The 415,000-nt window shown below is 39.3% G+C and overlaps 1 protein-coding gene across 1 annotated transcript; it reads right to left on the bottom strand.

Annotated features, from left to right (window-relative positions):
* Window positions 1-121,742: 121,742 nt before the first annotated feature.
* TET2 (tet methylcytosine dioxygenase 2) lies at window positions 121,743-399,568 on the bottom strand. Its single transcript, XM_053703509.1, is given in 16 exon segments — window positions 121,743-127,913; window positions 127,915-128,918; window positions 131,932-131,963; window positions 148,671-148,729; window positions 148,731-148,823; window positions 148,825-148,854; window positions 148,856-148,903; window positions 148,905-149,036; window positions 155,222-155,361; window positions 156,825-156,918; window positions 224,766-224,916; window positions 239,927-240,135; window positions 251,492-251,585; window positions 258,275-258,365; window positions 283,229-285,948; window positions 398,993-399,568. Coding segments are annotated over 15 exon segments (5,214 nt in total). The 5' UTR covers window positions 285,912-285,948; window positions 398,993-399,568; the 3' UTR covers window positions 121,743-127,559.
* Window positions 399,569-415,000: the final 15,432 nt, after the last annotated feature.

Below are 415,000 nucleotides of genomic sequence, written 5' to 3'. Positions count from 1 at the left end.
TAGAACCCAACAGTTGAGTAAAATGCAGTCCACATTTTTAAATAGGGGATACAAACATGAAATGTTGAAGAGGTTAATGTAGCACAGGATGATGATCTTATAAGAAGTTATAGAATTATTATCGCTTACACGTATGATAAATGGGAAGTTTCTGGAATCCTGTGCAACAACAACTAGCATGTACCGGCTGCAGATATCACACTACCATTCAGTGATATGAATCCACCCAAACTTGGCTTTAGAATGGGGCGATTATTCCATGACATTTTTAATGAGACCGGATTTCAAATTCAGCTACACAACACAGACCTGGTTGAATCCACCCAAAAATTACTGTTATTGTTGCTGTGGTTGTACCACTTGAAATAAACTTACTCAGAGTAAATATTTTGTCCATTCATAGAGTAAAACATTGAGTTACAAGTTCTACAAAATTCATGGTTTATCTTTTACATTGTAATTTTGGTAAATTCTATATGGGGAAAACAAATGATGATCTGAGGACCTGCATAGCTAATCACCATGCAGCTATTAGGGATGCATTAATGTCAGGGAGTTCAGAAAAGCCAGTAGCCAGGCATTTTGGATAGGCACTAAATACAGTAGATTACCTAAAGTATGTTATGTTATTACTGATTACATTTAACCATTATTTAAGGGTGGAAACAGAGCTAATGTCATGCCCCCATCAGGTCTTGAACTCTGGTCTCTCATGTTAATCCCAGTGACTTTACACTGAGCCACCAGAGGGCTTTAGTTGCAGATGCTTTACTTTTTTGTTTTCTGCTTTTGCTCTCTGGCTCCACCTCCTGTCAGCTGTTGGTAATGTGCAATTACCAACAGAATATTTAAACCTGCCTAGCTAATCAGTCTTTGCCCTGACATTGAGTTTTCTCAGTCTGTGCCTCTGTCTGTGGAAGAAGAATCCTTTTACTGTTTACTTTCTGGTTTTGACCTTGGCTTGTTCCTTATTCAGTTTGTGTGACGTTTTTGCCTTGAAGCCTGATTTTGGACTGACCTGGATTTTCTACCTTGCCTGTTTTCTTACCAAGCCTCTGGATTTGCCTTGTACTGTAATTGGCAGAGAGATACCAACCCTGCTAGTCTAACTTTGTTTCCTGATTTAAGCTGCAGCTCATGAGGCCATCTTATTGCTGCAGTGTCTGAACTGCCAAGGCCTATGCTTAACCTTTTGCTTGCCTGTCTGAACTGCCAATATGCCTCTGCAAATGAGCTTCACTCCCCAGACCCAACACCAAGTATGACAGCTAAGTTGTTATTGCATAGGGAATACAAAAAGATTTATCAACTTCACACCCTTGTGTTTGAGTTTTAAGCTTATTTATAACTACTTTATGTATGCGTGTGTGTATATATATATATATATATATATATATGCACAAAAGAAAATGTCCAGGCACTCCACTACATAAAACATCCAAGGTTTATTGAGAAAAAGTCTAAAAACAGGAGGTAAGTGTCTACAGCGTAAGACACCGGACTAACAAACTATGTACAACAATGCAGAGAAAAAGATCAACTGGGTTCCCATGCAGCAGACATCATACTGGCACTTCCGGTCTACCGTAAATCTGAAATGATTCCTTTAGGGGCAGTTGTAGTATACTGCACGGATATAGGCATGACATTTCACCAAATGGATTGCGAACTCATTAAGCCAACTCACTACAATCGATATCCTTATGTATAGATATACTCTCTTTTTTAGCTTATGCTTATTGCCAAATGAGTTGCAAATTTACTAAGCCACCAAGTATTATGACACAAATCTCTCTGTATAGATTCACTTCTGTTTTTGGCAGGTTCACTTCCGGTATTGAAATAAAATACTGATCCAATACTACCTCTAGTTACACTTTTAGTACCTTTATATATAGCATCTGATTAGATACTCTAGTAATGACATTAAGAGAATCTTAATTTTTAACATTTTAATTACAAATTTTTACTTTTTCACCCATGATGCACCTCACCAGGAAGTAGGCGGTCCAAAAAGAGTTGTTTTGGCACCCAAACACATCATTGCTTACCCTATATAAGGCCATTAATGCCACACAAATTTATTGTCTTGAAAAAGGCCTTGCATAGGCCAAAACGTGTTGACAGTTGGTAAGCACATTTTTAATATTTTTTATCCTTTTTGTACGTTCTACACTGTTTTTTTATTTTTTATAGGATATTTGAGACCTTAACCACAAGGACACAGAGCACAACTAGGAACACATTGGAGGATTATTGAACACAATTGTTTTTTACGTTTTTTACTTTATCTATTTGTGTACACACATTTTTTGATTTTGGTTTCTGTTCACCACAATCAGATTTTCATTTTTATTTTATTTTTATTCACCTTTTGGAATTTTTGGATTTTTTCATTTTTATATTTTTCACTCCACCACAACATCACAATTTTGGATTTATTCTTTGACCCCTTTGATATTTGGGCACTTAGTGGATATTTATTTATTTGACTTTTTGGAAACTTCCACTTCTATATTGGACATTGTTTTCCACAACAAATACCTATCTCACATCTCTCAAACATTATGGATCCATAATTGATACTATTTCAAGCTTTTTTATCTTCATTTTAATTGTATCTTTGAGAATTTTGTTTAATTGTATTTTTGAGAATTTCATTTAACTGTATTTTTGAACATCTCGTATATACTGTATTATGTATAAGATGTAAGAATGTATTAAACTAAATCAATTTTATTACATTAATGTATCTTTAGGACATCTCGTCCTACTCAGTGATTTCTGTTTCTTCCATACCTCAGCCTTTTTTAGGTACTTTATACATTTATCGATTTATACACTTGTTCATTTTTGGGCTAACTAGGAGGCCTTTGTATTAAGCTAGAGGTCCAATCCTGTGGCGCTTGGTCTAAACCTTTATCTATAACATACTATGTACAACAATGCAGAGAAAAAGATCAACTGGGTTCCCATGCAGCAGACATGTTACGTGCCTGTATGCACTTGTTCACTGCTCATGGGAATCCCAGCCTACCCCAGTTTAAATAGGCACTTCCCTTAAAGGTACATACCTACATTTTGTTAATAGACCTCACTGTACAAAAACATAACCATGTATAAAGTACATATAGATAAGGATTAATATATTAAGCATATTTAACATATATCAAGGAGAGCAAAGGGATTCAACTTAAACTCCTTTATGACAGAAACTTACTATAGCGTTTCTTGACTCTTAAATCTATACATATATTTGATAGCACTATTATCTTTATCAGTAGCATATATGTATCTGTCATCATCTCTTAATACATACAATAATATTAACATGCTATAATATGGAAAATATAAAGAGGACTATACGCAGAGGTCAATATCTCTTCTAAAATGTAATCCATGTGGTATAGTAGTATTTAGGGTAAATATCCAAAATGTTTCCCTAAGACCTAGTTTTGCTTCTGTCATCCCCCCCCCCCTTTCTATATAGGGACATGATCCATAGCTTGTATCATCAACAGACTAGTGTCTGAATTATGATCTTCCCTAAAATGTTGTGCTATGGGGTTATCTGATTCTATGTCCTCAATCGATCTTAAATGTGCTAAAAACCTGTCCTTTAGGGGTCTCTTTGTTTTCCCAACAAATTGTTTTGAGCACCCCCTGCAGGTCAGTAAATAGATTACATGTGTAGTGGCACAATTGATGTAAAATTTTATATCATGAGTTTTTTGGTTACTTGTTGAGGTGAATCTATCACATATTATAGATATTCACATGTTTTACAGATATTGCGTCTACATCGAAAAAAATCCTTTTCTTTGTTTTAACCAACATTTCTTTGTCATTTTTCCTGAGCAGTCTGATGGAGATATATAGTTTCCTATCGTCTTGCCTTTCCTGGAAATGAAATCACATCCACCTTGTACTATCCCTTTAAGTACGGGGTTCGAATATAGAATAGGGATACACTCCTTAACTATATTACATATGTTCCTATATTCCAAACTATATGTTGTAATACATTTTGGTTTTTCCCTTTCTTTGGTATTTTTACTTAATTTCTTATCCTGTTTTTTATATTTTAACAATTTATATATATATATATATATATATATATATATATATATATATATATATATATATATATATATATATATATATATATACACACACAGACACACACACACCGGCCACTTTATTAGGTACACCTGTTCAATTGCTTGTTTATACACATTTTTTAATCAGACAATTACAAGAAAGCAGCTCAATGTATTTAGGCATCTAGATGTGGTGAAGACAACTTGCTGAAGTTCAAACCGAGCATCAAAATGGGGATGAAAGGGGATTTAAGTGACTTTGAATGTGGCATGGTTGTTGGTGCCAGACGGACTGGTCTGAGTATTTAAAAAACTGCTGATCTACTGGGATTTTCACACACAACCATCTAGGGTTTACAGAGAATGGTCCGAAAAAAAGAAAATATCCAGTGAGCGGCAGTTGTGTGGATGAAAATGCCTTGTTGAGTTCAGAGGAGAATGGGCAGACTGGTTCGAAATGATAGAAAGGCAACAGTAACTCAAATAACCACTTGTAACAACCAAGGTATGCAGAATACAATCTCTGAATGCACTACATGTCAAACCTTGAAGCAGATGGGCTACAGCAGCAGAAGACCACATAGGGTGCCCCCTACTGTCAGCTAAGAACAGGAAACAGGCTACAATTCGCACAGGCTCACGAAAATTGGACAATAGAAGATTGGAAAAATGTTGCCAGGTCTGATGAGTCTTGATTTCAGCTGCAACATTCAGATGGTAGGGTCAGAATTTGTCATAAACATGAAAGCATGGATCCATCCTGCCTTGTATCAACGGTTCAGGGTGGTGGTGTAATGGTGTGGGGGATATTTTCTTGGCACACTTTGGACCCCTTAGTACTAGTTGAGCATTGTTTAAATGCCACGACCTACCTTAGTATTGTTGCTGACCATGTCTATCTCTTTATGACTACAGTGTATCCATCTTCTGATGGCTACTTCCAGCAGGATAATGCACCATGTCACAAAGCTCAAATCATCTCAAACTGGTTTCTTGAACATGACAATGATTTCACTGTACTCCAATGGCCTCCACAGTCACCAGATCTCAATCCAATAGAGCACCTTTGCGATGTGGTGGAACTGGAGATTCGTATCATGGATGTGCAGCCAACAAATCTGCAGCAACTGTGTGATGAAATTATGTCAATATGGACCAAAATGTCTGAGGAATGTTTCCAACACATTGTTGAATCTATGCCGCAAAGAATTAAGGCAGTTCTGAAGGCAAAAGGGGGCCCAACCCGGTACTAGCAAGGTGTACCTAAGTGGCTAGTGAGTGTGTATATGTATGTATGTATATGTGTGTGTGTGTGTGTGTGTATATATATATATATATATATATATATATATATTTACCTATGCCATTAATCTATGAACCATGACTGATACATTTTTAAATTATTAAGCATTGATATGTAATTTTGTAAGTGATCTATAACTTTACCACAGGTTGTAGTAGTGAGTACTATGATGTGAGATTTTTAATTGTTTTTGCTTTGATTTATTTTTAGATTTGGCCACTCTGAGCTTTTGCAACACCTAATGTGTTTGCACATTTGCACATTCAGAATGACATCCACAGTGGCAGAGATAGCTTGTTGCACTGGGTGACTACCATATAATGGGGTGTTTATTATGCTTTTTTTTATATGTCTGAAGTCATATATACCCCAAAACTTTACACAAATATGTTGTTGTTTTAAAACTGGAGAGAACCTTTTTGGAAGTTGCTATGTAAGTTTTTGCTCCTGCTACTGAGGAAGAAGTTTCTGCACTTAAATCCTCCTCTCACCTCACTACCTGTCCCCTTAATCCAATCTCCTCACAACTACTGCCCTCCCTCTCTCCTATCCTCACACATATTTTTAATCTCTCCCTCAGCACTGGTATATTTCCCTCATCCCTTAAACATGTATTAATCACACCTATCCTCAAAATTTTTTCTCTTGATCCATTATCCCCATCTAACTACCGCCCTATTTCCCTACTTCCCCTTGCATCAAAACTTCTGGAAAGGTTTGTATATACATGTTTAGCACATTTCCTCACATTGAACTCCCTTCTTGATCCATTGCAGTCTGGTTTTCACCACAACACTCCACATAAACTGCAATCATTAAGGTTACTAATGACCTAATTACAGCAAAATCAAAAGGCCACTTTTGTCTGATAATCCTTCTTAATCTGTCTGCAGCCTTTGACACTGTTGACCTTCTCTTCTCAATTTATACATCATCCTTAGGTTCCTTAATACAGCCCCATGGGTTTCAATACCATTTGTATGCTGACAATACCCAAATCTACATCTCTGCACCAGACCTATCCTCTTCCTTACTAACCTGTGTCACTAACTGTCTTTCTAATATTTCATCCTGGATGTCCTCAAACTACATTTTAGCTAAATCTCTCAAAAACAGAGTTACTTATTTTATCCCCTTCTTCCAAAATCCCTACCCCCCAACTTTATCTAACTGTTGATATTAACATCATTAACCCAACCCTGCATACCCGATGTATTGGGGTCACACTTGACTCAGATCTCTCACTACACACTTCCAATATTTGGCCAATTCCTGCCACCTCCACCTTAAAAACATCTAAAAAAATTCACCACTTCCTCACACAAGACAAATAAGAATTTAGTCCATTCTCTCATCATCTTCCCCGCCTTGACTATTGCAACTCCATCCTCTCCGGCCTTCCTAACTGCCATCTATCTCCCTTACAATCCATAATAAATGCCTCTGTCAGGCTAAGCTTCCTTACACATTGCTCATCTGCTGCACCTCTCTGCCAGTCCCTTCACTGGCTTCCTCTAACCTCCAGAATAAAACACAAAATCTGGACTCTTAGTTTTAAAGCTATCAGTAGCACTGCTTCACCCTATATCTCCAACCTAGTCTCCAGATGCACTCCCTCCCGTCCCCTTCGCTCTGCTCATGACCTCTTTCTCCCCTCCTCTCTTGATACTTCCTTTCATTCCTGTCTACAAGACTTCTCCAGACTTCTTAAAGACTCTACTGTTCATGAATGCATATAATATACACTAACTTTTTCCTATCTTAGTTCCTCTCCTTTAGTTATCCCCTTGAACCCCCATTAGAATGTAAGCCTACGAGCCTAGCTGCTTTATAGATCACCTTTTTGAGAGCTGTATATATAGAGAGCTATATAGGGTTCTTGAAATGGAGTGATACATACATTCCAATATAACGCAAAAAAAAGCCCCCAAGGATTTTGCATGATTTCACTATATCTCAGCCAGCTTAACCGCATACTGTACTATATTTAAGGATATGCACCAAATGAATGAAACTATCATTTAAAATATTTGTGAAGCCAGTATTAATTTATTTGTGATTTTGTGTAATTGTGGGGACATCAGATAAGCAGGGTTTCTTCAACTTTGAGACCTGAAGAAAATATAATGCTAATGCAAGATCAGTACTTTCTTTCTGCATAAATGCATCCTCCTAGTATTCTTAACCCCTTAACAACCAAGGATGTGTCAGGTACGCCCTATCAAAAAATACAGTTAAGGACCAAGGGCGTGCCTGACACGTCCTCTGGGGTTTCAAGTGCTGGAAGCGATGGTGATCGCTTCCAGACGCTTTCAGGGTATTGCAGTGATGCCTCGATATTGAGGCATCACTGCAATACCCTTTTTTTTTACCCACCAGTGCATCGGCCATCGATGGTGCCGATCGTTGGTTTAGCAGCAGCAGGGAGATGGGTGGGCGGCCCATCGATGTTTAGTTCCAGATCCTGTTCTCCACAAGTGTGAATGAGGTGGCTGTAATGCGCGGGGGTGTGCGTGCGCCACATTTACATTAATAACAGAAAATGTATGGGAAGGATGGAGAGGGAGGGGGGAATTAATGTTGGGCAAACATTTTTTTGGACAAACTGGATACTGGCAGTTTCTGCCATGCCAGTACTTAAGATGGTGGTGACAATTGTGAGGTGGGGGAGGGAAGAGAGCTGATTGAGGGGGGTCAGGGAGGAATCAGGGGGTGCGATGTGTCAGGTGGGAGGCTGATCTCTACACTAAAGCTAAAATTAACCCTACCTAATTAACCCCTTAACTGCTGGGCATAATACAAGTGTGGTGCGCAGCAGCATTTAGTGGCCTTCTAATTACCAAAAAGCAACGCCAAAGCCATATATGTCTGCTATTTCTGAACAAAGGGGATCCCAGAGAAGCATTTACAACCATTTGTGCCATAATTGCACAAGCTGTTTGTAAATAATTTCAGTGAGAAACCTAAAGATAGTGAGAAAGTTAGTAAAAAAGTTAACATTTTTTTTTATTTGATCGCAATTGACGATGAAATGGTGGCATGAAATATACCAAAATGGGCCTACATCAATACTTTGGCTTGTCTACTAAAAACAAATATATACATGTGAAGGGTTATTCTGGGATTCCTGACAGACATCAGTGTTACAATGTAACTATGGCTAATTTTTTTTTTGGGGGGGGGGAATAGTTTTGAAATAGCAAAGTGCTACTTTATTACCCTATAACTTGCAAAAAAAAACAGTAAAGAACATGTAAACATTGGGTATTTCTAAACTCAGGACAAAATTTAGAAACTATTTAGCATGGGAGTTTTTTGGTGGTTGTAGATGTGTAACAGATTTTGGGGGTCAAAGTTAGAAAAAGTGTTCTGTTTTTTTCAGTTTTTTCACCATATTTTATAATTATATGATATGATGAAAATAATGGTATCTTTAGAAAGTCCATTTAATGGCGAGAAAAACGGTTTATAATATATGCGGTTACAGTAAATGAGTAAGAGGAAAATTATAGCTAAACACAAACACCGCAGAAATGTAAAAATAGCCCTGGTCCTTAAGGGTAAGAAAATTGAAAAATGGTCTGGTCACTAAGGGGTTAACAAGCTCATTGATTCTTTGTAGATGTTCTGTGAATGTTAGTAATTTCAATTCCATTCCCTAGAATCACGTAAAATATTGGCTTTGAGTCAAGTGCTTGGCTGTATTTGTATTTCCACAGCCAGCTGTCGCGCCGCTCTAGCTGTTGCTAGGGACCAGTGATGTGCGGTGACGTCTGAGGCTGGTGAGGCAGTGGCTAGGATACGCCTTCATTCTTTAGATATCCTTTGTTGAAGAAATAGCAATGCACATGGGTGAGCCAATCACATGAGGTATCTATGTGCAGCCACCAATCAGTAGCTACTGAGCATATTTAGATATGATTTTCAATGAAGGATATCAAAAGAATGAAGAAAATTAGATAATAGATGTAAATTGGAAAGTTATTTAAAATTGCATGCTCTTTCTAAATCATGAAAGAAAACATGGGTTTCATGTCCCTTTAAATGGTGTCTTGGAAAACTGGTCAACTTAGTAAACATCTGATTTTAGTCTAAAGGATTGTAACAGAAACTCTTGCCAGATATCAAAATGCTTGCTCTGATTATGAGATCTAGAAATCCAGGCCCATTAAAATATATGTTTAAAACATACTTTTTACTTTAATGCTGCAAATTATGCTTATAGATCCCTTCATTATTCAGTAAATATAAAAATGTCTTGATCCAGTGGCGGCTGGTGAAATTTAAAGATGGTGGGGCGCTTGACCCCACCCCTTTAAAAAAAGCCACACCATCAGATGGCACTACCAATTTATTAATTAAATAAATTAGTAAACAGGTAAACAGAAACACAGAAAAGCACTCGGGGGGAGAGGGAGAGAGAGACGGGGAGAGGGAGAGAGACACAGAGGGTTAGAGAGAAAGAGAGAAAGACAAAATCACACACAGGGAGTGAGAGAGAGAGAGAAAGAGAGACACAATCACACACAGAGGGTTAGAGAGAGAGAGAGAGAAAGAGAGACGCAATCACACACAGAGGGTTAGAGAGAGAGAGAGAGAAAGAGAGAGAGACACAATCACACACAGAGGGTTAGAGAGAGAGAGAAAAAGAGAGACACAGTCACGCACAGAGGGTTAGAGAGAGAGAAAGAGACAGAATCACACACAGAGGGTTAGAGAAAGAGAAAGAGAGAGACACAATCACACACAGAGGGTTAGAGAGAGAGACACAATCACACACAGAGGGTTAGAGAGAGAGAAAGAGAGACACAATCACACACAGAGGGTGAGAGAGAGACACACAATCACACACAGAGGGTTAGAGAGAGACACAATCACACACAGAGGGTTAGAGAGAGAGAAAGAGAGACACAATCACAAACAGAGGGTTAGAGAGAGAGAGACACAATCATACACAGAGGGTTAGAGAAAGAGAGACACACAATCACACACAGAGGGTTAAAGAGAGAGAGACACAATCACACACAGAGGGTTAGAGAGAGAGAGAAGGAGAGAGACACACAATCACACACAGAGGGTTAGAAAGAGAGAAAGAGAGACACAATCACACACAGAGGGTTAGAGAGAGAGAGAGAGAGAGACAATCACACACAGAGGGTTAGAGAGAGAGAGAGAGAGAGAGAGACAATCATAAACAGAGGGTTAGAGAGAGAAAGAGAGAGAGAGAGACACAATCATACACAGAGGGTTAGAGAGAGAGAGAGAGAGAGACAATCACACACAGAGGGTTAGAGAGGGAGAGAAAGAGAGACACAATCACACACAGAGGGTTAGAGAGAGAGAGAGAGAGAGAGACAATCACACACAGAGGGTTAGAGAGAGAGAGAGAGAGACAATCATAAACAGAGGGCTAGAGAGAGAAAGAGAGAGAGAGACACAATCATACACAGAGGGTTAGAGAGAGAGAGAGAGAGACAATCACACACAGAGGGTTAGAGAGGGAGAGAAAGAGAGACACAATCACAGACAGAGGGTTAGAGAGAGAAAGAGACACAATCACACACAGAGGGTTAGAGAGACAGAGAAAGAGAGACACAATCACACACAGAGGGTTAGAGAGAGAGAAAGAGAGACACAATCACACACAGAGGGTTAGAGAGAGAGAAAGAGAGAGACACAATCACACACAGAGGGTTAGAGAAAGAGAGAGAGAGACACAATCACACACAGAGGGTAAGAGAGACACAATCACACACAGAGGGTTAGAGAGACAAAGAGAGAGAGACACAATCACACACAGAGGGTTAGAGAGAGAGAGACACAATCACACACAGAGGGTTAGAGAGAGAGAAAGAGACACAATCACACACAGAGGGTTAGAGAAAGAGAGATAAACACAATCACACACAGAGGGTTAGAGAAAGAGAGACACAATCACACACAGAGGGTTAGAGAGACACATAAGGGATGAGAGAGTCAGAGGGGAAGGAAGAGAGACAGAGAGAGAAAGACCATAGGGGAGAACGACACATAAGGAGAGAGATGAATAGATAGGGAAAGACACACACACACAAGGGGGGGGACCACTGCATTTTTAAGTAATATTTGAAGTGACTATCAAATGCTAATGGTCTACAATCTATTTTAAATATCTGAAACAGAACAGCACATAGGAATGGGAGCATTAATGAATTATTATTTCTTTCATGTAATTAACAAGAGTCCATGAGCTAGTGACGTATGGGGATATACATTCCTACCAGGAGGGGCAAAGTTTCCCAAACCTTAAAATGCCTATAAATACACCCCTCACCACACCCACAAATCAGTTTTACAAACTTTGCCTCCAAGGGAGGTGGTGAAGTAAGTTTGTGCTAGATTCTACGTTGATATGCGCTCCGCAGCAAGTTGGAGCCCGGTTTTCCTCTCAGCGTGCAGTGAATGTCAGAGGGATGTGTGGAGAGTATTGCCTATTGAATGCAGTGATCTCCTTCTACGGGGTCTATTTCATAAGGTTCTCTGTTATCGGTCGTAGAGATTCATCTCTTACCTCCCTTTTCAGATCGACGATATACTCTTATATTTACCATTTCCTCTACTGATTCTCGTTTCAGTACTGGTTTGGCTTTCTACAAACATGTAGATGAGTGTCCTGGGGTAAGTAAGTCTTATTTTCTGTGACACTCTAAGCTATGGTTGGGCACTTTATTTATAAAGTTCTAAATATATGTATTCAAACATTTATTTGCCTTGACTCAGAATGTTCAACTTTCCTTATTTCCAGACAGTCAGTTTCATATTTGGGATTATGCTTTAAATTATCATATTTTTTCTTACCTCAAAAATTTGACTTTTTTCCCTGTGGGCTGTTAGGCTCGCGGGGGCTGAAATGCTTCATTTTATTGCGTCATTCTTGGCGCGGACTTTTTTGGCGCAAAAAAGTCCGCGCCTGGGGTAAGTAAGTCTTATTTTCTGTGACACTCTAAGCTATGGTTGGGCACTTTATTTATAAAGTTCTAAATATATGTATTCAAACATTTATTTGCCTTGACTCAGAATGTTCAACTTTCCTTATTTCCAGACAGTCAGTTTCATATTTGGGATTATGCTTTAAATTATCATATTTTTTCTTACCTCAAAAATTTGACTTTTTTCCCTGTGGGCTGTTAGGCTCGCGGGGGCTGAAATGCTTCATTTTATTGCGTCATTCTTGGCGCGGACTTTTTTGGCGCAAAAATTCTTTTCCGTTTCCGGCGTCATACGTGTCGCCGGAAGTTGCGTCATTTTTGACGTTATTTTGCGCCAAAAATGTCGGCGTTCCGGATGTGGCGTCATTTTTGGCGCCAAAAGCATTTAGGCGCCAAATAATGTGGGCGTCTTATTTGGCGCCAAAAAATATGGGCGTCGCTTTTGTCTCCACATTATTTCAGTCTCATTTTTCATTTGCTTCTGGTTGCTAGAAGCTTGATGTTTGGCATTTTTTTCCCATTCCTGAAACTGTCTTATAAGGAATTTGATCTATTTTGCTTTATATGTTGTTTTTTCACTTACATATTGCAAGATGTCTCACGTTGCATCTGAGCCAGAAGATACTACAGGAAAACCTCTGCCTGCTGGATCTACCAAAGCTAAGTGTATCTGCTGTAAACTTTTGGTAGCTATTCCTCCAGCTGTTGTTTGTAATAATTGTCATGACAAACTTGTTAAAGCAGATAATATTTCCTTTAGTGATGTACCATTGCCTGTTGCAGTTCCCTCAACATCTAAGGTGCAGAATGTTCCTGATAACATAAGAGATTTTGTTTCTGAATCCATAAAGAAGGCTTTGTCTGTTATTTCTCCTTCTAGTAAACGTAAAAAGTCTTTTAAATCTTCTCTCTCTACAGATGAATTTTTAAATGAACACCATCATTCTGATTCTTTGGACTCTTCTGGTTCAGAGGATTCTGTCTCAGAGATTGATGCTGATAAATCTTCATATTTATTTAAGATGGAATTTATTCGCTCTTTACTTAAAGAAGTACTAATTGCTTTAGAAATAGAGGATTCTAGTCCTCTTGATACTAATTCTATACGTTTGGATAAGGTTTTTAAAGCTCCTGCGGTTATTCCAGAAGTCTTTCCTGTTCCTAATGCTATTTCTGCAGTAATTGCTAAGGAATGGGATAAATTGGGTAATTCATTTACTCCTTCTAAACGTTTTAAGCAATTATATCCTGTTCCGCCTGACAGGTTAGAATTTTGGGACAAAATCCCTAAAGTTGATGGGGCTATTTCTACCCTTGCTAAACGTACTACCATTCCTACGTCAGATGGTACCTCGTTTAAGGATCCTTTAGATAGAAAAATTGAATCTTTTCTAAGAAAAGCTTATCTATGTTCAGGTAATCTTCTTAGACCTGCTATATCATTGGCTGATGTTGCTGCAGCTTCAACTTTTTGGTTGGAAACTCTAGCGCAACAAGTAACAAATCGTGATTCTCATGATATTATTATTCTTCTCCAGCATGCTAATAATTTCATCTGTGATGCCATTTTTGATATTATTAGAGTTGATGTTAGATTTATGTCTCTGGCTATCTTAGCCAGAAGAGCTTTATGGCTTAAGACTTGGAATGCTGATATGGCTTCTAAATCAACTCTACTTTCCATTTCTTTCCAGGGAAACAAATTATTTGGTTCTCAGTTGGATTCTATTATTTCAACTGTTACTGGTGGGAAAGGAACTTTTTTACCACAGGATAAAAAGTCTAAAGGTAAAAACAGGGCTAACAATCGTTTTCGTTCCTTTCGTTTCAACAAAGAACAAAAGCCTGATCCTTCGTCCTCAGGAGCAGTTTCAGTTTGGAAACCATCTCCAGTCTGGAATAAATCCAAGCCTGCTAGAAAGGCAAAGCCTGCTTCTAAGTTCACATGAAGGTACGGCCCTCATTCCAGTTCAGCTGGTAGGGGGCAGGTTACGTTTTTTCAAAGAAATTTGGATCAATTCTGTTCACAATCTTTGGATTCAGAACATTGTTTCAGAAGGGTACAGAATTGGTTTCAAGATGAGACCTCCTGCAAAGAGATTTTTTCTTTCCCATGTCCCAGTAAATCCAGTGAAAGCTCAAGCATTTCTGAATTGTGTTTCAGATCTAGAGTTGGCTGGAGTAATTATGCCAGTTCCAGTTCCGGAACAGGGGATGGGGTTTTATTCAAATCTCTTCATTGTACCAAAGAAGGAGAATTCCTTCAGACCAGTTCTGGATCTAAAATTATTGAATCGTTATGTAAGGATACCAACGTTCAAGATGGTAACTGTAAGGACTATATTGCCTTTTGTTCAGCAAGGGAATTATATGTCCACAATAGATTTACAGGATGCATATCTGCATATTCCGATTCATCCAGATCATTATCAGTTCCTGAGATTCTCTTTTCTAGACAAGCATTACCAATTTGTGGCTCTACCGTTTGGCCTTGCTACAGCTCCAAGAATTTTCACAAAGATTCTCGGTGCCCTTCTGTCTGTAATCAGAGAACAGGGTATTGTGGTATTTCCTTATTTGGACGATATCTTGGTACTTGCTCCGTCTTTACATTTAGCAGAGTCTCATACGAATCGACTTGTGTTGTTTCTTCAAGATCATGGTTGGAGGATCAATTTACCAAAAAGTTCTTTGATTCCTCAAACAAGGGTAACCTTTCTGGGTTTCCAGATAGATTCAGTGTCCATGACTTTGTCTTTAACAGACAAGAGACGTCTAAAATTGATTACAGCCTGTCGAAACCTTCAGTCTCAATCATTCCCTTCGGTAGCCTTATGCATGGAAATTCTAGGTCTTATGACTGCTGCATCGGACGCGATCCCCTTTGCTCGTTTTCACATGCGACCTCTTCAGCTCTGTATGCTGAACCAATGGTGCAGGGATTACACGAAGATATATCAATTAATATCTTTAAAACCGATTGTTCGGCACTCTCTAACATGGTGGACAGATCACCATCGTTTAATTCAGGGGGCTTCTTTTGTTCTTCCGACCTGGACTGTAATTTCAACAGATGCAAGTCTCACAGGTTGGGGAGCTGTGTGGGGATCTCTGACGGCACAAGGAGTTTGGGAATCTCAGGAGGTGAGATTACCGATCAATATCTTGGAACTCCGTGCAGTTTTCAGAGCTCTTCAGTTTTGGCCTCTTCTGAAGAGAGAATCGTTCATTTGTTTTCAGACAGACAATGTCACAACTGTGGCATACATCAATCATCAAGGAGGGACTCACAGTCCTCTGGCTATGAAAGAAGTATCTCGAATTTTGGTTTGGGCGGAATCCAGCTCCTGTCTAATCTCTGCGGTTCATATCCCAGGTGTAGACAATTGGGAAGCGGATTATCTCAGTCGCCAAACGTTGCATCCGGGCGAATGGTCTCTTCACCCAGAGGTATTTCTTCAGATTGTTCAATTGTGGGGGCTCCCAGAGATAGATCTGATGGCCTCTCATCTAAACAAGAAACTTCCCAGGTATCTGTCCAGATCCCGGGATCCTCAGGCGGAGGCAGTGGATGCATTATCACTTCCTTGGAAGTATCATCCTGCCTATATCTTTCCGCCTCTAGTTCTTCTTCCAAGAGTAATCTCCAAGATTCTGAGGGAATGCTCGTTTGTTCTGCTAATAGCTCCGGCATGGCCTCACAGGTTTTGGTATGCGGATCTTGTCCGGATGGCATCTTGCCAGCCATGGACTCTTCCGTTAAGACCAGACCTTCTGTCACAAGGTCCTTTTTTCCATCCGGATCTGAAATCCTTAAATTTAAAGGTATGGAGATTGAACGCTTGATTCTTGGTCATAGAGGTTTCTCTGACTCCGTGATTAATACTATGTTACAGGCTCGTAAATCTGTATCTCGAGAGATATATTATAGAGTCTGGAAGACTTATATTTCTTGGTGTCTTTCTCATCATTTTTCTTGGCATTCTTTTAGAATACCGAGAATTTTACAGTTTCTTCAGGATGGTTTAGATAAGGGTTTGTCCGCAAGTTCTTTGAAAGGACAAATCTCCGCTCTTTCTGTTCTTTTTCACAGAAAGATTGCTATTCTTCCTGATATTCATTGTTTTGTACAAGCTTTGGTTCGTATAAAACCTGTCATTAAGTCAATTTCTCCTCCTTGGAGTTTGAATTTGGTTCTGGGAGCTCTTCAAGCTCCTCCGTTTGAACCTATGCATTCTTTGGACATTAAATTACTTTCTTGGAAAGTTTTGTTCCTTTTGGCCATCTCTTCTGCTAGAAGAGTTTCTGAATTATCTGCTCTTTCGTGTGAGTCTCCTTTTCTGATTTTTCATCAGGATAAGGCGGTGTTGCGAACTTCTTTTGAATTTTTACCTAAAGTTGTGAATTCCAACAACATTAGTAGAGAAATTGTGGTTCCTTCATTATGTCCTAATCCTAAAAATTCTAAGGAGAAATCATTGCATTCTTTGGATGTTGTTAGAGCTTTGAAATATTATGTTGAAGCTACGAAATCTTTCCGTAAGACTTCTAGTCTATTTGTTATCTTTTCCGGTTCTAGGAAAGGCCAGAAAGCTTCTGCCATTTCTTTGGCATCTTGGTTGAAATCTTTAATTCATCTTGCCTATGTTGAGTCGGGTAAAATTCCGCCTCAAAGAATTACAGCTCATTCTACTAGGTCAGTATCTACTTCCTGGGCGTTTAGGAATGAAGCTTCGGTTGACCAGATCTGCAAAGCAGCAACTTGGTCCTCTTTGCATACTTTTACTAAATTCTACCATTTTGATGTATTTTCTTCTTCTGAAGCAGTTTTTGGTAGAAAAGTTCTTCAGGCAGCGGTTTCAGTTTGAATCTTCTGCTTATGTTTTTTGTTAAACTTTATTTTGGGTGTGGATTATTTTCAGCAGGAATTGGCTGTCTTTATTTTATCCCTCCCTCTCTAGTGACTCTTGTGTGGAAAGATCCACATCTTGGGTAGTCATTATCCCATACGTCACTAGCTCATGGACTCTTGTTAATTACATGAAAGAAAACATAATTTATGTAAGAACTTACCTGATAAATTCATTTCTTTCATATTAACAAGAGTCCATGAGGCCCACCCTTTTTTGTGGTGGTTATGATTTTTTTGTATAAAGCACAATTATTCCAATTCCTTATTTTATATGCTTCGCACTTTTTTTCTTATCACCCCACTTCTTGGCTATTCGTTAAACTGATTTGTGGGTGTGGTGAGGGGTGTATTTATAGGCATTTTAAGGTTTGGGAAACTTTGCCCCTCCTGGTAGGAATGTATATCCCCATACGTCACTAGCTCATGGACTCTTGTTAATATGAAAGAAATGAATTTATCAGGTAAGTTCTTACATAAATTATGTTTTGTTGTCTACATCAGGGTTGTCCAACATACACCTATGGAATCACTGGATTACATGACATGCTATAGCTACATGAGCAATAGAGAATATTTGCTATGACTCATTCTAAACTGCTTGGTTTCATTTTACATTACCTTGCTGTTGGTCTAGAATACTCTTGTCAAATAACAACTCATCCATACAAACAGCAGAGCTACAGAGAGTTCAGAAAGTGAGACTATAAATTAGTGTGCAGTACAGAGGCAAGCTGCTGGGTGTGAACTTTGAGTAACCAAAATACAAAAACGATCCTTAAACTGCTGTAAAAGAGTAAAAAAAAAACACTAAACCACATTCATTAAATTATCATTTTAACTAACAGAATCCCTTTCAGCAAAATCTAAGGTTGCAGAACTTACTTTAATAAAATGTGGCTAAAACACTGCTCTCTGCAAGTCTGCATCTCTTCCTGCTCTGTAGTCTATAAGGAAGTGACAGTGGAACATTCCACTGTACTTGGAGGGGAAGAACAGAACTCTCTTTTTTATTGAATAAAAACTTACAGCTGAACAGGGCAGCAACAAAATAAATGAAAGTATTTTTTTTCCGTTTTTGTTTTGTTTTATATGATTAAACATCCAGCCCCAACCCTATGTTCCACTTACTAATGCCTCTCATTGGATTGGTTCAGCCCAAATAGGACTGCCCCAAATAAGCAGTTATGGGCCATGCTATGATCTTAACCACTTTCATCCAGTAGGTGGTGCAGGATGTTGTGTAATGGTGGGCAGACCTGCTTGTGCCTCTCCATTGCATAACATGTAGCTGTGAAGAAAAAAAAATGCTGGGGGAAAAAAATTGCAATTTTTTTTAAAGCCAAGAAAAAAATATATATTTTTGCCCATATGAGAGGTGAAGCCCTGCCTCACCTGCCTCTAGTGACTGCACATCACTGCTAGGGACGCAGCGCCTGCTGTCTGCTCGTTGCCTAGGGAGGAGTCGGCTCCTCTCTGCATGCATCAGTGACGTCATCGCCGCACACTTCCCCATTCAGAAGCCGGTCAGGATCTCCTGTGGCGCGAATCCGGCGTCTATGTAAGTAACTTCAGTCCTACCTATCACTGCTCAAGTTTAGGTGTTACTTACTGTTCTCCTGGGTGTTATTGATTCTTATGCTGGACTGTTAAATTGTTGCTGACCCTTGCTTGTCTGACCACTCTGCCTGTTAACCCTTTAACTGCTGGATTGATATACTGCTGCTGAACTCTGCTTGACTGACCACTCTGCCTGTTAACCCTTTAACTGCTGGATTGATATACTGCTGCTGAACTCTGCTTGTCTGACCACTCTGCCTGTTAACCCTTTAACTGCTGGATTGGTATACTGCTGTTGAACTCTGCTTGTCTGATCACTCTGCCTGTTAAACCTTTAACTGCTGGATTGATATACTGCTGCTGAACTCTGCTTGTCTGACCACTCTGCCTGTTAACCCCTATTGCTCTGGATTACCTTACTGTTGCCGAACCCTGCCTGCCTAACCATCCTAGTGGTTTACCTCTGGACTGCCTTACTGTTGCTAAACCCTGCCTGCCTGACCATCCTAGTGGTTTGCCTCTGGACTGCCTTGCTGTTGTCAGGTCCTGCCTATCTGACCTTCCTGGTGGTTTGCCCCTGAACTACCTTTCTCTGGTTTCCTGCCTGTTGCCGCCGAGGACTGTCCTGCCTGTGGTGAGTGCCGCTTACCCCATCTTGCAAACCTTCTCTGCTCTGGGATATTCCCTATCATTCCGGCTCGACGCCAGGATAACAAGACTACTGGCTGAGTTTGGTCTGATAGAGGAGTATCCCACGAGCATTACACCAGCATGCTATATATTGTCAAACTGTTTAGCTCCACATTTTCAACATGTCTTAATTCATGGTGTACCTCAATGGCAAACAATATTAAGAATCTCCCAAATTACATTTTACTGAGATCTATTAAGGGAATTCTCCATAGTCAGATGGACCTCTGTCAATTTGGGAAATTAAATGGTAGCCTTTATACCCTACAGCTGTTTTATAAGTTCATTGTGTGGTAATTTTATCGAGATAACAAATTCCCTAGAGGAGAAAGTAAAACAAAAATTGTTTTCAAAGCAGAAAAATAAAAAATGCAATACATTGAGAGAAGCAAACTAAAGAAAAGTATGAGCCAAATGGACACTACAAACTCTCTAATGACTATCTCTGACTTGTCTGATGTAAACATTGTAGTGTCTGCTTCTATATAACGTCACATGTAAGAATGTACCACAAAACATTAAAGGCTAGATTACAAGTGAAGCGTAAAAATGCTAGAGCTATTGTTTGCTAACAACACTCAAGTTAAATCAATAGAACTTTTATTATTGCACTCATATTGTTAAAGGGATATTCCTGTTAAAATTGAAATGCACATAGGTGAATTACATCTTATTTTTTATGCTGGGCATAATACACGTATGTGCATAGTGGCATTTAGCGGCCTTCTAATTACCAAAAAGCAACTCCAAAGCCATATATGTCTGCTATTTCTGGACAAAGGGGATGCCAGAGAAGCATTTACAACCATTTATGCCATAATTGCACAAGCTGTTTGTAAACAATTTCAGTGAGAAACCAAAAGTTTGTGAAACAATTTGTGAAAAAGTGAACAATTTTTTGTATTTAATCGCATTTGTCGGTGAAATGGTGGCATGAAATATACCAAAATGGGCCTAGATCAATACTTTTGGATGTCTTCTAAAAAAAAATATATACATGTCAAGGGATATTCAGAGATTCCTGAAAGATATCAGTGTCCCAATGTAACTAGTGCTAATTTTGAAAAAAAGTGTTTTGGAAATAGCAAAGTGTTACTTGTATTTATGGCCCTATAACTTGCAAAAAAAACAAAGAACACGTAAACATTGGGTATTTCTAAACTCAGGACAAAATTTAGAAACTATTTAGCATGGGTGTTTTTTGGTGGTTGTAGATGTGTAACAGATTTTGGGGCTAAAAGTTAGAAAAAGTTTTTTTTTTTCAATTTTTTCCTCATATTTTATAATTGTTTTTTTATAGTAAATTATAATATATGATGAAAATACTGCTATCTTTAAAAAGTCCATTTAATGGCGAGAAAAACGGTATATATATGTGTGGGTACAGTAAATGAGTAAGAGGAAAATTACAGCTAAACACAAACACTGCAAAAATGTAAAAATAGCCTTTGTCACAAACGGACAGAAAATGGAAAAGTACTGTTGTCATTAAGGGGTTAAAAATATACAATAAACACCCTTGGTCCAACCAACACATGCTAGTGTGAGTCAGACACAAGCAGTCAGACCTAAGATTAAGTAGTCTGGTCCCCCTGTGGTTTCCTCAAAATATGTATATGTTAGTGACACAGTTTCTGATGTACACACTGAGGTGTCTAATGATGACCAAAAAAAACTTGAACAGGTTTTTTTCCCTTCCCCCACAGCAAACAGGGATAGGACAGGTAATCCAGAGTCAATATCAGTTGAGGGGGAACAGGGGGAGGCAGAAATACAAGTAAACAATGTTGTGAATCTATCCAGTCATTCACTTACAAAGTCACAGATTTTCCTTCTTAGTCGAGGTTTACATTTTTTCCCTACTCGTCATTTTGATGTTTTTAATACCATTCTGGATGTCAATAAGTTAATACGAAACATGACTTTACAAAAGACATTTTTTCAGACATTTCCCCATCTGACGATTTTTCCGCCTCTGCAACCAATCGTGTATCAGCCCCCCTGATTGAAATAAAAATGAGTACTTCTTTTGGGGAAACTTGTGACTTGGTTAATCTTGAACTCCTGGCTGGGGAGGGTAATGCCTCTAGTGAGAATGAAGCAGTTAATGCCTCAGGGGTCTTTAAAAACCAGTCCCAATTTTACCCCATTCATAGCAGGGGTAACACATTAGAGACCTTCTTCAAAAGAGTGGAAAGAGACTTTATCAACCTTAAATCAACTGTAGGTTATGATACTCCAAAATCTAACTAATTCAGAGAGAACTGCACTTAAAGAACTTAAAGAGATGAATGACATAGTCTTTCGCTCTGCAGATAAAGGCGGTTCACTAGTTGTGATGGATAGGATAGATTATACTAATGAAGCGCTACGTCAACTGTGTAATACTGATGACTATATTCCCTTAAAACACTGATCCCACATATGTATTACGGAGAGAACTCATGGATATCTTGAACGATGATTTGGAGGATGGGCAGTTTGACCGTAGAACCTTTGAGTTCTTAGTTGTGGACCATCTTCCACCATTTGCCCAAGATACATAAGTCTCTAACTGAGGTAAAAGGACGCCCTATCATCAGCAGTATCAATTCTTTAACTGAGCATGTTTCCCAGTGGGTTGATAGTCTTTTACAACCCCTTGTTAAAAATTATACAGGACACAAAGAGTGTCATATACACCTTAGAAAACCTTTGTTGGAAGAATAACTGTTTCAAATAGGCCACTATTGATTTAGTGGCCCTGTATTCTTCCATTCCACACAAAGAGGGTTTGGAAGCTATTGCTTTCTTTCTTGAATACTATTCAAATTTTTCCTGTGAGTTTCAAAAATATATACTTAGAGTTTTGAAATATTAACTTGCTCAAAACTTTTTTTGTTTTGAGGGTGATTTCTATCTCCAGAGGCGTGGGACAGCAATGGGGGCTAAATTTGCCCCCTCCTATGCCCACCTTTTCATGGGTTGGTGGGAGCTGTCCCACGTCTATGGAGATGGAAACCCCTTTAGAAGTTCCATTTATTTTTATGGACGATATATAGATGACTTGCTTCTGATTGGCAAGGTACAGCATTTGAATTTACATAATTTGTTGAATATCTGAATCTCAATGAGATCGGATTACAATTTACAAGTGAGTTAAAAGATATCATTCATTTTTTAGACATTACCCTAAAGGGAACTACTGAGGGGAGGATTTTCACTGAGATCTATAGAAAACCTATAAGCAGAACGTATTGTTACATGCGAAGAGCTGCCACCCTAAACATGTTCCTTTTGCGGTGGCAAAAGGCCAATTCATCAGTGTCAAAAGGAACTGCTCACTTGACAATACATATAGCAAACAGTCATATGATTTGGGTCTAAAACTCAAAGATAGAGGTTACCATGAGAACACCATCTATAAAGCCACACCTGATACAGAAAACTAAAAACATCAGTAAAGAGCATAAAGGTGTAACCTTTGTGACAGAGTATAGTAATGAATACACTGAAATCTGTAACATTGTGAAAAAAACATTTTGTTTTCCTTGCTGCGGATGACAAACTTGAATAATGTATTTCTCAAGGTCTGCGCTGCTCATACAGAAAAACCATTACCTTGGGCAATATATTGTCTCCCTCAGTTCTCCCTAAATTGTATAGAATAAGCAGTTCATGGTTGACACACAGGAGTATTTTCAAATGCCTAAATAAATGTAAGGCCTGTGAATATGTACTGCCCTCTAATACTTTTAAATCAGAGGCTACAGGTTATGTCTGAGGGATTGGAGATCATGTGCATTCAGAAGTGGATTTCGGGCTTGCCCTTTATGCACAGATTTGAACTGATTCCTTGAATCTCTTTATTATATTGTGCACTGTAGAAGGTGAAATGCCCAAAATCCTACTGTCATGGCATGGGGGTGTGTCAGTGCCCATGGCATGGGTAACTTGCACCTCTATGAGGGCACCGTTAATGCAGAAAGCTATGTATACATTTTGGAGCAACATATGCTGTCATCCAGACGTTGTCTTTTCTAGGGACGTCTCTGCATTTTCCAGCAGGACAACGCCAAACCCCATTCTGCCCGGATTACAAGGGCATGGTTGCGTAAGCAGAGAGTGTTGGTGCTAACATGGCCTGCCGGTAGCCCTGACCTGTCTCTGATTGAGAATGTGTGGAGCATTATGAAGTGCAAAATAAGTCAATGAAGGCCCGGGGGAAAATTCCGCTTGCTAAACTTAACCAATTGGTGTCTTCAGTGCCGAAATGCTTAATAAGTGTTATTAAAAGAAACAGTGATGTTACACAGTGGTTAACAGTCAACTGTCCAAACTTTTTTGGAGTGTGTTGAAGTCATCAGATTTGAAATGAGTGTATATTTTTTAAAATACATTAACCCCTTAACGATCAAGGATGTGCCAGGCACATCCTACAAAAAACGGTTGTTAACGACCAAGGACATGCCTGGCACGTCCTTAGGGGTTTCAAACACTGGAAGCGATTGTGATCACTTCCAGACGCTTTCAGGGTATTGCAGCAATGCTTAAATATGGAGGCATTGTGCAATACCCTATTTTAAGCAAACTGATGCAGAGAGAGCCACTCTTTGGCCCTCTCTGCATCGGGCAGCGATTTTGATGATCACTGGTGGCGTGGAAGGGATACGAGGGAGGCAGACTTTCTGCCAGCACTTAAGATGGCGGTGACAATTGTGAGGTGGGGGAGGGAAGAGAGCTGTTTGAGAGGGGTTAAGGGAAGTATCAGGAGGTGGGATGTGTCAGGTGGGAGACTGATCTCTACACTAAAGCTAAATTAACCTAATTAACCCCTTCACTGCTGGGCATAATACAAGTGTGGTGCACAGCGGCATTTAGCGGCCTTCTAATTACCAAAACTTAATGCCAAAGCCATATATGTCTGCTATTTTTGAACAAAGGGATCCCAGAGAAGCATTTACAACCATTTGTGCCATAATTGCAGAAGCTGTTTGTAAATATTTTCAGTGAGAAACCTAAAGTTTGTGAAAAAGTTAACGATTTTTTTATTTGATTGCATTTGGCGGTAAAATGGTGGCATGAAATATACCAAAATGGGCCTAGATGAATACTTTGGTTTGTCTACTAAAAGAAAATATATACATGTGAAGGGTTATTCAGGGATTCCTGACAGATATCAGTGTTACAATGTTACTATCGCTAATTTAAAAAAAAAAAAAAAAAGTTTGGAAATAGCAAAGTGCTACTTGTACTTATTACCCTATAACTTGCACAAAAAGCAAAGAACATGTAAACAATGGGTATTTCTAAACTCAGGACAAAATTTTGAAACTATTTAGCATGGGTGTTTTTTGGTGGTTGTAGATGTGTAACAGATTTTGTGGGTCAAAGTTAGAAAAAGTGTGTTTCTTTCAATTGTTTCATCATATTTTATAATATTTTTTTTTTATAGTAAATGATAAGATATGATGAAAATAATGGTATCTTTAGAAAGCCCTTTTAATGGAGAGAAAAACGGTACTGTGTGGGTATAGTAAATGAGTAGGAGGAAAATTACAGCTAAACACAAACACCACAGAAATGTAACAATAGCCCTGGTCCCTAATGGTAAGAAAAATGGTCTTGTCACTAGGGTTAAATTCACAAAGTAAAACATCAAATAATGTGTTAATAATGTGTCTACAATTTAGTACAGGATACATTGAATTTTCAAATGCATTTTCCATACTGTCCCAACTTTTTCAGAATTGGTAGAACAAGCCACAGACCTGCACAACGGAGCGCTCTCTGAAGATCCAAAAGATTATGTAGAATGACTGCTCAGTGGAGAATGGGCGGGATCCATATCCCTAAGGACACAGGGCTACGGCAGCTAATCCTGGCATGTCTGTTCACCACGCTAAACAACGATAGCAATCCAAAGAAGAAAAAGCGCTCAAAGCCCATAGGTAAAATTCAAAAAGTTTATTGGGACTTTAAAAACAGAAAAAGTGACCATACAAGGACAACGGTAAAATCCAGGTTGATGAGCAGGTGCATAGAGCAGACGCGTTTTGTGCACATGCACACTTGGTCACTGCTTACCTATGCACCTGTACATGCCTGCCTTTTAAGCTACAAATTTCTTAAAGAGATATTACTCTATTCTTGATAACAATCAACCTGTTAAACACATTTAGTATTTGTCAGTACATCTATTATTTGCAAATTCTAGTGTGTTCATATATATATTTCTCACCTTATCACATTCAATATTTTTGTTGTTATGTATATTGAAAAATATTATTTAAATAAGCATATGTATATAATTGTGAGTATATATATTAAAGCAAACATGACATAGGATATAGCTTAATTTTAATCAGAGATATAAGTTAACTGGTATTGAACATTAGGTATGACATCTTAGTCAGATAGAACATTATTACAATATCATTATACAAATAAATCTCTCCTTTTATTAATACCTAGAGGATGACTAGTTTGTAAAGTAAACATCCAAAAAACTTCTCTTTTGTCTAAACACATTTCCCTGTTTCCTCCTCTCCTCCATATGGGGACAAAATCTATGCCCTGTACTGTAAGTACATTGACATCTGAATCATGAAAATCCCTGAAGTGTCTGGCAACAGGGGTATCTGATTCTTCATCTTCAATGCTACGAAGGTGTTCTAAAAACCTCTCTTTGAGAGGTCTTTTAGTTTTACCTGTATATTGTTTAAAACAAAGTTTACATGTGAGGAGATATACTACATGAGTAGTGGAACAATTTATAGAAAAATTAATCTTATGTGGGTTTTTTTTTAGTTACAGAAGAGGTCACTATATCTCCCTCAGTTACAAAACTACATGTTCTGTATATTGGCCTTCTACATTTAAAGAAACCTTTCTTTCTTTGTAGCCAACATTTTTTTAGTTATAGGTTTGAGATCAGAAGGAGATAAATAGTTTGAAAGAGTCTTCCCTCTTTTGTGTATAAAGCTACAGCCATCTTTCATGATGTCCTTGTCAGAGTGCCAGGAATCAGACTGAGACGAGAAGTGCAAAAATAATCACACCTTTATTAATAGCAAAAAATAATAAAAAGTCCACAAGTCAAATAACAAGCCAGGAGTCAAAACCAGAGCTGGTAGTCAGACGAGCCGGAATCAGGAACAAGGAAAACAGCAGAGTCAGGAATAAGCCAGGGATCAGGAACCAGGAAGGACGTCAGGCAGCTAGGTAATACACAGGAACTCTCACAAACAGGTCTGAGACAACTCAAAGGCAAAGCATACTGAACAGAGGCCCTTTAAATAATAAGTGATGACATCACAATTCTGAGACTGCATCCTGTCTCATATGGATGATGCACACCAGTCTGGCCATAAAAGGAAGTGCAGGAAATGAGCAGCATCCCCCACAATGCACCATAGTCAGGAAGAGAGGTGAGTAAAATGGCTGCCAGCAGCACCTGGCAAACACGACAGGGAAATAACCCTGACAGTACTCTCCCCTCAACGACCCCTCCCCCACTGGAGGACAAAAGGCTTATTGGGGAAACGGGCATGTAAGGCACGGAGGAGGGCAGGAGCATGAACATCAGAGGAGGGAACACAAGAACGCTCCTCCGGACCGTATCCCCTCCAGTGAACCAAATACTGTACATGGCCCCTGGACATACGAGAGTCAATAATGCTGCTGACCTCATACTCCTCATGGTTGTCAACAAAGATAGGACAGGGACGAGGCAACACAGTGGTAAACCGATTACAAACCAATGGCTTCAAGAGGGAGACATGAAAAACATTGGAGATGCGCATAGCAGGAGGAAGGTGAAGAGCGTAGGCCACAGGATTAGGATTAACCCATCGGAGTAATCGAAAAGGACCAACATAACGGGGAGCCAATTTATTGGAAGGCACACAAAGGTTCAAGTTGCGGGAGGACAGCCAAACTCTCTCACCAACCTGGTAGGAAGGTGCGGGCAGACGCCTACGATCAGCCTGGAATTTTTGGCGCTGCATAGAACGATGAAGGCAATCCTGAATCTGCACCCACGTGGAACAGAGTTGCCGGAGATGCTCCTCCAAAGCTGGAATAACCTGAGACATGAATGAATTGGACAACAAGGATGGTTGAAACCCATAATTCGACATGAAGGGGGATAACTTGGAGGAAGCATTAATAGCACTATTACGAGCAAACTCTGCCCAAGGTAACAGTTCAGACCAATTATTTTGGTGATCTGAGACATAGCAACGAAGGAACTGTTCCAGAGCTTGATTAGATCATTCCGCAGCCCCATTGGATTGAGGGTGATATGCCGAGGAGAAGGAAAGCTGTATCCCCATTTGAGCACAAAAGGAATGCCAAAATCTGGAGACAAACTGGCTACCCCAGTCCGACACTATCTCCTTGGGTAACCCATGTAAATGGAAGACCTCCCGGGCAAAAATTGAAGCAAGCTCCTGAGCGGTAGGCAGCTTAATCAAGGGAATGCAATGTGACATTTTAGAAAAACGGTCAACCACCATAAAGATAACAGTATTGCCATTGGAAAAAGGGAGCTCGACAATGAAGTCCATGGAAAGATGTGTCCAAGGACGCTCGCCATTAGCAATAGGTTGAAGAAGACCCACAGGAAGACGTCGAGGAGCCTTATTCTGTGCACAAACTGAGCAGGAGGCAACATACGCAGCAACATAAGAACGAAGACCTGGCCACCAGAATTGTCGAGTGACAGACCAAATCATTTGGTTCTTGCCTGGGTGACCTGCGGTTTTAGGATAGTGGTGAGTGTGCAAAAGTTTAGCTTGAAGATTCTCAGGAACAAAACACTTACCACTAGGTTTCTCAGGAGGTGCATTGGTTTGTGCAGCCAGGATCTCCTTCCCCAAGGGAGAAGTCAAATTAGTACGTATGGTAGCCAAAATATGTTCAGGAGGTATAACAGGAGTAGGTACAGACTCCTCCTTGGACAGAGGCGAAAACTGTCGAGAGAGGGCATCAGCCTTAACATTCTTACTACCAGGCAGGTAGGAGACCACATAATTAAACCAAGACAAAAATAGCGCCCATCTGGCCTGTCGGGGCAACAAACGTTTTGCTTCAGATAGATAAGTTAAATTCTTGTGGTCAGTAAGAATGAGCACTGGCACGCTAGTACCCTCGAGAAGATGCCTCCATTCCTTAAGTGTCAATATTATGGTCAGTAATTCCCTGTCGTCAATTTCATAATTGCACTCCGCTGGAGACAATTTCTTAGAGAAGAAACCACACGGACGCAAGGAACCGTCAGGCGCAGGATGTTGAGACAAGAGGGCACCTACTCCAGTCTCAGACGCATCAACCTCAAGTACGAAAGGCAGAACAGGGTTAGGATGAGCCAGAACTGGAGCGGCAGAGAAGGCAGTCTTAAGACTATCAAAGGCCTTAATGGCAGTAGGTGACCAATGGAGTGGATCATTCTCTTTACGGGTCATGTCTGTGATAGGTTTGACCAAGGAAGAAAAGTTTTTAATAAACTTTCTATAGTAATTGGCGAACCCCAAAAACATTGAATAGACCGAAGACCAACTGGGCAAGGCCACTGCAGAACTGCAGATAACTTGTCAGGATCCATGGAGAACCCTGCAACGGAGATAACATAACCTAGGAAGGTTACTTGAGTCTGATGGAACTCCCATTTCTCGAGTTTACAAAACATGCCGTTCTCACGTAGTCTCTGAAGAACCCGTAAAAAACCCAAAAAGAAAACTCTCTGCGCTAAAACACCCTTGATGATATAGTATTCAAAATATAACTGATACACAATATTGAAACAAGTTAATAATAAAAAAAGACCTTGCAAGAAAAGCTCTTTTCTAATGGCAACTTAAATAGATAATAGTTGTTATACTCCACTTAAAACAGCCAAATGGCCACAGAGTGATTCAAATACAATGTAAACTGTAGTCTGTAGTAATGAAAATGTCCAGCGTGAAGTTTGCAAAAATGGACAGCAGAATTAAAGTCTCAAATACTGTGAAGCATTCTACACCGGAATGTATAGTCAAATACGTTTGCCACAAAAAAAGGTTTAGATGTTACCCGGTGAGGAAGGAGCTGGTACTGATCCGTGTCCTCTATGCTCCACGTACCCTGAGACCGCACAAGTGTGTCGGATGATGACGTCACTCCGAATCAACTACGGAGGCAGAGGTGCAGCTGTTCTGAAGCTGGGTTCTTCTCTCCACAGCCAACGGAAACACACCTCGATTGAAGCAGTATTTATTGTACTCTGACAGATGAACAAATGCAGGGTAAGTAATACACTCACCGGAAGAATAAAACCAACATGCACATAAAGATTAAAGTTGACAAAACAGGAGCAGCGGGGTATGCCGATATAAATCTCCACTTCCCACTTCTGGCCTGCAATAGCTGATAGGACTTTAAATACCTCTCACTACTAGTTTCCAAACATCTCTGGTATTCAGGTTCTTGTTGCCGACACCTATATTATATTTATTAACGCCTAATCTGCCCCCCCCAACGTCGCCGCTACCTTACCTACACTTAATAACCCCTAATCTGCCGACCGGACCTCGCCGCTACTCTAATAAAGTTATTAACCCCTAAACTTACGCACTACCGCCTCGCAAACCCTATAATAAATAGTATTAACCCCTAATCTGCCCCTCCCAACGTCGCCGCCACCTAACTTCAAGTATTAACCCCTAATCTGCCGACCGGACCTCGCCGCTACTATAATAAATGTATTAACCCCTAAAGCTAAGTCTAACCCTAACCCTAACACCCTCCTAAGTTAAATATAATTTTAATCTAACTAAATAAATTAAATCTTATTAACTAAAGTATTCCTATTTAAAACTAAATACTTACCTGTAAAATAAACCCTAATATATCTACAATATAACGAATAATTATATTGTAGCTATTTTAAGATTTATATTTATTTTACAGGCAACTTTGTATTTATTTTGCCCCAAAGTAATCAGCTCTTTTGCCTGTAAAAAAAAATACAACCCCCCCAACATTAAAACCCACCACCCACATACCCCTACTCTAACCCAAACCCCCCTTAAATAAACCTAACACTACCCCCCTGAAGATCTCCCTACCTTGAGTCATCTTCACCCAGCCGGGCCGAAGTCTTCATCCGATGGGGCAGAAGAGGACATCCAGACCGGCAGAAGTCTTCATCCTATCCGGGCAGAAGAGGACATCCGGACCGGCAGACATCTTCATCCAAGCGGCATCTTCTATCTTCATCCATCCAGAGCGGAGCCATCTTTTTCCAGCCGACGCGGATCCATCCTCTTCAACCGAAGCCTACTCTCTGAATGAAGGTTCCTTTAAATTACGTCATCCAAGATGGCGTCCCTCGAATTCCGATTGGCTGATAGGATTCTATCAGCCAATCGGAATTAAGGTAGGAAAAATCTGATTGGCTGATTAAATCAGCCAATCAGATTCAAGTTCAATCCGATTGGCTGATACAATCAGCCAATTAGATTGAGCTCGCATTCTATTGGCTGTTCTGATCAGCTAATAGAATGCAAGCTCAATCTGATTGGCTGATTGGATCAGCCAATCAGATTTTTCCTACCTTAATTCCAATTGGCTGATAGAATCCTATCAGCCAATCGGAATTCGAGGGACGCCATCTTGGATGACGTCATTTAAAGGAACCTTCATTCGGCGAGTAGGCGTCGGGTTAATACTATTTATTATAGTGTTTGCGAGGCGGTAGTGCGGCGGTTTAGGGGTTAATACATTTATTATAGTGGCGGCGAGGTCCGGTCGGCAGATTAGGGGTTAATAAGTGTAGTTAAGTAGCGGCGACGTTAGGGGGGGCAGATTAGGGGTTAATAAATATTATGTAGGTGTCGGCGATGTTAGAGGCAGCAGATTAGGGGTTCATAGGGATAATGTAGGTGGCGGCGGCGTGCGGTCGGCAGATTAGGGGTTAAAAGTATTTATTATAGTGGTGGTGATGTGGGGGGACCTCGGTTTAGGGGTACATAGGTAGTTTATGGTTGTTAGTGTACTTTAGAGCACTGTAGTCAAGAGCTTTATAAACCGGTGTTAGCCCATAAAGCTCTTAACTACTGACTTAAGCCAAGACTCTAAATACCGGCGTTAGGAAGATCCCATTGAAAAGATAGGATACGCAATTGGCGTAAGGGGATGTGCGGTATGGAAAAGTTGCGGCTTCAAAGTGAGCGTTAGACCCTTTCCTGCCTGACTCTAAATACCAGCGGGCGGCCAAAAGCAGCGTTAGGACCCCTTAACGCTGCTTTTGACGGCTAACGCAGAACTCTAAATCTAGGCGTATAGTTGTCGATAAAAAATTCAATGGCTGTTATACCTTTTTCATGTTGTATGGATGTTTACAATGCCGATACATCCACAGCTATCAATCTATAAGAAGATTTCCAATAGATGTTTTTAATCTTTCTTGACAGTGCAGTAGAGGCTTTTATATAGCTAGGTAAATTTATTACAAGTGGTTTCAAAAAAGAATCAGTCAACTCTGATAAAGATTCATTTAATGCGTTAATACCTAGCCTATCTGGTTGATATATGGGATCTTTGTGAATTTTGGGAAAATAATGAACTATGGGAATGACACTGAGTTGTCTCATGGCCTCAGCTATATAGTCCTTCCTATCCAGGACAACTATATTGCCGCCTTTATCTGCCTGATGATTAATTCTTCATTATCTGTAAGGGTTTTTAATGCTTCCTTTTCTGAAGCTGAAAAATTATGATGGTATTTGTTATTATTTCTGTTTGTTTTAGCTTCATTGAAAGATCTCAATTTATCCTCAATAGTTTTCTGAAAAATATCCAAAATCTTTGGTCTCGTTTGAACCGGATAGAAATAACTTTTGTTTCTTATATGTTTAAGAGAGATTTCCTTCCTATCTGGTAAGCCTGTTTTGTCCCCAGAACTTTCTTGCTCTAACTTTTCAAGATCAAATATACTACACCAATCAGAGAACTCTAAAAGATTCTCCTCTAGATCATCACTTCTACTTGCATTTCCACTAGTTAAGTCAGCTAGATCCTGTTCCTGATTTACATCAGCATTATAAAAATGCATGCGCAAAGTAATTTTTCGCACAAGTTTGTTAATATCTAGTATGGTTTCAAACATATTGAAATGACTGGTAGGGACAAAATTAAGACCTTTAGATAACACCTCTATCTCTTTTTTACTCCGTTCTTTAGATGATAAATTTATCACATCAGAGTTCATGCATATTTCTTCTGAAAATTCTGAGATCTTGTTGTATACATCTTGCGTACAGATCCTGTCTTGGTTTTGTTTCCTCCAGGAGTAGTAGTTTGGTTTCTTTCTTCCTTTTCCTCTTCTCCCTCTGTGTTTTTTTTCTTCTTCCTGGGGCTAAAGGATAAAGTCTAGTGCAACTCATTTTTTGATGACAAGGAAAATGAATCTGATTTAGATGTTTGATCTGATGTTCTTAATACTGATGGTATGGTTGGTTCTTCTGAAGAATCAAATTCATACTCTGTATCTGAAAAGGTCACGGTTTTCCCTTTTTTGTTTGATTTGCTGCTTTTGTTTTTATTATAATTACAATAATATTTTGGTTTTGTTTGATCCTCCAAGCTCCATCTGTACACCTGTTTTGATTCATAATCTTTCTTTTTTCTCTCATCATTTTTCTAGATTTAAATTGCCATAACTCTTGTTTAAATTTATTCAAGTTTTTTTCAAATTGTTTATCATATATTTTAAAATCAGGGTCTTTTTGATGGTTTTTAAGTTTTTCTTGAATATCCTTCAGTTCTATTAGAAGGTCTTTCCTTTGTTCTTTTTTATATTGTATAAGAAGATTGATCAAAGCAAATGAACAGGCATCAAGTATGGCATTCCATTTTGTAATAAAATCTTGATTGTTAACCATAAATGAGGGAAATTTCCTTATCCTAAATCCCCTAGGTATGCGTTTTTCTTGTGTATAAATCAAAAATGATTTAATGTCCAAATCCAGTTTAATGTCTCTCTTGCGTAATGCATCAATGTAAAAAAATAAGCTATCAAGAGTGTGTACTATATTTTCATATGTGCTAGAGGTATCATCCTCAAAGTCTCCTAGAACATATGATTGTTCATTTTCATGTTCCATGTTTAATGCCTTTCAATAATATCCGTATTGCAGAAAAAGATTATAGTACTGTCACACAATAAATAAATGTTGTCTTTTATGTTGTAATGTCCCAATGTTAGTCAAATATAACCCACCTCGTCTTCAGCCGTGAAAAAGTTTCCAAACATATAGATACAACTTTTCAGTATATGGAATACCTTGATTGTAGATATGAAAGCTATCTGGCTTTTCTCTCACGTAATTTATAACCATATGTATTGAGCTTACAACTATATCTAATATATATACTTTTTATTTAGTGCAAGTATTAAGTTGTAACATGCTGCTCAAAATCAAAATGGTATAGAGAAATCATACCTGTAATACCGGCATTGCAAGCTTCTGTGCAAACTTCTGTCCGAGACCTACCAAGCTGACGTATCTTCATATGAGATGCCAAAATCAGCTGCTCCTTAGAGCGTGCTCATTCAGTCGAGTGCTGTAAATTTCTTGTGTTTCTTCTCGGTAATAAACATTATCCTCTGTACACAGAAAATGTGACTTTGGCAGCTCCTAGGCAGGTAAAAACAGAAATAGTAGAACAAACCACAGACCTGCACAACGGGAGCGCTCTCTGGAGATCCAAAAGATTATGTAGAATGACTGTTCAGTGGAGAGTGGGCGGGATCCATATCCCTAAGGACACAGGGCCACGGCGGCTAATCCTGGCGTGTCTGTTCACCATGCTAAACAACGATAGCAATCCAAAGAAGAAAAAGCGCTCAAAGCCCATAGGTAAAATTCAAAAAGTTTATTGGGACTTTAAAAACAGAAAAAGTGTCCATACAAGGACAAAGGTAAAATCTAGGTTGATGAGCAGGTGCATAGAGCAGATGCGTTTCGTGCACATGCACACTTGTTCACTGCTTACCTATGCACCTGTACATGCCTGCCTTTTAAGCTACAAATTTCTTAAAGAGATATTACTCTATTCTTGATAACAAATAATGTGTTAATAATGTGTCTTCAATTTAGTACAGGATGAATTGAATTTTCAAATGCATTTTCCATACTGTCCCAACTTTTTCAGAATTGGGGTTGTAGCTATGTTGGTATTTGTGCCAAATTAGATATATACTAGCAAGTACATCTCATTTAAAACAAAATAATATACATAGCAATGTCACTTTAATCTGCTGAACCTAAAGGAAATGTAATTATCTATAATAAAATTATCATAATTACCATGAGAGGACATCACACATCAGCTATACAGGTATAACATTACCTTTACGATCATTCTCCACACTTTTTTTTGATGGAGAAAAAGCTTCAAATTAAATTTTGATATTTTGGCTTTATTTTCAGTGGAATACTAATTTAGCAGAAACCTGTTGGTTTAAGGGCTAGATTATGAGTGGCAAGCTAACTTTAGTGTGCGAGCAATATGGGGTAAAATATTAAAACGTTTTAAAGGCTATAAGGTCTCAAATGTTAGAAAAAAAGGCATGCAAAGGGCTTTAGCATAGAGATACATACATACACATGTCTAAATATGTTTATGTGTACATATGTATTAATGTATTTATGTGTGTATATATGTATTTACACACATATATACACATATAAACACATAAATACATATGTATACATATATAGACATATACAGTATATATATATATGTGCATTGGAGCCTTTTGGTGAAAACATGAAAATCATATGTGTAATATTCATATTAAATAAAGTGTTTAACTGTGTATGTACTGTAAATATGTATAGATGTATATTTTACCAAAAACCTATATATATATATATATACACACACACATACTGTATTTTTGTTGAAAAGCATGCCTAGGTAGGTGCAGGAGCTGGAAGCTAGCTGCTGATTGGTGGCTGCACATGTATGCCTCTTGTCGTTTGTTTATCAATGTTTCAGCTAGATCCCAGTACTGCACTGCTGATCCTTCAATAAAGGATACCAAGAGAATTAAGAAAATTGATAATAGAAGTAAATTGGAAAGCTGTTTAAACATGTATGCTCTATCTGAATCATGAAAGAAAAATATGGGGTTTCATGTCCCTTTAAAAGGACATAGAGCACATTTTGCGTTTCCTTTAAAATGATTAGTTACACATATTTAAAAACAAACAAACAAACTTTACAGTATACTTTCAATATTTATTTCCCTCCTCTTCTCTGTAAATACACAGAAATAAGTTTATACCCACTGATTTTTTTCGCAGATCTCACAATGCGGTGTAGTTTCTCCTTTAATGATAATGCAGTAGAGCTATACCAGGTTAAAATAGAGGATGAGAAAACTGATTTTTATGATGGCTGAATAAAAACAAGTTAACAGTTTTTGAGACAGGCCAAATGTTTTAAGTTACCTTAAAGAGACAGTATACACCAATTTTCTTTTAACTGCATGTAATAGACACTACTATAAAGAAGAATATGCACAGATGCTGATCTAACAATCCAGTATAAAACCGTTTAAAAACTTACTTAGAAGCTTCCAGTTTAGCACTGTTGAAAAGGTTAGCTGGAACATCCACTGCAAGTGGTTCTATAGCAAAAAAAACTGACACTCCCCCCTCCCCCTGCATATGAAAAGACTCTTTACACCAGTGCTTTCCAAACTGTGTGCCGTGACGCATTAGTGTGTTGGTCGCAGTGTGACGGTGTGTCCCAGCTTCAGCACAAACTTTTGGCGTTTTGGGAGATTTGTTTGCTTGCACCCCTTGGGGAGAGGGAAATATGGGCAGCCACAGGACAGAACATAAGAAAAATTGGTTTAATTGTCCCTTTGAATAATGTGGTGATTTTATCCTGATCTGGCACTGAGTGGAGTGGAAGGAGACATTGCTTTTCTTTAACACATACACAAGGACTGCTGCTAAGACAGCATAATACTTACCTTTCATACACATTGTCAATAGCAATAGTTATACAGGAAACATATCTTGTGTCTAACAGGGAATTACACATTTAACAGTTTACGGCAGTTTAAGCTTATTTGAAGATGATGGTCTATTTAAAGCTGTGTTCCATTTTATAGGAACATGAACCCCAATATTTTTCTTTCATGATTCAGATAGAATATATACTTTTAAAGCAAATTTCCAATTTACTTCTGTTATTAATTTTGCTTAATTCTTTTTGGTATCCTTTGTTGAAGGCAGTAATGCACTACTGGGAGCTAGCTGAACATACTGGTTGAGCCAATGACAAAAGGCATGCAGGTGCAGCTATCAGTCAGCAGCTAGCTCCAATAGTGCATTGCTGCTCCTGCTCTTGATATATGGATAGGAAGTGGAAGCTTAAAAATGCTTGATCTAATATTCCACCAAATATTCAGAATCTGTATTCATCCCATCAACCTCATACATACCATTAAAATAGTAAGTAGCTATTGGTGTTATTAAAAAAAAAATTCTTGCACCTACATACTGTTACTTATAAATACATTGTTATTATATAATTTATGTATGCGTCCGTATCTCCTAAAACAAGTTAGTTTAACCTCCTGTTTGCTAGTACAACTGATTTACTGTGTCGTGAAATGATGTAGGTCTAAAAAGTGTGTACCCAACATGAAAAGTTTGGAAAGCTCTGCTTTACACAAACAGGAGCAAGCTGGAGTAGGTATTCATCAGTATTCTTCTAAAACTTTGGGGCTTGGTTAGGAGTCTGAAAATCAGTGAAATGTTATTTAAAAATAAGCAAACCTATACATTTAAAAAAATAAAAAACTGGGGGGGCGGAGCAAGCAGCTAACAGGAGCGGTCGCACATTAACATGGCTCCAGCAATACTAAATTTATAATAAATCTTGCATGTCATTCAGAACCTAGCTGAGCCTTGCACAAAGCCATGAAGCCTTTCTAAACCCCTTCTTGATGTCTAGGAAGCGCTAAACTTGTATCCTGTTACAGCTGTGCCGCACCAAGAACTGAAGCTGGTTCTCCTATTGCATATACAGCGGCCATCTTTGAGGACTAGCAATTCTATAGGCTTTGGGCCTATACAGCGCATTGAAGCCGAATACCCCACAGTGTGATCACCTAAAAGCCTGTTACCCAAGATCAGTATGACGGAAGCTAAAAATCTACTAGAAGCCCTACGTTATATACTTGCGGAACACCACGCCGCACTGGAACTTTCGCTTTATGGGGCATTCAGATCTGTCGACACCTGTACACCTCGATTAGACCTACTCCCTATTCTGACTTTGGCGGATGATGCGGGTGACTGCATTGCGGATCTTCAGCGCCCAAGTGAACCCGTCGATCGGATAACAGATTTGCCTACTTCTGTTTGGGAGCCCGATGAGGGGGAGGTAAACCTTGTGACCACGACTTTTGCTTTACACGACACCGACCTACAGAAGATCAGAGATACTGGCGACGCCGTTGTACAACTAATCCCTACATTGGGTCCTGCAAGAGGGGTTCAGACACCCAAGAGAGTTCACGCCGCAGTTCCTTTTCGTGAACAGAGGGAGACAGAGAAGCATCTGCAGCGGTCTATCAGAGCTGCAAACATTTCTGTCATGGAGATCTTAGAACGGAGATTTGGCTCTATTGCTTTACAACCCGCTGAACATTCTAGGTATCACAGCTGCATACATTTATTGACATTAAAATGGGACCCTGGAGGCATAGCTTGAGAAGGGGCATCGGATAATCCGGAGTTCCCTATGATTATGCTAGCAGCTTTTGGTCTGCAGCATTTATGACACCCACTTTGAAACTGAACAATCTCTCGCACACTAACTAGTGGGACTGCTTATTGTGCTTACATTCCCGGCTGGACCCCTGCAGCAGTAAAATATTCTGGGGCAGATGAGTTTATATTTTTCAGGACTGTTCTGCAGTTGAGCCTGCTCTGGGACATAGCACGCAATAGTTGCTGAGGAAGCAGCCACCATATACAATAATAGGCAGTTTTTTGAAGACTGTAACTCTTATGACACTATAGCTCATTAAAGATGAGCCTACCTTTTCACAGTTTGGCAGCCTATGTTTGTGAGATAAGTCCAACGCACTACAGTATTTGTTGATTCTCTTAGGCTACTCATGACCCAAAAATGTTATACGCATGTTCTACATCTTGTTAGCATTCATTTGCCAGTGAGAATTTGCTATGCTCCTGTACCGCATGCTGGAGAATCCTGTTTGTTACAGTTCCTGTGTGTTATTTATGTGTCTCTAGGATACTTGTGGTTTTATACACCTGATGCTCTAAATATGTTGTATCATTTATAATAGCCTGCATATGGGATATGAGCACTTTGTTGCTTGCAGTTGGATACCATCATGTTGGGGTGTTATATTGACAATTTGTCTCCTATACCTCTCACAAGCCTTTGCCCCTTCATGATCATTACATTTTATATATAGGCCCTTACTGTTTATTTGCACCTACCATGTTTTTAATATATTTTAAATACCTCCTCACATAACAGTTGTATGTTTGTAATCTTCCTGTGTGACGTTCCGCGGCCTGCGGCCGGGGCGGCGAGACGTCTATATCTTATACACTTACAGCTCCACAGCATCATTTTGGTCCAATTTTTCCATCAGTATGCAAATTACCACACTTGAGCGTTGATTACACTGTGCTTTATGATAGAGCTCCAGCTGTGCTCCCAACATTAAAACTAGAACTAGGCTCTCATATTCCAGAAATACCACTGCCTTACTAGGTAGTCAGCCTATTTTTGTTTTCTTCTTGCTTACTACTCTGTTTAAGAGGTTTTACATGCGATCATACTGCCCTGCACCCCTGCACCTCTATGGTCTGCCCGCTCTGCATTTGCTGCCTCTCATTTTACTATGTTACTTCCTCTCCAACCCATAGTGAACACTTTAGTATTTAAATCACATATGCTAATTACTTTATCCACAACCTTTTTACTTCCTTTGTAGTTACTTGCAGGCCAAACAGCATGTTCACATTTACATGTACACATGCTGGCTTCTCTGTTCTTATATTTACCCCAGTCAGTAAGTCAAGCCACTCACATATTTACCAACTCAGCATTTTTAGTCTGTGGGCATCTTACTGAGTGCTCTCCTGACCTATTTCAGGGCATAGAGTGTAGACTTACAACTTGCTAGTATAGATATAGACACACTATGACGCAATGTTTTAATTTTGCAGCTTAACATAGTGCCTCTAGTGCAGGCAGGTCCTGCATCTCTACAATCACCACTTATGCCCTCCCTATACACTACATTGCGAATAAGTCCCATGCATTTCGCCAATTTTGTTAATACAGAACCCATGGCTTCCTTGACCTAGGTATAATCTTAACCTATCATCTAATTACTATACCAATAACTTAGTACGCTATAGTGACCACCTTATCTCCACCATACCACCTCCCCCCCTCCCCCCCCACCATAATGTGCCTCCTAATTCAGGAGGACTATCTACGCGGTCTCTCTAACTAGTACCGCAACCATCTCTACTTTTTTTTTACTTGCAGCTTTTCATTTTCCCACAGCAATGGCTTTACCCCTCTTTTTTTTGCCTTTAGCATAATTAAAATGATCAGCTTCCCTTACAAATTGAGTTAAAAGTTTTAAATCTAACAACTCTCCCAGTCTTAAACCTACTCAATTTAAAGTCCACCCTACTTATACACCGTTAAAATTGTATTACTGTATTATTAGTTACCAGTTATAACATCATGAAAATGTAAAATCTGAGGTGAATGCTAAAAGATCTGTAATAGATCTACCCTATTTTAGGTAGCCTTCTACAAATGTTTATTCTTTCTTTTCATGGTTTGAGACCCTGGTGAGGCCTCATATTTTTGCAGAGAAGGTTACGATTTTCATTGGCATCTACCTACTTTGTCTTGCAATAGTACAATTGATATTATTAACCTTGGTTTATGCAGCCTATAATGTATACTATATATGTTTCCTTGTTATTGTTTCTCTTTGCAGGCGACTGTATATTGCTCAATTGTTTGACTTGTTTGCCGACATTTTTCCCTCAATAAAAATAATTAAAAAAAACAAAAAAAAAAAAAAAAAAAAACTGTATAGACTATATAAATGGATCATCTACAAAACATTTATGCAAAGAAAAATCTAGTGTATAATGTCCCTTTAAAGGGACAGTCTACTCCAAATTTTGTATTATTTAAAAAGATAGATAACGCCTTTACCACCCATTCCCCAGCTTTGCACAACCAACATTGTTATATTAATATACTTTCATGCCTGTTTCTAAGCTACTACAAAACACCTATCTCATGCATTTTTATTAGCTTTTCACAGCAAGACAGTGCTAATTCATGTGTGTCATATAGATAACATTGTGGAGTTGTGCAGGACCCAGCACTAATTGGCTAAAATGCAAGTCAGTAAATAGCCCTGAAATAAGGGGGCTGTCTACAGAGTCTTAGATAAACAGCAATGACAGAGGTAAAACAACTGAGGAATGGGTAGTAAAGGGATTAGCTACCTCTTTAAACAATAAAACATTGTTGAGACGTTTTAATTATAGTAAAAAAATGAGTGTCCTATTTCATATCATGATTCAAATGTCTAAGATGTAACTCTGTCTACTATGCAATCCTTAATTTTCAGAGAAGGTGATGCAGATTTATTTTTTTCTAAAATCTTTCATTGTTTAAACATTTAAAGGAAAAGTCTACTCCAAAATGTTTATTGTTTAAAAAGATAGATTATCCATTGTATTACCCATTCCTCAGTTTTGCACAGCAAACATTGTTATATTAATATAATTTTAACCTCTGTGATTACCTAAGCCTCTTTTGACAGCCCCTGATCACATGGCTATTTATTTATTATCTACTGACTTACATTTTAGCCAATTAGTGCAGTGTCATGCACAAGTCCACGGGAGAGAGCACAATATTATCTATATGGCCCACATGTATTAGCAGTCTCTTGTGAAAAGCTCATAAAAGCATGTGATAAGAAGCTGTCTGTAGCAGTTAGAAACAGGCAAAAAATGTAAAAGGTTTAAATCTATAAAGTATTTTTTATATAACAATGTTTGTTGTGCAAAGCTGGGGAATGGGTAGTAAAGGCGTTATCTATCTTTTTTAAACAATAACAATTTTGGTGTTGGCTGTCCCTTTAATTTTAAATAATTTGCTTCAATCCATGTTACCAGCCTGTCTACTTCCATCTTTATCTGAGATAAGCCCAGCCGAAGTAGTGTCGTCAGCAAATTTTAACAACATCACAGATTCATTTAAAGAAGTACAATTGTTGGTATATAAGGAATATATATATATATATAAATAGTTTATGGGGCGTGTCTAGACAGCGGCCAAGTTAGGTCGTAATATCAGGAGCTCCCGGAGTGACCCAGATAATCATTGAGAGCATCCTTGGTAGAAAAGACCATTTATATCTGTTTTATGACCTATTGATTTAAAAGATACCAGGTTTGCTGTTGGTTTGATCCCAGGGTCCTGATTCTGAATTTTGAGGCCCTAGGTCTTTCATCTGAGTTAAAGGGCCTCTAAACCCAAAATCTTTCTTTTATGATTCAGATAGAGAATACAAATTTAAACAACATTACAATTTACTTCTATTATTTATTTTGCTTCATTTTTTAGATATCCTTAGTTGAAGAAAAAACAATGCACATGGGTGAGCCAATCACACGAGGCTTCTATGTGCAACAACCAATCAGCAGCTACTGAGCATATCTAGATATGCTTTTCTGCAAATAATATCAAGAAAATAAAACAAATGAGATAATAGAAGTAAATTAGAAAGATGTTTAAAACTGCATTCTCTTTCTAAATCATGAAAGAAAAAATGTGGGTTTCATGTCCCTTTAAGCAGTCAAACCTGAGCTGCTTTTACAACCTTTTGAGCAATCAAAGAAGGGCTTTGTAAGCTATTTTCATATGATGGAGCCTAATCCAGACATTCTTAAAGAGGAGCTGGACTATACCCTACATCAGTGATTTTTAACCTTTTTTTTGCCGTGGCACACTTTTTTACATTAAAAAATCCTGTGGCACACCACCATCCCAAAATTTTAAAAAAAATCACACATTGTAGCCTAATACAGCATATATATATATACACATACACACAAACACACACATACTGTATGTATTGTGCTGTTATGCCATGCCTCCTACAAACTACCCCTGCACTGGGAGTAAAAAACAAGCAAAGTTTAAAAAATATGTCACACTGTTGTCAGTCTGCAGTGACACACCTGAGGATCTCTCACGGCACACTAGTGTGCCACGGCACACTGGTTGAAAAACACTGCCCTACATAAACATTTTTTCAGATCTTAATTACTGATGAGCATACGACACAAAGAGAAACCGCACCAGCAAATATGAGCCTAGTCTAGAGTGGAGGCTTAAAACTTTGTAAATTCTAAGGCGATGATCACACCAGCAAGTAAAGAGGGACTCTTAGGGTTCAATTTATCAAATGCTTTCGCCAGCCTTCGACCCTATATGACTGCAGGTTCTCACAAGGGAACCTGCAGATCGTATTTAACAAGCAGTGGTCATAAGACTGCTGCTTCCCTAACCTTACGCCACCTCTTAGGTGGCAAATTTCAATCTCCCCGGTCTTGTCCGACTGGGAGATGAACTGCTCCCGCCCGAGTGTGACTGGCTGTGCGCGGGCAGGGGGCGGGTTTGCACGTGAACGCAAAATAGCGCTTGTGTGCAATGCTGAATTCTGGCAGCGGAATTTAGCCCACCAGAGGCGAGCTGCAGCGGACAGGGGAGCGTATGTGCACCCCTGTTCACCACAGCTTGATAAATCGTCCTCTTAGTAGTGAATGAGTCACAAACATGAACAGGGGAAGAATAAAGTGACAGTTAACACCTTGGGATTTTATTATTTATTTTCTTCCCTTTTCATTTAATTTAGCTCTGCAATTTGAGCAATTTCTAATTCTCAGAATTTGAAATGCACCCTGCTGACTTCTCAAGGCTAACCCTGCTACAAGTATGTCCCTAATTTGCTTTATCCGATAACAAATGCAAAGCAATGGATTTTAAACTAACATTATGACTGTGACTAGCTTTGTTGTCTGTAGACTAAAGCCCAGATAGGCTCCTTCAAATAAGGCAAATTATGGGTAGTTTAGCTACTGAAAAATAATTGCAATAATATGAATGTTTGCTGTCTATTAAATATGTTTATTAGTTAACTGTCTTATGGTGCTGAACACTTGCACTTATGTGACTTTTTATTCTTGATTGTCTTGATGGTCGGACAGTTGTCAGCAGATGGACAGCGTTTTCTTTTGCAGGTGGTTTCTCTTTTACATAACTTCCCACTAGCAAGCTGAAGTGGTAAAGTTTCTATTATTTTTTTTAAAGTTGCATTATTGTTAAGAGTCATTACTGTAGTTGCTTTGAACTATTCAGCTGGTGATGGAATCTATAATTAAGGCCTTTATAGTTATTATGTTGAATTGTTAGCACCATTAGAACTTTCTTACTAAATAAATGCTAATAGTTAGTCCCATTGTATGTGGCAAGATACAGATCTAAAGTATTACGTAATAGGCATGTCATTGTTTTCATAAGTAATTCACCAAGTAGCCACTAATGGTTTAAGTTTAGGAAGCTTTGGGTCTCAGGTCAGCTACAGAGAGTCTGTGTTTTATATTCATGATATATCATAGGGATCGGTCAGTTTTGCAGAGTTTGAAGATGTAGTGTATGAAGAGGTCAAGATATTGACCTCTTCATACACTACAATATTCTCTATGCTAGTTGTTATTAATATTCATAATATCTGATATTTAGAGTGCACAATACTTATGGTCCGATGGTCTAAACCTCTCTACTCTAGTGAGATTATCTAAGAAGGCTTGTCAGTACTGTAATGCATATGCTGTATGTTTTAGTGTATTTCCACGTAGTGTCCTGCAAAGTTCTTTACCATATGTCTATAAACTGGTGTTATAGATTTATTAGGCTATCACTGGTTTATTTTTAGTGGATAAAGAGGATATTTCAAAGCACACTCTTTATGGAAACCTTGTCTACTTCCCTTGCCTGCCTAACCGTAATTTAGAGTACAGAGTGTTAAAGGGACACTAAACCCAAACTTTTTCTTTCATTATTCAGATAGAGCATGCAATTTTAAGCAACTTTCTAATTTACTCCTATTATCACTTTTTCTTCGTTCACTTGCTATCTTTATTTGAAAAAGAATTCATCTAAGCTTCTTTTTTGTTTCAGGACTCTGGACAGCTCTTTTTTTATTGGTGGATGAATTTATCCACCAATCACCAAGAATAACCCAGGTTATTCACCAATAATGGGCCGGCATCTAAACTTACATTCTTGCATTTCAAATAAAGATACCAAGAGAAGGAAGACAATTTGACAATAGGAGTAAATTAGAAAGTTGCTTAAAATTGCATGCTCTATCTGAATCACAAAAGAAAAAAATTGGGTTCAGTGTCCCTTTAATACCACTTTAAATAGTTGTCTATTTTTTAGAAGAAACAAAAAAAAAAAAACTAAAGACACATTTCATTGAAACAAAAGCTGACAGGTGAAATGTGTTGGATATTCAAGAGAACTTAAGTGTAAGCTTTTTAAACAATCCCAACAACTTCAGAAAGATGATTGAAACACAATCAACCACTTCACGCCGTTAGGACGGCATAGAACTTCCTACCTTATATGGCATCCTGCATCCTCCTACTTTTAACAAATAATGGGGGGGGGGGGGGGGGAAGCGATCCTAGCAGCATAGACAGTCCCCCATGAACCTATTCCAGTCCTAAAATCATGTGATCGCAATGATGATAACTTCGTTCAAATGTTAAACATTTGATTCCTGCATGAAGGGGTTAATGTGTGTGGATACAAACAATGGTCTTTCCCCCCATTTTTAATAGTTTGTTCTGTAATGTTCCTTGTGATATCTGGTTCCTTCACAGGGGAGCTTGTTCTATGCACCAGAAAGCGAACAGTGAAAGTAGCAACTTCATTAATTATCATGGAGGGTCACCCAAATTCACAGATGTGATGAGCTGTAAGTTCAAATCATTCTGAATTGCACAATTTTCAAGTTGCAATACTGTAGTGAGGTTTTTATTAGTTTCAGAAACATGTTTTATTGAACCTAGATGAATGTTTGTAAGAACCTATGACTACTCTACTGTGCAATCATTATATACCATCTCAAGAATGAGAAAATTATTATTTGTGATAGTTATATTTCTTCTACTAGATACGACGAGTCCACAGATTCATCCTTACTTGTGGGATATTATCCTCCTACTAACAGGAAGTGGCAAAGAGCACCACAGCAGAGCTGTATATATATAGCTCCTCCCTTCTCTCCACCCCCAGTCATTCTCTTTGCCTATACTAAGTAATAGGAAGAGGTAAAGTGAAAGAGGTGTTAAATGATAGTTTTATTTTCTTCAAGCAAGACTTTTTTTATTTTAAATGGTACCGGTGAGTGTTATTTTTCCCAGGCAGCAGATGGATGAAGATTTCTGCCTGGAGACTGATGATCTTAGCAATTGTCACTAAGATCCAGAGAAGTTCCCACAGAATGGCTGAGGAGTACTTGAGAAGCTTCAGTGTGGGGAACGTTTTTTCATGCTACAAGCATTGAGGTATGTTCAGTCAATTTTTTCTGGAGAGACTGTGTTATTTTAGAACTGGCAGACAGTGTTCCCATAAGGGAAGGGGTAAGCAGTAATCCTACATGTGATAGAAGGGTATTACTGGGACCTGTATGTTATGGTCTGAAAATTGGTTGACACTGATAACATAATGTTTTTTGAGACAAAACGGTTTTATATTTAGAGGGCAACTTAACGTTTTTGTGTGCAAACGTTTTTATGTTTGATGGCACTGGAGGGTTTCACATGGCTTTCAATATTAGATTGGGTATATGAAAACCCACATGGCTAGGTTCTAGACCGCTTTACAGCGGTTTTTACTAGGCAGAGAGACATCGATATAGATTGGCGGGGCCTAATTTCGCGCCTCAGATGCACAGTTGAATTTCCTATGCAAGCAGCAAGCTCCAGCTCCAGTGGGCCTAAACTGAAAGATTTGGCCTAAACGAAGTGATAGAGTGAATTAACAGACCCCTGAGTCAGGTAGGCGCCACAGTGCAGGGGGTTGCTTTTTTAATTTCATAATGTTTTTGAGTAATGTTTTTTTCCATTAAGGGTTAAGCATACCTTACTTGTGGTGCAATCTTAGCTGGCAAGATAAGACACATATATACTAAAATTGTGATAATTATAACATTTTAGAGCAGTTTTGGAAAAATTGTACGCTTTTTTACTCTTAAAGGCGCAGTACCATTTTTCAGATTGTTGTTTTTTTCACTAAATAAAGTGTTTTCAAGACTGTTTGTGGTCATTACTAGTCTGTTTCAACATGTCTGACATTGAGGAAAGTCAATGTTCTATGTGTTTAGAAGCCATTGTGGAACCCTCACTTAAAATGTGTCCCTCATGTACTGAAAGCGCCTTACATTGCAAAGAACATATTTTAGGTGATAAAAGTATGTCTCAGGATGATTCTCAGTCTGAAGAGAATCAGGTTATGCCATCCAATTCTCCCCAAGTGTCACAACCTTTAACGCCCGCTCAAGCGACGCCTAGTGCGTCTAATTCTTTTACCCTGCAAGATATGGCTGCAGTTATGTCTACTACCCTTATAGAGGTATTATCTAAACTGCCAGGTTTACAGGGTAAGCGCAGCAGGTCAGGTATTAGAGTAAATGCTGAGCCCTCTGATGCTTTATTGGCCATCTTCGATGTACCCTCACAGTGTTCTGATTTGGGGGTGGGGGAATTGCTGTCTGAGGGAGAGCTTTCAGACTCAGGAAAGATGTTCCCTCAAACAGACTCAGATGTGACGGCCTTTAAGTTTAAGCTTGAACACCTCTGCCTGTTACTCCGGGAGGTTTTAGCGACTCTGGATGATTGTGACCCTATTGTAATCCCACCAGAGAAATTGTGTAAAATGGATAAATATCTAGAGGTCCCTACTTACACTAATGTTTTTCCAGTCCCTAGAAGGATTTCGGACATTGTTACTAAGGAATGGGATAGACCAGGCATTCCGTTCTCTCCCCCTCCTACTTTTAAGAAAATGTTTCCAATATCTGACACCATTCGGGATTCCTGGCAGATGGTCCCTAAGGTGGAGGGAACTATTTCTACCCTGGCTAAGCGTACAACTATACCTATTGAGAACAGTTGTGCTTTCAAAGATCCTATGGATAAAAAATTAGAGGGTGTTTTAAAGAAATTGTTTATTCATCAGGGTTTTCTGCTACAACCTATAGCGTGCATTGTTCCAGTAACTACTGCAGCAGCTTTTTGGTTTGAGGCTCTAGAGGAGTCTCTTAAGATTGAGACCCCATTAGATGATATCTTGGATAGAATTAAGGCTCTCAAGCTAGCTAATTCTTTTATTACTGATGCCGCTTTTCAAATGGCTAAATTAGCGGCAAAGAATGCAGGCTTTGCTATTTTAGCGCGTAGAGCGTTATGGCTTAAGTCTTGGTCTGCTGATGTGTCATCAAAATCTAAACTTTCAGCTATTCCTTTTAAAGGTAAGACCCTATTCGGGCCTGAACTAAAGGAGATCATCTCCAACATTACTGGAGGTAAAGGTCATGCCCTTCCTCAGGACAAGACGGTTAAAATGAGGGTCAAACAAAATAATTTTCGTTCCTTTCGAAACTTTAAAAGTGGACCCTCTACTTCCTCCTCCGCCACAAAGCAGGAGGGGAATTTTGCACAATCCAAATCAGTCTGGAGACCTAACCAGACCTGGAATAAAGGTAAAAGAAGCTCGCTGCTGCTACCAAGACAGCATGAAGGGGCAGCCCCCGATCCGGGACCGGATCTATTAGGAGGCAGACTTTCTCTCTTCGCTCAGGCTTGGGCAAGGGACGTTCAGGATCCCTGGGCATTAGAAATCATGACCCAGGGGTATCAACTAGAATTCAAGGATTTTCTCCCAAGAGGGAGATTTCATCTTTCAGGTTTGTCTGTAGACCAGACAGAAAGAGAGGTGTTCTTACGCTGTGTAGAAGACCTATATACCATGGGTGTAATCTGCCCAGTTCCAAAATTAGAACAGGGGCAGGGGTTTTACTCAAATCTGTTCATGGTTCCCAAAAAAGAGGGAACCTTCAGACCGATTTTAGATCTCAAATGCCTAAACAAATTTCTCAGAGTCCCATCGTTCAAGATGGAGACCATTCGAACTATTTTACCAATGATCCGGGAGGGTCAATATATGACTACCGTGGACTTAAAGGATGCGTATCGTCACATTCCTATCCACAGAGATCATCACCAGTTTCTCAGGTTCGCCTTCCTGGACAAACACTACCAGTTTGTGGCCCTCCCTTTCGGGTTGGCCACAGCTCCCAGAATCTTCACAAAGGTGCTAGGGTCCCTTCTGGCGGTGCTAAGGCCGCGGGGCATAGCAGTGGCGCCCTATCTGGACGATATTTTGATTCAGGCGTCAACTTACCAGCTAGCCAAATCTCACATGGACATCGTGTTGGCTTTTCTAAGAACTCACGGGGGGAAGGTGAATATACAAAAGAGTTCACTAGTTCCACTGACAAGAGTTCCATTCCTAGGAACTCTGATAGACTCGGTAGACATGAAAATATTTCTGACGGAGGTCAGAAAGTCAAAGATCTTAACTACTTGCCGGACACTTCGGTCCACTCCTCGGCCATCAGTGGCGCAGTGTATGGAGGTCATTGGATTAATGGTAGCGGCAATGGACATCATTCCGTTTGCTCGCTTACATCTCAGACCACTGCAGCTGTGCATGCTCAGACAGTGGAATGGGGATTATGCAAATTTATCTCCTCAGATAAATCTGGATCTAGAGACCAGAGACTCTCCTCTTTGGTGGTTGTCACAGGATCATCTGTCCCAGGGAATGTGCTTCCGCAAACCAGCATGGGTCATAGTGACGATGGACGCCAGTCTCTTGGGCTGGGGTGCAGTCTGGAATTCCCTGAAGGCTCAGGGTGTTTGGATTCAGGAGGAGTCCCTACTACCAATCAATATTCTGGAACTGAGAGCAATATTCAATGCGCTTCAAGCGTGGCCTCAGTTGGCTTTGGCCAAATTCATAAGATTCCAGTCGGACAATATCACGACTGTAGCATATATCAATCATCAAGGGGGAACAAAGAGTTCTCTAGCGATGATAGAGGTTTCCAAGATAATTTGATGGGCAGAGACTCACTCTTGCCATCTATCAGCAATCTACATCCCAGGAGTAGAGAACTGGGAAGCTGATTTTCTAAGTCATCAGACTTTTCATCCGGGGGAGTGGGAGCTCCATTCGGAGGTGTTTGCAGCATTGATTCGTCAATGGGGCACACCGGAATTGGATCTGATGGCATCTCGTCAGAATGCCAAACTTCCTTGTTACGGATCCAGATCAAGGGATCCCCAAGCAGTACTGATAGATGCTCTAGCAATACCTTGGTTGTTCAACCTGGCTTATGTGTTTCCTCCCTTTCCTCTCCTGCCTCGTCTGATTGCCAGAATCAAACAGAAGAGGGCTTCGGTAATCTTGATAGCGCCTGCGTGGCCACGCAGGACTTGGTATGCAGATATAGTGGAAATGTCATCTCTGACACCGTGGAAACTGCCACTGAGACAGGACCTTCTCATTCAAGGTCCATTCCAACATCCATATCTAAATTTTCTGCAGCTGACTGCCTGGAGATTGAACGCTTGATTTTTTTTTTATTTTTTTTTAGAGATTTTTATTCATTTTCAAACTTATAGAAGTAACAATGAGGGACACGCAGGTCCCAAACACAAACATCAATAGCATACATAGATATACGGTTACGGATCAGACCAGAGGTCCCAGAGATAAGAAATAATACAATAATGATAATATTAGATGGACTCCCCTGGTGGAGAGATAACCTCTCACATCAATCTGAAAACAAATGGGAGACCTTGAAAGAAACCTATACAACACATCGCATATCCTGAAATCAGAACAAAGTCCAGGGGGGGAAGGGAGGGGGGGGGAGCATAAAAGAGGAGAGGGGAGAAACGGGGGAAGACGGTAGACAGATCAAAGAGAGTCAGGCCATAGGCTTTAGGACGTGACATGAGGGCTCCAGGAAGTATCAAACTTATCTTTCCAGTTGGCCCAAGCAAGTTCGAATAAGTCCAGTTTGTTTAAGTCGAAATATATAGTCTTTTCCATGGTGTAAAGGAAGGCCATGGTTTTTACAATCTCGTTCCATGAAGGGGGTATTTCTTTTTTCCAGGACCTAGCCAAATTAGTCTTAATAGAGGCTAGTAAGTAGGTACTGAAGATACTTTGGTGCTTAGGTAAGTCCTGTAAGCCCAGGTGGAGCAATGCAGTAGACGGGCCAGGCGGAATTCTAATTCCGAAATCAGTGAGGGCGCGGAATCCTTGAGACCATAAGAAATTAATTTTAGGGCATTCCCACCAGATGTGGAGCATGGTGCCCTGCAAACCGCAATTCCTCCAGCAGAGAGGCGAAACTCCTGGGTACATCCTTGCCAGCCGTGTGGGGACCAGGTACCAGTGAGAGATCACCTTGTAGTAGGTTTCAAACATTGTGATACAATGTAAGGTTTTCTTTGTCAAAAGGATGGCCCTTTGCCAGGCGTCCACAGAGATTTGAGAGTGCAGTAAAGCGTCCCAGATCTGCAAATGCGGGGCGGTTTCAGGCGGGACAGTACCGTTGAGTGTCCCATAGTGGAACGATAATGGCCGGATAAGTCTGTGACCCGTCTTCCAAACAGACTCCCACGGGGTGGGCTGTCGAGAGGTGGTGGGGAGAAAACCCCAGCTTCTCAAGAGACTTTTAATCCTAATGGTCTCAAAAAAAAAGGACCGGAGGAATATCCTCAGGGGAACCCAGGTGGGTTGGGTCTATAAAGCCATCAGGCTGTGAAGCGGACCAGAAGTCCGAGACCCACCGAATCCCTAGCCTGGCCCATATATTCGGGTGGGTATCTGCCAATCCAGAAAGCAGACCAGCCACCGAAGTGATAGGGGAAGGGTGGGGGGCAATTAGTTGCCGATGCCGGATCTTGTCCCAAACCTGAAGGCATTCTGTGATAACTAGGTTGTTGATACCTAGACTTCTGCGGCTATGCGGAGGAGTCCAAATAATATCCTTGAGCAGGACATTGTGGGGCAGAGAGGCCTGTTCAATCTCGCGCCATTTATCACGGGACTGAAGTACTCCCCACTGGGAGATGAGGGTAAGCATGGCCCCCTCATAGTATTTTACCACAGAGGGGGAAGCCAGGCCTCCTAAGTGAATAGGAAATTTCAGGGTTTTTTGAGCTATCCGGGGGGTCGTGCCCTTCCAAATAAACTTCGTTATCTCGCTCTGAAACTGTAGCAAGAGTGGCATAGGGACTCTGATGGGGAGGCACCTAAACAAGTAGGTGAGCTTAGGAAGAAAGGACATTTTAATAGAGGCTATACGCCCCATCCATGAAATGGACTTGTGATCCCAAGTGTTTTTTAAAGATCTCAGTTCTGACAACAATCATTTTTGAGGCGTTATTGGATATCCTAACCCCCAGATGTGTGACCTGCTCCTGCGACCATTTGAAATTATAGCTTTTCTTTAAACTGTTAATGTAATTGAGAGAGTATCCCCACCAATATATCTCTGTCTTTTGGGTATTCAATTTATAAAATGAGAGGTCACCAAAGATCTTTAGGACATCCAATAGTCTGGGGACAGCTCTGCAGTGAAAATTGTGATATCATCTGCGAATAACGCAATTTTTTGCAAAGTGCCTGAAAGCATTATCCCTGGAATGGACGCATCCTCGCGAATATGGGCAGCCAAGGGCTCGATCGCCAGGGCAAACAACAGCGGAGACAGGGGACACCCCTGTCTGGTGCCATTGGAGATACTGAAAGGGTCAGACTGAAAGCCAAGACCCCTGACAACAGCCGATGGGGCAGAATATAGCGCCTGAATAGCCCTGAATAGCCCTGCATGTCGATTGAGGGAAGTTGAAGGTTCTGAGGGTTTCCCACAAGTAGGGCCAGCGGATTCGATCAAAAGCCTTCTCGGCATCCAAAGAGATAACCGAGAAAGGCTTCTGCATTCTGGTAGATTCACACACAATATTGACAAGACGCCTAGTATTGTCCGGCCCCTCGCGCCTGTGAATGAACCCTACTTGGTCTGGACCTATAAGGTGCGGAAGAAGCCTGCTGATACGATTGGCAAGAATTTTAGAGTAAACCTTCACGTCTACGTTGATTAAAGAAATTGGCCTATAGCTTGCGCAGGAGGAAGGGTCCTTTTCTGGTTTTGGCAGGGTAACTATGGCAGCTTTTAAGAACTCCTCTCTCATGGAGCCTTCTTCACTCGCTAAGGCAAAAAACCTCTGCAAATAGGGGGATAGTTCGTTGACAAACACCTTATAAAACTGGGCCGAGAAGCCATCAGGTCCTGGGGCCTTAAAGGGTTTTAGATTTTTTATCGTTTGCTTAATCTCTGCCAAAGATAAAGGGGCTGTGAGAGAGTCTTGTTGCTCTGTAGTAAGAGTGGGGAGGTTAGCGGAGGACAAAAAGTCTCTGATGTCCTGACTAGTAGTGGGGGTGAGAGTCTCTGAATTTTCGATATTGTAAAGTTTGGAATAAAAGTCAGCAAAGCATTCTCCAATCTGAGAGGGCCTCTTATGCAATTTACCATTATAATTAATCTGGGAAATACGGGAATCGCTATGCTTATGCCTAAGCCTATTAGCAAGCATAGTGTCAGGTCTATTACCTTTGTAGTAGTATAATTGTTTTAGTTTGCTGAGATTAGTTTGTGTACGGCGTAGCTCTAGGAGGTTGAGATGCTCCTTAACTGTAGCAATCTGCGCTGCTACGTCTAGGCTAATGGAAGCGCGATTGAGGGATTCCAGGGATCTGAGTTTTGCGTGTGCCTGTGCAAGGGTAAGGCCTGCTAACTTTCTCAGTTCACCTTGTTTGCGAATGATAAGGCCCCTGGTAGTTGCCTTGATTGCGCCCCAGAGAATATCGTCTGAGGTCTGGCCGTTGTCATTACAGACTAACAATTCAGCCAGATCCCGTCTTAATTCCTCCCTGAACGGAATATCGGTCAAAATTTGTCTAGGAAGGCACCAATTGGATTTAGAAAGTGTTTTATCTGAGGGGAATAGATCTGCCGTTACAAGGTCATGGTCCGACCAAGAGCAGAGTGGGATACTGGAGCGGGAAACTGAATCCAAAGACCCAGCCTGACAGAAAATATAGTCCAGTCGGGAGTAAGTTTTGTGGGGGATGGAGAAATGAGTAAAGTCCCTATCGTTAGGATGTAGACTTCTCCAAATGTCGAAGTATCCATATTGTGACATTACTGCCCTAAATTGGGCAGAGACATATGTCTCTTGCGAATGTTTACTGCCAGCTTGAAGTTGTTTGCGGTCGAGAGTTGGCTCCCATGTCATGTTGAAGTCTCCCGCGATCAGAACCCTCCCTTGCCTGATCGTATCAAGTGTCTGTAAAATAGTACGAAGACATGCAGGCTGTCGGGAGTTGGGAAGATAGATGGAGACCAATGTATGAAGAACATGGTCCAGTTTACAAACCAGAATTGTATATCTGGCTTGGGGATCGGTAAGTGCATGAATTTGCTCGTAGGCGATCCTGTTGTGAAGCAGGATGGCCGTCCCTCTAGCCTTTTTGGAGAAGGGTGAGTATTCCAGGACTTTATAGGAACGAGAGTGAAAATATTGAGGGGTCCCCGACTGCCAGTGAGTCTCCTGCAGGAAGACTACGTCAGGATTGTGGAATCTAAGTTCACGGGACAAAAGACTCCTTTTAAAGGGGGAATTAAGCCCCCTGACATTATGTGTGAGCACTTTTAAAGAGTGCGCCATCTCACGACCTAGGCCTGAGGACAAGGGATAGGATGGAAATTGGAGAAAGGAGGTTAGGGGGGGAGATTAGGACAAGAAATCAGTTCTGAGGTGTTGTGATAGGAAATGAGGTGAAAATAGTTCACCTAAGTGGAACCCTGGCGTGGGCTACCTATGTGGGGGGGAGCTAGGAATAGGTACAGAGAGAGAGCCGAAGCCATCGCCCCCCCCCCCTGTGCACAGAGGAAGGAAGCAGATAAGTCCATAAACATATATTGAACCTGTGAAAACAGCAATGAATATGTACATACAGCAACAACAAACCGGAGTAAGATACAAAGCATGCAGTCTAGGCAAACATAAAATCAGTCATAACTTGGTAAAGGAAAAACAATACTTATGTTATCTAAAGAGTGGAGGTGATACTATGCCTACCCATTTAGAGATGAATGACCTGTGCTGGGTTGACCGCATAAAGTATTAGAAAGCATGTATAAACTCTGGTAATGCAAATATACACATAAATTACAAAAGGGAAAGATAATAATATTGACTTTAACGTTAGACCCAACGTGGGCCGCAAAGAGTCCAGTACAAACTAAGTACCATTGTCGCTGTAGGGCCATCCATAACAGATGGGCCCTATGTTAGGACATGATGGCAGATTGATGTTGTTGCTGACCAATGGTGCCCTGCATTCAGGGGGAGGGATCTTGGGGACCCAGAGAGTCCTGTGTCTGCTGCGTTTTTTGCCTCTTGGAGCGCTGGTCCTTTGCGGTCCATTCTGGAGCAGTGGCCCTCAATTTCGCCTTCATGGGAACGGATTCCGTTGTGTCACCTTTAGTAAGACCCCACTGTGCCAGCAATGCAGTGCCCTGGGCCAGTGAAGAGATTGTATGGGTTTGATTGTCCCTTGTAATCAGCAGCCTAGACAGATACCCCCATCTGTATCGGATGCCAGCATTTCTGAGAGCCAGTGTAACTGGTTGGTATTGCCTTCTGAATTGTAAGGTGTGGGCCGACAAATCGGGAAGAAGCTGGATGGCTTGAAATTTTTCTGGTAACTGAGGCTTACGGAAGGCGGCCTGCATCAGCTTGTCTTTAAAGAGGAAACTGTGAAAACAGGCTATAACGTCTCTTGGCTTTTCTTGTGAGACAGACCTGGGGCGTAGAGCTCTGTGCACTCTTTCAATAGTAGCAGTTAGGCCCTCCATAGGACCCAACAGGCTGCCAAAGAGCTCTTGAAGAAAACCTTGCAGGTCTGCTGATGTAATGTCCTCCGGTATACCCCGAAATCTTATATTGTTTCTGCGGGCCCGATCTTCGACATCCGCCAGCTTAAACTCAAGCTGACTCAGCTGGTCAGCCAAGGATTCAGAGTAAGCCAAAAGGTTTGATTGGTCTGTAACGATATCATCTTGTCGCCTTTCCAGGGAGTCCACCCGTTCACCAATTTCCGAAATATCTTTTTTAAGCTCAGCATGATTTTTTTGAATTTCTTTGGTGATGAAGCGAGTTTGGTTAGCGAGCATCTTCTGAAGGGTATCCTCAGTAATGAAGTGCTGAGACCTAGGGTTTAACAAGGCTTCATGTTGGGAGGCATCTCCTAGAGACTCTGACCCACTCAGGCCATCATTGGAGTCATCTTCCAGCTCCTTGCGTGGTAGGGAGAAGTGATCTATCACCGTTTTTTTCACTGATCCAGGTGTTTTTGTGTTTCGTCTGATCGTATGAGGCATTTTAAATTTGTGGCAAAAAGAGAGTCAATGGGACAAAAGCGGACACAGGACAGGTCAAACGGTGGAGGCACCAGAGGTTAGATTCACAGGTGGTTACAAAAATAAGAGCATGAACAAGAAGTCACATTAAACAGTACACAGAGAGGGGCCCAGACGGCCTCCCCGACCCCTACCCCTCCATGACTGCCACCCTGCTAAGGATTAAATGACCACAGGTCCAGTTTGTAAAAGGATAGGCCGCCACCGGGGGGCAAGGGCCAGCGAGACCCCCCAGACACAGGTCAAAGGCAAATTCTCTCCAAAAGTTATGGGTAAGTTTGTGGTAAGTCCCCTTCTGGCCCGGGAATAGGGGATACGACCTTGCGGAAGGGAAAAGGGGAGAGGGAAGTGACCAGCCCAGACAAGCAGGGCCGGAAAGGGGGGGCCAGTTGGGGGTCACCCGCTAAAAATATTCAGACAGAGTCCTTGCGTGGGCAGGGCAGGATGGTACACCACCTACAGTGACAGGGCAAACCCACCTTGGTATATGAGGTAGTATACTAGAGTCTCCGCTCACGGGCCCTCTGTCGCGATAACTCAATTAAATGGGCTGAATATGCAATAAAAACCAATACAATACAATACAATAATAGTCAGAGTGAACCTCAGCAAATATGCCCTTAGAATATACACAAGCCTCAGGAGGAGAAGCTTAAGTTTGCATGCTCAAGCAGGTAAGAAGTGAGGAGAGAGTAGGAAATCTGGCCTAAACAATTAGGGATATTAGGATGTGTTGTGAGTCTTGTGTGCTAGAACCTGTAGGTGAGAATGTGGAATGAAGCGTGGGAGTACTTGTGGCTGGTTAGTAAAGGGGAGAAAGTGTGGCGAGTTGGTATTAAAGGGTACACTTGCTTAAAATTCAACTAAGTCAGTCGCAGTAGGTAGGACCTGTAAAAAGCAAGAAATGGTTAACACAGCAACAAAATAAAACTACACTCCACTTTGGGCTATGAACCCAAAGGTACCTAAGCTGTCGCAGCAGCTAGAAGTTATGCAGTGTCCATCACTTAGAACTGATCAGACAGGATGGAAATGTATGTAGGGGGTTGCACACAGAATATGTCCTTATGAGCAGGAGGTAAAGACAGGGAACTCAAGGACTTTATATTTTCCAGAGCCCTTGCAGTATATGTGAGTCCTCCTGGAGTGCTGGTTATTTGTGTCTATATCTTCCTCCCAAACACTTTATAGGCTACCAGAGGGGGAAGAAAAAAAATAAAAAAAAATAGTGGCCCGCTAATGAGACCAAGTAACACCACTTCTTCAGATGTAATGCCTCCTCAGTGTCCAACTCTCTTTTATTTTATTTGCTTTTAATAAAAGTCAGCAGGGACTATGATTGCCGGTCTGATGGCGGTCCCAATGAGGAGGAGGGCAAGAGGGTAGTGAGCTTAGTGAAAGAGGAGGGAGTACTTCAGGGCTTAATTGCAGTGCTATGCAAGAGTAGGGATATGAGGCTAACACTCGTGGGCACCAGACTTTAAGAGGACTGTACATTTATTCCCGCGTGGGTGTAATCCATCCGCCAGATTCTTGTAGATGAGGAGTATGGACGGTTATTCCGGAGGCTTTTACCCCCTGATTGCTCTAGCCGGTACACTTAGAGGTGAGTGTCTGGTGATCAGCAACGGTCCAGTGGTGGCAGCAGATCTCCTCTGGTTTCCCTCTGTCTAGGTGGTGACGGAGCTGCAAGTGTAGGGGCTCTGAGACCCAAGATGGCGGAAGTTCGCGCCTTTCAGGGTAAGATGTGCAACGGTAAGGCCCAGCTATTGTCGGAGTGGATTCTGCTCTTCCCAGTCGGCTCTCTTCCGCAGCAGTCAAGGTAAGAGGGTGTCCGCTAGTAACCTCCTCACAGTGGCACTTATCCTCAGGTATTGCTGGGTAGAATCAGGTAGGACACCCGAACCTGTAACCTTTTTACGGCTGAGGCAGGTGCTCCGGAGCAGATCCCCGGCCCTCCGGAGCAGTTCAGTAAATGGTAAGCTGGTGGCTGGCGGCAAAACAAGGGAACAGAATCTTGTTCTCCGGAGCGGAGCCCCGACCCTCCGGAGACAGGGAACCGCTGAGGCCTGAAAGATAGAGAGATCTTAGAGCCCACAGTTGTTCAGGTTACTGCTTCGTCGATGACAAGTTTGCAGACGGGCTCCGTATATTGTTAAAAGTGACCAATAGGTCTGGGATGGGACAGCTCCCCCGTGAAGCGTAGATAGCGGTCTCCCCCAGCTCAACAAGAGGGTTGTATACAGCTAGCTAGTAAGTTGGTTGAAAAAATCCTCAAAGTGGGCCCTTGAGTTTGAGAGTCACTAGGTAGTCTGCAGGATTAGGGGATAGACTGTCTGTGTCCACACTTTGGGTCAAATAGGCAGCAAAATATTCCGTTTAAGGAACAATTATATATAATATATCTCAGGAGTTCAGTGCATGCACGTCCAACCTGTGCTGTGGCTAGCTCCGCCCTGAACGCTTGATTTTATCTAAGCGGGGATTCTCTGAGTCGGTTATTGATACCATGATTCAGGCTCGGAAGCCTGTCACTAGGAAAATTTACCATAAGATATGGCGTAAATATCTTTATTGGTGCGAATCCAAGGACTACTCATGGAGTAGGGTTAGGATTCCTAGGATTTTGTCCTTTCTCTAAGAAGGATTGGAAAAGGGATTATCGGCTAGTTCCTTAAAGGGACAAATTTCTGCTTTGTCAATTTTACTACACAAGCGTCTGGCGGATGTCCCAGACGTTAAGTCTTTTTGTCAGGCTTTAGTCAGAATCAATCCTGTGTTTAAACCTGTTGCTGTTTGAATTTAGTTCTAAATGTTCTTCAAGGGGTTCCGTTTGAACCCATGCATTCCATAGATATTAAGCTTTTATCTTGGAAAGTTTTGTTTTTAGTTGCTATCTCTTCTGCTCGAAGAGTTTCTGAGCTTTCTGCATTACAATGCGACTCGACTTATCTTATATGCCATTCTGATAAGGTGGTTTTGCGTACTAAACCTGGATTCCTTCCTAAGGTTGTTTCAAATAAGAATATTAATCAGGAAATTGTTGTTCCTTCTCTATCTCCTAATCCTTCTTCTAAGAAGGAGCGTCTGTTACATAACCTGGACGTGGTTCGTGCCTTGAAGTTTTACTTACAAGTGACCAAGGATTTCCATCAAACATCTTCTCTATTTGTTGTTTATTCTGGAAAGCGTAGGGGTCAAAAAGCTACGGCTACCTCTCTTTCTTTTTGGCTGAAAAGCATCATCCGTTTGGCATACGAGGCTGCTGGACAGCAGCCTCCTGAAAAAATTACAGCTCATTCTACTAGAGCGGTGGCTTCCACATGGGCTTTAAAAAACGATGCTTCTGTTGAACAGATTTGTAAGGCTGCGACTTGGTCCTCCCTTCATACCTTTTCCAAATTTTCCAAATTTGATACTTTTGCTTCTTCTGGGGCTATTTTTGGGAGAAAAGTTCTTCAAGCAGTGGTGCCTTCTGTTTAGGTATCTGTCTTGTCCCTCCCTTTCATCCGTGTCCTGTAGCTTTGGTATTGTATCCCACAAGGATGAATCTGTGGACTCGTCATATCTAGTAGAAGAAAAGGAAATTTATGCTTACCTGATAAATTGATTTCTTCTACGATACGACGAGTCCACGGCCCTCCCTGTCATATTAGACAGATTATATTTTTGTGTTCAAAACTTCAGTCACCTCTGCACCTTTTAGCTTTTCTTTTCTCTTCCTATACCTTTGGTCGAATGACTGGGGGTGGAGAGAAGGGAGGAGCTATAGATACAGCTCTGCTGTGGTGCTCTTTGCCACTTCCTGTTAGCAGGAGGATAATATCCCACAAGTAAGGATGAATCCGTGGACTCGTCGTATCGTAGAAGAAATCAATTTATCAGGTAAGCATAAATTTCCTTTTTACTTAAAATGTATTTGTAATTCATTATAATATCAGATAATAGTGTTTTGTACATAGTAATACAAAAATTAGAGATATAATAACAAGAGTAACAGATTGATAGAATTCTATTCCACAAACCATCATCAAAATTCAAAACAGTTCTTGGAAGCTGCTGGAATTTTATTTCCCCTGACAGAGACACTTCAACTTTCTTCAGTTTCAGTAATTAGCCAGTGGCAGTTTTTAATTTGAGGTTAATTGGAGCACACTTTAGAGATCATGTGGGAAAGCAGGATGCAAAAATGTACTCCATGAAAATGTTATTATGGTAAGATGCCACAACAGTGATCGTGATCCATGTCATCAAAACACGTAAGGATACTTAAAGCACGATGTTATTTTGCCAAGTCAACATTATTGAAGCGTCGTAAAATCATTTTAGATAGATTGTCATATTGTTCCACATCTTAAAAGCTTCTAAGCCAGTTAATATAGAACAAGCAGTTAGGTTGCATGTTAGGTTAGACAAAGTCCAGGGCTTCATGGGTAAAATCAATGACCCTTCTCAAATATCCCATCACCCATTTCTCAAAACTGACTAACCTTTATCCAATAAAAATGCAATGAACAATGATTGTTCTTTCCAGCTAGTAAAGAAAGCAATGGTCATTAACCCTTATGCTGTTAGTAACCTGTTTTATTATAGATTACACCTAATGAAGAAGCATGTCCTTGATGCGTTGTGTTCCTGTTTAGTCTGGCCAGACACTAGTTAGGATTTTGGAGACATTCTAAGTCTATAGACTTGGCATGTATTCTTGTTTTTGCTTTGTTTATTTTCCAACCATGGACAATAGTAAAAGTTTTTTTTTTTGTGTATGTATTTAATGTATTCTTCATTGTTTTTTTATATATTTTTCTATAGTTACCTAGGTAATAATTATAGTTGTTCCAAGATAGTAACTATAAATTATTTGTATTGTTACAGTATCCTTTTGTTTGTTTTCAGGTTCCCTGCTACATTTTTGTGATGGGAATGTATGATTTACCTGCTTGGTTGCCAGTAATACACAAAACAGTGACTAACTGTTTTTGCTAGTAAAACACAAATGTTAAAGAATCATTAGATTGAAAATGAAATCCCTATGTTTAATCGTAGTGAAAACAATAGGCATTGCACATTCATTATCCATTCTGACCCCTTTTCTTGTAATTTGCCCCAGAAAATGGTGCTTTTATTCTACTCCTCTAGATAGACTGCATTGCATAAACCATAATAGCATGGCTCAGATTGCTTAACCCTGCTATAGGCTACACATTTATTATTTATTAGCTATTCAGGGACTATAACTTTAAGTTTGGTTAGTAAAATCATCCTTTTAAATACTGTTTTTTTTCTCTCTCTTGCAATTCAGTGCTTCGTTGCTGAGGTATATAATACATATAAAAACATGAGACTTTAATGTTCCATTTATTTGGCTGGCAGTAACACACATAATGCTAATTGCATCTTGGTTTGTAGTAACACATAAAACAGTAATTAATCATCTAATTACCAGTACAACATTGACAGTGATTGACAGTTATTACTATTACTCTCTCTTTCTGTAACACACAATCAGTTATTAACCGTGGGACCACTGTTAACAAAGCAGTGATTAACTCTTTGTCCCCCACTAACTTACAGAAGAGTGATTCAATTCTTGGCTGCCATAAACATGCAACATCAACATAAACAATTTTATGGGTTTGACTTTCTAGATTTTTTTAGAGTTGCTCATTGATGCCCACCCTCAGGCCAGAGTTTCTGAATTTCATATCTTAAATCCATGTGAGCTAAGCAGGTTCGTCAAAAGTAAATAATTTTCTTCGAGAAAGATCATGAAAAATCTAGTTTGTGGCTCTTGCTTAATAGATTTGGAAGAAATATTCAATTTTAAATCCTCTTTCCATATTGTGTTGTGCATATTACAAATAAGCAAAAAACAAAAATGATTTTGCAAATATGCGCTATGGTGTTTATTTTCTTTTTGCATGAAAAACTATAAAAGCTATATATTTTTTGTTTTTTTCTAATTGTTGAGCAATTGGTGGTCTGAGATGGATGGTGCTATACATTACAATTATTACTGTATCCTCCTAACCTATGTGAGAGCCATCTTAAAGTGAATGTAAAGTTTAATGAATCAGTGCCCGGTTTTAAAAAATACTATTAAAAACAGGGGCATTTTCATTCATTAAAGGGACACTGAACCCATTTTTTTTGTGTGATTCAGATAGAGCATGCAATTTTAAGCAACTTTCTTATTTACTCCTATTATCAATTTTTCTTCGTTCTCTTGCTATCTTTATTTGAAAAAGAACGCATCTAAGATATTTTTTGGTTTAGTACCCTGGACAGCACTTGTTTATTGGTGGGTGAATTTATTCACCAATCAGCAAGAACAACCCAGGTTGTTCACCAAAAAGGGGCCGGCATCTAAACTTACATTCTTGCTTTTTAAATAAAAATACCAAGAGAATGAAGAAAATTTGATGATAGGAGTAAATAAGAAAGTTGCTTAAAATTGCTGCTCTATCTGAATCACGAAAGAAAATATTTGGGTTCAGTGTCCCTTTAAACTTTACATTGCAGCCAGGGGCGTATTTATGTTTTGTGCTGCCCTAGGCACTCAGAATCCTGCTGCCCCCAACAAGGCTTCAACCATTGTTACCGGCCATTCACACACCTTTCATATCGCCTTTTACACATAATACACTCATACACACAATCGCTCAATGAAATAAAAAAAAAGGACATTGTTCAGCCTCAGAAAAGATTTAAGTACCCTCAGCCGGCAGGCTCTTGTGCTAGCTTTTTCAGCCTTGTATATAAAATATGTGGCTGGCCTCAGCATATGACATGTTAATTATTGATGCTATTTATTAAAGTAACTCTAATAGCAGCAGCAGCCATGATGATCTGACTTGTCTCTACAAAGCTTAGCTGGTCAATGCTTAGCCCCCTCCCCCCCTGACATGATATCTCTTTTAATATCGTAGTTATAGGACTTCACAAGTTCACTCACTGTTATGTGCCCAAATAAATAAAGACCAAAAAATAAGAATAAGAAACCTTGGCAAGTTGCTATTTCACATGAGTGAGCAGTGAGTACCCTTTTCTTTCTGTTATTGTTGATGACGTTATTTATTAAAGTAACTTTTACTCTCTCTAATAGCAGCAGCCATGATGATCTGACTTGTCTCTACAAAGCTTAGCTGTAGGCTACAGATAGATGACTGTGTTCATCAAAGTATTAACTTTAGGGCTAAGGGTAAAAGAAATTGTTTAAGACAGATAATGATCTATATTCATTTAAAGTTATTGTGCACACTGATTTTTGACCCAACACACACAAAAAATATAGCCAACCAATTAGCATTTAAAGCAGGCACAGAAAGAATAATAGTAAGTACTCACTGCTCAGCTCACTCATACCTGTAAGTATTGTGCAGCTTTTTTGACAGAAAGTCAGTTTATGGAAATACATGTGGACTTTAAAATTTAAAGACGACTCCACAAGTATTTCTATAAACTGACTTTCTGTCAATAAAGCTGCACAATACTAACAGGTATGAGTGAGCTGAGCAGTGAGTACTTACTATTATTCTTTCTGTGCCTGCCAGCCGGGTCACCCCCCTCCTCACCAGTCCTCCCGCCGGGTCACCCCCCTCCTCACCAGTCCTCTCTGTTTTAGGCTCTGCTGACGCTCCGGTCCTATGCAATCCCACTGACAGCCGCTCCTCACTGCCCTGGGAGGGAGATCACGTGTGCACGTGCATGTCTCCCTCCATCCATGTGTGGCAACTGTGAGCGGGCGGACAGGAAGGTGGGCGGAAGTTAGGAAACGTCACGTGACCTTGGCAAATGACAGGCCACATGACCGCCAAACAAAAAATGTAAAATTTTAGCGAGAAAAATAAAAAAATTAAAATATGCAGTTGCCAGTGCCGCCCCCCTCAAATCTGCAGCCTTAGGCACCGGCCTTGTTGGCCTAGGCATTAATACACCCCTGATTGCAGCGTTGTTTATAAATACCTTTTTCCATAGGAAACCCAGACCAGCGATCCTCCACCCGCAGCTCCTCTGTACTTACCTCAGCAATGACGAAACCGGCATCCTCCAATCATGGCATGCACCCTGGAGTGTCCATCTTGTGAGGCCACACAAGAATTGGAGGAAGACGGTTTTATCATTGCTGTGGTAAGTACAGAGAAGCTGCGGGCGGAGTATCGCTGGTCTGGGTTTCCTAAGGAAAAAGGTAAGTATTTAAAAACAACGCTGCAATGTAAAGTTTAATGAATGAAAATGCCCATGTTTTTTAAAAGTATTTTTTAAAACCGGGCACTCATTCATTCAACTTTACATTCACTTTAAATTTGCTTTTATTTCTCTTACATTTCCCGTGCAGTACCTAAAGCATGGATAGAGGGGAGGGATTACCTATCATGTGTATTTAACCCTTTGCACCATATGGACATAGATACTATGTCACACAGTACTTTGCCCAGCATATTGTATTGACGGACAAATGGTGGCTTGAAATAAACTAAAATGGACCTAGATCAATACCTTGGATTGTCTACTTTTAAAATATACATAGTTTTGTGGTCAATTTTAAGAAATTTGGGCAGTTCTGCTTAACCAAATGAAAGTTACCCCACTGCATAACTTTCGAACATGATATATACGTAGCTGCAGATAAAGACCTTCAAATTATCAGAATAATACAAATTCTCTAATACAGACAAATTGACTAAATTTAGAAAACTGTAGTTTTAGGACCTGGAGTTCCTACGTTAAAGGGACAGTAAAGTAAAAAAAAAAAAAAAAACGCTCATGATTTAAATAGGGCATGTCATTTTAAACAACTTTCCAATTTACTTTTATCAACAATTTTGCTTTGTTCTCTTGGTATTCTTAGTTGAAAGCTAAACCTAGGAGGTTCATTTGCTAATTTCTTAGACCTTGAAGACCGCCTCTAATCTGAAAGCATTTTGACAGTTTTTTACAACGTTAGTTCATGTGTTTCATATAGATAACATTGAGCTCACGCACGTGAAGCTCCTAGGAGTGAGCACTGATTGGCTAAAATGCAAGTCTTTAAAAAAAATGAAATAATGGGGCAGTTTGCATCGCTATGTCAAAGTAAGAGAAACCAAATCTTAAATAAAATAAATAATGATCTAGAGGGGGGCGGAGCCTAACTGAGCTCAGAGATGGACGCTTGATCTCTGAGCTCCTAGCTGCCATAGATAAAAATCAGTGATATAGCTAGAACTGGGGTCTTAATCCCATGTGTACCAGTGATGGATAAAGGCTGAATAAAGAGGAATACTCAAGACAGATAAATATTATCTCCTGCAACAGAACGTAACTACTGGAAAAAAAAACAGAGAGCCAAAAGAGCGCCAAATTGCGACTAGTTTCACGGAGTCCTGCAAGCCAAAGCTCCAGCTCAACACTTGAAAGGAGGGCTGGATAGAGCAAACAGCAAGTCCTCAAATTCTCGGAAAGACAGACACAGAAGGCAGACATGGCACAGAACAGACCGCACTGAAGAAAAAAAAAAAAAGGTGTATATCAGCAGGTCGGAACGATAGGCCTCAAAATTAATCGCGCATGGTGTGACAACCTATAACAGAGCGCACAATGGAGTTGCAAGTATAAAAACTTGTAATAGAAGCTCCGGTCCTGAATAAAAATAAATAGAGGATATATTTTGATTAACTCTAAGCTTCTTCAAGCTCAAATAGCTGGGAAATCACTTTAATGTTAACGCTTATAGCCTGTAATGGGGCAGGCTTATTAATGTTTTTATTCCCTTTCCTCTCTTTTTCTGTCTCCAGAATTGTTTTAATATAAGAAGATAAGCTATACAGAAAGCTGTTTATGAGGGGCTATTGAAGGGATAGACATCCAGAAAAGTAACAGAGTCCTTTAGGCTCTCAATAGTACAGTAATTTCAGACCTGGTCATTAAAAAAACAGCAAAGAGTGGAGTACTCATAAACACTAATTTTATACTCAGAAGAGGTGCACTCTAAACCTACAACAATTAATAGATAGGGGGAATGGTAGATTTCGCTCCCATATAAGTTGAACCACCTAACAGACATTTACAAAGATCTCTATTCTCAGAACTGAAAGGGAGAACTATATCTGCATCTAATTGGACTGAACTATGCCCAGTTTAATCAAACATAAAATTCCATTAACCCCTAAACTTGGGAAAAGACACAGCAGCTATAAACCGTTATTATGTCTGCTAGGAGACCTACTAAGGGAGACAAAACAAACAAAACATCAACCATGATCACATTCTTCAAACCGGCCAAACACAGCCTCAGAACTAACTGAAATGGAAAATGAAGGTGACTGATGCAGAGTTTCTGCTACATACACAGGAAGAAGAACTTACTCTGGTAACCAAAGCAGATTTACGTGAGCTTGTCTCAAATCAGGACATAACTTCCCATTTTGAGAGATTGTGGGAAAAAATGGATTCAATGCACCCAGCAGTAACTTTGAGCCTCACAGAGATATGATCAGATATTGCTGACTTAGGCGGCAGGTTGGAAATATTAGAAGAACATAAAGAAGCTATCACAGATGAAATAAACATAGTCTCTCAGACCCTTACACTACAACAACAGTCCCTTACAGACATCCAGGATAAAGTAGATGACCTGGAGAACAGGAGTCAAAGAAATAACATCAGGCTTTAAGTTCCAGAAACAATCACTAATACAGATCTCAAATCATACCTACAACAACTTTTCAAACACATTAGAAGAGACAATGAAGAATCAGAATATGAGATGGAAAGAGCTCATATAGCTTTAAAGGCAAAACCTAAAGGGGATTCCCCTCCTAGAGACGTGATAATCAAATTTGTCTTTTTTCAAGATAAAGAAAAAATACTCCAAGCTTCAAGGAATAACCCTACTTTCAAGTTTTTAAGGAACTGTAATACAGTTTTTCCTGGATCTTAGTATTAGAACACTGCAGAAGAGAGGCTCCCTATGTCAGATCAAATACAAATGGGGGTTTCCCTTTGCCCTTCATATCCTGAAAGATAATAGGACCATCACTCTAAAAGAAACAGAAGAAATTCCTACAGTCTGCAAAATGCTGGGTCTCACCCTCATCACCCATACCTAATGAGGATCCACCTCTTCAAATGTTAAACCCTACAAATCCATCCAAATGCGAGAGGGTGAACCAAAAAAGACTTAAGAAATGACAAAATTCCTTTGACTCTATATACATTTTTCAATGGATTCAGAGACTCCTCAAGTCATCACAAGAGCTTCGGATTGGATTTAAGTAGTTCCGAATATAAATCGACACTTTTTGCTGATGACATTTTATTAACTCTGATGAAACCCCTAATCTCATTAACTAATCTATATAGTCTACTGTCCCAATTTTCTGACATTTCAGGTTACAAAATTAACCACGACAAATGTGAAGCATTATCATTATCTCTTTCACAGCATACTAAGAAGGTAATAGAAACCAATTTTGACCTAAAATAGGCCAACAACTTCCTTAAATATTTATGTATGCACCTCACAACACATCTTGATCAGCTCTATAAATATAATTACTTACCCATCTATAAAGAAATTAGGAAGGACATAAGTAAATGTAGGATTTTTATATTTTCGTGGTTAGGTAGGCTAGCTGCAGATAAAATGAATATTCTACCCCGTTTGTTACCTATTTCAGGCTCTTCCCATTAAAATCCCAAAACCGGACCTAGAAAACTTGCAATCAGATTTAGTGACATTTATCAGGGGGAAAAAAGTGGCAAAAATTCCTATCTCTATTATCACTAGACATAGTAGTCTAGGGGGGTGGGAGCCCCAAATTTGGTAGAATACTACAATGCCTCAAGGCTAGCACAAATGACCTTACTAGGGAGAAATTTGGTGGAAATCCTCTGGACCAAGTTAGAGGCTAGGTTGCATGGGTCATCTCATGCTGATGAGATATTATGGGATAAGCCGTCCAAAGACAGACATAATAAACAATATGACTCTCCCATTTTAGAGTCCACCCGACGCACTTGGTCTCTCGGGACTAAAACTAAAAAATTATTACCACAATATTCATTGACAACACCTCTCAGATATATATTACCAAAGGAAACCCAAAAAGTAGTGGACAAATGGGCAAATAAGGGGTTATATAGAGTGGCGGATGTTTTAATTAATAGGAAACCGATGACTTTCACTCAGCTACAGGACATTATATCTCCCCTAAAACTACATTGATATCAATATCTCCAACTTACCTCAGCTATCCAACAATATATAAAAACAACACAACACCCGGAAACCACTATCCTAGAGCTTATACTGAAAAATCCACACAGAACTAAACAAACTATTTCCAGACTTTATACTTCGATTCAATCATTCTCTGATAAGACTAAATCCAATATAATTTTGAAATGGGAAATGGATTTAAATATAACAAAGGAAAAACAAGCATGGGAGGAAACTTTTAATTCAGCCTGTATAGGTCTATTAAGCGCAGACTTAAGGGAAAACACAGTTAAAACCATATTCCGATGGTATCTTACACCCCTAAAAACATCACATATGTCCCCTTCCAACAAAAGATTATGTTATAGAGGCTGCGGAGCAATAGGCTCATATCGCCATACGTGGTGGGACTGTGATCAGATTAAGCTTATATGTGACAAGTTATCTTTCTTACTTAGTGAAATACTAGTGAAAATACTAGATGAACATATTCAGTTATCCATATCCATATATCCCAAGCTCTACTACATGAACCAATACATAGATATAACAAACATATCAACATTTTTATTTTATGCACGGTTACCAGATCTTGTATAGCAAGATATTGGAAAACAAAGGCATCTACATGGACTGAAATTAAAAATAAGATATCCACAGCACACAAAATGTATGAATCAGCAGCTGGGATTTTAGGCACAAAGGAAACATTCAATAAAGTATGGTACTATTGCATTTTACAGGGAAACACAGATATTTAAAATACTTTCACCTTAAAGAGGGTAAGATAGTTCCACATTCTCAGGAATGTTCTTATTTGACAATATGGAGGCAGAAATTATCTCAACATAAGACAGATACAGAGATTCCCTTTGTTTTCTTAACAAATATGGTATGAGAATTCAAGGATAATAGAAGATTTAGCTTGGACATTTACTGGATTATACACTAAACCGAACAATTTTTGCTCATCCTTATTAAATATGTATAGCAGACGGCTGTATGTAAAACTAGGAAGTATCACACCTCCTTCATAACCATTGTCTGTAAAGATATGTGTGAAAATGAAAAGAAAATGTGTTACAATAAAAGTATTTAAACATAAATAATGATCTGAATATAAGTTATACTTTATATTAAGACTAGTTTTTTACTCATTACCAGCTTCAATAAGTTGCAATTTGAAGACAAACTCATACTGATGAGTTTAATTGAGAATAAAACTGCTATCTATGAGTGCTTTTTATTGCTATCCCTGCTGTCATGAGCAGCATGGCACTGAGATCAGAATCCTTGTTTAAAATAAATTTTTGAAGCAAAAAAAAAAAAATGGTGTGAAACATTTTATACCTCATTTGCATGTCCTTACCCAGAATCCTTTCCTCCAACGGGAACAACGTTTGCTAAGTTTTCTATGAAGGAGTCACATAATTTGCTTCGGTACTGTAGATGTTCAACACAAATAAAGGAAATAGATCCCTTGAAACTTGTTAACTCTGACTAGGAGAAATTTGTATTACAATAGACTCTTCTGGGTCAATTTATAATTTGCCGGGTGGATATGATTCGCTGTAGCAAATCATGTTCACCCGACATTGCTAAATGCCAACAGCATACGCTGTTGTCATTTAACATTGCATAAGCATTTCTTGTGAAATGCTTGTGCAATGCCGCCCCCTGCATATTCGTGGCCAATCGGTCGCTAGCAGGGGGTGTCAATCATCCCGATCGCATCGGTTGTGGACATGTTAAGGAGCAGCGGTCTTAACTTCGGGCGTAGAAAGCAGCATTCGCTGCTTATTAAATCTACCCCTTCATATGCTGATGAGATTTTTTTTCATCAAATGCATATAATTATTAAAATTGATCATTTTATTAAAACAAAACAAAACAAGGCTTCCTACCAGCAACATAAGTTTAATTACCAAGGTTATCAACCTTGGTTAACTTTGCCAAGTTCCTCAGGGAGGAGAAAATTGCAGAATTTGTTACATTGTGTCTTTAACTCACTTATCAATGTTTTAGTTTAAGGGCAAGAAAAAGCAATTTTCCTTAGATTATTGATTCCAGCTAACAATATGAAGTATAATGCAAAGCCAAAAATCCCACATGAATATGAAAAATTGATTGATAGCAAATCCTAGCTGCTTTTAAAGATGTTACATATACAGTAGATTTGTTCACCTTTTTTCATACAGTCGGGTTTTCCTCAGTTCTTTCAGTTGAAAAGAGAAATATTTAGAACATCACAGAATACAAGAATTGTCAGATGATACTAGATACCTTTATTTCAGGCAAAACCCAACGTTCAGCAAATTTTTTTTGCAAAAGTAGGACATAAACATAAAGTCACACATAGATATTCACACACACGCACACACTCTAACACACATACTCTCTCACACGCAAAAACACACACACACAGACACTAACGCTTACAGACACACACACACACTATCTCACACAGACTAAAAGGGACATTGTACACTAGATGTTTCCTTTTCATAAATGTTTTATAGCTTATCCATTTATATAGCCAATCTGGAAGTATTTATGTAACAATGTATTGTTTTGCTTAATTTTTAATAACATTTTGATGATTTTCAAACTCCTATACAAGACCCATAGTGCCAGATGTATACATGCGTTTACAGGGGTCAATTTATTAATGTGCGAGCGGACATGATACGATGTAGCGTATCATGTCCGCTGCACATCCATAAATGCCGTTGGCATACGCTGTCAGCATTTATCAGTGCACCAGCAGTTCTTGTGAACTGCTGGTGCAATGCCGCCCCCTGCAGATTTGCAGCCAATGGGGGTGTCAATCAACCCGATCATATTCGAGTGGGTTGATTTCTGTCCGCAGCCTCATAGCAGGTGGACAGGTTATGGAGCAGCGGTCTTAGACGGGGCATCAAGCTCTGTACGGAGCTTGATAAATTGACCCCATAGACTCCTGCTGGCTCCTGTCTGTGTTATCTGTCTTTTCATATGCAGGGGAGGGGGTAGTGTCTGTTCCTTTTGTTTTCCCAGCCCCTTTCACTGGGTGGCCCAGCCTAACCTCATCAACAGTTCCAAAAGTGGGAGTTTCTAAGTAAGTTTTGAAAGGATTTTATACTGGATTTTTAGATCAGTATCGGTGCATATTCTTCTTTATAGTAGTGTCTACATGCAGTTATATGAGACTTGGTGTATACTGTCCCTTTAAATACAGTCAATCTTTCACACACCCAGAAAGACACTGACAAACACAAAAACACACTCTCTCACACACAAAGACACTTACACATGCAAGAGTGAAATAACTATAGGCATGTACACCTATTTTTTGCTGTGGCTGTTTATTATTATTATTATTGGTTATTTGTAGAGCGCCAACAGATTCCGCAGCGCTTTTCCACCAAGTCTGCATGAAGGTGTGGCCCCCGATCCAGTGGTATTGTTCCCTGTGGATTTGATCACGAAGATAAGCAGCCTTTAAATCTATTGTGGACATAAACTGACCTTGCTGAACAAAAGGCAGGATAATCTGTATAGTTTCCATTTTGAAAGATCCAGAACTATATGGAAAGTGCTTTCCTTCTTTGGGACAATGAAGAGATTTGAATAAAATTCCATCTCCTGTTCCTGCAAAGGAACTGGAACTATCACTCCCATAGTTTCCAGATCTGAAATGAAACAGACTGAAAAATAATTTGGTCTTTAATGGATTCCTTGGAACATTGGACAGAAAAAAACTTCCTCTGGGAGGCCTTGTTCTGAATCCTATTAGATAACCCTGGGAAACTTTATTCAGGACCCAGGGATCTGGAAAAGACTGAAACTGAAAAAGGTATAAACAGTCCCCTACCAGACTTGGAAGTAGGAGTGGATTTGTGGCTTGCTTGCACCTGTTTCAATTACTGATTGGCCTCCAGACTGGGATAAAGGTACTTTGTTTCTGAAAGGAATCAACTTTCTGTTCCTTGTTCTGACAAAAGGAATGAAAATGATTGGAAGCTTTAGATCTCCTCTTGGACTTCTTGTCTTGAGGAAGAGAAGCCCCTTTTTGTCATGCCATTAAAATTTTGTTGTAAGTCAACAGTCTAACCATTTTGGATAGTTCTTTAACCGTAATAAGATTATTTTAAAAGGAGATAAGGCAACCGAGGTGTCAAAAACATCTGTAGCTAATAAGATACCATTCCCCAGAATTTAGTAATTCTCGGGCAGTCCTACAGCATATGGAGTAAGTCTGCTGCAGGTAGAGCACATTTTGGACATTATCCTGTGGCTAAGGGCTTCCATTTTTTAATAGTTTAGGGGTAACATAGGCAGTGTGTAGCAATTGGCTTCTCGCATATCTGCATCTAACGTAGCTTTCCTTACTTTCTCTAGGCTATTGTGCACTACATGGTTTCTCACATTCTCACCTAACTTGTTTGTCCACTTCTCTGCCACTCTGTTGATTGTCAGTGTGTTAGTCAGACTTAGAAGTATTTCGTAAGTCATGGAAATTGAGGTCATCCACCAACAGACATCTTAATTAATGTATAAAGCTAATTTTCTGAATTCTGACTTAGGTGGGGTTTCAGTATGCTATTGACGTTGAAAATAAACAGCATGGGATACCAAATTTCTCCTGTAACTCGTTAAATGTCTGTACATTTTGGCTATCATCTCTCAATACTTGGAAAACTGATTTAGATCCCAAGGTTTGCCATATCTGAAAAGGTCTAGTGGTGAAACCTGCTGGGAATTCTGGGTTTCCTTGAAAAGGAAGATATTTAGTAAATCTGTGAGATAAATTGAGACGTTTACACATCTTACGCAATGCTCTCAGAGGCTGCAATAGAAGTGGAAATTCTTTTAATCGGGATTCTACTTGTTTTGCTGGTAAGTGTGGTAACATGGCCGGTGACCAAGGGGCAATTATTTGTTCTTCCAAAATGGGGATGGTAAAGTGAGGTTTAGCTTATTAGCCAGTCTAGGACATATTTACTCTGCACTGCCCAATTATAAAATTCCAAGTTTGGGAGTACAAGACCTCCACTATCTACTGAGCTTGTTAACTTGGAGTAATGTATTCTATGTTTCTTTCTCCCCCAAATAACATCAAGTATTAAATAGTTATGAAACTTTAAATCACTTCTGGGATCATTTGGAAACAATATAGGAGCTTTGGGAACAGTATAATTTTTACTAGACCCACTCTACCTGACAAAGATAAGGGGAGTTTTGTCCAAGCTGTAATGAGTTTCTGAATCTTTTTTAGTAGTCGGTGATAAAAGGTGATACCTAAATATTTAAGGTGTTCTGAACTATTTTAAAAGCAAATTGCTGTTCTAGCTGGGGGAATCTAGGACATAATATAACTAGTCGTATCAGTATTTATTTTTAATTGTTTATTTTTTTCAGAAGGAAATATTGGCAGAATTAATTGTCTTTCTAGATATTATCTACAGTTAAAATATGTTCCTTTCCCTGTATGACATTTATGTACACATGTGTATATATATATATATATATATATATATATATATATATATATACATATATATATATATATACATTTTATGTTTCAAACAAGCTTTATTAGAGAAATAAAACAGTTGACAAACAACATTCTTACAAGAAAATGTTTCACTACAGTGCAGCTGATACATTTATCTTAATGCTCTAGTAGTACATATATTGTATTGTCCAGTTAATGTATGCTGTAGTACTGCTCCATTCCAGCAGATTAGGAATACGGAACAGTTACAGAAAGAATAGTCCATATCATCCTCAATTTTAGCTCTGTGTTCTAGAGTTAAGGCTTATAATTTTTTAAATTTTATATTGCTCAACAATAACATATTTACAGTGCCTTAGAAGTAAGCAATCCTCTGTATGTTATGAAATGTTAAGAATAAAACAAAAGCTTAGGTTTAAATGTTAAATATGATAGAGGGGGGAGAGAAAAAAAGGGGGAGGAGGTTACAAAGGGGTTAGTTAGGGGGTGTTTCACTGGAGCCCACACAGAGGGCCTTAAAATATCCGGGCCTGCCTGTTTACCAAGTGTTATTCCATAAGGTCATCATAACTTCATGCATTTCTAATTTTTGTATTTTTAAATAATGATATCTTTCTAATATAAGCAGTTCGTCTACTTGTGCTTGCCATTCTGAGATTGTCGGGGCAATTTGGGATTTCCAGTGTCTGGGAATCAATTTTTTTGCTCCGTTGAGCATTATTAGTAAAAGTGCTAATTTCGATTAATCTTTTATCTCAGGCAGTAAATAAAATAGGATAGTTTCAGGTGCTTCCGGAATTGTCATGCCTAGGATTTGTGATATCTTCCTTAAAACTGTGGCCCAGAAACTCCTCAATTGCAGGCAGCTCCACCAGATATGGAGCAACGTTTCCTCTTCCCTACAGACCCTCTAGCACATAGTGTTTGCTGAGGGGTATATTTTATGCAATCTGACAGGGGTCAGATACCACCTGCAGAGCAGTTTAATTTGTGTTTCCTGAGTAGTAGCCGAAATTGAGGATTTTTTTGTCAAAACAAAAGCTTTAAGCCAATTGTCAGGGTCGGTATCTATGTTCAGCTCTCTGCACCAGGCAGTTGTATATGAGGGAAGTGTGGCGGCGTTTGGTGTCAGTGTAATCTTATAGATTATAGATATTAAGTGTTGTGGGAGTGCATTCATTATGCACAGTTTCTCAAAGGTTGTTGGGTCTCTACTCAGTTCTTTTTTGTTCTTGTAATGGGTGATGTAGTGCTTAAGCTGATTATAATGAAGCCAGGATGAAAATATTTCAACACAGTCGTCCTGAAGCTGGGCCTCTGTTTTTATGTTACAATTTACAATGATATCTATCAAAGAGCCTTCTTTGAGGGTGTAAGGTTTTTTTAAGACGAAAGCCCAAATGATGGAATGGTAGTTCAGTATTCTCAATGATAGGAAGTAGGGGAGAGTGTTTTGTTGAGATATGTGTGCTTGTTGCAATAGTTTTATCCCAATCGTTTAGGACATCGGCTGATAATGGGTATTTTTTTTATCAGTTTAGGTCTGTTCTGAGGGGGGGTCCATGCAAGCGTGCCTAAATTATTAAGTTTAAAAATTTGCCTATCTAGATGAATCCAGGCTTTATGATTATTGTTGTGAGACCATTCAACAACATGTTGAAGTTGTATTGCCCATTTGTAAAATGCTAGATCTGGTACTCCTAATCCCCCTTTATCTCTCGGAAGATACATAGTCCTCCTTGGGATTCTTGGTCTAATTTCAGCCCATATAAATTGCTCTATTATTCTTTGAAGTTGGGGAATAAAGCCTGGTGGGAGTGAGAAAGGGATTGCTTGAAGGAGGTAAAGCAATCAGGGAAGGATATTCATTTTTATGACTCCTATTCGGCCCAGCCAGGCCAGCGGTTTATTTTTCTAAGATGAGAGGTCTCCTACAATTTCATTTTTTATGTTAAAGTTAAGGTAAAGTTTTTGGTTTTTGCAGCCTGTATTCTATTCCTCATCTAATATATAGTATGATCGTAACTTTAAAATTTTTTTTTTTTTATATATATTATAGTTATAAATACACTTTATATTTACATTCCCGGCCATTCCTAGCTCCGCCCTCCATGTATTTCCGGATAATTGCCTTTATTACTTCAAATGCGCGTTCCCGATTGCCGGAACAATTGCGCATGCGCACCATTCCCCATACAATCGATTTGCGCCTGCGTGACCCAAAAAATGTTATGCCTAAAGCACAGGCGTCAATCGTTGCAATAGTATTCAATGACTAGCTATCAATGATAGTATTCAATGCCGGCGACGCTGAAATTTGCGCTGGTTTGGTATCCTATATACGAGCGTAACCTAGAAGTTACGCTCGTATATTTCTGCCGTCGCCCGTAGTCTTTTGAGCCATAGGCAGGTATACCAAACCAGCGCAGTTTGGTATCCAATATACAGCGTAAGGACTTACGTGGCGAAAATGGAGAAATCTTACTCCATTTTCACCTCGCCACAAAAAGCAGCCGTAGTAAGCCTTACAGTGTCTATTGGAGCCTCGTAACTCCCTAAACTAGCTACAAAATAAACCTAACACCTAACGCATGCGCAATGTCTATCTACCTGTCAACCGCGATCCCCCGCCGCAATCCCTAATAAAGTATTTAACCCCTAAACTGCCGCTCCCGGACCCCGCCGCCATCTACATTAACTACCCCCTAATGTGATCCCCCTACACCGTCACCAACAATATTAAACTACCCCCTAAAGTGAGCCCCTTACACCACCGACATCTACCTTACCTACCCCCTAATGTGAGCTCCTACCCCGCCGCCATCTATTGTAAAATTATTAACCCCTAATTTAATCCCCCTACCCCGCTGCCACCTATATTAAATTAATTAACCCCTAATCTAATCCCCCTACCACGCCGCCACCTATATTAAATTATTTAACCCCTAAAATACTAAACTATCCCTACCACTAAACCCAAGTCTAACCCTACAAATAGCCCTGAAAAGGGCTTTTTGCGTGGCATTACCCCAAAGTAAACTGCTCTATTGCCAGCCCTTAAAAGGGCTTTTTGCGGGCCATTGCCCTAAAGTAATCAGCTCTTTTACCAGCCCTTAAAAGGGCTTTTGGTGGGGCTTTGTCACAAAGTAAACTGCTCTTTTGCATCTAATCTAAATCCCCCTACACCGGCCCTACCTATAATAAATGTATTACCCCCTAATCTAATCCCCCTACACCGGCCCTACCAATAATAAATGTATTAACCCCTAATTTAATCCCCCTACAACGCCGCCAGCTATATTAACCCTAATTATATTAGGGTTAATATAGTTATTATATTATATATATTAACTATATTAACCCTAATTATATTAGGGTTAATATAGTTAATATCGTTATTATATTAACTAAATATTAAGTATAATAACCCTATCTAACTCTAACATCCCTAACTAAACTCTTATTAAAATAAATATAATATTAATATTATTAATGAAAATATTCCTATTTAAATCTAAATACTTACCTATAAAATAAACACTAAGATAGCTACAATGTAATTAATAATTACATTGTAGCTATTTTAGGGTTTATATTTATTTTACAGGTAACAGTATTTATTTTAACTAGGTACAATAGCTATTAAATAGTTAATAACTATTTAATAGCTACCTAGTTAAAATAATTACCAATTTACCAGTAAAATAAATCCTAAGCTAAGTTACAAATACACCTACACTATCAATAAATTAAATAAACTACAAATATCTAAACTAAAATACAATAAAATAATCTAAAATAAATTAAAAAAAACAAACACTAATTTACAAAAAATAAAAAAAATATTACAAGATTTTTAAGCTAATTACACCTATTCTAAGCCCCCTAAAAAAATAATAAAGCCCCCCAAAATAAAAAAATTTCCCTGCCCTATTCTAAATTAAAAAAGTTCAAAGCTCTTTTACCTTACCAGCCCTTAAAAGGGCCTTTTGCGGGGCATGCCCCAAAGAAAACTGCTCTTTTGCCTGAAAAAAAAAATACAATACCACCCCCCAACATTACAACCCACCACCCACATACCCCTAATCTAACCCAAACCCCCTTAAATAAACCTAACACTACCCCCATGAAGATCTCCCTACCTTGTATTCACCCAGCCGAGCAGAACTCTTCATCCGATCCGGGCGATGTCTTCAATCAAGCTGCAGAATGTCTTCTTCCATCCGGCGATGTCTTCAAGCAAGCGGCAGAGAGTCTTCTTCCATCCGGTGATGTCTTCAAGCAAAGCGGCATCTTCAATCTTCTTTCTTCGCTCCTCCGCCGCGGAGCATCCATCCGGCACGACGACTTCCCGACGAATGAGGTACCTTTAAATGACGTCATTCAAGATGGCGTCCGTCGAATTCCGATTGGCTGATAGGATTCTATCAGCCAATCGGAATTAAGGTAGAAAAATCTGATTGGTTGATTGAATCAGCCAATCAGATTCAAGTTCAATCCGATTGGCTGATTGGTGAATACAAGGTAGGGAGATCTTCAGGGGGGTAGTGTTAGGTTTATTTAAGGGGGGTTTGGGTGGGTTTAGAATAGGGGTATGTGGGTGGTGGGTTGTAATGTTGGGGGGTGGTATTGTGTTTATCTTTACAGGCAAAAGAGCAGTTTTCTTTGGGGCATGCCCCGCAAAAAGCCCTTTTAAGGGCTGATAAGGTAAAAGAGCTTTGGACTTTTTTAATTTAGAATAGGGCAGGGAATTTTTTTTATTTTGGGGGGCTTTATTATTTTTTTAGGGGGCTTAGAATAGGTGTAATTAGCTTAAAAATCTTGTAATATTTTTTTTATTTTTTGTAATTTAGTGTTTGTTTTTTTTTGTAATTTAGTTTAGTTTAATTTATTGTATTTTAGTTTAGATATTTGTAGTTTATTTAATTTATTGATAGTGTAGGTGTATTTGTAACTTAGGTTAGGATTTATTTTACAGGTACATTGGTAATTATTTTAACTAGGTAGCGATTAAATAGTAAATAACTATTTAATAGCTATTGTACCTAGTTAAAATAAATACAAAGTTGCCTGTAAAATAAATATAAACCCTAAAATCGATACAATGTAATTTATTAATTACATTGTAGCTGTCTTAGGGTTTATTTTATAGGTAAGTATTTAGATTTAAATAGGAATATTTTCATTAATAATATTAATATTATATTTATTTTAATAAGAGTTTAGTTAGGGATGTTAGAGTTAGATAGGGTTATTATACTTAATATATATATATATAATATAATAACTATATTAACCCTAATATAATTAGGGTTAATATAGTTAGTATAGCTGGCGGCGGTGTAGGGGGATTAAATTAGGGGTTAATATTTTTAAAATAGATGGCGGCTGGGTAGATGTCGGCGGGGTAGATGGGGTAGATGTCGGCGCGGTAGATGGGGTAGATGTCGGCGGGGTAGATGAGGTAGATGTCGGCGGGGTAGATGGGGTAGATGGCGGCGCGGTAGATGTCGGCGGGGTAGATGGGGTAGATGTCGGCGGGGTAGATGGGGTAGATATCGGGGGGTAGATGTAGATGGGGTAGATGGCGGCGCGGTAGATGGCGGCGGGGTAGATGGTAGCTAAGTTAGATGGCGGCGGTTTAGGGGTTAATAACTTTATTAGGTAGCGGCGGGGTCCGGGAGCGGCGGTTTAGTTGTTAAACACTTTATTGGGGATCGTGGACCGCGGTTGACAGGTAGATAGACATTGCGCATGTGTTAGGTGTTCAAAAAGGGGCTGGACGCCACGGGGTATGAGCTAGAATTCGTTAAGGGCAATGTCAATCAAATTAGATATGAGGGACAAGATGGCGGGCGGAGGAAGAAAGTAAGCAAAGTAGGTTTATAAATCCTTCAATTATGGTTTTATTCTTAAATTATAAAAAAATGATGAATTAAACTAACGTTTATTTTAGGTAATTAACAAGATGAGGAAGAGTGGTGAAAGTGACTTGACATTCACTTTAAAGATAAGGTAAAGTTGATAACACTACTTAACGCTATGTGTACTAGTATCAAAAAAAAACATAAGTTTCATTCATCAATTCTAAATTATCAATCCGAAATATACCTTTCTCTACCTTTCAAACATTGTCCTGTGTCTAATCTTTCGTCTGCCCGACATTTTGCTTGATTTGATTGACATCCGCTTGCTAGATTACTATCCAATCGGCTGTTTCCCCTACAGGGGTTTAGCCCAGCAATTCTGACGTCACTCGCCGATTGAGCGCATGCGCTGGACTCGACTCAACCCACTTCAGCCTGTGCTCGTTCGTGAGTAGCGCATGCGCAGTGCTAGCGGTGTAGCGATCGCTTTGTTTTGATTCATTCTAACCATTTGTAAGATCGCGCCGCAAGTGTGGGTAAGATATCAAGCTCCTTATGTTTTGAATGAACCGCGATGTAAAAAATGACTACAATGTATCTAGCAGCGGGGGAAGTGGCGCATGCGCATAAGATAGTGATTCTGTGAACGCGCAAAAAACATGACGACAACAAAGGGGTGAGAACGCTTCCTGTAATAACAGAGATAAACACGGAAGTGGCATGGGGGAGGAGGAATGAATATAAAGCTTGCAAATAACAAGTTTGGATTACAGGTAAAATAAATAATGTTAAAAAAAAAAAAGTTAGCGACTACCTTATTCTTGATTTTTACTTTCAATATATGATTTCAATAAATTGAAACTTTACCTTACCTTTAATGTAGTTTTGCGGGAATAGATCATGATATGATGCAGATAAGTTTATTCCTAGGTATTTAAGTTTTTTGCTCGCTTTTGGTATGTTGAAAGTGTGTTTTTTGAATGTGTTGTGACGGGGTGTTTATATTTAGAATTTCTGATTTGTTTAGATTAAGCAGGAAGTTGGATATATCTCCGTAGTTTTTTGTTCTGATAAAAGTTCGGGTATTGAGTTCTCGATGTTTGTTAGTGTGTAGAGGATGTCGTCCACGTAGAGTGCTTGTTTATACTCAGTGTCCCCGACTCGCAATCCTGTTATTTTTGCATTGTTTCTGACTTTTTGAGCAAGAACTTCAATTGATAAAGCAAACAGTAGAGGGGAGAGAGGGCACTCCTGTCTGGTGCTGTTGCTTATTTGAAATGGATCCGATAATGTTCCATTAACCCTAACTCTCACGTTTGGATTTGAATAGAGGGCAAAGATCATATTTAGAAAGGGCTTTGTGAAGCCTATGTGTTCCATCGTCCGCTGCAGGAAGAGCCAATCCACTCTATCAAAGGCCTTCTCTGCGTCGGTCGATAACAGAACCAAAGGGGTGCTCGATGTCTTAGCGTGTGTTATTAACTGGATAATTTTTTTGGTATTATCCCTGGCCTCTCTGCCAGGAACAAAACCTACTTGGTCTAATGAGATTAGGTTAGGGAGATATTCGTTTAAGCGGTTAGTGAGAATTTTGGCCAGGATTTTCATGTCAGAGTTTAGCAGAGATATAGGCCTAACATTTTCAGGGCTATTGGCTGGTTTACCTGGTTTAGGTATAACCGTTATATGAGCTTCAAGTAGATTCTCTGATAGTACGGGATCATCTCTCAAACATTACAGCAGATAGTTCATCTTTGAACTTTTTATAATAACCTGGTATAAACCCGTCCGGTCAAGGGGGTTACCAGTGGGTATATCTTTAATAGCCTGGTGTAGCTCTTCAATGGTTATTGGGGAGTCTAGTTTTCAGTCGCTGTTGTGTCCAAGCTTGGCAGAGCCACTCCTTGTAGATACTCATCTATTCGCTTACATTTTGGGGTCAATGTCTCCTGCAAGTTTTGTTGCGCAGTGTTTGGAGTAATATTATAAAGTGTGTTATAATAAGCTTTTAAGAAAAAGTGAGAGAGTAGTATATACCACTTATTAGCCTCACGGTGCCTCCCTCTAAGGAAATTATATATTTATAAAAAAGAAAGAAAAAGTATTAGAGAACACAATAATCCTCTAAAAAAGAAAGGGAATAACAACGGCACACATGTGAGGTAAGTTCAACAATTTTATTGGACTAATCAAGCATTTACAAAAGAAGTCAGCCCATCCGTCCCAAACTAAAGCAGGAACATGCACCACACAACTATATACATATTAAAAACCAGAACTTAATGTCATATCAATATGACACAGGCCTGTATCATCTAGTCACACAAATTGCAACAGTATCTGAATCAGATTACTAAATAATCCAAAACAATTAGAGCTCTTAATTTATCATATATACATGCAAATTGGAGAAAAACCACGAAGCTGCATGAATGTCTGATATGCATACTCTATACCATTTACATATAACAAATATACAATCAAGGAAATATCGGCAGTCTTATCCAAAATGACAGCCGCACATACCTTGCTTCAAATGAACAACTGTATACATAGCAAAAAAAGAAATATCCTCCTCTCATATCAAATACTCATATCACCTTTCTTATGTGACCACTCAACAATCTAGTCTAAGACCAAAACATTAATGCATTCTTAGAAACGAGTTACAGCGTTCATATATTAACAACAAATTCATTCGCCGCCTCCGTATGACGAATTTCATAGAGGAGGGAAAAACCAGCCTCCAAAGTTCTCCTGATTGGACAGGCTGTACTGTTAATATAGAAAGCAATCCTCGTACTGGATACTATGTATCTCTTCTTACCAAAGATGTACCTCAAACAATAGATTGCATATTAAGCATGTATAGGGTATACAGATGATCTTACCACAGATGTACCAATCATCCTATAGCATGCAATCCGTTTTCGCTCCACCTTGCACTCACACAGGTAGCAAACCACGCTACAATGAAAACCGTGTGTCTAATCTTATCACAGATGTACCCAATTACAAAGGATTTATTCCTGATTGGGCAAGCAGTAACATTGTTTTTTGAGCAAATCTCACACTGAATACTTTGTATTCATTCTTACAAAAAATTTACCAAATAGACAGTAGATTGCACCTTCAGGCATGCATAGGGTATAACGTAGATCTTACCACAGATGTACCATTCCTCCTATATCATGCAGTCCGTTCAGCTCCAACTTTCACCACGCTGAGCACAGTGCATCCATTACACACATGCAGGATTACACCTCTAGACCTGCACATAACATACTGTGCAATTCTTACCACAGATGTACCATTACAGTATATCAAAGCTTATCATGTATATCTCATTCTGCTCAAATGCTCCATCCATTAAAACACAGCAGTATATCAGCGTGTTAGCTCCATGCAATATCGCTCACACTGTTACAAACAACATGATAGCAGGTAGTCATATAGAGAATAGTTCACATATTGAATATCCTGGAGTATAGTCGACTCTCTTTCAAGACACAAACACACAAGTGCCAACGCACGTTTCACCCCCAGAGTAATGTGTTTCAGGGGCTCATCAGGGCATACCTTTCATTCTTAAGACCTCCTCCTTATAAAGCACCTGGTGGTGTCCAATTGGGTAACCATTGTGTACTTCCTTTCATTCCCTTAAAGGGGCAGGTCAATCAACCTGATAGATAAAATATAATTCATTGCCCTTATACTAAACAAACTATTATGTATATACAAAATTCCACTTATTTGAGATATTTAATTATAGCTATTCAAACTTAATTCCTAAGAAACAGCCATACTATTCCCAAAATCAGTTCCATATTCCCACTCCCACACCATGACATTCACAGTACCGGACAACCTGCTAACATATTCATCATACTTTTCAGATCATCAACAATGATATACTTATCTTTGATATAGCATGTATGAACTACTCAGCATCTCACAATTTATCTTTTAGACCCTACGCAATGACCTTCAACAAAGGATAGGGGAATATCTGTATGTTAGAGAAAGCAAAAGATAAACCCAAATCTCACAAAAAGCTTGCAAATTCTAGTTTATCGTTTAAACCTACAGGGATTCTGGTCCCTAATCTGTATATCCATTTAGCCTCCTTTTGGAGAAGAGTTTTATCATTGTCACCTCCACGTCCATTTGTGATCCCCTTATCAATGACAATAGATTTGAGGGACTCTACCTCGCCATTGTGTACAGAATTAAAATGTTTGGATACATTAGTATCTCTAGCATACAAAATATCATCTCGGTGTTCCTGTACCCGGTCCTTTATTACCCTCTTCGTTTTACCTACATAAAAAAACGGGCACGAACACCGTAGAAGATATACAACTCCTTCTGATTTACAATTGAAAAAATATCGTATGTCAAAAACTTTTTGGGATGAAACTGAAAACTGCTTAGTACTGTCCATGTGGACACAGTACACACAGTGTCCACAAGGGAAACTTCCTTTTATCCCTCTATCTTTCCTTAGCCAATCTGAATTAGAGGGTCCCCTCACAAATTGACTTCTGACTAGTCTATCCTTCAGGTTCGGAGCCTTCCTAGCAACCATTTGTGGATACTCTCCTACCACTCTTTTAATTCTGTCATCCAAACAAAGAATCTGCCAGTTCTTTTTCATTATATTTTTTAACTCTTCCCATTGGTCATTGTATTTTGTGATAAATCTAATTTGATTATTCTCACTCTTTCTCTTCTAATCATACAGAAGACTATCTCTTGGTACATTTCTAGCCTTCCATAATGCTTTCTTTATGCATTTATTAGAATAGCCCCTCTTAAGGAACCTTTCTTTCATAAGAGAAGCGTGATAATCAAATTTTAATAATGAAGAGCAATTCCTCCTCAAACGGAGGAATTGACCATACGGAATCCCCCGCTTTAAGTGTTTCGGATGACTACTCCTAGCATGCAAAATATTGTTTGTAGCATTGCTCTTTCTGAAATTTTCTGTCACAATCACATTACCTTCTTTTTTGAGGGTTGAATCCAAAAATGTTAACTCTCTTTCACTTAACTCTGAGGTGAGAAAGATGTTCTTATCATTATTATTTAGGATAACTAAAAACTCTTCAAACTCACATTTAGTGCCATCCCATAAGACAAGTACATTGTCCACATATCTAACCCACAATGACACCCTTTCATCAAAGGTGCCACTGAGGGTCTCAAATATATCAAACATTTCCCAAGCCCCCAAATGGAGACACGCATACGTGGGGGCGCAAACCGCCCCCATCGCTGTTCCCCTTATCTGACGATAAATTTTCCCATCAAACGAGAATACATTGTTTTTTAAAATGAATTCTAATAAGGAAATTACAAAATCTGTATGTTCCTTATATGAAGGACCCCTTGTTTCCAAAAACGTTCTGATTGCTAACAGGCCTACTTCGTGTGGAATTGAAGAATATAAACTTTCCACATCGAGCGATGCCAGCAATGTGGTCTCTTTTACTGATATTCCATCGATTTTCCTTAAAAGATCAGCTGTGTCCTTTACATAGGACAGTAACGTTAACAGAAATGGACAAAGATACTGATCCACATAATTGCCAATATTCTCAGATATGCTTCCAATCCCCGAGATGATCGGTCGGCCCGGGGGACACTTCATGTTTTTATGTAACTTTGGAAGCACATAGAATACGGGCATTATTGGATGCTCTGGATACAAGAATTGAAATTCCTTCTGTGTAATAACTCCCATACACTTAGCCTCATTCAAAAGTTTGAATAGAGACACTTGAATATGGCCTAAGGGATTTGAGTCTAGTCTTTCATACTGATTTTTGTCAGATAATTGATGTTTAATTTCATTTACATACAAGCTCTCATCCATTATAACCAGCTTCCCGCCTTTATCCGCGGGCTTTAAAATGTGTTATAATAAGCCCTAAATGCTTCTGCTATTTGTACATTACTTTTGAATTGCTGGCCACCTGGCACGTTAATCGAATGTATGTATGCACTCAATTGCTTTCTACGTAAGGTTCTTGCTAGTGCTTTCCCTGGCTTATTACCCTCAACGTAGTAGTACTGCTTTAATTGTTGGGCCTTTCTCTGATAAGCTTCTGTTAGGTGTTGTTTGAGATCTAGTCTTGCAGTCTCTAACAGTGTTTTAGTATTTTCTGTAGATGGGTCTGTCTTGTGTTTTGTTTCTAAGGCACTTATTGCAGCTAGTAGTTTTGTATGCTTTTCCCTATATTGTCGTAGAAGCCTTGCATTATGTTTAATGTATTCTCCACGTACCACGCTTTTATGTGCCTCCCAAATATTCAGGACCGACGACTGGGGGGCTGTGTTAAAACTGAAATACTCTGCCAGGGATTTTTGTATCTCCAGATTAATAAGGGCATTATTTAGCAATGAGTCATCTAGCCTCCAAACTTCAGCGATAGTAGGGATATCAGGCCAAAGAATGGAACAAGTAACTGGTGCGTGATCGGACCAAGTTATTGATCCTATATCACAGTTATTCGTGATTGATAGCCCAGAAGAATCAGCAAATATGTAATCAAGTCTTGAATAGCTGTTATGCGGGGAGGAGAAAAAGGTGTAGTCTTTGTCGAGTGGGTGCGTGGTTCTCCATACATCGTGAAGTGTTAATCTGGAGAGAGTGGACTTGACTGATTTAAATGTGGAAGAGGGGGCAATCGATGTGCCTCTAGAAGAGTCCAGAGGGGGGTCTAGAGGAAAGTTTAGATCACCTGCAAGGTATACGGTTCATTTAGCATGTTCTAGTATTTGGTTAGCTAATTTTTTGAGAAATGTGTGTTGTGCTTGGTTAGGGGCGTACATTGAAACTAGTGTAATATAGTGTCCAAAAAGCATTCCTACTAAAAGTAAATATCTGCCTTCGGGGTCTCTTTTGACATGAGCCGTTTGAAATGGAATTGATTTGTGCAATAATATGCCCACCCCACATTTTTTATGAGGGCCTGAAGCAAAAAAGGCAGTGGGGTAATTAGGGTTGTGCCATTTAGGTCCTTTACCTTTTTGATAATGTGTATCTTGCAGTAGTAATATATGGCTATTCAATTTATGTAATTCACGAAATGCTATTGACCTTTTGCCCGGGTTATTTAGTCCTTTGGCATTTATAGTCGTTAAGTTTAGGGAGTGGCTCTGGAACCTACTGCGTTTAGGTTGCATGATCTACGATAAGGAGGGGAAAAAAACAAAACAAACCCCCCCAAAAAAACAAAGAGGTAAGCAGAGGGTATATAAGGGTATTTAAATGAAAGAGGAAAGCAAAAGAGATAGATTAGTTAAGTGCAGGTACAGCTGTTCAACACAACTTATTCAAGTTTTGTATAAAGAGGCTTGCACTGCAATTTAAATTCGAAAAAAGGTTGAACACTGTGTGTTCGGGGTTATCAGGTAACTGTAAATAACAATTGGTAATGTAGTCTAGGTAGTTTGAAAAAGTTACAACAGGGGTAATATCCCCATGTCTAGTGTCTTTTGTAAGATCGTATGTGTAACAGGGTCATCGGTACCAATGACCCCGTACAGTGTGTTTCGGCATAAAGGGAAGAGGGGGAGGGGGGTAAGGGAAGGGAGGGAAGCATGGAGTGGGGCCGAGTATAGCTAGTATGAGTTCTCACTGTGGGAGTTTATGTGTAATTGTAGGTGCGCATGAGGTTTCTTGTTCACTGTATTGTGGGTGAATATCCATCTAAGTCTATTGTGCGCTCCATTCTGTAGTATAGGAGGATGAAGTGTAGGGTATTGTGTAAAGTTGTAAATAGAGGTGTTAATGGAGGTATTACAAAACACCTAACAATCATGGAACAGATCTGATCATTTGAAAAACATTTGAAAAAACAATTGAACTTTAAACTTTAACAATTAAAAATATTCCAGCATGCAGGTTTACAGTATAACTAAATAAGTAACATTTCAAGTGTAATAATTTAAATTTACGCAGTCTATTTGTTAACTAGGGTCCTGACCTATGGGGATGTTGCTTACCCGGGGTGGTGTGTTTGAGTTGATCTCGGGCTAAGCTGGACCTTTAACAAGATTGTGTAGACTCAGTTTGATCTATATATACACTTAGATTGAAACATAATGAGCAAACAGACCACTTTAGACTAGGTGTCTTGGCCGTGATTGGATGCGTTGTGTGAATTCTATCTATTTTGTTCTATCTAAGGTCAACCAAATGAACATCTAGATAGGGCTTCATTAAGTGTTTCATGTTCTCAAGTGGTCTCAGTTAGAGGTATTTACCGTATTGTATTACTTAGCTAGCCTAAAGAATAGGCGACGTCTTCTCCAATTGTAATTAACTCCCTTATCTATTATAACTTACGTTTCTTGAAGGTACTAACCCTCTAAATGGGATAACAGTTCAGTGTACTTCTGTTAGAAAGTGTTCCTCATTCTGGGGCATTGGTTTCCTCAAGCACTGGTGCAGTAGAGGTAGAGATCTGAAGTGACAATTCAGAGTAGAATGTTTGTATACCCATACCAGGCCTGTAAATCACTGTTTTGTTGTTACTGGTTGCTACTATCACAACCGGGAAACCCCAGCGGTATGGAATTTTGTTTGAACGGAGTGTAGTCGTGATGGGTGCTAGTTCTCTCCTTTTTTGAAGAGTTGTCGGTGATAGGTCGGTAAAGAGTTGAATCTCCTCTCCTGCATGGTGGAATGGGTGCTTGGTTCTTACATGTTGCAATAGTTCTTCTCTATCTTTATAATTCAAGAGTTTCACTATAATGTCTCGAGGCGGAGCTTTCGGTGGTGGCTTCGGGCTTAAGGCTCTATGAGCTCTCTCAATAGGTACATCAGGTGAAGATGGGGTACCTTTCAATACTCTGAATAAGGATTGAAGGTAGCCTTCAATTGCAGTGGGTGTACAGTTTCTGATACACCTCATATACGCAAGTTATTCCTTCAACATCGATTGTTGAGGTCCTCAATTCTCTCGTGAAGGAACTGGAGTTTGTCTGCTTGACTTTGAAGCTCTTGTGTCAAGCTCAATGAGATCCCTGCGTAGGTCTTGTAATATATTATTGATGTCTTCTTTTGAGGAAAGATGTTGTAGATCTTCTTTGGTTACATACTGTGCTACCAGGGAATCCATATTATGGGGTTATGTTGGGGTATTATGCGTTCGGTTCACTGCGTCTCTGCTGCTAAATTCAGGTTGCGATTCTATCAGTTTTAAATACTGATTTAGTAGTTTTGCTGAAAAGTTTTTTTCTAACTTCGCTTGTCTTTTGTTAGGCTTTCCACTTCTCTTTCATTTATGTGTCTAGAAAGGGCTTGTATTATTGCTGTTAGTAGATCTACAAAGTTTATTCAACTTGCTGTCGTACGTTGAGTTACTGCACTATCAGCGTGATATTTTTGAGGTGTGAGTTCTTTACATCCCTACCTTCCCCTTGTAGTAAGGGTTGTTCAAGGCATTCGTTTTGGACAATGTTATTAGCCCTTCAGGAGCTTTTATGTGTAACTCTTTGATGTCTGTAAGGTTTTGACTCCTCTACAATGGGGTGGTTGTTCTGCCTGCCAGTTGTGATAAGCTAGACTATTTATGGCCTTTGCAATTGGAGTATTGCAGTGTCGTTCTAGTCTATTTATTGTTATAGCGTGCTAGGCTGTGCCCTGTTAGTCAGTAATGATTCTGTTTTTTATTTTTCCTTTTTGTTGTTGTATTTTTCTTTCTTTATTATTTTATATATTTTTTTTTTTTTTTGAAGCTATGTGATATGCTGACAGTGCAGTGCCAGTGCTTTATCTCAGCCTGTCCTACAATAATATGGAGTGAGTCACAGTTATAGTGTAGTTTTATAGGGGCAGGCCTGTGTGTCGTATTTGCCTTTATTGTTCCCCCCCCTTTTTTCCCCTGTTCTTCCCTTTTTCTTTTACCTTTAATTTTTTATATAGATTTTTATAGGGCTACTGTTGCCTGAGGTAGCAAGTTTAGCAGTCGGGTGAGTGCTGCCAATGCCCCAACGGTCTCCTCTCTACCTTGTGTCAGCCGTGGAAGATGTCACTGAACACTGTGATCGTGGGCGGTTTCAGAATCCACAGGCCCCGTATTGATCCTTCCTGGCTAGGACCGTTGGCTAGTTGTGACAGATCAGTGAGGTGCTGGGATGATAGTCACTGCTCTCCAAGCCAGAGGCCGTACCCTGCAGACTCACTGTCGGGTGCTTGAGTGCCTTCCTGGAGCAGATCCTGTAATTAGACCTCAGTGATGTTGGAGTGCTTGTAGGAAACTGGTTTCCAGGCAAGATTCAGCTGTGCTGTTGGTACGTTTCAGTACGGCTCCTACCACAGTAGGTCCGTTTGTGGAGTTTCTTTGCTCTTATGGTGCTTAGTTGAGATGTGTTATCCTCCGTTCACCCCTCCTCAGCTGGGAGGAAGGCTCCGGTTTCGTCTTACGCCTGTACTCTGTTTTCTATTTTTAAAACGTTAGGAGGGTTAGTTCCTGGGATTAGTTAGGTGATGTGGCCCCCCTATTTAGTAGGGATAAGGGGAGATTATGCCTGGGAAGATTGTCTTAGACACACATGGGGATGAGGAGCCCTTCTACTCTGCGGCCATCATCCAGTGCGGCCAGACTCCGCCCCCTATCAGTATTTATTTTATGTCCTGAGATATTGAAACTATCTCAGAGACAGTATCTGGAATAGGAAAAACCTCAGGGGTTTTAGCAACAGTTTTAAAAACTGAATGAACTCCACAGCCAAAGTTTTGATAATGCTCAGCTGAATAGGAAGACAGTCGAAACAATTCAACTGTTATAAGATGGATTAGTGCACCAAACCTGATGTGCGCATACTGGAGGGCATATGTGTGATTACCCATAAGCCGCAACGTGTAATAAAAATAATGCTCCAGAGTGTGCAAAAAAACTCCCACATGCTCAACCCCAATGGCTCATGACTGCTAACCCGATGCATGCAAAAAAATTAAATGCATGCAAAAAAAAATCTAACAAAGGGGAATTAAATATAGATTCTGCCCCAAGGGCTGTATATATATAAATAAATATAAATATATATAACTATAGATACCCACATAAGGCTATGGAGAGTCATATAAAAAATATTATACTTACCAACAGACACTCAGTAGAAAGCCAAACCAGTTCTGAAACATATCAGTAGAGGTTATGGAATAAGAGTTTATTGTAGATCTATAGAAGGAGCCAAAAGCCCCTGCAACCAATTATGGAAGATCTGTGATAAATTTTCCCATGAGGTGAAAAAAAGAACCACTGACCATACCCCATTTACATTCCTCTGGCAAACACCATACGCTGAGGGGAAAACAGATCGCAACATAGATTGATACCCCTCTTTCTGTAGAATCAAAAGAACATCTTCATTCTTTAACCACCTCCAGTGGAGGCAAGACAAGACTTGGGTTCCTAATTTAAAACAATGGTGTGGATGAAGCGCTGAATCTTAATCTCCAAAGCCTCACTATAAAACTATCCCCTTCCTGGATAGTAACAATTAGAATAATAGATTTAAAAAAGTGGGCGCTTAAAGCAGGAGATTCAGTAGATATGCACAAATTATAATTTCCTCTGTAGGGAATAGATCAGACTATGGGGGATGATATCCAAACTACTACCGTTCAGAAATCTTAATAAACAAATCTGATATATTTAAATATTTTTATTTGATATATTTAAATGTTTTAAGAACAATTCAAAAATAATAATTAATATTCAAGATTAAAACAATAATTCATATTCAAAATCTAAAACAATACACATTCACTTCCAACTATAGTTGCTCTTTCAGCCGTACACACACTCCCTCAAACACTCCCTAAAACAATATAGTAAAGATAGTTATAAAAACAATATAAATGCAAGCTTGAATAAGTGTCAAAAACCAGAAGGAGCAATATATTCCCAAAAGGGATCAACAGGTAATATTGTCTATTCCTGATAAAAAAGTTGTGCACAGTATTTTTAAACAAGTCCGCTACAGCAAGGTAAGGTGCCAGGTCTTAGTATCTTTAAAATTGATTAACCCCAAATGAGAACAGCCGTCGGTCTTTTTTCACCGGCGCTGTATTCAGTTTGCAAAAAAGGGGGGTAGTCCTTAAGACTTCAGTACTTTACGAAGATCTCCGTTACGGTCCTGTATATTTAGAGGCTATCCGCCTTCTTACCGTTACTCCACTGTATTTCAGCCGTTCTGCTGCAAACAATTGACCGCACACCGGCGGCTTCCAAGACTCCTACGTCACCTGGTATCCGGAACCTCCAGGTGAATCAGACTTGCGCAAGTCTATTACGAGGTGTAGGAAGACCTCTAGTCCTGATTCTGTGACCGCTCTTTAGTACTTACACAGTACGCGGTTGAAAGATCCTCCAGTCTTTGTCTATCAAATAGACTTGTAGCAGAAAAAGACAATTTGTTTGTGTAGTGACAGGGTAATTCTTCTACGCGTTTCAACCCGTGTGGGTCTTTATCAAGATACTTTACCCTGCACCTGTGCTCTCTTAAAAACCCCGCTGTAGCTTCTGATTTGTCAGTTGTTCATTTCCTTCCAGTTTACGTTAAATGTGGGAATCAATACAGACACATGCTTCATCAATTGCAAACCACTTCATACTCATAAACCAATTCATATATAGACTATTAAAATTTGGAATACAACAAATTAACATATCCATAATAAAATACTACTCTAAAATCTTAGATTTGATGAATTTAAAACATAACAAACATTAAGGAAAAAGGAATATCAAAAGAAATTAACTTAAGGGGGGATTATATGTTTCAAATACTAGTGATAACTATCACAGGGCATGGGAAGTAAACAATAAATATTATAAAAACCGGTATAATTTAGTGGTGGGTGTGGACAAACAAAGGAATATAATATTGGGTATAAGTAATAAATCTAATAAATATTGTATTTAGATAGCTCATTTTAAGAAAATAATATAACAATTACATTATACAATAAGTTACAATAAAATTCATATTTAAAAATTACATTAAAAAAGGGGCCAATTCTAATTCTGAGTTGAGGCCATTGGGGTACAGTGTATTAAAATTATAAATTAACTCAGCTTCTCTCTTTAAAAGTTTATTTTCAAAATTACCCCCCCTCCAATCCTTCCTTACCAAACACAATCCCCAAAATGTGAGATCCTTGATGTTATTTTTATGTGTCTCTCTAAAATGTTGGTATAAATGTGTATCCAACTTCCCCTTTTCTATATTCCATAGATGTTCCCTAACCCTATCTCTCAGCATCCTAGTTGTTTCCCCAATATAAAAATATTTACAGGAACATTGTAACATGTACACTACACCCTTACTATTGCACCTAATTATATCCTTGATCTTATATTCTTTGTCCATACCTGGGATCACTACATCCTTCTTTTTAATCCCATTTCTACAGGCTTTACAAGTAACACAGGGAAAGAAGCCTCTTATTTCCTCTCCTTTTAGATCCTTATCTTTCAGGGGTCTTCCTTTTTTCCGTTTAAATTCGCTAGGAGCTAAAATTGTTTTAAAATTTTTTGTTTTTTTATACACAATCCTTGGGTATGGGGGGAGCTTATCTCCAATCACAGGATCATTTTTTATAAGGTGCCAGTGCTTTCTTAGGATTTTCCTCATCATCCCATGATCCTCACTATATGTGGTGATAAATGGAACATCTATCATTTCTTTATTCACAAATTTTCTATTTTTATATTCCAAAAGGGAATTTCTCTCTGTGTCCCTAGCCCTTGTGATAGCTGCTTTAATATTCTTCTCCTGATAGCCTCTATCTCTAAACCTATCTTCCAATATTTCTATTTGTTCCTCGAAATCCATTAATCTGGAACAATTTTTTCGAATCCTTAGGCATTGGCCAACCGGAATATTATCTATCCATTTCTTATAGTGACAGCTAGTGGCATGGATGTGGTTATTTGCATCCGTGGGCTTAAAATGGGTTTTAGTTATACATTCTTTATTTTCCACAACTAGATCTAAATCTAGGAAAGTTATTTTCTCTTTACTGATATTATAAGTAAAAGTCAGGCCCCTATCATTACTGTTCATAGTGTTAAATAAATCTATGAGAGACTCTTCACTTCCACGCCAAATAATTAAAATGTCATCTATGTATCTTTTAAAAAGCACGAGATTCGCACCAAGCTCAGCAAACTGGAGAAACCTCTGTTCCCATTCTCCCATAAACAAATTTGCGTAGCTCGGCGCGAATCTCGTGCCCATGGCTGTACCTTCTATTTGCTGGAAATAATTACCATCAAAGGAAAAATAATTATGCTCCAATATAAAACTAATACTCTCTAAATAAATTCCTTCTGATCCTCAACTATACTCTCGTCTTTAGATAAAAAATATTCCACAGCTTCCAATCCTAAATTGTGTTTAATATTTGTGTACAAAGATGACACATCACAGGTGGCCATAAAATAGCCATCCTCCCATTCTATTTCTTTCAGTATTCTTAAAACACTAGTAGAGTCTTTTAAGTAAGAATCTAAAGTTCCTACATATTTTTGGAGGAAATTGTCCACGTACTGAGAAAGGTTAGATGTGATAGAATCAATCCCCGAGACGATAGGCCTCCCAGGGGGATTAACTAGACTTTTATGCACCTTAGGCAAAAAGTAAAATATGGGGATCCTAGGATGTTGTGGTTTAATATATAAATATTCTTTTTCTGTTAAAATCCCTTTATCCTTCCCTTTATCTATAATTTTAAGTAATTTAGTTACAAACTTTTTAGTTGGATCCATATCTAGCTTCCTATAAGTCTTTCTATCATTTAATAGTCTCTCGGCCTCATTTTTATAGTTTTTACTGTCCATAATGACCAGGCCTCCTCCTTTATCTGCCATTTTGAATGTGATATCACTGTTATTTTGAAGTTGTTCTAGCAATTCTTTGTCCTTTTTATTTAAATTTCTTTTATATTTATTATTTCTTCCTTCACTTTTCCTTAGGTCCATTAGGACCATTTTTTCGAAGGTTTCTAAATTGCTTCCTCTATCATTTTTCGGATAGAAGTTTGACTTCAATTTTAAATTAGTATGTTCAAATTTATCCACATTCGTGGTGGCTCTATCATTACATATATATTTTTCAATGGGGTTTTTTAGAAAGAACCGTTTGAGAGTTAGGTTCCTCACGTACTTCTTCACATTAATGTGAGTCTCAAATTTATTCAAAGTCCTGGATGGGGCAAATGATAACCCTAAATTTAAAACTCTCTCCTCATCTTTACTTAAAATTTTATTACTCAGATTAAAAATCCCTATTTTTCCTTTCTTAATTATTTCTGTCTCTTGGCTTCTATTCTTTCCATTCTTTCCCCTTCCTCCTCTAACTCCTCTAGTTGTCTTTTTCTTTCTCTTGACCCTAAAACCCTTTCTTCTTTTTCTTGTATACTCGGGTTTTTTTGCGGTAATGGGCGCCCCTCCCTTCGGGGGCTTCGGTCTAAAAAATCCCTTTCTTCACTGGTTAATTCTATTTGTTTCATACTATTACCTGCCCCAAATTGATTTTCTTTCAAATTACTTAGGGGGGTGAATCTATTTGATGTTGGTATATCCAGATTTCTTTTTATAGATGAATTCTCCTCCCTTCTTGTTTGTTGGTTAAAACCCCCTTGTTGATAATTATTCCCTTCCCTACCATAATGTTCAGCATTCCTATTTCTCATATAGCCTCCATTTCTATTCCTCTGGAAATCATTTGTCCTTTCATCCCTATATCCATTGTGGTTCTCCCTCCATTGGTGATCCCTCCCTCTAAAATAATTTTGCCCATTATATCTATTATCAAAATGATTATAATTATAGAGCCTTCTATCATAATTCCGGTTCCATCCTCCTTGGAATCTATTCCTATAGTTCCCATTGTTGTAACCTCCATTTCTATCGTCATAGTTGTGTCCTCTATTATAGTGGTTCACAGCTTTCCTGTTATTGTGTTCCCATGAGTTATTCTCCACTCTTTCATTCCCCGAATCTTTAGCAACATTCATAGGTTCAGTGTCCCTCTGTATATTTGCTGATTCTGTAATATCCCTTTTAAATTTCTTATATTTGGCTACTATGATTTCCTTCTTAGTGTTCTCTAATCTTTCAATAATTACATGTTGTCTTTCTTTTAGGGCCTGATCTTCCTTTATCACTTCTAACTTTTCTTTAATGTTTAATATTTCATTATTCATTTGTTCAATGCTTTCATTTCTTGATTTTTTAATCACTTCAATTAAACCTTTTGATGCTCCTTTCAGAACACTATCCCATTCTAATTGTAATGGTTCACTGAGTTCAAATGTACAACTCTTTTTTAATTTAAGGCCCCTTGGAATTAAATCTTGATCCAAATATCTATCTAAGACAATTAATTCCATCTTTTGCCTAAGTTCTTTGTTCAAAACTTTTTCCAATTTACCTAAAAGTTTTAAAATATCAGCCTGGTCAAAACATTCTTCAGGTTGTTTAAAATCCTTATTAATCTCGGACTTGGGTTCCTGTGAGTTGAGAGGGATTTTATAGAGTTCTTCGGGAATCTTTGCTCCCTCCTAGATGAAAGGAAGAGTAATTCCCAGGAGTAATGGATCGTGGACTCTCACCACCCATATGAAAGAAATTCCAATGTATGTGGAGTAAATTTAACCGTAACCTCAATCCAGCTAAGCCGCTTTAGGATCTTCTTAAATTATTTCCTCACATCTAAAAATACAGCTCTTTAGTTTGACTGAAGAACACTCACTCCATTAGTCACACCCAGAAAAGGACTCTTAAATAAAGATGGAAAACTCATTACTATAACAAAAATATAATTGATTTATTGAAAACCATTGATCTTGCCTTTTATGGTAATTTATATAATTTTTTTTATAAAGATAAGAAGCTAAATTGGTCTGTCTTATGATAGAAACAATATGGCGATTGAGAGGGCGCTAAAAAGCTGGGTATACTTAACACACCTAATTATTAAGATTATATCAAAACAAAAAATAAATCAAATATAGTGAGTTTTAAAAATCTTTACTAGTGGGAATAACCCTACTTATGCAATACATAAATTTAAAAAACAATACGTAAGAACAATTGCAGGCACATAAAGTAAGTAATGGATACGATATATATAACTATTACTTGGAATACCACCCTAATAAAAATAATTATAATAAGCGCTTTTTAAAAAAATAGAATTGATCAATTACTATGTCCTTAAAATCAAATATTTTGTTCCTGAATATAATGGACAGTCTCTATGGTCCTTATATATTTGCAGCAGATGAAATCCCTTTTGTTTGTATGGTATATAACATACAAGACTTATCTCTGTGATTGAAATTAACGTGCTGGGTAAAAACGATAAAATGTTCCTTAATTAGGATACTTTGTATCTTTGCTGGTTATATGTAACTTTAACTCACAGAAAGTTGCAGCGACTGTGTCCAAATGTCGCTGTAATGTATCTCAAAATCTGTGGTCTTCAGTCAAAACACGCTCCTTGCGTGTGAGCCGCTTAGTGTGCTGCAGCTTCTATTCCTTGGTACAGGATTCACCACTCCCTCCGTGGGGAGGTGACCGGCAAAGGTACGTCGCTCCTTGTGTGTGAGTACCTGGCAAGCTGTTATCTTTTGCTTCCAATGTTCCCAGCTCCCTGCTTTTGACAGACAGTCTGGATCTTTGTAAGTGCAGTCACTGAGGTGAAAAAGGCACCCGCTCTTAGCGTCAATACGCGCGGGCAAATACTAGGTACCTAGTGGGTTTGGTTCTGGTAACAGGCAACTTCAGCTTCTACGCGTTTCACCCATGTGTGTGGGCTTTATCAAGATTTTTAGCGCCCTCTCAATCGCCATATTGTTTGTTTCATTTCTATCTTGAGGAGATAGTGGAGAGTGGCTTAGGTATCCTTTTTAGATTTTTAGCGCTGATAACTCCTGTGCTATCCTGTCTTATGATAGTAAAGTAATAAACATTTAATGAAAGTATTTGCTTCTTCAAGGAATTAAAACAATGTATACCCCAAATCAACGTTTTTATACATAATTACAGTCTTGTCTGCACAACGGTTTATTGAAAAACAAAATCTATGCTTAAATGATAAATTAATTTATTTTTATGGTATTGAGAGTCTATGAGCCATTACTCCTGGGAATTCATCTCCTGGCCAATAGGAGGAGGCAAAGATTCCTAAAACTCCAAAAGTACTTAATCCCTCCCACCTCTCTGGTATTCCATTATAGCCAAGCAAGGAGAAGTAGAATGGTAGGAAATTACAAAGCAGGAAAAATGAGGTGAAAACTAGAACTGCTACCAGTATAAAATAAATAGATAAAATTGAGATTGGACGAATCATGTGGACTCTCACCACCTTGAAATAAATTAATTTATCAGGTAAGCATAAATTTAGTTTTCTTTCATATTGGTCTTGAAAATGCGGTGGAGTCCACGTGTAAGGGCTCATTTCCATTAAACCGTAAAAAAAATGGAGCCGTAAGCTACCGAAGTGGCTCACAGCTAAAAGTAGTTTACAGCTTTATTTTAGGAATAGGTTTCCATTGAAATATTTTGCGCATTGAGTGACGTTGCTCTTTTCGTGTAGGTGTAAGTTAACGTTGTGTTAATGCTTCCATCTGACGTCGGATTTCTTGAAAATCAATTAGTTGCTATGGTAACCCAAACTTACACTATCAAATTTATGTTTAACATCTGTGCTCCTTACTTGTGATCACCTCTAAAGAGAAACAAAAACAAAGATACACTTATTTATAATACATATTTTTTAACTATAAGCAAATACTATTTTTTATTATAATTATATTTTCCACTTTTCTAATATATGTAATATTTATTGCTGCCCTAGGCATAGCTGTAGTTTGAATTTTGTAGATATTTGCTTGCATATATTTATATATGTAAATACATACTGATATTTCCATAAGAACATAAGTGCAACTATTCCTATACATGGGACAACAATAAATATTACATTTTACAATTTTTTTTCTATGTTGAAACATTATTATTTGCAAGTTTTAAAATGTAAATGGGAAATAGGTCTCAAAAGCTATTTTTTCCTCTTTTACACCTAGTTGAGCTGGATGTAATTTTTTTTAACGTATTGACAGCCTCCGACACAGGGGTCAAGTTGAGCGGGAACGCATGAGAAAGGAGTTCCTGCACTATTTTTGCAAGAGGAACTAAGTTCCCTCTGTACATAGAACAGAAACACTTCAGTAAACACTGCTGCTGTTGTTGGAAGGAGCTGGAGCAGTCTGGTTAGAGGGATAGTGAGATCCTCTAGTAATGGGCAGAAACACTTCCTACAATACACTAAATGTAAGTCTGTCAGCGATCCTGCTGTGTTATCACCTCGCAATATGTGAAACACATGGTGCTTACATTTCTGTGTGGCTTGCTCTGGGGATATTTAGCTGCCCTCAGCAGAAATAGGACTATTGCACCTTAAGTGGGCGAGACTATGACAGAGGAGGATTCTCAGGCCCAAAGGCAACCATTCAACACTTCATTGGATTTAATTTGCTTTAATTAACCAAAGTGTATAGATTATATACATATAAATACAGTGTAAGTGTACATATATAAAACAATATTAATTGTGAGGGGGGGGGTGGAAGCCTTGGTGAGTTCCCACACTTTGTTTTGTAGGACTTGACCCCTGCAGTCCAACAGTGTATTAACGATTTGCACTTTCATTGGAAACCTGGTATAAATTATTGCTTAACGGCGTCTAATACTTTCTATGGGACATGAAGTTGGCAATATTGAGGTAGCAGTTGATAAATGAAATTGCTTACGACAGCATATTTATCAGTGTGCAACCGTGTGCAACCTCGTGCAAACCTAATTACGGCTCAATGGAAGTGAACCCTAATTTGGGCGGAACAATTTTTTTTTTTAAAAAAAGGCAGGCACATACTTTTCAGATACTGCAGCCTGGAGGACTTTCCTAACAAAAGTCTCTTCAAAAGAAGCAAATACATCAAAGTGGAAAATTTAGTAAAAATAAGTAAAGACCAAGTTGCTGTCTTGCAAATTTGTTCAACAGAAGCCTCATCTTTTTTTAAAAACCAGGGGATGGGCTGTAAATAATTTTGGGGGAGACTTTCCTGTCCCAAGAAAACCTTAAAGGGACATTATACCCAAAAAAATATATTTCATGATTAAGGTAGAGAATACAATTTTAAACAACATTCCAATTTACTTCGATTATCTAATTTGCTTCATTCTTTAGATATCCTTTAATTAAGAAATAGCAATGCACATGGTGAGCCAATCACAGGAAGCATCTATGTGCAGCTACCAATCAGCAGCTACTAAGCATATCTAGATATGCTTTTCATCAAAGAATATCAAGAGAATGAAGCAAATTAGATAATAGAAGTAAATTAAAAAGTTGTTTATAATTGTATGCTCTTTCTAAATCATGGAAGAAAAAAAATTGGGTTTCATGTCCCTTTAAGAATCAAGAGATTTAGCCAAGAAACTAAAGTAATGACTGTGGTTTTCTGGCCTTTACGTGGGCCCAAGAAAAAATATTTGTTGCCTGTAAGTAGACATTTTATGATCTCACTACATCTAAATTATGTGGGAGCCTCTCTTTTAAATTTTGTGGATTAGGACAAAAAGAAGGAAGTCCAATCTCATGATTGAAGCTAACTTAAGAAACCACTTTTTGTTCTGATTTTCTAAAGCTCTGCACTGGTGAGATTCTATAAGAATGCTCACCAGTACTTCCATTTCCCGAGTGAAATTCTATAATGCCACTTTTTACCTTGATAACAGGGTGTCTTGCTAATTGATGTATACTGCATTTTTGTATAGAAAGGAGATGCATACATTACAGAAGTGCACAACTAAATTCATAATTTAAAAGACATAGAAAATGAATAATTGAACTATTCACAGTAAAATAGGCAGGGAAAGATGGTATTGTTAAGGTGCATCAGAAATTGTAACAAAATTCTTCACCAAAAATCATATTTTTTCTAAAATGTTAATTTTTTATGTAAATTACACAGGAATAAATCATATTAAATATACACTGAATGTGCAAAAATCCCATAGAGATTCATACTTATAAGCAGGGCTCAAAATGTGAAGTTGTAAGCTACTAGCCAAGCCAAAATGTTACTCTCCATTGATCCCACCCACACCCACTACCCCACCCCCTCTTTACATAATTTTAGCCATTGGGAAACACTTTATTGTGCTGTATTTTTTTTATTCTATTTTTATTTTAAACCATAACAAATTAAGTCCTTTTAAAAGTTATTAAGCTGTCCTTTAGGCACAGTGTATAGACAGCAGTTATCTCCCTTTCACATGATGCAAAGTTGAGTAAACCAGGACAGGCTCAACCTAAGACAGCATGGGTTGTAAATTCAATAGCTTTATAAAGAGACATTCATTTCAAATAGACGATTGTGCCTGAGGAAACTGCCACCTATACTGTAGTATTTGCTATAGAAAAGCGATATAATCAAGAGATAGTGGCAGTGGGGGTAGAAGAAAAAGCTACTTTAAATACAAAAACATATCAGCTGCTTGCCTGAGTACATTATCCCTTTAAGGGAGTCATCTGCTAGAAATGAACTGTTCTATGTGTACAGAGCATTTCTTATTTCCCCTCAATATTCCTTTAAATAAATGTTTTAAGAACATTTCCCTACTTTTCATTTTGCAACCTGACTACCGCATTTACTCGCCACAGTTCAAATTCTACTTGCCGATGGATAGAGGACGAGTAAAAATTTTGAGCCCTGTTATAAGTACAAAATACAAGGAATAATTGTTGTTTTTATGAAAAGTGTGCGGAGCATGAGAGTTCCAGGGGCATATATAAAATTGTCTCTCAAATCCCAGTGTAATTATGTAAAGATTGTTGCACTGCAGATTTCATCTTTTTCTAGACAGAAAGTAGGGAGCTTTTCTCAAAACACTCAAAATATTTATAACTAATAGAAAAACACATGCATACAAAAATAAAAGAGATTGTAAGATGCTATTCGCAGAAAGCAGCATAATGTGATTTATATTGGTTGCAAGATTTAATTTTGAAAGTACCCCTCTTGCTCCCTGCCAAATTTGCTCTATGGAGCGAAGTGTCCCTTTCCAGCGAGCTCCATTACTTTATATAGGAGCCATCTTGCCTCGGGAAGTCCCTGCGAGAGTCAGCATGAAAAACCTTGTCTGATCTGGACAGGTTTAGATAATGGGCCCCTTGGTTCCTAGCCTTATCCTGGTAAAAAAACAACATATAAATGCTTGCAAGAAAGTGCAGACAATTTAAAAACACTTATGGCAGAAAATATTGCTAAAAGAGACAAGACCTTCTAAGATAGAAATTGAATTTCCAAATTATGCATCAGTCTAAAAAAAGAGACCTGCAAAACTTCAAATAAGGTTCCAAGGGCAAATTGGATTAACATTTGTTTAACCTGACTAAAGCTTAAACAAAGCTTTAAATGTCAAGTTTAGCAATTTTCTTGAGGTAAAACACAGAAAGAGCCAAAATCTGACCCTATAAAAAGAAGATAATGTCTTATCAAAACAGAATTGAACAAAATTAAGAATTCTTGGAATTTTGAAAGAATGCTAGTTGAAACCACGCTTTACACACCAGTAAAGAAAATAAAATGTTCCAAATCTCATGATAGATTTTTCTTGTAACAGACTCCTTGTAACAGATTTCTGTATCTTGCCAAATATCTGGGAGCTTGAAGTAAAAACGATAAGCCTTCAGGACTTTCTCTGGGAGACTCCATCTTTCAAAAAACTTATTGAAAACTGCCAGATTTAGAAACTACTCCCTTGGATGAAAGAATCTGCTTCCCAATCATTCAAATACGAGAAATCTTCCTTATTGTTAGGGAACTACGAGTTCCCCCTTGATGATATAAACCACTCCCATAACAAAGATTGATTTAAAATGAAAATAAGTCTCTCCTTTCAGAAGAGGCCAAATGTGAAGGACCCTGAAGATTGCACATAGTTTCAAGATGTTTAATGATAACCTAGCCTCCTGAGGAAACCAAACTCCCTGTGCTCTCCTGGACCAACATACTGCACCCCAACTCAAGAGACTTGCGCCACTACTGATTCCAGTTCAGGTCAGGCGAGCAAATAACTCCCTCAAAGAAAAGGACTGGTGAATTATCCAGCAAGACAAAAACTGCCTTAAGAATCCAAAAGGATTCTATGAGAGAGCTGAATGAGGTCCTTGCACCAATGATGTAGCATAAAGATGCAGAAGTCTTATGTGAAACAATGCAAAAGGAAAAGTATATTGTGATGCAATCATCAGACCTAACACTTCCATGCATTAAGCTACTTAAGGTATGGAAATGCCTCTAAACTTTGATTACCCTTGAACTGTTAAAGACTCAAAGTTATTGAGTCTATAATGACACCTAAGAAAGAAACTCTTGTTTAAGGAGAAAAAGAACTCTTCGGAGTAATGATTCTCCAACCATGGTTGCGAAGGAACAACAGAAGACTGTAGGTATGAGATACTGCTAAAGAAAAAAAGATTGATCCTGAAAAAAGATATAGTCCACATATGGAGCAACCAAAATAGCTAGAACTATAAACACAGACAAGAGAGTTCCCAGAACCTGATTAAAACATTCTGGTAACTGTAGCTAGACCAAAGAGTAGAGCAACAAATTAAAAGTGTTTGTCCTTAAAGGCAAATCTTAGAAACTGGAAATGGTCTTAGTGGATAGCTATATGAAGGTAAGCAACCTTGAAATCTATCATGGACATATATGAAACTGTTGAATTAGGGGTTGAATAGTCTGAGTTGAATCCATTTTTAAAGTAAGAACCTTGAGAAACTCGATTAAAGTTCTTAGATCCAGAATAGGCCAGTAGGTTCCCTCCTTATTATGAACAAAAAACAGGTTGTAATAGGTTGTAATAGGTTGTTCTGACATACACTGGAACTTTCACTCCAATAAAAACAAGATCAGACATAAAATAAGGCCCTTTTCTTTACAAGTTTGGCCTTGTTCCAAATGAGCTCAAACTTTCAGGAAGCTCTGGAAAGTTTCTGCTTCAATTAACGGGAGGAGAAATTTTGGATCCTCGATTGACAAAAGGAACGAAAACAGCTGCTTGCCAAGTTCTGACTCTTGGATGTTATGTTCTGAGAGGAAAAACCCTCTTTTTTCCCAGTCATAGTAGAAAAATGGACCTGGTACAAACAAAATCCTTCCTTGAGAAGGAAGAGATAAAGAGTAAAATTGTTTACAATATATTCTTAGCATTAAAGTTGATTATATCAAGAATAGCATCCTAAGAGAATGCATTAACTGACCTTAGAAAATTAAAACAATGTTGAAAAAAACTTCAAAGTGAGTCAACTGATATTTGATCAGGAAAGTTGTTACACCAAAGAGTGGAGGCAGCTGCAACACAAGCGAAGCTAAACATTGACTTATATAGGAAACCCGCCTGCTGAAATGCCTCTGTGAAAAGGACTCCAGTTATTGGTCCCTAGGGACCTTGTAAGGAGGTACTATGAAGGAATATTAGTACAAATAGTGGAAGATTGCAAACACCATCTGAATAGTTTCCCAAAGCTCTAGAGACCAGAAGGGAAAAATACTCTTAAAATTATTTTGTAGTCCTGAACCACTCCTTGGAAAATAATTCAGTAACAGCGTTTGAAAATCCAAACCAATTGCTTGCTAAAAAAATATTTTTCCGGTGGAATTAGAGTCTTTGACACTTAAGCACATAATACCTCCTTTAGAAGTGAACAAAAAGGAAATTTATGCTTACCTGATAAATTAATTTCTTCTACGATACGACGAGTCCACGGATTTCATACTTACTTGTGGGATATTATCCTCCTGCTAACAAGAAGTGGCAAAGAGCACCACAGCAGAGATGTATATATAGCTCCTCCCTTCCCTCCACCCCCAGTCATTTGACCGAAGGTTTAAGGAAGAGAAAGGAAAAGCTAAAAGGTGCAAAGGTGACTGAAGTTGTAAAAAATATAATCTGTCTTAAAATGACAGGGAGAGCCGTGGACTTGTTGTATCGTAGAAGAAATCAATTTATCAGGTAAGCATAAATTTCCTTTTCTTCTACAAGATACGACGAGTCCACGGATTTCTTCCTTATTTGTGGGATACAATACCAAAGCAACAGGACACAGATGAAATGGAGGGACAAGACAGAGACCTAAACGGAAGGCACTACTGCTTGAAGAACTTTTCTCCCAAACACAGCCTCAGAAGAAGCAAAAGTATCAAATTTGTAAAATTTGGAAAAAGTATGAAGGGACGACCAAGTCGCAGCCTTACAAATCTGTTCAACAGATGCATTGTTTTTAAAGGCCCATGTGGAAGCCACACCCCTTCTTTCAGGAGGCTGCTGTCCAGCAGTTTCATATGTCAGGCGGATGATACTCCTCAGCCAAAAAGAAAGAGAGGTAGCCGTAGCTTTCTGACCACTACGCTTTCCAGAATAAACAATGAATAATGAAGACGATTGACGGAAATCCTTAGTCGCCTGTAAGTAAAACTTCAAGGCACGGACCACGTCCAGGTTATGTAACAGACGCTCCTTCTTAGAAGAAGGATTAGGACACAAGGAAGGAACAACAATTTCCTAATTAATATTCTTATTTGAAACAACCTTAGGAAGAAATCCAGGTTTGGTACGCAAAACCACCTTATCAGAATGAAATATAAGATAAGGCGAATCACACTGTAACACTGAAAGCTCAGAAACTCTTCGATCAGAAGAAATAGCAACTAAAACAGAACTTTCCAAGATAACAATTTAATATCTATGGAATGCATGGGTTCAAACGGAACCCCTTGAAGAACTCGAAGAACTAAATTCAAACTCCAGGGAGGAGTAATTGGTCTAAATACAGGCTTAATTCCAGTTAGAGCCTGACAAAAAGACTGAACATCTGGCATATCTGCCAAACGTTTGTGAAGCAAAATTGACAAAGCAGAAATTTGTCCCTTTAAGGAACTAGCTGATAACCCTTTCTCTAATCCTTCTTGGAGAAAAGACAGAATCCTGGGAAGCCTCACTTTACTCCATGAGTAACCCTTGGATTCACACCAATAAAGATATTTACGCCATATCTTATGATAGATTTTTCTAGTGACAGGCTTTCGAGCCTGTATCAAAGTATCGATGACCGAATCAGAGAATCCTCACTTAGATAAAATCAAGAGTTCATTCTCCAAGCAGTCAGCTGCAGAGAATGTAGATTTGGATGCAGGAAAGGACCTTGAATAAGCAGGTCCTGTCTCAAAGGAAGTTTCCACGGTGGCAGAGTTGACATGTCCACTAGATCCGCATACCAATTTCTGCGTGGCCACGCAGGCGCTAACAGGATTACTGAAGCTCTCTCCTGTTTGATTCGAGCAATCACTCGTGAAAGGAGAGGAAACGGTGGAAACACATAAGCTAGGCTGAATGACCAAGGTACTCCCAAGGTATCTATCAGTTCAGCCTGATCCCTTGACCTGGATCCGTAACATGGAAGCTTGGCATTCTGACGAGATGCCATCAGGTCTAATTCCGGTCTGCTCTATTGACGAGTCAATGAAGCAAACACCTCCGGATGGAGTTCCCACTCCCCCGGATGAAAAGTTTGACGACTTAGAAAATCCGCTTCCCAGTTCTCTACTCCTGGGATGTAGATCGCTGATAGATAGCAAGATTATCTTTGATACTTCTATCATCGCTAAGGAACTCCTTGTTCCTCCCTGATGACTGATATACGCCATAGTTGTGATATTGTCCGACTGGAATCTGATGAATTTGGCCGAAGCCAACTGAGGCCACGCCTGAAGCGCATTGAATATTGCTCTCAGTTCCAGAATATTGATTGGAAGTAGAGACTCCACCTGAGTCCAAACATCCTGAGCCTTCAGGGAATTCCAGACTGCACCCCAGCCCAGTAGGCTGGCGTCCGTTGTCACTATCACTCACAAGGGTCTGCGGAAAACAAATCCCCTGGGACAGATGATCCGGCGACAACCACCAAAGAAGAGAGTCTCTGGTCTCTTGATCCAGATTTATCTGAGGAGATAAATTCGCATAGTCCCCATTCCCCTGTCCGAGCATGCACAGCTGCAGTGGTCTGAGATGAAAGCGAGCAAACGGTCATGTCCATTGCCGCTACCATTACCTCCATACACTGAGCCACTGATGGCCGAGGAATGGACTGAAGTGCTTGGCAAGTATTTAGAATCTTTGATTTTCTGACCTCCGTCAGAAATATTTTCATGTCTACCGAGTCTATCAGAGTTCCCAAGAAGGGAACCGTTGTCTGTGGTACTAGTGAATTCTTTTCTATGTTCACCTTCCAACTGTGAGTTCTCAGGAAAGACAGCACTGTGTCCGTGTGAGATTTTGTCAGATGATAAATTGACTCCTGGATCAAAATATCGTCCAGATAAGGCGCCACTGCTATGCCTCGCGGTCTGAGAACCGCCAGAAGGGACCCTAGAACCTTTGTGAAGATTCTGGGTGCTGTGGCCAACCCGAAGGGAAGAGCCACAAACTGATAATGTTTGTCCAGGAAGGCAAACCTAAGCAACTGATGATGATCCCTGTGGATAGGAATATGAAGATATGCATCCTTCAAGTCCACAGTAGTCATATATTGACCCTGCTGGATCATTGGTAAGATTGTTCGTATAGTCTCCATCTTGAATGATGGAACTCTGAGAAATTTGTTTAGACACGAGATCTAAAATGGGTCTGAAAGTTCCCTCTTTTTTGGGAACCACAAAAAGATTTGAGTAAAACCCCTGCCCCTGTTCCAGTTTTGGAACGGAACAAATTACTCCCATGGTAGAGAGGTCTTTTACACAGCGTAAGAACGCCTCTCTTTTTATCTGGTCTACAAATAATCAAGATGAAATCTCCCTCTTGGGAGAAAATCCTTGAATTCCAGTTGATACCCGTGGGTCACGATTTCCAGTTCCCAAAGGTCCTCCGGTCCTGGATCGGGGGCCGCCCCTTCATGCTGTCTTTGTAGCAGCAGCGGGCTTCTTGGATTGTTTACATTTATTCCAAGCATGGTTGGGTCTCCAGACTGACTTGGATTGAGCAAAATTCCCTTCCTGCTTTGTGGAGGAAGAGGAAGCAGAGGGTCCTCCTTTAAAGTTTCGAAAGGAATGAGAATTATTTTGTTTACCCCTCATCTTAACAGATTTATCCTGAGGTAGGGCATGGCCTTTACCTCCAGTAATGTCAGAAATGATTTCCTTCAATTTAGGCCCAAATAGGGTCTTACCTTTAAAAGGAATAGCTAAAAGCTTAGATTTTGATGACACATCAGCAGACCAAGACTTGAGCCATAACGCTCTACGTGCTAAAATGGCAAATCCTGCATTTTTCGCCGCTAATTTAGCAATTTGAAAAGCGGCATCAGTAATAAAAGAATTAGCTAGCTTGAGAGCCTTAATTCTATCCAAAATGTCATCTAGTGGAGTCTCAACCTTCAGAGACTCTTCTAGAGCATCAAACCAAAAAGCTGCTGCAGTAGTAACTGGAACAATGCAAGCCATAGGTTGTAAAAGAAAACCCTGATGAATAAATCATTTCTTTAGAAGACCCTCTAACTTTTTATCCATAGGGTCTTTGAAAGCACAACTGTCCTCAATAGGTATAGTTGTATGCTTAGCCAGGGTAGATATAGCTCCCTCCACCTTAGGGACCGTTTGCCAAGAGTCCCGAATAGTGTCTGATATGGGAAACATTTTCTTAAAATTAGGAGGGGGAGAGAACCTGGTCTACCCCATTCCTTTTTTACAATTTCCGAAATTCTTTTATGAACCGGAAAAACATCAGTAGGTACCTCTAGATATTTGTCCATCTTACACACTGTGAGGGTACATCGGAAATAGCCAATAAAGCATCAGAGGATTCAGTATTCACAGTAATACCTGACCTGCTGCGTTTACCCTGTAACACTGGTAATTTAGATAATACCTCTGTAAGGGTAGTTGACATAACTGCAGCCATCTCCTGCAGAGTAAAAGAATTAAACGCACTAGAGGTACTTGGCGTCGCTTGTGTGGGCATTAAAGGTTGTGACACTTGGGGAGAATTGGATGGCATATCCTGATTCTTTTCAGATTGAGAATCATCATTAGGCACACTTACTTGACCTAAAATATGCTTTTTACAGTGTAAGGCCCTTTCAGTACAAGAGGTACACAATGTAAGAGGGGGTTCCACAATGGCTTCTAAACACATAGAACAATGAGATTCCTCAATGTCAGACATGTTGAACAGACTAGTAATAACCACAATAGTCGTTAAACACTTTAGTTATTGCTTTAAACAATTTTTTGAGAAACGTGTACTGCGCCTTTAAGAAATAAAAAAGCGCACAAATTTTCCAAAACTGCTTCAAAACGTTAATTTGCTCTTAAAAATTAACTATACCTAATTAAAGGCTCCAAAAATTATTGCACCCCAAGAGTAAGGGGAGAAATTAACCTCTAAAAGGTATTTAAGTCACAAATATACCCCTGCACCTCGCCACAGCTCTGCTGTGGCGCCTACCTGCCCCCAGGTTACTTCAAAATGATTCGCCCCTGTCTAGTTTCAACCGGAGCTAATGCCTGCTGCTTCACAGCCAGAGGAGAGTGCGCATCTGAGCGCGCGAAAATATTCCCCGCCCATCATGTCCGATGATGGAGTAGGCCTGAACAACCGCATGGTGAAGCGGTTTCAAGTATAAACCAAGTGGAACTCTTTAACCCCAAATTACACTTCCAATATTGTCAAACTGGTTTGAGCAAAAAAACATTAAAAATGTTCCTGCCTCTCCCAGTGTCTCTTATAATGCGGAAGCCCATTATAATGCTTGCCCAATGTCAACTGAAATAAATTAAGCATAGGTTTCCCAGTAACACCCCTTTGTTTTACAGGTCTACTGCTTACCCCTTCCCTTGCAAGGAAATAAATGTCAGCCAGTTCTGATATATCAAGTCTCCTCAGAAATAAAGGGCTGCACATACCTCAATGCAGCTTGTAGCATGAAACCGTTCTCCACACTGAAGATGTCTCTTGTATTACCTTCAGAAGCACTGTGTGAACCAACGTGGATCTTAGTTACATCTGCTAAGATCATCAACCTCAGGGCAGAAATCTTCTTTCATATCTTCATTCCTGAGGAAAATAGTACTCACCGTTTAAAATAAAAAACTTCTTGATTGAAGAAACTAAAAACTAACACCTCACTTTACCTCTTCCTAGTATAACACAGGCAAAGAGAATGACTGGGGGTGGAGGGAAGGGAGGAGCTATATATACAGCTCTGCTGTGGTGCTCTTTGCCACTTCCTGTTAGCAGGAGGATAATATCCCACAAGTAAGGATGAAATCTGTGGACTCGTCGTATCTTGTAGAAGAAAAAGAGGAGGTATCTGAATCAGAGACTGATTCCTGATCATCCAAAATTAATTCACCTTTAAAAAAGAAAACTTAAAAGTGTCATAATCTGAAATCTTGAGAACTTATTTAGCTGATCTGACCTAGAGACATTAAGAAATGCTAGTGAAACTGAATTAGATGGATTCTCAGAAATAGACATTTTTGCGCTTAACTGGAGTGGGCATAGCTGCCAACATCTCATAAAATTGAACGCACAAAATCTTTAAATCTTGGAGCAAAAGATTCCTTGTACAGAACAGACAGAAGCAGGACAGATACCTTTAGAGGCAAGAGTAGCATTAGATAGGTTAGAATGCATAAAATGATCCATACAAGAAATTCAAAGCTGAGCTGCAGGTTATTCACAGCTACAAGTTTGTAAAAACACACAGTTAAACAGAGTATATATGAATCTGTGTATCTACTCTAAAGGATGTAATGTTATAGAAATGTGGACAGTTCAAGTATGCTCCATATATAAATAATAACAATAAATATTCTTAGTTTAAACTAAACATAGGCAGACTCATATACTAATTTCTAAGCCTTTGAGGGCTGCCTCTTATCACATGCTTTTTAAATCTCTTTTTTTAACACAAAGAGACAGAAAGTACACGTGGGCCATATAGATAACACTGTGTTCAGGCACAGGGGGTTATGTAAGATTTAGCACAAAACAATGCTAAATTTAAGACAATAGATAATAAACAGTCACAGTCATGTGATCAGGGGGCTGGAAGAAGGTTCCTAGATACAAGGTAATCACAGAGGTAAAAAGTATATTAATATAACTGTGTTGTTTATGCAAAACTGGGGAATGGGTAATAAAGGGATTATCTATCTTTTAAAACAATAACAATTCTAAGGTAGACTGTCCCTTTAATATTCATAATGCAAATAAAAGTAGTAGTGGATATATGCAAGAAATATAATGAACAGGATCCTAAAGCAGTAAGGACCGAGAAATGTAAGTGAGCAAACACGGAACCCTCTTAATGAAAAAAGAAAAAGAAATATACTACTTAAAAATTTGGAAGGTGAGTTTAATCGAGATAACCAGATGAAGTTCTGGTCGCTGATTACTGTTCCTAAGATCCAAAAAGAAGAATTAGATATGTTGAATGCCCCTATTTCAGTGGAAGAGATCAGTAAAGTCATAATGCGGTCCAAACTTAACAAAGTAGCAAGCCCGGATGGATTACCTTCTGAATTATATAAAAGTTTAGCCGATGAGGTTATACCAATATTAGAAAGACTCTATAACAACTATTACATATTGGTCAATTTAATTTCTTCTACATTTACAGCGGCCAATATTTCATTGATCTTAAAAAAAAGGTAATAATCAGGAGGATCCTGCCTCTTATAGACCTATTTCAGTTTTCAATACGGAGTATAAAATTTTAGCCTCTATTATAGCTCATAGATTAGTCTCTTGCTTGGATAAGCTTATTCATCCTGATCAGGTGGGCTTTATGTTATCACAGAGCTCCTCTAAAAATATACGGAAAACATAATTTATGTAAGAACTTACCTGATAAATTCATTTCTTTCATATTAGCAAGAGTCCATGAGCTAGTGACGTATGGGATATACATTCCTACCAGGAGGGGCAAAGTTTCCCAAACCTCAAAATGCCTATAAATACACCCCTCACCACACCCACAAATCAGTTTAACGCATAGCCAAGAAGTGGGGTGATAAGACAAAAGTGCGAAAGCATAAAAAAAAAGGAATTGGAAAAATTGTGCTTTATACAAAAAAATCATAACCACCACAAAAAGGGTGGGCCTCATGGACTCTTGCTAATATGAAAGAAATGAATTTATCAGGTAAGATCTTACATAAATTATGTTTTCTTTCATGTAATTAGCAAGAGTCCATGAGATAGTGACGTATGGGATAATGATTACCCAAGATGTGGATCTTCAACGCAAGAGTCACTAGAGAGGGAGGGATAAAATAAAGACAGCCAATTCCGCTGAAAATAATCCACACCCAAAATAAAGTTTAAGTCTTAAAATGAAAAAAACTGAAATTATAAGCAGAAGAATCAAACTGAAACAGCTGCCTGAAGAACTTTTCTACCAAAAACTGCTTCAGAAGAAGAAAACACATCAAAATGGTAGAATTTAGTAAAAGTATGCAAAGAAGACCAAGTTGCTGCTTTGCAAATCTGATCAACCGAAGCTTCATTCCTAAACGCCCAGGAAGTAGAAACTGACCTAGTAGAATGAGCTGTAAACCTTTGAGGCGGAGTTTTACCCGACTCGACATAAGCATGATGAATTAAAGATTTCAACCAAGACGCCAAAGAAATGGCAGAGGCCTTCTGACCTTTCCTAGAACCGGAAAAGATAACAAATAGACTAGAAGTCTTTCGGAAATTCTTAGTAGCTTCAACATAATATTTCAAAGCTCTAACTACATCCAAAGAATGCAATTATCTCTCCTTAGAATTCTTAGGATTAGGACACAATGAAGGAACCACAATTTCTCTACTAATGTTGTTAGAATTCACAACCTTAGGTAAAATTTTAAAAGAAGTTTGCAACACCGCCTTATCCTGATGAAAAATCAGAAAAGGAGACTCTCAAGAAAGAGCAGATAATTCAGAAACTCTTCTAGCAGAAGAGATGGCCAAAAGAAACAAAACTTTCCAAGAAAGTAATTTAATGTCCAGTGAATGCATAGGTTCAAACGGAGGAGCTTGAAGAGCCCCCAGAACCAAATTCAAACTCCAAGGAGGAGAAATTGACTTAATAACAGGTTTTATACGAACCAAAGCTTGTACAAAACAATTAATATCAGGAAGATTAGCAATCTTTCTGTGAAAAAGAACAGAAAGAGCAGAGATTTGTCCTTTCAAGGAACTTGCAGACAAACCTTTATCCAAACCATCCTGAAGAAACTGTAAAATTCTCGGAATTCTAAAAGAATGCCAGGAAAAATGATGAGAAAGACACCAAGAAATGTAAATCTTCCAGACTCGATAATATATCTTCCTAGATACAGATTTACGAGCCTGTAACATAGTATTAATCACAGAGTCAGAGAAACCTCTTTGACTGAGAATCAAGCGTTCAATCTCCATACCTTCAAATTTAAGGATTTGAGATCCTGATGGAAAAAAGGACCTTGCGACAGAAGGTCTGGTCTTAACGGAAGAGTCCACGGTTGGCAAGTGGCCATCCGGACAAGATCTGCATACCAAAACCTGTGAGGCCATGCTGGAGTCACCAGCAGAACAAACGAGCATTCCTTCAGAATCTTGGAAATTACTCTTGGAAGAAGAACTAGAGGCGGAAAGATATAGGCAGGATGATATTTCCAAGGAAGTGACAATGCATCCACTGCTTCCGCCTGAGGATCCCTGGATCTGGACATATACCTGGGAAGCTTCTTGTTTAGATGAGAAGCCATCAGATCTATTTCTGGAAGTCCCCACATTTGAACAATCTGAAGAAATACCTCTGGGTGAAGAGACCATTCTCCCGGATGTAACGTTTGGCGACTGAGATAATCCGCTTCCCAATTGTCTATACCTGGGATATGAACCGCAGAAATTAGACAGGAGCTGGATTCCGCCCATACCAGTATTCGAGATACTTCTTTCATAGCCAGAGGACTGTGAGTCCCTCCTTGATGATTGATATATGCCACAGTTGTGACATTGTCCGTCTGAAAACAAATGAACGACTCTCTCTTTAGAAGAGGCCACGACTGAAGAGCTCTGAAAATTGCACGAAGTTCCAAAATATTGATTGGTAATCTCACCTCCTGAGATTCCCAAACCCCTTGTGCTGTCAGAGACCCCCAAACAGCTCCCCAACCTGTCAGACTTGCATCTGTTGGAATCACAGTCCAGGTTGGAAGAACAAAAGAAGCCCCCTGAACTAAACGATGGTGATCTGTCCACCACGTCAGAGAGTGTCGTACAAATCGGTTTTAAAGATATCAATTGCGATATCTTTGTATAATCCCTGCACCACTGGTTCAGCATACAAAGCTGAAGAGGTCGCATGTGAAAACGAGTAAAGGGGATCGCGTCCGATGCAGCAGTCATAAGACCTAGAATTTCCATGAATAAGGCTACCGAAGGGAATGATTGAGACTGAAGGTTTCGACAAGCTGAAACCAATTTTAGACGTCTCTTGTCTGTCAGAGACAGAGTCATGGACACTGAATCTATCTGGAAACCTAAAAAGGTTACCCTTGTCTGAGGAATCAATGAACTTTTCGGTAAATTGATCCTCCAACCATGATCTCGAAGAAACAATACAAGTTGATTTGTATGAGATTCTGCTAAATGTGAAGACTGAGCAAGTACCAAGATATCGTCCAAATAAGGAAATACCACAATACCCTGTTCTCTGATTACAGACAGAAGGGCACCGAGAACCTTTGTAAAAATCCTTGGAGCTGTTGCTAGGCCAAACGGCAGAGCCACAAACTGGTAATGCTTGTCTAGGAAAGAGAATCTCAGAAACTGATAGTGATCTGGATGAATCGGAATATGCAGATATGCATCCTGTAAATCTATTGTGGACATATAATGCCCTTGCTGAACAAAAGGCAGAATAGTCCTTATAGTTACCATTTTGAATGTTGGTATCCTTACATAATGATTCAATATTTTTAAATCCAGAACTGGTCTGAAGGAATTCTCCTTCTTTGGTACAATGAAGAGATTTGAGTAAAACCCCAGCCCCTGTTCCAGAACTGGAACTGGCATAATTACTCCAGCCAACTCTAGATCTGAAACACATTTCAGAAATGCTTGAGCCTTCACTGGATTTACTGGGACACGGGAAAGAAAAAATCTTCTTGCAGGAGGCCTTATCTTGAAGCCTATTCTGTACCCTTCTGAAACAATGTTCTGAATCCAAAGATTGTGAATTGAATTGATCCAAATTTCTTTGAAAAATCGTAATCTGCCCCCTACCAGCTGGGCTGGAATGAGGGCCGCACCTTCATGTGGACTTGGGAGCTGGCTTTGGCTTTCTAAAAGGCTTGGATTTATTCCAGACTGGAGATGGTTTCCAAACTGATACCGCTCCTGTAGGGGAAGGATCAGGCTTTTTTTCCTTATTGTGACAAAAGGAACGAAAACGATTATTAGACCTAAATTTACCTTTAGATTTTTTATCCTGTGGTAAAAAAGTTCCTTTCCCTCCAGTAACAGTTGAAATAATAGAATCCAACTGTGAACCAAATAATTTATTACCCTGGAAAGAAAGGGAAAGCAAAGTTGACTTAGAAGACATATCAGCATTCCAAGTTTTAAGCCAAAAAGCTCTTCTAGCTAAAATAGCTAGAGACATATACCTGACATCAACCCTAATGATATCAAAGATGGCATCACAAATAAAATTATTAGCATGTTGAAGAAGATTAACAATGCTATGAGAATTATGATCTGTTACTTGTTGCGCTAAAGCTTCCAACCAAAAAGTTGAAGCTGCAGCAACATCCGCTAAAGATATAGCAGGTCTAAGAAGATTACCTGAACATAAGTAAGCTTTTCTTAGAAAGGATTCAATTTTCCTATCTAAAGGATCCTTAAAGGAAGTACTATCTGCCGTAGGAATAGTAGTACGCTTAGCAAGAGTAGAGATAGCCCCATCAACCTTAGGGATTTTGTCCCAAAACTCTAATCTGTCAGATGGCACAGGATATAATTGCTTAAAACGTTTAGAAGGAGTAAATGAATTACCCAAATTATTCCATTCACTGGAGATTACTTCAGAAATAGCATCAGGGACAGGAAAAACTTCTGGAATAACTACAGGAGATTTAAAAACCTTATTTAAACGTTTTGATTTAGTATCAAGAGGACCAGAATCCTCTATTTCTAATGCAATTAAAACTTCTTTAAGTAAAGAACGAATAAATTCAATTTTAAACAAATATGAAGATTTATCAGCATCAACCTCTGAAATAGAATCCTCTGAACCAGAGGAATCATTATCAGAATGATGATGTTCATTTAAAAATTCATCTGAAAAATGAGAAGTTTTAAAAGACCTTTTACGTTTACTAGAAGGAGGAATAACAGACAAAGCCTTCTTAATGGATTTAGAAACAAAATCTCTTATGCTAACAGGAACACTCTGAGTATTAGATGTTGATGGAATAACAACAGGTAATGTAACATTACTAAAGGAAATATTATCTGCATTAACAAGTTTGTCATGACATTCATTACAAACAACAGCTGGAGGAACAGATACCATAAGTTTACAGCAGATACACTTAACTTTGGTAGATCCAGCATCAGGCAGCGACTTTCCAGAAGTATCTTCTGACTCAGGGTCAATCTGGGACATCTTGCAATATGTAATCGAAAAAAACAACATATAAAGCAAAATTGATCAAATTCCTTAAATGACAGTTTCAGGAATGGGAAAAAATGCCAGTGAACAAGCTTCTAGCAACCAGAAGCAATAAACAATGAGACTTAAATAATGTGGAGACAATAATGACGCCCATATTTTTTAGCACCAAAAAAAGACGCCCACATTATTTGGCGCCTAAATGCTTTTGGTGCCAAAAATGACGCCACATCCGGTAACGCCGACACTTTTGGCGCAAAAAAACGTCAAAAATGACGCAACTTCCGGTGACAAGTATGACGCCGGAAATAACAAAGATTTTTTTTGCGCCAAAAAAGTCTGCGCCAAGAATGACGCAATAAAATGAAGCATTTTCAGCCCCCGCGAGCCTAACAGCCCACAGGGAAAAAAGTCAAATTTTAAGGTAAGAAAAAAATTGATTATTCAAATGCATTATCCCAAATAATGAAACTGACTGTCTGAAATAAGGAATATTGAACATCCTGAGTCAAGGCAAATAAATGTTTAAACACAAATATTTAGAACTTTATATAAAAGTGCCCAACCATAACTTAGAGTGTCACAAAAATAAGACTTACTTACCCCAGGACACTCATCTACATGTAGTAGAAAGCCAAACCAGTACTGAAACGAGAATCAGTAGAGGTAATGGTATATATAAGAGTATATTGTCGATCTGAAAAGGGAGGTAAGAGATGAATCTCTACGACCGATAACAGAGAACCTATGAAATAGACCCCATAGAAGGAGATCATTGAATTCAAATAGGCAATACTCTCTTCACATCCCTCTGACATTCACTGCACGCTGAGAGGAAAACCAGGCTCCAACCTGCTGCGGAGCGCATTTCAACGTAGAATCGAGCACAAACTTACTTCACCACCTCCACGGGAGGCAAAGTTTGTAAAACTGATTTGTGGGTGTGGTGAGGGGTGTATTTATAGGCATTTTGAGGTTTGGGAAACTTTGCCCCTCCTGGTAGGAATGTATATCCCATACGTCACTAGCTCATGGACTCTTGCTAATTACATGAAAGAAACTAATAACATTAGTTGATTATATTTGGAATTCGAGCAATTCAAAGAGAGGAATGACCTTAAAGATATAGCGGTTCTTACCCTAGACGCGGTCAAAGCCTTTGATTGTATCTCGTGGAGACCTCTCTTTTCAACATTGACCAAATTTGGTTTTTCGAAAAAACTTTTTCAATTTTGTTCAAAAGATTTATCAGAAGTCGGTTTCATATTTGCTGGTTAATGGCATGGTCTCTCCCAAGATAACGCTGCAAAGAGGACAATTAAACTAGGGGTGGTTCTCCCGGGGATTCTATTGGGCGGTCAAAATGTAAAAATACTGCTTTATGCTGATGACATTTTATTATTTTTGAATAAAACTGCGGATACAATTCCAAAAGTGGTTTATACGATAAATGTATTTAGCTCATTTGCGGGTTATAAAATTAACATGGAGAAGAGTGAACTTATGTGGCTTGGGCATCGTTGTTTAGATCAACCCAATACAATATTCCATAAAGTTAATGCCATTAAGTATCTTGGGTTAGAGATCCATAGAAATCCGAGACTATGGTATCAGGCAAATTTTGGGTTGCTCTTTTGAAAAATTCAAGAGGATCTTAAGCTATGGACTGCATTTCCTTTATCTCTTACAGCCTCTATTAATTTGATTAAAACTATAATTTTCTCAAAAATTCTATATCATCTTCAAAATCTCCCCCTTATTATTTTAAATAAGGATTTGAAGAATCTCGCATATTGGTTTTCCAATTTTATCTGGAAATCCAAAAAGTCGCGTATATCGCTTAGTAGATTGTCTCAGAAATATGCTGGCGCTGGGCTAGCTCTCCCCTGCATCAGATTATATAACTGGGCCTCGCTGATTAAAATTGCCATTGATTGGATTTCTCAGACTAATCTGATCACTTCATATGAACTGGAATCATATATGATCAAACCATGGTCCTTGAAAGCGCTCCTACATTGTGCTCTGTACTCTTTACCCCCGAGGGTCTCTACCCTTATTTCATTTAGGAATATAATTGTGACTTGGCATAAGTTCTGTAAACTCCTTAAAATTGATCCATCCTTTTCCGAATATTTGCCTATCAGAGGGAACCCGTTATTTTTTCCTGGTGTAGATCAGAAATGTTTTCAAGATTGGCAGTCTAGGGGGCTTCACTACGTTCATCAATTAGTAAATAATGAATTACAGGTACTTCCATGGGAAACTATTAGGGAGCAGTTTTCTTTACCCAGGTCGAATCGATTTGCATATTTTCAAATTCGACATTTTGTTAGCTCCCAAAATTGGTATAATGATAGGGGATGCGATTGGTCCGAGGTTAAGATCTTTATTTAAAAATTCATTGCCGGGGACGCATCGATTTCTTTAATTTATGATATCATGCTGACCAAACAAGGTATACTGGAGGAGGATACATTAATTAAATTCTGGCTACCATATATTCCTTCATTAGACTGTGAGAAAATAACAAATAGTCTCTCGTTAGTGGCTAGATACCCGGTGGCAGTTAACTGGAAAGAATCCCATTTAAAATTATTAAATAATCATTATATATCACCGGCTAAATTTTTCCCTGATAAAATTTTTATGTGTGAGCACTGCTCGTATATTCGGGTTGATCTCCCGCATATGTGATGGGCTTGTCCTAAAATTTCTCAATTATGGCAGAAGGTTCAATTCTGGTTCAATAGAATCTATGAAAGTACTATCTCCTTTTCTCTGGAAGATATAGTGTTACTACTCCCTAATCCGAGAGGCTGTGTAAGAACTCGGATTTTAAATACTATTATATTAATAGTGAGATATAATATCTTTAAAAAATGGATATTGAAGAGCCCCACTAGCTTGTCACTAGTTTTGAGAGATATTCAAGCCCAGATTATTTTTTGAATCTTTTCATCTCCAACAACTATCTGAAAAAAGAATTAAAAAGTTCTTGGTAGGATGGGCACCAATTATTAAGTCATATCCATCTTGTCTGCAGAGACAGATTTTATTGCCATTTGTAGTCTCTGTGAGTTTTGCTGAATTGGTTCTACATCAGGTATTTCCAGAGACATGGATAAGAAATAGTGGAGATATTGACTAATCTAGGTAAAGACTTGATAGTAAGGATGGTGTCCTGATCCCCCTCGGATACTGTGAGGCGGGGGGGGGGGGTTGTTTTTTTCCTTTTTTTTTTCTCTCTGTTTCCTTCTTTTTTTTTCTATTGTTTTCCCCAGGTTCTGTTGTTATATGTATATATGATGAAAATTAGCCATTATATTACAGTGCTTATTAGACAAATTGATAAGGGCAAACTGGACAGGAAATTGATGTTTAAGTTGTATAAGGTTTGGTTTGCTGTTTCATTTATTTCAAACATATGAATGTCCTGCAAGACACTGAATATGTCGATTTCATGTTATTTTCTTTATTATGTTCGGCTAAGTCTAATAAATATATAAAAAAAAAAAAAAAGTACTCTTGGAGTTTTTGGAATCTTTGCCTCCTTCTAGTGGCCAGGAAATGAATTCCCAGGAGTAATGGCTCATGGACTCTCACTACCATTATGAAAGAAATTAACAATTCTTATCAGACAGGATCAGATTATTTAAAACTAGCCAACATTATAATCACATTTTACCTTATTTTTGTGAGTTCTATGTGCCGCTTTCTATATGAAGATTACATTATTTTGGGCCTCACATCCTGATATTGGAGATTGGACTTCTCTACATTGAGAGTCCTTCATAAATAGTTTTAATGATGTACTGTACTTATTTACTAGTCACTGAATTAATAGATCAGCATTAAACATAACACTTATTACATAATTACTGTAAGTTGTTGAGGTATTGACACTAGATTTATACATATAGGCAATAATGTATTGTGCAGTAACAAGCATTATTCATTTGACCTTATAAATTTCAATGTGAGTTGCATTATATTGCATGAATAAGATCTGCATTGCGCATTACTGGAGATAACTATTAAACATCAACTGATCTATTTCATTAGTGAAACATTTTCTGCCTATGTATAACACCATGCTGAAGGGTTAAACAGCACAAACACACTCCCATGCCATCTCCAGAAAAGGATATATGTAACAACAACCAGTGAGTCATTTTGCTCCAGGGAACACTATAATCTTTAGAGTGGAGTTTTAAGTGGTTATTAGACTGTCTGGTGGTAAATGACCTTACAGCAACTCTGATGCAAATATAGTTTTGACAATGTGCCACTGGAGTGCTGCTTATGATGTTAAAAGGGACATATTTCAGATAAAACGTACAGTTTTAAACAACTTTCCAATTTACTTCTATTCTCAAATTTGCTTAATTCTCTTGGCATCCTTTGTTAAAGGAACAGCAATGCACTACTGGGAGCTAGCTATTGCTGCTCCTAAGCCTACTCATGTAGGCTTTTCAACAAATGATACCAAGAGAACAAGGTAAATAAGATAGAAGTTGTTTAAAATTGCATGCCCTATCTGAATCATAAAGGTTTAATTTTGACTTTGTCCTTTTAAGAGCACAAGCTTAGAGGCATTATTCCATTATATAAAGTGTAAAAGCATGAAAACTCCAAACTAGACACCACCACAGAAGAATTTATAGTTTTAAACTTTGACTGGGAAAAATGAATGCATGATTTGACATTCAATTTCCTACATTGTGGGCACGTACACATGCATGTTTTTGCGTGAGCATGTTTGAATGCTTTTGTGTGTACCCATATTCACTAAATTCTACAAGTTTAATGTGTTTGCATTTCATAAAGCAGTAGTAGTTAAGATTGTTCTTACAGACTGTAATCACTCAAACCCAGGCTGAGGAGATGTTGTCATCATGTGGTCCAGCGTTTGTAGAAATCTGTTTTTAACTTATTTAGGTTCCTTCCCCTAGAATTTATTTAACTTAACTATTTTTCAAAGACTGTTTCTTTTGAATGCAATGTTGTCTTGGAACTGACACACAAGACTCTATGTAGAAAGACAGAAAATGCATTAAATAAATATAAATTTTATTAAAAACACCCACATCTCAGCATTATCAGGAATGATATAATAAACAGCTTTCAAATAGCTTCGTTTACATTACAATACTTACAGTATTTATAACCATCTTCAGATTTTATACACATACTAACATTTTGTGGAAAAAAAAAAACAGTTTCTAGAGTGTAAGTAGAGAAAATGCACAAAATAATTCATTAGTGTCAAACTGCAAGATATCCTATACAAATAACCATTAGCTTTAGAAGTGAAGCAAACATTGCGGTGCATCTATCAAGATGAAAAGATTCATTCAAGTAAAGTTGACCCCACTCAAAGCATCTTCAAGTATGGTTATAGTCAACCTGGCAAATCCTATATAAGCAATGTCACCTCAGCATTTTCATGTTGACCTGTACACCAAAATTACAACTTATATTTACAATATCTGATGATTTCCTACATTGATTCTGTTTGGTAACTTTGGACGCAGTTTGGCAAATAATGGTGCATTGTGTTTAAAATATAAAACAAAACTATTAATAGTAAAGAAAATAAAAAAAGTCACATGAATGTTATAAACACAAGCACCAAACTCATCCCTTTCACAGTGTAGGGGTCTGAAGTGCATAGCTAATGTATACACTTAAACTCCTGACAGGTGAAAGGGCGCAGCACCTTCCTAAAAGTCTATAATTTGTCAGGTACAAAAATGAAAAATAAAATAAAAATAAAACTGACCAAAATGTTTGAAAATACCTTAAATTTACAAGTGTTTCCTTCAGGAAGAAAGCAGAAATCATTTTAAACAAACCACATATATACTTAAAAAGATTTATAATGTGCACAGGCACAATTAGAATAATAAAAACATCTCATATACATATATATTTGTAAGTGACTTGTAGAAAAAAATAAAGGTTCCTACTGACATCAATTAATTGCAGTGGGTATTACATACTAATAGCCCAACATATGGTGAATATTGCACAGCATATTATCATCAGATGGATTTTGGACTGTCATGATTACAAGGAAGCCCAATCATGCAGGTACCTATTGAAACAGATATTGTTAAATCAAGAATCAATAAAATAAACAGATGGTCCAATGCACTTAGTTGCATTGCAGTATAATGCAGCTGCTCCAACTTGACCAAAGAGAAGTATACTTGTTCAGCCAGTACATTTAAGTTTGTCTTACATTTACTGACGGCATTTAGGGTGATGGAAGTCAAGGTTGGATTGAGGTGCATCATCCTTTAATGCAAATTAATGCATTGGCCCAATAAGACTGTCAAGTGCCAAACACCTAGCTAACATTTTTCCCTTTAATTCAGCTCAGTGCATTCAACTTTTGTTATTTAAAACAGAAAAAAAAAACTAAAAAAAAAAACACAACTAAAAACTGTACATATTTTACAGTAATAAGAAGCAAGCACATTTACAAAATTAGATTGTTACATCTGTCAATACATATACACAAATAAGATTAAAATAGGGATCAAAACACGCAGCCTTGACCCTTTAAACAGAAAAATTGTATTAGCCTATGAGAGCTTTACAGAAAACAATATTGGCATAAAGAGAAAAAAAGCTAAAATATCCCTGAATTTTTAGAAGAAAGAGCATGAATTTCAAGTTATACTTGTTAAGATATCAAGTATTAAGAAAATGGTGTGATATATTTTTACTTGTTTTCTCTATTCTCTATTTTTTTTTAATATAAGATAGCTCTATGGTGTCAGGGAAATATTGATGGTATGTGATTCAATACTCACTCCTCACTCAATATCCTACTGCCAAACTAGTGCTGAGGTATATGACATGTAGGAATACCACTCAAAATCTGTAATAGGTCTTTATCTCACATTATGATTACTGGTAACAGGTCAAGTAGCACCACCAGACATAACCTTACAGCAATTATCTCAAATTTTGTGTAAAGAGTAAATTTGCAAACTCCAGTACTTTAAAAACAAAACGAACAAAAAACAAATACAATGTTTTTTTACTGCACTAGTCTGAATTATGACCTAGATTATAAGTGGAGCACAAAAATATTAGCGCTTATCTGCATTAACATCTTTTAAACGCAATCAATAGTGCTTCTATTTTTGCACTCATAAAGTTATTGTTGTATAACTCGAGCGATTTTCGAGTGCATGGTAACATCTGCATGTTGGATAGCGTGGGTGCACTTAATACCTCATATAAAAGATTCCTATTAAGTACACAGTAAAATTCATGTTGTATATCGCTCAAGCCGATGGCGAACTAAACTGAGGGTGCGCAATTAGTGAACTTCTTCATATGGTTCTGTGCTATATTATTAATAATAATGGTTTACTTCAGGTTTTGAAAAGGGCTACATTTTACAGCAGCATTTTGGATTGTGCAAATGCAATGCTTAACTCACCATAATATGAGCGCAATGAGCGAGCCAATAGCGATCTCTGTACTATCCATTAAAGGTATAGGGCACACTAAAATAGTGTCAGCTGCAGTAAGATGCACTTAAAATATCAGATTGCGCATTATTCTTAGTGCAAGACTGAACACAAGATAACGCACCCTGCACTAATGTTCACACTCCACATGTAATCTAGCCATATTTTGTTTCTCACAAACATGATTTTTAAAAGAAAAAACAAAACCATTGTCCATTTCGTTATTTTAAAGAGGATTGTTCTACTTTCCCTATAATTTGCCTTAGAGAGGCAGCAGTTTGGTAAAAATAATAATAACTCCCATGCCAGTTTAATTGTTATGTCAACGCTTGTTACCTGATGTGTGATCTTTGGCATGAAATTAAACCAATTTGTACAGGTAGTGTAAAATAATGGTCTTGAGAACTGTAGACATTGCACACTGAATATGGTACAATTTAGTCAATTACTTTCATTTTACATCAGTGAACACCAGAAATTGCATATTTTTGGAAAGATTTTTATCTTTGCAAAAAGTATCAAGGCCAAAAACCACAAAGATAAATACGTTTTGTGTTAGGAATCGTTATTAGTAGATTACTTAATAAATTTGTTTGTGTTTGGTTTTTTTTGTACAATTTATCCATTGCATAATAATGGAATTGAGTTATGCTAAATATAGATATTTGACATCAATATCTTTTTTAAAACATAGTATTAGTATATATACTAGGTAACAGCATAAATGCCACAATTTACATAGTGTGTCTTGTAGGCTAAAGTTGGTCAAGGAATTATTCACATTATGTGAATTTTTGAGGTTTATACTATTATGTAGCAACATAAACATATTGTAAATGAAAAATAAAAATGTAATTAAATGTTATCAATTACAATTTACCAATATGATTCTGGTTAACTAATGATTGTACTACTTAGAAGCATAGATTCGTTATGTAAATCTAATCAAGACATACACACAAATGCCAAATTAAATGATGGTTGGGTTTGATTCTCCACTAGGAGGGAGATCAGGGAGTGAATTAGCTACAGGAAATGTTAAAACTTGTATGTAATACAGGACCACTTGTATGTACAAAAATAAAACAGATGATCCAACATATACAATACAAGACATGAGAACACCAGGATACTTTTATCAGGATGACTAATGATAAAACATACAGAAGAATTGAACTTCATCACTCATTCTGGAAGCAGTTAATAAGCAAGCTTGTGATATAAACAACATACGTTTTAAGATTAGTGATATAAAGACCAGCAAATAAAGTGTGAAACCTCCAAAAAAATCAGTTGAATCTGCTGTATCTGTGGTAGAATAAGTATTCACACATTTGTTCAGCTCAAATTAATGTTCTACCAATGTAGCTGTGATTGTGTTTGATTAATTAAAAAAAAATTGTAACAGAATAGCAAATTCCTATGAAATTTTATTTTAAAAGAAATTTTTTTTATCTGAATGTGCTATAATTTACTAATCTGAACAATTTAAGGGCATTGTAATGAGTAACAACATACATATTAGTTAACCAGAATATATATTGATCCTAAAAGTTTTGGGTAGTGAAGCTTATATTGAGTTTTTATCATTTTGCTGGACATTTAAATAACTAGCCTGGGTATAGTTACATATGAACATACGGATTTAAATATGTGGCCAGGATTACAGCTTTTTGTGATAAAGTGGTAGAAGAAAGCATTATCTTTACACTGGTATATTTCTTGTATTTTGGCCATTTGCACACACATGCAAATACATGAATTTGTGTACACATACAATACACACAAGTGCTCACAGAGTTAAAATGTAGAAAATCAAATCTAACTACAAGTACAGAAGAAAGAAAAAAAAGGTTTTCTTTTCAAAAAGAAATAAGCAACAATATTGACCAACTATTTAAAAATGAAGGCAATAGTTTTCTATTATACATAAATGCAACTCATTAAAATCATTTCAATAAAAAGTAAAGTTAATGACAATTTTTTTTTATATCCTAGCAGGTAAATAATACCTGGGTTCAGCCCAGCATAAATGCTCACTGGGTTAAAAGGACAACTCCCAAAGCTGTACTGGCTTACAGAGCTTAAAAAGGTAAATTAATTCAGCCAATAAACATCTATGCTAATAAAAACAGAGCTGACATGTTTAAATAACCACTTTTAGATGCAATAAAAATAGCTTTCCATATCCCCTTAAAAGGGCTGATGAGAAATCTAACCACAACTTTTTAAAAAAACTTTCTGTTTTTAGACAGATATATTTCCTTTCTGTAGATCAATTATTCAATAAATATATGCTACTTATCTGTCATAATAATGATATACATTTTTTTAAACTATAGTTTTCTCCATTTTTCAGAGAAGTTGCTATTTTGTATACTGGACGCATAAAAATATAGAAGCCACTCCAGTATAAAAGCTTATCACATAATTTATCTACAAAAATTCCATTAGACTTAGATAATGGAGAATTTTGTAGAATTAAAATGTGTCAAAATAGAATCGAATCTACCCATTATTATGAATAATACATGTTTTCTAATGAGAGCAATAAGTAGTCACAAACTAGTTATGCCTTGTGGTTTTCCCGGTGAAATAAATATTAAAAAAGGGAATCCTTTGTGTTTAAATTTGTCTTCATATTTTTCTTTAAATTTGGGGGATGGGGTTCTTAAAAATTCATATGATGTAAATAATTATTTAAAAGAACAAACTACCAAAATATATCTACAAAACATTAACATTTAAAATGCAAGATTTTTGATTAATATAAAAAAAACTTTTCATTTATACTTATTAAAACTGTTTTAGGTTTTTCAAGGCATAAAATACTTTATAGCACCAATCTTTTTGAAGAATGTCCAAATATTTTCAGTGTTTGTTTTTTTCTTTCTTTTTTTTCGTATGATCTGTTCATCTTGCTGTTTTTTTACACTGGAATTCAACATAAAGGTTATGTAATGTATTGCTCAGAACACCAGGAATTCAGCACCAGATGTTATTTGTAAGATTCCTGATGAAAACAATACTACAGTAGATTTAGCTCTAGTTCTATGTATTCTTCTATAAAAGAGTCACAGATGTTATAAGAAGATAGAGGTCATTTTATCCAACAGAACCTGTGTTTTCGTACCATTTAAATACTTTTGCATAGGATGTTTACAATCTTCTTTTCTAACATCTGCAACCAAATTGTTATTAAGAGGGAAACGGGAAACCGTAATGGTAATGATACATACATGTTATATGTATATGTATGTATATATAAATTATGTTGCTGGTATTCTTTCCTACATAAAACATTTTAATGAATCTTGCTGCTCTCTTGCGTTATGCACATTCAGCAAATGTTAACCTATGAGAAAATGATGCATAATTACATATATCTGTTGTAGGGACCTGTAACTCGTGTTAAGGCATATGGAGATGTAGTGACTAGGGAGTCTGTGGTGATTGAAACTGTCCTTTGTGTAAGTGACTTGATGAAACGAAGATAGGTTGGTTCGGCTGGCTCATGTGATGGCTCCAAAGGCTCTCTCTTTACTTTTTTGTGGTAAGATTTTGGAGCCACATAGTCTGGTCCATACTTTTCACAGTCTTCCTCTTTCTCCCTGGCCTTACCTGCCATCTTTGCCTCCCATAATGCCAAACCATGCTTTGGCTCATTCATGCTTTTGTGTTGGTAGAATACAAGGGATATCCTTGTAGGGTGATTCCTGTTGGGTTTTTTTTAATGGTGTTGTAGCGTGGAGTTCACGTTTTGCACATTCAATGAGAATTGACCCATGAGTTGGGGCTACTGCTACTCCTCCTACATCAGGATCAAGAAAGCTCTGTTCACTATCTGACCAAATGTCCTGTGGATCTTCTTGTACTTGCATTGAGGTCCGATGTAGCTTTTCCTGAACATTAGCACCATTAGTTCTATTCAAGCCTCCAAGAGATTGAGTATTTATGTCATGATTAACACCTGGAAGCATTTCAGATACCCCATTTGCTACATGAGAATGCATGTGAATGTTTTTATCGTGGAAATGCAGAGAGCCAGCTCTGCCACCTAACATACTTGAAGATGCATTATTTTCATTAGCTTCATAGGAGTGTGGAAGAGAATATTCCCCGTTTTTGTTCACAGTGGAATAATCCAGATTATTAAGGTTTGGATTTAATTTTGTAGCTGTCTCCATTTTGTGATCAGCAGTGTAAGGGTTGAAAGAACCCATGGAGTGAGTGTTTGGTTTAACATTGCAGCCACTGAAATCATCAATCATGCTTTGGTTTCCATTATTCAAGTACTTGGGCCCAAAACTCTGACTATTTGCATACCTTTCCTGGTACAATGACTGAATTGGTGGCATATTTAATTTAGTCATTGGGTCTTGGTTTTTAAGCTTGTAGAATTCCATCGATTGTGAATGTGGAGAATATGAGTTGAGATAAGGTGAACAACCATCCAATGGAACATTACCATTACACTGGTAAGGGGGGCATGGATTGCTTTGATTTAAAGATCCAAGATAAGGATTCAAAGGGTCTGTAGCACAAGAAACTGAGGAGCTGGAAGGGTCCTGGAAGTGATCCATATGATTTGACCCAGCAAATGGGGAAGAACTTTTATATGGGTCAGCTAAATTCGAAATTCTTGCATAAGCATGAGTGGGGCCTGTCATTGGATAAGGCTTTGTAGGATTTGAATGGTTGGTATTATTCAGGACCCTGTGCTGCATTTCTGATTCTTGAAACATTTTAAAAATGTCTGTAAAAAAAAAAAGAAAGAAAATAAAAACATATTGATATATTGAATTATTTAAGATTCAATAAAGAGTCAAATTTAAATTACTTAAGTTACAATAAAGAGATAAAGTGAAAAAAAAACATTATCATTCCGTTTTAAAGGAATCCATTGATTCAAAACATCCAATATGTCAGATGGTATATGTTAGTTGCTAAATTGTGCCCCCACCTTTCACCTTACTTTAAATTAGCCATTTAACCTGCTATTCTTTGATCACACTCAGCCAGAAACTATCATATTTGCAACTCTAAAAATATAATTTTTTTGTGTTATAAACCATTAGTGTGAAAGAAGCAAATATTTAGCACCTATACTTCCACATTTCTTCCCCTTTTGTCCACTTACACAGAGGGGCATTGCTAACTTTCTCAGGGGCATGAGGAATTAGCATGTGAAGTCATTATGGTGTACATCATGATGTCCCATGGAATGAGAAACAGATGAGGAGGCAGAATGGTATGTGGTGAGGGGGTTCAAAGCCCATGCACAGCTTAAATGGACATGATGACCCTCATTTAAAAAGGGGTATTGCTTTCCTTTCCAAATGAGGGGTTTCATAAACCTCTAAGATCCTGGATTGTAAAATCAGTGATCACCTGCAGCATCCGTTGCTGTTTTGTTTTATGGGGTCTTTAACAAAACAATCATCTAAGACCTGTTTTACAGAGAGAGGCAAGTTAACCCTTAAAGGGACACTCAAGTCAAAATTTAGCTTGCATGATTCAGATAAAGCATGACATTTTAAACATCTTTTTTCGATTAATTCCATTAACAAAATGTGAACTTTCTTTTTATATTTACACTTTTTGAGTTACCAGCTCATACTGATCATGTGCAAGAGTTCACAGAATATACGTATATACATGATTGACTGACGACTGTCACATGATACAGGAGGAGTGGAAATAGACATAACTGAAATTTGTCAGAAAAAATAATACTCATTTGAAGTTGCTATTGCATTGTCTTTTTATCATGCATTTGATGATTGTGCAAATCTACTGCATTCACTGGTCCTTTAATTCAAATTGAAGTCTCTCTTTTAAATGTTGTTATTTAACCATCTAGGATCCATGTGCCCCACTGGTCAGGGTGTTTTTTATGGCTGAACCATGACAAAAGGGGCAGAATCATAGGTGTACAGTATCAGTGCTGTGGACATTTTTTCCCTGTAAGAAAGCTTCAGGAAGGACAATAGGGCAGAGCTCCCAACCTATGACAATCCTGCAATATCTGTGACAGTTGGAAAGTGTGGTACTAGTAACGAGGGCCTAACCAACAGTAGAGACAAGGTTCATTTAGTATCCATCAATGGTGTAGATTCCAAGGATTTATATGGGCTTATGTGTATATATGTATGTATATTATTATGATTCTTTATTTATAAAGAGCCAACAGATTCCGCAGAACTGTCCATGAATACAGAGATAAAAGTACAACAGTGAGACATTACAATATGACAAAAACATAATTTATGTAAGAACTTCCCTGATAAATTCATTTCTTTCATATTGGCAAGAGTCCATGAGCTAGTGACGTATGGGATATACATTCCTACCAGGAGGGGCAAAGTTTCCCAACCTCAAAATGCCTATAAATACACCACCCACCACATCCACAATTCAGTTTAACGAATAGCCAAGAAGTGGGGTGATAAGAAAGGAGCGAAACGCATCAACAAGCAATTGGAATAATTGTGCTTTATACAAAAAAATCATAACCACCATAAAAAGGGTGGGCCTCATGGACTCTTGCCAATATGAAAGAAATGAATGTATCAAGTAAGTCCATGAGCTAGTGACGTATGGGATAGCAAATACCCAAGATGTGGAACTCCACGCAAGAGTCACTAGAGAGGGAGGGTTAAAAATAAAGACAGCCAATTCCACTGAAAAAAGAATCCACAACCCAAATCAAAATGTTTTAATCTTATAATGAAAAAAACTGAAATTATAAGCAGAAGAACTTTTCTTCCAAAAACTGCTTCTGAAGAAGAAAAAACATCAAAATGGTAGAATTTAGTAAAAGTATGCAAAGAAGACCAAGTTGCTGCTTTGCAAATCTGATCAACAGAAGCTTCATTCTTAAAAGCCCAGGAAGTAGAAACTGACCTAGTAGAATGAGCCGTAATCCTCTGAGGCGGGGGATTTACCCGACTCCACAGAAACAAGATGAATCAAAAGTTTTAAAAAGAAGCCAAAGAAATAGCAGAAGCTTTCTGACCTTTCTTAGGACCAGAAAAGATAAGAAATAGACTAGAAGTCTTTCTGAAATCTTTAGTAGCTTCAACATAATATTCAAAGCTCTTACCACATCCAAAGTATGCAAAGATTTTTCCAAAGAATTCTTAGGATTAGGGCACAACGAAGGGACAACAATTTCTCTACTAATGTTGTTGGAATTCACAACCTTGGGTAAATGAAGTCCGCAAAACCGTAACTTAATATCCAGAGAATGCATAGGCTCAAACGGAGGAGCCTGTAAAGCTCTCAAAACCAAATTAAGACTCCAAAGAGGAGAGATTGACTTACTGACAGGCTTGATAAGAACCAAAGCCTGTACAAAACAACGAATGTCAGGAAGATTAGCAATTTTTCTGTGAAACAGAACAGAAAGAGCAGAAATTTGTCCTTTCAAGGAACTTGCAGACAAACCCTTATCCAAACCATCCTGAAGAAAATGTAAAATTCTAGCAATTCTAAAAGAATGCCAAGAGAACTTATGAGAGGAACACCATGAAATGTAAGTCTTCCAAACTCGGTAATATATCTTTCTAGACACAGATTTACGAGCCTGCAACATAGTATTGATCACTGAGTCAGAGAAACCTCTATGACTAAGCACTAAGCGTTCAATCTCCATACCTTCAAATTTAATGATTAGCGATCCTGATGGAAAAATGGACCTTGAGACAGTAGGTCCGACCTTAACGGAAGTGGCCAAGGTTGGCAACTGGACATCCGAACAAGATCCGCATACCAAAACCTGTGTGGCCATGCTGGAGCCACCAGCAGTAAAAATGAACGTTCCATTATGATTTTGGAAATCACTCTTGGAAGAAGAACTAGATGCGGAAAGATATAAGCAGGTTGATAATTCCAAGGAAGTGACAACGCATCCACTGCTTCCACCTGAGGATCCCTGGATCTGGACAGATACCTGGGAAGTTTCCTGTTTAGATGAGAAGCCATCAGATCTATTTCTGGAAGCCCCCATATCTGAACAATCTGAAGAAACACATCTGGGTGAAGAAACCATTCTCCCGGATGTAAAGTCTGGTGACTGAGATAATCCGCTTCCCAATTGTCTATACCTGGGATATGAACCGCAGAGATTAGACAGGAGCTGGATTCCGCCCATGCAAGTATCCGAGATACTTCTTCCATAGCTTGAGGACTGTGAGTCCCACCTTGATGATTGACATATGCCACGGTTGTGACATTGTCTGTCTGAAAACAAATAAACTATTCTCTCTTCAGAAGAGGCCAGAACTGAAGAGCTCTGAAAATCGCACGGAGTTCCAAAATATTGATTGGTAATCTAACCTCTTGAGATTTCCAAAACCCCTGCGCTGTCGGAGATATCCAGACAGCTCCCCAACCTGAAAGACTTGCATCTGTTGAAATCACAGTCCAGGTTGGACGAAGAAAAGAGGCCCCTTGAACTAAACGGTGGTGATTTAACCACCAAGTCAGAGATAGTCTAGTATTGAGATTTAAGGATATCAATTGTGATATCTTTGTATAATCCCTGCACCAAAGGTTCAGCATACAAAGCTGAAGAGGTCTCATGTGAAAATGAGCAAAGGGGATCGTGTCCGATGCTGCAGTCATGAGACCTAAAACTTCCATGCAGATAGCTACTGAAGGGAATTATTGAGACTGAAGGTTCCGACAAGCTGAAACCAATTTCAAACGTCTTTTGTCTGTTAGAGACAAAGTCATGGATACTGAATCTATTTGGAATCCCAAAAAGGTTACCCTTGTCTGAGGAATCAAGGAACTTTTTGGTAAATTGATCCTCCAACCATGTTTTGAAGAAACAACACAAGTTGATTCGTGTGAGATTCTGCAGAATGTAAAGACTGAGCAAGTACCAAGATATCGCCCAAATAAGGAAACACTGCAAATACCCCCGCTCTCTGATTACAGAGAGAAGGGCACCGAGAACCTTTGAGAAGATCCTTGGAGCTGTTGCTCGGCCAAAAGGAAGAGCAACAAATTGGTAATGCTTGTCTAGAAAACAGAATCTCAGGAACTGATAGTGATCTGGATGAATTGGAATATGAAGATAAGCATCCTGTAAGTCTATTGTGGACATATAATGCCCTTGCAGAACAAAAGGCAAAATAGTCCTTATAGTCACCATTTTGAATGTTGGTATTCTTACATAACGATTCAAAATTTTTAGATCCAGAACTGGTCTGAAATAATTCTCTTTCTTTGGTACAATGAACAGATTTGAATAAAACCCCAGACCCCGTTCCAGATATGGAACTGGCACAATTACCCCAGATGACTCCAGGTCTGAAACACATTTCAGGAAAGCCTGAGCCTTTACTGGGTTCACTGGAATGCGTGAGAGAAAGAACCTTCTCAGGTCTTACCTTGAAACCTATTCTGTACCCTTGAGAAACAATGTTCTGAATCCAATGATTTTGAATTGAATTGAATCCAAACATCTTTGAAAAATCGTAATCTGCCCCCTATCCAGCTGTGCTGGAATGAGGGCCGCACCTTCATGCGGATTTGGGGCTGGTTTTGATTTTCTAAAAGGCTTGGATTTATTCCAGACTGAGAAGGCTTCTCAATTGGAAGCCGTTCCTTTAGGGGAAGGGTCAGGCTTCTGTTCCTTATTCTGACGAAAGGAACGAAAACGGTTAGCAGCCCTAAATTTACCCTTAGATTTTTTATCCTGAGGCAAAAAAGCTCCCTTCCCCCCAGTGACAGTTGAAATTATAGAATCCAATTGAGAACCAAATAATTTATTACCTTGGAAAGAAAGAGATAGCAACGTTGACTTAGAAGTCATATCTGCATTCCAAGATTTAAGCCATAAAGCTCTTCTAGCTAAAATAGCTAAAGACATATACCTGACATCAATTCTAATGATATCAAAAATGGCATCACAAATGAAATTATTAGCATGTTGAAGAAGCATAACCAATGCTATACACATTATGATCTGGTACTTGTTGCGCTAAAGCCTCCAACCAAAAAGTTGAAGCTGCAGCAACATCAGCCAAGGAAATAGCAGGCCTAAGAAGATTACCTGAACAGTAGTACGTTTAGCAAGAGTAGAGATAGGCCCCATCAACTTTGGGGATTTTTTCCCAAAACTCTAATCCTATCAGCCGGCAAAGGGTACAGTCTCTTAAACCTTAAAGAAGGAGTAAATGAAGTACCCAAACTATTCCATTCCCTAGAAATTACATCTGAAAATAGCATCAGGAACTGGAAAAACCTCTGGAATAACTACATGAGGTTTAAAACCCGAATTTAAACGTTTACTGGTTTTAATATCAAGAGGACTAGACTCCCTCCATATCTAATGCAATCAACACCTCTTTTAGTAAAGAACGAATAAACTCCATCTTAAATAAATATGAAGATTTGTCAGTGTCAATATCTGAGGCAGAATCTTCTGAACCAGATAGATCCTCATCAGAGATAGATAAAATCAGAATGTTGGCGGTCCATTTAAAAAATTCATCTAATTTATGAGAAGTTTTAAAAGAACCTTTTATGTTTATTAGAAGGTGGTATAATAGACAGGGCCTTTTGAATAGAATTAGAAACAAATTCTTTCACATTAACAGGAATATCCTGAACATTAGATGTTGAAGGAACAACAACAGGTAATGGATTACTACTAATGGAAAATATTGTCTGCTTTTGAAAGTTTATCATGACAACTAACACAAACTACAGCCGGAGGAACAGTTACCACAAGTTTACAACAATGCACTTAGCTTTGGTAGAACCGATATCAGGCAGCAGCATTCCAGAAGTAGATTCTGATACAGGGTCAGTATTGCGACATCTTGCAATATGTAATAGAAAAAAACAACATATTAAAGCAAAATTTTCAAATTCCTTAAATGACAGTTTCCGGAATGGGAAAAAATGCAAACAGAATAAGCCTCTGGAAACCAGAAGCAAAAAGAAACAAAGACTTAAATAATGTTAAAAAAACTGGCGCCAAGTCTGACGCCCACAGTTGACAAATTTTTTGGCCCCGCCAAAAACGTTCTGCAACAAAACACGAGCGTCATAGATGACGCAACTACCGTGAAAACTCTCAGCGTCACTACGACCGCCCCGGAAATGAGCTCATTAATGTCATTAATGTCAACAAACGTAATTCTCGCGCCAAAAAAAAAGTCTATTGCGCCAAAAAATTACGCAATAAATTATCGCATTTTTTGCACACGCGAGCCTAACAGCCCGCAATTTAGAAAGAAAAGTCAATTTGAAAAATTTTGAAGTAAGAAAAAAAATTTATTCATATGCATTTCCCAAAAATGAAACTGACAGTCTGTAAGAAGGAAATATACTGATTAACCTGAATCATGGCAAATATAAGTATAAACATAAATTTAGAACTTTACATGGTAAAGTGCCAAACCATAGCTGAGAGTGTCCATAAATAAAATAAGACATACTTACCAAAAGACACTCATCTACATATAGTAGATAGCCCAACCGTACTGAAATGAGAATCAGCAGGTATTGGTATATAAGAGTATATCGTCGATCTGAAAAGGGAGGGTAGGAGACGAATCTCTACGACCGATAACAGAGAACCTATGAAATAGATCCCCGATAGGCTGACCATAGCATTCAATAGGAAATACTCCCTTCACATCCCTCTGTCCATTCCACTGCACTCTGAGAGGAAAACCGGGCTTCAGCATGCTGCAAAGCGCATATCAACGTAGAAATCTAGCACACAACTTACTTCACCACCTCCATAGGAGGGCAAAGTTTTGTAAAACTGAATTGTGGGTGTTGGTGGGGGGTGTATTTATAGGCATTTTGAGGTTTGGGAAACTTTGCCCCTCCTGGTAGGAATGTATATCCCATACGTCACTAGCTCATGGACTCTTGCCAATTACATGAAAGAAATACAACAAACACGTTCAGAGGGGTTGAGGGCCCAATTCCTGTGGGAAATTACAATCCTAGGTGTGTAGGAGGATGAGAAACAGGAGATGGGGACTGCAAAGGTGAGAATAATGTTAATGCAGAGTTAGATGAGGGCAACTATTAGGTAAGTGGAATCAATTTGCTACTGAGTTGGGTGATCAAGTGATCGAGAGAAGTCCTGCAGGAGGAGGTGATGGTAAGAGGATGCAAGAAGCAGGTCACTGTTTGGATCTTAGGGGGCGGGACTGGAGTATATTTGTTAATGACTGAAGACAGGTGGGGGGCAACATTGGTGAGGGCTTTGTAGGTCAGGGTTAGAATTTTTAATTTATATCTGCTGTGAATACATTTATATGTGTTTATGTGTGTATTACATATATATATTACTGTACATATAAATACATAAATGTATACATGCACCCCCCCCATATATATATATATATATCTATATATATTATATATATATATACACAGGGAGTGCAGAATTATAGGCAAAGTTGTATTTTTGAGGATTAATTTTATTATTGAACAACACCATGTTGTCAATGAACCCAAAAAACTCATTAATATCATAAGCTGAATAGTTTTGGAAGTAGTTTTTAGTTTGTTTTTAGTTATAGCTATTTTAGGGGGATATCTGTGTGTGCAGGTGACTATTACTGTGCATAATTATTAGGCAACTTAACAAAAACCAAATATATACCCATTTCACAATTATTTATTTTTACAGTGAAACCAATATAACATCTCAACATTCACAAATAAACATTTCTGACATTCAAACAAAACCAAAACACACAAAAACAAATCAGTGACCAATATAGCCACCTTTCTTTGCACGGACACTCAAAAGCCTGCCATCCATGGATTCTGTCAGTGTTTTGATCTGTTCACCATCAACATTGCGTGCAGCAGCAACCACAGCCTCCCAGACACTGTTCAGAGAGGTGTACTGTTTTCCCTCCTTGTAAATCTCACATTTGATCATGGACCACAGGTTCTCAATGGGGTTCAGATCAGGTGAACAAGGAGGCCATGTCATTAGATTTTCTTCTTTTATACACTTCTTGCCAGCCACGCTGTGGAGTACTTGGACGCCGTGTGATGGAGCATTGTCCTGCATGAAAATCATGTTTTTCTTGAAGGGATGCAGACTCTTTCCTGTACCACTGCTTGAAGAATGTGTCTTCCAGAAACTGGCAGTAGGAGCTGGGAGTTGAGCTTGACTCCATCCTCAACCCTAAAAGGCCCCACAAGCTCATCTTTGCTGATACCAGCCCAAACCAGTACTCCACCTCCACCTTGCTGGCCGTCTGAGTCGGACTGGAGCTCTCTGCCCTTTACCAATCCAGCCACGGGCCCATCCATCTGCCCATCAAGACTCACTCATCATTTCATCAGTCCATAAAACCTTAGAAAATCCAGTCTTGAGATATTTCTTGGCCCAGTCTTGACGTTTCAGCTTGTGTGTCTTGTTCAGTGGTGGTCCGTCTTTCAGCCTTTCCTTACCTTGGCCATGTCTCTGAGTATTGCACACCTTGTGCTTTTGGGCACCTCCCAGTGATGTTGCAACCTCTGAAATATGGCCAAACTGTGGCAAGTGGCATCTTGGCAGCTGCACACGCTTGACTTTCTCCTCAGTTCATGGGCAGCTTATTTTGCGCCTTGGTTTTTCCACACGCTTCTTGCGACCCTGTTGACTATTTTGAATGAAACGCTTGATTGTTCGATGACTCACGCTTCAGCAAGCTTTGCAATTTTAAGAGTGCTGCATCCCTCCTGCAAGGATATCTCACTATTTTTGACTTTTCTGAGCCTGTCAAGTCCTTCTTTTGACCCATTTTGCCAAAGGAAAGGAAGTTGCCTAATAATTAGCACACCTGATATAGGGTGTTGATGTCATTAGACCACCCCCCTTACTCATTACAGAGATGCACATCACCTAATATGCTTAATTGGGTAGTAGGCTTTCGAGCCTATTACAGCTTGGAGTAAGACAACATGCATAAAGAGGATGATGTGGTCAAAATAATCATTTGCCTAATAATTCCTGCACCTCCCTGTATATATATATATATATATATTTATATACAGAAAAAGGGTTAATAGTAGCGCCAGAGGGATGAGAAATAGATTTCTAATAAGTCACTAGTTACAGTTCAAAACATGGAAAAGTACTTTTTCTGCAAACTTGACTGTCAAATAGTGTGGAAGAATTTTATTACCCCACTATACGCTCTAGCCTTAAAGGGACATGAAACCCAAATTTTTTCTTTCATGATTTAGAAAGAGCATACAATTATAAACAAACTTTCTAATTTACTTCTATTATCTATTTTGCCTTCATTCTCTTGATATTCTTTGCTGAAAAAGAATATCTAGATATGCTTAGTAGCTGCTGATTGGTAGCTTGCACATAGATGCCTTCAGTGATTGGTTCACCTTGTGCATTGCTATTTCTTTCATTAAAGTATATCTAAAGAATGAAGAAATTAGGGTAATAGAAGTAAATTGGATATTGTTTAAAGTTGTATTCTCTACCTTAATCATGAAAGAAAATGTTTGGGTATCAGTGTCCCTTTAAGTGTACAACACAGGGCCTGAATAATAACATCTGCTACAGTTTTGAATTTCCTAACAGCTGTTTCCAGAGCACTGTCCATTTGTCCTTTATTGAAGATCAACGGACGAGACGTCAGACCGCCGTCCAAAACACGTGACGTGTGGTTTGTGTCTGCAGCTCAGGAGAGCGCTTGAAGTCTCTCCAACGGTCCACGCTTTAACCGAAGAAATTTGCACACCAGAAGCGTAGTAAAGTACAGTATACCTTATATATACCAGAAGTATTACTCACTCTGAGTTTTTTTATGTGAAATATATGAACGATCCATCTAAGTATTACTTAACGATTCACAAGTTGGAATATCTTGCGCGAGTTCTCATCCTGACATTTAAACTTGGAGATGTCACTCACAAATGATACCTACGCATATCTCTTTGTATCTTTTTGATCTAAGCTTTCTATATACGGCAATTGTCATTTTATACTGTGTACACTATTTTTTGGGTATATACTGCATAATACCTTATTTAACAATTGTGCAATCAGCCACTTTTCTTTTATTATTGCATTTTATATCAATATATTATCGATTAGTTTTTTATATATTATCGATTAGCTTTTTAGATATTGTACCTTTTAGGCCTTTGAATAATTTTAATATGTTATAGGGAGACGTCCCTTTTAAGTTGCATAATCATCTGTTTTTAATAAATATTTGTTTGTTGATATAATTTGGTGTTTGATACTTTTGGCCTTCTGGCGCCCTCTTTATCTATAAGTCTAACAAGCTTAACATTTGCTACATTTGATACTCTGACACATTGTAGGGATAGTGTCAATTAAAGAGGTGTATAGTATCTTTTTCTCTAGCGCACTTCTATATATATTCTAATTATGGAACAAGTACACTGTTGGTTAGTACAGTAGATAGTCCGTATGGCACAGCAAAAAGTAATACAATCGATGAATCCAATAGTATCTCACTTACTAAAAAAACCCTCAACATTATGAGGTAAACTGCCGCCTTTATGAGGAGAGACCTCCGGTGTGTCAGTATCCTGAAGTTGCACTCTTCTTGGAGTATGGTACTTCCAAAAGTGTCAGGCTGAGGGCATTAGGAATCCTCTCAGGATGCAGCCGATTTTAATGCAGACCACAAGAGAGAGTGAGAGAAAACAACATGATCCATTTTACAGTTAGTTAAAGTGTCCAAGTTAAAAAGTTTTTTTAATTTGTGGTGGAAGTTATATATGTAGTGGGTTTGTTTTTATTATAATGATGAATGCATGCTGTACAATTAAGTTCCTATTGCACTAAAAGAAACCTTTGGTTGTTTGTTTGTAATCAGTTTTTTGCACTTTCCATGTGCATTTTGATCTTTTTTATTGGATTTTAGTTTACTGGGGGCAAGAATGGATTTAAGATTTTTATTCCTTTTGAAATTAGTTGTGGTTTTATCTTGTCACATCTTTCAAGAGATTATCCTTTGTTTAGGGATGTGCCAATGTTTATTTAGGATCCTCTTTATTTCAATAGCTCCTTTACTTGCCTGGAATGCGAATGTAAATTACAATAGTACAGATCCGCACGACCAGGACCTATAAAAACTCACAACCCTGCAGGTTATCAGTAGATAGACCTATAAAAGAAGAAGGGAAACCTTCTGGATTCATACATTAAACCACCACGACCCCAAAAGGTCTAAATGAAGACATTGATTTATCAGAAAATTTTTAGTGAATAGAGATCCCACAGAGATACGTACACCTAACTAAATATTGAATTATTCCATCAGGTATATTCACTTATTAAGGTATTATGTACTTATCTAATACGACCACGGTTTAACATAAAATCATATCACCATCTATCTTAAATAAATAATACAAGATTGGAAAACATTGACTTAAAGGTATGATGTAAATTATTGGAAGTTTTATTAGGAGTGTAAAAGAAATCTTCGTATGTAACAATGGAGTCACTGACTGTATTTTTAAGCTTAATCATTACATTTGAAATTTCACCACTATGCATACATTTACATTTTACAGTAAAAGCTATCCGCATTTATTTCTCCCCTAACGAGTCATATTACAAAACTGATAGTACTCGCCGGGGAGCTTGTCACTTACTTCAGCTCCACGTGACTCATAACAGGCCAATAAGATTGAGGGGCATGCCGACTGCCCACCCTATATAACAGATGTTGTCCCTTTTACCTACCCATAACCCTCTGAGGAAGAAGTTATCAACTGTGAACTTTTGAACGCGTAAGGGATTTTACATTCTAGTATTCTTAAGACAGCACGGGTTTTATGAACACCTGCACCTTTTTTTTTTTTATATATTTGGACATTTGGAGTTTGTTTACGGTGCTGAACACTGGGTTCTACCATCCTTACTGCACACTAAAGATTTCTCTTACGATACGAAATAAAGGCTACAGGTTAAACGCCATATATTCCGCTTGTTTTGTGAGATTTGATGAGTGCATAACATACCTCATATTGTTTAAGGTCCCAGCATGTGAGTGTAATCGTAAAACGTCTGTGGTTTTTATGTATATTAAACCTTACAATATAACACGATAGTTTGTTTTCTCTCACTCTTTTCTTGGCCTGCATGAATATCGGGCTGCCATCCTGAGAGGATTCCTAAACACCCTCAGCCTGACCACTTTTGGAAGTACCATACTCTAAAATGAGTGCAACTTCAGGATACTGATACACCCGGAGGTCTCTCCCCTCACAAAGGCAGCAGTTTACCTCATAATATTGAGGTTCTCTTTAGTAAGTGATATACCTATAAGATTAATCGATTGTATTACTTTTGGAGGTGCCATACGGACTATCTACTGTACTAACCAACAGTGTTATTTTCCATGTTTTGAACTGTAACTAGTGACTTATTAGAAATCTATTTTCTCATCCCTCTAGCGCTACCTATAACCCTTTTTTCTGTATACACTACTTTGAAGTGAGTTTAGGTGACCCATTTGTGATCACTTACACTACAAAGCCTCTGTGGTAGCTGCTTCTGGGATTTCTTTTTGCCGTTTATTAACACATAGCGCAAACATACAGGGAGTGCAGAATTATTAGGCCAAATGAGTATTTTGACCACATCATCCTCTTTATGCATGTTGTCTTACTCCAAGCTGTATAGGCTCGAAAGCCTACTACCAATTAAGCATACTTAGGTGATGTGCATCTCTGTAATGAGAAGGGGTGTGGTCTAATGACATCAACACCCTATATCAGGTGTGCATAATTATTAGGCAACTCCTTTCCTTTGCAAAATGGGTCAAAAGAAGGACTTGACAGGCTCAGAAAAGTCAAGAAATAGTGAGATATCTTGCAGAATGATGCAGCACTCTTAAAATTGCAAAGTTCTGAAGCGTGATCATCGAACAATCAAGCGTTTCATTCAAAATAGTCAACAGGGGTCCGCAAGAAGCGTGTGGGAAAACCCAAGGCGCCAAAATAACTGCCCCATGAACTGAGAAAGTTCAGCGGTGCCAGCTGCCAAGATGCCACTTGCCACCAGTGTGGCCATATTTTCAGAGCTGCAACATCACTGGAGTGCCCAAAGCACAAGGTGTGTAATACTCAGAGACATGGCCCAAGGTAAGAAGGCTGAAAGACGACAACCACACAAGCTGAAACGTCAAGACTGGGCCAAGAAATATCTCAAGACTGATTTTCTAAGGTTTTATGGACTGATGAAATGAGAGTGAGTCCTTGATGGGCCAGAGTGGATGGGCCCGTGGCTGGATTGGTAAAGTGCAGAGATCTCCAGTCCGACTCAGACGCCAGCAAGGTGGAGTGGAGTACTGGTTTGGGCTGGTATCATCAAAGAAGAGCTTGTGGGGCCTTTTCGGGTTGAGGATGGAGTCAAGCCTCAACTCCCAGTCCTACTGTCAGTTTCCTGGAAGACACCTTCTTCAAGCAGTGGTACAGGAAGAAGTCTGCATCCTTCAAGAAAAACATGATTTTCATGCAGGACAATGCTCCGATCACCACGCGTCCAAGTACTCCACAGCCGTGGCTGGCCAAGAAAGGGTATAGAGCTAAGTCACTTTAGGGCAATGCCCTACAAAACCCTTCTAAGGACTATTGCTATAGTATCTTTAGTTTTAGACTAGAATTTTTTTATTTTCGGTGTGTTTTTTTAAGGGTGGGTTTTAGTTTTAGAATACGCACAACCCTATGTTTTTTTAATTTTTTGTAATTTTCTGCAATGGTAGTTTTATATTTTCTGTAATTTTTTTAAAATTTTCTGTAATGTAAATCTTTTAATATAATGGTAGGTGTTTCTTTTTTGGTAAGTTCGGGGGTGTTAGATTAGGGGTGTTGGTCTAGGGGGGTTAAAAGTTAGTGGGTAGCTTGCAATAGGGGTTGTGGCAGTTTAGGGGTTAATAGTGTAGCGGAGTAGTTTGCAATGTGGGGTGTGGTGTGTGTAGGGTTTAATAGTGTAGAGGGGGAATTTGCAATATGGGGGTGTTGCAGTTTAGGGGTTAATAGTGTAGGGGGGACTTTGGGATGTATGGCTATGTGGGGGTTTAGGGGTTAATAGTGTAGGGGGACTTTGGGATGTGGGCTATGTGGCCAGTTTAAGGGTTAATAGTGTAGTGGGGTACTTTGCGGTGGGCTATGTGGTGGTTTAGGAGTTATAAGAGTATGGGGCCTTATTGTGATGCAGGTTGATGCTGCGAGTATGAGGTTTTTTTACACTTTACACGCTCCTTTGAAGTCTATAGGGGGAAATACATTAAGTGGTCATGATATTGAAAGTTTGTCTTTTTGCGTGAGAAGGGTTAAGAGCGAGAACAAAAACGTTTCACTTTTAACTTCTAATACATGCAGTACCTGACGTGTGCAAAAAGCCGAAGTCCGAGCTAAGTTTATGCTCCGAGTGGGAAGCGCTAAATTGCGCTCCACTTGTATTAGAGCCCCCTCTATTGGTTGATGATAGTCATTTGGATCCAGTTAGCGAGGAGCATATTGTAAGGCACATTTCAGGCTATAAAACATCATTAATCTGCACAATAAACCTCCGATATGGTGAAAAAAGTGGAAAATGAAAAGCCAATGCCCCTTATAGTAAAACTCCACTGAGATCAGTTCACAGGTGTGGAGGGTACTGATTCCTGAAACTTTTTTCTTTTAAAACTATTCTCTTAACAAGCCTTTTCATAAAAACCATGTTTCACAGATTACTGAATCAATTTAAACAAGGGGCAAAAAAGACCTTGAGATTTTAATATAAAATGCTCAGTTAAAACAACTTTGCAATATACTTTAAAGGATACTAAACCCATTTTTTCCTTTCATGATTCAGAATTACAGCATGCAATTTTAAGCAACTTTTCTAATTTACTCCTATTATCAATTTTTCTTCGTTCTCTTGCTATCCGCCCGTTTCCATGCAATTTAGCACTGATTTTCTAATGGTCACAATTGAAAAATGAGCACTGCAGACTAATCCTCCTAACATATCTTTCCCTAATTCGGTTGTAGCAGATAAAAACAAACAATGCTCATTAAATATAGTATAATGACAGCCCATATTAACTGCTCCAATAACGGTGAGTAAGTGAGTGGAGTTTGGCTACTGAAAAATAGTTAGTTGCTGCAAAACCAAATGTTAATTTATTTTAAAACTGTTTAGACTTGACTGATATGATATTCTATAGCAAGACACAGACATGTCCTGTAATTACCCAATGACTGCCATTTTGTGTTTGATTACAGGTTCTTTATTATTGCTAACAAGTTCCAGTAAAGGGGATAATAAGTCATAGCAAATATTGTCATTTTGTGAGCACAATTTAAAAGGTTTTTGCAAATTAGTAGCAGTTCAGGAACAGACCTCATAAAAAGTCTTGTGGGATCCATGCTTCTGGCCTTCCTTGCTGTGGCCAATTAGGACAGGTTTAAATAAGCTTGTAACAAATGTAACCAATCACTGGGTAGAATTTTCAAGGCTCAAGTAATATGTCTCTTCACTTAAAGGGACAATAAATGGTTGTTACATAATTGTGCACTATGCACTTACTATACCTTCACCACCGTCCTCTACTGCTCTGCTGTTTTTTCATAAGCACATCACAAGCTCGCTGTGTAACCACAGCCGCTCTCCGATTTTTCACTGTTGAGCTAAATGTAAGCACACTTCTCACACTGGGTAAACTGGTCAGCAGCTTTATCCAGCATGGGAATACACTAGTTAGTTCAATGGCGTGATCGAGCACTCTGTGATTAGCAGCAAGCCTGTAACGCACTTTTGAAAAAGCCAAAACAAAAACAGCCAGAACAGAAGAGGATGGCCGATGAAGATAAGGTAGAAAACTTTTGGGAGGGTTACATTTTAATTTTCTTTCTTTTTTGTTTGCAGGTACCACTAGGTTAATGTTATTTAAATCTGCACATAATGCAAAATTATGTAACATTAAAAACAACATTTTACTTTATGTACCTTTATGTATGATTAAGGAACTCCGGCTTCTCTGGAAGCCAGTGGAACAAGCACACATTATGCAAAAAGTAGGCAAAATAAACAATAATATATATTGCATTGCTTTTTTATATTTCTTCCAGTAAACATTTTCAAGAGAGATTAATTGTCCCCTTCAAAGAGACATTGTACACTAGATTTTTATTTGCGTAAATGTTTTGTAGATGATCATTTATTAATCCTATCTGGGAGTTTTTTGTAACAATATAATTTTTGCTTATTTTTTAATAACATTGTGCCGATTTTCTAGACTCCTCAACCAAGCCCCAAATTATCAGATGTAAACTAAAGTCTACAGATTCCTACTTGCTCCCTGTTTGTGTTAATCTGTCTTTTCATAAGCAGGGGAGGGGCTATTCCTGCTTTCCACAGCCATTTCACTGAGTGTCCCAGTCTAACCTCATCAACAGTGCTTAAACCAGGAGCATCTGAGTATGTTGTACTGGGTTTTTAGATCAGTATCTGTGCATAGTGTCTCTTACATGCAGTTATATAAAATTGGTGTACACTATACAATTAATTAGTCATTTCCAAACATAAGTTTCTTGTATTGTTAGTGTCCTCAGGCTCAAAGTCCACTGCGGATATTATTTAATGATAGTCATAGATTATTGTTCTAATTAAAGTGTTGTAAACATAAAAAAATATATACACTAAAAGTACACAATGCTAGTGTACTTTGCTTCTGTTGCCAAGGTTTTTGGTTCAAGATCATTTGTTGTTAGAGGTCCTCACCACGGAGGTGTAATCTTTTTCCAGTTTAGTATTTCATTAAGTGAGCACTTTAAAAGTTATGGTAATCAATATATACAGTGCCAATGTAATAAAAGTTATATCAATATAAGCACAACCGCTTCAAAAACTTCATAAAATTCGAAGTCATATTCTTTAAAATTACCTTTTTATTTTACTAACATCATGATCGTTGCTAAGTCTTCCCTCTGCCTCCTAGTACAGCATTCGAGTGACGCATAGATCGGTCCCATCCTCTCTATATGTCTGAGTTGTTGCGCACACTCCAAAGAGGAACAAATTGTCATCCAAAGTAAACAGAAGAGACCAGGGCTGGTGCTAGGATTTTTGGCCACACAGGCGAGGATACATTTTGCAGCCCCCCCACCCCATTACAAACCATCCCATTGCTAGTTAAAAGGAAATTAAACCCAAATGTTTTCTATCATGATTCAGCTAGAACATGACATTTTAAGCAACTTTCTAATTAACTCCTATTATCAAATTGTCCTCAATCTCTTGGTATCTGTATTTGAAAAGCAGGAATGTAAGCTTAGGAGCAACACTTGCTGATTGGTAGCTAAATGCAAATCAAACAGTGGTAGCGCATCCATTGGCAAATCAAACAATGGCAGTGCAGTATAGCAAATCAAACAGTGGTATTGCTGCGTAACAAAATCAGACAGTGGTTGTGCTGCATAGCAAACCAGACAGTGGAAGTGCTGCATAGCAAATCAGACAGTGAAGTGCTGCATAGCAAATCAGACAGTGAAGTGCTGCATAGCAAATCAGACAGTGGAAGTGCTGCATAGCAAATCAGACAGTGGAAGTGCTGCATAGCAAATCAGACAGTGGAAGTGCTGCATAGCAAATCAGACAGTGGAAGTGCTGCATAGCAAATCAGACAGTGGTTGTGCTGCATAGCAAATGTGGTTGTGCTGCATAGCAAATCAGACAATGGTTGTTCTGCATAACTATTATATATATATATTATATATGATATATATATATAAATATACACACACACAGATATATTTAAAAATACCTCTAAATCTAATTGATTTATTGACTGACATGATGGAGATAGACATGGATGACATGGGAGATAGAGCCACTGCCCCAGAAGGACTTACCCAATCCATTTCCCCCTGGCCATGTCTTTAATAGTCTGCAAGGCTGCAAGAGTGCAAGGAACATCTCCGGGTGGAGCAGATGGCCTGGACACACCAATCAGTCAGTCAGTCAGTGCCATTCATAAAGCCGCTTGAGTGCGACACTGCGTGCGGATGCCAAAGTCGTGCCCAGAATAAGAGAGGGCAGCCAGCAGCACATGTAACCCCACCCCAACAGCAGCCTGTGTGCTGAAAGCCATGCATCACTGCACGGGGGGAGCGAGGCCCATTGTCCAAAGAATGCGCAGCGCCAGATACTTTTTCAGCAGTTCAGCTCAAGTTTAATCGTTGGGATTGCAGCTTGCAGTTTTTAAAAACTAGGCGGCAGGAATCACAGCCGAGGGGCTCAGCTGAATAAATTTCTTGATGATGGCTGGGCTATTGGCATTGGCAATATTGTTGCGCTGTGCAGCGCACAAAGTGTTGGCTGCCTGTCTGGGGTTAAAAACTTAGTCTGCACGTCAGTCACATACAAAATACAGTCTGACATGCAGAATATTTTTTTTTACCCCAGACAGGCAGCCAACACCTTGTGCGATTCGCAGAGCAACATATATTGCCAATAATAGCCTGTCATGAAATGGTATTCAGCCCTTGGCCTTGATGGCTGCCATGTTGGCTAAAAAAACAAAAAATGTAAAAAAAATATATATCAGACAGTGTTGCAGTTTGCCGCTCCAAGATTGTGCCCCCCTGCCTGTATGCAAGCGCCGGCCCTGGAAGAGACAGTCGAAGAGGCTAATTGGATGAAAACGTATTGCGCAAATTAAACGCATACACATGAGAGTTCCCATTCAATGCAGCGAGCCAGATGGCTACACATAACAATGGATTGAGTAAAAAAAAAATTAGCAAAAAAAATAATTGACAGTCGGATGAAGATCTTTGTGGGAATTTGAATGACAGCAAATAGAAACGGTATATATATACCTACTTGCAGATACTTATGTACTTTTACAAAAGTACTATTATATTACTGACACTGCATTATACCAGAGCTTAAATAGTGTCCGATATGACTTTACCATCAATTTAAATCATGATTTATCAAGGGTAAACCAGTATGCAAACTCTGACATATTTTTGCAGTTGAACATTGACTGAATTTCAGAATAGTATATAGAATTCCCTCAAGAACATATCAGGTGACAATATAATGAAAGGAAAAGGTATAACTGATGAGTTATTCATCCAACTTTTTAATTTTACAAGTTTATTTCAAGTTTAAAGGGGACTTAAAATTGTAACAAGAAACTAATTTCATGTGTTAGAGCATTTTATTATTGCATTATTGCTTGCATATAACTATGTGTTTAACCACTTCCAAAGGGAGCCAAAAACAAGAGGCATTTGCGTGTAGCCACCAACACCATCTAGCTTCAAGGTAAGCATTTCTAGTCCTGAGCCTACCTTAGTTATGCTTTTTAACAATGGATACTAAGGGAACAAAGTAAATGTGATAATACAAGTACCATTGAAAAGTCTCTTAAAATTGCAGGCTCCATCTGGAACATGAAAGTTTACATTCATGTCCCTTTATGTAGAGCTATAACATAAATACCTAGTTAGCTTTTTGTTGTGCCCAGCGTCATCTGAGTGTGCGTTCTTGTGGCGTGGTGTGCTTCTCCTTTTCACCTTTACTAGTGCCATTTTCAAGAGCTGCAGAGAGTTTTTTCTGCTGCCCCGCTCTTTTGGCTTCCAGTTTTTTTTGCCGGCCAGGTCTTCACAGGTTCTGCGAGCATCCTTTACTTGCCTACGGAAAGCAGACAACACTTGTATAGCTCCAGTTCTTTTTCTTCTTCTCCTGAGCTTCAAACGCTTCAAATTCATCAACATTGGAGATTTTGTAAAGAGGTAAGACATGCAGCTGCTCATCCTCTGGTAATTTGGTAGGATCACGATTGTCTTCTCTAGTTAAAGTGCAAACCTGACAAAACAACATACATTGGGTTTCAATAAAGACATCCAGTTATTTTTGGTTGTCATTTAATAATCTTAAGTGGTGATATGGTTTTCTTTTAACCTATACAGTGACAAAGGGTATATTCCCAGAGTCATGTTTACAACATTTTGCTATTATAGCTTTTTAGGTAAAAATGAATGCAAGTAACTTTTCATGTTCATATGGAAACATGCATTTTTTTTATTTAGTGAACTGCTTATATTTAGACTAGTCAATTTATAGGTCACGTCAAAAAGGTATCATTAAAATAAAATACAAAAGTTTCAGGGCCCTGTGAATGTTGCAGCAGCCAGCCCACATAGGCTAGGAACCAGAACAAAGAACAAAAATATAATCAGACTTCCTGACATTGTTAATATCTTCCAGGTACACCCATAGTTAAAACTGAAATGCATTTGATTAGAAGAATATAAATATTGATTGGTGAACTTAGGAACCTACGTTGAGGCGTATTTTGGACTAGGGAAACAAAGTACTTGCCTAGGGCGGCAGATGGGGGGGCATCACTTTTTGAGTCTCTGTTCGGAGTGGGCAGGTGACATAACTAGCATGGCATGGATTGAGCAGCCAGTAGGGGAAAACGTGGGCTGGTTAATAAGCACGGCCACACGGTCACTGTCCCTCATATCAAGAAAACTGGTTGACTAGTCGCCTGAATAGAAGGATTTGTCACTGTTCATCTGTCAATACTTCCCATATGGAGCAGTGACATTGACTCAGAGCCATCATGTGAGGATCATTATTTCTCTACTATTTTCAGTGTTGTAACAGCCAGTAGGGCTACACCTTTATCGCCATTTCTTGAAACCTATTTAGTAGTAGGTTAGATTGTCTACAAGTTCTTATGAGGCTTCATTCATTCCCTTCGGAATAGACTAGAGACCCTCCCTGATGAACCTGGTACCAGACCTCTCCTATGTCCCAATACTCTGATCGTTCTTCCCAGCATTATGTAGATGATAAATTCCCTCTGTTCCTGGCAATCCCCCTCCATAATCAACCAATTCCTTATTGGAAGTATGTGTTCAAAACATATATCAGGATGTTTGTGGTGCAGGTAGGTGCGACGCCCCATTTTTTTCTCAACACTACTGTTTGAAATTAATCATGATGTCATAAAATAAATATAACTTTTATCTGTACAGAAATAGTTTTGTTATCTCAACACATGACCAGCATATTAAACAATCTTTCCAGAATAATTCCTAATATTATGGGGACATGAAATATTTATTTTGTGATTCAGAAAGAGCATGCACTTTTAAACAACTTACCAAATTTTACTCCAATTATCTACATTCCCGTCAATCTCTTTATATCCTTTGTTGAAAAGCATACCTAGCTAGGTTTATGAGACCAGCAATGCATTAGTGGGAGGTAGCTTACACATATATGCCTCTTTTCAATGGCTCACCGGATGTGTTAGCTAGCTCCCAATAGTACAGTGCTGCTCCTTCAACACAGGATAGCAAGAGAATGAAGCAAATTTGAGAAAAGAATTACATTGGAAAGTTGTTAAATAGTTCTATCTGAATCATGAAAGCACATTTTTGACATTTATGCCCCCTTTTAAAAGGATATGAAACTTTTATGCTTTAGATAGAACATGCAATTTGAAACAACTTTTTAATTTACTTACATTATCCTTTTTTTCTTTGTTTCTCTTGGTATCTTTTGTTAAAGGCAGGGACGCCCTTTAGGAGTTGGCCCATTTCTGGGCCACTTTATGGCAGCAGTTTTGTAAAAATGTAAAGCATTTGCCTATAGCACTAGATGGCCAGCACCATTTCCAGCCATGTAGTGCTTCAGTTGCCTACCTAGGTATTTCTTCAATACAGAATATCATGGGAACTAAGCAAAATTTGGTAATAGACATAAATTGGAAACTTTTTAAAAATTGTATGTTCTGTCTTAATCGAAAAAAAAAATGGGGGTTTCATATCCCTTTAAGATGGCAAAGGTCTACAAATCAAATCCAGTGGTGCTTCTACAATGCATATTAATATAAAGTGTAATTTGATACATGGATACCTACTATTTAGTAATATTTATACTTTGGAATCAAACAACACACAAATACATGAGAACAAATAGAAGGTTGATTGCTACATAACAGAGCATTCGATTTTGAAATTCTCACCTTTTAACATATCTTATCTAGAATTGTTCTATTCTAAAACATGTTTATTGCCTCTGATTGCCTGGGTTCCCGTCACATACAGCATATTTGTAATTCATTGGGTTTCACTGCATCAATGAAACTAAGTTCAGCTACTTTAATTTCTTTGCTGACATCGAACTTCCTGAATGGGTTGTCAAACAACAAGAGTTTAAATATTCAAACCCACATTGGCCTTTTATTTGGCTCTTGGTTAAATTGGCTTGTTCATTGTGTCTTAAATTCGACAAAAGAGCTCTTTCTCTTGTAAAATATTTAATAACAAGTTTCAGGTTAGGCATGAAAGAATTGGCCCATTAAAGAGCATATCTATAAGCAATTGTTTTAAACTATAATCAGAAGCCAAACGTTTTACAAGGGCAGTAATGTCATAATTAGACATTCATGATTTAGACAGAGCTACATTTTTTAAACATACTTTCCAATTTACTTATTTTTTTAAATCTTGCTTCCTTCTCTTTTTATCCTTTGCTGAAAGGATAATCTAGCAAAGCTGACAAGTAGCTAGGTTCTAGCTGCTGATTGGTAGCTGCATAAATATACCGATTGTCATTGGCTCACCCATGTGGTCAGTTAGAAACCAGTAGTGCATTGCTGCTCCTTCAACAAATACCAAGAGAATGAAGCAAATTTGATAATAGAAGTAAACTGGAAAGTTGTTTAAAATTGTATGTTCTACCTAAAATCATAAAGTAAAAAAAAAATGTGGATTAAACTAACTTGCATTTTTTAAGCTCCACTTCCTATTCCATATATCAAGAGCAGGAGCAGCAATGCACTTCTAGGAACTAGCTGCCAAAATAAAATAACACTTTGACTTCTGACTTCAGCTCAGCATTTAAGCTGCCGCACCTCAGAAGCTCTGCGAGTCTGGACAGACTTCTGCCCGCGCTGCAAACACACTGCTGTCCCCACTCACTGACTACACATGCAGTCACGAGCCAATGTGACACCAAAGCCACCAATGGGAATAGTTTCAGTTTCCACTGAGCTGTGACCCACTAGGTATCAGTCACGTGTCAACCATGTGATATGAGTAGCAGGCAGGGCGGGAATGTCGGAGAACCAAAACGTAAAAATAAATTTAAAAAAATTGTGCTGAAGCAGGGACACACATACACACTACTGCCGACACACTAATGTGTCATTGACACACAGTTTGGAAAACACTGCTTTAGGGGATGGCCAGACTGTCAGTGCATTAAATGTGTCACCATTTTTTTAACCACACTATCATACGTCAAAATAGGTCAAAACAGTAAGGTACATGATTCAAGAACAGTTCTGGGAACTTCTCTACCTGTTCCAAGAATAATGAGGCTGTATACCAAGCAGTTAACCATTCATATGATATTACAATATGAGGGAGAATCATTTTGCTGTGTATGCATAGACGTATATAGCAAAGAACAAGAGTAATAAATTATTTGATTTTGTTGTAATTACTTTAAACACTTGATTTTTCTAACACACTGATACCAGTAAACAATATGGGAATAGATTATACTCCAGCTAAAAAGCGTATTACTAAATTTATCAACAGAAATATAGAGAGAATTTAATGAGGAATTTGCAGAAATGTGTTGATAAACGTAACAGGGATAGAGATGACATCATAAATTGCAAAAATAAACAACATTTAAGTCCATTTTTCTGTATCTAATAATTCTGTGGCATAATAAACCCTGTAATTATGTAATGATGTCTGACTTTTTGCCAGATTTAAAGAAATGCTTTAAAGGATAAAACTAACCATTTTGTCTTCTCAAAATGTTTTCCCCACTACATTATCCCAATAGACAGAGGGTATTATGTTTATGCATTTGGTTCCCTACCTATGGACACGCTTTGGTGTTGTTCTAAAACAATGCCTAAAACCAATTTAAAATCCTGATATTTTTTCTGTAAAGTTCTTTAAAGGGACACTGAACCCAATTGTTTTCTTTCGTGAATTCAGATAGAGGCATGCAATTGTAAGCAACTTTCTTATTTACTCCTATTTACTACAATTTTTCTTCATTCACATAGCTATCTTTTATTTGAAAAGAAGGCATCTAAGCTTATTTTTGGTTCAGAGATCTGGACAACACTTTTTTATTGGTGATGAATTTATCCACCAATCAGCAAGAATAACTCAGGTTATTCACCAAAAATGGGCCGGCATCTAAACTTACATTCTTGCATTTTAAATAAAGATACCCCAGAGAATGAAGAAAATTTGATAATAGGAGTAAAATGATGAAGTTGCTTAAAATGAATGCTTTATCTGAATCACGAAAGAAAAAATTTGGGTTCAGTGTCCCTTTAAGGAGAATCCGATAATCTTTGAATGTCAACATAAACTGCATTTAGAAGAAATACACACTAAACATTATTGGAAAGAATAGAATTAGTATCAGGAGATGCCAAAATTGTGTGGTTATGTAGTTTGGCTACTGAAAATGACTGACTCAAATTATCTGACAGAATTATTTTCTTTTTGTAAATACATTTTTTACTGTAGTGTTTAGGAAGCTGCAAATAATATCTTGGATTTGGCTAATCACTGCAGTTTGTACCTTTTTGGGTTTATTCAACAAGCTTAAGACTTTAAAATTAAATGTTCACTTGTAAATTTGAGTAAATTGAACCATTGCCAGTGCCAAATTGATTTATTAAAATAAAAATACCATGTTAATAAAGCAGAGTTAGATACTATTGGTGGTAATTTCCATTTTCAATGTATAGATCATAGCAGTATTTACCAAATCTGAAAACGTACCCTTCTATGTTAAAAAGAGAGAATATTGACAAGACTAAAGCAGCTCACTTAAAGGGACAGTCAAGTCCAAAAAAAAAACTTTCATGTTTCAAACAGGGCATGTAATTTTAAACAACTTTCCAATTTATTTTTATCACCAATTTTGCTTTGTTCTCTTGGTATTCTTAGTTGAAAGCTAAACCTAGGAAAGCTCATATGATAATTTCTAAGCCCTTGAAGGCCGCCTTTTTATCACATGCTTTTTTATTTGCTTTTCACAACAGGGGAGAGCTAGTTCATGTGAGCCATATAGATAACATTGTGATCACGCCCGTGGCTTGTAGCAGACAACTGCTCTAATTGGCTAAAACGAAAGTCAATAGATAATAAATAAAATGTCATGCGATCAGGGGGCTGTCAGAAGATGCTTAGATACAAGGTAATCACAGAGGTAAAAATTATATTTATATAACTATGTTGGTTATGCAAAACGGGGGTATGGGTAATAAAGGGATTATCTATCTTTTTAAACAAAAACATTTCTGGTGTTGACTGTCCCTTTAAGAACCAAAGCTTTCTCCTCTACTTCTATAATAGCATCTTTTACATTATCTATAAAATTGTCAGACAATTTCTTCATTTATTACATGGTGAAATACCTTATATGTCAGGGTGCTATTAACTCAGGTTATTGGATAAATAATGGTGCAGGATATTTACATACTGCAGCACCTCCTATACTTTCACCTAATTCTGTGTACTATAAAACATTTTAAAGCTTCCAGACCCTGCAAATTCAGCTACCACTTTTTTTCATGAAGTTCGGATTTGTGGTTCAGACAGACATCAGCAACTGATTCTCTGCTTGAAAAGCTCTGCTGATACACAGTAATATTTCTCTGGCTACTGTAATCTTACATGGTAAATATGATTTACTGTGAGAATAAGCAATCTTAATCTAAAACTTTTAACCTGATTTATACATCTAGCTGAGTGTGGAGCTGCCTTTAACATTATGACAGTGAGAGGCAGAGGCTTTGTTACAGATGGAACAAAAGTTCAGTAGCCATTAATGCTTTATACAGTTCAAGTTTCTGTCCATCCATGTTGTTGGTGAACAGGATGTAATGGCGGACAAGTAGAACATGCTAATCTGACAAGACGTTTATAAAACGTTATTATAAAATGAAGCTTAGCTATCACATTTACTTGCATACAACAATTACTGACCAGTGTGCTGCCGTTTGGCATATTGTGCAAGTCCCTGTGGGAATGAGCACAAAAATCTAAGCAAGCAGTGACTCCCGAGAAAGGGCGACCTTCTTTCAGACCAAGACGACAGTGTGGGGCTCGATGCTCGGTGCGTCAATCTGCAAGATGACAATGAAAAGATAAATAACTTCCAACAAAATACATAAAACAAAACATACATCGTACACCAGAGATGATAATATGAATAACTGCCAACTGCTGCTTACAAAAGCATCTTAAAGTGACATAAAAGTCAAAATTAAACTTTCATGATTCAGATGGTGTGTGCAATTACACTGATTTGTCATCAAAGTTACTTTGTTCCCTTGATATTCTATGTTGAAAAAGTATATGCGCATACGTTCAGCAGCAGAATGCACTACTAAGAGCTAGCTGCTGATTGGGTGGCTATGCATGCTGGCTCACCAGATGTGCTCAGCTAGCTCCCAGTAGTTCACATTAGAATATTTTCGTTTTAAACTTTTAACACAATTGTAAAAAATTCATGACTTAATAACAGAAAAATAAATATTGAGGATCAGAATGAGAAACACACCTTGTTTATTACAGATATTAATTATTTTTTTATGTATCATAACAAAATTCTATTTTTTATATCAATGCATTAACTAATAAGGCAGAGTATTGCATCACACTGTATTATTGTCTGTTCTAGTGCTTCTAATCTCAGAAAACTTGTTACCATGAGAAAGAAGTTGCCCATAGTAAAACTTAAATCTATATTCTTGATTATTAACCTTTTTCAGAAACATACAACATGCATTTACCAAAAAAGATTGACAGATAACCTGCATTTCATTTCAAATAAAAAAAAAATTCAACTCTTCATCCCTGTTTCTCTGCCTTTAACTCACCTTTGTTAAGTTCCGTTCCCCATTTTTTCCACCCTTTTCTCTAACTTGAAACATCTGAATCTCCCTCTCCCCCCTTTTATCTGTGTGTTTGCTTTTCTGATTCCTGCCTTTCAAGGTGCCCGGATTTGTTTCTCTCTGTTATGGTGTCACTTGCTGTGTGTTTCTTCTTTTGTTAAGTCACTCCTTTTTATATCCCTGCTATAAGCTATGTGCACACAGAGAGCAAAAATATCTGTCACTCCGCAAAAACGTATTTGTGGTATAGTTTGGAAAAGAGACAGAGAGCAAACAGAACAGCTAAATCCTTAGGTTTGCAGGGACTACTGCTCAGAAATATTGTTTCGTACCATTTCAAATTATGTTTTATAAATAATCACAATGTTAAATGCGAAACTAAGCATTTTAAATCTAGAAACTAGCATCATAGGCAATCCCCCTGACCCAATCCCATCACTGAAAATCACACGATTGCATGAATGATCGCGTGATTTCAATTTTTACTCATTTGTTGATATTGTTCAAATGTAGACAAATGAGTCCCGGCAGGAAGGAGTTAAACACTCTATGGGGATTACATTTTGAATTTAATGTCCCATTAACATTATTTCAAAATATTTCCTTTTTAAAAATAATAAGATTTTATTTTTATTATCTAGGTATAAACAATTTCTTTCCGATTATAGACATAACACCATCAGTCCATACACCTACCTGGTTTTGATAAGCATCAGGAGCAAGTTTCTTGTAGATGGGAGCCATTAATGTTGACAAATTCTGTAGATTGGCTTCCAATTTTTTTTCCTTTAAAAAAAAAAAAAAAAAAGCAAAACACTGCAAAGTTACCAACAAGAATGTACTTAGTTATCTCTCTATAACATTTGATAAAATAATATTGAAAAACATTTCAGTCCTGAGTTTATTCTTCAGCCCTTACTAGCTATAGAACACAATGGGCTCTATTTATCAAAGCTTCAAGCTGAAAAAAAAGGAACAGTCTACTCCAGAATTTTTTATTTATAAAAAGATAGATAATCCCTTTATTACCATTCCCCAGTTTTGCATAATCTGTGATTACTTTGCAGATTGCCCCTTATTTCAGTACTTTTGACAAACTCTGCAATTTTAGCCAATCCAGTGCTGATTCATAAATTACTCCACTGGAGTGAGCACAATGTTATCTATATGACACACATGAACTAGCGCTGTCTAGTTGTGAAAATGAACAAAATCCACTGAGATAAGAGGCGGCCTTCAAGGGCTTAGAAATTGGCATATGAGCCTACCTAGGTTTATCTTTCAACAAAGAATACCAAAAGAAAAAAATAAATTGATGATAAAAGTAAATTGGAAAGTTGTTTAAAATTGTATGCCCAATCTGAATCATTAAAGTTTGATTTTGACAAGACTGTCCCTTTAAGGTTGAATGACACACAAAATAAAATACTCAAAGTTATCATGTTGTCTATTTATAATAAAAATTGTCCAAACGATTTAATTTCCGTTCAGTGATCAACATTCACTGTAGCTCAATTACTCCGTTAATTTCATCTGAATTTTGCAAACTCAATCCTATCTAGAGGTAGATTCAACCAATTTAAGATTTATTATACTTTATTACTTGTACGTTCGCATGTTGAGCAATGCATTTGACCAGAGTCTCAATCTCAAGTTTTGAGCTAGTAAACACCATAGGAAACAATGGGATGAACCCATAACGAGAGGTAAGTGGGGAATAATCTCACTACTATGCTTTATACAATTTATCTAGTGTTTATTATCCCTTTAACTTCAACATTTTTTAAAGTGAAGGTAAACTTTGGTGAATGAAAGCCGTTTTTAAAAAAATACTATTAAAAACAGAGGCACTTTCATTCATCAAAGTTACAAAGCAGCCATTTTGTTAAAAAAATTACCTTTTTTTCTTTTCACAGCTAGAGCAGCTCCCCCCCACCTAGAGATCCTCTATTCACACGTTAGCAATGACTAATCCTGCTTCCTCAAATAACAGTTTTCCCCCCAGGGTAGTCATTGCCTGAGGCCATGCTGTGATTGGAGGAAGCAGGATTAGTCATTGCTGACGTGTGAATAGAGGATCTCTATGTGGGGGAAGCTGCTCTAGCTGTGAAAGAAAAAAGGTAATTTTTTTTAAACAAACGGCTGCTTTGTAAACTTTGATGAATGAAAGTGTCTTGTTTTTAATAGTATTTTTAAAAAACCGTGCTTTCATTCACCAAAGTTTACCTTCATTTTAAAAGGTGCAATTGCAATGTTTTACTATTTTTTTTTTATAATAAACTTTGCAATTACAATCTTTTAAATCAAGATAAATACAGCATATAACTCTATCTCTCTCTAAAATGTAGTAATTAACCACATTAGATATATTAATATTTATCATAAAAAAAACAAAAACCAATAATGTTAAAATGGTGCTTCAGCGCTAAAAAGATTCTTCTAAAATGATAAATTATGATACCATTTTGGAGTGTAGAAAAGGGTCGGGACTAAGTAGAGATGAAATGCGTTGTGAGACAAATGATAAATTGAAGTTTTCGTGCAATCAATGCTTTAAAAGTTATCAACAGGAGACGCTGATCCTTACGGCTTTGTTGATGCAAGTGTATTAAAGGGAACACAGAAACCCAAATTTTTTCTTTCATGATTAGCTAGAGCATGCAATTTTAAAGGGACACTGAACCCAAATTTTTTCTTTCATGATTCAGATATAGCATTCAATTTTAGGCAACTTTCTAATTTACTACTATTATCAATTTTTTCTTCATTCAATTGCCTTTTTATTTGAAAAAAAGGCATCTAAGCTTTTTTGTGGTTTAGAACTCTGGAGAGCACTTCTTATTGGTGATAAATTTATCCACCAATCAGCAAGAAACCACCGGGTTGTTCACCAAAAATGGGCCGGCATCTAAACTTACAGTCTTGATTTCAAATAAAGATAGCAAGAGAACAAAGAACAAATGATAATAAGAGTAAATTAGAAAGTTGCTTAAAATGTCATGCTCTATTTGAATCACGAAAAAAAAAAAATTTGGTTTCAGTGTCCTTTAAGCAAACTTCCTAATTTACTCCTATTATCAATTTTTCTTCATCTCTTGTTATCTTCTTTGAAAATCATGAATGTAAATCTTCGCAGCCAGCCCATTTTAGGTTCAGAACATGGATAGCACTTGCTTATTAGAGACTGACATTTACCCACCAATAAGCAAGCATTAACCCAGGTTCTCAACCAAAAATGGGCGGCTTCTATGCATCACATACCTGCTTTTTAAATAAAGATAGCAAGAGACAACGAAAGAAAAAGTGATAATAGAAGTAAATTAGAAAGTTGCTTAAATTGCATTCTCTATCTGATCATTAAAGAAAAAATTTGTGTTTAGTGTCCATTCTAACCCATATCTTTTTTATCAATTCCAAAGTCGGATGTGTAATTGTGCAGAGACGTCAGTGGACGTATTGAAACCGCAAAGTGTCTCGAGAGTCTAACGCTATGATAATGGGGCCCAATATGTTATATCTATATAATAATAAAAGTACAAAAATACACTTGTGCAAAATACTTAAAAAGTGATATAGCGCATATGATACAAAGTGGTTATACTAGTGCAATTTAACACACTAATAAAAGGATATTTGAATATTAACAAGAGCTTGTCAGTTTCCACATATTGGTGTTGCATTTTCACCATAATGACACAATGATCTTCTTGCCTCAAGAAAAAGTAAATACAACAAATAGTGGAGTACAGTAAGAATATATACACTATGATGTTACTTGGCTACTCACATGTTGCAGAGCCTAGACTGGCTCTGGAAGGTAACGCACACCCCAATTTTATACTGCTAGGGCAAACCAGTATACATCCAGTCTAGCTCAAATGTGTAAGTATAAAACAATATTTATTAAAAACAATTTACAAGGATAAAAAAAAAACATAAATTATGCTTACCTATAATTTTCTCATTCCTTCTGACGGGAAGAGTCCACAGCTGCATTCATTACCTTTGGGAATTCAGAACCTGGCACCAGGAGGAGGTAAAGACACCCCCAGCCCAAAGGCATCAAATACCTCCCCCCACATCCCTCATCCCCCATTCATTCTGCCAGGGAAGCAAGGGAAACAGTAGGAGAAATATCAGGTGAAAAAAGGTGCTAGAAGAACAAAAAATGTACTGCCGCCTCACCAATAAAACGCAGACGGGAGCTGTGGACTCTTCCCATCAGAAGAAAAGAAAATTATCAGGTAAGCATAATTTATGTTTTTCTTCTTAAACGGGAAGAGTCCACAGCTGCATTTATTACTTTGGGAAAACAATACCCCAAGCTAGAGGACACTGATGAAAACAAAGGGTGGGTACAAAAAAGGCGGCCCTTCGAAAGGCACCACAGCCTGACATTACCCGACACCATATAAAAAAACTTATAGACGACCAAAGGAAAAACGGAAGCCTAGGTACTGTACATCAGTTACACCACCTGTAAAGCCACTCAAACCCAGAGTCTGCTGAGCACAAGAGCCTCCGAGAAGCCAGCCTGCGGCTGTGGACTCTCAAGAAAAGAACCCCCGACCTAAAGGCGAAAAACCTCTGTCTACCTCCGAGAGGGAGAATAGAGAATCCCATAAGAGATCCAAAAGACCATCCAACATGGGCTCAAATCAAACTTAGAGCAACTCAAGGTTGCAACAGTACCCACTGCCCAGGGAGACGAAACTCCCTAGAAGGACAAGGACCAGAAAGATAAGTCCATACTAAGGAAAAAATGTCCCTAAGATGACCAGAGGGCCATCCTCATATTCCTGACACGGCACCATACACATATGGTGCTCCACAAAAACCGCAAGTTCTCTATTGCATCATAGATCAAGTCGAGAACTGTCAGGCTAGACAAAACATAAGACAAGCAGAAAACAGGAATAACTGTCCTAGCAGCTAAAAAGAGCTCTCCAAGAGAACACAGAGCCACCTGCAAACAAGAACTCACGACTGACCAATCTCTGGGCAGCAAAGCTGACCTAAGCCATCGTGGGACTCAACCCACTGAGTAGCGCCGAAAAAAACATAATTTATGCTTACCTGATAAATGTATTTCTCTTGTAGTGTATCCAGTCCACAGATCATCCATTACTTGTGGGATATTCTCTTTCCCAACAGGAAGTTGCAAGAGGATCACCCACAGCAGAGCTGCTATATAGCTCCTCCCCTCACTGCCATATCCAGTCATTCGACCGAAACAAGCTGAGAAAGCCGAGAAAGGAGAAACCATAGGGTGACTGTAGTTTAATTAAAATTTAGACCTGCCTGAAAAGGACAGGGCGGGCCATGTACTGGATACACTACAAGAGAAATAAATTTATCAGGTAAGCATAAATTATGTTTTCTCTTGTTAAGTGTATCCAGTCCACGGATCATCCATTACTTGTGGGATACCAATACCAAAGCTAAAGTACACGGATGATGGGAGGGACAAGGCAGGAACTTAAACGGAAGGAGCCACTGCCTGTAGAACCTCTCCCCCAAAAACAGCCTCCGAAGAAGCAAAAGTATCAAATTTGTAAAATTTGGAAAAAGTATGAAGCGAAGACCAAGTTGCAGCCTTGCAAATCTGTTCAACAGAGGCCTCATTTTTAAAGGCCAGGTGGAAGCCACAGCCTCTAGTAGAATGAGCTGTAATCCTTTCAGGAGGCTGCTGTCCAGCAGTCTCATAGGCTAACGGATTATACTCCGAAGCCAAAAAGAAAGAGAGGTTGCGAGGCCTTCTGACCTCTCCTCTGTCCAGAGTAAAACAACAACAGGTTAGATGTTTGGCGAAAATCTTTAGTAGCCTGTAAGTAAAACTTCAAGGCACGGACTAAGTCTAGATTATGCAAAAGACGTTCCTTCTTTGAAGAAGGATTAGGACATAATGATGGAACAACAATCTCATGATTGATATTCTTGTTAGAAACCACCTTAGGTAAAAACCCAGGTTTTGTACGCAGAACAACTTTATCTGAATGAAAGATCAGATAAGGAGAATCACAATGTAAGGCAGATAACTCAGAGACTCTTCGAGCGGAGGAAATAGCCATCAGAAAAAGAACTTTCCATGAAAGAAGTTTGATATCATAGATTGAAGGGGTTCAAACTGAACCCCTTGAAGAACTTTAAGAACCAAGTTTAAGCTCCATGGAGGAGCAACAGGTTTTAAACACAGGCTTAATTTCTAACTAAAGCCTGACAAAATGCGCTGAACGTCTGGAACTTCTGCCAGACGCTTGTGTAAAAAGAATAGACAGAGCAGAAATCTGTCCCTTTAAAGAACTAGCTGATATCCTTTGTCAAACCCTCTTGGAGGAAAGGACAATATCCTAGGAATCCTAACCCTACTCCCATGAGTAATTCTTGGATTCACACCAATGAAGATATTTACGCCATATCTTGTGGTAAATTTTCCTGGTGACAGGCTTTCGTGCCTGTATTAAGGTATCAATTACTGTCTCGGAGAAGCCACACGCCTTTGATAGGATCAAAGCGTTCAATCTCCATGCAGTCAGTCTCAGAGAATGTAGATTCGGATGATTGAAAGGACCTTGTATTAGAAGGTCTTGTCTCAGAGGCAGAGTCCATGGTGGAAAGGATGACGTCCACTAGGTCTGCATACCAGGTCCTGCGTGGCCATGCAGGCGCTATCAATATCACTGATGCTCTTTCCTGTTTGATTTTGGCAAATCGACGAGGGAGCAGTAGGAAACGGTGGAAACACATAAGCCAGGTTGAAGAACCAAGGCGCTGCTAGAGCATCTATCAGTGCCGCTTCTGGGTCCCTGGACCTGGATTCGTAACAAGGAAGCTTGGCGTTCTGGCGAGACGCCATGAGATCCAATTCTGGTTTGCCACATACGAGAACCAATTGAGCAAACACCTCCGGATGAGTTCCCATTCCCCGGGATGAAAAGTCTGACGACTTAGAAAATCGCCTCCCAGTCTCTCTACACCTGGGATATGTGATCGCTGACAGGTGGCAAGAGTGAGTCTCTGCCAGCGAATTATCTTGGAGACTTCTGACATCGCTAGGGAACTCCTGGTTCCCCCTTGATGGTTGATGTAAGCCACAGTCGTGATGTTGTACCGACTGAAATCTGATGAACCTCAGTGTTGCTAGCTGAGGCAAGCCAGAAGAGCATTGAATATTGCTCTTAACTCCAGAAAATTTATTGGGAGGAGTTTCTCCTCCTGAGTCCATGAAACCCTGAGCCTTCAAGGAGTTCCAGACTGCACCCCAACCTAGAAGGCTGGCATCTGTGTTACAATTGTCCAATCTGGTCTGTGAAAGGTCTATCCTTGGACAGATGGGCCCCCGAGATAACCCACCAGAGAAGAGAATCTCTGGTTTCTGATCCAGATTTAGTAGAGGGGGACAAATCTGTGTAATCCCCATTCCACTGACTCGAGCATGGCATAATTGCAGCGGTCTGAGATGCAGGCTGCGCGAATGGCACTATGTCCATCGCCGCTACCCTTTAAGCAATTACTTCCATGCACTGAGCCACCGTGGGCCGCGGAATGGAGTGAAGAACACGGCAAGCATTTAGAAGTTTTTGATACCTGGACTCCGTCAGGTAAAATTTTCATTTCTACAGAATCTATTAGAGTCCCTAGGAAGGAAACCCTTGTGAGAGGAGATAGAGAACTCTTTTCTTCGTTCACTTTCCACCCATGCGACCTCAGGAATGCCAGAACTATCTCTGTATGAGATTTGGCAATTTGAAAGCTTGACGCCTGTATCCGGATGTCGTCCAGGTAAGGAGCCACCGCTATGCCTCGCGGTCTTAGGACCACCAGAAGTGAGCCCAGAAACTTTGTAAAAATTCTTGGGGCTGTAGCCAACCCGAATGGAAAGAGCTACAAATTGGTAATGCCTGTCTAGAAAGGCAAACCTCAGGAACTGATGATGATTCTTGTGAATCGGAAATGTGAAGGTAGGCATCCTTTAAGTCCACTGTGGTCATGTACTGACCCTCTTGGATCATGGGTAAAATGGTTCGAATAGTTTCCATCTTGAATGACGGAACTCTGAGGAATTTGTTTTAGGATCTTTAAATCCAAAATTGGTCTGAAGGTTCTCTCTTTTTTGGGAACCACAACAGATTTTGAATAAAACACCTGTCCTTGTTCCGTCCGCAGAACTGGATTGGATCACTCCCATTACAAGGAGATCTTGTACGCAGCTTAGGAATGCCTCTTCTCTTTATCTGGTTTGCAGATAATTTGAAAGGTGAAATCTCCCCTTGTGGAGGAGAAGCTGTGAAGTCAGAAGATATCCCTGAGATATGATCTCCAACGCCCAGGGATCCTGAACATCTCTTGCCCACGCTTGGCTGAAGAGAGAGAGAGTCTGCCCCCTACTAGATCCGTTGTCGGATAGGGGGCCGCTCCTTCATGCCTGTCTTAGAGGCAGCAGAGGCTTTCTGGTCTGCTTGCCCTTGTTCCAGGACTGGTTAGTTTTCCAGGCCTGCTTGGATTGAGCAAAAGTTCCCTCTTGTTTTGAAGCAGAGGAAGTTGATGCTGCACCTGCCTTGAAATTTCGATAGGCCTGAAAATAAGACTGTTTGGACTTTGATTTGGCCCTGTCCTGAGGAAGGGTATGACCCTTACCTCCAGTAATTCAGCAATAATTCTTTCAAACCAGGCCCGAATAAGGTCTGCCCCTTGAAAGGAATGTTGAGTAATTTAGACTTTGAAGTCACATCAGCTGACCCAGGATTTGAGCCATAGCGCCCTACGCGCCTGGATGGCGAATCTGGAATTCTTAGCCGTTAGTTTAGTCAAATGAACAATGGCATCAGAAACAAATGAGTTAGCTAGCTTAAGAGTTCTAAGCTTGTCAACAATTTCAGTCAATGGAGCTGTAGGATGGCCTCTTCCAGGGCCTCAAACCAGAATGCCGCCGCAGCATTGACAGAGCACAATGCATGCAAGGGGCTGTAAAATAAAACCTTGTTTGAATAAACATTTTCTTAAGGTAACCCTCTAATTTTTTATCCATTGGATCTGAAAAAGCACAACTGTCCTCAGCCGGGAATAGTGGTACGCTTTGCTAAAGTAGAAACTGCTCCTCTCCACCTTAGGGACAGTCCTGCCATAAGTCCCGTGTAGTGGCATCTATTGGAAACATTTTTCTAAATATAGGAGTGGGCAAAAGGGCACACCGGGCCTATCCCAACTCCTTACTAATAATTTCTGTAAGCCTTTTAGGTATTGGAAAAACATCAGTACTCACCGGCACTGGCATAGTATCTATCCAGCCTACACAATTTCTCTGGCACTGCAATTGTGTCACAGTCATTTAGAGCAGCTAATACCTCCCCAAGCAATACACGGATGGTTCTCAAGCTTAAATTTAAAAATTAGGAAATCTCTGAATCAGGTCTCCCCGATTCAGAGATGTCACCCACAGACTGAAGCCTCTCCGTCCTCAGTTCTGCATATTGTGACGCAGTATCAGACATGGCTCTTACAGCATCTACGCGCTCTGTATCTCGTCTAACCCCAGAGCTATCGCGCTTGCCTCTCAATTCAGGCAATCTGGATAATACCTCTGACAGGGTATTATTCATGATTGCAGCCATGTCCCTGCAAAGTAATCGCTATGGGCGTCCCCTGATGTACTTGGCGCATATTAGCGTGCGTCCCTTGAGCGGGAGGCGAAGGGTCTGACACGTGGGGAGAGTTAGTCGGCATAACTTCCCCCTCGACAGACCCCTCTGGTGACAATTCTTTTATAGATAAAGACTGATCTTTACTGTTTAAGGTGAAATCCAATACATTTAGTACACATCCTCCTATGGGTGCTCCACCATGGCTTTTAAACATAATGAACAAGTATCCCTCTGTTTCAGACATGTTTGTACAGACTTAGCAATGAGACTAGCAAGCTTGGAAAACACTTTAAAGCAAGTTTAACACAAGCAATATAAAAAAACGTTACTGTGCCTTTAAGAGAAACAAATTTTGACAAATTTTGAAATAACAGTGAAAAAAGGCAGTTTACACTAACAAAATTTTACAGTGTATGTAACAAGTCAAGCAGAGCATTGCACCCACCTTGCAAATGGATGATTAACTCCTTAATAACAAAAAAAGAATAATAAATGACAAAAACGTTTTTTTAAACACAGTCACAACAACTGCCAGAGTCTACTGTGGTTGTTACCCTCCTCAAACACGACTTTGAAGCCTTTGAGCCCTTCAGAGATGTCCTGGATCATGCAGAGGGAAGCTGAATGTCTGTCAGTATTTTTATCTGCACAGAAAAGCACTAAAAAAAAAAGGCCCCCTCCCACTCATATTACAACAGTGGAAAGCCTCAGGAAACTGTTTCTAGGCAAAAATCAAGCAGCACATGTGTGAGAAAAACTAGGCCCCAATAAGTTTTGTCACCAAACATATATACAAACGATTAACATGCCAGCAAACGTTTTATATTACACTTTTTATAGAGTATGTATCTCTGTTAATAAGCCTGATACCAGTCACTATCACTGCATTTAAGGCTCTAACTTACATTAATCCGGTATCAGCAGCATTTTTCTAGCAAATTCCATCCCTAGAAATATGTTAACTGCACATTACCTTATTGCAGGAAAACCTGCACGCCATTCCCCCCCTCTGAAGTTACCTCACTCCTCAGAATATGTGAGAAACGGCAGTGGATCTAGTTACTTCTGCTAAGATCATAGAAAATCACAGGCAGATTCTTCTTCTAATGCTGCCTGAGATGAAACAGTACACCTCCGGTACCATTTAAAAATAACAAACTTTTGATTGAAGTTAAAAACTAACTATAATACACCACTCTCCTCTTACTACGTCCATCTTTGTTGAGAGTTGCAAGAGAATGACTGGGTATGGCAGTGAGGGGAGGAGCTATATAGCAGCTCTGCTGTGGGTGATCCTCTTGCCAACTTCCTGTTGGGAAGGAGAATATCCCACAAGTAATGGATGATCCGTGGACTGGATACACTTAACAAGAGAAATCTCGACGACAGCTACCGACCAGAAATACCGGGCCTCCAAGAGCGACCCATACCAGCAGCAGATGGCCCACCCATTAGAGAAATGGGACACAATAGTCCTTCCACTGAAGAGGACAGACTCAATAAAAGTAAAACGGTCAACACCTGCATAGAGCAGACCGATCCCCAACCTTCCCCTCCAGGGTAACAGTCCTAGCCAAAGGCTAGTTAAGACCGAAGACAAGAGTCCCAGACCTCTGGAAGAAAAGGATGGATCTACAAGGAAGCAAAAAACCCAGAGTAGAACTCTGACCGCTACTAAAATTGGCATGCTACCATGAGTCATGACAGGAACTTCGGGTCCGAGAACCCCTGCACTGCTGCCTTCCATCAGAAGGAACACTCCCCAAGGGAAGAAAATACTCTGACCCTCAGCATCCGAATACCAGAATCCAGCTTATAGCAGGAGCCTTACCTGGGTTCAAACCCACAACCTCCTGCTTCAGGAACGGTGGAGCTAACCACTATTCCACATCTTCCTTTCCGAGATTCCGAGGATGCAAGGAAGGGAAAAAACTCTACGAGGCAAGAAACACAAGGAAGAAAACGAAAGTGGAAGCTCTAAAGGAATAATGTAATCCTGCTATACTCTAGAGTTCCCCTCAAAGAAACAAAAGTGATTAAACCATAGTGTAAGTGTAAAAGAGAGTAAGCGCTATAAAGCACGGATCAAATAGTGGTCTAAACAAAGTATGTGAACAAACTGTGTAAAATTATTATGAATAACTAAAGAGAAACCTGTGTGAAGGATGTGAATCTTTTCGGGGAAATGGTTCAATTCCAAGGATATGGAAAGGATCGAAATAAAGGTATTATATAAGGAACAACCAACAAGTAAAGGCTAATAGAGCAATAACATTATAACAATAGCAATTTAATAAAACAAAAGCAACTTAATAAAACAATATAAAACGATAAAATAAAGGAACGTCTCCCTAATTGCAAAACTGGACTCCTAAAACATATATATAAAAACACAGAGCGTATATGAGCAAAGGGAGGCTCAAGTCAATTGTGCATATAGAAATAAATCGTAGCCAAGGCCTATGGCTATAAAATTACGATCAAGGTACCTTAGATTGTCTTAGGTGAATTCCAATATGATCCTGTATGAGGAAAGAAAAGTGAAGTTTTGGTGATATTACCTTGGCGGGCCGATCTGACAGCTTGTGTACCCTTTGAGTGTTACCGAACTTTAACTGAAGGCGGCTTTTTTGTAAACCGACTCACGTGATCTTTCTGACGTCACTGGTGTGGAACCTTTAAAGTAATATTGTAGCGATAGGAATGCAACTTATGTTGCAATAAGTGCAGTAGCTGGAAATGTGGGAAACACTTTGTGTTGTGGTGAATCCCAATGTAATCAGGTATCTGAATATTCTCATTTCCGTATTAGCAATCCATTACCCCTATTCCCAATAAAGAAAGGGAAGTCCTGGGGGTCGATGTGGATAAACTTGGTGGACACTTGCTGTGACTAAATGATTTCTGATCAGTTTGTGATGGCTTGATGAACTTGACAGTGACTTGCACAGATGGGAGGTGCTCCAAGGCTGCCCTCTAGTAACTTATGTGGCTTGGCGGTCGCTAATAGCAACTAGATGGTGTCCGTTTGTCAGTGTCCATTTGTGAGTGGTAATACTCCAGGTCAGATATGATCCTAATAGAATGCACAATAGAACAAGGTGACAAAGAATGTCAAGGTAAACGCGTTTCGCCCTTAGGCTTTATCAAGACATGTTTGTCTGAGTCACCTTCTGAGCTATTTAAACACTTCAAGCTCTCCAGATTGGATGTACAGATCAAATAATTTAAGGTGGAAAAGAGAGAGATATATCTAATTTCGATCTTAAGGTGGAAATTTATCAACCAATGATGAATATCAATATAGGTATTCTTTAAATGTTATATTCAATTCACAAATTATAATCTAATAGTTATGAATGTGAAATAAATATAGGTTTATTCTGAAGTAAGACAATAAACTAAAACGAAAACTAAAAAAACATAATGTATGTAAGAACTTACCTGATAAATTAATTTCTTTCATATTAGCAAGAGTCCATGAGCTAGTGACGTATGGGATATACATTCCTACCAGGAGGGGCAAAGTTTCCCAAACCTTAAAATGCCTATAAATACACCCCTCACCACACCCACAATTCAGTTTAATGAATAGCCAAGAAGTGGGGTGATAAGAAAAAAAGTGCGAAAGCATATAAAATAAGGAATTGGAATAATTGTGCTTTATACAAAAAAATCATAACCACCACAAAAAAAGGGCGGGCCTCATGGACTCTTGCTAATATGAAAGAAATTAATTTATCAGGTAAGTTCTTACATAAATTATGTTTTCTTTCATGTAATTAGCAAGAGTCCATGAGCTAGTGACGTATGGGATAATGACTACCCAAGATGTGGATCTTTCCACGCAAGAGTCACTAGAGAGGGAGGGATAAAAACAGAATTTATGTTTACCTGATAAATTACTTTCTCCAACGGTGTGTCCGGTCCACGGCGTCATCCTTACTTGTGGGATATTCTCTTCCCCAACAGGAAATGGCAAAGAGCCCAGCAAAGCTGGTCACATGATCCCTCCTAGGCTCCGCCTACCCCAGTCATTCGACCGACGTTAAGGAGGAATATTTGCATAGGAGAAACCATATGTTACCGTGGTGACTGTAGTTAAAGAAAATAAATTATCAGACCTGATTAAAAAAACCAGGGCGGGCCGTGGACCGGACACACCGTTGGAGAAAGTAATTTATCAGGTAAACATAATTTCTGTTTTCTCCAACATAGGTGTGTCCGGTCCACGGCGTCATCCTTACTTGTGGGAACCAATACCAAAGCTTTAGGACACGGATGAAGGGAGGGAGCAAATCAGGTCACCTAAATGGAAGGCACCCCGGCTTGCAAAACCTTTCTCCCAAAAATAGCCTCAGAAGAAGCAAAAGTATCAAACTTGTAAAATTTGGTAAAAGTGTGCAGTGAAGACCAAGTCGCTGCCCTACATATCTGATCAACAGCAGCCTCGTTCTTGAAGGCCCATGTGGAAGCCACAGCCCTAGTGGAATGAGCTGTGATTCTTTCGGGAGGCTGCCGTCCGGCAGTCTCGTAAGCCAATCTGATGATGCTTTTAATCCAAAAAGAGAGAGAGGTAGAAGTTGCTTTTTGACCTCTCCTTTTACCGGAATAAACAACAAACAAGGAAGATGTTTGTCTAAAATCCTTTGTAGCATCCAAATAGAATTTTAGAGCGCGAACAACATCCAAATTGTGCAACAAACGTTCCTTCTTTGAAACTGGTTTCGGACACAGAGAAGGTACGATAATCTCCTGGTTAATGTTTTTGTTAGAAACAACTTTTGGAAGAAAACCAGGTTTAGTACGTAAAACCACCTTATCTGCATGGAACACCAGATAAGGAGGAGAACACTGCAGAGCAGATAATTCTGAAACTCTTCTGGCAGAAGAAATTGCAACTAAAAACAAAACTTTCCAAGATAATAACTTAATATCAACGGAATGCAAGGGTTCAAACGGAACCCCCTGAAGAACTGAAAGAACTAAATTGAGACTCCAAGGAGGAGTCAAAGGTTTGTAAACAGGCTTGATTCTAACCAGAGCCTGAACAAAGGCTTGAACATCTGGCACAGCAGCCAGTTTTTTGTGAAGTAACACCGACAAGGCAGAAATCTGTCCCTTCAGGGAACTTGCAGATAATCCCTTTTCCAATCCTTCTTGAAGGAAGGATAGAATCCTAGGAATCTTAACCTTGTCCCAAGGGAATCCTTTAGATTCACACCAACAGATATATTTTTTCCAAATTTTGTGGTAAATCTTTCTAGTTACAGGCTTTCTGGCCTGAACAAGAGTATCGATAACAGAATCTGAGAACCCTCGTTTCGATAAAATCAAGCGTTCAATCTCCAAGCAGTCAGCTGGAGTGAAACCAGATTCGGATGTTCGAACGGACCCTGAACAAGCAGGTCTCGTCTCAAAGGTAGCTTCCAAGGTGGAGCCGATGACATATTCACCAGATCTGCATACCAAGTCCTGCGTGGCCACGCAGGAGCTATCAAGATCACCGACGCCCTCTCCTGATTGATCCTGGCTACCAGCCTGGGGATGAGAGGAAACGGCGGGAACACATAAGCTAGTTTGAAGGTCCAAGGTGCTACTAGTGCATCCACTAGAGCCGCCTTGGGATCCCTGGATCTGGACCCGTAGCAAGGAACTTTGAAGTTCTGACGAGAGGCCATCAGATCCATGTCTGGAATGCCCCACAGCTGAGTGACTTGGGCAAAGATTTCCGGATGGAGTTCCCACTCCCCCGGATGCAATGTCTGACGACTCAGAAAATCCGCTTCCCAATTTTCCACTCCTGGGATGTGGATAGCAGACAGGTGGTAGGAGTGAGACTCCGCCCATAGAATGATTTTGGTCACTTCTTCCATCGCTAGGGAACTCCTTGTTCCCCCCTGATGGTTGATGTACGCAACAGTTGTCATGTTGTCTGATTGAAACCGTATGAACTTGGCCCTCGCTAGCTGAGGCCAAGCCTTGAGAGCATTGAATATCGCTCTCAGTTCCAGAATATTTATCGGTAGAAGAGATTCTTCCCGAGACCAAAGACCCTGAGCTTTCAGGGCTCCCCAGACCGCGCCCCAGCCCATCAGACTGGCGTCGGTCGTGACAATGACCCACTCTGGTCTGCGGAATGTCATCCCTTGTGACAGGTTGTCCAGGGACAGCCACCAACGGAGTGAGTCTCTGGTCCTCTGATTTACTTGTATCTTCGGAGACAAGTCTGTATAGTCCCCATTCCACTGACTGAGCATGCACAGTTGTAATGGTCTTAGATGAATGCGCGCAAAAGGAACTATGTCCATTGCCGCTACCATCAACCCGATCACTTCCATGCACTGAGCTATGGAAGGAAGAGGAACGGAATGAAGTATCCGACAAGAGTCTAGAAGTTTTGTTTTTCTGGCCTCTGTCAGAAAAATCCTCATTTCTAAGGAGTCTATTATTGTTCCCAAGAAGGGAACCCTTGTTGACGGGGATAGAGAACTCTTTTCCACGTTCACTTTCCATCCGTGAGATCTGAGAAAGGCCAGGACAATGTCCGTGTGAGCCTTTGCTTGAGGAAGGGACGGCGCTTGAATCAGAATGTCGTCCAAGTAAGGTACTACAGCAATGCCCCTTGGTCTTAGCACAGCTAGAAGGGACCCTAGTACTTTTGTGAAAATCCTTGGAGCAGTGGCTAATCCGAAAGGAAGCGCCACGAACTGGTAATGTTTGTCCAGGAATGCGAACCTTAGGAACCGATGATGTTCCTTGTGGATAGGAATATGTAGATACGCATCCTTTAAATCCACCGTGGTCATGAATTGACCTTCCTGGATGGAAGGAAGAATAGTTCGAATGGTTTCCATCTTGAACGATGGAACCTTGAGAAACTTGTTTAAGATCTTGAGATCTAAGATTGGTCTGAACGTTCCCTCTTTTTTGGGAACTATGAACAGATTGGAGTAGAACCCCATCCCTTGTTCTCTTAATGGAACAGGATGAATCACTCCCATTTTTAACAGGTCTTCTACACAATGTAAGAATGCCTGTCTTTTTATGTGGTCTGAAGACAACTGAGACCTGTGGAACCTCCCCCTTGGGGGAAGTCCCTTGAATTCCAGAAGATAACCTTGGGAGACTATTTCTAGCGCCCAAGGATCCAGAACATCTCTTGCCCAAGCCTGAGCGAAGAGAGAGAGTCTGCCCCCCACCAGATCCGGTCCCGGATCGGGGGCCAACATTTCATGCTGTCTTGGTAGCAGTGGCAGGTTTCTTGGCCTGCTTTCCCTTGTTCCAGCCTTGCATTGGTCTCCAAGCTGGCTTGGCTTGAGAAGTATTACCCTCTTGCTTAGAGGACGTAGCACCTTGGGCTGGTCCGTTTCTACGAAAGGGACGAAAATTAGGTTTATTTTTTGCCTTGAAAGGCTGATCCTGAGGAAGGGCGTGGCCCTTACCCCCAGTGATATCAGAGATAATCTCTTTCAAGTCAGGGCCAAACAGCGTTTTCCCCTTGAAAGGAATGTTAAGTAGCTTGTTCTTGGAAGACGCATCAGCCGACCAAGATTTCAACCAAAGCGCTCTGCGCGCCACAATAGCAAACCCAGAATTCTTAGCCGCTAACCTAGCCAATTGCAAAGTGGCGTCTAGGGTGAAAGAATTAGCCAATTTGAGAGCATTGATTCTGTCCATAATCTCCTCAAAAGGAGGAGACTCACTATCGACCGCCTTTATCAGATCATCGAACCAGAAACATGCGGCTGTAGCGACAGGGACAATGCATGAAATTGGTTGTAGAAGGTAACCTTGCTGAACAAACATCTTTTTAAGCAAACCTTCTAATTTTTTATCCATAGGATCTTTGAAAGCACAACTATCCTCTATGGGTATAGTGGTGCGTTTGTTTAAAGTGGAAACCGCTCCCTCGACCTTGGGGACTGTCTGCCATAAGTCCTTTCTGGGGTCGACCATAGGAAACAATTTTTTTAAATATGGGGGGAGGGACGAAAGGAATACCGGGCCTTTCCCATTCCTTGTTAACAATGTCCGCCACCCGCTTGGGTATAGGAAAAGCTTCTGGGAGCCCCGGCACCTCTAGGAACTTGTCCATTTTACATAGTTTCTCTGGGATGACCAACTTGTCACAATCATCCAAAGTGGATAATACCTCCTTAAGCAGAATGCCGAGATGTTCCAACTTAAATTTAAATGCAATCACATCAGGTTCAGCCTGTTGAGAAATGTTCCCTGAATCAGTAATTGCGAAAAAACATGAAGGAATTGTTCAAAATTCACCAAATTTTCTTAAAGCCTTAAAAGTATTGCACACCAAATTTGGAAGCTTTAACCCTTAAAATAACGGAACCGGAGCCGTTTTGAACTTTAACCCCTTTACAGTCCCTGGTATCTGCTTTGCTGAGACCCAACCAAGCCCAAAGGGGAATACGATACCAAATGACGCCTTCAGAAAGTCTTTTCTAAGTATCAGAGCTCCTCTCACATGCGACTGCATGCCATGCCTCTCAAAAACAAGTGCGCAACACCGGCGCGAAAATGAGGCTCTGCTTATGCTTTGGGAATGCCCCTAAAGAATAAGGTGTCTAATACAGTGCCTGCCGATATTATTATATCAAAATACCCAGATAAAATGATTCCTCAAGGCTAAATATGTGTTAATAATGAATCGATTTAGCCCAGAAAAAGTCTACAGTCTTAATAAGCCCTTGTGAAGCCCTTATTTACTTGCTGAATAAACATGGCTTACCGGATCCCATAGGGAAAATGACAGCTTCCAGCATTACATCGTCTTGTTAGAATGTGTCATACCTCAAGCAGCAAGAGACTGCACACTGTTCCCCCAACTGAAGTTAATTGCTCTCAACAGTCCTGTGTGGAACAGCCATGGATTTTAGTGACGGTTGCTAAAATCATTTTCCTCATACAAACAGAAATCTTCATCTCTTTTCTGTTTCTGAGTAAATAGTACATACCAGCACTATTTCAAAATAACAAACTCTTGATTGAATAATAAAAACTACAGTTAAACACTAAAAAACTCTAAGCCATCTCCGTGGAGATGTTGCCTGTACAACGGCAAAGAGAATGACTGGGGTAGGCGGAGCCTAGGAGGGATCATGTGACCAGCTTTGCTGGGCTCTTTGCCATTTCCTGTTGGGGAAGAGAATATCCCACAAGTAAGGATGACGCCGTGGACCGGACACACCTATGTTGGAGAAATAAAGACAGCCAATTCCTGCTGAAAATAATCCACACCCAGAATAAAGTTTAATGAAAAACATAAGCAGAAGATTCAAACTGAAACCACTGCCTGAAGTACTTTTCTACCAAAAACTGCTTCAGAAGAAGAAAACACATCAAAATGGTAGAATTTAGTAAAAGTATGCAAAGAGGACCAAGTTGCTGCTTTGCAAATCTGATCAACCGAAGCTTCATTCCTAAACGCCCAGGAAGTAGAAACTGACCTAATAGAATGAGCTGTAATCCTTCGAGGCGGAATTTTACCCGACTCGACATAGGCATGATGAAATAAAGATTTCAACCAAGATGCCAAAGAAATGGCAGAAGCTTTCAGGCCTTTTCTAGAACCGGAAAAGAAGACAAATAGACTAGAAGTCTTTCGGAAAGACTTAGAAGCTTCAACATAATATTACAAAGCTCTAACAGCATCCAAAGAATGCAATGATTTCTCCTTAGAATTCATAGGATTAGGACATAATGAAGGAACCACAATTTCTCTACTAATGTTGTTAGAATTCACAACCTTAGGTAAAGAATTCAAAAGAAGTTCGCAGCACCGCCTTATCCTGATGCAAAATCAGAAAAGAAGACTCACAAGAAAGAGCAGATAATTCAGAGACTCTTCTGGCAGAAGAGATGGCCAAAAGAAACAAAACTTTCCAAGAAAGTAATAGAACGACCAAAGAATGCATGGGTTCAAAAGGAGGAGCTTGAAGAGCCCCCAGAACCAAATTCAAACTCCAAGGAGGAGAAATTGACTTAATGAACCAAAGCTTGTACAAAACAATGAATATCAGGAAGATTAGCAATCCTTCTGTGAAAAAGAACAGAAAGAGCAGAGATTTGTCTTTTCAAGGAACTTGCGGACAAACCTTTATCTAAATCATCCTGAAGAAACTGTAAAATTCTCGGTATTCAAAAAGAATGCCAAAAAAAGATGAAAAAGACACTAAGAAATATAAGTCTTCCAGACTCTATAATATATCTCTCTAGATACAGATTTACGAGCCTGTCACATAGTATCAATCACAAGAGTCAGAGAAACCTCTTTGACAAGAATCAAGCGTTCAAACTCCATACCTTAAAATTTAAGGATTTGAGATCCTGATGGAAAAAAGAACCTTGCTACAGAAAGTCTGGTCTTAACGGAAGAGTCCACAGCTGGCAAGAGGCCATCGGACAAGATCCGCATACCAAAACCTGTGAGGCCATGCTGGAGCTACCAGCAGGACAAACGAGCACTTCCTTTAGAATCTTGGAGAATACTCTTGGAAGAAGAACTAGAGGCGGAAGATATAGGCAGGATGATACTTGTAAGGAAGTGATAATGCATCCACTGCCTCGCGCCCGAGGATCCCGGGATCTGGACAGATACAGGGAAGATTTCTTGTTTAGATGAGAAGCCCATCAGATCCTATTTCTGGGAGTTCCCACATTTGAACAATCTGAAGAAATACCTCTGGGTGAAGAGACCATTCGCCCGATGCAACGTTTGGCGACTGAGATAATCGCTTCCAAATTGTCTATACCTGGGATATGAACCGCAGAGATTAGACAGGAGCTGGAATCCGCCCAAACCAAAATTCAAGATACTTCTTTCATCCAGAGGACTGTGAGTCCCTCCTTGATGATTGATGTATGCCACAGTTGTGACATTGTCTATCTGAAAACAATGAACAACTCTCTCTTCAGAAGAGGCCAAGATTGAAGAGCTCTGAAAATTGCACGGAGTTCCAAAATATTGATCGGTCAATCTCACCTCCTGAGATATCCCAAACCCTTGTGCGTCAGAGACCCCACACAGCTCCCTAACCTGTAAGACTTGCATCTGTTGAGATTATAGTCCAGGTCGGAAGAACAAAGAAGCCCCCTGAACTAAACCGATGGTGATCTGTCACCATGTCAGAGAGTGTCGTATAATCGGTTTTAAAGATATTAATTGAGATATCTCTCTGTGTAATCCCTTGCACCATTGGTTCCGCATACAGAGCTGAAGAGGTCGCATGTGAAAACGAGCAAAGGAGATCCGCATCCGATGCGGCAGTCCTAAGACCTAAGACCTAAAATTTCCATGCAAAAGGCTACCAAAGGGAATGATTGTGACTGAGGTTTTGACAAGCTGATATCAATGTTAAACTTCTCTTGTCTGAAAAGGACAGAGTCATAGACACTGAATCTATCTGGAAACCTAAAAAAGGTTACCCTTGTCTGAGGAATCAATGAACTGATTGGTAAATTGATCCTCCAACCATGATCTTGAAGAAACAACACAAGTCGATTCGTATGAGATTCTGCGAAAATGTGAAGACTGAGCAAGTACCAAGATATCGTCCAAATAAGGAAATACCAAAACCCTGTTCTCTGATTACAGATAGAAGGGCACCGAGAACCTTTGAAAAAATTCTTGGAGCTGATGCTAGGCCAAACGGTAGAGCCATAAAATTGGTAATGCTTGTCTAAAAAGAGAATCTCAGAAACTAAAAGTGATCTGGATGAATCGGAATATGCAGATATGCATCCTGTAAATCTATTGTAGCCATATAATGCCCTTGCTAAACAAAAGGCAGGATAGTTCTACAGTTACCATCTTGAATGTTGGTATCCTTACATAACGATTCAATATTGATAGATCCGGAACTGGTCTGAAGGAATTGACCTTCTTTGGTACAATGAAGAGATAGAATAAAACCCCAGCCCCTGTTCCAGAACTGGAACTGGCATAATTACTCCAGCCAACTCTAGACCTGAAACACATTTCAGAAATGCTGAGCCTTTGCTGTGTTTACTGGGACACGGGAAAGAAAAAAAAAATCTCTTTGCAGGAGGCCTTAACTTGAAAGCAATTCTGTACCTTTCTGAAACAATGTTCTGAAACCAGAGATTGTGAACGGAATTGATCCAAATTTCTTTGAAGAAAAACGTTAATCTGCCCCATACCAAGCCTGAGCTGGAATGAGGGCCGCACCTTCATGGGTACTTAGGAGCTGGCTTTAGGTTTCTATAAGGCTTGGATATATTCCAAACTGGAAATGGTTTCAAAACTGATACCGCTCCTGAGGATGAAGGATCAGGCTTTTGTTCCTTGTCTGTGAGGAAAGGAAAAAAAACGATTAATTAGACCTAAATTTACCTTAGATTTTTTATCCTTTGGTAAAAAAGTTCCCTTCCCTGCCAGTAACAGTTGAGATAATAGAATCCAACTGAAAACCGAAATAATTCATTACCCTGGAAAAAAAGGGAAAGGAAAGTTGACCTTAGAAGACATATCAGCATTCCAAGTTTTAAGCCCATACAGCTTTTCTAGCTAAAATAGCTAGAGATATATACCTGACATCAACTCTAATGATATCAAAGATGGTATCACAAATAAAATTATTAGCATGTTATAGAATATTAATAATGCTATAAAATTATGATCTGGTACTTGTTGCGCTAAAGCTTCTAACCAAAAGTTGAAGCCTGCAGCAACATCCGCTAAAAATATAGCAGGTCTAAGAAGATTACTGAACATAAGTAAGCTTTTCTTAGAAAGGATTCAATTTTTCCTATCTAAAGGAACCTTACATGAAGTACTATCTGCCGTATGAATAGTAGTACGTTTAGCAGGAGTAGAGACAGCCCCAGTAACCTTAGGGAATTTTGTCCCCAAAACTCTAATTGTCAGATGGCACAGGATATAATTGCTTAACATTTAGAAGGAGTAAATGAATTACACAAATTATTCCATTCCCTGGAAATTACTTCAGAAATAGCATCAAGGAGATTAAACACTTCTGGAATAACTACAGGAGATTTAAAAACCTTATTTAAACGTTTAGATTTAGTATCAAGAGGACCAGAATCCTCTATTTCTAATGCAATTAATACTTCTTAAAATAAAGAATGAATAAATTCCATCTTGAACAAATACAAAGATATATCAGCATCAAACTCTGAGACAGAAACCTCTGAACCAGAAGAACCATTATTAGTATCAGAATGATGATGTTCATTTAAAAATTCATCTGAAAAAAGAGAAGTTTTTAAAAGACTTTTTATGTAACTAGAAGGGGAAATAACAGACATAGCCTTCTTAATGGATTTAAAAATAAAATCTCTCTTATGTTATCAGGAACACTCTGAAAATTAGATGTTGACGGAACAGCAAACAGGTAACTGTAAACAGTACTAAAGGAAATTTTATCTGCATTAATAAGTTTGTCATGACAATGCAATACAAACAACAGTGGAGGAATAGCTACCAAAAGTTTACAGCAGATACACTTAGCCTTTGGTAGTTCAGCACTAGGCAGCGATTTTCCTGAAGAATCTTCTGACTCGGATGCAACGTGAGACATCTTGCAATATGGAAGAGAAAAAACAACATTATAAGCACAATAGATCAAATTCCTTAATGACAGTTTCAGGAATGGGAAAAAAAATGCAATGAACAAGCTTCTAGCAACTAGAGCAAAGAAAAACTGAACTTAAATAATGTGGAGACAAAAGCGACGCCCATATTTTTTGGCGCCAAAATAAGACGCCCCACAATTTTGGCGCCTACATGCTTTTTGGCGCCAAATATGACGCCACTCCGGAACGCCGACATTTTCTGGAGCAAAAGAACGTCAAAAATGACGCAACTTCGGCGACACGGTATGACGCCAGAGAAACAGAAAAGATTTTTTTGCGCCAAAAAAAGTCCGCGCCAAGAATGACGCAATAAAATGAAGCATTTTCAGCCCCGCGAGCCTAACAGCCACAGGGAAAAAGTCAAATTTTTTAAGGTAAGAAAAATAATTGATTCAAGTGCATTATCCCAAATACTGAAACTGACTGTCTGAAAATAAGGAATGTTGAACATCCTGAGACAAGGCAACTAAATGTTTGAATACATATATTTAGAACTTTATAACAAAAGTGCCCAACCATAGCTATAGAGTGTCACAGAAAATAAGACTTACTTACCCCAGGACACTCATCTACATGCTTAGTAGAAAGCCCAACCAGTACTGAAACGAAAATCAGCAGAGGTAATGTATTATATAATATGAGTATATCGTCGATCTGAAAAGGAGGCCGGTAAGAGATGAACTCTACGATCCGATAACAGAGAACCTATTAAATAGACCCCGTAGAAGGAGATCACCTGCATTCAAAATAGGCAATACTCTCCTCACATCTCTTCTGACATTCACTGCACGCTGAGAGGAAAACCCGGGGCTCAACTGCGGGAGCGCATATCAACGTAGAATCTAGCACAACTTACTTCACCACCTCCATAGGAGGCAAAGTTTGTAAAACTGAATTGTGGGCTGTGGTGAGGTGAGGGGTGTATTTATAGGCATTTTAAGGTTTGGGAAACTTTGCCCCTCCTGGTAGGAATGTATATCCCATACGTCACTAGCTCATGGACTCTTGCTAATTACATGAAAGAAATATAGGAAAGGGATATAAAGCGCTGAATATAGAGAAACAGATCATAAGAAATGGGAGATGTCCAGCTCAGAATTAAGTCCTGTTGGATAAAGCATGTCCATATTGTAAATCATCTGTGCTTCTAATTTAAGAAGTTGTTTTTCTAGATTACCCCCTCTCCAATTTAGTTTAACTTTCGATATACCCCAAAATCTGAAATGTTTGAGATTATTGTTGTGGACTTCTCTAAAATGTGAGTACAGGTAAGTATCAAGATTACCCCTATGAATGCATGAAAGGTGTTCTCTAATCCTTTCATGTAGGGTTCTTGTCGTTTCTCCTATGTAATATTTTTTACATGAGCATACTATGATGTAGATCACTCCCTTATCCTGACACCTTATAGTGTCCTTAATTTTAAATTTTAAATTGTTGACGTCAATTTCCTTAATTTTACAACTATATTTGCAAGACCGACAACCAAAACATGGAAAAAAGCCCATGAATTTGTTTCCTTCTAAATTCTTCTCTTGACTATGTATTTTAATTGGTTTTAATTCACTCTGGGCTAAGGTGTTTTTCAAATTTTTTGCTCTCCTGTATATTATCTTTGGATATTCAGGTATTTTGTCTCTTATTATGGGGTCTGTTTGTACTAAGTGCCAATGTTTTTTTAGAACTATTGATCAGTTTATTATTACAGTTGAAAGTTGTAATAAAAGATGTTTCTATTGTGTCTGGATTTTCCCCCCTTGTATTAGTGCTGTGTTTATTTTTATAGGTTATAAGATTTTTTCGGTCTACTTTATCTACCTCTTCCTTGGCCAAATTTATGACTTTCTCATCATATCCCCTTTCCTTAAATTTTTTTTCCAGAATACATATTTGTTGTTCATGGTCTCTATTCCTAGAAAAATGTCTCTTTATTCTTAAGTATTGCCCTTTAGGGATGTTCTTTTTCCACCTGTCCAGATGACAACTGTTGTAGTGTATGAAGTTATTAGCATCTACTTGTTTAAAAACATAATTTATGCTTACCTGATAAATTTATTTCTCTTGTAGTGTATCCAGTCCACGGATCATCCATTACTTGTGGGATATTCTCCTTCCCAACAGGAAGTTGCAAGAGGATCACCCACAGCAGAGCTGCTATATAGCTCCTCCCCTCACTGCCATATCCAGTCATTCGACCGAAACAAGACGAGAAAGGAGAAACTATAGGGTGCAGTGGTGACTGTAGTTTAATTAAAATTTAGACCTGCCTTAAAAGGACAGGGCGGGCCGTGGACTGGATACACTACAAGAGAAATAAATTTATCAGGTAAGCATAAATTATGTTTTCTCTTGTTAAGTGTATCCAGTCCACGGATCATCCATTACTTGTGGGATACCAATACCAAAGCTAAAGTACACGGATGATGGGAGGGACAAGGCAGGAACTTAAACGGAAGGAACCACTGCCAGTAGAACCTTTCTCCCAAAAACAGCCTCCGAAGAAGCAAAAGTGTCAAATTTGTAAAATTTTGAAAAGGTGTGAAGCGAAGACCAAGTCGCAGCCTTGCAAATCTGTTCAACAAAGGCCTCATTTTTAAAGGCCCAGGTGGAAGCCACAGCTCTAGTAGAATGAGCTGTAATCCTTTCAGGGGGCTGCTGTCCAGCAGTCTCATAGGCTAAGCGTATTATGCTCCGAAGCCAAAAGGAGAGAGAGGTTGCCGAAGCTTTTTGACCTCTCCTCTGTCCAGAGTAAACGACAAACAGGGCAGATGTTTGACGAAAATCTTTAGTAGCCTGTAAGTAAAACTTTAAGGCACGGACTACGTCCAGATTATGCAAAAGACGTTCCTTCTTTGAAGAAGGGTTAGGACACAATGATGGAACAACAATCTCTTGATTGATATTCCTGTTAGAAACCACCTTAGGTAAAAACCCAGGTTTGGTATGCAGAACTACCTTGTCTGAATGAAAAATCAGATAAGGAGAATCACAATGTAAGGCAGATAGCTCAGAGACTCTTCGAGCCGAGGAAATAGCCATCAAAAACAGAACTTTCCAAGATAAAAGTTTAATATCAATGGAATGAAGGGGTTCAAACGGAACTCCTTGAAGAACTTTAAGAACCAAGTTTAAGCTCCACGGGGGAGCAACAGTTTTAAACACAGGCTTAATTCTAACCAAAGCCTGACAAAATGCCTGGACGTCTGGAACCTCTGCCAGACGCTTGTGCAAAAGAATAGACAGAGCAGAAATCTGTCCTTTTAAAGAACTAGCTGATAATCCTTTGTCCAAACCCTCTTGGAGAAAGGACAATATGCTAGGAATCCTAACCCTACTCCATGAGTAATTCTTGGATTCACACCAATAAAGATATTTACGCCATATCTTATGGTAGATTTTCCTGGTGACAGGCTTTCGTGCCTGTATTAAGGTATCAATGACTGACTCGGAGAAGCCACGTCTTGATAGAATCAAGCGTTCAATCTCCATGCAGTCAGTCTCAGAGAAATTAGATTTGGATGATTGAAAGGACCTTGTATTAGAAGGTCCTGCCTCAGAGGCAGAGACCATGGTGGAAAAGATGACATGTCCACTAGGTCTGCATACCAGGTCCTGCACGGCCACGCAGGCGCTATCAGAATCACTGATGCTCTCTCCTGCTTGATCTTGGCAATCAGTCGAGGGAGCAGAGGAAACGGTGGAAACACATAAGCCAGGTTGAAGAACCAAGGAGCTGCTAGAGCATCTATCAGCGTCGCTCCCGGGTCCCTGGACCTGGATCCGTAACAAGGAAGCTTGGCGTTCTGGCGAGACGCCATGAGATCCAGTTCTGGTTTGCCCCAACGATGGACCAGTTGAGCAAACACCTCCGGATGGAGTTCCCACTCCCCCGGATGAAAAGTCTGACGACTTAGAAAATCCGCCTCCCAGTTCTCCCCGCCTGGGATGTGGATCGCTGACAGGTGGCAAGAGTGAGACTCTGCCCAGCGAATTATCTTTGAGACTTCTAACATCGCTAGGGAACTCCTGGTTCCCCCTTGATGGTTGATGTAAGCCACAGTCGTGATGTTGTCCGACTGAAATCTGATGAACCTCAGTGTTACTAACTGAGGCCAAGCTAGAAGAGCATTGAAGATTGCTCTTAACTCCAGAATATTTATTGGGAGGAGTTTCTCCTCCTGAGTCCGCGATCCCTGAGCCTTCAGGGAGTTCCAGACTGCGCCCCAACCTAGAAGGCTGGCATCTGTTGTTACAATCGTTCAATCTGGCCTGCGAAAGGTCATACCCTTGGACAGATGGACCCGAGATAGCCACCAGAGAAGAGAATCTCTGGTCTCTTGATCCAGATTTAGTAGAGGGGACAAATCTGAGTAATCCCCATTCCACTGACCTAGCATGCATAATTGCAGCGGTCTGAGATGCAGGCGCGCAAATGGCACTATGTCCATTGCCGCTACCATTAAGCCGATTACTTCCATGCACTGAGCCACTGACGGGCGTGGAATGGAATGAAGGACACGGCAAGCATTTAGAAGTTTTGATAACCTGGACTCCGTCAGGTAAATTTTCATCTCTACAGAATCTATCAGAGTCCCTAGGAAGGAGACTCTTGTGAGTGGCGATAGAGAACTCTTTTCCACGTTCACTTTCCACCCATGCGACCTCAGAAATGCCAGAACTATCTCTGTATGAGACTTGGCAATTTGAAAGCTTGACGCCTGTATCAGGATGTCGTCTAGATACGGAGCCACCGCTATGCCTCGCGGTCTTAGAACCGCCAGAAGTGAGCCCAAAAATTCTCGGGGCAGTAGCCAACCCGAAGGGAAGAGCTACAAATTGGTAATGCCTGTCCAGAAAGGCAAACCTTAGGAACCGATGATGATCTTTGTGAATCGGTATGTGAAGGTAGGCATCCTTTAAGTCCACTGTGGTCATGTACTGACCCTCTTGGATCATGGGTAGGATGGTCCGAATAGTTTCCATTTTGAATGATGGAACTCTGAGGAATTTGTTTAAGATCTTTAGATCCAAGATTGGTCTGAAGGTTCCCTCTTTCTTGGGAACCACAAACAGATTTGAATAAAATCCCTGTCCTTGTTCCGTCCGCGGAACTGGATGGATCACTCCCATTACTAGGAGGTCTTGCACACAGCTTAGGAATGCCTCTTTCTTTATCTGGTTTGCTGATAACCTTGAAAGATGAAATCTCCCTTGTGGAGGAGAAGCTTTGAAGTCCAGAAGATATCCCTGAGATATGATCTCCAACGCCCAGGGATCCTGAACATCTCTTGAAGAGAAAAAGTCTGCCCCCCACTAGATCCGTTTCCGGATAGGGGGCCGTTCCTTCATGCTGTCTTGGGGGCAGCAGCAGGCTTTCTGGCCTGCTTGCCCTTGTTCCAGGACTGGTTAGGTTTCCAGGCCTGTCTGGAATGAGCAACAGTTCCCTCTTGTTTTGAAGCGGAGGAAGTTGATGCTGCTCCTGCCTTGAAATTTCGAAAGGCACGAAAATTAGACTGTTTGGCCTTTGATTTGGCCCTGTCCTGAGGAAGGGTATGACCCTTGCCTCCAGTAATGTCAGCAATAATTTCCTTCAAGCCAGGCCCAAATAAGGTCTGCCCCTTGAAAGGAATGTTGAGTAATTTAGACTTTGAAGTCACGTCAGCTGACCAGGATTTAAGCTATAGCGCCCTACGCGCCTGGATGGCGAATCCGGAATTCTTAGCCGTTAGTTTAGTCAAATGAACAATGGCATCAGAAACAAATGAGTTAGCTAGCTTAAGCGTTCAAAGCTTGTCAATAATTTCATTCAATGGAGCTGTATGGATGGCCTCTTCCAGGGCCTCAAACCAGAATGACGCCGCAGCAGTGACAGGCGCAATGCATGCAAGGGGCTGTAAAATAAAACCTTGTTGAATAAACATTTTCTTAAGGTAACCCTCCAATTTTTTATCCATTGGATCTGAAAAAGCACAACTGTCCTCAACCGGGATAGTGGTAAGCTTTGCTAAAGTAGAAACTGCTCCCTCCACCTTAGGGACCGTCTGCCATAAGTCGCGTGTAGTGGCGTCTATTGGAAACATTTTTCTAAATATAGGAGGTGGGGAAAAGGGCACACCGGGTCTATCCCACTCCTTGCTAATAATTTCTGTAAGCCTTTTAGGTATAGGAAAAAACGTCAGTACACACCGGCACCGCATAGTATCTATCCAGCCTACACAATTTCTCTGGAATTGCAACTGTGTTACAGTCATTCAGAGCAGCTAATACCTCCCCAAGCAATACACGGAGGTTCTCAAGCTTAAATTTAAAATGAGAAATCTCTGAATCAGGTTTCCCCGAGTCAGAGATGTCACCCACAGACTGAAGCTCTCCGTCCTCATGTTCTGCATACTGTGACGCAGTATCAGACATGGCTCTAACAGCATTTGCGCGCTCTGTATCTCTCCTAACCCCAGAGCTATCGCGCTTGCCTCTTAATTCAGGCAATCTAGATAATACCTCTGACAGGGTATTATTCATGATTGCAGCCATGTCCTGCAAGGTAATCGCTATGGGCGTCCCTGATGTAATTGGCGTCATATTCGCATGCGTCCCCTGAGCGGGAGGCGAAGGGTCTGACACGTGGGGAGAGTTAGTCGGCATAACTTCCCCCTCGACAGAACCCTCTGGTGATAATTCTTTTATAGATAAAGACTGATCTTTACTGTTTAAGGTGAAATCAATACATTTAGTACACATTCTCCTATGGGGCTCCACCATGGCTTTCAAACATAATGAACAAGTAGGTTCCTCTGTGTCAGACATGTTTAAACAGACAAGCAATGAGACTAGCAAGCTTGGAAAACACTTTAAACAAGTTTACAAGCAATATAAAAAACGTTACTGCGCCTTTAAGAAACACAAATTTTCTCAAAATTTTGAAATAACAGTGAAAAAATGCAGTTACACTAACAAAATTTTTACAGTGTATGTAATAAGTTAGCAGAGCATTGCACCCACTTGCAAATGGATGATTAACCCCTTAATACCAAAAACGGAATAACAAATGACAAAAACGTTTTTTAAACAGTCACAACAACTGCCACAGCTCTACTGTGGCTTTTTACCTCCCTCAATACGACTTTTGAAGCCTTTTGAGCCCTCCAGAGAAGTCCTGGATCATGCAGGAAGAAGCTGGATGTCTGTGTCTGCAATTTTTGCTGTGCAAAAAAACGCTAAACTAGGCCCCTCCCACTTATATTACAACAGTGGGAAGCCTCAGGGAACTGTTTCTAGGCAAAATTCAAGCCAGCCATGTGGAAAAAACTAGGCCCCAATAAGTTTTATCACCAAACATATGTAAAAAACGATTAAACATGCCAGCAAACGTTTTAAAATACACTTTTATAAGAGTATGTATCTCTATTAATAAGCCTGATACCAGTCGCTATCACTGCATTTAAGGCTTTACTTACATTACTTCGGTATCAGCAGCATTTTCTAGCAAATTCCATCCCTAGAAAAATATTTTAACTGCACATACCTTATTATAGGAAAACATGCACGCTATTCCCCCTCTGAAGTTACCTCACTCCTCAGAATATGTGAGAACAGCAAAGGATCTTAGTAACTTCTGCTAAGATCATAGAAAACGCAGGCAGATTCTTCTTCTAAATACTGCCTGAGATAAACAGTACACTCCGGTACCATTTAAAAATAACAAACTTTTGATTGAAGAAATAAACTAAGTATAAAACACCACAGTCATCTTACGACCTCCATCTTAGTTGAGAGTTGCAAGAGAATGACTGGATATGGCAGTGAGGGGAGGAGCTATATAGCAGCTCTGCTGTTGGTGATCCTCTTGCAACTTCCTGTTGGGAAGGAGAATATCCCACAAGTAATGGATGATCCGTGGACTGGATACACTTAACAAGAGAAAAGTAAATTTATGCTTACCTGATAAATTGATTTCTTCTATGATACGACGAGTCCACGGATTCATCCTTTACTTGTGGGATATTATCCTCCTGCTAACAGGAAGTGGCAAAGAGCACCACAGCAGAGCTGTCTATATAGCTCCTCCCTTGACTCCACCCCCCAGTCATTCGACCGAAGGTATAGGAAGAAAAAGGAGAAACTAAAAGGTGCAGAGGTGACTGAAGTTTTAAATCAAAAAATATAATCTGTCATAAATTAACAGGGCGGGCCGTGGACTCGTCGTATCATAGAAGAAATCAATTTATCAGGTAAGCATAAATTTACTTTTCTTCTATAAGATACGAGTCCACGGATTCATCCTTTACTTGTGGGATACAATACCAAAGCTACAGGACACGGATGAACGGGAGGGACAAGACAGAAGGCACCACTGCTTGAAGAACTTTTCTCCCAAAAATAGCCCCCGAAGAAGCAAAAGTATCAAATTTGTAAAATTTGGAAAAGGTATGAAGGGAAGACCAAGTTGCAGCCTTACAAATCTGTTCAACAGAAGCATCATTTTTAAAAGCCCATGTGGAAGCCACCGCTCTAGTAGAATGAGCTGTAATCCTTACAGGAGGCTGCTGTCCAGCAGTCTCGTATGACAAACGGATGATGCTTTTCAGACAAAAAGAAAGAGAGGTAGCCAAAGCTTTTTTACCTCTACGCTTTCCAGAATAGACAACAAACAGAGAAGATTTTTTGACGGAAATCCTTGGTCGCTTGCAAGTAAAACTTCAAGGCACGAACCATGTCCAAGTTATGTAGCAGACACTTCTTCTTAGAAGAAGGGTTAGGAAACAGAGAAGGAACAACAATTTCCTGATTAATATTCTTATTAGAAACAACCTTAGGAAGAAATCCAGGTTTGGTACGCAAAACCACCTTATCAGAATGGAATAGAAGATAAGGCGAGTCGCATTGTAATGCAGATAGCTCAGAAACTCTTCGAGCAGAAGAGATAGCAACTAAAAACAGAACTTTCCAAGATAGAAGTTTAATATCTATGGAATGCATAGGTTCAAACGGAACCCCTTGAAGAACTTTAAGAACTAAATTCAAACTCCATGGCGGAGTAACAGGTTTAAACACAGGCTTAATTCTAACCAAAGCCTGACAAAACGACTGAACGTCTGGGACATCTGCCAGACGCTTGTGCAGTAAGATTAACAAAGCCGAAATCTGTCCCTTTAAGGAACTAGCTGATAACCCCTTCTCCAATCCTTCTTGGAGAAAGGACAAAATCCTAGGAATCCTGATCTTACTCCATGAGTAGCCTTTAGATTCGCACCAATAAAGATATTTACGCCATATTTTATGATAATTTTTCCTAGTGACAGGCTTTCGGGCCTGAATCAAGGTATCTATGACCGACTCAGAGAATCCCCGCGTAGATAAAATCAAGCGTTCAATCTGCAGGCAGTCAGCCGCAGAGAAACTAGATTTGGATGTTGGAACGGACCCTGAATGAGAAGGTCCTGTCTCAGTGGCAGTTTCCACGGTGGCAGAGATGACATTTCCACCAGATCTGCATACCAAGTCCTGCGTGGCCACGCAGGTGCTATCAAAATTACCGAAGCCCTCTCCTGTTTGATTCTGGGAATCAGACGAGGAAGGAGAGGAAAAGGAGGAAACACATAAGCCAGGTTGAACGACCACGGTACTGCTAGAGCATCTATCAGTACTGCTCTAGGATCCCTTGATCTGGACCCGTAACAAGGAAGTTTGGCATTCTGACGAGATGCCATCAGATCCAATTCTGGTGTGCCCCATTGATGAATCAATTGTGCAAACACCTCCGGATGGAGCTCCCACTCCCCTGGATGAAAAGTCTGACGACTGAGAAAATCCGCTTCCCAGTTCTCTACTCCTGGGATATAGATTGCTGATAGATGGCAAGAGTGAGTCTCTGCCCATCAAATGATTTTGGAAACCTCTATCATCGCTAGAGAACTCTTTGTTCCCCCTTGATGATTGATATATGCTACAGTCGTGATATTGTCCGACTGTAATCTTATGAATTTGGCCAAAGCCAGCTGAGGCCACTCCTGAAGCTCGTTGAATATCGCTCTCAGTTCTAGAATATTTATTGGAAGGAGAGCCTCCTCCTGAGTCCACACACCCTGCGCCTTCAGGGAATTCCAGACTGCACCCCAGCCCAAGAGGCTGGCGTCTGTCATCACTATAACCCATGCTGGCCTGCGGAAACACATTCCCTGGGACAGATGATCCTGTGACAACCACCAAAGAAGAGAGTCTCTGGTCTCCTGATCCAGATTTATCTGAGGAGACAAATTTGCATAATCTCCATTCCACTGTCTGAGCATGCATAGTTGCAGTGGTCTGAGATGCAAGCGAGCAAACGGAACTATGTCCATTGCCGCTACTATTAGTCCGATTACCTCCATACACTGAGCCACTGACGGCCGAGGAATGGAATGAAGTGCTCGGCAAGTGGTTAAGATCTTTGATTTTCTGACCTCTGTCAGAAATTTTTTTATGTCTACCGAGTCTATCAGAGTTCCTAGGAATGGAGCTCTTGTAAGAGGAACAAGCAAACTCTTCTTTATGTTCACCTTCCACCCGTGAAATCTTAGAAAAGCCAACACGATGTCCGTGTGAGATTTGGCTAGCTGGTAAGTTGACGCCTGAATCAAGATATCGTCCAGATAGGGCGCCACTGCTATGCCCCGTGGCCGTAGAACCACCAGAAGGGACCCTAGCACCTTTGTGAAAATTCTGGGAGCTGTGGCCAACCCGAAAGGAAGGGCCACAAACTGGTAATGTTTGTACAGGAAGGCGAACCTGAGGAACTGGTGATGATCTTTGTGGATAGGAATGTGAATATACGCATCCTTCAAATCCACGGTGGTCATATATTGACCCTCCTGGATCATTGGTAAAATTGTCCGAATGGTCTCCATCTTGAAGGATGGGACTCTGAGAAATTTGTTTAGAATTTTGAGATCTAAAATCGGTCTGAGGGTTCCCTCTTTTTTGGGAACCACGAACAGATTGGAGTAAAACCCCTGCCCCTGTTCTGCTTTTGGAACTGGGCAGATTACACCCATAGTATATAGGTCTTCTACATAGCATAAGAACGCCTCTCTTTTTGTCTGGTTTACAGACAAACGTGAAAGATGAAATCTCCCCCTTGGAGGAGAATCTTTGAATTCTAGATGATACCCCTGGGTCACGATTTCTAAAGCCCTGAACATCTCTTGCCCAAGCCTGAGCGAAGAGAGAAAGTCTGCCCCCTACTAGATCCGGTCCCGGATCGGGGGCTGCCCCTTCATGCTGTCTTGGTAGCAGCAGCGGGCTTCTTGGCCTGTTTACCTTTATTCCAGGTCTGGTTAGGTCTCCAGACTGACTTGGATTGAGCAAAATTTCCCTCCTGCTTTGTGGCAGGGGAGGAAGTAGAGGGACCACCTTTGAAGTTTCGAAAGGAACGAAAATTATTTTGTTTGGCCCTCATTCTATTTGTCTTGTCCTGAGGAAGGGCATGGCATTTTCCTCCAGTGATGTCGGAAATGATCTCCTTCAGTTCAGGCCCGAATAGGGTCTTACCCTTGAAAGGAATAGCTAATAGCTTAGATTTTGATGACACATCAGCAGACCAGGACTTAAGCCATAACACTCTATGCGCTAAAATGGCAAAACCTGAATTCTTTGCCGCTAATTTAGTCATTTAAAAAGGGGCATCTGTAATAAAAGAATTAGCTAGCTTGAGAGCCTTAATTCTATCTAGAATATCATCTAATGGGGTCTCAACCTTAAGAGACTCCTCTAGAGCCTCGAACCAAAAAGCAGCTGCAGTAGTTACAGGAACAATGCACGCTATAGGTTGTAGAAGAAACCCTGATGAATAAACAATTTTCTTTAGAAGAGACCCTCTAATTTTTTATCCATAATGATCTTTGAAAGCACAACTGTCCTTATAGGTATAGTTGTGTCGCATAGCCAGGGTAGAAATAGCTCCCTCCACCTTAGGGACTGTCTGCCACGAATCCCGAATGGTGTCAGATATGGAAACATTTTCTTAAAAGTAGGAGGGGAGAGAACGGAATGCCTGGTCTATCCCATTCCTTAGTAACAATGTCCGAAATCCTCTTAGGCACTGGAAAAACATTAGTGTAAGTAGGGACCCTCTAGATATCTATCCATTTTACACAATTTCTCTGGTGAATTACAATAGGGTCACAATCATCCAGAGTCGCTAAAACCTCCCTGAGCAACAAGCGGAGGTGTTCAAGCTTAAACTTAAAAGCCGTCATATCTGAGTCCTGCTTGAGGGAACATCTTTCCTGAGTCAGAAAAGCTCTCCCTCAGACAGCAAATCCCCCACCCCCAAATCAGAACATTATGAGGGTACATCGGAGATGGCCAATAAAGCATCAGAGGGCTCAGCATTTACTCTAATACCGGCCCCTACTGCCGCTTCCTCCCAGCAAACAAGGCAGTTTAGATAATACCTCTGTGAGGGTAGTAGACATAACTGCGGCCATATCTTGCAGGGTGAAAGAATTAGACGCACTAGAAGTACTTGGCGGTCGCTTGGGTGGGCGTAAAGGTTGGAGCACTTGGGGAGAAGTAGATGGCATAAGCTGAGTCTCTTCTGACTGAGAATCATCCTGAGACATACTTTTATAGCTAAAAATATGTTCTTTGCAATGTAAGGCCCTTTCAGTACATGAGGGACACATTTTAAGTGGGGGGTTCCACAATGGCCTTCTAAACACATGGAATATGGCTTTCTCAATGTCAGACATGTTAAACAGGCTAGTAATGACCACAAACAGGCTTGAAAACACTTTATTTAGTGAAAAAATAACAATCTGAAAAAACGGTACTGCGCCTTTAAGAGAAAAAATGCATACAATTTTTCCAAAACTGCTTAAAAACGATAAAATTATCACAATTTTATAATAAAAGCATCCCAACTTGTCAGCTAAGTTTGCCCTACAAGGAAAGGAATACTTAACCCTTACCAAAAAAATGTTGTGTAATAAAACGTCTACTTCAATAAAAACAACCCTGACACCTCGCCACAGCCCTGCCTGTGGGCCCTACCTGCCCTCAGGGGTCTGTAAAATCGGATTAAACCTTTCGATTAGGCCCAAACTGTCTCTGAAAGGCCCACCGGAGTTGGAGCTGCTGTTGTCTGGGAAAAAACAACTGTGCAAACTGAGGCGTGAAAATAGGCCCCCGCCCCCACCATCTCACGCGATGTCTCACAGCCTAAAATAACCGCACCAGAGCGGTCTAAAACCTAGCCAAGTGGGTTCATATACCCATAAGTGAAGCCATGTGTACCCTCTATACCTCAATAAAGTAGAAAAACGTCTGTTCATAAAAAACGTTATCTGTAACTCCCAATCATGAAAACGTTTGCCCACAAACATCATAAAATCAGTGTCAACCATTTTTTTTTATAGCCCAATATGTAAGTCCAGTAATACCCCTCTTATACTTTAGGATTACTGCTTACCCTTTCCCTCATGGGGATACTGTCAGCCAATTCTGAAATAACACAGTCTCTCCAGAAAAAAATGACTGAACATACCTCACTGCTGATAGCATGAAAAACGTTCCTCACACTGAAGTTTCTTAAGTACTCCTCAGCCATTCTGTGGGAACTACTCTGGATCTTAGTAACAACTGCTAAGATCATCAACCTCCAGGCAGAAGTCTTCATCCATCTGCTGCCTGGGAGAAAATAGCACACACTGGTACCATTTAAAATAAAAAACTCTTGCTTGAAGAAAATAAAAACTAACATTTTATCACCTCTTTCATTTTACCCTTCCTATTACTTAGAGTAGGCAAAGAGAATGACTGGGTGGTGGAGTCAAGGGAGGAGCTATATAGACAGCTCTGCTGTGGTGCTCTTTGCCACTTCCTGTTAGCAGGAGGATAATATCCCACAAGTAAAGGATGAATCCGTGGACTCATCGTATCTTATAGAAGAAATGAGTGGATGTAATTAATTTATTTTCGATTACTTCAATTTCCAGATCCAAAAAAATAATCTTTTGTTTACTATGTGTATATGTAAAATTGATATTCATATTATTTCTATTCATATCAGTACATATCTCTTCTAACTCTGATATTGCTCCCTTCCATACAAAAATGACGTCATCAATATACCATCTTATATAGTTACAAGATTTGCACCCAGCTTATGCTCAGGAAAAAAGGATTCCTCCCAATATCGCATAAAGAGATTTGCATAACTGGGTGCAAATCTTGTACCCCATGGCAGTCCCTGTCCTTCTGTAGGTAAAACTTACCCTCAAAAGAAAAATAGTTTCTGGTTTAAAATAAACCTAGTACCTTCCCAATAATTAAGTCTTTCTGTTCTTTCATTAGAGTGATGTCTTTTTCTAAAGAAACACAAGACCCCGGGCCTTCACAGATACTGAGGTATTTCCAAATCAGGAGAACCATCCCCCCACCCTAGGTGAGAAGAATAGGATCTAAAGCAACCGGTAAACCACCCTATAAAATAAATTTACCAATTATCACAACAAACAGGATGTGAAATAAATTTGATACTAATAAAAGAAAAAAAACAAAAACAAAGTAAAGTTCATAAATAAGGATATATCCGAGTCCTCTGGATGAAATATTCAGACTTGTTAGCGTTCTCAAGGAGATCCCATGGAGAAGGAAACAGAAATTGCAACATAGTGTGAAACTGTAACAGCTCGTGAGAAAGTAGTTGTTTGTAACAAATGATTACTCACATTCGTTGGAGCTTTCGACTAAGCTCAAGGAAATGCGCCACTCCCACTTTTATACTGGTGGAAAACAGTACACTTGGCAAATCTTGGATACAAATTTTATTAAAATATATAAAAGCGTCACAAGAGCCTTTACAACACCAATAATAGGGTACGGAAGCAAAGTTAATATAACAAATGCTTAGAAGAGCCAATCCTGTCGAGAGGTGAATGGATCAGCAGAGATGTGGCCGCCCAAAACCAATACCCCTCAATCACAAGATAACAGCGCTACTACCCCAGGTGTCCTGGCTAATGTAAGGACGCAGTAAAAGTCAAATAAACCAGTTCCGTTCCGACGTACTTTTCGCTGGTATGCTTTGTCAAGGAAAATTCCTTGACAAAGCATACCAGCAAAACGTACGTCGGGAACGCGAACTTATTAAAAACAAATCAAACACATCCTATTCGGATCAAAATAAAAGTAGGGCAGCACCCGCGGGTGAATGCCCAAGATGAATGGACACGCCAATAGGAGCAGCCGATCAGGAGGCCCCATTCACCCAAGCTCAGAACTGGAACTGAAACATAAAGAAAGAAAAAACGGAGAGTCAAGGAGATTAGCTTCATCCCCAAACGTATAATCCATCTTGCCATCCAGCATCTAAGGCCTCAGATTCCTCAGCTCAATTAGGACTGGAATCCTCTAGCACCGCCGAAGGGCCCCTGGTTGACAGAACACGGACAGTATCTTAAAAATATTACACTTGGAGATATAAATGAGCCAGCGCCATAGATATGGCCATGCGGAAACTGTTCCGTAACCTCTGGAGGAAACAAGCCACCTTCCAGAGAAGGAGTAAAGGCCATAGGGGACACCTGCTTGTGTAGCAAAGGAAGGTTCTGGGGCACGTGCTGCACAGGACATGGGATCCTCAGGGGCGGATTGCTCAACACACTCTAAGGTCCTGATTTGGGAGAAGAGAGTACTCTAGAACGGCAATCTGAACATAACTGATGGGCATGGATAACCCGGGCCATTTCCATAGTCATCCCAAGACACATTCTCTGTATCGGAGTCATCCGTGTCTAAGAAATCAGAATCCTTTCATAATCTTGGGATTACAAAAATGACAAATCCTAACTGCCACTCTTTTTTACACCCCCCAATGGCTAGGGCACTCACCACCTCCTGTGAACCAGACACAGCATACGGAAGTGGAAAACAACGTAACTGCACCCTGTCACAAGATGTATCGTGCCAGTCACAAAAAGGCGCGCAAATCTCAAGAGATCGCGCCAATTGATGATAAGGCCATTATGTTCCAAAAACCCATGAGCCTAAGTATTACTACACATTAGCAGATAGAACTACATAATAAACATGATTAATGTCACCCCTGTTTAATAACCCCCCTCAGGAGATATTAACCCATGATTCCAATTTTAAGATAAAAGGAGTCCCACTGGGACCCTACCTTCTCTCGTTAACATTAGATTCACAGAATGAAATAAAATTAAACGATCTTACCGGAATCTATGCCGTAGAACAGGGAATACGGCCCTTCAAGTGTGACAGATAGTAGCCCCGCTTCTGACATGAACTTGAGTGAATAAAAGTAGGCAGCAAAACTAGTCAATGCTGATTGCCAAGGAGCTGTTAATATGAGTCGGGATGGTTTCACAGAAAGACTCTCCCTGCATCTCCGGACTCTAACCTTCATCCATGCTTTCACTGACAGGATTACTTAAAACTCCAGTCCCATTTCGAAGAGTACTACTACCCTCCATAAGAGACTATCTTCAAACTTCTGACACTTCTCTGCCAACCTCCTGTGACGAAAGGCAAAGAATGACTGGAGGATGAGGGAAGTGAGGGAGGTATTTGAAGCCTTTGGCTGGGGTGTATTTGCCTCCTCCTGGTGGCCAGGTTCTGATTCCCAAGTATGAATGCAGCTGTGGACTCTTCCCATTTAAGAAGAAAAGCCACAATATTGCCCGTAACTTAAAGTCACTTGGGTATAGTTCCACTATATATATTTAGTGGGCATAGTCTACCGGTCTAGAGGTCAGATGGAGGGGGATTGTATCCTACTCAAAACTTCACCTTAATGCAACCGGGACCGTTGCGATACCTTTACTGGTGACGTATGCGTAAGTAGGCATGGCTAAGACTGTTCTCTGATTCTTACTGTACTTCATTATTTTGTTGTATTTACTTTTTCTTGAGGCAAGAAGATCATTGTATCATCATGGTGAAAATGCAACACCAATAAGTGGAAGCTGACAAGCTCTTGTTAATATCATATATCCTTTATTAGTGTGTTAATTGCACAAGTATACTTTGTATCATATGACTTATGTTTTATATATATATATATATATATATATATATATATATAATATATATATATATCTTTATATCTTTTTCAGTTGTAATAAAAGGCTATTTTATTTCTTAAGGAACAAAAGCTTGGGATCACCAACAAGACAGAATTATTTTATTTATATTATTAATATGAAATCGAGAAAACAAAGATCTCTGCATCAGACATATACAGTATATTTAACAAAACTGCAATATCATATAGTAAGTCAACATATTAGTAACAGATTAACAGAACTGTAAAGAGTTGTATGAAAACAGATGTAAAAAGCCATGAGAATCACTCCTCTGACACGCGCTGATATCAGTCATTTTTGTATAAACCAATTAGCTGCTCTGAAAATACACTGTCATTCTTTCTGGAGCCTGTCATACTGAGATTGTCTGGTAGCAGCATAGCAGACATAACATGATGCTATATCAAGGCTGTACTATTTCACAAAATGCAAATTACCTGCTGAATCAAACTGGTGGGTTTAACTGTCACCGAGAACTGCAGAAGGAAAAACGGATAATGCTACTAATGACCATGAACTATATAAGACAGCACATGCAGCTTTAGGTGACTGGTTGTAGAGACATTATAATATTATACTTATATCTGCCTTTATCTATGCAGGGGTTAAATACATAATTATATACAAGCAATACTGCAATAATAAAATGCTCTAACACATTAGCAAATCTTTTTTGCACATTTATGTCAGTTTGAGCAAAAACTTAAAAATGTAAAATTATTACTTAAATCTAAGCTAATAAACCTATACACAATTTAAATCCAAATCATATGATTGATCATTTATGATTGCGATTATGTCCTTGCGTACCCAACAAATGTTAATTACAAACCTATTATAACATAATATGAAATTGTTAAAGGGACACTCAAGTCAAAATAAACTATTAGAGAACCTCAATACCTTGGGTTGTCTATTAAAAAAAGGTTATATTGCTGTTTAAACCCCTTAATGACCGGACCATTTTTCAATTTTCTTACCCTTAAATGACAATGGCTATTTTTACATTTCTGCGGTGTTTGTGTTTAGCTGTAATTTTCCTCTTACTCATTTACTGTACCCACACATATTATATACCGTTTTTCTCGCCATTAAATGGACTTTCTAAAGATACCATTATTTTCATCATGTCTTATAATTTACTACAAAAAAAATAATAAAATATGAGAAAAAATGGAAAAAAACACACTTTTTCTAACTTTGACCCCCAAAATCTGTTACACATCTACAATCACCAAAAAACACACCCATGCTAAATAGTTTCTAAATTTTGTCCTGAGTTTAGAAATACCCAATGTTTACATGTTCTTAGCTTTTTTTGCAAGTTATAGGGCAATAAATACAAGTAGCACTTCGCTATTTCCAAACCACTTTTTTTTCAAAATTAGCGCTAGTTACATTGGAACCCTGATATCTGTCAGGAATACCTGAATATCCCTTGACATGTATATATTTTTTGTTAGAAGACAACCCAAAGTATTGATGTAGGCACATTTTGGTATATTTTATGCCACTATTTCACCGCCAAAAGCGAGCAAATAAAAAAAAAAACTTTACATTTTTCACAATTTTAGGTTTCTCACTGAAATTATTTACAAACAGCTTGTGCTATTATGGCACAAATTGTTGTAAAAGCTTCTTTGGGATCCCCTTTGTTCAGAAATAGCAGACTTATATGGCTTTGGCACTGATTTTTGGTAATTAGAAGGCCTCTAAATGCTGCTGCGCACCACACGTAAATTATGCCCAGCAGTGAAGGGGTTTAATTAGGTAGGTTGTAGGGAGCTTGCAGGGTTAATTTTAGCTTTAGGGTAGAGATCAGCCTCCCACCTGACACATCCCACCCCCTGATCCCTCCCAAACAGCTCTCTTCCCTCCCCCACCCCACAAATGTCCCCGCCATCTTAAGTACTGGCAGAAAGTCTGCCAGTACTAAATAAAAGGAGTTTTTTTTTTTTAATAAAAAAATAAAATATTTTAGCTGTGATGGACTCCTGCCTTAGCCCCAACCTCCATTATCCCCCCCCCCCCCCCCAGCTCTCTAACCCTCTCCCCTATCTAATTGCGGCCATCTTGGGTACTGGCAGCTGTCTGCCAGTACCCAATTTGCCCCAAAAACAAAAGTGTTTTTTGTTCTTTTGCTTTTTTGTATGTTTTCTGTAGTGTAGCAGCCCCCCACAATACTCCTATCCCCCTCCCCCTCCCAGATCCTTTTATATTATTTTTAATATATCCCCCCTCTTCCCTCCTCATTGGTGTCAGTGTCAGTGCCAGCTAATGCGCGGTCGCGCGCACAGCGCGCCCCCCCGCACGCTCCCGGCACCCGGCGTGCACATTGCACTTCTAGGGACCGGATGCCGGGTAGCGATGGGCCGTCCACCCGCCTCCCTGTTACGCTCCCACCCACCAACGAACCGGCACCATCGCTACCGGTGCAGAGAGGGCCACAGAGTGGCTCTCTCTGCATCGGAGTCTTCCAGCACTCTCTTAGACAACTAACGTACCAGGTACGTCCATTGTCATTAACTGTTAGTTAATGCATGACGTACCTGGTACGTCAGTTGTCATTAAGGGGTTAATGGAGTGAAAGCAAAAATGCTAAACATTCTCTGGAATTTTGGGCAAGTTTTTCTCTGAACTTCCCGGTAGCAAAGGGATTAAGGGGTTAAACACTTTTGAACCTTGGACTAACATCCAAAGGTCAATGTTAGGAAAGGCTACAAGAGAACTATCATAACACGTAAATACTTTTACAGAAAAGAGTAAAAGAATAAAATTACATTAACAGCATGTCTGCAGTATAAACCAACAGAGATGTGCATATTTATCCTTTGTTTTTACTGTATAATGGAATCTTAAAGGGCCATGATACCCAAATGATGAAACTTTTGAAAGTGATGCAGAATAGCTGTAAAAAGCTGACTAGAAAATATCACCTGAACATCTCTATGTAAAAAAGAAAGCTATTTTACCTCAAAAATTCCTCAGTAACCACATCCCATTGTAAGGGACTTCTAAGCAGCAAATCAGTATGTCTGTCCCGGGACAGCTAAGGGAGTGAGCTTACGTGCACTCTCATGTTATTTCCCTATTCAGTTTAAGGAAGTTTACTATGAAATCTCATGAGAGTTAAGTCAAATCTCATGAGATCACAGTAAAAGAGGCCATGACCTCAGCACTGCTGATGCGGATTGGCTGCTGTTCATTTCTTCTATTATTATTTTTTTACCTGCAGCTGAGCAACAGCTGAAGTATATTTTTTTACACAGAACTTACTCTGCTGAGCTGAGGAAATTGTGAGGTAAAATATCTTCTTTTTTTACATAGAAATGCTCAGGTGATATTTTTCAGCTTTTTACAGTTATACTGCATCAGTTTCAAATGATTTAGCATATGTGTATTATGTCCCTTTAACAACAATAGCTACAGGTAATATAGAAAAGTAGTGAACAGATCTACTTTGAAAAGTCTTCATTGTAAAAAAAACCCCATTTATTTAATGTACCCAACAAAAACTTATATAAACAAAAATAAACTAACACCCAACATTTTGGCTCCGTTATCAGCTTTTATTAAAGGGACAGTCAACACCAAAATTTTTGTTGTTTTAAAAGGTGGACAATCCCTTAATTACCAATTCCCCAGTTTTGCATAACCAACACAGTTATAATTATACACGTTTTACCTCTGTAATTACCTTTGCCTAGATTACGAGTTTTGTCGGTAATGCTGTGCGGTGCTAACGAGCAGTTTTCCCTCACCGCTCACCTACAGACACCGCTGGTATTACGGGCTTTTACAAACCCGGCGTTAGCCGCAAAAAAAATGAGCAGAGAACAAAATTTAGCTCCACATCTCACCTCAATACCAGCGCTGCTTACGGTAGCGGTGAGCTGGTAAAACGTGCTCGTGCACGATTTCCCCATAGGAATCAATGGGGGAGAGCCGGCTAAAAAAAACCTAACACCTGCAAAAAAGCAGCGTAAAGCTCCTAACGCAGCCCCATTGATTCCTATGGGGAAATACTTTTTATGTCTACACCTAACACCCTAACATGAACCCCGAGTCTAAACACCCCTAATCTTACACTTATTAACCCCTAATCTGCCGCCCCCGACATCGCCGCAACCTACATTATATTATTAACCCCTAATCTGCCGCTCCGGATACCACCGCCACCTACATTATACTTATGAACCCCTAATCTGCCGCCCCCAACATCGCTGACACCTACATTATATTTATTAACCCCTAACCTCCGCCCCCCAATGTTGCCGCCACTATATTAAAGTTATTAACCCCTAAATCTAAGTCTAACCCTAACACCCCCGTAACTTAAATATAATTTAAATAAATCTAAATAAAATAACTATCATTAACTAAATTATTCCTATTTAAAACTAAATACTTTACCTATAAAATAAACCCTAAGATAGCTACAATATAACTAATAGTTACATTGTAGCTATCTTAGGGTTTATTTTTATTTTACAGATAACTTTGTATTTATTTTAACTAGGTACAATAGTTATTAAATAGTTTATTAACTATTTACTAACTACCTAGTTAAAATAAATTCAAATTTACCTGTAAAATAAATCCTAACCTAAGTTACAATTACACCTAACACTACACTATAATTAAATTAATTACCTAAACTAAATACAATTAAATACGATTTAAAAAAATTATCTAAAGTATGAAACCCCCCACTAAATTACAGAAAATAATAAAATAATTACAAGTTTTTTAAACTAATTACACCTAATCTAATCCCCCTAATAAAATAAAAAAAGCCCCCCAAAATAATAAAAAGCCCTACCCTATACTAAATTACAAATAGCCCTTAAAAGGGCCTTTTGCGGGGCATTGCCCCAAAGTAATCAGCTCTTTTACCTGGAAAAAAAAGTATAATACCCCCCCCAACATTAAAACCACCACCAACACACCCAATCCTACTCTAAAACCCACACAATACCCCCTTAATAAAACCTAACACTAACCCCTTGAAGATCACCCTACCTTGAGAAGTCTTCACCCAGCCGGGCCGAAGTCCTCAACGAAGCCGGGCGAAGTGATCCTCCAGACGGGCAGAAGTCTTCATCCAAGCCGGCCAGAAGAGGTCCTGCAGACGGGCAGAAGTCTTCATCCAGACGGCATCTTCTATCTTCATCCATCCAGCCTGGAGCGGGTCCATCTTCAAGACATCCGACGCGGAGCATCCTCTTCAAACGAAGTCCAACTGAAGAATGAAGGTTCCTTTAAATTACGTCATCCAAGATGGCGTCCCTTCAATTCCGATTGGCTGATAGAATTCTATTAGCCAATCGGAATTAAGGTAGAAAAAATAATATTGGCTGATGCAATCAGCCAATAGGATTGAGCTCGCATTCTATTGGCTGATCCAATCAGCCAATAGAATGCCAGTTCAATCCTATTGGCTGATTGAATCAGCCAATAGGATTGAACTTCAATCCTATTGGCTGATTGCATCAGCCAATAGGATTTTTTCTACCTTAATTCCGGATGCTATAATTATCCATTTTTGGCACTTGTGGTTAATCTTCTGCACTTGCCTAATCATTTGTGATAGTATCAGCTTATTATATATCCTATCTATCCAATAGAGTTACATTTTAGCTTTTTTTAGCGCTCTCTGGCTTTTTACTCTGTATGGATGCACACAGATGCCTCGTGTGATTGGCTCACCCATGTGCATTGCTATTTCTTAAACAAAGGATATCTAAAGAATGAAGCAAATGAGATAATAGAAGTAAATTGGAATGTTGTTTAAAACTGTATTCTCTATCTGAATCATGAAAGAAAAAAAATGGGTTTAATGTTCCTTTAAGGGGCTCAATTTATCAAGCCCTTCGCCATTATTCAACTGCAGGTTCTTACAAGTGAACCTGCAGTCCGTATTTACCAAGCAGTGGTCATCAGACCACTGCTTCCCTAACCTCTTCTCCACCTCTTAGGTGGAGAAATTCAATCTCCCTGGTCTCGTCCGACCGGAGAGATTGACAGCTCCTGCCTGCTTGAATGGCTGTGCACGGGCAGGGGGCAGTGTTGCACAAGAGTGCAAAACAGAGGCGAGCTGCGGCGGACAGGGGCGCATATGTACACCCCTGTCTGCCATCGCTTGATAAATTAAGCCCTAAGTGCATCAATGTCCAATCACTGATTAAAGTGAGTTGCTGGGTTTTATAAGGAATGACTCCTCCTTTGGTAGTGGTTCAGCAAGGTAAAGCACATGTATCTTTACTGGCTTGCAATACCTGCTTTTCGCCACATACATTGCCATGTTTTAGGTCTAAAGCCTGGGGACTGAATTAGTGGAAGCACATGCAGAGACAGAGCAGATGACAGAGAGGTTGGGAGAAAAGGACATTCAGAGTGGGATACTGACACACTGGGTAGACTGCACAAAAAACAAGACACAGACCTCACACAGGGCACGGCAGGTTGAACCAATCTCTGTGCAGCACAGATTGCAACTGGTGCAGTGATTCTCTTTCTGTGAGTGTGTTTGGAGTTATACCATGACAGAATGATTTGATATTTGTACTTTTATTTGATAAATGGACATGCATTTATTTTTACTCATGGTATACTGGCAATACAATCTAAATTAATATACCTCAAAGATATTGCGTGTCAGCCAAAAATGTACACACACACACTATTTTCTAGATTTGACTCTTTGCCAAACACCTTTGGTTTGTGTGTTGCTCAATCATACCCCCCCCCCCCCAACCTTTCAAATAATAATACATTTAATTTATCTATATAACTAATATGTAATAGCCCTTTCTTATATGCAGAAGCTCTTTCTTATCATAGGAACCAGAAAGCACAGCAACCCATTACATAGAACTTTGCTGCCAGGTTTTTTGGCAGCCAAGAAATTAAGCTTCAAATCATATATTGTTTTCTCCAACATTGGTGTGTACAGTCCACGGCGTCATCCATTACTTGTGGGATATTCTCCTCCCCTACAGGGAAAGGCAAGGAGAGCACACAGCAAGAGCTGTTCATATAGCTCCCCCTCTGGCTCCGCCCCCCAGTCATTCTCCTTGCCGCTCTGAACAAGTAGCATCTCCACGGGGATGGTGAGGAGTTTGTGGTGTTAGTTGTAGTTTTTTATTTCTTCTATCAAGAGTTTGTTATTTTAAAATAGTGCCGGTTTGTACTATTTACTCTGAAACAGAAAGAGATGAAGAGTTCTGTTTTAAAGAGGAGTATGATTTTAGCAGCAGTAACTAAAATCAATTGCTGTTCCCACGCAGGACTGTTGAGATGAGAGAACTTCAGTTGGGGGGAACAGTTTGCAGACTTTTCTGCTCAAGGTATGACTAGCCATTTTTCTAACAAGACTGTGTAATGCTGGAAGGCTGTCATTTTCCCTCATGGGAATCGGTAAGCCATTTTCTTAGACTTAGATAGAATAAAGGGCTTATTATGGGCTATTAACTGGTGGACACTCTTAAGGGCTAAATCGATTGTTTATTTATTTAAGTTTTTATTTAAAGTTTGAAGTGGATTTCACACTTTTATTATTTGGGGAACGTTTTTTATCACCAGGCACTAGTTAAGACACCTTCCCAGTCAGGAAGGGCCTTTTCACTGTATTAGGCAGAGCCTCATTTTCGCGCCATTATTGTGCAGTTTCTTTTAAGTACAGTGCATGCAGATGCATGTGAGAGGGTCTGGTGTCCACTGAAAACGTTCCTAGAGGCTTGAAATACCCCCCTGGGATAGTTGAAGTCACAACAAAGGCTGTGGCTGGGACTGTAGTGGGGTTAAAATTGCAAACGGCTCCACATTTTAAGGGTTAACAGCTTGAAAATTTGGGTGCAATACTTTGAATGCATTAAGACACTGTGGTGAAAATTTGGTAAAGATTGGATATTTCCTTCATAGTTTTTCACATATTCAGTAATAAAGTGTGCCCTGTTTAACATTTAAAGAGACAGTAACGGTTTTGTTTTAAAACGGTTTTTGTACTTTATTAACCAGTTTAAGCCTGTTTAACATGTCTGTACCTTCAAATAGATCATGTTCTGTATGTATGGAAGCCAATGTGGTTCCCCCTTCAAATATATGTGATAATTGTGCCATAGCGTCCAAACACAGTAAGGACAGTATTGTCACAAATAGTAAGGTTGCCCAGGATGAATCCTCAGATGAAGGAAATAGAGATAGTTCTACATCTTCTCCTTCTGTGTCTATACCAGTTATGCCCCGCAGGCGACCCCTAGTACTTCTAGCGCACCAATGCTTGTTACTATGCAACAATTGTCGGCAGTAATGGATAACTCCATAGCTAATATTTTATCCAAAATGCCAGCATTTCAGAGAAAGCGCGATTGCTCTGTTTTAAACACTGTAGAGCAGGAGGGCGCTGATGATAATTTTTCTGTCATTCCCTCACACCAGTCTGAAGTGGCAGTGAGGGAGGGTTTGTCAGATGGAGAAATTTCTGATACAGGAAGAATTTCTCAGCAGGCAGAACCTGATGTTGTGACATTTAAATTTAAATCAAAGCATCTCCGCGCATTACTTAAGGAGGTGCTATCTACTCTGGATGATTGTGACAATCTGGTCATCCCAGAAAACTTGTGCAAGATGGACAAGTTCCTAGAGGTCCCGGTGCACCCTGATGCCTTTCCGATACCTAAAAACGGGTGGCGGACATAGTGAATAAGGAGTGGGAGAAGCCAGACATACCTTTTGTCCCTCCTCCCTATATTTAAGAAATTGTTCCCTATGGTCGACCCCAGGAAGGACATATGGCAAACAGTCCCTAAGGTCGAGGGGGGGCGGTTTCTACACTAGCCAAACGCACGACCATTCCCATTGAGGACAATTGTGCTTTCAATGATCCTATGGATAAAAAATTGGAGGGTTTGCTTAAAAAGATTTTTGTACAGCAAGGTTACCTCCTTCAACCTATATTCGTGCATTATTCCTGTCACTACAGCGGCGTGGTTCTGGTTCGAGGAACTGGAAAAGTCGCTCAGTAGGGAGACTCTGTATGAGGAAGTCATGGACAGAATTCACGCACTTAAGTTAGCTAATTCCTTTGTTTTAGACGCCGCTTTGCAGTTAGCGAGATTAGCGGCGAAAAATTCAGGGTTTGCAAATGTGGCGCGCAGAGAGCTCTGGCTAAAGTCTTGGTCGGCGGATGTATCTTCCAAGACAAAATTGCTTAATATCCCTTTCAAAGGTAAGACCCTTTTTGGGCCAGAATTGAAAGAAATTATTTCAGACATCACTGGGGGAAAAGGCCATGCCCTCCCACAGGATAGGCCTTTCAAGGCTAAGAATAAGTCCAATTTTCGTTCCTTTCGCAATTTCAGGAACTGACCGGCTTCTAACTTGGCAGCCTCTAGACAAGAGGGTAACGCTTCCCAGACTAAACCAGCTTGGAAACCAATGCAAGGCTGGAATAAGGGTAAACAGGCCAAGAAGCCTGCTGCTGCTACCAAGACAGCATGAAGGGGTAGCCCCCAATCCGGGACCGGATCGAGTAGGGGGCAGACTCTCTCTCTTTGCTCAGGCTTGGGCAAGAAATGTTCAGGATCCCTGGACACTAGAAATAGTCTCTCAGGGTTATCTTCTAGAATTCAAGGAACTTCCCCCAAGGGGAAGGTTCCACATTTCTCACTTATCTTCAAACCAAATAAGTAGACAGGCATTCTTACATTGTGTAGAAGACCTGTTAAAGATGGGAGTGATACACCCAGTTCCAACTGTGGAACAAGGTCAGGGGTTTTTACTCAAATCTGTTTGTAGTTCCCAAAAAAGAGGGAATTTTCAGACCAATTCTAGATTTAAAAATTCTAAACAAATTTCTCAGAGTTCCATTGTTCAAAATGGAAACCATTCGAACAATTTTACCTACAATCCAGGGGGTCAATATAGGACTACCGTGGATTTAAAGGATGCGTATCTACATATTCCTATCCACAAAGATCATCATCAGTTCCTAAGGTTCGCCTTTCTGGACAAACATTATCAGTTCGTGGCTCTCCCATTCGGACTAGCCACTGCTCCCAGAATTTTCACAAGGGTGCTCGGGTCCCTTCTAGCGGTTCTAAGACCAAGGGGCATTGCAGTGGCACCTTATCTGGACGACATTCTAATTCAAGCGTCGTCTCTTTCCACGGCAAAGGCTCATACAGACATTGTTCTAGCCTTTCTCAGATCTCACGGGTGGAAGGTGAACGTAGAAAAGAGTTCCCTGTCTCCATCGACAAGAGTTCCCTTTTTGGGAACAATAATAGATTCTTTTGAAATGAAGATCTTCCTGACAGAAGTCAGAAAGTCAAAGCTTCTAAACGCTTGTCAAGTTCTTCTCTCTATTCTGCAGCCTTCCATAGCTCAGTGCATGGAAGTAGTAGGGTTGATGGTTGCAGCAATGGAAATAGTTCCTTTTGCTCGAATTCATCTAAGACCATTACAACTGTGCATGCTCCAGTAGACAGGATCACCTGTCTCAGGGAATGAGTTTCTGCAGACCAAAGTGGGTCATTGTCACGACCGACGCCAGTCTATCAGGCTGGGGCGCGGTCTGGGATTCCCTGAAAACTCAGGGTTTATGGTCTCGGGAATAGTCTCTTCTCCCGATCAACATCCTGGAACTGAGAGCGATATTCAATGCTCTCCGGGCTTGGCCTCATCTAGCGAAGGCCGGATACATAAGATTCCAGTCAGACAACATGACGACTGTAGCTTACATCATCCATCAGGAAGGAACAAGGAGTTCCTTGGCGATGAGAGAGGTATCCAAAATCATCAGATGGGCGGAGGATCACTCCTGCCACCTATCTGCAATCCACATCCCAGGAATAGACAACTGGGAGGCGGATTATCTGAGTTGTCAGATTTTCTATCCGGGGGAGTGAGAACTCCACCCAGAGGTGTTTGCCCGGTTGACTCAATTATGGGGCATTCCAGACATGGATCTGATGGCGTCTCGTCAGAACTTCAAGGTTCCTTGCTACGGGTCCAGATCCAGGGATCCCAAGGCCGCTCTAGTGGATGCATTAGTGGCGCCTTGGTCGTTCAACCTAGCTTATGCGTTTCCACCGTTCCCTCTCCTTCCCAGGCTTGTAGCCAGGATCAAACAGGAGAAGGCCTCGGTGATTCTGATAGCTCCTGCGTGGCCGCGCAGGACTTGGTATGCAGACCTGGTGAATATGTCATCGGCTCCACCATGGAAGCTACCTTTGAGACAGTATCTTCTAGTACAAGGTCCATTCGAACATCCAAATCTAATTTCTCTGCAGCTGACTGCTTGGAAATTGAACGTTTGATTTTATCCAAGCGTGGGTTTTCAGATTCAGTGACAGATACTCTGGTCCAAGCCAGAAAACCTGTGACTAGAAAGATTTACCATAAAATATGGAAAAGATATATCTGTTGGTGTGAATCCAAGGGATTCTCCTGGAGTAAGATTAAAATTCCTAAGATCCTCTCCTTTCTCCAAGAAGGTTTGGATAAGGGATTGTCAGCGAGTTCTCTAAAAGGACAGATTTCTGCTTTATCTGTCTTGTTATACAAACGACTGGCAGCTGTGCCAGAGGTACATGCTTTTGTACAGGTTTTGGTCAGAATCAAACCTGTTTACAGACCCTTGACTCCTTCTTGGAGTCTAAATTTACTTCTTTCAGTTCTTCAGGGGGTTCCGTTTGAACCCTTACATTCCATAGATATCAAGTTGATATCTTGGAAAGTTCCGTTTTTGGTTGCTATTTCTTCTGCTAGAAGAGTTTCTGAATTATCTGCTTTGCAGTGTGATCCACCCTATCTGGTGTTCCATTCAGATAAGGTTATTTTGCGTACCAAGCAAAATAACCAACAAGAATATTAACCAGGAAATAGTTGTTCCTTCTCTGTGCCCGATTCCAGTTTCAAAGAAGGAACGTTTGTTACACAATTTAGATGTAGTCCGTGCTTTAAAGTTCTATTTAGAAGCAACAAAGAATTTTAGACAAACCTCATCCTTGTTTGTCGTTTACTCTGGTAAGAGGAGAGGACAAAGAGCTACTGCTACCTCTCCTTCTTTCTGGCTGAAAACCATTATCCGATTGGTTTATGAGACTGCCGGACGGCAGCCTCCTGAACGAATCACAGCTCACTCCACTAGGGCTGTGGCTTCCACATGGGCCTTCAAGAACGAGGCTTCTGTTAATCAGATATGTAAGGCAGCGACTTGGTCTTCTCTGCACACTTTTGCCAAATTTTACAAATTTGATATTTTTGCTTCTTCGGAGGCTGTTTTTGGGAGAAAGGTTTTGCAAGCCGTGGTGCCTTCCGTTTAGGTAACCTGATTTGCTCCCTCCCTTCATCCGTGTCCTAAAGCTTTGGTATTGGTTCCCACAAGTAATGGATGACGCCGTGGACCGGACACACCAATGTTGGAGAAAACAGAATTTATGCTTACCTGATAAATTACTTTCTCCAACGGTGTGTCCAGTCCACGGCCCGCCCTGGTTTTTTAATCAGGTTTGGAATTTTTTTTCTTTTTCTTATACACTACAGTCACCACGGCACCCTATAGTTTCTCCTTTTTCTCCTAACCGTCGGTCGAATGACTGGGGGGCGGAGCCAGAGGAGGAGCTATATGGACAGCTCTTGCTGTGTGCTCTCCTTGCCTTTCCCTGTAGGGGAGGAGAATATATCACAAGTAATGGATGACGCCGTGGACCGGACACACCGTTGGAGAAAGTAATTTATCAGGTAAGCATAAATTCTGTTTTTAAGTCACAACTATTATGAGAATTTTTTTTTGTAATCACAACTGAAGTCAGCTTTTTATATCCCTCAAACACTTTAAAACAAAAGACAAATTAGGAGATGCATTCATTTTCACCACATATACCTGTACATAGGCATCTATATGGCATCAGTACTTGCCATAAACTCTTAAAACCAAAAGGCTAAGAACATTATAGCAGATGTTTAAAACATTTCTTTGTTTCATCTTCCGTATTTTGACTTTTTGTGTGCTAAAAAGGAGTTCAAATATACACCCTGTCCATTTTAAAAATTCCTGTAAAAATAAATATTTCAACATGTATCACGGAACCCACCCAAACTCTGTTTCAATACTTTCTACAGTGTCAGTGACAAGAAGACACTCTTATAGGTTATAACCACTAAACTAACCAACAAAGACCCAAAAATACAAATATAGAGAAAAAAAACGCCAAAATAAACAATAATTACCACCTCAATTCATTTTAATATAACCAGTAGGCATATATACTTTTTTATATAAACCAAAGCAGTTAAGCTGAAATGATGTCTCACTTGCACAAACCTTCTACTAAAATCTACACCATGTTAAAGGGAGGTGAAAAAAAATGTAGGAGTAAAGCAGTTTCTAACAATAAATCAGAAAATAAACAGTGAAACACCCAGTTTCACAGTATGGAAACTAACAGAAGAACAAAGAAGGAAGTTATATGTTTTATAGGTGAAAAATACTTATCAAAGTATACAGAGCAATAACTATAAAGTTTGAAAATGTATTTCTTATTTGTATTCAATCGTTTTCTTAAAACTACCTTTGAAAAAACTAAATTTATGCTTACCTGATAAATTTCTTTCTTTCTTGACACAGTGAGTCCACGGATCATCTAATTACTATTGGGAATATCACTCCTGCCCAGCAGGAGGCAGCAAAGAGCACCACAGCAAAGCTGTTAAATATTCCCTCCAACCCCAGTCATTCCACCGAAGTAAAGGAGAGAAAGGAAGCAACAAGGTGCAGAGGTGCCTGAGGTTTATAACATAACAACAAAACCCTGTCTTCAAAACAGGGCAGGCCGTGGACTCACTGTGTCAAGAAATAAATACATTTGTCAGGTAAGCATAAATTTAATTTTCTTTCTAATGACACGGTGAGTCCACGGATCATCTAATTACTATTGGAAATCAATACCCAAGCTAGAGGACACAGATGATAAGGGAGAGACAAGACAGGGAACCTAAACAGAAGGCACCACTGCTTGAAGAATCTTTCTCCCAAAAGAAGCCTCAGCCGAGGCAAAAGTATAACATTTATAGAATTTGGAAAAAGTGTGTAGAGAGGACCAAGTGGCAGCCTTGCAAATCTGTTCCACAGAAGCTTCATTTTTGAATGCCCAGGAAGAGGAAACAGCCCTTGTAGAATTAGCCATGATTTTTTCAGGAGGCTGCTGTCCAGCAGTTTCATAGGCCAAGCGAATTATACTCCTCAGCCACAAAGAAAGAGAAGTAGCCGTAGCCATCTGCCCCTTACTTTTCCCAGAGAAAACTACAAACAGAGCAGAAGACTAACGAAAATCCTTAGTTGCCTGTAAATAGAATTTCAAAGCACGCACCACGTCTAGGTTGTGCAGAAAACGTTCCTTATGAGCAGAAGGGTTAGGACATAAAGAAGGAACAACAGTAGTTCCGATCTGAAACTACTTTAGAAAGAAAACCTAACTTAGTACGTAAAACTACCTTATCTGAATGAAAAATAAGGTAAGGAGACTCATACTGTAATGCCAAGAGCTCTGAAACTCTACAAGCAGAAGAAATAGCAAAAAGAAACAAAACCTTCCAAGATAACTTAATATCTAAAGAATGCATAGGCTCAAATAGAGCCTGCTGAAGAACTTTAAGAACAATGTTAAGGATCCAGGGAGGTGTAACTGGTTTAAACACAGGCCTGATTCTGACCAAGGCATGACAGAACGATTGTACGTCTGGCATATCCGGCAGACGTTTAAGTAACAAAATAGACAAGGCAGATATTGGACCCTTCAAAGAATTTGCCGATAAACCCTTTTCCAAACCTTCTTGGAGAAAAGATAAAATTCTAGGAATCCGAATTCTACTCCAAGAGTAGCCTCTGGATTCACACCAATACAGATAATTATGCCATATCTTATAGTAAATCTTCCTGGTAACAGGCTTCCCCGCCTGAATCATGGTCTCAATGACCGACTCTGAAAAAACACGTTTAGATAAAATAAAGCGTTCAATCTCCAAGCAGTCAGCTTCAGAGAAACTAGATTTGGGTGAAGGAAGGGCCCTTGAAGTAGAAGGTCTTTCCTCAGAGGAAGTTTCCAAGGGGGGAGAGATGGCATCTCCACTAAGTCTGCATTACAAATTCTGCGAGGCCACGCCGGAGCAATGAGAATCACCAACGCCCTCTCTTGTTTGATTTGAGCAATGACCCGAGGAAGGAGAGCGAACGGAGGAAATAGGTACGCTAGACTGAAATTCCAAGGAACCGCCAGAGCATCTATCAGTACCGCCTGAGGGTCCCTGGACCTCGACCCGTACCTCGGGAGCTTGGCATTCTGACGAGATGCCATGAGATCGAGATCCAGCTGTCCCCATTTGAGAATCAAGCTGTAAAACACTTCCGGATGAAGTTCCCATTCCCCTGGATTAAAAGGTTTGTCTTCTCAGAAAATCCGCTTTCCAATTGTCCACTCCTGGAATGTGGATCGCAGATAAACAGCAGTTGTGGGTCTCTGCCCACTGAATAATCTTGGACACCTCTGACATGGCCAAGGAGCTCCGAGTTCCTCTCTGATGATTGATGTAAGCCACTGAGGTTATGTTGTCCGATTAAAATCTGATAAACTGGGCTGAAGCTAACTGAGGCCAGGCCAGAAGAGCATTGAAGATTGCTCTCAGCTCTAGAATGTTTATGGGAAGAACCAACTCCTCCCGAGTCCATGTCCCCTGAGCCCTTAGAAGGCCCAGACTGCTCTCCAACCCAGTAGGCTGGCGTCCGTTGTCACAATCACCCAGGAGAGTCTGTGAAAACAGGTTCCAATGAGAGAGATGACCCTGAGGCAACCACAAAGGAAGAGAATCTCTTGTCATCTGATCCAGATGAATTTGCAGAGATAGATCCGAATAATGCCCGTTCCACTGCCTGAGCATGTATAACTGCAGAGGTCTGAGGTGGAAATGAGCAAACGGGATGATGTCCATAGCGGCTACCATAAGACCAATTACCTCCATACATTGAGCCATTGATGGTTGAGGAGAGGATTGAAGTGTCAGACAAGCATCGAAAATTTTCGATTTTCTGACCTCTGTCAGAAATATCTTCATCACTATCGAATCTATTATGGTTCCCAAGAATACTACCCTTGTAGTTGGAATTAAGGAACTCTTTTCCAAATTCACTTTCCATCCGTGAGAGCGCAAGAAGGATAGCAGCATCTCTGTGTGGTAACTTGCTTGTTGAAAGGATGGGGCCTGAACCAGAATATCATCCAGATAAGGCGCCACTGCAATGCCCCGCAATTGAAGCACTGCCAACAGGGATCCCAGAACCTTTGAAAAAATTCTGGGAGCTGTAGCAAGGCCGAATGGAAGAGCCACAAACTGAAAGTGTGTAGAAAGGCAAACCTCAGAAACTTGTGATGATCCCTGTGGGTGGGAACATGTAGGTACGTGTCCTTTAAATCCACTGTTGTCATAAATTGACCCTCTTGAACTAAGGGAAGAATGGAGCGAATAGTTTCCATCTTGAAGGACGGTACTCTGAGGAATTTGTTTAGACTTTTGAGATCTAAAATTGGTCTGAAGGTTCCCTCCTTTTTGGGAACCACAAACAGATTGGAGTAAAAACCCTGACCCTGTTCCTGAATTGGAACAGGAACTATCACTCCCATGTCGGAGAGGTCCCAAACACAGTGTAAGAACACCTCTCTCTTTATCTGGTCTACAGATAATCTTGAGAGCAGAAACCCTCCCCTGGGAGGAAAGGACTTGAATTCTAGTTTGTATCCCTGGGACACTATGTCTATTGCTCAGGGATCCTGAAGTCCCAAACCCAAGCATGAGCGAAGAATGAAAGTCTGCCCCCCATAAGATCCGGTCCCGGATCGGGGGCAGACCCTTCATGCTGACTTCACTAGCGGGCTTTTTTTTTTTTGTTCCAAGACTGGTTAGGCCTCCAGGAAGGCTTGGACTGTTCCTGCTTGGTAGAGGGAAAGGAAGGCTTACCCTTGAAATTTCGAAAGGAACGAAAATTACTCTGACGTCCCTTCTGTTTATTTCTCTTATCCTGAGGGAGGAAATGCCCTTTTCCTCTCGTAATGTCGGAAATAATCTCAGCCAAACCTGGCCCAAACAAGGTCTTACCCTTGTAAGGAATAGCCAAAAGCTGAGACTTAGACTGCACATCCGCAGACCAGGATTTCAACCATAAGGCTCTGCGGGCCAGTATGGCAAAACCAGAAATTTTTTGCTACCAATTTGATAACCTGAAGGAAAGCATCTGTAATAAAATAATTGGCCAATTTAAGAGCCTTGATCCTATCCTGGATCTCTTCAAGGGGAGTGTCTGTTTGAATAGAATCAGACAACGCATCAAACCAGTATGCCACCGCACTAGTGACGGTAGCGATACACACCGCAGGTTGCCATTGTAAACCCTGGTGAACATACATCTTTTTAAGTAACCCCTCCAACTTCTTATCCATAGGATCCTTGATAGAACAGCTATCCTCTATGGGAATAGTAGTTCTCTTAGCTAAAGTGGAGATTGCCCCTTCCACCTTGAGGACCGTCTGCCAAGACGCCTTGATAGAGTCAGCAATAGGAAACATCTTCTTAAAAATAGGGGATGAGGAAAAAGGGATACCCGGTCTCTCCCATTCCTTAGCAATAATCTCTGTAGCCTGATTTGGTACAGGAAAACACTCCACCATGGAAGGAACATCAAAATACTTGTTAAGTTTACTAGGCTTCTTAGGGTTGACAACAACAGTAGTGTCAGAGTCGTCTAAGGTAGCCAAAACCTCCTTGAGTAGTAAACGGAGGTGTTCCAGCTTTAACCTAAAGGATACAACTTCAGGATCAGAGGAATGAACAACACTGTCTGAGTCTGAGATTTCACCCTCAGATGCTACCGAAGTATCCTCAGCCTCAGACTTTTGGGAGGGAACATTCGGAATAGCCACAATGTGTCAGAAACCTTACTCACTGATTCTTTACATTTCCTCTTGCGCTTTCCCTGCAGTATGGTAAAAAGCAGACAACGTATCTGAAACTGCAGAAGACATGAGGGAAGCAATGTCTTGAAAGGACACTCCAGACGGAGCTTGAGGGGAAGTGCAGGGCACTGTATTAGTGGACAATAATATTTGGGACACCTGAGGAGAAAACTGCGGCATATCTTGAACATTGTCAGAAGACTCCTGGACAGCATCCGTCCTAGACAATGTTGGCTCAAAAAGTCTATCCCTTAAATTTAATGTTCTCTCAACACATGAGGAACAGAAAGGGATTGGTGGTTCAATGTTAGCATTCAAACACAAAGGATATCTGTAATCTAAAACAGAGTCTTGATCCATCTTTTCAGAATTAAAAAATAAAAATACTCACATTTTTATAAATTTTACACAGAAAAAAATCGTTACTGTCCCTTTAAAAATGCTTTATTTAAACAGCAAGGAAATAAATTAATGAACGTTTGTGCAAAAATTAATTTAAACAGTTATAACTCTCAGACAGCCTCTACACCTCAGCAGCTCAAGCTGAGGCGCCTACCTGCCTAACGATAGAAAACACGGTACGCTAAGGGCTCAAAGATGAAGACGATTCCAGTTTTCAACCTGAGCTTAGAAATAAGGTCCCTTAGCTATAAGGAGGACACCAACTGTGACCGCAATGGAAATTCTCCTCTCCGGTATACAGGAAGTGGAGAGGAGAGCGCGAAAAAATATGAAGTGCGTCACAAAACTCCGCCCCTCGTTGCGCGCAATTAAACAAACCTCCCGGTCGGTATTTGTACAAAAGAAAACCGCTGGGAGTAAATTAAAAAACACCAACCACCATTAAAATGCCTGACTCCTTGTCCCCAGTGCCTGCACCGCTGCCAAAATAAGCCCAATAACTGTTAAAGGGACAGTTTACTCAAAAATGTTCTCCCATTTAATTTGTTCCCAATGATCCACTTTACCTGCTGGAGTGTATTAAATTGTTTACAAGTAACTCCTTTACCCTTATATTGGCATTTGAAATAGTTGATTTAGCCCGTGGTATCCCCACCTATTCTGAAAAATTGTGGCCGCAGGTCCAAGCTATAGATAAGCTTTGTAAACACAGCCACCAGAAGAGATTACACTCCCAGTGGTATATAGCAGAGATAAGGTAATAAAATTATGATTTTCCATTGTTCTCTCCAAGTACTGGTGATTGTTTTATGGACAGATATAAAATAAAGAAGCAGATATATGTACACAATGTGATAAAGTAATGAGATCTGATTATACCCACAAGCTCAACCCATTTTATTCGGTTGTGGCTTCAAAACACAAAATCAGAGCTTTAATATACACAAATAAACCTTAAAAAGCTAATTTTCATACATTTTTTACTCTGCAGCTTGAAAAAAAGCAATTGTAAACACATTAAGGGAAAAACTATTTTTCAGTATACTGTCCCTTTAAGGGCTATTATTAAAGTTTGAATAAAGAAAAGGTGCCATCTTTTTTTCCTGTTGCATCCCAGAATTTTTTTTTTATAAAATAGCACTTACCTCATAAAGGCTGTCTGGCAGTAAGGCAGATCACTAGGTTTGAGAGGTCCTCTCACTCACATGGACCTGGATATTCTGTATAGTCTTAAAAAATAAGGGCAGCATTTTTATTTAACATTATGGGAGGCACAGTGAGAATTATGTCCCACAAGTTCCCATTGCTTAAAAGCCACCATTGCTCTACTGAAGAGACTAAAATGGACTACAGCTACACCCTAGAGGAAAAACAGCACATACTTGTACTGCAAATAAAATAACAAAATCTTGATTGAAGAATCTTTCCGGACACCTAACTTTACCACTTTCTTACTCTAACGTAGGCAAAGAGAATGACTGGGGTTGGAGGGAAGGGAGGTGATATTTAACAGCTTTGCTGTGGCGCTCTTTGTCGCCTCCTGCTGGGCAGGAGTGATATTCCCAATAGTAATTAGATGATCCGTGGACTCACCGTGTCATTAGAAAGAAAGGTTAGCCTTGTCATATTTTTTATTGTATCTTGTGCTGAGAGATGAAATACAGGGGCCGATTTATCAAGGGCCGAATGGCCCCTGATGCCCCTGTTTCCGCATGAGCCTTCAGGCTTGCCAGAAACAGCAGTTATGAAGCAGCGGTCTTAAAGGGACAGTATACACCAATTTTCATATAACTGCATGTAATAGACACTACTATAAAGAATAATATGCACAGATACTGATCTAAAAATCCAGTATAAAACCGTTTAAAAGATTACTTAGAAGCTTCCAGTTTAGCTCTAGTAAAAAGGCAGTTGGAAAGCCCACTGCAAGCCCATGCTCCCCCTTCCTTTGCATATGAAAAGACTCTTTACACAAACAGAAGCAAGCTGGAGTAGGTATGCATCAGTATTCTCCTAAAACGTTGGGGCTTGGTTAGGAGTCTGAAATCAGAGCAATGTTATTTAAAAGTAAGTAAAACTATACATTTAAAAAAAAAAAAAAAACCTGTATAGGCTATATAAACAGATCATCTACAAAACATTTATGCAAAGAAAAATCTAGTGTATAATGTCCCTTTAAGACTGCTGCCTCTGAAGCTGAGGACATCAATCCGCCCGATCCTATGCGATCGGGTTGATTGACACCCCCTGCTAGCGGCCGATTGGCTGCAAATCTGCAGGGGGCAGCATTGCACAAGCAGTTCACCAGAACTGCTTGTGCAATGTTAAATGTCGACAGCATATGCTGTCGGCATTTAGCGATGTGTGGCGGACATGATACGCTACAGCGTATCATGTCCACCAGACATTGGTAAATCGGCCCCACAGTCTTTTTCTACAACAGGAGAACTTGAATTCTCAACATAATATATATATATATATATATATATATATATAGACAAAGTCAAGCGGTAAAGCACTCTCAAATACTGTCCGGGGTGCACAGCAAAGAGCTACAAACAGTCCAAGAAAAAAAGCAGGCACTCTCCGTTTAAACTTGCAAAATTTACTAAGTGACGTTTCGGGATTTCACCCCCGTCCTCAGGCTTACATGACGTGTATATATATATATATATATATATATATATATATATATGGACGTCTCATCTGAGACTGCATTTTCTGTCTTTTTGATTGTTTTTCTACATTTGCAATGATTCATTGTTTGTATATTCTTACAAATTCTAATAAAATATAATAAAAAAAGGAAATTACTTTTTATACCCTGTAATTTAAGAAACTAGATGACATAATATTAGTGTAGACACCTAGACAATGAGATATAATTTCCATTAAGTATTTGGGGCATATTTATCAATGTGCGAGTGGGCATGATACGAAGTACCATATCATGTCTGCCGCACATTGATAAATGAAGACAGCATACGCTGTCGGCATTGATCATTGCACCAGCAGTTCTTGTGAACTGCTGGTGCAATGCCGCCCCCTGCAGATTTGCGGCCGCTAGCAGGGGGTGTCAATCAACCCGATCGTATTCAATCGGATTGATTTCTGTCTGCGACCTCAGAGCAAACGGACAAGTTATGGAGCAGCGGTCTTTAGACCGCTGCTTCATAACTTCTGTTTCCGGCGAGCCTAAAGGAGCTTGATAAATATGGAGCTTGATAAATATGCCCCTTGTCTCCACGTCTCTCTTGTCTCCACGTCTCTCTTTTTTACATCATAAACTAGTCTTCTTTACTGAGACCTTAACAGTTTACGAGTAATGCTGCAGTATTGTAATTTGTTTCTACAACTAAAGGGTCAAGATTCACATTGAATCCAGATGCCATATCTTCCATTAAAAGACAATTCCTGCTGCACTATATTACAAAATAATGTTTAGAAAGCATATAATCCTAAATACATAAACCAATACATCAATGAGGCAGCTTCAGAGACGATAGATAAACTCTGAACTTCGATTCTCCCTTCAAGGATGGAACATGTGATCAGAAGCAGAGGAGTAAAATGTCCTTGCAACTACAATAATTGCTATAAGTGTTGTGCATATGCAGCATTGGGAAAAATGCTGGTAAAGACCAGGCATATCCTTTCTAAAAAGCATTACAAGGACACTTAACATTTGAGAAACTGATATTTGATTGAAGTGATGTTTGACAACATTCTGAAAACATAAATGAATACAAACATTTAAAGAGTATGAAACTCAAAATTAAACTTTCATGATTCAGATAGAGCATGAACTTTAAGAACAAAAAAACTACTTCTGTTAATAAATGTATTGTGCAGTCTTGGTATCCATGGTTGAAGAGCATACTTAGGTAGGCTTAGGACACCTCATATGGTCACCAGTTACGCACTACTGCTTTAAAAAAAAAAAAAGTGATAAATTCTGGAAAACTAAATATTTGAGCAAATGCACAAATTGCAAAGCACATAACTTTACACAAGAGTACAACCAATTAAGAGGACATAAAGGCACAGTCTACACCAGAATTTGTTATTGTTTTAAAAGATAGATAATCCCTTTATTACCAATTACCTAGTTTTGCATAACATACACGGTTATATTAATACTTTTTACCTCTGTAAATACCTTTTATCTAAGCCTCTGCAGACTTCCCACTTATTTCAATTCTTTTGACAGACTTGCATTTTAGTCAAACCGTGCTTACTCCTAAGTTAACTCTACATGCGTGAGCACAGTGTTATCTATATGACTCACATGAACTAACACCCTCTAGTGGTGAAAAACTGTCAAAATGCACTCAGCTTAGAGGCAGCCTTCAAGGTCTAAAAAATAGCATATGAACCTCCTAGGTTTAGCTTTCAACTAAGAATACCAAGAGAACAAGCAGAATTGGTGATAAAAGTAAATTGGAAAGTTGTTTAAAATTACATGCCCTATCTGAATCATTAAAATTTATTTTTGACTAGACTGTCCCTTTAAATGGTAATTAGAGTTGAAAAATGATTACGAGTTGTGCGTTAGGGTAAAAAAGCAGCGTTAAGAGGTCCTAATGCTGCTTTTTTACGCCCGCTGCTATTACGAGTCTTGAAGGTTTAGGGTCACCATACACTTTTTTGGCCTTACCGCAAACTGACTTACGTAAACTTTGTAAAGTCTATTTTAAATGGGACTTCAATAGCGCCGGTATTACGAGTCTGTCCTGGGAGGCCAAAAAGTGAGCGGTACACCCTACCCCGTCAAGAGTCCTAACGCATTTAAAAGTCAGTAGTTAAGAGTTTTATGGTACAACGCATTAACATAAAACTCATAACTAAAGTGATAAAAAGTACACTAACACCCATAAACTACCTATTAACCCCTAAACCGAGGACCTCCCGCATTGCAAACACTATAATACATTTTTTAACACCTAATCTGTCGCTCCGGACATCGCAGCAACTATAATAAACATATTAACCCCTAAACTGCCGCACTCCCGCCTTGCAAACATTAGTTAAATATTATTAACCCCTAATATGCCGTCCCTAACATCGCCGCCACCTACCTACATTTATTAACCCCCTAATCTGCCGCCCCCAACGTCGCCACCACTATATTAAATGTATTAACCCCTAAACCTAAGTCTAACCCTAACCCTAACACTCCCTAAGTTAAATATAATTTAAATACATCTAAATAAAAATGACTATAATTAACTAAATTATTCCTATTTAAAACTAAATACTTACCTATAAAATAAACCCTAAGATAGATACAATATAACTAATAGTTACATTGTGGCTAGCTTAGGGTTTATTTTTATTTTACAGGTAAGTTTGTATTTATTTTAACTAGGTAGAATAGTTATTAACTATTTAATAACTACCTAGCTAAAATAAATACAAAAGTGCCTGTGAAATAAAACCTAACCTAAGTTACAATAACACCTAACACTACACTGCAATTAAATAAATTAACTAAATTAATACAATTACCTAAATTAAATTAGCTAAAGTACAACCCCCCCACACTAAATTACAGAAAATAATAAATAAATTACAGATATTTAAACTAATTACACCTAATCTAATAACCCTATCAAAATAAAAAAAAGCCCCCCAAAATAAAAAAACCCTAGCCTAAACTAAACTACCAATAGCCCTTAAAAGGGCCTTTTGCGGGGCATTGCCCCAAAGTAATCAGCTCTTTTACCTGTAAAAAAAAATACAAACAACCCCCCAAATAAAATACTATCTAAAAAAACCTAAGCTCCCCATTGCCCTGAAAAGGGCATTTGGATGGGCATTGTCCTTAAAAGGGCAGTTAGCTCCAGACGGGCAGAAGTCTTCATCCAGACGGCATCTTCATTCTTCATCCATCCGACGCGGAACAGCCAATAGAATGTGAGCTCAATCCTATTTGCTGATTGCATCAGCCAATAGGATTTTTTCTACCTTAATTCCGATTGGCTGATAGAATTCTATCAGCCAATCAGAATCTAAGGGACGCCATCTTGGATGACATCACTTAAAGGAACCGTCATTCAGTAAGAAGCCGTCGTTTGAAGAGGATGCTCCGCGCCGGATGTCTTAAAAATGGAGCCGCTCCGCGTCGGATGGATGAAGATAGAAGATGCCATCTGGATGAAGACTTCTGCCTGTCTGGAGGACCACTTCACCCGGGTTGGATGAAGACTTCTCCCGGCTTCGTTGAGGACTTCGGCCCCGTTGGATGAAGACTTCTGCCGCTTCCTTGAGGATGGATGTCGGGTCTTCAGAACTGTAAGTCGATCTTCAGGGGGTTAGTGTTAGGTTTTTTTAAGGGTGTATTGGGTGGGTTTTATTTTTTAGATTAGGGTTTGGGCCGCAAAAGAGCTAAATGCCCTTTTCAGGACAATGGGGAGCTTAGGTTTTTTTAGATAGTATTTTATTTGGGGGGTTGGTTTTGTGGGTGGTGGGTTTTACTGTTGGGTGGGATGTTTGTATTTTTTTTTTTACAGGTAAAAGAGCTGATTACTTTGGGGCAATGCCCCGCAAAAGGCCCTTTTAAGGGCTATTGGTAGTTTAGTTTAGGCTAGGGTTTTTTTTATTTTGGGGGAGCTTTTATTATTTTGATAGGGCTATTAGATTAGGTGTAATTAGTTTAAATACACATAGTTTAAATTTGTTCATTATTTTCTGTAATTTAGTGTTTGTTTGTTTTCTTACTTTAGCTAATTTAATTTAGGTAATTGTATTTAGTTAATTTATTTAATTATAGTGTAGTGTTAGGTGTTATTGTAACTTAGGTTAGGTTTTATTTTACAGGTACTTTTGTATTTATTTTAGCTAGGTAGTTATTAAATAGTTAATAACTATTTAATAACTATTCTACTTAGTTAAAATAAATACAAACTTGCCTGTAAAATAAAAATAAACCCTAAACTATTAGTTATATTGTAGCTATCTTAGGGTTTATTTTATAGGTAAGTATTTAGTTTTAAATAGGAATAATTTAGTTAATTATAGTAATTTTATTTAGATGTATTTAAATTATATTTAAGTTAGGGGGTGTTAGGGTTAGACTTAGGTTTAGGGGTTAATACATTTAGTATATAGGCGGCGACGTTGGGGGTGGCAGATTAGGGGTTAATAAGTGTAGGTAGGTTGCGGCGACATTGGGGGTGGCAGATTAGGGGTTAATAAATATAATGCAGGTGGTGGCGATGTTGGGGGCAGCAGATTAGGGGTTCATAACTATAATGTAGGTGGTGGCGGTGTCCGGAGCGGCAAATTAGGGGTTACAAAATATAATGCAGGTGTCGGCGAAGTCGGGGGCGGCAGATTAGGGGTTAATAAGTGTAAGATTAGGAGTGTTTAGACTGGGGGTTTATGTTAGGGTGTTAGGTGTAGACATACATTTTCTTTCCCCATAGGAATCAATGGGGCTGCGTTACTGTGTTTTACGCTGCTTTTTGCAGGTGTTAGACTTTTTCTCAGCTGGCTCTCCCCGTTGATTCCTATGGGGAAATCGTGCACGAGCACGTACAACCAGCTCACCGCTAACTTAAGCAGCGCTGGTATTGGAGTGCGTTAAGGAGCAAAATTTTGCTCAACGCTCACTTCTTGCCTTTTAACGCCGGGTTTGTAAGTGAGCGGTTAGACAAAACTGCTCGTTAGCACCGCACAGCTCAAAACGAAAAACTCGTAATCTAGCCAATATATTTGCAGTGTCGCTCCTCTTAAAACTACACATTCTAATTTAATAATTTTTTACTATAATGGTCCTTTAAAGACATTTAAAATGATAATTAAAAGCTAATGTTTCTAACACTGTTTTATTTGTTATTAATAAAAAAAATTATGGTGTAGTTGACTACAACATTTATACTTTCTACACCGCTCTGTTTTGGTTGTCTATAAAGGAGCTGGTTGATGTAAATAGGAGAAATATTTGTAAAACATTACACTGGAGCCATAAAATAACATCCTGGTTGCAGTTTTGCAGCACTTTAATGCATAACTTTTTTATGTATTTTTCTATTGTATTATTGGCAAAGGCCTAAAAAGAGTGCATTTTACAGCTTTGCATATTTTATATAATTTTTTATGCTGTGTTTACTCCATCTGCTCATTGCCGAGGAGGGAAGACAGAAGAGCAATCGGGCATGTGCAGAGTGATTCCCCCAGTAGCCACAAGATCATTAGTCTGATGTCACATAAGAATACAATCTTGCAACTGTTATATTTGATTGGCTTTTGCAAAAAAATAAAAAAGTAAATAAGTTTGAACATCTATTTTGTATTTGTAAATGTTACTGTACTAAAATCATTCTGATTTAAATAAACAAAAAGGTAAAATATAAGTATTAAACAAATATGCACAATAAAAAGTATCATCCACACTAGTCACAGGAGTATTACCACAGTCTGCTTATTTCCAGGCATCACTGAGTATATCTTATATCATTTTAATAACCTCTATAGAGTAGCCTGATGTTAGGAACTACTTTAAAGGGATAGTCTATTCAAAATTAAACTTTAATGATTCAGATAGGGCATGCAATTTTAAACAACTTTCCAATGTACTTTTATCATCAAAATTGCTTTGTTCTCTTGGTATTCTTTGTGGAAAGCTTAACCTAGGTAGGCACATATTCTAATTTCTAAGCCGTTGAACTGCCTCTTATCTCAGTGCATTTTGACAGTTTTTGACAGTGAGACACTGCAAGTTCATGTGTGTCATATAGATAACATTGTACTAACTCCCATGGAGTTATTTAAGGGCCAGCACTGATTGTCTAAAATGCATGTCTGTCAAAAGAACTGAGATAAGGGGGCAGTCTGCAGAGGCTTAGAAACAAAGGTAATTACAGGTAAAAAGTGTATTAATATAAAAGTGTTGGTTATGCAAAACTGGGAAATGGGTCATAAAGGGATTATCTATCCTTTTATACAATAAAAATTCTGGAGTAGACTGTTAAGGAGAATGTGTTGCAGTATGGGACTCGGCTAATTGCACTAAGGCGTTACTACTGGTGAAAATAAAGGTTTGAGTGTAGAAAGACTGAGGCTGCAAGACAAGATGAACAGCTCCTATAGCCTGGAAGGCTAATGGATCAGGTCACAGTAATATAGACTGTACAAGTTGGCTCTACAAATAATGAAAGAGCTCCTGCTATTTACACATGAACTAACCCTGGTAACTATAAGGACTAAAGATCTGCTTGTAGCATTTTAGTCAGTTAAGTCATCTACTTAAATAAAAGTTTCACATTTAGGGGCATATTTATCAATGTGCGAGCAGACATGATACGAAGTAGCGTATCATGTCCGCCGCACATCGATAAATGCCGACAGCATACCCTGTCGGCATTTATCGTGCTGGTGCAATGCCGCCACCTGCTGATTCTCCTGTTGTAGAAAAAGACAGTGGGGCCGATTTACCAATGTCTGGTGGACATTATACACTGTAGCGTATCATGTCCGCCAGACATCACTGAATGCCGACAGCAAACACTGTCGACATTTAACATTGCACAAGCAGTTCTGGTGAACTGCTTCTGCAATGCCGCCCCCTGCAGATTTGCGGCCAATCAGCCGCTAGCAGGGGGTGACAATCAACCTGATCGTATTCGGTTGATTTCTGTCCGCTGCCTCAGAGCAGGTGGACAAGTTATGGAGCAGCGGTCTTTATCTTGATAAATATGCCCCTATGTCTCTCTAGTAAGAAAAGATACTGCAAATAGGCTACACAATTCATATAATTATCCTTATTCACTTTACTGGTACCTGCAAAGCAAGTCAAGTAAACATTTACTTTAGGATGAACCATTTTGGTAGCATTACTTGACAGGCACGATACTAACCTCTTTTGGATCATCACCGTGTAGTTTAAACTTTCTTGGGATTTTGCTTCTGGCAAATTTACACCCATTGAAATACATGCTCCATGAACATCCAAAGGAAAAAGAGGCACCGCAGGTCTCAGGGTCCAGCCCCTGGCACGCACAAGTGCGCCTGAGAAAGCAAAAGCAGATTTAGCTTTGTATTTAGGAAATGTGGTCACATTTTCAGTAGGTGAAAAAATCTATCCAGCTCTTAAAGGGAACCCCAAAAATTTCATTCATAATTCAGATAGAACATACAATTTTAAACAACTTTCAATTTTACTTTTATTATCACATATGCTTCATTCTCTTGTTATCCTTTGCTGAATGAACAGCACTGCAGGCAGCTAGATGAATACATCTAGTTAGCCAAATACAACAGACAAATGTGTGCAGGCACCAATCAGCTAACTAGCTCCCACAAGTGTAGGATATGTGCGTATCCTTTTTCAACAAGTGATACCAAGAGAAAAAAGCACATTTGCAAATAGAAGTGAATTAAAAAAATTTTTAAATGACATGCTCTATCTGATTCTTGCAAGTTTAATTTTGACTTTCCTATCCCTTTAAAAGACAAAAGAGATATATAATTATTGTGCCCTTGTTTTTATCCAACTATTTTGATATAACAATATTGTTGACCCTATAGACCTGCATTGATATTGCTAGTAAAGTTATTCACCCACAGTCCAGTAACATCTATACAGAGAAACCAGTCACTAAAATCTCCAGTCCTCAGAACTAATTCTTTAAAGCCTGCCTATATGTCTTTATCCTTTACATATATGGCGCACTACCCATGTGCTGCATTTATGCACATGTATACTGTCATTTCTTGCTATCACATATTTCTTTAGTCATCAGGGGATATTTATTTAAAAAGCAGCAATGAAGACAGCAAAGATGAACAGGTAAATATAGGCAGAAGATAACTGCTCTGTGTGATTACAAAAAAAACCTCACTGGGCCAACCAGACTCTGCCCTGGGTCTCCTAAACCCGGCCCAGATCACATTACACACATTTTGGTTTTATGTAAAACATATAATTTTTGCTTGCCTAATAAATTAATTTCTTTCATGGTGGTGAAAGTCCACAAGCCATTACTCCTGAGAATTCCACTACTGGCCCTAGGAGGAGGCAAAATGTCCCAAAATTCCGAAAGGGCCCTTAAAAATCCTTCCACCTCACTTGTTAATCAGTCTGACGTAAAGCCAAGCAAGGAGAAGAAGAAAGGTAGGAAAGTACAAGAGCAACAAAAAAGGAGCAGGGGGAAAAAAAAAGAGGTGCACACATACTGCCGCCAGAAAAAAATTATAATTCAAATTTAGCAAAAAATAGGGTGGGTCTCGTGGACTCTCATTACCATGAAGGAAATTAATTTATCAGGTAAACATAAATTATATTTTCATAAAGGTGGTGAGAATCCATAAGCCAATACTCCTGGTGAACTAATACCTACTAAGCTGTGGAGTTCACGAGTAATGAGGGCAGGATAAAATAATATTTAATTATATATTTCTTCAAAACCCTCTTTTTTTAACATCTAATGATCAGAATCTACTGCTTTCCAACCAAAAGCATCAAAAAGGAAAAGTTTTGAAAAGATCAGCAAAGAAGAATCAGCACCCATAACTGTGTTCAAACATGCAGCATTCAGCTTGTAAACCAAATAGGCTATCTGCTAGGCAAAGCTAGTATGGACCCAAGTAGCTGCCTTGTAGATTTGATCAACAGAAGCCTCATTCTAAAAAGCCCAGGAAAAAACAACTGACCTAGTAGAATGGACAGTAAAAAGTTAAGGAGGAGGCTAACCCGCCTCCAAGAAAGCTTATCAATCAAAAGCTTCAGTTAGGAAGCCAACAAAATAGCTGCTGTCTTCTAACCCCTTCCAAAAATAATAAACTAGAGTATAAGTTAAAGAAACATTAAACACTTTGAGATGTTAATATAAAATGATAAACTGTGTGTGTGTGTATATATATATATATATATATATAGATATATATATATATATATATATATATATATATATATAGATAGAGAGAGGGAGAGAGAGAGAGAGAGAGAGAGAGATACACACAAACTTTGTAATATACTTTTTGTCCCCTTTTCCTTTAATTTAAATCTGACGATCGTGTGCGTTTCAATTCCTGTTAGAAGTGGAAGTTCAGAACACTGTTATATACCACATAGTCATTAGCAGCACACTCTAGTGACCTATTTATAACTGTCTCAAATTGGCCTCAAGAAAACTAATTTACAATATGGCAGCAGCCATTGCTTTAGAGACACTAAGGGGATGATTTACCATGCTGCAAATGCAGCAGTTTCCGCGCCAGCCATCAGGCTCGACGGAAACAAACGTTAAGAAGCAGCGGTCGTAAGACCGCTGCTTCTTAACTCATCCGCCACCTCTGAGGTGGTGAATAGCAATTATCCCGATCGGGATGATTGACACTCCCTGCTAGCGAATGACAGGGGGCAGCATTGCACAATCATTTCACACAACATGCTTCTGCAATGATAAATGTAGACAGCGTATACTATCGGCATTCGTTGATGTGGGGTGGACATGATCCGCTACATAGGATCATGTCTGCCCGCACATTGATAAATCGGCACCCAAAACTTTACACTTTTTTGTAAATTTTTAAAAAACTAATAAAACTTTTAAAAATCCATCTACGTTATTTCCAGACTAATCTTTTCTTTGAATGCTTCATTCTATCTATCATCTATTTAGGGCTAGATTACAAATGACGCGCTAACATATGGGCGTGAGTGAAAAGGTCTTTATTGCACGAATCGGAAGTAGCGAGAGTATTACAATTGAATTTAATGCGTCAGGATAGCACAACCTCAGAGTTCTGGTTAACTTACGCTCGACTAAAAAGTTGCACAAAACACATAAAAAAAAACATTTCAGTTACACTCATATTAACACTATCTAATAAAAATAATTTTTAAAAAAGTTATAAGGGCTCAAAGATATGAGGTCTCAGATGTTAACACATATAGATACATAGAGAAACATACATATGCATGTCTAAATTTGTACTGTATATGAATGTGTATGTATATACAGGTAGCCCTCAGTTTATGCCGGGGTTAGGTTCCAGAAGGAATGGTTGTAAATCGAAACCATTGTAAATTGAAATCCAGTTTATAATGTAAGTCAATGGGAAGTGAGGGAGATAGGTTCCAGGCCCCTCTCAAAATTGTCATAAGTAACACCTAATACATTATTTTTAAAGCTTTGAAATGAATACTTTAAATGCTAGACAGCATTATAAACCTAATAAAATAATCACACAACACAGAATATATAATTAAACTAAGTTAAATGAACAATAATATTTGCTAAACAGCATTATAAACCTAATAAAATAATCACACACCACAGACTTCAATTGCATTTTTCTGCAAACCGTTCTTTCTATGCATTCCAATCTGGACTGAGTTATAGACAGGAAGATCTTGTTTCTTTGAAATCTGCTCGATAGCTCAGGTCTGGTTAAACTGATTAATTTCAGCTTGCTTGGCTTTGCTGCAACACAAGCAGACAGCTCCACCTACTGGCTATTTTAATAAATGCACTGCTTCTCAATGCTTTTCAATAGCAGTCACATGACTGGAAAAAAAGGTTGTTATTCTGAAACGATGTAAATTGAACCGTTGTAAAACGAGGGCCACCTGTATATATATATGTATGTATATATATATATATATATGTGTGTGTACATATGTATTTATATGTGTATATATGTATTTATAGACATATATACACATATAAATACATAAATAGACATATACATAAGTGCATTGAAGCCCTTTGCAATTAAGTAGCTGAAAACATAAAAAATCATATTCATATTTAATAAAGTTTTTAATTATGTACTTCACATAGGGGAACATGTTCTAAAATAGATATTCCTATATACTGTATATATATATATATATATATATATATATATATATATATATATAAATATAAATATATATATTTTATATACAGGTGAAACTCGAAAAATTAGAATATCGTGCAAAAGTGATTTGTCATAATTGTGATGATTATGGCTTACAGCTCATGAAAACCCCAAATCCACAATCTCAGAAAATTAGAATATTACATGCAATCAATAAAACAAGGATTGTACATACAGTACCTGTAGAACAATATCGGGCCTCTGAAAAGTATAAGCATGCATACTGTATGTACTCAGTACTTGGTTTGGGCCCCTTTTGCAGGAATTACTGCCTCAATGCGGCATGGCATGGAAGCTATCAGCCTGTGGCACTGCTGAGGTGTTATGGAAGACCAGGATGCTTCAATAGCGGCCTTCAGCTCTTCTGCATTGTTCGGTCTCATGTCTCTCATCTTTCTCTTGGCAATGCCTCATAGATTCTCTATGGGGTTCAGGTCAGGCAAGTTTGCTAGCCAATCAAGCACAGTAATCCCACAGTCATTGAACCAGATTTTGGTGCTTTTGGCAGTGTGGGCAAGTGCCAAGTCCTGCTGAGCTCGTCTGTGGAAGGAAGCATGAAGTGCTCCAAAATCTCCTGGTAGACGGCTGCGTTGACCCTGGACTTAATGAAGCACAGTGGACCAACACCAGAGGATGACATGGCTCCCCAAATCAACACAGACTGTGGAAACTTCACACTGGACTTCAAGCATCTTGCAGTGTGTGCCTCTCCATTCTTCCTCCATACTCTGGGTCCTTGGTTTCCAAATGAGATGCAAAATTTGCTCTCATCAGAAAAGAGGACTTTGGACCACTGAGCAACAGACCAGGTCTGTTTTTCTTTAGCCCAGGTAAGACGCTTCTGACGTTGTTTGTTGTTCAGGAGTGGCTTGACAAGAGGACTACGACATTTGAAGCCCATGTCCAGGATCCGTCTGTGTGTGGTGGCTCTTGAGAAAGTCTCCAACACTTCTGAATGGCATTTTCCTGACAATCCTCTCCAGGCTGCGGTCATCCCTGCTGCTTGTGCACCTTTTTCTTCCACACTTTTCCCTTCCACATAACTTTCTATTAATGTGCTTTGATACAGCACTTTGGGAACATCCAACTTCTTTTGCAATTACCTTTTGAGGCTTTCCCTCCTTATGGAGGGTGTCAATGATGGTTTTCTGCACAACTGTCAGGTCAGCAGTCTTTCCCATGATTGTGTTTCCTACTGAACCAGACTGAGAGACCATTTAAAGGCGCAGGAACCCTTTGAAGGTGTTATGGCTTAATTAGCTGATTAGAGTGGGACACTTTGAGCCTAGAATATTGCACCTTTTCACAATATTCTAATGTTCTGAGATTGTGGATTTGGGGTTTTCATGAGCTGTAAGCCATAATCATCACAATTATGACAAATCACGGCTTGAACTATCTTGCTTTGCATGTAATGAGTCTATCTCATATATTAGTTTCACCTTTTATATTGCATTAGTGAAATAAATGAACTTTTGCATGATAGTCTAATTTTTCGAGTTTCACTTATATATATATATATATATATATATATATATATATATATATATATATATATATATATATATAATCATACATATATAGATATAGATATTTTACCAAAAACATCAGATATATGTAGAAATATGTATTTATGAATAAATAGAACATATTCTTCTATGTGAAGAAAATTGGAATGTGAAATATTACTATTTGAAATTGGGATAGCGCACCCGACTTGTTGGGTGTTTTAGGTTTTTTTCTACTTTTCGCTCTCCATTAAAGTGTAAGGTGGAATACATTAACACGTCTTTTTAAGAGTGTCTGGTTAGTGCTTGTGCAAAAATGCTTACGTCTAGCGAAGTGAACACACGAGCAGGAGCGCAAACCATCACTCCACTCATAATCTATCCCTTAGTGTTTAATGTCTCTTTAAAATCATTAGAAGCCTGCAAATAGAAATTTGAAGCCGAAACAACATCCAAAATATGCAGAAGCCTCTCCTTAATATATTTTGTATTAGGACAAAAAGAAAGCACAACAAAATTCATGATTTCAAAATTGTCTAAAGACACTACTTAAAGAAATCAAACTAGATTTCGAAACCGCCTTATCTGGATAGAAAACCAGATAAGGAGGCCAACAGAAAAGAGTAGACAATTCAGAAATTCTTCTAACAGCAGCAAATGCTAAAAGAAAACTAATAAGTACCCACAATACTGGACTTACCATCTGCAGAAAAAAACTGCTTCCGGTAGATAGCCAATCCAGTGCTGTACGCGTCACAGCAGAGGAGCTGTGCATGTTGAGTATAACGATGATCCAACAGGAGGAGGGTAGGGACCGATCCCTGCGACACCTGTGGCAGGGCCTGTGACTAACTACCGCTGGGTGTAATTGTGCCACTACCCAATACTCCATAAACTTTCCTCTGTCCAAACAGTAGCTCTCTGAGGAGAAAATGAGCCTGACAACGGTCTGAGAACCTCTCTGACAGAAGAACATGTGAAGTACCTCCATTCTTCACCTTTCTCCTGCGGAGGCAAAGATGAGACTGATTTACTAGTGAGGTGGGACGGTTTTTAAGGGCTCTTAGAGTTTTGGGATTCTTTGCCACCTCCTAGTGGCCAGGAGTAGAATTCCCAGGAGTAATGGCTTGTGGACTCTCACCACCTTAGACTCCACCTGCATATGCTGCTGAAACAGTAATATATTTTACTAGAAGCATTTGCTAATGCTATTGGAAGTATATTGCAAAAATGCTTCTATCTAAAAATTGATACATGCACGTTTCAGCTTTGACCTTTCAATCCATTTAAATGGATACTCCTAAAATCAATAAAATACTTTTGTTTTCAAGCCTATGGAGATATGTCAGCAATAAAGCTGTGAGAGTTGTTTCTATCAGCAAATGACAAACATATTCCTAAGGATTAGTATAGTACTAAAAAACTATTAACATGTTAATTGCTGCCCATTTAAAGAACATATTTTTGTTCAATGTTTTATCAACATATTTCCCCTCATTACTAAAATATGTTAAACAGGTTTTGCTTTGCTTTGTTTTCTCTAGTTGTTTCACCTCAGCTCACTTTGGCAAGATCTGCAAGTAAGATTAGACACATATTTGGTATCAGCAATCCATACCAAGCAATGGAAAGGGTGGAGCATTATCATGGAACTAATTCATACACAAGTAACTTAAAGAGATTTAAAGGGATATGAAACCCACATTTTTTCTTTCATGATTCAGATAGAAAAACAAAATTTATGCTTACCGGATAAATTTCTTTCTTTCCGGACATGAAGAGTCCACAACGTCATTCTAAATACTAGTGGGATATTCACTCCTGGCCAGCAGGAGGCGGCAAAGAGCACCAAACCAAAGCTGTTAAGTGTCACTTCCCTTACCCATAACCCCCAGTCATTCAGCCGAAGGGAAATGGAAAAATAAGATAACACAAAGGTGTAGCAGTACAAAGGTAGGTGTGACCCTACAATCAAAGTGTGTAACTATTAGCACTCATCATCTCAATAGTAGCCATGTATTGGTAGTATTAAATACTTGTTAATACTGAGACAGAAATGTTTCCCTATAGGGGGAAACTGCGGTTAAAACTTCAAAACTTTATTACATCATAGTTAAAATTGGGACATACACATATAAAAACAAAAAGTGGTAGGTGTAACTCCAATATGAAAGTCTTAGATGATTGCAAAGTAAGTGGTGATTGATGGACCTTGTATAGTGTTGTATACTAATTCCTATTAATCTCTTGGTACTCACTACACAATAAATTGCAACTACCTGATGATTTAATAGATATGTTACGAAATAATTGTTATTTTTTAATCATTATTTATTATACCTCTAAAGATGGTTCTATATCAGGTTGTTGCAATATAACTGTAAAACTGTCAGAGTAGAAAAAACAAACCCGTAGTTGTTATACAATGTGGTAACAGATTAACCTCGCAGAGGAGCTTACTATTTGTACACAAGAAAAACTTCCCAGCATGTGTAACAATTGTGTAAGAGAAAAAACGTCACAAATTAACCGCTCAGAGGAGCTTACTGTTAGTGTAAAATGAAATCTAATAGTGTTAATGGTCCACTGTGTGTAGGTATAATTGTTGCATAATGTAATTATAATAAGATATGTAAGTATTCAGCTCTAGCGATTAGTAGTTGAGCTATGCCCTAGATGTTATCGTTAGTATGATAGCAACTTTCTAGTCTGTTGTAACCACCTAATAGTTTAATAAATATTTACTGAAATAATCGTTATTATTAATACTTCTAGAGACTACTCATATGAGGTAATTACGATGTAACTATTGATCTATCAGTGTAAAAAAAGGGGAGAGGACAAAAAATGAACTGCTCTACAATATTATTGCAAATTAACCTCTCAGAAGAGGTAGCATTTTGTATACAAGGAAATCTTCCCAGCGTGTGTAGCAATTGTATAATAAATAGTGTTATAGATTAACCGCTCAAAAGAGCTTATTGTTAGTGCACAAAACAATCTTCCGAGCGTGTGTGGCAATAGTATAAAAAATAGCGCCTTTGAAAAAGCACAGTTATGTGCGAAACATGTTAGGGAGCTTTGTTGGAGGATTTTGGGATCCCCAATTTTAATGTAAAAGTGGTGGATGTTTACTCCGTATGAACCAAAATTACCTTCTTATTTCCTAGAGGAAATGAGGGGCCTGAATTAATAGTAGTATGCTACACGCTGGGAGAGATTTCTCTCTGGGTCACAATTAGTTACCTTGAGCGGTCCATTCGCAACAGTGTTATGTTGCACTATTTTTTATAGTATTGCCACACACGCTGGGAAGATTGTTTTGTGCACTAACAATAAGCTCTTTTGAGCGGTTAATCTATAACGCTATTTATTATACAATTGCTACACACGCTGGGAAGATTTCCTTGTATACAAACAGCTAGCTCTTCTGAGCTGTTAATTTGCAATAATATTGTATAGCAGCTCATTTTTTGCACTAATAGATCAATAGTTACATCGTAATTACCTCATATTAGTAGTCTTTAGAAGTATTAATAATAACGATTATTTCGGTACATATTTATTAAACTATTAGGTGGTTACAACAGACTAGAATGTTGCTATCATACTGACGATAACATCTAAGGCATAGCTCAACTACTAATCGCTAGAGATGAATACTTACTTATCTTATTATAATTACAATATGCAACAATTATACCTACACACAGTGGACCATTAACACTATTAGATTTCATTGTACACTAACAGTAAGCTCCTCTGAGCGGTTAATTTGTGACATTTTTTCTCTTACACAATTGCTACACATGCTGGGAAGTTTTTCTTGTGTACAAATAGTAAGCTCCTCTGCGAGGTTAATCTGTTACCACATTGTATAACAACTACGGTTTTGTTTTTTCTACTCTGACAGTTTTACAGTTATATTGCAACAACCTGATATAGAACCATCTTTAGAGGTATAATGAACAATGATTCAAAAATAACGATTATTTCGTAACATATCCATTAAATCATCAGGTAGTTGCAATTTAGTATACAACACTATACAAGGTCCATCAATCACCACTTACTTTGCAATCATCTAAGACTTTCATATTGGAGTTAACTATGATGTAATGAAGTTTTGAAGTTTTAACCGCAGTTTCCCCCTATATGTCTCAGTATCAACAAGTATTTAATACTACCAATACATGGCTACTATTGAGATGATGAGTGCTAATAGTTACACACTTTGATTGTAGGGTCACACCTACCTTTGTACTGCTACACCTTTGTGTTATCTTCTTCTTCCATTTCCCTTCGGCTAAATGACTGGAGGTCATGGGTAAGGGAAGTGACACTTAACAGCTTTGGTTTGGTGCTCTTTGCCTCCTCCTGCTGGCCAGGAGTGAATATCCCACTAGTATTTGGAATGACGTTATGGACTCTTCATGTCCGGAAAGAAAGAAATTTATCAGGTAAGCATACATTTTGCTTTCTTTCCTAATACATGGAGAGTCCACAACGTCATTCTAATTACTAGTGGGAACCAATACCCAAGCTAGAGGACACGGAATGAACAGGGAGGGAGAATACAGGAGGACCTAAACAGAAGGCACCACCGCTTGAAGAACCTTTCTCACAAAGGAAGCAGGCAAAAGTATCAAATTTGTAGAATTTGGAAAAAGTATGCAGAGAGGACCACTTTGCAGCCTTGCAAATTTGTTCCACAGAAGCTTCATTTTTGAAAGCCCAAGAAGAGAAGACAGCCCTAATGGAATGAGCTGTAAGTCTCTCAGGAGGCTGCTGTCCAGCAGTCTCATAAGCAAAACAAATCATACTTCTCAAACAGAGGGAAAGAGAAGTAGAAGTAGCCTTCTGACCCTTACGCTTTCCAAAGAAACAAACAAACAAACAAACAGGGCAGAAGACTGGCGAAAATCCTTAGTAGCCTGTAGGTAGAATTTTAGAGCGTGCACCACATCCAAGTTGTGCAACAGATGTTCCTTATGAGAGGAAGGATTAGGACAAAGAAAAGGAACAACACTCTCCTGATTAATATTTCTATCCGAAACCACCTTAGGGAGAAAACCCAATTTAGTACGAAGGACTGCCTTATCCGCATGAAAAATAAGGTAAGGCTAATCGCACTTCAAAGCCGAGAGTTCGGAAACTCTCAGAGCAGAAGAAATAGCAATAAGAAACAAAACCTTCCAAGATAACAGCTTAATATCTATGGAATGCATTGGCTCAAATGGAGCCTGCTGCAAAACTCTAAGAACTAGGTTAAGGCTCCAAGGAGGAGCAACAGATTTAAACACAGGCCTGATTTTAACCAGAGCCTGAAAAAAAGATTGGACATCTGGCACATTCGCTAGACGCTTACGTAAAAGAATAGATAATGCAGAAATCTGACCATTCAGAGAACTGACTGACAACCCTTTCTCCAGACCTTCCTGGAGAAAAGACAAAATTCTAGGAATCCTGACCCTACTCCAAGAGTATCCCTTTGATTCACACCAATAAAGGTATTTACGCCATACCTTATGGTAAATCTTACGAGTAACAGGCTTGCAAGCCTGAATCATAGTATCAATGACAGACTCAGAAAACCCACGCTTAGCCAGAACTAAGCATTCAATCTCCAAGCAGTCAGCTTCAGAGAAACAAGATTTGGATAGAGGAAAAGACCCTGAGTTAGAAGGTCCTTCCTCAGAGGTATCCTCCAAGGTGGATGAGATGACATCTTCACTAGGTTCGCAAACCAGATCCTGCAAGGCCATACAGGAGCTATTGGAATTACAGACACTCTCTCCTGTTTGATACGAGCAATGACTTGTGGAAGGAGAGAAAATGGAGGAAACAGGTATGCTAGACCGAAGTCCCAAGGAACCGCAAGAGCATCTATCAGGGCAGCCTGAGAATCTCTTGGCCTTGAACCATACCTTGGATGCTTGGCATTCTGACGAGATGCCATCAGATCCAACTCCGGCACCCTCCACTTGAGGGTTAACCTGGAGAACACCTCCGGATGGAAAGCCCACTCCCCGGGATGAAAGGTCTGTCTGCTCAGGAAATCCGCCTCCCCGTTGACCACTCCTGGAATGTGGATGAAAGATAGAAGACAATTGTGAGCTTCCGCCCACTGCAGAATGCAAGTCACCTCCTTCATGGCCAAGGAACTCCGAGTTCCTCCCTGGTGGTTGATGAAAGCCACTGAGGTGATGTTGTCTGACTGGAACCTGATAAACTGGGCTAAGGACAACTGAGGCCAGTCCATCAGAGCATTGAAGATCACTCTTAACTCCAAGATGTTTATTGGAAGAGAAGACTCCTCCAAAGTCCATAGGCCCCGAGCCTTTAACAAGTCCCAGACTGCTCCCCAGCCTAGCAGGCTGGCATCCGTGGTCACAATCACCCAGGAGGGTCTCCGGAAGCATAAGCCCTGAGATAGATGATCCTAAGAAATCTAATGGCCGAACAGTAGACTGTAGAGAGAGGCAAGTAGTGAGAAGTTTGGATCTTATGACCTCCATCAGAAAAAAATTCATAGATAGCTGGAACAAGGGAACTCTTCTCCAGATTCACTTTCCAGCCGTGGGGACGTAGAAAAGACAACAAGATCTCTGTATGAGAGTTTGCTTGTTGAAAAGATGGTGCCTGAACCAATATGTCATCCAGGTAAGGTGCCACCGCAATTCCCTGAGACCTGACATCTGCCAAGAGAGCCCCCAGAACCTTTGAGAAGATTCTGGGAGCTGTGGCAAGGCCAAACGGAAGAGCCACAAACTGAAAGTGCTTGTCTAGAAAAGCGAATCTAAGGAACTGGTGATGATCCCTGTAGATGGGAACATGAAGATACGTGTCCATCAGGTCTATGGTCATCATGAACTGACCCTCTTGGACAAAAGGAAGAATGGAACGAATGGTTTCCATTTTGAAAGACGGTACCCTGAGAAAATTAATGAGACATTTTAAGTCTAAAATGGGACGAAAAGTTCCCTCTTTTTTGGGAACCATAAATAGATTTGAATAAAATCCTAGACCCTGTTCTCTTACTGGACCTGGGACAATCACTCCCAGAGAGGAAAGGTCCTGAACGCACTTTAAGAAAGCCTCTCTTTTTACCTGATCTGAACATAACCTTGAGAGGAGAAATCTGCCCTTGGGAGGACGAGATTTTAATTCTGTTTTGTACCCCTGAGATACTATGTCCACAGCCCAAGGATCTGGGACATCTCGTATCTACGCTTGATGAAAAAAGCAGAGGGCTTCTTTGATTGCTTTCCCTTATTCCAAGACTAACTGGGTTTCCAAGAAGACTTGGACTGCTCCTGCTTGGAGGAAGGAGAGAGAGACTTTTGACCTTTAAAGTTACAAAAGGAACGGAAATTACTTTAAAGTCCTTTAGGTATATTCTTCTTGTCTTGTGGTACAAAGCCACTTTCCACCCGAGACTGGGAGAAAGTTATCCCTGGCTTCTCCCATTCCTGTGTAATCATCTCCTTCACATGGTCTGGAACAGGAAACACTTCCATAGAGGAAGGAACATCATAGTATTTGTTAAGCTTACTAGATTTCTTAGGGTTGACAGCGACAGGAGAGTCGGAGTCGTCCAAAGTAGCCAGTACCTCTTTTAACAGTAAACGAAGGTGTTCAAGCTTAAACCTGAAGTTTACTTCTTTAGCATCAGCCAAAGGAATTATACTGTCAGAATCTGAGATTTCACCCTCACAGGCTACCGAAGTATCCTCCTCATAAGAATTATGAGGAAAGTACACTTTCATGGCAGCAGATGGGACAGACAAATATTTAGATTTCCTCTTGCGTTCTCCCAACATAGGAAAAGCAGAAAAAGCCGCAGATACCGCAGAGGATATCTGTGCAGCAAAATCTGATGGTAAACTCCTCCAGGAGGCTGAGAGGAACTGCAGGGCACTGTATGTGATGCCATTGAGGCTTGGGACCTTTGAGGAGAAAGCTGTGGCATTGCCTGAACAGCATCATCCTGAGAGAGATTAGGCTCAGAAACAAGAAATGTATCTTTACATTTCAATTTTTTTATCTAGACATGAGGAACAAAATTGCATGGGTAACACAATTTGGGTGTTAAGACACAATAAACATTTGTCCATAAGAACTCCTTCTCCATGTCCATAGCTTAAAAGATTCTCAGAGATACAAGTAAAAATAAATATTTTTAAAATTGACACTGTCACTTTGCGCTCAAAAATATACCCCTAATTAAGGACCTCTACATCTCAGCAGATGGAGGTGCCCTACCTGCCCCTCTGGAGTACAAAAAATCTTGCCAGAATAAACCTGCCGGTCTCACAGGTAAGACTAACAGATTCGACTAACACAGCCAATGCCGCTCCAATCAGATCTGAGAGCGGGAAGAGAGGGAGTCATGTGTCCGGCTGAAAATGAAACTGCACATCAACGTAAAAGCGCGCGTTTCAGAAGCCGTTTAAGATCGAACAGTAAACTGACACATTCAGTCAGAAGTCTGCTGTTCTCACTCTGAAACCTTGTGCTGACAAAGTAAAAAAAAAACTGACCCAATAAGTCTCAATAAGACCCACACAGAGTCTTAATAAATAAAATGAGCCACAGATTTTAAGTTAACTCCTTCATACCCATAAAGGTAGATTAACCCCTAAGTCTCCTGTCACATACGTTTTATGTGCCTGCACACTGCCTAATTAAAATCCTCTACTGAGGATCATTTAGCATAACCCAAATAAATAATGCAGAGAAATCCTCTTAAGTGCAAGTCTCCAAGATCTAGAAGACTAAAGCACTTACCTGCAAATCCAGCTGTCCGTCAGGAAGACAGCTCACAAGGCGTGAAAGGACACATACTCCTTAAAGAGACCTGTAGAAAAAGAAAGAACAGAGTAACCAACTCTGGCTTTCTATACTAAGGACAGCAAATATGTTAGAAATCTGAAAAAGGACCACCTCACTACTTTCTAACTGCTTAAAAGCCACCACTACTCTTACTCAAGATATTGCTTGCAGGGAAAAGTACCCCCAAAAAAGGAAATAATATCTTCAGACACCAAACTTCACCTCCTCCATTGACAGAGGCAAAGAGAATGAATGGGGGTTATGGGTAAGGGAAGTGACACTTAACAGCTTTGCTGTGGTGCTCTTTGCCTCCTCCTGCTGGCCAGGAGTGAATAGCTCACTAGTAATTGGAATTACGTTGTGGATTCTCCATGTCTTAGAAAAGAAATACAATTTTAAGCAACCTTCTTATTTACTCCTATTATCAAATTGTCTTCATTCTCTTGGTATCTTTTTTTGAAAAAGCATGAATGTAAGCTTACGAGCCAGCCCATTTTTGGTTCAGCACCCTGGGTAGCCACCAATCAGCTACCCAGGGTGCTGAACCAAAAATGGACCTGCTTCTAAGCTAACATTCCAGCTATTTAAATAAAAGTACTATGGGTACAAAGTAAATTTGATAACAGGAGTAAATTAGAAAGTTGCTTAAAATTGCATGCTCTATCTGAATCATGAAAGAAAAAAAACGGGTTTCATATCCCTTTAAAGTTTTCATTTGTAATATTTCTTATCAAAGTACACAGTAAACAAAAGAAATTTGACAATGTAACATGAGCAACCATTTTTAATTGATAAATGATATAACTTACTCTTCATTAAGTGCACATCGCCTGTTAGTCAGTGTTCCATATTCTCTTAAGGTGCCTGTAAGCTCAGAGTATAGTTTGTCTGCTAAGGACATAGCAATGCCTTCCCACACTAGGATTAAAATCACTACCACTGCTGTCTCGCACGAGTGACCAGCTCTCTCCCTCACCAAGCACAGCAGCTTCTCATCATCTCCACTCCTTCGAATCACCTGCAAGTATAATATGAAGAAGCTATTTATGTTGAAGTATTAAAAGTAATATATAGAAATAGATAACTGATCATTTATACTAAATCATATGCTCACATAAGTTTTTTTGTTTTGTTTACCATTTACCAGGGCTGACAATAATATAATTAAGGAGATAGAAAGGACAAAACTGAAATGTACATTAGTGCATTTCAATTTTGAATAGAAACATTTTTGCAATATACTTCCATTAGATTTTTAACGGAATATGCACATATGCTGTGACTGCCCAAGCATGATAATTGGAAAAGCACATCTTCTGAGAGAGCTGGCATCAGTGAAGACTTATTTGTGTCATACAAGCGACTGCTGACTATCTGAGAAAGTGTGGTGCTTGGATGCTGGTGCACGGGGCACTCACAGCATATGTGTGTATGCAACTGAAAAACCGTAATAATATTTACTAGAAGCAATTTTGCTAATAGAAGTACCTTGCAAAAATGTTTCTATTCAAAAATGAAGAGCACACATCCACATTTAAATTTTGATCTTTCTATCCCTTTAAGTCCATTTAAAAGTGAGAAGATTTCTCCAATTGTAATGCTATTCTAAAAAAGCCTCTTTACTAAAAGGACATAAAAACATAAATTATGCTTACCAGATAATTTCCTTTCCTTCTGTATGAGGAGAGTCTACTGCTTCATTCCTTACTTGTGAGAAATACAGAACCTGGCCACCAGGAGGAGGCAAAGACACCCAGCCAAAGGCTTAAATACCTACCCCACTTCCCTCATATCCCAGTCATTCTGCCAAGAGAACAAGGAACAGTAGGATAAATATCAGGGTATAAAGGATGCCAGAAGAATAAACAAAAATGTAGGTCTGTCCAACGGAGAAAAACGGGCGGGGGCCGTGGACTCTTCTCATACAGAAGGAAAGGAAATTATCTGGTGAGCATAATTTATGTTTACCTTCTTAATATGAGGAGAGTCCACGGCTTCATTCCATACTTGTGGGAAACATATACCCAAGCTCTAGAGGACACTGAATGAAAACGGCAGGGTAAAGAGAGGCGGACCCTATTCTGAGGGCACCACAGCCTGCAAAATCTTTCTCCCAAAAGCTGCTTCAGCCGAAGCAAAAACGTCAAATTTGTAAAATTTTTAAAAGGTATGTAAGGAGGACCAGGTAGCCACCCTACAAATCTGCTCCATAGAGGCCTCATTCTTGAAGGCCCAATATGAAGCCACAGCTCTATTTGAATGAGCCGTAATTCTCTGAGGAGGCTTATGTCCCGCTGTCTCATATGCCAAGTGAATAATACTCCTCAACCAAAAAGATAAGGAAGTGAAAGAGGCCTTCTGCCCGCTACGCTTCCCAGAATAGACAACAAACAAGGAAGAAGCTTGTCTAAAATCCTTCGTAGCGTGAAGATAGAATTTCAACGCCCGAACCACATCCAAATTATGAAGTAACCATTCCGTCGATGAAGAAGGATTAGGAAACAAGGAAGGAACCACAATCTCCTGATGTTAAGATCAGAAACAACCTTAGGATGAAAACCCAACCCAGTACGAAGTATCAGCATTAAAAATTAGGTAAGGGGGCTCACATTGCAAGGCCACCATCTCAGAGACTCTGCGTGCTGAAGCAATAGCCAGTAGAAAAATAACCTTCCAAGACAGTAATTTAATGTCAACCGAATGCAAAGGCTCAAACAGAGCCCTCTGGAAACTTTAAGAACTAGATTTAAACTCCAAGGAGGAGCGGAAGGTTTAAACACAGGCCTGATTCTAGCCAGAGCATGAACATAAGACTGAACATCAGAAAGCTCAGCGAGCCTCTTGTGTAATAACACAGATAGAGCCGAAATCTGTCCCTTTAGGGCACTAGCAGACAGGTTCTTCTCCATACCATCCTGGAGAAACGAAAGAATCCTGGAAACCTTGACCTTATGCCAGGGGAATCCACGCTCTTCACACCAGAATAAGTAAGTCCTCCACACCTTATGATAGATGCGATGAATGACCGGCTTTCGAGCTTGAATGAGAGTATCAATCACTCTTTTAGAAAAACTTATCTTGGCTAGGACTAAGCGTTCAATCCCCACGCAGTCAGCCTCAGAGAATCTAGATTTTGATGACCAAAATGACCCTGTTCCAGCAGATCCCTGCGACAAGGTAACCTCCATGGAGGAGATGAAGACATCCCCACCAGGTCCGCGAACCACACCCGGAATGACAGCGAGCAGTTGTGGGCATCAACCCATTGCAGAATCCGAGATACTTCCCTCATTGCTAGGGAGCTCCTCGTACCCCCCTGATGGTTGATGTAAGCCACCGAGGTTATGTTGTCTGATTGGAATCTGATAAACTTGGACAAACCCAGAAGAGGCCAAGCCTTCAGAGCATTAAATATCGCTCAAAGTTCTAAAATGTTGATCGGGAGGAGAGATTCCTCTCGAGTCCACACGCCATGTCCCTTCTTGGCACCCTAAACAGCTCCCCATCCTGATAGACTTGGGTCCATAGTCACAATCTCCCAGGATGGTTTCAAGAAGAATGGGACAGGTGATCTGGACAGAGCCACCAAGAGAGCGATTCTCTCGACCGGTTGTCCAGAAATCTGTTGTGACAGATCTGAGTGGTCGCCGTTCCACTGACTCAGCATAGACCAAATGGAAGTGCAACAAACTGGAAGTGCTTATCCAGGAACGCGAATTTCAGTAACTTAAAGTGTTCCTCGTGGATTGGAACGTGAAGGTAAGCATCCTTCAAGTCTATAGTAGTCATGAACTGTCCTTCCTGAACTAAGGGCAGAATGGACCTTATCGTCTTCGTCCTAAACGATGGGACCGACATAAACTTGTTTAGGCACTTTAGGTCCAGAATCGGGCAAAAAGTTCCCTCCTTCTTTGGGACCACAAAAAGGTTTGAGTAGTTTCCCAAACCTCTTTCTGCTAGAGGTACTGGTACAATTACTCCCAGGGAGGAGAGATCCCTCACGCACCCTAGAAAGGCCTCTTGTTTTTCTGGCCTTGAAGACAGGTTTGACAAGAGGAATTTGCCTCTGGGTGGATGAGATCTGAAATCTATCCTGTACCCCTGAGCGATGACTTCCAGGTCCCAAGGGTCTTGCACGTCCCCCAGCCAAGCCTCCAAAAAGAGAGATAGTCTGCCCCTCACACAATCCAGAGACGGATCGGGGGCCGCCCCATCATGCCGACTTTGACTCGGCGGGCTTCTTGTTCTGCTTGGATTTATTCCAAGACTGAGTCGGTTTCCAAGTTCCCTTGGGCTGATCGGGCTTCGCGGAGGGCTGCTGCTGTTGGGATTTATCCAAACAAAAGGGACGAAAATTTGGACCTTGTCCCTTAGGTTTGTTCTTTTTATTCTGCGGTAGAAAGGCACCCTTGCCTCCAGTGACCGTGCATATGATTGAGTCTAGGCCTGGACCAAAAAGAATCTTCCCCTTAAATGGCAGGGAAAGAAGTCTAGATTTTGAAGTAATGTCCACACACCAAGACTTAAGCCAGAGTGCCCTATGTGCTAGCACTGAAAAACTTGACGCCTTAGCATTCTGGCGAATAATCTGCATATTTGCATCACAAATAAAAAAATTAGCCACCCTCAAGGCCTTAATTCTTTCCTGGATCGTGTCAAGGGGATCTTCCACCTCGATCAACTCAGATAAAGAGTTGCACCACTAGGTAGTGGCTCCAGTGTTTAGGCACTTTAGGTCCAGAATTGGGCGAAAAGTTCCCTCCTTCTTTGGGACCACAAAAAGGTTTGAGTAGTTTCCCAAACCTCTTTCTGCTAGAGGTACGGGTACAATCACTCCCAGAGAGGAGAGATCCCTCACGCACCCTAGAAAGACCTCTTGTTTTTCTGGCCTTAAAGACAGGTTTGACAAGAGGAATCTGCCTCTGGGTGGATGAGATCTGAAACCTATCCTGTACCCCTAAGCGATGACCTCTAGGACTCAAGGGTCTTGCACATACCCCAGCAAAGCTACCAAAAAGAGAGATAGTCTGCCCCCCACACAATCCAGAGACGGATCAGGGGCCGCCCCATCATGCCGACTTTGACTCGGCAGGCTTCTTGTTCTGCTTGGATTTATTCCAAGACTGAGTCGGTTTCCAAGTTCCCTTGGGCTGATTAGGCTTTGCGGAGGGCTGCTGCCATTGGGATTTATCTGAAAGAAAGAGACGAAAATTAGGACCTTGTCCCTTAGGTTTGTTTTTCTTATCCTGCGGTAGAAAGGCACCCTTGCCTCCAGTGACCATGGATATGATTGAGTCCCGGCCTGGACCAAAAAGAATCTTACCCTTAAATGGCAGGGAAAGAAGTCTAGATTTTGAAGTAATGTCCACACACCAAGACTTAAGCCAGAGTGCCCTACGTTAGCACTGAAAAACCTGACGCCTGGGCATTCAGGCGAATAATCGGCATATTTGCATCACAAATAAAATAATTACCACCCTCAAGGCCTTAATTCTTTCCTGGATCGTGTCAAGGAGATCTTCCACCTCGATCAACTAAGATAAATAGTTGCACCACTAGGTAGTGGCTCCAGCCACCGCAGCAATCGCTGCTGCCGGTTGAAATAAATATCCTGTGTGAAGAAACATCTTTCTCAACAGAGTTTCTAGCTTCTTATCCATGGGCTCTTTAACCAAGGAACTATCCTTAAGTGGGATAGTAGTGCATTTAGCAAGCATGGAGATAGCGTCATCCACCTTAGGGACAGAACCCCACAACTCTAATTGAGAGTCCGGAACCGGGAATAATTTCTTAAAGGAAGAAGAAGGGGAAAAGGAAGAACTAAGTCTTTCCCATTCATTCTTAATAATATTTGCCATCTTTACGAGAACCGGGAAAGTTTGTGGTACAACCCTGTCTTCGTAGACCTTATCTAGTTTAGGTATACAAGGTTCCTCAGGTAATTTTGGTTCTGGAACTTCTAAAGTAGCCAAAACTTCCTTTAACAGAAAGCGTAAGTGTTCAATCCTAAATCTAAAGTCTGGTTCCTCCTCAGCTGGAGGCTTAGAGGCAGCAGATTCCGACCCAGAAAGTCTTCATCATCAGATAATCTTGTATCAGATAAAGTTAGTAGATGACCCCTGGGAAGGATAGTAATATTTGACCTTTCACTTGTGCTTTGCGGGGCGAGGTAAATCATTGAACGCTCCAGACACTGCCGTTTATAGCTGTTCAGTAAAGTCTGGCGGTAAGAGGGTCCCTCCTGAAGGAGGATTAGCAGTGCAATGGGAAGCCGCATGTGTAATAGGAGATGACAGCAGGGAATGCTCCTCACGGGACGGAGACTCCTCAGAGGTGGACGGCTCAGTGGTACTAAACATATTGGCTTTCTTAGATAAAATTCCTTTATCAAGGCATGTGGAACATAATTGAGCAGGTGGATATACCGTAGCCTCCTCACAGGTATTAGATTTAGGTAAAGAGGGAGTACCCTCTAACGTATCAGAGTCCTCCATAGCTTGCGCTTTAAGATGGACTATGGAAAAAATAAATGCCACCTTTTTACCCCCAATGGCTGGGGCACTCACCACCTCCTATGACCCAGGCCCCACAGAGAAACTGCTTTGTCTCCAGTAAACCTCACGGTCAGGAAAAGAGGAAATCAGTGTGACCACACCCGGTCACGTGGTGCGCCATGCAGGATCGCCCCTGCTACAGGAAAAAGCGTGCCAAACCTAACGGGCTGCGCAGCTAACCAAAAACGAAAGTAAAACCTGTACGTTCCAACATCTGCCTGAGCCTCATCTCACACATGTCGCAGCATAAAACATAATAAAGTAAATGATGCGATAAATACCCCCTGTTCAATAATCCCCTTCCGGAGATATTAACCCTTGATTCCATACAGATAAAAGGAGTCACACTGTGACCCTGTCTTCTTGCGCTATGTGTAAAAAAAAAATTAAACAATCTTACTGGAATCTCTGTCGTGGAACAGACACACAGCCTCTCAAGTTTGACAGTCTTGTAGCATTGCTCCTGACATGGGCTTGAGTGATAGAAGCAGGCAGTGAAACTCGTCAACACTGATTGCTTAGGAGCTGTTAATACGAGTCTAGATAGGTTCGCAGAAAGACTCTCCCTGCATCTCCAGACCCTAACATTTGTCAATGCTCTCACTGAGAGGCTGTGAAGACTACGTAAAACTTCAGTCCCATTCCGAAGGGTACTAACCTCCATAAGGAACTACTCCGTATCTTCTGACACTTCTCTGCCAACCTACTGTGACAAAAGGCAAAGAATGACTGGGATATGAGGGAAGTGGAGGTATTTAAGCCTTTGGCTGGGGTGTATTTGCCTCCTCCTGGTGGCCAGGTTCTGTATTTCCCACAAGTAAGGAATGAAGCCGTGGACTCTCCTCATATTAAGAAGGAAATTTTAATTTCCATTTAATTGTATATTAAAAAATAACTTGGTAGTATACTTTTATTATTTATTTTGTCCCAATTTTTCTGTAATTTAACTCTCAAAATTGTGTTGAGTTCCTGATAGGCAGGTTTTAATGTATACCACAAGCTTCAGGAGTGTAACACAGCTATGTTTTGAGCAGTAATTGCTTTATTATTATATCAGCTCATTTATATCTCTATATAATTAGCCACAGCAGAGGAGATAGGATAAAAAATACTCAAGAGGAATTTTTTGTAACTGCAAAACAGTGCAAATTTGCTAAAACCATCTGCTTAAAGGGACACTGAACCCAATTTTTTTCTTTCGTGATTCAGATAGAGCATGCAATTTTAAACAACTTTCTAATTTACTCCTATTATCAATTTTTCTTCGTTCCCTTGCTTTCTTTATTTGAAAAAGAAGGCATCTAAGCTATTTTTTTTGGTTTAGAACCATGGAAAGCACTTGTTTATTGATAGGTGAATTTACCCACCAATCAGCAAGAACAACACAGTGTGTTCACCAAAAATGGGCCGACATCTAAACTTACATTCTTGCATTTCAAATAAAGATACTAACGCCTAGATTTAGAGTTTTGTCGGTAAAGACCCGCGTAGCTAACGCCTTTTCTTCCCAACGCACCCTTAAGAAAACGCTGGTATTTAGAGTTGTCTGAAGGGCTGCGTTAGACTCCAAAAAGGGTGCGTTGAGCCGAATGTACCGGCACTTCAACCCTCAATACCAGCGTTGCTTACGGTAGCGGTAAGCAGCTAAAACATGCTCGTGCACGATTCCCCCCATAGGAAACAATGGGGCAGTTTGGGATGAAAAAAAACCTAACACCTGCAAAAAAGCAGTGTTAAGCTCCCAACGCAGCCCCATTGTTTCCTATGGGGAAACACTTTCTAAGTCTGCACCTAACACCCTAACATGTACCCCGAGTCTAAACACCCCTAACCTTACACTCATTAACCTCTAATCTGCCGCCCCCGCTATCGCTGACACCTGCATTATATTATTAACCCCTAATCTTCCGCCCCCGCTATCGCTGACACCTGCATTATATTATTAACCCCTAATCTGCCGCTCCAGACACCGCCGCAACCTACATTATACCTATGTAACCCTAATCTTCTGCACCTAACATCGCCGACCCCTATATTATATTTATTAACCCCTAATCTGCCCCCCTTAACGTCGCCGCTATCTTACCTACACTTATTAACCCCTAATCTGCTCCCCTTAACGTCGCCGCTATCTTACCTACACTTATTAACCCCTAATCTGCCGACCGGACCTCGCCGCTACTCTAATAAAGTTATTAACCCCTAAACCGCCGCACTCCCGCCTCGCAAACCCTATAATAAATAGTATTAACCCCTAATCTGCCCCCCCCCCAACGTCGCCGCCACCTAACTTCAAGTATTAACCCCTAATCTGCTGAACTGTAAGGGTCTTACCCTGTCTATGAATATTCCTGTATGGTGACTAAGGAATTTGTGATCTCAGCTGTAGATCTCAATTGGAGTTTGTACCACGAAGCTATAATCTATTGAAACTGAGAATGCAATAGATATCTTGCTCAGTGGAGTTGATACATTGAAATAGCAAATTGTAACAAATATAGAATTACAATTTGCGGGGACAAGTCAAAATTGCTATAAATGGTTTTGAAGCAATTTAATTTGTATTTGCAGAGAGCTTCTTGTAAGACAGAGATACTACTATAGTAAAGTTTAGAAGCATATGTCAGATACTCACTGACTGTATAATGGAACCAGAATAATGGATCTTATGGAAGTGGTTACAAGAGACAGTCACTTACTGCTGAACACGGCAGCGCTATTTCCTCTTTAGCTTGTGATGCAAATGGCAGCGTAATATTTGTTCTGAGTCAGACTGTAGGCAGAGTGATACAATGTTGCCTTCCGCTCTCCAGAGCGGGGAATAGTGGGCGTAGCTGATCGGCAGCGGAGAGTGACAGGTGACGTCACACGCTGAAGTTGTAGCGTTGCTGCGGTGAAGATTTGATATTAAGTAAGCGGTTCTTATTTTGAATATTGAAAAAGTTACAAATGACAATAGAGGTTTGGTTATGGTAAATACTTGGCGGTTTGGATTGTAGAAGTGTTTGATGAGAGGAAATTATGCAGGAGTGAAAAAGCTCCGGATTTGTACTAATGCTTCCAGGAGTTCACGGCAGCAAGAGCTGCAGCTAATTGTAATCCAAATGGCAGGCTTAGATGTAGAACGAACAGGAAAAGTCCAGATTAGAAAATACCATGAGTTTAGAGCTCAGGAGATTGCAGCTTCTCTAGTGCTAGAAACAACAATACTAAGCACTAGGAACAGGGCGTAGCTAGAATTTATAGGGCAGGAATAGGTATGACACTTCAGTGGGAGGCAATAGGTAGATTCCTGACATGAACGGACCTCGCCGCTACTCTAATAAATGGATTAACCCCTAAAGCTAAGTCTAACCCTAACACCCCCCTAAATTAAATATAATTTTAATCTAACGAAATAAATTAAATCTTATTAACTAAAGTATTCCTATTTAAAACGAAATACTTACCTGTAAAATAAACCCTAATATAGCTACAATATAACGAATAATTATATTGTAGCTATTTTAGGATTTATATTTATTTTACAGGCAACTTTGTATTTATTTTAACTAGGTACAATAGCTATTAAATAAGTTTAAATAATTACAAAATTACCTGTAAAATAAATCCTAACCTAAGTTACAATTAAACCTAACACTACACTATCAATAAATTAATTAAATAAATTACCTACAATTACATACAATTAAACTACGCCCTGTTCCTAGTGTTAGGTTTATTTAAGGGGGGTTTGGGTTAGAGTAGGGGTATGTGGGTGGTGGGTTTTAATGTTGGGGGGGGTTGTATTTTTTTTTAAAGGCAAAAGAGCTGATTACTTAGGGGCATGCCCCGCAAAAAGCCCTTTTAAGGGCTGGTAAAAGAGCTGGTTACTTTTTAATTTAGAATAGGGTAGGGACCTTTATTATTTTGGGGGGCATTTTTATTTTATTAGGGGGCTTAGAGTAGGTGTAATTAGCCTAATATTCTTGTAATCTTTTTTTATATTTTGTAATTCAGTGTTTGTTTGTTTTTGTAATTTAGTTTAGTTTATTTAATTGTATGTTATTGTAGGTAATTTATTTAATTAATTTATTGATAGTGTAGTGTTAGGTTTAATTGTAACTTAGGTTAGGATTTATTTTACAGGTAATTTTGTAATTATTTAAACTAGGTAGCTATTAAATAGTTATGAACTATTTAATAGCTATTGTACCTAGTTAAAATAAATACAAAGTTGCCTGTAAAATAAATATAAATCCTAAAATAGCTACAATATAATTATTAATTATATTGTAGCTATATTAGGGTTTATTTTACAGGTAAGTATTTAGTTTTAAATAGGAATACTTTAGTTAATAAGATTTAATTTATTTCGTTAGATTAAAATTATATTTAATTTAGGGGGGTGTTAGGGTTAGGTCTAGTTAGACTTAGCTTTAGGGGTTAATACATTTATTAGAGTAGCGGCGAGGTCCGATCGGCAGATTAGGGGTTATTACTTGAAGTTAGGTGGCGGCGACGTTAGGGAGGGCAGATTAGGAGTTAATACTATTTATTATAGTGTTTGCGAGGCGGGAGTGCGGCGGTTTAGGGGTTAATACATTTATTATAGTGGCGGCGAGGTACGGTCGGCAGATTAGGGGTTAATAAGTGTAGTTAGGTAGCGGCGACGTTGGGGGGGGGGGCAGATTAGGGGTTAATAAATATTATGTAGGTGTCGGTGATGTTAGGGGCAGCAGATTAGGGGTTCATAGGAATAATGTAGGTGGCGGCGGTGTGCGGTCAGCAGATTAGGGGTTAAAAATATTTATTATAGTGGCGGCGATGTGGGGGGGTCCTCGGTTTAGGGGTACATAGGTAGTTTATAGGTGTTAGTGTACTTTAGAGCACTGTAGTTAAGAGCTTTATAAACCGGCGTTAGCCCATAAAGCTCTTAACTACTGACTTTTTTTTGCGGCTGGAGTCTTGTCGGTAGAGGCTCTACCGCTCACTTCAGCCAAGACTCTAAATACCGGCGTTAGGAAGATCCCATTGAAAAGATAGGATACGCAATTGGCGTAAGGGGATCTGCGGTATGGAAAAGTCGCGGCTTGAAAGTGAGCGTTAGACAATTTCCTGCCTGACTCTAAATACCAGCGGGCGGCCAAAACTAGCGTTAGGACCCCTTAACGCTGCTTTTGACAGCTAATGCAGAACTCTAAATCTAGGCCTAAGAGAATGAAAATAATTTGATAATAAGAGTAAATTAGAAAGTTGATTAAAATTGCATGCTCTATCTGAATCACGCTAGAAAAAATTTGGGTTCAGTGTCCCTTTAAAACATCTATTTAGTATTGAGATATTTTGCACTGCAGGTGGTATTTGCTAATATAAATATTCTATGCATATAAATGTACAATAATTTAAAGTCCTTTTAAGCTATGTATTAGTTTCCATTGTTTAGTACACACGCTCACTGGAGATATTTCACCATCTTTGACAATATAGCTATATCCTGTAGTTACCTATACATTGATAGTTTTATGTATGTTATTATTATTATGAGTACTATCAAGAAACAACAGAAAATACATTTAATTTAATATACCATTTGTGACCAATGAATGCCCAGCATGTTTTTTTTTCTAGATGTATTCCTTATTTATATATTTTGAACATAAATTGCTCATTTTATCTGTAAGCAAAATCCTAATATAAAATCCCTCGGTTTACTAAATGTTCTATACACACTGGAAAAGGAAATGAGAATGAGTTATTTACTTGAAGAGGAAAATCATATAAATGGAAGTAAATATTTATGTATTAGTTATGTTTTTAATCACAGGTTGATTCACTTACCCATTTAGCAATTGGGCACCCCTGAGCACTTTTGCCTTCTTTTCCTGTGTAAACCACTTTTTCAATTCTTACTGCTTTACCTTTCTGACCAAGCCTACAAAATAAACCAGTGTCAGAGCAATATTTCATTTCAGAATAACACTATTTAACACGAATATATTACTATTAATGTAATTCTTGATGCTGTTTTAAGCAAAAGGAAACTGACTAACATATAACAACCTTTAATACCAAACTCATTATGTGTATTGGTTTATTCTAAAACGTGACAAAGTATACGCATGCGTGTGTGTATATATACATATAGGGCCAGATTATGAGTGGAGCACCTGAGCGATAAGGGGCTTATTATGGGTGTTTGTGCTCGTTGGGCTTACAGATCGTATTACTAGTTGAAAGAAAACATGAACGCTTGAGCACAATTACAATTTACGCTAGAATGATTACCGCAACTTCAAAGCTCTAGTTAACTGTTTTGTGAAACAAAAAAATTGTCCCAAAACACATTAAAAATACATTACAAAGTACAGTTACACTCATAATAACAATATCTAATAAAAATGATTCCAAAAAAATACTGCACCAAAAAGTTATAAAGGCTCAAAGATATGATGTCTCAAAAGGCAGAAAAGGGCTTTAACATAGAGATACTGTACATACATATACATGTCTAAATGCGGTCCCAAAACTCGGTGTACAATACGGTTTGGTCTTTTTAAGATTCCCATACCTTCGGCTAACTCTGCTTACTCTGTACAACCTATAGTAAACCTATAGTTTACAAACTACGGAAGCCCCAGAAGGGCGAAAATAGAGCAACGCATTTTGGCGGAGTGCCTTTCTCAAGCTCTCTTGAGAAAGGGATTTGTCGAGTGAGGACTGCTTTCTAATATACGGTGTAAGTACCTATTTGCACCTTATTTTGAACCTTCTATCATAATGTTGACAAGGATTCTCTGTCTCACTGCAGGATTCCTGGATAATCTCTGGCTGTTTCGCATCAGGATTCTGAGTTGTTTCAAACAAACTGTTGGCCTTCTGTTGATAATTTGTATTGTTTTTAATATTTCTGTATATTGATGGTCTTTTTATGTTTTTAATATATTTTTTTAACATTTATTAAATGGTGAATTTTCAAATTTGTAGCCTGATACCACTTATATTTAGCTTTTAGTGCCATAGAAAGAGACTCTCGTGTATTACTACACTTATGGTCTGAATCTGCTTTCTGCTACTTTTTAGGATACTTAGGATGGATCCTTATATCTGTGGATTTATTTTGTTGGTATCATCTGTAGCGCAGTGTTTTTCATTTCTTGTCCTACCTGATATATATATATATATATATATATATATATTGTACCAAAAAAACACCAGATATATGTAGAAATACGTATTTATGAATAAATAGAACATAGTCTATGTGAAGAACATTGGAATGTGAAATATTCATATTTTGATGTCAGGTTAGTATACATGCAATGTTCTAACTTCGGCTTTTTGCACTTGCCGGGTTAGCGCACAAGCGAAAAGTTTACTTTCAACTCATAATAAGAGCGCAACCCGACAAGCTCAAAAAGCTTACATCTAGCGCAATTAACGCTCGAGTGGGAGCTTTAATTAGTGCTCCACTTAATCTTGCCCATAATCTATACATGCATCCATGCATGCTTTTATAAGTAAGAAATTGCAATGAATAAGTAAGAACTTCTGCCTACAATGAGGGACAAGTAACTTTGTCTTTTTTGGCTGGTAACTTTTTCTCTAGCAGGAAAGCCATTGCTTGCGACCTGTTGAATGGATCGCAAAGTCTTAATAAAACTTGCATGATTCAGATGGAGCATGTTATTTTAAGACACTTTTAAATTCACTTATATTTTTCAAATGTACTTTGTTCGATGGGTATCCACTGCTACCCCTGTTAGTGTTTTAGGGTGTTTTCTTAAAAAATGTATTTCGTTTTGGGATCGTAACCGTTAGCTTTGAAAGACTGCCGATAGATTATTAATGTGCGCTTTTAGTTTGTTGCGCAGTTTCTTGTGCTGTCCCTCACGTGACATCCCGCTCTTCCGCTTGTATACTGAGCGGAGCGATGTCATTCTCTGTGAGTCCTCTTCTGTGGCAGCTGTGGGGATATCATCTGGACTGCCGGAGAGATCTTAATTTGTTTTATTTCAGCTTCTGATGGTTACGGTAGGGCACTTCAGTCTGATTAAGGTGTAGAAGTGCATTTTTTGTTTTCTTTACTTGTGCATACTTAGCGCTATTGCGCTCTGAAGGATTGCAATTCCTTCTTAAAATGACAGTTAATTTTTAAAAAATTTTGGCACTATCTTAGCTATGGACACTGAACAGGAGTCTGTTTCTTTTGATAAATGTTTATTATGTTTAGAGACCCAAATTGTTTTGCCTATGCAATTTTGTTCCTCATGTTTAGCTAGGACCCTAAAATGTAAAGATAAATTACTCCCTTCTAAGCCTATTGTCTCTCAGGATAATGCTGTTCAGGATATACCACAGCTTTCTCCTCAAACATCCAGGCCTCAGGCGTTTATTTGCCAGGAGATTTTGCTGCCCAGATATCTTCTGCGGCTTTATCTGCTTTTCCAATTGCGGGTAATCGCAAGAGGAAATCAAATCATATTTCTGCTAGTAAGGTATCTGTTCCATCTTCTTATGCGATGGTTGACTTCCCCCATAAGTCGGATGAGGAGGATACCTCAGTATCTTCTGAGGGTGAGATCTCAGATTCTGACAGTGTAAATCATTTGACTGATTTTGAAGAAGTTAATTTCAGATTTAAGTTTGAACACCTTTGTTTACTTCTAAAGGAGGTACTGGCTACTTTGGACGACTCCGACCCTTCTGTTGCTGTCAACCCCAAGAAATCTAGTAAACTTAATAAATACTATAATTTTCCTTCTTCCGTGGAAGTTTTTCCAGTTCCAGACCGTATGTCGGAAATTATATCTCAGGAATGGGATGAACCAGGGATTCCCTTTTCCCCTTCACCCGTTTTTAAGAAGATGTTTCCTGTTGCTGACTATTCAGGATTTGTGGCGCACTGTGCCTAAAGGTGGAAGGAGCTATCTCTACTCTGGCTAAAAGAACTATGATTCCTATAGAGTATAAAGACTCTCTCCCATAGTAAATAACATCCTTTATAGCTATTTCATACTATGATGTAAGTCAACACATTAGAGGGCGAGATATCCTAATCATCCCAGTAAAGATGCCACTATAGAGTATTGTAATTTAAAACTTAAGATACCTCATATGTGTTGCTATGAGACTGCAGCCAAGTTTATTAAAAGTACTATAATCACACCATTTGGTATGCATGCTGTGATCTCTGTTTATATGTGACCACAATGCTTCTTAGGGGACTAGTTATCAAGCCGTCAACCTCAAATACGCTGGAATTCCGCAGCGTATTTGTGGCGAGGCTGATTCGCCTTAGTTATCAAAGGCTAGAGATCGACAAAAGTAGAATTTTGTGACGTAAACTTCGATCCGCCGGACTCAGTCCGACACAGATCGATTCTTACGTCACTCCAGATGTTCCGCACACAAGTGCGGCACAATCTGACTACTTTTGCTAGTTATCAAAAAACTAGCAGGTACGCTCAGCACTTTTACGGCCCAACGTACCTGGTTTTCAAACCGCCACCCTGAAGGCGGCGGATCCCATAGGAATCAATGGGAGTCTGACCATAGCGAAAGTACAAGTTCGCTGCTGCCAGACATCCCATTGATTTCTATTGGAGATGTCTACACCTAACACCCTAACATGTACCCCGAGTCTAAACACCCCTAATCTGACCCCCCCCCTACACTGCCGCAACTAAATAAAGTTATTACCCCCTAAACCGCCGCTCCCGGAGCCCACCGCAAGCTATAATAAACATGTTAACCCCTAAACCGCCACTCCCGGAGCCCACCGCAAGCTACTCTATACATATTAACCCCTAAACCGCCGCTCCCGGAGCCCACCGCAAGCTACTCTATACATATTAACCCCTAAACCGCCGCTCCCGGAGCCCACCGCAACTATAATAAATGTATTAACCCCTAAACCGCCGCTCCCGGAGCCCACCGCAACTATAATATATGTATTAACCCCTAAACCGCCGCTCCCGGAGCCCACTGCCACCTACATTATACCTAGTAACCCCTATCCTGCCCCCCCTATACCGCCACCCTCTGTAATAAAGTTATTAACCCCTATCCTGCCGATCCCGCACCTCGCCGCAACTAAATAGTTTAACCCCTAAACCGCCGCTCCCTGACCCTGCCGCAACCTATATTAAATTTATTAACCCCTAATCTGCCCCCCCTACACCGTCGCCACCTATAATAAATTTATTAACCCCTATCCTGCCCCCCACTACACCGCCGCCACTGTAATAAATTTATTTATTTATTAATACTTACCTGTAAAATAAACCCTAAGATAGCTACAATGTAATTAATAATTACATTGTAGCTATTTTAGGAATTATATTTATTTTACAGGTAACTTTGTATTTATTTTAGCTAGTTAGAATAGTTATTAAATAGTTATTAAATATTTAATAACTCCCTAGCTAAAAGAAATACAAAATTACCTGTAAAATAAATCCTAACCTAAGTTACAATTAAACCTAACACTACACTATCATTAAATAAATTAACTACAAATAACTACAATTAAATACAATAACATAAACTAACTAAAGTACAAAAAAAAAGCTAAGTTACAAAAAATAAAAAAAATAGGTTACAAACATTTTAAAAATATTACACCAATTTTAAGCTACTTACACCTAATCTAAGCCCTCTAATAAAATAACAAACCCCCCCAAAATAAAAAAAATGCCCTACCCTATTCTAAATTAAAAAACTTCAAAGCTCTTTTACCTTACCAGCCCTTAAAAGGGCCTTTTGTGGGGGCATGCCCCAAAAAAATCAGCTCTTTCGCCTGTAAAAGAAAAATACAACCCCCCAACATTAAAACCCACCACCCACATACCCCTAATCTAACCCAAACCCCCCTTAAAATAACCTAACACTAATCCCCTGAAGATCATCCTACCTTGAGTCGTCTTCACTCAGCCGAGCAGCGATGGAACCAAAGAGGAGATCCGGAGCGGCAGAAGTTATCCTCCAAGCGGCGCTGAAGAAATCTTCCATCCGATGAAGTGATCCTCCAAGCGGCGCTGAAGAATTCTTCCATCCGGGCGATGTCATCTTCCAAGCGGCGCTGAAGAATTCTTCTATCCGGGCGATGTCATCTTCCAAGCGGCGCTGAAGAAGCCTTCTATCCGGGCGATGTCATCTTCCAAGCGGGGTCTTCAATCTTCAATCTTCATCCCACTGACGCGGAACATCCTTCTTTACCGACGAACTACCGACGAATGCAGGCTCCTTTAAGGGACGTCATCCAAGATGGCGTCCCTTCAATTCCGATTGGCTGATAGGATTCTATCAGCCAATCGGAATTTAAGTAGGAAAAATCTGATTGGCTGATGGAATCAGCCAATCAGATTCAAGTTCAATCCGATTGGCTGATCCAATCAGCCAATCAGATTGAGCTCGCATTCTATTGGCTTATCGGAACAGCAAATAGAATGCGGTATAGGTTGTAGAACAGTGTAGTTAGTGTGGGTGCTTAGTGACAGGCTAGCAAGAAAGCTGTAAAAAAGCCGAAGAGCAGCGAGATCGGATGAGTGATAACTCTCACAGTCCGCTGCTCATCGCCCCGTACTTGGTGCGCGGCTTTTTGACAGCTTTATTTGATAACTTAGGCAAAATTTTTCAGGTCCGCGGCGGCGATGTGAGGCAAGCTTAGGCGGGCGTATTGGGCCGGCGAAGGCAGGAAAGTTGACACGTTGATAACTACCCCCCTTAGTATTTTCCTAATGAATGTTTTAGCTACATATGAGCCTAGAAATAGCCAATGTCTGAAAAAATCTATATGACTAAACAAATGCAATTCTTTGGTTATCTTACATTATTCACCACATGAACCATATTCTGTGTATCTAGAGCTCATATGAAGTGCACCTGGAAGTTCACGAATCCTTTAGCCTTGTTTCCGAATAGCTCCCTTTCTTTTAATTATTTAGACCATAGACTAATATTGTCTTATAACATCTTTATGTTTATAAATATATGATGCTTCGGAACTCCATAGTTCAAAACTTAAAGATATTTATGTATATGGAAGTATGGTGTCAAATTAATTAATTATACTTTAACCTGGTTAGTGCTTCACTTATCTTTCTTTTTTTCTCATTTTAACATTTTATATAACATTACTGTTACTGCTCTGTTACTCTATCAAGGTCCAAGAGTGACCATTTATATCATTGGAACTCAGTGTAGTTCAGGTTTATGTGGGTCCATGGGTCCATGATCAGTGACTCAATATAGAGCGAGAAGAATTAATAATCCTAAAAAATAAAAAGAGGTTCCAATCTAGTTAGCTAAGTGGCAGTTATTCTCACTGGCACTTGTTTAATAAAACTCTATTAATATAATTATTGTACATGTATAATGTCAATCTTACTATGCGTTATTGTCTCATGTTTTATGCTATGTCATGTCCTAACAACCTCAATAACAAATATTGATTTAAAAAAAAAAAGGATCCCTCTTAGCTATGATAAATATTAATGTCTATCTTCCAGAAGAAACAAAGCATTTATACCACATACACACAGATATATCATAAAAAGCTTAACACCCAGGTAAAAGCTTCTAGTAATGAACTGACAGACAATCATGATTTCCTTTAATTACCTTTCTTCCATAATTTCTCTGATAGCTGCCACATTAGGTCCAGCACCAAGATGAGTATAATAAGGCCCTTCATCTTTCTCAATAATTTGCTCTGTTTGATTGAAAGAGATTGAGGATGTGTACGTTAATTTTCGCTATTTGTGCACACATTTTAAAATTATTACGTTTATTATTTCAGTATACAAAGAATCCTAATGTGTTCCCCAATCAAATAATTGTTCATTGTCACAGATGGCATAATAATACATATTATTCTATTTTGTTAGATTGAAAATTTGGGTCACAAAACAGAATAAATTAATTAATGAATTAAATGATTTCCAATTAGAGTATTCATGTAGGCAATTTTTCTTTAATAAAAGTCGTTATTGGGTTTATTCAGCCATTTGTTTCTAGGCATAGATAGGACTTCCGTACTGTCAAATGTATCACCCATTAACATGGAATGATGGTCTCTTTAATCAAATTATGAGTAATATTTTGGATGTAAAGACAATATGGTCCTAACAAAATCACTAAAAAAAATGTATACAATAAAAAAAAAAATAACAGTCATAACAGAATTTTCAAAAATAAGATACTTCTTTTGAGACATGTAAGTCAAAAATTAAATTTAGAACATTTAACAAGTTTAAGAGATATTAAAATGTATTTTGTTCTCATGGTATTGTTTATTGATCAGCATGCCAAGGTAGGCCACTTAAATTGTGATAAATGCAGAAAATAGTCCCACTGCAATTTTGCCCCAGAGCTTTGTAGCATGGTCGGTTAAAACTGTATTTTAAGATTTGAAAAATAAAATTACTTTTAACTACAAAATATAGGTAAGCAACATTAATCAATGTCACAACAAAACAAAAAGAAAATGTATGCTTACCTGATAAATTTGTTTCTTTTTAGATATGATGAGTCCACAGATCTTCATCCTTACGTGTGGGATTTCACCTCCTGGTCAGCAGGAGGAGGCAAAGAGCACCACAGCAGAGCTGCTATATATAGCTCCTCCCTTCAAACCCACTCCAGTCATTCGACCGAAGTTAGGAAGAGAAAGGAAAAGCCAAGGTGCAGAGGTGTCTGAAGTTTACAAAAATAAATAACCTGTCTCAGAGAACAGGGCAGGCCGTGGACTCATCGTGTCTAAAAAGAAACACATTTATCAGGTAAGCATAAATTTTCTTTTCTTTTTAAAGATACGATGAGTCCACGGATCTTCATTCTTACTTGTGGGATACAATACCAAAGCTAGAGTACGAATGATAAGGGAGGGACAAGACAGGGAACCTAAATGGAAGGCACCACTGCTTGAAGAACCTTTTTCCCAAAAACAGCCTCAGCCGAGGCAAAAGTATCACATTTGTAAAATTCAGAAAAAGTGTGAAGAGAGGACCAAGTTGCAGCCTTGCAAATCTGTTCAATAGAAGCTTCATTTTTGAATGCCCATGAGGAAGCAACAGCCCTAGTGGAATGAGCCGTAACTCTTTCAGGAGGCTGCTGTCCAGCAGTCTCATATGCAAAACGGATGATACTCTTCAGCCAAAAAGAAAGAGAGGTAGCTGTAGCTTTCTGACCCTTACGTTTTCCAGAGAAAATGAGAAACCAAAAAGACGACTGACGAACGTCCTTAGTCGCCTGTAAATAAAATTTCAAAGCACGGACCACGTCCAAATTGTGCAAAAGACGTTCCTTTTGAGAAGAAGGATTAGGACACAAGGAAGGAACAACAATCTCCTGATTAATGTTCCTGTCTGAAACAACCTTAGGAAGGAACCCTAGTTTAGCACGTAAAACTACCTTATCTGAATGAAAAATAAGGTAAGGTGAATTGTATTGCAATGCCGAAAGCTCAGACACTCTTCGAGCTGAAGAAATGGCAACAAGAAATAAAACTTTCCAAGATAACAACATAATATCTAGGGAATGCATAGGCTCAAACGGAGCCTCTTGAAGAACCCTAAGAACTAAATTCAGACTCCATGGAGGAGCAATTGGTTTAAACACAGGCCTGATTCTAACCAAGGCATAACAAAAGGATTAAACGTCTGGGTCATTCGCCAGACGTTTGTGTAACAAAATAGATAAGGCAGAGATCTGACCCTTTAGGGAACTTGATGATAAACCCTTTTCCAATCCTTCTTGGAGAAAGGACAAAATTCTGGGAATCCTAACTCTACTCCATGAGTAGCCCTTGGATTCACACCAAAAAAGATATTTACGCCATATCGTATGGTAAATCTTTCTAGTCACAGGTTTATGAGCCTGGATCATGGTCTCTATGACCGAATCAGAAAACCCCTGCTTGGATAGAATTAAGCGTTCAATCTCCAAGCAGTCAGCTTCAGAGAAACTAGATTTGGGTGAAGGAAGGGCCCTTGAATGAGAAGGTCCTTCCTCAACGGAAGTCTCCAAGGTGGCAGGGATGACATGTCCACAAGATCTGCATACCAAATCCTGCAAGGCCACGCAGGAGCAATGAGGATCACTTATGCCCTCTCCTGTTTGATCCAAGCAATGACTCGAGGAAGAAGCGCAAACGGAGGAAATAGGTATGCAAGATTGAAAGACCAAGGAACCGCCTATCAGTTCTGCCTGGGGATCCCTGGACCTCGACCCGCATCTCGGGAGCTTGGCATTCTGGTGAGATGCCATGAGATCCAACTCCAGCCGACCCCATTTGAGAATCAGGTTGGAGAACACTTCCGGATGGAGTTCCCACTCTCCCGGATGAAAAGTCTGTCTGCTCAGAATGTCCGCCTCCCAGTTGTCCACCCCTGGGATATGGATCACTGACAGATGGCAAGAATGGGCCTCCGCCCACCGGATTATCTTGGCTACCTCGGTCATCGCTAGGGAACTCCTCGTTCCTCCTTGATGATTGATGTAAGCCACTGTTGTTATGTTGTCCGTCTGAAATCTGATGAACTGGGCCGAAGCCAACTGAGGCCAGGCCAGAAGAGCAATGAAGATCGCTCTCAGTTCCAGGATGTTTATAGGAAGAACAGATTCCGCCGGAGTCCACACTCCCTGAGCTTTTAGAGGACCCCAGACAGCTCCCCACCCTAGAAGGCTGGCATCTGTTGTCACAATCACCCAGGATGGTCTGCGAAAGCATGCTCCCTGGGATAGATGATCCAGAAACAACCACCATAGAAGAGAATCCCTTGTCTCCTGCTCCAGGGTTATTCGAGGAGACAAGTCTGCATAATCTCCATTCCACAGCCTGAGCATGTTCAACTGCAGAGGTCTGAGGTGAAAACGGGATGATGTCCATTGCCGCCACCATTAGTCCAATTACTTCCATACACTGGGCCACTGACGGCCGAGGATTGAACTGAAGGGCTCGACAGGTATCTAAAATCTTTAATTTCCTGACCTCTGTCAGAAATATCCTCATGGATATAGATACGATTACGGTTCCCAAGAAAGTCACCCTTGCTTTCGGGATTAAGGAACCGTTTTCCAGATTTATCTTCCACCCGTGAGTCCTCAGGAAAGACAGTACAATGTCGGTATGGGACCTTGCTTGTTGATAAGATGTTGCCTGGATTAGAATATCGTCCAGATAAGGCGCCACCGCAATGCCCCGTGGTCATAGAACCACCAGCAAAGACCCCAGAACCTTTGTGAAAATTCTGGGTGCCGTGGCCAGTCCGAAAGGAAGAGCCACAAACTGAAAGTGTTTGTCCAGAAAAGCAAACCTTAAAAACTTGTGATAATCTTTGTGGATAGGAACATGAAGGTATGCATCCTTCAAGTCCACTGTCGTCATAAATTGACCCTCCTGGATCAATGGCAGAATGGTACGAATAGTTTCCATCTTGAATGATGGAACTCTGAGAAACTTGTTTAGACTCTTGAGATCTAATATACTCTAGGTCTGAAAGTTCCCTTTTTTTTTGGGAACTATAAACAGATTTGAATAAAACCCCTGCCCTTGTTCCTGTGCTGGAACGGGAACAATTACTCCCAGGGAGGAGAGGTCTCTCACACAATGTAAGAATGCCTCTTTTTTATCTGGTATGCAGATAATCTTGAAAGAAGAAATCTTCCTCTGGGAGGAAAATTCTTGAATTTCAGTTTTTATCCCTGAGACACTATTTCTACCGCCCAGGGATCCTAAACGCCCCGAACCCAAGAGAATCTGCCCCCTACCAAATCCGGTTCCAGATTGGGGGCATGCCCTTCATGCTGTTTTGGAATAACCAGCAGGCTTCTTGGATTGATTACCCTTGTTCCAAGACTGGTTTGGTTTGCAAATAGTTCCTGTTTAGAGGAGGAAGAGAAAGAATTCCCCTTGAAATTCTGAAAGGAACGAAAATTACTTGGTCTTCCTTTTTGTTTACTTCTCTTATCCTGAGGAAGGAGATGACCCTTGCCTCCTGTGATATCAGAAATAATTTCCTTCTGGCCCGTTCCAAACAAAGTCTTCCCCTTGTAAGGAATAGCCAGAAGCTTAGACTTGGAAGATACATCCACAGACCAGGGCTTTAACCATAAAGCTCTGCGGGCTAGGATAGAAAACCCCAAACTCTTAGCCGCTAGTTTAGTAATTTGCAGAGAAGCATCTGTAATAAAGGCATTAGCCAACTTTAGAGCTTTAATCCTATCTTGGATCTCCTCTAAAGTGGTTCAGTTCTGAGAGACTCAGACAGAGCATCAAACCAATAAGCTGCTGCACTAGTGACCGTAGCAATGCACGCAGCCGGCTGCAATAGCAGACCCTGGTGAACATAAATCTTTTTATGTAGACCCTCCAACTTTTTGTCCATGGGATCTTTAAAAGCACAACTATCCTCAATGGGAATAGTGGTTCGTTTGGCTAGGGTGGAAATAGCTCCCTCTACCTTAGGAACCGTCTGCCAAGTTTCCCTCGCTATAGGAAACATCTTCTTGAAAATAGGGGAAGGAATACCTGGTCTCTCCCATTCCTTGGAAATAATCTCCGAAGTTCGTTTTGGTACTGGAAAAACGTCTGAATAAGAAGGAACTTCAAAATATCTGTCCAATTTACTCGACTTCGCAGGAGCGATGACTACTGTAGAATCACAGTCATCTAAAGTCCCCAAAACCTCCCCGAGTAACAGGCGGAGGTGTTCTAGTTTAAACCTGAAAGATACAACCTCCGAATCAGTCAAAGGTAATGCACTTTCTGAATCTGAAATTTCTCCTTCTGAGAGAACCTCCATATCCTCCAACTTAGTTCCCTAAGAGGGTACATCCAAGATTGCCACCATTGCACCAGAAACGTCACTGACAATATTGTTGTCCTTCCTCTTACGCTTGCCTTGCAACATAGGAAAAGCAGACAATGCATCAGAAATTGTAGAAGACATAACCGCAGCTATATCTTTTAAGGTAACTCCAACAGACACTGGAGTAGAAGTACAGGGCACTGCTTGAGCGGGCGTTAAATCTTGGGACGCTTGGGGAGAAAGCTGCGGCATACTCTGAATCTCCTCATTAGATTCCTGAGAAGCATCCACCTTAGAAAAATTTTGTTCATGAAAAATCTTTTCCTTATAACTCAAAGCCTTCTCAATATATGAAGGACAGAAAGGGATTGGTGGTTCCACATTAGCATCCAAACACATGGAGCAAGTAACATTTTGCACGCTCCTATGTCCATACTAAAGTACAAAAATAAAAACTTTTTTTTTAATAAAAAAACAAATGTCACTGTCTCTTTAAGAGATCAAAAAAGTAACCCCTTTAATATAAGAGAAAAACATATATCTAAGGCTAATCAAATTGTTCAAGGAAAACAAATTTAATGACAAAAATAGATAAAAAAACAAACAAACAATACTGTGCCTTTAAATTTTAAAACTGTAACTTTTTTACTGCTTTTTCTATACTACAGAAAAAACGTACCCCAGCAGTTAAATAATATTAACTTTAGACACCTATACACCTCAGCAACTCTGCACTCCCTGACCGGAACTCTTGTAGTTTCATCAAACGATCCGGACACTGCAGGGAAAACGATCCGGCCACTTCAGGAACACAAAAGCGCTACAACCGCTTGTCTGAGTCTACAGAAAGACATGCAGTAGTAGAGCCACATATGCATCCACTCCTGTCTGCTTAGGACTGCGCAATAACCAAGAGGAAGCACGCAAAACTAAGCCCCGCCCATAACCCTTATAGTCTGCTAATGCTTATAATTAGGAACCTAGCAAGCGACCAAGCTTTCTCCCTTTAGCCCCAGTGCCTGTACTTATGGCTGTCCCAATAAAAGCCCTCTATGTAAGAGGGATTAATGTCCCAACATAAGAGCTTCTGAATGAGTCTTATGTAAGCCACTCACAGCTTTCAAATAAAGATTAAGTGCCTATTTTACTCTGAGTTCTTTTTATTCCCCAGAATGAATAAAGTTAGCACTTACCTTAAATGCTGTTCGACAGCAGGACAGTCCAGCAGGTGGAAAAAGCTAAGCCTGAGTATAAATGTGCTTAGGCCATCTGAATTAGGGCAGCAAAAAGGTATAGGAGGCGCAGTGAGAATTATGTCCCACCAGTTCTTATTGCTCTAAAGCCACCAAAAGCTCTACTGTAGAGACTGATATGGACTATGGCTACACCCTAGAACAAAGCAGCACACTGTGGCACTACTTAAAAATAATAAACTCTTGAATTGAAGAATCTATACTAACACCTCACTTTACCTCTTCCTATCACTAACGCAGGCAAAGAGAATGACTGGAGTGGGAGGGAAGGGAGGAGCTATATATAGAAGCTCTGCTGTGGTGCTCTTTGCCTCCTCCTGCTGACCAGGAGGTGAAATGCCACAAGTAAGGATGAAGATCCGTGGACTGATCGTGTCTTTAAAAAGAAAAGGGCTAGATTACAAGTTAAGCGCAAAATATAGTTTCTGTTAAAGCGATATTTAGGCTCAAATTAGTAATGCCAGCACACACAAATGTGGGCTGGTATTACAAGTGAGGTGCAATGCTAACGCAACCTCACATTCCCATTGCGTTCATGAGAGCACGCTTGCATAGGCTCCAATGGAAGCCTGGTTCTCATGCTGTGAAACGCGCTATGAGAACTAGCGCAGCAAAAAGGGTAAGTCGCACAGGGATGGGTATCAAATATAAATGTATATGAATATAAATTTATGTGTTAATATGTGTATATATATATATATATATATATATATATATATATATATACACACAACATAATTTATGTAAGAATTTACCTGATAAATTAATTTCTTTCATATTAGTCCATAAGCTAGTGACGTATGGGATATACAATCCTACCAAAAGGGGCAAAGTTTCCCAAACCTCAAAATGCCTATAAATAAACCCCTCACCACACCCACAATTCAGTTTAACAAATAGCCAAGAAGTGGGGTGATAAAGAAAGGAGTAAAAAGCATCAACAAAGGAATTTGGAAATAATTGTGCTTTATACAAAAAAATCATAACCACCATAAAAAGGGTGAGCCTCATGGATTCTTGCCAATATGAAAGAAATTAATTTATCAGGTAAATTCTTACATAAATTAGGTTTTCTTTCATGTAATTGGCAAGAGTCCATGAGCTAGTGACGTATGGGATATCAATACCCAAGATGTGGAACTCCACTCAAGAGTCACTAGAGAGGGAGGGATAAAAATAAACAACAACCATTTCTCGCTGAAAAAATAATCCACAACCCAAAATATAAGTTATTCTCATAATGAAAAGAAAAACTTAAAACATCAGCAGAAGAATCAAACTGAAACAGCTGCCTGAAGAACTTTTCTACCAAAAACTGCTTCTGAAGAAGCAAATACATCAAAATGGTAGAATTTAGTAAATGTATGCAAAGAGGACCAAGTTGCTGTTTTACAAATCTGATCAACTGAAACTTCATTCTTAAAAGCCTACGTGGAGACTGATCTAGTAGAATGAGCTGTAATTCTCTGAGGCGGGACCTGACCCGACTCCAAATAAGCTTAATGAATCAAAAGCTTTAACCAAGAAGCCAAGGAAATAGCAGAGGCCTTCTGACCTTTCCTAGGACCAGAAAATAATAACAAATAGACTAGAAGTCTTCCTGAAATCTTTAGTAGCTTCAACATAATATTTCAAAGCTCTCACCACATCCAAAGAATGTAAGGATCTTTCCAAAGAATTCTTAGGATTAGGAAACAAGGAAGTGACAACAATTTCTCTGCTAATGTTGTTAGAATTCACAACTTTAGGCAAAAATTCAAATGAAGTCCGCAAAACAGCCTTAGCCTGATGAAAAATCAGAAAAGGAGATTCACAAGAAAGAGCAGATAGCTCAGAAACTCTTCTAGCAGAAGAGATGGTCAAAAAGAAAAACACTTTCCAAGAAAGTAGTTTAATGTCCAAAGAATGCATAGGCTCAAACGGAGGGGCCTGTAACGCCTTCAAAACCAAATTAAGACTCCAAGGAGGAAAAATTGATTTAAAGACGGGCTTAATACGAGCTAAAGCCTGTACAAAACAGTGAATATCAGGAAGTTTAGCAATCTTTCTGTGAAATAAAACAGAAAGAGCAGAGATTTGTCCCTTCAAGGAACTTGCAGACAAACCCTTATCCAAACCATCCAGAGGAAACTGTAAAATTCTAGGAATTCTAAAAGAATGCCAAGAAAATTTATGAGAAGAACACCATGAAATGTAGGTCTTCCAAACTCGATAATAAATCTTTCTAGAGACAGATTTACGAGCTTGTAACATAGTAGTAATCACTGAGTCAGAGAAACCTCTATGTACCTCTATGTACTAAGCGTTCAATTTCCATACCTTCAAATTTAATGATTAGAGATCCTGATGGAAAAATGGACCTTGAGACAGTAGGTCCGGCCTTAACTGAAGTGGCCAAGGTTGGCAACTGGACATCCGAACAAGATCCACATACCAAAACCTGTGTGGCCATGCTGGAGCCACCAGCAACATAAACAACCATGCCATGATGATTTTGGATATAACTCTTGGAAGAAGAACTAGAGGCGGGAAAATGTAAGCAGGATGATAACACCAAGGAAGTGTCAACGAATCCACTGCTTCCGCCTGAACATCCCTGGACTTGGACAGGTATCTGGGAAGTTTCTTGTTTAGATGAGAGGCCATGAGATCTATCTCTGGAAGACCCCATATCTAAACAATCTGAGAAAACACATCTGGATGGAGAGACCACTGCCCTGGATGTAAAGTCTGACGGCTGAGATAATCCGCCTCCCAATTGTCTACACCTGGGATATGCACCGCAGAGATTAGACAGGAGCTGGATTCCACCCAAGCAAGTATCCAAGATACTTCTTTCATAGCTTGGAGACTGAGTCCCACCCTGATGATTGACATATGCCACAGTTGCTATATTGTCTGTCTGAAAGCAAATGAACGGTTCTCTCTTCAACAGAGGCCAAAACTGAAGAGCTCTGAGAATTGCACAGAGTTCTAAAATATTGATTGGTAATCTCGCCTCTTGAGATTTCCAAACCCCTTGTGCTGTCAGAGATCCCCAAATAGTTCCCCAACCTGAAAGACTTGCGTCTGTAGTGATCACAGTCCAGGTTGGCTGAACAAAGGAAGCCCCTTGAACTAAACGCTGGTGATTTAACCACCACGTCAGAAAGTGTCGAACATTGGGATTTAAGGATATTAACTTTGATATCTTTGTATAATCCCTGCACCATTGATTCAGCACTCAAATCTGTAGAGGTCTCATGTGAAAACGGGCAAAAGGAATTCCGTCCGATGCTGCAGTCATTAGGCCTAAAACTTCCATGCACATAGCCACTGAAGGGAAGGACTGAGACTGAAGGTGCCGACAGGCTGCAACCAATTTTAAATGTCTCTTGTCTGTTAGACACAGAGTCATGGACACGGAATCTATCTGGAAACCTAAAAAGGTGACCCTTGTCTGAGGAATCAAGAAACTTTTTGGTAAATTGATCCTCCAACCATGTTTTTGAAGAAACAACACTAATTGATTCGTGTGAGATTCTGAAGAATGTAGAGACTGAGCTAGTACCAAGATATCGTCCATATAAGGAAACACCGCAATACCCTGCTCTCTGATTACAGAGAGTAGGGCACCTAGAACCTTCAAAAAGATTCTTGGAGCTGTTGCTAGGCCAAATGGAAGAGCAACAAATTGGTAATGTTTGTGTAGAAAAGAGAATCTCAGGAACTGATAATGTTCTGGATGAATCGGAATATGAAGGTATGCATCCTGCAAGTCTATTGTAGACATATAATGTCCTTGCTGAACAAAAGGCAGAATAGTCCTTATAGTCACCATCTTGAAAGTTGGTACTCTTACATAACGATTCAACATTTTCAGATCCAGAACTGGTCTGAATGAGTTTTCCTTCTTTGGGACAATGAATAGATTTGAATAAAACCCCAGACCTTGTTCCTGAAAAGGAACCGGCATGATTACCCCTGAAGACTCCAGGTCTGAAACACACTTCAGGAAAGCCTGAGCTTTTACTGGATTTGCTGGGATACGTGAGAGAAAGAATCTTCTCACAGGAGGTCTTACTCTGAATCCTATTCGATAACCTTGAGAGACAATGCTCTGAATCCATTGATTGTGGACAGAATTTATCCAAAAATCCTTGAACAACCTTAATCTGCCCCCTACGAGCTGAGCTGGAATGAGGGCCGCACCTTCATGCGGACTTTGGGGGAAGGATTAGATTTTTGTTCCTTATTTTGACGAACGGAACGAAAACGGACTTTGGGGAACGAAAAACGGTTAGAAGCCTTAGATTTGCCCTTAGGTTTTTTTATCCTGAGGCAGAAAAAAACCCTTTCCTCCAGTAACAGTTAAAATAATAGAATCCAACTGAGAACCAAATAAATTATTACCTTGGAAAGAAAGAGATAATAATCTAGATTTAAATGTCATATCAGCATTCCAAGATTTAAGCCATAAAGCTCTTCTAGCTAAAATAGCTAAAGACATGGATCTAACATCAATTTTGATAATATCAAAAATGGCATCACAAATAAAACGATTAGCATGTTGCAGTAAGCGAACAATGCTAGATATGTCAGAATCCAATTCTTGTTGCACTAAATTCTCCAACCAAAAAGTTGATGCAGCCGCAAATTCAGCCAAAGAAATTGCAGGCCTGAGAAGATGACCTGAATATAAATAGGCTTTCCTTAGATAGGATTCAATTTTCCTATCTAAAGGATCTTTAAAAGAAGTACTATCTTCCATAGGAATAGTGGTATGTTTAGCAAGAGTAGAAATAGCCCCATCAACTTTGGGGATCTTTTCCCAAAACTCTATAGAAATTTCTGGTAAAGGATACAATTTTTTAAACCTTGAAGAAGGAGTAAAAGGAGTACCTGGCTTATTCCATTCCTTAGAAATCATATCCGAAATAGCATCAGGAATAGGAAAAACCTCTGGAGTAACCACAGGAGGTTTAAAAACAGCATTTAAACGTTTACTAGTCTTAATGTCAAGAGGACTAGCTTCCTCAATATCCAAAGTAATTAACACTTCTTTTAACAAAGAATGAATATACTCTATTTTAAACAAATAAGTAGATTTGTCAGTGTCAATATCTGAGGAGGGATCTTCTGAATCATATAGATCCTCATCAGAGGAGGATAAATCATTATGTTGTCTGTCATTTGAAATTTCATCAACTTTATGAGAAGTTTTAAAAGACTTTTTACTTTTATTAGAAGGCGGAAATGCAGACAAAGCCTTCTGAATAGAATCAGTAACAAATTCTTTAAAATTCATAGGTATATCATGTACATTAGAAGTTGAAGGAACTGCAACTGGCAATGTACTATTACTGATGGACACATTATCTGCATGTAAAAGTTTATCATGACAACTATTACAAATGACATTCGGAGATATCATTTCTACAATCTTACAACAAATGCACTTAGCTTTGGTAGAACCGATGTCAGGCAGCAAAGTTCCAACAGATACTTCTGAGGCAAGATCAGATTGATACATCTTGCAGTATGTAAAAAAAACAACAACATATAAAGCAATTTCCTTATATGACAGTTTCAGGAATGGGGAAAAAATGCAAACAGCATAGCCCTCTGACATAGAGAAAGGCAAGAGGCAAACAGCAATGGGGTATAAAATTAATGAAAAATTTGGCGCCAAGTATGACGCACAATGTAAGAGAAATTTTTTTTGGTGCCAACAATATCCGGAAATGACACACTTGCGTCACTAACGACGCAACCGCGTGTAAGGCTTCCGCGTCAACTATGACGCCGGAAATTACGAACTTGCGTCAACAGACGTATTTTCGCACCAAAAAAATTCTTGCGCCAAGAATGACGCAATAAAGTCTAGCATTTAGCGCACCCACGGGCCTAATGCTACCCGCAATTACTAAAGTAGTCAATTTGAAAAAAAAGAGACTAAACCCCAGGTAAGAAAAAAATATTTCTTAATATGATTATTTCCCAAATATGAAACTGACAGTCTGCACAAGGAAATACATGAACCTGACTCATGCAAATATAAGTACAATACATATATTTAGAACTTTATATAAATGCATAAAGTGCCAGACCATAGCTGGGGTGTCTTAAGTAATAAAAAACATACTTACCAAAAAAGACACCCATCCACATATAGCAGATAGCCAAACCAGTACTGAAACAGTTATCAGTAGAGGTAATGGTATATGAGATTATATCGTCGATCTGAAAAGGGAGGTAGGAGATGAATCTCTACGACCGATAACAGAGAACCTATGAAATAGACCCCCATTAGGAAAATCATTGCATTCAATAGGTGATACTCTCTTCACGTCCCTCTGACATTCGCTGTACTCTGAGAGGAATCGGGCTGCAACAAAAGCTGAGAAGCGCATGTCAACGTAGAAATCTTAGCACAAACTTACTTCACCACCTCGATAGGAGGCAAAGTTTGTAAAACTGAATTGTGGGTGTTGTGAGGGGTGTATTTATAGGCATTTTGAGGTTTGGGAAACTTTGCCCCTCCTGGTAGAATTGCATATCCCATACGTCACTAGCTCATGGAGCTAATTTTTTAAAAAAAAAACAGAATTTATGCTTACCTGATAAATTACTTTCTCCAACGGTGTGTCCGGTCCACGGCGTCATCCTTACTTGTGGGATATTCTCCTCCCCAACAGGAAATGGCAAAGAGCCCAGCAAAGCTGGCCATATAGTCCCTCCCAGGCTCCGCCTACCCCAGTCATTCGACCGACGGACAGGAGGAAATATATATAGGAGAAACCATATGGTAACGTGGTGACTGTAGTTAGAGAAAATAATTCCTCAGACCTGATTAAAAAACCAGGGCGGGCCGTGGACCGGACACACCGTTGGAGAAAGTAATTTATCAGGTAAGCATAAATTCTGTTTTCTCCAACATAGGTGTGTCCGGTCCACGGCGTCATCCTTACTTGTGGGAACCAATACCAAAGCTTTAGGACACGGATGAAGGGAGGGAGCAAATCAGGTCACCTAAACGGAAGGCACCATGGCTTGCAAAACCTTTCTCCCAAAAATAGCCTCCGAAGAAGCAAAAGTATAAAATTTGTAAAATTTGGCCAAAGAGTGCAGTGAAGACCAAGTCGCTGCCTTACATATCTGGTCAACAGGAGCCTCGTTCTTGAAGGCCCATGTGGAAGCCACAGCCCTAGTGGAGTGAGCTGTGATACTTTCAGGAGGCTGCCGTCCGGCAGTCTCAAAAGCCAATCTGATAATGCTTTTAAGCCAAAAGGAAAGAGAGGTAGAAGTTGCTTTTTTACCTCTCCTTTTACCAGAATAAACAACAAACAAGGAAGATGTTTGTCTGAAATCTTTTGTAGCCTCTAAATAGAATTTTAGAGCACGGACTACGTCCAAATTGTGTAACAAACGTTCCTTCTTTGAAACTGGATTCGGTCATAAAGAAGGTACAACTATCTCCTGGTTAATATTTTTGTTGGAAACAACCTTCGGAAGAAAACCAGGCTCAGTACGCAAAACCACCTTATCTGCATGGACCAGATAGGGCGGAGAACACTGCAGAGCAGATAACTCAGAAACTCTTCTAGCAGAAGAAATTGCAACCAAAAACAAAACTTTCCACGATAATAACTTAATATCTACGGAATGTAAGGGTTCAAACGGAACCCCTTGAAGAACTGAAAGAACTAGATTAAGACTCCAGGGAGGAGTCAAAGGTCTGTAAACAGGCTTGATTCTAACCAGAGCCTGAACAAACGCTTAAACGTCTGGCACAGCTGCCAGCCTTTTGTGAAGTAAAACAGATAAAGCAGAGATCTGTCCCTTCAGAGAACTTGCAGAAAATCCTTTCTCCAAACCTTCTTGTAGAAAGGAAAGAATCTTAGGAATTTTTATCTTGTTCCATGGGAATCCTTTAGATTCACACCAACAGATATATATTTTCCATATTTTATGGTAAATTTTTCTAGTTACAGGCTTTCTAGCCTGAATAAGAGTATCTATTACAGAATCTGAAAACCCACGCTTTGAAAGAATCAAGCGTTCAATCTCCAAGCAGTCAGTTGGAGGGAAACCAGATTCGGATGTACGAATGGACCCTGAACAAGAAGGTCCTGTCTCAAAGGTAGCTTCCATGGTGGAGCCGATGACATATTCACCAGGTCTGCATACCAAGTCCTGCGTGGCCACGCAGGAACTATCAAGATCACCGAAGCCCTCTCCTGATTGATCCTGGCTACCAGCCTGGGAATGAGAGGAAACGGTGGGAATACATAAGCTAGGTTGAAGATCCAAGGTGCTACTATTGTATCCACTAGAGTCGCCTTGGGATCCCTGGATTTGGACCCGTAACAAGGGACCTTGAAGTTCTGACGAGAGGCCATCAGATCCATGTCTGGAATGCCCCATAATTGAGTTATTTGGGCAAAGATTTCCGGATGGAGTTCCCACTCCCCCGGATGCTCCTCCATCACCAGGGAACTCCTTGTTCCCCCCTGATGGTTGATATATGCAACAGTCGTCATGTTGTCTGATTGACACCTTATGAATTTGGCCTTTGCTAGTCGAGGCCAAGCCTTGAGAGCATTGAATATCGCTCTCAGTTCCAGAATGTTTATCGGGAGAAGAGATTATTCCCGAGACCATAGACCCTGAGCTTTCAGGGGTTCCCAGACCTGCGCCCCAGCCCACCAGACTGGCGTCGGTCGTGACAATGACCCACTCTGGTCTGCGGAAGCTCATTCCCTGTGACAGGTTGTCCAGGGTCAGCCACCAACGGAGTGAATCTCTGGTCCTATGATCTACTTGGATCGTCGGAGACAAGTCTGTATAATCCCCATTCCACTGTCTGAGCATGCACAGTTGTAATGGTCTTAGATGAATTCGTGCAAAAGGAACTATGTCCATTGCCGCAACCATCAAACCTATTACTTCCATGCACTGCACTATGGAAGGAAGAAGAACAGAATGAAGTACCTGACAAGAGCTTAGAAGTTTGATTTTCTGGCCTCTGTCAGAAAAATCTTCATTTCTAAGGAAACTATTATTGTTCCCAAGAAGGGAACTCTTGTTGACGGGGACAGAGAACTCTTTTCTATGTTCACTTTCCACCTGTGAGATCTGAGAAAGGCTAGGACAATGTCCGTATGAGCCCTTGCTTTTGACAGAGACGACACTTGAATCAGGATGTCGTCCAAGTAAGGTACTACTGCAATGCCCCTTGGTCTTAGCACCGCTAGAAGGGACCCTAGTACCTTTGTGAAAATCCTTGGAGCAGTGGCTAATCCGAATGGAAGTGCCACAAACTGGTAATGCTTGTCCAGAAAGGCGAACCTTAGGAACCGAAGATGTTCCTTGTGGATAGGAATATGTAGGTACGCATCCTTTAAATCCACCGTGGTCATGAATTGACCTTCCTGGATGGTAGGAAGGATCGTTCGAATGGTTTCCATTTTGAACGATGAAACCCTTAGAAACTTGTTTAGAATCTTGAGATCTAAAATTGGTCTGAATGTTCCCTCTTTTTTGGGAACTATGAACAGGTTGGAGTAAAACCCCATCCCTTGTTCTCCTAATGGAACAGGATGAATCACTCCCATTCTTGACAGGTCTTCTACACAATGTAAGAATGCCTGTCCTTTTATTTGGTTCGAAGATAATTGAGACCTGTGGAACCTTCCCCTTGGGGGTAGTTCCCTGAATTCCAGGAGATAACCTTGAGAAACTATTTCTAGCGCCCAAGGATCCTGAATATCTCTTGCCCAAGCCTGAGCAAAGAGAGAAAGTCTGCCCCCCTCCAGATCCGGTCCCGGATCGGGGGCCAACACTTCATGCTGTTTTGGTAGCAGTGGCAGGTTTCTTGGCCTGCTTACCCTTGTTCCAGCCTTGCATCGGTCTCCAGGCTGGCTTGGTTTAAGAAGTATTACCCTCTTACTTAGAGGATGTAGAATTTGAGGCTGGTCCGTTTCTGCGAAAGGGACGAAAATTTGGCTTATTTTTAGCCTTAAAAGACCTATCCTGAGGAAGGGCGTGGCCCTTTCCCCCAGTGATGTCTGAAATAATCTCTTTCAAGTCAGGGCCAAACAGTGTTTTACCCTTGAAAGAGATGTTAAGCAATTTGGTCTTGGAGGACACATCCGCTGACCAAGACTTTAGCCAAAGCGCTCTGCGCGCCACGATAGCAAACCCTGAATTATTCGCCGCTAATCTAGCTAATTGCAAAGCGGCATCTAAAATAAAAGAGTTAGCCAAATTAAGTGCTTGAACTCTGTTCATAACCTCCTCATACGAAGATTCTTTATTGAGCGACTTTTCTAGTTCTTCGAACCAGAAACACGCAGCTGTAGTGACAGGAACAATGCATGAAATTGGTTGTAGAAGGTAACCTTGCTGAACAAACATCTTTTTAAGCAAACCCTCTAACTTTTTATCCATAGGATCTTGAAAACACAACTATCTTCTATAGGAATAGTAGTGCGTTTGTTTAGAGTAGAAACCGCCCCCTCGACCTTGGGGACTGTCTGCCATAAGTCCTTTCTGGGGTCGACTATAGGAAATAATTTCTTAAATATAGGTGGAGGAACAAAAGGTATGCCGGGCCTTTACCACTCCTTATTTACTATGTCCGCCACCCGCTTGGGTATAGGAAAAGCATCAGGGGACACCGGAACCTCTAGGATGTCCATCTCCTTAAGTAGTGCGTGGAGATGTTCTAATTTAAATTTAAATGTTACAACATCAGGTTCAGCTTGTTGAGAAATTTTCCCTGAATCTGAAATTTCTCCCTCAGACAAAACCTCCCTCCTGGCCCCTTCAGATTGGTGTGAGGGCATGTCAGAACAGTTATCATCAGCGTCCTCTTGCTCTTCAGTGTTTAAAACAGAGCAATCGCGCTTTCTCCGATAAGTAGGCATTTTGGATAAAATGTTTGCAATAGAATTATCCATTACAGCCGTTAATTGTTGCATGGTAATAAGTATTGGCGCACTAGATGTACTAGGGGCCTCTTGTGTGGGCAAAACTGGTGTAGACACAGAAGGGGATGATGCAGTACCATGCTTACTCCCCTCATTTGAGGAATCATCATGGGCAATATCATTATCTATGGCATTATGGTCCCTACTTTGTTTGGACACTATGACACAATTATCACATATATTTAAATGGGGAGAAACCTTGGCTTTCATACATATAGAACATCGTTATCTGATGGTTCAGACATGTTAAACAGGCTTAAACTTGTCAACAAAGCACAAAAAACGTTTTACAATAAAACCGTTACTGTCACTTTAAATTTTAAACTGGACACACTTTATTACTGAATATGTGAAAAAGTATGAAGGAATTGTTCAAAATTCACCAAAATTTTTTAAAGCCTTAAAAGTATTGCACACCAAATTTGAAAGCTTTAACCCTTAAAATAACGGAACCGGAGCCGTTTTTACATTTAACCCCTATACAGTCCCAGGTATCTGCTTTGCTGAGACCCAACCAAGCCCAGAGGGGAATACGATACCAAATGATGCCTTCTATAAGCTTTTTCAGTGGTTCTTAGCTCCTCACACATGCATCTGCATGCCTTGCTTTCCAAAAACAACTGCGCATTAGTGGCGCGAAAATGAGGCTCTGCCTATGACTAGAAAAGGCCCCCAGTGAAAAAGGTGTCCAATACAGTGCCTGCCGTTTTTTTAAAACAATCCCCAAGATTATAATAACTATTAATAGTTATAATCTGCCAAATATGCTTAGTAAAGTAATCGTTTTAGCCCAGAAAAATGTCTACCAGTTTTTTAAGCCCTAATGAAGCCCTTTATTCTTATACTAAACTAAGAAAATGGCTTACCGGTTCCCATAGGGAAAATGACAGCTTCCAGCATTACCAAGTCTTGTTAGAAATGTGTCATACCTCAAGCAGCAAAAGTCTGCTCACTGTTTCCCCCAACTGAAGTTAATTCATCTCAACAGTCCTGTGTGGAAACAGCCATCGATTTTAGTAACGGTTGCTAAAATCATTTTCCTCTTACAAACAGAAATCTTCATCTCTTTTCTGTTTCAGAGTAAATAGTACATACCAGCACTATTTTAAAATAACAAACTCTTGATTGAAGAATAAAACTACATTTAAACACCAAAAAAAAACTCTTAGCCATCTCCGTGGAGATGTTGCCTGTGCAACGGCAAAGAGAATGACTGGGGTAGGCGGAGCCTGGGAGGGACTATATGGCCAGCTTTGCTGGGCTCTTTGCCATTTCCTGTTGGGGAGGAGAATATCCCACAAGTAAGGATGACGCCGTGGACCGGACACACCTATGTTGGAGAAATATAATTTATGCTTACCTGATAAATTCATTTCTCCTGTAGTGTAGTCAGTCCACGGGTCATCCATTACTTATGGGATTATATCTCCTCCCTAACAGGAAGTGCAAGAGGATCACCCAAGCAGAGCTGCTATATAGCTCCTCCCCTCTACGTCATATCCAGTCATTCGACCAAAACCATACGAGAAAGGAGAAACTATAGGGTGCAGTGGTGACTGGAGTTTAATTAAAATTTAGACCTGCCGTAAAAAACAGGGCGGGCCGTGGACTGACTACACTACAGGAGAAATGAATTTATCAGGTAAGCATAAATTATATTTTCTCCTGTTAAGTGTAGTCAGTCCACGGGTCATCCATTACTTATGGGATACCAATACCAAAGCTAAAAGTACACGGATGACGGGAGGGACAGGCAGGATCTTTACACGGAAGGAACCACTGCCTGTAGAACCTTTCTCCCAAAAACAGCCTCCGAAGAAGCAAAAGTGTCAAATTTGTAAAATTTTGAAAAAGTGTGAAGTGAAGACCAAGTTGCAGCCTTGCAAATCTGTTCAACAGAGGCCTCATTCTTAAAGGCCCAAGTGGAAGCCACAGCTCTAGTAGAATGAGCTGTAATCCTTTCAGGAGGCTGCTGTCCAGCAGTCTCATAGGCTAAACGTATTATGCTACGAAGCCAAAAAGAGAGAGAGGTAGCCGAAGCTTTTTGACCTCTCCTCTGTCCAGAATAAACGACAAACAGGGAAGAAGTTTGACGAAAATCTTTAGTTGCCTGCAAATAAAATTTCAGGGCACGGACGACGTCCAGATTGTGCAAAAGTCGTTCCTTCTTTGAAGAAGAGTTAGGGCACAATGATGGAACAACAATCTCTTGATTGATATTCTTGTTAGTGACTACCTTAGGTAAGAACCCAGGTTTAGTACGCAGAACTACCTTGTCTGAATGAAAAATCAGATAAGGAGAATCACAATGTAAGGCCGATAACTCAGAGACTCTTCGAGCCGAGGAAATAGCCATTAAAAACAGAACTTTCCAAGATAACAGCTTGATATCGATGGAATGAAGGGGTTCAAACGGAACACCTTGCAGAACGTTAAGAACTAAGTTTAAGCTCCACGACGGAGCAACAGTCTTAAACACAGGCTTAATCCTAGTCAAAGCCTGACAAAAAGCCTGAACGTCTGGAACTTCTGCCAGACGTTTGTGTAAAAGGATAGACAAAGCTGAAATCTGTCCCTTTAACGAACTAGCAGATAAACCCTTTTCTAAACCTTCTTGTAGAAAAGACAATATCCTAGGAATCCTAACCTTACTCCATGAGTAACTCTTGGATTCGCACCAATATAAGTATTTACGCCATATTTTATGGTAAATTTTCCTGGTAACAGGTTTCCTAGCCTGTATTAAGGTATCAATCACTGACTCCGAGAATCCACGCTTTGTTAGAATCAAGCGTTCAATCTCCATGCAGTCAGCCTCAGAGAAATTAGATTTGGATGTTTGAAAGGACCCTGAATCAGAAGGTCCTGTCTCAGAGGCAGAGACCATGGTGGACAGGACGACATGTCCACTAGATCTGCATACCAGGTCCTGCGTGGCCACGCAGGCGCTATTAGAATCACTGATGCTCTCTCCTGTTTGATCCTGGCAATCAATCGAGGAAGCATCGGGAAAGGTGGAAACACATAAGCCATGTTGAAGACCCAAGGTGCTGTCAGAGCATCTATCAGTACCGCTCCCGGGTCCCTGGACCTGGATCCGTAACAAGGAAGCTTGGCGTTCTGGCGAGACGCCATGAGATCCAGATCTGGTTTGCCCCAAAGATGAAGCAGTTGGGCAAAGACCTCCGGATGAAGTTCCCACTCCCCCGGATGAAAGGTCTGGCGACTTAGAAAATCCGCCTCCCAGTTCTCCACGCCTGGGATGTGGATCGCTGACAGGTGGCAAGAGTGAGACTCTGCCCAGCGAATTATCTTTGAGACTTCCATCATCGCTAGGGAACTCCTTGTTCCTCCTTGATGGATGATGTAAGCCACAGTCGTGATGTTGTCCGACTGAAACCTGATGAACCTCAGAGTTGCTAACTGAGGCCAAGCCAGAAGAGCATTGAAAATTGCTCTTAATTCCAGAATGTTTATTGGAAGGAGTCTCTCCTCCTGAGTCCATGATCCCTGAGCCTTCAGGGAATTCCAGACTGCGCCCCAACCTAGAAGGCTGGCGTCCGTTGTTACAATCGTCCAATCTGGCCTGCGGAAGGGCATCCCCTTGGACAGATGTGGCCGAGAAAGCCACCATAGAAGAGAATCTCTGGTCTCTTGATCCAGATTTAGCAGAGGGGACAAATCTGAGTAATCCCCATTCCACTGACTTAGCATGCACAATTGCAGCGGTCTGAGATGCAGGCGCGCAAATGGTACTATGTCCATTGCCGCTACCATTAAGCCGATTACCTCCATGCACTGAGCCACTGATGGTTGTTGAATGGAATGAAGGACACGGCAAGCATTTAGAAGTTTTGATAACCTGTCCTCCGTCAGGTAAATTTTCATTTCTACAGAATCTATAAGAGTACCTAGAAAGGGAACTCTTGTGAGTGGCAATAGAGAACTCTTTTCTACGTTCACCTTCCACCCATGCGACCTTAGAAATGCCAGAACTAACTCTGTATGAGACTTGGCAGTTTGGAAACTTGACGCTTGTATCAGAATGTCGTCTAGGTACAGAGCTACCGCTATGCCTCGCGGTCTTAGTACCGCCAGAAGAGAGCCCAGAACCTTTGTAAAGATTCTTGGAGCCGTAGCTAACCCGAATGGAAGAGCTACAAACTGGTAATGCCTGTTTAGGAAGGCAAATCTTAGATACCGGTAATGATCCTTGTGAATCGGTATGTGAAGGTAGGCATCCTTTAAATCCACTGTGGTCATGTACTGACCCTCTTGGATCATGGGTAAGATGGTTCGAATAGTTTCCATTTTGAACGATGGAACTCTTAGGAATTTGTTTAGGATCTTTAAGTCCAAGATTGGTCTGAAGGTTCCCTCTTTTTTGGGAACCACAAACAGATTTGAATAGAATCCTTGCCCGTGTTCCGACCGCGGAACTGGGTGGATCACTCCCATTAGTAAGAGGTCTTGTACACAGCGTAGAAACGCCTCTTTCTTTATCTGGTTTGCTGATAACCTTGAAAGATGAAATCTCCCTTGTGGAGGAGAAGCTTTGAAGTCCAGAAGATATCCCTGAGATATGATCTCCAACGCCCAGGGATTCTGGACATCTCTTGCCCAAGCCTGGGCGAAGAGAGAAAGTCTGCCCCCCACTAGATCCGTTTCCGGATCGGGGGCCCTCACTTCATGCTGTCTTAGGGGCAGCAGCAGGTTTTCTGGCCTGCTTGCCCTTGTTCCAGGACTGGTTAGGTTTCCAGCCCTGTCTGTAGCGAGCAACAGTTCCTTCCTGTCTTGGAGCGGAGGAAGTTGATGCTGCTCCTGCCTTGAAGTTACGAAAGGCACGAAAATTAGACTGTTTAGCCTTTGGTTTGGCCCTGTCTTGAGGCAGGGCATGGCCCTTATCTCCAGTAATGTCAGCGATAATTTCTTTCAAGCCGGGCCCGAATAATGTCTGCCCTTTGAAAGGAATATTAAGCAATTTAGATTTAAAAGTCACATCAGCTGACCAGGATTTAAGCCACAGCGCTCTACGTGCTTGAATGGCCAATCCGGAGTTCTTAGCCGTAAGTTTGGTTAAGTGTACTACGGCATCAGAAATAAATGAATTAGTTAGCTTAAGGGCTTTAAGCTTGTTCATAATCTCATCCAATGGAGCTGTGCTAAGGGTCTCTTCCAGAGACTCAAACCAGAATGCCGCCGCAGCAGTGACAGGCGCGATGCATGCAAGGGGTTGTAATATAAAACCTTGCTGAACAAACATTTTCTTAAGGTAACCCTCTAACTTTTTATCCATTGGATCTGAAAAAGCACAGCTATCCTCCACCGGGATAGTGGTGCGCTTAGCCAGAGTAGAAACTGCTCCTTCCACCTTAGGGACCGTCTGCCATAGGTCCCGTGTGGTGGCGTCTATTGTAAACATTTTTCTAAATATAGGAGGGGGTGAAAAGGGCACACCGGGTCTATCCCACTCCTTGTTAACAATTTCTGTAAGCCTTTTAGGTATAGGAAAAACGTCAGTACACGCCGGTACCGCAAAATATTTATCCAGCCTACATACTTTCTCTGGAATTGCAACCGTGTTACAATCATTCAGAGCCGCTAATACCTCCCCTAGTAATACACGGAGGTTCTCAAGCTTAAATTTAAAATTTGAAATGTCTGAATCCAGTTTACTTGGATCAGATCCGTCACCCACAGAATGAAGCTCTCCGTCCTCATGTTCTGCAAATTGTGACGCAGTATCAGACATGGCTCTATTATTATCAGCGCACTCTGTTCTTACCCCAGAGTGATCGCGTTTACCTCTTAATTCTGGCAATTTAGATAGTACTTCAGTCATAACATTAGCCATGTCTTGCAAAGTGATTTGTATGGGCCGCCCTGATGTACTTGGTGCCACAATATCACGCACCTCCTGAGCGGGAGGCGAAGGTACTGACACGTGAGGAGAGTTAGTTGGCATAACTTCCCCCTCGTTGTCTGGTGATATTTTTTTTAACATATAAAGTTTGACTTTTATTCAAAGTAACATCTATACATTGAGTGCACAAATTTCTATTGGGCTCCACATTGGCCTTTAAACATAATGAACAAACAGATTCATGTGTGTCAGACATGTTTAAACAGACTAGCAATAACACTAGCAAGCTTGGAAAAAAACTTTTCAATAAATTTACAAGCTATATAAAAAACGCTACTGCGCTTTTAAGAAAACATAAAAATGTGACACAGTTGAATTAACAATGAACCAAATATGTTAAAACAACCAAATTTTAACAGAAAATGTATAAAGTTAGCAGAGGATTGCACCCACCAGCAAAAGGATGATTAACCCCTTAATACCCAAAACGGATAACAGTTGAAATAATAAACGTTTTTATCACAGTCAAACACACTGTCACAGGTCTGCTGTGACTGATTACCTCCCTCAAAACTAGTTTTGGAGACCCCTGGGCTCTGTAGAGACGTCCTGGATCATGGAGGAAGAAATAGGAAGACTGTGACTAAATTTCTACTGCGCAATAAAGCGCTAAAATAGGCCGCTCCCACTCATATTACAACAGTGGGGAAGCTCAGTAAACTGTTTTTATTCAGAAAAAAACGACAGCCATGTGGTAAAAATCATGCCCATAAAGTTTTATCACCAAGTACCTCAGAAAAAAACGATTAACATACCAGTAAACGTTTTAAAAATTGAAAATTATGAAGTGTTATTAATAAGCCTGCTGCTAGTCGCTTTCACTGCAGTGCAGGCTCAAATATTACTTTAATATTGACAGTATTTTCTTAGTGAAATTCCATTCCCCAGAAATACCTCAGAGTATACATACATACATATCAGCCTGATACCAGTCGCTACTACTGCATTTAAGGCTGCACTTACATTACATCGGTATTAGCAGTATTTTCTCAGTCAATTCCATTCCTTAGAAAATAATTTACTGCACATACCTCCTTGCAGGTGGGCCCTGCATGCTATCCCCTGTTCTGAAGTTACCTCACTCCTCAGAATGGCCGAGAACAGCAAGTGGATCTTAGTTACGACCGCTAAGATCATAGACAAACTCAGGTAGATTCTTCTTCTAATGCTGCCTGAGAACAAACAACACACTCCGGTGCCGTTTAAAATAACAAACTTTTGATTGAAGAAATAAAAACTAAGTTTAACACACCACAGTCCTCTCACACGTGCTATCTTTAGTTAGGTGCAAGAGAATGACTGGATATGACGTAGAGGGGAGGAGCTATATAGCAGCTCTGCTTGGGTGATCCTCTTGCACTTCCTGTTAGGGAGGAGATATAATCCCATAAGTAATGGATGACCCGTGGACTGACTACACTTAACAGGAGAAAAGGTACCTCACATGTTTTTTGGGGGGAAATTGAGGGACATTTAAAAATGAATCAGAGGTCTGATCTCTGGTTAATTTTTTGAACGCTAATTGCTGAGAATCACAACTGTATATCTTTAATTGCTTCTAAAACTATGCCCAAAATCCTAGATAAATACATTTTTCCTCAATAATTATAACTTACCTACACAACTACATGAAGGAAAATCATACTGTGTTTTTACTGGTGTATCCAAAAGGTTTTTTACAGGAGTATTTACTAGCTTTGAAGGAGATTCCAAAAAATTATTCAGAGCAGATCCTGCTGCTCTCTTAGTTGGAGTTCTTTCATTTGGAGGAATAGTTTGTAGGTCTAATTTAGAAGGATTAGTGTGTGTAGATAATATGGTGAGGGAACCTGAGGTCTCAACTTTTACATGCTTGGGAAATTTGATTGAAGACACTTGTTGATGAAACAATGATTTAACAGGATATTGCTTCATCTGTTGTTCTATTGTTTCAAGTATACTCTTTTGGTGCAAATTATCTTCTTGAACCTCTTGTTTGATTATTTTTTTCCTCGTTTTACTTTTCATTGGTGAACGTGTGCAAACATTAGATTGAGATCGTTTTTCTGATTTCGCAGATTTGCGTCCAAATGAATGCTCATGTTTTTGGAGCTCTTGTCTTTGAAGCAAGTGATGCCTCAAAGCAGCGTGCTTTGGAATACAGTCCATTTGGTTTGCAAACTGAGAATGATATCCTGATTGATCCTTTGAAAATGAAGTAGACGGATGACTTTGTGGCATGTAATTGTGGCTTGATGAACCTGGTTGGATTGCACTATCTAGGCTTGGTGTACTATGCTCTTCCTGATAATTAGGTGTATTTTGCTGTTGAGTCCTATTTATTTCATATTGTATATTGTGCAAAGCTTCTGCGTTGTGTTTGTTACTTGACTTTGCACTCAATGCCTGAATCTGACTAAAAGGCAAATTTGTGTTATTTAAATTTTCTGTCTGCAGCTGAAGAGTAAGATCATACTGTTGTTTCTGGTATTGGCACAACGACTGAGTGCCTTCTTCTAGTTTTACTTTATTAAAGTGTGGAAATCCTTTGTTTTGGTTCAATTGCAAACTTATGGATTGTTTTATGTCCTGTAACTTTTGTTGCAGCGATTGCTGTAGATTATGTTGCTCAACTTCTGAAATCTGTAAATTTAAGTGCTGTTTTAATTCTTGGTCAAATGCATGTTCCATTTGTTGCTCAGCTTTAAAGCAAAAAAGGTCAGAATTATCTTTTTGTGGATATGACTGAAATTTACTATCTAATTTTGAAGGTTGGGATAAGTGCTTTTTGGGGTTTATCTGCTGTTCAGTAGAGGCCTTCTGCAGTTGTGTCATTTTACTATTAAATGTCTTCTGCTGTTTATTATAATTCTGATTTAATATACCCTGTTTTCCTGGATATTGCTTCAACTTTGACTGGTTGTTAGCCTGGGACTCAATAAGTAACTTTAGTAAATCTTCATCAGATGTTTGCTGGAAATTTTTATTAATTTGGGTAAAATTTCGTTTTAAGTACTTATTTGTTTGCTGCATTAAGTCTTTGACCTCATTCTTGAAAGATTTTTTTTTCTCTGTTCCATTCCAATTATCTCTCCCTTTTTCTGGCATTGTTGAATCCCCTTTGAACACAAAATTCACTTTACTGTGGTCTTCAATTGACTTTCCCCTTTCAGCTGAACAGTGAAGTGCAGGTAACTCTGTGGAGGGCAGAGTAGACTTAAAACAACCATGTGACTGCAGCACAGAAGACTGTGAAGACACTCTTGTATCATGAGACTGACAAACTTCATTAGATTGTGTTGAGATTAAGAGATTGTTTTCATATGGATTTTGATTGGTTCTGTACACTTGATTTTCCCCAGAGAACATTATCTTATTAAATTGTAATTCAGAACTGGATAAAGCAGCTAGATGTTCACGGGGAGTTTGGCCAACAGATTCACGTGTGTCACAGTTGTCTACAGATAATTTATGTATATTATAATTGGGGGTCTCCTGTGTAAGAGGTTTCTGTTCTTGTATGTGAAGTGGATAGTTTCCTTGTAATACAGCTGGCTCATGGATGTCACCATTAGAAGCCTCAAAAGCCATTGTTACTGGCACTTGAGGCAGCACCGAGTTCGAGGTTTGTTGAGAATCGATCTGTCCTGAGGTATGTGATGAATGAGTTGCCTGAGAAGACAAATCATTAGTAGCATCATTAAGAGTGTTAATGGCATCCATGTGAGATGTGTTATTCTGCACTGCAATGGAAACATGATCATGATAATAATGAGAAATAGCTTTCTCCTGCAGTTCACCATGTGTGGTTTCCATGGAAGATGCAGAAACAGTAGCACCATTACGCATTGGCACTGTCTTGTTAGTTAATCCCAAGACAATGTCTTTGCTGTGGTAATTAAGGTTTTGATTCTTTTTATTTGTAACTTGGACTCCTGGTGGCTCTGGATTATCCTGTTCTAACTTACTCAGGTTATATTTAATTTCTCCATTTATCACCTCATTTTCTCTGACTTTCTTTAATGGATGGAACCCAGAAAGCAGTGGTTCACTAAGTGTGCGTTTTACTCCACCATTTTGTATATTGTTTTCATGCACAAGGTCAGAACTGGTATAATCCTGATTACTCTTTATGTGTGTTACACCATAGCTGCTTTTAACTGGTAAATATCTATCACCATTAACATGAAGATGTCGTTTTTCCATTGGTAGGTTCCCATTTTGCAGCCTGTCTGTCTTTGTTTGACAACCAAACGATGGATATAATAAGAATGGACTCAATCTATTGCCCTCATCATGATTGGTTCTCTCCTTTTCCATCTGGTCTGCTCCGGGGCCATCCACAAAGCTGCCCTACCTAAAAAAACAGAAAAAACATTATTTAGATACATGTAGAAGCAATTTTAATGTAAAAGCAAATAAAAAAATTAATTATGAATATATATATATATATATATTTACACTGCTTTCGTAATATTTCTAGTATTAAACCTTTTAGCAAACAGACAATGGGTTTGCATGAGTCATAGAAATATTTTATATATTTATGCATCTCTCTCTCTCTGCGCTTTTTAATGCTCTATTTATATATTTATATATAAAAATTAAATATATAAAAATAACAAGAGTATTGCATTGAGCAATGATACTTTTTTATTGGACTAACTATACATTTATAAGATGACAAGCTTTCGGAAGAGTGTCTTCCTTTGTCAAGTCTGAAGCAATACTGACCAATTTGATGGAATTTACAGATTATATCTTAAAACACAGGCTAAAAAGACAAAGTGTTACAGAGATCTGAATGCGACCTCTATAACACTTTGTCAATTTAGCCTGTGTTTTAAGATACAATCTGTAAATTCCATCAAATTGGTCAGTATTGCTTCAGACTTCTTGATTGATAATAAATGGCTTCAGCCAAACACTAACCATGAGTGAAAGAAAAGTTTTTGTGTTATCATTCATATTCTCTGAAAAATTGGCAAAGAAATCATAAATTCTGCCAGGGTATGTAAACATATGAGAGCACAACTGTGTGTATATATATATATATATATATATATATATATATATATATATATATATACATACATACACATATACATACACACACATACATACAGTATCTCACAAAAGTGAGTACACTGCTCACATTTTTGTAAATATTTTATTATATCTTTTCATGTGACAACACTGAATAAATGACACTTTGCTACAATGTAAAGTAGTAAATGTCTAAAGCGTTGGCAACAAAAGTGAGTACACCCCTAGGTGGAAATGTCCAAATTAGGCCCAAAGTGTCAATATTTTGTGTGGCCACCATTATTTTCCAGCACTGCCTTAACCCTCTTGGGCATGGAGTTCACCAGAGCTTCACAGGTTGCCACTGGAGTCCTCTTCCACTCTTACATGACAACATCACGGAGCTGATGGATGTTAGAGACCTTGCGCTCCCCCACCTTCCGTTTGCGGATGCCCCACAGATGCTCAATAGGGTTTAGGTCTGAATACATGCATGGCCAGTCCATCACCTTTACCCTCAGCTTCTTTAGCAAGGCAGTGGTCGTCTTGGAGGTGTGTTTGGGGTCTTTATCATGTTGGAATACTGCCCTGCGGTCCACTCGCCGAAGGGAGGGGATCATGCTCTGCTTCAGTATGTCACAGTACATGTTGGCATTCTTGGTTCCCTCAATGAACTGTAGCTCCCCAGTGCCGGCAGCACTCATGCAGGCCCAGACCATGACACTCCCCACACCATGCTTGTAGGAAAGACACACATGTCTTTGTACTCCTCACCTGGTTGCCGCCACACATGCTTGACACTATCTGAACCAAATAAGTTTATCTTGGTCTCATCGGACCACAGGTCATGGTTCCAGTAATGCATGTCCTTAGTCTGCTTGTCTTCAGCAAACTGTTTGCTGGCTTTCTTGTGCATCATCTTTAAAAGAAGCTTCCTTCTGGGACGACAGCCATGCAGACCAATTTGATGCAGTGTGCGGAGTATGGTCTGAGCAGTGACAGGCTGACCCCCCACTTTTCAATCTCTGCAGCAATGCTGGCAGTACTCATATGTGTCAGGGTGCAAGGAATCAGACTGAGACGAGAAGTGCAAAAATAATCACACCTTTATTAATAGCAAAAAATAATAAAAAGTCCACAAGTCAAATAACAAGCCAGGAGTCAAAACCAGAGCTGGTAGTCAGACGAGCCGAGTCAGGAGCCAAAGCGAATAGACAGACGAGCCGGAATCAGGAACAAGGAAAACAGAGTCAGGAACAAGCCAGGGATCAGGAACCAGGAAGGACGTCAGGCAGCCAGGTAATACACAGGAACTCTCACAAACAGGTCTGAGACAACGCAAAGGCAAAGCATACTGAACAGAGGCCCTTTAAATAATAAGTGATGACATCACAATTCTGAGACTGCATCCTGTCTCACATGGATGATGCACACCAGTCTGGCCATAAAAGGAAGTGCAGGCAATGAGCAGCATCCCCCACAATGCACCAAGTCAGGAAGAGAGGTGAGTAAAATGGCTGCCAGCAGCACATGGCAAACACAACAGGGAAAAAACCCTGCCAATATGTCTATTTCACAAAGACAACCTCTGGATATGACGCTGAGCACGTGCAATAAACTTCTTTGGTTGACCATGGCGAGGCCTGTTCTGAATTGAACCTGTCTTAAGAAACCGCTATATGGTCTTGCCCACTGTGCTGCAGCTCAGTTTCAGGGTCTTGGCAATCTTCTTATAGCCTAGGCCATCTTTATGTAGAGCAACAATTCTTTTTTTCAGATCCTCAGAGTTCTTTGCCATGAGGTGCCATGTTGAACTTCCAGTGACCAGTATGAGAGAGTGTGAGAGCTATAACACCAAATTTAACACACCTGCTCCCCATTAACACCTGAGACCTTGTACCACTAACAAGTCACATGACACCGGGGAGGGAAAATGGCCAATTGGACCCAATTTAGACATTTCCACTTAGGGTTGTACTCAATTTTGTTGCCAACAGTTTAGACATTAAAGTGAAAGTAAAGTTAACCCCATCTCTATGTATAATATCATTAAATGTTTAAAAATAATATGAGTTTCATTCATCATATTTGATATAAATCGTTATATTTCAATATATTAACTTTCTAATTTGATTTTATTTCGTTCCAAAATTCAACCTGTAAAAATTATTATTTTTTTTACTTTTAATCACGTTTTTCTTAACCAACTGATTTTTCGGCCGTTAGGCGGCCGTCATCCGACGTCATCCACCCCTTTACTCATTGCCGCATATGCAAATGATTTTTATTTGGTTTCTCAACCCTGCGCGCTCCTGTTTCGCGCATGTGTGTTTACAACTACCAAGTGGGAATCCCTACAGACTACGTCATCTCTTTTTGCAGACGCCTTTTATAACCTCAAGTTGTAATAATGTGCCTTGTTCTGCACAGCCTTGTTACCTGTCTGTACGAGAGACAGGAGCTGCATTTATTGATATCGTTGAAACGTTTCTTACAAAACATCGATCTATCAACTAGATTCTATAGTACAATTGGGCAAACAAAGTTAATAGATCGATGTTTTTAAGAAACGTTTCAACGATAGCAATAAATTCAGCTCCTGTCTCTGATTGCATAGTAGTGAATGAATATACCTATTTATTCACTACTATGTTACAAGGCAAATTAGCGCATGCGCATTTTGAAGTAATAGGATGGCCATTGATTACCATCGGCGAGTAACGCATGCGCAATTGAATTCAGGGTTGTGAACGCGCATTTGAGAGCGGGTGGGACCGCTGAAGACGTAACTAAATGCCTAAGGAGGAAGTAGGGCTTGGGAGGAGCCGGGAGATAAACGGTAGGGAATTGGAAATAAGTTTTTTAATAAAAATATTTGAAAAATAAAAAAAAAGACTTAGCGACTAATATAAGGTGATAGGGAGAAATTGTATATTGGATTCAATAAACTATAACTTTACCTTCACTTTAATGGCTGTGTGTTTTTTGAGGGGACAGCAAATTTACACTGTTATACAGTGTAGCAAAGCATCATTTCTTCAGTGTTGTCACATGAAAAGATATAATAAAATATTTTTAAAAATGTGAGGGGTGTACTCACTTAGCCAATCGGAATTAAGGTAGGAATATTCTGATTGGCTGATGGAATCAGCCAATCAGAATCAAGTTCAATCCGATTGGCTGATCCAATCAGCCAATCAGATTGAGCTCGCATTCTATTGGCTGTTCCGATCAGCCAATAGAATGCGAGCTAAATCTGATTGGCTGATTCCATCAGCCAATCAGAATATTCCTACCTTAATTCCGATTGGCTGATAGAATCCTATCAGCCAATCGGAATTCGAGGGACGCCATCTTGGATGACGTCATTTAAAGGAACTGTCATTCGTCGTTCAGTCGTCGGCCAGGATGGATGTTCCGCGTCGGAGGTCTTCAGGATGCTGCCGCTCCGCTCCAGATGGATGTCGAAAGAAGATGCCGCCTGGATGAAGACTTCAATCGGATGGAAGACCTCTTCTGCCCCGCTTGGATGAAGACTTCAATCGGATGGAAGACCTCTTCTGCCCCGCTTGGATGAAGACTTCTACCGGATCATGGACATCTTCAGCCCCCCGCTTGGGCTTGGATCAGGACATCGGAAGAGCTCTTCAGGACGGATCGGTGAACCTGGTATGGTGAAGATAAGGTAGGAAGATCTTCAGGGGCTTAGTGTTAGGTTTATTTAAGGGGGGTTTGGGTTAGATTAGGGGTATGTGGGTGGTGGGTTGTAATGTTGGGGGGGGGGTATTGTATGTGTTTTTTTTACAGGCAAAAGAGCTGAACTTCTTGGGGCATGCCCCGCAAAGGGCCCTGTTCAGGGCTGGTAAGGTAAAAGAGCTTTTAACTTTAGTAATTTAGAATAGGGTAGGGCATTTTTTATTTTGGGGGGCTTTGTTGTTTTATTAGGGGGCTTAGAGTAGGTGTAATTAGTTTAAAATTGTTGTAATATTTTTCTTATGTTTGTAGATATTTTTTTATTTTTTGTACTTTAGTTAGTTTATTTCATTGTAGTTATTTGTAGATATTGTATTTAATTAATGTATTGATAGTGTAGTGTTAGGTTTAATTGTAGTTATTGTAGGTATTTTATTTAATTAATTTAATGATAGTGTAGTGTTAGGTTTAATTGTAACTTAGGTTAGGATTTATTTTACAGGTAATTTTGTAATTATTTCAACTAGGTAACTATTAAATAGTTCTTAACTATTTAATAGCTATTGTACCTGGTTAAAATAATTACAAAGTTGCCTGTAAAATAAATATTAATCCTAAAATAGCTACAATGTAATTATAATTTATATTGTAGCTATATTAGGATTTATTTTACAGGTAAGTATTTAGCTTTAAATAGGAATAATTTATTTAATAAGAGTTAATTAATTTCGTTAGATTAAAATTATATTTAATTTAGGGGGGTGTTAGTGTTAGGGTTAGACTTAGCTTTAGAGGTTATTACATTTATTAGAATAGCGGTGAGCTCCTGTCGGCAGATTAGGGGTTAATAATTGAAGTTAGGTGTCGGTGATGTTAGGGAGGGCAGATTAGGGGTTAATACTATTTATTATAGGGTTAGTGAGGCGGATTAGGGGTTAATAACTTTATTATAGTAGCGCTCAGGTCCGCTCGGCAGATTAGGGGTTAATAAGTGTAGGCAGGTGGAGGCGACGTTGTGGGGGCAGATTAGGGGTTAATAATTATAATATAGGGGTCGGCGGGATTAGGGGTACATAAGGATAACGCAGGTGGCGGCGCTTTGCAGTCGGCAGATTAGGGGTTAATAAGTGTAGGTAGCTGGCGGCGACGTTGTGGGGGGCAGGTTAGGGGTTAATAAATATAATATAGGGGTCGGCGGTGTTAGGGGCAGCAGATTAGGGGTACATAAGGATAACGTAGTTGGCGGTCGGCAGATTAGGGGTTAAAAAAATTGAATCGAGTGGCGGCGATGTGGGGGGACCTCGGTTTAGGGGTACATAGGTAGTTTATGGGTGTTAGTGTACTTTAGAGTACAGTAGTTAAGAGCTTTATAAACCGGCGTTAGCCCAGAAAGCTCTTAACTCAGAGCTTTCCAAACTTTTCATGTTGGTGACACACTTTTTAGACCTACATAATTTCGTGACACAGTAATTCAGTTGTACTAGCAAAAAGGAGATTAAACTAACTTGTTTTAAAAGATACGGACACATACATAAATTATATAATAACAAAATGCATTTACAAGTAACAGCATGTACAGTATGTGCAAGAATTTAAAACAGTTTAATACCACTAATAGCTACTTACTATTTTAATGGGATGTATGAGGTTGATGGGATGAACACAGTTTCTGAATATTTGGTGTAATATTAGATAAAGACACTCACATTTCATCATCAAGCATTTTTAAGCTTCCACTTCCTATCCATATATCAGGAGCAGCAATGCACTACTGGGAGCTAGTTGCAAAAAAATCCCACTGACTTCTGCTCAGCATTTAAGCTGCCACCCTCAGAGTTCTGTGAGTCCGACTGACTACTGCCCGCACTGCAAACACACTGCTGTCCTACTCACTGGCTACACTTGCAGTCACGAGCCGATTGAGGAGACTACACGTGCAGTCAGGAGCCAATGTGCCGCCAAATCCGCCAATGGGAATAGTTCCTACTGAGCTGTGCCAATTGGTTAAGATGATCTGTGACCCACTAGGTATCAATCACGTGTCAACCATGTGATATGCGTAGCAGGCAGATGGAAAGTCAGAAACCAAAAAACAATTTAAATTTTTTTTTTTTTTTTTTAAATTTAATAAAATTTGTGCTGAAGCAGGGACACACCTACACACTGCTGCCGACACACTAGTGTATCCCGACACACAGTTTGGAAAGCACTGTCTTAACTACTGACTTTTTTCCTGCGGCTGGAGTTTTGTCGTTAGAATTCTAACGCTCACTTCAGCCACGACTCTAAATACGGGAGTTAGAAAAATCCCATTGAAAAGATAGGATACGCAATTTACGTAAGGGGATCTGCGGTATGGAAAAGTTGCGGCTGAAAAGTGAGCGTTAGACCCTTTTTTGAGTGACTCCAAATACCAGAGTTAGCCTAAAACCAGCGTTAGGAGCCTCTAATGCTGGTTTTCACGGCTAACGCCAAACTCCAAATCTAGGCCCTAGTATTTAAGCCTCTGCTGTGAAAAGCTAAAAAAACATAATTTATGTAAGAACTTACCTGATAAATTAATTTCTTTCATATTAGCAAGAGTCCATGAGCTAGTGACGTATGGGATATACATTCCTACCAGGAGGGGCAAAGTTTCCCAAACCTCAAAATGCCTATAAATACACCCCTCACCACACCCACAAATCAGTTTAACGCATAGCCAAGAAGTGGGTGATAAGAAAAAAGTGAGAAAGCATAAAAAATAAGGAATTGGAATAATTGTGCTTTATACAAAAAAAAATCATAACCACCACAAAAAGGGTGGGCCTCATGGACTCTTGCTAATATGAAAGAAATGAATTTATCAGGTAAGTTCTTACATAAATTATGTTTTCTTTCATGTAATTAGAAAGAGTCCATGAGCTAGTGACGTATGGGATAATGACTACCCAAGATGTGGATCTTCCACGCAAGAGTCACTAGAGAGGGAGGGATAAAATAAAGACAGCCAATTCCGCTGAAAATAATCCACACCCAAAATAAAGTTTAAATCTTATAATGAAAAAACTGAAATTATAAGCAGAAGAATCAAACTGAAACAGCTGCCTGAAGTACTTTTCTACCAAAAACTGCTTCAGAAGAAGAAAACACATCAAAATGGTAGAATTTAGTAAAAGTATGCAAAGAAGACCAAGTTGCTGCTTTGCAAATCCGATCAACCGAAGCTTCATTCCTAAACGCCCAGGAAGTAGAAACTGACCTAGTAGAATGAGCTGTAATCCTTTGAGGTGGAGTTTTACCCGACTCGACATAAGCATGATGAATTAAAGATTTCAACCAAGATGCCAAAGAAATGGCAGAGGCCTTCTGACCTTTCCTAGAACCGGAAAAGATAACAAATAGACTAGAAGTCTTTCGGAAATTCTTAGTAGCTTCAACATAATATTTCAAAGCTCTAACTACATCCAAAGAATGCAATGATCTCTCCTTAGAATTCTTAGGATTAGGACATAATGAAGGAACCACAATTTCTCTACTAATGTTGTTAGAATTCACAACCTTAGGTAAAAATTTAAAAGAAGTTCGAAAACACCGCCTTATCCTGATGAAAAATCAGAAAAGGAGACTCACAAGAAAGAGCAGATAATTCAGAAACTCTTCTAGCAGCCAAAAGAAAACTTTCCAAGAAAGTAATTTAATGTCCAATGAATGCATAGGTTCAAACGGAGGAGCTTGAAGAGCCCCCAGAACCAAATTCAAACTCCAAGGAGGAGAAATTCACTTAATGACAGGTTTTATACGAACCAAAGCTTGTACAAAACAATGAATATCAGGAAGATTAGCAATCTTTCTGTGAAAAAGAACAGAAAGAGCAGAGATTTGTCCTTTCAAGGAGCTTGCAGACAAACCTTTATCCAAACCATCCTGAAGAAACTGTAAAATTCTCGGAATTCTAAAAGAATGCCAGGAAAAGTGATGAGAAATACACCAAGAAATGTAAGTCTTCCAGACTCTATAATATATCTTCCTAGAAACAGATTTACGAGCCTGTAACATAGTATTAATCACAGAGTCAGAGAAACCTCTTTGACTAAGAATCAAGCGTTCAATCTCCATACCTTTAAATTTAAGGATTTGAGATCCTGATGGAAAAAAGGACCTTGCGACAGAAGGTCTGGTCTTAACGGAAGAGTCCACGGTTGGCAAGATCCGCATACCAAAACTTGTGAGGCCATGCTGGAGCCACCAGCAGAACAAACGAGCATTCCTTCAGAATCTTGGAGATTACTCTTGGAAGAAGAACTAGAGGCGGAAAGATATAGGCAGGATGATACTTCCAAGGAAGTGACAATGCATCCACTGCTTCCGCTTGAGGATCCCTGGATCTGGACAGATACCTGGGAAGTTTCTTGTTTAGATGAGAAGCCATCAGATTTATTTCTGGAAGTCCCCACATTTGAACAATCTGAAGAAATACCTCTGGGTGAACAGACCATTCGCCCGGATGTAACGTTTGGCGACTGAGATAATAGGCCTCCCAATTGTCTATACCTGTGATATGAACCGCAGAAATTAGACAGGAGCTGGATTCCGCCCATACCAGTATTCGAGATACTTCTTTCATAGCCAGAGGACTGTGAGTCCCTCCTTTATGATTGATGTATGCCACAGTTGTGACATTGTCTGTCTGAAAACAAATGAACAATTCTCTCTTTAGAAGAGGCCATGACTGAAGAGCTCCGAAAATTGCACGGAGTTCCAAAATATTGATTGGTAATCTCACCTCCTGAGATTCCCAAACCCCTTGTGCTGTCAGAGACCCCCAAACGGCTCCCCAACCTGTCAGACTTGCATCTGTTGAAATTACAGTACAGGTCGGAAGAACAAAAGAAGCCCCTTGAACTAAACGATGGTGATCTGTCCACCACGTCAGAGAGTGTCGTACAATCGGTTTTAAAGATATTAATTGAGATATCTTTGTGTAATCCCTGCAACACTGGTTCAGCATACAGAGCTGAAGAGGTCGCATGTGAAAACGAGCAAAGGGGATCGCGTCCGATGCAGCAGTCATAAGACCTAGAATTTCCATGCATAAGGCTACCGAAGGGAATGATTGAGACTGAAGGTTTTGACAAGCTGAAATTAATTTTAGACGTCTCTTGTCTGTCAGAGACAGAGTCATGGACACAATCTATCTGGAAACCTAAAAAGGTTACCCTTGTCTGAGGAATCAATGAACTTTTTGGTAAATTGATCCTCCAACCATGTTCTCGAAGAAACAATACAAGACGATTCGTATGAGATTCTGCTAAATGTGAAGACTGAGCAAGTACCAAGATATCGTCCAAATAAGGAAATACCACAATACCCTGTTCTCTGATTACAGACAGAAGGGCACCGAGAACCTTTGTAAAAATCCTTGGAGCTGTTGCTAGGCCAAACGGCAGAGCCACAAACTGTTAATGCTTGTCTAGAAAAGAGAATCTCAGAAACTGATAGTGATCTGGATGAATCGGAATATGCAGATATGCATCCTGTAAATCTATTGTGGACATATAATGCCCTTGCTGAACAAAAGGCAGGATAGTCCTTATAGTTACCATTTTGAATGTTGGTATCCTTACATAACGATTCAATATTTTTAGATCCAGAACTGGTCTGAAGGAATTCTCCTTTTTTGGTACAATGAAGAGATTTGAATAAAACCCCAGCCCCTGTTCCAGAACTGGAACTGGCATAATTACTCCAGCCAACTCTAGATCTGAAACACATTTCAGAAATGCTTGAGCCTTCGCTGGATTTACTGGGACACGGGAAAGAAAAAATCTCTTTGCAGGAGGCCTTATCTTGAAGCCAATTCTGTACCTTTCTGAAACAATGTTTTGAATCCAAAGATTGTGAATTGAATTGATCCAAATTTCTTTGAAAAATCGTAATCTGCCCCCTACCAGCTGGGCTGGAATGAGGGCCGCACCTTCATGTGGACTTGGGAGCTGGCTTTGGTTTTCTAAAAGGCTTGGATTTATTCCAGACTGGAGATGGTTTCCAAACTGATACCGCTCCTGTGGGTGAAGGATCAGGCTTTTGTTCCTTATTGTGACGAAAGGAACGAAAACGATTATTAGACCTAAATTTACCTTTAGATTTTTTATCCTGTGGTAAAAAAGTTCCTTTCCCTCCAGTAACAGTTGAGATAATAGAATCCAACTGAGAACCAAATAATTTATTACCCTGGAAAGAAAGGGAAAGCAAAGTTGACTTAGAAGACATATCAGCATTCCAAGTTTTAAGCCATAAAGCTCTTCTAGCTAAAATAGCTAGAGACATATACCTGACAGAAGATTAACAATGCTATGAGAATTATGATCTGTAACTTGTTGCGCTAAAGCTTCTAACCAAAAAGTTGAAGCTGCAGCAACATCCGCTAAAGATATAGCAGGTCTAAGAAGATTACCTGAACATAAGTAAGCTTTTCTTAGAAAGGATTCAATCTTCCTATCTAAAGGATCCTTAAAGGAAGTACTATCTGCCGTAGGAATAGTAGTACGCTTAGCAAGAGTAGAGACAGCACCATCAACTTTAGGGATTTTGTCCCAAAATTCTAATCTGTCAGATGGCACAGGATATAATTGCTTAAAACGTTTAGAAGGAGTAAATGAATTACTCAAATTATTCCATTCCCTGGAGATTACTTCAGAAATAGCATCAGGGACAGGAAAAACTTCTGGAATAACTACAGGAGATTTAAAAACCTTATTTAAACGTTTAGATTTAGTATCAAGAGGACCAGAATCCTCTATTTCTAATGCAATTAAGACTTCTTTAAGTAAAGAACGAATAAATTCCATTTTGAATAAATATGAAGATTTATCAGCATCAACCTCTGAGACAGAATCCTCTGAACCAGAGGAACCATTATCAGAATCAGAATGATGATGTACATTTAAAAATTCATCTGAAAAATGAGAAGTTTTAAAAGACCTTTTACGTTTACTAGAAGGAGAAATAACAGACATAGCCTTCTTAATGGATTTAGAAACAAAATCTCTTATGTTAACAGGAACACTCTGAGTATTAGATGTTGACGGAACAGCAACAGGTAATGTAACATTACTAAAGGAAATATTATCTGCATTAACAAGTTTGTCATGACATTCATTACAAACAACAGCTGGAGGAACAGATACCACAAGTTTACAGCAGATACACTTAACTTTGGTAGATCCAGCACCAGGCAGCGTTTTTCCAGAAGTATCTTCTGACTCAGTGTCAATCTGGGACATCTTGCAATATGTAATAGAAAAAACAACTTATAAAGCAAAATTGATCAAATTCCTTAAATTACAGTTTCAGGAATGGGAAAAAAATGCCAATGAACAAGCTTCTAGCAACCAGAAGCAATAAATAATGAGACTTAAATAATGTGGAGACAATATTGACGCCCATATTTTTTAGCGCCAAAAAAGACGCCCACATTATTTGGCGCCTAAATGCTTTTGGCGCCAAAAAAGCGTCAAAAATGACGCAACTTCCGGCGACACGTATGACGCCGGAAACAGAAAAAAAAAATTTTGCGCCAAAAAAGTCCGCGCCAAGAATGACGCAATAAAATTAAGCATTTTCAGCCCCCGCGAGCCTAACAGCCCACAGGGAAAAAAGTCAAATTTTAAGGTAAGAAAAAAATTGATTTATTCATATGCATTATCCCAAATATGAAACTGACTGTCTGAAATAAGGAACGTTGAACATCCTGAGTCAAGGCAAATAAATGTTTGAATACATATATTTAGAACTTTATATAAAAGTGCCCAACCATAGCTTAGAGTGTCACAGAAAATAAGACTTACTTACCCCAGGACACTCATCTACATGTAGTAGAAAGCCAAACCAGTACTGAAACGAGAATCAGTAGAGGTAATGGTATATATAAGAGTATATCGTCGATCTAAAAAGGGAGGTAAGAGATGAATCTCTACGACCGATAACTGAGAACCTATGAAATAGACCCCGTAGAAGGATATCATTGAATTCAAATAGACAATACTCTCCTCACATCCCTCTGACATTCACTGCACGCTGAGAGGAAAACCGGGCTCCAAACTGCTGCGGAGCGCATATCAACGTAGAATCTTGCAAACTTATTTCACCACCTCCATAGGAGGCAAAGTTTGTAAAACTGATTTGTGGGTGTGGTGGGGGGTGTATTTATAGGCATTTTGAGGTTTGGGAAACTTTTCCCCTCCTGGTAGGAATGTATATCCCATACGTCACTAGCTCATGGACTCTTGCTAATTACATGAAAGAAAATCAACTGATATAAGAGACGGCCTGGAGGGGGTTGAAAACAGGCAGATATTTAGATATTATAAAGTATATTAATATAACAATGTTGGTTGTACAAAGATGGGGTATGGGTAAAGGTGTTATCAATATTTTTAAACAATAAAAAAATCAAGTAAACTGTCACTTTAAGAATAGTGAATGTTTTAAGGCCTAAAATTGTATCTTGGATACTTGCTTTAAAAACTATATTACCCTTGTGGTTTTTAACTCCCAATATGATTTATTTTTTCATTAGTAAACACAATACAAAACAATGGTTAAAAAATTGTAAGATCAATAAACTCTGTATTAGTGGTTTGGAATGTGCTTTGGCGTGTATAAATGTATTTTTAAAATGTGTTTTAATTAACATCTTACAACTATTATGTTAGTTGTTGTTTGGGTTCTTAGGGCTAGATCTGTTTATTTACATGTATATATATAAATAAATCAATGTAAATATTTGCATAGGAAATTAGCACATCTAGGCAAGTATCCCCGCTCGCTTTTCCCCAGAAATTCTTAATATACAATGTTACCAATGCACAAGAGAATTGTGGGTAAGATATGCAAATTAGATATGCAAATTCTCATTTTTTTTTTTGCTTAAAAAATACTGTTTTGACACAGCGATCCTTTTAACAGGATTATGACAGCAAACCAGAAATCACTCACTAGACAAGCCTGTTTCGTTCTTTTTGGAACTCATCAGTAGGAGATAGATTTCCGGTTGCTGCATTGGAGACTGGTAACATTGTATATTAAGAATTTCTGGGGAAAAGCGAGCGGGGATACTTGCCTAGATGTGCAAATTTCCTATGCAAATATTTACATTGATTTAATTTTGAGACATGGAGGATTTTAATTTCAGTTTTTTATCTCCCCCCCATAATTTTAATTAATTTATATATATTATATATATATATATATATATATATATATATATATATATATATATATATATATATATATATACACACGGTCGTATGCAAAAGTTTAGGCACCACTGACAATTTCCATGATTTTCATTTATAAGTAATTGGGTGTTTGGATCAGCAATTTCATTTTGATCTATCAAATAACTGAAGGACACAGTAATATTTCAGTAGTGAGATGAGGTTTATTAGATTAACAGAACATGTGCAATATGCATCAAAACTAAATTAGACAGGTACATAAATTTGGGCACCCTTGTCATTTTGTTGATTTGAATACCTATAACTACCTAGCACTGATTAATTGAAACACACAATTTGTTTGGTGAACCCATTAAGCCTTGAACTTCATAGACAGGTGCATCCAATCATGAGAAAAGGTATTTAAGATGGCCAATTGCAGGTTGTTGTTCTATTTGACTCTTCTCTGAAGAGTGGCAACATGGGGGCCTCAAAACAACTCTCAAATGACCTGAAAACAAAGATTGTTCAACATTATGGTTTAGGGGAAGGCTACAAAAAGCTATCGCAGAGATTTAAGCTGTCAGTGTCCACTGTGAGGAACATAGTGAGGAAATGGAAGACCACAGGCTCAGTTCTTGTTAAGGCCAGAAGTGGCAGGTCAAGTAAAATATCGGAGAGGCAAAGAATGGTGAGAACGATCAAAAACAGCCCACAGACCACCTCCAAAAGCCTACAACATTATCTTGCTGCAGATTCTGTTACTGTGCATCGTTCAACAATTCAGCGCACTTTGCACAAGGAGAAGCTGTATGTGAGAGTGATGCCACGCCACAAACAGAGTCGCTTGAGGTATGCAAACACATTTGGACAAGCTAGCTTCATTTTGGAAGAAGGTGCTGTGGACTGATGAAACAAAGATTGAGTTATTTGGTTATAACAAGGGGAATTATGCATGGCGGCAAAAGAACACAGCGTTCCAAGAGAAACACTTGCTATCCACAGTAAAATTTGGTGGATGTTCCATTATGCTGTGGGGCTCTGTGGCCAGTGCCGGTACTGGGAATCTTGTTAAAAGTTGAGGGTCGCATGCATTCCACTCAATATCAGCAGATACTTGAGAATAATGTTGAGGAATCAGTCAAAGTTGAAGTTATGCCAGGGCTGGATATTTCAACAAGACAACGACCCAAAACACTTCTCAAAATCTACTCTGGCATTTATGCAGAGGAACAAGTACAATGTTCTGGAATGGCCATCCCAGTCCTCAAACCTGAATATCATTGAAAATCTGTGGGGTGATTTGAAGCGGGCTGTCCATGCTCGGCAACCATCAAACGTATTTGAACTGGAGATGATTTGCAAGGAGGAATGGTCCAAAATAACTTCATCCAGAATCCAGACACTCATAACAGGCTATAGGAAGCGTCTAGAGGCTTTTATTTTTGCTTAAGGCGGCTTTACTAAATATTGATGCAATATTTCTGTTGGGGTGCCCAAATTTATGCACCTATCTAATTTTGTTTTGATGCATATTTCACATTTTCTGTTAATCCAATAAACCTCATTTCACTACTGAAATATTACTGTGTCCTTCAGTTATTTGATAGATCAAAATGAAATTGTTGATCCAAACACCCAATTATTTATAAATGAAAATCATGGAAATTGTCAGGGGTGCCTAAACTTTTGCATACAACTGTATATACATACATACACACACACTTTATTTGGACAAAAGTAAGCGGACACACCTACAAATTATTAAGATTAGGTGTTTCAGACACACATTGCTAAAATTTCATAAACTTCAGCACAGTCATGAAATCTCCATAGACAAACATTGGCAGTACAATGGTCTTACCAAAAAGTTCATTGATGTAAAATGCAGCACTATCAGTTAGTTTGTGAAATGTATGCCCTACAAGATCGATCTCAGTCAACTGTAAGTGTAATTATTGGTAAGTGGAAGAATCTAGGAGCATTAGCGGCTTAGCCACAAGGTGGTAGACCATGCAAACTCATAGAGCATGGCTGCTGGCTGGCTGGCTGCTAAAGCATGAAGTGCGTAAAAGTCTATCAGCTGTTGCATCACTCACTACAGAGTTCCAAACTGCTTCTGGAAGCAACATCAGCACAAGAACTGGGAGTCAGGAGCGTTATAATACAATATACAAAATAATCAGTTGCATAGTGCTTGAGTTATAAAGTATCACAAAGTTTATTTGATAGAAGTTAGCATTTCCTAATCGTATTAATAGACTTCAGAATAATATCCGGAAAGGAATACATACTGTTGCAGCACATGCATAACCCACAAACTGATAAAGCATTTTAGCCACTGACTCCACACTGTGGCCCTACAATGCTTTTTTTCTGTTTCTCAATATCTCCAAATTGAATACTGTATACATGTGAACATATTTACCATATTTACCTTCAGAAACAGATAACTTCCACACAAAACACCTGCATACCCTCCCCAGTCCCACAACAAATGTACTCTCCCCCACACATACAGGGTCTAAACACAGTGACACTGAGTGCTGTACAATGTTTATAAGACAAGTAGACAACAAACAGTAAAAAGCAATAGACATATGATAACAAAACACATTTTCTGTTAATCCAATAAACCTCATTTCACTACTGAAATATTACTGTGTCCTTCAGTTATTTGATAGATCAAAATGAAATTGTTGATCCAAACACCCAATTATTTATAAATGAAAATCATGGAAATTGTCAGGGGTGCCTAAACTTTTGCATACAACTGTATATACATACACACACACTTTATTTGGACAAAAGTAAGCGGACACACCTACAAATTATTAAGATTAGGTGTTTCAGACACACATTGCTAAAATTTCATAAACTTCAGCACAGTCATGAAATCTCCATAGACAAACATTGGCAGTACAATGGGTCTTACCAAAAAGTTCATTGATGTAAAATGCAGCACTATCAGTTAGTTTGTGAAATGTATGCCCTACAAGATCTATCTCAGTCAACTGTAAGTGTAATTATTGTTAAGTGGAAGAATCTAGGAGTATTAGCGGCTTAGCCACAAGGTGGTAGACCGTGCAAACTCACAGAGCATGGCTGCTGGCTGGCTGCTGAAGCATGAAGTGCGTAAAAGTCTATCAGCTGTTGCATCACTCACTACAGAGTTCCAAACTGCTTCTGGAAGCAACATCAGCACAAGAACTGGAAGTCAGGAGTGTTATAATACAATATACAAAATAATCAGTTGCACAGTGCTTGAGTTATAAAGTATCACAAAGTTTATTTGATAGAAGTTAGCATTTCCTAATCGTATTAATAGACTTCAGAATAATATCCAGAAAGGAATACATACTGTTGCAGCACATGCATAACCCACAAACTGATAAAGCATTTTAGACACTGACTCCACACTGTGGCCCTACAATGCTTTTTTTCTGGTTCTCAATATCTCCAAATTGAATACTGTATACATGTGAACATATTTACCATATTTACCTTCAGAAACACAGATAACTTCCACACAAAACACCTGCATACCCTCCCCAGTCCCACAACAAATGTACTCTCTCCCACACATACAGGGTCTAAACACAGTGACACTGAGTGCTGTACAATGTTTATAAGACAAGTAGACAACAAACAGTAAAAAGCAATAGACATATGATAACAAAACACAAGCACCAGGTGACCAGTATTTCCTGTAAGCCTGACAGGCAATGCATATCGCTGGCTTTGCAGGTGAGGCTCTAAATCATGCAGAAGTAATAGTCCTATGGATTAGCAATAATCCTATTATTTGACTGCACTGTGCCAGGTTTCTTTTTATATCAGAATTTTTGTCACTGTATTGTTTACGTGACAAAGGAGGAGAAAAAGCATTTTGCCACTTTCAAGGTCATTTTAGCAACTATCTTGGCAGTGAAAATGTGCAAGATGAAACTTTTGCATACAACACATGAAGAAAAGACAGAGTTTGACAAATCCGAAGCCAATGTTAAGGTGTCAACCAAACCAATCAAACGTTTAGGAAAAAGAACTAGAATTTTATAAGCCATGGGTCCAATGCATCCCAGATTTGTCAAGCCCTGTCCTTAGGAAACTGCATGTGTACGAGTTTTAAGTATATATTTATATGCATAAAACAAGGATCAATGCATATGCTATTTATGTTTAATCAAGCCATGCACCAAGTGAGTAAGTGTTGCTAAATAAAGTAAGGAATAAGCAGACAAAGTACTGCAACAATTACCTAATAAAAAGCATAATCTAAACTACAATTAATTATGCAAATCCACTGTGTTGACTGGTCCTTTAATACCTTAAAATACCTTCCAACATTTCCCAGAGGCTTTCTATGACCAGGAGGTGAGGAGGACCTGTGTTTTGTGAGTGGAGCTGCTAGTGTTGTAGGCGGAGTCTAGGTAGTCCCTGTTTATGTCCTCCAAACTAGGAATTTGACCTGAAGCAGCAGTAGGAGGCACAGCAGAGCTCCCAACCCATAACAATCCTGCAATATGTGTGACAGGAGTGCTGATTTACAATGCCACTATAAATATGGTCAATCAATAATTGTATTTTTACTGTTTTACAGTAATGTTGATTGGACTGTTAGTCATGTGATTTGTACAAAAATAGCATTAAGCTTTGATCCCTTTTTATTGCACAAACAATATATTTTAAAAGACAAGCTTTTTATAGTTCCCTCTGTTCTTCAGTTCTGTAGCTATCCTGATTATTATGATGGAATTTACAGACAAGATCTTAAAACAGGGAATGATTAATAGTACAGTAAGTGATAAAGAGTTCTGAGAATAAGGGGTGTAGGAAAATCATGCAGGGGTCTAAGGTGAAATGTGCATGGAGTCTAACAAAAGCCAGTAAAGGAGACAGACATAAGCCCAATAAAATTATAGGCTGATACAAAGACAAATATATATCTATACAATATCAATCTGCACAAAGATATTGGGCTAGATTACTTTTAGGATCAGACGTGGGGTTAAATGCTCTAATATTGTTTTAAGTATTGATTTTTATTGCCCTCTTTTTGGCACAATATAAAAATCCAATTCACATCCACACATCACACAAGGGGTTTTCAGTTAAAATATTTTAAATCTATAATTGTCCCTTTTGGGCACACAGATAGACCTCACAAAATTAACAAAATGACAACCACCTATAATTTTAAGTGCTTAATAATTTGTTCTCATTGGTTTTTATTTGTAATGTATGGATCTGATATTGATTTTTTATTGCCCCTTTTTTAGGCGCAATCTTAAATTCAAACATACTGTACTACTTCTTACTTATTCTTGCTGTTCTTCAGCAACAGGTAGTGGGATATTTTTACCCTTTTCTGCGGACAGCATAAATCGTGGCCAAAAGGTATAACGCAACTAAAATTAGTCTCGCCATCCAACCAGAGCAATTTTGCAACAATTTCAGGACAATATTGAGAAATTAATGTTAAGTCAATTTGGCCTTTATCACAAGTTTTTTTAGGACAGCAAATTTTAGTTTCTAGTATATATATATATATATAATTTTAAATTTATATAGGTAGGCTCATATGCTAATTTCTAAACCATTGAAGGCCGCCTCTTATTTCAGTGCATTTCGACAATTTTTCACAGCTAGATATCGCTAGTTCATGTGTGCCATATAGATAACATTGTGATCACTCCCATTGAGTTACTTAACATTGAGTTGGCTAAATCAGGGCTCAACAAACCCAGGAGCCAGGGCGCAACTGGCTCCTAGAATTTTACCCCTGGCTCCTAAGTTTTTGGGTTATTCTCCATATATCTATATAGAAATACCACTGTCTGACTCCTAAATTTTAAACAGATTAGTCGACCCCTTGGCTAAAGGCAAGTCAAAACAACTAAAATAAGGGTGCAGTCTGCAGAGGCTTAGATGCAAGGTAATCACAGAGGTAAAAATTATGTTAATATAACCGTACCAAACCAAACTTATCTAGAACTAAGTCCAGATATGCAGGGGTGCCACAGAGTCCAGCTCTCAACTGAGCAAAGCAAGGTCAAATTAAATGAGACCAGATTTTGGGGGTCAAATTTAGAAAAAGTGTTTTTTTTCCCCATTTTTTCATCATATTTTTTTATACTAGTAGAGGCTTATTTGTAATAGAGTTACATTACACCTTTACCCAAAGTTTGAGCCTTGCGGAGCCCTTTGGATCCTGGTCCCGTAGGCCGTGGTGTCAGTGAGCTGGAGCGCTGTGAGACTCCAGTCTGCGTCCAATAGCACGATAGAGTGCTGCCTTATTTGTGAGTATACTGTGAGCGAGTGATATTTTTACCTGCCTGTCTGTTTGAAGCTGATTCGCACAAAGGAAGCGCTTCTATTCTATTTTCTGACTTTTCAAACCGAAGTTGGGTAGTTATTAATATAACCGTGTTGGTTATGCAAAACTAGGGAATGGGTAAAAAAGGGATTATCTATCTTTTTAAACAAACATTCTGGAGGAGACTGTCCCTTTAACCATTACTAAATAATTAAGATATGTTGATCAAAATGTTTAATTTTGGGATGTTTTGATAAATAAAGAAATTATCAGAGCTGCTGCAATATGTGCTAATTTCCACTACACTAGACAGGCTGGAATGGATTCTGCATGATTCAGATCCTTGACCCTGCTACATGCTACTCAGTCATTAGCTGATCTATGCAAAAGCTCCTTAAAGGGACACTGGACAAAAAAAAAATATTTTGTGATTCAGATAGAGCATGCAATTTTTTAATTTACCTCTATTATCAATTTTTATTTGTTCTCTTGCTATCTTTATTTGAAAAATAAGGCATCTACGCTTTTTTTCTTGGTTCAGGACTCTGGAAAGCAGTTTTTTATTGGTGGATGAATGTATCCACCAATCAGCAAGGACAACCCAGGTTGTTCACCAAAAATGGGCCGGTATCTAAACTTACATTCTTGCATTTCAAATAAAGATACCAATTGAATAAAGAAAATTTGATAATAGGAGTAAATTAGAAAGTTGCTTAAAATTTCATGCTCAATCTGAATCACAAAAGAAAAAATTTGGGTTCAGTGTCCCTTTAACTGCCTACAGCATGGGAGGATACAATAAAAATATGCAGCAGGCTTTTCAGTGTATATGCCTCAGAACTGCAAATTAATACAAATTATGGTAGTAATTATTTTTATATACATATCATTGCAGTGGGTGCTCAATTTCTGTCATATATCATACATGGATAAAAAAACATATATTAATGTCTGTTTAAAAAGTTAATAGACTAATAAGAATCTGTAGCTCTTCGACCAAATTACTATAGAAAACAAACTTATTGCCTTCGTAGACTGTATAATTCTACTGCACAGGGCAGCAGTTTGCATTATCATTACCCTTTTTCTCAATAATTAAACTGCCTTGAAAGCTTGCATCTTTGTTAACAAACTGTATAATTCAAGTGGGACATATGTTCTTTGATTAAATTAGACCCAGAGAAATGTTAGTACACATTTATTCAAGAAAATGCATTTACTACACAGCATATAAATAGTTAGTGTGTTGCCCCTTTAATAAAAAATAAAAAAAAGAACTACAAACAGTAAATAAATAACAATGAGTAACATTCTCAAGATGGAAAAGAGTTTAGTCTTGTGAACATCTTGTGAATGTTTCTCCAGATATTTCTAGGACTGAGGGCAAGGCTTATCTTGTTGGGGTTTTTTTTGTGTGGATTCGGCAAATACAAAACACACACTGGTCTTGATGGAATATCAATTAGTCACAAGCTAAACATGTGTTCACTTCCTTTTAAGGATCTATAGAACACATGAGCTACCAACTCTCTCTTTTTTTTTTTTGAGAAATTTACTTTTAACACATTCTCTGCCTATTTAATTCATAAGAATAAAATATTTTTTGTTAAACAATAAATAAAATTAAATTATCTAAAGAATTAAATAAGTATATGCTTTGTTAAAGATAGCAGGAAACCCACCATTTTTCTTTTGAGATTTGTATGGAGCATACTATTTTAAACAACTTTCTAATTTACTTCTATTATCTAATTTTCTTAGTTCTCTTGGAATCCTTTTCTGAAAAGGATACCTAGGTAGGCTCATGAGCTGGAAGCTAGCTGCACATATGTGTCTATTGTCATTGGCTTACCAGTGTATTTAGCTAGCTCCCAGTAGTGCATTGCTGCTCCATCAATAAAGGATACCATGAGAATGAAGCAAAATTGATAAAAGAAGTAAACTGGAAAGTTGTTTAAAAATGTATGTTCTGTCTGAGTCATGAAAGAAAAATTTGGGGCTTAATGTACCTTTAATTTGATCTTCAATGCCAACTTTTGCAAAGACAAGAGTGAAAAAACTCCAATATCTGTGGCAAAGCTCTCTTTTCTTTCTCAAATCTTTGTGAGTGTTAATATTTGCGATCCTGGTCCTCAACCACAGTTACCTAGAAATCTTTAATTAAAGTTGTGTACCAGTTTTTTGCTCCAAACATAAAATAATGAAATCTACAAGAATGGTCGTGGTCTGCTTCAGAGAATATGCTGCACAGGAATTCACAGAACAAGCAAACTATATATTATGGACAGGTAAGAAAAACTCAATGGGAATGGGATATTTCATAACTTACTAGGAAAAATAAGAATCACCTTTTTCTATGAAGGACCTCATGGCTAATTATTATTAAGTTATGTGGGTAAAATTTAGAAATGCTATTAACACAAGTAAAAAAAGTAGATTTTGTTTGATAAAGAGCGTTTTTTTTTTCTTTCTTGAACTATTAAGAGTTTCTCTTTGATACTTTTTATCTACCTCAGGTGATCCAGAACTACAGGTAGATCTTCATGGCGTGATGTAATTTCTTTATTTAGTCTGCAGCCTGTAAGGATATGGCTTAAAGGGACATGAAACCCAAAACATTTCTTTCATGATTCAAATAGAGCATACAGTTATAAACAAGTTTCTAATTTACTTCTATTATCTAATTTGCTTTATTCTCTTAGTATCCTTTGTCAAAATGCATACCTAGGAAGGCTCAGGAGCTGAGAGCTAGTTGTTGATTGGTGGCTGACAATTGGTTCAGATTGTTCCAAGTAGTGCATTCTAAATCACAAAAGAAAACTGAGTTTGATCCCATTTTAAGTAAATATATTTATTCAATGTGTTTGCAAAAGTACACAGTGCAATGTAATAGGCCCCAATCAGGTGGGGCGAGAGCCATATTGGCAAATAAATGTTTCTTCACTGAAAGCTATAAACTGGTGCAAACATATATATATAAAACAAAAAGTGGTAAACTGTACACCTTTAAAGTAAATTTACAATAAAATTGACTGTTATATAGATTCTGACCAGCACAAGCCTTATAATATAAATATGAAAAAGGATTAAAATGCATCCGGAGAAGCATAGGTATCTGACACAACTGCAATATTGCTCTATGAAACGGTTACCATGGCTTTATATCACAAGTGGGTGCTGTAAACATTCATGTTATCACAAATAGACATCTTTTGTGCTCTACTCTTATACACAAATGGATAATGACCAAAATATACAATCCAACCCATAGTGAAAGAAGACTCCAAAGTGTATAAGGTAAAGGAATAAAATAGACATCACTATTTCCCCCTATAGATAGGACAAACAGGTACAATTCGCTCAATATATAATATAACTAAACAACAATAATAACTAAACAATATAAAACCAAATAATATATAAACAGTCAGGTAGCACACATAGAGGAAGTATGCTCCTAAAATAGTAGACAAACCACAACTTGAAGAATAGTTCTCCTATAAGCAGTTCATAGGATGGGGCTGAGGCTGCTCCCTGGATAGAAGTCCTGGCCAACCTCTTGAAGATAACAAAACAAGGAGCAACATAGCGTTATTCTGTTTAATACATCAAATGTAATATATGAGCAGAAGCAACTTACATAAAAAAGCACCGCTGGTGCTAAAAGGGCTGAAAACTCAATGCCACAGAATCTAGCTTTGACTTTATAATGCCACAGTATATATTGTTATATTTTATTATTCGGATATGTGTATTTTTTCTTCATTCCTCTTTGAAACGTTTATGCCTCAAGTCGATTTTTTGTTATTGTGCACCTAAAACCTATTTGCTGCTGTTACAGTTAGAGGTGAGAGACCACAAGGGCCAGTATGCACTTTCAGCACCAGATGATGGTTCTTTTTATTTGTGAGTTGATAAAGTAGTTAAACCAATCAAAATTGAATAAGTGTGCCTGGTGAAGGAGCGAACAAGGAGGGTGAGTAGCGAAGTCTCAAAGTCAAAGAAGCCAGGTTGTGCTGGTAGGCGTAGTTGTGCAACTTTCAAAGACTTGGATTCCCAAACAAAACACTGTATAGCAGGCTTGGTAATGTCTTGCTCTGTTTTCTAAGCTATTCTAATATATTAGAAAAACTGCCTTTCAATTCAAGAATCTTTAAAATTAAAAAAACAATATAACAGCACAATCTAGTTTAACACACAACATAAAAAAAGAAACATTGATTTTTGCAGACCTCTAAGGAAGCAAAGATATGGAAACAAAAGTAAGAGAAAAATATGCTAATGAATTCAGTATTGATGACAAATGCCCAATACCGCTGTTTGTTCACCATGTTGCGCCAATATAACTATATTATAAAACCTTTGCGAACTCTAGCTAGAAGCATATTTCAAATGTATAAACAGTGAAACCTGAAATATTAAGAAAAAGGGGTAATGTTAGAGAACCATTAGGAAAAGTGCAGAAAAATGTAACAAATGTCCTCTTGCAGTGTAGGACTAAAGCTGATTTAACCAGAGAAATCTGCCAACAAGGGAATCTTTAGAGATCTAAGTTGCATCATTTTGTTTGTGTAAAAATAAAAGGCTTTATTTCTTAAGAACATTTGTTATTTTTAAACAAACTATTTCCCTTTACTGTGTGTTTAAACCCTGTGCCAACCTAGCTGGTGATCAAATGAGAAACAGGCATACATGTGTATGCTCCAGTTATTGACTGTAGCCTCATCTGGAGAATAATGAGAGTGTTCAGGGAAATTAATCTTGACTAAGGACCCCGTGATCAAAGCTCACCAGCATGGCGAGAAATCATGCAAAATCTTTTTTTTATTATTATATTTTTACATGTGTCTCTCCTTCACACCCAGAACCCTCCAGTCTAAGTGTTCAAAAAACAAACCCTTTTTAAATGTGTTTATCATCTTTTACAACTATTATAAAAAAATGATATACTGTATGTATATATATATATATATATATATATATATATATACACATACACACACAGGTAGATCTATATACTAATACAGTATATATTTAAAAATGCAAAGAACATTTTCTATAAAACTGATTATAAAAAGATTTTTCTTGTTTTCATCAGGTATTTTAGTTGAAAGGGCCCCAAAGTGTATATATGTATATATATATGTATATATATATATATATATATATATATATATATATATATATATACACACACATATATACATATATAAATACATAAATACACATGCACATATATATATATATATATATATATATATATATATATACAAAATAACCCTTTCCTTTCAAGTACCTTGCATTATATCATATACCTTTTAAAATATTTTAATACGTAATTTTTATTAGTGTATATATGAGTGAAACACTTTATTTTAATGTAGTTATGCTGTTTGGTGCACATTATTTTTTACTCTTATCCTTTATGTAAGGTCTTCACTCACACAAACCCAACATGCGCAAATTTAGATTGCACTCGAGCGAACGCGTTTACTTTCAACTTGTAATATGTGCTCAAGTTAGCGGGGGCGTGATATTAGTTCTCTCTACTCTTTTTAGAAGAGGCTTAGACGCAAGGTCATCACAGAGTTAAAAAGTATTTTAATATAACTGTGTTGGTTATGCAAAACGGAGGAATTGGTAATAAAGGGATTATCTATCTTTCTAAACAATAAAACAAATGGAGTTGTCAGTTCCTTTAATGCTTACCAAAAACACTAATCTTTCAGTGTGATCCAGGTTTTTGAGATGTATTATATTTACTTATAAACCGGTCTGACTGAATGGAGATATTTCATGGAAGACAAAATACAGTTTTTGATGAGTTGGAGTTACATAACAAGAAAAGTAGGGGGTATCGGTTGGACAGGAAAAGTATGTACTAAACCAGAATTACTACATTTATCATGATTAACCATTGTATAACAGATGTTATCATATGGTATAAAAATAAGTGACGCAACAAGTATATGTAGATATGCTCTCACACAGCATACATCATAGACTCTAGGATCTGTCTTACTATAACAAATTGGGTGCTGCTTTCTGGGAGAACCACTTTTCAAGGTATAAGTTATGCAGTCCATGTTTTTCGGTGGAGAAAGAAGCTATAAACTACTTATACAAAGTCTAAGCAAAATACCGTACTGCCAATGAATGAATCCCTGCATTCTAATACAAGTGTGTAAAGACAAACCTCTATCATCTGTCACTGACAATCACGTCACCATGATTATATTTTGCATAATTTTAGCAAGATTATTTAAAGGGAAATGAAACCCAAAATTTTTCTTACATGATTCAGATAGAGTATGCAATTTTAAGCAACTTTCTAATTTACTCCTATTATCAATTTGTCTTCGTTCTCTTTGTATCTTTATTTGAAAAGCAGGAATGTAAGCTTTGGAGCCACCCCTTTTTTGGTTCAGTACATGGGTAGTGCTTGCTAATATAGCCACCAATCAGCAAGCGTTACCCAAGTGCTGAACGAAAAATAGAAGGCTCCTAAGTGAAAGAAAAAAAATTGCGTTTCCTATCCCTTTAAATGCTCAAACACTACACTGCAATCATAAATATGCACCTGGATGTTCATATTTAAGTTATAAGTGTTAAGGTGTGATCTGAGCTATAATTGATTTATTTGTAATTGAACCAGAAAATAATCTTCACTAACATGAATTGAATATGCAAAAGATTACCATGATAGGATGTCATGTGTTCCATATTTCTACAAAAGTGTTTTTTGATGGCTTGGGATATAGTGATGTCAGATTCTCTTAGTGAAAGTAATGGTGAAGCTAATGCACTGCAAAACCTTTTCTTAGAAGGTCCCTAATGGTTTATAATGGCTTTAGATTTGAAAACCCACAAAAAGGCATACAAGAAAATTGAGAGAGATTAGAATAAACCCTAATATTTCCTGTATGGGCTTTTGACACGTTTATTAATAAACATGAATAGATACATTTGAATGAATGTGTATATTATTTGCATGAGTATGAATTAAAAAAAGCACTGCTACACTCTGCAAACAGATTTATTTACCCCAGCAGTGGAGATAAGAGGTAAAAATGTTGATGCCCACTACTTTATGAAAATTAAAACCTTATAAATATTAGGGAGAAGCAAAAATTTGTATTCTGCATTCGTTATAGAAATGAATGGCGAGTATGGCAACAGGCAGCAGCATTGCACTATTTCCAGCCCCAGATTTATTAGTGTAAAACACAAATATATGAGCAAATTCAGATATTTATGTGTTGCACTTTTACACTAATAAAATAGACGAATGCTGCTGCCTCTTTCTATAACAAATGTTTGCTCATCCCTATCAAATATTTATTCAATATTTATAACAATTAATAATTAAAAGTACATTTTCGCATTATTCTCATGCTAATCTTTGCTTTGAGAAATATTGATTTCAGTAAGTGCTTTATTAGGCAGGCAGTCTGTTCAATTAATTAATAACTTTTAAAAAGTTATTAGATCAGTGATACATGATGCATATGGTAACAAAGGCTTGGATCTCTAGACTACACTCTGCAATTCAGATACCATCTGTTTGCAGTTTAAATACAAAGCTAGAGAATGCCACACCTGACCCATTCCATCTTCCAGCCCCATAGCTTTCCTGTCACCAGACTGCTGAGCTCACTTGGTTGACGCCCACTGCTGCCTCTCCTCTAATCCTACGCCTCCTTACTGTAGCTACAGATGATATAAGCATTTCTTACGACGACTGCACACACAGATCAGTTTTACTTATATCAGCACAAAATACCATGAATATGCAAACATAATAGAAATTAAAAATGTATAACATTAGCATGTTTATTAACTAGAATTGTTGTATATGTAGTGAACAAAACTTTAAAAAGAGCCAGGCAGATAATGATACATTATATAATGCATTTAAAGGTGTGTTTCCAAGGAGAGTACTGTGTGTAATAGGTAGCATTACACAATTTTAGCTAAAAAAAAAGTCAAGACTATCAGACCAACGACTACATCTTTTTTCTAATATTCTATATTAAAGGGATATAACACTCAAACGCATTTCAGTTTAGAAAAGAAGCGTATTTCTTTCCAACACGCATGTTTTTGGTTTAGAAAAGAAAAAGAGATATCACTGTTTTAGTAATAGATTTTACTGTGCATGGAGCATATAGAAACATTCCTTGTGTGTGCACACTCTTTAAAGGGATATAAAACCCAAACATTCTCTTTTGTGATTCAGACAGAGCATACAATATTTAAAAAGTTTCCTATTTACTTCTATTATCAGATTTGCTTTGTTCCCATGATATTCGTTGTTGAAGAGATACCTAGGTAGGTGTATGGAGCACTACATGGCTGCTATCTAGTGGTGCTCCTGCAAATGGATAACATTCTTGCAAAACTGCTGTTCTATATTGCTCCAGATACGTGCATGCTCCTGAGCTTACCTACCTGCCTTTAAACAAAAGATACCAAGAGAATAAAGAAAAATTGGTAATAGAAGTAAATAAGAAAGTTGTTTAAAATGTCATGCTCTAGGAGCTGCTAAAGCGGTGCTCAGAGGTGAAACTCTGGCCTACAATATAGCACTCACCAAGAAATTGAAGCTAAGGGAAAAAGAAATACATAAAGCATTAACCAATGCATATAATAAATTTATGCTCCATAAAAATGCCCTAAACTGGGATAAGTATGTGCAAGCTAAAGAAGTCCGGGATACATTTATTCGGACTCAGCAAACACAGAAAGAATTAAAAATTCAGGCCAAACTGTACAGATTTGGGAACAAGTCTGGAAGGATGTTGGCCAGATTGATTAATAACGAAAAAAAGCAATCCTACATCGAAGAACTCCTGGATAAGGGTGTGCGAATATCAAACTCCGATAAAATTGCAGATGCACTTCTGAAATATTATCAAGATGTATACTCTTGTAAGGGCTATGATCATGATAAATCTGCAGAGTTTTGGAATAAGATCATAAGCCCCTCGGTAACAGATGATTGTATTAATAATCTCAATACCCCTATATCAGCACAAGAAGTAGCTGAGGCAATCTCTAGACTTCCTATTAATAAGGCAGCGGGTCCGGACGGACTACCTAGTGAATTTTATAAAATACTTTCTTCAGAAATCTCCCCTTACTTAACAAATTTATATAATGATTATTATATTAACGGTAAATCAGTAACAGCTTCATTCTCATCTTCTTATACGACCTTAATATTAAAGGGAGGAAAGGATCCGCGGCTCAAAGAATCTTATAGGCCAATAGCTTTACTCAATTCAGACTACAAGATTCTAACCTCTATTTTAGCATCCAGGCTACAGCTAATCCTACCAAAAGTAGTCCCCACGGACCAAGCTGGCTTCTTAAATGGACGAAATTCCTCGGCTAAAATTAGAGAGGTATTAGTCACGCTGGAATATTTTGAAAAAAACCTGCGGACGGGAGAGGGGAGAGAGGAAATACCTGGTATACCGGATATGGCTATTCTTTCCATTGACGCAGAAAAAGCGTTTGACTCTGTCACCTTCAAACACTTTAATACATCTTTACTGAAATTCGGCATTAAGGGTAAATTTCCTGAATTTGTAGAGAATCTCTATAAATGCTCAGCCACAAGTTTGATAGTCAATGGAGCTGTATCACCACCAATAACCTTGGAAAGAGGAACTCGCCAGGGTTGCCCTCTCTCCCCACTCTTGTTTGATGTGGCTATTGAGCCCTTGGCAATTATGATAAGACAAAGCTTGGAGGGAATAAAGATCTCAAATCATGAGATGAAAATTGGTCTATATGCAGACGATGTTCTGCTGTACTTATCAAATACTAAAATTAACATCCCAAAGCTCATGCAGATAATTGATCATTTTGGTTCCTTTGCAGGATACAAAATAAACGCATCCAAATCAGAAATCTTCTGGATTCGTAGGAATAGTGACTCATGTATAGATAATCCATTCAAAAGAGTAATAAATTCATTTAAATATTTAGGGATAAATATCCCGACGAAATCTGACAATTTATATGAACTAAATATACCTCTAAATCAAGGAAAAACTCAGAACTTGGCAAAGCTTACCACTTTCAATTTCGGGACGAGTGGCATTGTTTAAAATGGTCCTCCTCCCGAAACTGTTATATATACTTCAGAATGTCCCAGTTATTCTTTTTGAAAAGGATGTACGGCTGATCAACAGTTCAACTAGTCAATTTCTTTGGCAGGGGAAAAAAGCACAAATATCTATTAACAAGCTTTCTCTTTCATGCGAGCTGGGAGGTCTGGCACTCCCAGATATTAGGGCATACAACCTTAGCTTCTTGGCACGTATAGCGACTGGCTGGATTCTGTCTAAAGACTACATTTTAAATAATCATTTTGAAACTAATATCTGTGACCCCTACCTCCCCTTAGCACTACTACATTCCCCTCCTAAAGAGGTACCTCCAGAAATTAAAAAGCTTAAAACCATCCTCAATCCTATCAAGGCATGGTGGAAAATATCAAAGCTCCTCTCTATTAACCCTAAGGTTACGAATTACCTTCCCCTGATAGGGAACCCAAAATTCCAACCCGGACTACATTCTGAGGTTTTTAAGAGATGGCATAACTCTGGATTAAATAAAATGATCTTATTGATAGATAATGATAGAAAATCCATTAAAACATTTGAAAAACTAAAAGGAGAATATAACCTACCGAATAAAGATTTCTTTGCCTATTTGCAGATAAGGCATTTTCTTTCTGAAATTATCAGAGAGGAAGGTTGGTGTTGGAAGCTAGGTAAACTTGAAAATTGGATTACACTTATGAATACTGGCCGGATGTCTATTTCTGTGTGCTATCATCTTCTGGGTGTCAATAGGGGCAACTTAAATCTGGCAAGACTTGCCTCAACATGGGCCTCACTGTCAGAGCAGAACAGGGTGAACTCAAAAACTCTGCAATATTCCATAAATAAAGTGGCAAAGATAACTCTCTCTGCCACATGGCGGGAAGCACACATTAAAGTGCTCCATAGAGCATATTTTACTCCCGAAAAGGGCCGCAGGGTACACAACTCAGGCTTTGACAAATGTCCTAAATGCTCACTCCCAGCAGCTGACATTGAACACGTTTTGGTTCTGTCCAAAAGTGAGAAACACTTGGCGTAAGTTAGAATACTGGCTGAATAGGGTACTGAAAATTCCCTCAGTAACCCTTACCCTATATCAGATCATATTATGTATTGACAATTTAAATAAGCGTCATCCTAACGACAAACTCATCTCCATCTCTATCTTAGCTACCAGATATTTGATTTGTAAAAAATGGAAAATGCGCTCTGTACCTAGTGTGTCTGAAATTAAGAATTGTTTGAAAAAACAATGTTTATTAGAACAGAAGGACACAGACATAAATAATGAAGAAGACATAAGGAATTTTTTTAATAAATGGGCACTATATATTAAGTCACTCTCTGAAAATGAATGAGAATATATGATTCTTCCTTTTCAAAATTCGGAACTGATTCTGTTAGGTATCTGGTAGATGGGGTGGTGGGGGACATGAGAGAGAGAGAGTTTCTTCTACCTGTTTTTTTGGGGGGTTTTTTTCCTTCTCTCTCCCTTTTTGTTTGTTTGTTTATGTGTTTTGTTTTGTTGGTCTTCCTACCAAAAAAAAAAAAAAAGAAAAAACCCAACATAAGGTGATTTAAGGTATTAGTGTTTGTTTTTTGGACTTTAAGAAAAGTAATCTCTTCTTGGAGAAGACTAAGGGCTAGATGCCATCAAATATAATATGCTCTTTTTTTTTTTTTTCTCTTTCTTTTCTTTTTGGGCTGAAATTATGTAAACCTTCAGATGATGATAACTCTTTTTTTGTTGTTCTTCTTTTTTTTGTGAGCCAAGTCCGTATTATTGTATACCATTACTTTTTGTTGGTTAATAAAGAATAAATTTAAAAAAAAAATAAAAAAAAATGTCATGCTCTATCTGAATCATGAAAGAAAAATGTTGGGTTTTATTCCAACTTTTACTAGAAGTATTTATCTAATACAGTGATTTTTAACCTGCCGTGGCACACTTTTTTACATTAAAAAATCCTGTGGCACACCACCATCCCAAAATTTTAAAAAAATCACACATTGTAGCCTAATACAGCATATATATATACACATACATACAAACACACACATACTGTATGTATTGTGCTGTTATGCCATGCCTCCTACAAACTACCCCTGCACTGGGAGTAAAAAACAAGCAACGTTTAAAAAATATGTCACACTGTTGTCAGTCTGCCGTGACACACCTGAGGATGTCTCACGGCACACTAGTGTGCCACGGCACATTGGTTGAAAAACACTGATCTAATACATGCATATTGCAGAAAAGTATGACTTATTTATCAGTCCCTTTAATAATTTTACAATCCATATAAATATACCAGTATAAGTAAATATAGCCATAATGTAAAATAAATCGCTAAAAATAGCTAAAATTCTTGAGTTAAACTTCTCACTGTGTATGCAAATTTAATTAAAAAGGGACAGTCAAGTCCAAAAAAAACTTTCATGATTCAAATAGGGCATGTAATTTTAAACAACTTTCCCATTTACTTTTATAACCAATTGTGCTTTGTTCTCTTGGTATTCTAAGTTGAAAGCTAAACCTAGGAGGTTCATATGCTAATTTCTTAGACCTTGAAGGCCATCTCTAATCTAAATCTGACAGTTTTTCACCACTAGATGGCATTAGTTCATGTGTTTCAAATAGATAACATTAAACTCTTGCACGTGAATTTACCATGGAGTGAGCACCGATTGGCTAAAATGCAAGCCTGTCAAAAGAACTGAAATAAGGGGGCAGTCTGCAGAGGCTTAGATACAAGGTCATTACAGGGGTTAAATGTGTATTATTATAACTGTGTTGGTTATGCAAAACTGGGGAATTGGTAATTAAGGTATTATCTATCTTTTAAAACAAAAAAAATGTTGGTGTTGATTGTCCCTTTATCTATACTGACTCCTACATGACATCTGTAATTACCTACACTCATGCCCAGTGTGTCAGGTACTTACCTAGACCAATCTCACAATGCGCTCCTGCCTCGACATTCCTCCAAGTGGAATGCCAAGCTCTGTCTTCTGCAGTGGCTGCTATCCCTAGGTGCGCGTAGTCACTCGCTTAACTGATTTAAAACGGTCATGCCTAATTACAAGAACTTCCACCTAAGTGGCTACAGGTGTGGGAGTTCCTAGTTAAATACACTCAGTCAGTCCATCACTTTGGGCTGAGTTATTGAGAGTTACACCTTGTCCTCCTGTATAGTGTTATGTAAACAGACAATACTTACCTTGTTCCTGTGTCTGCTGAGTCTCAAGTTGTTACTTACCTTGTTCCCTGGCCTGCTGAGTCTCCTGTACATGCTGTTCCAGTGGCAGCTTACCTGAATCCTGCTGCACGTACCTGGTATTCCGTGGCAGCCTCACCAGGCTCACAGAATCCGCTGGGTATCCTTTGCCTGCTGAGTCTCCTGTGCGTGCTGTACCAGTGGCAGCTTACCGGAATCCCGTGACAGCCTCACCAACAGTATATGCTGGGTATCCTCTGCCTGTTTAAGTCTCCTGTACCAGTGACAGCTAACCTGAATCCTGCTATACTTGCTGCACCTGCCTGGTAACCCGAGACAGCCTCCCTAACAGTGCTCGCTGGGTATCCTGTGCAGTCATCAGACTTCTACTTCCCAGCCCTGTTGTCCACCTCTTTGGTGGAGAATTTTAATCTCCCTGGTGTCTTCCGACTAGGGAGATTGACAACTCCAGCCTGTGCGTGATTGGCTGTGGGCTGGCAGGGTGTGGGATAAAAGCGAGCACAAAGGAGCGCCTGTGTGCGATGTTAAATGCGGGCAGCGAATTGCTGCCCGCCAGAAAAGAAGCCAGGCGGACAGAGGCGAATATGTATGCCCCTGTCCACCATTGTTTGATAAATTGAGCCCTATATCCTTCTCTGTCTTTTCTCTCATCACTCGTTAACTTTGCCCTCTCTTTTTTGCCCCTTTACATTTTTTCTCCTTTGCTTTCTCCTCCTCCCTTCTCACTCTATTAACTATCTTTCAGTCTCTCTTTTACTCTCTTTCTCCACGCCCTAGTTCCTTCTCTTTAATCTCTATTTTCATGTTCTCCCTTATCTCTCTCAGCCTATCTCTATTCTATTAACACTCTCTTCCCTCTCTTTTTTGTTTTTCTCCACTCTCACCTTCCCTCTCTTCAATCTCCCTTCTCTCTCTCTGCCATCTTTCTCCCTTCTTTCTTTTCTCACTGTCTCCTATTTTTTTTTCTTCATCAAAACTTTTTCTTCTCTCCTCCACTTACCTTTTCACTTTCTCCCATCTCTCCCCACTCTATTCTTTCTCTTTCTGTCTTTGTACACTTTTCATTCTCTCCTCCTTTATTTCTCTCCCCACTCTCCCATTCTCACTTTCCTATTACCTTTGTCTCTTCTTCTCTCTTTATCTTTATCATCTTCTTTTTCTCCTTTAATAACATTTGCTTTTATTTTCTCTCTTCTTTCTGTCCATTCTCTCCCTGCTCCATTAACTTTTGCTTTTATTCTCTCTCTTCTTTCTGTCCATTCTCTCTCTATTCACTCACTTTTAATTCTCCTTTCCACAAACTTTAATCAACCTCACCTCATGCTTCCGCCTCTATATTCCCTCTTCATTGTCTCTCTTTCTACATTTTCACTGTACTCTTTCAGTGAAATCCAGGGCAATTCCTATTCAAATTTAGGTTAATTTTTGCATTTTGTTTTGTGTCAAGGTGCCTCATATTTGAGCCTTGCCTAAGGCCTCACTAACTCAAGAGCCAACTCTGGTTATCAACTTTGGCTTTCCACATGTTTTGGAACTACATTTCCCATGATGCTCAGACACTTTAATGCAGGGATGGGAAACCTTGGTATTCCTGATGTTTCAGAACTACATTACCCATGATGCTTAGGCACGCTGAAGTACAGTTGATCATCATGGAAAATGTAGTTCTGAGACATCTGGAGGGCCAAGATTCCCATCCTTGCTTTAAGGGTACCAAGCATAGGCTTTAGTAAAAAAAAAATCAAGACAATCCTAACAGGTTTGAAATGCTACATGATAGTTTACTATTTTTTAGGAGAAGTTTTGGCAAAAATACATAACAATTTTCAAACAGCTTTTAATGACTTGGCTCTGCAGGAACCCAATCAGGTACTTTGAATTGAGACCCCCCCTGTCAATGATATTCAACTTCATCACCAAATACATTTCACACAGGTTTTCAGATACTTTTTGGATTTTGTTGAAACACCTCCTTATGGTCTTGAAAAATCATTTAAAAACATTTTTAAACCAGCTTGCTCATTTCATGTTATTAAACCAGATTGGTTTTTTTAACTATACAATCTATACACAACTACAATATTATTATTATGTTAATTTATTATGGAAATAAAGTGTCTGAAAGTTTATAAACTATTATAAAATTCCATAACACATAAATGTATCATTAGTTAAGTGACAACCTGCATTCAAACACTTTAGGCATCATCGTCTATAATGAATCAGATTAACAGAATCAGAGTTTATATTATAATACAAATCACCTACTTATAGCAATGTACTAGCAACATTAGAAAAATGAGCAAACCTGTTCAAATAAAGAAAAAAGTGCTACTTGGCAAATTAAATAAGTTATAGTTTTTCTCAAGAGTCTCTATACATGTTCAGAAAATAAAGGTTTAAAATCATTAAAGGGATACTAAACCCAATGTTTTTCTTTCATGATTCAGATAGAGCATTAGATTTTAAGCACCTTTCTAATTTACTCCTATTATCAATTTCTCTTTGTTCTCATGCTATCTTGATTTGAAAAAGCAGTACTGTAAGCTTTAGAGCCGGACCATTTTTTGTTCAGCACCTGGGTAGCACTTGCTGATTTGTGGCTAAATGTAGCAAACCAATCACCAAGCTCTACCAAAGTGCTGAACTAAAAATGGGCTGGCTCCTAACCTTTTATTACTGCTTTTTCAAATCAAGATAACATGAGAACAAAGAAAAATTGATAATAGGAGTAAATTAGAAAGTTGCTTAAAATTGCATGCTCTATCTGAATCATGAAAGAAAAAATGTGGGGTTAGTATCCCTTTAAGTATAGCTGAACAGATCCAGAAAATAAGTGGGGGGATCTCTCCATACTTCAAGTTTAATATTGACTGTCTCCTCCAGGTGTCTGATGATGATGATGGCTTCCATAAAGATGAAAGGTTGCTATAATGATCTAACAAGTCTCCCTGTTTTAATTCAATACAGATTCTGTTATTTCTAATTCTCAACAGTTGCCCATAGTAGCTTTGACAATGATGAAATGGCATATTGCTATATCATAATATAATGATATAGTATATATTATGATATACATACCTAGTATTCCTTAAGGGTACACAGCATCATAATGCCCACTGCGATATATTTTATTCATACAAACTAGGCCTGTGCATTCAGGGTGTTGGATGCCTCTGAATGTGGAAGGAGGAGGCCGCTCTAGGCGTTCTGCTCTTTTTGGAGTCGGATTTCTGCTTGTGAAAGTGCAACACACTAAGATCTAGCTTTGCACTTTCACAAGAAGAAATCCGGCTTTGAAGAGAGCTGAAGGCAGCAAATTATCACTTTCTTCCGCAGTCGGAAGCATCCAAAATCTCTGAATGCACATGCCAAATACAAACATTAAAGCAGATTACATAACAGCTAGCATATGCTTCTGTATGCAAACCTGCCATTTAGTTCCTTATCAGCATTCAAAGAGAAGCCTACATCACCCCTAATATATACATAGTTCCCACCTACCAAATAGCACAAATTATTTTCTCAAAATTGTGCATGGGTGCATTTTAAATATAAGCAGTTTGCAATTTACTTCTATTACCAAAAATGCTTCTAGTAAAAGTTATTGTTTTTCACCGACATACACACATATGTTGTGAGGGCCCATTATCTAGCATTCAAACACTACACCTTATAAAAGAGTCAGCAGTTATATGACACAAATCTTCACAGGCACAATACACATCACCCAGCATATGTGCATATGCTGCTGAAAAACAGTAATCATTTTTACTAGGAGCATTTTTGCCAATGAAGTATACAGCAAAAAATATTTCTATTTAAAACAGAAACACTCCCATGCACATTTCAAATTTTGACCTTTCTATCTCTTTAACCTATTATCCACCACACTTTATACAAGGAATACATATATCAATAGAGAGGGCAATGCATACATGCTTAATTACTGCTTAGAAACAGCTGGTGGTGACAAATGTAAATGAAACCTAGGAACTAGACACATATCTATAGAAGTCTGGGGAGAGATTAATATATTGATAGGAAATATGCAGAATAATCCAGAAAGTTAGGCATGAGAATTTAAATTTTAGGAGCTGTAAAAATTTTAAGAGTTATGGAACCTCCTTGTTTATATTATAATGTTCAAAAGACTGAGCAGAAAAACATTGTTCAAGGAAGAATATGAATGCTCATGAGGAGACTCCTTCACTGCATAAGTATATACTAATTCTATCTGTATAACATCACATAACACGATAAACCAGAACAGGACAAAAGTAAACAATTAATTTATATATATTATTCTATGACAGTTATACATATCTGTATGCATGCACTTCATAGAGCATTCTTTTTTGTTAACCCCTTAACGACCAACGACGTATGGGGTACGTCCTGCAAAAAAATGCAGTTAATGACCAAGGACGTACCCCGTACGTCGTTGGTCTTTGAAAGCAGTGGAAGCGATCCTGATCACTTCCAACTGCTTTCATGTTATAGCAGTGATGCCTCGATATTGAGGCATCCTGCTATAACATTTTTTAGCCGTCCGATGCAGAGAGAGCCACCCTGTGGCCCTCTCTGCATCGGCCATCAATGGCTATGTTCGTTGGTGGGAGCTGATCCAGGGAGGCGGGTGGGTGGCCATCGGTGGGAAGGGGGGCGGGATCGAGTGCGCGCGCGTGCGCGGGAGTGGGAACCCTACACTATGGAACAACAAGTAAGGTGGTACTTGGTGGGAGAGAGGGTGGGAACATTATACATTTTAACGATCTGGGAGGGTGGGAGGTTGGGGGTTGAGGGGGGGCAGCTACACTACAGAAAATAGTAGTTTTAAAATAATAAAATAAAAAATTTGATAAAAAAACATTTGATTTCAAACTGGGTACTGGCAGACAGCTGCCAGTACCCAATATGGCGCATAATAAGGCAGAGAGGGGGGTTAGAGAGCTGTTAGAGAGCCCTAATTGAAGGGGTTAATTAGGGAGCTTGTAGGGAGCACCAGCATTTTAAACATAGCACTTGCTTAGGGAGCCTAAGGTGCATGTGCCATCTGGTAATGACTCAATTTGTTCATTGCTGACATGATACATGATACTGGTGCTCTGAACAGCTGCAGTATTTAAAATGCTGGTGCACTGAGAATATCTAGCTATGCTTCACATGCACGAGCAGAGAAAAATGTTAACACTAAAACAGTGATAACTTTTACTAGAAGCATTTTTGCCAATACATGTATATTGCAAATATGTTTCTATTCAAATATGTATTTCATCTATGTGCATTTAAAGGGGCATAATACTCATATGCTAAATCACTTGAAACTGATGCAGTATAACTGTAAAAAGCCGACAGGAAAATATCACCTCAGCATCTCTATGTAAAAAAGGAAGATATTTTACCTCACAATTTCCTCAGCTCAGCAGAGTAAGTTCTGTGTAAAAAGTTACACTCAGCTGCTCCCAGCTGCAGGTAAAAAAAAAATTAAAAAAAAAATGAAGAAATGAACAGCAGCAAATCAGCATCAGCAGTGCTGAGGTCATGAACTCTTACTGTGATTTCATGAGATTTGACTTAACTCTCATGAGATTTTATAGTAAGCTTCCTTTACCTGATTGGTGAAATAATATGAGAGTTCACGAGGCTCATCCTTTCAGCTGTCCCAGGACAGACATACTAATATGCTGCTTAGAAATCCTTTACAATGGGAGGTGGCTACTCAGGAACTTTCGAGGTAAAATATCTTTCTTTTTTACATAGAGATGTACAGGTGATATTTTCTAGTCAGCTTTTTACAGCTATGCTGCAGCACTTTAAAGTGTTTAAACATTTGGGTATTATGGCCCTTTAAATTTTGACCGGCATGTCCCTTAAAAATACTTTAGGTTATGGAATGGAATGGCTGTTCTTTAGCATTTATTGACACTGCATGAGACTATTTATTTGCCAAAAACGATAACAGATCTGAAGTCAATAAAAAATAATTATTATGTGTACCTTTACTATTTTTCACAAGACTAATGTACAGTAAGAGTAAAAACAAAGTCTATTGAGAAATAATTGGTGGTGGTGATTGTTGGTGAGAGATTCTGAAGGTGTAGTTTACAGAGAAACTAAGTAAATACATTTTTATAGAAAAAGTTTCTTTAATTTTAAACATGTAAATGAAATAATTGCATGAACAAATTAAACACTCATTAAAACAGGGCGCAATAAAACCAGGTGCCAGGGAGCCAATGGCATTTTAAAATTAGGCACTCACACCCTGATTTAGAGTCCCCGGGCAAAGCCCCCACCACCATCAGCTGCACCTAAAATTTAGCTTGGTGCGGGTAGATCCTTTATGGGCCACACAGCTGAGAAGTCCAAATCCAAATTGTATTGTCTTATTACACAATATGTGTGTTTATGCATGTATCTGTATATTTGTATATGTGTGCGTATGTATGTATATACACGCACAAACTAATATTTTTTATAGGAAACAGAATTTATGCTTACCTGATAAATTACTTTCTCCAACGGTGTGTCCGGTCCACGGCGTCATCCATAACTTGTGGGAATATTCTCCTCCCCAACAGGAAATGGCAAAGAGCACAGCAAAAGCTGTCCATATAGTCCCTCCCAGGCTCCGCCCCCCCAGTCATTCGACCGACGGACAGGAGAAAAAAAGGAGAAACTATAGGGTGCCGTGGTGACTGTAGTTAAAGAAAGAAATTTATCAAACCTGATTAAAAAACCAGGGCGGGCCGTGGACCGGACACACCGTTGGAGAAAGTAATTTATCAGGTAAGCATAAATTCTGTTTTCTCCAACATTGGTGTGTCCGGTCCACAGCGTCATCCATAACTTGTGGGAACCAATACCAAAGCTTTAGGACACGGATGAAGGGAGGGAGCCAATCAGGTTACCTAAACGGAAGGCACCACGGCTTGCAAAACCTTTCTCCCAAAAATAGCCTCCGAAGAAGCAAAAGTATCAAATTTGTAGAATTACATATCTGATCAACAGAGGCCTCGTTCTTGAAGGCCCATGAGGAAGCCACAGCCCTAGTAGAGTCCGGCAGTCTCGTAAGCCAATCAGATGATGCTTTTCAGCCAAAAGGAAAGAGAGGTAGCAGTAGCTTTTTGACCTCTCCTCTTGCCAGAATAAACGACAAACAGAGAAGACGTTTGTCTGAAATCCTTTGTTGCTTCTAAATAGAACTTTAAAGCACGGACTACATCTAAATTGTGTAACAAACGTTCCTTCTTTGAAAACTGGATTCGGGCACAAAGAAGGAACAACTATTTCCTGGTTAATATTCTTGTTGGAAACAACTTTTGGAAGGAAACCAGGTTTAGTACGTAAAACAACCTTATCTGAATGAAACACCAGATAGGGCGGATTACACTGCAGAGCAGATAATTCAGAAACTCTTCTCGCAGAAGAAATAGCAACCAAAAACAGAACTTTCCAAGATAACAACTTGATATCTATGGAGTGTAAGGGTTCAAACGGAACCCCTTGAAGAACTGAAAGAACTAAATTTAGACTCCAGGGAGGAGTCAAAGGTCTGTAAACAGGCTTGATCCTGACCAAAGCCTGAACAAAAGCTTGAACATCTGGCACAGCTGCCAGTCATTTGTGTAACAAGACAGATAAAGCAGAAATCTGTCCTTTTAGATTACTCGCTGATAATCCCTTATCCAAACCTTCTTGGAGAAAGGAAAGGATCCTAGGAATTTTAATCTTACTCCATGAGAATCCCTTGGATTCACACCAACAGATATATGTTTTCCATATTTTATGGTAAATCTTTCTAGTCACAGGTTTTCTGGCTTGTACCAGAGTATCTATCACAGAATCCGAAAACCCACGCTTAGATAACATCAAGCGTTCAATTTCCAAGCCGTCAGCTGGAGAGAAACTAGATTTGGATGTTCGAATGGACCTTGTACTAGAAGATCCTGTCTCAAAGGTAGCTTCCATGGTGGAGCCGATGACATATTCACCAGGTCTGCATACCAAGTCCTGCGTGGGTCACTGAGGCCTTCTCCTATTTGATCCTGGCTACCAGCCTGGGAATGAGAGGGAACGGTGGAAACGCATAAGCTAGGTTGAAGGTCCAAGGCGCCACTAATGCATCCACTAGAGTCGCCTTGGGATCCCTGGATCTGGACCCGTAGCAAGGAACCTTGAAGTTCTGACGAGACGCCATCAGATCCATATCTGGAATGCCCCATAATTGGGTCAATTGGGCAAATACCTCCGGGTGGAGTTCCCACTCCCCCGGATGGAAGGTCTGACGACTCAGATAATCCGCCTCCCAGTTTTCCACTCCTGGGATGTGGATCGCAGATAGGTGGCAGGAGTGATCCTCCGCCCATTTGATGATTTTGGTCACCTCTCTCATCACCAGGGAACTCCTTGTTCCCCCCTGATGATTGATGTAAGCAACAGTCGTCATGTTGTCTGATTGGAATCTTATGAATCTGGCCTTTGCTAGTTGAGGCCAAGCCCTGAGGGCATTGAATATCGCTCTCAGTTCCAGAATGTTTATCAGGAGAAGAGACTCTTCCCGGGACCATAGACCCTAATAGACTGGCGTCGGTCGTGACGATGACCCACTCTGGTCTGCGGAAGCTCATTCCCTGGGACAGGTGATCCTGGGCCAGCCACCAACGGAGTGAATCTCTGGTCTTCTGATCTACTTGAATCACTGGAGACAAGTCTGAATAGTCCCCATTCCACTGTTTGAGCATGCACAGTTGTAATGGTCTTAGATGAATTCGCGCAAAAGGAACTATGTCCATTGCTGCAACCATCAACCCTACTACTTCCATGCACTGAGCTATGGAAGGCCGTAGAACAGAGTATAGAACTTGATAAGCGTTTAGAAGCTTTGACTTTCTGACATCTGTCAGGAAAATCTTCATTTCTAAAGAATCTATTATTGTCCCCAAGAAGGGAACTCTTGTTGACGGAGACAGGGAACTTTTTTCTATGTTCACCTTCCACCCGTGAGATCTGAGAAAGGCCAGAACGATGTCTGTGTGAGCCTTTGCCTTTGAAAGAGACGACGCTTGTATTAGAATGTCGTCCAAGTAAGGTGCCACTGCAATGCCCCTTGGTCTTAGAACCGCTAGAAGGGACCCGAGTACCTTTGTGAAAATCCTTGGAGCAGTGGCTAGCCCGAATGGGAGAGCTACAAACTGGTAATGTTTGTCCAGAAAGGCGAACCTTAGGAACTGATGATGATCTTTGTGGATAGAAATATGTAGATACGCATCCTTTAGATGCACGGTGGTCATAAATTGACCCTCCTGGATTGTAGGTAGAATCGTTCGAATAGTTTCCATTTTGAACGATGGCACTCTGAGAAATTTGTTTAGAATCTTTAAATCCAGAATTGGTCTGAAGGTTCCCTCTTTTTTGGGAACTACAAACAGATTTGAGTAAAACCCCAGTCCTTGTTCCACAGTTGGAACTGGGTGTATCACTCCCATTTTTTAACAGGTCCTCTACACAATGTAAGAATGCCTGTCTCTTTATTTGGTTTGAAGATAAACGAGAGATGTGGAACCTTCCCCTTGGGGGTAGTTCCTTGAATTCTAGAAGATAACCCTGAGAGACTATTTCTAGTGCCCAGGGATCCTGAACATCTCTTTCCCAGGCCTGAGCAAAGAGAGAGAGTCTGCCCCCTACTAGATCCGATCCCGGATCGGGGGCTACCCCTTCATGCTGTCTTGGTAGCAGCAGCAGGTTTCTTGGCCTGTTTACCCTTGTTCCAGCCTTGCATCGGTTTCCAAGCTGGTTTGGTCTGGGAAGCATTACCCTCTTGTCTAGAGGCTGCAGAGTTGGAGGCCGGTCCGTTCCTGAAATTGCGAAAGGAACGAAAATTGGACTTATTCTTAGCCTTGAAAGGTCTATCTTGTGGGAGGGCATGGCCCTTACCCCCAGTGATATCTGAAATAATCTCTTTCAATTCTGGCCCAAAGAGGGTCTTACCTTTGAAAGGGATATTAAGCAATTTTGTCTTGGAAGATACATCCGCTGACCAAGATTTTAGCCAGAGCGCTCTGCGCGCCACAATTGCAAACCCTGAATTTTTCGCTGCTAATCTAGCTAACTGCAAAGCGGCATCTAAAATAAAGGAATTAGCTAACTTAAGTGCGTGAATTCTGTCCATAACCTCCTCATACGGAGTCTCTCTACTGAGCGACTTTTCTAGTTCTTCGAACCAGAACCACGCTGCTGTAGTGACAGGAATAATACACGAAATAGGTTGAAGGAGGTAACCTTGCTGTACAAAAATCTTTTTAAGCAAACCCTCCAATTTTTTATCCATAGGATCTTTGAAAGCACAATTGTCCTCAATAGGAATGGTTGTGCGTTTGGCTAGTGTAGAAACTGCCCCCTCGACCTTAGGGACTGTTTGCCATAAGTCCTTTCTGGGGTCGACCATAGGAAATAATTTCTTAAATATAGGAGGAGGGACAAAAGGTATGCCAGGCTTCTCCCACTCCTTATTCACTATGTCCGCCACCCGCTTGGGTATTGGAAAAGCATCGGGGTGCACCGGGACCTCTAGGAACTTGTCCATCTTGCACAATTTTTCTGGGATGACCAAGTTGTCACAATCATCCAGAGTAGATAGCACCTCCTTAAGCAGTGCGCGGAGATGCTCTAATTTAAATTTAAATGTCACAACATCAGGTTCTGCCTGCTGAGAAATTCTTCCTGAATCAGAAATTTCCCCATCTGACAAAACCTCCCTCATAGCCACTTCAGATTGGTGTGAGGGTATGACAGAGCAATTATCATCAGCGCCCTCCTGCTCTACAGTGTTTAAAACAGAGCAATTGCGCTTTCTCTGAAATGCAGGCATTTTGGATAAAATATTTGCTATGAAGTTATCCATTACTGCTGTCAATTGTTGCATAGTAACCAGCATTGGCGCGCTAGAAGTACTAGGGGTCTCCTGCGTGGGCAAAACTGGTGTAGACACAGAAGGAGATGATGTAGAACTATGTCTACTCCCTTCATCTGATGAATCATCTTGGGCAACTTTACTATCTGTGGCAGTACTGTCCTTACTTTGTTTGGACGCTATGGCACAATTATCACACATATTTGAAGGGGGAGACACTTTAGCTTCCATACACACAGAACATAGTCTATCTGAAGGCACAGACATGTTAAACAGGCTTAAACTTGTCTTAAAGCATTCAAAGCATTGCACCCCAAATTTCAGGCTGTTAACCCTTAAAATGTTGAAACCGGAGCCTTTTACAGTTTTAACCCCCTTACAGTCCCAGCCCCAGCCTTTGCTGCGACTTCACCAAACCCAGGGGAGTATACAATACCAAATGAAGCCTTCTAGGAACCTTTTCAACTAATTCCAGACTCACACACATGCAGCTGCATGTATTGCTCTCAAAAGTAACTGCGCAGTAATGGCGCGAAAATGACGCTCTGCCTACTACAGAGAAGGCCCTTCCTGACTGAGGTGTCTAAACCAGTGCCTGACGTAAAAAAACGTTCCCCAAAATTATAAAGTGTGAATTTCAACATCAAACTGTATAAAATGCCTAAATAAAGCAATCGATCTAGCCCATAAAAGTGTCTACCAGTTTTATAGCCCATATTAAGCCCTTTATTCTGTTTGAGACTAAGAAAATGGCTTACCGATCCCCTTGAGGGGAAAAATGACAGCCTTCCAGCATTACACAGTCTTGTTAGAAATATGGCTAGTCATACCTTAAGCAGAAAAGTCTGCCAACTGCTCCCCCCAACTGAAGTTATCTCATCTCAACAGTCCTGTGTGGGAACAGCAATCGATTTTAGTTACTGCTGCTAAAATCATACTCCTCTCACAAACAGAACTCTTCATCTTTTTCTCTTTCAGAGCAAATAGTACATACCAGCACTATTTTAAAATAACAAACTTTTGATAGTAGAATAAAAACTACAACTAAACACCACATACTCATCACCATCTCCGTGGAGATGCTACTTGTTCAGAGCGGCAAAGAGAATGACTGGGGGGGCGGAGCCTGGGAGGGACTATATGGACAGCTTTTGCTGTGCTCTTTGCCATTTCCTGTTGGGGAGGAGAATATTCCCACAAGTTATGGATGACGCCGTGGACCGGACACACCAATGTTGGAGAAATATTATATATATATTTTTTTTTTATTTTTTTTTAACTTATTAACACTTTATTTGCTACAATTGTTTTTCAATAGCAACAGCCCCCCACAACTTGCCTTATTTAAATGAGCTAATCTTGATTTGCTACAGGATAAGACACAACTAGCTACTGTCATTCTGTTAGCAAAACGTCCATTGTTTTGAAGCTCCTTATCTGTTAGGTTCATTAGGGACAGATCTGTAGAAGGATTAGGCTTGTGAAGTCTGCAGTATACCCTTCCAATTCTCAGAATTGGAAAACCCACAATTTTCCGACTTAAATTACAGGACGTGAGCGTAATAAATCATTAAAATATATTGCAAAGATAAGTAAATAAGTTATATTACAGTATCAAAGTATTCCATGTCATTTATCTCATATTAAAAAAAAATCATGTGAATTGCCCTCTTTAGTATTTTTTTAATTTATTTTTTATTGAGGTTATATCAATAAAACAGCATATATGAAATACCACAAAATACAGATGATATATAATATAACAAACAGATGTAAACTGAATAAGGCAAAAGTAATGCGTTAAATCTATGTGGAAGGTCATTTCAAACCTCATTTTTATGTTATTTGCTATAATGAGCTCCTCAAATGATTAAGGAGGTTACTTTTGAACCTGATGGCGCTTATGGTCATTAAGAGAGGAAGTTGGCATTGAGAATGGTCACTCTTGGACCTAGTGTGTAGATAGATAGGAAGATGGGGAAAATCAGCAGACCAAAGCTGCTTTAGGAAAAGGAAGAGAGAAGAGCAAAGAAAAGATGAGAGAGAAAAAGAGAAGGAGTGAAGGAGTGGGGGGGGGAATTTGGGCTCCTGAGAGAAATGTGTGTTAACTAAGGTTCAGGAGGTATAGAAGGAGATGGCGAGTTAATAAAACACATTTAAGAAGTAGGAATATGGTGGGTAATCTGTTATAATGGGTCAGGGGCTAGGGGCTTCCATATTACCTTAGTAGGGATTATGTGAGCATTACAACAAAAGAAAGGGGGCGCCCTTGAGAGTATCCAATATAATTGTAACTTCCTAAATCGACAATTAGATTTATATGATAATATGTAGTATAGAAAGGTAGATCATATGTTACCAATTATAATGCACCTTTCAGTATAAGTATATAATTAACTAGATTTGTAGTAACTTGTATATATATTATGGATAGAGTACATAGATATTAACCTGTACAATTAATAGTCACAATGTTAATAGGACAGTTGTATCTCACTCAAAAATGGTAATTATTGGGTGATGATGATCACTATATTGTCCTTTGTAAGGATCTTGATAGTAGAATACCAAGGCAGCAATCTGTAGTGGTCCAGACCAGGATCCAATTAAGCAATCTAAAATATCAAACAGAAACAGATGCGCCACATGGCCCAATATTGTAGATTCCAAATGTAAGTAGATTTTACTATATAGTTGCACTCACATGTAATGGAGCACCTCAATTGGTGCAAATGACACAGTCTGGGATCTATAACAGTCACCCAGCAGACCGGCCTCTCGAATTGTTGCAGGGTCTGTGTAAGATAGAAAACACAAAAAAGCCTATATGGCCTAGTATTGTATGACTAGAGTGATTCCACACCAAATAATAGTATAAGATTTTAAACTCACATTTGGTGAAGCATCCCCAATGATGCTATAGAGACAGGCTGGGATTAATTCAGTCACCCAACAGACTTAGCTCGTGGCATACAGCATACAATAGTCCTCTTGGTGGTCTATAGGTCAGTCATATCCTCAGATAATAACCAATTCATAGGCAGCAAGTGTTTTTAGTAAAAGTTAAAATCACTTTAATAAAATAATGATAAATTGCGACGCGTTTCTCAGTCTCAGACTGTTTCTTCAGGCATAATAAAATAGTTTACAAACACTTGCTATATATTCCTAAACAAACCACTTAACATAATTGGTAACACTTGTTGTGGGTGTGGTTTATGACATCATCAGTATCCTAGCTACTAATATGTTTTAGCAACAAATGTGACACAGTATTGTATACTTGAACAATGTACATCCGAATTTACATTATATGGGTCAAATAAAACAATGTACCTCATACTTTGCAGTACAAATATTAATCACAAAATTGGTTTAAACAACATAAATACATACAATATTGTAGCAATTCATCTCTTGCAGTACAAATATTAATCACAAAATTGGTTTAAACAACATAAATACATACAATATTGTAGCAATTCAAGAGATGAATTGCTACAATATTGTATGTATTTATGTTGTTTAAACCAATTTTGTGATTAATATTTGTACTGCAAAGTATGAGGTACATTGTTTTATTTGACCCATATAATGTAAATTCGGATGTACATTGTTCAAGTATACAATACTGTGTCACATTTGTTGCTAAAACATATTAGTAGCTAGGATACTGATGATGTCATAAACCACACCCACAACAAGTGTTACCAATTATGTTAAGTGGTTTGTTTAGGAATATATAGCAAGTGTTTGTAAACTATTTTATTATGCCTGAAGAAACAGTCTGAGACTGAGAAACACGTCGCAATGTATCATTATTTTATTAAAGTGATTTTAACTTTTACTAAAAACACTTGCTGCCTATGAATTGGTTATTATCTGAGGATATGACTGACCTATAGACCACCAAGAGGACTATTGTATGCTGTATGCCACGAGCTAAGTCTGTTGGGTGACTGAATTAATCCCAGCCTGTCTCTATAGCATCATTGGGGATGCTTCACCAAATGTGAGTTTAAAATCTTATACTATTATTTGGTGTGGAATCACTCTAGTCATACAATACTAGGCCATATAGGCTTTTTTGTGTTTTCTATCTTACACAGACCCTGCAACAATTCGAGAGGCCGGTCTGCTGGGTGACTGTTATAGATCCCAGACTGTGTCATTTGCACCAATTGAGGTGCTCCATTACATGTGAGTGCAACTATATAGTAAAATCTACTTACATTTGGAATCTACAATATTGTGCCATGTGGCGCATCTGTTTCTGTTTGATATTATGTGAGCATGTTTAGTAACTTAAAATAAAAAGTAAAATATAAAAATGTGATATGAACTGGCAGCTTGCTAAGCTAGGTTAAAGGCTACACCAGGGGGATAACAGGGCTGTTGGGTTTAGACTGTGCCCGTGTATTAAGTGAGATAGAGTAAAAGGGAGAGTCTTCAATTAGGTATAAATACTTAGTAAACTCATAAAGGTAATGATCTAGCTCCTCCTGGTACATTGAGTGCAACTTATTATAGTATAGGCATATTTTGTGTGTCTTTTGACCCAATCACATACTCAGCTAAGTCCTTGTAGTAGCTATATAGTGCAGACAAATAGGGACTTCAGAAATATATAGTTAGGAAATTAAAAAGTACTCTCTCCTCTGGTAAGTGGGCAGTGGGGTAACAGTAGTGATCTCTGAGCATAATAAAGGGAAAACAAATTAATAGCAAGATATATGGTCAGTTTTTTCCCTAGTCTAGATTTAAATAGTGAAGTAGATTGCTTTTATCTGAACATTTGTCTCATAAGCCCATTTATTCTACTAAGCATGGGCTACATAGTAGATGGAGTTAGCAAGAGCCTTATAAATAATATATAGCACAGAGTCCTTCATTCCCCAAGCAAGGTAAAACAACCCGTGAGCAAAATTGAGTAAAGTCTGATAAGGGAGTGGAGTTCACGGAAGGTGGGGGTCATCTAACAAAATTACTGTGAGTCCATGTGATAATCTGAGTGGTATGAGGGGAAAAAACAAAGTCAAAGAGAAACTGTATGAACTTTTTTAAACATCGATATGAACTTTGTGAAAGTCAGCATCATAATCAATCTCCCCTCTTCAGCCCACACCTCTCCGTATGCCTTTACTATCGAGGAGCTGGGATGCAGGTCGTAGTTTTGGCTTCTGAGTTTCTGAAGGAAACGCAAGTATGTACCCCAGTTCCCGATTGAGCCCAAGTGGGAATAGATATTCTGTTAATACCTGGTATCCGTGTGTGGGGCGCATGATGGTAAAGTTCTGGTCGGATCTGCAGCCTAGCAGTGCGTTAATTTTTGTGAACAGCGCCAGGTCAATAACAGATAGGTCCTGGGTAAATTTAGTTGTGAGGAATGGTGTCTGGGAGTTTCTAACAGTCCCTAGCGGGCCTATAGCGCCGTCAAGATCTACAGCTGGTGTATCTGCCTCATTTCCATGGAGGTTCAGAGCTGTGTGGCACTTCTCCTCTTTGGGACCGACAACGGAGGTTAGTGAATTGGTATGTGTAGATGCCTCATCCCGGGACTGAGATGACTCCGGCGATGCGGTGGGCACTTTTATAGCGTACCGGAAGGTCTCAGTGTACTCCGTGGAGGCCGCCATCTTAGGTATCGGGTCAATCTTTTCTTCCCTCATATTTTTAACTATAGATAGTAGGTCACAGAAGTTATGTTCCATCTTCTCCTCGGAGGCTGTAAACAAAGCCTGTAAGTGTATATGCAGGACTGCCATATCTGATCGGCCAGTTGCTAAATCAACCTCGTGGTCGTGCTAGACGATGAGCTCTCCACACCGTGCTGTCCCAAATATTAAAGGATCCGCTGGATCAGGATACTGTGGTATTACTTTCTCTCTCCCTCCAACATAGAGCTCAAAATGAAGTGCAGGAATTTAAAATGTATATTCTATAAGGCTTAATATGTGAAAATTGTACAGGAGCCCATGTCTCAGGCGTCCTGCTGCATCAGATGCTGGCTCCGCCCCCCCCTTTAGTATTTTATACTAATTATTTATTATTATTATTAATTATTATTATTCACTAGTGCAAAAGAATTGTATTCAGTAATTATTCAAGAAACGAAAACTTAAATGATGCATAAAAGTAACACACTGCACACATACCTTGTTTTAGTAGTTTAATATCATTTTATGCTACACCATTATGAACCTGCTTACACACAGTCAGGCACTGCCAAACTGGCACAGCATCACGAATTTGGCAAAAACTCTTTCCTCAAGAATTAAGTCATTAATATTGCACTTTGAGTCTGAGCCAGTAGATACATGTCTGAGTCACCAATTGAAAGGGAGGGCTGCCAGCAACTCAACGTCATGCATAGCTGTGATAACACATGTTTATAATTTGCCTATTCAGAATGGCTTTAAAACAAAAGAGCAAATGCTCTATGACAAATGGATGTGTAGGGTAAGTTTGTGACGTTGTATCAGACACATATGCTTTACTAGCACCCAAAGTAATAATGTACAATAAAATCAAGGATATATTTAAGTAAAAGAATGTTACCGTAGAGACAGAAAAGTGCCAATGTGGTATTTAATTTTTCAACCAAAATTGGAAAGAAATATAAAGGAAAGTAAAAATAGTGTAAAATGCAATTCAGATGGCGATTAATATGAAAGTTAATCAATATATGCTAATAATTATTGCTATGTGCTTGGTATGTGCTTTGAAACAGCATTAGTGGGTAGTTCGGCTACACAATATTTGTCAATAACAGTGCTGTGATTAATGAGCTAAAACGTTATCAGCGTGTTGGACAAAAGGCTGTGCTTTATCAAATCGAAGCATTTTATATGACGGGTACTTTCTGCTAGCAAATATATTCTCTGTTGAAGAATATATACTAATTTCATTCCGGTGAATATACAGTAAACATCTGCTACTGGGTGCAGAACTGTTGAATATGTTCCCTAACTGAAGCCAAACAGGTAAATGTGTATCTAGACAACCCTATGAGAACACAAACTGATCTTATCATTATGGTCTGTTGTGATACTGTTAAAATACATCCTTTATGTGCTGGTTAAAAGTGATACCCGATACAAGAAGTTGTTCTTTATTAGCACATTAACAACAAATCTTTAAAAATCATCTTACCAACTGCTCCAGATAACTTTAATATAGAAAGGAATGCAGCTACACGCAGACTAAGAAATACGCAAAACAATGGCAAACTGAGAAGTAGCAGGTGAATTGGAAATGAAAGAATGACATGATCAGAAATAATGCACCTGTGTACAGTGCTGCATCTTCCACTTGCCACGGTATGTTTGTCACAAAGACCCTGAGACCAACAGTCAAACTGGTCAGCTGATGGAAAGATATCATCGAGTAGGAAGCAAAGGGAGTTTTCCCGTGTGAGGTAATGACCACGGAGTAGTATGTGCAGCATGCCCAGTCAGTTTTTAAGTAACACATATAGCTTTTACCTTATTGTTTTAAATGTAACGTTTAGTTTTAACACAATGTCCAACCTTGGTTATCGGAAGGGTTTTTCACTTACTGTGCTGGAGAACAAATTCTAGAAATTCAATAAGCTAAAACCAGAATGCAAACTCCATACATTACTATATAAAGGCCCTAAACTGCACACACACAGTGAGATGCACATTACAGGATTCCTTGTGGACAAGAATGTACCAGTTGTTGAGAAATGCATCAAACTGGTTGTTTTTCAGATGGAGAAACATATAAAAGCAGCACTGGATATGAAATTGAGGGACATGGTGGGCCAAGTAAGAGGTCAAAAGAAGAGCACATTGAGAAGACATCTTCTTAGAAAGAATAATTCTGTTACCATGTTTAAAGGAACAGTAACACCTTGAGGGTTTTTTATGTAAACGTTTAGTTATGCATAATGAAACAACTTTTCATTATTTATTTTGCTTCCTTTTCATGTACATCAGCTCTGAAAATAGAGCAATATCTACCTTTAAGACCTTGGAATGCAGCTTGATGACTTATTTTATGTGTATGATATAAAATATGTGTGTCCCTGTCCCTTTACCACTGATATAGCAAACAGAAGTGACTAACTTAATTCCTGAACATACATATTTCCATGATCAGAAAGAATATGTAATTTACTGGAAAAATTAATACAAAAAAAATGTATTCGAAATCTGACTAAACACAGAGCATTAATTGGTTTATTCATACAAACAAAAAAACAGAAAAAAAAACAAAACAAGAAATAATAAGTACTTATACAGGACTAACTTTAGAGATCTACTGGTGTGGCTGAAAGACTCTGAGACACAATCCTTGAAAAGTTAAATAACCATATCTTTGGTTCTATCAATTACTGGGGTCAGATGGTATGAAATGGTTTTCAATCCATAAATAATGTCAAATAAAGAGTTTTCACTTATTTTGTTCTGTGCAAATCAAGATCTTTGTGTATTGCACTTTAACAAGAAGAAATCCTACTCCTTAAAGAGCTGAATGCCAGGAGCGGTCACCTTATTCTGCATACAGAGGCACATGTCTAGTTCTAAGGTACATGATATATAGCTATAAACTAGACTGTATTAATGGTTTGCTACACTGGCATTCTTTAGATCTCCCCCTCTACAGAAATTAAACATTCCTAAATTCTATTTTTTATAGAGAAATACAAACCTCCAGTGCAAAGGATGGTGCATATGCAGCCTTTACTTTATTTGCATAGTGCAGTGGACATATGTGTGCACTACCTAACCTCTTTATTGTAAAGATCATCTAAGAGGTCTTATCAGTACAGCGAAGGCTCTCAAATAATTTTTAACTTGTGGGCTGTTTATCTCACTATCAGGGTTCTGTATATAAAGTAGAAACACGCATTCCAATATTATCATCATCAAATGATCTATACTAAGGATCTGCTAATAACATAATAAATCTTATATTTCCAGTAATTGATTTTAAAGATGAATGGAAAGAAAATACTCTGAGTAGAGAAATTATTTTTTAAAGTGGGTTGACAGAAAAAAAAATGACCTGAACATGTCTACAGTCTTCACACTAGTGAGAGGAGCTGTCTAGTTAATTGATAATTTTCTAGCAGACACTGAATTTATGCAGTTTTTGTAAGAGCACTGCTGAGTAATACTGGAAGTTGAGATTATTATATTTGTATTTGAATATGGAAGACTTTCCATATGCCCTCATGAAGTTAAGCTTATTTTCAATGCTTTAAAGCTTCACAGTAACAGTTCAAGGGCTTTCTGGTTTTACTTCCTGACACCCACTCTCTGTCTTCACTACAGATGAAGGTAGTTTGTTTTTTGATATTATACTGTACTTGGCAATCTCTGTAAAACTGAAGCTAAGAAGTTTAGCATGTAAAATATGCTGCCATCTCCCTTTAATCCATCTTTCAATTTTACATTCTGCATGATTCTGATCTGTTATCCAAAAGTTGTTTCTTCACCCACAAAAGTATCAAATTCCAATCAGCGTTAAAGGGACAGTATGCACCAACTTTCATATAACTGCATGTAGTAGACTACTATAAATATTAGTATAAATCTAAAAACAGGGAGAAAAAGAGCACTAAAAGCAATCAAATCAAACAATATGGTAAAGGAAGTACAGTATATATTTACTAACAATATATGTTAATGAACAATATATGTGAATTAAAACAATTATCACAGTTCAAATGACCACCGGTGGTTAAAAGATCTTGAATAAGGCCAATTTTAGGCTGAAACGCGTTGATGAATGCAGGAGATTCAACACTATGGCCTCTATTTATCAAAGTCTGGCGGACCTGATCTGACAGTGCGGATCAGGTCCACCAGACCTCGCTGAATGTGGAGAGCAATACGCTCTCCGTATTCAGCATTGTACCAGCAGCTCACAAGAGCTGCCGGTGCAACGCCGCCCCCTGCAGACTTGCGGTCAATGGGCCACCAGCAGGGAGGTGTCAATCAACCCGATCGTATTCGATCAGGTTGTATTGTGGCGATGTCTGTCCGCCTGCTCAGAGCAGGCGGACAGGTTATGGAGCAGCAGTCTTTGTGACCGTTGCTTCATAACTGCTGTTTCTGGTGAGTCTAAAGACTCGCCAGAAACACGGGCCGTCAAGCTCCTTTCAGAGCTTGATAGATAGGCCCCTATATTTGAGATACAGAGCGCTCTGTGAACTACCTTTGCAAGTTTGAAAAAAAAAGTCTATAAGTTGACACATAGGAGAAAGGTTCGAATTGGACAAGGTCTGATCATGTGACCGGAGACACACACACACATCGCTGCAACAAGCCGAGCAGGACGCCGTGAGAGCGTTACTGAAACACCTTAGAGGGCTATACAAAACAGTGCAGACTGCGAGTAAGTGATTGAAAAACCACATGAAGTTTGGAAGCTGATGAAGCAGACAGCAGTCTGAGAAACGCGTTGCTTGTATTTTTAATATCTAAGTGTTATGAGACACTGATATTTTTATCTTGTTATTAAATTTTGGTTTTATATAAACCTTTGTGTGAGAGTCTGAGCTTTATCGGTCCAGGAGGACGTTGGTGATACCAGTCACTTTGCAGTGTCAGTGAGCTGGGGCACTGTGAGATCCCAGTCTGTCTCATTTAGCACAATTGGGTGCTGCTCCACTTGTGAGTACCTTTTTGATAACATTATCATCTCTCTGTATCAACTTTATTACACCAGGAGGCGCCTTTGTCTTTTTGTGATTTCTTTCACAGAGAAAACCTGTTCCTAGATCTTGATCGTCCTGACAAAGCAGCTCACTCCATTGACTATTTGGGTTCCTGATTATTGATCATCGGTGTTCCTAATCACATACATCATATGGGACTACCATCACCCCATTTGGGGCATTGATTATCTATAGGATATCGCTGAAGAAGACAGTATATACAGATAAGAACTTTTTCAGGACTTTTATATATATTTGGTCATTTATCTAGATTATATGCTTTATTATACCAATATTTGATAATCCATATAATTTCTTTTATATACAAATAGAATTACATATTACTAGTTCTATACAATTTGTGATTATATATTTTTTTCTCCTTTATACTGTATAGTATGCTATTTAGGGTTGTTTGCGCCCCCTAGAAGTAACACACTTTGTAGTGTTATTGATTGTCTCTCTATTCTATAAAGCTCTCTGGGCTTATAAAAAATCTCACCAGTGCTATGTAATCCCTATCCTATTCTAGAAAGTCAGTTTTTATCTTGAAAACCGTGTCTCGCAAAGGGGTGTTCCCTGCTTTTAAGTATCAGGAGGAGATAGACATTACAATAGGGCTTACAAAAAATCATAACTTAAAAATCCTATAAAATGAATATATGAAATATTGAGATTAAAAACCGCAGTAGAAATTGTATTGTTCAATCGCATTAACAACCTTAACAAAAATGTTCTGCAAATATAATATTTTATTAAAAAATGTAAATTTGTACTGAAATTGTAAAGGAAATAAACAATTTAAGGTGCACAGTAGAAAACAGAATAAAAGTACACTGCACGTGCTAAAAAAACAAAACCAAACAAAAATGTGAAATTTGTATTTCTAATATGAAATTCAAATTTTTCCTCTAGGTTTGGCGTATTGTGTAATCCTTTTCCCCACTGGAGATCTCACAGTTTCACGCAAACTGGAGGTGGCAAGATTGTATCAAAATATACAAAACACCAATTACCCTAATAGAAAAACACATATATATAGGTAAGATACTATACACTAAAAGCTGAGGAATCTCATTTGTATTAGCTACATGATTTAATTTGTAAAGCGCGCCCCCTGCTACCTGCTAACATTGCTCTCTACAGCCTAGTCTCCCTTTTCAGAAAGCTCAATTATTTTCTATGTGAGGTATCTAGCAACTCATAGGGACACCCCCTTTTTTTTATATAATTCCCTGAGGGCAGCCCCTGCGAATGTTGGCATGGAAAAACCACGTCTGACTAAGCAAAGTTTTTATAATTGGACTGTATATGTTAAAGTTTTATATATACGTTTTCAAATAAAAATCACTAACTGAAATCAAAAAAGAAAAACAAAACAAAAGTCTTTAATTATTATCATCTTACACTTTTTGGAAAAACAAAGAGGAGTAAAATATTACACAATGAAAGATATATTTGAAAACAGGCTACAACATTTTCATCTGAAAAAGGTTACAACTCAGCCAAGCATGAGCGCAAATGCTTATGCTTACTCACGTCCACTGTTTATTGGGATAACCCAAATCTACATTTACTCATAAACAGTAAGAGGCTGCAGGTAGCCAGTAACAGTTATTTAGAGGAGGTAGTCTCCTTTCATATAAGGAGTATTGTAACAAATAAGAGGTTGCTCCAACCCATAACAATTAGCTGTTACTTGACTATTCAGTTAAAAAATAATGCTGGTTCAAAACAGGAGCTATGTGCTCCATATTGGTGTTACAATAAGGGTGCTTGGGTCACTTTTAATGTCTAAACTGCTGTAAAATTGACCAAGCAGATGGGCGAATAGGTTATAAGAATTTAACAAATAATCTATCAAAGGAGAAAGTATTAGATTCTAATTGGAAAAAAGTGACCACAATTCTTTCCAAAATAGTAACTTTTTTCCCTTTGTGTAGTTTATGACTGAAAGCAAAGTCTTCTAAAAGTGCCTTGTATGCAAGAGGTGCAGGTAATCATTACTACAATTACTTCAGGAATACGAGAGAAGTATGTGACTTCATTCAGAAGAGAAAATATCCCCCTGTAAAAATGAAGGTATCTCGTGCCTCTGTGAATAGAGGGAAGAGATATGGGTTCCATAAGGGCCACTTCCAAAATAAAATACCTACCTACAGTCCAGTTGTACAAGGGATACTTTTTCCAAATTGATTACTGGCATTCTAGGGAAATATGTCTTTTCACATCAAAGAGGGGTTCTCCATCTTTCAAATGAGAGGCTCCATTATACCCCATACTTACAATGACATTTGCCTTGGTGCCTAGTGTTGTATATAATTATTTTACTGATACTGTTTTTGTGAGGTGTTTTACTTTGTATATCTTTGTTTAACAAAACAAAAACACACCTTTGAAACAGATATAGCTTTTATTAGAAGCATTTTTATCAATACATGCATATTACAAAAATGTTTCTATTCAAAATGGAAATGCATCCATGTGGATTTCAATTTTGGCTGAAACGTCCCTTTAATAATGCTAGGGTTAATGCAGTGAATCTAGAGCATAACCATTTCAATTTTTTTTTTCTCCCATATGTATTATATAGTGGGTTCCAAAAAGTAGATTTTAATCTATTTGTAGATCACTAGGTGTTGAAGAGAAGATCATAAAACGGCATTGTGTTCCCCTAAAAAAAGCACATACCACAAACATACAAAACCCTTGATATGAAGGAGGGTATTAACCATTTTTAAAATAAGCACTAACAAAAAAGGTGACCCCACTTTTGAAAGAGCAGACATGTTTAATTACCCAAAGTAATAAAACAAACCTGCAGTATACTTTACGTATTAAATTTCCCTGTATTTCCAAGGACCACTAAATACAGTAGAATTGCATAATTAACACATGCATAATAAAAAGACAATGTAATCACGCAATCTAAATTTCAACTAAGCAGTATATTTCCCCCCCATTTGCCGTCCCTTTGTATCATGTGACAGCCATCAGCCAATCACATCGTAATCAGTGCAGGAGCAAGAGAGAAGATAAACAATACTCAAAAGGCATTTCCTGGGGTATATCCTAGGAACTGCAACAATGTAACTTTTCCTTTTAAAATAATTTATATTGCCCCCTTTTATAACATTTACTGTGCATATCTTTTGCTGGTTAATGCTTGATTTTACATATGTATACTATGCAATATATACCCTGCATGTATAAAAATTACTTTAAAGGATAGAAAAGTCAAAATGAACCTTGCATGATTCAGATAGAGCATGTCATTTTAAGACACTTTTAAATTCACTTCCATTTTCAAATGTGCTTCGTTCTCTTAGTATCCCTTGTTAAAAAATGAATACACACATACCCTACACTAGTGGGAGCTGCTGCTAATTGGTGCCTGCACACAGTTGACTCTTGTAATTGGTTAAATAGATATTTTCAGCTTCCTGTCAGTAGGGCAATGCAGTCCCTTCAGCAATGGATAATAAGAGAATGAAGAAAAGTTGATAATAGAAATTAATTGGAAAGATGTTTAAAATTGTATGTTTTATCTAAATCATAAAATAAATTTTTGGGATTTACTATCCCTTTAATGAAAATCTTTAGAGTTTTTGTTTTAATTAGCTGAGTTTATACCAAGACATGTAGTATACAGCTAGAAGAAGCTGCCTTTTATTTACAAACACACCCAAACACACACACACAGATGCTTCTAAAAAAAAATCTAGCTAATTTGTTATGCAATGCAGGTTTCTCCAGCAATGTTACACACCTTCGAGAAGGAGGTTTAATAATTATGTATTACACAATGCAGTGCAAATAAACTAAACCATAATCATAACATTGAAAAAAATGATTGATTAGGTTCATATTCGGTGTCTTCTATCAAAAGGTAGAACTTTAAAAAAGCAATAATACAGCTTGGTAAAACAAGTGCTCACATTAATAATAAGTTAAACTTACCATAATATCAAATGTCAGAAAAATAAGCAAATCTAGGTGTGCCTACTGTTCAACCTGCTTAGCTAGATTTTCTCCTATTTAAATGCCTAACCCTTGACTGCAACTGTACACTGTTGTTGTTAATTGTTTTTGTAAGACTGGCATGTACTGACAGCACCACAGAAAAGAAGGGCACTTTAAATAGTGTGAATCCAAAGAAGTTATCTAATTAATAGATTTAAAAAAACACGACACCAGCATTGTTACCATTAAAGGAACAGCAAACAACTTGAGATTTTTATATACAATCTTTAATTATGAGTAATTAAACAAAGTTTGCAATATATTTTCATTATTTATCCCGCACCCCCTTTTCATGTAATTTAGCTCTGAAAATTGGGCAATTTCTAATTCTCAGAACATGAAAAACAAGCACCATGCTGACTTCTCAAGGCTAACCCTGTTACACATACGTCCCTAATTGACGTTAAAGGGACAGTCTAAACTAAAATTGTTATTGTTTAAAAAGATAGAAAACGCCTTTACTACCCATTCCCCAGCTTTGCACAACCAACATTGTTAGATTAATATACTTTATAACATTTAAACCTCTATATTTCGGCCTGTTTCTAAGCCACCACAGACAGCCTCTTATCGCATGCTTTTTATTTGCTTTTCACAACATGAGACTGCTAGTTCATGTGGGCCATATAGATAACATTGTGCTCACGCCCGTGGAGTGTTTTAAGAGTTAGCACAACACAGTACTAAATGCAAGTCAATAGATAATAAATAAAAAGTCATGTGATCAGGGGGCTGTCAGAAGATGCTTAGATACAAGGTAATCAAAGAGGTAAAAAAAGAAAGATTGTGGGAGGCTCTCAATGGCAGTCTGCTAGTAACTCCTATATCGTTCTAGATGAGGCAAAAAAGAACTATGTTCCCAAAGACCATATATGCTTAAAGTACTTGTTTAAATAAAAGTCTCCAACTGAAAAAATATGTATATAAATAAATTTATTTAACACCTTAAAAAACTGTGGTTAAAATTATACACTCTATTAAGTCGCTAAAACTATAAGACACCGGTGTCTCAACTTAAATTTGATACTATTAAAAAACAATTCATGCAACTATACACTGTATGCAGACATACACTAAATTGCTAAATTAATAATTTGATACTTGTATAGAAAAGCAATAGATATAAATGTGCAATGCAATTCTGACGTACAAATTAAAACATAAATAAAGTTCTAGGCTTCAGGATAGAAAAAGTGAGCAGTTAGGCTAAAAGTATCAGACCACCTATTAAAAGATATAACTGAATTTTAATATAATACAAAATAATACAATCTATAAAAAAAAGGGACGTCTCCCTATAATTACAAAATAACAAGCTGTGTTTTAAAATAATAGGCTAAGACAAAAACCCATTAGTTTGTCAAAAATATCAAGTTCTATATCTTTAGACAGCAAACAGTATACAGAGGGTATCGCATAAAAATGTATCAGTCTTTGTATAACCGTATGTGACAGAGAAAAAAGCAGTTCATAAACTTGCGGTGTAGGAAGATATATAAAAGCACAGCAGTCTGAAGTTGTATCAGCCGTATGAGTTTAGACAGTTAGATAGGATGACAGTTCTGCTTGACTTATGAAAATTCCCAGATCGTAATGGTATGCTGTACTTTACCGTGAATCCAGGGGATGTTTCTCGGTCAAATCTTGGAACGCAAATGTGACCGCAGCCGCTCTTGGAGAGAATGCTTCACAAACCTTCACACGTGTGGGTCGGTGTCTGACGTCACGCCTTCTCCGTGTGTCTTCCAAATCAGATGTTATGACAGCGTGAGGGCAAACAGCTGTCCGTAGGTTTTTCGTTTATAGCCGTGTTGCTTCGTGACTTGCTTTCCGTGCCCCTCAAAGTATAAGTTGGGCTCAAATTATGAAGTGGGGTATACAAATTCCTCCTCACTCCCTAACCAGCATGTTGAAAATTAACCCAGGTTAAACAGTAAGATAAAGCAGTGTCACATATACAAGCGACGCTACCTACTGTCTGTCTCGTGGCCTCCCTCCCCTGCCAGTGCGGTGGGGCCCCCTGACCGCGGGGCACGAGGTGGCCGCTTCGCTCGCCTTGCCCAAAGGCCGGCCCTTTATAGGTCCATGTTGCAGTGGTCTCGGCCTCTTTTCCTGCTTCCAGACTTCGAGAGGATTTTCTGTCTTGAGATGGAACGTTCAAGGAGAGCTTCAGTTAGGCCAAGATTCAGGGAGGAGGAATCTGGTTCAGCTGGAGTCCTGAGGCCTTGGTTGTAGTTCGTCTCAGCGGCTTGCTTCTATACCCACATCGGGAACTGCCACAACGATACCATCTGTTTATCCTGTAGTCTGTATAGACCAGTAGAATATCCCTCTGTGAGCGCGCCTGTATCTCAACCACCTCTGTGTATCCGGTGAATGTTAATGGAGGGTGCAGCTGTAAACCACTCACAGATTGATTTCTGCTAGCGTTAATGGAGGGTACAGCTGTAACCCTCTCACAGATTGATTTCTGCTAGAGACGCACGTTTATCCCTCATTGGTGTATGATCTCAGGACTTAATCCATCCACCGCACCGGCAGGGGAGGGAGGCCACGAGACAGACAGTAGGTAGCGTCGCTTGTATATGCGACATTGTAACTTTCAACTACGAACAATCTTTATCCAGCTTTATCTTACTGTTTAACCCGGGTTAAATTTTCAACATGCTGGTTTGGGAGTGAGGAGGAATTTGTATACCCCACTTCATAATTTGAGCCCAACTTATACTTTGAGGGGCACGGAATACAAGTCACAAAGCAACACAGCTATAAACGAAAAACCTACGGACAGCTGTTTGCCCTCACGCTGTCATAACATCTGATTTGGAAGACACACGGAGAAGGCGTGATGTCAGACGCCAACCCACACGTGTGAAGGTTTGTGAAGCATTCTCTCCAAGAGCGGCTGCGGTCGCATTTACGTTCCAAGATTTGACCGAGAAACATCCCCTGGATTCACGGTAAAGTACAGCATACCATTACGATCTTGGAATTTTCATAATAAGTCAAGCAGAACTGTCATCCTATCTGTCTAAACTCATACGGCTGATACAACTTTGGACTGCTGTGCTTTATTATATCTTCCTACACCGCAAGTTTATGAACTGCTTTTTTCTCTTTCACATACGGTTATAAAAAGACTAATACATTTTTATGCGATACCCTCTGTATACTGTTTGCTGTCTAAAGATATAGAACTTGATATTTTTGACAAACTAATGGGTTTTTGTCTTAGCCTATTCTTCTTTTAAAACACAGCTTGTTATTTTGTAATTATAGGGAGACGTCCCTTTTTTTTTAGATTGTATTATTTTGTATTATCTTAAAATTCAGTTATATCTTTTAATAGGTGGTCTGATACTTTTAGCCTAACTGCTCACTTTTTCTATCCTGAAGCTTTATTTATGTTTTAATTCATATTTTATACATTGCAGGGATTGGATTTTTAGAATAGTGTGTAGTATAATTTCCTATAGCGCATACTAATCTATCTAAATTGCAATTCTGACGTACACTCAATCCAAAACTGTTCATCAAATAAAGTTATTATACTTTTTTTAGGGAGTTGATTAGAGACCTTTAAATCCACAAATTCATGCTTCTTGATAATTGGTTAAAAGTTCATAAAGTCATAACTCCTGATGTATATATTTTGTACGTTCAATGTTATAAATTAATGTTCCAAATGCGGTCTTAATGTATAAGATGATAATTTTGCAACGTTCCAAGTATAGATATGATACCTGCTAATCTCCGATCAAACGGAGGACTCCTTCCTCGATGTTTAGATGCTGCTTCTCAGTGGTTCACAGATTCCTGAGCTGTTGGTGTTTGGTTACCAGGAACCGTTGAACTCACCAATCAGCTCCTCAGGTCAAGTAGTGCGTGCACTTTTTTGAATCTCAGTTCGCTGGACTCCTATCGCCACACCAGCAAATTACCCACACAATATCCTTATTCTTCAGGTGTAATGCCGGTGTTGCGGTTATGGGAGCAGTTACGGTATATTCCAAGGCACTTTGCCAATTGTTTCATATTAAACTAAATAAATATATAATCTTTCCAATATTCTGGCTATGTCATCTGTCTTTGAAGCTAAGGTATAGATCAACGCGTGTCGGCTCTCACATAGCCTTTGTCAAGATATATGGTCTTTGGGAACATATAGTTCTTTTTTGCCTCATCTAGAACGATATAGGAGTTACTAGCAGACTGCCATTGAGCGCCTCCCACAATCTTTCTTTTTTTCATTTACTTGTGTGTTACATTTTCTGGAGAGAAGTGTAACGTAATGGGTGTGCTAAGTGCTGCTGAGACCGGGCTCCTAGACAATCTTGGTTATTTTGATTAAAATTTATGCTTACCTGATAAATTTATTTATTTCTTGACACAATGAGTCCACGGATCATCATTAATTACTGTTGGGGAATATCACTCCTGCCCAGCAGGAGGCGGCAAAGAGCACCACAGCAAAGCTGTTAAATATCACCTCCCTTCTGTCCCACTCCAGTCCTTCGACCGAAGTAAAGGAGAGAAAGGAAGCAACAAGGTGCAGAGGTGTCTGAAGTTTATAAAATACTAACAAACGGTCTAAATAACAGGGCAGGCCGTGGACTCATCATGTCAAGAAAGAAAGAAATTTATCAGGTAAGCATAAATTTTGTTTTCTTTCTAATGACACGATGAGTCCACGGATCATCATTAATTACTGTTGGGAATCAATACCCAAGCTAGAGTACACAGATGATAAGCGAGGGACAAGAAAGGAAACCTAAACTGAAGGCACCACTGCTTGAAAAACTCTTTCTCCCAAAAGCGACCTCAGCCGAGGTTAAAAGTCAAATTTATAAAAGGTTGAAGAAAAAAAAGAAAAGGAAGAGAGGACCAAGTTGCAGCCTTGCAAAACTTTTCCATAAAGGCTTCTTTTTGAATGCCCAGGAAGAGGAAACAGCCATCAAAGAAAGAGTCGTTACTCCCTCAGGAGGCTGCTGTCCAGCAGTTTCATAGGCAAAGCCAATGATACTCTTCAGCAACAAAGAAAAAGAATTAGCTGTAGCTTTCTGTCCCATGCGTTAAACAGAAGACTGAAGAAAACCGTAGTCGCCTGTAAATAGAATTTCAGTGCACGAACCACGTCCAGATTGTGGAGAAGCCGTTCCTCCTGAGAAGGATTAGGACACAAGGAAGGAACAACCATCTTCTGATTAATGTTCCGGTCTGAACTACTTTAGGGAGAAACCCTAATTTAGAACGAAAGCTCTTAAAATCTACGAACAGATGAACTAGCGACAGGAAACAAAACTTTCCAAGATAACAACTTAATATCTAAGGAATGCATCGGCTCAAACGGAGCTACTTGAAGAACTTTAAGAACTAAATTAGGACTCCAAGAAGGAGTAACTGATTTGAATACGGGCCTGATCCTGACTAAGGCCTGACAAAACGATATTACGTCTGTGAAGTCTGCCAGACGTTTATGTAACAAAATAGACAAGGCAGATATTTGACCCTTTAGGGAACTTGCCTATAATCCCTTCTCCAAACTTCTTGGAGAAAAGACAGAATTCTAGGAATCCGAACTCTACTCAAAGAGTAGCCCTTGGATTCACACCAGTATAGATATTTATGCCATATCTTATGGTACATCTTCCTAGTCACAGCTTTACGAACCTGAATCATGGTCACAATGCCCAATTCCGAAAATCCACATTTGGATAAAATTAAGCGTTCAATCTTGAAGCAGTCAGCTTCAGGGAAACTAGATTTGGACGAAAGAAAGGTCCTTGAATTAGAAGGTCCTTCCTCAAAGGAAGTCTCCAAGGTGGAAGAGATGACATGTCTACCAGGTCTGCATACCAAATCCTGCGAGGCCACGCCGGTGCAAGGAGGATCACCGACGCCCTCTCCTGCTTGATTCGAGCAATGACCCGAGGTAGAAGAGCAAACGGAAATAATCGGTATGTGAGACTGAAATTTCAAGGTACTGTCAGAGCGTTTATCAGTACCGTCTGAGGGCTCCTAGACCTTGACCCGTACCACAGAAGCTTGGCATTCTGCCAAGAAGCCATGATAACCAATTCCGACAGACCCCATTTGAGAATCAGGCTGGAAACACTTCCGGATGGAGTTCCGACTCCCTCGGGTGAAAGTCTGCCTGCTTAGGAAGTCCGCCTCCCAGATGTTCACTCCTAGAATGTGGATCGCTAACAGACAGCAATTGTGGGTCCCCGGCCCATTGAATGATATTGGCTACCTCTGTCATGGCCAAGGAACTCAGAGTTCCTTCCTGACGGGTGGAGTAAGCCACTGAAGTTATATTATCCGACTGGAACGTGCTGAACCGGGCCGAAGCTAACTGAGGCCAGGCCAGGCCAGGAGAGCATTGAAGATTGTTCTCAATTACAGAATGTTTATGGGTAGAACAGACTCCGACTGAGTCCATGTTCCCTGAGTCTTTAGAGAGCCCCAACTGCTCCCCATCCCGGAAGGCTGGCATCTGTTGTCACAATCACCCAGGAAAATCTGCAAAGGCAGGTTCCCTGGGAGAGATGATCCTAAGACAACCACCAAAGTAGAGATCCCTTGTCTCCTGCTCCAGCTGTAATGGCCGAGACAGATCCGCATAATCTCTGTTCCACTGCCTGAGCATGGTTAACTGCAGAAGTCTGAGGTGGAAACGGGCGAACGGGATGATGTCCACTGCCGCTACCATCAGCCCAATTACCTCCATACTGAGCCACTGATGACCGAGGAGAGGACTGAAGTGCTAGGCAAGAATTAAAAATTCCTTGATTTCCTGACTCCTGTCAGAATTTTTTTTTATAAAGGAGTCTATTATGGATCCCAAGAAAACTAGCCTTGTAGTTAGAACTAAGGAACTCTTTTCCAAATACACCTTCCATCCGAGAGTTGAGAAAATTCTTGGAGCTGTGGCAAAGTCGAATGGAAGAGCCCCAAGCTGGAAGTGTTTGTCTAGAAAGGCAAACCTCAGTTAATTAGATGGTCCTTGTGGATGTGAAGCTGCAAATAAGCGTCCTTTAAATTTACCGTGGTCATATTAACTGACCCTCTTGGACCCAAGGAAGAATGGAATAGTTTCCATCTTACAGCACTCTGAGAAACTTGATTAGACTCATGGGTAAAATTGGTCTGACAGTTCCCTCCTTCTTGGGAACCACTAACAGATTGGAAAAGAATCCCAGACCTCGTTCCTGCTTTGAAACAGAAACTATCACTCCCAAGTCGGAGAGGTTCCGTACAAGTGTAAGAATGCCTCTCTTTTTGTCTGGTCTGCAGAGAATCTTGAAGGCAGAACCTGCCCCTGGGAGGAAAAAATCTTAAACTCCAGTTTGTATTTCGAAACCAAGCTTGAACGAAGAAGGAAAGCCTGCCCCCCACAAGGCCCGGTCCCGGATCGGAGGCAGGCTCTTCATGCTGTCTTTGATTCAACAGAAGGCTTTCCCCAATTCCAAGACTGATTGGGTCTCCAGGAAGGCTTGGACTACTCATGCTTTGAAGAGGGAGTGGAAGGATTTTCCTTGAAAATTCGAAAGGGATGAAAATTACTCTGACGTCCTTTTTATTTCTCTTATCCTGAGGGAGGGATATATCCCTTACCTCCAGTAATATTAGAGATATCTCCGTCAAACAAGGTCTTTCCCTTGTAAGGAATCGCCAAAAGTTTAGACTTGGATGAGACATCCGCAGACCATAACGCTCTGTGGGCCAATATAGGAAGCCTGAAATCTTAGCTCCCAGCTTAATAACCTGAAGGGAAGCATCTGAAATAAAGAAGCTGGTTAACTTCAAAGCCCTAATCCAATCCTGGATTTCTTTGAGGGGAGTGTCTGTCCGATAGAAACAGACAACACATCAAACCAGTATGCTGCCGCACTAGTGACGTTAACACTGCAGGTAGCCATTGTAAACCCTGGTGTACATACATTCTTTTGAGCGACACCTCTAACTTTTTATCCATAGGATCTTTTAAGAAACAACTATCCTCTATGGGAATAGTAATCCTCTGACTAGCGTGGAAATTGTCCCTTCCACCTTAGGAGAAGTAGAAAAAGGGATACCCGATTTCTCCCATTCCTTAGCCATAATCGCTGTAGCCCTTTCTGGTACAGGAAATACTTCCACCATGGAGGGAACGTCAAAATACTCGTTTAGTTTTACCGTACTTTTTAGGATTGACTATGCCGGTAGTGACAGAGTCATCCAGGGTAGCTAAAACCTCCTTATGTAACAAACGGAGGTGTCCAAGCTTAAACCTGGAGGAAACAACATCAGTATCCGATAAAGGCATTACACTGACTGAGTCTGAAGTTTCCCCCTCAGATACTACCAAAGTATCTTCCTCTTCAGGCTTCTGGGAAGAAAAATTTGGAATAGCCACTACTGTATTAGCAACTTTTATTGATTTAAAACATTTCCTCTGCGCTCTCCTTGCAGCAAGGGAAAGGCAGACAATGCATTAGAAACAGCCGATGACGTGAAGTTTGAGAGGAAGTGCAGAGCACTGTATGTGTGGGTGATAAAATTTGGGACACCTAACTTTACCACTTCCTTGTTTTAACGAAGGCAAAGAGAATGACTGGGGTGGGATAGAAGCTCTTTGCCACCTCCTGCTGGGCAGGAGTGATATTCCCCCAACAGTAATTAATGATGATCCGGGGCCCAATCTTGTCATTAGAAAGAAAGTATATTAATATAACCGTGTTGAGGGAAATACAGAACCTGGTCAACAGGAGGAGGAAAAGACACCCCAGCCAAAGGCTTAAATACCTTCCCCACTTCCCTCATTCCCCAGTCATTCTGCCAAGGGAACAAGGAACATTAGGAGAGATATCAGGGTGAAAAAAGGTGCCAGAAGAACGAATAAAAAAGAATTTAAGGTCACCCACAGAAAAAAAACGGGTGGGGAGCTGTGGACTCTCCCTGTACAGAAGAAAAGAAAATTATCAGGTAAGCATAATTTAAGTTTTTCTTCTTAAAAACGGGGAGAGTCCACAGCTGCAATCATTACTTTTGGGAAATCAATACCCACGCTTATAGACACTAAATACAAAACGGGCGGGAATAAAAAGGTAGCCCGTTCTGAGGATACCACAGCCTGTCACAACCCAGATACCCGATAAAAATCTACTTCAACAGAAGCAGGAACAACAAAATATGGAAGAGGACAAGGTAACTGCCCATCAATTAGAACCATAAGGATCCCAGTTAGAGATCACACTAAATTCTGGACTCCACTGAGCACAAAAGCCTCTGAGGAGACAAAAGTCCCACTCTCTAGAAGCACACACATAAAAACCTCTCCATGAACAATGGCAAGGGAAACAACAAACAAACTTCCACACCACATTGTCCCTAACTGAAAGAAGGGAAGAATCAGATAATAAGGTCCGAAAGAACCTCCAGAAACAATCCCCAAAGAATCAAGGACAAAACAGAGAGAGAAGCCCCTAACATAACTCGAAAAAGAGCGGCTACCAGGCTGCAAGAGGACAAAGTACCGTAGAAAATTCTCTACCAACAGAGGAGAGCAAAGAAAGGAAAAATTCCAGATCACCTCCTACATGTATCGAAAAAGAATCAATGGAAAGCCTTAACCAGAACCGAAGTCCCAGAAGGACAAAAGGAGAAAAGGTAAGAACAAGATTACCTTACCATAGCACAGAGAAACTGAACACCCATAGTTAAGAAAAAAAAACCCTGGGAGCAGAACAGGAACGGAATAGTAACATCCGTATAGGCCACAGACGAAAGCCGCAGGCTTCCGTCGAATAGGCAGTCAGACAAAACGTCCAACCGAGTAGCTAGCAAACCTGCACCAGTACATTCTTGGAAAAGAACAGGAGAAAAAAAAAAACTCAGAAAGCAGGGCGGACCAACTCCCTCCCTACTAGAAAACATGGTAAGGGAGTACAACACCCTGACCAATAAGAAGAACCAACTACCCGCTAAGGTAAGGTTCCCAGACCAATTGCAAGGCTTCCCAACCTAAGTAAGGATTCTTAGGGAGACAAGATACGTGGTTGATGCCCAAACAGAGCAGTCAGAACTCATAACCCCTACTCCGATCGAACAGTCCTATCACAGAGGCGACTGTCAATGTCTCAAAAGACAAGAGAGATTAAAAAATCCCAGCATCGACAAGGCCCGGAGATCAGATAACGAATCTCCAGCCACAAGTTCCTAAGGAAAAGAAGCAGGAAGAGGCACTGACACCCAGAGAGACTAACTCAGGATCCAGGATACCCATCCTCATTACCCCTCAGAAACCCGGAGGGAGGGTACACTGCAGACAAGAGAAACCCTCGACCCATTGAACTCCTAGTCAGATGAGGAAAACTACCTCAGGAGGAGCCAACTGGATAGGTGCAGTAGACCAGATCCTTCCAAACAGAAGGAAAACAAAGAAACCCAGGAATATTCCAGTAAAGAAATTCCCAGGAAAAACTTCCTCCATCTCTCCAGAAGAGAGAAAGAAACGCCCCAGTAGGAACAAGGAGATTTTCCCAGGACCAGGAAAACAAGCCTTCTACTGAACACTATACAGATCCAAGACTAATAAAATCTGGAAAAACAGATTAACCAAACTGCCAAGTCAAAGACAAAGGACTAGGTTAAAAAAACGGACCCCCAAAAACAGGTGCCAGATCAAGACCAAAAACCTTGCGGAACAACCACAAAGTTACCTGGAAATGAAATTTACACAAAAGTTGATGTATGCCATACCCCCATGGGGTCTTGATCTCTCATGAAGTATCCCAGTGGCTGTCCACTCAGCCCCAAAAGGCTTCCAAGATAATACCCACAAATTCCGAAGTCAAAGGAAGGACCCAAAAGAGATCAGAACTCCATGATTGAGAGAATATGACAATCTCTAAAGATCCAGTCTGGATCAACCCTCAGACAACCTACAGCTCAAGGAATTAACAAATGAACGAGCATCCTAAAACTCCTATCGGTTGATGGCAAGAGAGACTGCATAACAATCCCCCAGATCCCCAAGTATATTGGATCAAAAAGAGGATACTGCAATGACAAAACCGGATCCCAAAGAACAGAGTCTCCGCAACCGGAGTAACTACAAATATACTGCCATAGCAGAATTCGTAATCCCAGCAAACCATGCAGGGAGAAAACACTTAGTATCGAGTACGACCAAACATCGGACGCCCCACCAAGATGAAATAAAGTAGGACCAGCCTGATAGGATAGAAGGGTCTCCTATAGCTTGTAGAAACAAGAAAAACAACCTCGTAACAAGAGGTAAGCAAACTTAGTACCCAAACAGGACCAGCCTGTTGTCAAGGATACAAAATGTCTGATATAACCTCAAAAGAACAGAGTGAACTAGTATCCAACCAGGCCAGCCTGCTGACCAGAGTACAACCGAACTGTTCAAGGGCTAACTGAAAGTTTTAAACTCTAGCAGGGCTAGACTAAACAAACAGACAAACAACAGACAAAGAAGTTCTGAGGCTTAAACATTGTTGTGAAAAAAATGTATTTTTTTTTTTAGACTTCTGCTGGAAGTAACCTCTATCGCGACCATAAAATCACTAGCATCAAAATCCCAGAGAAAAAAGAATTTCCCTAAAAAGGAAACAGCCACGAGCTCCAAAATAAAGAAATAAAACATATCCTAACCAGATCAAAAAAAAGAAGGCCGCACCCGCAGGTGAGGATCTCATCCCTCCATCGTCTAGCACTGTTCACCATCTGATTCAGAAGCCTGAGGATCCGTTGACGAATCAGATCTGGAATCCACCAAAGCCACCAACATATGCCGCAGCAATACACGCAGGCACGCCAGTCTGAATCTAAATGCAAAATCCCCCTCCAGCGGGGCATTTGAAGGCTCCAACCCTGAAGGCTGTACCCCTGAAGCCTCAGAAGAAACCGCTTCCCCAGAGGAAAGATCTGATATAATCGAACTTGCACCTTACACCCCCAGGTTAAGGGGACACAAATGAAGTCTTAGTTTGCAATTAGAAAGATGTAAGTGTGCCAACACCAAAGATATGACCATGCAGAACCGTGCAGTAACCTCTAAAGGAAATAAATCTCCTTCCGGAGGTGTAACGGTATTCCGGACAACTGCCTGTGTAGGAACAGAATATTCTAGGGAACACACCTCATGGGACACAAAACCCTCAGAGGCGGATGGCTCAGCGGTCTCTAACCTCATCACAAAGGGAGAAGAGAGCACTCTATTATGGTATACGGAACATAATTGATTACCATGGCCTCCCCACAATCTACGCAAGTAACAGAATTTGGATCAGAGAAATCCTTCTCCAAACTATCAGAATCCTTCATAGCTTGACTTATTAAATTATGGACAAAAGCAACTAGCACCTTACACCCCCAATGGCTGGGGCACTCACCACCTCCTATGACCCGGACAAGTAGAGAAACAGATCCTTTCCACCGACATTCGCTAACGAATACAGAAATGGAGAACGAAAACGTGACCACGCCCGGTCACGAGGTGCGACATGTAGGCCAAAGAAAAGCGCGCCAGTCCACAAGAACTGTGTAGGTCAAAAAAATTGTATGTTCCGTAATAGCCATGAGCCCCAACATTTCTACACATAAGCAGACAGAATCACATAACAAACATGATTAAAGTCCCCCATTGCTCAATGACCCCCCTCAGGAGATATTAACCTGTGAGTCCATAAAGATAAAGGAGTCCCACTGAGACCCTGTCTTTTATCATTTACATTACATTCCCACGATGAAAGGAAAATGAAATGATCTTACCAGAATCTATGCCGTGGAAAAGTAACACGCTCCTTCAAGTTTGACAGATAGTAGCGTTGCTTCTAACATGGACTTGAGTGAAGAAAGCAGGCAGCAAAACTCGTTAATGCTGATTGCTTATGAAGCTGTTAATATTAGTCGGGATGGTTTTGCTGAAAGACTCTCCCTGCATCTCCGGACTCTAACTTTCATCCATGCTCTCACTGAGAGGCTGACAGGACAACTTAAAACTCCCTTCCTATCTCAAAGAGTACTACCCTCCATAAGAGACTACTCCGAAATCTTCTGACACTTCTCTGACAACCTTGTGACGAAAGGCAAAAAATGACTGGGGGATGAGGGAAGTGGGGGAGGTATTTAAGCCTTTGGCTGGGGTGTCTGTCTCATCCTGGTGGCCAGGTTCTGTATTTCCCAAAAGTAATGAATGCAGCTATGGACTCTCTCCATTTTTAAGAAGAAAACATAATTTATGCTTACCTGATAAATTTATTTCTCTTGTAGTGTATCCAGTCCACGGATCATCCATTACTTATGGGATATTCTCCTTCCCAACAGGAAGTTGCAAGAGGATCACCCACAGCAGAGCTGCTATATAGCTCCTCCCCTCACTGCCATATCCAGTCATTCGACCGAAACAAGACGAGAAAGGAGAAACCACAGGGTGCAGTGGTGACTGTAGTTTAATTAAAATTTAGACCTGCCTTAAAAGGACAGGGCGGGCCGTGGACTGGATACACTACAAGAGAAATAAATTTATCAGGTAAGCATAAATTATATTTTTTCTTGTTAAGTGTATCCAGTCCACGGATCATCCATTACTTATGGGATACCAATACCAAAGCTAAAGTACACGGATGATGGGAGGGACAAGACAGGATTAAACGGAAGGAACCACTGCCTGAAGAACCTTTCTCCCAAAAACAGCCTCCGAAGAAGCAAAAGTATCAAATTTGTAAAATTTTGAAAAGGTGTGAAGCGAAGACCAAGTCGCAGCCTTGCAAATCTGTTCAGAGGCCTCATTTGTAAAGGCCCAGGTGGAAGCTACAGCTCTAGTAGAATGAGCTGTAATCCTTTCAGGGGGCTGCTGTCCAGCAGTCTCATAGGCTAAGCGAATTATGCTCCGAAGCCAAAAGGAAAAAGAGGTTGCCGAAGCTTTTTGACCTCTCCTCTGCCCAGAGTAAACGACAAACAGGGAAGATGTTTGGCGAAAATCTTTAGTAGTTTGTAAGTAAAACTTCATTGAAGAAGGATTAGGACACAATGATGGAACAACAATCTCTTGATTGATATTCTTGTTAGAAACCACCTTAGGTAAAAACCCAGGTTTGGTACGCAGAACTACCTTATCTGCATGAAAAATCAGATAAGGAGAATCACATTGTAAGGCAGATAGCTCAGAGACTCTTCGAGCCGAGGAAATAGCCATCAAAAACAGAACTTTCCAAGATAAAAGTTTAATATCAATGGAATGAAGGGGTTCAAACGGAACTCCTTGAAGAACTTTAAGAACCAAGTTTAAGCTCCACGGGGGAGCAACAGTTTTAAACACAGGCTTAATTCTAACCAAAGCCTGACAAAATGCATGGACGTCTGGAACCTCTGCCAGACGCCTGTGCAAAAGAATAGACAGAGCAGAAATCTGTCCTTTTAAAGAACTAGCTGATAATCCTTTGTCCAAACCCTCTTGGAGAAAGGACAATATCCTAGGAATCCTAACCTTACTCCATGAGTAATTCTTGGATTCACACCAATAAAGATATTTACGCCATATCTTATGGTAGATTTTCCTGGTGACAGGCTTTCGTGCCTGTATTAAGGTATCAATGACTGACTCGGAGAAGCCACGCCTTGATAGAATCAAGCGTTCAATCTCCATGCAGTCAGTCTCAGAGAAATTAGATTTGGATGATTGAAAGGACCTTGTATTAGAAGGTCCTGCCTCAGAGGCAGAGTCCATGGTGGAAAGGATGACATGTCCACTAGGTCTGCATACCAGGTCCTGCGTGGCCACGCAGGCGCTATCAGAATCACTGATGCTCTCTCCTGCTTGATTTTGGCAATCAGTCGAGGGAGCAGAGGAAACGGTGGAAACACATAAGCCAGGTTGAAGAACCAAGGAGCTGCTAGAGCATCTATCAGCGTCGCTCCCGGGTCCCTGGACCTGGATCCGTAACAAGGAAGCTTGGCGTTCTGGCGAGACGCCATGAGATCCAGTTCTGGTTTGCCCCAACGATGGATCAGTTGCGCAAACACCTCCGGATGGAGTTCCCACTCCCCCGGATGAAAAGTCTGACGACTTAGAAAATCCGCCTCCCAGTTCTCTACACCTGGGATGTGGATCGCTGACAGGTGGCAAGAGTGAGACTCTGCCCAGCGAATTATCTTTGAGACTTCTAACATCGCTAGGGAACTCCTGGTTCCCCCTTGATGGTTCATGTAAGCCACAGTCGTGATGTTGTCCGACTGAAATCTGATGAACCTCAGGGTTGCTAACTGAGGCCAAGCTAGAAGAGCATTGAATATTGCTCTTAACTCCAGAATATTTATTGGGAGGAGTTTCTCCTCCTGAGTCCACGATCCCCGAGCCTTCAGGGAGTTCCAGACTGCGCCCCAACCTAGAAGGCTGGCATCTGTTGTTACAATCGTCCAATCTGGCCTGCGAAAGGTCATACCCTTGGACAGATGGACCAGAGAGAGCCACCAGAGAAGAGAATCTCTGGTCTCTTGATCCAGATTTAGTAGAGAGGACAAATCTGAGTAATCCCCATTCCACTGACTTAGCATGCATAATTGCAGCGGTCTGAGATGCAGGCGCGCAAATGGCACTATGTCCATTGCCGCTACCATTAAGCCGATTACTTCCATGCACTGAGCCACTGACGGACGCGGAATGGAATGAAGGACACGGCAAGCATTTAGAAGTTTTGATAACCTGGACTCCGTTAGGTAAATTTTCATCTCTACAGAATCTATAAAAGTCCCTAGGAAGGTGACTCTTGTGAGTGGGGATAGAGAACTCTTTTCTACGTTCACTTTCCACCCATGCGACCTCAGAAACGCCAGAACTATCTCTGTATGAGACTTGGCAATTTGAAAACTTGACGCCTGTATCAGGATGTCGTCTAGATACAGGGCCACCGCTATGCCTCGTGGTCTTAGAACCTCCAGAAGTGAGCCCAGAACCTTTGTAAAAATTCTCGGGGCTGTGGCCAACCCGAAGGGAAGAGCTACAAATTGGTAATGCCTGTCTAGAAAGGCAAACCTTAGGAACCGATAATGATCTTTGTTAATCGGTATGTGAAGGTAGGCATCCTATAAGTCCACTGTGGTCATGTACTGACCCTCTTGGATCATGGGTAGGATGGTCCGAATAGTTTCCATTTTGAATGATGGAACTCTGAGGAATTTGTTTAAGATCTTTAGATCCAAGATTGGTCTGAAGGTTCCCTCTTTTTTGGGAACCACAAACAGATTTGAATAAAACCCCTGTCCCTGTTCCGTCCGCAGAACTAGATGGATCACTCCCATTACTAGGAGGTCTTGCACACAGCTTAGGAATGCCTCTTTCTTTATCTGGTTTGCTGATAACCTTGAAAGATGAAATCTCCCTTGTGGAGGAGAAGCTTTGAAGTCCAGAAGATATCCCTGAGATATGATCTCCAACGCCCAGGGATCCTGAGCATCTCTTGCCCACGCCTGGGCGAAGAGAGAAAGTCTGCCCCCCACTAGATCTGTTTCCGGATAGGGGGCCGTTCCTTCATGCTGTCTTGGGGGCAGCAGCAGGTTTTCTGGCCTGCTTGCCCTTGTTCCAGGCCTGGTTAGGTTTCCAGGCCTGTCTGGAATGAGCAACAGTTCCCTCTTGTTTTCAAGCGGAGGAAGTTGATGCTGCTCCTGCCTTGAAATTTCTAAAGGCACGAAAATTAGACTGTTTGGCTTTTGATTTGACCCTGTCCTGAGGAAGGGTATGACCCTTGCCTCCAGTAATGTCAGCAATAATTTCCTTCAAGCCAGGCCCGAATAAGGTCTGCCCCTTGAAAGGAATGTTGAGTAACTTAGACTTTGAAGTCACGTCAGCTGACCAGGATTTAAGCCATAGCGCCCTACGCGCCTGGATGGCAAATCCGGAATTCTTAGCCGTTAGTTTAGTCAAATTAACAATGGCATCAGAAACAAATGAGCTAGCTAGCTTAAGCATTCTAAGCTTGTTAATAATTTCGTCCAATGGAGCTGTATGGATGGCCTCTTCCAGGGCCTCAAACCAGAATGCCGCCGCAGCAGTGACAGGCGCAATGCATGCAAGGGGCTGCAAAATAAAACCTTGTTGAATAAACATTTTCTTAAGGTAACCCTCCAATTTTTTATCCATTGGATCTGAAAAAGCACAACTGTCCTCAACCGGGATAGTGGTTCGCTTTGCTAAAGTAGAAACTGCTCCCTCCACCTTAGGGACCGTCTGCCATAAGTCCCGTGTAGTGGCGTCTATTGGAAACATTTTTCTAAATATAGGAGGTGGGGAAAAGGGCACACCGGGTCTATCCCACTCCTTACTAATAATTTCTGTAAGCCTTTTAGGTATAGGAAAAACGTCAGTACACACCGGCACCGCATAGTATCTATCCAGCCTACACAATTTCTCTGGAATTGCAACTGTGTTACAGTCATTCAGAGCAGCTAATACCTCCCCAAGCAATACACAGAGTTTCTCAAGCTTAAATTTAAAATTAGAAATCTCTGAATCAGGTTTCCCCGAGTCAGAGATGTCACCCACAGAATGAAGCTCTCCGTCCTCATGTTCTGCATACTGTGACGCAGTATCTCTCCTAACCCCAGAGCTATCGCGCTTGCCTCTTAATTCAGGCAATCTAGATAATACCTCTGACAGGGTATTATTCATGATTGCAGCCATGTCCTGCAAGGTAATCACTATGGGCGTCCCTGATGTAATTGGCGCCATATTAGCGTGCGTCCCCTGAGGGGGAGGCGAAGGGTCTGACACGTGGGGAGAGTTAGTCGGCATAACTTCCCCCTCGATAGAACCCTCTGGTGATAATTCTTTTATAGATAAAGACTGATCTTTACTGTTTAAGGTGAAATCAATACATTTAGTACACATTCTCCTATGGGGCTCCACCATGGCTTTCAAACATAATGAACAAGTAGGTTCCTCTGTATCAGACATGTTTAAACAGACTAGCAATGAGACTAGCAAGCTTGGAAAACACTTAAAACAAGTTTACAAGCAATATAAAAAACGTTACTGCGCCTTTAAGAAACACAAATTTTGTCAAAATTTGAAATAACAGTGAAAAAAAGGCAGTTACACTAACGAAATGTTTACAGTGTATGTAACAAGTTAGCAGAGCATTGCACCCACTTGCAAATGGATGATTAACCCCTTAATACCAAAAACGGAATAACAAATGACAAAAACGTTTTTTTAAACAGTCACAACAACTGCCACAGCTCTACTATGGCTCTTTACCTCCCTCAATACGACTTTTGAAGCCTTTTGAGCCCTCCAGAGAAGTCCTGGAACATGCAGGAAGAAGCTGGATGTCTGTGTCTGTAATTTCTGCACAAAAAAATGCTAAAATAGGCCCCTCCCACTCATATTACAACAGTGGAAAGCCTCCAGGAACTGTTTCTAGGCAAAATTCAAGCCAGCCATGTGGAAAAAACTAGGCCCCAATAAGTTTTATCACCAAACATATATAAAAAAACGATTAAACATGCCAGCAAACGTTTTAAAATACACTTTTATAAGAGTATGTATCTCTATTAATAAGCCTGATACCAGTTGCTATCACTGCATTTAAGGCTTTACTTACATTACTTCGGTATCAGCAGCATTTTCTAGCAAATTCCATCCCTAGAAAAATATTTTAACTGCACATACCTTATTGCAGATAAAACTGCACGCTATTCCCCCTCTGAAGTTACCTCACTCAAAATGTGAGAACAGCAAAGGATCTTAGTTACTTCTGCTAAGATCATAGAAAAACGCAGGCAGACTCTTCTTCCAATACTGCCCGAGATAAACAGTACACTCCGGTACCATTTAAAATAACAAACTTTTGATTGAAGAAATAAACTAAGTATAAAACACCACAGTCCTCTTACGACCTCCATCTTAGTTGAGGGTTGCAAGAGAATGACTGGATATGGCAGTGAGGGGAGGAGCTATATAGCAGCTCTGCTGTGGGTGATCCTCTTGCAACCTCCTGTTGGGAAGGAGAATATCCCATAAGTAATGGATGATCCGTGGACTGGATACACTTAACAAGAGAAAACTGGGGAATGGGTAATAAAGGGATTATGTATCTTTTAAAACAATAAAAATTATATTGTAGACTGTCCCTTTAAATAATAACAAAACTGCAAAATAATTCACTTTATAACACTGTTGTATATCTGTGCCTGATAACCGATCTGATAACTGCAAAATAGAGACTTGTATACTAATTTTATGACCTTGGTTAGCCTTGATTTCTGCAAACTAAAGCCCAGATTGGCAAATGGTAGGTGAGTTTGGCTACTGAAAAATAACTGCACTAAAAATTATGTTAATTTGTTTTGAAAACGCTAAGACTTGGCTGATATGTTATTCTCTAGCAACACAATAGAATTGTCTGATAATTAAGAGGTCTTAAACTATCCCTTTATGTTATTCATCAATACCTAGTTTTAAATACTTTTATTATCCTTTCTAAATAGCAAGTAGGGTACCATCAGAAAATATTTTAACACCCCTTATAACAGAAAAATATAAGTGAGAATCTTCCTAAGCCAATACAAATATATCATTCAGTAAGTCATCCAATTGCAAATGTAAGTAAGTGCCAGATGCTCATAAGCTAAATGATATGGCTCTGCATTCCTTTACAGTGAGTGGAATGTAATATTTTGAGGGGTTTAAAAGAATAAGCAATAAACATGAAAGGCATTCCAAAATTCAGGGTAGGGCTTTACGTGTTAATGTCAAAGATTTAAACTGTAAGCAAAACATGTTATAAACTATTTGTGACAGTACCCAGTGGTCATCTATAACAGCAGTGTAACTATACTACAGTTAAACAAGAAGTTAATACATAAGAAATAAATAAAAAACTGAAAAACAGAATTTATGTTTACCTGATAAATTACTTTCTCCAACGGTGTGTCCGGTCACGGCGTCATCCTTACTTGTGGGGATATTCTCTTCCCCAACAGGAAATGGCAAAGAGCCCAGCAAAGCTGGTCACATGATCCCTCCTAGGCTCCGCCTACCCAGTCATTCGACCGACGTTAAGAGAATATTTGCATAGGAGAAACCATATGTTACCGTGGTTGACTGTAGTTAAAGAAAATAAAATATCAGACCTGATTAAAAAACCAGGGCGGGCCGTGGACCGGACACACCGTTGAGAAAGTAAATTATCAGGTAAACATAAATTCTGTTTTCTCCAACATAGGTGTGTCCGGTCCACGGCGTCATCCTTACTTGTGGGAACCAATACCAAAGCTTTAGGACACGGATGAAGGGAGGGAGCAAATCAGGTCACCCTAAATGGAAGGCCCACGGCTTGCAAAACCTTTCTCCCAAAATAGCCCTCAGAAGAAGCAAAAGTATCAAATTTGTAAAATTTTAGAAAAGTGTGCAGTGAAGACCAAGTCGCTGCCTTACATATGATCAACAGAAGCCTCGTTCTTGAAGGCCCATGTGGAAGCCACAGCCCTAGTGGACTGTGAGCTGTGATTCTTTCAGGAGGCTGCCGTCCGGCAAGTCTCATAAGCCAATCGGATAATGCTTTTAATCCAGAAGGAGAGAGAGGTAGAAGTTGCTTTTTGAACTCTCCGTTTACCAGAATAAACAACAAACAAAGACAAAGTTTGTCTGAAATCCTTAGTAGCTGCTAAGTAAAATTTGAGAGCACGAATACATCCAAGTTGTGCAACAAAACGTTCTCTTTTGAAACTGGATTAGGACACAAAGAAGGCACAACTATCTCCTGGTTAATGTTTTTGTTAGAAACAACTTTTGGAAAGAAAACAGGTTTAGTACGCAAAACACCCTTATCTGCATGGAACACCAGATAAGGAGAAGAACACTGCAGAGCAGATAATTCTGAAACTCTTCTAGCAGAAGAAATTGCAACCAAAAACAAAACTTTCCAAGATAATAACTTAATATCAACGGAATGTAAGGGTTCCAAACGGACCCCCCTGAAGAAACTGAAGAACTAGGTGAGACTCCAAGGAGGAGTCAAATTTTGTACACAGGCCTCGTGATTCTAACCAGAGCCTGAACAAAGGCTGAAATCTGCACAGCTGCCAGCTTTTTTGTGAAGTAACACAGACAAGGCAGAAATCTGTCCCATCAAGGAACTTGCAGATAATCCTTTTTCCAATCCTTCTCGAAGGAAGGATAGACTCTTAGGAATCTTAACCTTGTCCCAAGGGAATCCTGCAGATTCACACCAACAGATATACCAAATTATGTGGTAATTTTTCTGGTTACAGGCTTTCAGGCCTGAACAAGAGTATTAATAACAGAATCTGAGAACCCTCGCTTTGATAAGAGCAAGCGTTCAATCTCCAAGCAGTCAGCTGGAGTGGGTCGAACGGACCTAGAACAAGAAGGTCTCGTCTCAAAGGTAGCTTCCATGGTGGAGCCGATGACATATTCACCAGATCTGCATACCAAGTCCTGCGTGGCCACGCAGGAGCTATCAAAATCACCGACGCCCTCTCCTGATTGATCCTGGCTACCAGCCTGGGGATGAGAGGAAACGGCGGGAACACATAAGCTAGTTTGAAGGTCCAAGGTGCTACTAGTGCATCCACTAGAGCCGCCTTGGGATCCCTGGATCTGGACCCGTAGTAAGGAACTCTGAAGTTCTGACGAGAGGCCATCAGATCCATGTCTGGAATGCCCCACGGTTGAGTGACTTGGGCAAAGATTTCCGGATGGAGTTCCCACTCCCCCGGATGCAATGTCTGACGACTCAGAAAATCCGCTTCCCAATTTTCCACTCCTGGGATGTGGATAGCAGACAGGTGGCAGGAGTGAGACTCCGCCCATAGAATGATTTTGGTCACTTCTTCCATCGCTAGGGAACTCCTTGTTCCCCCCTGATGGTTGATGTATGAACTTGGCCCTCGCTAGCTGAGGCCAAGCTTTGAGAGCATTGAATATCGCTCTCAGTTCCAGAATATTTATCGGTAGAAGAGATTCTACCCGAGACCAAAGACCCTGAGCTTTCAGGGATCCCCAGACCGCGCCCCAGCCCATCAGACTGGCGTCGGTCGTGACAATGACCCACTCTGGTCTGCGGAAGGTCATCCCTTGTGACAGGTTGTCCAGGGACAGCCACCAACGGAATGAGTCTCTGGTCCTCTGATTTACTTGTATCTTCGGAGACAAATCTGAATAGTCCCCATTCCACTGACTGAGCATGAACAGTTGTAATGGTCTTAGATGAATGCGCACAAAAGGAACTATGTCCATTGCCGCTACCATCAAACCTATCACTTCCATGCACTGCGCTATGGAAGGAAGAGGAACGGAATGAAGTATCCGACAAGAGTCTAGAAGTTTTGTTTTTCTGGCTTCTGTCAGAAAAATCCTCATTTCTAAGGAGTCTATTATAGTTCCCAAGAAGGGAACCCTCGTTGACGGAGATAGAGAACTCTTTTCCACGTTCACTTTCCATCCGTGAGATCTGAGAAAGGCCAGGACAATGTCCGTGTGAGCCTTTACTTGAGGAAGGGACGACGCTCGAATCAGAATGTCGTCCAAGTAAGGTACTACAGCAATGCCCCTTGGTCTTAGCACCGCCAGAAGGGACCCTAGTACCTATGAGAAAATCCTAGGAGCAGTGGCTAATCCGAAAGAAAACGCCACGAACTGGAAATGCTTGTCCAGGAATGCAAACCTTAGGAACCGATGATGTTCCTTGTGGATAGGAATATGTAGATACGCATCCTTGAAATCCACCTTGGTCATGAATTGACCTTCCTGGATGGAAGGAAGAAGTGTTCGAATGGTTTCCATCTTGAACGATGGAACCTTGAGAAACTTGTTCAAGATCTTGAGATCTAAGATTGGTCTGAACGTTCCCTCTTTTTTGGGAACTATGAACAGATTGGAGTAGAACCCCATCCCTTGTTCTCCTAATGGAACAGGATGAATCACTCCCATTTTTAGCAGGTCTTCTACCCAATGTAAGAATGCCTGTCTTCTTATGTGGTCTGAAGACAACTGAGACCTGTGGAACCTCCCCCTTGGAGGAAGCCCCTTGAACTCCAGAGAATAACCTTGGGAGACTATTTCTAGCGCCCAAGGATCCAGAACATCTCTTGCCCAAGCCTGAGCGAAGAGAGAGAGTCTGCCCCCCACCAGATCCGGTCCCGGATCGGGGGCCCGCATTTCAAGCTGTCTTGGTAGCAGTGGCAGGTTTCTATTACCTTCCTGCTTAGAGGACGTAGCCCTTGGGGCTGATCCGTTTCTGCGAAAGGGACGAAACTTAGGTTTATTTTTGGTCTTAAAAAGACCTATCCTGAGGAAGGGCGTGGCCCTTGCCCCCAGTGATATCAGAGATAATCTCTTTCAAGTCAGGGCCAAAGAGTGTTTTCCCCTTGAAAGGAATGTCAAGCAATTTGTTCTTGGAAGACGCATCCGCTGCCCAAGATTTTAACCAAAGCGCTCTGCGCCACAATAGCAAACCCAGAATTTTTTCGCCGCTAACCTAGCCAATTGCAAGGTGGCGTCTAGGGTGAAAGAATTAGCCAATTTAAGAGCACGAATTCTGTCCATAATCTCCTCATAAGAAGAAGAATTACTAATAATCGCCTTTCCTAGCTCATCAAACTAGAAACACGCGGCTGCAGTGACAGGGACAATGCATGCAATTGGTTGTAGAAGGGAACCTTGCTGAACAAACATCTTTTTTAGCAGACCTTCTAATTTTTTATCCATAGGATCTTGGAAAGCACAACTATCTTCTATGGGTATAGTGGCGCGCTTGTGTAGAGTAGAAACCGCCCCCTCGACCTTGGGGACTGTCTGCCATCAGTCCTTTCTGGGGTCGACTATAGGAAAACAATTTTATAAATATGGGGGGAGGTACTAAAGGTATACCGGGCCTGTCCCATTCTTTACTAACAATGTACGCCACCCGCTTGGATATAGGAAAAGCTTCGGGGGGCCCCGGGGCCTCTAAGAACTTTTCCATTTTACATAGTGGTTCTGGAATGACCAGATAATCACAATCATCCAAATTGGATAACACCTCCTTAAGCAGAGCGCGGAGATGTTCCAACTTAAATTTAAAAGTAATCACATCAGGTTCAGCTTGTTGAGAAATGTTTCCTGAATCTGAAATTTCTCCCTCAGACAAAACCTCCCTGGCCCCCTCAGACTGGTGTAGGGGCCCTTCAGAAACCATATCATCAGCGTTCTCATGCTCTACAGAATTTTCTAAAACAGAGCAGTCGCGCTTTCGCTGATAAGTGGGCATATTGGCTAAAATGTTTTTGATAGAATTATCCATTACAGCCGTTAAATGTTGCATAGTAAGGAGTATTGGCGCACTAGATGTACTAGGGGCCTCCTGTATGGGCAAGACTGGTGTAGACGAAGGAGGGGATGATGCAGTACCATGCTTACTCCCCTCACTTGAGGAATCATCTTGGGCATCATTTTTACTAAATTTTGTTTATGACATAAAATACATATAGTTAAATGAGAAGGAACCTTGGTTTCCCCACAGTCAGAACACAATCTATCTGGTAGTTCAGACATGTTAAACAGGCATAAACTTGATAACAAAGCACAAAAAACGTTTTAAAATAAAACCGTTACTGTCACTTTAAATTTTAAACTAAACACACTTTATTACTGCAATTGCGAAAAAGTATGAAGGAATTGTTCAAAATTCACCAAAATTTCACCACAGTGTCTTAAAGCCTTAAAAGTATTGCACACCAAATTTGGAAGCTTTAACCCTTAAAATAACGGAACCGGAGCCGTTTTTATATTTAACCCCTTTACAGTCCCTGGAATCTGCTTTGCTGAGACCCAACCAAGCCCAAAGGGGAATACGATACCAAATGATGCCTTCAGAAAGACTTTTCTATGTATCAGAGCTCCACACACATGCAGCTGCATGCCATGCTGTCCTCAAAAACAAGTGCGCCATACCGGCGCGAAAATGAGGCTCTGACTATGATTAGGGAAAGCCCCTAAAGAATAAAGTGTCTAAAACAGTGCCTGCCGATATAATCATATCAAAATACCCAGAATAAATGATTCCTCAAGGCTAAATATGTGTTAATAATGAATCGATTTAGCCCAGAAAAAGTCTACAGTCTTAATAAGCCCTTGTGAAGCCCTTATTTACTATCTTAATAAACATGGCTTACCGGATCCCATAGGGAAAATGACAGCTTCCAGCATTACATCGTCTTGTTAGAATGTGTCATACCTCAAGCAGTAAGAGACTGCACACTGTTCCCCCAACTGAAGTTAATTGCTCTCAACAGTCCTGTGTGGAACAGCCATGGATTTTAGTTACGGTGCTAAAATCATTTTCCTCATACAAACAGAAATCTTCATCTCTTTTCTGTTTCTGAGTAAATAGTACATACCAGCACTATTTTAAAATAACAAACTCTTGATTGAATAATAAAAACTACAGTTAAACACTAAAAAACTCTAAGCCATCTCCGTGGAGATGTTGCCTGTACAACGGCAAAGAGAATGACTGGGGTAGGCGGAGCCTAGGAGGGATCATGTGACCAGCTTTGCTGGGCTCTTTGCCATTTCCTGTTGGGGAAGAGAATATCCCACAAGTAAGGATGACGCCGTGGACCGGACACACCTATGTTGGAGAAAAAGTAAATATAAGCTATTTCTTATTTAAAGGGATACTAAACCCACATTTTTTTCTAATTTACTCCTATTATCAATTTTTCTTTGTTCTCATGGTATCTTGATTTGAAAAAGCAGTAATAAAAGGTTAGGAGACGGCCCATTTTTAAATCAGCACCTTGGTAGAGCTTGCTGATTGGTTTGCTACATTTAGCCACAAATCAGCAAGCGCTACCCAGGTGCTGAACAAAAAATGGTCTGGCTCTAAAGTTAAACAAAAGTTAAACAAAGAAAAATTGATAATAGGAGATGCTCTAACATAACTGAATCATGAAAGAAAAAAATTGGGTTTAGTATCCCTTTAAGCCTATATGGATATGAATTCTACGTATTACAAAAGGCACTTAAAAAGGGAGAATATACTTGAAAAATGTTTTATTGTTTAAATAATCACTATTCCATTCCACAGTTTTGCATAACCAAACCTGTCATTATTTATTTATTTTTAAATATTTTTTTATTGAGGTTATTAGCATGACAACTTCAAAATAATACCAACACATCATGATACAATAGGTGTTCAAAAACATTCACTTAGATAATGATAACATTAATGAGCGCCCGCAATCTTATACAGTCACATAAAAAATTAGGACTATTTCCTTAGAAAATCCAAAGTGAGCTTACATAATAGCGTGGAACAAGCTAACCTGAAACCTCATTTTATTTTTGAAAGCATCTCCCTCTCCTAGTATAAGAAGCCACTTCAGGACTCATTTAACCCTAAATGTTATCTAAAGGGAGTAGGGTGTTGAAACTGATCTATCTTGGACCAAAGAAAAATTAGAATAAAATTATCAACTGCTAAACACATGGAAGAATTTAAAAATAGTATACTCTGTAGACACTTCTCACATCTCCATTGTAATAATATCTTTAAATTGCAATGCGTAGTGTACGGTAGCATATAGTAAAGATGTAGCCTAAACTCACTACTGTACAATTTTTAATAAACAAACATATAAGCTATGCAACCTAAAAAAAAAAATTGTTATATAGAATAGCGGACCAAAGCCGCTCTTGTAATCCCAGCCAACCAATACTGGGTATATTAAAGAACCCAGTCTTACTACTGGGAATGTAGAGTCACCCCCTCACAGTGTAAATACATTATTATAGAATAGATAAGTAGATGTCACAAAACCTAAGAGTAATACATTTGAAGAGGGGGGGGGGGGAGGTGCAGAGAGCAATAAGACTCCCCAATAAGTATTACTCTGCAAATAAGACCATATATGAACTTGCATCCGATTATATGATTACCGTACATATGGGGAGAAGAAGAATACAAGCTAAATGGAGCTAATATATGCATAAAATATCATGCAAAATGGGTATATCCACAATTCCTATTTGAACCTTCAGAGACGCCATTCTTGGCTAGAGGCTTATCTGGGAAAGCAAAATAATACATCTAAAAGCTACACTAAAATGTGCCTCACCGCACCTCCGTTAAGCAAATAATGTTAAGTCCACTGGTTCGGCCGCAACCAATAGAACAGGCCTAGGTGAACAAACAGAACAGTGAGGAGGAGGAGTTTTTTTTTCCCCCTCCCATGATTCCTATTACCCACTACTTATCTGGTGCTTCTAGAATATGAAACACACACATACCCATCTGTAATAATGCAAACTATACAGTAAAAATGCAGTACATATATATTACAATAATGTGGGAGCATTATAAATCTAAAAAATAATTAACACATGTGAATGGTGTCAAGAAAACTATGAAAAAATATACAAACATGTGGTTTAAACTAGTTCAGTTCTGTAAGATACAGCCATAAGCTGAATATTTAGGACTCTCAAAAAGGTTAAAGGGGTAACCCAGTCAGTATATATAGGGGACTTTCTATCCAAGGTATTCACTAACTGCCTGTGAACCAGGGATTCAACTATAACATTTAGAACATATATGTACAGTACATGTGTTTTATATGGAGGTATACATAGTGTAGTTCGCAACTGCCTAATAACTAAAGTAACCCTAACCAAAGGGGAGACTATTATACAACATCCTCATAAGAATATAGCTATGTGTATACCACATTTGCAATTCAGACCCCTGCTGAAATGCGGATGGATGCTAGTAAGGTGTTCCGGGACCTATACTGTTATAAAGCCAAAGAGGTATACAGCGCTAAGATGCTATGTTACATCTGCATACTACCCAACTGAAAACATTAAAGTATCAGTATTAACACTCCATATGATGATCTTCTTACGCCGTACATTGTTAGATGGAGTATATACATAGGTCATGTAACCCACTGAAAACCCACATAACCCCACATTTAGCATAATACAAACAATACGTTTCTCATGGCAGTATTATATTAGCTGCAGCTACCTACATGAGATAATCCCTAGGATCTCATAACCCCAGCCACAACCGTGGCAAAGTTCAAGGTCCCTCATACTACTTAAAAGCGTCATCTGCGGGTCAGGCTCCTAAATTGGTAGCTAATAAAATATAGCAATGCTTAATCTATAATTCTGTGTTTTATTTAAAGTTAAGCCAAAGTGCATTATATCATCCTGAGTCAAGCCGGGGAGTAGAGACATCATACTACTGGTCAGTTTTTAGCCTATGCCCTCTGGAACATAGTGGCAATGATGGTAGTCTTGTCCTTCAATTTTCTGTACCTGCATTCAACTTGTTGCAATGTGCTGTGGATGTGCAGAGTTATCTTTCCAAAGCAAGAGCTGGCCTCCCTTCAAATATATGACACCAGCTCGGAGTTGCACTGATGCGGTAGAGTCTATCAGAGGTGGCATGAAATTAGGGCAATCACACCTGAGGCTTGCCTCCCCAATCAACAGACTCAGTCCCGTTTCCTCTATTAGTGACCTAACGGACACTTCCCACTTGAACCATTCTCTCCGGGATCTGCACCCTACCAGTGCACCAGCACAGACGTACTAAAAAAAGGTCTGAAGCAGTACGTACAGAACGCTAGCTCGTGAGGGTCTGCCGCATGTAATACACTGAACTCGGCATCCCTGTCAAAGCTATCGTTACCTCCCCTGATCTCTTGCCAGGTGTCTGCCGCAACCTCCATGGCTGAAGCTGAGGCAAGAGATACAAGACTTATATTTGAGCTCTGCGGCAAAACAGTATGCCCACTCTCACCCGTAGGCAGTCTTATTGGAGCTTCTCTCCTATGGCTGTTCACAGTGATGCACGTCTCTGGGTCAAAGATGACCGACTCCTCGTGCAAATCTCTGACCAATGAATGCAAGGCATCAAACCTCCTGGAAACCTTTTGTGAAAGTCTCAGTAACATCTCACAGATAGCCGTATTATCCTCCTCCATAGTCATGAGTAATTAAAGCTGCAAGCGTATACCTGACGTAGATAAAACTCAGTATCCGGAGGGATCGGTGCGACCAGGTTGCTAGGCCTAATCTGTGTTGCATAGTTCAGTCCAGATTCTTAAGGTCATAACCACAGCAAGCTCAGACTTAATGTGGGTAGTAGTTTTAGGTTGAATATTGTTCCGCTTTTCATACGGTTTCCATAGTGTAAATGGCCAAAATTAACTTTTAAAATTACAAAAACATTAGAAGCTCAAGGCATGCACATCCACTCTCTCTGAGCGCTAGCTCCGTCCCACCCAAACCTGGTATTTTAATACACATTTACCTCTGTAATTACCTTGTATCTAAGATTCTGCAGACTGCCCACTTATCTCAGTGCTATTTACAAACTCGCATTTTAGCAAATCAGTGCTGACTCATTTGTAACTCCATAAGATTGAGCACAGTGTTATCTATATGGCACACATTAACTAGCACCGACTTGCTGTGAAAATATATTAAAATGCACAGAGACGTAGAGTTTTAGAAGTTATAATGTATATTAAAAGGGACAGTCTACAATAGATTTGTTATTGTTTTAAAAGATACATAATCCCATTCCCCAGTTTTGCACAACCAACAGTTCTATTAATATACTTTTTACCTGTGTGATCACCTTGTATTAAGCATCTTCTGACAGCCCCCGGATCACATGACTGACTATTTAAAATCTATTGAGTTGCATATAGTACTGTGTTGTGCTAACTCTTAAATAATTTGCCGGGTGTGAACACATTGTTATCTATATGGCCCACATGAACTATCAGTCTCATGTTGTGAAAAGCAAATACAAAAGCATATGATTAAGAAGCTGTCAATAGAGCCTTTGAAACAAGCAGAAATGTAAAAAAAGTTGAAATGTTATAAAATATATTAATCTAACAATGTTGGTTGTGCCAATTGGGGAATGAGTAGTAAAGCCGTTATCTATCTTTTTAAACAATAAACATTTTTGTGCAGACTGTCCTTTTAAACCCAAACGTTTTCTATACAATTTTTAAAACGTTTCCAATTTACTTCTATTATCAAATTTATTTCATTCTCATGTTATTCTTTGTTGAAGAGATACCTAGGTAGGTAGCATGCACATGCCTGAAGCACTACATGACAGGAAATGGTGCTGCCATCTAGTGCTCTTGCTAATGTATAACATTGTTTCAAAACTGCTGCCATATAGTTCTGTAGACATGTGCACACTCCTGAGCTTAAGTTCCTGCTTTTCAAATAAGGATAACAAGAAAATAAAGAAAATATAATAGAAGTAAATTAGAAAGGTGTTTAAAATTGTTTGTTCTATCGAAATCATAAAAGAAAAAATGTGGGTTTTATGTGCCTTTAATATAACAATGTTGGTTGTGCATAGCTGGGGAATGGGTAATATAGGCATTATCTATCTTTTTAAACAATAAAATAAATCAAGTAGACTGTCCCTTTAATGTCTCTATATGCTTTTTTCTGACTATGCTATGCTATATATTATGAGACTAAATCAATCCTGTGCCGCTAAAAACGTTAAAAACTGATTCTAATACGATCACAAGCTCAGAGTAATCAGACATAGACCCTGGCAATTCTTTGTACCTTTTAGCTTGTGAAACTTTTGCCACCAGTTGTCATAGCCTCTATAGCAGGGGTAAATTTATTATGGTGCGGACAGACATGATCCGCTATAGCGAATCATGTCCGCCGCACATTGGTAAATGCTGACAGCATACGTAGTCGGCATTTATCATTGCACCAGCAGTTCTTGTGAACTACTGGTGCAATACCGCCCCCTGCAGATTTCGGCCGCTAGCAGGGGGTGTCAATCAACTCGATCGAATTCAATTGGGCTAATTGCTGTCCGCCACCTCGGAGGTGGTGGACAAGTTAAGGAGCAGCGGTCTTAGGACCGCTGCTTCTTAACTTCCGCTTCAGGGGGAACTGAAGCGGAGTGGGTTGGAAGCAGCATCCACTGCTTCATAAATCGACCCCTATAGCATTGCACAGGTTGTTCTTTTTTTAAAAAACAAAAACTAATTGCTGACACACTGCCCCTGGGCTACCACATTCTCCTAGGTAGCATTTGGTAAACTTCAACTTCCAAAATGCAGTGGCCTACTGTAATGAGTGCTTCACTGAGCAAGCACATACAGCTGATGTTAAAGGCAAACCGAGGGGGGATAGCTGTGCTGAGAAGGTGTGGGACATATATTTAATTTTTTTAAGAATATGGCCAATTTGGTGACGTTTAATAAAAGTAAGATGTGGTTCTCTATCCTGAACATATCATGAGCCACTTGAGAAATAATGCATTGCTGTTGGAAACATAGTAAACTGATTTGTAACTTTATGTGCTTAAGACTAAAGGCAAGATGATCTAAAGGTCTCTGTGCTGGTGAGATTATTAAGAAAGCTCACCAGAACTTCTATTCCCCTGGTGGAATGACCTAAAGCCAATTTTTTATCAAAATTTTAAAATTTGTATGTAAATTTCATAGAAAACGCATAGAAATTCGTACTTAGAAGTACAAAATACAAAGCGTAATTGTTGTTTTATTGTAAAATGGGCTGAACATGAGCATTCCATGGGCATACTGTATATGAAATGATCTCTCAAATCCCAGCGTAATTATCTAAACATTTCTGACCAACAAATATCACTGTTTTTCCGCGCAGCTTTCATTAAAATACTCAAAACAATTACTTGGAAAGGAAAAACTTTTGTTTTGTATTAGGCGTAATATTGTACTTCGTCCTCCATTGTGAACTTTTACATAGTAGAGAGTTCTCATTATTTCTATGGGAGACATCTCACCACTAGCAGGGACAGCCCATTGTCTTTGATAATTGCACAAAGCCTGCGAGGCTAAACGTGGTTTTTCACATTTTTGCTTGCAAACTTTTGATCATCCGGCCCTAAATGCCTGACCCCACATTTTTTCTAACTTTGCATAATGACATACAGCCAACCAGTCCTGAAGCAGGTTGGTTGATGCTATAATTTGTAATATTAAGGAACTCTTGTAAGTGACTATATACTGTGTGTGAATAAGTCAAGTTTGTTAAGGGGAAATATCCAGGAGCACTTTCTACTCTTCTAAAGATGGGAAATCACTTTTTCTGAGAAACCCAATGAAACAAACGGTTAAAAACTAATTTCATTTTTTACTTCCATCCAAAAATGTTTATTAAAAAAATTTAGTTAAAATTAAATATATCCTTTAAATTAATTGGTAGCCAATTGTTTTGACTTTCTAGATTTGAATTATCCAATCATTAAGCCAACAAGCAAAGTTCTCAATCGAGTATTCTTTCATTTCTATTTCCCAAACAAGTCCGCTTGAACAAATAGAGGTTTCATTTTAAGGACATATTTAATTTTAACTAAAGTTTTTTAATAAACATTTTTGGATGGAATAAAAAAAATGAAATCAGTTTATAACTGTGAATCCTCCTTCCAGTTAATTACCGGAAGATGGACAGTGAATGCTTCGTATTTAAACATAGCACTTTTACTGATTTTAAATGCTCTTGAGAAAGACGATTGTGCTTGTTAAAATGTGTTGAGCAACAATAAAAAGTTGTATTGTTCTTTTTTGGAAAGATAGTTTGGTTTTAATAAATCACCTGAAACTGGAAATGACTCCCAGTATTTTAAATGTATGCATACAGGTATAGTGTTTGGCTTGTACACACAAATCAGACAAGTAATTTATCTATACTATAATTGCTTAGGTTTTTTTATTTTGGGGGGTTTGGGGGGTGGGGGGGGGTTTATTGTTAGGGGGTCTTAGTATTTTTAATTCTTAAAGGGACAGTCAACACCAGAATTTTTGTTGTTTTAAAAGATAGATAATCCCTTAATTACCAATTCCCCAGTTTTGCACAACCAACAGAGTTATAATTATACACGTTTTACCTCTTTAATTACCTTGTATCTAAGCCTCAGCAGACTGCCCCCTTATTTCAGTTCTTTTGACAGACTTGCAGTTTAGCCAATCAGAGCTGTCTCCATGGTAAATTCACGTGCATGAGCTCAATGTTATCTATATGAAACACATGGACTAACGCCCTCTAGTGGTGAAAAACTATCAACATGCATTTAGATTAGAGGTGGCCTTCAAGGTCTAAGAAATTAGCATATGAACCTCCTAGGTTTAGCTTTCAACTAAGAATACCAAGAGAACAAAGCAAAATTTGTGATAAAAGTAAATTGGAAAGTTGTTTAAAATTACATACCCTATTTGAAACATGAAAGTTTTTTTTTGGACATGACTGTCCCTTTAAAAGAGCTGTTAAACTTTGGGCAATGCCCTACAAAAGGCCATTTTAAAAGTCCCTTTTAAGGGCTATTGGTAGTTTAGCATTAGATTAGGGGGTGTTTTTATTTTGGGGGGCTTTTTTAATTTTCATAGGAATTAGGTTTAATTTTTTAAAATTTGGTAATTTTGTTTTTTATTTTCTGTAATTTTAGCTTAATTTAAACTTAGGTTTAATTTTTTAATTTTGGGGGGTTAGACGTTTTGAATATTTTTTTTATTTTTTATTTTTATTAGGGATGGGCAGCAAAAGAGCTGAATGCCATTTTAAGGGCAATGCCCATACAAATGCCCTTTTCAGGGCAATGGATAGTTCAGGTTTTTCAGTGTTAGGTTTATTTATTTTGGGTGGTTTGGTGGGTTTTACTGTTAGGGGGGACTTTTTTGTAACTGCAAAAGAGCTGTTTAACTTAGTTGAGCATTAGATTTAGGGAGTGTTTTTATTTTGGTGGGGGGAGCTTTTTAATTTTTATAGGGATTAGGTTTAATTTTTTTAATTTTGATAATTTGTTTATTTTTTCTGTAGTTACAGTATTATTTTTTATTATTATTAACAACACAGACTGCCCTCTGGGCAGGCTTACCAACTAGTCTATATATACTTATGTAGAATAGAAAATTTAAACATTTAAAAAGGACCACTCAATGCAGTATAATTACATTATTAACAAGTGCATAATAAAAAGGAAATGCATTTTGAGGTAGTTATAATGGATATCCTACCTTCTATTGGCCACTAACTTTTTATTTATTTTCTTATCTTAATTCATACATATTATACAAGGGTTCCCCTTGGCTGATATAACATGACTTATACAGCCCATCCCATATCTCAACATATCATATAATTGGTGTGGTTTAGGCCACCTATTTGTTACTGCCTAATGTTGTGGTTTGCCACCCCCAGTTAAGTTACAAAGTTCTGCCTATAATTTTATATAGGGACAGCACATAACCACTAAACTCCTGGGTTTCCTAACTCCTGGTGTAAAATATACATTGCAAACATGCAGTGTCTTAGCTGTACCCCTGAGGTAGACATATTGGATACCCTACCCTCTATTGGCCATTATTTTATTTCTTTTTTTTTTTTTTTTTCTATTTTAATTCCTCCACATTATGTAAGGGATTTTCCAGGTCGAAGTAGTATGACTTATAATATTCTGTTTAATGTTTTGCTTGCAGGGATAAATGGCAGGGGTTTGTCTCATAATTATCTATAATATTATAGTGTTAAAAAATTAGGTTTTTCAATAGGGGTCCATGAGTGGCCCTCTTAAATTAATGCTTCCTACTTTGTATTCTGTCTAATGCTACTACATGTGGTCCAAAAGTGGCCGCTTACATCATAAAGTAGGTGTTTAGTTTCCACGGCACTTATTGTTTATTGTATATTGCATTATTCATTTGATCTATGTTTGCAGCTTGTTCTGTAATAATCTTTTGTTTCCTATACTATGTACTGGCGATTACCAATTGTGTGCCTTGACAAAAAAACCTCAATAAAAATTAAATTTAAAAAAAAAAAAAAGAAAAGCAATATCACTTACTATGAATTTCAAATAATTTTTTTTCTGACAAATTATTTTTTTTCCCATTTCCCTGCCCCCTTGTATCATGTGACAGACATCAGCCACTCACAAACTAGTATATGTATACCCTGTGAGCTTGTGCACATGCTCAGTAGGATCTTCCCCAGAAAGTGTGAATTTAATAAGACTGTGCAAAATTTGATAATGGAAGTAAATTTGAAAAGTGTGTTCAAACGGCATGCTCTTTCTGAATCATAAAAGTTTATTTTGACTTGAGTGTCCCTTTGAGAGAAAAAAAACATTCCTAAAGTTTCCCAAAACCTGATGCATGACACCTTATCTGCATGCTACAACCTTGATGTAAACATACATAAAATAATAATAATAAACTAGTATTTATATAGTGCCTTTCTCCCAGTGGGACTCAAATCGCTTTTTTATCGCTTGCTCTTGGAATTAACCAAATCGGCAGCTGAATAGTAATAGTTGCTATTATTACCCAATTTAATGGTACTCATTTTATCAATCTCGGAAGGATAAAGGGCCGAGTTAGCCCTGCCGGGATTTGAACCGGGATCTTTTAAACAGGCTTTTTAGTAGTTAGGGCATTTACCAACTGAACTACCACACCGGCCTTAAATGTGTAAACTGTGTGAAGAAATATTGCACACAGCCAAGAGTGTGGTAATATACAATAATTTTTCCACATTTTTATGTAATTTAACTAATAAAGTTTAAGCTACATTCGCGTGCAAGAACTGCCTCACCTTCCCTAATCACTCCTGTAGGCACTACAAACCTTCAGGTGGTATGGCTCTGTGTGAGGACAGACTGTTTTTTTTATTAGCAGTCTGAATGCATTGTTTATGTGAGCTTTGTCTTTGGCAGTAACTAAAAGAGAACTCTGTGTATTTAACATCTTGAATGCTAGAAAAGACAGCAGCTAAATCTCAAAGTGCATGTTGTGCAGAAAGGTGCAGCTTGAATGTCACTAAAATGTTAGCTCAAGTTAAAAAGAAAGGTTCGGGGAAAACACCTCTGGTTTGTAAATTCTTAAAATTTGTCAAGCACTGCATTTAAAAAAAACATAATTTATGCTTACCTGATAAATTCCTTTCTTCTGTTGTGTGATCAGTCCACGGGTCATCATTACTTCTGGGATATAACTCCTCCCCAACAGGAAATGCAAGAGGATTCACCCAGCAGAGCTGCATATAGCTCCTCCCCTCTACGTCAGTCCCAGTCATTCGACCAAGAATCAACGAGAAAGGAGTAACCAAGGGTGAAGTGGTGACTGGAGTATAATTTAAAAGATATTTACCTGCCTTAAAACAGGGCGGGCCGTGGACTGATCACACAACAGAAGAAAGGAATTTATCAGGTAAGCATAAATTATGTTTTCTTCTGTTATGTGTGATCAGTCCACGGGTCATCATTACTTCTGGGATACCAATACCAAAGCAAAAGTACACGGATGACGGGAGGGATAGGCAGGCTCATTATACAGAAGGAACCACTGCCTGAAGAACCTTTCTCCCAAAAATAGCCTCCGAAGAAGCAAAAGTGTCAAATTTGTAAAATTTGGAAAAAGTATGAAGCGAAGACCAAGTTGCAGCCTTGCAAATCTGTTCAACAGAGGCCTCATTCTTAAAGGCCCAAGTGGAAGCCACAGCTCTAGTGGAGTGAGCTGTAATTCTTTCAGGAGGCTGCTGTCCAGCAGTCTCATAGGCTAAACGTATTATGCTACGAAGCCAAAAAGAGAGAGAGGTAGCAGAAGCTTTTTGACCTCTCCTCTGTCCAGAGTAAACGACAAACAAGGAAGAAGTTTGGCGAAAATCTTTAGTTGCCTGCAAGTAGAACTTGAGGGCACGAACTACATCCAGATTGTGTAAAAGACGTTCCTTCTTTGAAGAAGGATTTGGACACAAGGATGGGACAACAATCTCTTGATTGATGTTCCTGTTAGTGACTACCTTAGGTAAGAACCCAGGTTTAGTACGCAGAACTACCTTGTCTGAGTGAAAAATCAGATAAGGGGAATCACAATGTAAGGCTGATAACTCAGAGACTCTTCGAGCCGAGGAAATAGCCATCAAAAACAGAACTTTCCAAGATAACATTTTTATATCAATGGAATGAAGGGGTTCAAACGGAACACCCTGTAAGACGTTAAGAACTAAGTTTAAACTCCATGGTGGAGCAACAGCTTTAAACACAGGCTTGATCCTAGCTAAAGCCTGACAAAAGGACTGGACGTCTGGATTTTCTGACAGACGTCTGTGTAACAAGATGGACAGAGCTGAAATCTGTCCCTTTAATGAACTAGCTGATAAACCCTTTTCTAAACCTTCTTGTAGAAAAGACAATATCCTAGCGATCCTAACCTTACTCCAGGAGTAACCTTTGGATTCGCACCAGTATAGGTATTTCCGCCATATTTTATGGTAAATCCTTCTGGTAACAGGCTTCCTAGCCTGAATCAGGGTATCAATAACCGACTCAGAAAAACCACGTTTTGATAAAATCAAGCGTTCAATTTCCAAGCAGTCAGCTTCAGAGAAGATAGATTTTGATGTTTGAATGGACCCTGTATCAGAAGGTCCTGTCTTAGAGGTAGAGACCAAGGCGGACAGGATGACATGTCCACTAGATCTGCATACCAAGTCCTGCGTGGCCAAGCAGGTGCTATTAGAATTACTGATGCTCTCTCCTGTTTGATTTTGGCAATCAATCGAGGAAGCAGCGGGAAGGGTGGAAACACATAAGCCATCCTGAAGTTCCAAGGTGCTGTCAAAGCATCTATCAGAACTGCTCCCGGATCCCTGGATCTGGACCCGTAGCGAGGAAGTTTGGCGTTCTGGCGAGACGCCATGAGATCTATCTCTGGTTTGCCCCAACGTCGAAGTATTTGGGCAAAGACCTCCGGATGAAGTTCCCACTCCCCCGGAAGAAGAGTCTGGCGACTCAAGAAATCCGCCTCCCAGTTCTCCACTCCCGGGATGTGGATTGCTGACAGGTGGCAAGAGTGAGACTCTGCCCAGCGAATTATCTTTGATACTTCCATCATTGCTAGGGAGCTTCTTGTCCCTCCCTGATGGTTGATGTAAGCTACAGTCGTGATGTTGTCCGACTGAAACCTGATGAACCCCCGAGTTATTAACTGGGGCCAAGCCAGAAGGGCATTGAGAACTGCTCTCAATTCCAGAATGTTTATTGGAAGGAGACTCTCCTCCTGATTCCATAGTCCCTGAGCCTTCAGAGAATTCCAGACAGCGCCCCAACCTAGTAGGCTGGCGTCTGTTGTTACAATTGTCCAGTCTGGCCTGCTGAATGGCATCCCCCTGGACAGGTGTGGCCGATGAAGCCACCATAGAAGAGAATTTCTGGTCTCTTGATTCAGATTCAGAGCAGGGGACAAATCTGAGTAATCCCCATTCCACTGACTTAGCATGCATAATTGCAGCGGTCTGAGGTGTAGGCGTGCAAAAGGTACTATGTCCATTGCCGCTACCATTAAGCCGATCACCTCCATGCATTGAGCTACTGACGGGTGTTGAATGGAATGAAGGACGCGGCATGCATTTTGAAGTTTTGTTAACCTGTCTTCTGTCAGGTAAATCTTCATTTCTACAGAATCTATAAGAGTCCCCAAGAATGGAACTCTTGTGAGAGGAAAGAGAGAACTCTTCTTTTCGTTCACTTTCCATCCATGCGACCTTAGAAATGCCAGAACTAACTCTGTATGAGACTTGGCAGTTTGAAAGCTTGAAGCTTGTATTAGAATGTCGTCTAGGTACGGAGCTACCGAAATCCCTCGCGGTCTTAGTACCGCTAGAAGGGCACCCAGAACCTTTGTGAAGATTCTTGGAGCCGTAGCCAATCCGAATGGAAGAGCTACAAACTGGTAGTGCCTGTCTAAGAAGGCAAACCTTAGATACCGGTGATGATCTTTGTGGATCGGTATGTGAAGGTAAGCATCCTTTAAATCCACTGTGGTCATGTACTGACCCTCTTGGATCATGGGTAAGATTGTCCGAATAGTTTCCATTTTGAACGATGGAACTCTTAGGAATTTGTTTAGAGTCTTTAAATCTAAGATTGGCCTGAAAGTTCCCTCTTTTTTGGGAACCACAAACAGGTTTGAGTAGAACCCTTGTCCTTGTTCCGACCACGGAACCGGATGGATCACTCCCATTGTTAACAGATCTTGTACGCAGCGTAGAAACGCTTCTTTCTTTATCTGGTTTGTTGACAACCTTGACAGATGAAATCTCCCTCTTGGGGGAGATAATTTGAAGTCTAGAAGGTATCCCTGAGATATGATCTCTAGTGCCCAGGGATCCTGAACATCTCTTGCCCAGGCCTGGGCGAAGAGGGAGAGTCTGCCCCCTACTAGATCCGGTCCCGGATCGGGGGCTCTCGGTTCATGCTGTCTTTGGGGCAGCAGCAGGTTTCCTGGCCTGCTTGCTTTTGTTCCAGGACTGGTTAGGCTTCCAGCCTTGCCTGTAACGAGCAACAGCTCCTTCCTGTTTTGGTGCAGTGGAGGTTGATGCTGCTCCTGTTTTGAAATTCCGAAAGGGACGAAAATTAGACTGTCTAGCCTTAGCTTTGGCCTTGTCTTGAGGTAGGGCGTGGCCCTTACCTCCCGTAATGTCAGCGATAATTTCTTTCAAACCGGGCCCGAATAAGGACTGCCCCTTGAAAGGTATATTAAGTAATTTGGACTTAGAAGTAACATCAGCTGACCAGGATTTTAGCCACAGTGCCCTGCGTGCCTGTATGGCGAATCCTGAGTTCTTAGCCGTAAGTTTGGTTAAATGTACTACGGCCTCCGAAATGAAAGAATTAGCTAGTTTAAGGACTCTAAGCCTGTCCGTAATGTCGTCTAGCGTAGAGGAACTAAGGTTCTCTTCAAGCGACTCAATCCAAAATGCTGCCGCAGCCGTAATCGGCGCGATACATGCAAGGGGTTGTAATATAAAACCTTGTTGAACAAACATTTTCTTAAGGTAACCCTCTAATTTTTTATCCATTGGATCTGAGAAAGCACAGCTATCCTCCACCGGGATAGTGGTACGCTTAGCTAAAGTAGAAACTGCTCCCTCCACCTTGGGGACCGTTTGCCATAAGTCCCGAGTGGTGGCGTCTATTGGAAACATCTTTCTAAATATTGGAGGGGGTGAGAACGGCACACCGGGTCTATCCCACTCCTTAGTAACAATTTCAGTTAGTCTCTTAGGTATAGGAAAAACGTCAGTACTCGCCGGTACCGCAAAGTATTTATCCAACCTACACAGTTTCTCTGGTATTGCAACAGTGTTACAATCGTTGAGAGCTGCTAGGACCTCCCCTAGTAGTACACGGAGGTTCTCCAATTTAAATTTAAAATTTGAAATATCTGAGTCCAATCTGTTTGGATCAGAACCGTCACCCACAGAATGAAGCTCTCCGTCCTCATGCTCTGCGAGCTGTGACGCAGTATCAGACATGGCCCTAGCATTGTCAGCGCACTCTGTTCTCACCCCAGAGTGATCACGCTTGCCTCTTAGTTCAGGTAATTTAGACAAAACTTCAGTCATAACAGTAGCCATATCTTGTAATGTTATCTGTAATGGCCGCCCAGATGTACTAGGCGCCAAAATATCACGCACCTCCCGGGCGGGAGATGCAGGTACTGTCGCGTGAGGCGAGTTAATCGGCATAACTCTCCCCTCGCTGTTTGGTGAAATTTGTTCACATTGTACAGATTGACTTTTATTTAAAGTAGCATCAATACAGTTAGTACATAAATTTCTATTGGGCTCCACCTTGGCATTGGAACAAATGACACAGATATCTTCCTCTGAGTCAGACATGTTTAACACACTAGCAAAAAAACTTACACTTGGTTATAATCTTTTTTAGCAAAAAAACGCACTGTGCCTCAAAGAGGTACTAACGATTAAATGACAGTTGAAATAATGAACTGAAAAACAGTTATTGCATCAAACTTTAAAACAACACAACTTTTAGCAAAGGTTTGTTCCCATTAGTAAAAAACAACACTAATTAAATTTGTACATAAGAAAACAAAACAACGTTTTTTATACACAGTCACTATAAGAATTCTCACAGCTCTGCTGAGAGAATTTACCTCCCTTCAAAGAAGTTTGAAGACCCCTGAGATCTGTCAAAGATGAACCGGATCATGCAGGAAATATAAAAGTAGCTGACTGGAATTTTTTGATGCGTAGCAAAGAGCGCCAAAAACGGCCCCTCCCTCTCCCACACAGCAGTGAAGAGAAACGAAACTGTCACAATTAAAGCAAAAAAACTGCCAAGTGGAAAATAATGCCCAAATATTTATTCACACAGTACCTCAGCAATGTAAACGATTCTACATTCCAGCAAAAACGTTTAACATGAGAATAGTTATTAAAAGGATTAGTGACCTTTAACACAGTAGTTCCGGTGAAATACCATCCCCAGAATACTGAAGTGTATACATACATGTCATTTTAACGGTATGGCAGGCTTTTCTCATCAATTCCATTCAGAAAATAAAAACTGCCACATACCTCAATGCAGATTCATCTGCCCGCTGTCCCCTGATCTGAAGCCTTTACCTCCCTCAGATGGTCGAGAACAGCAATATGATCTTAACGACTCCGGTTAAAATCATAGTAAAAAATCTCTGTCAGATTCTTCCTCAAACTCTGCCAGAGAAGTAATAACACGCTCCGGTGCTATTTTAAAATAACAAACTTTTGATTGAAGTCATAAAAACTAAGTATAATCACCATAGTCCTCTCACACATCCTATCTAGTCGTTGGGTGCAAGAGAATGACTGGGACTGACGTAGAGGGGAGGAGCTATATGCAGCTCTGCTGGGTGAATCCTCTTGCATTTCCTGTTGGGGAGGAGTTATATCCCAGAAGTAATGATGACCCGTGGACTGATCACACATAACAGAAGAAAAATTAACCCTTTAAGGACACAGCTTTCTGTTTGCTCAATTGTTTTATGACGGAAAAATTCCGTCATATGTCCTTAAGAGGTTAAATATTGAAAGCAGGCATTTTTCATGTGTGATTCCAGAGTTTGATACAAAACAGGAAAAGATAGCCATACAAAAAAGAAAGGTGTAAACGATGCCCCTTTTAATGTAATGAAAGAAAAAGTCCAAGCTGTATAAATTGATAAAAGAACAAATTGCTTGTTTGTGTTTTGCCTATTTGTTAATAAGTACAAATCCAATATTCATGGTTAGGAATACATTTTCACAAACATGAAAAGAAATCATTTGCTTAGGACAGGAACGCTACATATATAGAGGAAAGGGATAATTTTTAATCTTCTACTACAATTAGTTACCAGTCTGGAACTATTGGAAATCTCTAGCCTGTATACATTGATTTTACATTGTGATATCGGCAGATCCTTCCTACTTCGTTACAGACCATACAGTTCCTTTTGGATTTGGACATTACTGACAAATGATAGATATATTCAAGGAAAATAACTTAATCAGCTACACAAATAAGCAGTTTATATAAAGATAGATTAAAGATGATAGCAACGTTTTTCTGTAGCACATTCCTTATTAAAACAAGCCTTTTTCACTCCCTTCATATTTACTTAAAGATTCCCCTTAAGAAAGGGTCATGTAATGCAATTTCATCAATTGCTTCATTTTCCTCTTGTCCCTGAATGACCCTATAACACATATGCAAGCTTTATATCATGTGAATGCCAAGTACAGTGGGTTTTTTTATTATTATTATTATTTTTAAGAAGCTTGGCTAATTTATTGTATAAAAACAACACACATTTATACAGTGTTTATTGATAAACGTTTCCGGGCATTAACCATTTTCTCAGCAGCAGTTATTTTATACAATATATATATACACACACATACATATACACACATACTGGCTAAGTGTTACTTAGCAGTGAATGTTCCTGTCCTTGGTCTGCAACATTTTTGCAAGGTTTGTTTACGTATGCTTCCGCTATTGTTAATGGGAATAGGCTTGGTGTATTTGTTGCAAATCATTAAATCTTATTTTAGGTACACTATGATAAAACATTTTGCTGAGATATATAAAACATCATCCAACAGATCTTGCCAGTTTAGCAAATTTATTATAGACGGCTGATAACCGATAGGATAAACTCCTGCACTTATAAACCTCCCACAATTACAAACGACTAGCATCTGACATTTAAGAGGACTGCCTTATACCACACCTTATGACTTCTGCGCTGGTGTTTGTAAACACTGCAGCCATGTGCACGTAACCGCATGAGGAGGCATCTCACTGGCTGGGAACTCCTATTTGTGGATTCACGTCTGGCACCAACAACCATGTAGCAAATGTTTTTTCAACATGCTCAAATCGCTCTACCTGCACATCAGCTTAAAGTGGGAAACTGTTCCCTGAAAGGTAAGGAGCACATCATCTTCATAAACTGAAAGCTTTCACATCATTTTCATGTTGGTTGCAAACAGTTTTAAAATGCAGTTCTAAATCATTACCACTGTCGGACTCCGACATTAATCGTTTGTCAGCAGCACCCTTTCTTCACGTATTCAACACTTACACGATCTAGTCTGTAAATCATATCTAAGATCAGTGGAGAGTAGCTTAATTTAGTAATGACTGCATACTAGATGGAACTATATTTTATGACTGCAACCAATAGCCATTAAACATGAAAATAGAGAGGTTCAATCATTGTCTTTAACTGTATAAAATAAACAGGATTCACATAGGTATAGGAGAGAAGGGTTACCAAGATAAAATATTATTATATATTTGTAAAGCACTAACATATTCCACAGCTCTGTAGCATTAGGTGAATATAGTATAAACCAGAACAAAGTGCAAAACGGGAAACTTCCTTAGTCAGAGATCTTAACGTAAGTTAAAGAGTTACTAGTACTTGCTGAACTTAGCACATTCTGTGCAGTTTAAATTGTGATAGCGTGACAGCAGCCTTTAAAAATAAATAAACAGATTAGGTCACAAAGTAGAGAGTGGAAAAATGAGCATTACCGTCAGAAAGCATACATATTATTTGCTGGAGAATAAAACACGATTGCAGTCCTGCACACATATAGTTTACCATCAATAAGGGAATTTTAAACACATGAGAATATCAAAACAGGATATTCAAGATAAAGAAATGAGTGCTGATTGTACAACCTGCAAAAGAATGTCCCTTAATATATTTTGTGTTATTTCCTTGTGCTGTGTGGCCTCTCCCAGAAGTGTAATTATTATTCTAAAAAAATGATTTGCAGTACAATGCTACTAGGCAACAAAATGTTGAAACATAAAACATACAGCTACGACACCTCCAAAAAAGCAAAGCAGTGTGCACTCTTTCAGCCTAGTGTTAAATGTGTTTTCTATGCAGAATCAAAAAGGTTTCTATGCCCTATACCCTAACACCACAGCTAAAAATATTTATAGATCATCTCTAAACACCGTGGTTTTGTATTACAAGTAAGTACGCTTAAGAGCCACAACAGCTTAGCTTGTTTGTGAGGCTGTTCAGAGTCTATTTTTGACTCACCGTAGATGACCTCGCTCTAAGCCATGGTGCTCAATATCGTAGACAGTTATACAAAGGGCGATTGAAGATGAACTCAATAACAGCATAAGCAGGCCAGTGATATTTGTTATGCACAATGGAGAAGGTTGATTAGCGTAAACCTGTTCCATACCTGACCAAGTGAGCATTGCTGATGCTTTTTGAAACTCACCCAGAGATTGTTACGTAATTGTCCCTATGAATTCTGGGCCACCGTTTTGTAAACACTACAACCATGTGCGCATAAACCCACGTGTGTGCCGAGAGCATTGCATTAACTCTTCCTCCAAACGTTTGCCGGCTTACTATATGAAAGTCAGTAAATATAGCAACCTGCCTAAAATGCAGTAAAGTAGCAAATGCAACCTTTTCTTTACAATTAGAAATATACTAAACTGTTAAATGAAAATTATGGACAATTGTTTCATGTTTGAGAGAAAACAAAGTCATAAAATATTTTATTTTTTTTACATTTCAATTTTTCTTTGAATGCAAAACATAATGATTATATAACCTCATGACCAGATAAAACGAATAGTTTGAACGATTTCTACACATATTCATGACATCACTAATGCAATCACTGAGTCCTCAAAGACCAACACAGTAGTTTTAACTCTTATGTTGAACCAATAACAGAGCATGTTTTCTTCTACTATGAAATTAACTTCTTTTTATTGGTATAATATGTTAAAACACAGCTCCTTTCCATTTAAGCACCCTAAGGCACAGGAGTGTGCACGTCTTGAACATTATATGGAAACAATGTTAGCTAAAGTGTTACACATAAAATGGTCAGGACATGTACACACTCCTAAACCTACCACAGTATGCTCTTGTGAAAAGAGGGAATTTGGAGGTATTAGATTTTTTTATATATATATTGCATGCTTTATCTGAATCATCATAGTATTAAAGGGGCATAGAAGTGCAATAGGAAAATATTCAAATGTGTTAGATCATTTTCTTTTTGCACTATTGCATGCTTATAAATATATCCTTAACCATGCAAACAAAAAGTGAGTCGTATGTGCGTAGCAGCCATGATCAGCTATGGAGCAAAAGTGCATAGCTGTTCTGGAGCCAACATATATGCAGGGGTGGAAAAATATTATTACATTTTACAATTTAGAGGAGACAAATTACTAGTCTGAAGGGGAAAACTTACTAGTCCACTCAATGATAAAGCTAGGATAAAAAGCCATATTTATTTTACTCCACTGCAATTTCTTACTCGTCCAGGACTAGTGGAAATTTCTAGCCCTGTGAATATGCATTTACTACAAATATATTAAAGAGGCATAAATGTGCAAAAAATACATTTTCTATTATGTTATTTTATTGCACAATGGCTTGCATAAATAAGTGTTTAACCCGGCGGCAGCAATCCTGGCCCCACAATGCGAGGGGGTCCAGAGCCGTTTTAAGGGCATAGGGAGCTGGCAATAATGACACCTGCTGGCACTCAGTGCCCTGCTGTTTCTGCACAGACTGTTATTGGGTGCAGACAAGTGACTGCTGTTGCTGTGTTTGGAGCTGTAAGCGGATCCATTTACCAAGAGTGGCCAGTTACAAAGCTCCCTGAGCAGACCGTTACCACAATACCCAGTGACATCTGAGCCCAGGCCCACTGCAGAAGGTCTGCTGCTCATATTGGGGACCCAGACCTCCCGTTGACAGGAATGGCAGAGAAAGCTTCAGCTTGGTTGCCAGCACCTCAGCCAACGATGTCCTGATGTAATCCACCAGCGTCCACAGATGGACGAATCTGGCATCTGGGCTCAGACAAAGGGTCCAGGAAGTCTAGCTGGGGGAACAGTGGGAAAGGCAGGTGAGGATGGCAGACATACTGAGGGCAATAGGGGGAGCAAGGCTTTGGGTACTATGAATAGCCAGGATGGAACACTGTGGGGCAGGCAGCAAAGCTTTAGGTAATAGTGGGTATCAGTCATGGAGAACTGGAGACAAGGGTGGTAGCCAGACAGACCTTGGGATCAGAGAGCCAGCCTGGAAACAAAGAAAAGAAGCTGAGACATCTTTAAGGTTCAATGGGAAGGGAACAGGTAGATGAGTTTGGTCATCCAAGGGAATTTGCAAGAAAAGCAAATCCACAGAGGGGTTCTCCCCTGCTAGATCAGAGGCAGATGGCAGTTACCTGAGAGCTCCAGAGAAACTGTCCCGCATTCTATCTTATAAATAATCTATTAAAAATAAAATCACTCACACAACCACCTGAACCTAGAAGTCATGCGCAACTTCTGTTATATGCCGTTATATGCAGCCGTCGTGCTTGTGTTCATGTTATTTAGGCTTGGCTCAAAGGGGCCCAATAAATCTAGCTTACAGGGGGACCTAAAAATTGTTCTGCCACTGGTTTAACCCCTGTTTAACCAGTAATATGCACTGATGTAGGCTACCAATCTTTTGTTCTGCATATAAGAAAGAATTACAGGAAGCTTTATTCATTAAAGGGACATGAAACCCCAAAATTTTATTTCATGATTCAGATAGAGAATACAATTTTAAACAACTTTCTAATTTACTTCTATTATCTAAACTGTTTTATTCTCTTGGTATCATTTGTTGAAGGAGCAGCAATGCACTAATGGTTTCTAACTGAACACATGGGTGAGCCAATCACAATTGGTATATATATATATGCAGCCACCAATCAGCAGCTAGAAACTAGGTTCTCTGCTGCTCCTGAACTTGCCTAGATAAACCTTTCAGCAAAGGATAACAAGAGAAGGAAGCAAATTAAATAATAGAAGTAAATTGGAAAGTTGTTTAAAAACGTATTCTCTATCTGAATCATTAAAGAAAAAATGTGTGCTTCATGTCCCTTTAAACATATGTTTCTGACAGTCAACAACTGGACATGAAATTGTTTTTATACATTATTCTACTACCAAAAAAAAAGGTTATATCATATCCTTACATAGCAGTAGTTTCCAAAGTTTGTACATAGTTTTTACCTTGCTGTTCTAGATTAACAAATCTTTCAAAACAAATTAAAATAGACACTGCCATGCTTCTACAATTCTTTAAGAATTAAAAATAATTTTACTCAAGCCAAAACTACGTATGACTCAATCATTTCTTTGGCAGCTGGAATTTTTTGTTGTTGATGGCTGTAGTTTGCAGACCATTTTGCTTATTCTAAATGCTGCCAAATATAACCAAGGTAACCAGTTAGACAGGGAGCCTGCACATTTAGGTTACCACAACAATTTTGCTCTTTTAAGAGACATAAGACAATATTTCCAAGGCATTAACTGCTCATTGGTTGAGGGACCAGTTGAAGAGAATAAAAGTCTATTGATTACATAAGCTGGCTATGCAAGTACAAGCACCTATCCCCATTAGTATGTTCTGAACACAATATAAACACATGTTTAACATATATATTTAATCTGAGGGAATCTTATTAAAACAAAGTAGTGCCATTGGTATAGTAAGCTCACATGTCAGTGGAATCCCTCACATAAGGCTCGATTTATCAAGCCCTTCGCCTCCCTATGACTGCAGGTTCTCACAACCTGCAGTCACGATTTATCAAGCAACGGTCATCAAATTGCTGCTTCCTAGACTCTTCTCCACCTCTTAGGTGGAGAATTTTTCAATCTCCCCGGGGTTGTCCGACCAGGGAGATTGACAACTCCTGCCAAGGCATGATAGGCTGTGTGCGGGCAGGGGGCGGGATTGCACGCGAGTGCAAAATAGCGCTCGTATGCAATCTTAAATTCCGGCAGCGGATTTCTGCCTGCCAGAGGCAAGCTAGGGCACACGGGCGAATATGTACGCCCCTGTCCACCACAGCTTGATACATCAAGCCTATATAATCGCATATTTGTCACCAGTGGTTTTAGTATATTATCCGGAAATGTCAATATGTGTTGTGTACTAGTAATTCACTAATGCTTGCCTCATGTATGTGAGTGTATGACATTACAACCTGCTGGGGCACAAAGTGACACTAATTTTGCATGTGTAGATATAGATTAGCATTCTAAAGAGTTTTTATTTTCAATAATAATTACACTTGAAAAAAAGTTAAACCCGTTATAATCCCAAATATGTTTAATTTGTAGAGAGTTTTAAAAAATATACATGCTGTCAATCATAGATACACCTGTATACATCCAAATAAAGTGACAAAAAATAATACACAGATTTCCACACAATATACTAGTATAGGGAGCCACCACACAGAATAGTAGAAATGTTAGCAGCCAGGACATATCTAGTAATTGACTGTGGCGTCCTGTCTTCCACTGTAAAACTATAATGTTGCTGTTTCCTGCCTTAACCAATTTGTTTGGATGTGCAAATGTCTTATACAATGAACTATATGGTCTCATTTTACTTACAAAGCAGAGTTTTCTTTGCCTTTTTGTTTACTATAAACTTACATTGAATCTGGATATATTTTATTACACGGTTACATACCTCATGCACCAATATCAATATACATGCATGTTTGTAAATGCATTAAAAAGGCGTTGAATGACTAAAGAAATGTTTTTTCAGACATTTTTCTAGGCCCATTGCTTTCTTGAACAAGAAGGCAAATCAGAGGTAACATGTGGCCAGGTTCCTTACATATGTATAACTAAACTCCTTGAAGATGAAAGCGGATGGACTCTACTAACTAACTTTGCAATGCATTCTGGGCTAATCTAAGCCCTAGCTTTTAGGTTCCCTGAAAAAAAGTGACTCTGGCATGTGCAACTTCCATGAGAAGCTAAAAAGTTTCATTTATGAACCAATTTTCATTGTTTCTTAAATAGTGTTCCCTAAAAGAAACTAAAGAACACAGCAGCAAACTTATCTAAGAAAAAGAGTTGATCTTTTTACCTCAAAACTAATACATGGTATTGTAGAACACGTACATTCTATTTTTTCCCCTTCTATAAAAGCAAATCAGTTATGGGTACTGGAAAATGGCAATGAATCACCCCAGTCCATTTTATTGGGCTTCTGACATCAATCTCTCTTACAACTCTTCTTTCTCGCCATGTTTAAACTGGAGCATTTTATTTATTTCCATTTGTTATGGATCAATTGTAAAATGTATTGCTGGGTCTGTGTATATGTATGGTTTGTGGTACTTACCATGATAATGAATTGTTTATTAGTTGTTTGCATTTATATATTAGTATATTAAAATCCAGAAAAATAGAATTTAACTTTAAAAAAAAATCTACTGGCCCTTTTAGTTAAAGGGACACTGAACCCAATTTTTTTATGTACAATTGTAAGCAACTTTCTAATTTACTCCTTTTATCAATTTTTCTTTGTTCTGTTGCTATCTTTATTTTAAAAGCAGGAATGTAAATCTTAGCAGCCAGCCCATTTTTGGTTCAGCACCATGAATAGCGCTTGCTTATTGGAGGCTTACATTTACCCACCAATAAGCAAGCATAACCCAGGTTCTCAAACAAAAATGGGCCGGCTCCTATGCATCACATTCCTGCTTTTTAAATATTGATAACAAGAGAACGAAGAAAAATTGATAATAGGAGTAAATTAGAAAGTTTCTTAAAATTGTATGCTCTATCTGAATTATGGAAGAAAACATTTGGGTTTAGTGTCCCTTTAACAAATGCAATGTAACTCCTAATTTGGAAAGGTTAGATACACATGCATTACACCATACCCTTGCACATAAAAAGCAGACCTCACAGATATCTGAAAAATCTCATTAAGGTAATAAAATGTAATTTTATAATTATATACAACCAATAAATATGGTCATGTGCCACATCTTGGACTATAAAATGCCACAAACGTGGCAGCTACACTGTATATACCCCCTGGTATTTATATATTGGGCATGGTATTAAAACAAACTGGAATGTTGTGATACAAAATTCAGAGCTCTCGAAACAATGTTAACCTGCAACTGTGTTTCAGTATCACCCTAAGCTGCATTTTTAAATTATTTATTATGAATATTCCAATCCTATGTATTTCCACAAAAATCTACTGGTTATGTGCTTCCCATGTGATTATAGACCAAAATAGGAAATTATAATATTGTATAGCTAACAAAATAATTTGTGGTCATGTTCTGCAGAGTCGTTTCCAAGGATAACCACTTGCATTCCTAGAAACTTGGCAAATCTTTCCTAGCAATGTCAGTAGTAAAACAGACTAGTTGCATGGCAACTTTGCCTACATTCACCCACGTGTAATTATTTTGTAGCTGCAGAGTTAGCTGTGGTTGGTAATAATTCTATATACTATGCATCACATTTTCACACAATGTTTTTTGTTTTTTATTTTGTTTTTAAACCTGAATCTATAAAGATGCTTATCAATTACTTGGACAGAACTGTTTAACCCTTTGAGTGCCAAGCACTTTCCCACCTGGGTGCTAAGGTTTTCTTAAAGAGTTTTTTATTTAATATTTTTAAAAATATTTTTTTTTACTTTTTATTTTATTTATTTCAGATCCCCAAGACTTACACTGTTGGAAAGGTTAGACGATTACCTTTCCAACGGTGGGTCTTGGGGGTCTGTAGCTGCTTAGATGCCTGAGATGCAGGCTTCTAAACAGCAAGCCCCCTGCTCCTATATTTAACATTGTTAATGTTAAATAAAGTTGCGCGCTAACATCATCACGTTTATTGCGCGTGACATCAACACGCAAAACGGAAGCCCCGGCAATGCCTTTCATTATGCAGCACCGATCGCCGGGGTAGGAGCGGGTGGGAGCCCCCAGATCTCCCTCATGTTGGGAGAGTGCTAGTGACGGCTCTGAGCCGTCATTAGCACCAGAGTGGGAAACTCTGTGACGGGTCAGAGCCGTCATTAGCACTCAAGGGGTTAATATAAAAGTATATGAAGTTCGAAGCTAGACAATGTTATTTTAGTTTAAGGCCAAATAATTTGTATCTAACAATTACTAGCTGCCTTACGTACACATCTGTACAATGCATCTGTTACCTAATACAACCCCACTGCTGACACACAATATTGAAACTCTTTCCGTCATAAAATGTTCTGTGCCTGTGCATGTTCTGTGTTCTTTAAACTATATTGACAGGCCAGAGTCAAGACATGACCACTGTATCAAAACAAATCCAGTGTCCTGGATACATGCCAAACACCATCATAACTATGTGCAATAGTTCAACTTCATATAAAGGGCAGCACTCAGTTGGTATCAACATCTGGCACATTGGTACAAATCAAAATCACAGTGACAGTGCATTGTCAGCGATACATGTAACCCCTTTAATGAGGGGATCAGTGCCAAACACCTCACAGTAGCATCCACTCCAGAAATGTATAGTACCCAGCTTCAAGATGAAGCTACAAAGTCTGCTAATATGAGGTTTTCCTTTAGCTGTCTGACTCATATAAACAATACTTCACATATTTATTTTCCATTCATGGTTAACATACGATAATAAGCTAACTGAATATTCACTCATTAGCAAATACAGTCACACTAACTTTATAGTGCACAACACATGACACATCAACTGGTCCAGTCTCAGAAAAGGGAGATATATTTTACTAAACAAACGCTCACATTAACACTTTCAAAGACAGTATAAACAAATGCCTACCTAACCATTAGTGATTCCAATTTTAATCAATGATAGTGCTTTCCACACCTTTCTTTTGTATCCCAATGGATCACCTCAAGCTACCACTTCCCACAAAGTTGCTATATTTCATTCAAAACAGAAGTACATCTATATAATTAATTGGCCACTTTTATCCCCTGAGTTGTTAGCACTAAATTAAAGTATTATCTTTGGTACAAGTGTAAATACACATCTAAATCCACATCCCCTTCCCCTAATTTACAATTACAGGCAATCATTAAAACGTAAATAGACTATCCATTATCATGGGACAAGGGACAAGTCTCTAAATTGCCTGTAAGAGGAAAAACTACTGGGACAGATGTGAAAACTGGCCCAGCTTGTTTACAGTTCACCCAAATACTACCATCATGTTTTACAAATCATAGCAACATAAAATCTACTAACAGATCAAAGTCACTTGTCCAGTCAAATTAGCAATACTATTTAAGGGAGATCACAGCTTATTTATTGGTAACTTATTAGAGATTGAAGTTTGAATCCAGTAGTATTGGCAGCCTACCCATATTAAACAGGGGGTAGGCAGATATCCATTAGATAAACACACATCCCCATATTTTCACCGACTTTATGATTTAATAAGGCATTAAAGGGACACTGAACCCACATTTTTTCTTTTGTGATTCAGATAGAGCTTGCAATTTTAAGCAACTTTCTAATGTACTCCTATTCTCAAATTTTCTTTATCATCTTGCTATCTTAATTTGAAAAAGAAGGCATCTAAGCTTTTTTTTTATCAGAACTCTGGACAGCACTTTTTTATTGGTGGATGAATTTATCCACCAATCAGTAAGGACAACCTAGGTTGTTCACCAAAAATGGGCCGGCATCTAAACTTACATTCTTGCATTTGAAATAAAGATACCAAGAGAATGAAGAAAATTTGATCATAGGAGTAAATCAGAAAGTTGCTTAAAAGGTTGTTCACCAAAAATGGGCCGGCATCTAAACTTACATTCTTGCATTTGAAATAAAGATACCAAGAGAATGAAGAAAATTTGATCATAGGAGTAAATTAGAAAGTTGCTTAAAATGTCATGCTCTATCTGAATCATGAAAGAAAATATTTGGGTTCAGTGTCCCTTTAACTTCACATGCAAATGAGAGCAATCATATGCAAACTCAATACCTATTTAGTTTAAATGGGTTATTGTTGACAATCACAATAAAAAGGGGTTTGATAACTTCAGGAAGTTTATTTGTAAATATGAATAACATTGTGTTCATTAAAATGAATGCAAAAAAAAAGGATCCATTAAATTATATATATATATATATATATATATATATATATATATATATATATATATATATATATATATATAGTTATTGTTTATTTTGATTAGGTTTCATCTCCTTCAGGGCTCCTGACCTTGCAATCTCCATACCATCCATCTCCTTATGACTGTCCCTTTGACTGCGCCTGCCTTTGTGTCTGCTTGTCACTCACCGGCTATCCAAATGAAAGCTGATTCACTAGCAACACAAAAGGCAGAGACTAGTCCTAAAAAATGTTCAAAGTACATTCAAAAGACACATGTCCTGTAATTAAAATGGGGACAAAGAAAATCACCAATGTATCTGTTTACTTCTACATGTATTTTATTGTATACATTTACTGATATCTTAAATGAACAACATGTTATTTTTTTAACAATATTAATAAGTAACTCCTTATGTGGGGAAAAAAAATCTTCCTGAAATCATTAAGACACCGTTAAAAACAAATGCAACTACTTATGGACTCTAAATAAAAACGGAGTATTCAGACAGGATTTATTTTAGAGCAGGAACCATTCAAAGAAACACTTCAGCAGTGTACAAGTTCTACAAATGAAATAAAAAATAATAATAGGTACAATGCACTCACGCTGTTACCTTAGTGCATCCCTCAGATACAGAGGGGAAAAAAAGGGAACAATTATTTTATTATTTTAAAAACTATATTTGTCAGCCATGTTGGAGAAGGATCATATTTTCTCTTCTTCTTACACATTACATCAACAGATTTGCTTCAAAGAGCATTCAAAGTGTGAAAAAGAAACAGAGAAACAGGGAAGAATATGTGGGCATAAATATAGCAACTCTAACCTCTGTAATGTCCCTCAGCCTTGCAGAAATCCAGCAAGCACAGCCTTGTCTCCTTTCTAACAAATCCTAAAGGGCAGCCATCTTGCTTCCTTCTGCTCCTCTACGAAAGCAGACTAGCCTCCACATCAATATTCATAGGGCAGTTTGACGTCTGTTCTCATCACTTGACGAAGCCCCGGTGTTGCTGTTCGCTGTTCCAAAGGGTAGACGTGACTGGCATGTGAACCAACCCCAAAGCTGTGCCTGCTGACAAGGAGCTCTGCCTGCCTACTAGCTTGGGCAATGTAAATCAGTTCCCTACTCAGGGCTTCCCACATAAAGCTTCACATTTTTTTAGGGCTGTACAATAGTAAACTGAAGCCTGGGCTGCCCTGAAGCTGTGGAGTGGATCACACTAGTAACCTGACTTCCTCCTCTTCCCTTTAACTGCAGTACTCTTCACAGACACAGCCTCCAGCTACAGAACAGCAAGTCATTTTCTACCATGCAGAGGGGGAAGGAATTTGCAAACTAGATTAGATAGCTGCTTCAGTTCTCAGCACAGCCTTAAAGATCAGATTACAGTACAGTAGGTTTTTCTCTGTTTCCTTCTTTCCATTTCCCCCTTGAGCACCCCTTCTTGCATAAACATTTCAACATTTCCTTCCCATACCCAGCCCAATTTTTTAAACGAAGGTCAGTCTTAAATACGTCAAAATACCACAAGCTGGCCGAGCCCTCTCTCTGCACTGTGGTGATTAGACTGAGAACCTTTAAAGCCCTTTCCTACTCAGCACTTTTCTCTCAATCAAGTCGGGCCAAGGACAACCTCTTGTTTACCCTGGCCATGTGAGTAAAAAAAAAAAAAAAAACCGACACATGCTCTGCTAACATTGTAATAACCACTCCAGTGACGGCAAAGTGCGTTACCCTTAGAAATATTTCACTATCAATACAGAATTAAAACTTACTGCAGAACAGGATCTCTTGCTTTCAACAACCCCTGAATCAGCATTCTTCTTGTATTATGAATCCATTTTTTTTTTAAATCCTTAAAAAGCATCATATATGTAAATATTAAAACTTTTCCATTTTAGATTAAATAATTTACTAATGCAAAAATAAAATGCTGTAATGTGCTCTCTTAATAGGACACTGAACACAATTTTTTTTTCATGATTCAGATAGAGCATGCAATTTTAAGCAACTTTCTAATTTACTCCTATTATCAATTTTTCTTCGTTCTCTTGCTATCTTTATTTGAAAATCATGAATGTAAATCTTAGGAGCCAGCCCATTTTAGGTTCAGCACCATGGATAACACTTGATTATTGGAGGCTGATATTTACCCAGCAATAAGCAAGCATAACCCAGGTTCTCAACCAAAAATGGACCGGCTCCTATGCATCACATTCCTGCTTTTTAAATAAAGATAGCAAGAGAACGAAGAAAAATTGATAATAGGAGTAAATTAGAAAGTTGCTTAAAATTGCATGCTCTATCTGAATCATGAACAAAAATTTGAGTTTAGTGTCCCTTTAAGTAAACGGTTAACCCCTGCAAAGGTTTAAACACATACCTATAGTCTCATTTTGAAGTTGTACTTTTTTTCTTCTGCTTCTTAGCAGGATACAGTCAGTGACCCAATCTGGAGTGGCATACCCACGTAGCTGCCAATCACCGGCTGTGTCCTGTTCAGCACAGGCTTGGCAGTGTAGTCGCTAAGAGGACTTTATCCCTTTCTTGGGGGTTAAATACATAGACCTATATTACAAGTGGCGCGCTATTGATAGCGCAGGGTGCTCTATCATTATCGCCGGCCCATGCGATGAATAGTGCAACAATCTGGTATTTCAAATCTATGGTTAAAAAGAATTACCAGAGAATAATTTTAGTATGGCAGACATCTCTTGCGCACCCTATACTTACAATAGATAGTGCAGCTGCAAATTATAAATTGTGAGTTACATGTTGCGCTCAAGCACAGCTCATGTCGCTACAAAAGCACTACTGGAGAACTGAAGTAAAGTGTTAGGGCTAGAATTAAAGTATACACAAATACATGTCAAACTTATGAAAATAAAAGTATTACATTATATATATATATATATATATATATATATATATATATATATATATATATATATATATATATATACACACACATACATATATACACACATACATACATACACACACACAGTATATATTAAAATTAACATTTTCATTATAGAAATTAATATATAAAAAGTGTTTTAAAGTGATATAGTATATGACAGGGTGTTAGACTGGGAAGGGTTCACAAATTGTATATGTGTGTGCATTTGTATGTGTGCATGTATATGTTTATGTATGTGTGCATGTACATATGTACACATAACCCTGTCATATACCAAATCACTTTAAAACAATGTTAACATCACTTTTTTTTTTTTATAAATGCTTTATTCAATGAACAATTGCAATATTACATCAAAAATAAAATACAATAACATATTTGTTTCATATGATACAGTTACACATAAAATCTGCAAAATCACATTTTAAAGAGAATAAAGTAACTGAGGTTATAATATGTTTGTTCATTGTTATATATCAAGATTTGTGCTGTTTACACTTCAAATCTGTAGCTGAAACAGTTGAAACAATGCATTTAATTAACACAGAGATTTTGAAATATGAGTCAAAAAAAAAAAGAAGAAACTGCTGTCCCCATTGACAGGGAACCTGAGGATATCATTATGACCACTCATATTTGTTACTGAAAGACTCAGATGAAGAATAGAAAAATAAAGGAAAGGAAAGAGAAAGAATGAGCAGGAGAAGAGAGAGGGAGAAAGAAAAGGAAAAGAAAAAAAATAAAAAAAGGGGAAAACAACCCCCCCCCAACCACACACACCACCATACCAGACCGTAAACTGACAATCTACCAACACTGGCAACGCCCTATACATCTCTGCCTTCCCAGATCAAGATCATGTATTCATGTGTCTCTACTTTGCCAGTCCTCAAATAATGAAATCTCTCCAAACTAAGCAGATCCCGGACCCCAGCCTTCCACTCCTCCAAACTTGGCGCTTGGGACGACTTCCATTGCCTCGGGACAAGACCCCTAGCACAGCTCAACATCAAAAGGAATAAATGGCGTTTCGCTTCTTCAGCTATTCTTGGCATTTCGTGATATATAAGATATTTAAGATTGGGTGGTAAAATGATTCTCAAGAGCCTGTTACTCTCACGAAACACCCCTTCCCAAAAGGGCTGTATAAGCGGGCAGTGCCACCAAAGATGTAACAATGAGCCTTCCCCCCCGCAACCCCTCCAGCACTCCCCACTCAGATGATGATAAATCTTTCTCAATCTCTGAGGTGTCATGTACCACCTGCTTAAAAATTTGTAATGCATTTCTTGAAGTCTGGCCGAGACCGAAGCTCTTTTGGCTTTACTAAAAATTGATCGCCAAGCTCCTGAGTCAACTTCAAAGCCCAGTTCCTTGTGCCAGGCAGCCACGTAAGATGGCATCACTTCCCCATTACCCTCCATTAGCAGTTTGTACAGCAATGAGATTAGATGACGTGGTATAGTCGCAGAGGTACAGAACTCCTCAAAGGGTGTTTTCTGTCTAATCAAAGACTCTCTGTCTCGAGAGTTATTAAAAAAGTGGTTTAACTGCGCTATTCTGAACCATGAGGAGAACATGTCACAATTCCATTCAGCCAGGCCCTCTTGCGGCTTGAGACAGCCCTGATCAATAGCATTTGATATGGCTACATCTGATAAAGAGTATGAGGAGCCCGAAACATGCGTTTTATTTGTTATTCCATTTTCAGGATTTTCGCGTACTGGGGTAACCGGAGAGACAGTTGGGGAAATATAGCTTTTTGCTTTAATAAGCTTATCCCACCCGAGCAAAACATCTTCAAGAAGTGGATAGTGTGAGATGCATTCGGGACATTGCTCGGAACTTATCCATGCAAGTGAACCGACATTGCCTCTTTGAAGAATCTCCCTATCCAGCCCTATACAAGTCTTATCAGCCGTTCCGTGACACCATTCAACTATTCGCTGAAGGATTATTGCTTTATGATATTCGCTAAGTAAAGGAACACCGGCCCCGCTTCTAGGAAGATACATTGTCTTTTTACTGATCCTTGGTTTCAAACCATTCCAAATATAAGATTCAATTGCCATTTGAATTTGATTAACTATATGTCCGGCTGATGCGAGAGGAACACCCTAGGTAGCACATTCATTTTTGCCACATGTATTCTCCCCATCCAAGAGATTGTTTTATCTTTCCAAGTCGCAAGATCCATTGCGATATCGTCTCTGATACTCTTATAGTTAATATTCACTATTTCCTTCAGTGAGGGAGCAAGCAGGATGCCCAAATATTTAAAGTGCCTCGCCACGGTTTTCAGGGTGCAACCACGGCTCTGGTTTTCAAAGGCGTCTTGTGGCATCGAAATTTTTAATATTTCAGACTTGAAGGAATTGAGCAAAAAGTCACACACTCGACCATAAGCTTCAAATTCTACTATTGATGCTCGCAAAGAGGCACTGTTGTCCGCCAGAGTCATCAGGACATCATCAGCATACATTGCTAATTTATGTTCTGTTCCCCTCACCTGCAAACCACGAATGACAGGACTGGCACGTATCCTACTCGCCAAAACTTCCATGATGAGCGCAAAAAGCAGAGGTGAAAGCGGGCACCCCTGTCTTGTCCCGTTGGAAATTAAGAAGGGCGTGGAGAGCATACCATTCACCCTCACTCTAGCACTCGGATTAGAGTACAGCGAGAAAACCAAATTTATGAAGTGTGGGCCAAATCCCACTTTCAACAGAGTATGGCGCATAAATGACCAGTTGACCCGGTCAAACGCCTTCTCCGCGTCCGTTGACACAAGAATCAGCGGAGCGGAGTTGGCCCGCGCAACTGAGATCAACTGGAGGACCCTGAGAGTATTGTCTCGTGTCTCTCTAGCAGGAATAAAACCTGCCTGATCCGTGGATACCAATTGGGGTAAATATTTTTTCAAGCGGTTTGCTATGACCTTCGCCAAAATCTTAACATCTGAGTTAAGTAAGGAGATCGGCCTATAACTGCCTGGTTGATTCTCTGGCTTATCTGGCTTTGGAATAACCATAATAAAGGCTTCCAGCATCGAAACAATATGCCCACTCCGTTCTTTTTAGATGACCCTGAAGAAAAGTAGGCAGGTGGGTAGTGTCTGTTGAACCACCTAGGTTCCCGCAGCCTGGAGAAATGCGTCTCCTGAATGAAAATTATATCACCACCCATCCTATGCAGGTCTCGGGTGACTATTGACCGCTTCTCCGGGCCATTAAGGCCCTTAGCATTTATAGTAAAGAGATCAATGGTGTGCCTTCTGGCTTGTGCATCTAGATTTGCCATTTGTAATATATTAGCTTAATGTGCGCGAGGAGAGAAAAAGAAAAAAAAAAAAACAAGATTTCAGAAACAGAGAGAAAAGTTAATACCACTGATGAAGAGACAAGAGACTCAAGAAGGTGGGGGGTTGAGAGATTGAAGAAAGGAGGGGAAGTCAAAAATCTATTAAAGATCAAGACAGAAAATAGCAATATAACTTCCAAACTACACCTTCAGATCTAGGTGCTGAAAGGAAAAGGTAGCAGTCTAAACAAAAGAAGATAGTATTCAACCGGAGGTAGTAACCCCATCACTCTTATAAATGCATTCTCATCAGATAATTAAACTTTGTAGGTAAAAATAACCCAAAAACAAAATTATAGAACCGTTGTTAGAATCAAACATTATTCAGAGTTAAACCATATAAACCATTTGCCAGCCCTTCGCACCCCCGGGGCAGGCAAGACATGAGAAATTCTCCATCCCAAAAAACTTGCGGTATGCCAGAGCTGTAAACACATGCCCCCCCAAAATTTCCCCTCCCCCCCTTTTCTTACCCCCCCCCCTTTTGTTTCTTCTATTTCCCTTTTCTTACTATTTAATTTTCCCTACCCCCCCCCCCTTTGTTTCCAAACTATATTGAAATCTATTTAAACTTATCTTAAAGCTCTGGGATAGTTTAGAATATCAGATTACAGTGAAGACATATAATGCGCAAGGCATTAGGTGCGCAGTTTACCCATCTTCCACATCCACCATTGCTAATCTATATACTGTAAAGAGCATGTGCAGATAGCTAATCCTTCTAGCAAAAGAGCAAAAGTATCCATGCAGTACATATCAAAACATAAACACATAACATATACCTGTTATTATAAATGTACAACCTTTCCCCGGATAAAAACTACCCCCACCCCCTCTGCTAACATATTCTAAAGCATACAGTGTTCTTCATAAATTTATATGCAAGATAGACATCTTTATATTATAATAGAGCTAATCAGATCTGCAATCAAAGTCCAGGGACATATCAAATTGTAGGGCATTACTAGTGTTCAGATGACAATTCTGTCCATATTGCTTAATGCAGTTGCTGCCACCTAGGATTAAAGTGTGCACCCACCAAAGCGATTTAGATCAGCTCTTGTTAGCCTAATGCAGGGGTTTCCCCCATTGTAGGCCACCATGGGGACTCTTCACCAATATGAAATACAAAGACGTCAATACAATCAAAACAATATCAATGAAAAACAGCAAACATTAACTTATCTGTTCGTAAGCTCTGCATAGATAGGAGTCTCATGTAGTAGAGTCTAAGATAATCCTGACCTCCCCAGGTCCAGCGAAAGGCTCTTCTGAAGCGGACTAGAAGGTTATCTTGTGGCCTAAGCAGGTTGCAATCTGTCCGCCTCCCGGCCCCTCTCCGGCCCAGGCTGCCCTGAAACTGCAGCTATATTTGGTGGCCTGATCTGCAGACCCAAAGCCTGATTAAAGGCGGGAAGATCGGCAGGGGTCTTGAAGATAGCAGTCGCACCGTCTTTTTATGCAATTAAGCAAGTGGGGAACCCCCACCTGTATTGGATTTGTTGCTCCTTGAGCCTAGATGTTATGTAGCGCAAATCTCGTCGCTTCTGGAGGGTAGCTGGACACAAATCCATGAAGACTTGAATTTCCGACCCCTCAAATTGGAGAGGTTGTTTGTTCCTGGAATGCCGAAGGATTTCCTCTTTATCCTTATATGACAAAAGCTTTATAATGATGTCCCTAGGTGGTGCTCTAGCTGGTGGTCTGGGTCTGAGCGCACGGTGTGCTCTTTCAACTTGGATCTCTGCAGCGTTAGGTGCATTTTTGAGAAATTTGAAAAATTCTTGTATATACTGATTTATTTCAGGCGGGTTCACCGTTTCAAGCACTCCCCGGAGTCGCAGGTTATTCCGCCTGCTCCTATTTTCCAAATCTTTGATCCTGTCAAAGTCTGGACTGTTGCCTCTTGAGATTGTATACAGCTAACCTACTGCTGCAGATCTGAGCGCATGATTTCTTGCGTTTCCTCCACTTGCGCGACCCTATGATCCACTGCCATTATATCCTTCTTTAATTCACCAAACATAAGTTTCATGTCCACCATGGCTTCTTTTATGTTATTCTTGGACGAAAGGTGCTTAATATCCTCTTTAGTTACATAACTGGGTTGTGCAGTATCTATGTTCATTGTTTGAGCAGCTGATGCTTGTCTGTTAAGTTCAGGGGAATCCCTGTTTGCGCCGGAGGCAGCTTCATTTGAAATTAAGTAGCTCTCCATATTAGAGGTTTGGTAGCCCTTAAGGGGCTTTGTGATTCGCCTGTTAGACATCCCCAAGCAAAAAACTGAGCGCACTGTCAAGAACCACTTCACCCCTTTTCTTACTAGCAGTAGCTATGGGCGCCCACTGTCACAGCCTGTTGTGCGCTCTGTGTACTAAAGTGTTGCTGTCAAAACTCCTATCATGCAACCTCTATTTCCACTGATACTTTAGGCCTGTTAATTTTCCTCCAGTCCCAGTGAGCTCTGTACAACTGCAGACCAGTATTTACTCCCCAATAGACCCCTCAGCGGCCATTAAGGAAGATCTGAATATTTATAATCCTGCTTAGAGTATGGTCAGGGGTCCACAACTTTGATATTAATGCCTCTGAGTTTTATATGTTTAGTGTGGCCCCGGGCTCATCAGGTATCAACATGTGGTCTTATATTTTCTAAGACTGTGTGACTCGCCCTCCTCAATCGCGGTAATGTGATCCGCCCTTTGGTCCCGTAAGAGCCAGTTTGAGGCCGGTAAGGATTCAACACAGTCACAAGCTGCGGCCCAATACTTCAGCCCGATCTGAGATTGCGGACCAGAGCGCTCCACAAAACTGCTGTTAGTTCCCGGCCGGGCAGTCGTGCTGCAGATGTCTGAGCTAGATGGCCAAATGAACGGCTCTTCAGACTGAGTAGGTGCAGCACTGTTGCTTCTTCTGATTGCGCTCCTCTTACTCCGGTGTAGGCCTTACTGCGTAGCAAAAGTTCAAACACTCTCCACTTAGTCCGAGAGGGACCAGAGGGCTAATCTATAAACCCAACTCCTACAATGCTATATTAAACAGCTTTTACTTGGTTCTAACATGCTATGGGTTATTTAGTACCTTATATAAGAGCTTTTAGGCTTCATAGCTCAATTAATGTGCGGCCATCAGCAATCGTGGCCAAGCTCCGCCCCCGTTAACATCACTTTTTAATAAAAATAAAAAAAAGTTGAATAGTTGATATAGTTTTGTTGTTCACTCTGTAAATTTATTTTTAAATGTGTTTATCTATCTATCTATATATATATATATATATATATATATATATATATATATATATATATATATATATATATATATATATCCGACCGCTAGAGGTTAGCGTGCCTGAGGCTTTCACTGCAGCTCTACTATTTTAAATATGAATACAAGAATAAGAGTGCTATTAATTTAACTTGAGCGGTGTTAGCGCTGAACAATGGTAATATTTTTGTGCACCACTTAGAATATGGGTCATAGTTAGGGGCAATTGTAAGTGCATTAATAAATTGCTGTGACACACTAAACCCTTTTATTTTTACATTACTGCAAACATACTATATTGTAACATATTTTTCACTATGAATAGCTACATTTAAACTAGAACCACTTGTTTATATGCAAGAAACTTGTATAACACTAACACTGCATGTATATAGATCTATTTTGTCACATACTGAATGTATTGGGATGTTACATTTCTTATTTAAATCTGTTAATTTTGTGAAACTACAAACAAATGTATATTTTTTCCATCTTCCCACCTGGACTAGGAAAATAACATGTCTAAAGGGCATATTCTATTCTATAAAGTAATACATATATTCACAGGATTTATTTACCACTGCCCCAGAGATGCTGGAGTACCTCCAACAGGATGTAGAACCATGACCCTGCAACATTCTACTCTGTGATTGCTTTATCATTGCAGAATCATATCTATATCTTTTTTATCACTTGAGCAATAGTCAAGTCTGTGTACCAACACCTGCATGTCAGATAGCACAGGTGTGCTAAATCCCTCACATAACAGACTTCTTTGGGGGGTGCCCACTAAAACAAATGTTGCATAGATAGAGTACTAAGAAGATGGAGCCCAAAAACAGCTCAAGTAGTGACCCCTTTCCAGTCCCTCCCCTTATCATATACAATATCCCTTTAATTCTTACATAAAACCTAATTTTCATTAATAAATCTTTGTTTCCTAGGCATTAAAGGGACATGAAACCTTTAAATTTACTTCCCCGTCGTGTGTACTGAATAATGAAGAATAACTTAGCAAATATCTTTAATTTTATTTTTTGCCTTCCTTACTCAATTATTCATTATTTTTATCTTTTACAAGCCCTCCGTTATAGTTTTATTTATGCCCTATCATGGTGCTTAGTTTTAAATGTTCTCGGCAGTGATTGCCTATATTGTGCATGCCTATATAGTTGAACGCCACTGCAGATGTATTTGGGCGAGCGCCTTTACTCATTAGGTATGCATGGATGAAGTGTGCTGATTGGTTGCATAAAAGATGAGGGGAGTTGATATTTTAGAAAGACTGGAGTTGATGCTGTGCAGATGGATACTTTGAAATGCTACGGTCAGCTTCAACAGAAGTAACATGTACAATTTAAGTTTTATTTTATCTACAACATGAAATATAACAACATTTAGTATAAGTTCGATTATGCATTATGTTGAAAGTTATGCCCCTTTAATCCTAAATTTAAACTTAAATCCTTTAAATAAAAAAACAAATCCATAGCAGTTTCATGTCTTTTGTTATGCAAACTAGCAAGCAGCGATAATCATTTAACACTAAACTCACCACCTGTTATACAAGCACAATGAGTGCTCTAAGAGCGTGCTCTAGACTATATATAAAAAGTATAGGGTGCACTAAAAAATTTCGGCCTAATTAAAAGGACATAAAACCCAAATTATTTATTTCATGATTTAGATAGAGCGTGCCATTTTAAACAACTTTCCAGTTTATTTCTATTATCAAATTTGTTTCAAGATTCAAATATGCACCACTGGGAGCTAGCTGAACACATCTGGTTAACCAATAACGAGGCATTTGTGTGCAGTCACCAATCAGCAGCTAGCTTCCAGTATTGCATTGCTGCTTCTGAGCATATCTCGGTATGCTTTTAAACTAAGGATACCAAGAAAATTAAGAAAAATTAGATAACAGAAGAAGTAAATTGGAAAGTTGTTAACAATCACATGCCCTGTCTGAATAATGAAAGAAAAAAATGTAAGTTTCATGTCCCTTTAAGCTGCTCTAGTCAAAAATGTAACCATCCACTGTGTTATGTGTGTATACAGGGAGTGCAGAATTATTAGGCAAGTTGTATTTTTGAGGATTAATTTTATTATTGAACAACAACCATGTTCTTAATGAACCCAAAAAACTCATTAATATCAAAGCTGAATAGTTTTGGAAGTAGTTTTTAGTTTGTTTTTAGTTTTAGCTATTTTAGGGGGATATCTGTGTGTGCAGGTGACTATTACTGTGCATAATTATTAGGCAACTTAACAAAAAACAAATATATACCCATTTCAATTATTTATTTTTACCAGTGAAACCAATATAACATCTCAACATTCACAAATATACATTTCTAACATTCAAAAACAAAACGAGAGAGGGAGGATGTCCACTGTTCGCATGTAATAAACTATTACCTGCTATTTCCTTACGATGTAGGGATGTGGTAACATCTTTTGTTAAAGGTGCTGCTCTCAATACTAGATCTAGAAAAACGATCTCCGACTTGTGCCAGCAATAGGTGAACTCCAAGCCCTTGTCATTGGAGTTCAAATAATCCATGAAGCATTGAATGGACTGTTCATCCCCATGCCACACAAGTAGGAGATCATCAATAAACCTCCTGTAAAAATAAATATGTTTAATAAAGGGATTACCATCCGCAAAGACGTGGAACAGCTCCCACCAACCCATAAACAGGTTGGCATAGGAGGGGGCAAACTTAGCCCCCATAGCTGCTCCACGTCTCTGCAGATAGAAATCTCCCTCAAACATAAAAAAATTGTGACTCAGAAGAAATTCAACCACACGGACAATATATGATTTAAACTCATCCGTGAGATCAGTATAGGTATTGAGAAAGAAAGCAATCGCCTCAAGACCTTTGCTATGCGGTATGGCCGAATAGAGGGAAACAACATCTATAGTCAGCCATACGCATCCAGGTTGCCATTCCAAGTTCTCAGTCAGTTTCAAGACATGAGGTGTCCCTAATGTAGCTTGGAAGTCTATTTACAAGTGGCTGCAAATACATGTCCAGCCACTCAGAGACTGGTTCAAGTAATGAACCTATCCCTGCTACAATCGGACGACCTTTTACATTTTGTAAGCCTTTGTGCACCTTTGGAAGGTGGTGAAAGATAGGCAAAATAGGGTCACTTACATTCAGACCCATAGCTGTTTTTCTATTCATAATGCCTATCTCAACACCATCGTCCAAAAGCGATAATTCTTTTTGGAATCTGGCAGTTGGATTGTTGCTCAGACTTAAATACACATTGTAATCATCTAATTGACGACGTGCCTCAGATATGTAGGAGCACCTGTTCATAACCACTATGCTCCCACCTTTAGCTGAGTTACGTATTACAATTTGTTTATTGGACTGAAGAGACTCGATAGCACATTTTTCCTTGTATGTAAGGTTAGATTTAGCATCTGATTCCTCTTGTGAAAGAGTATTCAGATCTTCAAGTACTCTCTTGTGGAAAAGTTCTAGCTGTTTGCCTCTAGATTGAATCGGGTAAAAGTTAGACTTGCTTTTTATTGTTAAACCTCCCACATTAGTGTAAGGAATATCAGGAGTGCCATCACTATTCAATGATCTCAAGGTTAACAAATCACAAGTGTCTTCAAAGTTAAGTAGGTCAATGTTCTCCAGACCACTCTCTCGTGTACCTCTGTCCAATTGATTTGTACAATCCTTATAGAATTTCTTTAGAGTAAGTGACCTTACAAACTTATTTACATCGAGAATGGTCTGGAAGAGATTGAAATCCCTACTAGGACAAATGTTCAGACCCAAATTTAGGACCTTGTATTCAATTTCACTAAGTTCATAGGATGAGATGTTAATCACCCCCTTATCTCTTACTTTTGAGCTGTTGTGTTTCTCAATAGGTATTTGCCCTTCCCTCTTAGGGGTAGTGGTAGGGCTGTAATCAGTCCCCCTCCTTCCCCTTGATTCGTGTCCCTGTGAAAATCCTGCTTTTCAGCATTTTGTGTATGTTGTGTATCTACTTGCTTTTTATTCACTAGGATAGGTTTTATACTATTGTGCTGTTTAGCTTTGTGAGTATTTTGTGATTTTGATCTGGCCCCCTGTTGCTCAATTTGGGCTTGATTCTCAATTGCCGACGCCTGACTATTTGATATTACCTCAGTTTGCTCAACTGTATTAGTATTACACCCAGGATCTGAGTCTCCACTCTCTTCATATGAGCTAGAAAAGGCCGATAATGCTCCATCATCATCAGTTGTCTCTGGCTCAGTATCTGAAAAAGTTACTTTACGATTACCCTTAGCTTTTTTATTGTGTCTCTTGTGCTTATTTTTGTTTTTCACTTTATTTATCTTACTGGTATCCTCATCTTGTTCCTCTGCATTTCTCACAGAGGATTGATTTTTCTTAAAACCATACCTTCTACGATTTCTCCTATGCCAAATAAACACCTGATCATTTTGATAATCATTCTTATCTCTCATATATTTGGTGCGTTTGGTTTGTATAATCTGGCTCTTACTGGACAGAACAGTATCTTGTAATGTTTTGTCTAGAATACCATAACCTTCTATTTCCTTAAATTTATTCAATTCCAACTGTATACACTCTATTTGTTGTCTAACTAGAGTAAGCTGTTCTGTCTTATACTTAATCAGTAAATACATGAGGCGTAAAGAGCATTCAGACAAGACCTCATTCCACTCTCTAATAAAGGTATCATCTGAGACATCAAAAGTAGGGAACTTGAGTACTCTTAAACCCCTAGGTATCATTTTAAGCATACTATATTTGTTCAAAGTCCAAGTGTCCAATTTCAACCTCTGTTCCTTTAAGCATAATATTTCCATTTGCATAAAGAGGTCACTTAGTTGTACATTAGGACCTTCTAAACCAAAAAGATCTTCCAACTCCAAACCTTGTAGATCCAAATAGTCAATCTTAGCCAATGAAAAATAGTTACCAGTCATATTGCACATGTTAGTGGTAGGCAGTTCTGATTCAATTATTTGTGACATCATATATACACTGACAATTCAGTGGTTGTATATTGTCCCAGAAACAAAATATTTTATCTCCCACAGCTGCACTTTAACAAAAGGATAGAGGGTTAGTGAAACGAAGCAAGAAGAAAAAGTTCCTTTGTTAGTGCTGCATAGCGATAAAAACTGCTCAACTTCACATAGAGCAATTTAGATTTAGCAAGGGATTCAAGCAAAACGCAATCAAAGTTCCTGTTTGTAGGGAGTTGAACACACACACACTGTGTGCGAAAAAGCAAGCAAATTGCTGGCAACAGTCAAAGAAAGGAGGTAAATTTCTCAAGTGTACAACCGGATGCTTATACTCACTATTCCCGGGTAGCTATTTGATTCAGCTTACCCTCCGTGATATAGCCCTTACACTCGCCTGTAATCCTCCTGAAAAGAAACTGTGCTGCCTTGAAACTCGCTTCCCAATCCTCCACTCCACAATCGCGGAAACGGCTGCAACTGTGTACCTGCTGTGTCCGTCTGAAGTTTGATGTCCACACGTGTTAGCGTCGGGACATAGCGTAGCACACCCCCATGTGTCCTGGGACTTTGATGTCACCTGCATACGCCGCAGACCAAAGAAGGAAGTCCCCCAACTCCTTGGTAATATGTAAACGATAAAGAAGGGATCCAGGCGTAATCCAAGTCCATTAAAAAAGAATCTTTATTGTCATCAATTTAAAAGATATATAGGCTTGAAACCAGAGCTGCCAATAGGTTTAAAAGTTAACACCTAGTCTTACATGTTTTAGCCTCCACGGCCGTAATCATAGACATACTCCCTTAGCATATGGGAGTTGTTTTTATAGGGCTATCCTCCGCCCAATTAAGAACAATACTGATTAACCCATTAGTTACCACTTAGGTATAATGATACAAATATTTAAATATAATGCAATATGAATACAAAATGCAGTTAATAATTTCATTTGATGTCATTGGCAATTTTACATTTCTATTAACATTTGGTATTTACAGGTTCCCTTAATGGTGAAAGATGTTAATGTATTAAAAATAATAAAAAAAAAATATATATATATATATATATATATATATATATATATATATATATATATAGTGAGAAAGAAATAAAAATGCGCTGAGTATAGAGTTCCTCAGTGTTGACATTTTTAACCAGAGAACACACTGTATTTCAAACAGCCGCTACTACCTAATAAGTATAAAGTGTATAGTCCCTCTAAAATACACAGTGTGTGGAGAGCGCTTAGAAAGAAGATACCATGATTCTCTGAATTTTAACATCAATATGGTTATCAGATATATATAAAAGTCTTATCACAATAATTTACTATTGTAAACAAAGTTTTATATGAGTCCATATCACAAAAAGTAGATTCTTCTAGGTAATCCAAAGTCAGCGTGAGGAATAATGATAAAAGACCCCGTTGGGGTTCCTAGTTACATTCCTTACCCCCAATCTTATGAGGTAAGTGCCGCACAATGAGAAGGATCACCCATGTAGATCATAAGATTCCCCGCTTCTTTGCTCCTTGAAGTTGGTAGAGTGGTCTTTCAGTCACGTATTCCGTGTAACATGTAATAGAGTTAAACAGAAGACAGAAATAGTGCAACACTGTAATTTTATTTTCCTTATTAAACTAAAAACACACTCTAATAGTTTGCTGCTTACAGAGTTTAACCTCAACCTTATATGAGGTAATGTGAAAGCTCCAATTTTAAAATCCAGGAATCAATAGGCCCGGAAAGTCCTTAGTAAAATCATCCAATGGTTCTAAAAGTTCTTTGTATAAAAAAGCCGTTCTACAATTTTATCCTTACGCGTTTCGAAGACAATGACCGATAGGTCCCTTCTTCATCAGAGGAATGAAAAGTAGAGCGCTATGATTCTCGGCTTTAAAGCGAGGCGGTGGCATGCCCCTCTGATTCTGAGTAATTGATTGGCTAATCCTCCAGTCACGTGTTTTGAATGACGTGAATACCGATTCAGCTTGTATTGGCAGGTAAACATAGTGGGCAAACCAATGTAATAAATCTTGTTACATTCTGAATTTTTTTTTTTTTTTTTTTACTACAGACACATGCAATATGAATGTAGATACCATAAAAACGAATCGGCTTAGACATGTTAACGGACAAGTATAGTAGTTACATTTTTAACTCCTTTACACAAAATGCCTCAATTTTATCACAGATTAGATAGTTACATTCGGCTAGATTACGAGTTTTGCGTTATGAGTGAAAAAGCAGCGTTATGGCTCTTTTTCACTAC

This window comes from Bombina bombina, chromosome 2 (assembly GCF_027579735.1).
Source record: "Bombina bombina isolate aBomBom1 chromosome 2, aBomBom1.pri, whole genome shotgun sequence".
NCBI lineage: Eukaryota > Metazoa > Chordata > Amphibia > Anura > Bombinatoridae > Bombina > Bombina bombina.
Note: the sequence above shows the minus strand (reverse complement) of the source record. Positions and strands in the feature narration are given on the sequence as shown.